At 44.8% G+C, this 455,000-nt stretch overlaps 2 protein-coding genes across 4 annotated transcripts in view; both read left to right on the top strand.

Moving 5' to 3' along the window:
- Positions 1 to 91,177: 91,177 nt before the first annotated feature.
- On the top strand, positions 91,178 to 422,984 carry garnl3 (GTPase activating Rap/RanGAP domain like 3). Of its 3 annotated transcripts, none has more exons than XM_065017300.1 (31): positions 91,178 to 91,536; positions 151,279 to 151,348; positions 182,442 to 182,516; positions 265,680 to 265,779; positions 271,289 to 271,407; positions 271,877 to 271,941; positions 272,380 to 272,443; positions 275,552 to 275,578; positions 275,787 to 275,862; positions 275,954 to 276,052; positions 276,301 to 276,404; positions 280,783 to 280,891; positions 284,810 to 284,855; positions 284,994 to 285,100; positions 293,380 to 293,495; positions 294,516 to 294,620; positions 316,557 to 316,631; positions 317,747 to 317,861; positions 319,612 to 319,638; positions 320,115 to 320,219; positions 323,214 to 323,330; positions 329,572 to 329,738; positions 348,311 to 348,469; positions 348,666 to 348,732; positions 349,239 to 349,346; positions 349,876 to 349,994; positions 351,320 to 351,455; positions 352,467 to 352,526; positions 403,038 to 403,250; positions 418,631 to 418,751; positions 422,431 to 422,984. In XM_065017300.1, exons 1-31 carry the CDS (start codon positions 91,433 to 91,435, stop codon positions 422,594 to 422,596), a joined length of 3,141 nt encoding a protein of 1,046 aa, XP_064873372.1. In that variant the 5' UTR covers positions 91,178 to 91,432; the 3' UTR covers positions 422,597 to 422,984. The 3 variants fall into 3 exon arrangements, with proteins under 3 accessions (XP_064873372.1, XP_064873374.1, XP_064873373.1); XM_065017301.1 differs by lacking the exon at positions 91,178 to 91,536 and adding an exon at positions 142,622 to 142,947; XM_065017302.1 differs by lacking the exon at positions 352,467 to 352,526.
- Positions 422,985 to 435,388: 12,404 nt separating this feature from the next.
- The window catches only part of LOC115125109 (uncharacterized), a 26,170-nt gene continuing 6,558 nt past the window's right edge, over positions 435,389 to 455,000 (top strand). Inside the window, 8 exon segments of the mRNA XM_065017295.1 lie at positions 435,389 to 436,029; positions 436,610 to 436,693; positions 442,433 to 442,666; positions 442,771 to 442,930; positions 449,500 to 450,005; positions 450,243 to 450,356; positions 450,580 to 450,672; positions 452,068 to 452,139. Of these exon segments, the coding sequence (XP_064873367.1) occupies positions 435,439 to 436,029; positions 436,610 to 436,693; positions 442,433 to 442,666; positions 442,771 to 442,930; positions 449,500 to 450,005; positions 450,243 to 450,356; positions 450,580 to 450,672; positions 452,068 to 452,139 (1,854 nt within the window). The 5' untranslated portion in view covers positions 435,389 to 435,438.

Genomic DNA, 455,000 nt, shown 5'->3' with positions numbered 1-455,000 from the left:
GGTTTTGCACTTTAATTTTGAGTGTGACTCCAAATCCAGAACTCCATGGGTTGATACATTTGATTTCCATTGATAATTTTTGTGTGATTTTGTTGTCAGCACATTCAACTATGTAAAGAAAAAAGTATTTAATAAAAATATTTAATTCATTCAGATCTAGGATGTGTTATTTTAGTGTTCCCTTTATTTTTTTGAGCAGTGTATTTAACCCTATATTTTTTGGGGCACAAAACTAGCTCCATACCTCCATGTGTTTGTATGGGTTATCTCCAGATGAGACCTGTGACATGTGTTTGTATGGGTTACCTCCAGATGAGACCTGTGACATGTGTTTGTATGGGTTACCTCCAGATGAGACCTGTGACATGTGTTTGTATGATGAGAACTGTGACATGTGTTTGTATGATGAGACCTGTGACATGTGTTTGTATGGGTTACCTCCAGATGAGACCTGTGACATGTGTTTGTATGGGTTACCTTCAGATGAGACCTGTGACATGTGTTTGTATGATGAGACCTGTGACATGTGTTTGTATGGGTTACCTCCAGATGAGACCTGTGACATGTGTTTGTATGGGTTACCTCCAGATGAGACCTGTGACATGTGTTTGTATGGGTTACCTTCAGATGAGACCTGTGACATGTGTTTGTATGGGTTACCTCCAGATGAGACCTGTGACATGTGTTTGTATGGGTTACCTTCAGATGAGACCTGTGACATGTGTTTGTATGGGTTACCTTCAGGTGAGACCTGTGACATGTGTTTGTATGGGTTACCTCCAGATGAGACCTGTGACATGTGTTTGTATGGGTTACCTTCAGATGTGACATGTGTTTGTATGGGTTACCTTCAGATGAGACCTGTGACATGTGTTTGTATGGGTTACCTCCAGATGAGACCTGTGACATGTGTTTGTATGGGTTACCTTCAGATGTGACATGTGTTTGTATGGGTTACCTCCAGATGAGACCTGTGACATGTGTTTGTATGGGTTACCTTCAGATGAGACCTGTGACATGTGTTTGTATGGGTTACCTCCAGATGAGAACTGTGACATGTGTTTGTATGATGAGAACTGTGACATGTGTTTGTATGATGAGACCTGTGACATGTGTTTGTATGATGAGAACTGTGACATGTGTTTGTATGATGAGACCTGTGACATGTGTTTGTATGATGAGAACTGTGACATGTGTTTGTATGATGAGACCTGTGACATGTGTTTGTATGATGAGAACTGTGACATGTGTTTGTATGATGAGACCTGTGACATGTGTTTGTATGGGTTACCTCCAGATGAGACCTGTGACATGTGTTTGTATGGGTTACCTCCAGATGAGACCTGTGACATGTGTTTGTATGGGTTACCTCCAGATGAGACCTGTGACATGTGTTTGTATGATGAGACCTGTGACATGTGTTTGTATGATGAGAACTGTGACATGTGTTTGTATGATGAGACCTGTGACATGTGTTTGTATGATGAGACCTGTGACATGTGTTTGTATGATGAGAACTGTGACATGTGTTTGTATGATGAGAACTGTGACATGTGTTTGTATGATGAGAACTGTGACATGTGTTTGTATGATGAGACCTGTGACATGTGTTTGTATGGGTTACCTTCAGATGAGACCTGTGACATGTGTTTGTATGATGAGAACTGTGACATGTGTTTGTATGATGAGACCTGTGACATGTGTTTGTATGGGTTACCTCCAGATGAGACCTGTGACATGTGTTTGTATGGGTTACCTTCAGATGAGACCTGTGACATGTGTTTGTATGGGTTACCTTCAGATGAGACCTGTGACATGTGTTTGTATGATGAGACCTGTGACATGTGTTTGTATGGGTTACCTTCAGATGAGACCTGTGACATGTGTTTGTATGATGAGACCTGTGACATGTGTTTGTATGGGTTACCTTCAGATGAGACCTGTGACATGTGTTTGTATGGGTTACCTCCAGATGAGACCTGTGACATGTGTTTGTATGGGTTACCTTCAGATGAGACCTGTGACATGTGTTTGTATGATGAGAACTGTGACATGTGTTTGTATGATGAGACCTGTGACATGTGTTTGTATGGGTTACCTCCAGATGAGACCTGTGACATGTGTTTGTATGGGTTACCTTCAGATGAGACCTGTGACATGTGTTTGTATGGGTTACCTTCAGATGAGACCTGTGACATGTGTTTGTATGGGTTACCTTCAGATGAGACCTGTGACATGTGTTTGTATGATGAGAACTGTGACATGTGTTTGTATGATGAGACCTGTGACATGTGTTTGTATGGGTTACCTTCAGATGAGACCCGTGACACTTATGAGGATCGTAGAGCAAAACGGAGAACACCGTCGTGTTTGGGAGAGTCTCCCCTTTCCATAGAGGCCATTGTAGGCCAAACCGTTCAGACACTACAGAAGTTTTTGTGAGAAGACCCATTTTGGGGATGTCTCATGGTCTGACTAACACCTCTGTAGCTCGGCCACCTTCCTCCGCAGGTGCGGAAGGCTGACATAGGCGGATGTGGTGGATTGAGATGCAGTTTACACACAAATAATGGGATCTCTATCTTCAGATGGATTTTGATGGGGATTTCTTTTTATGTCACTTAGATTAAGGGGTTAGGGTTAGTATAAACTACACTAGAGCATAAGAGTGGAGAGAAGTTACTCCAAGAAAGTGTTCAGGGCCTACTGGATGAGAAGTGATCCCTGAGTTCTAATAATCTGTCCTTTCTTCTGAAGTGTGCACTTGTGCACTCCTTCTCATTAGATTGGTGTAAGGAAGAACTGGACAAAGTTTCCACAATATTTCTTATACCAGTCAGTCATTTCTATTTAAATGAAGGGAAGTGAACAAGAGCACACTTCAACAGAAAGTACAGATTATTGAGAATCAGGGAATGTGATATTGTAAAACAAGACAAGGTGAAGCAAATCAATAATACAATATGTCACTCTAGTATTGGGGGATAAAGCCTCATTTTCCCCAATCAGGAAAGTATTCAGAACCCTTCACTTTTTACACATTTTCTTACGTTACAGCCTATACAGGATTAGATATATTGTCTCTCTGATTCTGAGGGATAAATCCTATATAGGATTAGATATATTGTCTCTCTGATTCTGAGGGATAAAGCCTATATAGGATTAGATATATTGTCTCTCTGATTCTGAGGGATAAAGCCTATATAGGATTAGATATATTGTCTCTCTGATTCTGAGGGATAAAGCCTATATAGGATTAGATATATTGTCTCTCTGGTTCTGAGGGATAAAGCCTATATAGGATTAGATATATTGTCTCTCTGATTCTGAGGGATAAAGCCTATATAGGATTAGATATATTGTCTCTCTGATTCTGAGGGATAAAGCCTATATAGGATTATATATATTGTCTCTCTGATTCTGAGGGATAAAGCCTATATAGGATTAGATATATTGTCTCTCTGATTCTGAGGGATAAAGCCTATACAGGATTAGATATATTGTCTCTCTGGTTCTGAGGGATAAAGCCTATATAGGATTAGATATATTGTCTCTCTGATTCTGAGGGATAAATCCTATACAGGATTAGATATATTGTCTCTCTGATTCTGAGGGATAAAGCCTATATAGGATTATATATATTGTCTCTCTGATTCTGAGGGATAAAGCCTATATAGGATTAGATATATTGTCTCTCTGATTCTGAGGGATAAAGCCTATACAGGATTAGATATATTGTCTCTCTGGTTCTGAGGGATAAAGCCTATATAGGATTAGATATATTGTCTCTCTGATTCTGAGGGATAAATCCTATACAGGATTAGATATATTGTCTCTCTGGTTCTGAGGGATAAAGCCTATATAGGATTAGATATATTGTCTCTCTGGTTCTGAGGGATAAAGCCTATATAGGATTAGATATATTGTCTCTCTGATTCTGAGGGATAAAGCCTATATAGGATTAGATATATTGTCTCTCTGGTTCTGAGGGATAAAGCCTATATAGGATTAGATATATTGTCTCTCTGGTTCTGAGGGATAAAGCCTATACAGGATTAGATATATTGTCTCTCTGGTTCTAAAGGAATAAAGCCTATACAGGATTAGATATATTGTCTAATGTTATGTTGTTCTGATGCAACCTAATGTTATGTTGTTCTGATGCAACCTAATGTTATGCTGTCTGATGCAACCTAATGTTATGTTGTATGATGCAACCTAATGTTATGTTGTTCTGATGCAACCTAATGTTATGTTGTCTGATGCAACCTAATGTTATGTTGTTCTGATGCAACCTAATGTTATGTTGTTCTGATGCAACCTAATGTTATGTTGTTCTGATGCAACCTAATGTTATGTTGTTCTGATGCAACCTAACGTTAGGTTGTATGATGCAACCTAATGTTATGCTGTATGATGCAACCTAATGTTATGTTGTATGATGCAACCTAATGTTATGTTGATCTGATGCAACCTAATGTTATGCTGATCTGATGCAACCTAATGTTATGTTGATCTGATGCAACCTAATGTTATGCTGTATGATGCAACCTAACATTATGTTCATCTGATGCAACCTAATGTTATGTTGATCTGATGCATCCTAATGTTATGTTGTATGATGCAACCTAATGTTATGTTGTATGATGCAACCTAATGTTATGTTGATCTGATGCATCCTAATGTTATGTTGTATGATGCAACCTAACGTTATGTTGATCTGATGCAACCTAATGTTATGTTGATCTGATGCATCCTAATGTTATGTTGATCTGATGCATCCTAATGTTATGTTGTATGATGCATCCTAATGTTATGTTGTATGATGCAACCTAATGTTATGCTGATCTGATGCAACCTAATGTTATGTTGATCTGATGCAACCTAATGTTATGCTGTATGATGCAACCTAACATTATGTTGATCTGATGCAACCTAATGTTATGTTGTATGATGCAACCTAATGTTATGTTGATCTGATGCAACCTAATGTTATGCTGTTCTGATGCAACCTAATGTTATGTTGATCTGATGCAACCTAATGTTATGTTGTTCTGATGCAACCTAATGTTATGTTGATCTGATGCAACCTAATGTTATGTTGATCTGATGCAACCTAATGTTATGCTGTATGATGCAACCTAATGTTATGCTGTATGATGCAACCTAATGTTATGTTGTATGATGCAACCTAATGTTATGCTGTATGATGCAACCTAATGTTATGTTGTCTGATGCAACCTAATGTTATGTTGTTCTGATGCAACCTAATGTTATGCTGTATGATGCAACCTAATGTTATGCTGTATGATGCAACCTAATGTTATGCTGTATGATGCAACCTAATGTTATGTTGTCTGATGCAACCTAATGTTATGCTGTCTGATGCAACCTAATGTTATGTTGTATGATGCAACCTAATGTTATGTTGTTCTGATGCAACCTAATGTTATGATCTGCTACAACCTAATGTTATGTTGATCTGATGCAACCTAATGTTATGTTGATCTGATGCAACCTAATGTTATGCTGTATGATGCAACTTAATGTTATGTTGTCTGATGCAACCTAATGTTATGTTGTTCTGATGCAACCTAATGTTATGCTGTATGATGCAACCTAACGTTATGTTGTTCTGATGCAACCTAATGTTATGCTGTATGATGCAACCTAACGTTATGTTGTTCTGATGCAACCTAATGTTATGTTGTTCTGATGCAACCTAATGTTATGTTGATCTGATGCAACCTAATGTTATGCTGTATGATGCAACCTAATGTTATGTTGTTCTGATGCAACCTAATGTTATGTTGTTCTGATGCAACCTAATGTTATGTTGTTCTGATGCAACCTAATGTTATGCTGATCTGATGCAACCTAATGTTGTTGTATGATGCAACCTAATGTTATGCTGATCTGATGCAACCTAATGTTATGTTGATCTGATGCAACCTAATGTTATGTTGATCTGATGCAACCTAATGTTATGTTGTTCTGATGCAACCTAATGTTATGTTGATCTGATGCAACCTAATGTTATGTTGATCTGATGCAACCTAATGTTATGTTGTATGATGCAACGTAATGTTATGTTGATCTGATGCATCCTAATGTTATGCTGTATGATGCAACCTAATGTTATGTTGTTCTGATGCAATATAATGTCATGCTGTATGATGCAACCTAATGTTATGCTGATCTGATGCAACCTAATGTTATGCTGTATGATGTAACCTAATGTTATGTTGTCTGATGCAACCTAACGTTATGTTGTTCTGATGCAACCTAATGTTATGCTGTATGATGCAACCTAATGTTATGTTGTCTGATGCAACCTAACGTTATGTTGATCTGATGCAACCTAATGTTATGTTGATCTGATGCAACCTAATGTTATGCTGATCTGATGCAACCTAATGTTATGCTGTATGATGCAACCTAATGTTATGCTGTATGATGCAACCTAATGTTATGTTGATCTGATGCAACCTAATGTTATGTTGATCTGATGCAACCTAATGTTATGTTGATCTGATGCAACCTAATGTTATGTTGTTCTGATGCAACCTAATGTTATGTTGATCTGATGCAACCTAATGTTATGCTGATCTGATGCAACCTAATGTTATGTTGATCTGATGCAACCTAATGTTATGTTGATCTGATGCAACCTAATGTTATGCTGATCTGATGCAACCTAATGTTATGCTGATCTGATGCAACCTAATGTTATGCTGATCTGATGCAACCTAATGTTATGCTGATCTGATGCAACCTAATGTTATGTTGTTCTGATGCAACCTAATGTTATGTTGTTCTGATGCAACCTAATGTTATGCTGTTCTGATGCAACCTAATGTTATGTTGTTCTGATGCAACCTAATGTTATGTTGATCTGATGCAACCTAATGTTATGTTGATCTGATGCAACCTAATGTTATGCTGATCTGATGCAACCTAATGTTATGATCTGCTCTTGCTTCTAAATGTTTGTAGGCCTGTATAGTTTACTAAGTATTATCTCTGCAATATACAGGCCTCTTGTCTTTTTGGATCATCAGATGTCTAATATCAGGGCCTTTTTTCATTTGGCCAAAAGTCGGTCCTTCATCCTCTCTCCTCCTTGACACAGAAACCGATAAGTGGTGGAGGAGAATGTACATTTGTTAGTAGGAAGAGTGTCCTCCCCTCCTCGATAGCCACCTTTCATCGAGGATAGTCATGTGTATCCTATCTGAGTCTTTCTCTGAAGAATTGTGTTCTTGAAGGAGAAAATCATGCAAACGATATGCTACTTATTCTTTTATCTATAAAACGTCTTGCACAACTAGCTACATTTGTTTTATTACATTTATTTTGTTATTTCACCACGTACGTGTCATTTGTGCGAGTGGAGAGGAGTTTCATTTCATACAAGCATAATTTTTTTCCACTTTCCTTCTACTGGCCGCCTCTCCTGGTTTACCTTAGACCTTTTTCGAATCAAGGGCGAGAGAGGACGGAGGAGAGAGGATGCAGAAGTTGAGCAAATACAACTGAGAAAGGAGAGGAGACGGAAAGGAAAGGACAGATGGGTGCAAGAGGATAACAGGATGGATATTGGACAAAATAAAAGGAGAAAATGAGAGAGAGTGAGGAGTGAAGCAAGATAAAGTGAAAGGAGGGACTGTGTCCAGAAATAAGCATTACTGCACCAGATTGCAGAAAGACCATCAGTCTGTCAATCATGAGTCATGTCTGCAGTAAAATTCCATGTGACCATGTAATCCTCTGTTATGCACTCTGGACATGCTTTGGTAGTATGTAATTTGCTAACGACCAATCAGGTCCTATAGCCTAGTACTCAGGGCTCTATTGGCCCTCTAACCACTCGGACATCAATGCAAATACAATCTAAAATCACATCAAACACATCATCAAAACAGTATCATGCTTTTAATACTCCCCTCACTGTGATGATTAGAAGGTTGAAACTGAGAGTAAAACATGGTGATTGTTAATATTTCCAAACCTAGCACAATGAAATGGACAGCTGTCTAAGGTGATGATTCATTCAAAACACCCATATGCATATTAAGGTTTCTATATGCATAAGCTTATGAGCCCAAGAAAATGTAAGAAAAATGCTGAATGTATCCTTTACAATACATAGCCTACTGCCAGTGCTTAATTCGAGCAGGATCTTGTCAGAACAGAATCCGGCACCTCTCCGTTTTAGACTGTTTTGTTCCAGAACCCATTCGGCCAGATCCAGTACCTCTCTGTGGCATGAAAAATAATTTTCACTTTTTGTGATGTAAAATTTGAATAAAAACAGTCAAAGTTCATTTGAGTTCCCTCTTCATTATTTCTCCTGCCCCCACAAAACAAGTGTATGTAAAAAAGTAGATTTTCAGCCTAGGCCTAATATTCTAAGAGTTGATTTGGGTTGGGCTGGCCCGTGTTTATGGTTGCGCAACATTGTAACCTGTTTGAGACCAACACGTGGCTGTGTGAGAAGCCCACCAGTATCTCTCTCCCTCTCTGCTCTGATAGACATTAGCCTGCAACTCTAATTTTTCCAGTGTTGCACTTCATAATTTATCTGAAGGAACTGCAGCACACCTGATGAATTGAAATACATTTGCCAAAGTTATGGAAGTACTGCTGTTTGTTCAGAAATAAAAGAAATCATTCAAAATATCCTACGACACCATTAGAAAGTTTGTAATTTAGCCAAAGCTAATCAATAGCTTTTCGTTTTTTAAATAACCTAGCTGTGGATTGTAGTCCAATAATAAGGAATTGTAACGAGTCAGTAAGCAAGTACAGGGAGTGAGCGTTTTAATAAATAAACCAAAAATAAACACGAAAATGAACACGAAACACAAACAACACACCGACATGAGAACAGAGTCATTAACACCTGAGGAAAGAACCAAGGGGAGTGACAGATATAGGGAAGCTAATCAAGGAGGTGATGGAGTCCAGGTGAGTATCATGAGGCGCTGGTGCGCTTGATGGTGGTGACAGGTTTGCGGGATAATCAGCAGCCTGATGACCTAGAGGCCGGAGAAGGAGTATACTAAAAGGAATAGCTACTGTCGGGAACAAGTGACAAAAAACAGACCTTCAGCAATATTTTAAATACAATCGAGGGAAAACACAGGTTGGAAAGCAAATGGCTCCTGCTGAAAAGAGAACACTATGCTGTAGGCTACCAACATATTTGATCAACTTCCAAACGTTGTTTTACAAAAGAGAGCGAGATTGGCTATCACCAGCCAGTGAGCTGCACATCATTGGGTGAGTCAGTGAAACTGAAAAGCATTTGTAGGACTGTAATATACTGTATTTGCCCACAATAGTGTCTCCACACACCTAGGATATTGATGGATTCAAGACAAGGTCGTTTTTATTGATCTCAGCTTGTCTGTGTCAAATCACCATGTTTTTTTCTCATTCGTCCTGGTACCTCAGAACGCCCAAGGTTGATAGTTGAGTAATATGGATGTATTTATGTTTTCATAATGAATTACCTTAAGCTATACATAATATCTCACACAATAAGTTTCCATTTCCTCCTCCTGGTCCGTTATTCCTTACACAGGGCGTGCAGAGGGAGCTGTCGACAATGTCATTTAAATATGCTTCACTGTCAAAATATGTACATATAGATGTTCCCCAACAGATTTGAATTAGTTTCCCAAATGAAGCACTTGGTAGCTGCAGGAACAAGGTTGGAGGGACCATGGCATACAAAGTTTAGGCAGAATATCCCCTGCGTGCAGCAAGAGCATTGTCCTCAAACTTTGGTTAATGTTTGGAGTGAAATAAGTGTTCTTATATGTATTTCTTAGCTGCTCATATTAAGCACATGCTCCACTATAAAACCCAAGGAGCTTACCTGTCATCATTGAAAAACGGACTGGTGGGAAAGCGTGTGGCCTCTATTCCCTATTCGAGTGCATACAGATGACATGTCTTTTATCTCTTGCCCCTGTTACTGCCCCTGTTACTACCCCTGTTACTGCCCCTGTTACTGCCCCTGTTCCTGCCCCTGTTCCTGCCCCTGTTCCTGCCCCTGTTACTGCCCCTGTTCCTACCCATTCCTATTCTTAACGCTACAGCATACAATGACATTCTAGACGATTCTGTGCGTCTAACTTTGTGGCAACAGTTTGGGGAATGCCCTGTACTGTTTCAGCATGATAATGCCCCGTGCACAAAGCGAGGTCCATACAGAAATGGATCTTGTGGTGAATGGAAGCAAGCCCCTGCAGCAATGTTCCAACATCTAGTGGAAAGCATTCCCAGAAGAGTGGAGGCTGTTATCGCAGCAAAGGGGGGACCAACTCCATATTAATGCCCATGATTTTGTAATGAGATGTTTGACGAGCAGGTGTCCACATACTTTTGGTCATGTACTGTATCTCTACCATGTGCATATGTGTTACAGGTGTGTACTGGAGGCGAAGTCCGGTGCAGGAGAGCAGAGTGTAGTTAACAGGTGAAGACATGGAGGGGAACAGAGGACTAAATACATTCAGTGTGATTAGGGAATGAAAACCAGGTGTGTATGGAATAAGACAAAACAAATGGAAATATGAAAAATGGAGCAGCGATGGCTTGAAAGCCTGTGATGTCGAACGCCGCCCGAACAAGGAGAGGGACTGACTTCAATGGAAGTCGTGACAATATGGGCACTGTGCGTCATGGCTGGATAGGCTTCCACTGTCAAGCTCTATGACATAACCAACTGTGTTACCGCGGACCACTCTTACCACCTCAGTGCAAGCGAGCTCATATAAGACCGGTACATGTACATTACCAATCCTGGCGCTAGGGTTTGAAAATAGTATATATACACTGTATGTGCTTCTGTGCCCGTGAACCTCGTATTTAGAAACATCAAATCTAATGTTTTTTCCATGTTTTCATTTGGATTAAAAACCAAGCATAGCCTCGCTTCCTTTCAATGAATTCCGTTTTTTTTGTCTTACCCAACACAGTCGCCAAGTAGTCAAAACTATCGATGGCTCATGAGACCGCTTTGAAGTAAATCTTAATCACCAAAGCTTTGTTAAAAGATTATGTTTGGCAGCAGCAAAACAGTGAGCAGAGTGGACACACCCTTAGAAAATCTGTTGCTAGGCCACTGCATTATTTTAGACAGCTCCTGTTATTATTTTGGATGTTAGTAAAAAATCCATGTACAGTAGGCAACAGTGCCTTCAGAAAGTTTCCGACAGACATACGATGGATGGATGAGCAAGAGGTATCCATGGCGACAGGCTCCAATGGTCTGTCTGCAGTCTGTCACAGTAACTCTAGAGTGCCTCTACAGAAAGTATTCATACTCCTTGACTTTTTCTACATTTTGTTGGATTACAGCCTGAATTTAAAATGGATAAATGTAGATGTTGTGTCACTGGCCTATACACAATATTCCATAATGTCAAAGTGGAATTCTGTTTTAAGGAATTTTTACAAAATAATAAATGTAAAGCTGAAATGTCTTGAGTCAATACGTATTCAATCCCTTTGATACGGCAAGCCTAAATATGTTCAGTAGTAAATAATTGCTCTGTGTGCAATAACTGTTTAACATGATAGTTTTTATGACAAACTTATGTACCCCACACATAGAATAGGTCGAGCAGTGAATTTCAAACACAGATTCAACCACAAAGACCAGTGAGGTTTTACAATGCCTAGCAAAGAAGGGAACCTATTGGTAGATGATGATGATGATAATAATAAAAAAACAGACAATGAATATCCCTTTGAGCATGGTTAATTTGATTTGCCCATGATGTCAAGCAGAGGCACTGAGTTTGAAGGTACGCCTTGAAATACATCCACAGGTACACCTCCAATTGACTCAAATGATGTCAATTAGCCTATCAGAAGCTTCAAAAGCCATAAAATAATTTATTGAATTTTCCAAGCTGTTTAACGGCACAGTCGACTTAGTGTATGTAAACTTCTGACCCACTGGAATTTTGATACAGTGAATAATGTGTGAAATAATCTCTGTAAACAATTGCACAAAGTAGATTTGCCAAAACTATAGTTTGTCAACAGGAAATGTGTGGAGTGGTTGAAAAACAAGTTTTAATGACTCCAACCTAAGTGTATGTAAACTTCCGACTTCAACTGTATGTGAGAATGCTGTTCATTGACTACAGCTCAGCGTTCAATACCATAGTGCCCACGAAGCTCATCACTAAGCTAAGGACCATGGGACTAAACACCTCACTCTGCAACTGGATCCTGGACTTCCCAAGGGCCGAACCCAGGTGGTATGGGTAGGCAACAACACGTCTGCCACGCTGATCCTCAACACAGGTACTTAGTTCCCTCCTGTACTCCCTGTTCACCCGCGACTGCGTGGCCAACCACGACTCCAACACCATCATTAAGTTTGCTGACGACACAACAGTGGTAGGCCTGATCACTGACAACGATGAGACTGCCTATAGGGTGGAGGTCAGAGAACTGGCAGTGGGGTGCCAGGACAACAACCTCTCCCTGAATTTGAGAAAAACAAAGGAGCTGATCGTGGACTACAGGAAAAGCAGGGCCGAACAGGCTCCCATTAATATCGACGGGGCCGTAGTGGAGCGGGTCGAGAGTTTCAAGTTCCTTCACCAATGAACTATCATGGTCCAAACACACCAAGACAGTCGTGAAGAGGGCACGACAAAACCTTTTCCCCCTAAGGAGACTGAAATGATTTGGCATGGTTCCCCAGATCCTCAAATTTCTACAGCTGCACTATCGAGAGCATCCTGATCGGTTGCATCACCGCCTGGTATGGCAACTGCTCGTCATCTGACTGTAAGGCATTACAGAGGGTAGTGCGTACAACCCAGTAAATCACTGGGGCCAAGCTTCCTGCCATCCAGGACCTATATCATAGGTGGAGGAAAGCCCATAAAATTGTCATAGACTGTTTTCTCTGCTTCCGCATGGCAAGCGGTACTGGAGCGCCAAGTCAAGAATCCTTAACAGATTCTACCCCCAAGCCATTAGACTGCTGAACAATTAATCAAATGGCCACCAGACTATTTACATCGACACCCCCCTCCATTTGTTTTAACACTGCTGCTACTCACGGTTTATTATCTATGCATAGTCACTTTATCCCTACCTACATATACAAATTAGCTCAACTAACCTGTACCCCCACACACTAACTCGGTACCGGTACCCCCTGTATATAGCCTCGTTATTGTGTTACTTATTATTTTTTACTTTAGTTTATTTGGTAAATATTTTCTTAACTCTTCTTGAACTGCATTGTTGGTTAAGGGCTTGTAAGTAACCATTTCACGGTAAGTTCTACACTTGTTGTATTCGGCGCATGTGACAAATAAAGTTTGATTTGATATCGTAATAGTATAATAATATGATAGTATAATAATATAATGCCATAATACTATAATAGTATAATAGTATAATAATATAATAGTAATTTCTCATGTAATGTCCTAACAGCTTGTTTACATTTGGCACGAGGTGGAAGAGAGGGAGGAGAAAAGAGAGGGAGGAAGGAGAGTGGCCAAGAGGAGAGAAAAAAATAAAGGATTTAGAGAGGATGAGTGGGGGAGATAAAAAGGAGGGTGAAATGACAAAGGTTTATTGTGTTTGTGCACACAAGTGTTTGTTTAGCTTCTGATCCCAATGAAGGTGAAGTAGATTTGTTTGCCATATAAACATTACCTTAATATTCCTGTTATTGGGTGGATTAGATGATTCCAGGTGCTAGGCTTAGATTGAGTTTAAAGGGCTTAGTTTTTGAATCGTTGATCAATATACTTAGATTTATTGTGGTCTTATGAGGTATTGACAGTCTAATGCATTCAAAATGGTGGAGAACTGTTTTGAGATACATGATACAAGGGCCATGTTCATGAACTGAAACAGTGAGGGACTATATCTTGACTCGTCCAATGAGAAATTAATTTGTTTTCATTTGCAAAACATTTTGTCAGAGTGTGCTCTAATGAAATCTCCTGGTAGATGCCGCCCTTCCCAGGAGTCACGTGTATCCCCCGTCACAGGAGGAGACGGTGGCTATGGAGACCTACGTCTCTGAATAGTGAAGACCTCAAAACTATGAAATATCACTTATGAAATCATGTAGTTAGGAAAAAAAGTGTTAAACAAATCAAAATATATTTTATATTTAAGATTCTTCATATATCGACCCTTTGCCTTGATGACAGCTTTGCACACTCTTGGCATTCTCTCAACCAGATTAATGAGGTATTCACCTGGAATGGCGAACACCAAACGTGTTTGCATATTTTGTTCTTGAAGCAATGGCTATTTTCTGGCCACTCTTCGGTACTGCCCAGCTCTGTGGAGTGTACGGCTTAAAGGGGTCCTATGGACAGATCCTCCAATCTCCGCTGTGGAGCTTTGCAGCTCCTTCATGGTTATCTTTGGTGTCTTTGTTGCCTCTCTGATTAATGCCCTCCTTGCCTGGTTCGTGAGATTTGATGGGCGTCCCTCTCTTGGCAGGTTTGTTGTGGTGCCCTATTCTTTCAATTTTTTAAATCATTTACTTTAATGGTGCCCTGTGGGATGTTCAAAGTTTCATATATATTTCTATAACCCAACCCTGATCTGTACTTCTCCACAACTTTGTCCCTGACCTGTTTGGAGAGCTCCTTGGTCTTCATGGTGCCTCTTGCATGGTGGTGCCCCTTGCTTAGTGGTGTTGCAGACTCTGGGGCCTTTCAGGACAGGTGTGTGTGTATATATATATATATATATATATATATATATACTGCTCAAAAAAATAAAGGGAACATTAAAATAACACATCCTAGATCTGAATGAATGAAATATTCTTATTAAATACTTTTTTCTTTACATAGTTGAATGTGCTGACAACAAAATCACACAAAAATTATCAATGGAACTCAAATTTATCAACCCATGGAGGTCTGGATTTGGAGTCTCACTCAAAATTAAAGTGAAAAACCACACTACAGGCTGATCCAACTTTGATGTAATGTCCTTAAAACAAGTCTAAATGAGGCTCAGTAGTGTGTGTGGCCTCCACGTGCCTGTATGACCTCCCTACAACGCCTGGGCATGCTCCTGATGAGGTGGCGGATAGTCTCTTGAGGGATCTCCTCCCAGACCTGGACTAAAGCATCCGCCAACTCCTGGACAGTCTGTGATGCAATGTGGCGTTGGTGGATGGAGCGAGACATGATGTCCCAGATGTGCTCAATTGGATTCAGGTCTGGGGAATGGGCGGGACAGTCCATAGCATCAATGCCTTCCTCTTACAGGAACTGCTGACACACTCCAGCCACATGAGGTCTAGCATTGTCTTGCATTAGGAGGAACCTAGGGCCAACCGCACCAGCAATGGTCTCACAAGGGGTCTGAGGATCTCATCTCGGTACCTGTCCTCTGGCGAGCACATGGAGGGCTGTGCCGTCCCCCCAAAGAAATGCCACCCCACACCATGACTGACCCACCGCCAAACCGGTCATGCTGGAGGATGTTGCAGGCAGCAGAACGTTCTCCACGGCGTCTCCAGACTCTGTCACATGTGCTCAGTGTGAACCTGCTTTCATCTGTGAAGAGCACAGGGCGCCAGTGGCGAATTTGCCAATCTTGGTGTTCTCTGGCAAATGCCAAACGTCCTGCACGGTGTTGGGCTGTAAAGCACAACCCCCACCTGTGGACGTCGGGCCCTCATACCACCCTCATGGAGTCTGTTTCTGACCGTTTGAGCAGGCGCATGCACATTTGTGGCCTGCTGGAGGTCATTTTGCAGGGCTCTGGCAGTGCTCCTCCTGCTCCTCCTTGCACAAAGGCGAAGGTAGCGGTCCTGCTGCTGGGTTGGTGCCCTCCTACGGCCTCCTCCGCGTCTCCTGATGTACTGGCCTGTCTCCTGGGAGCGCCTCCATGCTCTGGACACTACGCTGACAGACACAGCAAACCTTCTTGCCACAGCTAGCATTGATGTGCTATCCTGGATGAGCTGCACTACCTGAGCCGCTTGTGTGGGTTGTAGACTCCGTCTCATGCTACCACTAGAGTGAAAGCACCGCCAGCATTCAAAAGTGACCAAAACATCAGCCAGGAAGCATAGGAACTGAGAAGTGGTCTGTGGTCACCACCTGCAGAACCACTCCTTTATTGGGGGTGTCTTGCTAATTGCCTATAATTTCCACCTGTTGTCTATTCCATTTGCACAACAGCATGTGATATTTATTGTCAGTGTTTCTTCTTAAGTGGACAGTTTGATTTCATAGAAGTGTGATTGACTTGGAGTTACATTGTGTTGTTAAAGTGTTACCTTTATTTTTTTGAGCAGGGTGTATATATACTGAGATCATGTGACACTTAGATTGCACACAGGTGGACTTTAATTATGTGACTTTTGAAGGTAATTGGTTGCACCAGATCTTATTTAGGGGCGTCATAGCAAAGGGGGGTGAGTACATATGCACGCACCACTTTTCCGTTTTCTATCTTTTCAAATGTTTTGAAACAAGTTTTTTTTTTCTTCACTAAATTACAGGTTGGAATGCAACATAATAGGAAAAACGCCAAGAAGGATGAATACTTTTGCAAGGCACTGTATGTGCGAACCCCTTCAAGACTGATGGAAAAGCATTCCTCATGAAGCTGGTTGATAGAATGCCAACAGTGTGCGAAGCTGTCATCAAGGCAAAGGGTGGCTGCTTTGAAGAATCTCAAATATAAAATGTTTTAATTTCTTTAACACTTTTTTGGTTACTACATGATTCCATATGTGTTATTTCATAGTTTTGATGTCTTCACTTATTCTACAATGTAGAAAATAGTCCAAATAAAGAACAACCATTGACTGTGTAGGTGTGTCCAAATTTTTGACTGGTACTTTATAACAACAAAAAACATAACATCCCGCCACGACAAGAACCCATAGCCAGCCCAACTCCTTCACAGCTCAAGCTGTACAAACATAAGCTCCTTCATTAAGTTGACCATATTGAAACTGTGGACACATCTGTGGCAGCAGCATGGCCTGTAGTTGTGGTGTTTTTCTACTAACTGAAGCCTGAGAGAAGATTGAGTGGACTGAAGCTATAACAGATCATTATATTCAGTAGCAGAAGGAGTAGTAAGGGCAGTAGTAGCAGTAACAGTAGCGGTAGTAGCAGCAGCAGTAGTAGCAGCAGCAGTAGCAGAGGTAGAAACAATTGCAGAAGGAGTAGCACTAGCAGAATTAGCAACAACAGCAGCAGCAGTAGCAATACGAGTAGCAGTAGCAGAGGTAGCAACAATAGCAGTAGTAGCAACAATGGCAGTAGGAGAAGCAGCAGTATCAAAAATAGCAGTAGCAGTCATAGCAACAATAGCAGTATGATAACAGTAGCAGCAGTAGCAATAGCGGCAGCAATAGCAGTAGCAATAGTGGCAGTAGCAACTAGCAGTAGAAATAGTAGCAGAAGTAACAACAATATCAATAGGAATAGCAGTAGCAGCAACAATAGCATTAGGAGTAGCAGCAGCAGCAGCAGTCGCCCAAATAGCAGCAGTAGAAGCAGTAGCAGCAATATCAGTAGCAGTAGCAACAATAGTAGTAGCAGCAATAGCAGAAGTAGCAACAGTAGCAGCAGTAGAAGTACCAGCAGTAGTAGTAGCAGCAGTTGCAACAATAGGACTAGCATGAGTAATAACAGTAGCATTAGCAATAGCAGTACCAACAATAGCAGTAGTAGTAGCAGCAGTAGTAGAAGCAGATCCAGCAGTAGCACCAGTAGTAGTAACAGAATTAGCAACAATAAGAGTAGCAGCAGTAGCAACAGCCTTAGTAGTAAGATGTAGCAGCAGTAATAGTAGCAGTAGCACTAGCAGTAGTAGTAGCAGTATTAGCAACAATGGGAGTAGTAGTAGTAGCCTTTCACCCAGGACAACAGAATGGATCCCAGCCGGCGACCCAAAACAACGACTTCGTAAAAGAGGGAAACGTAGCGGTCTTCTGGTCAGACTCCGGAGACTGGCACATCGTGCACCACTCCCCAGTATACTTCTCGCCAATGTCCAGTCTCTTGACAACAAGGTTGATGAAATCCGAGCAAGGGTAGCATTCCAGAGGGACATCAGAGACTGTAACGTTCTTTGCTTCACGGAAACATGGCTCACTGGAGAGGCGCTATCGGAGTCAGCCAGCTGGTTTATCCACGCATTGCGCCGACAGACACAAACATCTTTCTGGTAAGAAGAGGGGCGGGGGCGTATGCCTTATGGCTAACGAGACGTGGTGTGGTCACAAAACCATACAGGAACTCAAGTCCTTCTGTTCACCTGATTTAGAATTCCTCACAATCAAATGTCGACCGCATTATCTACCAAGGGAATTCTCTTCGATTATAATCACAGTCGTATATATTCCCCCCAAAGCAGACACATCGATGGCTCTGATCGAACTTTATTTGACTCTTTGCAAACTGGAATCCATACATCCTGAGGCTGCATTCATTGTAGCTGGGGATTTTAACAAGGCTAATCTGAAAACAAGACTCCCTAAATTGTATCAGCATATCGATTGCGCAACCAGGGCTGGCAAAACCTTAGATCACTGCTATTCTAACTTCCGCGACGCATATAAGGCCCTACCCCGCCCTCCTTTCGGAAAAGCTAACCACGACTCCATTTTGTTGATCCCTGCCTACAGACAGAAACTAAAACAAGAAGCTCCCACGCTGAGGTCTTTTCAACGCTGGTCCGACCAATCTGATTCCACACTCCAAGACTGCTTCCATCACGTGGACTGGGATATGTTTCGTATTGCGTCAGACGACAACATTGACGAATACGCTGATTCGGTGTGCGAGTTCATTAGAACGTGCGTTGAAGATGTCGTTCCCATAGCAACGATTAAAACATTCCCAAACCAGAAACCGTGGATTGATGGCAGCATTCGGTGAAACTGAAAGCGCGAACCACTGCTTTTTATCAGGGCAAGGTGACCGGAAACATGACCGAATACAAACAGTGCAGCTATTCCCTCCGCAAGGCAATCAAACAAGCTAAGCGTCAGTATAGAGACAAAGTAGAATCTCAATTCAACGGCTCAGAAACAAGAGGTATGTGGCAGGGTCTACAGTCAATCATGGATTACAAAAAGCAAACCAGCCCTGTCATGGACCAGGATGTCTTGCTCCCAGGCAGACTAAATCACTTTTTTTGCCCGCTTTGAGGACAATACAGTGCCACTGACACAGCCTGCAACCAAAACATGCGGCCTCTCCTTCACTGCAGCCGAGGTGAGTAAAACATTTAAACGTGTTAACCCTCGCAAGGCTGCAGGCCCAGACGGCATCCCCAGCCGCGCCCTCAGAGCATGCGCAGACCAGCTGGCTGGTGTGTTTACGGACATATTCAATCAATCCCTATCCCAGTCTGCTGTTCCCACATGCTTCAAGAGGGCCACCATTGTTCCTGTTTCCAAGAAAGCTAAGGTAACTGAGCTAAATGACTACCGCCCCGTAGCACTCACTTCCGTCATCATCAAATCAAATGTATTTATATAGCCCTTCGTACATCAGCTGATATCTCAAAGTGCTGTACAGAAAACCAGCCTAAAACCCCAAACAGCAAGCAATGCAGGTGTAGAAGCACGGTGGCTAGGAAAAACTCCCTAGAAAGGCCAAAACCTAGGAAGAAACCTAGAGAGGAACCAGGCTATGTGGGGTGGCCAGTCCTCTTCTGACTGTGCCGGGTGGAGATTATAACAGAACATGGCCAAGATGTTCAAATGTTCATAAATGACCAGCATGGTCGAATAATAATAAGGCAGAACAGTTGAAAATGGAGCAGCAGCATGGCCAGGTGGACTGGGGACAGCAAGGAGTCATCATGTCAGGTAGTCCTGGGGCATGGTCCTAGGGCTCAGGTCCTCCGAGAGAGAGAGAGAAAGAAAGAAAGAGAGAAGGAGAGAATTAGAGAACGCACACTTAGATTCACACAGGACACCGAATAGGACAGGAGAAGTACTCCAGATATAACAAACTGACCCCAGCCCCCCGACACATAAACTACTGCAGCATAAATACTGGAGGCTGAGACAGGAGGGGTCAGGAGACACTGTGGCCCCATCCGAGGACACCCCCGGACAGGGCCAAACAGGAAGGATATAACCCCACCCACTTTGCCAAAGCACAGCCCCCACACCACTAGAGGGATATCTTCAACCACCAACTTACCAGGCTGAGTATAGCCCACAAAGATCTCCGCCACGGCACAACCCAAGGGGGGGCGCCAACCCAGACAGGATGACCACAACAGTGAATCAACCCACTCAGGTGACGCACCCCCTCCAGGGACGGCATGAGAGAGCCCCAGTAAGCCAGTGACTCAGCCCCTGTAATAGGGTTAGAGGCAGAGAATCCCAGTGGAAAGAGGGGAACCGGCCAGGCAGAGACAGCAAGGGCGGTTCGTTGCTCCAGAGCCTTTCCGTTCACCTTCCCACTCCTGGGCCAGACTATACTCAATCATATGACCCACTGAAGAGATGAGTCTTCAGTAAAGACTTAAAGGTTGAGACCGAGTTTGCGTCTCTGACATGGGTAGGCAGACCGTTCCATAAAAATGGAGCTCTATAGGAGAAAGCCCTGCCTCCAGCTGTTTGCTTAGAAATTCTAGGGACAATTAGGAGGCCTGCGTCTTGTGACCATAGCGTACGTGTAGGTATGTACGGCAGGACCAAATCAGAGAGATAGGTAGGAGCAAGCCCATGTAATGCTTTGTATTTTAGCAGTAAAACCTTGAAATCAGCCCTTGCTTTGACAGGAAGCCAGTGTAGAGAGGCTAGCACTGGAGTAATATGATCAAATTTTTTGGTTCTAGTCAGGATTCTAGCAGCCGTATTTAGCACTAACTGAAGTTTATTTAGTGCTTTATCCGTGTAGCCGGAAAATAGAGCATTGCAGTAGTCTAACCTAGAAGTGACAAAAGCATGGATTAATTTTTCTGCATCATTTTTGGACAGAAAGTTTCTGATTTTTGCAATGTTACGTAGATGGAAAAAAGCTGTCCTCAAAATGGTCTTGATATGTTCTTCAAAAGAGAGCTCAGGGTCCAGAGTAACGCCGAGGTCCTTCACAGTTTTATTTGAGACGACTGTACAACCATTAAGATTAATTGTCAGATTCAACAGAAGATCTCTTTGTTTCTTGGGACCTAGAACAAGCATCTCTGTTTTGTCCGAGTTTAATAGTAGAAAGTTTGCAGCCATCCACTTCCTTATGTCTGAAACACATGCTTCTAGCGAGGGCAATTTTGGGGCTTCACCATGTTTCATTGAAATGTACAGCTGTGTGTCATCCGCATAGCAGTGAAAGTTAACATTATGTTTTCGAATAACATCCCCAAGAGGTAAAATATATAGTGAAAACAATAGTGGTCCTAAAACGGAACCTTGAGGAACACCGAAATCAGGAAGTGTTTTGAGAGACTAGTCAAGGACCATATCACCTCCACCCTACCTGACACCCTAGACCCACTCCAATTTGCTTACCGCCCAAATAGGTCCACAGACGATGCAATTTCAACCACACTGCACACTGCCCTAACCCATCTGGACAAGAGGAATACCTATGTGAGAATGCTGTTCATTGACTACAGCTCGGCATTTAACACCATAGTACCCTTCAAGCTCGTCATCAAGCTCGAGACCCTGGGTCTCGACCCCGCCCTGTGCAACTGGGTACTGGACTTCCTGACGGGCCGCCCCCAGGTGGTGAGGGTAGGCAACAACATCTCCACCCCGCTGATCCTCAACACTGGGGCCCCACAAGGGTGCGTTCTGAGCCCTCTCCTGTACTCCCTGTTCACCCACGACTGCGTGGCCACGCACGCCTCCAACTCAATCATCATGTTTGACGACACAACAGTGGTAGGCTTGATTACCAACAACGACGAGACGGCTACAGGGAGGAGGTGAGGGCCCTCGGAGTGTGGTGTCAGGAAAATAACCTCACACTCAACGTCAACAAAACTAAGGAGATGATTGTGGACTTCAGGAAACAGCAGAGGGAACACCCCCCTATCCACATCGATGGAACAGTAGTGGAGAGGGTAGCAAGTTTTAAGTTCCTCGGCATACACATCACAGACAAACTGAATTGGTCCACCCACACAGACAGCATCGTGAAGAAGGCGCAGCAGCGCCTCTTCAACCTCAGGAGGCTGAAGAAATTTGGCTTGTCACCAAAAGCACTCACAAACTTCTACAGATGCACAATCGAGAGCATCCTGGCGGGCTGTATCGCCGCCTGGTACGGCAACTGCTCCGCCCACAACCGTAAGGCTCTCCAGAGGGTAGTGAGGTCTGCACAACGCATCACCGGGGGCAAACTACCTGCCCTCCAGGACACCTACACCACCCGATGTTACAGGAAGGCCATAAAGATCATCAAGGACAACAACCACCCGAGCCACTGCCTGTTCACCCCGCTATCATCCAGAAGGCGAGGTCAGTACAGGTGCATCAAAGCTGGGACCGAGAGACTGAAAAACAGCTTCTATCTCAAGGCCATCAGACTGTTAAACAGCCACCACTAACATTGAGTGGCTGCTGCCAACACACTGACTCAACTCCAGCCACTTTAATAATGGGAATTGATGGGAAATTATGTAAAATATATCACTAGCCACTTTAAATAATTCTACCTAATATAATGTTTACATACCCTACATTATTCATCTCATATGTATACGTATATAATGTACTCTATATCATCTACTGCATCTTTATGTAACACATGTATCACTAGTCACTTTAACTATGCCACTTTGTTTACATACTCATCTCATATGTATATACTGTACTCGATACCATCTACTGTATCTTGCCTATGCCGCTCTGTACCATCACTCATTCATATATCTTTATGAAGTAATCCCGTCTGGATTACTGCAACTCGCTGTTGGCTGGGCTCCCTGCCTGTGCCATTAAACCCCTACAACTCATCCAGAACGCCGCAGCCCGTCTGGTGTTCAACCTTCCCAAGTTCTCTCACGTCACCCCGCTCCTCCGCTCTCTCCACTGGCTTCCAGTTGAAGCTCGCATCCGCTACAAGACCATGGTGCTTGCCTACGGAGCTGTGAGGGGAACGGCACCTCAGTACCTCCAGGCTCTGATCAGGCCCTACACCCAAACAAGGGCACTGCGTTCATCCACCTCTGGCCTGCTCGCCTCCCTACCACTGAGGAAGTACAGTTCCCGCTCAGCCCAGTCAAAACTGTTCGCTGCTCTGGCCCCTCAATGGTGGAACAAACTCCCTCACGACGCCAGGACAGCGGAGTCAATCACCACCTTCCGGAGACACCTGAAACCCCACCTCTTTAAGGAATACCTAGGATAGGATAAAGTAATCCCTCTCACCCCCCTTAAAAGATTTAGATGCACTACTGTTCCACTGGATGTCATAAGGTGAATGCACCAATTTGTAAGTCGCTCTGGATAAGAGCGTCTGCTAAATGACTTAAATGTAAATGTTAAATGTACATATTCTTTATCCCCTTACACTTGTGTGTATAAGACAGTAGTTTTGGAATTGTTAGTTAGATTACTTGTTGGTTATTACTGCATTGTCGGAACTAGAAGCACAAGCATTTCGCTACACTCGCATTAACATCTGCTAACCATGTGTATGTGACAAATAAAATTTGATTTGATTTAGTAACAGCAGCTGTTGTAGTAATTGCAGCAGCTGTAGTAGTAAGTAGTAGCAGCAGTATAAGTAGTAGTAGTAGTAGTAGTAGTAGTAGTAGTAGCAGTACCCGTAGTAGTAGTATTAGCAACAATAGGAGTAGTAGTAGTTTCTGTACAGCACTTTAAGATATCAGCTGATGTACGAAGGGCTATATAAATAAATTTGATTTGATTTAGTAGTAGTAGTAGTAGCAGCAGCTGTAGTAGTAGCAGCAGTAATAGTAGTAACTAGTAGCAGCAGTAGCAGGATTAGTAGTACTAGTAGTATTAGTAGCAACATTAGTAGTAGTAGTAGCAGCATTAGCAGTAATAGTAGCAGCAGCAGTACCAGTAGAAGCAGTAGTGGTAGTAGTAGTAGCAGTACTAGTAGCAGCAGTAGCAGTAGTAGTAGTAGTAGTAGTAGTAGTTGTAGTAGTAGTAGTAGTAGCAGTACTAGTAGCAGCAGTAGCAGTAGTAGTAGTAGTAGTAGTAGTAGTTGTAGTAGTAGTAGTAGTAGTATCAGCAGTAGGAATCATAGTTGTAGTAGCAACTAGTAGTAACTTGTAGCAGCAGTAGTAGCAGCAGCAATAGCAGTAGTAGTAGTAACTAGGAGCAGCAATAGCAATAGTAGCAATAATAGTAGCAGCAATAGTAGTAGTAGCAGTATTAGCAACAATAGTAGTAGCAGCAGCTGTAGTAGTAATCAGTATCAGTAGTAGTTACAGTAGTAGTACTAGTAACTATTAGTAGCAATAGCAGGATTAGTAGCACCAGTAGTAGTAACAGCCGTTGCAGTATTAGTACCATCAGTAGCAGTAGTAGTAACTAGTAGCAGTAGTAGCAGCAGCAGTAGTAGTTGCAATAGTAGTAGTTGTAGTAGCAGCAGCTGTAGTAGTAGCAGCAGTAATAGTAGTAACTAGTAGCAGCAATAGCAGGATTAGTAGTACTAGTAGTATTAGTAGCAACATTAGTAGTAGTAGTAGCAGCATTAGCAGTAATAGCAATAGCAGTAATAGTAGCAGTACCAGTAGAAGCAGTAGTGGTAGTAGTAGTAGCAGTACTAGTAGCAGCAGCAGTACCAGTAGTAGTAGTAGTAGTATCAGCAGTAGGAATCATAGTTGTAGTAGCAACTAGTAGTAACTTGTAGCAGCAGTAGTAGCAGCAGCAATAGCAGTAGTAGTAGTAACTAGTAGCAGCAATAGCAATAGTAGCAATAATAGTAGCAGCAATAGTAGTAGTAGCAGTATTAGCAACAATAGGAGTAGCAGTAATAGTAGTAGCAGCAGCTGTAGTAGTAAACAGTATCAGTAGTAGTTGCAAATAGTAGTACTAGTAACTATTAGTAGCAATAGCAGGATTAGTAGCACCAGTAGGATTAACAGCCGTTGCAGTATTAGTACCATCAGTAGCAGTAGTAGTAACTAGTAGCAGTAGTAGTAGCAGCAGTAGTAGTTGCAATAGTAGTAGTTGTAGTAGCAGCAGCAATAATAGTAGCAGCAGTACTAGTAGCAGTATTAGGAACAATAGTATAAGTAGTAAGTAGTAACAGTATTAGCAACAATAGGAGTAGTAGTAGTAAGTAGTAGCAGTATTAGCAACAATAGGAATAGTAGTAAGTAGTAGCAGTATTAGCAACAGCATTAGTAGTAGTTGCAATAGCAGTAGCAGTAGTAGTAGCAGTATTAGAAACAATAGGAGTAGTAGCAGCAGCTGTAGTAGTAAGTAGTAGCAGCAGTAGTAACTAGTAGCAGCAATAGCAGGATTATTAGCAGTACCAGCAGTGCCAGTATTAGTACCAGCAGTAACAGCAGTAGTAATAGTAACTAGTAGCAGCAATAGTAGTAGTAACTAGTTGTTGTAGTAGCAATAACAGTAGCAGCAGTAGTAAGTAGTGGCAGCATTAGCAACAGTAGTAGGAGTAGTAGTAGTAGCAGCAGCTGTAGTAGAAAGTAGTAGCAGCAGAATCAGTAGTTGTTTGTAGTAGTAGTAGCAATATAACCAGGATAAGTAGCACCAGTATTAGTAGCAGCAGTTGCAGTATTAGTACCATCAGTAGCAGTAGTAGTAGTAGCAGCATTAGCAGTAGTAGTAGACGGTAGTAACTAGTAGTAGTAGTAACTAGTAGCAACAATAGCAGTAATAGTAGCAGCAGCAGTACCAGTACTAGTAGTAGTAGTAACTAGTAGTAGTAGCAACAATAGCAGTAATAGTAGCAGCAGCAGTACCAGTAGTAGTAGCAGCAGTAGTAGGAGTAGCAGCAGCAGCATTAGTAGTAGCAGTAGCAGTTGTAGTATTAGTAGCAGTAGTAGCAGTGGCAGTAGCAGCAGTAGCAATAATAGTAGCAGCAGTAGCACCGGTAAGTAGTAGCAGTATTAGCAACAATAGGAGTAGCAGTAGTAGTAGCTGTATTAGCATCAATGGTAGTAGCAGTAGTAACTAGTAGCAGTAATAGTAACTACTACTACTACTACTACTAGCAGCAGTAACTAGCAGCAGCAGCAGCACTAGTAGTGACAGTAGCATCAGTAGCAATAATAGCAGCAGCAGTAGTACCAGTAAAAAGTAGCAGTATTAATAACATTAGGAGTAGCAGTAGTAGTAGCTGTATTAGCAATGGTAGCAGTAGTTGTAGCAGTAGTAATAACTAGTAGCAGCAATAGACGGATTAGTAACAGCAGCAGTAATAGTAGTTGTAGTAGTAGGAACTAGCAGCAGCAGTATTAGCAGCAGCAGTCGTAGCAGCAGCTGTAGTAGTAGCAGTAGAAGTAGCAGCAGTAGTAGCAGCAGCAGTTGTAGATGTAGCAGTAATAGCAGCAGTAGTAGTAGCGGTAGTTGTCGTCCTTAACGTAGGAGACACTGCTAGCTAGCCAACAGCTAGCCAACGTCTACCGAATAGAACTTCCTCACTCAACAACCCGGTCGCATTCCGCTTCGCTCCACAGGTAGTATCACATTTTCATTTCATTTCATTACAGTACAACGGTTTGATTTGTTTGATCGTAGCTAGCTACATAGCTAGCTACATAGCCGTCTTTGTATCAAAGATAATTGTGTAGTCTTGAGCGATTTTCTAGGTTAGCTAGCCAGCTATTGTCGTTCAACCTGTTAGAGCTACTAGTTCCCCTTTGGGAACTCACCCCACCCCCCCTGAGCTGTAATGTGGCGCAGGGAACGCAAGAAATAATCCTAAAAATATTTAACCTCCACAGAATCGCTTGAAAAATGGCTCAAATGAAAGATAAAGAAGTTATTTATCTACCCAGCAAGGATTTCTAAAATGTTTTACGGCGAAAACATAGCACATATTTATGTCCAACCACCACTGCATACATACCTCATTAGCTTAGCCAAGTAGGAAAAAATATGCAATCAACAAACGCAGGATTAAAAGAAAAATAATTTCACTAACCTTTTGAAATCTTCATCAGATGACAGTAATATAACATGTTACACAGTACATTCATTTTTTTTTCAATAATATGCAATATATATCCATAAATCTCTGTTTACAATTATGCATCGTTCAAAAAATGCTACTGCAATGTCAGGAGAAATAAATAGCTCCGGCAGATAACGTCAGCTAACAAGGAATACACATCATAAACTTTGACTAAATATGCATGTTTTACATATGTATGGCAAGATAAACTTCTTCTAAATGCAATTGCTATGTTACAATTATTTTTAACGTTACATTTGGCGTTTACTAGGCTATAATAGAGAGTCGGCGCTCTCATTTAGCATGCTGACTCCTCTATCATGGAGTCGGCAGAAACCCAAAATGAAGACGTAAATATTCCCTTACCATGGCTGTTCTTGCTTCAGAAGACGTGGAAGGGTTAATACTCACCAAGTTAGCGTTCAGTTTGCAAGTCTGTGTCTTTCCGTTCTCAAACTAGACACTTTTCGGTCGAAATGTATGCAAATTTCAAGTGGCTGCGCACCAAAACGTCGAAAGTATACATTATATTTCGAATAAACTTGTCAAACTATGTTTATAATTAAGCCTTAGCATGTTATAAAGGTCTACAGCAATCGTGAGGGCGAACAGATTAGCACACGTTGTTCAGTCTGTCCTGGGAGAAAAGAGAGAAATCTCCAATCTCCCATTGGTGAAACTTTTTTTTTGCGTCACCGGGACGTTTGGTCACGCTGAACGTCTCGTGAGCACGTGATTCTCACAGTTACAGGCCTCATCGAAAGCAGGCTTCACGCTGAAGACATAGAACGTGTTTCCATGGTTATAGCTCTTTGGGAAGTGTGTATACAGTGACGTCAAAGTGATGGCAACTTTTCCCATTACAAGAGAGACTTTGGGAGAATGCATGCCCTGAGACTTCTGCTTTAGCTAGAGACAAAATTTAAACGGTTTTATAAGCTTTAGAGTGTTTCCTATTCGATAACAATTTTTAATTGCATATATTAGCAACTTTTGACAAAAATTTATCATGGTTTATATGGGTGCCGAATTCCTCCAGAAGGGGCAGTATTCTGGGGTAGCCTTAAGAGGTTTTAACGTAACGTAATCAACACTGCTAGCTAGCCAGCTAGCCCCGAATAGCAGCACTGTAGAAACTATCACACTCAACGGAACGACTTGATTAGTGTAGTGTCAACAACGCAGCCACTGCCAGCTAGCCTACAAAGTCAACAACGCAGCCACTGCCAGCTAGCCTACTTCAGCAGTACTGTATCATTTTAATCATTTTAGTCAATAAGATTCTTGCTACGTAAGCTTAACTTTCTGAACATTCGAGACGTGTAGACCACTTGTCATTCCAATCTCCTTTGCATTAGCGTAGCCTCTTCTGTAGCCTGTCAACTATGTGTCTGTCTATCCCTGTTCTCTCCTCTCTGCACAGACCATACAAACGCTCCACACCGCGTGGCCGCGGCCACCCTAATCTGGTGGTCCCAGCGCGCACGACCCACGTGGAGTTCCAAGTCTCCGGTAGCCTCTGGAACTGCCGATCTGCGGCCAACAAGGCAGAGTTCATCTCAGCCTATGCCTCCCTCCAGTCCCCCGACTTCTTGGCACTGACGGAAACATGGATCACCACAGATAACACTGCTACTCCTACTGCTCTCTCTTCGTCCGCCCACGTGTTCTCGCACACCCCGAGAGCTTCTGGTCAGCGGGGTGGTGGCACCGGGATCCTCATCTCTCCCAAGTGGTCATTCTCTCTTTCTCCCCTTACCCATCTGTCTATCGCCTCCTTTGAATTCCATGCTGTCACAGTTACCAGCCCTTTCAAGCTTAACATCCTTATCATTTATCGCCCTCCAGGTTCCCTCGGAGAGTTCATCAATGAGCTTGATGCCTTGATAAGCTCCTTTCCTGAGGACGGCTCACCTCTCACAGTTCTGGGCGACTTTAACCTCCCCACGTCTACCTTTGACTCTCCTCTCTGCCTCCTTCTTTCCACTCCTCTCCTCTTTTGACCTCACCCTCTCACCTTCCCCCCCTACTCACAAGGCAGGCAATACGCTCGACCTCATCTTTACTAGATGCTGTTCTTCCACTAACCTCATTGCAACTCCCCTCCAAGTCTCCGACCACTACCTTGTATCCTTTTCCCTCTCGCTCTCATCCAACACTTCCCACACTGCCCCTACTCGGATGGTATCGCGCCGTCCCAACCTTCGCTCTCTCTCCCCGCTACTCTCTCCTCTTCCATCCTATCATCTCTTCCCTCTGCTCAAACCTTCTCCAACCTATCTCCTGATTCTGCCTCCTCAACCCTCCTCTCCTCCCTTTCTGCATCCTTTGACTCTCTATGTCCCCTATCCTCCAGGCCGGCTCGGTCCTCCCTCCCGCTCCGTGGCTCGACGACTCATTGCGAGCTCACAGAACAGGGCTCCGGGCAGCCGAGCGGAAATGGAGGAAAACTCGCCTCCCTGCGGACCTGGCATCCTTTCACTCCCTCCTCTCTACATTTTCCTCTTCTGTCTCTGCTGCTAAAGCCACTTTCTACCACTCTAAATTCCAAGCATCTGCCTCTAACCCTAGGAAGCTCTTTGCCACCTTCTCCTCCCTCCTGAATCCTCCTCCCACCCCCCCCCTCCTCCCTCTCTGCAGATGACTTCGTCAACCATTTTGAAAAGAAGGTCGACGACATCCGATCCTCGTTTGCTAAGTCAAACGACACCGCTGGTTCTGCTCACACTGCCCTACCCTGTGCTCTGACCTCTTTCTCCCCCTCTCTCCAGATGAAATCTCGCGTCTTGTGACGGCCGGCCGCCCAACAACCTGCCCGCTTGACCCTATCCCCTCCTCTCTTCTCCAGACCATTTCCGGAGACCTTCTCCCTTACCTCACCTCGCTCATCAACTCATCCCTGACCGCTGGCTACGTCCCTTCCGTCTTCAAGAGAGCGAGAGTTGCACCCTTCTGAAAAAACCTACACTCGATCCCTCCGATGTCAACAACTACAGACCAGTATCCCTTCTTTCTTTTCTCTCCAAAACTCTTGAACGTGCCGTCCTTGGCCAGCTCTCCCGCTATCTCTCTCAGAATGACCTTCTTGATCCAAATCAGTCAGGTTTCAAGACTAGTCATTCAACTGAGACTGCTCTTCTCTGTATCACGGAGGCGCTCCGCACTGCTAAAGCTAACTCTCTCTCCTCTGCTCTCATCCTTCTAGACCTATCGGCTGCCTTCGATACTGTGAACCATCAGATCCTCCTCTCCACCCTCTCCGAGTTGGGCATCTCCGGCGCGGCCCACGCTTGGATTGCGTCCTACCTGACAGGTCGCTCCTACCAGGTGGCGTGGCGAGAATCTGTCTCCTCACCACGCGCTCTCACCACTGGCGTCCCCCAGGGCTCTGTTCTAGGCCCTCTCCTATACACCAAGTCACTTGGCTCTGTCATAACCTCACATGGTCTCTCCTATCATTGCTATGCAGACGACACACAATTAATCTTCTCCTTTCCCCCTTCTGATGACCAGGTGGCGAATCGCATCTCTGCATGTCTGGCAGACATATCAGTGTGGATGACGGATCACCACCTCAAGCTGAACCTCGGCAAGACGGAGCTGCTCTTCCTCCCGGGGAAGGACTGCCCGTTCCATGATCTCGCCATCACGGTTGACAACTCCATTGTGTCCTCCTCCCAGAGCGCTAAGAACCTTGGCGTGATCCTGGACAACACCCTGTCGTTCTCAACTAACATCAAGGCGGTGGCCCGTTCCTGTAGGTTCATGCTCTACAACATCCGCAGAGTACGACCCTGCCTCACACAGGAAGCGGCGCAGGTCCTAATCCAGGCACTTGTCATCTCCCGTCTGGATTACTGCAACTCGCTGTTGGCTGGGCTCCCTGCCTGTGCCATTAAACCCCTACAACTCATCCAGAACGCCGCAGCCCGTCTGGTGTTCAACCTTCCCAAGTTCTCTCACGTCACCCCGCTCCTCCGCTCTCTCCACTGGCTTCCAGTTGAAGCTCGCATCCGCTACAAGACCATGGTGCTTGCCTACGGAGCTGTGAGGGGAACGGCACCTCAGTACCTCCAGGCTCTGATCAGGCCCTACACCCAAACAAGGGCACTGCGTTCATCCACCTCTGGCCTGCTCGCCTCCCTACCACTGAGGAAGTACAGTTCCCGCTCAGCCCAGTCAAAACTGTTCGCTGCTCTGGCCCCCCAATGGTGGAACAAACTCCCTCACGACGCCAGGACAGCGGAGTCAATCACCACCTTCCGGAGACACCTGAAACCCCACCTCTTTAAGGAATACCTAGGATAGGATAAAGTAATCCTTCTCACCCCCCTTAAAAGATTTAGATGCACTATTGTAAAGTGGCTGTTCCACTGGATGTCATAAGGTGAACGCACCAATTTGTAAGTCGCTCTGGATAAGAGCGTCTGCTAAATGACTTAAATGTAAATGTAATGTAAATGTAGTTGCATTAGTAGCTAGTAGTAGTAGTAGTAGTAACTAGTAGCAGCATTAGCAGTAGTAACTAGTAGCAGCATTAGCAGTAGGAACTAGTAGCAGCATTAGCAGTAGAAACTAGTAGTAGTTGTAATAGCAGTAGTAGAAACTAGTAGCAGCAGTAGTAGTGGTAGTAGTAGTAGTAGTAGTAGTAGTAGTAGTAGTAGTAGTAGTAGTAGCAACAATAGTAGTAGTAACTAAGTAGCAGCAATAGCAGTAATAGTAGCAGCAGCAGTACCAGTAGTTGTGGTCGCAGCATTAGTAATAGTAGCAGTAGTAGTACTAACTAGTAGCAGCAAAATAAGTAATAGTAGCAGCAGCAGTGCCAGTAGTAGTAGCAGTAGAGGTAGAAGCAGTAGTAGTAAGTAGTATAGTAGCAGTATTAGCAACAATAGGAGTAGTAGCAACAGCTGTAGAATCAGTAGTAGCAACAGCTGTAGCAGTAGTAGTAGTAGTAGTAGTAGCAGTAGCAGTAGCAGCAGTAGTAGTAGTAAGTACTAGTTGTAAGCAGCATTAGCAGTAGTAGTAGCAGTAGAATTAGCAGTAGTGGTAGTAGAAACTAGTAGCAGCAATAGCAGTGGTTGTAGTAATAATAGTAGTAGCAGTAGTGGTACAAGTAGTAGTAGTAGTAGTAGTAGTAGCAGCAACAGTGTAAAAAATTTGTAGCATTTCACCAAAAATCCCTCAAATGTATTTTAATGGATTATTTTAAGGTTATTTAAAGATGTATTACATTACTTTCAAGAGTGAATTATTTTATTGTATTTTCTAAATCGTGTTAATACTGTGATGTCATCAACGGGAGCCATGCTTTTACTCCCCAGTTTGCTCTGAGCGTGATGAGGAGAGGCAAATATACTTGTATGGAGTCCAGACGGCAGCATTAACGTTTGCCTTGTATTTGTATCCATTCCATGCAGTCATTAAAATAAAGACAACCGGCAGAATTGTGTCCAGAGCCATATCTTCCACCTACCAGAACACAACGCAGAAAGGTACCGGTACAGAACTGGTTACAGTAGCAGTAGCAGCAGCTGTAGTAGCAGAGGTATCACATAGTAGTAACAGTAGTAGTAGTAGTAACAGTAGTAGTAGTAGTAGTAGTAACAGCAGTAACAGCAGTAGTAGTAGTAACAGCAGTAACAGTAGTAGTAGTAGTAGTAGTAGTAGGAGTGTAGTGGAGTAACAGCAGTAGTAGTAGTAGTAGTAGTAACAGTATTAGTAGTAGTAGCAGTAACATCAGTAGTAATAGTAGCAGTAGCAATAATAGTAGTGGTAGCAGTATTAATAACAGCAGTAGTAGTAGTAACAGCAGTATTAGTAGCAGTAACAGCAGCAGTAGTAGTAGCAGTAGTAGCAATAATAGTAGTGGTGGTGGTAGTAGTAGCAGTAGTAGCAATAATAGTAGTGGTGGTGGTAGTAGTAGTAGTAGTAGCAATAATAGTAGTGGTGGTGGTAGTAGTAGCAGTAGTAGCAATAATAGTAGTGGTGGTGGTAGTAGTAGCAGCGGTAGTAACAGTAGTAGAGGTAAGTGTAAAAGTAGGAGTAAGAGTAGGACAGTAAAAGGCATAGGGAAGCCCTGTGCTGTTCAACACAACACGGCCATTGAAGATTCATGAATGGGTAACATGATTAGCCTTTGGGCATTAAACATGCATATGCAGAAACAGACATCCACGAATGCGCACATGCACACACAGCAATCTGGTTGCACCTTTTATTTATTTTTTATTTCACCTTTATTTAACCAGGTAGGCTAGTTGAGAACAAGTTCTCATTTACAACTGCAACCTGGCCAAGATAAAGCATAGCAGTGTGAACAGACAGCAACATAGAGTTACACATGGAGTAAACAATAAACAAGTCAAAAACACAGTAGAAAAAAAGAAAAAAGGTGTCTATATACATTGTGTGCAAAAGGCATGAGGGGGTAGGCGAATAATTACAATTTTAGCAGATTAACACTGGAGTGATAAATGATCAGTTGGTCATGTGCAGGTAGAGATACTGGTGTGAAAAAGAGCAGAAAAGTACATAAATAAAAACAGTATGGGATGAGGTAGGTAAATTGGGTGGGCTATTTACCGATGGACTATGTACAGCTGCAGCGATCGGTTAGCTGCTCAGATAGCAGATGTTTAAAGTTGGTGAGGGAGATAAAAGTGTCCAACTTCAACGATTTTTGCAATTCGTTCCAGTCACAGGCAGCAGAGAACTGGAAGGAAAGGTGGCCAAATGAGGTGTTGGCTTTTGGGATGATCAGTGAGACACCTGCTGGAGCGCGTGCTATGGGTGGGTGTTGTCATCGTGACCAGTGAACTGAGATAAGGCGGAGCTTTGCCTAGCATGTACTTTTAGATGACCTGGAGCCAGTGGGTCTGGCGATGAATATGTAGCGAGGGCCAGCCGACTAGAGCATACAGGTCGCAGTGGTGGGTGGTATAAGGTGCTTTAGTAACAAAGCAGATGGCACTGTGATAAACTGCATCCAGTTTGCTGAGTAGAGTATTGCAAGCAGCTTTCCAGTCCTTGGGGATCTCAGACGATATGAAAGAGAGGTTGAACAGGCTGGTAATAGGGGTTGCGACAATGGCGGCGGATAGTTTCAGAAATAAAGGGTCCAGATTGTCAAGCACAGCTGATTTGTACGGGTCCAGGTTTTGCAGCTCTTTCAGAACATCTGCTATCTGGATTTGGGTAAAGGAGAAGCTGGGGAGGCTTGGGCGAGTAGCTGCGGGGGGTGGTGGAGCTGTTGGCCGAGGTTGGAGTAGCCAGGCGGAAGGCATGGCAAGCCGTTGAGAAATGCTTGTTGAAGTTTTCGATTATCATGGATTTATTGGTGGTGACCGTGTTACCTAGCCTCAGTGCAGTGGGTAGCTGGGAGGAGGTGCTCTTGTTCTCCATGGACTTTAGTGTCCCAGAACTTTTTTGAGTTCTGCTTGAAAAAGCTGGCCTTTGCTTTCCTGACTGACTGCGTGTATTGGTTCCTGACTTCCCTGAACAGTTGCATATCGTGGGGACTATTCAATGCTATTGCAGTCCGCCACAGAATGTTTTTGTGCTGGTCGAGGGCAGTCAGGTCTGGAGTGAACCAGGGGCTATATCTATTCTTAGTTCTGCATTTTTTGAACAGAGCATGCTTATCTAAAATGGTGAGGAAGTTACTTTTAAAGAATGACCAGGCATCCTCAACTGATGGGATGACGTGAATATCCTTCCAGGATACCCGGGCCAGGTCGATTAGAAAGGCCTGCTCGCAGAAGTGTTTTAGGGAGCGTTTGACAGTGATTAGGGGTGGTCGTTTGACTGTGGACCCGTAGCAGATACAGGCAATGAGGCAGTGATCGCTGAGATCCTGATTGAAGACAGCAGAGGTGTATTTGGAGGGCCAATTGGTCAGGATAACGTCTGAGGGTGCCCTTGTTTACAGATTTAGGGTTGTACCTGGTGGGTTCCTTGATGATTTGTGTGAGATTGAGGGCATCTAGCTTAGATTGTAGGACTGCCGGGGTGTTAAGCATATCCCAGTTTAGGTCACCTAACAGAACAAACTCTGAAGCTAGATGGGGGGTGATCAATTCACAAATGGTGTCCAGGGCACAGCTGGGAGCTGAGGGGGGTCGGTAGCAGGCGGCAACAGTGAGAGACTTATTTCTGGAGAGATTCATTTTTAAAATGAGATGTTCGAACTGTTTGGGTATGGACCTGGAAAGTATGACATTACTTTGCAGGCTATCTCTGCAGTAGACTGCAACTCCTCCCCCTTTGGCAGTTCTATCTTGACAGAAAATGTTATAGTTGGGTATGGAAATCTCAGAATTTTTGGTGGCCGTCCTAAGCCAGGATTCAGACACAGCAAGGACATCAGGGTTGGCAGAGTGTGCTAAAGCTGTGAGTAAAACAAACTTAGGGAGGAGGCTTCTGATGTTGACATGCATGAAACCAAGGCTTTTATGATCACAGAAGTCAACAAATGAGGGTGCCTGGGGACATGCAAGGCCTGGGTTTACCTCCACATCACCCGCGGAACAGAGGAGGAGTAGGATGAGGGTGCGGCTAAAGGCTATCAAAACTGGTCGCCTAGAGTGTTTGGGACAAAGAATAAAAGGAGCAGATTTCTGGGCGTGGTAGAATATATTCAGGGCATAATGAGCAGACTGGTATGGTGGGGTGCGGGTACAGTGGAGGTAAGCCCAGGCACTGCGTAATGATAAGAGAGGTTGTGTCTCTGGACATGCTGGTTGTAATGGGTGAGGTCACCGCATGTGTGGGAGGTGGGACAAAGGAGGTATGAAGAGTGGAACTAGGGGGTCCATTATAAACTAAAACAATGATAACTAACCTGAACAACAGTATACAAGGCATATTGACATTTGAGAGAGACATACAGCGAGGCATAGTAATCGTAGGTGTTGATTGGGAGAGCTAGCTAAAACAACAGGTGAGACAACAACAGCTAATCAGCTAACACAACAACAGCAGGTAAAATGGCGATGACTAGGCAGAGAGGGTACGATTAACTACACACAGAGCCTGAGTTCGCGGCTGGGGCCGACAGATAAAAATAAATAAACAGAATGGAGTACCGTGATTAATGGACAGTCCAGCATGCATCAGCTATGTAGCCAAGTGATCATAGTGTCCAGGGGGCAGCAGTAGATGGAACAAGGGAGCCGCCACTACGCTAGTGACACGGCGTTTAAAGTTAGTAGCCCTGGGCTAGTAGGAGCGTCTGCTCTGATGGAGGCTGAATGAAGGCACAGCGGATGGAGTATTCGTCGGCAGACCAGTCGTGGTGGTGCGGTGGGGCACCGTGTCGACAGAGAATCCAAGCCAGATGGCGAAAGAGGTATTGTGGAATTTAGTTTGCTAGCCGGGAGATGTGCCTATCTCACGGCTAACTGGTGCTAGCTTCGTGGCAGTGGCGTTAGCCACTATTTCCAATCGGTTGCAGAGGTGATCCGGTGCCAAGGTCCAGAGTTTACAGCAAGGTTCTGTTGGAGTTTTGGGCTCTAGCCGTGTATGAGTGGGGTTCGGGTGAACAGCTGTGTAGGCCGGGAGGTGGGCCTCAGGGATAGCTTCGGTACTGGGTGCCACGGTGAGTGAAAGCTAGCTGTGAGCGAGCTAGCTGTGAGGATCAGAAGTAGTGGTCCAGGGATTACGGCAGGAATCCGGCGTTGTTGTGGAGAGACAGTCCGATACTGGTAGACTGGCGAGTATTATCCAGGCTAAAAACAGGGCTGGTATCTGTGCAGAAGGTAAAAGCTGCTAGCAGTGTCTAACAATGACTAAATAGGTTGTAACTAATTAGCTGTTTAGCTTCTGGAGATTCTTGAATGTGTTCTAAAATTGAAAATAATAGCGATTCCGTATCACATTGGGTGAGGCAGGTTACCGGAAGGTGTAATCGAATATATATATACAAAAAATAAGAAAAATACAAAAGTACACGAGAGGACAAAACAAACACGTCTTCACTGCTACGCCAGATGTGGGAGCATTGTGTGATCCAGCCAGAGGGGAGAGTAAAATGAAAGGGTAAAAAATAACATTCTGAATGATTCAGGATCAGTGGAACACTGGACGGTATGGGAAAGGAGGAGGGAAGGATATGGCAGGATGTGGGAGGGGAGGAGAGGATGGGGCAGGGGCAGGAGAGGAGAGGATGGGGCAGGGGAGGAGGGAAGGAGGTAGTGCTGAGCGATTAGGGCTTTTTGAGGCCGATTTGGTTTCGGTTCGATTATTTAAAAAATATTCAATGTTTTTTATTATTTGTATTTATTTGATTAAATGCACTTTGCTTTATGTGGGTTGAATGCTGTCACAAAACAATTAATAAAAGTCCCGTGATGAAAGTCCCTGCTTATCACTTATTAACCATAATTTATTCACATGACTTTAATAAAATATTTAAGTTGTGTATATTACATTTGTTTTATTTGATGACTTTATTATTTCATTACAAGTCTAGAGAGCTGCTGCCTATGCTTTCTGACAAAATCACTATTTTAGTAGTTCTTCAAAGTAAATAAGGTATACTTTCATAACTGCTGAATACCAACCATCAATCACTTAGATCATGAATTTTCAGTTAAAGATGGCTCGCGAAGCAACTGCTCTCTAGCCCTCTCTATCCCACATTATTCTGGCTCTTCTCTCCTTCTCAGATGGACAAGTAGACGCACAATGGATTATGGTCAGGGAAATTCACAGGGATTTCTTCTTCTTATTGTTTGAGGGTTTCTGTGTGAAAGAAGCTGTGTGGGGCTGTTTTGACTGTTGCCGGGGAAAACTGAGATAGAATAATCCCATAAAGAACTGTGACAGAGGTTTGGCCATGATTACATGTTTCTCAATGAGAACTGTGACAGAGGTTTGGCCATGATTACATGTTTCTCAATGAGAACTGTGACAGAGGTTTGGCCATGATTACATGTTTCTCAATGAGAACTGTGACAGAGGTTTGGCCATGATTACATGTTTCTCAATGAGAACTGTGACAGAGGTTTGGCCATGATTACATGTTTCTCAATGAGAACTGTGACAGAGGTTTGGCCATGATTACATGTTTCTCAATGAGAACTGTGACAGAGGTTTGGCCATGATTACATGTTTCTCAATGAGAACTGTGCTGGAGGCCTTTTCCCTGGGGATCCTAGAGATAATTAATAAACAGAGAAATGATGATGCGCAGGCAGGTCCACATACAGAGACAGAGATGTACACACACACACACACACACACACACACACACACACACACACACACACACACACACACACACACACACACACACACACACACACACACACACACACACACACACACACACACACACACACACACACACACACACACACACACACACACACACACAGCTGAGTATATAATCCCAGTGAGGTACTTGTTCACCATGTCCCTAAGGCCGCTGCCTGATCTGAATCCATCACACTGTATTATTAAAACGCCTTAAATTAAGAGAGTGGGACGGGAGACACTTCAGAGCTCAGCCCAAATAGGGACATTCCAAAATCCCAAATGTGTGAATGGGATGTTAGCTCACAGATGTACACTCCAGGCAGAGTACTAAGTGAACTCTCTTCAGCAGCTTCTGCAAAGTCTACTCATGAAATCAGTAGTTCGAAAATGTTAATGTTCAGACCACCATTCTTCCACTTTAGTTAAGTCAATAGGCTTCCAGTAGTCAGTCTTAAATGGTGTTGAAACAGATTAACGCTGTGACTGATGATAATCTGTAATTGCCATTGGAGAGCAAATTCAGACATTAGTAGTATACTCCATCCATCAGTGTTGCATCACTTATTGTTATCATATTGGTTTTAGGATAATCTATCAACGTAACTGTGGCAGCCAACCAAAACAGGAAGCAGGGATGTTTTTGCGGTTTATCCATTACCTGTCTGTATGGGGAGCGAGTGACATCAGGTTCACTTTGTGACACTTCAGCAGCTGGGCTACAGAGGTTTATAATGGATGGTATGAGCGATCAGGACTGACCCTAGCCTGGCTGCTAGTCTGTTTCTGTGCTTTTGCCAACTCCTTATGGAAATGTCATGCCACACAAAGAATTGACAAGAGATGGCTCTGAGTGGCTAGAGTGGCTCTGCTTTGTGATTATACTCTACATCTATGAGTCAGAATTGCCTTAGTTAATTACAGATCTATGATATTGGACAGTATTGAACACGGCCAACTCACTCTAGTGCTTACAGTTGGCTCAGATGTGAAATTAGGTTGATGAACACAACCACCTACCTCCATTCTTATTCCCTTTTTCTTAGAAAGAACCACAGCTCACCCACATACATGCCTCTTCTCAGGCCCAAATCTCAGGCCGTCATCTCAGACCCAAATCTTTCTCCCATGATTACTCTATGCATTTTGAGTGGGCACTAATGACACTAATGGCTAACATTGATGTTCAGATATTATTTTTAGTAGAAGACTAATTATAACTAACTGGTACATATTTTAGGTGTAATATGGTAGCTCTGTCTGGTACATATTTTTGGTGTATTATGGTAGCTGTCGTGACCCATTGTACTGTACTCTCCCTGCTGTGCCCAGGTGTTCCTCGTAAATAATTTTGTCTACCAACAGACACATCCATGCTCTGTCATTTTGCTGTGTGTACATTGTGTGTGTGTGTGCTTTCACATTTCAGATAGGCTATTTGCCTCCTGATTTTGCATGCTCTTTGATCCTTTGTGTGTGTGTGTGTCAAAGGAGATTGGTGGCGCCTTAATTGGGGAGGACGGGCTTGTGGTAATGGCTGGAGCGCTATGAGTGGAATGATATCAAATACATGATGCCATTACATTCGCTTCGTTCCAGCCATTATTATGAGCTGTCCTCCCCTCTGCAGCCTCCACTGATGTGTGTCCAAGTGCCAGACATAAGCTAAAAGAGGCTAAAGTAAACAAAGGCTCCTCTTCACCACAGCAACGATGCCCTTAAGAGTCAACCTAACCTCAGTGTGACTCAACAGTCAACCTCAAAACGTTCAAGCTGCACCTGTTCATTACAGACGTGTCACAGCAGTTTAAGATGTTTTATTTATTTTACCTTTATTTAACTAGGCAAGTCAGTTAAGAACAAATTCTTATTTTCAATGACGGCCTAGGAACAGTGGGTTAATTGCCTTGTTCGGGGCAGAACGACAGATTTCTACCTTGTCAGCTCGGGATTTTATCTTGCAACCTTTCGGTTACAAGTCCAACGCTCTAACTGCTAGGCTACCTGCCTCCCCCAACAACATTAGCTGCCGCCCTCAACAACATTAGCTTGAGCCAATGCTAATAATAGTTGTTGTATAAGAGGCCCATAGTTTTGGTCTGGATGGTGTTTTTACCTTAATTGGGGTGGACTTTTGCATCGTTTAGCTTATGTCTTGCACTTGGACACACACACACATTAGTGGAGGCTGCTGAGGGGAGGACAGCTCATAATAATGGCTGGAACGGAGCGAACGGAATGGTATCAAACACATGGAAATGATTGAAAGCATGTGTTTGACACCATTTCACTCACACCGCTCCAGCCATTTTTATTTTTTAATTTTTTTAATTTATTTTTTATTTCACCTTTATTTAACCAGGTAGGCTAGTTGAGAACAGGTTCTCATTTGCAACTGCGACCTGGCCAAGATAAAGCATAGCAGAGTGAACAGACAACACAGAGTTACACATGGAGTAAACAATTAACAAGTCAATAACACAGTAGAGAAAAAAAAGGGGAGTCTATATACAATGTGTGCAAAAGGCATGAGGAGGTAGGCGAATAATTACAATATTGCAGATTAACACTGGAGTGATAAATGATCAGATGATCATGTACAGGTAGAGATATTTGTGTGCAAAAGAGCAGAAAAGTAAATAAATAAAAACTGTGGGGATGAGGTAGGTGAAAATGGGTGGGCTATTTACCAATAGGTTATGTACAGCTGCAGCGATCGGTTAGCTGCTCAGATAGCTGATGTTTGAAGTTGGTGAGGGAGATAAAAGTCTCCAACTTCAGCGATTTTTGCAATTCGTTCCAGTCACAGGCAGCAGAGTACTGGAACGAAAGGCGGCCGAATGAGGTGTTGGCTTTGGGGATGCTCAATGAGATACACCTGCTGGAGCGCGTGCTACGGATGGGTGTTGCCATCGTGACCAGTGAGCTGAGATAAGGCGGAGCTTTGCCTAGCATGACCTTGTAGATGACCTGGAGCCAGTGGGTCTGGCGACGAATATGTAGCGAGGGCCAGCCGACTAGAGCATACAAGTCGCAGTGGTGGGTAGTATAAGGTGCTTTAGTGACAAAACGGATGGCACTGTGATAAACTGCATCCAGTTTGCTGAGAAGAGTGTTGGAAGCCATTTTGTAGATGACATCGCCGAAGTCGAGGATCGGTAGGATAGTCAGTTTTACTAGGGTAAGCTTGGCAGCGTGAGTGAAGGAGGCTTTGTTGCGGAATAGAAAGCCGACTCTTGATTTGATTTTCGATTGGAGATGTTTGATATGGGTCTGGAAGGAGAGTTTGCAGTCTAGCCAGACACCTAGGTACTTATAGGTGTCCACATATTCAAGGTCGGAACCATCCAGTGTGGTGATGCTAGTCGGGCAAGCGGGTGCAGGCAGCGATCGGTTGAAAAGCATGCATTTGGTTTTACTAGCGTTTAAGAGCAGTTGGAGGCCACGGAAGGAGTGTTGTATGGCATTGAAGCTTGATTGGAGGTTAGATAGCACAGTGTCCAATGACGGGCCGAAAGTGTATAGAATGGTGTCGTCTGCGTAGAGGTGGATCAGGGAATCGCCCGCAGCAAGAGCAACATCATTGATATACACAGAGAAAAGAGTCGGCCCGAGAATTGAACCCTGTGGCACCCCCATAGAGACTGCCAGAGGACCGGACAACATGCCCTCCGATTTGACACACTGAACTCTGTCTGCAAAGTAATTGGTGAACCAGGCAAGGCAGTCATCCGAAAAGCCGAGGCTACTGAGTCTGCCGATAAGAATATGGTGATTGACAGAGTCGAAAGCCTTGGCAAGGTCGATGAAGACGGCCTCACAGTACTGTCTTTTATCGATGGCGGTTATGATGTCGTTTAGTACCTTGAGTGTGGCTGAGGTGCACCCGTGACCGGCTCGGAAACCAGATTGCATAGCGGAGAAGGTACGGTGGGATTCGAGATGGTCAGTGACCTGTTTGTTGACTTGGCTTTCGAAGACCTTAGATAGGCAGGGCAGAATGGATATAGGTCTGTAACAGTTTGGGTCCAGGGTGTCTCCCCCTTTGAAGAGGGGGATGACTGCGGCAGCTTTCCAATCCTTGGGGATCTCAGACGATATGAAAGAGAGGTTGAACAGGCTGGTAATAGGGGTTGCGACAATGGCGGCGGATAGTTTCAGAAATAGAGGGTCCAGATTGTCAAGCCCAGCTGATTTATACGGGTCCAGGTTTTGCAGCTCTTTCAGAACATCTGCTATCTGGATTTGGGTAAAGGAGAACCTGGAGAGGCTTGGGCGAGGAGCTGCGGGGGGCCGGAGCTGTTGGCCGAGGTAGGAGTAGCCAGGCGGAAGGCATGGCCAGCCGTTGAGAAATGCTTGTTGAAGTTTTCGATAATCATGGATTTGTCGGTGGTGACCGTGTTCCCTAGCCTCAGTGCAGTGGGCAGCTGGGAGGAGGTGCTCTTGTTCTCCATGGACTTCACAGTGTCCCAGAACTTTTTGGAGTTGGAGCTACAGGATGCAAACTTCTGCCTGAAGAAGCTGGCCTTAGCTTTCCTGACTGACTGCGTGTATTGGTTCCTGACTTCCCTGAACAGTTGCATATCGCGGGGACTGTTCGATGCTATTGCAGTCCGCCACAGGATGTTTTTGTGCTGGTCGAGGGCAGTCAGGTCTGGAGTGAACCAAGGGCTGTATCTGTTCTTAGTTCTGCATTTTTTGAACGGAGCATGCTTATCTAATATGGTGAAGAAGTTACTCTTATGACCAGGCATCCTCAACTGACGGGATGAGGTCAATGTCCTTCCAGGATACCCGGGCCAGGTCGATTAGAAAGGCCTGCTCACAGAAGTGTTTTAGGGAGCGCTTGACAGTGATGAGGGGTGGTCGTTTGACTGCGGCACCGTAGCGGATACAGGCAATGAGGCAGTGGTCGCTGAGATCCTGGTTGAAGACAGCGGAGGTGTATTTGGAGGGCCAGTTGGTCAGGATGACGTCTATGAGGGTGCCCTTGCTTACAGAGTTAGGGTTGTACCTGGTGGGTTCCTTGATGATTTGTGTGAGATTGAGGGCATCTAGCTTAGATTGTAGGACTGCCGGGGTGTTAACCTGTTGCTTCTACTCGGGACGCTTGCGTCCCAACTAGAGCTCTGGAAATGCAAATGCGCTACGCTAAATGCTAATAGTATTAGTTAAAACTCAAAAGTTCATTAAAATACACATGCAGGGTATCGAATTTTTTATTTATTTTATTTTTATTTCACCTTTATTTAACCAGGTAAGCAAGTTGAGAACAAGTTCTCATTTACAATTGCGACCTGGCCAAGATAAAGCAAAGCAGTTCGACACATACAACGACACAGAGTTACACATGGAGTAAAACAAACATACAGTCAATAATACAGTAAAAAAAAACAAGTCTATATACAATGTGAGCAAATTAGGTGAGAAGGGAGGTAAAGGCAAAAAAGGCCATGGTGGCAAAGTAAATACAATATAGCAAGTAAAACACTGGAATGGTAGTATTGCAATGGAAGAATGTGCAAAGTAGAAATAAAAATAATGGGGTGCAAAGGAGCAAAATAAATAAATAAATTAAATACAGTTAGGAAAGAGGTAGTTGTTTGGGCTAAATTATAGGTGGGCTATGTACAGGTGCAGTAATCTGTAAGATGCTCTGACAGTTGGTGTTTAAAGCTAGTGAGGGAGATAAGTGTTTCCAATTTAAGAGATTTTTGTAGTTCGTTAAATTAAAGCTACACTCGTTGTGAATCCAGGCAACAAGTCAGATTTTTAAAATGCTTTTCGGCGAAAGCATGAGAAGCTATTATCTGATAGCATGCAACACCCCAAAAGACCCACAGGGGACGTAAACAAAATAATTAGCATTTCGGCGTTACACAAACCGCACAATAAAATAGAAAACATTCATTACCTTTCACCATCTTCTTTGTTGGCACTCCTAGATGTCCCATAAACACTATTTGGGTCTTTATTTCGATTAAATCGGTCCATATAAAGCCTAGATATCGTTATATGTAGACTGTGTGATAAACGAAAAAAACATTGTTTCAAAACGTAACGTCATTTTTTTAAATTCAAAAAGTCGACGATAAACTTTCACAAAACACTTCGAAATACGTTTGTAATGCAACTTTAGGTATTAGTAAACGTTAATAAGCGATAAAATTCATCAGGAGGCGATGTAAAGATCATTAGCTGTCCATCTGGAAAAATGTCCGGCTAGAAACTCAACGAAAATATCCGGTCCTAGACCGGAGGAGATACGGTGTCCTGTATGTGTTTGACCAAGAAAAAACTCGAAGGGAAATGACAAGACTCTAGACACCGTGTGGAAGCTGTAGGTACTGCAACCTCAGTCAATTAATTGTGGTTCACGTTTATCAATGGGTTCAAGTAGCGCATGGATATATTTTCCCATTTTCAGTGATCAGTTTTTCCTGTGCTTTTCGATGTAAATGCCATTCTGGTAAAGCCACAGCAGTGATTTAACCAGTTTTTTAAACGTCTGAGTGTTTTCTATCCACACAGACTAAGCAAATGCATATACTATATTCCTGGCATGAGTAGCAGGGCGCTGAAATGTTGCGCGATTTTTAACAGAATGTTCAAAAAAGTAGAGGGTCGACTTAAGAGGTTAAGCATATCCCAGTTTAGGTCACCTAACAGAACAAACTCAGAAGCTAGATGGGGGGCAATCAATTCACAAATGGTGTCCAGGGCACAGCTGGGAGCTGAGGGGGGTCGGTAGCAGGCGGCAACAGTGAGAGACTTATTTCTGGAGAGAGTAATTTTCAGAATTAGTAGCTCGAACTGTTTGGGTATGGACCTGGAAAGTATGACATTACTTTGCAGGCTATCTCTGCAGTAGACTGCGACTCCTCCCCCTTTGGCAGTTCTATCTTGACGGAAGATGTTATAGTTGGGTATGGAAATCTCTGAATTTTTGGTGGCCTTCCTGAGCCAGGATTCAGACACGGCAAGGACATCAGGGTTAGCAGAGTGTGCTAAAGCAGTGAGTAAAACAAACTTAGGCAGGAGGCTTCTAATGTTGACATGCATGAAACCAAGGCTTTTTCGATCACAGAAGTCAACAAATGAGGGTGCCAGGGGACATGCAGGGCCCGGGTTTACCTCCACATCACCCGCGGAACAGAGAAGGAGTAGTATGAGGGTGCGGCTAAGGGCTATCAAAACTGGTCGCCTAGAGCGTTGGGGACAGAGAATAAGAGGAGCAGGTTTCTGGGCATGGTAGAATATATTCAGGGCATAATGCACAGACAGGGGTATGGTGGGGTGCGGGTATGGCGGAGGTAAGCCCAGGCACTGGGTGATGATGAGAGAGGTTTTATCTCTGGACATGCTGGTTGTAATGGGTGAGGTCACCGCATATGTGGGAGGTGGGACAAAGGAGGGTATCAGGGGTGTGAGGAATAGGACTAGGGGCTCCATTGTGAACTAAAACAATGATAACTAACCTGAGCAATAGTATACAAGGCATATTGACATTTGAGAGAGACATACAGCGATGCATACAGTGAACACAGGTGTTAAATTGGGAAAGCTAGCTAAAACAGTGGGTGAGACAACAGCTAATCAGCTAGCATAACAACAGCAGGTGAGATGGCATTGACTAGGCAACTCGGCCGACAGATAAAACAAACAAGCAGAAAGGAGTACCGTGATTAATGGACAGTCCAGCGTGCATCAGCTATGTAGCCAAGTGATCAGAGTCCAGGGGGCAGCGGCGGATGGGGCAGGGGGGCTGGGCTGGCGAGTGTTATCCAGGTTAAGAAAACTAACAATGACTAAATAGCTTGTAGCTAGCTAGCTGGTTAGCTTCTGGAGGTTCTTGAGTGTGTTCTAAAAATAAAGATAATAGCGATTCCGTATCACATTGGGTGAGGCAAGTTTCCGGAAGGTATAAACAAATTTCTTTTTTTTAATCGGGAAGAGATAGAGTACATATTGGCCACTGCGTTTTTGGGACGCGGCGGGACGGTTAGCAGGCCTGTGCTAACAAGCTAACAGATTAGCAGGCCGGGGTAAACAAGGTAGTAGTTAGCGGACCTGGGCTAAACAAGCTAGCAGTTAGCGTGCCGAACTAGCAAGCAAGGAGATAGCGAGGGCTAGAGAGTTAGCCTTTGGAGGACGTCGCGATGGGGTGAGTCTGTTTATTCCTCTTCATGCGGTGATATCGATAGACCGGTCGTAGTCAAGGTATTGTAGCCCAGGAGTATGCTAGGAGCTCTGGCCGGGCTAGCTTCAAGCTACGTGGGTGGAAACGCTAGCCAGGAGTAATCAACCAGGGTTGCTGTTTAGCTCGATAGCTAGTTGCGAGGATCCAGCTGAAGAATGTTCCGTTTGTGGTGGGAATCCGGGGGTAAAAAAAAAAAATAATAATTAGGTCCGTTATGCTCTGGTTAGCGTCGCGTTGTTCGAACTGGCGAGAGCTTTCCGAGCTAAAGGTTAGCAGGTATAGCTGGTAGTTCGCTGGCTAGCTTCAGTTGAGAGGGTCCGGTTCCGAAGTAAATATAACTACTTTAGGAAAGTAGCTACATTGGCGGGTTGCAGAAGAGTATTTGGAAGCATAGGTTTAGCAAAATGTTTTTAAGGATATGCGAAGAAAAAAAAATATATATATATATATCTAAAACGAAAAAGAGACAATATTTACAGAGAGACGATACGACAGGACAACTACTGCTACGCCATCTTGGATTATGGTTACCACAAGCCTGTCCTCCTCAAAAATGGCGGGAAACACCACCCAGACCAAAAAACTATGTTGCTATGGTGAAAACACCATCCAGGCCAAAACAATGGTGAGAACATACAGAAAAAAACAATGCTATTCAAACCATCCAGTCCAAAACTATGGCGAAAACACCATCCAAACCAAAAACTGGTAAAAACACCAAGACCAAAACAATGTTAAAAACACCATCCATACCAAAACTATGATAAACACCATCCATACCAAAACTATGATAAACACCATCCATACCAAAACTATGATAAACACCATCCAGACCAAAACTATGATAAACACCATCCATACCAAAACTATGATGAACACCATCCATACCAAAACTATGATAAACACCATCCATACCAAAACTATGATGAACACCATCCATACCAAAACTATGATGAACACCATCCATACCAAAACTATGATGAACACCATCCATACCAAAACTATGATGAACACCATCCATACCAAAACTATGATGAACACCATCCATACCAAAACTATGATAAACACCATCCATACCAAAACTATGATAAACACCATCCAGACCAAAACAATAATAAACAACATCCAGACCAAAACTATGATAAACACCATCCATACCAAAACTATGATAAACACCATCCATACCAAAACTATGATAAACACCATCCATACCAAAACTATGATAAACACCATCCATACCAAAACTATGATGAACACCATCCATACCAAAACTATGATAAACACCATCCATACCAAAACTATGATAAAACACCAGACCAAAACAGACCAAAACTATGATGAACACCATCCATACCAAAACTATGATGAACACCATCCATACCAAAACTATGATAAACACCATCCATACCAAAACTATGATGAACACCATCCATACCAAAACTATGATGAACACCATCCATACCAAAACTATGATGAACACCATCCATACCAAAACTATGATGAACACCATCCATACCAAAACTATGATGAACACCATCCATACAAAACTATGATGAACACCATCCATACCAAAACTATGATGAACACCATCCATACCAAAACTATGATAAACACCATCCAGACCAAAACTATAATAAACAACATCCAGACCAAAACTATGATAAACACCATCCAGACCAAAACTATGATAAACACCATCCAGACCAAAACTATGATAAACAACATCCAGACCAAAACTATGGTAAAAAGACCACCCAGACAACAACTATGCTAATAACATCATCCAGACAACAACTATGGTAAAAACACCATCAAGACCAAAACTATGTTAAAAACACCATCCACTCCAATTATACAAAACTATGGCACTATGGTAAAAACACCATAACACCATCCAGACCAAAACTATGGTAAAAACACAGTCAATTATACAAAACTATAGTATTATGGTAAAAACACCATCCAGTCCAAAACTATAGTACTATGGTGAAAACACAGTCAATTATCCAGACCAAAACTATAAAAACACAGTACAAAACTATGATAAAAACACCATCCAGTCCAAAACTATAGTACTGTGGTAAAAACACCATCCAGACCAAAACTATGGTACTATGGTGAAAACACAGTCAATTATACAAAACTATAGTACTATGGTAATTAACACCATCCAGACAACAACTATGGTAAAAACACCATCCATACCAAAACTATGATAAACACCATCCATGAAAACACACCAAAACTATGATGAACACCATCCATACATCCATACCAAAACTATAATAAACAACATCCATACCAAAACTATGATGAACACCATCCATACCAAAACTATGATAAACAACATCCAGACCAAAACTATGGTAAACACCATCCATACCAAAACTATGATGAACACCATCCATACCAAAACTATGATAAACAACATCCAGACCAAAACTATGATAAACACCATCCATACCAAAACTATGATGAACACCATCCATACCAAAACTATGATAAACACCATCCATACCAAAACTATGATAAACAACATCCAGACCAAAACTATGATGAACACCATCCATACCAAAACTATGATAAACACCATCCATACCAAAACTATGATGAACACCATCCATATCCCAAAACTATGATAAACACCATCCATACCAAAACTATGATAAACACCATCCATACCAAAACTATGATAAAAATCCAACAAAACCATGACCAGACCAAAACTATGGTAAAAAGACCACCCAGACAACAACTATGCTAATAACATCATCCAGACAACAACTATGGTAAAAACACCATCAAGACCAAAACTATGTTAAAAACACCATCCACTCCAAAACTATGGTACTATGGTAATAACACCATCCAGACCAAAACTATGGTAAAAACACAGTCAATTATACAAAACTATAGTATTATGGTAAAAACACCATCCAGTCCAAAACTATGGTAAAAACACAGACAATTATACAAAACTATAGTATTATGGTAAAAACACCATCCACTCCAAAACTATGGTACTATGGTAATAACACCATCCAGACCAAAACTATGGTAAAAACACAGTCAATTATACAAAACTATAGTACTATGGTAAAAACACCATCCAGTCCAAAACTATAGTACTGTGGTAAAAACACCATCCAGACCAAAACTATGGTACTATGGTGAAAACACAGTCAATTATACAAAACTATAGTACTATGGTAATAACACCATCCAGACAACAACTATGGTAAAAACACCATCCATACCAAAACTATGGTAAAAACACCATCCAGTCCAAAACTATAGTACTATGGTGAAAACACAGTCAATTATACAAAACTATGGTACTATGGTAAAAACACCATCCAGACCAAAACTATGGTAAAAACACAGTCAATTATACAAAACTATAGTACTATGATAAAAACACCATCCAGTCCAAAACTATAGTACTGTGGTAAAAACACCATCCAGACCAAAACTATGGTACTATGGTAAAAACACCATCCAGACCAAAACTATGGTAAAAACACAGTCAATTATACAAAACTATAGTACTATGATAAAAACACCATCCAGTCCAAAACTATAGTCCTGTGGTAAAAACACCATCCAGACCAAAACTATGGTACTATGGTGAAAACACAGTCAATTATACAAAACTATAGTACTATGGTAATAACACCATCCAGACAACAACTATGGTAAAAACACCATCCAGTCCAAAACTATGGTACTATGGTAATAACACCATCCAGACCAAAACTATGGTAAAAACACAGTCAATTATACAAAACTATAGTACTATGATAAAAACACCATCCAGTCCAAAACTATAGTACTGCGGTAAAAACACCATCCAGACCAAAACTATGGTACTATGGTGAAAACACAGTCAATTATACAAAACTATAGTACTATGGTAATAACACCATCCAGACAACCACTATGGTAAAAACACAATCCAGTCCAAAACTATGGTACTATGGTAATAACACCATCCAGACCAAAACTATGGTAAAAACACAGTCAATTATACAAAACTATAGTTCTATGATAAAAACACCATCCAGTCCAAAACTATAGTACTGTGGTAAAAACACCATCCAGACCAAAACTATGGTACTATGGTGAAAACACAGTCAATTATACAAAACTATAGTACTATTGTAAAAACAACATCCAGACAACAACTATGGTAAAAACACCATCCAGACAACAACTATGGTACTATGGTGAAAATACCATCCAGACCAAAACTATGGTACTATGGTGAAAACACCATCCAGACCAAAACTAGGATAAAAGAAACACCATCCAGACCAAAACTATGGTACTATGGTGAAACACCATCCAGACCAAAACTATGGTACTATGGTGAAAACACTATCCAGACCAAAACTAGGATAAAAAAACACCATCCAGACCAAAACTATGGTACTATGGTGAAAACACCATCCAGACCAAAACTAGGATAAAAAAACACCATCCAGACCAAAACTAGGATAAAAAAACACCATCCAGACCAAAACTATGGTACTATGGTGAAAACACCATCAAGACCACTATGGTGAAAACACCATCCAGACCAAAACGATGGTACTATGGTGAAAACACCATCCAGACCAAAACTAGGATAAAAAAACACACCATCCAGACCAAAACTATGGTACTATGGTGAAACACCATCCAGACCAAAACTATGGTACTATGGTGAAAACACCATCCAGACCAAAACTAGGATAAAAAAACACCATCCAGACCAAAACTATGGTACTATGGTGAAAACACCATCCAGACCAAAACTATGGTACTATGGTGAAAACACCATCCAGACCAAAACTAGGATAAAAAACACCATCCAGACCAAAACTAGGATAAACACCATCCAGACCAAAACTATGATGAACACCATCCATACCAAAACTATGATAAACAACATCCAGACCAAAACTATGGTAAAAAGACCACCCAGACAACAACTATGCTAATAACATCATCCAGACAACAACTATGGTAAAAACACCATCAAGACCAAAACTATGTTAAAAACACCATCCACTCCAAAACTATGGTACTATGGTAATAACACCATCCAGACCAAAACTATGGTAAAAACACAGTCAATTATACAAAACTATAGTATTATGGTAAAAACACCATCCAGTCCAAAACTATAGTACTATGGTGAAAACACAGTCAATTATACAAAACTATGGTACTATGGTAAAAACACCATCCAGACAACAACTATGGTAAAAACACCATCCAGTCCAAAACTATAGTACTATGGTGAAAACACAGTCAATTATACAAAACTATGGTACTATGGTAAAAACACCATCCAGACAACAACTATGGTAAAAACACCATCCATACCAAAACTATGTTAAAAACACCATCCACTCCAAAACTATGGTACTATGGTAATAACACCATCCAGACCAAAACTATGTTAAAAACACAGTCAATTATACAAAACTATAGTACTATGATAAAAACACCATCCAGACCAAAACTATGGTACTATGGTAAAAACACCATCCAGACCAAAACTTTGGTAAAAACACAGTCAATTATACAAAACTATAGTACTATGATAAAAACACCATCCAGTCCAAAACTATAGTACTGTGGTAAAAACACCATCCAGACCAAAACTATGGTACTATGGTGAAAACACAGTCAATTATACAAAACTATAGTACTATGGTAATAACACCATCCAGACAACAACTATGGTAAAAACACCATCCATACCAAAACTATGATAAACACCATCCATACCAAACCTATGATAAACAACATCCAGACCAAAACTATGGTAAAAAGACCACCCAGACAACAACTATGCTAATAACATCATCCAGACAACAACTATGGTAAAAACACCATCAAGACCAAAACTATGTTAAAAACACCATCCACTCCAAAACTATGGTACTATGGTAATAACACCATCCAGACCAAAACTATGGTAAAAACACAGTCAATTATACAAAACTATAGTACTATGATAAAAACACCATCCAGTCCAAAACTATAGTACTGTGGTAAAAACACCATCCAGACCAAAACTATGGTACTATGGTGAAAACACAGTCAATTATACAAAACTATAGTACTATGGTAATTACACCATCCAGACAACAACTATGGTAAAAACACCATCCAGTCCAAAACTATGGTACTATGGTAATAACACCATCCAGACCAAAACTATGGTAAAAACACAGTCAATTATACAAAACTATAGTACTATGATAAAAACACCATCCAGTCCAAAACTATAGTACTGTGGTAAAAACACCATCCAGACCAAAACTATGGTACTATGGTGAAAACACAGTCAATTATACAAAACTATAGTACTATGGTAATAACACCATCCAGACAACAACTATGGTAAAAACACCATCCATACCAAAACTATGATAAACACCATCCATACCAAAACTATGATGAACACCATCCATACCAAAACTATAATAAACAACATCCATACCAAAACTATGATGAACACCATCCATACCAAAACTATGATGAACACCATCCATACCAAAACTATGATAAACAACATCCAGACCAAAACTATGGTAAACACCATCCATACCAAAACTATGATGAACACCATCCATACCAAAACTATGATAAACAACATCCAGACCAAAACTATGATAAACACCATCCATACCAAAACTATGATGAACACCATCCATACCAAAACTATGATAAACACCATCCATACCAAAACTATGATAAACACCATCCATACCAAAACTATGATGAACACCATCCATACCAAAACTATGATAAACACCATCCATACCAAAACTATGATAAACACCATCCAGACCAAAACTATGATAAACAACATCCAGACCAAAACTATGATAAACACCATCCATACCAAAACTATGATAAACAACATCCATACCAAAACTATGATAAACAACATCCAGACCAAAACTATGATAAACAACATCCAGACCAAAACTATGATAAAAAGACCACCCAGACAACAACTATGCTAATAACATCATCCAGACAACAACTATGGTAAAAACACCATCAAGACCAAAACTATGTTAAAAACACCATCCACTCCAAAACTATGGTACTATGGTAATAACACCATCCAGACCAAAACTATGGTAAAAACACAGTCAATTATACAAAACTATAGTATTATGGTAAAAACACCATCCAGTCCAAAACTATAGTACTATGGTGAAAACACAGTCAATTATACAAAACTATGGTACTATGGTAAAAACACCATCCAGACCAAAACTATGGTAAAAACACAGTCAATTATACAAAACTATAGTACTATGATAAAAACACCATCCAGACCAAAACTATGGTACTATGGTAAAAACACCATCCAGACCAAAACTATGGTAAAAACACAGTCAATTATACAAAACTATAGTACTATGATAAAAACACCATCCAGTCCAAAACTATAGTACTGTGGTAAAAACACCATCCAGACCAAAACTATGGTACTATGGTGAAAACACAGTCAATTATACAAAACTATAGTACTATGGTAATAACACCATCCAGACAACAACTATGGTAAAAACACCATCCATACCAAAACTATGGTACTATGGTAATAACACCATCCAGACCAAAACTATGGTAAAAACACAGTCAATTATACAAAACTATAGTACTATGGTGAAAACACCATCCAGACCAAAACTAGGATAAAAAAACACCATCCAGACCAAAACTATGGTACTATGGTGAAAACACCATCCAGACCAAAACTATGGTACTATGGTGAATAACACCATCCAGACCAAAACTATGGTATGATGGTGAAAACACCATCCAGACCAAAACTATGGTTAAAACAGCATCCAGACCAAAACTATGGAAAAAACCCAGTCCAGACCAAAATTATGCTGAAAACACAATCCAGACCAAACAATGGTAAAAACACCATCCAGACAACAACTATGGTAAAAACACCATCCAGACAACAACTATGGTAAAAACAACATCCAGACAACAACTATGGTAAAAACACCATCCAGACAACAACTATGGTAAAAACACCATCCAGACCAAAACTATGGTACTATGGTGAAAACACCATCCAGACCAAAACTATGGTACTATGGTGAAAACACCATCCAGACCAAAACTATGGTACTATGGTGAAAACACCATCCATACCAAAACTAGGATAAAAGAAACACCATACAGACCAAAACTATGGTACTATGGTGAAACACCATCCAGACCAAAACTATGGTACTATGGTGAAAACACTATCCAGACCAAAACTAGGATAAAAAAACACCATCCAGACCAAAACTATGGTACTATGGTGAAACACCATCCAGACCAAAACTATGGTACTATGGTGAAAACACCATCCAGACCAAAACTAGGATAAAAAAACACCATCCAGACCAAAACTATGGTACTATGGTGAAACACCATCCAGACCAAAACTATGGTACTATGGTGAAAACTCCATCCAGACCAAAACTAGGATAAAAAAACACCATCCAGACCAAAACTATGGTACTATGGTGAAAACACCATCCAGACCAAAACTATGGTACTATGGTGAAAACACCATTCAGACCAAAACTAGGATAAAAAACACCATCCAGACCAAAACTAGGATAAAAAACACCATCCAGACCACTATGGTGAAAACACCATCCAGACCAAAACGATGGTATGATGGTGAAAACACAGTCCAGACCAAACTATGGTAAAAACACCATCTCGACCAAAACTATGTTAAAAACACCATCCACTCCAAAACTATGGTACTATGGTAATAACACCATCCAGACCAAAACTATGGTAAAAACACAGTCAATTATACAAAACTATAGTATTATGGTAAAAACACCATCCAGTCCAAAACTATAGTACTATGGTGAAAACACAGTCAATTATACAAAACTATGGTACTATGGTAAAAACACCATCCAGACAACAACTATGGTAAAAACACCATCAAGACCAAAACTATGTTAAAAACACCATCCACTCCAAAACTATGGTACTATGGTAATAACACCATCCAGACCAAAACTATGGTAAAAACACAGTCAATTATACAAAACTATAGTATTATGGTAAAAACACCATCCAGTCCAAAACTATAGTACTATGGTGAAAACACAGTCAATTATACAAAACTATGGTACTATGGTAAAAACACCATCCAGACCAAAACTATGGTAAAAACACAGTCAATTATACAAAACTATAGTACTATGATAAAAACACCATCCAGTCCAAAACTATAGTACTGTGGTAAAAACACCATCCAGACCAAAACTATGGTACTATGGTGAAAACACAGTCAATTATACAAAACTATAGTACTATGGTAATTACACCATCCAGACAACAACTATGGTAAAAACACCATCCAGTCCAAAACTATGGTACTATGGTAATAACACCATCCAGACCAAAACTATGGTAAAAACACAGTCAATTATACAAAACTATAGTACTATGATAAAAACACCATCCAGTCCAAAACTATAGTACTGTGGTAAAAACACCATCCAGACCAAAACTATGGTACTATGGTGAAAACACAGTCAATTATACAAAACTATAGTACTATGGTAATAACACCATCCAGACAACAACTATGGTAAAAACACCATCCATACCAAAACTATGATAAACACCATCCATACCAAAACTATGATGAACACCATCCATACCAAAACTATAATAAACAACATCCATACCAAAACTATGATGAACACCATCCATACCAAAACTATGATGAACACCATCCATACCAAAACTATGATAAACAACATCCAGACCAAAACTATGGTAAACACCATCCATACCAAAACTATGATGAACACCATCCATACCAAAACTATGATAAACAACATCCAGACCAAAACTATGATAAACACCATCCATACCAAAACTATGATGAACACCATCCATACCAAAACTATGATAAACACCATCCATACCAAAACTATGATAAACAACATCCAGACCAAAACTATGATGAACACCATCCATACCAAAACTATGATAAACACCATCCATACCAAAACTATGATAAACACCATCCATACCAAAACTATGATGAACACCATCCATACCAAAACTATGATAAACACCATCCATACCAAAACTATGATAAACACCATCCAGACCAAAACTATGATAAACAACATCCAGACCAAAACTATGGTAAAAAGACCACCCAGACAACAACTATGCTAATAACATCATCCAGACAACAACTATGGTAAAAACACCATCAAGACCAAAACTATGTTAAAAACACCATCCACTCCAAAACTATGGTACTATGGTAATAACACCATCCAGACCAAAACTATGGTAAAAACACAGTCAATTATACAAAACTATAGTATTATGGTAAAAACACCATCCAGTCCAAAACTATAGTACTATGGTGAAAACACAGTCAATTATACAAAACTATGGTACTATGGTAAAAACACCATCCAGACCAAAACTATGGTAAAAACACAGTCAATTATACAAAACTATAGTACTATGATAAAAACACCATCCAGTCCAAAACTATAGTACTGTGGTAAAAACACCATCCAGACCAAAACTATGGTACTATGGTGAAAACACAGTCAATTATACAAAACTATAGTACTATGGTAATTACACCATCCAGACAACAACTATGGTAAAAACACCATCCAGTCCAAAACTATGGTACTATGGTAATAACACCATCCAGACCAAAACTATGGTAAAAACACAGTCAATTATACAAAACTATAGTACTATGATAAAAACACCATCCAGTCCAAAACTATAGTACTGTGGTAAAAACACCATCCAGACCAAAACTATGGTACTATGGTGAAAACACAGTCAATTATACAAAACTATAGTACTATGGTAATAACACCATCCAGACAAAACTATGGTAAAAACACCATCCATACCAAAACTATGATAAACACCATCCATACCAAAACTATGATGAACACCATCCATACCAAAACTATAATAAACAACATCCATACCAAAACTATGATGAACACCATCCATACCAAAACTATGATGAACACCATCCATACCAAAACTATGATAAACAACATCCAGACCAAAACTATGGTAAACACCATCCATACCAAAACTATGATGAACACCATCCATACCAAAACTATGATAAACAACATCCAGACCAAAACTATGATAAACACCATCCATACCAAAACTATGATGAACACCATCCATACCAAAACTATGATAAACACCATCCATACAAAACTATGATAAACAACATCCAGACCAAAACTATGATGAACACCATCCATACCAAAACTATGATAAACACCATCCATACCAAAACTATGATAAACACCATCCATACCAAAACTATGATGAACACCATCCATACCAAAACTATGATAAACACCATCCATACCAAAACTATGATAAACACCATCCAGACCAAAACTATGAAAACAACATCCAGACCAAAACTATGATGAACACCATCCATACCAAAACTATGATAAACAACATCCAGACCAAAACTATGGTAAAAAGACCACCCAGACAACAACTATGCTAATAACATCATCCAGACAACAACTATGGTAAAAACACCATCAAGACCAAAACTATGTTAAAAACACCATCCACTCCAAAACTATGGTACTATGGTAATAACACCATCCAGACCAAAACTATGGTAAAAACACAGTCAATTATACAAAACTATAGTATTATGGTAAAAACACCATCCAGTCCAAAACTATAGTACTATGGTGTCAAAACAAAACTATAGTATTATGGTAAAAACACCATCCAGACCAAAACTATGGTACTATGAAAACACCATCCAGACCAAAACTATGGTACTATGGTGAAAACACCATCCAGACCAAAAAACTATGGTGAAAACACCATCCATACCAAAACTAGGATAAAAAAACACCATCCAGACCAAAACTATGGTACTATGGTGAAAACACCATCCAGACCAAAACTATGGTACTATGGTGAATAACACCATCAGACCAAAACTATGGTATGATGGTGAAAAAAACAGACCAAAACTATGGTTAAAACAGCCAGACCAAAACTATGGAAAAAACTCCAGACCAAAATTATGCTGAAAACACAATCCAGACCAAACAATGGTAAAAACACCATCCAGACAACCAGACCAAAACTATGGTAAAACAACATACTATGGTAAAAACACCATCCAGAAAACAACTATGGTAAAAACACCATCCAGACCAAAACTATGGTAAAAACACCATCCAGACCAAAACTATGGTACTATGGTAAAAACACCATCCAGACCAAAACTATGGTACTATGGTGAAAACACCATCCATACCAAAACTAGGATAAAGAAACACCATCCAGACCAAAACTATGGTACTATGGTGAAACACCATCCAGACCAAAACTATGGTACTATGGTGAAAAAAACATCCAGACCAAAACTATGGTATATGGTGAAAAACACTATGGTACTATGGTGAAAACACCATCCAGACCAAAACTAGGATAAAAAACACCATCCAGACCAAAACTATGGTACTATGGTGAAAAACACCATCCAGACCAAAACTATGGTACTATGGTGAAAACACCATCAGACCAAAACTAGGATAAAAACACCATCCAGACCAAAACTAGGATAAAAACACCATCCAGACCAAAACTATGGTACTATGGTGAAAACACCATTCAGACCAAAACTAGGATAAAAAACACCATCCAGACAAAACAAAACCATCCAGACCAAAACTATGATGGTGAAAACACCATCCAGACCCATGGTGAAAACACCATCCAGAAAACTATGGTATGATGGTGAAAACACCATCCAGACCAAAACTATGGTGTGATGGTGAAAACACCATCCAGACCAAAAATTAAACACCATCCAGGTCAAAAATGCTGGAAACACAGTCCAGACCAAACTATGGTAAAAACACCATCTCGACCAAAACTATGTTAAAAACACCATCCACTCCAAAACTATGGTACTATGGTAATAACACCATCCAGACCAAAACTATGGTAAAAACACAGTCAATTATACAAAACTATAGTATTATGGTAAAAACACCATCCAGTCCAAAACTATAGTACTATGGTGAAAACACAGTCAATTATACAAAACTATGGTACTATGGTAAAAACACCATCCAGACAACAACTATGGTAAAAACACCATCAAGACCAAAACTATGTTAAAAACACCATCCACTCCAAAACTATGGTACTATGGTAATAACACCATCCAGACCAAAACTATGGTAAAAACACAGTCAATTATACAAAACTATAGTATTATGGTAAAAACACCATCCAGTCCAAAACTATAGTACTATGGTGAAAACACAGTCAATTATACAAAACTATGGTACTATGGTAAAAACACCATCCAGACCAAAACTATGGTAAAAACACAGTCAATTATACAAAACTATAGTACTATGATAAAAACACCATCCAGTCCAAAACTATAGTACTGTGGTAAAAACACCATCCAGACCAAAACTATGGTACTATGGTGAAAACACAGTCAATTATACAAAACTATAGTACTATGGTAATTACACCATCCAGACAACAACTATGGTAAAACACCATCCAGTCCAAAACTATGGTACTATGGTAATAACACCATCCAGACCAAAACTATGGTAAAAACACAGTCAATTATACAAAACTATAGTACTATGATAAAAACACCATCCAGTCCAAAACTATAGTACTGTGGTAAAAACACCATCCAGACCAAAACTATGGTACTATGGTGAAAACACAGTCAATTATACAAAACTATAGTACTATGGTAATAACACCATCCAGACAACAACTATGGTAAAAACACCATCCATACCAAAACTATGATAAACACCATCCATACCAAAACTATGATGAACACCATCCATACCAAAACTATAATAAACAACATCCATACCAAAACTATGATGAACACCATCCATACCAAAACTATGATGAACACCATCCATACCAAAACTATGATAAACAACATCCAGACCAAAACTATGGTAAACACCATCCATACCAAAACTATATGATGAACACCATCCATACCAAAACTATGATAAACAACATCCAGACCAAAACTATGATAAACACCATCCATACCAAAACTATGATGAACACCATCCATACCAAAACTATGATAAACACCATCCATACCAAAACTATGATAAACAACATCCAGACCAAAACTATGATGAACACCATCCATACCAAAACTATGATAAACACCATCCATACCAAAACTATGATAAACACCATCCATACCAAAACTATGATGAACACCATCCATACCAAAACTATGATAAACACCATCCATACCAAAACTATGATAAACACCATCCAGACCAAAACTATGATAAACAACATCCAGACCAAAACTATGGTAAAAGACCACCCAGACAACAACTATGCTAATAACATCATCCAGACAACAACTATGGTAAAAACACCATCAAGACCAAAACTATGTTAAAAACACCATCCACTCCAAAACTATGGTACTATGGTAATAACACCATCCAGACCAAAACTATGGTAAAAACACAGTCAATTATACAAAACTATAGTATTATGGTAAAAACACCATCCAGTCCAAAACTATAGTACTATGGTGAAAACACAGTCAATTATACAAAACTATGGTACTATGGTAAAAACACCATCCAGACCAAAACTATGGTAAAAACACAGTCAATTATACAAAACTATAGTACTATGATAAAAACACCATCCAGTCCAAAACTATAGTACTGTGGTAAAAACACCATCCAGACCAAAACTATGGTACTATGGTGAAAACACAGTCAATTATACAAAACTATAGTACTATGGTAATTACACCATCCAGACAACAACTATGGTAAAAACACCATCCAGTCCAAAACTATGGTACTATGGTAATAACACCATCCAGACCAAAACTATGGTAAAAACACAGTCAATTATACAAAACTATAGTACTATGATAAAAACACCATCCAGTCCAAAACTATAGTACTGTGGTAAAAACACCATCCAGACCAAAACTATGGTACTATGGTGAAAACACAGTCAATTATACAAAACTATAGTACTATGGTAATAACACCATCCAGACAACAACTATGGTAAAAACACCATCCATACCAAAACTATGATAAACACCATCCATACCAAAACTATGATGAACACCATCCATACCAAAACTATAATAAACAACATCCATACCAAAACTATGATGAACACCATCCATACCAAAACTATGATGAACACCATCCATACCAAAACTATGATAAACAACATCCAGACCAAAACTATGGTAAACACCATCCATACCAAAACTATGATGAACACCATCCATACCAAAACTATGATAAACAACATCCAGACCAAAACTATGATAAACACCATCCATACCAAAACTATGATGAACACCATCCATACCAAAACTATGATAAACACCATCCATACCAAAACTATGATAAACAACATCCAGACCAAAACTATGATGAACACCATCCATACCAAAACTATGATAAACACCATCCATACCAAAACTATGATAAACACCATCCATACCAAAACTATGATGAACACCATCCATACCAAAACTATGATAAACACCATCCATACCAAAACTATGATAAACACCATCCAGACCAAAACTATGATAAACAACATCCAGACCAAAACTATGATGAACACCATCCATACCAAAACTATGATAAACAACATCCAGACCAAAACTATGGTAAAAAGACCACCCAGACAACAACTATGCTAATAACATCATCCAGACAACAACTATGGTAAAAACACCATCAAGACCAAAACTATGTTAAAAACACCATCCACTCCAAAACTATGGTACTATGGTAATAACACCATCCAGACCAAAACTATGGTAAAAACACAGTCAATTATACAAAACTATAGTATTATGGTAAAAACACCATCCAGTCCAAAACTATAGTACTATGGTGAAAACACAGTCAATTATACAAAACTATAGTATTATGGTAAAAACACCATCCAGACCAAAACTATGGTACTATGGTGAAAACACCATCCAGACCAAAACTATGGTACTATGGTGAAAACACCATCCAGACCAAAACTATGGTACTATGGTGAAAACACCATCCATACCAAAACTAGGATAAAAAAACACCATCCAGACCAAAACTATGGTACTATGGTGAAAACACCATCCAGACCAAAACTATGGTACTATGGTGAATAACACCATCCAGACCAAAACTATGGTATGATGGTGAAAACACCATCCAGACCAAAACTATGGTTAAAACCATCCAGACCAAAACTATGGAAAAAACCCAGTCCAGACCAAAATTATGAAAACACAATCCAGACCAAACAATGGTAAAAACACCATCCAGACAACAACAGTAAAAAAACACCATCCAGACAAAACTATGGTAAAAACAACATCCAGACAACAACTATGGTAAAAACACCATCCAGACAACAACTATGGTAAAAAACACCATCCAGACCAAAACTATGGTACTATGGTGAAAACACCATCCAGACCAAAACTATGGTACTATGGTGAAAACACCATCCAGACCAAAACTATGGTACTATGGTGAAAACACCATCCAGACCAAAACTAGGATAAAAAAACACCATCCAGACCAAAACTATACTATGGTGAAACACCAAACCAAAACTATGGTACTATGGTGAAAACACTATCAGACCAAAACTAGGATAAAAAAACACCATCCAGACCAAAACTATGGTACTATGGTGAAACACCATCCAGACCAAAACTATGGTACTATGGTGAAAACACCATCCAGACCAAAACTAGGATAAAAAAACACCATCCAGACCAAAACTATGGTACTATGGTGAAACACCATCCAGACCAAAACTATGGTGAAAAACAGACAAAACTAGGATAAAAAACACCATCCAGACCAAAACTAGGGTGAAAACACCATCCAGACCAAAACTATGGTACTATGGTGAAAACACCATTCAGACCAAAACTAGGATAAAAAACACCATCCAGACCAAAACTAGGATAAAAAACACCATCCAGACCAAAACTATGGTACTATGGTGAAAACACCATCCAGACCACTATGGTGAAAACACCATCCAGACCAAAACGATGGTATGATGGTGAAAACACCATCCAGATCAAAACTATGGTGTGATGGTGAAAACACCATCCAGACCAAAACTAGGATTAAAAAAACACCATCCAGGTCAAAATTATGCTGGAAACACAGTCCAGACCAAACTATGGTAAAAACACCATCTCGACCAAAACTATGTTAAAAACACCATCCACTCCAAAACTATGGTACTATGGTAATAACACCATCCAGACCAAAACTATGGTAAAAACACAGTCAATTATACAAAACTATAGTATTATGGTAAAAACACCATCCAGTCCAAAACTATAGTACTATGGTGAAAACACAGTCAATTATACAAAACTATGGTACTATGGTAAAAACACCATCCAGACAACAACTATGGTAAAAACACCATCAAGACCAAAACTATGTTAAAAACACCATCCACTCCAAAACTATGGTACTATGGTAATAACACCATCCAGACCAAAACTATGGTAAAAACACAGTCAATTATACAAAACTATAGTATTATGGTAAAAACACCATCCAGTCCAAAACTATAGTACTATGGTGAAAACACAGTCAATTATACAAAACTATGGTACTATGGTAAAAACACCATCCAGACCAAAACTATGGTAAAAACACAGTCAATTATACAAAACTATAGTACTATGATAAAAACACCATCCAGTCCAAAACTATAGTACTGTGGTAAAAACACCATCCAGACCAAAACTATGGTACTATGGTGAAAACACAGTCAATTATACAAAACTATAGTACTATGGTAATTACACCATCCAGACAACAACTATGGTAAAAACACCATCCAGTCCAAAACTATGGTACTATGGTAATAACACCATCCAGACCAAAACTATGGTAAAAACACAGTCAATTATACAAAACTATAGTACTATGATAAAAACACCATCCAGTCCAAAACTATAGTACTGTGGTAAAAACACCATCCAGACCAAAACTATGGTACTATGGTGAAAACACAGTCAATTATACAAAACTATAGTACTATGGTAATAACACCATCCAGACAACAACTATGGTAAAAACACCATCCATACCAAAACTATGATAAACACCATCCATACCAAAACTATGATGAACACCATCCATACCAAAACTATAATAAACAACATCCATACCAAAACTATGATGAACACCATCCATACCAAAACTATGATGAACACCATCCATACCAAAACTATGATAAACAACATCCAGACCAAAACTATGGTAAACACCATCCATACCAAAACTATGATGAACACCATCCATACCAAAACTATGATAAACAACATCCAGACCAAAACTATGATAAACACCATCCATACCAAAACTATGATGAACACCATCCATACCAAAACTATGATAAACACCATCCATACCAAAACTATGATAAACAACATCCAGACCAAAACTATGATGAACACCATCCATACCAAAACTATGATAAACACCATCCATACCAAAACTATGATAAACACCATCCATACCAAAACTATGATGAACACCATCCATACCAAAACTATGATAAACACCATCCATACCAAAACTATGATAAACAACCATCCAGACCAAAACTATGATAAACAACATCCAGACCAAAACTATGGTAAAAAGACCACCCAGACAAAACTATGATAATAACATCATCCAGACAAAAACTATGATAAAAACACCATCAAGACCAAAACTATGTTAAAAACACCATCCACTCCAAAACTATGGTACTATGGTAATAACACCATCCAGACCAAAACTATGGTAAAAACACAGTCAATTATACAAAACTATAGTACTATGATAAAAACACCATCCAGTCCAAAACTATAGTACTGTCCAAAAACACCATCCAGACCAAAACTATGGTACTATGGTGAAAACACAGTCAATTATACAAAACTATAGTACTATGGTAATTACACCATCCAGACAACAACTATGGTAAAAACACCATCCAGTCCAAAACTATGGTACTATGGTAATAACACCATCCAGACCAAAACTATGGTAAAAACACAGTCAATTATACAAAACTATAGTACTATGATAAAAACACCATCCAGTCCAAAACTATAGTACTGTGGTAAAAACACCATCCAGACCAAAACTATGGTACTATGGTGAAAACACAGTCAATTATACAAAACTATAGTACTATGGTAATAACACCATCCAGACAACAACTATGGTAAAAACACCATCCATACCAAAACTATGATAAACACCATCCATACCAAAACTATGATGAACACCATCCAGTCCAAAAATTAAACAACATACAAAACTATGATGAACACCATCCATACCAAAACTATGATGAACACCATCCATACCAAAACTATGATAAACAACATCCAGACCAAAACTATGGTAAACACCATCCATACCAAAACTATGAAAACACCATCCACAAAACTATGATAAACAACATATATGATAAACACCATCCATACCAAAACTATGATGAACACCATCCATACCAAAACTATGATAAACACCATCCAGACCAAAACTATCCAGACCAAAACTATGATGAACACCATCCATACCAAAACTATGATAAAAAAACCAAAACTATGATAAACACCATCCAGACCAAAACTATGATGAACACCATCCATACCAAAACTATGATAAACACCATCCAGACCAAAAATGATAAACACCATCCAGACCAAAACTATGATAAACAACATCCAGACCAAAACTATGATGAACACCATCCATACAAAACTATGATAAACAACATCCAGACCAAAACTATGGTAAAAAGACCACCCAGACAACAACTATGCTAATAACATCATCCAGACAACAACTATGGTAAAAACACCATCAAGACCAAAACTATGTTAAAAACACCATCCACTCCAAAACTATGGTACTATGGTAATAACACCATCCAGACCAAAACTATGGTAAAAACACAGTCAATTATACAAAACTATAGTATTATGGTAAAAACACCATCCAGTCCAAAACTATAGTACTATGGTGAAAACACAGTCAATTATACAAAACTATAGTATTATGGTAAAAACACCATCCAGACCAAAACTATGGTACTATGGTGAAAACACCATCCAGACCAAAACTATGGTACTATGGTGAAAACACCATCCAGACCAAAACTATGGTACTATGGTGAAAACACCATCCATACCAAAACTAGGATAAAAGAAACACCATCCAGACCAAAACTATGGTACTATGGTGAAACACCATCCAGACCAAAACTATGGTACTATGGTGAAAACACTATCCAGACCAAAACTAGGATAAAAAAACACCATCCAGACCAAAACTATGGTACTATGGTGAAACACCATCCAGACCAAAACTATGGTACTATGGTGAAAACACCATCCAGACCAAAACTAGGATAAAAAAACACCATCCAGACCAAAACTATGGTACTATGGTGAAACACCATCCAGACCAAAACTATGGTACTATGGTGAAAACACCATCCAGACCAAAACTAGGATAAAAAAACACCATCCAGACCAAAACTATGGTACTATGGTGAAAACACCATCCAGACCAAAACTATGGTACTATGGTGAAAACACCATTCAGACCAAAACTAGGATAAAAAACACCATCCAGACCAAAACTAGGATAAAAAAACACCATCCAGACCAAAACTATGGTACTATGGTGAAAACACCATCCAGACCACTATGGTGAAAACACCATCCAGACCAAAACGATGGTATGATGGTGAAAACACCATCCAGATCAAAACTATGGTGTGATGGTGAAAACACCATCCAGACCAAAACTAGGATTAAAAAAACACCATCCAGGTCAAAATTATGCTGGAAACACAGTCCAGACCAAACTATGGTAAAAACACCATCTCGACCAAAACTATGTTAAAAACACCATCCACTCCAAAACTATGGTACTATGGTAATAACACCATCCAGACCAAAACTATGGTAAAAACACAGTCAATTATACAAAACTATAGTATTATGGTAAAAACACCATCCAGTCCAAAACTATAGTACTATGGTGAAAACACAGTCAATTATACAAAACTATGGTACTATGGTAAAAACACCATCCAGACAACAACTATGGTAAAAACACCATCAAGACCAAAACTATGTTAAAAACACCATCCACTCCAAAACTATGGTACTATGGTAATAACACCATCCAGACCAAAACTATGGTAAAAACACAGTCAATTATACAAAACTATAGTATTATGGTAAAAACACCATCCAGTCCAAAACTATAGTACTATGGTGAAAACACAGTCAATTATACAAAACTATGGTACTATGGTAAAAACACCATCCAGACCAAAACTATGGTAAAACACAGTCAATTATACAAAACTATAGTACTATGATAAAAACACCATCCAGTCCAAAACTATAGTACTGTGGTAAAAACACCATCCAGACCAAAACTATGGTACTATGGTGAAAACACAGTCAATTATACAAAACTATAGTACTATGGTAATTACACCATCCAGACAACAACTATGGTAAAAACACCATCCAGTCCAAAACTATGGTACTATGGTAATAACACCATCCAGACCAAAACTATGGTAAAAACACAGTCAATTATACAAAACTATAGTACTATGATAAAAACACCATCCAGTCCAAAACTATAGTACTGTGGTAAAAACACCATCCAGACCAAAACTATGGTACTATGGTGAAAACACAGTCAATTATACAAAACTATAGTACTATGGTAATAACACCATCCAGACAACAACTATGGTAAAAACACCATCCATACCAAAACTATGATAAACACCATCCATACCAAAACTATGATGAACACCATCCATACCAAAACTATAATAAACAACATCCATACCAAAACTATGATGAACACCATCCATACCAAAACTATGATGAACACCATCCATACCAAAACTATGATAAACAACATCCAGACCAAAACTATGGTAAACACCATCCATACCAAAACTATGATGAACACCATCCATACCAAAACTATGATAAACAACATCCAGACCAAAACTATGATAAACACCATCCATACCAAAACTATGATGAACACCATCCATACCAAAACTATGATAAACACCATCCATACCAAAACTATGATAAACAACATCCAGACCAAAACTATGATGAACACCATCCATACCAAAACTATGATAAACACCATCCATACCAAAACTATGATAAACACCATCCATACCAAAACTATGATGAACACCATCCATACCAAAACTATGATAAACACCATCCATACCAAAACTATGATAAACACCATCCAGACCAAAACTATGATAAACAACATCCAGACCAAAACTATGATGAACACCATCCAGACCAAAACTATGGTAAAAAGACCACCCAACAACAACTATGCTAATAACATCATCCAGACAACAACTATGGTAAAAACACCATCAAGACCAAAACTATGTTAAAAACACCATCCACTCCAAAAAACTATGGTAATAACACCATCCAGACCAAAACTATGGTAAAAACACAGTCAATTATACAAAACTATAGTATTATGGTAAAAACACCATCCAGTCCAAAACAGTACTATGGTGAAAACACAGTCAATTATACAAAACTATGGTACTATGGTAAAAACACCATCCAGACCAAAACTATGGTAAAAACACAGTCAATTATACAAAACTATAGTACTATGATAAAAACACCATCCAGACCAAAACTATGGTACTATGGTAAAAACACCATCCAGACCAAAACTATGGTAAAAACACAGTCAATTATACAAAACTATAGTACTATGATAAAAACACCATCCAGTCCAAAACTATAGTACTGTGGTAAAAACACCATCCAGACCAAAACTATGGTACTATGGTGAAAACACAGTCAATTATACAAAACTATAGTACTATGGTAATAACACCATCCAGACAACAACTATGGTAAAAACACCATCCATACCAAAACTATGGTACTATGGTAATAACACCATCCAGACCAAAACTATGGTAAAAACACAGTCAATTATACAAAACTATAGTACTATGGTGAAAACACCATCCAGACCAAAACTAGGATAAAAAAACACAATCCAGACCAAAACTATGGTACTATGGTGAAAACACCATCCAGACCAAAACTATGGTACTATGGTGAATAACACCATCCAGACCAAAACTATGGTATGATGGTGAAAACACCATCCAGACCAAAACTATGGTTAAAACAGCATCCAGACCAAAACTATGGAAAAAACCCAGTCCAGACCAAAATTATGCTGAAAACACAATCCAGACCAAACAATGGTAAAAACACCATCCAGACAACAACTATGGTAAAAACAACATCCAGACAACAACTATGGTAAAAACACCATCAAGACCAAAACTATGTTAAAAACACCATCCACTCCAAAACTATGGTACTATGGTAATAACACCATCCAGACCAAAACTATGGTAAAAACACAGTCAATTATACAAAACTATAGTATTATGGTAAAAACACCATCCAGTCCAAAACTATAGTACTATGGTGAAAACACAGTCAATTATACAAAACTATGGTACTATGGTAAAAACACCATCCAGACCAAAACTATGGTAAAAACACAGTCAATTATACAAAACTATAGTACTATGATAAAAACACCATCCAGTCCAAAACTATAGTACTGTGGTAAAAACACCATCCAGACCAAAACTATGGTACTATGGTGAAAACACAGTCAATTATACAAAACTATAGTACTATGGTAATTACACCATCCAGACAACAACTATGGTAAAAACACCATCCAGTCCAAAACTATGGTACTATGGTAATAACACCATCCAGACCAAAACTATGGTAAAAACACAGTCAATTATACAAAACTATAGTACTATGATAAAAACACCATCCAGTCCAAAACTATAGTACTGTGGTAAAAACACCATCCAGACCAAAACTATGGTACTATGGTGAAAACACAGTCAATTATACAAAACTATAGTACTATGGTAATAACACCATCCAGACAACAACTATGGTAAAAACACCATCCATACCAAAACTATGATAAACACCATCCATACCAAAACATGATGAACACCATCCATACCAAAACTATAATAAACAACATCCATACCAAAACTATGATGAACACCATCCATACCAAAACATGATGAACACCATCCATACCAAAACTATGATAAACAACATCCAGACCAAAACTATGGTAAACACCATCCATACCAAAACTATGATGAACACCATCCATACCAAAACTATGATAAACAACATCCAGACCAAAACTATGATAAACACCATCCATACCAAAACTATGATGAACACCATCCATACCAAAACTATGATAAACACCATCCATACCAAAACTATGATAAACAACATCCAGACCAAAACTATGATGAACACCATCCATACCAAAACTATGATAAACACCATCCATACCAAAACTATGATAAACACCATCCATACCAAAACTATGATGAAACACCATCCATACCAAAACTATGATAAACACCATCCATACCAAAACTATGATAAACACCATCCAGACCAAAACTATGATAAACAACATCCAGACCAAAACTATGATAAACACCATCCAGATAAACAACATCCATACCAAAACTATGATAAACAACATCCAGACCAAAACTATGGTAAACACCATCCATACCAAAACTATGATAAACAACATCCAGACCAAAACTATGATAAACAACATCCAGACCAAAACTATGGTAAAAAGACCACCCAGACAACAACTATGCTAATAACATCATCCAGACAACAACTATGGTAAAAACACCATCAAGACCAAAACTATGTTAAAAACACCATCCACTCCAAAACTATGGTACTATGGTAATAACACCATCCAGACCAAAACTATGGTAAAAACACAGTCAATTATACAAAACTATAGTATTATGGTAAAAACACCATCCAGTCCAAAACTATAGTACTATGGTGAAAACACAGTCAATTATACAAAACTATGGTATTATGGTAAAAACACCATCCAGACCAAAACTATGGTAGTCAATTATGGTAGAAAACACCATCCAGACCAAAACTATGGTACTATGGTAAAAACACCATCCAGACCAAAACTATGGTCAATTATACAAAACTATAGGTGAAAACACCATCCATACCAAAACTAGGATAAAAGAAACACCATCCAGACCAAAACTATGGTACTATGGTGAAAACACCATCCAGACCAAAACTATGGTACTATGGTGAAAACACTATCCAGACCAAAACTAGGTAAAAACACCATCCATAAAAACACCATCCAGACCAAAACTATGGTACTATGGTGAAACACCATCCAGACCAAAACTATGGTACTATGGTGAAAACACCATCCAGACCAAAACTAGGATAAAAAAACACCATCCAGACCAAAACTATGGTACTATGGTGAAACACCATCCAGACCAAAACTATGGTACTATGGTGAAAACACCATCCAGACCAAAACTAGGATAAAAAACACCATCCAGACCAAAACTATGGTACTATGGTGAAAACACCATCCAGACCAAAACTATGGTACTATGGTGAAAACACCATTCAGACCAAAACTAGGATAAAAAACACCATCCAGACCAAAACTAGGATAAAAAACACCATCCAGACCAAAACTATGGTACTATGGTGAAAACACCATCCAGACCACTATGGTGAAAACACCATCCAGACCAAAAACGATGGTATGATGGTGAAAACACCATCCAGATCAAAACTATGGTGTGATGGTGAAAACACCATCCAGACCAAAACTAGGATTAAAAAAACACCATCCAGGTCAAAATTATGCTGGAAACACAGTCCAGACCAAACTATGGTAAAAACACCATCTCGACCAAAACTATGTTAAAAACACCATCCACTCCAAAACTATGGTACTATGGTAATAACACCATCCAGACCAAAACTATGGTAAAAACACAGTCAATTATACAAAACTATAGTATTATGGTAAAAACACCATCCAGTCCAAAACTATAGTACTATGGTGAAAACACAGTCAATTATACAAAACTATGGTACTATGGTAAAAACACCATCCAGACAACAACTATGGTAAAAACACCATCAAGACCAAAACTATGTTAAAAACACCATCCACTCCAAAACTATGGTACTATGGTAATAACACCATCCAGACCAAAACTATGGTAAAAACACAGTCAATTATACAAAACTATAGTATTATGGTAAAAACACCATCCAGTCCAAAACTATAGTACTATGGTGAAAACACAGTCAATTATACAAAACTATGGTACTATGGTAAAAACACCATCCAGACCAAAACTATGGTAAAAACACAGTCAATTATACAAAACTATAGTACTATGATAAAAACACCATCCAGTCCAAAACTATAGTACTGTGGTAAAAACACCATCCAGACCAAAACTATGGTACTATGGTGAAAACACAGTCAATTATACAAAACTATAGTACTATGGTAATTACACCATCCAGACAACAACTATGGTAAAAACACCATCCAGTCCAAAACTATGGTACTATGGTAATAACACCATCCAGACCAAAACTATGGTAAAAACACAGTCAATTATACAAAACTATAGTACTATGATAAAAACACCATCCAGTCCAAAACTATAGTACTGTGGTAAAAACACCATCCAGACCAAAACTATGGTACTATGGTGAAAACACAGTCAATTATACAAAACTATAGTACTATGGTAATAACACCATCCAGACAACAACTATGGTAAAAACACCATCCATACCAAAACTATGATAAACACCATCCATACCAAAACTATGATGAACACCATCCATACCAAAACTATAATAAACAACATCCATACCAAAACTATGATGAACACCATCCATACCAAAACTATGATGAACACCATCCATACCAAAACTATGATAAACAACATCCAGACCAAAACTATGGTAAACACCATCCATACCAAAACTATGATGAACACCATCCATACCAAAACTATGATAAACAACATCCAGACCAAAACTATGATAAACACCATCCATACCAAAACTATGATGAACACCATCCATACCAAAACTATGATAAACACCATCCATACCAAAACTATGATAAACAACATCCAGACCAAAACTATGATGAACACCATCCATACCAAAACTATGATAAACACCATCCATACCAAAACTATGATAAACACCATCCATACCAAAACTATGATGAACACCATCCATACCAAAACTATGATAAACACCATCCATACCAAAACTATGATAAACACCATCCAGACCAAAACTATGATAAACAACATCCAGACCAAAACTATGATGAACACCATCCAGACCAAAACTATGGTAAAAAGACCACCCAGACAACAACTATGCTAATAACATCATCCAGACAACAACTATGGTAAAAACACCATCAAGACCAAAACTATGTTAAAAACACCATCCACTCCAAAACTATGGTACTATGGTAATAACACCATCCAGACCAAAACTATGGTAAAAACACAGTCAATTATACAAAACTATAGTATTATGGTAAAAACACCATCCAGTCCAAAACTATAGTACTATGGTGAAAACACAGTCAATTATACAAAACTATGGTACTATGGTAAAAACACCATCCAGACCAAAACTATGGTAAAAACACAGTCAATTATACAAAACTATAGTACTATGATAAAAACACCATCCAGACCAAAACTATGGTACTATGGTAAAAACACCATCCAGACCAAAACTATGGTAAAAACACAGTCAATTATACAAAACTATAGTACTATGATAAAAACACCATCCAGTCCAAAACTATAGTACTGTGGTAAAAACACCATCCAGACCAAAACTATGGTACTATGGTGAAAACACAGTCAATTATACAAAACTATAGTACTATGGTAATAACACCATCCAGACAACAACTATGGTAAAAACACCATCCATACCAAAACTATGGTACTATGGTAATAACACCATCCAGACCAAAACTATGGTAAAAACACAGTCAATTATACAAAACTATAGTACTATGGTGAAAACACCATCCAGACCAAAACTAGGATAAAAAAACACAATCCAGACCAAAACTATGGTACTATGGTGAATAACACCATCCAGACCAAAACTATGGTATGATGGTGAAAACACCATCCAGACCAAAACTATGGTTAAAACAGCATCCAGACCAAAACTATGGAAAAAACCCAGTCCAGACCAAAATTATGCTGAAAACACAATCCAGACCAAACAATGGTAAAAACACCATCCAGACAACAACTATGGTAAAAACAACATCCAGACAACAACTATGGTAAAAACACCATCAAGACCAAAACTATGTTAAAAACACCATCCACTCCAAAACTATGGTACTATGGTAATAACACCATCCAGACCAAAACTATGGTAAAAACACAGTCAATTATACAAAACTATAGTATTATGGTAAAAACACCATCCAGTCCAAAACTATAGTACTATGGTGAAAACACAGTCAATTATACAAAACTATGGTACTATGGTAAAAACACCATCCAGACCAAAACTATGGTAAAAACACAGTCAATTATACAAAACTATAGTACTATGATAAAAACACCATCCAGTCCAAAACTATAGTACTGTGGTAAAAACACCATCCAGACCAAAACTATGGTACTATGGTGAAAACACAGTCAATTATACAAAACTATAGTACTATGGTAATTACACCATCCAGACAACAACTATGGTAAAAACACCATCCAGTCCAAAACTATGGTACTATGGTAATAACACCATCCAGACCAAAACTATGGTAAAAACACAGTCAATTATACAAAACTATAGTACTATGATAAAAACACCATCCAGTCCAAAACTATAGTACTGTGGTAAAAACACCATCCAGACCAAAACTATGGTACTATGGTGAAAACACAGTCAATTATACAAAACTATAGTACTATGGTAATAACACCATCCAGACAACAACTATGGTAAAAACACCATCCATACCAAAACTATGATAAACACCATCCATACCAAAACTATGATGAACACCATCCATACCAAAACTATAATAAACAACATCCATACCAAAACTATGATGAACACCATCCATACCAAAACTATGATGAACACCATCCATACCAAAACTATGATAAACAACATCCAGACCAAAACTATGGTAAACACCATCCATACCAAAACTATGATGAACACCATCCATACCAAAACTATGATAAACAACATCCAGACCAAAACTATGATAAACACCATCCATACCAAAACTATGATGAACACCATCCATACCAAAACTATGATAAACACCATCCATACCAAAACTATGATAAACAACATCCAGACCAAAACTATGATGAACACCATCCATACCAAAACTATGATAAACACCATCCATACCAAAACTATGATAAACACCATCCATACCAAAACTATGATGAACACCATCCATACCAAAACTATGATAAACACCATCCATACCAAAACTATGATAAACACCATCCAGACCAAAACTATGATAAACAACATCCAGACCAAAACTATGATGAACACCATCCATACCAAAACTATGATAAACAACATCCATACCAAAACTATGATAAACAACATCCAGACCAAAACTATGGTAAACACCATCCATACCAAAACTATGATAAACAACATCCAGACCAAAACTATGATAAACAACATCCAGACCAAAACTATGGTAAAAAGACCACCCAGACAACAACTATGCTAATAACATCATCCAGACAACAACTATGGTAAAAACACCATCAAGACCAAAACTATGTTAAAAACACCATCCACTCCAAAACTATGGTACTATGGTAATAACACCATCCAGACCAAAACTATGGTAAAAACACAGTCAATTATACAAAACTATAGTATTATGGTAAAAACACCATCCAGTCCAAAACTATAGTACTATGGTGAAAACACAGTCAATTATACAAAACTATGGTACTATGGTAAAAACACCATCCAGACCAAAACTATGGTAAAAACACAGTCAATTATACAAAACTATAGTACTATGATAAAAACACCATCCAGACCAAAACTATGGTACTATGGTAAAAACACCATCCAGACCAAAACTATGGTAAAAACACAGTCAATTATACAAAACTATAGTACTATGATAAAAACACCATCCAGTCCAAAACTATAGTACTGTGGTAAAAACACCATCCAGACCAAAACTATGGTACTATGGTGAAAACACAGTCAATTATACAAAACTATAGTACTATGGTAATAACACCATCCAGACAACAACTATGGTAAAAACACCATCCAGTCCAAAACTATGGTACTATGGTAATAACACCATCCAGACCAAAACTATGGTAAAAACACAGTCAATTATACAAAACTATAGTACTATGATAAAAACACCATCCAGTCCAAAACTATAGTACTGTGGTAAAAACACCATCCAGACCAAAACTATGGTACTATGGTGAAAACACAGTCAATTATACAAAACTATAGTACTATGGTAATAACACCATCCAGACAACAACTATGGTAAAAACACCATCCATACCAAAACTATGGTACTATGGTAATAACACCATCCAGACCAAAACTATGGTAAAAACACAGTCAATTATACAAAACTATAGTACTATGGTGAAAACACCATCCAGACCAAAACTAGGATAAAAAAAACACCATCCAGACCAAAACTATGGTACTATGGTGAAAACACCATCCAGACCAAAACTATGGTACTATGGTGAATAACACCATCCAGACCAAAACTATGGTATGATGGTGAAAACACCATCCAGACCAAAACTATGGTTAAAACAGCATCCAGACCAAAACTATGGAAAAAACCCAGTCCAGACCAAAATTATGCTGAAAACACAATCCAGACCAAACAATGGTAAAAACACCATCCAGACAACAACTATGGTAAAAACAACATCCAGACAACAACTATGGTAAAAACACCATCCAGACAACAACTATGGTAAAAACACCATCCAGACAAGAACTATGGTAAAAACACCATCCAGACAACAACTATGGTGAAAACAACATCCAGACAACAACTATGGTGAAAACAACATCCAGACAACAACTATGGTAAAAACACCATCCAGACAACAACTATGGTAAAAACACCATCCAGACAACAACTATGGTAAAAACACCATCCAGACAACAACTATGGTAAAAACACCATCCAGACCAAAACTATGGTACTATGGTGAAAACACCATCCAGACCAAAACTATGGTACTATGGTGAAAACACCATCCAGACCAAAACTATGGTACTATGGTGAAAACACCATCCAGACCAAAACTAGGATAAAAGAAACACCATCCAGACCAAAACTATGGTACTATGGTGAAACACCATCCAGACCAAAACTATGGTACTATGGTGAAAACACTATCCAGACCAAAACTAGGATAAAAAAACACCATCCAGACCAAAACTATGGTACTATGGTGAAACACCATCCAGACCAAAACTATGGTACTATGGTGAAAACACCATCCAGACCAAAACTAGGATAAAAAAACACCATCCAGACCAAAACTATGGTACTATGGTGAAACACCATCCAGACCAAAACTATGGTACTATGGTGAAAACACCATCCAGACCAAAACTAGGATAAAAAAACACCATCCAGACCAAAACTATGGTACTATGGTGAAAACACCATCCAGACCAAAACTATGGTACTATGGTGAAAACACCATCCAGACCAAAACTAGGATAAAAAACACCATCCAGACCAAAACTAGGATAAAAAACACCATCCAGACCAAAACTATGGTACTATGGTGAAAACACCATCCAGACCACTATGGTGAAAACACCATCCAGACCAAAACGATGGTATGATGGTGAAAACACCATCCAGATCAAAACTATGGTGTGATGGTGAAAACACCATCCAGACCAAAACTAGGATTAAAAAAACACCATCCAGGTCAAAATTATGCTGGAAACACAGTCCAGACCAAACTATGGTAAAAACACCATCTCGACCAAAAATGCAATGATCAAAATCCTTATTATCACATCATGCAATACTTTTCTAATGTCTCCATGTGAGAGCATTTAAATTTGACTCAGGGCTGAATAACAGTCTCATCTCTCTCTCTTTTTCTATCCCTGTTTTGATTCTGCTCTCTGCAGTAATGGTTGGCAGTGGCAGTGCCAGCCAAGACACTCCCCAGTGCCCATAGGATCCTGAGATGCTGACACCTGTGCCCACTCTGCCAGCTATCTCTGCCACCCTCACCATCCAAACCATGAGACACGTGCCAGCACTGGCATCAAACTGAATGTCACTACCACGGCCGCACCCTCAAACTTGGCACCAGAGATGACACCAAGACATTCAGCCAAGACCTGGGTTGGCATCAAACCTGTATTTTCATCACCCCTCGCTCTCCTGTATCTTTTCCGTGTCAGCTAGAAAGAGATGAATCATTCACTATATCGCCCAGAAGGCAGAGATGTGAATATATAAAGAGATGGCAGACAAAGTAACTGCAAGTTGTCAGAGCCAACCACTACTTTTCTCTTTGTTTATCACTCTTTTATTCACTGCCGTTAAAAACGCAACTCCATTTTCTAAGAAGCATTATGATGAATTATTCATGGTTTTTCCGTGATTGTTTGTGGACATTGTCTACCACCCCAGCAAACAACTCAATCAATACGCCAATACACGTTTTGCAGAGCCAAACTAAGGGCTCCATTAAGTCCGTATTGCTGAAAATCAGCTGTATAGAGTGAATAATGGCAACGTTTACGTGATCGCGGAGACTGCATTCATGTTAAACGCTGCATATGTCGGCTCAATCATAAATTACCTTTACATTTTTATGCGGATCTTCCGTGATGCTTCAGCGATAAGGATTGAAACCAGCCCTAATTCAGTTCCAATTTGATAATATTTACAACATTCAACTATATGCCTCAAAATAGTTTTATTGTTTAGCGAGGTGGCCACCTTGGAAGCAGGGTACCGAAGCTCAACTAAACAGTGAGATTTGTCTCTGTTCTCCCGACCAGGGAAGCAAACCCAGGAGTCTGGAACCTTCTGAACAATAACACAACATCACTCAAAGTCAACCAACAACCACACTAGCTGACAAAGCTATTGTTTTACGGCATCTATATTAGGAAATCCTCATGTGTCAGACAAAACAGTCAGACAGATTGCTTGCCACTCTGTAGCCGACAGTCGACTTTAGATCTCACAGATTGTGGTCACTGCACGATGGCTGCTACTAGCGAACACTGCTAACTAGCTTGTGATTTCACATCTGCTGCGCTACAGCAATCCTAATGCTAACGTTAGCATTAGTAGCCTCCTGATGCCACTTCAGATGCTATCAAGCCAAATTCAGTTTCATTGGCACCATACTTTGTTTTCTTACAATAACATTAACTTTGACCAGGCTCAAGCCAACAACCCTAGCCTATAGAATGACTGTGACAGAGGAAAATCTTCAACTTGAGTGAAGAGAATCCTGCAAGAACCCTTCTTTCTCCAGTCTAGCTATTCATCAGTGATGAACTATCCCATTTCTGTTTGAACTGGAATTCACTAAAACTCCATCAGGTCACAGCTGTGGATAAGTCACATTAGCATCTAAGAGTTTTTTCCTCTCTGTGAGAAACAAAATCAACGTTAAATCTGCCCTAGTTTTCCACTCAACCGCTGTGTGTCGACAGCTCTTCCAGGGATACGACCAGTAAGAGGCTTTCTCTGATGCACAAGGGGATCTTATAATGATATGGTCTATAACTCCATCCCCACAGGGCAAAGATGCTGCATCTCAGTATGCATAGGGAGTGATTAAAACCACAACACTGAGACATGACATTCTTTCTATGGTGACATGCATCTTTGGATGAGATTTGTCCTTTAGATAAGTGTTTCTAGTTCTCCCCCACGACCCCTCTACTCTCCTAATGTCGTGCCAACATACAACCCCCCACCACCAGGCTGAGAGAGAGAGAGAGAGAGAGAGAGAGAGAGAGAGAGAGAGAGAGAGAGAGAGGCCCCCCTCTAGCTGCTGTCTCTATGCAGTCTGTTCCGTGTTGTCTCCTCTCCTACCACAGCCTACTACACACATCACACATGCTGTTTCACTGACTAATAGCTGCCTACACATTTTTGTTTTTATTGGCCTGGCTGGGATGACCTTGCAGGGCACATTTTGAGGTCACAGGGCTGTTTTAGTGTACACACTAATAAGGGGTACATCGTCTATGACAGTGTCTATCACTATCCTATTACATAAGGGAACTATTGTTACATAGAAGATGTAGTAGAATTGCTCTGTTAGGTTGATCAATTACTTTTATTATGGTGTTATTTGACAGCATAGATGGACTGTAGAGTAATTCTATATGCTGGCCTACACTAGCATGTAAACCATCCACTCATTGGAGATGGCAGATCATCAGATAGAATAACATTTTATTGGTCACGTACACACATTTAGAAGATGTTATTGTGGGTATTGTGAAATGCTTGGAGATGGTAGATAATCTGAACTATAACAGCCACTGAACAGCCACTCTACTTCCGTCAGAAGCACAACTTCACAGCGCTCATCCATGTTAATTAAGTCATAACGGAAACGGAAGGAGATTTACTTAAAATGACCTTGTTCTTTGATGTCTCCTCCCTCCGGTTAGCGTAGTCGAACTGAGCCGGACCCTAAGGACCCCACTTGTTTTACTATCCTTGTTGGGACTAAACAATTAATTCCTATTCAAAATCCTATTTTTCATAAACCCTAAACCTAACCCTAATTGTAACCCGAAGCCTAACCCCTAAGCCTAAAATAGCCTTTTCCTTGTGGGGAACGGCGAAATGTCCCCACTTGTCCAAATGTTCCACGTTTTATTATACTTATGTGGAATTCTGGTCCCCACAGGATAGTAAAACCAAAAACACACCACACACAAACACACACCACATCTAAAGCCTCTACAGGTCTGCATTAATAAATGTCCCCTGATAGTCAATTAGTCACCATTAAGGGTAACTACAGGCAACAGCCATTTCTCTCTCTCTGTATGTGTGTGTGTGTGTGTGTGTGTACATCTGTCTGTATGCGGGCCTGCCAGCGCCTCATAATATCTGTTTCCCTCAATTATCTCTGGGATCCCCAGGGAAAAGGCCTCCAGCACAGTTCTCATTGACAAACTTCTGACACCATGCCCAATCGCCAGCCTAAAATCTATTTAACTCTTCTTTATGGGAAAAGGGAATTCCTCTGTCTCCATTTACCCCAGCAACAGTCAAAACTACAGAGACCCACACGGCTTCTTTCACACAGAAACGAGGGAACAAGAAGAAGAAATCCCTGTGAACTTCCCTTTTGGTGGAGGGGGGACGAGTGCATTTTGATGTGTTTTTTACACAGGGTGCTGCTGTGTTCTGAAATGTCTTTGCTCAATCCCGTCTCTCATACCCCATGGTCCTTCCCTCATCTTCCTCTCCCCCCCTCCTTACATCCTCCCCTCCTCTGCTCCCCCGATCCCCCCTTCCGATGTGTGTGTGTGTGTGTGTGTGTGTGTGTGTGTGTGTGTGTGTGTGTGTGTGTGTGTGTGTGTGTGTGTGTGTGTGTGTGTGTGTCTGTTTGTGCACGGTTGTCTGCTTGTGCATATGCTGATATCCATGTTTATTGCCTAAAGACTAATCATGTCACCCATTCATGAATCTCCAATGTCCATGTTGTAAGAGAGAGGCAGAGAGGCAGATGTAGAGTTGTGGTTTCTCTCAGCTAGCTAGTCATCTCAGGGGAGTCAGACCCACTGAGACCACATCCAGTAATTAACAGCCTTGTCTATTTGAGGAGTCAGGATTCACAGGGATTCCTTCTGTGTGTTTTTTGATTTGGAAAAGTTTTGAAAGACACATCTAATAAAAAAATAATATATCTAGTAACTGAGTCGGCATATTCATTGATGTTATCCCGAGAGGTTGACTGGGATATATATATTCCAGTCCACATGATTAAAACAGTCTTGGAACATGGATTCTGATTGGTCGGACCAGCTTTGTACAGACCTGACTACCGGAACTTCCATTTTGAGTCTGTGTTTGTAGGCGGGGAGAAGCAAAATGGAGTCATGGTCAGATTTACTGAAAGGAGGACGGTAGAGGGAATTATACCCATGCCTATAAGGCATATAACAGTGGTCAAGCATTGAATTTCTGCGAGTTGGAGCACAGTCCTCAAATTACTTTTGTTAAAGTCCCCCGCGACAATGAGCGCTGCCTCCAGACATGCGGTCTCCAGTTTGTTCAGGGTCGAATTAAGATTTTTGGGTGCTGCTTGGGGCGGGATGTACACAGCCATGGCGATAATCCCTGAGAACTCTCTTGGAAGTTAAAAAGTGCGACATTTTATGACCAGGTATTCTGAGTGGAGAGCAAAGAAGCTCGCAACTTCCTGTACATTTTATGACCAGGTATTCCGAGTGGAGCGCAAAGAAGCTCGCAATTTCCTGTACATTTTATGACCAGGTATTCCGAGTGGAGCGCAAAGAAGCTCGCAACTTCCTGTACATTTTATGACCAGGTATTCCGAGTGGAGAGCAAAGAAGCTCGCAACTTCCTGTACATTTTATGACCAGGTATTCCGAGTGGAGAGCAAAGAAGCTCGCAACTTCCTGTACATTTTCCCTGTCGCACCACACGTTGTTCATAAAGCAGAGTCCGCTTCCTATCAGCTAAAAAACTGTCAAACCCATTGGTTGTAAATAATCCATGTCAGATTAAAACCAAGTCTCACAAAACAGTGCATGTTGCAGGATCTGATGTCCCCCAGGAAGGATATCCTCACTCAGTTTGTCAAATTTATTCATTAATGATTGAACATTGGCGAGTAGTTTGCTCTGTAAATGGAGGACGGGTCGCCCAGTGTTTTAATTTCACTAAGACCGCACCACGTCTGTTTTAGCGTCTGCGTCTCCTTTTAATTTTCTCTGGAAGGACTTCCAGGCAGCCCGAGGTCTTACCGGAGAAGCTAGCCCATTGCACCACGGTCTCCGGGGATGTGGGAAGGTCAGGTGGACGGTGAGATCCCATCAATTCATATTCCAACAGTTCTGCCCAGGTGTATGGAGTAATGCACAAAACAAACAGAGTAAGAACATGTTTGAAAAACAGTAGAAAAAGTAGAAACCTGCCATACTTTGAAGGAGTTCGATGAGAGACACCCTCCGTTGGCTCCCTGAATGCTATTGAAAATGAAATGCTAGTCTAAAAGAAGGGAGATATATAATGTATAGATGCTTTTTTACAATGGAGATCAAGTTTATAAATTGCCTGGTTGGGCTGATGAGACAGTGGATTGTGCAGTGAGAGAGTCTCTCCAGAGATGTTAGATAGGTTTCAAGTCCGGACTCTGGCTGGGCTATTCAAGGACATTCAGAGACTTGTCCCGAAGCCACTCCTGCTTTGTCTTGGCTGTGTGCTTAGGGTCATTGTCCTGTTGGAAGGCAAACCTTCGCCCCATTCTGAGGTCCTGAGTGCTCTGGAGCAGGTTATCATCAAGGATCTCTCTGTACTTTGCTCTGTTGATCTTTACCTCGCTCCTGACTGGTCTCCCAGTCCCTGCTGCTGAAAAACAGCATGATGCATCATGTGCCTTTTACTGAGGAGTGGCTTCCATTTGGCCACTCTACCATAAAGGCCTGATTGGTGGAGTGCTGAAGAGATGGTTGTCCTTCTGGAAGGTTCTCCCATCTCCACAGAGGAACTCTGGAGCTCTGTCAGAGTGACCATTGGGTTCTTGGTCACCTCCCTGACCAAGGCCCTTCTCCCCCGATTGCTCAGTTTGCCTGAGCGGCCAGCTCTAGGAAGAGTCTTGGTGGTTCCAAACTTCTTCCATTTAAGAATGATGGTGGCCACTGTGTTCTTGGGGACCTTCAATGCTGAATAAATATTTTGGTACCCTTCCCCAGATCTGTGCCTCAACAATATCCTGTCTCGGAGCTCTAAGGACAATTCCTTCGACCTCATGGCTTGGTTTTTGCTCTGACATCCACTGTCAACTGTGGGACCTTATATAGACAGGCGTGTGCCTTTCAAAATCATGTCCAATCAATTGAATTTACCACAGGTGGAGTCCAATTAAGTTTAGAAACATCTCAAGGATGATCATTGGAAAACGGATGAAATTTTGAGTCTCATAGCAAAGGGTCTGAATACTTATGTAAATACACTGTTTGTTCGAAAAGCATTTCTCATTAGTATTGAGCACTTGTTGGTTACTTTTCTTTCACTCTGTGGTCCAACTCATCCCAAACCATTGTGGTGATTGTGGAGGCCAGGTAATTTGATGCAGCACTCCATCGCTCTCCTTTTTGGTCAAATAGCCCTTAGACAGTCTGCAGGTGTGTTGGGTCATTTTCCGGGTGAAAAACAAATGCTAGTCCCACTAAGCGCAAACTGGATGGGATGGCGTATCTCTGCAGAATGCTGTGGTAGCCATGCCGGTTACAGTAATTGTGCCTTGAATTCTAAAATAATCAGTGTCACCAGCAAAGCACCCCCACACCCTCACACCTCTTCCTCCATGCTTCCCGGTGGGAACCACACATGCGGAGATCATCCATTCACCTACTCTGCATCTCACAAAGACACGGCGGTTGGAACCAAAAATCTCAGATTTGGACTCATCAGACTAAACGATGGATTTCCACCGTTCTAATGTCCATTGCTCGTGTTTCTTGGCCCAAGCAAGTTTCTTCGTATTATTGGTGTCCTTTAGTAGTGGTTTCTATGCAGCAATTCAATCATGAAGGCCTGATTTACACAGTCTCCTCTGTACAGTTGATGTTGAGATGTGTCTGTTACTTGAATTCTGTGAAGCATTTATTTGGGCTGCAATCTGAGGTACAGTTAACTCAAATGAATTTATCCTCTGCAGCAGATGTAACTCTGGGTCTTACTTTCCAATGGAGGAAATTTTCCAGATTGACTGACCTTCATGTCTTAAAGTAATGATGGACTGTAATTTCTCTTTGCTTATTTGAGCTGTTCTTGCCATAATATGGACTTGGTCTTATCTTCTGTATACCACCCCTACCTTGTCACAACACAACTGATTGGCTCAAACGCATTAAGAAGGAAAGAAATTCCATAAATGACCTATTAACAAGGCACACCTGTTAATTGAAATGAATTCCAGGTGACTACCGCATGAAGCTGGTTGAGAGAATGCAAAGAGTGTGCAAAGCTGTCATCAAGGCAAAGGGTGGCTACTTTGAAGAGTCTCAAATATAAAATATATTTTGATTTGTTTAACACTTTTTTGGTTACTACAGGATTCCATATGTATTTTTTCATAGTTTTGATGTCTTCACTATTATTCTACAATGTAGAAAATAGTACAAATAAAGAAAAACCCTGGAATGAGTTAATGTGTCCAAACTTTTGAATGTTACTGTATGTTTCCCATACCAATAAAGCTCTTTAAATGTAAAATGAAATAGAGACAGAGATAGAATGCTATTTGGCCCTACACAGAGAGTACACAGCGGCAGAATACCTGACCACTGTGACTGACCCAAAATTAAGGAAAGCTTTGACTATGTACAGACTCAGTGAGCATAGCCTGGCTATTGAGAAAGGCCGCCGTAGGCAGACATGGCTCTCAAGAGAAGACAGGCTATGTGCTCACTGCCCACAAAATGAGGTGGAAACTGAGCTGCACTTCCTAACCTCCTGCCCAATGTATGACCATATTAGAGATACATATTTCCCCCAGATCACACAGATCCACAAAGAATTCGAAAACAAATCCAATTTTGAAAAACTCCCATATCTACTGGGTGAAATTCCACAGTGTGCCATCACAGCAGCAAGATTTGTGACCTGTTGCCACGAGAAAAGGGCAACCAGTGAAGAACAAACACCATTGTAAATACAACCCATATTTATGCTTATTTATTTTATCTTGTGTCCTTTAACTATTTGTACATTGTATATATATATATATATATATATATATATATATATATATAATATGACATTTGTAATGTCTTTACTGTTTTGAAACTTCTGTATGTGTAATGTTTACTGTTCATTTTTGTTGTTTTTCACCTTATATATTCACTTTGTATGTTGTCTACCTCACTTGCTTTGGCAATGTTAACACATGTTTCCCATGCCAATAAAGCCCTTGAATTGAATTGATAGAGGGGGGAAAGAAAGCCATTGAGGAAGGCATAGTGTGTGTGTGTGTCTTTGTGTGTGAGAGAGAGATTAGTCAGGAGGCATTGTGGATATAAGAAAAGCCGTTAAAACACACTATTCCTCCATTCCTTAACTATTTCTCCTCCATGTCTCTCATACAATGCTCAGAGCTCCATCTCTAATCTACACAGAATTCCACCTGTCATAAACCTTGTACATATTTACAGCTCATACATTATTTATGAACACCAATTTTACTCATCTCGTTACAGTGCCAGTCTAATGCAGTAGTGAATGATGACATCATGTGGCCAGACCCGAGCTAATCTCATTAGCATATTGAGCAGGCAGGTGGCTGGAGAGACTCTATGGCTCCTGTACTGGAGGCTTCTGTATATGTGCAATTCTCTCACAACAGGCATCCTGCTGTACGATTCCAGGAATTCCAATCAAAGGTGAAAATTATTGAAACAACACGCTGTTTCATTTTTATCCAGGGAGACTTGCCAGGTATATCATTTGCCAGATTGATTTGTTTGACTTTGAAGCGAACACGTCATTTCCACTAAAAAAACCAGAGACCTTTTGATGATGTCATATCTGAAATGCGGCCAATTCAGTAGTCTTCAACGATAAACATGTTGGAGAGTGTGATATCTGTTTGTTTGATTGTACGGTCAACTCAGCGATCAATGGCCATGAGGGGTGAGTCACAGTGGAGTCAGTGAGTTGGCGCCCCACCAGAGCTGCAGCCTGCAGTCTTCCACCCAATCAGACAAACAAACGATAGTCTTCAACCAATCAGAGCTGCAGGATGTAGTCTTCCATCCAATCACAAACTGTTGTGTTCCAACCAGAGCAGATCCAGATGACTCCAGACTCCCTGTGCAGCTGGTCTGCCAGTGTGAGTCACGTTTGGGCAAACCCTCACCAAAACATTCCTACTCACTGATCATAGGACTGTACAGAAGGGGACATGTGTGTATTTTGATGGAGGTGGGCAGTTGAGGGGGACTGATATGTAATGTAATAATAATCTGATATTACAGTTGAAGTCAGAAGTTGACATACACCTCAGCCAAATATATTTAAACTCAGTTTTTCACAATTCCTGACATTTAATCCCACTACAAATTCCCTGTTTTAGGTCAGTTAGGATCACCACTTTATTTTAAGAATGTGAATGTCAGATAATACAGAGAATGATTTATTTCAGCATTTCTTTCTTTCATCACATTCCCAGTGGGTCAGTAGTTTACTCAATTAGTATTTGGTAGCATTGCCTTTAAATTGTTTAACTTGTGTCAAACATTTCATGTAGCCTTCCACAAGCTTCCCACAATAAGTTGGGTGAATTTTGGCCCATACCTCTTGACAGAGCTGGTGTAACTGAGTCAGGTTTGTAGGCCTCATTGCTTGCCCACACATTTTCTATAGGATTGAGGTGAGGGCTTTGTGATGGCCACTCCAATACCTTGACTTAGCTGTCCTTAAGCCATTTTGCCACACGTTTGGAAGTATGCTTGGTGTCATTGTCCATTTGGAAAATGTATCCACATAATTTTCCCTCCTCATGATGCCATGTATTTTGTGAAGTACACCAGTCCCTCCTGCAGCAAAGCACCCCCACAACATGATGCTGCCACATACGTGCTTCACGGTTGGGATGGTGTTCTTCAGCTTGCAAGCATCACCCCTTTTTCCTCCAAACATAACGATGGTCATTATGGCCAAACAGTTCTATTTTTTGTTTCATTAGACCAGAGGAATTTCTCCAAAAAGTACGATCTTTGTCCCCGTGTGCAGTTGCAAACCATAGTCTGGCTTTTTTATGGTGGTTTTGGAGCAGTGGCTTCTTCCTTGCTGAGCGGCCTTTCAGGTTATGTCGAAATAGGACTCGTTTTACTGTGGATATGGATACTTTGTACCTGTTTCCTCCAGCATCTTCACACGGTCCTTTGCTGTTGTTCTGGGATTGATTTGCACTTTTCGCACCAAAGTACGTTCATCTCTAGGAGACAGAACACATTTCCTTCCTGAGCGGTATGACGGCTGCATGGTCCCATGGTGTTTATACTTGCGTACTATTGTTTGTACAGATGAACAGGCACTTGGAAATTTATCCCAAGGATGAACCAGACTTGTGGAGGTCTACTATTTTTTCTGAGGTCTTGGCTGATTTCTTTTGATTTTCCCATGATGTCAAGCAAAGAGGCACTGAGTTTGAAGGTAGGCCTTGAAATACATCCACAGGTACACCTCCAATTGACTCAAATGATGTCAGAAGCTTCTAAAGCCATGACATAATTTTCTGGAATTTTCCAAGCTGGTTAATGGCAGTCAATTTAGTGTATGTACACTTTTGACCCACTGGAATTGTGATACAGTGAATTATATGTCAAATAATCTGCCTCTAAACAATTGTTGGAAAAATGACTTGTGTCATGCACAAAGTAGATGTCCTAACCGACTTTCCCAAACTATAGTTTGTTAACAAGACATTTGTGGAGTGGTTGAAAACGAGTTTTAATGACTCCAACCTAAGTGTATGTAAACTTCTGACTTCAACTGTATATGATAAGTATACACTAGAGTACATGATATCTATGGCGGGGTACTAAATGGTCAGCATGTAGTATGGAGAAGAAATGCATGGAGGTTTGAGGAGTATGAAGGCAAAAGAACACTACCTTCCACAGCAAAAAGAAGTGACCACATCAAAGGATTTATGAAAATGGAAAAGCAATTCCATGAGTGTGACAGTGAGTGAGTTGTTCATTCTACCCCTTACAGCTCTCTGGATAACAGATGTTTCTGAATAATGAATCTATGATTCAACCAATGTTTTCCCACACTCTTAGGACACGTTCAGTTTGTGTCGAATCACTGGTTGAATCATGAGCCGATGTTGAGGATTCAGATTTATATATGCTCTCGGCATTGCTCAAATCCTGTGTGTTCCTTCAAGGAGTGCAGGTTCCTTATCCTCAAACAGAAAGAGAGTACTATAGGTTGTTAATATAAAGCCCAATGTATGGTAGAAAAGACAAGTGCTTGTGTGGGTCGCAGGCTGCAGCGTTTCAGAAGTGGAGTGGTGCATAACGTCTACCAATGACACTTGTCTTTTCTAAAATACATTGGGCTAAATGTAGTTTATTTGTGCTTACAGAATCAGTTATATTCAGAGAGATGTAGCCTACGTTGGCCAAATGTTTGCGATTGTCTGCCGATTAGCCCGTTTAGGTGATGTGTATGAGAACACGTTTCCCAAGGGTCTGTCTGTTTGTCAAGTGTGTCATCTGCTGCTGCCTGTCCTCAAAAGCAACCTTAACCTCGTGACCTCGTGACCTCACCACTTCAAACACCTCACAATCTGGGTTGAGTAGGCAGAGGGAAGTACAGACCAAACACACAGGACCCGTTTCAGCATTTAATACATCATAGGGCATGGTTTACAAAGTTAACCTTTCAGCAGTGGCCTTCTCACTGGCCCAGGAACATTGACAAACCATGCCATTTAAACTGAAACTAACAACCGAATTAACAAAAAAAAGGCACAGGCGGAGAGGTGGTGCAGGCCTGGAGTCCATCTTGTGTTCCCCCATACTCCCAGAACCCACCATACCTCTGGACTGCATCCCTCCGCTGGGGGGCCACACTTCAGAGAGAAACACAACTTAAATACAATTCAGGTGTTCAATCAATTAGTCAGTGAACTAATAACATGACTAACTTGATTACAGAGCAGTTAGTCACACCTGTGACACAAACTTATGATCCCTCAGGCCAAACTAATTCAGTGGTTGGTACACACACCTGCTCCCAGACATTCCTCTCAGCAGTGCTTGCTGCAGTTCTGTTTGAATGGGATTTGGTATGTTTAAACAGCAGATCTGTTCTACCACAGCTTCAAACGGCCCTGGAGACAGTCTAATGGATGCTCACCTTAATGAAGACCTTGGGGAGCAATTCATGATTTTTGCCTATTCAGAACCATTGGTATATGAATCAACAGCCCATTTTATAGGCTCAAGAGTCTAGAAACAGATGGAAGGACTCAATTTAAAACCGTTACTGTTTTCTTAGTCTGCCCGGGACTCGAATCCTGTCAGGGTTACCAATTACGTAACGGTAACTCGCTCTGGAACCGAGAGACCAACGGTATCTAATTTCTATCTTATGGAGTTCAGGAGAGGAGGAGCAAACCACTAGCCATGCTGCACTCCAGCTTTTGGTCCCGTCTTTGTTAGCTAAGGGAAGTCTCTGCCTCACTTTCCCTTTACCAGCGGAGGCGAGTTTGGTAGTCTATTATCTCTTTTTTGGGGGTGAGCCTTTCTTCCGCCTCTTTCCGTCCTCGCTCCTGTCGCCGTCCGACTAAGTGGAAGGAAGAAGCATATCTGTTTTTACGGAGTAAATACCTGCCTGCTCGTCCGGCACCCATGAATTCGGATATAAATGTGTACCTCGGCCGGGACAAAACGGGCATCATGCGGAAGAGAGCGCTGCTCCTTCGGAAAGGGTGCAGTTTTGAGATTAGTTCGAGGTAGGTGACGCATGGGGTGATGGGGGCTCATTCTGGGTATAAACTCGCGGCTCACCACTCCGCGCCATTCGAAACGGGTTATGATCTGGCTTCCCGTAACATTTGAAACGGCACATGTTTGCTTGGGAAAAGTGACCCTTGATATATACCGACCCTATCTCTCGGTGAACTGCGGTTGTGGTGTTTTTTTTGGCATAAGTGAACGTGCTCCTCCAGAGCTCGAGGAATGCCCAAAATAAACATGCGGGTTCACTCTGCGACCTGCGAACCCGGTCTATTACGTTAGCCTACAGTCAATTCGAACTGATCAATGTTTCATTGTAGGCTACAGTTAACTGCAGACTGTGGGATTTTGTGAAATGTCTGTGGCATTGCTGAATTTGATTTAGATGAGCATGAAACGTTATAACCGAACATGCGTTTCAATGCGTACTGTCTTTTTGGATGTTGTGTTATTTAAAATCGAGCTAATGAAATTGTCTCCACAACTGTGCGCCCATATTTTGGACCGTTACGCATGGGTGTCTGTCACTTCTGGTGGTGCAAAAATCACTATCTGGTGCACTGTTATCAATGTTATATATTAGCCTACAGCAGTAATCCATGCGCTCTGTGTGTGGTTCATCGATCGGAGAGGCGCACATATCAGCCTATTATCAGTTCATTCGAGGTGCTCCCACGTGGAGAGGGCACCGACAAGCACAGCATGACCGGGTGAGTTGTATGCTGTGCACACCCGGAGGGACTCTCTCCACTCGGGAGTCCACCACTCGTCCACGCAGGGGGTTCTTAGAGCTGCAACTAGCCCCGGTCATAGACTGCCTGTCTGCTGTCTTGCGCATCAAAGGTAGCGGGGGGCGAAGAAAATGTCAAGTGTTCTCTTCGCCTGCCAGTTTGTAGTACCAGACTGTAGGCTACATACCGTTACCCACAGTATGTAGCGCACAATATGCATATGGTACATGTATCTACACTGGACAGAAATGCACACCGTTGATCTTCAACTGAGGAATAGAGAGGAATTCTGGTCTTATTTATAGCCTAACACTCACTCACGTTCACTTATTGTCAAGTTCACTCCCCGGTCTCGTCGCTAGATGGCACCCATAACTCCCTTCCTCACTGTCAGCCATGGCACTGATTAGAAGTCTTTCAAATACTTTTGATTACATGGTCATTTTATCCGTCCCCCACACAGTACATAGCCTAATATAATCAGGTTTTGATGGTGTACATAACTCATATGCGACTAACAGACATATTGTCAATGGTCTTTTGTGGTTTAGACTAATATTTATGCTGTCCTGGGCTCAGCAGCATGTATTGGATAGACAGACAACACGTGTTAAAAAGCGATGTTCAGTGTCCATATCTGTGACATAAGGTCATGTTTACGTTTGATATCCTCTGCACTGTTGCCAAAACTTTAATTCAGATAAATATTTTAATTGCATACCTTATTTTATATGTAAATGTGTGACCTTCTGTTTTTACCATGCTATCTATCTATCTATATATATATATATATATCTATCAAAAGTTTGGACACACCTACTCATTCCAGGGTTTTTCTTTATTTTTACTGTTTTCTACATTGTAGAATAATAGTGAAGCCATCACAACTATGAAATAACACATATGGAATCATGTAGTAAACAAAAAGTGTTAAATAAATCAAAATATATTTCAGATTCTTCAAAGTGGCCACCCTTTGCCTTGATGACAGCTTTGCACACTCTTGGCATTCTCTCAACCAGCTTCCTGAGGTAGTCACCTGGAATGCATTTCAATTAACAGGTGTGGCTTGTTAAACGTTAATTTGTGGTATTTCTTTCCTTAATGCGTTTGAGCATACAGAACAGGTAAACAGAACAAATCCCTATTTGTAAAAAACCAAGTCCATATTATGGAAATAACAGCTCAAATAAGCAAAGATAAACAACAGTCCATCACTACTTTAAGACATGAAGGTCAGTCAATCTGGAAAATTTCAAGAACTTTGAAAGTTTCTTCACTGGCTCTCGTGAGAACCGCCACAGAAAAGGAAGACCCAGAGTTACCTCTGCTGTAGAGGATACGTTCATTAAAGTTACCAGCCTCAGAAATTGCAGCCCAAATAAATGCTTCACAGAGTTCAAGTAACAGACACATCTCAACATCAACTGTTCAGAGGAGACTGCGTGAATCAGGCATTCATAGTCGAATTGCTGCAAAGAAACCACTACTAAAGGACACCAATAATAAGAGACTTGCTTGGGCTGAGAAATGCAAGCAATGGACATCAGACCGGTGTGTCTTTGTGAGAAGCAGAGTAGATGAACAGATGATCTCCATGTGCGGTTCCCACCGTGAAGCATGGAGGAGGGGGTGTGGGGGTGCTTTGCTGGTGACACTGTTGATTTAATTAGAATGCAAGGCACACTTGTAACCAGCATGGCTACCACAGCATTCTACAGCGATACGCCATCCACTCTGGTTTGCGCTTAGTGGGACTATCATTTGTTTTTCAACAGGTGCCAACAAGTGCTCAACATATGTGAGAAGTCCTTCAAGACTGTTGGAAAAGCATTCCTCATGAAGCTGGTTGAGAGAGTGCCAAGAGTGTGCAAGGCTGTCATCAAGACAAAGGGTGGCTACTTTGAAAACTATAAAATCAAAATATATATGGATTCATTTAACACTTTAAAAAATGTTTTTATTACTACATGATTCAATATGTGTTATTTCATAGTTTTTATGTCTTAACTATTATTCTAGATTGTAAAAAATAGTTAAAATAAAATAACCCTTGAATGAGTAGGTGTGTCCAAGTGTTTGACTGGTCCTGTATATTTGTATAAACGACTTTAGTGCATTCTTGTTTTTCTCTGAGTCGTGTGTGTGTGTGTGTCTGTAGACATGTTCGAGGTGTCGGAGGTCTTCTGTGGGTGGGTCGCACTTTCAGAATAGAAGCATGCATAAGCAATGGTGTGTGGGCGCAATGGGCACAGCTCTCTGTGAAGCACTTACTTTCAAATTACAGCCTTCTTCGTATAAGTTGATATATTCTCTGTACTCAGAGAGAGTGTGTGTGTACTCAGAGAGAGTGTTCATACTCTGCTCAGAACTCAGTGCTAGATTGTAGAGACCTGTGAAATAGTCCCTCTCAGACCGGAGGTAATTAAAGACGATCAGAAGAGACCCTGGGCCCCAGACTGGGGCTCTTATGTGCTGAAATATATATATATATATTTTTCGATGTCTCACAAGGACCCTCAAGATACCTGGAGATCAACAGATTTTGTCCATGTGGAGTTTGTCACACACACACACACTTGCACACACAGCCTGCGTACACACACACACACACAGACTCCAAGCCAGACAAATAGCCAGGCTAACAAGGACAGAAAGAGAGCGAGCAAGACACACTTGTGCTGAACGGCCAGCAAATACTGCATCCAAACGGGCAGATGGACCAACACTCACAAACACACACACGTGACATTCAGACAACACACAGTATAGGCTGCATGGTTGATATGTAGCTTGGCTTGCTTTATTGACAGATTATGTAGCTTGGCTTGCTTTATTGACAGATTATGTAGCTTGGTTTGCTTTATTGACAGATTATGTAGCTTGGTTTGCTTTATTGACAGATTATGTAGTTTGGCTTGCTTTATTGACAGATTATGTAGCTTGGCTTGCTTTATTGACAGATTATGTAGTTTGGCTTGCTTTATTGACAGATTATGTAGTTTGGCTTGCTTTATTGACAGATTATGTAGTTTGGCTTGCTTTATTGACAGATTATGTAGCTTGGCTTGCTTTATTGACAGATTATGTAGCTTGGCTTGCTTTATTGACAGATTATGTAATTTGGCTTGCTTTATTGACAGATTATGTAACTTGGCTTGCTTTATTGACAGATTATGTAACTTGGCTTGCTTTATTGACAGATTATGTAGTTTGGCTTGCTTTATTGACAGATGATGTAGCTTGGCTTGCTTTATTGACAGATTATGTAATTTGGCTTGCTTTATTGACAGATTATGTAGCTCGGCTTGCTTTATTGACAGATTATGTAGTTTGGCTTGCTTTATTGACAGATTATGTCATTTGGCTTGCTTTATTGACAGATTATGTAACTTGGCTTGCTGTATTGACAGATTATGTAGCTTGGCTTGCTTTATTGACAGATTATGTAATTTGGCTTGCTTTATTGACAGATTATGTAGCTCGGCTTGCTTTATTGACAGATTATGTCATTTGGCTTGCTTTATTGACAGATTATGTAACTTGGCTTGCTTTATTGACAGATTATGTAGCTTGGCTTGCTTTATTGACAGATTATGTAGCTTGGCTTGCTTTATTGACAGATTATGTAACTTGGCTTGCTTTATTGACAGATTATGTAGCTCGGCTTGCTTTATTGACAGATTATGTAGCTTGGCTTGCTTTATTGACAGATTATGTATCTTGGCTTGCTTTATTGACAGATTATGTAGCTTGGCTTGCTTTATTGACAGATTATCTAACTTGGCTTGCTTTATTGACAGATTATGTAGCTTGGCTTGCTTTATTGACAGATTATGTAGCTCGGCTTGCTTTATTGACAGATTATGTAGCTTGGCTTGCTTTATTGACAGATTATGTAGCTCGGCTTGCTTTATTGACAGATTATGTAGCTTGGCTTGCTTTATTGACAGATTGTCTGGTTAATTTATAGCTGGTTGAAGCAAATCATATCTTGCTTCCCTCGCTGTGTTAACAGCATCCACTAACAGCTTGGCTTTACTCTTTTAAATAATTCAGATGTTGAAGCATTAAAATCCCATTTGGAGACATCCCCAAAGCCTTTGAGAGGAATCTACTCCAGAACTACTTCTCTTGCAGACCAGGGTTCAAACTATATTAAATATTTCAAATACTTTCAGGGTTTACAGTACTTTAGTCTGCCTCAAGTGCCAAATGGGTGGGGTTGAAACTTTTCAGACTATTTTATTGGTTCAATTTTGCAAGGCAAGCTCAATCAAACACAGCTAACGTATTTGAAATGATTTTCAGTAGTATTTGAACCCAGGTCTGTTCCCAAGATGTCTCCCCCAGATGTTCGAGCCAGTCTAGTCTCGTCTGTCTGCTGAGAAGAGGCAGTCAGGGGCCTATTCCCCCCAGTCTGATAAAAATAACCCATGACACAACCCTCCTGCTTCAATTCAACTACCACAGACCTACACATGGACACACTCCAGAAGCTGTGTGTGTGTGTGGGGAGGGGCTCTCTGTGTGTGTGGGGAGGGGCTCTCTGTGTGTGTGTGTGTGGTGGGGGGGGGCTCTCTCTGTCAGTGTGTGTGTGTGGGGAGGAGCTCTCTCTGTGTGTGGGGAGGGGCTCTCTGTGTGTTTGTGTGGGGAGGGGCTCTCTGTGTGTGTGGGGGAGGGGCTCTGTGTGGGGGGGGCTCTGTGTGTGTGTGGGGGGGGCTCTGTGACCCCTGTATGATATGACACTAATAGAGGGACAGCTAGACTGGACTGCTCCCCTCAGGGTGATCAGATGCCCTTGACCTCAGATTACTGACCCATCATCACAGCCCTGACACACACACACACTACGGTTAGATTAGTGTGCCAATCTGTCCCTGTAATAGCCTACTGTGTTGATGTTGACATTAATACATAATCAGACTATCAGAAGCCTGAGAGAGGAAGAGATGAGCTACATATTGATAGCCTGGGGGATGACAGACTGTTCCTGCATTAGCCACCTGCACTAAAACCAACCAGTAAAGGTCTATACATCATGGAGTTACACATTTTTCTGAAAAGGGATAATGAAAGGATATTACTAGCTAGAGCCAACCACCATTTCACAATTGCTTGTTGAATACTTCCATACAGCCAATAGAAAATATGTTACCACACCTCCATCAAAACTGCAATTTCCTGTGTTAGTCTATGCAGTCAGCTCAGTACCATTTTCCCATGTTATCAGCCAGTCAGTAGCACTCAGTAATAGGGCTGGGCGATATGGCAAATAAATGATCACGATATCTATATATTTTTTCATTCAATAACGATAATTATCACGATATTAATCAAATCATGTTTAAAAGGTGCATATCTGGCTCAGACTCAAGAATGCCTGAACAAACCGTTGGGCCAGTAACCGAAAGGTTGCTAGACTGAATCTCCGAGCTGACAAGGTAGAAATCTGTTGTTCTACCCCTGTACAAGACAGTTAACCCACTGTTACTCAATAGGCCATCATTGTAAGTAAGAAGTTGTTCTTAACTGACTTGTGTCGTGACGTTGTATTGGTTAATGTGGCGACTGCTGCTCATTGAATGATTAGTGGTTTATAATTGTGTGATTAAATGAATCAGGCAGTTATTCACTCATTAACCTGGGACACCATGGGAAATGTGGTTTTATTGAGTTTCTATTTCCCAAATTAACTCAAAGAATATCAAAATATCGATTTTACAACAGTCGCTAATTAATCCATTTCCTCTACAGTCTCATTCTGAACGTCGCATAATCTGGGAATCTGCACAAACCCGAGTCCCACCAATGAGTTCATACCACACCAATTTTAGTTGATTATTTATTTACTAACAAGCTAAAATGATAATATAAGATACACATACACAAAAACACAGTTTAGGCTATTGATTAGAACTTAGTACAACGGGCCAACACATTATGACGTGTGTTACCCAAAATGGGGATTTAAAAGAGAGAGAAAAAGAGAAAGTACACGAGAGAAATATACATTTGGGTGCATTTGTCAGCTATGCTTATTTTAACCCTATCCTTGTCCCGAACTGCCGCTCTTATGTGTCAGAATATAATGATGTAATTACGTGTTGGGTCTCCGATGGGGTTTTCGGCTTCTCGGATGGCGCACTCTGATTGTCCTCACGATGTCAGTGTCCTTTGTATTAGTGTCTGTTTCCTCGCCATTGTTCTGAAAGGGGTCTTCTGAGGACAGCCAGCATGTAGCTCAGGGCTCACAGCATAGGAATGAAAGCAGTGTAGATACACAATTCAATGAAGAGTGGTGACCGGGTGGCCGGTTCTAAATTCACCCTCTTAGACGCAGCGACTCACCCGTAGCATGGATAGAAGAAGGTTCCTTTGTCTTCAACCTCGTGTTACGTTTTGGGATTGTTGACTACTCACCCGTAGCATGGATAGAAGAAGGTTCCTTTGTCTTCAACCTCGTGTTACGTTTTGGGTTTGTTGACTACTCATCCGTAGCATGGATAGAAGAAGGTTCCTTTGTCTTCAACCTCGTGTTACGTTTTGGGATTGTTGACTACTCACCCGTAGCATGGATAGAAGAAGGTTCCTTTGTCTTCAACCTCGTGTTACGTTTTGGGTTTGTTGACTACTCATCCGTAGCATGGATAGAAGAAGGTTCCTTTGTTTTCAACCTCGTGTTACGTTTGGGGTTTGTTGACTACTCATCCGTAGCATGGATAGAAGAAGGTTCCTTTGTCTTCAACTTCGTGTTACGTTTAGGGTTTGTTGACTACTCATCCGTAGCATGGATAGAAGAAGGTTCCTTTGTTTTCAACCTCGTGTTACGTTTGGGGTTTGTTGACTACTCATCCGTAGCATGGATAGAAGAAGGTTCCTTTGTCTTCAACTTCGTGTTACGTTTTGGGTTTGTTGACTACTCATCCGTAGCATGGATAGAAGAAGGTTCCTTTGTCTTCAACCTCGTGTTACGTTTTGGGTTTGTTGACTACTCATCCGTAGCATGGATAGAAGAAGGTTCCTTTGTCTTCAACCTCGTGTTACGTTTTGGGTTTGTTGACTACTCATCCGTAGCATGGATAGAATAAGGTTCCTTTGTCTTCAACCTCGTGTTACGTTTTGGGTTTGTTGACTACTCATCCGTAGCATGGATAGAAGAAGGTTCCTTTGTCTTCAACCTCGTGTTACGTTTGGGGTTTGTTGACTACTCAGACCTTGGCTGCAGCTCGGGTCACTTAGTCTCACGTACATTTTTAACTCACATGTCTTATACCCTCAGGTCAGAAGTGGGCGTAACCACCTTTAGGGCAATTCTCTGGACGCACCAAGTTACAAGGCAAGGTCTGGATTTCACTCAGATCCAATTTAGACAACTAACTTCACATTTCATCTTTACCAAAACATTCTCTTTGATTTGGACATTTTCCACCCAAGGTACAATGTATAAACATCAAGCATATACTAGGACTCTTAAATGTACACTGTTTTCGTTATAACGTCGTCCTTTAACTTTTAATAACAAAACAAAAATGACATTAATTTTCATATTCCAACTTTCGTCATTACCACCATTGTGGCTGACGAAACCCATTGTCCCAAAGTCCATTTATTGTCATTACCACCATTGTGGCTGACAAAAACCCATTGCCCAAAGTCCATTTATTGTCGTTACCACCATTGTGGCTGACGAAACCCATTGTCCCAAAGTCCATTTATTGTCATTACCACCATTGTGGCTGACGAAAACCCATTGCCCAAAGTCCATTTATTGTCATTACCACCATTGTGGCTGACGAAACCCATTGTCCCAAAGTCCATTTATTGCATGTTAATGTTCTGAAGCCGGTTCTCTATAGTGAGAGGACAAAGGAATTTTGTCTGCTTCCTTAGATTTACAATGGGTGTGAGGTGTCATAAAAAAAACTATCTTCATACCCCTTGATCTCTTCTCCTCTGGTGGGTGTGAGAGATCTCTCTGTAGGATTGTGGTCCCCGGTAACCTGAGCCGAGCAGGACAGTCATGACACTTGCCTAGTTAAATAAAGGTTATATTTTTTTAATGATGTGAGTTACACACAGAACAATTTTCCTTCAAATATAATTTTATGTTTGCAGCCAGGGAGCATGTACCTGGGGTCAATGAAATTGATAACCCTCTTGAAACCTTCCTTTTTGACTGTGCTAATTGGTAGCATGTCCTTAGCAATGCATATTAGCATTTGTGACGTATTTTTGATGTTTGATTGTATGGCATAAGCGATGTCAGTGTTGACTGCTTTGGGCAAACATCCCTAGATTGGCTGGAGCTTGAGGGGCGTTTATCAATACCGTGGCGCAATCTCAAACTTCCTGCATGTTCCAAAGAGTGATTTTGCTTCAGATGTTGAAAAAGGTCTGTCGTATTACCAGACTTCTTAGCCACCTGTCTACGGCACAATTTGCACCAAACATTGCTCTGCTCTTTGTCGGACTTCAAGAAGCCAAACCTCTTCCAAATTACTGAAACAGTTTAACCCTTTTTATCAATAATTTATTCGTTGAAAGCGGCTCCTTTCCATGGCTATCACTGCCACTTTTCGCCTACATCACTCATTTTTCGTGGTTAACAGTAGTGGCTACTCCATCACTCGAGGTTTGAAATGGTTTTTAGTGCATATTGTCACTTCTCCGCACGTTCCTGCTGTGTCAGAAGGGAAATGGACTGCTGTACCTAATTATTCTATATTGACATTATTGAAAATGAATCTATATGTTTTTATATCGTTATTGAGGGAAGTAATTACCTAATTATTGATATTGATTTATTGCCCAGCCCTACTCAGTAATAAGGCTTTTTTCTGTGTGTTAGGTCTGTGAGGTCAGCTTGACACACTGAGTCACACCTGGGTGAGATGATCCAATCCCCTAACACCTTGCTCTATTGATTCACATATCTGCATATTTCCTGGCACTCAGCAGACGAGAAATGGGTTAATCTTCTTATAGTGCTCTGGTAACACCAGCTGCCTAACATACCTTTCCTTAAATTATCTCCAAAATGCTTTCCTTATTGATCCCCTATGTCTCAGACTTTCACCACATCAATTTAGTGTATCCTGGGGGCACACATTAGGGCACACAATGGAAAACGTTTTAAAATGCTTTGCTACGCGAAGCGGTTGTCCAGGTATCCCTCCCTGTTTTAGTATGTTTTTTTCCAACTGTTGTCTAATGAACATGACACGGGTATTTCATCTTAAGAGAATCACAGTATATTCCTTGTCCGTGTATGGACGGAGTCATGCAGGAATACCATGTAATCTCTTTTCGCAATATGTGGACAAATAGAAATGATTAAGCAGTGAAAACATATTCTGTCATTTCTCTCTCTCTCTCTCTCTCTCTCTCTCTATCTCTCTCTCCTCCCACAATATCCTCAGAGAGAGGTTTCATTAAAGTTGATTTACTTTGAAACATTATCTATGTCTATATAAATCTGTCCAGCTGACAAACAGTGTTGTGTAACCAACCACAGTACAGTACAGGGGAATCCACTCTCACTTGTGACAGCATGTTGGGTTGAGAACAAAACAGCCAGAAAAACAGTCAGAAGACTGGATCCAGATGGGGTTGAATCATCTGATCACCGGAATTATTGGAACATTTACTTTCCGATGTTTAAATCCCGTTCACGCGTGCTCCTGAGTAAAACATGTTAGTGAGAAAGTCATGTTATGAACTTTCCCAGTCAGAAAGATGACAGGTAGTTTCAGAGGGAGTGCACAAACGCAGTTTCCCAGACATGCTGTGACCCTGTCGGTAAGAGTGTCTCTGATTGGCTGCGCCTGTGGGGTCTTGCCTGTGTGAGCATGTCGTGACCTCCGATGGGAGGAGGTATGATGGGGTGTTGTGACAGCTCTCTGACTCGCAATCTGTCATTGTGTTTATATTGCTGCTCTAGTGGGAACTGCATCATATAGTAGACAGACAGAGAAAGGGGAAGTGTGTGTGTGTGTGTGTGTGTGTGTGTAATGGATGGAAAGTGTTCCATATCACAGAGCAGAGCATCACTATATTTGACAGCTCTGTGTTTGTGTAAGTGGTTTGAGTTTCATGTTTGCATGATATTTGATACTGTACTGTACCTGAATTCACCCATGTGAGGGGTGTGTGTGTCTGTGGCTGCCAGTGTGTGCGAGCGTGGGTGCACAGCAGAGGAGGCTGGTGGGAGGAGCTATTGGAGGACAGGCTCATTGTAATGGCTGGAATGAAATAAATGGAATGGTATAAAACACATCAAATATATGGAAACCACATGTTTGACTCCGTTCCATTAATTCCATTCCAGCCATTACAATGAGCCCATCCTCCTATAGCTCCTCCTACCAGCATCCTCTGGTGCACGTGCATGCTTTTGTATTTGTGTGTGTTTGAGTGTGTATCTTTAGCCTTTGACTCTGACATGTTCTCTTGGCTAAATTCCCAATCTGTCCCTCATACCATCATGGCCACCTAATCATCCCCAGCTTCCAGTTGGCTCATTCATCCCCCTTCCTCTCGTTGCTGTACTTACCTGGTCAAATTAGGGCTCTAGTCAAAAGTAGTGCACTATATAGGGAATAGGTTGTAATTTGGGACAAGTCAGCCCCAAAGAGGGCTCACTGAGCTCAGATAAACACGGGACCATAATCACTGTGTGTCTTCAGCAGAAACAGCCCACCAGTCAATACAGCCCGCCAGTCAATACAGCCCGCCAGTCAATACAGCCCGCCAGTCAATACAGCCCAGCAGTCAATACAGCCCAGCAGTCAATACAGACCACCAGTCGATACAGCCCAGCAGTCAATACAGCCCACCAGGCAATACAGCCCAGCAGTCAAATACAATGTACCAGTCAATACAGCCCAGCAGTCAATACAGCCCACCAGGCAATACAGCCCAGCAGTCAAATACAATGTACCAGTCAATACAGCCCAGCAGTCGATACAGCCCAGCAGTCAATACAGCCCACCAGTCAATACAGCCCACCAGTCAATACAGCCCAGCAGTCAATACAGCCCACCAGTCAATACAGCCCAGCAGTCAATACAGACCACCAGTCAATACAGACCAGCAGTCAATACAGCCCAGCAGTCAATACAGCCCACCAGTCAATACAGCCCAGCAGTCAATACAGCCCAGCAGTCAATACAGCCCACCAGGTAATACAGCCCAGCAGTCAAATACAATGTAGCAGTCAATACAGCCCACCAGTCAATACAACATACCAGTCAATACAGCCCACCAGTCAATACAACGTACCAGTCAATACAACATACCAGTCAATACAGCCCAGCAGTCAATACAGCCCACCAGTCAATACAACGTACCAGTCAATACAACGTACCAGTCAATACAGCCCAGCAGTCAAATACAGCCCAGCAGTCAAATACAATGTACCAGTCAATACAGCCCAGCAGTCGATACAGCCCAGCAGTCAATACAGCCCACCAGGCAATACAGCCCAGCAGTCAAATACAATGTACCAGTCAATACAGCCCAGCAGTCAATACAGCCCAGCAGTCAATACAGCCCACCAGGCAATACAGCCCACCAGTCAATACAACCCACCAGTCAATACAGCCCAGCAGTCAATACAGCCCACCAGTCAATACAGCCCAGCAGTCAATACAGCCCAGCAGTCAATACAGCCCAGCAGTCAATACAGCCCAGCAGTCAATACAGCCCACCAGTCAATACAACCCACCAGTCAATACAGCCCAGCAGTCAATACAGCCCACCAGTCAATACAGCCCAGCAGTCAATACAGACCACCAGTCAATACAGACCAGCAGTCAATACAGCCCAGCAGTCAATACAGCCCACCAGTCAATACAGCCCAGCAGTCGATACAGCCCAGCAGTCAATACAGCCCACCAGGCAATACAGCCCAGCAGTCAAATACAATGTACCAGTCAATACAGCCCAGCAGTCGATACAGCCCAGCAGTCAATACAGCCCACCAGTCAATACAGCCCACCAGTCAATACAGCCCAGCAGTCAATACAGCCCACCAGTCAATACAGCCCAGCAGTCAATACAGACCACCAGTCAATACAGACCAGCAGTCAATACAGCCCAGCAGTCAATACAGCCCACCAGTCAATACAGCCCAGCAGTCGATACAGCCCAGCAGTCAATACAGCCCACCAGGTAATACAGCCCAGCAGTCAAATACAATGTAGCAGTCAATACAGCCCACCAGTCAATACAACATACCAGTCAATACAGCCCACCAGTCAATACAACGTACCAGTCAATACAACATACCAGTCAATACAGCCCAGCAGTCAATACAGCCCACCAGTCAATACAACGTACCAGTCAATACAACCTACCAGTCAATACAGCCCAGCAGTCAAATACAGCCCAGCAGTCAAATACAATGCCCACCAGTCAATACAGCCCAGCAGTCGATACAGCCCAGCAGTCAATACAGCCCACCAGGCAATACAGCCCAGCAGTCAAATACAATGTACCAGTCAATACAGCCCAGCAGTCAATACAGCCCAGCAGTCAATACAGCCCACCAGGCAATACAGCCCACCAGTCAATACAACCCACCAGTCAATACAGCCCAGCAGTCAATACAGCCCACCAGTCAATACAGCCCAGCAGTCAATACAGCCCAGCAGTCAATACAGCCCAGCAGTCAATACAGCCCAGCAGTCAATACAGCCCACCAGTCAATACAACCCACCAGTCAATACAGCCCAGCAGTCAATACAGCCCACCAGTCAATACAGCCCAGCAGTCAATACAGACCACCAGTCAATACAGACCAGCAGTCAATACAGCCCAGCAGTCAATACAGCCCACCAGTCAATACAGCCCAGCAGTCGATACAGCCCAGCAGTCAATACAGCCCACCAGGCAATACAGCCCAGCAGTCAAATACAATGTACCAGTCAATACAGCCCAGCAGTCGATACAGCCCAGCAGTCAATACAGCCCACCAGTCAATACAGCCCACCAGGCAATACAGCCCAGCAGTCAAATACAATGTACCAGTCAATACAGCCCAGCAGTCAATACAGCCCAGCAGTCAATACAGCCCACCAGTCAATATAACCCACCAGTCAATACAGCTCAGCAGTCAATACAGCCCACCAGTCAATACAGCCCAGCAGTCAATACAGACCACCAGTCAATACAGCCCAGCAGTCAATACAGCCCAGCAGTCAATACAGCCCACCAGTCAATACAGCCCACCAGTCAATACAGCCCAGCAGTCAATACAGCCCACCAGTCAATACAGCCCAGCAGTCAATACAGCCCAGCAGTCAATACAGCCCACCAGTCAATACAACGTACCAGTCAATACAACGTGCCAGTCAATACAGCCCAGCAGTCAAATACAGCCCAGCAGTCAAATAAAATGTACCAGTCAATACAGCCCAGCAGTCAATACAGCCCCAGCAGTCAATACAGCCCACCAGGCAATACAGCCCAGCAGTCAAATACAATGTACCAGTCAATACAGCCCAGCAGTCAATACAGCCCAGCAGTCAATACAGCCCACCAGGCAATACAGCCCAGCAGTCAAATACAATGTACCAGTCAATACAGCCCAGCAGTCGATACAGCCCAGCAGTCAATACAGCCCACCAGTCAATACAGCCCAGCAGTCAATACAGACCACCAGTCAATACAGCCCAGTAGTCAATACAGCCCAGCAGTCGATACAGCCCAGCAGTCAATACAGCCCACCAGGCAATACAGCCCAGCAGTCAAATACAATGTACCAGTCAATACAGCCCAGCAGTCGATACAGCCCAGCAGTCAATACAGCCCACCAGTCAATACAGCCCACCAGGCAATACAGCCCAGCAGTCAAATACAATGTACCAGTCAATACAGCCCAGCAGTCAATACAGCCCACCAGTCAATACAGCCCAGCAGTCAATACAGCCCACCAGTCAATACAGCCCAGCAGTCAATACAGCCCAGCAGTCAATACAGCCCACCAGTCAATACAGCTCAGCAGTCAATACAGCCCACCAGTCAATACAGCCCAGCAGTCAATACAGACCACCAGTCAATACAGCCCAGCAGTCAATACAGCCCAGCAGTCAATACAGCCCAGCAGTCAATACAGCCCACCAGTCAATACAACGTACCAGTCAATACAACGTACCAGTCAATACAGCCCAGCAGTCAAATACAGCCCAGCAGTCAAATAAAATGTACCAGTCAATACAGCCCAGCAGTCAATACAGCCCAGCAGTCAATACAGCCCACCAGGCAATACAGCCCAGCAGTCAAATACAATGTACCAGTCAATACAGCCCAGCAGTCGATACAGCCCAGCAGTCAATACAGCCCACCAGTCAATACAGCCCAGCAGTCAATACAGACCACCAGTCAATACAGCCCAGTAGTCAATACAGCCCACCAGTCAATACAGCCCAGCAGTCGATACAGCCCAGCAGTCAATACAGCCCACCAGGCAATACAGCCCAGCAGTCAAATACAATGTACCAGTCAATACAGCCCAGCAGTCAATACAATGTACCAGTCAATACAACGTACCAGTCAATACAGCCCAGCAGTCAATACAGCCCACCAGTCAATACAGACCACCAGTCAATACAGCCCAGTAGTCAATACAGCCCACCAGTCAATACAGCCCAGCAGTCGATACAGCCCAGCAGTCAATACAACGTACCAGTCAATACAACGTACCAGTCAATACAACGTACCAGTCAATACAGCCCAGCAGTCAATAGGGCCCACCAGTCACCACGTCTCTCTTGATTACAGCCCTCTTGATTACAGCCCTTTTGATTACAGACGTCTCTCTTGATTACAGACATCTCTCTTGATTACAGCCCTCTTGATTACTGACGTCTCTCTTGATTACAGCCCTCCTGATTACAGACGTCTCTCTTGATTACAGCCCTCTTGATTACAGACGTCTCTCTTGATTACAGCCCTCTTGATTACTGACGTCTCTCTTGATTACAGCCCTCCTGATTACAGACGTCTCTCTTGATTACAGCCCTCTTGATTACAGACGTCTCTCTTGATTACAGCCCTCTTGATTACTGACGTCTCTCTTGATTACAGCCCTCCTGATTACAGACGTCTCTCTTGATTACAGCCCTCTTGATTACAGACCTCTTTTGATTACAGCCCTCTCTTAATTACAGCCCTCTAATGATTAAAGCAGTCTATGTAAACATCTTGCTTATTCAAGCCCCATCTGGATCCATTTATGGCTTAAAGCCACATACCTACATATTACAGCAAATGTATGTGTGTTTGTGTGTGTGTGTATGCATCCGTGTGTCCGTGCCTGTGTGTGTGCATATGTGTTAATGTGTGTGCTACACACACACAGCTCTGGGAAGATTCGCTCTGGAAAGCGTTTTCCGTTATAGTGTACTGCTGGAAAGGGCCCAGCGTGCGTGTATGGAAGGAGTTGTACTTTCACAGGGCATTGGTTGAGACTCAGGGGGTTTGAGTACAGCCACAAGCCACATGCAAGGAGAGGAGGAACGAAGGCTGGGTGTGTTTTTGTCTTTCAACAGTTATATAAACATCCCATTTTGACCTCTCTTGTTCTGTGAGGTGACTTAAGAAGTGTGTGTGTGTTTGTGTATAAATGTTTGTTTGAGTGTGTATATAGTGTGTTTATCATATTTGTGAGTGTGAGAGAGAACAGATTGACTGAATGGCTGAATGAATGAAAGAAAGATCAAACGCCAGTGGCAAGATTATGATGTTGACTTGCCTCAATCTTCATGACTTGTTACAGTAGAGTAGAGACAGCAGAGAACTCCAAACCCTAAACCAGAGATGACTGTTTTTCAATATGAATATGAAAGTGATACCACGGTTGTATACATTAGGCAGCAAACGGAAGAAAACTGACTGAAACAGGGAGGGACTACTTGGACTTGCTAAATGTTTTAAAACGTTTCACATTGCATGCCGTAATGAATAAAACCAATCTCTCTCAACTAAAAGGTATTGGTGCACAGGGAGGGAGGGGTACTGCTCTCCAATAGAGGTTATTTGCCTTGTGGTTTCTAGGTAAGCCTGACAAACAATATTCTACTTGGTTAGACAGAGAGAGCAAGAGACGGAAAGAGAGAGGAGAGAGAGACTGCGAGACAGAGATGCCGAGAGAGGGAGAGAAAGGCAGAAAGAGAGAGAGAGAGACTCATAGAGGGAGAGTGGGGGGAAGAGTGAGAGAGAGAGAAAATAGAACAAGCAGATAAGGATATATTTTCAGAACATTTGGGAGGAGGTTGTAAAGTTCTAGGTCTAGTTAAAGTGGAGAGTTGTAGTCTATCTTACAATAACTGAGCAAAGGAAAGTGCCCCAGGCCTCCCACCCCATCATACTGCACACCAGGAGCAGCGTTCAGTAGGAAAGGAATTGCTAACGTAATGAGAAAGAAAGAAAATAGCTACGGCACAGTCAGTGGTCATAGGGATTTTTAGGCCCTAGAAAACCCAAAGCAATATCTTACCAATCTACAGGTAGCTACTAATATTGGACGGCTTAGCTGAAGTATCCATAACAATTGTTCATTTTGTGATGAAATAAATTGACACAGAGTTTGAAGGAAATCCTTATCTATTAGACCTTAGAGGAAGAGTGTGATAGATGTGAGGAGTAACTTTGTTCACCATAGTACCCTGATAGGATGATGATGTAATGACAGGATTCACACACACACACACACACACACACACACACACTCACACCATCCGTCAGCCCCTCTGACAGCCCGGCCTCCCTGCTGTTCTTCCCTACAGGTATGTAATGATGACAGATGGCCCCTAGGTCAACTACTACTGTTAGACATGTTCCTGTCTCTCTCTCTCACACACGCACACACACACACACACACACACTAGGTGATCTCCTGCTGTCAGACATGTTCCTGTCTCTCTCTCACACACACACACACACACACGCACACGCACTAGGTGATCTCCTGCTGTCAGACATGTTCCTGTCTCTCTCTCTCACCCACGCACACACACACGCACTAGGTGATCTCCTGCTGTCAGACATGTTCCTGTCTCTCTCTCTCTCTCACCCACGCACACACACACACACTCACAAGGTGATCTCCTGCTGTCAGACATGTTCCTGTCTCTCTCTCTCACACACACACACACACATGCACTAGGTGATCTCCTGCTGTCAGACATGTTCCTTTCTCTCTCTCACACACACACACACACACACACACACACACACACACACACACACACACACACTCACACCATCCGTCAGCCCCTCTGACAGCCCGGCCTCCCTGCTGTTCTTCCCTACAGGTGTGTAATGATGACAGATGGCCCCTAGGTCAACTACTACTGTTAGACATGTTCCTGTCTCTCTCACACACGCACACACACACACACACACACACACACACACACACACACACACACACACACACGCACTAGGTGATCTCCTGCTGTCAGACATGTTCCTGTCTCTCTCTCTCACACACACACACACACACACACGCACACGCACTAGGTGATCTCCTGCTGTCAGACACGTTCCTGTCTCTCTCTCTCACCCACACACACACACACGCACTAGGTGATCTCCTGCTGTCAGACATGTTCCTGTCTCTCTCTCTCACCCACGCACACACACACACACTCACAAGGTGATCTCCTGCTGTCAGACATGTTCCTGTCTCTCTCTCTCACACACACACACATGCACTAGGTGATCTCCTGCTGTCAGACATGTTCCTTTCTCTCTCTCACACACACACACACACACACACACACACACACACACAAGCACTAGGTGATCTCCTGCTGTCAGACATGTTCCTGTCTCTCTCTCTCTCTCTCTCTCTCTCTCTCACACACAAACACACACACACACACACACACACTAGGTGAGTACTCCCTGTCCTACATCTGAGGTTCATCGCAGTCTTCTCATGTTACAGATAAATGAGTGATACAGGATGTGGCCACAAGAGGGCAGCGGAAGGATGGGAATGAATGGCGGTGATTTGCAATATCCTGGCTGCTGTTTTCACCAGAACCACATACTATGGGTTGTAGTGTTAATGTATGCCCAGTAGGGGGTAGTAGTATAACATGCAGTAGGACATGGAGGGGCCCAGTAGGGGGTAGTAGTATAACATGCAGTAGGACATGGAGGGGCCCAGTAGGGGTAGTAGTATAACATGCAGTAGGACATGGAGGGGCCCAGTAGGGGGTAGTATAACATGCAGTAGGACATGGAGGGGCCCAGTAGGGGGTAGTAGTATAACATGCAGTAGGACATGGAGGGGCCCAGTAGGGGTAGTAGTATAACATGCAGTAGGACATGGAGGGGCCCAGTAGGGGTAGTAGTATAACATGCAGTAGGACATGGAGGGGCCCAGTAGGGGGTAGTAGTATAACATGCAGTAGGACATGGAGGGGCACAGTAGGGCAGGGTAGTATAACATGCAGTAGAACATGGAGGGGCCCAGTAGGGGGTAGTAGTAGGACATGGAGGGGCCCAGTAGGGGGTAGTAGTATAACATGCAGTAGAACATGGAGGGGCCCAGTAGGGGGTAGTAGTATAACATGCAGTAGGACATGGAGGGGCCCAGTAGGGGTAGTAGTATAACATGCAGTAGGACATGGGGGGGCCCAGTAGGGGGTAGTAGTATAACATGCAGGAGGACATGGAGGGGCCCAGTAGGGGAGGGTAGTATAACATGCAGTAGGACATGGAGGGGCCCAGTAGGGGGTTGTAGTAGGACATGGAGGGGCCCAGTAGGGGGTAGAGGTATAACATGCAGTAGGACATGGAGGGCCCCAGTAGGGGAGGGTAGTATAACATGCAGTAGGACATGGAGGGGCCCAGTAGGGGGTAGTAGTATAACATGCAGTAGGACATGGAGGGCCCCAGTAGGGGAGGGTAGTATAACATGCACTAGGACATGGAGGGGCCCAGTAGGGGGTAGTAGTAGGACATGGAGGGGCCCAGTAGGGGGTAGTAGTATAACATGCAGTAGGACATGGAGGGGCCAAGTAGGGGGTAGTAGTATAACATGCAGTAGGACATGGAGGGGCCCAGTAGGGGGTAGTAGTATAACATGCAGTAGGACATGGAGGGGCCCAGTAGGGGGTAGTAGTATAACATGCAGTAGGACATGGAGGGGCCCAGTAGGGGAGGGTAGTAGTATAACATGCAGTAGGACATGGAGGGGCCCAGTAGGGGGTAGTAGTATAACATGCAGTAGGACATGGAGGGGCCCAGTAGGGGAGGGTAGTATAACATGCAGTAGGACATGGAGGGGCCCAGTAGGGGAGGGTAGTAGTATAACATGCAGTAGGACATGGAGGGGCCCAGTAGGGGGTAGTAGTATAACATGCAGTAGGACATGGAGGGGCCCAGTAGGGGAGGGTAGTATAACATGCAGTAGGACATGGAGGGGCCCAGTAGGGGGTAGTAGTATAACATGCAGTAGGACATGGAGGGGCCCAGTAGGGGAGGGTAGTATAACATGCAGTAGGACATGGAGGGGCCCAGTAGGGGGTAGTAGTATAACATGCAGTAGGACATGGAGGGGCCCAGTAGGGGGTAGTAGTATAACATGCAGTAGGACATGGAGGGGCCCAGTAGGGGAGGGTAGTATAACATGCAGTAGGACATGGAGGGGCCCAGTAGGGGAGGGTAGTAGTATAACATGCAGTAGGACATGGAGGGGCCCAGTAGGGGGTAGTAGTATAACATGCAGTAGGACATGGAGGGGCCCAGTAGGGGAGGGTAGTATAACATGCAGTAGGACATGGAGGGGCCCAGTAGGGGGTAGTAGTATAACATGCAGTAGGACATGGAGGGGCCCAGTAGGGGAGGGTAGTATAACATGCAGTAGGACATGGAGGGGCCCAGTAGGGGGTAGTAGTATAACATGCAGTAGGACATGGAGGGGAATCTTTGGCTGTGTCTGAATACATTAGTAGCTGGCAAATTCTTCCTCCCTCCTTGTTTCCTTGTTAATTCCTCTTAAACCTAATTGAAGGAGGAGATCCAAGGAAGGGGCCTTGAATCCTCTCCTTCAACATGCTTTGAGAGGGGAAAGGAGGAAAGGAGGCAACAACATTTACATTTAACATTTAAGTCATTTAGCAGACGCTCTTATCCAGAGCGACTTACAAATTGGTGCATTCACCTTATGACATCCAGTGGAACAGCCACTTTACAATAGTGCATCTAAATCTTTTAAGGGGGGTGAGAAGGATTACTTTATCCTATCCTAGGTATTCCTTAAAGAGGTGGGGTTTCAGGTGTCTCCGGAAGGTGGTGATTGACTCCGCTGTCCTGGCGTCGTGAGGGAGTTTGTTCCACCATTGGGGGGCCAGAGCAGCGAACAGTTTTGACTGGGCTGAGCGGGAACTGTACTTCCTCAGTGGTAGGGAGGCGAGCAGGCCAGAGGTGGATGAACGCAGTGCCCTTGTTTGGGTGTAGGGCCTGATCAGAGCCTGGAGGTACTGAGGTGCCGTTCCCCTCACAGCTCCGTAGGCAAGCACCATGGTCTTGTAGCGGATGCGAGCTTCAACTGGAAGCCAGTGGAGAGAGCGGAGGAGCGGGGTGACGTGAGAGAACTTGGGAAGGTTGAACACCAGACGGGCTGCGGCGTTCTGGATGAGTTGTAAGGGGCTTAATGGCACAGGCATGGAGCCCAGCCAACAGCGAGTTGCAGTAATCCAGACGGGAGATGACAAGTGCCTGGATTAGGACCTGCGCCGCTTCCTGTGTGAGGCAGGGTCGTACTCTGCGGATGTTGTAGAGCATGAACCTACAGGAACGGGCCACCGCCTTGATGTTAGTTGAGAACGACAGGGTGTTGTCCAGGATCACGCCAAGGTTCTTAGCGCTCTGGGAGGAGGACACAATGGAGTTGTCAACCGTGATGGCGAGATCATGGAACGGGCAGTCCTTCCCCGGGAGGAAGAGCAGCTCCGTCTTGCCGAGGTTCAGCTTGAGGTGGTGATCCGTCATCCACACTGATATGTCTGCCAGACATGCAGAGATGCGATTCGCCACCTGGTCATCAGAAGGGGGAAAGGAGAAGATTAATTGTGTGTCGTCTGCATAGCAATGATAGGAGAGACCATGTGAGGTTATGACAGAGCCAAGTGACTTGGTGTATAGCGAGAATAGGAGAGGGCCTAGAACAGAGCCCTGGGGGACACCAGTGGTGAGAGCACGTGGTGAGGAGACCGATTCTCGCCACGCCACCTGGTAGGAGCGACCTGTCAGGTAGGACGCAATCCAAGCGTGGGCCGCGCCGGAGATGCCCAACTCGGAGAGGGTGGAGAGGAGGATCTGATGGTTCACAGTATCGAAGGCAGCCGATAGGTCTAGAAGGATGAGAGCAGAGGAGAGAGAGTTAGCTTTAGCAGTGCGGAGCACCTCCGTGATACAGAGAAGAGCAGTCTCAGTTGAATGACTAGTCTTGAAACCTGACTGATTTGGATCAAGAAGGTCATTCTGAGAGAGATAGCGGGAGAGCTGGCCAAGGACGGCACGTTCAAGAGTTTTGGAGAGAAAAGAAAGAAGGGATACTGGTCTGTAGTTGTTGACATCGGAGGGATCGAGTGTAGGTTTTTTCAGAAGGGGTGCAACTCTCGCTCTCTTGAAGACGGAAGGGACGTAGCCAGCGGTCAGGGATGAGTTGATGAGCGAGGTGAGGTAAGGAGAAGGTCTCCGGAAATGGTCTGGAGAAGAGAGGAGGGGATAGGGTCAAGCGGGCAGGTTGTTGGGCGGCCGGCCGTCACAAGACGCGAGATTTCATCTGGAGAGAGAGGGGAGAAAGAGGTCAGAGCACAGGGTAGGGCAGTGTGAGCAGAACCAGCGGTGTCGTTTGACTTAGCAAACGAGGATCGGATGTCGTCGACCTTCTTTTCAAAATGGTTGACGAAGTCATCTGCAGAGAGGGAGGAGGGGGGGGGGGAGGAGGATTCAGGAGGGAGGAGAAGGTGGCAAAGAGCTTCCTAGGGTTAGAGGCAGATGCTTGGAATTTAGAGTGGTAGAAAGTGGCTTTAGCAGCAGAGACAGAAGAGGAAAATGTAGAGAGGAGGGAGTGAAAGGATGCCAGGTCCGCAGGGAGGCGAGTTTTCCTCCATTTCCGCTCGGCTGCCCAACAAGGACGGAGGAAGCAAGGATTTGACGGCTTGTAATGTTTTCAGACACAGCATTTCAGGACAGACACAGTAGTGATGACGAGAGATGCAGCAGAATAAGACGCTCATTCAACAACTTTGAAAAACAGTCTGACATATTCAAGTGAATCACTCTTCCTTATGTGAGGAGATAAATGGAGGACATCGCCCCAAGACACTCAGTTTGACACTTCCCACCCACTAATGATTAAGGTTAGGATTAGGGGAGGGTAAACTGATCCTAATACCTGTGCCAACAGGCGGCTTCTACCCGGAGCAGAGATTGAGGCAGCAGCAGAGATTAAGGCAGTAGCAGAGATTGAGGCAGTAGCAGAGATTAAGGCAGTAGCAGAGATTAAGGCAGCAGCAGAGATTAAGGCAGTAGCAGAGATTGAGGCAGCAGCAGAGATTGAGGCAGTAGCAGAGATTGAGGCAGTAGCAGAGATTGAGGCAGTAGCAGAGATTGAGGCAGCAGCAGAGATTGAGGCAGTAGCAGAGATTGAGGCAGTAGCAGAGATTGAGGCAGTAGCAGAGATTGAGGCAGTAGCAGAGATTGAGGCAGCAGCAGAGATTAAGGCAGTAGCAGAGATTGAGGCAGCAGCAGAGATTGAGGCAGTAGCAGAGATTGAGGCAGTAGCAGAGATTGAGGCAGTAGCAGAGATTGAGGCAGTAGCAGAGATTGAGGCAGCAGCAGAGATTAAGGCAGTAGCAGAGATTGAGGCAGTAGCAGAGATTAAGGCAGTAGCAGAGATTAAGGCAGCAGCAGAGATTAAGGCAGTAGCAGAGATTGAGGCAGCAGCAGAGATTGAGGCAGTAGCAGAGATTGAGGCAGTAGCAGAGATTGAGGCAGTAGCAGAGATTGAGGCAGTAGCAGAGATTGAGGCAGCAGCAGAGATTAAGGCAGTAGCAGAGATTGAGGCAGCAGCAGAGATTAAGGCAGTAGCAGAGATTGAGGCAGTAGCAGAGATTGAGGCAGCAGCAGAGATTGAGGCAGTAGCAGAGATTAATTCAATAGAAACAGGGTCACATGCTGTAACTATTCAAGTGAATCATATTTAGCCTCTTTCATGCAGGTTAACATTTTTTTGTCATGAATCTTGTTCTGGAGGCAGCTCTGCGAAGTGGACACCAGCTGGCACAGCCAAACATCACAAGATCATGAACATAACACTAACCCTAACCTAACCACACTGCCAACCCTAAAGCCTAACCTTAAATTAAGACCAAAAAGCTCTTTTTTTTCAGTTGGCATATCTAAATGGAAATGGCTCAGTTCTGCCTCCAGGACAACACTCATGACAATAAACGCCAACCTTCTTCTGGCATTTCCCCTAATGGTTAAAGCTACAGTCTGGGATCTGTGAATCTGTTCCATGGTCATTTCAATTCACCCATTGATTCTCGAAGAATATAACTTTTAAATCCCAGATTGTACAGTAGCTTTAAGGTTAGGATAAATTGGAGGTAAGCTGATCCTAGATCTGGCCAATTTGTGTAGAGACAGCAACGCAACATTACTCATTCAACTGAAACAGGTTGTAAATCACACTCTTCTTCCTGGAGTAAGGTGCGTATTATCATAGCCAGGGGCCAGCAGTAATATTATGATGTTCCATCGCTATTATCCATCCATTCCTATTAGAGCTCGACCAATTAATCGGAATGGCCGATTTCAGGGCCGATTTCAAGTTTTCATAACAATTGGAAATCGGTATTTTTGGACACCGATATGGCCGATTTTTAAAATGTATTTCTTTATTTTTTACACCTTTATTTTATCTTTATTTAACTAGGCAAGTCAGTTAAGAAAACATTCTTATTTTCAATGATGGCCTAGGAACAGTGGGTTAACTGCCTTGTTCAGGGGCAGAATGACAGATTTTTACCTTGTCAGCTCGGGGACTCAATCTTACAGTTAACTAGTCCAACGCTCTAACCACCTGCCTCTCATTGCACTCCACGAGGAGACTGCCTGTTACGCGAATGCAGTAAGAAGCCAAGGTAAGCTGCTAGCTAGCATTAAACTTATCTTATAAAAAAACAATCAATCAATCATAATCACTAGTTAACTACACATGGTTGATGATATTACTAGTTTATCTAGCTTGTCCTGCATTGCATATAATCGATGCAGTGCGTATTCGCGAAAAAGGACTGTCGTTGCTCCAACGTGTACCTAACTATAAACATCAATGCCTTTCTTAAAATCAATACACAGAAGTATATATTTTTAAACCTGCATATTTAGCTAAAAGAAATCCAGGTTAGCAGGCAATATTAACCAGGTGAAATTGTGTCACTTCTCTTGCATTCATTGCACGCAGAGTCAGGGTATATGCAACAGTTTGGGCCAACTAATTTGCCAGAACTTTACATAATTATGGCATAACATTGAAGGTTGTGCAATGTAACAGGAATATTTAGACTTATGGATGCCACCCGTTAGATAAAATACGGAACGGTTCCGTATTTCACTGAAAGAATAAACGTCTTGTTTTCGAGATGATAGTTTCCGGATTCGACCATATTAATGACCTAAGGCTCATATTTCTGTGTGTTATTATGTTATAATTAAGTCTATGATTTGATAGAGCAGTCTGACTGAGCGATGGTAGGCACCAGCAGGCTCGTAAGCATTCATTCAAACAGCATTTTGCCAGCAGCTCTTCGCTGTGCTTCAAGCATTGCGCTGTTTATGACTTCAAGCCTATCAGTTCCCGAGATTAGGCTGGTGTAACCGATGTGAAATGGCTAGCTAGTTAGCAGTGTGCGCGCTAATAGCGTTTCAAACGTCACTCGCTCTGAGACTTGGAGTAGTTATTCCCCTTGCTCTGCATGGGTAACGCTGCTTCGAGGGTGGCTGTTGTCGATGTGTTCCTGGTTCGAGCCCATGTAGGGGCGAGGAGAGGGACGGAAGCTATACTGTTACACTGGCAATACTAAAGTGCCTATAAGAACATCCAATAGTCAAAGGTATATGAGATCCAAATGGTATAAAGCAAAATAGTCTTATAATTCCTATAATAACTACAACCTAAAACTTCTTACCTGGGAATATTGAAGACTCATGTTAAAAGGAACCACCAGCTTTCATATGTTCTCATGTTCTGAGCAAGGAACTGAAACGCTTTCTTACATGGCACATATTGCACTTTTACTTTCTTCTCCAACACTTTGTTTTTGCATTATTTAAACCAAATTGAACATGTTTCATTATTTGTTTGAGGCTAAATTGATTTTATTGATGTATTATATTAAGTTAAAATAAGTGTTCATTCAGTATTGTTGTAATTGTCATTATTACAAATACATTTTAAAAAACGTCCGATTTAATCGGTATAGATTTTTTTGTCCTCCAATAATCGGTATCGGTGTTGAAAAATCATAATCGGTCGACCTCCAATTCCTATCATCCATCCATCCCTGTTATCAATCCATCCCTATCATCCACCTATCCCTGTCATCTATCCATCCCTGTTATCAATCCATCCCTGTTATCAATCCATCCCTATCATCCACCTATCCCTGTCATCTATCCATCCCTGTTATCAATCCATCCCTGTTATCTATCCATCCCTGTCATCTATCCATCCCTGTTATCAATCCATCCCTGTTATCGATCCATCACTATCATCCATCTATCCCTGTTATCTATCCATCCCTGTTATCAATCCATCCCTATCATCCTTCCATCCCTGTTATCTATCCATCCCTGTTATCAATCCATCCCTATCATCCATCCATCTGTGTTATCATCCCTATCATCCATCCATCCATCCATCAATCTCTATTATCCATCCATCCCTGTTATTCATCCATCTCTATTATCCATCCATACCTGTTATCCTCCAGTCAGTGAGGCTGGGGCTTTGTCCCTCCACCACAATGTCAGCCAGAGTCCTTCTATCGATCTTCTTTTTTCCATTCTCCCCCCTCCGTCTGAGAGGCCTACAGGGATAATTTGTGATTCAGACCCTGACCCCGATCTTCCTCCTACCGCTGCGTACCAAATGCCAGCGAGTCACCGCGCTGGCCCTGGTGAAATGTCACTACGTCAGGCACACGCGATTGATGATGGCCCCCTCGTTAAACATGATCAGGTACATTAACCTTTTGTCTGTTGCAATCGGATGAAACCTGGAAAAAGCCTCTATCTCTTTAGATCTTTCCTGGCTGTAAGGGTGTAGTCAGTGCTATCTACTCAGTCCACATACCAATGAGATACTGTATGTATGTGGGCTAACTAGCTAGCACTGGACGTTTAGCATGGCTCCAGACCTGTTGGTGCTTTAGGCTAGCTAGCTCCTCAGTGCTGTTTGTTCGTTGCTATGCCAAACATATTCAATTTGAATACATGCACATAGCCTTTTCCTTGATGTAACTACACAGTTTTCACCAAAGGACTTTCTGCTATTGAATTACCCTAGTGTAATTGGCAATGTCCACTGAACGAAAGTATAAACACAAAGTGTTGGTCCCATGTTTTATGAGCTGAAATAAAATAATTGCACAAATTTGTTAACATCCCTGTTAGTGAGCATTTCCTCTTTGTCCATCCACCTGAAAGATGTGGCATATAAAGAAACCTGATTAAACAGCATGATCATTACACAGGTGCACCTTGTGCTGGGGACAATAAAAGGCCACTCTAAAATATGCTGTTTTGTCACACAACACAATGCCACAGATGTCTCAAGTTTTGAGGGAGTGTGCAAGTGGCATGCTGACTGCAGGAATGTCCACCAGAGCTGTTGTCAGATAATTGAATGTTCATTTCTCTACCATAAGCTGCATCCAACGTCATTTTAGAGAATTTGGCAGTACGTCCAACCGGCCTCACATCAAGAGACCACATGTATGGCGTTGTGTGGGCAAGCTGTTTGCTGATGTCAAAGTTGTGAACAGAGTGCCCCATGGTGGCGGTGGGGTTATGGTATGTGTAGGCAAAATCTACAGACAATGAACACAATTGCATTTTATTGATGGCAATTTGAATGCACAGAAATACCGTGACGAGGCCCATTGTGAGGCCCACTGTGAGGCCCATTTGTGACCAACAGATGCATATCTGTATTCCCAGTCATGTGAAATCCATAGATTATGGCCTAATGCATTTATTTCAATTGACTGATTTCCTTATACGATCTGTAACTCAGTAACATCTTAGAAATTGTTGCATGTTGCGTTTATTTTTGTATATAGAAGTATGCTTATGCTAGCTAAATGGTATGGCTAAACTCTCATTGAAGCCTATTTTAAAATGTAATATACAGGCTACTATGCCATGACATTGTGCACAAAACATTTACATGATATGGGGAACCAGTGCCACATATCAATAAAACTCCATTTGATATCCTTTTCTGTGTCCTCCTGTTGGTTACACATTAACCAATCAAATGGGCTTATCAGTGGCAAGTGATGTCATAATGCATTGCCTCATTTGCCTACCTGGAATCATAGACCTTATTACCCTGACAAGAGTCATAATAAGCTAAACAAAGATATCCTTCAACACTGACATCATTTCTATTACCCAGAGTTTTTCCATAACAATTTAACCTGACCCGGAAAACTCCAAGCCCCAGTCACAACCTTTAAGGGCAGAGTTTTTCCTGCACACTGGTCATCTGTTCAAGAAAAACAAATATCCCTAAATGTCTACCATGATATAGTGAATATTTTAACCCAACATGTTTACCCGCATACTTGACCCTAAGGGGTCAAAAGAGTCATATTTTTAAAACCCTTTTTTTTATCCTTCTGAAATGTTGGGACTTTGTCTAGCAACTAATTACTGACAAAAAACCACCATTAACCATGATTTATGTGTTAATATAGAGCAATGAAAAATAATCTCTCTCTTGTATACTAGTGGTACGCGATGAAAATGTTGACTCAATAGTGTACTTTGTGGACACACACACACACACACACACACACACACACACACACACACACGCACAGACACGCACACACACACACACGCGCACACACACACACGCGCACACACACACACGGACACACAAACAGGTATGCACGAACACATGCACACGCAAACACAGGTATGCATACAGGCACGCAAGCCCGCGCACACACACACAGACAAGCCCACACTGTCTTGAAACAGATACGTAGATTGTACACCTACACATTACAATGCTTCCCCCTACACATGTTCATCCAGGGCTTTCATATTGTGTATGTCTAGGGATAAGAAAGCCTGGGGTAAACTACTAGCGCAGTTTGGTCACACACACACACACACCATTCCCCCCAGGCTAGTTCAGCAGAAACCTGCCCCATGGTGCAGTGGGACTATGCCCAATGTTAAATACTATCCATTTACAGAAGTTGAATTTGTTAATGATATTAATTTATATTTTCCCATTAGGAATACAGAGAAGTCACACAAATACGCACAAACACACAAAATAACATGTGTGTGATAGAAACTGTATGTGTGTGTGACAGTGGAGGCTGGTGATTTTAAAAACGTAGGAGGATGGGAGATCCACCGTATAGGTGCAGACTGCACGGAGATGACAACGCTTGTTTAAAAAAACGTCTTTTAAACCTAAAACATTTCATAAAGAGATACATAGTAAAATATTATGGGGAATGAGAAGGCTACATAAACATTGTTGGGAAGGCATCACAGCAGTGATTGACTGAGGGTATGAGGCATGAGTTGAGTTGTTCAGACACTTGACTTCAGTGCTGCACAGGGGCTGTGTTCAGAGGCTTCAGTGCTGCACAGGGGCTGTGTTCAGAGGCTTCAGTGCTGCACAGGGGCTGTGTTCAGAGGCTTCAGTGCTGCACAGGGGCTCAGTGCTGCACAGGGGTGTCAGAGGCTTCAGTGCTGCACAGGGGCTGTGTTCAGAGGCTTCAGTGCTGCACAGGGGCTGTGTTCAGAGGCTTCAGTGCTGCACAGGGGCTGTGTTCAGAGGCTTCAGTGCTGCACAGGGGCTGTGCTCAGAGGCTTCAGTGCTGCACAGGGGCTGTGTTCAGAGGCTTCAGTGCTGCACAGGGGCTGTGTTCAGAGGCTTCAGTGCTGCACAGGGGCTGTGTTCAGAGGCTTCAGTGCTGCACAGGGGCTGTGCTCAGAGGCTTCAGTGCAGGCTCATCATGGTGGTGTTGTAGAAGAGATCAACTTTTCCATTGAGGGCAAGACAGGATTTGACTGGGAAGACAAAAAACAATAACACAACACAGATAATAGTGCTAAGAATGAGTTAGTCCAAGCATGGATTAAAATCTCATTGATGTGTAATAATGTGATTTTGTTTGTGTACTGTAATGAGTCCTCAACTGGCAGCTTCATTAAATAATACCCACAAAACACCAGTCTCAGCGTCAACAGTGAAGAGGCGACTCCAGGATGCTGGCCTTCTAAGCAGAGTTGCAAAGAAAAAGCCAGATCTCAGACTGGCCAATAAAAATAAAAGATTAAGATTGGCAAAAGAACACAAGCACTGCACAGAGGAACTCTGCCTAGAAGGACAGCATCCCGGAGTCACCTCTCCACTGTTGATGTTGAGACTGGTGTTTTGCGGGTACTATTTCTTTCTTTACATTTTTTTTTACCCCCTTTTCTCCCCAATTTCGTAGTATCCAATTGTTAGTAGTTACTGTCTTGTCTCATCGCTACAACTCCCGTACAGACTCGGGAGAGACGAAGGCCAAAAGCCATGCGTCCTCCGAAATACAACCCAACCAAGCAGCACTGCTTCTTAACACAGCGCGCATCCAACCCAGAAGCAAGCCGCACCAATGTGTCGGAGGAAACACCGTGCACCTGGCGACCTGGTTAGCGCGCACTGCGCCCATCATGCCACAGGAGTTGCTAGTGCGCGATGAGGCCAAACCCTCCCTAACCCAGGCGACGCTAGGCCAATTGTGCGTCGCCCCATGGACCTCCCGGTCACGGCCACCTGCAATAGAGCCTGGGCTCAAACCCAGGGTCTCTGGTGGCACAGCTAGCACTGCGATGCAGTGCCCTAGACCACTGCGCCACCTTGCGGGTACTATTTAATGAAGCTGCTAGTTGAGGACTTGTGAGGTGTCTGTTTCTCAAACTAGACACTCTATAATGTACTTGTCCTCTTGTTCAGTTGTGCACCGGGGCCTCCCACTCCTCTTTCTATTCTGGTTAGAGACAGTTTGCGCTGTTCTGTGAAGGGAGTAGTACACAGCGTTGTACGAGATCTTCAGTTTCTTGGCAACTTCTCACATGGAATAGCCTTCATTTCTCAGAACAAGAATAGACTGACAAGTTTCAGAAGAAAGGTCTTTGTTTCGGGCCATTTTGAGCCTGTAATCGAACCCACAAATGCTGATGCTCCAGATACTCAACAAGTCTAAAGAAGGCCAGTTTTATTGCTTATTTAATTAGAACAACAGTTTTCAGCTGTGCTAACATAATTGTTAGCCTTGTCTGAGGGCAGTAAAGTACTTTAACACACTGTCTTTCTCTTAGCACAGAGTGACAGATCAATGGACTTAAATCTAAAGGAAGACATCAGGACACACACACACGCACTAGAGCGAACACATATGCACACACACTAGAACACCACACACACTAGAATACACACGCGCACACACACACACACACACACACACACACACACACACACACACACACACACTAGAACACACACACACTAGAACACACATACACACACTTCACAATAGAACACACAAACAAACACACTCGAACACACGCATGCTAGAACACACACACACTAGAACACACATACACACTAGAACACACACACACACTAGAACACGCACACACTACTAGAACACACACTAGATCACACATATACACTATGAGAGGGGGTTACTCACTCAAAGTGAAACAGAGGAGGGTTGTACCTCGAAGACTGTGCGGCAGCAAGTGTGTAATATAGGTACCACCAGGTACTTGTGTGTCTGTGTGTGTGTGTACTGTGGTTGGCATCACTGGATTACATTCATTACCTGGAGCAAATTAATGTCACATAAACACTGTTAACACACACACAATCACACAGACACATACACACTGTCAACATAACTGTGTGTGTTTGTGTGTTATGACCACCCACAACATGGCCTCAACTAGGCTGAATAGTATATTATAAACTGGGTGGTTTGAGCACTAAATGCTGATTGGCTAAGGGCTGTATCCAGGCACTCCGTGATGTGTCATGCATAAGAACAGGCCTTGGCCGTGGTATATTGGCCACATACCACACCCCCTTGTGCCTTATTGCTTAAATATAGTGTAGTATTGTATATTATTGTATTGTATAGCATTGTATAGTATAGTGTTGTTATGGCCTCCAGAGGTGTCACATGACCTCCCCTCTCTTAACTCCTATTGACATTATATGGAGCTTTAAGTGGCTGAGGTACACACTATTGGATACCTCTACGATAAACACACGCTATCTAACAGGTTCATCGCTATGGGGGAAGTCTTCGTTTCCCTTCCCTTCCTTGTAGAGGCAGGGTTGATGGACTGTTAAAAACAGCATTAGGCTCAATAAAAAAGGATGGGAGGGAATATGACCCTGTGTATCTTAGTGACAGAGAGAGAGAGAGAGAGACTGTGTGTGTATTTGGACGACTTTGTTTGTGTTTTGTGTATGTGTGTGTATGTGTGTGTCTATGTCTGTGCATGCGTCTGTGTGTCTGTGTGTCTGTATGTGTCTATGTCCGTGCATGCATGTTTGTGTGTGTGTGTCTGTATGTGTCTATGTCCGTGCATGCATGTTTGTGTGTGTGTGTCTGTATGTGTCTATGTCTGTGCATGCGTATGTGTGTGTGTGTGTGTGTCTGTGTGTCTGTATGTGTCTATGTCCGTGTATGCATGTTTGTGTGTGTGTGTCTGTATGTGTCTGTGTGTTTGTGTCTGTGTCTGTATGTGTCTATGTCTGTGCATGCGTGTGTGTGTGTGTCTGTATGTGTCTATGTCTGTGCATGTGTGTGTGTGTGTGTGTGTGTCTGTATGTGTCTATGTCTGTGCATGCGTGTGTGTGTGTGTGTGTGTGTGTCTGTATGTATCTATGTCTGTGCGTGTGTGTGTGTGTGTGTGTGTGTGTCTGTATGTGTCTATGTCTGTGCATGTGTCTGTGCATGTGTCTGTGTCTGTGTCTGTATGTGTCTATGTCTGTGCATGCGTGTGTGTCTGTGTGTCTGTGCGTCTGTATGTATCTATGTCTGTGCGTGTGTGCATGTTTCCTACTGTAACCGTACCCCTTAGGGCAGTAAATAGAGTGGGGGTGTTCATATGTCTCCGGTTGCTTGTGTGTAACTCCATCCTGACGTGATCGTCAAGGTGTCATTTCTTCAGGGTCCCTTTGTCATGCTTGTCTTTAAAGGGGTAATTTGCAATTCAAACAACAACAAAGCGACCACCCCACCTTTGTTTAGGTGAACAGCTGAGGGATTGGCCTGGAGAAATTTAACCACTCTCAAATTCATAGACAAAGCTATGAATACAAGGACAGATCAAAATTATATATATATTTTTATTATTATAAAAAAGTTTGTTAGCCCTATTTTCTTCCCAATTTCGATCTTGCCTCATTGCTGGAACTCCCCAATGGGCTCGGGAGGTGAAGGTCGAGTCATGCGTCCAGCGAAACATGACCCGCCAAACCGCGCTTCTTAACACCCGCCTGCTAAACCCGGAAGCCAGCCACACCAATGTGTCGGAGGAAACACTGTTCAACACTGTCGGCCTGCAGGCGCCCGGCCCGCCACAAGGTGTCGCTAGAGCGTGATGAGCCAAGTAAAGCCCCCCCCGGGCTACACCCTCCCCTAACCCGCATGACACTGGGCCAATTATGAGCTGCCCTATGGTACTCCTGATCACAGCCGGTTGTGATACAGCCCGGGATAAAACCTGGGTCTGTAGTGATGCCTCTAGCACTGCGATGCAGTGCCTTAGACCTCTGCGCCACTCGGGAGGCTCCAAAATGATAGTTTTAACCATGTTATTAAACTACACAGTGTTTTTTTGTGTCTTTTTATGGGGTACGACAGTTGAACTAAGCTTAAGATTAATTAATAACCCACTGGGCACAGACATCGGTTAAATGTCTAGTTTTGATTTACATTTGGATGAGTTGTCAACTAACATGAATGTATTTGTTTTTGTATTTATTAAGGATCCTCATTAGCTGCTGTTAAGGCAGCAGCTACTCTTCCTGGGGTCCAGCAACATTAAGGCAGTTATATACAATTTAAAATAATACATGAGATTACATTTCATAAGACTTTCACAACACATTAAGTGTTTGCCCTCAGGCCACTACTCTACTACCACATATTTACAATAGAACATCCATGTGTACATGTGTGTAGAGTACATGTCTTATCATGTGTGTGTGTGTCTGTGCCTGTGTGTGTGTGTCTCTTCACAATCCCCGCTGCTTGCATCAGTTGCCTGAGGTGGAATAGAGTTCCATGTAGTCATGGCTCTATGTACTACTGTGCGCCTCCCATAGTCTGTTCTGGAGTTGGGGACTGTGAAGAGACCTTTGGTGTCATGTCTTGTGGGGTATGAATGGGTGTCTGAGCTGTGTGCTAGTAGTTTAAACAGACATCTCGGTGCATTCAGCATGTCAACACTTCTTACAAAAACAAGTAGTGAACAAGTCAATCTCTCCTCCACTTTGAGCCATGAGACATTTATATGCATATTATTAATATTAGCTCTGTGTGTACATTTAAGGGCCAGCCGTGCTGCCCTGTTCTGAGACATATGCCATTTTCCTAAATCCTTCTTTGTGGCACCTGACCAAACGACTGAACAGTAGTCCAGGTGCTACAAAACTAGGGCCTGTTGATAGTGTTGTTAGGGCAGAGCAGCGCTTTATTATGGACATACTTCTCCCCAGCTTAGCTACTGTTGTATCAACATGTTTTGACCATGATAGTTTACAATCCAGTGTTATTCCAGGTAGTTTAGTCACCTCAACTTGCTCAATTTCCACATTATTTATTGTGGAAGATTTGGTTTAGGTTTAGGGTTTAGTGAATGATTTGTCCCAAATACAATGCTTTTTGTTTGTGAAATATTAAGAACTAACTTATTCCTTGCCACCCATTCTGAAACTAACTGCAGCTCTATGTTAAGTGTTGCAGTGATTTCACTCACTGTAGTAGCAGGACATGTAAAGTGTTGAGTCATCCGCATACATATACACACTGGCTTTACTCAAAGCCAGTGGCATGTCATTAATTAAGATTATAAAAAGTAAAGGGCCTAGACAACTGCCCTGGGGAGTTCCTGATTCTACATGGATTGTGTTGGAGAGGCTTCCATTGAAGAACACCCTCTTTGTTCTGTTAGACAGGTAACTCTTTATCAGGGGGTGTAAAGCCATAACACATATGTTTTTCCAGCAGCAGACTATAATCAATAATGTCAAAATCCACACTGAAGTCTACCAGAACAGTCCCACACACTTTTTATCATCAATTTCTCTCAGTAATTTGTGTAAGTGCTGTGCTTGTTGAATGTCCTTCCCTATAAGCGTGCTGAAAGTCTGTTGTCAATTTGTTTATTTTAAATATTATTGTATCTGGTCAAACACCATTTTTTCCAAAAGTTTACTAAGGGTTGGTAACATGCTGATTGGTTGGCTACTTGAGCCAGTAAAGGGGGCTTTACTATTCTTGGGTAGCGGAATTAATTATGCGTTGCTCCAGGACTGAGTGCACACGCTCTCTACTAGGCTTAGATTGATTATGGCAAATAAGACTGGCAATACCATCCACTATTATCCTCAGTAATTTCCATCCGAGTTGTGGCTTGTCATTGTTGATAGACAACAATAATTGTTTCATCACTTCCACACTCACTTTAAGGAATTAAAAAATTACAATGCTTGTCTTTCATAATTTCATCAGACATACTTGGATGTGTAGTCAGCGTTTTGTTTCTGGCATGTCATGCCTAAATTTGCCAATTTTGTCAATGAAAAAATCATTAAATTAATTGGCAATCAGTGGGTTTTGTGATGAATGGGCCATCAAATCAAATCAAATCAAATTTTATTTGTCACATACACATGGTTAGCAGATGTTAATGCGAGTGTAGCGAAATGCTTGTGCTTCTAGTTCCGACAATGCAGTGATAACCAACAAGTAATCTAACTAACAATTCTAAAACTACTGTCTTATACACAGTGTAAGGGGATAAAGAATATGTACATAAGGATATATGAGTGAGTGATGGTACAGAGCAGCATACAGTAGATGGTATCGAGTACAGTATATACATATGAGATGAGTATGTAGACAAAGTAAACAAAGTGGCATAGTTAAAGTGGCTAGTGATACATGTATTACATAAGGATGCAGTCGATGATGTAGAGTACAGTATATACGTATGCATATGAGATGAATAATGTAGGGTAAGTAACATTATATAAGGTAGCATTGTTTAAAGTGGCTAGTGATATATTTACATCATTTCCCATCAATTCCCATTATTAAAGTGGCTGGAGTTGGGTCAGTGTCAATGACAGTGTGTTGGCAGCAGCCACTCAATGGTGGCTGTTTAACAGTCTGATAGCCTTGAGATAGAAGCTGTTTTTCAGTCTCTCAGTCCCAGCTTTGATGCACCTGTACTGACCTCGCCTTCTGGATAATAGCGGGGTGAACAGGCAGTGGTTCGGGTGGTTGATGTCCTTGATGATCTTTATGGCCTTCCTGTAACATCGGGTGGTGTAGGTGTCCTGGAGGGCAGGTAGTTTGCCCCGGTGATGCGTTGTGCAGACCTCACTACCCTCTGGAGAGCCTTACGGTTGAGGGCGGAGCAGTTGCCGTACCAGGCGGTGATACAGCCCGCCAGGATGCTCTCGATTGTGCATCTGTAGAAGTTTGTGAGTGCTTTTGGTGACAAGCCGAATTTCTTCAGCCTCCTGAGGTTGAAGAGGCGCTGCTGCGCCTTCTTCACGACGCTGTCAGTGTGAGTGGACCAATTCAGTTTGTCTGTGATGTGTATGCCGAGGAACTTAAAACTTGCTACCCTCTCCACTACTGTTCCATCGATGTGGATAGGGGGGTGTTCCCTCTGCTGTTTTCTGAAGTCCACAATCATCTCCTTAGTTTTGTTGACGTTGAGTGTGAGGTTATTTTCCTGACACCACACTCCGAGGGCCCTCACCTCCTCCCTGTAGGCCGTCTCGTCGTTGTTGGTAATCAAGCCTACCACTGTTGTGTCGTCCGCAAACTTGATGATTGAGTTGGAGGCGTGCGTGGCCACGCAGTCGTGGGTGAACAGGGAGTACAGGAGAGGGCTCAGAACGCACCCTTGTGGGGCCCCGTGTTGAGGATCAGCGGGGAGGAGATGTTGTTGCCTACCCTCACCACCTGGGGCGGCCCGTCAGGAAGTCCAGTACCCAGTTGCACAGGGCGGGGTCGAGACCCAGGGTCTCGAGCTTGATGACGAGCTTGGAGGGTACTATGGTGTTGAATGCCGAGCTGTAGTCGATGAACAGCATTCTCACATAGGTATTCCTCTTGTCCAGGTGGGTTAGGGCAGTGTGCAGTGTGGTTGAGATTGCATCGTCTGTGGACCTATTTGGGCGGTAAGCAAATTGGAGTGGGTCTAGGGTGTCAGGTAGGGTGGAGGTGATATGGTCCTTGACTAGTCTCTCAAAGCACTTCATGATGATGGAAGTGAGTGCTACGGGGCGGTAGTCGTTTAGCTCAGTTACCTTAGCTTTCTTGGGAACAGGAACAATGGTGGCCCTCTTGAAGCATGTGGGAACAGCAGACTGGTATAGGGATTGATTGAATATGTCCGTAAACACACCGGCCAGCTGGTCTGCGCATGCTCTGAGGGCGCGGCTGGGGATGCCGTCTGGGCCTGCAGCCTTGCGAGGGTTAACACGTTTAAATGTCTTACTCACCTCGGCTGCAGTGAAGGAGAGACCGCATGTTTTCGTTGCAGGCCGTGTCAGTGGCACTGTATTGTCCTCAAAGCGGGCAAAAAAGTTAGTTAGTCTGCCTGGGAGCAAGACATCCTGGTCCGTGACTGGGCTGGGTTTCTTCTTGTAGTCCGTGATTGACTGTAGACCCTGCCACATGCCTCTTGTGTCTGAGCCGTTGAATTGAGATTCCACTTTGTCTCTGGCCATCTGACTCAATAAATGATAGAACGTGAAATCAACCAAACATTTCACCATGTCATTGGATTAAGGTTAAAACACGATGATTACTTTTAAAAATCCAATCACTTTCCCGCGTTGATTCAATGTCATCACGTCATTTTTATTGTTGAAATGATTTGGAAACCACGTTGATTCAACCCGTTTTGCACAGATTCTTCAAGAATCAATGGCTACAGTTCATTCGGAAAGTATTCAGACTCCTTGACTTTTTCCACATTTTGTTACGTTAGAGACATATTTTGTATATACTGTATATACTGTACTCGATACCATCTACTGCATCTTGCCTATGCTGTTCTGTACCATCACTCATTCATATATTTGTATGTACATATTCTTCATTCCTTTACACTTGTGTGTAAGGTAGTTGATGTGAAATTGTTAGGTTAGATTACTCGTTGGTTATTACTGCATTGTCGGAACTAGAAGCACAAGCATTTCGCTACACTCGCATTAACATCTGCTAACCATGTGTATGTGACAAATACATTTGATTTGATTTTAAATTGTATAAAATAGTTTTTTTCCCCTCATCAATCTACACACAATACCCCATAATGACAAAGCAAAAACAGGTTTTAGATGATTTTTGCAAATGTATAAATAAAAAACCCGTAAAATCACATAAGAATTCACACCCTTTACTCAGTACTTTATTGAAGCACCATTGGCAGCTCAAAATAGCCAGAAACAAATAACTTTCTTCTGAAACTCGTCAGTCTATTCTTGTTCTGAGAAATGAAGGGTATTCCATGCGAGAAATTGCCAAGAAATTGAAGATCTCGTACAACGCTGTGTACTACTCCCTTCACAGAACAGCGCAAACTGGCTCTAACCAGAATAGAAAGAGGATTGGGAGGCCCCGGTGCACAACTGAGCAAGAGGACAAGTACATTAGAGTGTCTAGTTTGAGAAACAGACACCTCACAAGTCCTCAGCTGGCAGCTTCATTAACTGACGAGTTTTAGAAGACAGTTCTTTGTTTCTGGCCATTTTGAGCCTGTCATCGAGCCCACAAATGCTGGTGCTCCAGATACTCAACTAGTCTAGAGAAGGCCATTTTAATTGCTTATTTAATCAGCACAACAGTTTTCAGCTGTGCTAACATAATTGCAAAAGAGTTTTCTCTAATGATCAATTAGCCTTTTAAAATGATACACTTGGATTAGCTAACACAACATACTCATCTCATATGTATATACTGTACTCGATACCATCTACTGTATCTTGCCTATGCTGCTCTGTACCATCACTCATTCATATATCCTTATGTACATATTCTTTATCCCCTTACACTGTGTATAAGACAGTAGTTTTGGAATTGTTAGTTAGATTACTTGTTGGTTATTACTGCATTGTCGGAACTAGAAGCACAAGCATTTCGCTACACTCGCATTAACATCTGCTAACCATGTGTATGTGACAAATAACATTTGATTTGATTTGAACACAGGAGCGATAGTTGCTGATAATGGGCCTCTGTACACCTATGTAGATATTCCACAAAGAATATGCCGTTTCCAGCTGCAATAGTCATTTACAACATTAACATTGTCTACACTGTATTTCTGATCAATTTTATGTTATTTTAATGGACAATTTCTTTTGCTTTTCTTTCAAAAACAAGGACATTTCTAAGTGACCCCAAACTTTTGAACGGAAGGGAAGATCATTGAATTAAAAGTCAAAAAATGGATGTATAAATCACAGAATACCCCTTTCAGCTCGGGGAAGATCCATGACCTGACATTTTAGTGTGTGTGTGTGTGTGTGTGTGTGTGTGTGTGTGTGTGTGTGTGTGTGTGTGTGTGTGTGTGTGTGTGTGTGTGTGTGTGTGTGTGTGTGGTTATGAGCTGGTGAACAATTAAACAGTAAAAACTATGTCTTTGGATCAACCCCCAAAATAAATACTTTAACTGGTTTCGGTTATGTAAATGAGTTTCCATCCCAATTGAAATATACAACATTAGTTGAAACCAAATGATTTAATTCCAACTTTTTTTGTATTACCCAACCAATATTTCAAGGTGAAACCTATTTCTTTCAACACTCAACTTACTTTTCCCTTTGGTTAAACCTAATAAATAACAAATACAAACTAATATTTAATGTAAATACAATCTTTTTTTAAATAATAATTTGAGATATTTGTGTTTTTTTTTACCCCGTTTCTCCCCAATTTGTAGTTACAGTATTGTATCATCGCTGCAACTCCCGTACGGACTCGGGAGAGGCGAAGGTCGAGAGCCGTGTGGCCTCTGAAACACAACCCAACCAAGCCGCACTGCTTCTTGACACAATGCCCTCTTAATCCAGAAGCCAGCTGCACCAATGTGTCAGAGGAAGCACTGTGCACCTGGCGACCGTGTCAGTGTGCACTGCTCCTGGCCCGCCACAGGAATCACTAGTGAGCGATAGGACAAGGACATCCCTGCCGGCCAAGCCCTCCCATAACCCGTACGATGCTGGGCCGATTGTGCACTGCACTCCTGGTCGCGGCCGGCTGCAACAGAGCCTGGACTCAGAATCTCTAGTGGCAAGCGAGCACGGCGATGCAGTGTCTTAGACCGCTGCGCCACTCGGGAGGCCCTAACCAATGTTTTCTACAATTAGCTTACAAGAAATTAAATACATTCCCTGTAAATCAAGAAATGAAGTTGGTTCAAAAACTTGAAATAATGTTTCCAAACATATTCTTTACACAAGACTTTCACATTTAGTAGCCACGCATTGGCTGATGCGCCAAATATGCTGCTATCAGTCCCATGACTTGAATGAGATTTGTGTCACAAATGCTAAAATATGAGCATGTGGAAACAGTGCCAGGGAAGCTACACCAAAAGCATGGATTGCTGCCATACCTTGTCCATATACTGTTTACAGGGCAGGTTAAACCAATGTGTCATTTTGTCATTTGTCTGAACTATCCCTTTAACATAGAAACCTTATCAGGCTCTTTATGTTTGAATAATGTATAGAATAGATCACATTAATTGGAATGATATGCACTCTCACAAAAAGAACAAGCTTCATCTCTCTCTCATTCCCTTCATCTCTCTCTCATTCCCTTCATCTCTCTCTCATTCCCTTCATCTTTCTCTCATTCCCTTCATCTCTCTCTCATTCCCTTCATCTCTCTCTCATTCCCTTAATTTCTCTCTCATTCCCTTCATCTCTATCTCATTCCCTTCATCTCTCTCTCATTCCCTTCATCTTTCTCTCATTCCCTTCATCTCTCTCTCATTCCCTTCATCTCGCTCTCATTCCCTTCATCTCTCTCTCATTCCCTTCATCTTTCTCTCATTCCCTTCATCTCTCTCTCATTCCCTTCATCTCTCTCTCATTCCCTTCATCTCTCTCTCATTCCCTTCATCTCTCTCTCATTCCCTTCATCTCTCTCTCATTCCCTTCATCTTTCTCTCATTCCCTTCATCTCTCTCTCATTCCCTTCATCTCTCTCTCATTCCCTTCATCTCTCTCTCATTCCCTTCATCTCTCTCTCATTCCCTTCATCTCTCTCTCATTCCCTTCATCTCTCTCTCATTCCCTTCATCTCTCTCTCATTCCCTCACTCCATTAATGTTTTGTTCCTTCCTCCCACGTCTGTTTTGCGCTCTAACTTTCTGTTTATATATCTCTTTCTACATTTGTCTTCCACTCACCCCGTCTATGTTTCTACTCTCTGTCCCGCCTTCCCTTCCTTTCTTCCGCCGCTGTCTCTTCCTTCCTAACCTAACATAGCAGGCATCTTTCTGGTCCTGACGAGAGAAAAAAGGTTTGGGGAGGTTCCTTCTGCACAGTTGATCCAATCCAGTAAATGTGGTGGAGGAGTTAAGATGGAGTGTCGGCTTGTTAACGTCAAAAAGCAGATGTCGCAGCACAGGCTCTCTTTCCATTTATCCTGAAAACCGGATGCTTCCGGTTGTCGTGACCCCACAGAGGGTGCTTCCTCCCTACTTACCCCACACTCCTCCCACATCTCTCTCTCTCTCTCTGACCTGCTGTATAATTTACTGGTGTGTGTGCGTGCATTAGTGTGTGTGTGCGTGTGTAACTTCCCTGTGAGTGAGTGTGTGTGTGTGTGAGAGAGGACTCAAGGAGTGGCTGTGATCGGGCTGTTGCAGCCTGCCATACAGCTTCTGAGGTGTGTAAGGAAGTGGGGAACTGCAGTCCGTCTCTCTTTCCGTCCCTCATCCTTCCAGCCCCCGCCCCAGCAGAAAAGGTTAAACAGACAGAGTTAATCAAGCCACAGACATGGAGATTAAAGAGAGAGAGAAAAAGATGTAGAAGGAGGGAGAGAGAGATAACGAGAGGTGGAGTAAGAGAGAGGGGAGGTGTTAGAGAGAGAGGAGGAGGTGTTAGAGAGGGAGGAGGTGTTAGAGAGGGAGGAGGTGTTAGAGAGAGAGGAGGTGCTAGAGAGAGAGGAGGTGTTAGAGAGGGAGGAGGTGCTAGAGAGAGGGGAGGTGTTAGAGAGGGGAGGTGTTAGAGAGAGGAGGTGTTGGAGAGAGAGGAGGAGGTGTACAGAGAGAGGAGAAGTTAGAGAGAGAGGAGGTGTTAGAGAGAGAGGAGGTGTTAGAGAGAGAGGAGGTGTTAGAGAAAGGGGGTGTTAGAGAGAGAGGAAGTGTTAGAGAGAGAGGAGGACGTGTAGAGAGAGAGGAGAAGTTAGAGAGAGAGGAGGTGTAGAGAGAGAAGAGGTGTTAGAGAGAGAGGAAGTGTTCGAGAGAGAGAGGAGGAGGTGTAGAGAGAGAAGAGGAGGTGTTAGAGAGAGAGGAGGAGGTGTAGAGAGAGAGGAGGTGTTAGAGAGCGAGATGGAGTTGGAGATGGAGAGAGAGAGGTGGTAGTCTGAGAGAGAGGTGCTCTTATGAGTCTATGACCTCATCCTCGCACTGACCTCGCTCCTGAGTGGGAGTATGGGTAGGCCCAGGGGAGTGGGAGGGATGACTGATGGGATATCAGAAAGGCCAAAGGCACTACCATACCTAGTAGCCTCCACACACACACACACACGCACACACACTTGTGCACAGACACACGTTTAAGAGTACAAATGCGCACTCGGGCACGCACACACATACACACACACACACACACTTCTTACTCACTGTATTTGAGGACAAGAAAGTCATTAGCAGCTTTTCTGTACGAGTGACCAGGGGTGTGTTCTGAATATGGAATACAGAGTGAGGAACAACCTTGAGAGACATCACTCAATGCCAGGCTAGTTAGACACAGACACAAATCAGACAGAACACTGGGGATGCTCTGCTCTCCATCAGTAAGACTGGAAAAGAACAGAGATAATCAAGAATTTCAATAAGCATTTCTCTACGGTTGGCCATGCTTTCCTCCTGGCTACCTCAACCCCGGCCAACAGCTCCGCACCCCCCGCAGCTACTTGCCCAAGCCTCCCCAGCTTTAGCTTCACCCAAATCCAGATAGCCAGATGTTCTGAAAGAGCTGCACAACCTGGACCCGTACAAATCAGCCGGGCTAGACAGCCGGGCTGGACCCTCTCTTTCAAAAATGATCCACCGCCATTACCAGTCTGTTCAAACTCTTTCGTGTTGTTCGAGATCCCCAAAAACATGCAACAGATTTCTTGTTCAAAACGATTTCAGAAATGCAATTTATGGTGTGTACACCGGGTCATAGTTCTATTCTATAAGAGTCGCCTTATCTCTCCATTCATCTCATTTGGATAAATAGATTTCATAATATATACAACGGAAGGTTGTACCTGTATTGACAATGTTTTTGGTGTTTGATATCAGGTGTTTGGAGGCTGGGCTGGAACAACAACCTGCACACCCTGCTAGAGATATATAGAGAGATATAAGACCAGGATGGATGACCACTATTGTTAATCTGTTGTAAACTATCCCCTCCCCTCTCTAACCCCCTCCCTCCCCTCTCTAACCCCCTCCCCTCTCTAACCCCCCTACCCTTTCTACCCCCCTCCCCTCTCGAAACCCCCCTCTCCCCCTCTAACCCCTCCCTCCCCTTCTCTATCCCCCTCCCCTCTAAACCCTCCCCTCCCCTCTCAAAACCCTCCCTCTCCTCTTTAACCCCTGCCCTCCCTCTTTAACCCCTCCCCCTTCTAACCCCTCCCTCCCCTCTCTCTAACCCCTCCCTCCCCTCTCTCTAACCCCTCCCTCCCCCTCTCTCTAACCCCTCCCTCCCTTCTCTCTAACCCCTCCCTCCCCTCTCTCTAACCCCTCCCTCCCCTCTTTAACCTCTCCCTCCCCCTCTCTAACCCCTCCCTCCCCTCTCTTTAAACCCTCCCTCCCCTCTCTCTAACCCCTCCCTCCCTCTCTCTAACCCCTCCCTCCCCTCTTTAACCTCTCCCTCCCCCTCTCTAACCCCTCCCTCCCTCCTCTCTAACCCCTCCCTCCCCTCTCTTTAAACCCTCCCCTCTCTTTAAACCCTCCCTCTCTTTAACCCCTCCCTCCCCTCTCTCTAACCCCTCCCTCGACTCTCTCTAACCCCTCCCTCCCCCTCTCTAACCCCTCCCTCCCCTCTCTTTAAACCCTCCCTCCCTTCTCTCTAACTCCTCCCTCCCCTCTTTAACCTCTCCCTCCCCCTCTCTAACCCCTCCCTCCCTCTCTTTAAACCCTCCCTCCCCTCTCTCTAACCCCTCCCTCCCCTCTCTCTAACCCCTCCCTCCCCCTCTCTCTAACCCTTCCCTCCCTCCTCTCTAACCCCTCCCTCCCCTCTCTTTAAACCCTCCCCTCTCTTTAAACCCTCCCCTCTCCTCTTTAAACCCTCCCCTCCCCTCTTTAAACCCTCCCCTCCCCTCTCCTCTTTAAACCCTCCCCTCTCCTCTTTAAACCCTCCCCTCTCCTCTTTAAAAGACACCTGTCCACACACTCAATCAAACAGACTCCAACCTCTCCACAATGGCCAATACCAGCTATGTAAGGACACCAAGGATAACATTGTAGACCTGCACAAGGCTGGGATGGGCTACAGGACAATAGGCAAGCAGCTTGGTGAGAAGGCAACAACTGTTGGCGCAATTATTAGAAAATGGAAGAAGTTCAAGATGACGGTCAATCACCCTCGGCCTGGGGCTCCGTGCAAGATCTCACCTTGTGGGGCATCAATGATCATGAGGAAGGTGAGGGATCAGCCCAGAACTACATGGCAGGACCTGGTCAATGACCTGAAGAGAGCTGGGACCACAGTCTCAAAGAAAACCATTAGTAACACACTACGCCGTCATGGATTAAAATCCTGCAGCGCACGCAAGGTCCCCCTGCTCAAGCCAGCGCATGTCCAGGCCCGTCTGAAGTTTGCCAATGACCATCTGGATGATCCAGAGGAGGAATTGGAGAAGGTCATGTGGTCTGATGAGACAAAAATAGAGCTTTTTGGTCTAAACTCCACTCGCCGTGTTTGGAGGAAGAAGAAGGATGAGTACAACTCCAAGAACACCATCCCAACCGTGAAGCATGGAGGTGGAAACATTCTTTGGGGATGCTTTTATGCAAAGGGGACAGGACGACTGCACCGTATTGAGGGGAGGATGGATGGGGCCATGTATCGCGAGATCTTGGCCAACAACCTCCTTCCCTCAGTAAGAGCATTGAAGATGGGTCTTCCAGCATGACAACGACCCGAAACACACAGCCAGGGCAACTAAGGAGTGGCTCCATAAGAAGCATCTCAAGGTCCAATGGAGTGGCCTAGCCAGTCTCCAGACCTGAACCCAATAGAAAATCTTTGGAGGGAGCTGAAAGTCCGTATTGCCCAGCGACAGCCCCGAAACCTGAAGGATCTGGAGAAGGTCTGTATGGAGGAGTGGGCCAAAATCCCTGCTGCAGTGTGTGCAAACCTGGTCAAGAACTACAGGAAACATATGATCTCTGTAATTGCAAACAAAGGTTTCTGTACCAAATATTAAGTTCTGCTTTTCTGATGTATCAAATACTTATGTCATGCAATAAAATGCAAATTAATTACTTAAAAATCATACAATGTGATTTTCTGGATTTTTGTTTTAGATTCCATCTCTCACAGTTGAAGTGTACCTATGATAAAAAATTACAGACCTCTACATGCTTTGTAAGTAGGAAAACCTGCAAAATCGGCAGTGTATCAAATACTTGTTCTCCCCACTGTATATTAATTCTCACCCATCTACACAAAATACACCATAATGACAAAGTGAAAACAAATGAAATACAGAAATATCTCATCCACACACCAAAGTCAATACTTTGTAGAAGCACCGTTTGCAGCGATTACAGCTGTGAGTTTTTCTAGGTATTTCTCTAAGAGCTTTCCACACCTGGATTGTGCAACATTTGCCCATTATTCTTTTCACAATTCTTCAAGCTCTGTCAAATTGGTTGTTGATCGTTGCTACATAACCATTTTCAGGTCCTGCCATAGGTTTTTTAAGTAGATTTAAGTCAAAACTGTAACTTGGCAACTCAGGAACATTCACTGTCTTCTTGGTAAGCTACTTCAGTGTAGATTTGGCCTTGGTTTTTAGGTTATTGTCCTGCTGAACAGTGTACTAATCTCCCAGTGTCTGGTGGAAAGCAGATTGAACCAGGGTTCCCTCTATGATTTTACCTGTGTTATCTCCATTCTGTTTCTTTTTTATCCTGAAAAACTCCCCAGTCCTTAACGACTAGCATGCATACCCAAAACATGATGCAGCCACCACTATGCTTGAAAAATGGAGAGTGGTACTCAGTAATGTGTTGTAATGGATTTGCCACAAACATAACACTTGTATTCAGGACAAAAAGTTAATTGATTTGCCACATGTTTTGCAGTATTACTTTAGTGCCTTGTTGCAAACAGGATGCATGTTTTGGAATATTTTTATTCTGTACAGGCTTCATTCTTTTCACTTTTCATTAGGTTAATATTGTTGAGTAACTACGATGTTGTTGATCTATCCTCAGTTTTCTCCTGTCACAGCCATTAAACTCTGTAACTGTTTTGAAGTCACCATTGGCCTCAATCCTCACTGTCAACTGAGTTAGGAAGGAGGCCTGTATCTTTTGTAGTGACTGGGTGTATTGATACACCATCCAAAGTGTATTAACTTCACCATAGTATTCAATATCTGCTTCCCCCGCCCCCCATCTACCAATAGGTCCCCTACTTTGCAAGACGTTGGAAAACCTCCCTTGTCTTTGTTTTTTATTTAAGAACAAATTCTTATTTACAATGACGGCCTAAAACGGCCAAACCCGGACGACGCTGGGCAAATTTGTGCCCCGCCATATTGGACTCCCAATCACGGCTGGTTGTGTTACAGCCTGGATGCAGTGCCTTAGACCACGGGTGCCACACGGGTGCCAAATCTGTGGTTGAAATTCCCTGCTCGACCTTACAAATAATTGTATATGTGGCGTACAGAGATGAAATATTCAAAAATCATGTTAAAACTATTAGTCCATGCAACTTATGACTTAAGCAAATGTTTGCATCAGCCGTGGATCTGTTGGGATGATTTAACAGGTGTGTTTACCTGGTAAAGAAATGACCCGAGCTTATATTCATCAAGGTCTAGTAGATGTGATTTCCATATGTACATGGCCCTTAGGTGACCAATAATATCTTTGCATCCCAAATAACTCCCTGTTCCCTACATAGAGTGCACTGCCTCCCTATGGTCCTAGGTCAAAAGTAGTGCACTACATAGGCATTAGGGAAACATACTTTGTGTTGTAAACCAAAAAGCAAGACCTCAGATTTTAAACAAATACAACTATCACATGGTTTCATTTCAGAAGGACAACTATTAATGTTGTGAAATGCTATATATTGGCCATTCTCAGAAAATGGTGGGAAAAGTACCCAATTCTCATACTTGAGTAAAAGTACAGATACTTTAATAGAAAATGACTCAAGTAAAAGTGAGTAGTATTTTTTTTTATTTTTTTATTCTTATATTAAGCAAACCAGACAGCACAATTGTATTTTTTACAGATAGCCAGGGTCACACTCCAACACGTAATTTACAAATAAAGCGTGTGTGTAGTGAGTCCACCAGATCAGAGGCTTAGCAGGACATGAACATTTGACAATGGAGTCGCACTGGAGCCAGCGCCTAGCTCCAGTTGGCAGATCCTCACCTCCTTGTCGGTTTCTATTTTCCTAATTTCAAGTTCAAACTGCATCTGTCTCTATCTTTTTGCTCCATTTCTAACCGGGCCAGCCTCACCTTCAGCCTAGTGGTCCAGTCTGAACGACCCAAAGCAGAAGATAAAGGGTCAAATTGGGGCAATGTAAAGGGGGTAGGAGCAACCCCTTCCTCCGCCCTGTCCTCCGACTTGGCATCGGAAGGTCTACCCGTCTCCTCTCCTTGCAATGACAGAATCCGTTCTCACTAAACCCTCCCTGACTAGCACCAAAAGTTCAGCCTTTAGGGCTTTCTCAGGGAAAACAACTCCATAATGGTCAGCTACAAGGTCTACTTTATGAAACCTACCCAACCAATCAAGAGAGGGCGCTTCAAAAAACTTGGAGATGGATGATGCAGCCATCTTATACACAGCAGTCTCCTGAACACACTAACTAAACAAGTCATCCAAACTCACAACCTACCATCACACCTCAATCACTAACCACAGAGAGCTCAGAGCAGCAGGGTACGGTGGGTTTAATGGAATCCCGGATGAGCCCCCATTATGTTACGCACGCCTCTATGAAGAGGGAACGCAACACCCTGCTACAACTCAACTCCCCGTGAAGTGAAAGACGTATGGGACTGTAGGTGCGAGTAAGGATGACAAAGGCAGAGAGAGTAGTACCATTTACAAGGAATTTATTCCTTCACACAGTAATATGGGGAAAAGAGGCTGGACGGAACCAAAGCAAAGAAAGTAAATATCAAAGCCCCCCCTCTCCTATCTTACCTGCCTACCCACTACTTACCTAACCTACCCTCTCCTATCTTACCTGCCTACCCACTACTTACCTAACCTACCCTATCTTACCTGCCTAACCACTGCTTACCTAATTTAGCACCACCTGGTGCACTACCCAAAATACAGGGGGTGGTCCACCCAGGTCTTACCTAGTGTGCCTAGATAATGAATATACTATGGGTATATGTATGCCCGCAGGCCTCTTGCCTAAGCACTCCCTAGGTGCCTTCCTCCTAGGAACAAATCAAACAGAATATTAGTAACAATTTCAAACACACTGAGAAACACAGCACATCAAATAGGCTCTGACTGAGCAACAAACTCACAGAATGTACCAAAGCTGCTCCCATCTACAACTAACATATGCTATAATCATCAGCCTCCTCGCTCTGCAATGATCGCTCTTCTGAACAGAACACTGGCTTTTATATAGCTTCAGAAGGAGTGGGTAATTGGAGACAGCTGCTTCTTGACGAAGGGGCGGGGTCAGCTCCAGTTAGCCGTGGAGTCGACCAATCAGCTGCTTGAGGGATTTCAGGAAGCCATTTCCTGAAATGCACACATGCAAATACACAAACTACAACACAGAAACTGGGGAACGTAACACCGCTAAGCATTCTAAATGTAATGACTACTTTTGGGTGTCAGGGAAAAGGTATGGGATTAAAAGTACATATTTTCTTTAGGAATGTAGTGGAGTAAAAGTATAAGTTCTCAAAAAAAAAACAAAAAAAAAAGTACAGATAACCCCCAAAAACTACTTAAGTAGTACTTCAAAGTATTTTTACTTAATTACTGCTCTCAGAGAACTAAGTAGTAATGCTAGGTTTTACACAGTTAAATGTAACAAATAACAATTTTTCACAAATAAATGATATTTGTGACATACATATTTCAAAAATACAATATTTCAATACAGTAATATGAGATCTTTAAACTGTAAAACATTTACATTTGAGTTAATTAGCAGATGATTTTATCCAGAGCGACTTACAGTATGTGTATTCATTTTAAGATAGCTAGGTGAGACAACCACCTATCACAGTCAATCAAATATGCAGGATTTTTGAACATTCCGTTCCAGCTAAACAATGGATATACACTGAGTGTACAAAACGTTAAGAACACATGCTATTTCCATGATATAGACTGACCAGGTGAAAACTATGATCCCTTATTGATGTCACCTGTTAAATCTACTTCAATCAGTGTAGTTGAAGGGGAGGAGTCAGGTTGAAGAAGGATTTAAGCCTTGAGACATTGAGCCATAGATTATGTGTGTGTGCCATTCAGAGGGTGGATGGGCAAGACAATGCTTTAAGAACCTTTGAACAGGGTATTGTAGTAGCACCAGTTTGAGTGTGCCATTCAGAGGGTGGATGGGCAAGACAATGCTTTAAGTACCTTTGAACAGGGTATTGTAGTAGCACCAGTTTGAGTGTGCCATGAACTGCAATGCTGATGGGTTTTTCAAGCTCAAGTTTCCAGTGTGTATCAATAATGGTACAACACTCAAAGGGCATCCAGCCAACTGGAAGCAGTGGAGTCCACATGGGCCAGCATCCCAGTGGAGTCCACATGGGCCAGCATCCCTGTGGAATGCTTTTGATACCTTGTAGAGTCCATGCCCTGACGAATTGGGGTTGTTCTGAGGGCAAAAGGGGGTGCAACTCAATATTTGGAAGGTGTTCCTAATGGATTGTGTATAGCGTTTTGGGGAAAAATATATATATTCCTACACTTCTAAAATCCATGAATAAAAAAATCTGAGAACAGTAGTATTTACACACACGTGAAGGTACCCATAAGCAATCATGTCTGATGAAAAAACACAAATGTGGGGTATAAAAGGTGGATATAGCGTTTTGGAAGTGAACTCTAAATTTATTCCAGGCTTATTTATATCACTTGACACTCATACAATGTTATAAAACTAACCCCCTGTGATTTTCTCTGACTTTCAGATAATCCAAGACTGACAGTTAGGTTTCCTGAGAGAGTGTGCGTGCGTGCGTGCGATGCTCTCTTCCAAGGCAACTACTATCATATGAGGAGGTTGCGCTCTGTGCTCGTGGAGCTCGCTGCAAATGTGAACGAGAGAGCGAATAAGAGGAGAAAAGCAGAGAGAGAGGGGGGCAGAAAAGGAGAGACGGAGAGGTGTTTTGGTAGAAAAGCTCCATTCTGACACATGCTGCAACGACAAGCCTGTCTCATCAGCATCCACTGCGCGCTCAAGGGATGAGAATAGCCGAATTGAATGCAGTGGGGGAAATAGGTTTCATATGTGAATAAGGAGTTTGAAAGCAGTATGCGTCCGTAGTGAAGAGGAATAAATAGAAAAACAAGCTCTCTGAGTGCTGGACTGATATCGCATGGGGACATGAACAGTGTGGACCCCGCTTCTACCAAACTGTTGACTTTCAACCAACGGTAAATGAACACATTTCGGTCCGTCAGCTAAGTGTTTGCGACTACTATGACCATATTAGTAGACTTGTGTGTTTGTTGTGTGTCTGGTGAATGCAGGTCTCTGGTGTTGTCATATGGCGATCGTAGTTTAGGCTACTGTCACTGCAGCATTTTTGTATGGAATGAAAATGTCCTTCTCGCCCAAATGTTCAACAAGCAGCAGCAATAAAGAAACTCATTAGGCTTTGGACCAATTCATTCATAGTAAAAGTAAACCATGTAATAATAGTGTTATAAATAGTAACGTACGTTACATAAACATTTGAACGTTAAATGTTTTATGTATGTGTAGGCTCTCCAAATGTTCGCTATTTATGTTGCTTTTCTGAGCGACCGCTTGTGAACCATTCTCTCCGTTGCAATGATGTTTGTTTCCCTCTGCAAAACGAGATATTCAAAGCTATTTGAACCTTTGCATCTACAAGTCACCACCAGCCTGAAGTGTCTGAAGCGTTCGACTAGAGAGAAGCGACCTCTTATTGGAAGCTTCGGTGCGCAGCCCTGCCCGCTTCCACCGTGGCCGCTAATCGATAACACTGTTTCGGGGCATATAGTTGAACGTTGTCAATATTATGAAAGCAACACTGAATTAGTTCGGCTCTGCGAAACGTGTATTGGTGTATTGAATTGGTTGTTTGCTGGGGTGGTACTGGTAGGCACTGTCCACGAACAAACACGGAAAAAACATAAATTATTCATCATAGTGCTTTTTAGTTCACGGTTGAATGGAGTTGTATGCGCCAGGCAACGAAGCCCCGAGAGCATGACAGCATAATAATATTAGTGTGCTCGCGCTCAGGAAAACATCAATACCGATATGGAAATATGTTATCCAAATGAATTGTTATCTGGCTTGCAGACTACCCCAGTTATGATGCGTGTGAGTGCATCATGTTTTAATTACCAACCACAAGATTGATCAAGTCTAAAACATGCATTACTGCAGCAAAATAAGAGTATATCTCTCTCTCGTCTGCTCTCTCCATCTCTCTCTCTCTCTGCTCCTGTAGGAAACCAGTGTAAGAATGCAGCTTCATCTGCAGTGACCCAATCCTTCCAGAAAAAAAACAACAAGATCAGGGTTCCCCCTACCTTGACAGCATATAGAGTCCCACAGTGGAGGTGTCATAATACCCATAAAACCTAGCAGTCAAACAGGGGGATGGTTCCAATAGTTTTTCCACCATACATTTTCCCCATAGGGAATTGTAGAAACACTTCCAATAAGGGCTGTGTTTCGTGTAGATTTACCCCGGCACAACAGTTTAAAAGTCATTTCAATCTCTCTAGGATAAGGTAACTTTTATCAATATATTCGGCTCCATTTACTCTCAGATTTGAAAATGCTAATTAGCATAACTGTAGACATCATGAAAGACTACAAATCCCTGCAAGCTGCTGCAGGTCATTTCTAGCTGTCACCTTTGCTAACAGGTATTGTGTCACTTTAAAACGCTGATTCCTTTCATACCTGGACCACCTACCGAGATGTGTCTTTTGTTAAACACATTTTTGCCCATTTTAATGGAAATATAATACATATATTAATCTATTAAGTTAGCAATTGTTAACCAGCAATTATTTGATATTGATCTAAAAATGTCTCCATTGGGCCTTTAGACATGAATAACTCACTAGTAACGTAGCTGACGGTGTTCCACATCGAGGGGATGAAGGGAACGAGGGATGAGCTTATACCAGAAAGACCCCAGTTGTATTTTTTTCATTAACTTAGAGAGGATAGGTGAAGGGCAATAGGACACACTCATCCCTCTATCATCCTCCAGGACACTCCTGTGAGAGGTGAAAGGAAGAGGGATGAGAAGAAAGAAAAACAAGGCAGTAAATTCCAGTAGATGAGTTTATTACAGATGGAAGGAGAGAGAGAGAGAGACTGAGAGAAAGAGAGGAGGAAGGAGAATACATTTATCCATAAGCTTGGCCAGGCATAAAGACTACTCTAAATTCATCTCCAACGTTGTTCCACTACAGAGAAAGAGGGGGGAAAGAGAGTGAGACTGAGAGAGAGATAGGGGAGAAAGAGGGGGGAGAGCGAGAGGAAGGAAAGAGAGAGGGGGGAGAAAGAGAGAGACGTTGGCATATCAACTTAGACATAGTTCACATTATGTTCATATTCACAAATCAACTCTCTCCCATATTGTATTACTATTGTACCACCAACCGGTCATACACACACACACACACACACACACACACACAATTTCAGACAGATTATCTCTAAGTATACCTAGCAGCACTTTGATTTGTTCCAACAACAGCAGGATGACCACCCAGCAACATAGACACCATCTAGACTGTGACAGGCTCTCTTTCTCATCCTCCACAGTGTTATACAGGAAGCCTTGATGTGTCTTTCTAAGCCTCGATATCCACTCTTTCTCTGGAAAATATAGTTGTAGGTATACCGGTATGCAATATTTCGGAATCGTCTAACTTTTGAGACCACTTCACTTTAGCTCTGCTCTCAAGGGTTTGATGCTTTGCCTTTGCATATACAGTGCCTCGTGAAAGTATACACACCACTTGCACAGTTTTCATATTTTGCTCCCTTAAATTACTTCCATAAAGGAATTACATTGGAAAATACTCAAGTATTGTGTTTTCAAGTATTGTGGTAGCAGCATCTTGTTATGGGTATGCTTTTCACCATCAGGGACTGGGGAGTTTTTCAGGATGTTCTGGACCTAAACAGGTGTTCTACTCCGGTAGCCAGCATCTCGCCTAAACAGGTGTTCTACTCCGCTAGCCAGCATCTCGCCTAAACAGGTGTTCTACTCCGCTAGCCAGCATCTCTCCTAAACAGGTGTTCTACTCCGCTAGCCAGCATCTCGCCTAAACAGGTGTTCTACTCCGCTAGCCAGCATCTCGCCTAAACAGGTGTTCTACTCCGCTAGCCAGCATCTCACCTAAACAGGTGTTCTACTCCGCTAGCCAGCATCTCACCTAAACAGGTGTTGCACTCCGCTAGCCTGCATCTCGCCTAAACAGGTGTTCTACTCCGCTAGCCAGCATCTCGCCTAAACAGTTGTTCTACTCCGCTAGCCAGCATCTCGCCTAAACAGGTGTTCTACTCCGCTAGCCAGCATCTCGCCTAAACAGGTGTTCTACTCCGCTAGCCTGCATCTCGCCTAAACAGGTGTTCTACTCCGGTAGCCAGCATCTCGCCTAAACAGGTGTTCTACTCCGCTAGCCAGCATCTCGCCTAAACAGGTGTTCTACTCCGCTAGCCAGCATCTCTCCTAAACAGGTGTTCTACTCCGCTAGCCAGCATCTCGCCTAAACAGGTGTTCTACTCCGCTAGCCAGCATCTCGCCTAAACAGGTGTTCTACTCCGCTAGCCAGCATCTCACCTAAACAGGTGTTCTACTCCGCTAGCCAGCATCTCACCTAAACAGGTGTTGCACTCCGCTAGCCTGCATCTCGCCTAAACAGGTGTTCTACTCCGCTAGCCAGCATCTCGCCTAAACAGGTGTTCTACTCCACTAGCCAGCATCTCGCCTAAACAGGTGTTCTACTCCGCTAGCCAGCATCTCGCCTAAACAGGTGTTCTACTCCGCTAGCCAGCATCTCACCTAAACAGGTGTTCTACTCTGCTAGCCAGCATCTTGCCTAAACAGGTGTTCTACTCCGCTAGCCAGCATCTCACCTAAACAGGTGTTCTACTCCGCTAGCCAGCATCTCGCCTAAACAGGTGTTCTACTCCGCTAGCCAGCATCTCTCCTAAACAGGTGTTCTACTCCGCTAGCCAGCATCTCGCCTAAACAGTTGTTCTACTCCGCTAGCCAGCATCTCGCCTAAACAGGTGTTCTACTCCGCTAGCCAGCATCTCGCCTAAACAGGTGTTCTACTCTGCTAGCCAGCATCTCGCCTAAACAGGTGTTCTACTCCGCTAGCCTGTATCTCGCCTAAACAGGTGTTCTACTCCGCTAGCCAGCATCTCGCCTAAACAGGTGTTCTACTCCGCTAGCCAGCATCTCGCCTAAACAGGTGTTCTACTCCGCTAGCCTGCATCTCGCCTAAACAGGTGTTCTACTCCGCTAGCCAGCATCTCGCCTAAACAGGTGTTCTACTCCGCTAGCCAGCATCTCGCCTAAACAGGTGTTCTACTCCGCTAGCCAGCATCTCACCTAAACAGGTGTTCTACTCCGCTAGCCAGCATCTCGCCTAAACAGGTGTTCTACTCCGCTAGCCAGCATCTCGCCTAAACAGGTGTTCAACTCCGCTAGCCAGCATCTCTCCTAAACAGGTGTTCTACTCCGCTAGCCAGCATCTCGCCTAAACAGGTGTTCTACTCCCTAGCCTGCATCTCGCCTAAACAGGTGTTCTACTCTGCTAGCCAGCATCTCGCCTAAACAGGTGTTCTACTCCGCTAGCCAGCATCTCGCCTAAACAGGTGTTCTACTCCGCTAGCCAGCATCTCGCCTAAACAGGTGTTCAACTCCGCTAGCCAGCATCTCACCTAAACAGGTGTTCTACTCCGCTAGCCAGCATCTCGCCTAAACAGGTGTTCTACTCCGCTAGCCAGCATCTCGCCTAAACAGGTGTTCAACTCCGCTAGCCAGCATCTCTCCTAAACAGGTGTTCTACTCCGCTAGCCAGCATCTCGCCTAAACAGGTGTTCTACTCCCCTAGCCTGCATCTCGCCTAAACAGGTGTTCTACTCTGCTAGCCAGCATCTCGCCTAAACAGGTGTTCTACTCCGCTAGCCAGCATCTCGCCTAAACAGGTGTTCTACTCCGCTAGCCAGCATCTCGCCTAAACAGGTGTTCAACTCCGCTAGCCAGCATCTCTCCTAAACAGGTGTTCTACTCCGCTAGCCTGCATCTCGCCTAAACAGGTGTTCTACTCCGCTAGCCAGCATCTCGCCTAAACAGGTGTTCTACTCCGCTAGCCAGCATCTCGCCTAAACAGGTGTTCTACTCCGCTAGCCAGCATCTCACCTAAACAGGTGTTCTACTCCGCTAGCCAGCATCTCGCCTAAACAGGTGTTCTACTCCGCTAGCCAGCATCTCGCCTAAACAGGTGTTCAACTCCGCTAGCCAGCATCTCTCCTAAACAGGTGTTCTACTCCGCTAGCCAGCATCTCGCCTAAACAGGTGTTCTACTCCCCTAGCCTGCATCTCGCCTAAACAGGTGTTCTACTCTGCTAGCCAGCATCTCGCCTAAACAGGTGTTCTACTCCGCTAGCCAGCATCTCGCCTAAACAGGTGTTCTACTCCGCTAGCCAGCATCTCGCCTAAACAGGTGTTCAACTCCGCTAGCCAGCATCTCTCCTAAACAGGTGTTCTACTCCGCTAGCCAGCATCTCGCCTAAACAGGTGTTCTACTCCCCTAGCCTGCATCTCGCCTAAACAGGTGTTCTACTCTGCTAGCCAGCATCTCGCCTAAACAGGTGTTCTACTCCGCTAGCCAGCATCTCGCCTAAACAGGTGCTCTACTCCGCTAGCCAGCATCTCGCCTAAACAGGTGTTCTACTCCGCTAGCCTGCATCTCGCCTAAACAGGTGTTCTACTCCGCTAGCCAGCATCTCGCCTAAACAGGTGTTCTACTCCGCTAGCCAGCATCTCGCCTAAACAGGTGTGTGTTTCTTCCGCCTCCACATCAATGATTCCCAGCCAAATTTACTGAGCTTGAGCAATTTGGACAAAACAATGGATATATGTTGCCCTAAGAGTTGTGCAGAGGTATACTCTTATTCAAAATGATTTACAGCTGTAATTGCTGTTATAAATATGCTTCCACCAAGAATTAACTCTTGGGTGTGAAGACATACGCAATCAAGACATCTTCGTTTCAAATAAAATACAAAATAAAAAATACTTTTAAAATGTGAATTAAATTGAATTGAATGACAAATGAAATGTTAAGGCACCATTCAGTAGACACTGTAGCTGCTTGACCTTGTGCTTCCGAGTGGAGCAGGATCTCTTTACTTTTGGAAACTATGCTATTGGGAGATCTGTATGTGAAAACAAATAGGATTAAAAGTTGATGGTTTATGGTAGCATCGTTTGAGCGGTCAGATTGGAAAATATTTTTGGTATAGAGGCGGGGGTGGAGGTGCATTGATGTGGTTCCCTATAGTTTCTTTGTGTGTTGGGGGGCAAGCTTTTAGGGGGGGGGGGTCGATCAGCTTTAATATTGAAGATAGTAGATCTATCAAATTAATTGTTCGCATCATTTCTAATCTCTCTTATTTTTTAAATTGTTATATACTTTCCCCCCTTACCATCCCTACCCTGATTGGAGTGAACTAACAGACAGCAATACTTCTACTGCTACTTACAGCTATTTTCCTCACATGTACGGTACATGTTGTTCAAGAATTAAACATATATTCCTAATTTCCTCTTTCTGCAAGTGCTGGATTTTCAGCCACAGCGGCCATTCATTCTGATCTTAAATCCAACCCTCCGATGTCCACAGATTAACCCATCTTTCCCAGTACAATTCCATTTAGCTATTTCATTTTGCATAACATCCCTCCATTTTATTGTGATGTCTTACGAGGCTCCTGAACCCCCCTATTTGTATTGATATTTCTTTTGATACTGCCCTAAAAATAAATACTTTACCTCAGAGTATAATGATATTTATTTTGATATTGCCCTAAATACCTCAGAGTATAATGATATTTATTTTGATATTGCCCTAAATACCTCAGAGTATAATGATATTTATTTTGATATTGCCCTAAATACCTCAGAGTATAATGATATTTCCCATTGACTGGTCGTGGTTTTTCAGATCCCCTAACAATGCAGTTTACAGGTCCATCTGAACCCTGATATTATGACATAACCATTCTTGGACCTGACTCCCAAAGCGAGCCACCGATGGACAGCACCAGAAACTATGTTCTATTGATTCTGTTTCCTCATGGCAGTCTGCACAAGACTGTATGTTCAACACCCCATATATTGAGCATTTATTTTGTAGCAAGTATTTTATATATTAGCTTAAATTGAAACAAAAAGATTGATGTGTCAGTTGTTGTTTTATATATCAGTTCCTACACTCGATTCAAAGGTATTGGGGAATCTAAGACCTGTTCCAAACTGTTCCCTTTTGACTTTAAGTGAAACAGATACCTTTTTTGATTTAAGCCATTTATGATTTTTAATGGGAGGCAGACAGACTAATTCTTTAATTTCTTCTTTAAGTAATTGTCTTTTCCAATTTTGTGGCAGAGCCACGATGAGTTGGTTCTAAATGTGTATTAAGCATACAGTACACACTGTTGTTAGTTGCTTGTGTGACATACTTTTACCGTACTTGTTTACAATGTCCTTCATAAATATCATACCCTTGTAAATTCCATCCAAGAAAATATTAGTTTATCTATCAGTACATTAGAGTATTATTTGCTGTAATATTGGATATGCCTGTTCTTGAGGATGCCATTGGTTGAACAGGTTTAATTGGGCCTGAGATGTGAAGAAGATTCCCCCTGCTCCCTCCCGTAGATCTCAAACAAATTCCTGTAACACTCCTGTGTGTGGGTGAGCAGTCTGCTCTCCCAGGCAGACTCCATCTATCATTGTGGACATAATACAATCAGAGTCCTCGTCTCAATCAGGACTGATGCTGGATGCTGCTGGCTAGCTAGCCCTACCACAGAGAGAGAACAAAAGAGAGAGGGATGGAGAGGGAGAGAGAGAGAGAGAGGGTAAGAGGGAGAGAGCGAGAGAGGGTAAGAGAGAGAGAGAGAGAGAGACTTTCATAGATACCTAGAAGGGGGAAAGAGAGAGAGACTATCATAGATACCTAGAACGGGGAGAGGGAGAGACTTTCATAGATACCTAGAAGGGGGAGAGAGAGAGAGACTATCATAGATACCTAGAAGGGGAAGAGGGAGAGACTTTCATAGATACCTAGAAGGGGAAGAGGGAGAGACTTTCATAGATACCTAGAAGGGGGAGAGGGAGAGACTTTCATAGATACCTAGAAGGGGGAGAGGGAGAGACTTTCATAGATACCTAGAAGGGGGAGAGGGAGAGACTTTCATAGATACCTAGAAGGGGGAGAGGGAGAGACTTTCATAGATACCTAGAAGGAGAAGAGGGAGAGACTTTCATAGATACCTAGAAGAGGAAGAGGGAGAGACTTCCATAGATACCTAGAAGTGGGAGAGAGAGATAGAGAAATAAAGAAACAGAGAAAGAGAGAGAGAGACGGAGAGCCGAGTAGCCACCTGTAGGAGTGAGTGTGTCAGTCTCCTGATGGAGGAGAGAGAAAGGAGAGACTGACCACCATGCGTCTGTGTTGCAGCTCTGCCTCGGAGGACTTGGGCTGCAGGCGTGGAGACTTCAGCCGAAAACACTATGGCTCCGTTGAGCTGGTGAGTAACCTCCTATTGACACTCTATTCCCTCTCCCCTTCTATCTCTCCCTCTTCTCCTCCTTTCTCTGTCCTCCTCCTTCTCTCTCTTCCCTTCTATCTCTCCCTCTTCTCCTCCTTTCTCTGTCCTCCTCCTTCTCTCTCTCCCCTTCTATCTCTCCCTCTTCTCCTCCTTTCTCTGTCCTCCTTCTCTCTCTCCCCTTCTATCTCCCTCTTCTCCTCCTTTCTCTGTCCTCCTCCTTCTCTCTCTCCCCTTCTATCTCTCCCTCTTCTCCTTTCTCTGTCCTCCTCCTTCTCTCTCTCCCCTTCTATCTCCCTCTTCTCCTCCTTTCTCTGTCCTCCTCTGTCTCTCTCTCCCCTTCTATCTCTCCCTCTTCTCCTCCTTTCTCTGTCCTCCTTCCCTATTTCCCCTCCTATCTTTCCCTCCTCTCCTCCTTTCCGTGCCCCCTCCCCCTCTCTATCTTCCTCTCCCTTTCAATGGATTGATGGAGGGAGGTTTAGAGCGAGAGAGAGGTGAGTCATGACTGTCTGGGTGTGGTCCATTGGTCCAGTTTAATAGTGCCTAGCACCCTGTAGCTTGGCTCACAATTACAGATATAGCTAAACTCAGGACCACAGATTATGACATCACCTGTTGCATCTGAAATGGCACCACATTCCCTATAATATAAGGCCTGTGTAGTGCAGGGCTCTTCTGAAAAGTAGTACACTATTCAGGGCATAGGTTGCCTTTACTCAGACTGTTGTTTTCTATACAAACTAACTGTCAAGTTTGTCAAGTTATTATGGTGTTATAATTGCTTATTCTATTAGCCAGCCTTGTGGTTCTGCTCTTATTGAAGTTGTTGAGTCACTGTCATGTTGATAGTGTGTGTAGCCTACTGTATATGTTGTCACAGCGCAGCGGAGGTTAAAATTAGCCCTTGGCTCTGTGTGTGTGTTTATATGTGTGCATGCATGTGTGTGTGTGTGTGTGTTTGTGTGTGTGTGTGTGTTTGTGAGGCCTGTCTGTGTGTCCTGATAACACCCAGGGGGAGAGGAAGTGGCTAGGGTCCTCTCTTGACTAACTTCCTCCCAGAGACACAGTGGTGGTTTGTCTTGTTAGCGCTAAGCGCTAACGCCCACGCTGACGCTGCACCGTGTCAGATTAACCCTGAGGAGAAACCACACACTGCCTATCAGCAGCAGCAGACTGACACAGGACACAATGGGCAGTGTGTGTGTGTGTAGTATCCAAACACTGCGGTGAGAGAGGAATATGCTGATTGAATTGATCACGGACAGCCAGCGGCACGTACCTACGACCCTCCGGACACTGTGGAGGCGCAGGTTCCCCCCTATGCGCCCGCTCGATGTCTGCGTCCACATCCCATACTACTGGTGCCACCAGCTTAGCTGCCGGAATGATGGGAGTAGGATCGATGGACCTGTCCTCAGTGTCATAGAGTCTTGACAGCACGTCAGCCTTAGTGTTGAGGGAACCTGGTCTATACGAGATAGTGAAACGAAATCTGGTGAAAAACATGGCCCACCTTGCCTGACGAGGATTCATTCTCCTAGCTGATCGGATATACTCCAGGTTACGATGGTCAGTCCAGATAAGGAAAGGGTGCTTAGCCCCCTCAAGCCAGTGTCTCCACACCTTCAGGGCCTCAACCATAGCCAACAACTCCCTATCCCCCACATCATAATTCCGCTCCGCTGGCCCGAGTTTCTTTGAAAAAAAGGCACAGGGGCGGAGTTTCGGAGGCACACCCGAACGCTGTGAGAGCACCGCTCCAACCCCAGCCTCGGATGCGTCCACCTCTACTATAAACGCCAAAGAAGGGTCCGGATGTGCCAACACCGGCGCCTCAGTAAACATCGCCTTCAACTTATGAAAAGCTCCGTTCGCCTCTGCTGACCACTGCAAACGCGCCGGCCCCCCCCTTCAGCAGTGAGGTAATAGGGGCAGCTACCTGACCAAAACCCCGGATAAACCTCCGGTAGTAATTGGCAAATCCCAAAAACCGCTGCACCTCCTTTACCGTGGTCGGAGTCGGCCAATTACGCACGGCCTTTATGCGGTCACCCTCCATTACCAAACCAGAGCTGGAAATGCGATAACCCAGGAAGGAAACTGATTGTTTGGAAAACTCACATTTCTCCGCCTTCACATACAGGTCATTCTCCAGCAGTCGTCTAAGAACCTTGCGCACAAGAGATACATGCTCAGTGCGTGTAGCGGAGTAGATCAAAATATCGTCAATATACACCACTACACCCTGTCCGTGCAGGTCTCTGAGTATTTCATCCACAAAGGATTGAAATATAGCTGGAGCATTCTTTAAACCATATGGCATGACGAGGTACTCATAATGGCCCGACGTAGTGCTAAATGCAGTTTTCCACTCATCTCCCTCCCGAATACGCACCAAATTATAAGCACTCCTGAGATCCAGTTTAGTGAAGAACTGCGCTCCGTGAAATGATTCCACTGCTGTAGCAATGAGAGGTAGTGGGTAACTAAAACCCACTGTGATGGAATTTAGACCTCTATAATCAATACACGGACGTAACCCACCATCTTTTTCTTCACAAAAAAGAAACTCGAAGAGACAGGTGACATGGAGGGCTGAATGTACCCCTGTCCCAGAGCCTCGGTGATATAAGTTTCCATAGCCACCTTCTCCTCCTGGGACAAAGGATACACATGACTCCTGGGGAGTGCAGCGTTACCCTGGAGATTTATCACGCAATCCCCCTGCCTATGGGGTGGTAATTGGGTCGCTTTCTTTTTACTGAAAACGATAGCCAAATCGTCATACTCAGCTGGAATGCGCACGGTGGAAACCTGGTCTGGACTCTCCACCGTTGTCGCACCGATGGAAACCCTACACACCTGCCTGAACACTCATCAGACCACCCCTGTAGAGTTCCCTGTTTCCACGAAATCGTAGGATTATGAATAGCTAGCCAGGGAATCCCCAGAACAACTGGAAATGCAGGTGAATCGATAAGGAACAAACTAATTCGCTCCTTGTGATTCCCCTGCGTAATCATCTCCAACGAAATTGTGGCTTTCTTTACCAGCCCTGACCCTAATGGTCGACTATCTAAAGAGTGCACGGGAAAAGGGGGGTCTACTTTTACTAACGGAATCCTCAACCTCTGAGCGAGTCCGCGATCTATAAAGTTTCCAGCTGCGCCTGAATCTACCAGTGCCTTATGCTGGAGAGAAGGAGAATAATTAAGGAAACAAATTAATAGGAACATGTGACCAACAGGAAACTCTGGGAGAGTGTGGTGCTTACTCACCTGGGGTGACCGATGAGTGTTCTGCCTGCCCTCACGATTCCCAGATGAATTCCTCCAGCACCGACCAGACGTGTGCCCTCTCCGGCCACAACTGGTACAGGAGGAGCTTCCTCCTCCGATCTCCCTTGACGCAGTCCCTCCTAGCTCCATCGGGATAGGGGCAGGATGATCAGGAGGTAGAACTGACAGGACCCTTTCGGAACGTCCACGAGCAGCTAGCAGATGGTCCAACCGGATCGACAGGTCTATCAGTCCATCCAGGCTAAGCGTAGTATCCCGACAGGCCAGCTCCCTACGGACGTCCTCTCTCAGGCTACACCTGTAATGGTCTATCAGGGCCCTGTCGTTCCAGCCTGCTCCCGCAGCCAAGGTCCGGAACTCCAGCGCGAAGTCCTGCGCGCTCTTCGTCCCCTGTCTAAGATGGAACAATCTCTCACCCTCCGCTCGACCTTCTGGAGGGTGATCGAACACGGCCCTGAAACGGCGGATGAACTCCGGGTAGTTGTCCTTCGCTGAGTCGGGCCCGTTCCAGACCGCATTAGCCCACTCCAGGGCTCTACCGGTCAGGCAGGTGATGAGGACCCCTACTCTCTCCTCCTCCGAGGGGGCCGGCCGAACGGTGGCCAGGTAGAGGTCTAATTGCAGCAGGAATCCCTGGCACCCCGTCGCTGCTCCATCGTAATTCCTCGGAGGCGTCATGTGCAGAGCGCTGGAACCGGATCCAGATGGGGAGATGGTAGAGTTGCTGGTAGGAGGGTCGGTGGGGTAGTAGTAGGGAAACCATTCCTCTCCCAACGATCCATCCTCTCCATCATCTGATCCATCGCTGATCCTAGGCGATGGAGGATGGACGTGTGATGTTGAACTCGCTCTTCCATAGTGGGAAGAGGAGTGGTCGCTGCTCCTGCTGACTCCATAGAAGGTGCGGGCTTCTGTTACGTGTAAATGAGTGAAGAGGTGTGGAGTCAGGCGCAGAGAGCAAAGGATGTGGGAAAAACAACACGCTTTAATGTCCTGGAAACATAACATGTACAAAAGTGGAAACACAAATGAACAGAAATATAAACGGACAGCGTGAAACCCAAATGCCAACAAAATACACTCAAACAAAGAAACAGGAGAACAAGCCCGCACGAAACAGAAGCGGGCTGAACAGACTATATATAACCCTATCCTAACAACCAAACAAGAAACAGGTGATACCAATAGACAGAACTAAACGAACACAGAACAACGGATCAGCGATAGCTAGTAGACCGGCGACGACGACCGCCGAGCGCCACCCGAACAAGAAGGGGAGTCACCTTCGGTAATATTCGTGACAAGTAGGAAATGTGTCCTTGTCACTGTCACTTCTGTTTGCTCCGAGGAGGTTTAGGCCTAGGGTTGCTGATGCTGTAAATCACTATATGACCAATATATTTGTAAAAAGCACTAATCGGTACAAATCAGTACAAATGCCATTGTATTGATTGACAGAAGTTAATAAGTGGGTCGGTCCGTCTGCTATGCGCCAGTCCCCTATGCACAAATTCAAACCTGAATAAACCCAGCCCCATGTGGCCTAACATTTTAATGTCAGGAAGGACACTATGTCTGGATCCCACTATGGTTCCACCAATATGTCAAATGTATGCACGCATGACTGTAAGTTGCTTTGGATAAAAGTGTCTGCTAAATGGCATATATGATTTATTATATTATCCATTATTACATACCTCCACCTCCATCTTTCAGCTCAGGGACTTCTTCGATAGCACATGTGGCCTCCTCCATCCACCCAGCAAGCAGACAACTGGGACCAGTCCAGAGATGCTGTTGCATAAGTGTCTCCTGCGTGTTTTGGAACTGCATGTTATAGTTTACCTAGGGCACAACTTTTGACATTCTACCCAGTGTGGAACAGTCTTCCTGGCCTGTACAGTAAAGTTCACTGCATATGATCTGGATCTATCTGGATCTAGGGCTGAACTTCTAGGATGTAGAAGCAGAACAGTTTAGAATGTAGCCACATTCTTGACCTGTACTGCAAAGTCTATTGGGCAGAGATGTCCATTCTGTGTGGAAGAGAATATTACCTCTGTGTCTGTATTGTAGTGCCAGCTATTAGACAGTTTGATCATAATGACCTCTCTGCAAAGCCTCCTAGGACCATACACTACTCAGCACTGCTTAGAGAGAGAGACAAAGTTACATGTGTGTGTGCATGTGTGCTTGCGTGTGCGCACTTGTGTTTGTGAGTGTGTGTGCGTGCCCGTGTGTGTCTGTGTTTCTCAGCAGACTGTGCCTGGCACTGTGCCTGAGGGCCTCCTCATTACAGGGAGAAGAGAGAGAGACAAAGAATGTTTAATCAATACCCACCAGTAAGCAGGACCTGATGAATCAATACCCACCAGCAGACAGGACCTGATGAATCAATATCCACCAGCAGACAGGACCTGATGAATCAATACCCACCAGCAGACAGGACCTGATGAATCAATACCCACCAGCAGACAGGACCTGATGAATCAATACCCACCAGCAGACAGGACCTGATGAATCAATACCCACCAGCAGACAGGACCTGAGGCAGGGCGGGGTAGGGGAGGCAGGGCGGTAGGGGAGGCAGGGCGGTAGGGGAGGCAGGGCGGTAGGGGAGGCAGGGCGGTAGGGGAGGCAGGGCGGTAGGGGTAGCAGGGCGGTAGAGGAGGCAGGGCGGTAGAGGAGGCAGGGCGGTAGGGGCAGCAGGGCGGTAGGGGAGGCAGGGCGGTAGGGGTAGCAGGGCGGTAGAGGAGGCAGGGCGGTAGGGGTAGCAGAGGCGGGCGGTAGGGGAGGCAGGGCGGTAGAGGGTAGCAGGGCGGTAGAGGAGGCAGGGCGGTAGAGGAGGCAGGGCGGTAGGGGCAGCAGGGCGGTAGAGGAGGCAGGGCGGTAGAGGAGGCAGGGCGGTAGGGAGCAGGGCGGTAGGGGTAGCAGGCAGAGGGAGGCAGGGCGGTAGAGGAGGCAGGGCGGTAGGGGCAGCAGCGGTAGGGGAGGCAGGGCGGTAGGGGCAGCAGGGCGGTAGGGGTATCAGGGCGGTAGGGGAGGCAGGGCGGTAGAGGAGGCAGGGCGGTAGGGTAGCAGGGCGGTAGGGGTAGCAGGGCGGTAGGGGAGGCAGGGCGGTAGAGGGAGGCAGGGCGGTAGGGGTGGCAGGGCGGTAGGGGAGGCAGGGCGGTAGGGGCGGCAAGGCGGTAGGGGCAGCAGGGCGGTAGGGGAGGCAGGGCGGTAGGGGAGGCAGGGCGGTAGGGGTAGCAGGGCGGTAGGGGAGGCAGGGCGGTAGGGGGCGGCAGGGCGGTAGGGGAGGCAGGGCGGTGGGGGAGGCAGGGCGGTAGGGCGGCAGGGCGGTAGGGGTGGCAGGGCGGTAGAGGAGGCAGGGCGGTAGGGGGAGGCAGGGCGGTAGGGGGAGGCAGAGCGGTAGGGCGGTAGGGGAGGCAGGGCGGTAGGGGAGGCAGAGCAGTAGGGGCAGCAGGGCGGTAGGGGAGGCAGGGCGGTAAGGAGGCAGGGCGGTAGGGGAGGCAGGGGGCGGTAGGGAGGCAGGGCGGTAGGGAGGCAGAGCGGTAGGGGAGGCAGAGCGGTAGGGAGGCAGGGCGGTAGGGGAGGCAGGGCGGTAGGGGGAGGCAGGGCGGTAGAGGAGGCAGGGCGTAGTGGTGGCAGGGCGGTAGGGGAGGCAGGGCGGTAGGGCGGCAAGGCGGTAGGGGCAGCAGGGCGGTAGGGAGGCAGGGCGGTAGGGGAGGCAGGGCGGTAGGGTAGCAGGCGGTAGGGGAGGCAGGGCGGTAGGGGCGGCAGGCGGTAGGGGGAGGCAGGGCGGTAGGGGAGGCAGGGCGGTAGGGCGGCAGGGCGGTAGGGGTGGCAGGCGGTAGAGGAGGCAGGGCGGTAGGGGAGGCAGGGCGGTAGGGGAGGCAGAGCGGTAGGGGCGGTAGGGGGAGGCAGGGCGGTAGGGGGAGGCAGAGCAGTAGGGGCAGCAGGGCGGTAGGGAGGCAGGGCGGTAAGGGAGGCAGGGCGGTAGGGGAGGCAGGGGGCGGTAGGGAGGCAGGGCGGTAGGGGAGGCAGAGCGGTAGGGAGGCAGAGCGGTAGGGAGGCAGGGCGGTTGGGAGGCAGGGCGGTAGGGGCAGCAGGGGGCGGTAGGGGAGGCAGAGCGGTAGGGCGGCAGGGGAGGCAGGGCAGTAGGGAGGCAGGGCGGTAGGGAGGCAGAGCGGTAGGAGGCAGGGCGGTAGGGGAGGCAGGGCGGTAGGGAGGCAGGGCGGTAGGGGCGTGGGGAGGCATGGCGGTTGGGAGGCAGGGCGGTAGGGCAGCAGGGCGTAGGGAGGCAGGGCGGTAAAGGGGCAGCAGGGCGGTGAGGGCAGCAGGGCGGTAGGGGCGGTAGGGGAGGCAGGGCGGTAGGGGCAGCAGGGCGGTAGGGAGGCAGAGCGGTAGGGGCAGCAGGGCGGTAGGGGGAGGCAGGGCGGTAGGGGCAGCAGGGCGGTAGGGAGGCAGAGCGGTAGGGGCAGCAGGGCGAGAGGAGGCAGAGCGGTAGAGGAGGCAGGGCGGTAGGGAGGCAGGGCGGTAGGGAGGCAGGGCGGTAGGGAGGCAGAGCGGTAGAGGAGGCAGGCGGTAGGGGAGGCAGGGCGGTAGGGGCTGCAGGGCGGTAGAGGAGGCAGAGCGAGTAGAGGAGGCAGGGCGCGTGGGGAGGCAGGGCGGAGGGATGCAGGGCGGTAGGGGCAGCAGGGCGTAGGAGGCAGGGCGGTAGGGAGGCAGGGCGGTAGGGAGGCAGGGCGGTAGGGGCAGCAGGGCGGTAGGGAGGCAGAGCGGTAGGGGAGGCAGGGCGGTAGGGGAGGCAGAGCGGTAGGGGCAGCAGGGCGGTAGGGAGGCAGGGCGGTAGGGAGGCAGGGCGGTAGGGCGGCAGGGCGGTAGGGGCAGCAGGGCGGTAGGGGAGGCAGGGCGGTAGAGGAGGCAGAGCGGTAGGGGCAGCAGGGCGGTAGGGGAGGCAGGGCGGTAGGGAGGCAGGGCGGTAGGGGAGGCAGAGCGGTAGGGGCAGCAGGGCGGTAGGGGGAGGCAGGGCGGTAGGGGAGGCAGGGCGGTAGGGGCAGCAGGGCGGTAGGGGCAGCAGGGCGGTAGGGGAGGCAGGGCGTAGAGGAGGCAGAGCGGTAGGGGCGGTAGGGGAGGCAGGGCGGTAGGGAGGCAGGGCGGTAGGCGGCAGGGCGGTAGGGGGCAGGGCGGTAGGGGCAGGGCAGGGGCGGCAGGGGGGAGGCAGGGCGGTAGGGGAGGCAGGGGGCAGGGAGGCAGGGCGGTAGGGGCAGCAGGGCGGCAGGGAGGCAGGGCGGTAGGGAGGCAGGGCGGTAGGGGCAGCAGGGCGGTAGGGGGAGGCAGGGCGGTAGGGGCAGCAGGGCGGTAGGGGAGGCAGGACGGTAGGGGAGGCAGAGCGGTAGGGGCAGCAGGGCGGTAGGGGAGGCAGGGCGGTATGGGCAGCAAGGCGGTATGGGAGGCAGGGCGGTAGGGGAGGCAGGGCGGTAGGGGAGGCAGGGCGGTAAGAGGCAGCAGGGCGGTAGGGAGGCAGGGCGGTAGGGGCAGCAGGGCGGTAGGGGAGGCAGGGCGGTAGGGAAGGCAGGGCGGTAGGGGCAGCAGGGCGGTAGGGAGGCAGGGTGGTAGGGAGGCAGAGCGGTAGGGGAGGCAGGACGGTAGGGGAGGCAGGGCGGTAGGGGAGGCAGAGCGGTAGGGGCAGCAGGGTGGTAGGGGAGGCAGGGCGGTAGGGGAGGCAGGGCGGTAGGGGCGGCAGGGCGGTAGGGAGGCAGGGCGGTAGAGGAGGCAGAGCGGTAGGGGCGGCAGGGCGGTAGGGAGGCAGGGGCGGTAGGGAGGCAGGGCGGTAGGGAGGCAGGGCGGTAGGGGCAGCAGGGCGGTAGGGAGGCAGGGCGGTAGTAGGGGAGGCAGGGCGGTAGGGGCGGCAGGGCGGTAGGGGAACAGGGCGGTAGAGGAGGCAGGGCGGTAGGGGCAGCAGGGCGGTAGGGGAGGCAGGGCGATAAAGGGGCGGCAGGGCGGTAGGGGAGGCAGGGCGGTAGGGGAGGCAGAGCGGTAGGGCAGCAGGGCGGTAGGGGAGGCAGGGCGGTATGGGCGGCAAGGCGGTATGGGAGGCAGGGCGGTAGGGGAGGCAGGGCGGTAGGGAGGCAGGGCGGTAGGGGAGGCAGGGCGGTAAGGGGCAGCAGGGCGGTAATGGGCAGCAGGGCGGTAGGGGAGGCAGGGCGGTAGGGGCAGCAGGGCGGTAGGGGAGGCAGAGCGGTAGGGGCAGCAGGGCGGTAGGGGAGGCAGGGCGGTAGGGGAGGCAGGGCGGTAGGGAGGCAGGGCGGTAGGGGCAGCAGGGCGGTAGGGGAGGCAGGGCGGTAGGGAGGCAGGGCGGTAGGGGCAGCAGGGCGGTAGGGGAGGCAGGGCGGTAGGGGCAGCAGGGCGGTAGGGAGGCAGGGCGGGGGGGAGGCAGAGCGGTAGGGGCAGCAGGGCGGTAGGGAGGCAGGGCGGTATGGGCAGCAAGGCGGTATGGGAGGCAGGGCGGTATGGGAGGCAGGGCGGTAGGGAGGCAGGGCGCAAGAGGCAGCAGGGCGGTAGGGAGGCAGGGCGGTAGGGGCAGCAGGGCGGTAGGGAGGCAGGGCGGTAGGGAAGGCAGGGCGGTAGGGGCAGCAGGGCGGTAGGGGGAGGCAGGGTGGTAGGGAGGCAGAGCGGTAGGGGAGGCAGGACGGTAGGGGAGGCAGGGCGGTAGGGAGGCAGAGCGGTAGGGGCAGCAGGGTGGTAGGGGAGGCAGGGCGGTAGGGGAGGCAGGGCGGTAGGGGCAGCAGGGCGGTAGGGGAGGCAGGGCGGCAGAGGAGGCAGAGCGGTAGGGGCAGCAGGGCGGTAGGGGAGGCAGGGCGGTAGGGAGGCAGGGCGGTAGGGGCGGCAGGGCGGCAGGGGAGGCAGGGCGGTAGGGGCAGCAGGGCGGTAGGGAGGCAGGGCGGTAGGGGAGGCAGGGCGGTAGGGGCAGCAGGGCGGTAGGGGAGGCAGGGCGGTAGGGAGGCAGGGCGGTAGGGGCGGCAGGGCGGCAGGGGAGGCAGGGCGATAGGGGCGGCAGGGCGGTAGGTGAGGCAGGGCGGTAGGGAGGCAGAGCGGTAGGGGCAGCAGGGCGGTAGGGGAGGCAGGGCGGTAGGGGCGGCAGGGCGGTAGGGGAGGCAGGGCGATAGGGCGGCAGGGCGGTAGGGGAGGCAGCGCGGTAGTGGAGGCAGAGCGGTAGGGCAGCAGGGCGGTAGGGGAGGCAGGGCGGTATGGGCGGCAAGGCGGTATGGGAGGCAGGGCGGTAGGGGAGGCAGGGTGGTAGGGGAGGCAGAGCGGTAGGGGAGGCAGGACGGTAGGGAGGCAGAGCGGTAGGGGCAGCAGGGTGGTAGGGGAGGCAGGGCGGTAGGGGAGGCAGGGCGGCAGGGGCAGCAGGGCGGTAGGGGAGGCAGGGCGGTAGAGGAGGCAGAGCGGTAGGGCAGCAGGGCGGTAGGGGAGGCAGGGGCGGTAGGGAGGCAGGGCGGTAGGGGCGGCAGGGCGGTAGGGAGGCAGGGCGGTAGGGGCAGCAGGGCGGTAGGGAGGCAGGGCGGTAGGGGAGGCAGGGCGGTAGGGGCAGCAGGGCGGTAGGGGAGGCAGGGCGGTAGGGAGGCAGGGCGGTAGGGAGGCAGGGCGGTAGGGGCGGCAGGGCGGTAGGGGGAGGCAGGGCGATAGGGGCGGCAGGGCGGTAGGGGAGGCAGGGCGGTAGGGAGGCAGAGCGGTAGGGGCAGCAGGGCGGTAGGGGAGGCAGGGCGGTATGGGCGGCAAGGCGGCATGGGAGGCAGGGCGGTAGGGGAGGCAGGGCGGTAGGGGAGGCAGGGCGGTAGGGGCAGCAGGGGGCAGGGAGGGGCAGCAGGGCGGTAGGGGGAGGCAGGGCGGTAGGGGCAGCAGGGCGGTAGGGAGGCAGAGCGGTAGGGGCAGCAGGGTGGTAGGGGAGGCAGGGCGGTAGGGGAGGCAGGGCGGTAGGGGCAGCAGGGCGGTAGGGGAGGCAGGGGCGGTAGAGGAGGCAGAGCGGTAGGGGCAGCAGGGCGGTAGGGGAGGCAGGGCGGTAGGGGAGGCAGGGCGGTAGGGGAGGCAGGGCGGTAGGGGCAGCAGGGCGGTAGGGGGAGGCAGGGCGGTAGGGGCAGCAGGGCGGTAGGGGAGGCAGGGCGGTAGGGGAGGCAGGGCGGTAGGGGCAGCAGGGCGGTAGGGGAGGCAGGGCGATAGGGCGGCAGGGCGGTAGGGGAGGCAGGGCGGTAGGGGAGGCAGAGCGGTAGGGGCAGCAGGGCGGTAGGGGAGGCAGGGCGGTATGGGCGGCAAGGCGGTATGGGAGGCAGGGCGGTAGGGAGGCAGGGCGGTAGGGAGGCAGGGCGGTAGGGGAGGCAGGGCGGCAAGGGGCAGCAGGGCGGTAATGGGCAGCAGGGCGGTAGGGGAGGCAGGGCGGTAGGGGCAGCAGGGCGGTAGGGGAGGCAGAGCGGTAGGGGCAGCAGGGCGGTAGGGGAGGCAGGGCGGTAGGGGAGGCAGGGCGGTAGGGGAGGCAGGGCGGTAGGGGCAGCAGGGCGGTAGGGGAGGCAGGGCGGTAGGGGAGGCAGGGCGGTAGGGAGGCAGGGCGGTAGGGGCGGCAGGGCGGTAGGGGAGGCAGGGCGGTAGGGGCAGCAGGGCGGTAGGGGAGGCAGGGCGGTAGGGAGGCAGAGCGGTAGGGGCAGTAGGGCGGTAGGGGAGGCAGGGCGGTATGGGCAGCAAGGCGGTATGGGAGGCAGGGCGGTAGGGGAGGCAGGGCGGTAGGGGAGGCAGGGCGGTAGGGGAGGCAGGGCGGTAAGAGGCAGCAGGGCGGTAGGGGAGGCAGGGCGGTAGGGCAGCAGGGCGGTAGGGGAGGCAGGGCGGTAGGGAAGGCAGGCGGTAGGGGCAGCAGGGCGGTAGGGGAGGCAGGGTGGTAGGGGAGGCAGAGCGGTAGGGAGGCAGGACGGTAGGGGAGGCAGGGCGGTAGGGGAGGCAGAGCGGTAGGGGCAGCAGGGTGGTAGGGGAGGCAGGGCGGTAGGGGGAGGCAGGGCGGTAGGGGCAGCAGGGCGGTAGGGGAGGCAGGGCGGTAGAGGAGGCAGAGCGGTAGGGGCAGCAGGGCGGTAGGGGAGGCAGGGCGGTAGGGGAGGCAGGGCGGTAGGGGCGGCAGGGCGGTAGGGAGGCAGGGCGGTAGGGGCAGCAGGGCGGTAGGGGAGGCAGGGCGGTAGGGGAGGCAGGGCGGTAGGGCGGCAGGGCTGGTAGGGGAGGCAGGGGGCGGTAGGGGAGGCAGAGCGGTAGGGAGGCAGGACGGGGAGGCAGGGCGGTAGGGGTGGCAGGGCGGTAGGGGAGGCAGGGCGGTAGGGGATGCAGGGCGGTAGGGGCAGCAGGGCGGTAGAGGAGGCAGGGCGGTAGGGGAGGCAGGGCGGTAGGGGGAGGCAGGGCGGTAGGGGCAGCAGGGCGGCAGAGGAGGCAGAGCGGTAGGGGGAGGCAGGGCGGTAGGGGAGGCAGGGCGGTAGGGGAGGCAGGGCGGTAGGGGCAGCAGGGCGGTAGGGGCAGCAGGGCTGGTAGGGGAGGCAGGGCGGGGAGGAGGCAGGCGGTAGGGCAGCAGGGCGGTAGGGGAGGCAGGGCGGTAGGGGAGGCAGGGCGGTAGGGGAGGCAGAGCGGTAGGGGGCAGCAGGGTGGTAGGGGAGGCAGGGCGGTAGGGGAGGCAGGGCGGTAGGGGCAGCAGGGCGGTAGGGGCAGCAGGGCGGTAGGGGAGGCAGGGCGGCAGAGGAGGCAGAGCGGTAGGGGCGGCAGAGGAGGCAGGGCGGTAGGGGAGGCAGGGCGGTAGGGCGGCAGGGCGGTAGGGGAGGCAGGGCGGTAGGGGAGGCAGGCGGTAGGGGAGGCAGGGCGGTAGGGGCAGCAGGGCGGCAGGGGAGGCAGGGCGGTAGGGGAGGCAGAGCGGTAGGGGCAGCAGGGCGGTAGGGGAGGCAGGGCGGTATGGGCAGCAAGGCGGTATGGGAGGCAGGGCGGTAGGGGAGGCAGGGCGGTAGGGGAGGCAGGGCGGTAAGGGGCAGCAGGGCGGTAGGGGAGGCAGGGCGGTAGGGGCAGCAGGGCGGTAGCGGAGGCAGGGTGGTAGGGGAGGCAGAGCGGTAGGGAGGCAGGACGGTAGGGGAGGCAGGGCGGTAGGGGAGGCAGTGCGGTAGGGGCAGCAGGGTGGTAGGGGAGGCAGGGCGGTAGGGGAGGCAGGGCGGTAGGGGCAGCAGGGCGGTAGGGGAGCAGGGCGGTAGGGGAGGCAGGGCGGTAGGGCGGTAGGGCAGGGCGGTAGGGGAGGCAGGGCGGTAGGGGCAGCAGGGCGTAGGGGAGGCAGGGCGGTAGGGGAGGCAGGGCGGTAGGGGAGGCAGGGCGGTAGGGGCAGCAGGGCGGTAGGGGAGGCAGGGCGGTAGGGGAGGCAGGGCGGTAGGGGCAGCAGGGCGGTAGGGGAGCAGGGCGATAGGGGTGGCAGGGCGGTAGGGGAGGCAGGGCGGTAGGGGAGGCAGAGCGGTAGGGGCAGCAGGGCGGTAGGGAGTTAGGGCGGTATGGGCGGCAAGGCAGTATGGGAGGCAGGCGGTAGGGGAGGCAGGGCGGTAGGGGAGGCAGGGCGGTAAGGGGCAGCAGGGCGGTAGGGGAGGCAGGGCGGTAGGGGCAGCAGGGCGGTAGGGGAGGCAGGGCGGTAGGGCAGAGGCAGGTATGGGAGGCAGGGCGGTAGGCAGGAGGAGGCAGAGCGGTAGAGGAGGCAGAGCGGTAGGAGGCAGGGGCAGGGCGGCAGGGGAGGCAGGGCGGTAGGGGAGGCAGGGCGGTAGGGGCGGCAGGGCGGTAGGGGAGGCAGGGCGGGAGGGGCAGCAGGGCGGTAGGGGAGGCAGGGCGGTAGGGGAGGCAGGGCGGTAGGGGAGGCAGGCGGTAGGGGCAGCAGGCCGGCAGGCGGTAGGGGAGGCAGGGCGGTAGGGGCAGCAGGGCGGTAGGGGAGGCAGGGCGGTAGAGGAGGCAGAGCGGTAGGGGCAGCAGGGCGGTAGGGGAGGCAGGGCGCAGGAGGAGGCAGGGCGGTAGGGGCAGCAGGGCGGTAGGGGAGGCAGGGCGGTAGGGGCAGCAGGGCGGTAGGGGAGGCAGGGCGGTAGGGGAGGCAGGCGGTAGGGGAGGCAGGGCGGTAGGGGCAGCAGGGCGGTAGGGGAGGCAGGGCGGTAGGGCGGCAGGGCGGTAGGGAGGCAGGGCGGTAGGGGAGGCAGAGCGGCAGAGGCAGCAGGGCGGTAGGGAGGCAGGGCGGTATGGGCAGCAAGGCGGTATGGGAGGCAGGGTGGTAGGGAGGCAGAGCAGGGGTAGGGAGGCAGGACGGTAGGGGAGGCAGGGCGGTAGGGGAGGCAGAGCGCTAGGGGCAGCAGGGTGGTAGGGGGAGGCAGGGCGGTAGGGGAGGCAGGGCGGTAGGGGAGGCAGGGCGGTAGAGGAGGCAGAGCGGTAGGGGCAGCAGGGCGGTAGGGGAGGCAGGGCGGTAGGGGGAGGCAGGGCGGTAGGGGGCGGCAGGGCGGTAGGGGGAGGCAGGGCGGTAGGGGCAGCAGGGCGGTAGGGGAGGCAGGGCGGTAGGGGAGGCAGGGCGGTAGGGGAGGCAGGGCGGTAGGGGCAGCAGGCCGGTAGGGGAGGCAGGGCGGTAGGGGAGGCAGGGCGGTAGGGGCAGCAGGGCGGTAGGGGAGGCAGGGCGGCAGAGGAGGCAGAGCGGTAGGGCAGCAGGGCGGTAGGGGAGGCAGGGCGGTAGGGGAGGCAGGGCGGTAGGGGCGGCAGGGCGGTAGGGGAGGCAGGGCGGTAGGGGCAGCAGGGCGGTAGGGGAGGCAGGGCGGTAGGGGAGGCAGGGCGGTAGGGGCAGCAGGCCGGTAGGGGAGGCAGGGCGGTAGGGGAGGCAGGGCGGTAGGGGCAGCAGGGCGGTAGGGGAGGCAGGGCGATAGGGGTGGCAGGGCGGTAGGGGAGGCAGGGCGGTAGGGGAGGCAGAGCGGTAGGGGCAGCAGGGCGGTAGGGGAGGCAGGGCGGTATGGGCGGCAAGGCAGTATGGGAGGCAGGGCGGTAGGGGAGGCAGGGCGGTAGGGGGAGGCAGGGCTGTAAGGGGCAGCAGGGCGGTAGGGGAGGCAGGGCGGTAGGGGCAGCAGGGCGGTAGGGGGAGGCAGGGGCGGTAGGGGAGGCAGAGCGGTAGGGGCAGCAGGGCGGTAGGGCGGTAGGGGAGGCAGGGCGGTAGGGGAGGCAGAGCGGTAGGGGAAGCAGGACGGTAGGGGAGGCAGGGCGGTAGGGGAGGCAGGGCGGTAGGGGCAGCAGGGCGGTAGGGGAGGCAGGGCGGTAGGGGCGGCAGGGCGGTAGGGGAGGCAGGGCGGTAGGGGAGGCAGAGCGGTAGGGGCAGCAGGGCGGTAGGGGAGGCAGGGCGGTATGGGCAGCAAGGCGGTATGGGAGGCAGGGCGGTAGGGGGAGGCAGGGCGGTAGGGGAGGCAGGGCGGTAAGGGGCAGCAGGGCGGTAGGGGAGGCAGAGCGCTAGGGGCAGCAGGGTGGTAGGGGAGGCAGGGCGGTAGGGGAGGCAGGGCGGTAGGGGCAGCAGGGCGGTAGGGGAGGCAGGGCGGCAGAGGAGGCAGAGCGGTAGGGGCAGCAGGGCGGTAGGGGAGGCAGGGCGGTAGGGGAGGCAGGGCGGTAGGGGCGGCAGGGCGGTAGGGGAGGCAGGGCGGTAGGGGCAGCAGGCCGGTAGGGGAGGCAGGGCGGTAGGGGAGGCAGGGCGGTAGGGGAGGCAGGGCGGTAGGGGCAGCAGGGCGGTAGGGGAGGCAGGGCGATAGGGGTGGCAGGGCGGTAGGGGAGGCAGGGCGGTAGGGGAGGCAGAGCGGTAGGGGCAGCAGGGCGGTAGGGGAGGCAGGGCGGTATGGGCGGCAAGGCAGTATGGGAGGCAGGGCGGTAGGGGAGGCAGGGCGGTAGGGGAGGCAGAGCTGTAAGGGGCAGCAGGGCGGTAGGGGAGGCAGGGCGGTAGGGGCAGCAGGGCGGTAGGGGAGGCAGGGCGGTAGGGGAGGCAGAGCGGTAGGGGCAGCAGGGCGGTAGGGGAGGCAGGGCGGTAGGGGAGGCAGGGCGGTAGGGGAGGCAGAGCGGTAGGGGAAGCAGGACGGTAGGGGAGGCAGGGCGGTAGGGAGGCAGGGCGGTAGGGGCAGCAGGGCGGTAGGGAAGGCAGGGCGGTAGGGGAGGCAGGGCGGTAGGGGAGGCAGGGCGGTAGGGGCAGCAGGGCGGTAGGGGAGGCAGGGCGGTAGGGGCGGCAGGGCGGTAGGGAGGCAGGGCGGTAGGGGGAGGCAGAGCGGTAGGGGCAGCAGGGCGGTAGGGGAGGCAGGGCGGTATGGGCAGCAAGGCGGTATGGGAGGCAGGCGGTAGGGGAGGCAGGGCGGTAGGGGAGGCAGGGCGGTAAGGGGCGGCAGGGCGGTAGGGGAGGCAGGGCGGTAGGGGCAGCAGGGCGGTAGGGGAGGCAGGGCGGTAGGGGAGGCAGAGCGGTAGGGGCAGCAGGGCGGTAGGGGAAGCAGGGCGGTAGGGGAGGCAGAGCGGTAGGGGGAGGCAGGACGGTAGGGGAGGCAGGGCGGTAGGGGAGGCAGGGCGGTAGGGGCAGCAGGCCGGTAGGGGAGGCAGGGCAGTAGGGGAGGCAGGGCGGTAGGGGAGGCAGGGCGGTAGGGGCAGCAGGGGGTAGGGGGAGGCAGGGCGGTAGGGAGGCAGGGCGGTAGTGGCGGCAGGGCGGTAGGGGAGGCAGGGCGGCATGGGAGGCAGAGCGGTAGGGGCAGCAGGGCGGTAGGGGAGGCAGGGCGGTAGGGGCGGCAGGGCGGTAGGGGAGGCAGGGCGGTAGAGGAGGCAGAGCGGTAGGGGCGGCAGGGCGGTAGGGGAGGCAGGGCGGTAGGGGAGGCAGGGCGGTAGGGGAGGCAGGGGGTAGGTGATGCAGGTCAGCAGGGCGGTAGGGGAGGCAGGGCGGCAGGGGAGGCATGGTGGTAGGGGAGGCAGGGGGGTTGCCCTCCTCACCCTGTCAAGGTGTGTATTTCTGTATAAAATGCTATTAGCTTAATTTGATGTCAATTCAATCTGTGATGGTTTAATCAAAGGCTGTCAGGTTTGGGTGACATCACTTTAATGGTCGCTTGTTTGTCTTTATTGTACATCACACAATCAGGCTTTGCATTACTTTGAATGGAATTGCTGCTGACAGACAGAAGAATAAAGAGAAAGAGTGAGAGGAAGGAGAGGGTAGGAGTCTATGTAAGTCTGTGTGTATATGTGTGCGTGCATGTCTCTGTATATGTAAAATAACTTATTGGTTTAAGTGTGTGTGTTAGGCTCTCACCATCCTTAATGAAGGGGTTCAGTTTGATCCAGAACCAGTCATTCATGTAAAGAAAACATTTAGAAACATCCCTTCACACTCATTACTGACTGTTTTCTGCTTTTGATTCAAATCTATATATTTAGATTGTTTATTTGACCAGCTTTCTGTAATGCAAAGTAAATAAATTAAAATACACACACACACACACACACACGCAAACACACACACACACGCACGCAAACACACACACATACATGCAAACACACACACACCTCAGCTGGAAGGGAATGAGATGTGACAAGGCAGGCTGTGACATAAACAGAGGGCGACAGCTTTAGAGTGAAGCCGTCCTCTCTTCAGCATCCACCATGTGATTCTGGCTAACTGTGCCCCTCAGTGAGGCCACTCTCAGCCCCTGTCACCCCTCAATCCCTCCCTAACCTTCTCATCCCCCTCTCCCTATAATGTTTTCAAGACTAGAACTCCACCTCCATTACACTCTCTGTCCTGTCTGCCAGCCCACATAGGGCTCCCATTATCCCCCCATGCCATCCTTACACAATCATATCATAAACAAACAGACAGACAAAAACACACACACACACACACACACACACACAGACTGACACACACATTAACACTGTATGTGTATGTGGCCTTTCTTGCCAATGTGGAATGGTTATCTAGTTAGCTGTGTTTACGCTAGTAGCATGCACTGGCAGAACAGAGAAGCTACGTCTGGTAAGACAATGGGTGGGGGTGTGTGACTATTTGTCATTAACAGCTGGTGCGCGATGTCTAATATTAAAGAAGTCTCAAGTTATTGCTCGCCTGAGGTAGAGTACCTTATGATAAGCTGACCACACTATCTACTGAGAGAGATCTGATCTATATTATTCGCAGCTGTCTATTTACCACCCCAGAACGAAGCTGGCACTAAGACCGCTCTCAACCAACTCTAAAAGGCCATAAGCAAAGAAGAAAATGCTCACCCAGAAGCGGCACTTCTAGTGGCCGGGGACATTAAATTAGGCAAACTTAAATCAGTTTAACCAAATTTTATCAGCATGTCACATGTGCAACCAGAGGATGCATACACAATTTTACCAGCATGTCACACACAGAGATGCATACAAGGCTCTCCCCTGCACTCCATTTGGCAAATCTGACCATAATTATATCCTCCTGATTCCTGCTTACAAGCAAAAACTAAAGCAGGAAGTACCAGTGACTCGCTCAATATGGAAGTGGTCAGATGACGCGGATGCTACAGTACAGGACTGTTTTGCTAGCACAGACTGGAATATGTTCTGGGATTCATCCAATGGCATTGAGGAGAACACCACCTCAGTCATCGGCTTCATCAATAAGTGCATTGACAGTGTCGTCCCCACAGTGGCCGTACGTACATATTCCAACCAGAAGCCATGGATTACAGGCAAAATCCGCATCAAGCTAAAGGCTAGAGATTCCGCTTTCAAGCAATGGGAGACTAACCTGGATGCTCATAAAGAAATCTCGCTATGGCCTCAGACGAACCATCAAACAAGCAAAGTGTCAATACAGGATTAAGATTGAATCCTACTAGACCGGCTCTGATGCTTTTCGGATGTGGGAGGGTTTGAAAACTATTACGGACTACAAAGGGAAACCCAGACGTGAGCTGCCTAGTGACGCGAGCCTACCAGATGAGCTAAATGCCTTTTATGCTCGCTTTGAGGCAAGCAACACTGTAGCATGCACAAGAGCACCAGCTGTCTGAATGATTGTGTGATAATGCTCTCGGTAGCCGATGTGAACAAAACCTTTAAACAGGTCAACATTCACAAAGCCGCTGGGGCAGACAGATTACCAGTACATGTACTCAAAGCATACGCGGACCAACTGTCAAGAGTCTTCACTGACATTTTCAACCTCTCCCTGACCAAGCCTGTAATACCTACATGTTTCAAGCAGACCACCATAGTCCCTGTGCCCAAGGAAGCGAAGGTAACCTGCCTAAATGATTACCGCCCCGTAGTACTCACGTCGGTAGCCATGAAGTGCTTTGAAAGGCTGGTCATGGCTCACATCAACACCATCCTCCCGGACACCATAGACCCACCAAAATTCGCATACCACCCCAACAGATCCACAGATGACGCAATCTCAATTGCACTCCACACTGCCCTTTCCCACCTGGACAAAAGAAACACCTACATGAGAATGCGTTTCAGTGACTACAGCTCAGTGTTCAACACCATAGTGCCCACGAAGCTCATCAATAAGCTAAGGACACTGGGACTAAACACCTCCCTCAGCAACTGGATCCTGGACTTCCTGATGGGCCGCCCCCATGTGGTAAGAGTAGGCAACAACACGTCTGCCACGCTGATCCTTAACACTAGGGCTCCTCGGGGGTGTGTACTTAGTCCCCTCCTTTACTCCCTGTTCACCCACAACTGCGTGGCCAAATACGACTCCAACACCATCATTAAGTTTGCTGATGACACAACAGTGGTAGGCCTGATCACCGACAATGATGAGATGGCCTGTAGAGAGGTGGTCAGAGACCTGGCAGTGTGGTGCCAGGACAAGAACCTCTCCCTCAATGTGAGCAAGACAAAGGAGCTGATGTGGACTACAGGTGTCCACATCACCAACGAACTATCATGGTCCAAACACACCAAGACAGTCGTGAAGAGGGCACGACGAAACCTAATCCTCCTCAGGAGACTGAAAAGATTTGTTATGGGTCCCCAGCTGCACCAGAGCATCCTGACCGGTTGCATCAATGCCTGTTAGGACAACTGCTCGGCAGAGAGTAGTACATACGGCCCAGGACATCACTGGAGCCAAACGTCCTGCCATCCAGGACGTATATCTGTTTCTGTACAGCACTTTGAGATATCAGCTGATGTACGAAGGGCTATATAAATACATTTGATTTGATTTGATTTATATCATAGGCGTGTCAGAGGAAAGCCCAAGTTATAGACTGTTTTCTCTACTACCGCATTGCAAGCGGTACCGGAGCGCCAAATCTAGGACCAAAAGGCTCCTCAACAGCTTCTACCCCCAAGCCATAAGACTGCTGAACAATTAATAAAATTGCCACCGGACAATTTACATTGACCCCCCTTTTGTACAATGCTGCTACTCGTTGTTTATTATCTATGCATAGTCACTTCATCCCTACCTACATGTACAAATGACCTCAACTAACCTGTACCCCTGCATACTGACTTTACCCCCTGTATAGAGCCTTGTTATTGTTATTCTTATTGCGTTACTTTAAAAAAACATTTTTTTACTTTAGTTTATTTGGTAAATATTTTCTTAACTCTTCTTGAACTGCATTGTTGGTTAAGGGCTTGTAAGTAAGCATTTAACGGTAAGGTCTACACTTACCGTGTAGTCGGCGCATGTGACAAATAAAAAAAGTTTGATTTGATTTGTATTGGTGACGTCACCTGCTCTCCTACCTAGAAGTAGTTGTTTCCCATGCCAAGGGCCATGGCTTTTGTGGTGACATGTAACGTTGCTTCCATTGTGAAGTTATTGTTGGGGACACAACATTGCTGTTTTGCTAGGGCTAATATGCTATTATAGCACTTACCAAACTGGGTATGAACACACGACAGGTCGTCCAATGCTAACGGTCGCTAGGCTAAAAGCTACCATTCATTCCCTCTAACCTTACATTCACCATGCATTTAGCTTATCTTGGCCACTTTTATTGGCTGTTAGTTGGGACTATACAATAATAACAGACAAACTGAGTCAGAAAACAGTTGGTAAAGACATCTTTCTATTGCTTTGGTTTGTCGCGGGTGAATGTTGTCACTGATGCCAATATTAAGGTTTGGTTTGTTGTCGGTCAACTGATTCCATCAAAATGTAATTTGGGTTGTTTACTGTAGCTAATGCTAACCATAGTCAGTGGTGTAAAGTACTTAAGTAAAAATACTTTAAAGTGCTACTTAAGTAGTTTTCTGCAGTATATGTACTTTAATATTTATATTTCTGACAACATTTACTTTTACTCCCACTACATTCCTAAAGAAAATATGTACTTTTTCCTCCCATACATTTTCCCTGACACCAAAAATGTACATTTCGAATGCTCAGGCAGGACAGAATTATGGTCCAATTCATGCATTGTCATCCCTACTGCCTCTGATCTGGCGGACTCACTAAACACAAATACTACGTTTGTAAATGATGTCTGAGTGTTGGGGTGTGCCCCTGTCTGTCTACAAAAAAAAAATAACATGGTGCTGTCTGGTTGGCTTCATATAATGTATAGCATTTACTAGAATGTTTTACTTCTACTCAAATATGAATATGTGGTACTTTTCCCACCACTGACCATGTTGTTTTTCAAGGTGACTCTGCGTATTTAGAGACCTGCCTCTTGTGTTTACCTAAAGGCTGTTTCATCCATGTGGACATAAATAAAGTTGTATTGAATTGAATGTTTGCTGTGCTGGAAACATTACTCTGTCATCCGGTTGGAAATCACTGGGGCTATAGACCATTTCTGTGACTGGGGGATAAACAATGGCCCTTGGTGGTCTAAGAACTACTGTACCACACACACACACACACACTTTGTATTTATTTAATTGTATTTAACCTTTATTTAACTAGGTAAGTCAGTTAAGAATAAATTATTATTTACAATGACGGCCTACCACAAGTTCTGACATCACACCATCTCTCTCAATCTCTTTCTTTGTGATCTTCAGGCTCGCCTGAAGAGCGTGCCCAACACAAGGCACCTCAAGCAGCCACAGCCTCCCAGAACGGCCCACATGCGTTCTAAGGTCTACTGCTCCATAACATCACTATTGGAGCCATTCGAGCTTAGACCAGGGTTCCCCAATAAGGTCTAAATAAATCAATACAAATATACAGAACCAGTCAAAGGTTTAGACACACCTACTAAGTCCGGGGGTTTTCTGAATGATTTTGACTATGTTCTACATTGTGGAATAATAGTGAAGACATCACAACTATGAAATAACACCTATGGATCAAAATATATTTTATATTTTTCAAAGTAGCCACCCTTTACCTTGATGACAGCTTTGCACACTTTTGGCATTCCCTCAACCAGGTTCATGAGGTAGTCACCTGGAAAGCATTTCAATTAACAGGTGTGCCTTGATAATTTGTGGGGTATTTTGTGCAGTATTTTGCCCAAAATATCATTTAAGGTGCTACAAATCTTTTTAACTTTTTAACTGAAGTGCAAGTGCTATCATTATTTTAATCCAATTGTTTCATAGTATAGTTTAATTGGATTTGTATTTAGTTTAGTCACATGATTTGGAGTGTCAGGTAGCCTAGTGGTTAGAGCATTGTACTAGTAACTGAAAGGTTGCAAGATCGAATCCCCGAGCTGTCAAGGTAAAAATCTGTCATTCTGCCCCTGAACAAGGCAGTTAACCCACTGTTCCTAGGCCATCATTGAAAATAAGAATTTGTTCTTAACTGATTTGCCTAGTTAAATAAAGGTTAAAAAAAAAAAATATTAAAAAATTCTCAATTTGCAGTACATTTGCCAATTGGTTGTGCTGCCAGACTTATTGCCATACCTTTCCATACCATTTTTTAATTCCTCATCAATGAACAGTTTTTACAGTAATTTTCTTAATGGGTGCGTGCTTGTTAGTAACTGGAATAAGTCATTTCATAAATGCGTCAAGTGCAGCGTCTGGTTGCTCCTTATTACACACCACAAACCAGCAAATATTCTTTACATCATCAACATATGAATCACTACAAAACTTATTGTATGACCTCTTATTCACTATATTAAGCCCAGCCTTTGGAACTTTGGTTTTCCTAGATATGGCTATTATATTGTGATCACTACATCCAATGGATTTGGACACTGCTTTAAAGCAAATATCTGCAGTGTCAGTAAAAATGTGATCAATACATGTTGATGATTTCATTCATGTGCTGTTTGTAACAACCTTAGTAGGTTGACTGATAACCTGAACCAGGTTGCAGGCACTGGTTACAGTTTGAAGCTTTTTCTTGAGTGGGCAGCTTGATGAAAGCCAGTCAATATTTAAGTCACCAGGAAATATACCTCTCTGTTGATATCACATTATCAAGCATTTCACACATATTATCCAGATACTGAATGTTAGCACTTGGTGGTCTATAGCAGCTTCCCACAATAATGGGCTTCAGGTGAGGCAGATGAACCTGTAGCCATATTAACATGAGATCCTTTCTAAGCTTTACAGGAATGTGGTTCTGAATATAGACCGCAACACCGCCCCCATTGGCATTTCTGTCTTTTCGGTAGATGTTATAACCATGTATTGCTACCACTGTATCATCAAAAGTATTATCTAAGTGAGTTTCAGAGATAGTCAGAATATGAATGTAATTTGTTACAAGCAAGTTATTGACTTCATGAACCTTGTTCAATGCAACATGCAACAATTTCAACGATTTTACTGAGTTACAGTTCCTAAAACGAAGTCAGTCAATGCATTAGGCCCTAATCTATGGATTTCACATGACTGGTCATGGGTGCAGACATGCGTGGTCCTGGGAGGGCATAGGCCCACCCATTAGGGAGCCACATCCAGCCAATCAGAATTAGTTTTTTACCCACAAAAAGGCTGGCGTGGTTACATGTGGTCTGCTGTTGTGAGGTCGGTTGGATGTACTGACAAATTCTCAAAAATTATGTTGGAGGCGGCTTATGGTAGAGAAATGAAAAATAAATTCTCTGGCAACAACTCTGGTGGGCATTCCTGCAGTCAGCATGCCAATTACATCTTCCTTCAAAACGTGAGACATCTGTGGCATTGTGTTGTGTGACAAAACTGCACATTTTAGAGTGGCCTTTTATTGTCCCCAGCACAAGGTGCACCTGTGTAATGAACATGCTGTTTAATCAGCTTCTTGATGTGCCACACCTTTCAGGTGGATGGATTATCTTGGCAAAGGAGAAATGCTCACTAGCAGGGATGTAAACAAATTTGTGCACATTTGAGAGAAATAAGCTTTGTGTGTATGGAACATTTCTGGGATCTCTCACACTCTCTCCAACATTTTCTCTCATTCTCTCTCTCTCTCTCTCTCTCTCTCTCTCTATATATATATATATATATATATATATATATATATATATATATCCCTCTCTCCTATGACCCATGAGTGTGCATAAACAGTCACTCTGATGAGATCAAGTATCTATCAGCTATCTCCCTTTCTCCCCCCCTCCCATCCTCTCTCCCTCTTATCTCCCCCTCTCCTTCTTATCTCCCCCTTCCCTCACTCTCTCACCCTTTCCCCTCCCTCCCTCACCCTCCATCTCTATCTAAACAGCAGTCCTCTCCTCTCTCCTGCAGGCCTCGGGGGAAATCACAGCCCCTTTTAGTACACTGAGGGCTCAATTGTGTTTGTGAAATGTTTGAGCTGCAACGCAAAATGGGAGCTATTTAAGATGTGTACTGTGTATAATTGTGTGTGTGTCTTATCCAGGCAGGCTATCAATAAACTTTAGGGTTACCACGCTCACCCATGGGGTTACCACTCTCACCCATGGGGTTACCACTCTCACCCATGGGGTTACCACGCTCACCCATGGGGTTACCACTCTCACCCATGGGGTTACCACTCTCACCCATGGGGTTACCACTCTCACCCATGGGGTTACCACTCTCACCCATGGGGTTACCACGCTCACCCATGGGGTTACCACTGTATAGACGGCTATTATTATTTTATCATTCTTCTTTCGGTTGTTTACCATGTACCACTTTCTCTCTCTGTCCCCCTCTGGTTTTGTATCTGCCACTCTCTCATTTCCTGCACCCTACTTACTCTGTCGCTCTCTCTCAATTCAATTCAATTCAATGGGCTTTACTGGTATGGGAAACATATGTTTACATTGCCAAAGCAAATGGAATAGACAATAAACAAAAGGGAAATAAACAAGGGAAACATTAGTAAACATTACCCTCACAAAATTTTAAAAGAATATAGACATTTCAAATGTTACATTATTGGCTATGTACAGTGTTGTAACAATGTGCAAATAGTTGAAGTATGAAAGGTAAAATAAACAGATAAATATAAGTTGTATTTACAAAGTTATTTGTGTTCCACTGGTTGCCCCCCCCCCTCTCTCTCTCTTTCTCTCTCTCTCTCTCTCTCTCTCTCTCTCTTTCTTTCTCTCTCTCTCTCTCTCTCTTCCTCTTCCTCTCTCTCTCTCTCTCTCTCTCTCTCTCTCTCTCTCTCTCTCTCTCTCTCTCTCTCTCTCTCTCTCTCCTCTCACTCTTTCTACCTGTATCTTGCGTAGCAGGGAGGGCTCCCCATCTTCTTATCCTCCCTCCCTCCTCTCCTCCTCCCCTCCCTCTCTTATCCTCCCTCTCTCTGGCTCTGAGTGGAACACACAGCAGATCCACAGGGAATAATGAGAGTGAAGGCTTTTCCTCCACTACTATTCTGCTGTTGCATGATTTAGAAGCAGGGGCGTATGCACACATGCATCACACACAGATAAGCATGCACACGCACACACACACACGTGCACACACACACACACACACGTGCACACACACACACACACACACACACACACACACACACACACATACATACATACATACACCTACTCTTTCTGTTTTTCTTTCTTTCACTCTTTTTCACACATACAATCAAATGATCTTTTCTGCCCTCACACACCCTTATTCTCTGACATTCACACACACACCCTCTCACACACACTCAGAGGAGGGGATGTGGTGCTCTCATTGCACACTGCATTGGTTTTCCCTCCATTATCCTGTGATTGGACGGTTAATGTTGCAGGAGTAGAGAGGTGACGAGAGAGCACCGCTCAGACCTTCACTCCACGTTCATCACTCACACACTCAACCAGACAGGACCCAACACTGTCCTACTGACTCACACACTCAACCAGACAGGACCCAACACTGTCCTACTGACTCACACACTCAACCAGACAGGACCCAACACTGTCCTACTGACTCACACACTCAACCAGACAGGACCCAACACTGTCCTACTGACTCACACACTCAACCAGACAGGACCCAACACTGTCCTACTGACTCACACACTCAACCAGACAGGACCCAACACTGTCCTACTGACTCACACACTCAACCAGACAGGACCCAACACTGTCCTACTGACTCACACACTCAACCAGACAGGACCCAACACTGTCCTACTGACTCACACACTCAACCAGACAGGACCCAACACTGTCCTACTGACTCACACACTCAACCAGACAGGACCCAACACTGTCCTACTGACTCACACACAACCAGACAGGACCCAACACTGTCCTACTGACTCACACACTCAACCAGACAGGACCCAACACTGTCCTACTGACTCACACATTCAACCAGACAGGACCCAACACTGTCCTACTGACTCACACACTCAACCAGACAGGTCCCAACACTATCCTACTGACGCACACACTCAACCAGACAGGACCCAACACTGTCCTACTGACTCACACACTCAACCAGACAGGACCCAACACTGTCCTACTGACTCACACACTCAACCAGACAGGACCCAACACTGTCCTACTGACTCACACACTCAACCAGACAGGACCCAACACTGTCCTACTGACTCACACACTCAACCAGACAGGACCCAACACTGTCCTACTGACTCACACACTCAACAAGACAGGACCCAACACTGTCCTACTGACGCACACACTCAACCAGACAGGACCCAACACTGTCCTACTGACTCACACACTCAACCAGACAGGACCCAACACTGTCCTACTGACTCACACACTCAACCAGACAGGACCCAACACTGTCCTACTGACACACACACACACACACACACAAGTTGTGGACAGGGGAGGTAAAGATTTCCATATAGAGAGTATGTGTCTCTGTATGTGTGTGTGTGTGTGTGTGTGTGTGTGTGTGTGTGTGTGTGTGTGTGTGTGTGTGTGTGTGTGCGCGAGTGTGTGCGTTTGTGTGTGTGCGAGTGTGTGCTGTGTGTGTGTGCGAGTGTGTGTGTTTGTGTGTGTGTGTGTGTTTACAGTACGTGTGAAAAGGATAGTAAAGGTCTGCAGTCTACTAGTGGAGTCCTGCTGTTTCTCATAAGGCCTTGCTGCCTGTATCTCATAAGGCCTTGCTGCCTGTATCTCATAAGGCCTTGCTGCCTGTATCTCATAAGGCCTTGCTGCCTGTATCTCATAAGGCCTTGCTGCCTGTATCTCATAAGGTCTTGCTGCCTGTTTCTCATAAGGCCTTGCTGCCTGTTTCTCATAAGGCCTTGCTGCCTGTATCTCATAAGGCCTTGCTGCCTGTTTCTCTAATGTCATCACATATTGTATAGTCCTCAATATACTCTTCTACTGCTGATAAGTCAGTGGCACCTTATACCTGGGACATCACTCCCCTGAGAGTAGCACACACACACAAACACAGTCCTGTGAACGCATACAACTGCACACAGAAACACATACACATACACACACACGCAAACACACACACACACAGTCCTGTGAATGCGTACAACCGCACACAAAAACACATAAACAATGACACACACACACATATACAGGCACATGAATGCACACAAGCAACACACACACACACACACACACACACACACACACACACACACACACACACCACAACAGCATGTGTAGAGGGATTATATTTGTTTACAGCCACATTGGATATGCATATTGGAGTAGAGAAGCTAGGATTTCTCCAGCTCATCCCTATAGGCCCAGTCTCAATCACATGAATCTCACACACTGCTGTTAAAACAAGAGGTCAACCGATTCATGGCCAATTAATTAGGTCCGATTTCAAGTTTTCGTAACAATCAGTAATCAGCCTTTTTGGACGCTGATTATGGCCGATTACATTGCAATCCACGAGGAGACCGCGTGACAGGCTGACCACCTGTTACTCCACGAGGAGACCGCGTGACAGGTTGACCACCTGTTACTCCACGAGGAGACCGCGTGACAGGCTGACCACCTGTTACTCCACGAGGAGACCGCGTGACAGGCTGACCACCTGTTACTCCACGAGGAGACCGCGTGACAGGCTGACCACCTGTTACTCCACGAGGAGACCGCGTGACAGGCTGACCACCTGTTACTCCACGATGAGACCGCGTGACAGGCTGACCACCTGTTACTCCACGAGGAGACCGCGTGACAGGCTGACCACCTGTTACTCCACGAGGAGACCGCGTGACAGGCTGACCACCTGTTACTCCACGAGGAGACCGCGTGACAGGCTGACCACCTGTTACTCCACGAGGAGACCGCGTGACAGGCTGACCACCTGTTGTTACGCGAGTGCAGCGTCAAAAGGACCTTGTGGCTACAAGGAGCCAAGGTAAGTTGCTAGCTAGCATTAAACTTATCTTATAAAAAACAATCGATCTTCACATAATCACTACACATGGTTGATGATATTACTAGTGTCCTCTCATGCCCAGAGAGAGGCCTGTTCCTACCAGCTTGTCCTGCGTTGCAGGGTATCGGCGTTGAAAAATCATAATCGGTTGACGTCTAGTTTAAACCATGACCTAATACACAGTGTTGTACTTATTCCATTACTATGATATATAAGAGTGGATAGAATGTCCTAGTCTCTAGGAGCTGCAGTGCAGCATAGAATTATAGACATGGAAAACTGCCTACATTGCATAACCCCCAACCCCCCATAAACACACATGTCAGCATCCTGGACTTCCTGTTCTCCTCTTGGCTTCTTCTGACCAATATAGACCATCTGCGGCAGAACACACACACATGCATGCAGAGAGAGTCCGGTGTGCCAGCACTGTGCCACGTTTTGGTGATCACTTTGGCAGAGCACAACTTTATATCATTCAGAGAATGACAGAAGAGTTAGAGAGGGAAGAGGGAGAGAGACACCCTATATCATTCAGAGAATGACAGAAGAGTTAGAGAGGGAAGAGGGAGAGAGACACCCTATATCATTCAGAGAATGACAGAAGAGTTAGAGAGGGAAGAGGGAGAGAAACACCCTATATCATTCAGAGAATGACAGAAGAGTTAGAGAAGGAAGAGGGAGAGAGACACCCTATATCATTCAGAGAATGACAGAAGACAGAGTTAGAGAGGGAAGAGGGAGAGAGACACCCTATATCATTCAGAGAATGACAGAAGACAGAGTTAGAGAGGGAAGAGGGAGAGAGACACCCTATATCATTCAGAGAATGACAGAAGACAGAGTTAGAGAGGGAAGAGGGAGAGAGACACCCTATATCATTCAGATAATGACAGAAGAGTTAGAGAGGGAAGAGGGAGAGAGACACCCTATATCATTCAGAGAATGACAGAAGAGTTAGAGAGGGAAGAGGGAGAGAGACACCCTATCAAATCAAATCAAATCAAATCAAATTTTATTTGTCACATACACATGGTTAGCAGATGTTAATGCGAGTGTAGCGAAATGCTTGTGCTTCTAGTTCCGACAATGCAGTGATAACCAACAAGTAATCTAACTAACAATTCTAAAACTACTGTCTTATACACAGTGTAAGGGGATAAAGAATATGTACATAAGGATATATGAGTGAGTGATGGTACAGAGCAGCATACAGTAGATGGTATCGAGTACAGTATATACATATGAGATGAGTATGTAGACAAAGTAAACAAAGTGGCATAGTTAAAGTGGCTAGTGATACATGTATTACATAAGGATGCAGTCGATGATGTAGAGTACAGTATATACGTATGCATATGAGATGAATAATGTAGGGTAAGTAACATTATATAAGGTAGCATTGTTTAAAGTGGCTAGTGATATATTTACATCATTTCCCATCAATTCCCATTATTAAAGTGGCTGGAGTTGGGTCAGTGTCAATGACAGTGTGTTGGCAGCAGCCACTCAATGGTGGCTGTTTAACAGTCTGATAGCCTTGAGATAGAATACCCTATATCATTCAGAGAATGACAGAAGACAGAGTTAGAGAGGGAAGAGGGAGAGAGCAACTGAGTAGAGGGAGAAGATGGAGAGAGCAGAGAGGAGAGGTTCTGTGTTGGGTTGCCAGGCAACCAGGCTTTGTGCGGTATGCGGGGCAAGGGGGTGAGAGGAGAGGAGGAGGGGAAGGAAAGGAGAGAGGATGTCATGTCTCCACAGTGAGAAGAAATGTCAGGTTGATGGAGAGACAGGTGAAGATGGCTACTTCCTCCTCTTTTGCTATGGAGAGCAGTAAACACAATCACACAATCACAATATTTTGTGTTATTGACTGTACGTTTATTTATGTGTCTCAACGTGTTCTTGTTTTCTCTCTCTCTTTATCTTCTCTCATTTGTAAAATCTTGTTCTCTCTCTCTCTCTCTCTCTCTCTCTCTCTCTCTCTCTCTCTCTCTCTCTCTCTCTCTCTCTCTCTCTCTCTCTCTCTCTCTCTCTCTCTCTCCCTCTAGCTGATCTCTAGTGATGCAGACGGAGCCATACAGAGAGCGGGTCGTTTCCGAGTGGAGAATGGCTCATCAGATGAGGTGAGGACCCCTACACGCACCCACATACACACACTCACTGATCTATAGTTATTTATTTGGATCTACAATGACCCATACATGACGCATGCAATTACACACACATACAAACACACACAGACATGGGACGTATGGGGATGTGGTGATCGGTGTGTGTGTGTGTGTGTGTGTGTGTGTGTGTGTGTGTGGTCATGAACTGGTGAACAATTAAACAGTAAAAACTATGTCTTTGGATCAACCCCCCAAATAAATACTTTACGCTTCCAAATGTTACTACCTCCCAACGCTGAAAACTGTTACTACCTCCCAACGCTTCCAAATGTTACTACCTCCCAACGCTGAAAACTGTTACTACCTCCCAACGCTTCCAAATGTTACTACCTCCCAACACTTCCAAATGTTACTACCTCCCAACGCTTCCAAATGTTACTACCTCCCAACACTTCCAAATGTTACTACCTCCCAACGCTGAAAACTGTTACTACCTCCCAACGCTTCCAAATGTTACTACCTCCCAACACTTCCAAATGTTACTACCTCCCAACGCTTCCAAATGTTACTACCTCCCAACGCTGAAAACTGTTACTACCTCCCAACGCTTCCAAATGTTACTACCTCCCAACGCTGAAAACTGTTACTACCTCCCAACGCTTCCAAATGTTACTACCTCCCAACACTTCCAAATGTTACTACCTCCCAACGCTGAAAAATGTTACTATCTCCCAACGCTGAAAAAAGTTACTACCTCCCAACACTGAAAAATGTTACTACCTCCCAATGCTGAAAAATGTTACTACATCCCAACACTTCCAAATGTTACTATCTCCCAACGCTGAAAAATGTTAATATCTCCCAACGCTGAAAAATGTTACTACCTCCCAACGCTTCCAAATGTTACTACCTCCCAACGCTGAAAAATGTTACTACCTCCCAACGCTGAGAAATGTTACTACCTCCCAACGCTGAAAAATGTTACTACCTCCCAACGCTGAGAAATGTTACTACCTCCCAACGCTGAAAAATGTTACTAACTCCCAACGCTGAAAATTGTTACTACCTCCCAACGCTGAAAACTGTTACTATCTCCCAACGCTTCCAAATGTTACTACCTCCCAACGCTGAAAACTGTTACTACCTCCCAACGCTGAAAAATGTTACTACCTCCCAACGCTGAAAACTGTTACTACCTCCCAACACTGAAAAATGTTACTACCTCCCAATGCTGAAAAATGTTACTACCTCCCAACGCTTCCAAATGTTACTACCTCCCAACGCTGAAAAATGTTACTACCTCCCAACACTGAAAAATGTTACTACCTCCCAATGCTGAAAAATTTTACTACCTCCCAACACTTCCAAATGTTACTACCTCCCAACGCTGAAAAATTTTACTACCTCCCAACGCTGAAAAATGTTACTACCTCCCAACGCTGAAAAATGTTACTACCTCCCAATGCTTCCAAATGTTACTACCTCCCAATGCTTCCAAATGTTACTACCTCCCAACGCTGAAAACTGTTACTACCTCCCAACGCTGAAAAATGTTACTACCTCCCAACGCTTCCAAATGTTACTACCTCCCAACGCTGAGAAATGTTACTACCTCCTAACGCTGAGAAATGTGACTACATCCCAACGCTGAAAATTGTTACTACCTCCCAACGCTGAAAAATGTTACTACCTCCCAACGCTGAGAAATGTTACTACCTCCCAACGCTGAGAAATGTTACTACCTCCCAACGCTGAAAAATGTTACTACCTCCCAACGCTGAAAAATTTTACTACCTCCCAATGCTGAAAAATGTTACTACCTCCCAATGCTGAAAAATGTTACTACCTCCCAACGCTGAAAACTGTTACTAACTCCCAACGCTTCCAAATGTTACTACCTCCCAACGCTTCCAAATGTTACTACCTCCCAACGCTTCCAAATGTTACTACCTCCCAATGCTTCCAAATGTTACTACCTCCCAACGCTGAGAAATGTTACTACCTCCTAACGCTGAGAAATGTTACTACCTCCCAACGCTGAAAAATGTTACTACCTCCCAACGCTGAAAAATGTTACTACCTACCAACGCTTTCAAATGCTACTACCTCCCAACGCTGGGGCGGCAGGGTAGCCTAGTGGTTAGAGCGTTGGACTAGTAACCGAAAGGTTGCAAGTTCGAATCCCCGAGCTGACAAGGTACAAATCTGTCGTTCTGCCCCTGAACAGGCAGTTAACCCACTGTTCCTAGGCCGTCATTGAAAATAAGAATTTGTTCTTAACTGACTTGCCTAGTAAAATAAAGGTAAAAAAAAAAAAAGATGTTACTACCTCCCAACGCTTCCAAATGTTACTACCTCCCAACGCTGAAAAATGTTACTACCTCCCAACGCTGAAAACTGTTACTACCTCCCAACGCTGAAAACTGTTACTACCTCCCAACGCTGAAAAATGTTACTACCTCCCAACGCTGAAAACTGTTACTACCTCCCAACGCTTCCAAATGTTACTACGTCCCAACGCTGAGAAATGTTACTACCTCCCAACGCTGAAAAATTTTACTACCTCCCAACGCCGAGAAATGTTACTACCTCCCAACGCTGAAAATTGTTACTACCTCCCAACGCTTCCAAATGTTACTACCTCCCAACGCTTCCAAATGTTACTACCTCCCAACGCTGAGAAATGTTACTACCTCCTAACGCTGAGAAATGTTACTACTTCCCAACGCTGAAAAATGTTACTACCTCCCAATGCTGAAAAATGTTACTACCTCCCAACGCTTCCAAATGTTACTACCTCCCAACGCTTCCAAATGTTACTACCTCCCAACACTGAAAAATGTTACTACCTCCCAATGCTGAAAAATGTTACTACCTCCCAACGCTGAAAATGTTACTACCTCCCAACGCTGAAAAATGTTACTACCTCCCAACACTGAAAAATGTTACTACCTCCCAATGCTGAAAAATGTTACTACCTCCCAACGCTGAAAAATGTTACTACCTCCCAACACTGAAAAATGTTACTACCTCCCAACACTGAAAAATGTTACTACCTCCCAACGCTGAAAATGTTACTACCTCCCAACGCTGAAAAATGTTACTACCTCCCAACGCTGAAAAATGTTACTACCTCCCAACGCTGAAAAATGTTACTACCTCCCAACACTGAAAAATGTTACTACCTCCCAACGCTGAAAACTGTTACTACCTCCCAACGCTGAAAATTGTTACTACCTCCCAACACTACAAAATTTTACTACCTCCCAATGCTGAAAAATGTTACTACCTCCCAACGCTGAAAAATGTTACTACCTCCCAACGCTGAAAATGTTACTACCTCCCAACGCTGAAAAATGTTACTACCTCCCCCAATGCTACCTCCCAACGCTGAAAATGTTACTACCTCCCAACGCTGAAAAATGTTACTACCTCCCAATGCTGAAAAATGCTTCCAAATGTTACTACCTCCCAACGCTGAAAATGTTACTACCTCCCAACGCTGAAAAATGTTACTACCTCCCAACGCTGAAAAATGTTACTACCTCCCAACGCTGAGAAATGTTACTACCTCCCAACGCTGAAAAATGTTACTACCTCCCAACGCTGAAAACTGTTACTACCTCCCAACGCTGAAAACTGTTACTACCTCCCAACGCTGAAAAATGTTACTACCTCCCAACGCTGAAAAATGTTACTACCTCCCAACGCTGAAAATGTTACTACCTCCCAACGCTGAAAACTGTTACTACCTCCCAACGCTGAAAACTGTTACTACCTCCCAACGCTGAAAATGTTACTACCTCCCAACGCTGAAAATGTTACTACCTCCCACGCTGAAACTCCAAAAATGTTACTACCTCCCAAAAAATGTTACTACCTCCCAACGCTGAAAAATGTTACTACCTCCCAATGCTGAAAAATGTTACTACCTCCCAACGCTGAAAATGTTACTACCTCCCAACGCTGAAAAATGTTACTACCTCCCAACTGAAAATGCTGTTACTACCTCCTGAAAAACCTCCCAAAAATGTTACTACCTCCCAATGCTGAAAAATGTTACTACCTCCCAACACTTCCAAATGTTACTACCTCCCAACGCTGAAAATGTTACTACCTCCCAACGCTGAAAATGTTACTACCTCCCAACGCTGAAAAATGTTACTACCTCCCAACGCTGAAAATGTTACTACCTCCCAACGCTGAAAAATGTTACTACCTCCCAACGCTTCTGAAAAATGTTACTACCTCCCAACGCTGAAAAATGTTACTACCTCCCAACGCTGAAAATGTTACTACCTCCCAACGCTGAAAATGTTACTACCTCCCCTGAAAATGTTATTACCTCCCAACGCTGAAAATGTTACTACCTCCCAACGCTGAGAAATGTTACTACCTCCCAACGCTGAAAATGTTACTACCTCCCAACGCTTCCAAATGTTACTACCTCCCAACGCTGAAAAAAAACGCTGAAAATGTTACTACCTCCCAACGCTGAAAATGTTACTACCTCCCAACGCTGAAAAATGTTACTACCTCCCAACGCTGAAAAATGTTACTACCTCCCAACACTGAAAAATGTTACTACCTCCCAACGCTGAAAATGTTACTACCTCCCAACGCTGAAAAATGTTAACCTCCCAACTGAAAATGTTACTACCTCCCAACGCTGAAAAATGTTACTACCTCCCAACGCTGAAAATGTTACTACCTCCCAACGCTGAAAAATGTTACTACCTCCCAACGCTGAAAAATGTTACTACCTCCCAACGCTGAAAATGTTACTACCTCCCAACGCTGAAAAATGTTACTACCTCCCAACGCTGAAAATGTTACTACCTCCCAACGCTGAAAATGTTACTACCTACCTCCAAATGTCACTACCTGAAAAATGTTACTACCTCCCAACCCAACGCTGAAAATGTTACTACCTCCCAACGCTGAAAATGTTACTACCTCCCAACGCTGAAAATGTTACTACCTCCCAACGCTGAGAAATGTTACTACCTCCCAACGCTGAAAAATGTTACTACCTCCCAACTTCCAAAAAATGTTACTACCTCCCAACGCTGAAAATGTTACTACCTCCCAACGCTGAAAATGTTACTACCTCCCAACGCTGAAAATGTTACTACCTCCCAACGCTGAAAAATGTTACTACCTCCCAATGCTGAAAAATGTTACTACCTCCCAACACTGAAAATGTTACTACCTCCCAACGCTGAAAATGTTACTACCTCCCAACGCTGAAAATGTTACTACCTCCCAACGCTGAAATGTTACTACCTCCCAACGCTGAAAAATTTTACTACCTCCCAACGCTGAAAAATGTTACTACCTCCCAACGCTGAAAATGTTACTACCTCCCAACGCTCCAAATGTTACTACCTCCCAACGCTGAAAAATGTTACTACCTCCCAACGCTGAAAATGTTACTACCTCCCAACGCTGAAAAATGTTACTACCTCCCAACGCTGAAAATGTTACTACCTCCCAATGCTGAAAATGTTACTACCTCCCAACCTCCAAATGTTACTACCTCCCAACGCTGAAAAATGTTACTACCTCCCAACACTGAAAAATGTTACTACCTCCCAACGCTGAAAATGTTACTACCTCCCAACGCTGAAAAATTTTACTACCTCCCAACGCTGAAAATGTTACTACCTCCCAACGCTGAAAAATGTTAAAACGCTGAAAAATTACTACCTCCCAACGCTGAAAATGTTACTACCTCCCAACGCTGAAAAATGTTACTACCTCCCAACGCTGAAAAATGTTACTACCTCCCAACGCTGAGAAATGTTACTAGAAATGTTACTACCTCCCAACGCTTCCAAATGTTACTACCTCCCAACGCTGAAAATGTTACTACCTCCCAACGCTGAAAATGTTACTACCTCCCAACGCTGAAAAATGTTACTACCTCCCAACGCTGAAAATGTTACTACCTCCCAACGCTGAAAATGTTACTACCTCCCAACGCTGAGAAATGTTACTACCTCCCAACGCTGAAAATGTTACTACCTCCCAACGCTCCAAATGTTACTACCTCCCAACGCTGAAAATGTTACTACCTCCCAACGCTGAAAATGTTACTACCTCCCAACGCTGAAAATGTTACTACCTCCCAACGCTGAAAAATGTTACTACCTCCCAACGCTGAAAAATGTTACTACCTCCCAACGCTGAAAACTGTTACTATCTCCCAATGCTGAAAAATGTTACTATCTCCCATCGCTTCCAAATGTTACTACCTCCCAACGCTGAAAACTGTTACTACCTCCCAACGCTGAGAAATGTTACTACCTCCCAACGCTTCCAAATGTTACTACCTCCCAACGCTGAAAACTGTTACTACCTCCCAACGCTGAAAACTGTTACTACCTCCCAACGCTGAAAACTGTTACTACCTCCCAACACTGAAAAATGTTACTACCTCCCAATGCTGAAAAATGTTACTACCTCCCAACACTGAAAAATGTTACTACCTCCCAACACTTCCAAATGTTACTACCTCCCAACGCTGAAAATGTTACTACCTCCCAACGCTGAAAAATGTTACTACCTCCCAACGCTGAAAAATGTTACTACCTCCCAACGCTGAAAATGTTACTACCTCCCAACGCTGAAAAATGTTACTACCTCCCAACGCTGAAAAATGTTACTACCTCCCAATGCTGAAAAATGTTACTACCTCCCAACGCTTCCAAATGTTACTACCTCCCAACGCTGAAAACTGTTACTACCTCCCAACGCTGAAAAATGTTACTACCTCCCAACGCTGAGAAATGTTACTACCTCCCAACGCTGAGAAATGTTACTACCTCCCAACGCTGAAAAATGTTACTACCTCCCAACGCTGAAAAATGTTACTACCTCCCAACTCTGGAAAATGTTACTACCTCCCAACGCTGAAAAATGTTACTACCTCCCAACGCTGAAAAATGTTACTACCTCCCAACGCTGAGAAATGTTACTACCTCCCAACGCTGAAAAATTTTACTACCTCCCAACGCCGAGAAATGTTACTACCTCCCAACGCTGAAAATTGTTACTACCTCCCTCCCAAATGTTACTACCTCCCAACGCTTCCAAATGTTACTACCTCCCAACGCTGAGAAATGTTACTACCTCCTAACGCTGAGAAATGTTACTACCTCCCAACGCTGAAAAATGTTACTACCTCCCAATGCTGAAAAATGTTACTACCTCCCAACACTTCCAAATGTTACTACCTCCCAACGCTGAAAAATGTTACTACCTCCCAACGCTGAAAAATGTTACTACCTCCCAACACTTCCAAATGTTACTACCTCCCAACGCTTCCAAATGTCACTACCTCCCAACGCTTCCAAATGTTACTACCTCCCAACTCTGGAAAATGTTACTACCTCCCAACGCTGAAAAATGTTACTACCTCCCAACGCTGAAAAATGTTACTACCTCCCAACGCTGAGAAATGTTACTACCTCCCAACGCTGCTGAGAAATGTTACTACCTCCCAACGCTGAAAATGTTACTACCTCCCAACGCTTCCAAATGTTACTACCTCCCAACGCTTCCAAATGTTACTACCTCCCAACGCTGAGAAATGTTACTACCTCCTAACGCTGAGAAATGTTACTACCTCCCAACGCTGAAAAATGTTACTACCTCCCAATGCTGAAAAATGTTACTACCTCCCAACACTTCCAAATGTTACTACCTCCCAACGCTGAAAAATGTTACTACCTCCCAACGCTGAGAAATGTTACTACCTCCCAACGCTGAAAATGTTACTACCTCCCAACTCTGAAAATGTTACTACCTCCCAACGCTGAGAAATGTTACTACCTCCCAACGCTCCAAAACTACCTCCCAACGCTCCAAATGTTACTACCTCCCAACTCTGGAAAATGTTACTACCTCCCAACGCTGAAAATGTTACTACCTCCCAACGCTGAAAATGTTACTACCTCCCAACGCTGAAAATGTTACTACCTCCCAACGCTGAAAAATTTTACTACCTCCCAACGCTGAGAAATGTTACTACCTCCCAACGCTGAAAATTGTTACTACCTCCCAACGCTTCCAAATTTACTACCTCCCAACGCTTCCAAATGTTACTACCTCCCAACGCTGAGAAATGTTACTACCTCCTAACGCTGAGAAATGTTACTACCTCCCAACGCTGAAAAATGTTACTACCTCCCAATGCTGAAAAATGTTACTACCTCCCAACACTTCCAAATGTTACTACGTCCCAACGCTGAAAAATGTTACTACCTCCCAACTCTGAAAAATGTTACTGCCTCCCAACGGTGAAAACTGTTACTACCTCCCAACGCTGAAAAATTTTACTACCTCCCAACGCCGAGAAATGTTACTACCTCCCAACGCTGAAAAATGTTACTACCTCCCAACGCTGAAAAATGTCACTACCTCCCAACGCTGAGAAATGTTACTACCTCCCAACGCTGAAAAATGTTACTACCTCCCAACTCTGAAAAATGTTACTACCTCCCAACGCTGAGAAATGTTACTACCTCCCAACGCTTCCAAATGTCACTATCTCCCAACGCTTCCAAATGTTACTACCTCCCAACTCTGGAAAATGTTACTACCTCCCAACGCTGAAAAATGTTACTACCTCCCAACGCTGAAAAATGTTACTACCTCCCAACGCTGAGAAATGTTACTACCTCCCAACGCTGAAAAATTTTACTACCTCCCAACGCCGAGAAATGTTACTACCTCCCAACGCTGAAAATTGTTACTACCTCCCAACGCTTCCAAATGTTACTACCTCCCAACGCTGAGAAATGTTACTACCTCCTAACGCTGAGAAATGTTACTACCTCCCAACGCTGAAAAATGTTACTACCTCCCAATGCTGAAAAATGTTACTACCTCCCAACACTTCCAAATGTTACTACCTCCCAACGCTGAAAAATGTTACTACCTCCCAACGCTGAGAAATGTTACTACCTCCCAACGCTGAAAATGTTACTACCTCCCAACGCTGAAAATTTACTACCTCCCAACGCCGAGAAATGTTACTCCCAACGCTGAAAAATGTTACTACCTCCCAACGCTTCCAAATGTTACTACCTCCCAACGCTCCAAATGTTACTACCTCCCAACGCTGAAAACTACCTCCTAACGCTGAGAAATGTTACTACCTCCCAACGCTGAAAAATGTTACTACCTCCCAATGCTGAAAATGTTACTACCTCCCAACACTTCCAAATGTTACTACCTCCCAACGCTGAAAATGTTACTACCTCCCAACTCTGAAAATGTTACTGCCTCCCAACGCTGAAAACTGTTACTACCTCCCAACGCTGAAAAATGTTACTACCTCCCAACGCTGAAAAATGTTACTACCTCCCAACGCTGAAAATGTTACTACCTCCCAACGCTGAAAATGTCACTACCTCCCAACGCTGAAAATGTTACTACCTCCCAACGCTGAAAAATGTTACTACCTCCCAACTCTGAAAATGTTACTACCTCCCAACGCTGAGAAATGTTACTACCTCCCAACGCTTCCAAATGTTACTACCTCCCAACGCTCCAAATGTTACTACCTCCCAACTCTGAAAATGTTACTACCTCCCAACGCTGAAAAATGTTACTACCTCCCAACGCTGAAAAATGTTACTACCTCCCAACGCTGAGAAATGTTACTACCTCCCAACGCTGAAAAATTTTACTACCTCCCAACGCCGAGAAATGTTACTACCTCCCAACGCTGAAAATTGTTACTACCTCCCAACGCTTCCAAATGTTACTACCTCCCAACGCTTCCAAATGTTACTACCTCCCAACGCTGAGAAATGTTACTACCTCCCAACGCTGAGAAATGTTACTACCTCCCAACGCTGAAAAATGTTACTACCTCCCAATGCTGAAAAATGTTTACCTCCCAACACAAATGTTACCTCCCAACGCTGAAAAATGTCACTACCTCCCAACGCTGAGAAATGTTACTACCTCCCAACGCTGAAAAATGTTACTACCTCCCAACTCTGAAAAATGTTACTACCTCCCAATGCTGAGAAATGTTACTACCTCCCAACGCTTCCAAATGTCACTACCTCCCAACGCTTCCAAATGTTACTACCTCCCAACTCTGAAAATGTTACTACCTCCCAACTTCTGAAAAATGTTACTACCTCCCAACGCTCCAAATGTTACTACCTCCCAACGCTGAGAAATGTTACTACCTCCCAACGCTGAGAAATGTTACTACCTCCCAACGCTGAAAAATGTTACTACCTCCCAATGCTGAAAAATGTTACTACCTCCCAACACTTCCAAATGTTACTATCTCCCAACGCTGAAAAATGTTAATATCTCCCAACGCTGAAAAATGTTACTACCTCCCAATGCTGAGAAATGTTACTACCTCCCAACGCTGAAAATGTTACTACCTCCCAACACTTCCAAATGTTACTACCTCCCAACGCTGAAAAATGTTACTACCTCCCAACGCTGAAAAATGTTACTACCTCCCAACGCTGAAAAATGTTACTACCTCCCAACGCTGAAAATTGTTACTACCTCCCAACGCTGAAAAATGTTACTACCTCCCAACGCTTTCAAATGTTACTACCTCCCAACGCTGAAAATGTTACTACCTCCCAACGCTGAAAACTGTTACTACCTCCCAACTGAAAAATGTTACTACCTCCCAACGCTGAAAACTGTTACTACCTCCCAACGCTTCCAAATGTTACTACCTCCCAACGCTTCCAAATGTTACTACCTCCCAACGCTGAAAACTGTTACTACCTCCCAACGCTGAAAACTGTTACTACCTCCCAACGCTGAAAACTGTTACTACCTCCCAACACTGAAAAATGTTACTACCTCCCAACGCTGAAAACTGTTACTACCTCCCAACGCTGAAAATGTTACTACCTCCCAACGCTGAAAAATGTTACTACCTCCCAATGCTGAAAAATGTTACTACCTCCCAACACTTCCAAATGTTACTACCTCCCAACGCTGAAAAATGTTACTACCTCCCAACGCTGAAAAATGTTACTACCTCCCAATGCTGAAAAATGTTACTACCTCCCAACGCTTCCAAATGTTACTACCTCCCAACGCTGAAAAATGTTACTACCTCCCAACACTGAAAAATGTTACTACCTCCCAACGCTTCCAAATGTTACTACCTCCCAACGCTGAGAAATGTTACTACCTCCTAACGCTGAGAAATGTTACTACCTCCCAACGCTGAAAAATGTTACTACCTCCCAATGCTGAAAAATGTTACTACCTCCCAACACTTCCAAATGTTACTACCTCCCAACGCTGAAAAATGTTACTACCTCCCAACGCTGAGAAATGTTACTACCTCCCAACGCTGAAAAATGTTACTACCTCCCAACTCTGAAAAATGTTACTACCTCCCAACGCTGAGAAATGTTACTACCTCCCAACGCTTCCAAATGTTACTACCTCCCAACGCTTCCAAATGTTACTACCTCCCAACTCTGGAAAATGTTACTACCTCCCAACGCTGAAAAATGTTACTACCTCCCAACGCTGAAAAATGTTACTACCTCCCAACGCTGAGAAATGTTACTACCTCCCAACGCTGAAAAATTTTACTACCTCCCAACGCCGAGAAATGTTACTACCTCCCAACGCTGAAAATTGTTACTACCTCCCAACGCTTCCAAATGTTACTACCTCCCAACGCTTCCAAATGTTACTACCTCCCAACGCTGAGAAATGTTACTACCTCCTAACGCTGAGAAATGTTACTACCTCCCAACGCTGAAAAATGTTACTACCTCCCAATGCTGAAAAATGTTACTACCTCCCAACACTTCCAAATGTTACTACCTCCCAACGCTGAAAAATGTTACTACCTCCCAACTCTGAAAAATGTTACTGCCTCCCAACGGTGAAAACTGTTACTACCTCCCAACGCTGAAAAATTTTACTACCTCCCAACGCCGAGAAATGTTACTACCTCCCAACGCTGAAAAATGTTACTACCTCCCAACGCTGAAAAATGTCACTACCTCCCAACGCTGAGAAATGTTACTACCTCCCAACGCTGAAAAATGTTACTACCTCCCAACTCTGAAAAATGTTACTACCTCCCAACGCTGAGAAATGTTACTACCTCCCAACGCTTCCAAATGTCACTATCTCCCAACGCTTCCAAATGTTACTACTCCCAACTCTGGAAAATGTTACTACCTCCCAACGCTGAAAAATGTTACTACCTCCCAACGCTGAAAATGTTACTACCTCCCAACGCTGAAAATGTTACTACCTCCCAAACGCTGAAAAATTTTACTACCTCCCAACGCCGAGAAATGTTACTACCTCCCAACGCTGAAAATTGTTACTACCTCCCAACGCTTCCAAATGTTACTACCTCCCAACGCTTCCAAATGTTACTACCTCCCAACGCTGAGAAATGTTACTACCTCCTAACGCTGAGAAATGTTACTACCTCCCAACGCTGAAAAATGTTACTACCTCCCAATGCTGAAAAATGTTACTACCTCCCAACACTTCCAAATGTTACTACCTCCCAACGCTGAAAACTGTTACTACCTCCCAACGCTGAAAACTGTTACTACCTCCCAACGCTGAAAACTGTTACTACCTCCCAACGCTGAAAATGTTACTACCTCCCAACGCTGAGAAAAACCTCCCAAACGTTCCAAATGTACTACCTCCCAACGCTCCAAATGTTACTACCTCCCAACCTGGAAAAACTACCTCCCAACGCTTCCAAATGTTACTACCTCCCAACGCTCCAAATGTTACTACCTCCCAACGCTGAGAAATGTTACTACCTCCCAACGCTGAGAAATGTTACTACCTCCCAACGCTGAAAATGTTACTACCTCCCAATGCTGAAAAATGTTACTACCTCCCAACGCTGAAAATGTTACTACCTCCCAACGCTGAAAAATGTTACTACCTCCCAACACTGAAAAATGTTACTACCTCCCAACGCTGAAAAATGTTACTACCTCCCAACACTGAAAAATGTTACTACCTCCCAACGCTGAAAAATGTTACTACCTCCCAACGCTGAAAATTGTTACTACCTCCCAACACTGAAAATGTTATTACCTCCCAACGCTGAAAATGTTACTACCTCCCAACGCTGAAAATGTTACTACCTCCCAACGCTGAAAAATGTTACTACCTCCCAACGCTGAAAATGTTACTGCCTCCCAACGCTGAAAAATGTTACTACCTCCCAACGCTGAAAAATGTTACTACCTCCCAACAAATGTTACTACCTCCCAACGCTGAAATGTTACTACCTCCCAACGCTCCTAACTCCCAACGCTGAAAAATGTTACTACCTCCCAACACTGAAAAATGTTACTACCTCCCAACGCTGAAAACTGTTACTACCTCCCAACGCTGAAAATTGTTACTACCTCCCAACACTACAAAATGTTACTACCTCCCAATGCTGAAAAATGTTACTACCTCCCAACACTTCCAAATGTTACTACCTCCCAACGCTGAAAAATGTTACTACCTCCCAACGCTGAAAATGTTACTACCTCCCAACGCTGAAAAATGTTACTACCTCCCAACGCTGAAAAATGTTACTACCTCCCAACGCTGAAAATGTTACTACCTCCCAACGCTGAAAATGTTACTACCTCCCAACGCTGAAAAATGTTACTACCTCCCAACGCTCCAAATGTTACTACCTCCCAACTCTGAAAATGTTACTACCTCCCAATGCTGAAAATGTTACTACCTCCCAACGCTGAAAAATGTTACTACCTCCCAACGCTGAAAACTGTTACTACCTCCCAACGCTGAAAATGTTACTACCTCCCAACGCTTCCAAATGTTACTACCTCCCAACGCTGAAAACTGTTACTACCTCCCAACGCTGAAAATGTTACCTCCCAACGCTGAAAACTGTTACTACCTCCCAACGCTGAAAATGTTACTACCTCCCAACGCTGAAAATGTTACTACCTCCCAAACGCTGAAAATGTTACTACCTCCCAACACTGAAAATGTTACTACCTCCCAATGCTGAAAATGTTACTACCTCCCAACACTTCCAAATGTTACTACCTCCCAACGCTGAAAAATGTTACTACCTCCCAACGCTGAAAAATGTTACTACCTCCCAACGCTGAAAATGTTACTATCTCCCAACGCTGAAAATGTTACTACCTCCCAACGCTGAAAATGTTACTACCTCCCAACGCTGAAAAATGTTACTACCTCCCAACGCTGAAAATGTTACTACCTCCCAACGCTGAAAATGTTACTACCTCCCAACGCTGAAAAATGTTACTACCTCCCAACTCTGAAAAATGTTACTACCTCCCAACGCTGAGAAATGTTACTACCTCCCAACGCTTCCAAATGTTACTACCTCCCAACGCTTCCAAATCTAAATGTTACTACCTCCCAACTCTGAAAATGTTACTACCTCCCAACGCTGAAAAATGTTACTACCTCCCAACGCTGAAAATGTTACTACCTCCCAACGCTGAAAATGTTACTACCTCCCAACGCTGAAAATTGTTACTACCTCCCAACGCTTCCAAATGTTACTACCTCCCAACGCTCCAAATGTTACTACCTCCCAAAAATGTTACTACCTCCCAACGCTTGAAAATGTTACTACCTCCAACGCTGAAAATGTTACTACCTCCCAACACTGAAAAATGTTACTACCTCCCAACGCTGAAAATGTTACTACCTCCCAACGCTGAAAAATGTTACTACCTCCCAACGCTGAAAAATGTTACTACCTCCCAACGCTGAAAAATGTTACTACCTCCCAACGCTGAGAAATGTTACTACCTCCCAACGCTGAAAAATTTTACTACCTCCCAACTCTGAAAAATGTTACTACCTCCCAACGCTGAGAAATGTTACTACCTCCCAACGCTGAGAAATGTTACTACCTCCCAACGCTTCCAAATGTTACTACCTCCCAACTCTGGAAAATGTTACTACCTCCCAACGCTGAAAAATGTTACTACCTCCCAACGCCGAGAAATGTTACTACCTCCCAACGCTGAAAAATGTTACTACCTCCCAACGCTGAAAATTGTTACTACCTCCCAACGCTTCCAAATGTTACCACCTCCCAACGCTTCCAAATGTTACTACCTCCCAACGCTGAGAAATGTTACTACCTCCTAACGCTGAGAAATGTTACTACCTCCCAACGCTGAGAAATGTTACTACCTCCCAACGCTGAAAAATGTTACTACCTCCCAATGCTGAAAAATGTTACTACCTCCCAACACTTCCAAATGTTACTACCTCCCAACACTTCCAAATGTTACTACCTCCCAACGCTGAGAAATGTTACTACCTCCTAACGCTGAGAAATGTTACTACCTCCCAACGCTGAAAAATGTTACTACCTCCCAATGCTGAAAAATGTTATTACCTCCCAACGCTTTCAAATGTTACTACATCCCAACGCTGAAAACTGTTACTACCTCCCAACGCTGAAAACTGTTACTACCTCCCAACTCTGAAAAATGTTACTGCCTCCCAACGCTGAAAACTGTTACTACCTCCCAACGCTGAAAAATGTTACTACCTCCCAACTCTTCCAAATGTTACTACCTCCCAACGCTGAAAACTGTTACTACCTCCCAACGCTGAAAACTGTTACTAACTCCCAACGCTGAAAACTGTTACTACCTCCCAACACTGAAAAATGTTACTACCTCCCAAAGCTGAAAACTGTTACTACCTCCCAACGCTGAAAACTGTTACTGCCTCCCAACACTGAAAAATGTTACTACCTCCCAATGCTGAAAAATGTTACTACCTCCCAACACTGAAAATGTTACTACCTCCCAACGCTGAAAATGTTACTACCTCCCAACGCTGAAAAATGTTACTACCTCCCAATGCTGAAAATGTTACTACCTCCCAACGCTGAAAATGTTACTACCTCCTGAAAATGTTACTACCTCCCAACGCTGAAAATGTTACTACCTCCCAACACTGAAAAATGTTACTACCTCCCAACGCTTCCAAATGTTACTACCTCCCAACGCTGCTTCCAAATGTTACTACCTCCCAACGCTCCAAATGTTACTACCTCCCAACGCTGAAAAAATGTTACTACCTCCCAACGCTGAAAATGTTACTACCTCCCAAAAAATGTTACTACCTCCCAACGCTGAAAATGTTACTACCTCCCAACGCTTCTGAAAATGTTACTACCTCCCAACGCTGAAAATGTTACTACCTCCCAACGCTGAAAAATGTTACTACCTCCCAACGCTGAAAATGTTACTACCTCCCAACGCTGAAAAATGTTACTACCTCCCAACGCTGAAAATGCTCCAAATGTTACTACCTCCCAACGCTGAGAAATGTTACTAAAACGCTGAGAAATGTTACTACCTCCCAACGCTGAGAAATGTTACTACCTCCCAACGCTGAAAATGTTACTACCTCCCAATGCTGAAAAATGTTACTGTTCCAAATGTTACTACCTCCCAACGCTTCCAAATGTTACTACCTCCCAACGCTGAAAATGTTACTACCTCCCAATGCTGAAAATGTTACTACCTCCCAACGCTGAAAAATGTTACTACCTCCCAATGCTGAAAATGTTACTACCTCCCCTTCCAAATGTTACTACCTCCCAACGCTGAAAAATGTTACTACCTCCCAACACTGAAAATGTTACTACCTCCCAACGCTGAAAAATGTTACTACCTCCCAACGCTGAAAATGTTACTACCTCCCAACACTGAAAATGTTACTACCTCCCAACGCTGAAAAAAATGTTACTACCTCCCAATGCTGAAAAATGTTACTACCTCCCAACGCTGAAAAATGTTACTACCTCCCAACGCAAATGTTACTACCTCCCAATGCTTCCAAATGTTACTACCTCCCAACGCGCTACCTCCTGAAAAATGTTACTACCTCCCAACGCTGAAAAATGTTACTACCTCCCAATGCTGAAAAATGTTACTACCTCCCCAAACTACCTCCCAATGCTGAAAAATGTTACTACCTCCCAACGCTGAAAATGTTACTACCTCCCAACGCTGAAAATACCTACCTCCCAACGCTGAAAAATGTTACTACCTCCCCCTGAAAAATGCTGCTGAAAATGTTACTACCTCCCAACATCCAAATGTTACTACCTCCCAACTCTGAAAATGTTACTATCTCCCAATGCTGAAAAATGTTACTATCTCCCAATCCCAAAACTACCTCCCAACGCTGAAAACTGTTACTACCTCCCAACGCTGAAAAATGTTACTACCTCCCAACAAATGTTACTACCTCCCAACGCTGAAAATGTTACTACCTCCCAACGCTGAAAATGTTACTACCTCCCAACGCTGAAAATGTTACTACCTCCCAACGCTGAAAAATGTTACTACCTCCCAACGCTGAAAAATGTTACTACCTCCCAACGCTGAAAAATGTTACTACCTCCCAACGCTGAGAAATGTTACTACCTCCCAACGCTTCCAAATGTTACTACCTCCCAACGCTGAGAAATGTTACTACCTCCCAACGCTGAGAAATGTTACTACCTCCCAACGCTGAGAAATGTTACTACCTCCCAACGCTGAAAAATGTTACTACCTCCCAATGCTGAAAAAATGTTACTACCTCCCAACACTTCCAAATGTTACTACCTCCCAACACTTCCAAATGTTACTACCTCCCAACGCTGAAAAATGTTACTACCTCCCAATGCTGAAAAATGTTACTACCTCCCAACGCTGAAAATGTTACTACCTCCCAATGCTGAAAAAAAATGTTACTACCTCCCAACGCTTCCAAATGTTACTACCTCCCAACGCTGAAAAATGTTACTACCTCCCAACACTCCAAATGTTACTACCTCCCAACGCTGAAAATGTTACTACCTCCCAACGCTTCCAAATGTTGCTACCTCCCAACACTTCCAAATGTTACTACCTCCCAACGCTGAAAAATGTTACTACCTCCCAATGCTGAAAAATGTTACTACCTCCCAACGCTGAAAAATGTTACTACCTCCCAATGCTGAAAATGTTACTACCTCCCAACGCTTCCAAATGTTACTACCTCCCAACGCTGTTACTACCTCCCAAAATGTTACTACCTCCCAATGCTGAAAAATGTTACTACCTCCCAATGCTGAAAAAATGTTACTAAAATGTTACTACCTCCCAACGCTGAAAAATGTTACTACCTCCCAACGCTGAAAAATGTTACTACCTCCCAACGCTGAAAAATGTTACTACCTCCCAACGCTGAAAAATGTTACTACCTCCCAATGCTGAAAAATGTTACTACCTCCCAACATCCAAATGTTACTACCTCCCAACGCTGAAAAATGTTACTACCTCCCAATGCTGAAAAATGTTACTACCTCCCAACGCTGAAAAATGTTACTACCTCCCAAACGCTGAAAAATGTTACTACCTCCCAACTCTTCCAAAACGCTGAAAATGTTACTACCTCCCAACGCTGAAAATGTTACTACCTCCCAACGCTGAAAAATGTTACTACCTCCCAACGCTGAAAAATGTTACTACCTCCCAATGCTGAAAAATGTTACTACCTCCCAATGCTCCAAAAACTACCTCCCAACTCTGAAAAATGTTACTATCTCCCAATGCTGAAAATGTTACTATCTCCCAACGCTGAAAATGTTACTACCTCCCAACGCTGAAAACTGTTACTACCTCCCAACGCTGAAAAATGTTACTACCTCCCAACGCTGAAAAATGTTACTACCTCCCAACGCTGAAAACTGTTACTACCTCCCAACGCTGAAAACTGTTACTAACTCCCAACGCTGAAAACTGTTACTACCTCCCAACACTGAAAAATGTTACTACCTCCCAACGCTGAAAAATGTTACTACCTCCCAACGCTGAAAATTGTTACTACCTCCCAACGCTGAGAAATGTTACCACCTCCCAACGCTTCCAAATGTTACTACCTCCCACGCTGAGAAATGTTACTACCTCCCAACGCTGAAAATGTTACTACCTCCCAACGCTGAGAAATGTTACTACCTCCCAACGCTGAAAAATGTTACTACCTCCCAATGCTGAAAAATGTTACTACCTCCCAACACTTCCAAATGTTACTACCTCCCAACACTTCCAAATGTTACTACCTCCCAACGCTGAAAAATGTTACTACCTCCCAATGCTGAAAATGTTACTACCTCCCAACGCTGAAAAATGTTACTACCTCCCAATGCTGAAAAATGTTACTACCTCCCAATGCTCCAAATGTTACTTCCTCCCAACGCTGAAAATGTTACTACCTCCCAACACTTCCAAATGTTACTACCTCCCAACGCTGAAAATGTTACTACCTCCCAACACTCCAAATGTTGCTACCTCCCAACACTTCCAAATGTTACTACCTCCCAACGCTGAAAAATGTTACTACCTCCCAATGCTGAAAAATGTTACTACCTCCCAACGCGAAAAATGTTACTACCTCCCAATGCTGAAAAATGTTACTACCTCCCAATGCTGAAAATGTTACTACCTCCCAACGCTACCTCCCAACACTGAAAATGTTACTACCTCCCAATGCTGAAAATGTTACTACCTCCCAACACCAAATGTTACTACCTCCCAACGCTGAAAAATGTTACTACCTCCCAACGCTGAAAAATGTTACTACCTCCCAACGCTGAAAAATGTTACTACCTCCCAACGCTGAAAAATGTTACTACCTCCCAATGCTGAAAAATGTTACTATCTCCCAATGCTGAAAAATGTTACTATCTCCCATCGCTTCCAAATGTTACTACCTCCCAACGCTGAAAACTGTTACTACCTCCCAACGCTGAAAAATGTTACTACCTCCCAACTCTTCCAAATGTTACTACCTCCCAACGCTGAAAACTGTTACTACCTCCCAACGCTGAAAACTGTTACTAACTCCCAACGCTGAAAACTGTTACTACCTCCCAACACTGAAAAATGTTACTACCTCCCAACGCTGAAAACTGTTACTACCTCCCAAAGCTGAAAACTGTTACTGCCTCCCAACACTGAAAAATTTTACTACCTCCCAATGCTGAAAAATGTTACTACCTCCCAACACTTCCAAATGTTACTACCTCCCAACGCTGAAAAATGTTACTACCTCCCAACGCTGAAAAATGGTACTACCTCCCAATGCTGAAAAATGTTACTACCTCCCAACGCTTCCAAATGTTACTACCTCACAACGCTGAAAAATGTTAATACCTCCCAACACTGAAACATGTTACTATCTCCCAACGCTTCCAAATGTTACTACCTCCCAACGCTGAAAAATGTTACTACCTCCCAACGCTGAAAAATGTTACTACCTCCCAACGCTGAAAAATGTTACTACCTCCCAACGCTGAGAAATGTTACTACCTCCCAACGCTGAAAAATTTTACTACCTCCCAACTCTGAAAAATGTTACTACCTCCCAACGCTGAGAAATGTTACTACCTCCCAACGCTTCCAAATGTTACTACCTCCCAACGCTTCCAAATGTTACTACCTCCCAACTCTGGAAAATGTTACTACCTCCCAACGCTGAAAAATGTTACTACCTCCCAACGCTGAAAAATGTTACTACCTCCCAACGCTGAAAAATGTTACTACCTCCCAACGCTGAAAATTGTTACTACCTCCCAACGCTTCCAAATGTTACCACCTCCCAACGCTTCCAAATGTTACTACCTCCCAACGCTGAGAAAATAACGCTGAGAAATGTTACTACCTCCCAACGCTGAGAAATGTTACTACCTCCCAACGCTGAAAAATGTTACTACCTCCCAATGCTGAAAAATGTTACTACCTCCCAACACTTCCAAATGTTACTACCTCCCAACACTTCCAAATGTTACTACCTCCCAACGCTGAGAAATGTTACTACCTCCTAACGCTGAGAAATGTTACTACCTCCCAACGCTGAAAAATGTTACTACCTCCCAATGCTGAAAAATGTTACTACCTCCCAACACTTCCAAATGTTACTACGTCCCAACGCTGAAAAATGTCACTACCTCCCAACGCTGAGAAATGTTACTACCTCCCAACGCTGAAAAATGTTACTACCTCCCAACTCTGAAAAATGTTACTACCTCCCAACTCTGAAAAATGTTACTACCTCCCAACGCTGAGAAATGTTACTACCTCCCAACGCTTCCAAATGTCACTACCTCCCAACGCTTCCAAATGTTACTACCTCCCAACTCTGGAAAATGTTACTACCTCCCAACGCTTCCAAATGTTACTACCTCCCAACGCTTCCAAATGTTACTACCTCCCAACGCTGAGAAATGTTACTACCTCCTAACGCTGAGAAATGTTACTACCTCCCAACGCTGAAAAATGTTACTACCTCCCAATGCTGAAAAATGTTACTACCTCCCAACACTTCCAAATGTTACTACGTCCCAACGCTGAAAAATGTTACTACCTCCCAACACTGAAAAATGTTACTACCTCCCAATGCTGAAAAATGTTACTACCTCCCAACACTGAAAAATGTTACTACCTCCCAACACTTCCAAATGTTACTACCTCCCAACGCTGAAAAATGTTACTACCTCCCAACGCTGAAAAATGTTACTACCTCCCAACGCTGAAAAATGTTACTACCTCCCAACGCTGAAAACTGTTACTACCTCCCAACACTGAAAAATGTTATTACCTCCCAACGCTTTCAAATGTTACTACATCCCAACGCTGAAAACTGTTACTACCTCCCAACGCTGAAAACTGTTACTACCTCCCAACTCTGAAAAATGTTACTGCCTCCCAACGCTGAAAACTGTTACTACCTCCCAACGCTGAAAAATGTTACTACCTCCCAACTCTTCCAAATGTTACTACCTCCCAACGCTGAAAACTGTTACTACCTCCCAACGCTGAAAACTGTTACTAACTCCCAACGCTGAAAACTGTTACTACCTCCCAACACTGAAAAATGTTACTACCTCCCAAAGCTGAAAACTGTTACTACCTCCCAACGCTGAAAACTGTTACTGCCTCCCAACACTGAAAAATGTTACTACCTCCCAATGCTGAAAAATGTTACTACCTCCCAACACTTCCAAATGTTACTACCTCCCAACGCTGAAAAATGTTACTACCTCCCAACGCTGAAAAATGGTACTACCTCCCAACGCTGAAAAATTTTACTACCTCCCAACTCTGAAAAATGTTACTACCTCCCAACGCTGAGAAATGTTACTACCTCCCAACGCTTCCAAATGTTACTACCTCCCAACTCTGGAAAATGTTACTACCTCCCAACGCTGAAAAATGTTACTACCTCCCAACGCTGAAAAATGTTACTACCTCCCAACGCTGAAAAATGTTACTACCTCCCAACGCTGAAAATTGTTACTACCTCCCAACGCTGAGAAATGTTACCACCTCCCAACGCTTCCAAATGTTACTACCTCCCAACGCTGAGAAATGTTACTACCTCCTAACGCTGAGAAATGTTACTACCTCCCAACGCTGAGAAATGTTACTACCTCCCAACGCTGAAAAATGTTACTACCTCCCAATGCTGAAAAATGTTACTACCTCCCAACACTTCCAAATGTTACTACCTCCCAACACTTCCAAATGTTACTACCTCCCAACGCTGAAAAATGTTACTACCTCCCAATGCTGAAAAATGTTACTACCTCCCAACGCTGAAAAATGTTACTACCTCCCAATGCTTCCAAATGTTACTACCTCCCAATGCTTCCAAATGTTACTTCCTCCCAACGCTGAAAAATGTTACTACCTCCCAACACTTCCAAATGTTACTACCTCCCAACGCTGAAAAATGTTACTACCTCCCAACACTTCCAAATGTTGCTACCTCCCAACACTTCCAAATGTTACTACCTCCCAACGCTGAAAAATGTTACTACCTCCCAATGCTGAAAAATGTTACTACCTCCCAACGCTGAAAAATGTTACTACCTCCCAATGCTTCCAAATGTTACTACCTCCCAATGCTTCCAAATGTTACTACCTCCCAACGCTGAAAAATGTTACTACCTCCCAACACTGAAACATGTTACTACCTCCCAATGCTGAAAAATGTTACTACCTCCCAACACTTCCAAATGTTACTACCTCCCAACGCTGAAAAATGTTACTACCTCCCAACGCTGAAAAATGTTACTACCTCCCAACGCTGAAAAATGTTACTACCTCCCAACGCTGAAAAATGTTACTTCCTCCCAATGCTGAAAAATGTTACTACCTCCCAATGCATCCAAATGTTACTACCTCCCAACTCTGAAAACTGTTACTACCTCCCAACGCTGAAAAATGTTACTACCTCCCAACTCTTCCAAATGTTACTACCTCCCAACGCTGAAAACTGTTACTACCTCCCAACGCTGAAAACTGTTACTACTCCCAACCCTGTTACTACCTCCCAACACTGAAAAATGTTACTACCTCCCAACGCTGAAAACTGTTACTACCTCCCAAAGCTGAAAACTGTTACTGCCTCCCAACACTGAAAAATTTTACTACCTCCCAATGCTGAAAAATGTTACTACCTCCCAACGCTTCCAAATGTTACTACCTCACAACGCTGAAAAATGTTAATACCTCCCAACACTGAAAATGTTACTACCTCCCAACGCTGAAAATGTTACTACCTCCCAACGCTGAAAAATGTTACTACCTCCCAACGCTGAAAATGTTACTACCTCCCAACGCTGAAAAATGTTACTACCTCCCAACGCTGAGAAATGTTACTACCTCCCAACGCTGAAAAATTTTACTACCTCCCAACTCTGAAAAATGTTACTACCTCCCAACGCTGAGAAATGTTACTACCTCCCAACGCTTCCAAATGTTACTACCTCCCAACGCTTCCAAATGTTACTACCTCCCAACTCTGGAAAATGTTACTACCTCCCAACGCTGAAAAATGTTACTACCTCCCAACGCTGAAAAATGTTACTACCTCCCAACGCTGAAAAATGTTACTACCTCCCAACGCTGAAAATTGTTACTACCTCCCAACGCTTCCAAATGTTACCACCTCCCAACGCTTCCAAATGTTACTACCTCCCAACGCTGAGAAATGTTACTACCTCCTAACGCTGAGAAATGTTACTACCTCCCAACGCTGAGAAATGTTACTACCTCCCAACGCTGAAAAATGTTACTACCTCCCAATGCTGAAAAATGTTACTACCTCCCAACACTTCCAAATGTTACTACCTCCCAACACTTCCAAATGTTACTACCTCCCAACGCTGAAAAATGTTACTACCTCCCAATGCTGAAAAATGTTACTACCTCCCAACGCTGAAAAATGTTACTACCTCCCAATGCTTCCAAATGTTACTACCTCCCAATGCTTCCAAATGTTACTTCCTCCCAACGCTGAAAAATGTTACTACCTCCCAACACTTCCAAATGTTGCTACCTCCCAACACTTCCAAATGTTACTACCTCCCAACGCTGAAAAATGTTACTACCTCCCAATGCTGAAAAATGTTACTACCTCCCAACGCTGAAAAATGTTACTACCTCCCAATGCTTCCAAATGTTACTACCTCCCAATGCTTCCAAATGTTACTACCTCCCAACGCTGAAAAATGTTACTACCTCCCAACACTGAAAAATGTTACTACCTCCCAATGCTGAAAAATGTTACTACCTCCCAATGCTGAAAAATGTTACTACCTCCCAACACTTCCAAATGTTACTACCTCCCAACGCTGAAAAATGTTACTAGCTCCCAACGCTGAAAAATGTTACTACCTCCCAACGCTGAAAAATGTTACTACCTCCCAACGCTGAAAAATGTTACTACCTCCCAATGCTGAAAAATGTTACTACCTCCCAATGCTTCCAAATGTTACTACCTCCCAACTCTGAAAAATGTTACTATCTCCCAACGCTGAAAAATGTTACTATCTCCCAACGCTTCCAAATGTTACTACCTCCCAACGCTGAAAAATGTTACTACCTCCCAACGCTGAAAAATGTTACTACCTCCCAACGCTGAAAACTGTTACTGCCTCCCAACACTGAAAAATGTTACTACCTCCCAATGCTGAAAAATGTTACTACCTCCCAACACTTCCAAATGTTACTACCTCCCAACGCTGAAAAATGTTACTACCTCCCAACGCTGAAAAATGGTACTACCTCCCAATGCTTCCAAATGTTACTACCTCCCAACGCTTCCAAATGTTACTACCTCACAACGCTGAAAAATGTTAATACCTCCCAACACTGAAACATGTTACTATCTCCCAACGCTTCCAAATGTTACTACCTCCCAACGCTGAAAAATGTTACTACCTCCCAACGCTGAAAAATGTTACTACCTCCCAACGCTGAAAAATGTTACTACCTCCCAACGCTGAGAAATGTTACTACCTCCCAACGCTGAAAAATGTTACTACCTCCCAACTCTGAAAAATGTTACTACCTCCCAACGCTGAGAAATGTTACTACCTCCCAACGCTTCCAAATGTTACTACCTCCCAACGCTTCCAAATGTTACTACCTCCCAACTCTGGAAAATGTTACTACCTCCCAACGCTGAAAAATGTTACTACCTCCCAACGCTGAAAAATGTTACTACCTCCCAACGCTGAAAAATGTTACTACCTCCCAACGCTGAAAATTGTTACTACCTCCCAACGCTTCCAAATGTTACCACCTCCCAACGCTTCCAAATGTTACTACCTCCCAACGCTGAGAAATGTTACTACCTCCTAACGCTGAAAAATGTTACTACCTCCCAATGCTGAAAAATGTTACTACCTCCCAACACTTCCAAATGTTACTACCTCCCAACACTTCCAAATGTTACTACCTCCCAACGCTGAAAAATGTTACTACCTCCCAATGCTGAAAAATGTTACTACCTCCCAACGCTGAAAAATGTTACTACCTCCCAATGCTTCCAAATGTTACTACCTCCCAATGCTTCCAAATGTTACTACCTCCCAACGCTGAAAAATGTTACTACCTCCCAACACTGAAACATGTTACTACCTCCCAATGCTGAAAAATGTTACTACCTCCCAACACTTCCAAATGTTACTACCTCCCAACGCTGAAAAATGTTACTACCTCCCAACGCTGAAAAATGTTACTACCTCCCAACGCTGAAAAATGTTACTACCTCCCAACGCTGAAAAATGTTACTTCCTCCCAATGCTGAAAAATGTTACTACCTCCCAATGCTTCCAAATGTTACTTCCTCCCAACTCTGAAAAATGTTACTATCTCCCAACGCTTCCAAATGTTACTACCTCACAACGCTGAAAAATGTTAATACCTCCCAACACTGAAACATGTTACTATCTCCCAACGCTTCCAAATGTTACTACCTCCCAACGCTGAAAAATGTTACTACCTCCCAACGCTGAAAAATGTTACTACCTCCCAACGCTGAAAAATGTTACTACCTCCCAACGCTGAGAAATGTTACTACCTCCCAACGCTGAAAAATGTTACTACCTCCCAACTCTGAAAAATGTTACTACCTCCCAACGCTGAGAAATGTTACTACCTCCCAACGCTTCCAAATGTTACTACCTCCCAACGCTTCCAAATGTTACTACCTCCCAACTCTGGAAAATGTTACTACCTCCCAACGCTGAAAAATGTTACTACCTCCCAACGCTGAAAAATGTTACTACCTCCCAACGCTGAAAAATGTTACTACCTCCCAACGCTGAAAATTGTTACTACCTCCCAACGCTTCCAAATGTTACCACCTCCCAACGCTTCCAAATGTTACTACCTCCCAACGCTGAGAAATGTTACTACCTCCCAACGCTGAAAAATGTTACTACCTCCCAATGCTGAAAAATGTTACTACCTCCCAACACTTCCAAATGTTACTACCTCCCAACACTTCCAAATGTTACTACCTCCCAACGCTGAAAAATGTTACTACCTCCCAATGCTGAAAAATGTTACTACCTCCCAACGCTGAAAAATGTTACTACCTCCCAATGCTTCCAAATGTTACTACCTCCCAATGCTTCCAAATGTTACTACCTCCCAACGCTGAAAAATGTTACTACCTCCCAACACTGAAACATGTTACTACCTCCCAATGCTGAAAAATGTTACTACCTCCCAACACTTCCAAATGTTACTACCTCCCAACGCTGAAAAATGTTACTACCTCCCAATGCTGAAAAATGTTACTACCTCCCAACAAATGTTACCTCCCAACGCTGAAAAATGTTACTACCTCCCAACGCTGAAAAATGTTACTATCTCCCAACGCTGAAAAATGTTACTACCTCCCAACGCTGAGAAATGTTACTACCTCCCAACGCTGAAAAATGTTACTACCTCCCAACGCTGAAAAATGTTACTACCTCCCAACGCTGAGAAATGTTACTACCTCCCAACGCTTCCAAATGTTACTACCTCCCAACGCTGAAAACTGTTACTACCTCCCAACTCTGAAAATGTTACTACCTCCCAACGCTGAAAAATGTTACTACCTCCCAACGCTGAAAAATGTTACTACCTCCCAACACTGAAACATGTTACTACCTCCCAATGCTGAAAAATGTTACTACCTCCCAACACTTCCAAATGTTACTACCTCCCAATGCTGAAAAATGTTACTACCTCCCAACGCTGAAAAATGTAACTACCTCCCAACTCTGAAAAATGTTACTATCTCCCAACGCTGAAAAATGTTACTACCTCCTAACACTGAGAAATGTTACTACCTCCCAACGCTGAGAAATGTTACTACCTCCCAACGCTGAAAAATGTTACTACCTCCCAATGCTGAAAAATGTTACTACCTCCCAACGCTGAAAAATGTTACTACCTCCCAACACTGAAAAATGTTACTACCTCCCAATGCTGAAAAATGTTACTACCTCCCAACGCTGAAAAATGTTACTACCTCCCAATGCTGAAAAATGTTACTACCTCCCAACGCTCCCAACGCTTAAAAATGTTACTACCTCCCAACGCTGAAAAATGTTACTACCTCCCAACGCTGAAAAATGTTACTACCTCCCAACGCTGAAAAATGTTACTACCTCCCAACACTGAAAAATGTTACTACCTCCCAATGCTGAAAAATGTTACTACCTCCCAACGCTGAAACATGTTACTACCTCCCAATGCTGAAAAATGTTACTACCTCCCAACGCTGAAAAATGTTACTACCTCCCAATGCTGAAAAAACTACCTCCCAACGCTTCCAAATGTTACTACCTCCCTCCTGAAAAATGTTACTACCTCCCAACGCTGAAAATGTTACTATCTCCCAACGCTGAAAAATGTTACTACCTCCCAATGCTGAAAAATGTTACTACCTCCCAACGCTGAAAAATGTTACTACCTCCCAACACTGAAAAATGTTACTACCTCCCAACACTTCCAAATGTTACTACCTCCCAACGCTGAAAAATGTTACTACCTCCCAACGCTGAAAATGTTACTACCTCCCAACGCTGAAAAATGTTACTACCTCCCAATGCTGAAAAATGTTACTACCTCCCAACGCTTCCAAATGTTACTACCTCCCAACGCTGAAAAATGTTACTACCTCCCAACACTGAAAAATGTTACTACCTCCCAATGCTGAAAAATGTTACTACCTCCCAACGCTGAAAAATGTTACTACCTCCCAACACTGAAAAATGTTACTACCTCCCAACACTGAAAAATGTTACTACCTCCCAACGCTGAAAAATGTTACTACCTCCCAACGCTGAAAAATGTTACTACCTCCCAACGCTGAAAAATGTTACTACCTCCCAACACTGAAAAATGTTACTACCTCCCAACACTTCCAAATGTTACTACCTCCCAATGCTGAAAAATGTTACTACCTCCCAACGCTGAAAAATGTTACTACCTCCCAATGCTGAAAAATGTTACTACCTCCCAATGCTTCCAAATGTTACTACCTCCCAACGCTGAAAAATGTTACTACCTCCCAACACTGAAACATGTTACTACCTCCCAATGCTGAAAAATGTTACTACCTCCCAACACTTCCAAATGTTACTACCTCCCAACGCTGAAAAATGTTACTACCTCCCAACTCTGAAAAATGTTACTATCTCCCAACGCTGAAAAATGTTACTACCTCCCAATGCTGAAAAATGTTACTACCTCCCAACGCTTCCAAATGTTACTACCTCCCAACGCTGAAAAATGTTACTACCTCCCAACACTGAAAAATGTTACTACCTCCCAATGCTGAAAAATGTTACTACCTCCCAACACTTCCAAATGTTACTACCTCCCAACGCTGAAAAATTTTACTACCTCCCAATGCTGAAAAATGTTACTACCTCCCAACGCTTCCAAATGTTACTACCTCCCAACGCTTCCAAATGTTACTACCTCCCAACGCTGAAAAATGTTACTATCTCCCAACGCTGAAAAATGTTACTACCTCCCAACGCTGAAAAATGTTACTATCTCCCAACGCTGAAAAATGTTACTATCTCCCAACGCTGAAAAATGTTACTACCTCCCAACGCTGAGAAATGTTACTACCTCCCAACGCTGAAAAATGTTACTACCTCCCAATGCTGAAAAATTTTACTACCTCCCAACGCTTCCAAATGTTACTACCTCCCAACACTGAAAAATGTTACTACCTCCCAACACTTCCAAATGTTACTACCTCCCAACGCTGAAAAATGTTACTACCTCCCAATGCTGAAAAATGTTACTACCTCCCAACGCTGAAAAATGTTACTACCTCCCAATGCTGAAAAATGTTACTACCTCCCAATGCTTCCAAATGTTACTACCTCCCAACGCTGAAAAATGTTACTACCTCCCAACACTGAAACATGTTACTACCTCCCAATGCTGAAAAATGTTACTACCTCCCAACGCTTCCAAATGTTACTACCTCCCAACGCTGAAAAATGTTACTACCTCCCAACGCTGAAAAATGTTACTACCTCCCAACGCTGAAAAATGTTACTACCTCCCAACACTGAAAAATGTTACTACCTCCCAACGCTGAAAAATGTTACTACCTCCCAATGCTGAAAAATGTTACTACCTCCCAACGCTGAAAATGTTACTACCTCCCAACGCTGAAAAATGTTACTACCTCCCAACACTGAAAAATGTTACTACCTCCCAATGCTGAAAAATGTTACTACCTCCCAACACTTCCAAATGTTACTACCTCCCAACGCTGAAAAATGTTACTACCTCCCAATGCTGAAAAATGTTACTACCTCCCAAATGTTACTACCTCCCAACGCTTCCAAATGTTACTACCTCCCAACGCTGAAAAATGTTACTATCTCCCAACGCTGAAAAATGTTACTACCTCCCAACGCTGAAAAATGTTACTATCTCCCAACGCTGAAAAATGTTACTATCTCCCAACGCTGAAAAATGTTACTACCTCCCAACGCTGAGAAATGTTACTACCTCCCAACGCCTCCAAATGTTACTACCTCCCAACGCTTCCAAATGTTACTACCTCCCAACGCCTCCAAATGTTACTACCTCCCAACGCTTCCAAATGTTACTACCTCCCAACGCTGAAAAATGTTACTACCTCCCAACGCTTCCAAATGTTACTACCTCCCAACGCTGAAAAATGTTACTACCTCCCAACGCTGAGAACTGTTACTACCTCCCAACGCTTCCAAATGTTACTACCTCCCAACGCTTCCAAATGTTACTACCTCCCAACTCTGGAAAATGTTACTACCTCCCAACGCTGAAAAATTTTACTACCTCCCAACGCTGAAAAATGTTACTACCTCCCAACGCTGAAAAATGTTACTACCTCCCAACGCTGAAAAACGCTGAAAATGTTACTACCTCCCAACGCTTCCAAATGTTACTACCTCCCAACGCTGAAAAATGTTACTACCTCCCAACTCTGAAAAATGTTACTACCTCCCAACGCTGAAAATGTTACTACCTCCCAACGCTTCCAAATGTTACTACCTCCCAACGCTTCCAAATGTTACTACCTCCCAACGCTGGAAAATGTTACTACCTCCCAACGCTGAAAATGTTACTACCTCCCAACGCTGAGAAAATGTTACTACCTCCCAACGCTGAAAATGTTACTACCTCCCCCAAATGTTACTACCTCCCAACGCTGAAAATGTTACTACCTCCTAACACTGAGAAATGTTACTACCTCCCAACGCTGAAAAATGTTACTACCTCCCAACGCTGAAAAATGTTACTACCTCCCAATGCTGAAAAATGTTACTACCTCCCAACGCTGAAAAATGTTACTACCTCCCAACGCTGAAAATGTTACTACCTCCCAACACTGAAAAATGTTACTACCTCCCAATGCTGAAAAATGTTACTACCTCCCAACGCTGAAAATGTTACTACCTCCCAACACTGAAAAATGTTACTACCTCCCAACACTTCCAAATGTTACTACCTCCCAATGCTGAAAAATGTTACTACCTCCCAACGCTTCCAAATGTTACTACCTCCCAACGCTCCAAATGTTACTACCTCCCAACGCTGAAAATGTTACTACCTCCCAACTCTGGAAAATGTTACTACCTCCCAACGCTGAAAAATGTTACTACCTCCCAACGCTGAAAAATGTTACTACCTCCCAACGCTGAAAAATGTTACTACCTCCCAACGCTGAAAAATGTTACTACCTCCCAACGCTGAGAAATGTTACTACCTCCCAACGCTTCCAAATGTTACTACCTCCCAACGCTTCCAAATGTTACTACCTCCCAACTCTGGAAAATGTTACTACCTCCCAACGCTGAAAAATGTTACTACCTCCCAACGCTGAAAAATGTTACTACCTCCCAACGCTGAAAAATGTTACTACGTCCCAACGCTGAGAAATGTTACTACCTCCCAACGCTGAAAAATTTTACTACCTCCCAACGCTGAGAAATGTTACTACCTCCCAACGCTGAAAATTGTTACTACCTCCCAACGCTTCCAAATGTTACTACCTCCCAACGCTGAGAAATGTTACTACCTCCTAAACTGAGAAATGTTACTACCTCCCAACGCTGAGAAATGTTACTACCTCCCAACGCTGAAAAATGTTACTACCTCCCAATGCTGAAAAATGTTACTACCTCCCAACGCTCCAAATGTTACTACCTCCCAACGCTGAAAAATGTTACTACCTCCCAACGCTGAAAAATGTTACTACCTCCCAACGCTGAAAAATGTTACTACCTCCCAATGCTGAAAATGTTACTACCTCCCAACGCTCCAAATGTTACTACCTCCCAACGCTGAAAATGTTACTACCTCCCAACGCTCCAAATGTTACTACCTCCCAACACTTCCAAATGTTACTACCTCCCAACGCTGAAAAATGTTACTACCTCCCAATGCTGAAAAATGTTACTACCTCCCAACGCTGAAAAATGTTACTACCTCCCAACGCTGAAAAATGTTACTACCTCCCAACACTTCCAAATGTTACTACCTCCCAATGCTGAAAAATGTTACTACCTCCCAACGCTGAAAAATGTTACTACCTCCCAATGCTGAAAAATGTTACTACCTCCCAATGCTTCCAAATGTTACTACCTCCCAACGCTGAAAATGTTACTACCTCCCAACACTGAAAATGTTACTACCTCCCAACGCTGAAAATGTTACTACCTCCCAACACTCCCACCTCCCAACGCTGAAAAATGTTACTACCTCCCAACGCTGAAAAATGTTACTACCTCCCAACGCTGAAAAATGTTACTACCTCCCAACGCTTCCAAATGTTACTACCTCCCAACGCTGAAAAATGTTACTACCTCCCAATGCTGAAAAATGTTACTACCTCCCAACGCTTCCAAATGTTACTACCTCCCAACGCTGAAAAATGTTACTACCTCCCAACACTGAAAAATGTTACTACCTCCCAATGCTGAAAAATGTTACTACCTCCCAACGCTTCCAAATGTTACTACCTCCCAACGCTGAAAAATGTTACTACCTCCCAATGCTGAAAAATGTTACTACCTCCCAACGCTTCCAAATGTTACTACCTCCCAACGCTGAAAAATGTTACTACCTCCCAACACTGAAAATGTTACTACCTCCCAATGCTGAAAAATGTTACTACCTCCCAACAAATGTTACTACCTCCCAACGCTGAAAATGTTACTACCTCCCAACGCTGAAAAATGTTACTACCTCCCAACGCTGAAAAATGTTACTACCTCCCAACACTGAAAAATGTTACTACCTCCCAACGCTGAAAAATGTTACTACCTCCCAATGCTGAAAAATGTTACTACCTCCCAACGCTTCCAAATGTTACTACCTCCCAACGCTGAAAAATGTTACTACCTCCCAACACTGAAAAATGTTACTACCTCCCAATGCTGAAAAATGTTACTACCTCCCAACACTTCCAAATGTTACTACCTCCCAACGCTGAAAAATTTACTACCTCCCAATGCTGAAAAATGTTACTACCTCCCAACGCTTCCAAATGTTACTACCTCCCAACGCTTCCAAATGTTACTACCTCCCAACGCTTCCAAATGTTACTATCTCCCAACGCTGAAAAATGTTACTACCTACCAACGCTGAAAATTTTTACTATCTCCCAACGCTGAAAAATGTTACTACCTCCCAACGCTTCCAAATGTTACTACCTCCCAACGCTGAAAAATGTTACTACCTCCCAACTCTGAAAAATGTTACTACCTCCCAACTCTGAGAAATGTTACTACCTCCCAACGCTCCAAATGTTACTACCTCCCAACGCTCCAAATGTTACTACCTCCCAACTCTGAAAATGTTACTACCTCCCAACGCTGAAAAATGTTACTACCTCCCAACGCTGAAAATGTTACTACCTCCCAACGCTGAAAATGTTACTACCTCCCAACGCTGAGAAATGTTACTACCTCCCAACGCTGAAAAATTTTACTACCTCCCAACGCTGAGAAATGTTACTACCTCCCAACGCTGAAAATGTTACTACCTCCCAACGCTTCCAAATGTTACTACCTCCCAACGCTGAGAAATGTTACTACCTCCCAACACTGAGAAATGTTACTACCTCCCAACGCTGAGAAATGTTACTACCTCCCAACGCTGAAAAAACCTCCCAATGCTGAAAAATGTTACTACCTCCCAACGCTTCCAAATGTTACTACCTCCCAACGCTGAAAAATGTTACTACCTCCCAACGCTGAAAAATGTTACTACCTCCCAACGCTGAAAAATGTTACTACCTCCCAACGCTGAAAAATGTTACTACCTCCCAACGCTGAAAAATGTTACTACCTCCCAACACTGAAAAATGTTACTACCTCCCAACACTTCCAAATGTTACTACCTCCCAACGCTGAAAAATGTTACTACCTCCCAATGCTGAAAAATGTTACTACCTCCCAACGCTTCCAAATGTTACTACCTCCCAACGCTGAAAAATTTTACTACCTCCCAACACTGAAAAATGTTACTACCTCCCAACGCTGAAAAATGTTACTACCTCCCAATGCTGAAAAATGTTACTACCTCCCAACGCTTCCAAATGTTACTACCTCCCAACGCTGAAAAATGTTACTACCTCCCAACACTTCCAAATGTTACTACCTCCCAACACTTCCAAATGTTACTACCTCCCAACGCTGAAAAATGTTACTACCTCCCAATGCTGAAAAATGTTACTACCTCCCAACGCTGAAAAATGTTACTACCTCCCAACACTGAAAAATGTTACTACCTCCCAACACTTCCAAATGTTACTACCTCCCAATGCTGAAAAATGTTACTACCTCCCAACGCTGAAAAATGTTACTACCTCCCAATGCTGAAAAATGTTACTACCTCCCAATGCTTCCAAATGTTACTACCTCCCAACGCTGAAAAATGTTACTACCTCCCAACACTGAAACATGTTACTACCTCCCAATGCTGAAAAATGTTACTACCTCCCAACACTTCCAAATGTTACTACCTCCCAACGCTGAAAAATGTTACTACCTCCCAACTCTGAAAAATGTTACTATCTCCCAACGCTGAAAAATGTTACTACCTCCCAACGCTTCCAAATGTTACTACCTCCCAACGCTGAAAAATGTTACTACCTCCCAATGCTGAAAAATTTTACTACCTCCCAACGCTTCCAAATGTTACTACCTCCCAACACTGAAAAATGTTACTACCTCCCAACACTTCCAAATGTTACTACCTCCCAATGCTGAAAAATGTTACTACCTCCCAACGCTTCCAAATGTTACTACCTCCCAACGCTGAAAAATGTTACTACCTCCCAATGCTGAAAAATGTTACTACCTCCCAATGCTTCCAAATGTTACTACCTCCCAACGCTGAAAATGTTACTACCTCCCAACACTGAAACATGTTACTACCTCCCAATGCTGAAAATGTTACTACCTCCCAACGCTTCCAAATGTTACTACCTCCCAACTCTGAAAATGTTACTACCTCCCAACGCTGAAAAATGTTACTACCTCCCAACGCTGAAAATGTTACTACCTCCCAACACTGAAAAATGTTACTACCTCCCAACGCTGAAAAATGTTACTACCTCCCAATGCTGAAAAATGTTACTACCTCCCAACGCTTCCAAATGTTACTACCTCCCAACGCTGAAAAATGTTACTACCTCCCAACACTGAAAAATGTTACTACCTCCCAATGCTGAAAAATGTTACTACCTCCCAACACTTCCAAATGTTACTACCTCCCAACGCTGAAAAATTTTACTACCTCCCAATGCTGAAAAATGTTACTACCTCCCAACGCTTCCAAATGTTACTACCTCCCAACGCTTCCAAATGTTACTACCTCCCAACGCTTCCAAATGTTACTATCTCCCAACGCTGAAAAATGTTACTACCTACCAACGCTGAAAATTTTTACTATCTCCCAACGCTGAAAAATGTTACTATCTCCCAACGCTGAAAAATTTTACTACCTCCCAACGCTGAGAAATGTTACTACCTCCCAACTCCAAATGTTACTACCTCCCAACGCCCAAATGTTACTACCTCCCAACGCCTCCAAATGTTACTACCTCCCAACGCCCAACTCCCAACTCTGAAAATGTTACTACCTCCCAACGCTGAAAATGTTACTACCTCCCAACGCTGAAAAATGTTACTACCTCCCAACGCTTCCAAATGTTACTACCTCCCAACGCTGAAAAATGTTACTACCTCCCAACGCTGAGAACTGTTACTACCTCCCAACGCTTCCAAATGTTACTACCTCCCAACGCTGAAAAATGTTACTACCTCCCAACTCTGGAAAATGTTACTACCTCCCAACGCTGAAAAATTTTACTACCTCCCAACGCTGAAAAATGTTACTACCTCCCAACGCTTCCAAATGTTACTACCTCCCAACGCTTCCAAATGTTACTACCTCCCAACTCTGGAAAATGTTACTACCTCCCAACGCTGAAAAATGTTACTACCTCCCAACGCTGAAAAATGTTACTACCTCCCAACGCTGAAAAATGTTACTACCTCCCAACGCTGAGAAATGTTACTACCTCCCAACGCTGAAAAATTTTACTACCTCCCAACGCTGAGAAATGTTACTACCTCCCAACGCTGAAAATTGTTACTACCTCCCAACGCTTCCAAATGTTACTACCTCCCAACGCTGAGAAATGTTACTACCTCCTAACACTGAGAAATGTTACTACCTCCCAACGCTGAGAAATGTTACTACCTCCCAACGCTGAAAAATGTTACTACCTCCCAATGCTGAAAAATGTTACTACCTCCCAACGCTTCCAAATGTTACTACCTCCCAACGCTGAAAAATGTTACTACCTCCCAACACTGAAAAATGTTACTACCTCCCAACGCTGAAAAATGTTACTACCTCCCAATGCTGAAAAATGTTACTACCTCCCAACGCTTCCAAATGTTACTACCTCCCAACGCTGAAAAATGTTACTACCTCCCAACACTGAAAAATGTTACTACCTCCCAACACTTCCAAATGTTACTACCTCCCAACGCTGAAAAATGTTACTACCTCCCAATGCTGAAAAATGTTACTACCTCCCAACGCTGAAAAATGTTACTACCTCCCAACACTGAAAAATGTTACTACCTCCCAACTCTTCCAAATGTTACTACCTCCCAATGCTGAAAAATGTTACTACCTCCCAACGCTGAAAAATGTTACTACCTCCCAATGCTGAAAATGTTACTACCTCCCAATGCTTCCAAATGTTACTACCTCCCAACGCTGAAAATGTTACTACCTCCCAACACTGAAACATGTTACTACCTCCCAATGCTGAAAAATGTTACTACCTCCCAACACTTCCAAATGTTACTACCTCCCAACGCTGAAAAATGTTACTACCTCCCAACTCTGAAAAATGTTACTATCTCCCAACGCTGAAAATGTTACTACCTCCCAACGCTCCAAATGTTACTACCTCCCAACGCTGAAAAATGTTACTACCTCCCAATGCTGAAAATTTACTACCTCCCAACGCTCCAAATGTTACTACCTCCCAACACTGAAAAATGTTACTACCTCCCAACACTTCCAAATGTTACTACCTCCCAACGCTGAAAAATGTTACTACCTCCCAACGCTTCCAAATGTTACTACCTCCCAACGCTGAAAAATGTTACTACCTCCCAATGCTGAAAAATGTTACTACCTCCCAATGCTTCCAAATGTTACTACCTCCCAACGCTGAAAAATGTTACTACCTCCCAACACTGAAACATGTTACTACCTCCCAATGCTGAAAAATGTTACTACCTCCCAACGCTTCCAAATGTTACTACCTCCCAACTCTGGAAAATGTTACTACCTCCCAACGCTGAAAAATGTTACTACCTCCCAACGCTGAAAAATGTTACTACCTCCCAACACTGAAAAATGTTACTACCTCCCAACGCTGAAAATGTTACTACCTCCCAATGCGCTGAAAAATGTTACTATCTCCCAACGCTGAAAAATGTTACTACCTCCCAACGCTGAAAATGTTACTACCTCCCAACGCTCCAAATGTTACTACCTCCCAACGCTCCAAATGTTACTACCTCCCAACTCTGGAAAATGTTACTACCTCCCAACGCTCCAAATGTTACTACCTCCCAACGCTGAAAAATGTTACTACCTCCCAACGCCCAAATGTTACTACCTCCCAACGCTGAAAAATGTTACTACCTCCCAACGCTGAAACTGTTACTACCTCCCAACGCTTCCAAATGTTACTACCTCCCAACGCTGAAAAATGTTACTACCTCCCAACTCTGAAAATGTTACTACCTCCCAATGCTGAAAAATGTTACTATCTCCCAACGCTGAAAAATGTTACTACCTCCCAACGCTGAAAATGTTACTACCTCCCAACGCCTCCAAATGTTACTACCTCCCAACGCTCCAAATGTTACTACCTCCCAACGCCTCCAAATGTTACTACCTCCCAAAAATGTTACTACCTCCCAACTCTGAAAATGTTACTACCTCCCAACGCTCCAAATGTTACTACCTCCCAACGCTGAAAAATGTTACTACCTCCCAACGCTCCAAATGTTACTACCTCCCAACGCTGAAAAATGTTACTACCTCCCAACGCTGAGAACTGTTACTACCTCCCAACGCTTCCAAATGTTACTACCTCCCAACGCTGAAAAATGTTACTACCTCCCAACTCTGGAAAATGTTACTACCTCCCAACGCTGAAAAATGTTACTACCTCCCAACGCTGAAAAATGTTACTACCTCCCAACGCTGAAAAATGTTACTACCTCCCAACGCTGAAAATGTTACTACCTCCCAACGCTGAAAATGTTACTACCTCCCAACGCTTCCAAATGTTACTACCTCCCAACGCTGAAAAATGTTACTACCTCCCAACTCTGAAAATGTTACTACCTCCCAACGCTGAGAAAACTACCTCCCAACGCTTCCAAATGTTACTACCTCCCAACGCTTCCAAATGTTACTACCTCCCAACTCTGAAAATGTTACTACCTCCCAACGCTGAAAAATGTTACTACCTCCCAACGCTGAAAAATGTTACTACCTCCCAACACTGAAAAATGTTACTACCTCCCAACGCTGAAAAATGTTACTACCTCCCAATGCTGAAAAATGTTACTACCTCCCAACGCTTCCAAATGTTACTACCTCCCAACGCTGAAAAATGTTACTACCTCCCAACACTGAAAATGTTACTACCTCCCAATGCTGAAAAATGTTACTACCTCCCAAACTTCCAAATGTTACTACCTCCCAACGCTGAAAAATGTTACTACCTCCCAATGCTGAAAAATGTTACTACCTCCCAACGCTCCAAATGTTACTACCTCCCAACGCTTCCAAATGTTACTACCTCCCAACGCTGAAAAATGTTACTATCTCCCAACGCTGAAAAATGTTACTACCTCCCAACGCTGAAAAATGTTACTACCTCCCAACGCTGAAAAATGTTACTACCTCCCAACGCTGAAAACTGTTACTACCTCCCAACGCTTCCAAATGTTACTACCTCCCAACGCTGCAAAATGTTACTACCTCCCAACGCTGAAAATGTTACTACCTCCCAACGCTGAAAAATTTTACTACCTCCCAACGCTGAAAAATGTTACTACCTCCCAACGCTGAAAAATGTTACTACCTCCCAACGCTGAGAAATGTTACTCCTCCCAACGCTGAAAATTGTTACTACCTCCCAACGCTCCAAATGTTACTACCTCCCAACGCTGAAAAATGTTACTACCTCCCAACTCTGAAAAATGTTACTACCTCCCAACGCTGAGAAATGTTACTACCTCCCAACGCTTCCAAATGTTACTACCTCCCAACGCTTCCAAATGTTACTACCTCCCAACTCTGGAAAATGTTACTACCTCCCAACGCTGAAAAATGTTACTACCTCCCAACGCTGAAAAATGTTACTACCTCCCAACACTGAAAAATGTTACTACCTCCCAACGCTGAAAAATGTTACTACCTCCCAACGCTGAAAATTGTTACTACCTCCCAACGCTGAAAAATTTTACTACCTCCCAACGCTGAAAATGTTACTACCTCCCAACGCTGAAAAATGTTACTACCTCCCAACGCTCCAAATGTTACTACCTCCCAACGCTGAAAATGTTACTACCTCCTAACACTGAGAAATGTTACTACCTCCCAACGCTGAGAAATGTTACTACCTCCCAACGCTGAAAAATGTTACTACCTCCCAATGCTGAAAAATGTTACTACCTCCCAACGCTTCCAAATGTTACTACCTCCCAACGCTGAAAAATTTTACTACCTCCCAACACTGAAAAATGTTACTACCTCCCAACGCTGAAAAATGTTACTACCTCCCAATGCTGAAAAATGTTACTACCTCCCAACACTGAAAAATGTTACTACCTCCCAACGCTGAAAAATGTTACTACCTCCCAACACTGAAAAATGTTACTACCTCCCAACACTTCCAAATGTTACTACCTCCCAACGCTGAAAAATGTTACTACCTCCCAATGCTGAAAAATGTTACTACCTCCCAACGCTGAAAAATGTTACTACCTCCCAACACTGAAAAATGTTACTACCTCCCAACTCTTCCAAATGTTACTACCTCCCAATGCTGAAAAATGTTACTACCTCCCAACGCTGAAAAATGTTACTACCTCCCAATGCTGAAAAATGTTACTACCTCCCAATGCTTCCAAATGTTACTACCTCCCAACGCTGAAAAATGTTACTACCTCCCAACACTGAAAATGTTACTACCTCCCAATGCTGAAAAATGTTACTACCTCCCAACACTTCCAAATGTTACTACCTCCCAACGCTGAAAAATGTTACTACCTCCCAACTCTGAAAAATGTTACTATCTCCCAACGCTGAAAAATGTTACTACCTCCCAACGCTTCCAAATGTTACTACCTCCCAACGCTGAAAAATGTTACTACCTCCCAATGCTGAAAAATTTTACTACCTCCCAACGCTTCCAAATGTTACTACCTCCCAACACTGAAAAATGTTACTACCTCCCAACACTTCCAAATGTTACTACCTCCCAACGCTGAAAAATGTTACTACCTCCCAACGCTTCCAAATGTTACTACCTCCCAACGCTGAAAAATGTTACTACCTCCCAATGCTGAAAAATGTTACTACCTCCCAATGCTTCCAAATGTTACTACCTCCCAACGCTGAAAAATGTTACTACCTCCCAACACTGAAACATGTTACTACCTCCCAATGCTGAAAAATGTTACTACCTCCCAACGCTTCCAAATGTTACTACCTCCCAACTCTGGAAAATGTTACTACCTCCCAACGCTGAAAAATGTTACTACCTCCCAACGCTGAAAAATGTTACTACCTCCCAACACTGAAAAATGTTACTACCTCCCAACGCTGAAAAATGTTACTACCTCCCAATGCTGAAAAATGTTACTATCTCCCAACGCTGAAAAATGTTACTACCTCCCAACGCTGAGAAATGTTACTACCTCCCAACGCCTCCAAATGTTACTACCTCCCAACGCTTCCAAATGTTACTACCTCCCAACTCTGGAAAATGTTACTACCTCCCAACGCTTCCAAATGTTACTACCTCCCAACGCTGAAAAATGTTACTACCTCCCAACGCTTCCAAATGTTACTACCTCCCAACGCTGAAAAATGTTACTACCTCCCAACGCTGAGAACTGTTACTACCTCCCAACGCTTCCAAATGTTACTACCTCCCAACGCTGAAAAATGTTACTACCTCCCAACTCTGGAAAATGTTACTACCTCCCAATGCTGAAAAATGTTACTATCTCCCAACGCTGAAAAATGTTACTACCTCCCAACGCTGAGAAATGTTACTACCTCCCAACGCCTCCAAATGTTACTACCTCCCAACGCTTCCAAATGTTACTACCTCCCAACGCCTCCAAATGTTACTACCTCCCAACGCTTCCAAATGTTACTACCTCCCAACTCTGAAAAATGTTACTACCTCCCAACGCTCCAAATGTTACTACCTCCCAACGCTGAAAATGTTACTACCTCCCAACGCTTCCAAATGTTACTACCTCCCAACGCTGAAAAATGTTACTACCTCCCAACGCTGAGAACTGTTACTACCTCCCAACGCTTCCAAATGTTACTACCTCCCAACGCTGAAAAATGTTACTACCTCCCAACTCTGGAAAATGTTACTACCTCCCAACGCTGAAAAATTTTACTACCTCCCAACGCTGAAAAATGTTACTACCTCCCAACGCTGAAAAATGTTACTACCTCCCAACGCTGAGAAATGTTACTACCTCCCAACGCTGAAAATTGTTACTACCTCCCAACGCTTCCAAATGTTACTACCTCCCAACGCTGAAAAATGTTACTACCTCCCAACTCTGAAAATGTTACTACCTCCCAACGCTGAGAAATGTTACTACCTCCCAACGCTCCAAATGTTACTACCTCCCAACGCTGAAAATGTTACTACCTCCCAACTCTGAAAATGTTACTACCTCCCAACGCTGAAAAATGTTACTACCTCCCAACGCTGAAAAATGTTACTACCTCCCAACACTGAAAAATGTTACTACCTCCCAACGCTGAAAAATGTTACTACCTCCCAATGCTGAAAAATGTTACTACCTCCCAACGCTTCCAAATGTTACTACCTCCCAACGCTGAAAAATTTTACTACCTCCCAACACTGAAAAATGTTACTACCTCCCAATGCTGAAAAATGTTACTACCTCCCAACACTTCCAAATGTTACTACCTCCCAACGCTGAAAAATTTTACTACCTCCCAATGCTGAAAAATGTTACTACCTCCCAACGCCTCCAAATGTTACTACCTCCCAACGCTTCCAAATGTTACTACCTCCCAACGCTGAAAAATGTTACTATCTCCCAACGCTGAAAAATGTTACTACCTACCAACGCTGAAAAATTTTACTACCTCCCAACGCTGAAAAATGTTACTACCTCCCAACGCTGAGAACTGTTACTACCTCCCAACGCTTCCAAATGTTACTACCTCCCAACGCTGAAAAATGTTACTACCTCCCAACTCTGGAAAATGTTACTACCTCCCAACGCTGAAAAATTTTACTACCTCCCAACGCTGAAAAATGTTACTACCTCCCAACGCTGAAAAATGTTACTACCTCCCAACGCTGAGAAATGTTACTACCTCCCAACGCTGAAAATTGTTACTACCTCCCAACGCTTCCAAATGTTACTACCTCCCAACGCTGAAAAATGTTACTACCTCCCAACTCTGAAAAATGTTACTACCTCCCAACGCTGAGAAATGTTACTACCTCCCAACGCTTCCAAATGTTACTACCTCCCAACGCTTCCAAATGTTACTACCTCCCAACTCTGGAAAATGTTACTACCTCCCAACGCTGAAAAATGTTACTACCTCCCAACGCTGAAAAATGTTACTACCTCCCAACACTGAAAAATGTTACTACCTCCCAACGCTGAAAAATGTTACTACCTCCCAATGCTGAAAAATGTTACTACCTCCCAACGCTTCCAAATGTTACTACCTCCCAACGCTGAAAAATTTTACTACCTCCCAACACTGAAAAATGTTACTACCTCCCAATGCTGAAAAATGTTACTACCTCCCAACACTTCCAAATGTTACTACCTCCCAACGCTGAAAAATTTTACTACCTCCCAATGCTGAAAAATGTTACTACCTCCCAACGCTTCCAAATGTTACTACCTCCCAACGCTTCCAAATGTTACTACCTCCCAACGCTGAAAAATGTTACTATCTCCCAACGCTGAAAAATGTTACTACCTACCAACGCTGAAAAATTTTACTATCTCCCAACGCTGAAAAATGTTACTATCTCCCAACACTGAAAAATGTTACTACCTCCCAACGCTGAGAAATGTTACTACCTCCCAACGCCTCCAAATGTTACTACCTCCCAACGCTTCCAAATGTTACTACCTCCCAACACCTCCAAATGTTACTACCTCCCAACGCTTCCAAATGTTACTACCTCCCAACGCTGAAAAATGTTACTACCTCCCAACGCTTCCAAATGTTACTACCTCCCAACGCTGAAAAATGTTACTACCTCCCAACGCTGAGAACTGTTACTACCTCCCAACGCTTCCAAATGTTACTACCTCCCAACGCTGAAAAATGTTACTACCTCCCAACTCTGGAAAATGTTACTATCTCCCAACGCTGAAAAATGTTACTACCTCCCAACGCTTCCAAATGTTACTACCTCCCAACGCTGAAAAATGTTACTACCTCCCAATGCTGAAAAATTTTACTACCTCCCAACGCTTCCAAATGTTACTACCTCCCAACACTGAAAAATGTTACTACCTCCCAACACTTCCAAATGTTACTACCTCCCAACGCTGAAAAATGTTACTACCTCCCAACGCTTCCAAATGTTACTACCTCCCAACGCTGAAAAATGTTACTACCTCCCAATGCTGAAAAATGTTACTACCTCCCAATGCTTCCAAATGTTACTACCTCCCAACGCTGAAAAATGTTACTACCTCCCAACACTGAAACATGTTACTACCTCCCAATGCTGAAAAATGTTACTACCTCCCAACGCTTCCAAATGTTACTACCTCCCAACTCTGGAAAATGTTACTACCTCCCAACGCTGAAAAATGTTACTACCTCCCAACGCTGAAAAATGTTACTACCTCCCAACACTGAAAAATGTTACTACCTCCCAACGCTGAAAAATGTTACTACCTCCCAATGCTGAAAAATGTTACTACCTCCCAACGCTTCCAAATGTTACTACCTCCCAACGCTGAAAAATGTTACTACCTCCCAACACTGAAAAATGTTACTACCTCCCAATGCTGAAAAATGTTACTACCTCCCAACACTTCCAAATGTTACTACCTCCCAACGCTGAAAAATTTTACTACCTCCCAATGCTGAAAAATGTTACTACCTCCCAACGCTTCCAAATGTTACTACCTCCCAACGCTGAAAAATGTTACTACCTCCCAACGCTGAAAAATGTTACTATCTCCCAACGCTGAAAAATGTTACTACCTACCAACGCTGAAAAATTTTACTATCTCCCAACGCTGAAAAATGTTACTATCTCCCAACGCTGAAAAATGTTACTACCTCCCAACGCTGAGAAATGTTACTACCTCCCAACGCTCCAAATGTTACTACCTCCCAACGCTTCCAAATGTTACTACCTCCCAACGCTTCCAAATGTTACTACCTCCCAACGCTTCCAAATGTTACTACCTCCCAACTCTGGAAAATGTTACTACCTCCCCAACGCTTCCAAATGTTACTACCTCCCAACGCTGAAAATGTTACTACCTCCCAACGCTTCCAAATGTTACTACCTCCCAACGCTGAAAAATGTTACTACCTCCCAACGCTGAAAAATGTTACTACCTCCCAACGCTGAAAAATGTTACTACCTCCCAACTCTGAAAAATGTTACTACCTCCCAACGCTGAGAAATGTTACTACCTCCCAACGCTTCCAAATGTTACTACCTCCCAACGCTTCCAAATGTTACTACCTCCCAACTCTGGAAAATGTTACTACCTCCCAACGCTGAAAAATGTTACTACCTCCCAACGCTGAGAAATGTTACTACCTCCCAACGCTGAAAATTGTTACTACCTCCCAACGCTTCCAAATGTTACTACCTCCCAACGCTGAAAAATGTTACTACCTCCCAACGCTGAGAAATGTTACTACCTCCTAACACTGAGAAATGTTACTACCTCCCAACGCTGAAAAATGTTACTATCTCCCAACGCTGAAAAATGTTACTACCTACCAACGCTGAAAAATTTTACTATCTCCCAACGCTGAAAAATGTTACTATCTCCCAACGCTGAAAAATGTTACTATCTCCCAACGCTGAAAAATGTTACTACCTCCCAACGCTGAGAAATGTTACTACCTCCCAACGCCTCCAAATGTTACTACCTCCCAACGCTTCCAAATGTTACTACCTCCCAACGCCTCCAAATGTTACTACCTCCCAACGCTTCCAAATGTTACTACCTCCCAACTCTGGAAAATGTTACTACCTCCCAACGCTTCCAAATGTTACTACCTCCCAACGCTGAAAAATGTTACTACCTCCCAACGCTTCCAAATGTTACTACCTCCCAACGCTGAAAAATGTTACTACCTCCCAACGCTGAGAACTGTTACTACCTCCCAACGCTTCCAAATGTTACTACCTCCCAACGCTGAAAAATGTTACTACCTCCCAACTCTGGAAAATGTTACTACCTCCCAACGCTGAAAAATTTTACTACCTCCCAACGCTGAAAAATGTTACTACCTCCCAACGCTGAAAAATGTTACTACCTCCCAACGCTGAGAAATGTTACTACCTCCCAACGCTGAAAATTGTTACTACCTCCCAACGCTTCCAAATGTTACTACCTCCCAACGCTGAGAAATGTTACTACCTCCCAACGCTGAAAATTGTTACTACCTCCCAACGCTTCCAAATGTTACTACCTCCCAACGCTGAAAAATGTTACTACCTCCCAACGCTGAGAAATGTTACTACCTCCTAACACTGAGAAATGTTACTACCTCCCAACGCTGAAAAATGTTACTATCTCCCAACGCTGAAAAATGTTACTACCTACCAACGCTGAAAAATGTTACTATCTCCCAACGCTGAAAAATGTTACTATCTCCCAACGCTGAAAAATGTTACTACCTCCCAACGCTGAGAAATGTTACTACCTCCCAACGCTGAGAAATGTTACTACCTCCCAACGCTTCCAAATGTTACTACCTCCCAACGCCTCCAAATGTTACTACCTCCCAACGCTTCCAAATGTTACTACCTCCCAACTCTGGAAAATGTTACTACCTCCCAACGCTTCCAAATGTTACTACCTCCCAACGCTGAGAAATGTTACTACCTCCTAACACTGAGAAATGTTACTACCTCCCAACGCTGAAAAATGTTACTACCTCCCAACGCTGAGAACTGTTACTACCTCCCAACGCTTCCAAATGTTACTACCTCCCAACGCTTCCAAATGTTACTACCTCCCAACTCTGGAAAATGTTACTACCTCCCAACGCTGAAAAATTTTACTACCTCCCAACGCTGAAAAATGTTACTACCTCCCAACGCTGAAAAATGTTACTACCTCCCAACGCTGAGAAATGTTACTACCTCCCAACGCTGAAAATTGTTACTACCTCCCAACACTTCCAAATGTTACTACCTCCCAACGCTGAAAAATGTTACTACCTCCCAACTCTGAAAAATGTTACTACCTCCCAACGCTGAGAAATGTTACTACCTCCCAACGCTTCCAAATGTTACTACCTCCCAACGCTTCCAAATGTTACTACCTCCCAACTCTGGAAAATGTTACTACCTCCCAACGCTGAAAAATGTTACTACCTCCCAACGCTGAGAAATGTTACTACCTCCCAACGCTGAAAATTGTTACTACCTCCCAACGCTTCCAAATGTTACTACCTCCCAACGCTGAAAAATGTTACTACCTCCCAACGCTGAGAAATGTTACTACCTCCTAACACTGAGAAATGTTACTACCTCCCAACTCTGAAAAATGTTACTACCTCCCAACGCTGAGAAATGTTACTACCTCCCAACGCCCAAATGTTACTACCTGAAAATGTTACTACCTCCCAACTCTGAAAATGTTACTACCTCCCAACGCTGAAAATGTTACTACCTCCCAACGCTGAAATGTTACTAAACGCTGAAAAATGTTACTACCTCCCAACGCTCCAAATGTTACTACCTCCCAACGCTGAAAATGTTACTACCTCCCAACGCTGAGAAATGTTACTACCTCCTAACGCTGAAAAATGTTACTACCTCCCAACGCTGAAAAATGTTACTATCTCCCAACGCTGAAAAATGTTACTACCTACCAACGCTGAAAAATGTTACTATCTCCCAACGCTGAAAAATGTTACTATCTCCCAACGCTGAAAAATGTTACTACCTCCCAACGCTGAGAAATGTTACTACCTCCCAACGCCTCCAAATGTTACTACCTCCCAACGCTTCCAAATGTTACTACCTCCCAACGCCTCCAAATGTTACTACCTCCCAACGCTTCCAAATGTTACTACCTCCCAACTCTGGAAAATGTTACTACCTCCCAACGCTGAAAAATGTTACTACCTCCCAACGCTGAAAAATGTTACTACCTCCCAACGCTGAGAACTGTTACTACCTCCCAACGCTTCCAAATGTTACTACCTCCCAACGCTTCCAAATGTTACTACCTCCCAACTCTGGAAAATGTTACTACCTCCCAACGCTGAAAAATTTTACTACCTCCCAACGCTGAAAAATGTTACTACCTCCCAACGCTGAAAAATGTTACTACCTCCCAACGCTGAGAAATGTTACTACCTCCCAACGCTGAAAATTGTTACTACCTCCCAACGCTTCCAAATGTTACTACCTCCCAACGCTGAAAAATGTTACTACCTCCCAACTCTGAAAAATGTTACTACCTCCCAACGCTGAGAAATGTTACTACCTCCCAACGCTTCCAAATGTTACTACCTCCCAACGCTTCCAAATGTTACTACCTCCCAACTCTGGAAAATGTTACTACCTCCCAACGCTGAAAAATGTTACTACCTCCCAACGCTGAGAAATGTTACTACCTCCCAACGCTGAAAATTGTTACTACCTCCCAACGCTTCCAAATGTTACTACCTCCCAACGCTGAAAAATGTTACTACCTCCCAACGCTGAGAAATGTTACTACCTCCTAACACTGAGAAATGTTACTACCTCCCAACGCTGAGAAATGTTACTACCTCCCAACGCTGAAAAATGTTACTACCTCCCAATGCTGAACAATGTTACTACCTCCCAACGCTGAAAAATGTTACTACCTCCCAACGCTGAAAAATGTTACTACCTCCCAACACTGAAAAATGTTACTACCTCCCAATGCTGAAAAATGTTACTACCTCCCAACGCTGAAAAATGTTACTACCTCCCAACTCTGAAAAATGTTACTACCTCCCAACGCTGAGAAATGTTACTACCTCCCAACGCTTCCAAATGTTACTACCTCCCAACGCTTCCAAATGTTACTACCTCCCAACTCTGGAAAATGTTACTACCTCCCAACGCTGAAAAATGTTACTACCTCCCAACGCTGAGAAATGTTACTACCTCCCAACGCTGAAAATTGTTACTACCTCCCAACGCTTCCAAATGTTACTACCTCCCAACGCTGAAAAATGTTACTACCTCCCAACGCTGAGAAATGTTACTACCTCCTAACACTGAGAAATGTTACTACCTCCCAACTCTGAAAAATGTTACTACCTCCCAACGCTGAGAAATGTTACTACCTCCCAACGCTTCCAAATGTTACTACCTCCCAACGCTTCCAAATGTTACTACCTCCCAACTCTGGAAAATGTTACTACCTCCCAACGCTGAAAATGTTACTACCTCCCAACGCTGAAAATGTTACTACCTCCCAACGCTGAAAATTGTTACTACCTCCCAACGCTCCAAATGTTACTACCTCCCAACGCTGAAAAATGTTACTACCTCCCAACGCTGAGAAATGTTACTACCTCCTAACACTGAGAAATGTTACTACCTCCCAACGCTGAAAAATGTTACTATCTCCCAACGCTGAAAAATGTTACTACCTACCAACGCTGAAAAATGTTACTATCTCCCAACACTGAAAAATGTTACTATCTCCCAACGCTGAAAAATGTTACTACCTCCCAACGCTGAGAAATGTTACTACCTCCCAACGCCTCCAAATGTTACTACCTCCCAACGCTTCCAAATGTTACTACCTCCCAACGCCTCCAAATGTTACTACCTCCCAACGCTTCCAAATGTTACTACCTCCCAACTCTGGAAAATGTTACTACCTCCCAACGCTTCCAAATGTTACTACCTCCCAACGCTGAAAAATGTTACTACCTCCCAACGCTTCCAAATGTTACTACCTCCCAACGCTGAAAAATGTTACTACCTCCCAACGCTGAAAACTGTTACTACCTCCCAACGCTTCCAAATGTTACTACCTCCCAACCCAACCTCCCAACTCTGGAAAATGTTACTACCTCCCAACGCTGAAAAATGTTACTACCTCCCAACGCTGAAAAATGTTACTACCTCCCAACACTGAAAAATGTTACTACCTCCCAACGCTGAAAACTGTTACTACCTCCCAACGCTGAAAATTGTTACTACCTCCCAACGCTTCCAAATGTTACTACCTCCCAACGCTGAAAATGTTACTACCTCCCAACTCTGAAAAATGTTACTACCTCCCAACGCTGAGAAATGTTACTACCTCCCAACGCTGAGAAATGTTACTACCTCCCAACGCTTCCAAATGTTACTACCTCCCAACTCTGGAAAATGTTACTACCTCCCAACGCTGAAAAATGTTACTACCTCCCAACGCTGAGAAATGTTACTACCTCCCAACGCTGAAAAATGTTACTACCTCCCAACGCTTCCAAATGTTACTACCTCCCAACGCTGAAAATGTTACTACCTCCCAACGCTGAAAATGTTACTACCTCCTAACACTGAAAATGTTACTACCTCCCAACGCTGAGAAATGTTACTACCTCCCAACTCTGAAAATGTTACTACCTCCCAACGCTGAAAATGTTACTACCTCCCAACTACCTCCCAACGCTTCCAAATGTTACTACCTCCCAACTCTGGAAAATGTTACTACCTCCCAACGCTGAAAAATGTTACTACCTCCCAACGCTGAGAAATGTTACTACCTCCCAACGCTGAAAATTGTTACTACCTCCCAACGCTTCCAAATGTTACTACCTCCCAACGCTGAAAAATGTTACTACCTCCCAACGCTGAGAAATGTTACTACCTCCTAACACTGAGAAATGTTACTACCTCCCAACTCTGAAAAATGTTACTACCTCCCAACGCTGAGAAATGTTACTACCTCCCAACGCTTCCAAATGTTACTACCTCCCAACGCTTCCAAATGTTACTACCTCCCAACTCTGGAAAATGTTACTACCTCCCAACGCTGAAAAATGTTACTACCTCCCAACGCTGAGAAATGTTACTACCTCCCAACGCTGAAAATTGTTACTACCTCCCAACGCTTCCAAATGTTACTACCTCCCAACGCTGAAAAATGTTACTACCTCCCAACGCTGAGAAATGTTACTACCTCCTAACACTGAGAAATGTTACTACCTCCCAACGCTGAAAAATGTTACTATCTCCCAACGCTGAAAATGTTACTACCTACCAACGCTGAAAATGTTACTATCTCCCAACACTGAAAAATGTTACTATCTCCCAACGCTGAAAAATGTTACTACCTCCCAACGCTGAGAAATGTTACTACCTCCCAACGCCTCCAAATGTTACTACCTCCCAACGCTTCCAAATGTTACTACCTCCCAACGCCTCCAAATGTTACTACCTCCCAACGCTTCCAAATGTTACTACCTCCCAACTCTGGAAAATGTTACTACCTCCCAACGCTTCCAAATGTTACTACCTCCCAACGCTGAAAAATGTTACTACCTCCCAACGCTTCCAAATGTTACTACCTCCCAACGCTGAAAAATGTTACTACCTCCCAACGCTGAGAACTGTTACTACCTCCCAACGCTTCCAAATGTTACTACCTCCCAACGCTTCCAAATGTTACTACCTCCCAACTCTGGAAAATGTTACTACCTCCCAACGCTGAAAAATTTTACTACCTCCCAACGCTGAAAAATGTTACTACCTCCCAACGCTGAAAAATGTTACTACCTCCCAACGCTGAGAAATGTTACTACCTCCCAACGCTGAAAATTGTTACTACCTCCCAACGCTTCCAAATGTTACTACCTCCCAACGCTGAAAAATGTTACTACCTCCCAACTCTGAAAAATGTTACTACCTCCCAACGCTGAGAAATGTTACTACCTCCCAACGCTTCCAAATGTTACTACCTCCCAACGCTTCCAAATGTTACTACCTCCCAACTCTGGAAAATGTTACTACCTCCCAACGCTGAAAAATGTTACTACCTCCCAACGCTGAGAAATGTTACTACCTCCCAACGCTGAAAATTGTTACTACCTCCCAACGCTGAAAAATGTTACTACCTCCCAACGCTGAAAAATGTTACTACCTCCCAACGCTGAGAAATGTTACTACCTCCTAACACTGAGAAATGTTACTACCTCCCAACGCTGAGAAATGTTACTACCTCCCAACGCTGAAAAATGTTACTACCTCCCAATGCTGAAAAATGTTACTACCTCCCAACGCTGAAAAATGTTACTACCTCCCAACGCTGAAAAATGTTACTACCTCCCAACACTGAAAAATGTTACTACCTCCCAATGCTGAAAAATGTTACTACCTCCCAACGCTGAAAAATGTTACTACCTCCCAACACTGAAAAATGTTACTACCTCCCAACACTTCCAAATGTTACTACCTCCCAATGCTGAAAAATGTTACTACCTCCCAACGCTTCCAAATGTTACTACCTCCCAATGCTGAAAAATGTTACTACCTCCCAACGCTTCCAAATGTTACTACCTCCCAACGCCTCCAAATGTTACTACCTCCCAACGCTTCCAAATGTTACTACCTCCCAACTCTGGAAAATGTTACTACCTCCCAACGCTGAAAAATGTTACTACCTCCCAACGCTTCCAAATGTTACTACCTCCCAACGCTGAAAAATGTTACTACCTCCCAACTCTGAAAAATGTTACTACCTCCCAACGCTGAGAAATGTTACTACCTCCCAACGCTTCCAAATGTTACTACCTCCCAACGCTTCCAAATGTTACTACCTCCCAACTCTGGAAAATGTTACTACCTCCCAACGCTGAAAAATGTTACTACCTCCCAACGCTGAAAAATGTTACTACCTCCCAACGCTGAGAAATGTTACTACCTCCCAACGCTGAAAAATTTTACTACCTCCCAACGCTGAGAAATGTTACTACCTCCCAACGCTGAAAATTGTTACTACCTCCCAACGCTTCCAAATGTTACTACCTCCCAACGCTGAGAAATGTTACTACCTCCTAACACTGAGAAATGTTACTACCTCCCAACGCTGAGAAATGTTACTACCTCCCAACGCTGAAAAATGTTACTACCTCCCAATGCTGAAAAATGTTACTACCTCCCAACGCTCCAAATGTTACTACCTCCCAACGCTGAAAATGTTACTACCTCCCAACACTGAAAAATGTTACTACCTCCCAACGCTGAAAAATGTTACTACCTCCCAATGCTGAAAAATGTTACTACCTCCCAACGCTTCCAAATGTTACTACCTCCCAACGCTGAAAAATGTTACTACCTCCCAACACTGAAAAATGTTACTACCTCCCAATGCTGAAAAATGTTACTACCTCCCAACGCTGAAAAATGTTACTACCTCCCAACACTTCCAAATGTTACTACCTCCCAACACTTCCAAATGTTACTACCTCCCAACGCTGAAAAATGTTACTACTTCCCAATGCTGAAAAATGTTACTACCTCCCAACGCTTCCAAATGTTACTACCTCCCAACGCTTCCAAATGTTACTACCTCCCAACGCTGAAAAATGTTACTACTTCCCAATGCTGAAAATGTTACTACCTCCCAACGCTTGAAAATGTTACTACCTCCCAACGCTTCCAAATGTTACTACCTCCCAACGCTGAAAAATGTTACTATCTCCCAACGCTTCCAAATGTTACTACCTCCCAACGCTGAAAAATGTTACTATCTCCCAACGCTGAAAAATGTTACTATCTCCCAACGCTGAAAAATGTTACTATCTCCCAACGCTGAAAAATGTTACTACCTCCCAACGCTGAAAAATGTTACTACCTCCCAACGCTTCCAAATGTTACTACCTCCCAACGCTTCCAAATGTTACTACCTCCCAACTCTGGAAAATGTTACTACCTCCCAACGCTGAAAAATGTTACTACCTCCCAACGCTGAAAATGTTACTACCTCCCAACGCTGAAAATGTTACTACCTCCCAACGCTGAAAAATGTTACTACCTCCCAACACTGAAAAATGTTACTACCTCCCAATGCTGAAAAATGTTACTACCTCCCAACGCTGAAAAATGTTACTACCTCCCAACACTGAAAAATGTTACTACCTCCCAACACTTCCAAATGTTACTACCTCCCAATGCTGAAAAATGTTACTACCTCCCAACGCTTCCAAATGTTACTACCTCCCAACGCCTCCAAATGTTACTACCTCCCAACGCTTCCAAATGTTACTACCTCCCAACTCTGGAAAATGTTACTACCTCCCAACGCTTCCAAATGTTACTACCTCCCAACGCTTCCAAATGTTACTACCTCCCAACGCTGAAAAATGTTACTACCTCCCAACTCTGAAAAATGTTACTACCTCCCAACGCTGAGAAATGTTACTACCTCCCAACGCTTCCAAATGTTACTACCTCCCAACGCTTCCAAATGTTACTACCTCCCAACGCTTCCAAATGTTACTACCTCCCAACGCTGAAAAATGTTACTACCTCCCAACTCTGAAAAATGTTACTACCTCCCAACGCTGAGAAATGTTACTACCTCCCAACGCTCCAAATGTTACTACCTCCCCCAACCTCCCAACTCTGGAAAATGTTACTACCTCCCAACGCTGAAAAATGTTACTACCTCCCAACGCTGAAAAATGTTACTACCTCCCAACGCTGAAAAATGTTACTACCTCCCAACGCTGAGAAATGTTACTACCTCCCAACGCTGAAAAATTTTACTACCTCCCAACGCTGAGAAATGTTACTACCTCCCAACGCTGAAAATTGTTACTACCTCCCAACGCTTCCAAATGTTACTACCTCCCAACGCTGAGAAATGTTACTACCTCCTAACACTGAGAAATGTTACTACCTCCCAACGCTGAGAAATGTTACTACCTCCCAACGCTGAAAAATGTTACTACCTCCCAATGCTGAAAAATGTTACTACCTCCCAACGCTTCCAAATGTTACTACCTCCCAACGCTGAAAATTTTACTACCTCCCAACACTGAAAATGTTACTACCTCCCAACGCTGAAAAATGTTTACCTCCCAATGCTGAAAAATGTTACTACCTCCCAACGCTTCCAAATGTTACTACCTCCCAACGCTGAAAATGTTACTACCTCCCAACACTGAAAATGTTACTACCTCCCAATGCTGAAAAATGTTACTACCTCCCAACGCTGAAAATGTTACTACCTCCCAACACTTCCAAATGTTACTACCTCCCAACACTTCCAAATGTTACTACCTCCCAACGCTGAAAAATGTTACTACCTCCCAATGCTGAAAAATGTTACTACCTCCCAACGCTTCCAAATGTTACTACCTCCCAACACTTCCAAATGTTACTACCTCCCAACACTTCCAAATGTTACTACCTCCCAACGCTGAAAAATGTTACTACTTCCCAATGCTGAAAAATGTTACTACCTCCCAACGCTTCCAAATGTTACTACCTCCCAACGCTTCCAAATGTTACTACCTCCCAACGCTGAAAAATGTTACTATCTCCCAACGCTTCCAAATGTTACTACCTCCCAACGCTGAAAAATGTTACTATCTCCCAACGCTGAAAAATGTTACTATCTCCCAACGCTGAAAAATGTTACTACCTCCCAACGCTGAAAAATGTTACTACCTCCCAACGCTTCCAAATGTTACTACCTCCCAACGCTTCCAAATGTTACTACCTCCCAACTCTGGAAAATGTTACTACCTCCCAACGCTGAAAAATGTTACTACCTCCCAACGCTGAAAAATGTTACTACCTCCCAACGCTGAAAAATGTTACTACCTCCCAACGCTGAAAAATGTTACTACCTCCCAACACTGAAAAATGTTACTACCTCCCAATGCTGAAAAATGTTACTACCTCCCAACGCTGAAAAATGTTACTACCTCCCAACACTGAAAAATGTTACTACCTCCCAACACTTCCAAATGTTACTACCTCCCAATGCTGAAAAATGTTACTACCTCCCAACGCTGAAAAATGTTACTACCTCCCAACGCTCCAAATGTTACTACCTCCCAACGCTTCCAAATGTTACTACCTCCCAACTCTGGAAAATGTTACTACCTCCCAACGCTTCCAAATGTTACTACCTCCCAACGCTTCCAAATGTTACTACCTCCCAACGCTGAAAAATGTTACTACCTCCCAACTCTGAAAAATGTTACTACCTCCCAACGCTGAGAAATGTTACTACCTCCCAACTCTGGAAAATGTTACTACCTCCCAACGCTTCCAAATGTTACTACCTCCCAACGCTTCCAAATGTTACTACCTCCCAACGCTGAAAAATGTTACTACCTCCCAACTCTGAAAAATGTTACTACCTCCCAACGCTGAGAAATGTTACTACCTCCCAACGCTTCCAAATGTTACTACCTCCCAACGCTTCCAAATGTTACTACCTCCCAACTCTGGAAAATGTTACTACCTCCCAACGCGGAAAAATGTTACTACCTCCCAACGCTGAAAAATGTTACTACCTCCCAACGCTGAAAAATGTTACTACCTCCCAACGCTGAGAAATGTTACTACCTCCCAACGCTGAAAAATTTTACTACCTCCCAACGCTGAGAAATGTTACTACCTCCCAACGCTGAAAATTGTTACTACCTCCCAACGCTTCCAAATGTTACTACATCCCAACGCTGAGAAATGTTACTACCTCCTAACACTGAGAAATGTTACTACCTCCCAACGCTGAGAAATGTTACTACCTCCCAACGCTGAAAAATGTTACTACCTCCCAATGCTGAAAAATGTTACTACCTCCCAACGCTTCCAAATGTTACTACCTCCCAACGCTGAAAAATTTTACTACCTCCCAACACTGAAAAATGTTACTACCTCCCAACGCTGAAAAATGTTACTACCTCCCAATGCTGAAAAATGTTACTACCTCCCAACGCTTCCAAATGTTACTACCTCCCAACGCTGAAAAATGTTACTACCTCCCAACACTGAAAAATGTTACTACCTCCCAATGCTGAAAAATGTTACTACCTCCCAACGCTGAAAAATGTTACTACCTCCCAACACTTCCAAATGTTACTACCTCCCAACACTTCCAAATGTTACTACCTCCCAACGCTGAAAAATGTTACTACCTCCCAATGCTGAAAAATGTTACTACCTCCCAACGCTTCCAAATGTTACTACCTCCCAACGCTTCCAAATGTTACTACCTCCCAACGCTGAAAAATTTTACTATCTCCCAACGCTTCCAAATGTTACTACCTCCCAACGCTGAAAAATGTTACTATCTCCCAACGCTGAAAAATGTTACTACCTCCCAACGCTTCCAAATGTTACTACCTCCCAACGCTTCCAAATGTTACTACCTCCCAACTCTGAAAATGTTACTACCTCCCAACGCTGAAAATGTTACTACCTCCCAACGCTGAAAATGTTACTACCTCCCAACGCTGAAAAATGTTACTACCTCCCAACGCTGAGAACTGTTACTACCTCCCAACGCTTCCAAATGTTACTACCTCCCAACGCTTCCAAATGTTACTACCTCCCAACTCTGGAAAATGTTACTACCTCCCAACGCTGAAAATGTTACTACCTCCCAACGCTGAAAATGTTACTACCTCCCAACGCTGAAAAATGTTACTACCTCCCAACGCTGAGAAATGTTACTACCTCCCAATGCTGAAAAATGTTACTACCTCCCAACGCTGAAAATGTTACTACCTCCCAACACTGAAAAATGTTACTACCTCCCAACACTTCCAAATGTTACTACCTCCCAATGCTGAAAATGTTACTACCTCCCAACGCTTCCAAATGTTACTACCTCCCAACGCCTCCAAATGTTACTACCTCCCAACGCTTCCAAATGTTACTACCTCCCAACGCTGAAAAATGTTACTACCTCCCAATGCTGAAAAATGTTACTACCTCCCAACGCTTCCAAATGTTACTACCTCCCAACGCTGAAAAATTTTACTACCTCCCAACACTGAAAAATGTTACTACCTCCCAACGCTGAAAAATGTTACTACCTCCCAATGCTGAAAAATGTTACTACCTCCCAACGCTGAAAATGTTACTACCTCCCAACGCTGAAAAATGTTACTACCTCCCAACACTGAAAATGTTACTACCTCCCAATGCTGAAAAATGTTACTACCTCCCAACGCTGAAAAATGTTACTACCTCCCAACACTTCCAAATGTTACTACCTCCCAACACTTCCAAATGTTACTACCTCCCAACGCTGAAAAATGTTACTACCTCCCAATGCTGAAAAATGTTACTACCTCCCAACGCTTCCAAATGTTACTACCTCCCAACGCTTCCAAATGTTACTACCTCCCAACGCTGAAAAATTTTACTATCTCCCAACGCTTCCAAATGTTACTACCTCCCAACGCTGAAAAATGTTACTATCTCCCAACGCTGAAAAATGTTACTACCTCCCAACGCTTCCAAATGTTACTACCTCCCAACGCTTCCAAATGTTACTACCTCCCAACTCTGGAAAATGTTACTACCTCCCAACGCTGAAAAATGTTACTACCTCCCAACGCTGAAAAATGTTACTACCTCCCAACGCTGAAAAATGTTACTACCTCCCAACGCTGAGAACTGTTACTACCTCCCAACGCTTCCAAATGTTACTACCTCCCAACGCTTCCAAATGTTACTACCTCCCAACTCTGGAAAATGTTACTACCTCCCAACGCTGAAAAATGTTACTACCTCCCAACGCTGAAAAATGTTACTACCTCCCAACGCTGAAAAATGTTACTACCTCCCAACGCTGAGAAATGTTACTACCTCCCAATGCTGAAAAATGTTACTACCTCCCAACGCTGAAAAATGTTACTACCTCCCAACACTGAAAAATGTTACTACCTCCCAACACTTCCAAATGTTACTACCTCCCAATGCTGAAAAATGTTACTACCTCCCAACGCTTCCAAATGTTACTACCTCCCAACGCCTCCAAATGTTACTACCTCCCAACGCTTCCAAATGTTACTACCTCCCAACTCTGGAAAATGTTACTACCTCCCAACGCTTCCAAATGTTACTACCTCCCAACGCTTCCAAATGTTACTACCTCCCAACGCTGAAAAATGTTACTACCTCCCAACTCTGAAAAATGTTACTACCTCCCAACGCTTCCAAATGTTACTACCTCCCAACGCTTCCAAATGTTACTACCTCCCAACGCTTCCAAATGTTACTACCTCCCAACTCTGGAAAATGTTACTACCTCCCAACGCTGAAAAATGTTACTACCTCCCAACGCTGAAAAATGTTACTACCTCCCAACGCTGAAAAATTTTACTACCTCCCAACGCTGAGAAATGTTACTACCTCCCAACGCTGAAAAATTTTACTACCTCCCAACGCTGAGAAATGTTACTACCTCCCAACGCTGAAAATTGTTACTACCTCCCAACGCTTCCAAATGTTACTACCTCCCAACGCTGAGAAATGTTACTACCTCCTAACACTGAGAAATGTTACTACCTCCCAACGCTGAGAAATGTTACTACCTCCCAACGCTGAAAAATGTTACTACCTCCCAATGCTGAAAAATGTTACTACCTCCCAACGCTTCCAAATGTTACTACCTCCCAACGCTGAAAAATTTTACTACCTCCCAACACTGAAAAATGTTACTACCTCCCAACGCTGAAAAATGTTACTACCTCCCAATGCTGGAAAAATGTTACTACCTCCCAACGCTTCCAAATGTTACTACCTCCCAACGCTGAAAAATGTTACTACCTCCCAACACTGAAAAATGTTACTACCTCCCAATGCTGAAAAATGTTACTACCTCCCAACGCTGAAAAATGTTACTACCTCCCAACACTTCCAAATGTTACTACCTCCCAACACTTCCAAATGTTACTACCTCCCAACGCTGAAAAATGTTACTACCTCCCAATGCTGAAAAATGTTACTACCTCCCAACGCTTCCAAATGTTACTACCTCCCAACGCTTCCAAATGTTACTACCTCCCAACGCTGAAAAATGTTACTATCTCCCAACGCTTCCAAATGTTACTACCTCCCAACGCTGAAAAATGTTACTATCTCCCAACGCTGAAAAATGTTACTACCTCCCAACGCTGAAAAATGTTACTACCTCCCAACGCTTCCAAATGTTACTACCTCCCAACGCTTCCAAATGTTACTACCTCCCAACTCTGGAAAATGTTACTACCTCCCAACGCTGAAAAATGTTACTACCTCCCAACGCTGAAAAATGTTACTACCTCCCAACGCTGAAAAATGTTACTACCTCCCAACGCTGAAAAATGTTACTACCTCCCAACGCTGAGAACTGTTACTACCTCCCAACGCTGAAAAATGTTACTACCTCCCAACGCTGAAAAATGTTACTACCTCCCAACTCTGGAAAATGTTACTACCTCCCAACGCTGAAAAATGTTACTACCTCCCAACGCTGAAAAATGTTACTACCTCCCAACGCTGAAAAATGTTACTACCTCCCAACGCTGAGAAATGTTACTACCTCCCAACGCTGAAAAATGTTACTACCTCCCAACGCTGAAAAATGTTACTACCTCCCAACGCTGAAAAATGTTACTACCTCCCAACGCTGAAAAATGTTACTACCTCCCAACGCTGAGAAATGTTACTACCTCCCAACGCTGAAAAATTGTTACTACCTCCCAACGCTGAGAAATGTTACTACCTCCCAACGCTGAAAATTGTTACTACCTCCCAACGCTTCCAAATGTTACTACCTCCCAACGCTTCCAAATGTTACTACCTCCCAACGCTGAGAAATGTTACTACCTCCTAACACTGAGAAATGTTACTACCTCCCAACGCTTCCAAATGTTACTACCTCCCAACGCTGAAAAATGTTACTACCTCCCAACACTGAAAAATGTTACTACCTCCCAATGCTGAAAAATGTTACTACCTCCCAACGCTGAAAAATGTTACTACCTCCCAACACTGAAAAATGTTACTACCTCCCAACACTTCCAAATGTTACTACCTCCCAATGCTGAAAAATGTTACTACCTCCCAATGCTTCCAAATGTTACTACCTCCCAACTCTGAAAAATGTTACTATCTCCCAACGCTGAAAAATGTTACTACCTCCCAACGCTTCCAAATGTTACTACCTCCCAACTCTGAAAAATGTTACTACCTCCCAACGCTTCCAAATGTTACTACCTCCCAACGCCTCCAAATGTTACTACCTCCCAACGCTTCCAAATGTTACTACCTCCCAACTCTGGAAAATGTTACTACCTCCCAACGCTTCCAAATGTTACTACCTCCCAACGCTGAAAAATGTTACTACCTCCCAACGCTTCCAAATGTTACTACCTCCCAACGCTGAAAAATGTTACTACCTCCCAACGCTGAGAAATGTTACTACCTCCCAACGCTGAAAAATGTTACTACCTCCCAACGCTGAAAAATGTTACTACCTCCCAACGCTGAAAAATGTTACTACCTCCCAACGCTGAAAAATGTTACTACCTCCCAACGCTGAGAAATGTTACTACCTCCCAACGCTGAAAATTGTTACTACCTCCCAACGCTGAGAAATGTTACTACCTCCCAACGCTGAAAATTGTTACTACCTCCCAACGCTTCCAAATGTTACTACCTCCCAACGCTTCCAAATGTTACTACCTCCCAACGCTGAGAAATGTTACTACCTCCTAACACTGAGAAATGTTACTACCTCCCAACGCTTCCAAATGTTACTACCTCCCAACGCTGAAAAATGTTACTACCTCCCAACACTGAAAAATGTTACTACCTCCCAATGCTGAAAAATGTTACTACCTCCCAACGCTGAAAAATGTTACTACCTCCCAACACTGAAAAATGTTACTACCTCCCAACACTTCCAAATGTTACTACCTCCCAATGCTGAAAAATGTTACTACCTCCCAATGCTTCCAAATGTTACTACCTCCCAACTCTGAAAAATGTTACTATCTCCCAACGCTGAAAAATGTTACTACCTCCCAACGCTGAAAAATGTTACTACCTCCCAACGCTGAAAAATGTTACTACCTCCCAACGCTGAGAACTGTTACTACCTCCCAACGCTGAAAAATGTTACTACCTCCCAACGCTGAAAAATGTTACTACCTCCCAACTCTGGAAAATGTTACTACCTCCCAACGCTGAAAAATGTTACTACCTCCCAACGCTGAAAAATGTTACTACCTCCCAACGCTGAAAAATGTTACTACCTCCCAACGCTGAGAAATGTTACTACCTCCCAACGCTGAAAAATGTTACAATGTTACTACCTCCCAACGCTGAGAAATGTTACTACCTCCCAACGCTGAAAAATTGTTACTACCTCCCAACGCTGAGAAATGTTACTACCTCCCAACGCTGAAAATTGTTACTACCTCCCAACGCTTCCAAATGTTACTACCTCCCAACGCTTCCAAATGTTACTACCTCCCAACGCTGAGAAATGTTACTACCTCCTAACACTGAGAAATGTTACTACCTCCCAACGCTTCCAAATGTTACTACCTCCCAACGCTGAAAAATGTTACTACCTCCCAACACTGAAAAATGTTACTACCTCCCAATGCTGAAAAATGTTACTACCTCCCAACGCTGAAAAATGTTACTACCTCCCAACACTGAAAAATGTTACTACCTCCCAACACTTCCAAATGTTACTACCTCCCAATGCTGAAAAATGTTACTACCTCCCAATGCTTCCAAATGTTACTACCTCCCAACTCTGAAAAATGTTACTATCTCCCAACGCTGAAAAATGTTACTACCTCCCAACGCTTCCAAATGTTACTACCTCCCAACTCTGAAAAATGTTACTACCTCCCAACGCTGAAAAATGTTACTACCTCCCAACGCTCCAAATGTTACTACCTCCCAACGCTGAAAATGTTACTACCTCCCAACTCTGGAAAATGTTACTACCTCCCAACGCTTCCAAATGTTACTACCTCCCAACGCTGAAAAATGTTACTACCTCCCAACGCTTCCAAATGTTACTACCTCCCAACGCTGAAAAATGTTACTACCTCCCAACGCTGAGAAATGTTACTACCTCCCAACGCTGAAAAATGTTACTACCTCCCAACGCTGAAAAATGTTACTACCTCCCAACGCTGAAAAATGTTACTACCTCCCAACGCTGAAAAATGTTACTACCTCCCAACGCTGAGAAATGTTACTACCTCCCAACGCTGAAAAATTGTTACTACCTCCCAACGCTGAGAAATGTTACTACCTCCCAACGCTGAAAATTGTTACTACCTCCCAACGCTTCCAAATGTTACTACCTCCCAACGCTTCCAAATGTTACTACCTCCCAACGCTGAGAAATGTTACTACCTCCTAACACTGAGAAATGTTACTACCTCCCAACGCTTCCAAATGTTACTACCTCCCAACGCTGAAAAATGTTACTACCTCCCAACACTGAAAAATGTTACTACCTCCCAATGCTGAAAAATGTTACTACCTCCCAACGCTGAAAATGTTACTACCTCCCAACACTGAAAAATGTTACTACCTCCCAACACTTCCAAATGTTACTACCTCCCAATGCTGAAAAATGTTACTACCTCCCAATGCTTCCAAATGTTACTACCTCCCAACTCTGAAAATGTTACTATCTCCCAACGCTGAAAAATGTTACTACCTCCCAACGCTTCCAAATGTTACTACCTCCCAACTCTGAAAAATGTTACTACCTCCCAACGCTTCCAAATGTTACTACCTCCCAACGCCTCCAAATGTTACTACCTCCCAACGCTTCCAAATGTTACTACCTCCCAACTCTGGAAAATGTTACTACCTCCCAACGCTTCCAAATGTTACTACCTCCCAACGCTGAAAAATGTTACTACCTCCCAACGCTTCCAAATGTTACTACCTCCCAACGCTGAAAAATGTTACTACCTCCCAACGCTGAGAAATGTTACTACCTCCCAACGCTGAAAATTGTTACTATCTCCCAACGCTGAGAAATGTTACTACCTCCCAACGCTGAGAAATGTTACTACCTCCCAACGCTTCCAAATGTTACTACCTCCCAATGCTGAAAAATGTTACTACCTCCCAACGCTGAAAAATGTTACTACCTCCCAACGATGAGAAATGTTACTACCTCCCAACGCTGAAAAATGTTACTACCTCCCAACGCTGAGAAATGTTACTACCTCCCAACGCTGAAAATTGTTACTACCTCCCAATGCTTCCAAATGTTACTACCTCCCAACGCTTCCAAATGTTACTACCTCCCAACGCTGAGAAATGTTACTACCTCCAACGCTGAGAAATGTTCCTACCTCCCAACGCTGAAAATGTTACTACCTCCCAACACTGAAAAATGTTACTACCTCCCAACGCTGAAAATTGTTACTACCTGCCAACGCTGAAAAATGTTACTACCTCCCAACGCTTCCAAATGTTACTACCTCCCAACGCTGAAAATGTTACTATCTCCCAACGCTTCCAAATGTTACTACCTCCCAACTCTGAAAATGTTACTACCTCCCAACGCTTCCAAATGTTACTACCTCCCAACGCTGAAAAATGTTACTACCTCCCAACGCTTCCAAATGTTACTACCTCCCAACGCTGAAAAATGTTACTATCTCCCAACGCTGAAAAATGTTACTACCTCCCAACGCTGAAAAATGTTACTACCTCCCAACGCTTCCAAATGTTACTACCTCCCAACGCTTCCAAATGTTACAACCTCCCAACGCTGAAAAATGTTACTACCTCCCAACGCTGAAAAATGTTACTACCTCCCAACGCTGAGAAATGTTACTACCTCCCAATGCTGAAAAATGTTACTACCTCCCAACGCTGAAAAATGTTACTACCTCCCAACACTGAAAAATGTTACTACCTCCCAACACTTCCAAATGTTACTACCTCCCAATGCTGAAAAATGTTACTACCTCCCAACGCTTCCAAATGTTACTACCTCCCAACGCCTCCAAATGTTACTACCTCCCAACGCTTCCAAATGTTACTACCTCCCAACGCTGAAAAATGTTACTACCTCCCAATGCTGAAAAATGTTACTACCTCCCAACGCTTCCAAATGTTACTACCTCCCAACGCTGAAAAATTTTACTACCTCCCAACACTGAAAAATGTTACTACCTCCCAACGCTGAAAAATGTTACTACCTCCCAATGCTGAAAAATGTTACTACCTCCCAACGCTTCCAAATGTTACTACCTCCCAACGCTGAAAAATGTTACTACCTCCCAACACTGAAAAATGTTACTACCTCCCAATGCTGAAAAATGTTACTACCTCCCAACGCTGAAAAATGTTACTACCTCCCAACACTTCCAAATGTTACTACCTCCCAACACTTCCAAATGTTACTACCTCCCAACGCTGAAAAATGTTACTACCTCCCAATGCTGAAAAATGTTACTACCTCCCAACGCTTCCAAATGTTACTACCTCCCAACGCTTCCAAATGTTACTACCTCCCAACGCTGAAAAATTTTACTATCTCCCAACGCTTCCAAATGTTACTACCTCCCAACGCTGAAAAATGTTACTATCTCCCAACGCTGAAAAATGTTACTACCTCCCAACGCTTCCAAATGTTACTACCTCCCAACGCTTCCAAATGTTACTACCTCCCAACTCTGGAAAATGTTACTACCTCCCAACGCTGAAAAATGTTACTACCTCCCAACGCTGAAAAATGTTACTACCTCCCAACGCTGAAAAATGTTACTACCTCCCAACGCTGAGAACTGTTACTACCTCCCAACGCTTCCAAATGTTACTACCTCCCAACGCTTCCAAATGTTACTACCTCCCAACTCTGGAAAATGTTACTACCTCCCAACGCTGAAAATGTTACTACCTCCCAACGCTGAAAAATGTTACTACCTCCCAACGCTGAAAAATGTTACTACCTCCCAACGCTGAGAAATGTTACTACCTCCCAATGCTGAAAAATGTTACTACCTCCCAACGCTGAAAAATGTTACTACCTCCCAACACTGAAAAATGTTACTACCTCCCAACACTTCCAAATGTTACTACCTCCCAATGCTGAAAAATGTTACTACCTCCCAACGCTTCCAAATGTTACTACCTCCCAACGCCTCCAAATGTTACTACCTCCCAACGCTTCCAAATGTTACTACCTCCCAACTCTGGAAAATGTTACTACCTCCCAACGCTTCCAAATGTTACTACCTCCCAACGCTTCCAAATGTTACTACCTCCCAACGCTGAAAAATGTTACTACCTCCCAACTCTGAAAAATGTTACTACCTCCCAACGCTTCCAAATGTTACTACCTCCCAACGCTTCCAAATGTTACTACCTCCCAACGCTTCCAAATGTTACTACCTCCCAACTCTGGAAAATGTTACTACCTCCCAACGCTGAAAAATGTTACTACCTCCCAACGCTGAAAATGTTACTACCTCCCAACGCTGAAAAATTTTACTACCTCCCAACGCTGAGAAATGTTACTACCTCCCAACGCTGAAAAATTTTACTACCTCCCAACGCTGAGAAATGTTACTACCTCCCAACGCTGAAAATTGTTACTACCTCCCAACGCTTCCAAATGTTACTACCTCCCAACGCTGAGAAATGTTACTACCTCCTAACACTGAGAAATGTTACTACCTCCCAACGCTGAGAAATGTTACTACCTCCCAACGCTGAAAAATGTTACTACCTCCCAATGCTGAAAATGTTACTACCTCCCAACGCTTCCAAATGTTACTACCTCCCAACGCTGAAAAATTTTACTACCTCCCAACACTGAAAAATGTTACTACCTCCCAACGCTGAAAAATGTTACTACCTCCCAATGCTGAAAAATGTTACTACCTCCCAACGCTTCCAAATGTTACTACCTCCCAACGCTGAAAAATGTTACTACCTCCCAACACTGAAAAATGTTACTACCTCCCAATGCTGAAAAATGTTACTACCTCCCAACGCTGAAAAATGTTACTACCTCCCAACACTTCCAAATGTTACTACCTCCCAACACTTCCAAATGTTACTACCTCCCAACGCTGAAAAATGTTACTACCTCCCAATGCTGAAAAATGTTACTACCTCCCAACGCTCCAAATGTTACTACCTCCCAACGCTTCCAAATGTTACTACCTCCCAACGCTGAAAAATGTTACTATCTCCCAACGCTTCCAAATGTTACTACCTCCCAACGCTGAAAAATGTTACTATCTCCCAACGCTGAAAAATGTTACTACCTCCCAACGCTGAAAAATGTTACTACCTCCCAACGCTTCCAAATGTTACTACCTCCCAACGCTTCCAAATGTTACTACCTCCCAACTCTGGAAAATGTTACTACCTCCCAACGCTGAAAATGTTACTACCTCCCAACGCTGAAAAATGTTACTACCTCCCAACGCTGAAAAATGTTACTACCTCCCAACGCTGAAAAATGTTACTACCTCCCAACGCTGAAAACTGTTACTACCTCCCAACACTGAAAAATGTTACTACCTCCCAACGCTGAAAACTGTTACTACCTCCCAACTCTGAAAATGTTACTACCTCCCAACGCTGAAAAATGTTACTACCTCCCAACGCTGAAAAATGTTACTACCTCCCAACGCTGAAAAATGTTACTACCTCCCAACGCTGAGAAATGTTACTACCTCCCAACGCTGAAAAATGTTACTACCTCCCAACGCTGAAAAATGTTACTACCTCCCAACGCTGAAAATGTTACTACCTCCCAACGCTGAAAATGTTACTACCTCCCAACGCTGAGAACTGTTACTACCTCCCAACGCTGAAAATTGTTACTACCTCCCAACGCTGAAAAATTTTACTACCTCCCAATGCTGAAAAATGTTACTACCTCCCAACGCTTCCAAATGTTACTACCTCCCAACGCTTCCAAATGTTACTACCTCCCAACGCTGAGAAATGTTACTACCTCCCAACGCTGAGAAATGTTACTACCTCCCAACGCTTCCAAATGTTACTACCTCCCAACGCTGAAAAATGTTACTACCTCCCAACACTGAAAAATGTTACTACCTCCCAATGCTGAAAAATGTTACTACCTCCCAACGCTGAAAAATGTTACTACCTCCCAACACTGAAAAATGTTACTACCTCCCAACACTTCCAAATGTTACTACCTCCCAATGCTGAAAAATGTTACTACCTCCCAATGCTTCCAAATGTTACTACCTCCCAACTCTGAAAAATGTTACTATCTCCCAACGCTGAAAAATGTTACTACCTCCCAACGCTTCCAAATGTTACTACCTCCCAACTCTGAAAATGTTACTACCTCCCAACGCTTCCAAATGTTACTACCTCCCAACGCTCCAAATGTTACTACCTCCCAACGCTTCCAAATGTTACTACCTCCCAACTCTGGAAAATGTTACTACCTCCCAACGCTTCCAAATGTTACTACCTCCCAACGCTGAAAAATGTTACTACCTCCCAACGCTTCCAAATGTTACTACCTCCCAACGCTGAAAATGTTACTACCTCCCAACGCTGAGAAATGTTACTACCTCCCAACGCTGAAAATTGTTACTATCTCCCAACGCTGAGAAATGTTACTACCTCCCAACGCTGAGAAATGTTACTACCTCCCAACGCTTCCAAATGTTACTACCTCCCAATGCTGAAAAATGTTACTACCTCCCAACGCTGAAAAATGTTACTACCTCCCAACGATGAGAAATGTTACTACCTCCCAACGCTGAAAAATGTTACTACCTCCCAACGCTGAGAAATGTTACTACCTCCCAACGCTGAAAATTGTTACTACCTCCCAATGCTTCCAAATGTTACTACCTCCCAACGCTTCCAAATGTTACTACCTCCCAACGCTGAGAAATGTTACTACCTCCTAACGCTGAGAAATGTTCCTACCTCCCAACGCTGAAAAATGTTACTACCTCCCAACACTGAAAAATGTTACTACCTCCCAACGCTGAAAATTGTTACTACCTGCCAACGCTGAAAAATGTTACTACCTCCCAACGCTTCCAAATGTTACTACCTCCCAACGCTGAAAAATGTTACTATCTCCCAACGCTTCCAAATGTTACTACCTCCCAACTCTGGAAAATGTTACTACCTCCCAACGCTTCCAAATGTTACTACCTCCCAACGCTGAAAAATGTTACTACCTCCCAACGCTTCCAAATGTTACTACCTCCCAACGCTGAAAAATGTTACTATCTCCCAACGCTGAAAAATGTTACTACCTCCCAACGCTGAAAAATGTTACTACCTCCCAACGCTTCCAAATGTTACTACCTCCCAACGCTTCCAAATGTTACAACCTCCCAACTCTGGAAAATGTTACTACCTCCCAACGCTGAAAAATGTTACTACCTCCCAACGCTGAAAAATGTTACTACCTCCCAACGCTGAAAAATGTTACTACCTCCCAACGCTGAAAAATGTTACTACCTCCCAACGCTGAGAACTGTTACTACCTCCCAACGCTGAAAAATGTTACTACCTCCCAACGCTGAAAAATGTTACTACCTCCCAACTCTGGAAAATGTTACTACCTCCCAACGCTGAAAAATGTTACTACCTCCCAACGCTGAAAAATGTTACTACCTCCCAACGCTGAAAAATGTTACTACCTCCCAACGCTGAGAAATGTTACTACCTCCCAACGCTGAAAAATTGTTACTACCTCCCAACGCTGAGAAATGTTACTACCTCCCAACGCTGAAAATTGTTACTACCTCCCAACGCTTCCAAATGTTACTACCTCCCAACGCTTCCAAATGTTACTACCTCCCAACGCTGAAAAATGTTACTATCTCCCAACGCTGAAAAATGTTACTACCTCCCAACGCTGAAAAATGTTACTACCTCCCAACGCTTCCAAATGTTACTACCTCCCAACGCTTCCAAATGTTACAACCTCCCAACTCTGGAAAATGTTACTACCTCCCAACGCTGAAAAATGTTACTACCTCCCAACGCTGAAAAATGTTACTACCTCCCAACGCTGAAAAATGTTACTACCTCCCAACGCTGAAAAATGTTACTACCTCCCAACGCTGAGAACTGTTACTACCTCCCAACGCTGAAAAATGTTACTACCTCCCAACGCTGAAAAATGTTACTACCTCCCAACTCTGGAAAATGTTACTACCTCCCAACGCTGAAAAATGTTACTACCTCCCAACGCTGAAAAATGTTACTACCTCCCAACGCTGAAAAATGTTACTACCTCCCAACGCTGAGAAATGTTACTACCTCCCAACGCTGAAAAATTGTTACTACCTCCCAACGCTGAGAAATGTTACTACCTCCCAACGCTGAAAATTGTTACTACCTCCCAACGCTTCCAAATGTTACTACCTCCCAACGCTTCCAAATGTTACTACCTCCCAACGCTGAGAAATGTTACTACCTCCTAACACTGAGAAATGTTACTACCTCCCAACGCTTCCAAATGTTACGACCTCCCAACGCTGAAAAATGTTACTACCTCCCAACACTGAAAAATGTTACTACCTCCCAATGCTGAAAAATGTTACTACCTCCCAACGCTGAAAAATGTTACTACCTCCCAACACTGAAAAATGTTACTACCTCCCAACACTTCCAAATGTTACTACCTCCCAATGCTGAAAAATGTTACTACCTCCCAATGCTTCCAAATGTTACTACCTCCCAACTCTGAAAAATGTTACTATCTCCCAACGCTGAAAAATGTTACTACCTCCCAACGCTTCCAAATGTTACTACCTCCCAACTCTGAAAAATGTTACTACCTCCCAACGCTTCCAAATGTTACTACCTCCCAACGCCTCCAAATGTTACTACCTCCCAACGCTTCCAAATGTTATTACCTCCCAACTCTGGAAAATGTTACTACCTCCCAACGCTTCCAAATGTTACTACCTCCCAACGCTGAAAAATGTTACTACCTCCCAACGCTTCCAAATGTTACTACCTCCCAACGCTGAAAAATGTTACTACCTCCCAACGCTGAGAAATGTTACTACCTCCCAACGCTGAAAATTGTTACTATCTCCCAACGCTGAGAAATGTTACTACCTCCCAACGCTGAGAAATGTTACTACCTCCTAACGCTGAGAAATGTTCCTACCTCCCAACGCTGAAAAATGTTACTACCTCCCAACACTGAAAAATGTTACTACCTCCCAACGCTGAAAATTGTTACTACCTGCCAACGCTGAAAAATGTTACTACCTCCCAACGCTTCCAAATGTTACTACCTCCCAACGCTGAAAAATGTTACTATCTCCCAACGCTTCCAAATGTTACTACCTCCCAACGCTGAAAAATGTTACTATCTCCCAACGCTGAAAAATGTTACTACCTCCCAACGCTGAAAAATGTTACTACCTCCCAACGCTTCCAAATGTTACTACCTCCCAACGCTTCCAAATGTTACAACCTCCCAACTCTGGAAAATGTTACTACCTCCCAACGCTGAAAAATGTTACTACCTCCCAACGCTGAAAAATGTTACTACCTCCCAACGCTGAAAAATGTTACTACCTCCCAACGCTGAAAAATGTTACTACCTCCCAACGCTGAGAACTGTTACTACCTCCCAACGCTGAAAAATGTTACTACCTCCCAACGCTGAAAAATGTTACTACCTCCCAACTCTGGAAAATGTTACTACCTCCCAACGCTGAAAAATGTTACTACCTCCCAACGCTGAAAAATGTTACTACCTCCCAACGCTGAAAAATGTTACTACCTCCCAACGCTGAGAAATGTTACTACCTCCCAACGCTGAAAAATTGTTACTACCTCCCAACGCTGAGAAATGTTACTACCTCCCAACGCTGAAAATTGTTACTACCTCCCAACGCTTCCAAATGTTACTACCTCCCAACGCTTCCAAATGTTACTACCTCCCAACGCTGAGAAATGTTACTACCTCCTAACACTGAGAAATGTTACTACCTCCCAACGCTTCCAAATGTTACTACCTCCCAACGCTGAAAAATGTTACTACCTCCCAACACTGAAAAATGTTACTACCTCCCAATGCTGAAAAATGTTACTACCTCCCAACGCTGAAAAATGTTACTACCTCCCAACACTGAAAAATGTTACTACCTCCCAACACTTCCAAATGTTACTACCTCCCAATGCTGAAAAATGTTACTACCTCCCAATGCTTCCAAATGTTACTACCTCCCAACTCTGAAAAATGTTACTATCTCCCAACGCTGAAAAATGTTACTACCTCCCAACGCTTCCAAATGTTACTACCTCCCAACTCTGAAAAATGTTACTACCTCCCAACGCTTCCAAATGTTACTACCTCCCAACGCCTCCAAATGTTACTACCTCCCAACGCTTCCAAATGTTACTACCTCCCAACTCTGGAAAATGTTACTACCTCCCAACGCTTCCAAATGTTACTACCTCCCAACGCTGAAAAATGTTACTACCTCCCAACGCTTCCAAATGTTACTACCTCCCAACGCTGAAAAATGTTACTACCTCCCAACGCTGAGAAATGTTACTACCTCCCAACGCTGAAAATTGTTACTATCTCCCAACGCTGAGAAATGTTACTACCTCCCAACGCTGAGAAATGTTACTACCTCCCAACGCTTCCAAATGTTACTACCTCCCAATGCTGAAAAATGTTACTACCTCCCAACGCTGAAAAATGTTACTACCTCCCAACGATGAGAAATGTTACTACCTCCCAACGCTGAGAACTGTTACTACCTCCCAACGCTTCCAAATGTTACTACCTCCCAACGCTTCCAAATGTTACAACCTCCCAACTCTGGAAAATGTTACTACCTCCCAACGCTGAAAAATGTTACTACCTCCCAACGCTGAAAAATGTTACTACCTCCCAACGCTGAAAAATGTTACTACCTCCCAACGCTGAAAAATGTTACTACCTCCCAACGCTGAGAACTGTTACTACCTCCCAACGCTGAAAAATGTTACTACCTCCCAACGCTGAAAAATGTTACTACCTCCCAACGCTGAAAAATGTTACTACCTCCCAACTCTGGAAAATGTTACTACCTCCCAACGCTGAAAAATGTTACTACCTCCCAACGCTGAAAAATGTTACTACCTCCCAACGCTGAAAAATGTTACTACCTCCCAACGCTGAGAAATGTTACTACCTCCCAACGCTGAAAAATGTTACTACCTCCCAACGCTGAGAAATGTTACTACCTCCCAACGCTGAAAATTGTTACTACCTCCCAACGCTTCCAAATGTTACTACCTCCCAACGCTTCCAAATGTTACTACCTCCCAACGCTGAGAAATGTTACTACCTCCTAACACTGAGAAATGTTACTACCTCCCAACGCTTCCAAATGTTACTACCTCCCAACGCTGAAAACTGTTACTACCTCCCAACACTGAAAAATGTTACTACCTCCCAACGCTGAAAAATGTTACTACCTCCCAACGCTGAAAACTGTTACTACCTCCCAACACTGAAAAATGTTACTACCTCCCAACACTACAAAATGTTACTACCTCCCAATGCTGAAAAATGTTACTACCTCCCAATGCTTCCAAATGTTACTACCTCCCAACTCTGAAAAATGTTACTATCTCCCAACGCTGAAAAATGTTACTACCTCCCAACGCTTCCAAATGTTACTACCTCCCAACGCTGAAAAATGTTACTACCTCCCAACGCTTCCAAATGTTACTACCTCCCAACGCTCCAAATGTTACTACCTCCCAACGCTTCCAAATGTTACTACCTCCCAACTCTGAAAATGTTACTACCTCCCAACGCTTCCAAATGTTACTACCTCCCAACGCTGAAAAATGTTACTACCTCCCAACGCTTCCAAATGTTACTACCTCCCAACGCTGAAAAATGTTACTACCTCCCAACGCTGAGAAATGTTACTACCTCCCAACGCTGAAAATTGTTACTATCTCCCAACGCTGAGAAATGTTACTACCTCCCAACGCTGAGAAATGTTACTACCTCCCAACGCTTCCAAATGTTACTACCTCCCAATGCTGAAAAATGTTACTACCTCCCAACGCTGAAAAATGTTACTACCTCCCAACGATGAGAAATGTTACTACCTCCCAACGCTGAAAAATGTTACTACCTCCCAACGCTGAGAAATGTTACTACCTCCCAACGCTGAAAATTGTTACTACCTCCCAATGCTTCCAAATGTTACTACCTCCCAACGCTTCCAAATGTTACTACCTCCCAACGCTGAGAAATGTTACTACCTCCTAACGCTGAGAAATGTTCCTACCTCCCAACGCTGAAAAATGTTACTACCTCCCAACACTGAAAAATGTTACTACCTCCCAACGCTGAAAATTGTTACTACCTGCCAACGCTGAAAAATGTTACTACCTCCCAACGCTTCCAAATGTTACTACCTCCCAACGCTGAAAAATGTTACTACATCCCAACACTGAAAAATGTTACTACCTCCCAATGCTGAAAAATGTTACTACCTCCCAACGCTGAAAAATTTTACTACCTCCCAACACTTCCAAATGTTACTACCTCCCAACACTTCCAAATGTTACTACCTCCCAACGCTGAAAAATGTTACTACCTCCCAATGCTGAAAAATGTTACTACCTCCCAACGCTTCCAAATGTTACTACCTCCCAACGCTTCCAAATGTTACTACCTCCCAACGCTGAAAAATGTTACTATCTCCCAACGCTTCCAAATGTTACTACCTCCCAACCCTGAAAAATGTTACTATCTCCCAACGCTGAAAAATGTTACTATCTCCCAACGCTGAAAAATGTTACTACCTCCCAACGCTGAAAAATGTTACTACCTCCCAACGCTTCCAAATGTTACTACCTCCCAACGCTTCCAAATGTTACTACCTCCCAACTCTGGAAAATGTTACTACCTCCCAACGCTGAAAAATGTTACTACCTCCCAACGCTGAAAAATGTTACTACCTCCCAACGCTGAGAACTGTTACTACCTCCCAACGCTTCCAAATGTTACTTCCTCCCAACGCTTCCAAATGTTACTATCTCCCAACTCTGGAAAATGTTACTACCTCCCAACGCTGAAAAATGTTACTACCTCCCAACGCTGAAAAATTTTACTACCTCCCAACGCTGAAAAATGTTACTACCTCCCAACGCTGAGAAATGTTACTACCTCCCAACGCTGAAAAATTGTACTACCTCCCAACGCTTCCAAATGTTACTACCTCCCAACGCTGAAAATTGTTACTACCTCCCAACGCTTCCAAATGTTACTACCTCCCAACGCTTCCAAATGTTACTACCTCCCAACGCTGAGAAATGTTACTACCTCCTAACACTGAGAAATGTTACTACCTCCCAACGCTGAGAAATGTTACTACCTCCCAACGCTGAAAAATGTTACTACCTCCCAATGCTGAAAAATGTTACTACCTCCCAACGCTTCCAAATGTTACTACCTCCCAACGCTGAAAAATGTTACTACCTCCCAACACTGAAAAATGTTACTACCTCCCAATGCTGAAAAATGTTACTACCTCCCAACGCTGAAAAATGTTACTACCTCCCAACACTGAAAAATGTTACTACCTCCCAATGCTGAAAAATGTTACTACCTCCCAATGCTTCCAAATGTTACTACCTCCCAACTCTGAAAAATGTTACTATCTCCCAACGCTGAAAAATGTTACTACCTCCCAACGCTTCCAAATGTTACTACCTCCCAACTCTGAAAAATGTTACTACCTCCCAACGCTTCCAAATGTTACTACCTCCCAACGCCTCCAAATGTTACTACCTCCCAACGCTTCCAAATGTTACTACCTCCCAACGCTTCCAAATGTTACTACCTCCCAACTCTGGAAAATGTTACTACCTCCCAACGCTTCCAAATGTTACTACCTCCCAACGCTGAAAAATGTTACTACCTCCCAACGCTTCCAAATGTTACTACCTCCCAACGCTGAAAAATGTTACTACCTCCCAACGCTGAGAAATGTTACTACCTCCCAACTCTGAAAAATGTTACTACCTCCCAACGCTTCCAAATGTTACTACCTCCCAACGCCTCCAAATGTTACTACCTCCCAACGCTTCCAAATGTTACTACCTCCCAACTCTGGAAAATGTTACTACCTCCCAACGCTTCCAAATGTTACTACCTCCCAACGCTGAAAAATGTTACTACCTCCCAACGCTTCCAAATGTTACTACCTCCCAACGCTGAAAAATGTTACTACCTCCCAACGCTGAGAAATGTTACTACCTCCCAACGCTGAAAATTGTTACTATCTCCCAACGCTGAGAAATGTTACTACCTCCCAACGCTGAGAAATGTTACTACCTCCCAACGCTTCCAAATGTTACTACCTCCCAATGCTGAAAAATGTTACTACCTCCCAACGCTGAAAAATGTTACTACCTCCCAACGATGAGAAATGTTACTACCTCCCAACGCTGAAAAATGTTACTACCTCCCAACGCTGAGAAATGTTACTACCTCCCAACGCTGAAAATTGTTACTACCTCCCAATGCTTCCAAATGTTACTACCTCCCAACGCTTCCAAATGTTACTACCTCCCAACGCTGAGAAATGTTACTACCTCCTAACGCTGAGAAATGTTCCTACCTCCCAACGCTGAAAAATGTTACTACCTCCCAACACTGAAAAATGTTACTACCTCCCAACGCTGAAAATTGTTACTACCTGCCAACGCTGAAAAATGTTACTACCTCCCAACGCTTCCAAATGTTACTACCTCCCAACGCTGAAAAATGTTACTACATCCCAACACTGAAAAATGTTACTACCTCCCAATGCTGAAAAATGTTACTACCTCCCAACGCTGAAAAATGTTACTACCTCCCAACACTTCCAAATGTTACTACCTCCCAACACTTCCAAATGTTACTACCTCCCAACGCTGAAAAATGTTACTACCTCCCAATGCTGAAAAATGTTACTACCTCCCAACGCTGAAAAATGTTACTACCTCCCAACGCTTCCAAATGTTACTACCTCCCAACGCTGAAAAATGTTACTATCTCCCAACCCTGAAAAATGTTACTATCTCCCAACGCTGAAAAATGTTACTATCTCCCAACGCTGAAAAATGTTACTACCTCCCAACGCTGAAAAATGTTACTACCTCCCAACGCTTCCAAATGTTACTACCTCCCAAACTCCTGGAAAATGTTACTACCTCCCAACTCTGAAAATGTTACTACCTCCCAACGCTGAAAAATGTTCCCAACGCTGAAAAATGTTACTACCTCCCAACGCTGAAAAATGTTACTACCTCCCAACGCTGAGAACTGTTACTACCTCCCAACGCTTCCAAATGTTACTTCCTCCCAACGCTTCCAAATGTTACTATCTCCCAACTCTGGAAAATGTTACTACCTCCCAACGCTGAAAAATGTTACTACCTCCCAACGCTGAAAAATTTTACTACCTCCCAACGCTGAAAAATGTTACTACCTCCCAACGCTGAGAAATGTTACTACCTCCCAACGCTGAAAAATTGTACTACCTCCCAACGCTGAGAAATGTTACTACCTCCCAACGCTGAAAATTGTTACTACCTCCCAACGCTTCCAAATGTTACTACCTCCCAACGCTTCCAAATGTTACTACCTCCCAACGCTGAGAAATGTTACTACCTCCTAACACTGAGAAATGTTACTACCTCCCAACGCTGAGAAATGTTACTACCTCCCAACGCTGAAAAATGTTACTACCTCCCAATGCTGAAAAATGTTACTACCTCCCAACGCTTCCAAATGTTACTACCTCCCAACGCTGAAAAATGTTACTACCTCCCAACACTGAAAAATGTTACTACCTCCCAATGCTGAAAAATGTTACTACCTCCCAACGCTGAAAAATGTTACTACCTCCCAACACTGAAAAATGTTACTACCTCCCAACACTTCCAAATGTTACTACCTCCCAATGCTGAAAAATGTTACTACCTCCCAATGCTTCCAAATGTTACTACCTCCCAACTCTGAAAAATGTTACTATCTCCCAACGCTGAAAAATGTTACTACCTCCCAACGCTTCCAAATGTTACTACCTCCCAACTCTGAAAAATGTTACTACCTCCCAACGCTTCCAAATGTTACTACCTCCCAACGCCTCCAAATGTTACTACCTCCCAACGCTTCCAAATGTTACTACCTCCCAACGCTTCCAAATGTTACTACCTCCCAACTCTGGAAAATGTTACTACCTCCCAACGCTTCCAAATGTTACTACCTCCCAACGCTGAAAAATGTTACTACCTCCCAACGCTGAAAAATGTTACTACCTCCCAACGCTGAAAAATGTTACTACCTCCCAACGCTGAGAAATGTTACTACCTCCCAACGCTGAAAATTGTTACTATCTCCCAACGCTGAGAAATGTTACTACCTCCCAACGCTGAGAAATGTTACTACCTCCCAACGCTTCCAAATGTTACTACCTCCCAATGCTGAAAAATGTTACTACCTCCCAACGCTGAAAAATGTTACTACCTCCCAACGATGAGAAATGTTACTACCTCCCAACGCTGAAAAATGTTACTACCTCCCAACGCTGAGAAATGTTACTACCTCCCAACGCTGAAAATTGTTACTACCTCCCAATGCTTCCAAATGTTACTACCTCCCAACGCTTCCAAATGTTACTACCTCCCAACGCTGAGAAATGTTACTACCTCCTAACGCTGAGAAATGTTCCTACCTCCCAACGCTGAAAAATGTTACTACCTCCCAACACTGAAAAATGTTACTACCTCCCAACGCTGAAAATTGTTACTACCTGCCAACGCTGAAAAATGTTACTACCTCCCAACGCTGAAAAATGTTACTACCTCCCAACTCTGAGAAATGTTACTACCTCCCAACGCTGAAAAATGTTACTACCTCCCAACGCTGAAAATTGTTACTACCTGCCAACGCTGAAAAATGTTACTACCTCCCAACGCTGAAAAATGTTACTACCTCCCAACTCTGAGAAATGTTACTACCTCCCAACGCTGAAAAATGTTACTACCTCCCAACTCTGAGAAATGTTACTACCTCCCAACGCTGAAAAATGTTACTACCTCCCAACGCTGAAAAATGTTACTACCTCCCAACGCTGAAAAATGTTACTACCTCCCAACGCTGAAAATTGTTACTACCTGCCAACACTGAAAAATGTTACTACCTCCCAACGCTGAAAAATGTTACTACCTCCCAACTCTGAGAAATGTTACTACCTCCCAACGCTGAAAAATGTTACTACCTCCCAACGCTGAAAATTGTTACTACCTGCCAACGCTGAAAAATGTTACTACCTCCCAACGCTGAAAAATGTTACTACCTCCCAACTCTGAGAAATGTTACTACCTCCCAACGCTGAAAAATGTTACTACCTCCCAACGCTGAAAACAGCAGAGGGAGCACCCCCCTGTCCACATCGACGGGACCGCAGTGGAGAAGATCAAAAGCTTCATGTTCTTCAGCGTACACATCACTGACAATCTGAAATGGTCCACCCACACAGACATTGTGGTGATGAAGGAGCAACAACGCCTCTTCAACCTCAGGAAGCTGAAGAAATTTGGCTTGGTCCCTAAGACCCTCACAAACTTTTACAGATGCACAATTGAGAGCATCCTGTCGGGGGTGGAGCAGTCTGTCAAACACATCACCGGGGGCACACTGCCTGCCCTCCAGGACACCTACAGCACCCGATGTCACAGGAAGGCCAAAAAGATCATCGAGGACATCAACCACCCGAGCTACTGCCTGTTCACGCTGCTATCATCCAGAAGGCGAGGTCAGTACAAGTACATCAAAGCTGGGACCGGGAGACTGAAAAACAGCTTCTATCTCAAGGCCATCAGAATGTTAAATAGCCATCACTAGCCGGCTACCACTCGGTTGCGCAACCCTGCATCTTAGAGGCTGCTGCCCTGTGTACATAGACATGGAATCCTTGATGATCTTCTTGGCCTTCCTGTGACATCCTAATCTATTGATTTATTTTGACTGGGAATATATGTTGGTCACAGATTTAAAAAAGTTCTAGGCATGGATCAGAAAGCCAGTCAGTATCTGGTGTGACCACCGCTTGCCTCATGTAGTATGACACATATCCTTCGCATAGAGTTGGCTTGTAAGAATATTTTAAGACACAACGCAGAGGACTAAAGGTGAAGAGGGAATTAACAATCAATGGAAATAGTTGTTTTTCTGTAATAGGGAATTGTTGATTAATGGGTCAGAGACATGGGAGGAATTTCAGTCCAGGACTCATAGCTACATGTGGCAAGTTCTCATTGGTTCAAATTGAGCCTGAAATGGGATACTTGTTATCTGGCCATTGGCCCAATTTTATTGCCAGGAATTCTAATTGTTCATCCACAGGCTAGGGTTGGGTATTATAAATGACATCCTGTCACTTAGTTATGTGGAGAATCACTAAGGAGAAGGAAGAAGGAACATCTGTCATCTACTTCCCAGCATAACAACTATGATTTGTTCTCTTTGAATAAGCCTATTTTCCTCCCCCTGATTTGCTTTGGGGAGTGTGTTATTGAAGGATAAGATCAACAGGCTGTTGATTGTTGTCTGTTGTGGCCTGTGGAATGTTGTCCTACTACTTTCCAATGGCTGTGCGAAGTTGCTGGATATTGGCGGGAACTGGAACACACTGCCAAAGATTTTTGTATCTAAACCAAGATAGACCACAGCCTGCCATCTCCAACGTGAACAAATGAGTCATAGTGGGCAGAACAAGCAAGGAGGTGGGCAGAGCCAAGCACGATCTAGCAAGATCCCATTGGCCCATTCTAGCATACGTCTGCATATTTCAGGTAGGGAATGCCTACTCTGGCAAAGTCGACAAAACTTAGTCCACTCTGTTCATAACAGATGGTAGTTTTTAGAACAGAAAACTGTATTAAGATCAAATGTTTCAGCGATGACAAAATGTGCAGAATGTCGGCCAAAATCCACCTCCTTCCATCTTCTCCCACTGATGGACACTGGGCTTCCTCTCATTACCATATATGGTAGTAAGTGGAAACATCAAGCGGATGCTTCACATTTGGTGAAATATCTGTCTCATTGTTCTATCTGTGACACTGTCGTACACGTCGATCCACAGCATCCAAAACATGCTCAATGGGTGACATATCTGGTGACTATGCAGGCCATAGAAGAACTGGGACATTTTCAGCTTCTAGGAATTGTGTACAGATCATTGCGACATGGGGCCGTGCATTATAATGCTGAAACATGAGGTGATGGCGGCGGATGAATGGTACGACAATGGGCCTTTGGATCTCTTCACGGTATCTCTGTGCATTCAAATTGCCATCAATATAATGCAATTGTGTTGGTTGTCCTTAGCTTGAGCCGGCCCATTCCATAACCCCACCAGCACCATGTTCACAACGTTGACATCAGCATCTTGTTTCTATCTGTCTTCCACCCACTTGCACACACAACGCCATACATGCTGTCTGCCATCTGACCGTGACAGTTGAAACGGGGATTCATCCGTGAAGTGCACACTTCTCCGGGGAGCCAGTGGCCATTGAAGGTGAGCATTTGCCCACTGAAGTCGGTTACAACACCAAACTGTAGTCAGGTCAAGACCCTGGTGAGGACAACGAACATGCAGATGAGCTTCCCCGAGACGGTTTCTGACAGTTTGTGCAGAAATTCTTTGGTTGTGCAAACCCACAGTTTCGTCAGCAATGCAGGTGGCTGGTCTCAGACGATCCCGCTGGTGAAGAAGCCAGATGTGAAGGTCCTGGGCAGGCGTGGTTACATGTGGCCTGTAGACATCTGTGGTGCACCTGTATAATGATCATGCTGTTTAATCAGTTTCTTGATATGCCACACCTGTCTGGTAGATGGATTATCTTGGCAAAGTAGAAATGCTCACTAACAGGGATGTAAACACATTTCTGGGATCTTTAATTTCAGACCAACACTTTGCATTTATATTTTTGTTCAGTGTAGCTTCTCCTCTTCTCTCTCTCTTTTTGTCGTTCCTCTCCATCGGGAGAATGGGCGAAGAGAACAACAAAACAGCAACACTTTTGTCTTAATTTATATTTTATCACTATCCCCTCCATCGCCTTCATGTTCATGCCCTAACATGCACCAGACATGACAGTGTGCATCACTGTCAATTTGACTATTCTATTGTATTTACACACACATTTTGTTACATTTCAGTCATTTAGCAGACTGTCTTATCCAGAGCGACTTACGGTAGTGAGTGCATACATTTGAATACTTTTTTCATACACACACACACACACACACACACACACACATACACACATATGCCCACACATACATGTACAAACACATATGCACACACACACACACAAACACATATACACACATGCACAAACACATATGCACACACACATGCACGCACACTCACTCACTCACTCACTCGCTCAAACACGCACACACACACACACACACACACACACACACACACACACACACACACACACACATACATACACACACACCTCCACCTTTCTCAGCTGAAGCACCGTTGCTTCAGTAACCATGACAACCTGGGATGTTTTCCCTGCAAAGAAAAACAAACTAATGTGTCTCCTATCTCCTCTCCCCTCTGTTTAAGAACCCATCCCACCTGTCACAGTGTGTGCGTGTGTGTGTGCGTGTGTGCGTGTGTGTGTGTGTGTGTGTGGCCTGTGGGTAGGTGTGAGGCTTGCCCTCAATAGCATGAATCAACAATGGGACATCCTGTCAAGGATGAGGAGGAGGTGCATTAGTAGAGGGACTTATAGAGGACTTAACATTATTATTGATGACGGGACATCTACTGGTTACAAAGGAGCTTTTCTTCTGTCAGCACCTCAACATTGTCTAGGAAACCCTGACTGAACAACCATGTGTTTCTGTTTTCAAGGTCCGGCTGTAGGTTAATGTATGTTTATATTGTGATAAATCAGTGTGTGTCGGGGGTGGAGTGGAGGGGGGAGTGTGTGTGTGTGTGTGTACTATACTGTATGTAATAGTGACAACAGTGTTATGAATCGCCCTTGTGTACAGAAACCATTATCAGGTTTGTTGTGATGTGAGTGTTGTGATATGTATTGTGTGTGTTTGTCACTAACCTGTGTGTGTGTGTGTGTGTGTGTGTGTGTGTGTGTGTGTGTGTGTGTGTGTGTGTGTGTGTGTGTGTGTGTGTGTAGACGACGGACTACACCCCGGGAACCTGGAGAAGAACCGATGTCCATCTGGAGAACCCGGAGTACCACACCAGATGGTTCTTCAAATACTTCCTGGGCAAAGGTCTGTTCTACTCCTCTCCTCTCTGTTACACACACACACACACACACACAAACACACACACACCAGACCTGTGTTCAAAAACATGTGTATTTGATTAGTTGTTATTTAAATACTTATTTCTGTGAATTTGAGTATTTTCCAATAAAATGGCTCGAATCAACTACTCCAATAAATTGCCCAATAATGTTTGTATCATGTTTTGTGCTGCTACCATGTTGTGTTGCTACCATGTTGTGGTTATGTGGTGTTGCTACCATGCTGTGTTGTCATGTGTTGCTGCCTTGCTATGTTGTTGTCTTAGGTCTCTCTTTATGTAGTGTTGTATTGTCTCTCTTGTTGTGATGTGTGTTTTGTCCTATATTGATATTGTATTTATGATTATTGTTTAAGGCCTTTTGCCTTTTGGTAGGCTGTCATTGTAAATAAGAATTTGTTCTTAACTGACTTGCCTAGGTAAATACATAAATATAAATTATATTGGAAGTATTTTAAAGTATTTTGAAAATAATTTCCCATAAATTGCCTAATATTTGAAATTATTTTCAAATACGTATTTCAAATGCCTGGGCTAAATGTATGGGAGTGTATTTGAATCCAACCTTGTCACTAGAAATACCAGTCGACTTCCGACTTCCTCGGCGCTCACAAAAAAGAATCAATTGGCGCAGCACTGGGATTGAACTCATAACACTCAGACCACTGCGTCATGGCAATTCACAATGTTCTAGCAAGTACTTGATGGTACTTGATGGAAACATGGCATTGTCTTTACTTATTTTGTTTTAAGTCTTCTTAACTTTAACCACGCTGAATTAATACTTAAAAGTAACCCTTTGAGTTGTTTCTGTTTTAAACCTGAAACCACGCTGAATTAACCCTGTAACCAAGCTGAATTAACCCTGTAACCAAGCTGAATTAACCCTGTAACCAAGCTGAATTAACCCTGTAACCACGCTGAATTAACCCTATAACCACGCTGAATTAACCCTGTAACCAAGCTGAATTAACCCTGTAACCACGCTGAATTAACCCTGTAACCACGCTGAATTAACACTGTACCACGCTGAATTAACCCTGTAACCACTTCGGAATTAACCCTGTAACCACACTGAATTAACCCTGTAACCACTATGGAATTAATGCTGTAACCATGCTGAATTAACCCTGTAACCACTACGGAATTAATGCTGTAACCACGCTGAATTAACCCTGTAACCACTACGGAATTAACCCTGTAACCACACTGAATTAACCATGTAACCACTACGGAATTAATGCTGTAACCACTACGGAATTAATGCTTTAACCACGCTGAATTAACCCTGTAACCACTACGGGATTAACGCTGTAACCACTACGGAATTAACCCTGTAACCACTACGGAATTAATGCTGTAACCACGCTGAATTAACCCTGTAACCACTACGGAATTAACGCTGTAACCACGCTGAATTAACCCTGTAACCACTACGGAATTAACCCTGTAACCACTACGGAATTAACCCTGTAACCACTACGGTATTAACCCTGTAACCACGCTGAATTAACCCTGTAACCACTACGGAATTAACGCTGTAACCACTACGGAATTAATGCTGTAACTACTACGGAATTAACCCTGTAACCACTATGGAATTAATGCTGTAACCACGCTGAATTAACCCTGTAACCACTACGGAATTAACGCTGTAACCACACTGAATTAACCCTGTAACCACTACGGTATTAACCCTGTAACCACATGGAATTAACCCTGTAACCACTACGGTATTAACGCTGTAACCACGCTGAATTAACCCTGTAACCACTACGGTATTAACGCTGTAACCACGTGGAATTAACCCTGTAACCACTACGGTATTAACCCTGTAACCACGCTGAATTAACCCTGTAACCACGCTGAAATAACCCTGTAACCACTATGGAATTAACCCTGAAACCACGCTGAATTAACCCTGTAACCACTACGGAATTAACCCAGTAACCACACTGAATTAACCCTGTAACCACACTGAATTAACCCTGAAACCATGTGGAATTAACTCAGTAACCACATGGAATTAACCCTGTAACCACACTGAATTAACCCTGTAACCACACTGAATTAACCCTGAAACCACGTGGAATTAACCCAGTAACCACATGGAATTAACCCTGAAACCACGCTGAATTCATTCGTAAAAGATTCATCCATATTACAATGAATTTCATAGTGAAACTATGAACAACTATGAGATCAGGTTGTTTGAATAAATGTATTTTGAGTATTTTCAAAAACTGTACATTGCAATATTCAGCTACTTGTTTTTCAAATAAAATATTTCAACACTCTAAACACCTTCAAATATCTGTAAAATGAATTGAAATACGCTAAATATTATATAAACCCAGGTCTGACATACACACACACGCACACAGGACCTGACCAGTATACAGACTGCAGGGTCAGGACTTTTTCCAGACCATGTGACCTGACCAGTATACAGACTGTAGGGCCAGGACTTTTTCCAGACCATGTGACCTGACCAGTATACAGACTGTAGGGTCAGGACTTTTTCCAGACCATGTGACCTGACCAGTATACAGACTGTAGGGTCAGAACTTTTTCCAGACCATGTGACCTGACCAGTATACAGACTGTAGGGCCAGGACTCTTTCCTGGTCCGGTCACATGGTCAGGTAAAGTCCTTACCCTCGCTCCTAGTTTAATGGTAGTTTATCAGCTGGCAGGGTGAATCCCATAGATCCTTCCATAGCTACAGTGGACCTGCAGACACAGCCCGGCACAACCCAGAAAGAAGCAGACAGTCAGAGGAAGATGGTGGGCAGAGGCTCACTTCTCACGCACACACACACACACACGCACATGCATATGCACACACACACACACACACACACGCTGGGAGATAACAACATTAGCATCTGACTGGCTCCCTAGTCAACATGAGCAGCCAGCAGCCTCCTGAGAGCCTAGTCATGGTGGTCGTTAAAAATGCATTACCCCCCTCCTTCCTTCCCTCCTTCTTCCTTCTATCTTTCAGCTAGGTGGGTGGGGGGTCTTATACTTTTTAAACACAGAACAAAACAAGGCCCCAAGTCTAAGTCCAAGTGAACTGATTCAAATCAGAATAAATACCTTTCATAGAGGGAGTCAGGGGAACAATGAGTAGAGAAAGAGATGGAGAGAGAGAAATAAATCAATGGAGAGAGAGAGAGGTGGAGAGAGAGATGGAGAGAGAGAAAGAAAGGGATGGAGGGAGAAAAAGAAAGGGATGTAGAGAGAGGTGGAGAGAGAGAGAAAGGGATGTAGAGAGGGAGAGAAAGGGATGGAGAGAGAGAGAGAGAGAGAAAGGGATGTAGAGAGAAAAAGAAAGGGATGTAGAGAGATGGAGAGAGAGAAAGAAAGAAATGGATGAAGAGAGAGGGGGCGAGAGAAGGCAGAGTTCCTGTTTTTAATTGGGTTTCGGGGTTCTGGTCAGTGTTAGGTCTGAATACGTTGCCGTGTCAACCAGGTAGAGAGGGCGCTGAATGTGAAGCGGTTCTGTTGTGTATGACCCACATGCACGCACACATCCACACCCACACACACGCACATGCACATGCACACTCACGCACATACACTCACACATATAGTGGGGCAAAAAAGTATTTAGTCAGCCACCAATTGTGCAAGTTCTCCCACTTAAAAAGATGAGAGAGGCCTGTAATTTTCATCATAGGTACACTTCAAATATGACACAAAATGAGGGGGAAAAATCCAGAAAATCACATTGTAGGATTTTTTATTAATTTAATGGCAAAATATGGTGGGAAAAAAAGTATTTGGTCACCTACAAGCAATATTTCTGGCTCTCACAGACCTGTAACTTCTTCTTTAAGAGGCTCCTCTGTCCTCCACTCGTTACCTGTATTAATGGCACCTGTTTGAACTTGTTATCAGTATAAAAGACACATGTCCACAACCTCAAACAGTCACACTCCAAACTTCACTATGGCCAAGACCAAAGAGCTGTCAAAGGACACCAGAAACAAAATTGTAGACCTGCACCAGGCTGGGAAGACTGAATCTGCAATAGGTAAGCAGCTTGGTTTGAAGAAATCAACTGTGGAAGCAATTATTAGGAAATGGAAGACATACAAGACCACTGATAATCTCCCTCGATCTGGGGCTCCACGCAAGATCTCACCCCGTGGGGTCAAAATTATCACAAGAACGGTGAGCAAAAATCCCAGAACCACACGGGGGGACCTAGTGAATGACCTGCAGAGAGCTGGGACCAAAGTAACAAAGCCTACCATCAGTAACACACTACACCGCCAGGGACTCAAATCCTGCAGTGCCAGACGTGTCCCCCTGCTTAAGCCAGTACATGTCCAGGCCCATCTAAAGTTTGCTAGAGAGCATTTGGATGATCCAGAAGAAGATTGGGAGAATGTCATATGGTCAGAAGAAACCAAAATATAACTTTTTGGTAAAAACTCAACTCGTTGTGTTTGGAGGACAAAGAATGCTGAGTTGCATCCAAAGAACACCATACCTACTGTGAAGCACGGGGGTGGAAACATCATGCTTTGGGGCTGTTTTTCTGCAAAGGGACCAGGACGAAGGAAAGAATGAATGGGGCCACGTATCGTGAGATTTTTAGTGAAAACCTCCTTCCACCAGCAAGGGCATTGAAGATGAAACGTGGCTGGGTCTTTCAGCATGACAATGATCCCAAACACACCGCCCGGGCAACGAAGGAGTGGCTTCGTAAGAAGCATTTCAAGGTCCTGGAGTGGCCTAGCCAGTCTCCAGATCACAACCCCATAGAAAATCTTTGGAGGGAGTTGAAAGTCCGTGTTGCCCAGCAACAGCCCCAAAACATCACTGCTCTAGAGGAGATCTGCATGGAGGAATGAGCCAAAATACCAGCAACAGTGTGTGAGAACCTTGTGAAGACTTACAGAAATGTTTGACCTCTGTCATTGCCAAAAAAAGGGTATATAACAGTATTTAAAAAGTATTGAGATAACTTTTGTTATTGACCAAATACTTATTTTCCACCATAATTTGCAAATAAATTCATAAAAAATCCTACAATGTGATTTTCTGGATTTTTTTTTCTCTTTTTGTCTGTCATAGTTGAAGTGTACCTATGATGAAAATTACAGGCCTCTCTCATCTTTTTAAGTGGGAGAACTTGCACAATTGGTGGCTGACTAAATACTTTTTTGCCCCACTGTATATTAAAGCAGATACATATGCATGCATGCACACACTACTCAACATTCCATACAGGAAAAACTAGACCTCACCGTGACTTCCTGACAGAAATTAACAGAAACTCTCATGACCACACAACAAACAAATAAACAAACGACAGAAAAACAATTATAAATCAATTCAAAACGAAAACTAGCATTCAGATAGTGCCTCCCCGTTTCACTCAGTTTGGGAATGTTTTCTCCTGTTTCGTCCCTAGTAAGTGTGTGACAGTGTGTGTAACACTGTGTGTTTCCCCTCCAGTCCACCAGAACTATATTGGTACGGATGCAGAGAAGAATCCCTTCTACCTGTCTGTGGTTCTGTCCGACCAGAACAACCAGCGGGTCCCTCAGTACAGAGCCATCCTCTGGAGGAAGACAGTAAGGATCTAGAATTAGATCACCCTTCCCAAAGCCTATTGGTATTGGTACAAATGGACTTTTTGCACAGATCTAGGATCAGCTTACTCTCACAAAATCCTTCACCTTAAGCATTGGTCTTGTTGGAAGTTGGCTTTAGATACAGATTTAGGATCAGCTCACTCTCCCCATAGCAAAACCTTGATCATTAAGGTGAAACATGCATATCTGATCTTACTGTAGATCTGTGTCTGGATGGAGGTCCGTCTTCTGTTCAGATAGATGATTAGACTAATCATGATGACTACTTTCCACATCCACACCTGAGATAATCTCCTCTCCTCTCCTCTCCTCTCCTCTCCTCTCCTCTCCTCTCTTCTCTTCTCCTCTCCCTCCTCCCCTCCTCTCCTCTCCTCTCCTCTCCTCTCTTCTCTTCTCTTATCTCCTCTCTTCTCTTCTCTTCTCCTCTTCTCTCCTCTCTCTCCCCCAGGGAACTCTGAAGATCAGTCTGCCATACAGCCCCACCAAAACACTATCAGTCAAATCCATCTTAAGGTGAGAACTGCTCAGGATGCCATTCAATATACTGGTTGTTTCATACAGTTGATTGTACTGACTAGCCTGGTCCCAGATCTGTTGGTGCTGTCTTGCCAACCCCTATGGTCATTGTCACATATTGGCAAGACAGAGAGAGAGAGAGAGAGAGAAAGAAAGGGATGGAGAGAGACAGACATGGGACCAGGCTAAGATATGACCAAGGAATCAGGGTAAAAACACATGGAGAAATTTGTTGTGGATATGTAGTCTGTTGTATTTAAATGAACAACAACATGAAAATATGCTTTAAGATTATTATGGAATAGATTGGACGTACAAGATGTAAACCTGTCTTTAAACACTTATCTTTTCTCCTCTCCTGAACTTTTCTTCTTCTCCTCCTCTTCCTCTCCTCCTCCTCCTCTCCTCCTATCCTCTGCTCTCCTCCCCCTGCAGTGCGATGAACCTGGACAGGTTTGAGAAAGGCCCGAGGGAGATTCTCAACCCAGAGATACAGAAGGTGAGATCACACTGTGTCAGCCACAGAGATACAGAAGGTGAGATCACACTGTGTCAGCCACAGAGATACAGAAGGTGAGATCACACTGTGTCAGCCACAGAGATACAGAAGGTGAGATCATACTGTGTCAGCTACAGAGATACAGAAGGTGAGATCACACTGTGTCAGCCACAGAGATACAGAAGGTGAGATCACACTGTGTCAGCTACAGAGATACAGAAGGTGAGATCACACTGTGTCAGCCACAGAGATACAGAAGGTGAGATCACACTGTGTCAGCCACAGAGATACAGAAGGTGAGATCACACTGTGTCAGCCACAGAGATACAGAAGGTGAGATCACACAGTGTCAGCCAAAGAGATACAGAAGGTGAGATCACACTGTGTCAGCCACAGAGATACAGAAGGTGAGATCACACTGTGTCAGCCACAGAGATACAGAAGGTGAGATCACACTGTGTCAGCTACAGAGATACAGAAGGTGAGATCACACTGTGTCAGCCACAGAGATACAGAAGGTGAGATCACACTGTCAGCCACAGAGATACAGAAGGTGAGATCACACTGTGTCAGCCACAGAGATACAGAAGGTGAGATCACACTGTGTCAGCCACAGAGATACAGAAGGTGAGATCACACTGTGTCAGCCACAGAGATACAGAAGGTGAGATCACACTGTGTCAGCCACAGAGATACAGAAGGTGAGATCACACTGTATCAGCCAGAAAGAAACAGATGTAGGATCTTCATTTGATCACTTTTTTTGCTGGGTTTGTTCCTGCACCACAGCAAATGCAGTAGCCTGGACTGCCGCTATTAGGCAGGTGGCAGATGGTGCACACCTCATGAGTCTGTTGTTTATCCCTGGCTGAAAACTTACGGATGGTGCCCACCTCATGAGTCTGTTGTTTATCCCTGGCTGAAAACTTATGGATGGTGCCCACCTCATGAGTCTGTTGTTTATCCCTGGCTGAAAACTTACGGATGGTGCCCACCTCATGAGTCTGTTGTTTACCCTGGCTGAAAACCTCATGAGTCTGTTGTTTACCCCTGGCTGAAAACTTACGGATGGTGCCCACCTCATGAGTCTGTTGTTTATCCCTGGTTGAAAAACTTACGGATGGTGCCCACCTCATGAGTCTGTTGTTTACCCCTGGCTGAAAACTTACGGATGGTGCCCACCTCATGAGTCTGTTGTTTATCCCTGGCTGAAAACTTACGGATGGTGCCCACCTCATGAGTCTGTTGTTTATCCCTGGTTGAAAACTTACGGATGGTGCCCACCTCATGAGTCTGTTGTTTACCCCTGGCTGAAAACTTACGGATGGTGCCCACCTCATGAGTCTGTTGTTTATCCCTGGCTGAAAACTTACGGATGGTGCCCACCTCATGAGTCTGTTGTTTACCCCTGGCTGAAAACTTACGGATGGTGCCCACCTCATGAGTCTGTTGTTTATCCCTGGCTGAAAACTTACGGATGGTGCCCACCTCATGAGTCTGTTGTTTACCCCTGGCTGAAAACTTACGGATGGTGCCCACCTCATGAGTCTGTTGTTTATCCCTGGTTGAAAACTTACGGATGGTGCCCACCTCATGAGTCTGTTGTTTACCCCTGGTTGAAAACTTACGGATGGTGCCCACCTCATGAGTCTGTTGTTTATCCCTGGTTGAAAACTTACGGATGGTGCCCACCTCATGAGTCTGTTGTTTACCCCTGGCTGAAAACTTACGGATGGTGCCCACCTCATGAGTCTGTTGTTTACCCCTGGCTGAAAACTTACGGATGGTGCCCACCTCATGAGTCTGTTGTTTACCCCTGGCTGAAAACTTACGGATGGTGCCCACCTCATGAGTCTGTTGTTTACCCCTGGCCGAACGCGGTGGACAACATCACGAAGTAGCATTAGCCACTCTAGCATGGTGGTGGAAAATAATGTTTTATTAAGACAGTAGGTGTATTTAGCCTGTTTCTTTCCACCAACAGGCCATTCAATCAAGTTAAAGAGGAATCCACCGTCTTTGCAGCCTGAATGGAGGATGTTTTATGTATGAACCGGTCACCGGGGAACACAAGTCTATTACCGGCTGTGCAGGACGCCAGTGACAGATGACAGTTACAGTGACAGATGACAGTGACAGTGACAGATGACAGTGACAGATGACAGTGACATATGACAGTGACGGATGACAGTGACAGATGACAGTGACATATGACAGTGACAGATGACAGTGACGGATGAAAGATAGCAGTGTCAGATGACAGATGCCAGTGACGGATGACAGTGACAGATGACAGATGACAGATGGCAGTGACAGATGGCAGTGACAGATGACAGTGACAGATGGCAGTGACAGATGGCAGTGACAGATGACAGTGACAGATGACAGATGGCAGTGACAGATGGCAGTGACAGATGAAGGATGACAGTGACAGATGGCAGTGACAGATGACAGATGGCAGTGACAGATGGCAGTGACAGATGACAGATGGCAGTGACAGATGACAGTGACAGATGACAGATGACAGACGGTGTAAGGAATAATACCGCCATCTGGTGGAAGCAGGTCTAGAAATGCAGATGAGCTTTGTGAGCAATAACAATAACAATTTCTTCAACTGTTATAGTGTTCATTACACAATCATCTCAAAGTGCAATGGAGCAACATGCAATTTAAAAGAAGAACATCATGAGATGGACAGCCATTAGAAAGTTCATGGCTTGAGTGGTCATCTAAAGGAGGTGGTCAAGCAGGGAGAGAGGCAGCCAGGCAGGCAGCACGGTCTCATTGAGGTGTCTCGCTGTCTCTGGCTTTTCCGTCGTAAAAACGGATCAAGCAAAATGATGGGCTAAAATTTCAAGTCCTGTTTCTGCAGGATTATTTTGTTGTGATAATACAGGTCAAATTAAGAGCCTACATCTGTATATAACAGTTGTGTTCTAACTCTATTTCTATGGTATCAGGCCAATACTGTAACAGATCTGGGAGTCATTACAGAATGGGAGTCATTGGAGATTGGGAGTCATTTGGGAGTCATTGGACATTGGGAGTTATCGGAGTCATTGGAGGGTCAACTGATGATAACTGTGGTGTGTTTTCTCTTCATAGGACCTACTGGTGTTGGAGGAGCAAGAGGTATTCATTTATTTATTCTGTTCTAAATATAATTGAAGTGGATATTGTAGATATTGGTGTTGAGCAACGTCTTACTAGAGATTTCCTTCTCCTTTTCTACCAGGGTTGTTTTTCTGCTTTTGGCAAATTATAGAAGTTAAGTTATAATTTAACACTAGGGGATAGTGGCCCTTTAGATGTACAATATATCTGTCTTATCATTTGTCAGGGTTCTGTCAACTTCAAATTCGGTGTCCTGTATGCCAAAGATGGACAGCTCACAGACGACGAGATGTTTAGCAACGGTAAGTCACTATTATTGTGAGTAATAGGTATTGAAGTATGAATGTCGTATGAGCTGTAGTTTGACCCCTGCTCTCTCATCTGTTCCTTCAGAGACTGGGAGCCAGAGCTTCGATAAGTTCCTTAACCTCCTGGGTGACACCATCTCCCTGCAGGGCTGGGCAGGCTACCGTGGTGGGCTGGATACCAAGAGTAAGACACCACACACACACACCATGGGTTCTGCTATTAATGATTGTTTTTCCATTTCAACAGACCATGGAGATGTCTTTCATTCACATTCCCTCTTTTAAGATGACTCTTTCTCTTTCTAACACTCTTCTAACACTCTCCTCCTTCATCTTCTGCTCCCACTGCTCTATCCTTCTCAACCCTCCTCTCCCTACCCCCTCTCGCTCCACCCCCTCCCCCTCTCTATCTCTCTCACTCTCTCTCTCCAGATGACACTACAGGAATGAACTCCATCTACACAGTGTACCAGGGCCATGAGCTGATGTTCCATGTCTCCACCATGCTACCCTACTCCAAGGAGAACAAGCAGCAGGTGTGGGTGCATTCATGAGTGTGTGTGTATGTGTATGTGTATGTGTGTAAGTCGCTCTGGATAAGAGCGTCTGCTAAATGACTTAAATGTGTGTGTGTGTGTGCCTGTTTTTGTCTTTACATGACGTCAGTCCTCCAGAGTTACAGAGCTATATATAACCATCCTCCCTCTGGGTCAGTCCTCCAGAGCTACAGAGCTATATATAACCATCCCTCCCTCTGAGTCAGTCCTCCAGAGCTACAGAGCTATATATAACCATCCCTCCCTCTGGGTCAGTCCTCCAGAGCTCCGGAGCTATATATAACCATCCTCTCTCTGAGTCAATCCTCCAGAGCTACAGAGCTATATATAACCATCCCTCCCTCTGGGTCAGTCCTCCAGAGCTCCGGAGCTATATATAACCATCCTCTCTCTGGGTCAGTCCTCCAGAGTTACAGAGCTATATATATAACCATCCTCTCTCTGGGTCAGTCCTCCAGAGTTACATATCTGTATGTAACCATCCCTCCCTCTGGATCAGTCCTCCAGAGCTCCGGAGCTATATATAACCATCCTCCCTCAGGGTCAGTCCTCCAGAGCTACAGAGCTATATATAACCATCCCTCCCTCTGGGTCAGTCCTCCAGAGTTACAGAGCTATATATAACCATCCTCCCTCTGGGTCAGTCCTCCAGAGCTCCAGAGCTATATATAACCATCCTCCCTCTGGGTCAGTCCTCCAGAGCTCCAGAGCTATATATAACCATCCTCCCTCTGGGTCAGTCCTCCAGAGCTACAGAGCTATATATAACCATCCTCCCTCTGGGTCAGTCCTCCAGAGTTACATATCTGTATGTAACCATCCCTCCCTCTGGGTCAGTCTTCCTGAGCTATATATAACCATCCCTCCCTCTGGGTCAGTCCTCCAGAGCTACAGAGCTATATATAACCATCCTCTCTCTGGGTCAGTCCTCCAGAGTTACAGAGCTATATATATAACCATCCTCTCTCTGGGTCAGTCCTCCAGAGTTACATATCTGTATGTAACCATCCCTCCCTCTGGATCAGTCCTCCAGAGTTACAGAGCTATATATAACCATCCTCCCTCGGCGTCAGTCCTCTAGAGTTACATATCTGTATGTAACCATCCCTCCCTCTGGGTCAGTCCTCCAGAGTTACAGAGCTATATATAACCATCCTCCCTCTGGGTCAGTCCTCCAGAGCTCCAGAGCTATATATAACCATCCTCCCTCTGGGTCAGTCCTCCAGAGCTACAGAGCTATATATAACCATCCTCCCTCTGGGTCAGTCCTCCAGAGCTACAGAGCTATATATAACCATCCTCCCTCTGGGTCAGTCCTCCAGAGTTACATATCTGTATGTAACCATCCCTCCCTCTGGGTCAGTCCTCCTGAGCTATATATAACCATCCTCCCTCTGGGTCAGTCCTCCAGAGTTACAGAGCTATATATAACCATCCTCCCTCTGGGTCAGTCCAAATCAAATGTATTCAAATCAAATCAAATGTATTTGTCACATACACATGGTTAGCAGATGTTAATGCGAGTGTAGCGAAATGCTTGTGCTTCTAGTTCCGACAATGCAGTAATATCCAACGAGTAATCTAACTAACAATTCCAAAACTACTACCTTATACACATAAGTGTAAAGGGATAAAGAATATGTACATAAAGATATATGAATGAGTGATGGTACAGAGCGGCATAGGCAAGATACAGTAGATGGTATTGAGTACTGTATATACATATGAGATGAGTATGTACACAAAGTGGCATAGTTTAAAGTGGCTAGTGATACATGTATTACATAAAGATGCAGTAGATGATATAGAGTACAGTATATACGTATACATATGAGATGAATAATGTAGGGTATGTAAACATTATATTAAGTAGACTGACTCCTCCAGAGTTAAAGAGCTATATATATATAACCATCCTCTCTCTGGGTCAGTCCTCCAGAGTTACAGAGCTATATATAACCATCCTCCCTCTGGGTCAGTCCTCCAGAGCTCCAGAGCTATATATAACCATCCCTCCCTCTGGGTTAGTCCTCCAGAGCTACAGAGCTATATATAACCATCCCTCCCTCTGGGTCAGTCCTCCAGAGCTACAGAGCTATATATAACCATCCTCCCTCTGGGTCAGTCCTCCAGAGCTACAGAGCTATATATAACCATCCCTCCCTCTGGGTCAGTCCTCCAGAGTTACAGAGCTATATATAACCATCCTCCCTCTGGGTCAGTCCTCCAGAGCTCCAGAGCTATATATAACCATCCCTCCCTCTGGGTTAGTCCTCCAGAGCTACAGAGCTATATATAACCATCCCTCCCTCTGGGTCAGTCCTCCAGAGCTACAGAGCTATATATAACCATCCTCCCTCTGGGTCAGTCCTCCAGAGCTACAGAGCTATATATAACCATCCTCCCTCTGGGTCAGTCCTCCAGAGCTACAGAGCTATATATAACCATCCTCTCTCTGGGTCAGTCCTCCAGAGCTACAGAGCTATATATAACCATCCTCTCTCTGGGTCAGTCCTCCAGAGTTGCATATCTGTATGTAACCATCCCTCCCTCAGCGTCAGTCCTCCGACCTTTGACACTCTCTCCCCCGTGTAACCCTTTCACCCCCCTTCTTTCTCTCTTTTTATTCTCTCCCCTCTGCTTATCTCACCCTCCCTCCTTCTTTATCCCTCCCTCCCTCCCTCTCCTCTCTCTCTCTCTCTCTCTCTCTCTCTCCTGTATCAGATTGCTAATCTCCAGTTACTCTTACTATCTAGCATACAGAATGATGTTCAGTCATATCCTTTCAGTTAGTCTTTTATCTGTTCAAGGTGTAAAGTCAGTCCTCCAGAGCTACAGAGCTATATATAACCATCCTCCCTCTGGGTCAGTCCTCCAGAGCTACAGAGCTATATATAACCATCCTCCCTCTGGGTCAGTCCTCCAGAGCTACAGAGCTATATATAACCATCCTCTCTCTGGGTCAGTCCTCCAGAGCTACAGAGCTATATATAACCATCCTCTCTCTGGGTCAGTCCTCCAGAGCTCCAGAGCTATATATAACCATCCCTCCCTCTGGGTTAGTCCTCCAGAGCTACAGAGCTATATATAACCATCCTCTCTCTGGGTCAGTCCTCCAGAGTTACAGAGCTATATATATAACCATCCTCTCTCTGGGTCAGTCCTCCAGAGTTACATATCTGTATGTAACCATCCCTCCCTCTGGGTCAGTGCTCCGGAGCTATATATAACCATCCTCCCTCTGGGTCAGTCCTCCAGAGTTACAGAGCTATATATAACCATCCTCCCTCTGGGTCAGTCCTCCAGAGCTATATATAACCATCCTCCCTCTGGGTCAGTCCTCCAGAGTTACAGAGCTATATATAACCATCCTCCCTCTGGGTCAGTCCTCCAGAGTTACAGAGATATATATAACCATCCTCCCTCTGGGTCAGTCCTCCAGAGTTACAGAGCTATATATAACCATCCTCCCTCTGGGTCAGTCCTCCAGAGCTCCAGAGCTATATATAACCATCCTCCCTCTGGGTCAGTCCTCCAGAGTTGCATATCTGTATGTAACCATCCCTCCCTCGGCGTCTGTCCTCCGACCTCTGACACTCTCTCCCCCGTGTAACCCTTTCACCCCCCTTCTTTCTCTCTTTTTATTCTCTCCCCTCTGCTTATCTCACTCTCTCTCTCTCTCTCTCTCTCTCTCTCTCTCTCTCTCTCTCTCTCTCCCTCCCTCCCATCCTCCCTCCCTCCCTCTCTCTCTCTCTCTCTCTCCTCTCCCTCTCTCTCTCTCCTCTCTCTCTCTCTCTCTCCCCCTCCCTCTCTCTCTCTCTCTCTCTCCCTCTCTCTCTCTTCTGTATCAGATTGCTAATCTCCAGTTACTCTTACTATCTAGCATACAAAATGATGTTCAGTTATATCCTTTCAGTTAGTCTTTTATCTGTTCAAGGTCAGAGTTGTTGAGATGCAGAGGAAATAGGAAGTACTCTCTTGTCCTTGGTCTTTCAATCTCCATTCACTTACTCTAGAGGAAAGAACACATACACACAGCTGCACGCAAACAAACACACACACACCTAAACGAGTCAGACAAGATACCTCTATTGAAAAATAAGAAACAAAGTATTGACATTCTACACTAAAACATTTGTACCTTACGACCTAAAAGCCTCTTCGTGTCTTCGTGTCAGACAATGCTACCACTTGCTACTGTTTGGAGTGTGTGTGACTGGAGAGTGTGTGTGTGTGTGGTTGTGTGTGTGTGTGTGTGTGGTCTGACTCAATAAGATGTCATTCAGCACTTATTTAACTTGTTTATTGTATGACGTGTCTCATTTTCTTCTCTCTCTCTCTCTCTCTCTCTCTTCAGGTAGAGAGGAAAAGACACATTGGGAATGACATCGTCACCATAGTGTTCCAAGAGGGAGAGGACACATCTCCGTCATTTAAACCTTCCATGATCCGATCCCATTTCACACGTATCCTTCCTTTATGGCCAATCAAGCACAACCAGGAAATGGTCATCCCTGACGTTCACAATACCATGGACATTATCGCCTGTACCCCCTGCCAGTGTCAATAAGCTATGCAAGGCGAAAGTCAACAACATAGCGATTTCTTTTACCATCTGCATGAAAAGTTGTGACCAGATCTACTTTTTGCAGGCGCAACCTGTTAAATAATCAAATCTAATGAAATGTATTTAAATAGCCCTTCGTACATCAGCTGATATCTCAAAGTGCTGTACAGAAACCCAGCCTAAAACCCCAAACAGCAAGCAATGCAGGTGTAGAAGCACGCTGGCTAGGAAAACTCCCTAGAATGGCCAAAACCTAGGAAGAAACCTAGAGAGGAACCAGGCTATGTGGGGTGGCCAGTCCTCTTCTGGCTGTGCCTGACCCTAGCTCCCCAAGACATAAACTACTGCAGCATAAATACTGGAGGCTGAGACAGGAGGGGTCAGGAGACACTGTGGCTCCATCCGAGGACACCCTGGGACAGGGCCAAACAGGAAGGATATAACCCCACCCACTTTGCCAAAGCACAGCCCCCACACCACTAGAGGGATATCTTCAACCACCAACTTACCATCCTGAGACAAGGCCGAGTATAGCCCACAAAGTTCTCCGCCACGGCACAACCCAAGGGGGGCGCCAACCCAGACAGGAAGATCACATCAGTGACTCAACCCACTCAAGTGACGCACCCCTCCTAGGGACGGTATGAAAGAGCCCTAGTAAGCCTGTGACTCAGCCCCTGTAATAGGGTTAGAGGCAGAGAATCCCAGTGGAAAGAGGGGAACCGGCCAGGCAGAGACAGAAAGGGCGGTTCGTTGCTCCAGAGCCTTTCCGTTCACCTTCACACTCCTGGGCCAGACTACACTCAATCATATGACCCACTGAAGAGATGAGTCTTCAGTAAAGACTTAAAGGTTGAGACCGAGTTTGCGTCTCTTACATGGGTAGGCAGACCATTCCACAAAAATGGAGCTCTATAGGAGAAAGCCCTGCCTCCAGCTGTTTGCTTAGAAATTCTAGGGACAATTAGGGGGCCTGCGTCTTGTGACCGTAGCATACGTGTAGGTATGTAAGGCACGACCAAATCAGAGAGATAGGTAGGAGCAAGCCCATGTAATGCTTTGTAGGTTAGCAGTAAAACCTTGTAATCAGCCCTTGCCTTCACAGGAAGCCAGTGTAGGGAGGCTAGCACTGGAGTAATATGATCAAAAATGTTGGTTCTAGTCAGGATTCTAGCAGCCGTATTTAGCACTAACTGAAGTTTATTTAGTGCTTTATCCGGGTAGCCGGAAAGTAGAGCATTGCAGTAGTCTAATCTAGAAGTGACAAAAGCATGGATTAATTTTTCTGCATCATTTTTGGACAGAAAGTTTCTGATTTTTGCGATGTTACGTAGATGGAAAAAAGTTGTCCTTGAAACAGTCTTGATATGTTCGTCAAAAGAGAGATCAGCGTCCAGAGTAATGCCGAGGTCCTTCACAGTTTTATTTGAGACGACTGTACAACCATTAAGATTAATTGTCAGATTCAACAGAAGATCTCTTTGAATCCTCAATTGTGCTTTTAGCATGTAAATCTTGGTGAGCCAAACTCCCACATTTTTTTTTAGATGCAAGCCAGCAAATCGACAACACACAACACAGCAGAGCTTTATTTTCAGCACCATGGAGTGAATCCTTACCACGGCTACACCTGAGCCTTGTCTGGCAGCAAAACAATTATTTCAGTCTCGTTTACTGCCTTTTTAAAAACATTGCTGATATGGCAGACTTGCTTAAACAACTGTGGTTTCTACTGCCAATTGAGATGTACAAACTGTGGCATAAGGGAACGATGAGCGGATAACAGGCAATCTGTCATTTTGATTAAGACATTAATGAGCGAGTTAAGAGGGACGTAGCCAATATATCTATTTGTTCAGCACTTTTGAAATGTACAGCGACAGAATTCAGAACATTGTTCGTTCTTGCAGTATTCTCCCTGTACACCAAGTCAGAACTGTAGGATAAATATAGGGGGCATATAAGCAGACAATGAAAGCTCTTACAATATTATATGATGACATTTCTCTAAAACAGGCTATAGGCACCACCAAGTCAGAACAGTAAGCTAAGTTATGAGGGGAAAGGGACCAAAATATCAGGGTGAATCACATGGGCTACTAACATATTACTACACAACATACACTTAGTATTACTTATCTACAGTATACATATCTCCCTGACATATTACTACACAACATACACTTAGTATTACTCTCTTATCTACAGTATACATATCTCCCTGACATATTACTACACAACATACACTTAATATTACTCTCTTAGCTACAGTATACATATCTCCCTGACATATTACTACACAACATACACTTAGTATTACTCTCTTAGCTACAGTATACATATCTCCCTGACATATTACTACACAACATACACTTAGTATTACTCTCTTAGCTACAGTATACATATCTCCCTGGCATATTACTACACAACATACACTTAGTATTACTCTCTTAGCTACAGTATACATATCTCCCTGGCATATTACTACACAACATACACTTAGTATTACTTTCTTATCTACAGTATACATATCTCCCTGGCATATTACATCATTTATGCAGCAGCATACACTACATTTTTGAACTCACCTTGTTATGCTGTGCCCACTTGAACAGGAAGGTGACAGGACGGTCCTTGTGTCTCTCATCAAACTTTGTCATCAAAGTCTGGCATTCTCTGAATTTATGGTGCTTTCAAGACAACTGGGAAGGTTGAGTAATGACGTCAGCAATCTTCAGGTCGAAGCTTCAACCTTTTCTGGCCCTTGGTGTTGCATGTGAATGTTTATCATTTTAAGCATGGAAAAGAAACCCTTAAACCCAGTGTCACCAGAAAAGCACCCCCATAACATCTCACCTCCTCCATGCTTCATGGAGAACCACACATGCGGAGATCATCCGTTCACCTACTCTGCGTCTCACAAAGAGACAGAGGTTGGAACCAAAAATCTCAAATTTGGACTCATCAGACCAAAGGACAGACTTCCACCAGTCTAATGTCCACTGCTCGTGTTTCTTGGCCCAAGCAAGTCTCTTCTTCTTATGGGTGTCCTTTAGTAGTGGTTTCTTTGCAGCAATTCAACCATGAAGGCCTGATTCACACAGTCTCTTCTGAACAGTTGAGATGTGTCTGTTACTTGAACTATGTGAAGCATTTGTTTGTGCTGCAATTTCTGAGGCTGGTAACTCTAATGAACTTATCCTCTACAGCAGAGGTAACTCTGTAACCTTTCGGTTACTAGTCCAACTCTCTAACCACTAGGCTACCCTGCCGCCCCATAGAGGGCTTAAAGTAATGATGGACTGTTGTTTCTCTTTGATTATTTGAGATGTTCTTGCCATAATATGGACTTGGTCTTTTACCAAATAGGGCCATCTTCTGTATATCACCCCTACCATGTCACAACATAACGGGTTGGCTCAAATGTATCAAGAAGGAACAAAATTCCACAAATGAACTTTTAGCAAGGCACACCTGTTAATTTAAATGCATTAAGCTGGTTGAGAGAATGCCAAGAGTGTGCAACGCTTTCATCGAGGCAAAGGGAGGCTACTTTGAATAATCTCAAATGTAAAATATATTTGGATTTTTAACACTTTTTTGGTTACTATATGATTCCGTATGTGTTATTTCATCATTTTGATGTCTTCACTATTATTCTACAATGCAGAAAATAGTAAAAAATAAAGAAAAACCCTTGAATGAGTAGGTGTGTCCAAACTTACTGTATATACACCTGCCCTTGATGACGGGTCGCCACTTGGAATCATGTATTGAGTGTTGGGAGTTCATGTTACTTCCTTCATTTTACTGCCAGATATTTTTGCATTAGTTAGATACAACAGTCAGAACGACAGTTACAGGTATGAAGGGGTTTAGTTTCAGTTATGTATTTTATTCAGTGTTCATGTATTCCATGGTATTGTATTGATTCATGGCCTCTGTGTGTTCCTGTGAGTGTGTATGTGTGAAAAACAATAACAGGGTTTTGTGTGTTCTAGGTTGAAGATTTTCTCTGAGGAAAGTGTGCCACTGTTCGGACCTCCCCTCCCTCCACCACCTGTGTTTACAGACCACCAAGAATTCAGGGACTTTTTGTTAGTCAAACGTAAGACCATGGACTTACTCTCCAAACTGTTTACCCCTCTAAGGTTTAGACCTCTTCTGTTTACAGTTCTCCTGTTACACCTCTACTGTTTACAGTTCTCCTGTTACACCTATACTGTTTACAGTTCTCCTGTTACACCTCTACTGTTTACAGTTCTCCTGTTACACCTCTACTGTTTACAGTTCTACTGTTACACCTCTACTGTTTACAGTTCTACTGTTACACCTCTACTGTTTACAGTTCTCCTGTTACACCTCTACTGTTTACAGTTCTCCTGTTACACCTCTACTGTTTACAGTTCTCCTGTTACACCTCTACTGTTTACAGTCCTACTGTTACACCTCTACTGTTTAAAATTCTCCTGTTACACCTCTACTGTTTACAGTCCTACTGTTACACCTCTACTGTTTACAGTTATCCTGTTACACCTCTACTGTTTACAGTTCTACTGTTACACCTCTACTGTTTACAGTTCTCCTGTTACACCTCTACTGTTTACAGTTCTCCTGTTACACCTCTACTGTTTACAGTTCTACTGTTACACCTCTACTGTTTACAGTCCTACTGTTACACCTCTACTGTTTAAAGTTCTCCTGTTACACGTCTACTGTTTACAGTTCTCCTGTTACACCTCTACTGTTTACAGTTCTCCTGTTACACCTCTACTGTTTACAGTCCTACTGTTACACCTCTACTGTTTACAGTTCTCCTGTTACACCTCTACTGTTTACAGTTCTACTGTTTACAGCTCTACTGTTTACAGTTCTACTGTTTACAGCTCTACTGTTTACCGTTCTCCTGTTACACCTCTACTGTTTACAGTTCTCCTGTTACACCTCTACTGTTTACAGTTCTCCTGTTACACCTCTACTGTTTACAGTTCTCCTGTTACACCTCTACTGTTTACAGTTCTCCTGTTACACCTCTACTGTTTACAATTCTCCTGTTACACCTCTACTGTTTACAGTTCTCCTGTTACAACTCTTTTGTTTACAGTTCTACTGTTACACCTCTCCTGTTTACAGTTCTCCTGTTACACCTCTACTGTTTACAGTTCTCCTGTTACACCTCTACTGTTTACAGTTCTCCTGTTACACCTCTACTGTTTACAGTTCTCCTGTTACACCTCTACTGTTTACAGTTCTACTGTTTACACCTCTACTGTTTACAGTCCTACTGTTACACCTCTACCATTTACAGTTCTCCTGTTACACCTCTCCTGTTTACAGTTCTCCTGTTACACCTCTACCGTTTACAGTCCTACTGTTACACCTCTACCGTTTACAGTTCTCCTGTTACACCTCTACTGTTTACAGTTCTCCTGTTACACCTCTACTGTTTACAGTTCTCCTGTTACACCTCTACTGTTTACAGTTCTCCTGTTACACCTCTACTGTTTACAATTCTCCTGTTACACCTCTACTGTTTACAGTTCTCCTGTTACAACTCTTTTGTTTACAGTTCTACTGTTACACCTCTCCTGTTTACAGTTCTCCTGTTACACCTCTACTGTTTACAGTTCTCCTGTTACACCTCTACTGTTTACAGTTCTCCTGTTACACCTCTACTGTTTACAGTTCTCCTGTTACACCTCTACTGTTTACAGTTCTCCTGTTACACCTCTACTGTTTACAGTTCTACTGTTTACACCTCTACTGTTTACAGTCCTACTGTTACACCTCTACCATTTACAGTTCTCCTGTTACACCTCTCCTGTTTACAGTCCTACTGTTACACCTCTACTGTTTACAGTCCTACTGTTACACCTCTACCATTTACAGTTCTCCTGTTACACCTCTACTGTTTACAGTTCTCCTGTTACACCTCTACTGTTTACAGTTCTCCTGTTACACCTCTACTGTTTACAGTTCTCCTGTTACACCTCTACTGTTTACAGTCCTACTGTTTACCCACACTACAGGCTGATCCAACTTTGATGTAATGTCCTTAAAACAAGTCTAAAAGAGGCTCAGTAGTGTGTGTGGCCTCCACGTGCCTGTATGACCTCCCTACAATGCCTGGGCTTGCTCCTGATGAGGTGACGGATGGTCTCCTGAGGGATCTCCTCCCAGACCTGGACTAAAGCATCCGCCAACTCCTGGACAGTCTGTGGTGCAACGTGGCTTTGGTGGATGGAGCGAGACATGATGTCCCAGATGTGCTCAATTGGATTCAGGTCTGGGCAACAGGCGGGCCAGTCCATAGCATCAATGCCTTCCTCTTGCAGGAAATGCTGACACACTCCAGTCACATGAGGTCTAGCATCGTCTTGCATTAGGAGGAACCTAGGGCCAACCTCACCAGCATATGGTCTCACAAGGGGTCTGAGGATCTCATCTCGGTACCTAATGGCAGGCTACCTCTGGCGAGCACATGGAGGGCTGTGCGGCTCCCCGAAGAAATGCCACCCCACACCATGACTGACCCACCGACAAACTGGTCATGCTGGAGGATGTTGCAGGCAGCAGAACGTTATCCACGGCGTCTCCAGACTCTGTCACGTCTGTCACATGTGCTCAGTGTGAACCTGCTTTCATCTGTGAAGAGCACAGGGCGCCAGTGGCGAATTTGCCAATCTTGGTGTTCTCTGGCAAATGCCAAACGTCCTGCACGGTGTTGGGCTGTAAGCACAACCCCCACCTGTGGACGTGGGGCCCTCATACCACCCTCATGGAGTCTGTTTCTGACCGTTTGAGCAGACACATGCACATTTGTGGCCTGCTGGAGGTCATTTTGCAGTGCTCCTCCTGCTCCTCCTTGCACAAATGCGGAGGTAGCGGTCCTGCTGCTGGGTTGTTGCCCTCCTACGGCCCCCTCCATGTCTCCTGATGTATTGGCCTGTCTCCTGGTAGCGCCTCCATGCTCTGGACACTACGCTGACAGACACAGCAAACCTTCTTGCCACTGCTCGCATTGATGTGCCATCCTGGATGAGCTGCACTACCTGAGCCACTTGTGTGGGTTGTAGACTCTGTCTCATGCTACCACTCGAGTGAAAGCACCGCCAGCATTCAAAAGTGACCAAAACATCAGCCAGGAAGCATAGGAACTGAGAAGTGGTCTGTGGTCCCCACCTGCAGAACCACTCCTTTATTTTACATTTACATTTAAGTCATTTAGCAGACGCTCTTATCCAGAGCGACTTACAAATTGGTGCTTTCACCTTATGACATCCAGTGGAACAGCCACTTTACAATAGTGCATCTAGGTCTTTTAAGGGGGGGGGGGGGTGAGAAGGATTACTATATCCTATCCTAGGTATTCCTTAAAGAGGTGGGGTTTCAGGTGTCTCCGGAAGGTGGTGATTGACTCCGCTGTCCTGGCGTCGTGAGGGAGTTTGTTCCACCATTGGGGGGCCAGAGCAGCGAACAGTTTTGACTGGGCTGAGCGGGAACTGTACTTCCTCAGTGGTAGGGAGGCGAGCAGGCCAGAGGTGGATGAACGCAGTGCCCTTGTTTGGGTGTAGGGCCTGATCAGAGCCTGGAGGTACTGAGGTGCCGTTCCCCTCACAGCTCCGTAGGCAAGCACCATGGTCTTGTAGCGGATGCGAGCTTCAACTGGAAGCCAGTGGAGAGAGCGGAGGAGCGGGGTGACGTGAGAGAACTTGGGAAGGTTGAACACCAGACGGGCTGCGGCGTTCTGGATGAGTTGTAGGGGTTTAATGGCACAGGCAGGGAACCCAGCCAACAGCGAGTTGCAGTAATCCAGACGGAGATGACAAGTGCCTGGATTAGGACCTGCGCCGCTTCCTGTGTGAGGCAGGGTCGTACTCTGCGGATGTTGTAGAGCATGAACCTACAGGAACGGGCCACCGCCTTGATGTTAGTTGAGAACGACAGGGTGTTGTCCAGGATCACGCCAAGGTTCTTAGCGCTCTGGGAGGAGGACACGATGGAGTTGTCAACCGTGATGGCGAGATCATGGAACGGGCAGTCCTTCCCCGGGAGGAAGAGCAGCTCCGTCTTGCCGAGGTTCAGCTTGAGGTGGTGATCCGTCATCCACACTGATATGTCTGCCAGACATGCAGAGATGCGATTCGCCACCTGGTCATCAGAGGGGGGAAAGGAGAAGATTAATTGTGTGTCGTCTGCATAGCAATGATAGGAGAGACCATGTGAGGTTATGACAGAGCCAAGTGACTTGGTGTATAGCGAGAATAGGAGAGGGCCTAGAACAGAGCCCTGGGGGACACCAGTGGTGAGAGCGCGTGGTGAGGAGACAGATTCTCGCCACGCCACCTGGTAGGAGCGACCTGTCAGGTAGGACGCAATCCAACCGTGGGCCGCGCCGGAGATGCCCAACTCGGAGAGGGTGGAGAGGAGGATCTGATGGTTCACAGTATCGAAGGCAGCCGATAGGTCTAGAAGGATGAGAGCAGAGGAGAGAGAGTTAGCTTTAGCAGTGCGGAGTGCCTCCGTGATACAGAGAAGAGCAGTCTCAGTTGAATGACTAGTCTTGAAACCTGACTGATTTGGATCAAGAAGGTCATTCTGAGAGAGATAGCGGGAGAGCTGGCCAAGGACGGCACGTTCAAGAGTTTTGGAGAGAAAAGAAAGAAGGGATACTGGTCTGTAGTTGTTGACATCGGAGGGATCGAGTGTAGGTTTTTTCAGAAGGGGTGCAACTCTCGCTCTCTTGAAGACGGGAGGGACGTAGCCAGCGGTCAGGGATGAGTTGATGAGCGAGGTGAGGTAAGGGAGAAGGTCACCGGAGATGGTCTGGAGAAGAGAGGAGGGGATAGGATCAAGCGGGCAGGTTGTTGGGCGGCCGGCCGTCACAAGACGCGAGATGTCATCTGGAGAGAGAGGGGAGAAAGAGGTCAGAGCACAGGGTAGGGCAGTGTGAGCAGAACCAGCGGTGTCGTTTGACTTAGCAAACGAGGATCGGATGTCGTCGACCTTCTTTTCAAAATGGTTGACGAAGTCATCTGCAGAGAGGAGGAGGGGGGAGGATTCAAGAGGGAGGAGAAGGTGGCAGAGAGCTTCCTAGGGTTAGAGGCAGATGCTTGGAATTTAGAGTGGTAGAAAGTGGCTTTAGCAGCAGAGACAGAGGAGGAAAATGTAGAGAGGAGGGAGTGAAAGGATGCCAGGTCCGCAGGGAGGCGAGTTTTCCTCCATTTCCGCTCGGCTGCCCGGAGCCCTGTTCTGTGAGCTCGCAATGAGTCGTCGAGCCACGGAGCGGGAGGGGAGGACCGAGCCGGCCTGGAGGATAGGGGACATAGAGAGTCAAAGGATGCAGAAAGGGAGGAGAGGAGGGTTGAGGAGGCAGAATCAGGAGATAGGTTGGAGAAGGTTTGAGCAGAGGGAAGAGATGATAGGATGGAAGAGGAGAGAGTAGCGGGGGGAGAGAGAGCGAAGGTTGGGACGGCGCGATACCATCCGAGTAGGGGCAGTGTGGGAAGTGTTGGATGAGAGCGAGAGGGAAAAGGATACAAGGTAGTGGTCGGAGACTTGGAGGGGAGTTGCAATGAGGTTAGTGGAAGAACAGCATCTAGTAAAGATGAGGTCGAGCGTATTGCCTGCCTTGTGAGTAGGGGGGAAGGTGAGAGGGTGAGGTCAAAAGAGGAGAGGAGTGGAAAGAAGGAGGCAGAGAGGAATGAGTCAAAGGTAGACGTGGGGAGGTTAAAGTCGCCCAGAACTGTGAGAGGTGAGCCGTCCTCAGGAAAGGAGCTTATCAAGGCATCAAGCTCATTGATGAACTCTCCGAGGGAACCTGGAGGGCGATAAATGATAAGGATGTTAAGCTTGAAAGGGCTGGTAACTGTGACAGCATGGAATTCAAAGGAGGCGATAGACAGATGGGTAAGGGGAGAAAGAGAGAATGACCACTTGGGAGAGATGAGGATCCCGGTGCCACCACCCCGCTGACCAGAAGCTCTCGGGGTGTGCGAGAGCACGTGGGCGGACGAAGAGAGAGCAGTAGGAGTAGCGGTGTTGTCTGTGGTGATCCATGTTTCCGTCAGTGCCAAGAAGTCGAGGGACTGGAGGGAGGCATAGGCTGAGATGAACTCTGCCTTGTTGGCCGCAGATCGGCAGTTCCAGAGGCTACCGGAGACCTGGAACTCCACGTGGGTGGTGCGCGCTGGGACCACCAGATTAGGGTGGCCGCGGCCATGCGGTGTGGAGCGTTTGTATGGTCTGTGCAGAGAGGAGAGAACAGGGATAGACAGACACATAGTTGACAGGCTAGAGAAGAGGCTACGCTAATGCAGAGGAGATTGGAATGACAAGTGGACTACACGTCTCGAATGTTCAGAAAGTTAAGCTTATGTAGCAAGAATCTAATTGACTAAAATGATTAAAATGATACAGTACTGCTGAGGTAGGCTAGCTGCGTTGTTGACACTACCCTAATCAAGTCGTTCCGTTGAGTGTGAAGTTTCTACAATGCTGCTATTCGGGGGCTAGCTGGCTAGCTAGCAGTGTTGGTTACGTTACGTTGCGTTAGGAGAACGACAATAGCTGGCTAGCTAACCTAGAAAATCGCTCTAGACTACACAATTATCTTTGAAACAAAGACGGCTATGTAGCTAGCTATGTAGCTAGCTACGATCAAACAAATCACACCGTTGGGACTGTAATGAAATGAAATGAAAATGTGATACTACCTGTGGAGCGAAGCGGAATGCGACCGGAATGCGAAAGTTCTATTCAGTAGACGTTGGCTGGCTGTTGGCTAGCTAGGAGACCCCTTTATTGGGGGTGTCTTGCTTAATTGCCTATCATTTCCACCTGTTGTCTATTCCATTTGCACAACAGCATGTGAAATGTATTGTCAATCAGTGTTGCTTCCTAAGTGGACAGTTTGATTTCACAGAAGTGTGATTGACTTGGAGTTACATTGTGTTGTTTAAGTGTTCCCTTTATTTTTTTGAGCAGTGTATTATACTGAGCAAAAATATAACTGCAAAATGTTTCATGAGCTGAAATAAAAGATCCCAGACATTTTGGATACTCACACAAAGCTTATTTCTCTCAAATGTTCTGCACAAATTTGTTTGCATTCCTTTTAGTGAGCGTTGCCAAGATAATCCATCCACCTGAAAGCTGTGGCTTATCAAGAAGCTGATTAAACAGCATGATCAATTCACAGGTGCATCTTGTGCTGGGGACAATTAAAGGCAAATCTAAAATTTGCAGTTTTGTCACACAACACAATGCCACAGATGTCTCAAGTTTTGAGGGAGCGTACAATTGGCATGCTGCCTGCAGGAATGTCCACCAGAGCTGTTGCCAGATAATTAAATCTTAATTTCTCTACTATAAACTGCCTCCAACATAATTTTAGAGAATTTGGAACTACGTCCAACCAGCCTCACAACCACAGACCATGGGATGGCAGCATAGCCTAGTGGTTAGAGCGTTGGACTAGTAACCAAAAGGTTGCAAGATCAAATCCCAGAGCTGATAAGGAACAAACCTGTCATTCTGCCCCTGAACAGGTAGTTCCCACTGTTCCTAGGCTGTCATTGAAAATAAGAGTTTGTTCTTAACTGACTTGCCCCTAGTTAAGTACAATATGTATATATGTTTTTTAATGTAACCACGCCAGCACAGGACCTCCACATCCAGCTTCTTCACCTGCGGGATCGTCTGAGACCAGCCACTCAGACAGCTGATGAGACTGTGGAGGGGTTGCTGAGGAGTATTTCTGTCCTGTAATTAAGCCCTTTTGTGGGGAACAACTCGTTCTGATTGGCTGGGCCTGGCTACCAAGGGGTGGGCCTATGCCCTCCCAGGCCCACCCATGACTGCATCCCTGCCCAGTCATGTGAAATCCAGAGTTTAGGGCCTAATGAATTATTACAATTGACTGATTTCCTTCTATAAATATCATATTGATATTAGTAAGATGTTGCGTTTATATTTTTGTTCAATATATATTGCTCAGCTCAGTCACGACTCGTAAACTTTGAAGGTGTTACTAATTAACAATGCCTTTCTGGTGGGTGACCATTCAAATAAAACCCAGGCCTGAAACGAAAAGTAGGCTAAAAATAATATACACGTCATTTCATAGGAAAGACACGTCATTGGCTCAAATTTGGAGAAGGCGGAAATGAGGTTTTGTCACAAGCCCAAATATATCCTACTTTGACTAAAATGATGACATATTGACTTACATCATTGAGCGACATCATGGGTAATCTCTGACCATCATCTTTCAGCTCGAAAAAGTGGATTTCTACTGGCGTGGGCGTTTCAGCTTTTTATGGTGATCAGTTTGGATGAGTGTGTGATTGTGTATGTTCTCACCCTAACCCCCCCTCTGTCCTTTAGTAATCAATGGAGAGAAGGCCACCCTGGAGACGCCCACATTTGCCCAGAAGCGCCAGCGGACCCTGGACATGCTGATCCGTTCCCTGTACCAAGACCTCATCCCCGACCTCCACAAGGTACAGCCCCGTCACACCCTACCTAACCCAGCCTGGTACAGCCCTGTCACACCCTACCTAACCCAGCCTGGTACAGCCCTGTCACACCCTACCTAACCCAGCCTGGTACAGCGCTGTCACACCCTACCTAACCCAACCTGGTACAGCTCTGTCACACCCTACCTAACCCAGCCTGGCCTATCCCTATTACCCTAAGCCTACCTCTCCTCTCTTCTCTTCAGGTCTTTCTATAATCCTCTGGGGACAGTTTCCCAGACACATATTAAGCCTTGGACTAAAAAGAATGCACAATGAAGATTCTCCATTAAAAGTACCCTGTTACCTTACCTATCTGACAACACATATCTAATGGGGCTAAAGAGGCTTAATCTGTGTTACCGAAACCGGCTAGGGAGTGATAGTATAGCTTTCCCGTTGCACCAGTTTCTAGTCACTGATCTGATCCAGCTTCTCTGGTCACTGTTTGTGCCACAGCCAGTTGAGCTGCCTACTTTTCTGAACCACTGCAACTGTCCCCCTGACTACTGCAGACGGCATAACACTGGGACTAGGCACTGCAATGCTGACTTTCTGAGGGGGACTGTCTTTCTTCTCTCTCTGAACCTAATCTCTCTTTTGTTAACCTTCTCTATTTGTTTCTTTCTTTCCCTCTCTGATTCTCTCTTCCTCTCCTCTCTCTTTCTCTTTGTCTTTTTCTGTCCCCTATCTCTCTCTCTAATCCTCCCATTCTTCTTTAAATATTCTGATATGACTCAGTCCTATACTGCTGCTATGCTTCTGTCTTCACCCTGTCTCTGAGGGCCGCTTCTGTCTCTTTCTCTTCTTGTCTGTGTGTGCTCGTATATGTGTGTGTGTGTGTGTGTGTGTGTGTGTGTGTGTGTGTGTGTGTGTGTGTGTGTGTTTGTGTGCGTGTGCTCGTATATGTGTGTGTGTGTGTGTGTTTGTGTGCGTGCGCGCGCACGTGTGTGTGCGTGTGTGTGTGTGCTGGTGTCCAATGTGCAGGTTCCCTTCTCTCCCCAGAATATGCTCAACAGACGCTCGTTTAGTGATGTGCTGCCGGAGTCGCCCAAGTCTGCCCGCAAGAAGGAAGAGGCACGACAGGCCGAGTTTGTCAGGATAGGACAGGTAATACACACACAGCTAGGACATACAGTACACCCACACTAACACACACACAGCTAGGACATACAGTACACCCACACTAACATACACACAGCTAGGACATACAGTACACCCACACTAACATACACACAGCTAGGACATACAGTACACCCACACTAACACACACACAGCTAGGACATACAGTACACCCACACTAACATACACACAGCTAGGACATACAGTACACCCACACTAACACACACACAGCTAGGACATACAGTACACCCACACTAACATACACACAGCTAGGACATACAGTACACCCACACTAACACACACACAGCTAGGACATACAGTACACCCACACTAACATACACACAGCTAGGACATACAGTACACCCACACTAACACACACATAGCTAGGACATACAGTACACCCACACTAACATACACACAGCTAGGACATACAGTACACCCACACTAACACACACACAGCTAGGACATACAGTACACCCACACTAACACACAGCTAGGACATACAGTACACCCACACTAACACACAGCTAGGACATACAGTACACCCACACTAACACACAGCTAGGACATACAGTACACCCACACTAACACACAGCTAGGACATACAGTACACCCACACTAACATACACACAGCTAGGACATACAGTACACCCACACTAACACACACACACCTAGGACATACAGTACACCCACACTAACACACACACAGCTAGGACATACAGTACACCCACACTAACACACACACAGCTAGGACATACAGTACACCCACACTAACACACAGCTAGGACATACAGTACACCCACACTAACATACACACAGCTAGGACATACAGTACACCCACACTAACATACACACAGCTAGGACATACAGTACACCCACACTAACACACACACAGCTAGGACATACAGTACACCCACACTAACACACAGCTAGGACATACAGTACACCCACACTAACACACACACAGCTAGGACATACAGTACACCCACACTAACACACACACAGCTAGGACATACAGTACACCCACACTAACACACAGCTAGGACATACAGTACACCCACACTAACACACACACAGCTAGGACATACAGTACACCCACACTAACACACACACACAGCTAGGACATACAGTACACCCACACTAACACACAGCTAGGACATACAGTACACCCACACTAACACACAGCGAGGACATACAGTACACCCACACTAACACACACACACCTAGGACATACAGTACACCCACACTAACACACACACAGCTAGGACATACAGTACACCCACACTAACACACACACAGCTAGGACATACAGTACACCCACACTAACACACAGCTAGGACATACAGTACACCCACACTAACATACACACAGCTAGGACATACAGTACACCCACACTAACATACACACAGCTAGGACATACAGTACACCCACACTAACATACACACAGCTAGGACATACAGTACACCCACACTAACACACACACAGCTAGGACATACAGTACACCCACACTAACACACACACACAGCTAGGACATACAGTACACCCACACTAACACACAGCTAGGACATACAGTACACCCACACTAACACACAGCGAGGACATACAGTACACCCACACTAACACACACACACCTAGGACATACAGTACACCCACACTAACACACACACAGCTAGGACATACAGTACACCCACACTAACACACACACAGCTAGGACATACAGTACACCCACACTAACACACAGCTAGGACATACAGTACACCCACACTAACATACACACAGCTAGGACATACAGTACACCCACACTAACATACACACAGCTAGGACATACAGTACACCCACACTAACATACACACAGCTAGGACATACAGTACACCCACACTAACACACACACAGCTAGGACATACAGTACACCCACACTAACACACAGCTAGGACATACAGTACACCCACACTAACACACAGCTAGGACATACAGTACACCCACACTAACATACACACAGCTAGGACATACAGTACACCCACACTAACACACACACAGCTAGGACATACGGTACACCCACACTAACACATAGCTAGGACATACAGTACACCCACACTAACACACAGCTAGGACATACAGTACACCCACACTAACATACACACAGCTAGGACATACAGTACACCCACACTAACACACAGCTAGGACATACAGTACACCCACACTAACACACAGCTAGGACATACAGTACACCCACACTAACACACAGCTAGGACATACAGTACACCCACACTAACACACAGCTAGGACATACAGTACACCCACACTAACACACACACAGCGAGGACATACAGTACACCCACACTAACACACACACAGCTAGGACATACAGTACACCCACACTAACACACACACAGCTAGGACATACAGTACACCCACACTAACACACACACAGCTAGGACATACAGTACACCCACACTAACACACAGCTAGGACATACAGTACACCCACACTAACACACACACAGCTAGGACATACAGTACACCCACACTAACACACACACAGCTAGGACATACAGTACACCCACACTAACACACACACAGCTAGGACATGCAGTACACCCACACTAACACACAGCTAGGACATACAGTACACCCACACTAACATACACACAGCTAGGACATACATTACACCCACACTAACACACACACAGCTAGGACATACAGTACACCCACACTAACACACAGCTAGGACATACAGTACACCCACACTAACATACACACAGCTAGGACATACAGTACACCCACACTAACACACAGCTAGGACATACAGTACACCCACACTAACACACAGCTAGGACATACAGTACACCCACGCTAACACACACACAGCTAGGACATACAGTACACCCACACTAACACACACACAGCTAGGACATACAGTACACCCACACTAACACACAGCTAGGACATACAGTACACCCACACTAACACACACACAGCTAGGACATACAGTACACCCACACTAACACACACACAGCTAGGACATACAGTACACCCACACTAACACACAGCTAGGACATACAGTACACCCACACTAACACACAGCTAGGACATAGAGTACACCCACACTAACACACAGCTAGGACATACAGTACACCCACACTAACACACAGCTAGGACATACAGTACACCCACACTAACACACAGCTAGGACATACAGTACACCCACACTAACAACACACAGCTAGGACATACAGTACACCCACACTAACACACACACACAGCTAGGACATACAGTACACCCACACTAACACACACACAGCTAGGACATACAGTACACCCACACTAACACACAGCTAGGACATACAGTACACCCACACTAACACACACACAGCTAGGCCATACAGTACACCCACACTAACACACAGCTAGGACATACAGTACACCCACACTAACACACACACAGCTAGGACATACAGTACACCCACACTAACACACAGCTAGGACATACAGTACACCCACACTAACACACACACAGCTAGGACATACAGTACACCCACACTAACACACACACAGCTAGGACATACAGTACACCCACACTAACACACAGCTAGGACATACAGTACACCCACACTAACACACAGCTAGGACATACAGTACACCCACACTAACACACAGCTAGGACATACAGTACACCCACACTAACACACAGCTAGGACATACAGTACACCCACACTAACACACACACAGCTAGGACATACAGTACACCCACACTAACACACACACAGCTAGGACATACAGTACACCCACACTAACACACACACAGCTAGGACATACAGTACACCCACACTAACACACACACAGCTAGGCCATACAGTACACCCACACTAACACACAGCTAGGACATACAGTACACCCACACTAACACACAGCTAGGACATACAGTACACCCACACTAACACACACACAGCTATTACATACAGTACACCCACACTAACACACAGCTAGGACATACAGTACACCCACACTAACACACACACAGCTAGGACATACAGTACACCCACACTAACATACACACAGCTAGGACATACAGTACACCCACACTAACACACACACAGCTAGGACATACAGTACACCCACACTAACACACAGCTAGGACATACAGTACACCCACACTAACATACACACAGCTAGGACATACAGTACACCCACACTACACACACACAGCTAGGACATACAGTACACCCACACTAACACACAGCTAGGACATACAGTACACCCACACTAACACACACACAGCTAGGACATACAGTACACCCACACTAACACACACACAGCTAGGACATACAGTACACCCACACTAACACACACACAGCTAGGACATACAGTACACCCACACTAACACACAGCTAGGACATACAGTACACCCACACTAACATACACACAGCTAGGACATACATTACACCCACACTAACACACACACAGCTAGGACATACAGTACACCCACACTAACACACAGCTAGGACATACAGTACACCCACACTAACATACACACAGCTAGGACATACAGTACACCCACACTAACACACACACAGCTAGGACATACAGTACACCCACACTAACACACAGCTAGGACATACAGTACACCCACACTAACACACACACAGCTAGGACATACAGTACACCCACACTAACACACAGCTAGGACATACAGTACACCCACACTAACACACACACAGCTAGGACATACAGTACACCCACACTAACACACACACAGCTAGGACATACAGTACACCCACACTAACACACAGCTAGGACATACAGTACACCCACACTAACACACAGCTAGGACATACAGTACACCCACACTAACACACAGCTAGGACATACAGTACACCCACACTAACACACACACACAGCTAGGACATACAGTACACCCACACTAACACACAGCTAGGACATACAGTACACCCACACTAACACACACACAGCTAGGCCATACAGTACACCCACACTAACACACAGCTAGGACATACAGTACACCCACACTAACACACACACAGCTAGGACATACAGTACACCCACACTAACACACAGCTAGGACATACAGTACACCCACACTAACACACAGCTAGGACATACAGTACACCCACACTAACACACAGCTAGGACATACAGTACACCCACACTAACACACAGCTAGGACATACAGTACACCCACACTAACACACACACAGCTAGGACATACAGTACACCCACACTACACACACACAGCTAGGACATACAGTACACCCACACTAACACACACACAGCTAGGACATACAGTACACCCACACTAACACACACACAGCTAGGACATACAGTACACCCACACTAACACACACACAGCTAGGCCATACAGTACACCCACACTAACACACAGCTAGGACATACAGTACACCCACACTAACACACAGCTAGGACATACAGTACACCCACACTAACACACACACAGCTATTACATACAGTACACCCACACTAACACACAGCTAGGACATACAGTACACCCACACTAACACACACACAGCTAGGACATACAGTACACCCACACTAACATACACACAGCTAGGACATACAGTACACCCACACTAACACACACACAGCTAGGACATACAGTACACCCACACTAACACACAGCTAGGACATACAGTACACCCACACTAACATACACACAGCTAGGACATACAGTACACCCACACTAACACACACAGCTAGGACATACAGTACACCCACACTAACACACAGCTAGGACATACAGTACACCCACACTAACACACACACAGCTAGGACATACAGTACACCCACACTAACACACACACAGCTAGGACATACAGTACACCCACACTAACACACACACAGCTAGGACATACAGTACACCCACACTAACACACAGCTAGGACATACAGTACACCCACACTAACATACACACAGCTAGGACATACAGTACACCCACACTAACACACACACAGCTAGGACATACAGTACACCCACACTAACACACAGCTAGGACATACAGTACACCCACACTAACACACACACAGCTAGGACATACAGTACACCCACACTAACACACAGCTAGGACATACAGTACACCCACACTAACACACACACAGCTAGGACATACAGTACACCCACACTAACACACACACAGCTAGGACATACAGTACACCCACACTAACACACAGCTAGGACATACAGTACACCCACACTAACACACAGCTAGGACATACAGTACACCCACACTAACACACAGCTAGGACATACAGTACACCCACACTAACACACAGCTAGGACATACAGTACACCCACACTAACACACACACAGCTAGGACATACAGTACACCCACACTTACACACACACAGCTAGGATATACAGTACACCCACACTAACACACACACAGCTAGGACATACAGTACACCCACACTAACACACAGCTAGGACATACAGTACACCCACACTAACACACACACAGCTAGGCCATACAGTACACCCACACTAACACACAGCTAGGACATACAGTACACCCACACTAACACACACACAGCTAGGACATACAGTACACCCACACTAACACACAGCTAGGACATACAGTACACCCACACTAACACACACACAGCTAGGACATACAGTACACCCACACTAACACACAGCTAGGACATACAGTACACCCACACTAACATACACACAGCTAGGACATACAGTACACCCACACTAACACACACACAGCTAGGACATACAGTACACCCACACTAACACACAGCTAGGACATACAGTACACCCACACTAACACACACACAGCTAGGACATACAGTACACCCACACTAACACACACACAGCTAGGACATACAGTACACCCACACTAACACACACACAGCTAGGACATACAGTACACCCACACTAACACACAGCTAGGACATACAGTACACCCACACTAACATACACACAGCTAGGACATACATTACACCCACACTAACACACACACAGCTAGGACATACAGTACACCCACACTAACACACAGCTAGGACATACAGTACACCCACACTAACACACACACAGCTAGGACATACAGTACACCCACACTAACACACAGCTAGGGCATACAGTACACCCACACTAACACACACACAGCTAGGACATACAGTACACCCACACTAACACACACACAGCTAGGACATACAGTACACCCACACTAACACACACACAGCTAGGACATACAGTACACCCACACTAACACACACACAGCTAGGACATACAGTACACCCACACTAACACACAGCTAGGACATACAGTACACCCACACTAACACACAGCTAGGACATACAGTACACCCACACTAACACACAGCTAGGACATACAGTACACCCACACTAACACACAGCTAGGACATACAGTACACCCACACTAACACACACACAGCTAGGACATACAGTACACCCACACTTACACACACACAGCTAGGACATACAGTACACCCACACTAACACACACACAGCTAGGACATACAGTACACCCACACTAACACACAGCTAGGACATACAGTACACCCACACTAACACACACACAGCTAGGCCATACAGTACACCCACACTAACACACAGCTAGGACATACAGTACACCCACACTAACACACACACAGCTAGGACATACAGTACACCCACACTAACACACACACAGCTAGGACATACAGTACACCCACACTAACACACAGCTAGGACATACAGTACACCCACACTAACACACAGCTAGGACATACAGTACACCCACACTAACATACACACAGCTAGGACATACAGTACACCCACACGAACACACACACAGCTAGGACGTACAGTACACCCACACTAACACACACACAGCTAGGACATACAGTACACCCACACTAACACACACACAGCTATTACATACAGTACACCCACACTAACACACAGCTAGGACATACAGTACACCCACACTAACACACAGCTAGGGCATACAGTACACCCATACTAACACACAGCTAGGACATACAGTACACCCACACTAACACACAGCTAGGACATACAGTACACCCACACTAACACACACACAGCTAGGACATACAGTACACCCACACTAACACACAGCTAGGACATACAGTACACCCACACTAACACACACACAGCTAGGACATACAGTACACCCACACTAACACACACACAGCTAGGACATACAGTACACCCACACTAACACACACACAGCTAGGACATACAGTACACCCACACTAACACACACAGCTAGGACATACAGTACACCCACACTAACACACACACAGCTAGGACATACAGTACACCCACACTAACACACAGCTAGGACATACAGTACACCCACACTAACACACACACAGCTAGGACATACAGTACACCCACACTAACACACACACAGCTAGGACATACAGTACACCCACACTAACACACACACAGCTAGGACATACAGTACACCCACACTAACACACACACAGCTAGGACATACAGTACACCCACACTAACACACACACAGCTAGGCCATACAGTACACCCACACTAACACACAGCTAGGACATACAGTACACCCATACTAACACACAGCTAGGACATACAGTACACCCACACTAACATACACACAGCTAGGACATACAGTACACCCACACTAACATACACACAGCTAGGACATACAGTACACCCACACTAACATACACACAGCTAGGACATACAGTATACCCACACTAACACACACACAGCTAGGACATACAGTACACCCACACTAACACACAGCTAGGACATACAGTACACCCACACTAACACACAGCTAGGACATACAGTACACCCATACTAACACACAGCTAGGACATACAGTACACCCACACTAACACACACACAGCTAGGACATACAGTACACCCACACTAACATACACACAGCTAGGACATACAGTACACCCACACTAACACACACACAGCTAGGACATACAGTACACCCACACTAACACACACACAGCTAGGACATACATTACACCCACACGAACACACAGCTAGGACATACAGTACACCCACACTAACATACACACAGCTAGGACATACAGTACACCCACACTAACACACAGCTAGGACATACAGTACACCCATACTAATACACAGCTAGGACATACAGTACACCCACACTAACACACACACAGCTAGGACATACAGTACACACACACTAACATACACACAGCTAGGACATACAGTACACCCACACTAACACACACACAGCTAGGACATACAGTACACCCACACTAACACACAGCTAGGACATACAGTACACGCACACGAACACACAGCTAGGACATACAGTACACCCACACTAACACACAGCTAGGACATACAGTACACCCACACGAACACACAGCTAGGACATACAGTACACCCACACTAACACACAGCTAGGACATACAGTACACCCACACTAACACACAGCTAGGACATACAGTACACCCACACTAACACACAGCTAGGACATACAGTACACCCACACTAACACACAGCTAGGACATACAGTACACCCACACTAACACACAGCTAGGACATACAGTACACCCACACTAACATACACACAGCTAGGACATACAGTACACCCACACGAACACACACACAGCTAGGACGTACAGTACACCCACACTAACACACACACAGCTAGGACATACAGTACACCCACACTAACACACACACAGCTATTACATACAGTACACCCACACTAACACACAGCTAGGACATACAGTACACCCACACTAACACACAGCTAGGGCATACAGTACACCCATACTAACACACAGCTAGGACATACAGTACACCCACACTAACACACAGCTAGGACATACAGTACACCCACACTAACACACACACAGCTAGGACATACAGTACACCCACACTAACACACAGCTAGGACATACAGTACACCCACACTAACACACACACAGCTAGGACATACAGTACACCCACACTAACACACACACAGCTAGGACATACAGTACACCCACACTAACACACACACAGCTAGGACATACAGTACACCCACACTAAACACACACAGCTAGGACATACAGTACACCCACACTAACACACAGCTAGGACATACAGTACACCCACACTAACACACAGCTAGGACATACAGTACACCCACACTAACACACAGCTAGGACATACAGTACACCCACACTAACACACACACAGCTAGGACATACAGTACACCCACACTAACACACACACAGCTAGGACATACAGTACACCCACACTAACACACACACAGCTAGGACATACAGTACACCCACACTAACACACAGCTAGGACATACAGTACACCCACACTAACACACACACAGCTAGGCCATACAGTACACCCACACTAACACACAGCTAGGACATACAGTACACCCACACTAACACACACACAGCTAGGACATACAGTACACCCACACTAACACACAGCTAGGACATACAGTACACCCACACTAACACACACACAGCTAGGACATACAGTACACCCACACTAACACACAGCTAGGACATACAGTACACCCACACTAACACACAGCTAGGACATACAGTACACCCACACTAACATACACACAGCTAGGACATACAGTACACCCACACGAACACACACACAGCTAGGACGTACAGTACACCCACACTAACACACACACCGCTAGGACATACAGTACACCCACACTAACACACACACAGCTATTACATACAGTACACCCACACTAACACACAGCTAGGACATACAGTACACCCACACTAACACACAGCTAGGGCATACAGTACACCCATACTAACACACAGCTAGGACATACAGTACACCCACACTAACACACAGCTAGGACATACAGTACACCCACACTAACACACACACAGCTAGGACATACAGTACACCCACACTAACACACAGCTAGGACATACAGTACACCCACACTAACACACACACAGCTAGGACATACAGTACACCCACACTAACACACACACAGCTAGGACATACAGTACACCCACACTAACACACACACAGCTAGGACATACAGTACACCCACACTAACATACACACAGCTAGGACATACAGTACACCCACACTAACACACACACAGCTAGGACATACAGTACACCCACACTAACACACAGCTAGGACATACAGTACACCCACACTAACACACACACAGCTAGGACATACAGTACACCCACACTAACACACACACAGCTAGGACATACAGTACACCCACACTAACACACACACAGCTAGGACATACAGTACACCCACACTAACACACACACAGCTAGGACATACAGTACACCCACACTAACACACACACAGCTAGGCCATACAGTACACCCACACTAACACACAGCTAGGACATACAGTACACCCATACTAACACACAGCTAGGACATACAGTACACCCACACTAACACACACACAGCTAGGACATACAGTACACCCACACTAACATACACACAGCTAGGACATACAGTACACCACACTAACATACACACAGCTAGGACATACAGTATACCCACACTAACACACACACAGCTAGGACATACAGTACACCCACACTAACACACAGCTAGGACATACAGTACACCCACACTAACACACAGCTAGGACATACAGTACACCCATACTAACACACAGCTAGGACATACAGTACACCCACACTAACACACACACAGCTAGGACATACAGTACACCCACACTAACATACACACAGCTAGGACATACAGTACACCCACACTAACACACACACAGCTAGGACATACAGTACACCCACACTAACACACACACAGCTAGGACATACATTACACCCACACGAACACACAGCTAGGACATACAGTACACCCACACTAACATACACACAGCTAGGACATACAGTACACCCACACTAACACACAGCTAGGACATACAGTACACCCATACTAATACACAGCTAGGACATACAGTACACCCACACTAACACACACACAGCTAGGACATACAGTACACACACACTAACATACACACAGCTAGGACATACAGTACACCCACACTAACACACACACAGCTAGGACATACAGTACACCCACACTAACACACAGCTAGGACATACAGTACACCCACACGAACACACAGCTAGGACATACAGTACACCCACACTAACACACAGCTAGGACATACAGTACACCCACACGAACACACAGCTAGGACATACAGTACACCCACACTAACACACAGCTAGGACATACAGTACACCCACACTAACACACAGCTAGGACATACAGTACACCCACACTAACACACAGCTAGGACATACAGTACACCCACACTAACACACAGCTAGGACATACAGTACACCCACACTAACACACAGCTAGGACATACAGTACACCCACACTAACACACAGCTAGGACATACAGTACACCCACACTAACACACAGCTAGGACATACAGTACACCCACACTAACACACAGCTAGGACATACAGTACACCCACACTAACACACAGCTAGGACATACAGTACACCCACACTAACACACACACAGCTAGGACATACAGTACACCCACACTAACACACACACAGCTAGGACATACAGTACACCCACACTAACATACACACAGCTAGGACATACAGTACACCCACACTAACACACACACAGCTAGGACATACAGTACACCCACACTAACACACACACAGCTAGGACATACATTACACCCACACGAACACACAGCTAGGACATACAGTACACCCACACTAACATACACACAGCTAGGACATACAGTACACCCACACTAACACACAGCTAGGACATACAGTACACCCATACTAATACACAGCTAGGACATACAGTACACCCACACTAACACACACACAGCTAGGACATACAGTACACACACACTAACATACACACAGCTAGGACATACAGTACACCCACACTAACACACACACAGCTAGGACATACAGTACACCCACACTAACACACAGCTAGGACATACAGTACACCCACACGAACACACAGCTAGGACATACAGTACACCCACACTAACACACAGCTAGGACATACAGTACACCCACACGAACACACAGCTAGGACATACAGTACACCCACACTAACACACAGCTAGGACATACAGTACACCCACACTAACACACAGCTAGGACATACAGTACACCCACACTAACACACAGCTAGGACATACAGTACACCCACACTAACACACAGCTAGGACATACAGTACACCCACACTAACACACAGCTAGGACATACAGTACACCCACACTAACACACAGCTAGGACATACAGTACACCCACACTAACACACAGCTAGGACATACAGTACACCCACACTAACACACAGCTAGGACATACAGTACACCCACACTAACACACAGCTAGGACATACAGTACACCCACACTAACACACACACAGCTAGGACATACAGTACACCCACACTAACACACACACAGCTAGGACATACAGTACACCCACACTAACATACACACAGCTAGGACATACAGTACACCCACACTAACACACACACAGCTAGGACATACAGTACACCCACACTAACACACACACAGCTAGGACATACATTACACCCACACGAACACACAGCTAGGACATACAGTACACCCACACTAACATACACACAGCTAGGACATACAGTACACCCACACTAACACACAGCTAGGACATACAGTACACCCATACTAATACACAGCTAGGACATACAGTACACCCACACTAACACACACACAGCTAGGACATACAGTACACACACACTAACATACACACAGCTAGGACATACAGTACACCCACACTAACACACACACAGCTAGGACATACAGTACACCCACACTAACACACAGCTAGGACATACAGTACACCCACACGAACACACAGCTAGGACATACAGTACACCCACACTAACACACAGCTAGGACATACAGTACACCCACACGAACACACAGCTAGGACATACAGTACACCCACACTAACACACAGCTAGGACATACAGTACACCCACACTAACACACAGCTAGGACATACAGTACACCCACACTAACACACAGCTAGGACATACAGTACACCCACACTAACACACAGCTAGGACATACAGTACACCCACACTAACACACAGCTAGGACATACAGTACACCCACACTAACACACAGCTAGGACATACAGTACACCCACACTAACACACAGCTAGGACATACAGTACACCCACACTAACACACAGCTAGGACATACAGTACACCCACACTAACACACAGCTAGGACATACAGTACACCCACACTAACACACACACAGCTAGGACATACAGTACACCCACACTAACACACAGCTAGGACATACAGTACACCCACACGAACACACAGCTAGGACATACAGTACACCCACACTAACACACAGCTAGGACATACAGTACACCCACACGAACACACAGCTAGGACATACAGTACACCCACACTAACACACAGCTAGGACATACAGTACACCCACACTAACACACAGCTAGGACATACAGTACACCCACACTAACACACAGCTAGGACATACAGTACACCCACACTAACACACAGCTAGGACATACAGTACACCCACACTAACACACAGCTAGGACATACAGTACACCCACACTAACACACAGCTAGGACATACAGTACACCCACACTAACACACAGCTAGGACATACAGTACACCCACACTAACACACAGCTAGGACATACAGTACACCCACACTAACACACAGCTAGGACATACAGTACACCCACACTAACACACACAGCTAGGACATACAGTACACCCACACTAACACACACACAGCTAGGACATACAGTACACCCACACTAACATACACACAGCTAGGACATACAGTACACCCACACTAACACACACACAGCTAGGACATACAGTACACCCACACTAACACACACACAGCTAGGACATACATTACACCCACACGAACACACAGCTAGGACATACAGTACACCCACACTAACATACACACAGCTAGGACATACAGTACACCCACACTAACACACAGCTAGGACATACAGTACACCCATACTAATACACAGCTAGGACATACAGTACACCCACACTAACACACACACAGCTAGGACATACAGTACACACACACTAACATACACACAGCTAGGACATACAGTACACCCACACTAACACACACACAGCTAGGACATACAGTACACCCACACTAACACACAGCTAGGACATACAGTACACCCACACGAACACACAGCTAGGACATACAGTACACCCACACTAACACACAGCTAGGACATACAGTACACCCACACGAACACACAGCTAGGACATACAGTACACCCACACTAACACACAGCTAGGACATACAGTACACCCACACTAACACACAGCTAGGACATACAGTACACCCACACTAACACACAGCTAGGACATACAGTACACCCACACTAACACACAGCTAGGACATACAGTACACCCACACTAACACACAGCTAGGACATACAGTACACCCACACTAACACACAGCTAGGACATACAGTACACCCACACTAACACACAGCTAGGACATACAGTACACCCACACTAACACACAGCTAGGACATACAGTACACCCACACTAACACACAGCTAGGACATACAGTACACCCACACTAACACACACACAGCTAGGACATACAGTACACCCACACTAACACACACACAGCTAGGACATACAGTACACCCACACTAACATACACACAGCTAGGACATACAGTACACCCACACTAACACACACACAGCTAGGACATACAGTACACCCACACTAACACACACACAGCTAGGACATACATTACACCCACACGAACACACAGCTAGGACATACAGTACACCCACACTAACATACACACAGCTAGGACATACAGTACACCCACACTAACACACAGCTAGGACATACAGTACACCCATACTAATACACAGCTAGGACATACAGTACACCCACACTAACACACACACAGCTAGGACATACAGTACACACACACTAACATACACACAGCTAGGACATACAGTACACCCACACTAACACACACACAGCTAGGACATACAGTACACCCACACTAACACACAGCTAGGACATACAGTACACCCACACGAACACACAGCTAGGACATACAGTACACCCACACTAACACACAGCTAGGACATACAGTACACCCACACTAACACACAGCTAGGACATACAGTACACCCACACTAACACACAGCTAGGACATACAGTACACCCACACTAACACACAGCTAGGACATACAGTACACCCACACTAACACACAGCTAGGACATACAGTACACCCACACTAACAACACACAGCTAGGACATACAGTACACCCACACTAACACACAGCTAGGACATACAGTACACCCACACTAACACACAGCTAGGACATACAGTACACCCACACTAACACACAGCTAGGACATACAGTACACCCACACTAACACACAGCTAGGACATACAGTACACCCACACTAACACACAGCTAGGACATACAGTACACCCACACTAACACACACACAGCTAGGACATACAGTACACCCACACTAACACACAGCTAGGACATACAGTACACCCACTAACAACACACAGCTAGGACATACAGTACACCCACACTAACACACAGCTAGGACATACAGTACACCCACACGAACACACAGCTAGGACATACAGTACACCCACACTAACACACAGCTAGGACATACAGTACACCCACACTAACACACAGCTAGGACATACAGTACACCCACACTAACACACAGCTAGGACATACAGTACACCCACACTACACACAGCTAGGACATACAGTACACCCACACTAACACACAGCTAGGACATACAGTACACCCACACTAACACACAGCTAGGACATACAGTACACCCACACTAACACACAGCTAGGACATACAGTACACCCACACTAACACACAGCTAGGACATACAGTACACCCACACTAACACACAGCTAGGACATACAGTACACCCACACTAACACACACACAGCTAGGACATACAGTACACCCACACTAACACACACACAGCTAGGACATACAGTACACCCACACTAACATACACACAGCTAGGACATACAGTACACCCACACTAACACACACACAGCTAGGACATACAGTACACCCACACTAACACACACACAGCTAGGACATACATTACACCCACACTAACAACACACAGCTAGGACATACAGTACACCCACACTAACATACACACAGCTAGGACATACAGTACACCCACACTAACACACAGCTAGGACATACAGTACACCCATACTAATACACAGCTAGGACATACAGTACACCCACACTAACACACACACAGCTAGGACATACAGTACACACACACTAACATACACACAGCTAGGACATACAGTACACCCACACTAACACACACACAGCTAGGACATACAGTACACCCACACTAACACACAGCTAGGACATACAGTACACCCACACGAACACACAGCTAGGACATACAGTACACCCACACTAACACACAGCTAGGACATACAGTACACCCACACTAACACACAGCTAGGACATACAGTACACCCACACTAACACACAGCTAGGACATACAGTACACCCACACTAACACACAGCTAGGACATACAGTACACCCACACTAACACACAGCTAGGACATACAGTACACCCACACTAACACACAGCTAGGACATACAGTACACCCACACTAACACACAGCTAGGACATACAGTACACCCACACTAACACACAGCTAGGACATACAGTACACCCACACTAACACACAGCTAGGACATACAGTACACCCACACTAACACACAGCTAGGACATACAGTACACCCACACTAACACACAGCTAGGACATACAGTACACCCACACTAACACACAGCTAGGACAATCCAAAAAGTCACAACGACAGAATGCACCGGAGCAAGTTCAATGTTTACATTGCCAAAGAAAGTGAAATAGATAATAAACAAAAGTGAAATAAACAGTAAACATTACACTTACAAAAGTTCCAAAAGAATAAAGACATTTCAATTGTCCTATTATGTATATCTACAGTGTTGTAATGATGTGCAAATAGTTAAAGTACCAAAGGGAGAATAAATCAATATTAATATGGGTTGTATTTATGTTCTTCACTGGCTGCCCTTTTCTTGTGGCAACAGGTCACAAATCTTGCTGCTGTGATGGCAAACTAAATTATTTCACCCAATAGATATGGGAGTTTATCAAAATTGGATTTGTTTTTCGAATTCTTTGTGGGTCTGTGTAATCTGAGGGAAATATGTGTCTCTAATATGGCCATACATTTGGCAGGAGGTTAGGAAGTGCAGCTCAGTTTCCACCTGTCTTCTCTCTTTATGTTCACTGAGTTTGTACATAGTCAAAGCTTTCCTTAAGTTTGGGTCAGTCACAGTGGTCAGGTATTCTGCCACTGTGTACTCTCTGTTTAGGGCCAGTCACAGTGGTCAGGTATTCTGCCACGGTGTATTCTCTGTTTAGGACCAGTCACAGTGGTCAGGTATTCTGCCTCTGTGTACTCTCTGTTTAAGGCCAGTCACAGTGGTCAGGTATTCTGCCACGGTGTATTCTCTGTTTAGGGCCAGTCACAGTGGTCAGGTATTCTGCCACGGTGTATTCTCTGTTTAGGGCCAGTCACAGTGGTCAGGTATTCTGCCACGGTGTATTCTCTGTTTTAGGGCCAGTCACAGTGGTCAGGTATTCTGCCACGGTGTATTCTCTGTTTAGGGCCAGTCACAGTGGTCAGGTATTCTGCCACGGTGTATTCTCTGTTTAGGGCCAGTCACAGTGGTCAGGTATTCTGCCACTATGTACTCTCTGTTTAGGGTCAGTCACAGTGGTCAGGTATTCTGCCACGGTGTATTCTCTGTTTAGGGCCAGTCACAGTGGTCAGGTATTCTGCCACGGTGTATTCTCTGTTTAGGGCCAGTCACAGTGGTCAGGTATTCTGCCACGGTGTATTCTCTGTTTAGGGCCAGTCACAGTGGTCAGGTATTCTGCCACGGTGTATTCTCTGTTTAAGGCCAGTCACAGTGGTCAGGTATTCTGCCACGGTGTATTCTCTGTTTAGGGTCAGTCACAGTGGTCAGGTATTCTGCCACGGTGTATTCTCTGTTTAAGGCCAGTCACAGTGGTCAGGTATTCTGCCACGGTGTATTCTCTGTTTAGGGCCAGTCACAGTGGTCAGGTATTCTGCCACGGTGTATTCTCTGTTTAGGGTCAGTCACAGTGGACAGGTATTCTGCCACGGTGTACTCTCTGTTTAGGGCCAGTCACAGTGGACAGGTATTCTGCCACTGTGTACTCTCTGTTTAAGGCCAGTCACAGTGGTCAGGTATTCTGCCACTGTGTACTCTCTGTTTAAGGCCAGTCACAGTGGTCAGGTATTCTGCCACGGTGTACTCTCTGTTTAGGGCCAGTCACAGTGGACAGGTATTCTGCCAAGGTGTACTCTCTGTTTAAGGCCAGTCACAGTGGTCAGGTATTCTGCCACGGTGTATTCTCTGTTTAGGGCCAGTCACAGTGGTCAGGTATTCTGCCACGGTGTACTCTCTGTTTAGGGCCAGTCACAGTGGTCAGGTATTCTGCCACGGTGTACTCTCTGTTTAAGGCCAGTCACAGTGGTCAGGTATTCTGCCACGGTGTATTCTCTGTTTAGGGTCAGTCACAGTGGTCAGGTATTCTGCCACGGTGTACTCTCTGTTTAGGGCCAGTCACAGTGGTCAGGTATTCTGCCACGGTGTACTCTCTGTTTAGGGCCAGTCACAGTGGTCAGGTATTCTGCCACTATGTACTCTCTGTTTAGGGCCAGTCACAGTGGTCAGGTATTCTGCCACTGTGTACTCTCTGTTTAGGGCCAGTCACAGTGGTCAGGTATTCTGCCACTATGTACTCTCTGTTTAGGGCCAGTCACAGTGGTCAGGTATTCTGCCACGGTGTACTCTCTGTTTAGGGCCAGTCACAGTATTCTGCCACGGTGTACTCTCTGTTTAGGGCCAAATAACATTCTAATTTGCTCTGTTTTTTGGTCAATTCTTTCCATGTGTCAAGTAATTATCTTTTTGTTTTCTCATTATTTGGTTGGATCTAATTGTGTTGCTGTTTCTCTCCTGGGGCTCTGTGGGGTGTGTTTGCGTTTGTGAACAGAGCCACAGGACCAGCTTGCTTAGTGGGCTCTTCTCCAGGTTTATTTGTCTGTACTGTAGGTGATGGCGAGTTGGCCTCCCGTGTGGTGCAGTGATCTGAGGCATTGTATAGCAGTTGCTAGCTGTGCCTCTAGAGATCCTGGTTCGAGGCCAGGCTCTGTCGCAAGCGGGCGCAAATGGGAGACCCATGGGGCGGTGCACAATTGGCCCAGTGTCGTCCGGGTTAGGGGAGGGTTTTGCCGGCAGGGTTGTCCTTGTCCCATCGCGGTCTAGCGACTCCTGTGGCGGGCCAGGCGCATGCACGTTGACACGGTCGCCAGGTGTACGGTGTTTCCTCCGACACATTGGTGCGGCTGGCTTCCGGGTTAAGTGGGCATTGTGTCAAGAAGCAGTGCGGCTCGGTTGGGTCGTGTTTCGGAGGACGCACGGCTCTCGACCTTCGCCTCTCCTGAGTCTGTACGGGAAGTTGCAGCGATGAGACAAGACTGTAACTACCAATAGGAAAACACGAAATTGGGGAGAAATGTTTTTTTATATAATCAAATCAAATCAAAGTTTATTTGTCATGTGCACCGAATACAACAGTGAAATGTTTACTTACAGGCTCTAACCAACAGTGCAAAAAATGTATTAGGTGAACAATAGGTAAGTAAAGAAATAAAACAACAGTAAAAAGACAGGCTATATACAGTAATGAGGCTATAAAAGTAGAGAGGCTACATACAGACACCGGTTAGTCAGGCTGATTGAGGTAGTATGTACATGTAGATATGGTTAAAGTGACTATGCATATATGATGAACAGAGAGTAGCAGTAGCGTAAAAGAGGGGGTGGGTGGTGCGACACAATGCTGATAGCCCGGTTAGCCAATGTGCAGGAGCACTGGTTGGTCGGGCCAATTGAGGTAGTATGTACATGAATGTATAGTTAAAGTGACTATGCATATATGATAAACAGAGAGCAGCAGCAGCATAAAAGAGGGGTTGGGGGGGCACACAATGCAAATTATACTGTAGGTGATGACTTTGTTATAGAAGGTTTGGGAATCACTTCCTTTTAGGTGGTTGTAGAATTGACCGTCTCTTTTCTGGATTTTGATCATTAGCAAGTATCGGCCTAATTCTCCTCTGCATTATTTGATGTTTTACACTGTACATGGAGGATATTTTTGCAGAAAAATAATTCTGCATGGGGAGTCTCAATTTGGAGTTTGTCCCATTTTGTGAATTCTTGATTGGGGAGCAGACCCCAGACCTCGCAACCATAAAGGGCATTGGGTTCTATAACTGATTCAAGTATTTTTAGCCAGATCCTAATTGGTATGTCAAATTTTATGTTCCTTTTGATGGCATAAAAGGCCATCTCTCTCTCTCTTTATCTCTCTCTCTATTTCTCTCTCTGTCTGTCTGTCTCTCTTTCTCTCTCTCTTTATTTCTCTTTCTCTCTCTCTCTCTCTCTCTCTCTCTCTCTCTCTCACCTCTCTCTTTATTTCTCTTTCTCTACCTCTCTCTCTTTCTCTCTCTCTTTCTCTCTCTCTTTATCTCTCTCTCTATTTCTCTCTCTGTCTGTCTGTCTCTCTTTCTCTCTCACCCTATTTCTCTTTCTCTACCTCTCTCTCTTTCTCTCTCTCTTTTTCTCTATATTTTACACACACACTCACACAGTCACTTAGACTCTCTCCCTGTTGTCCAGGCACTAAAGCTGAAGACCATCGTCAGAGGAGACGCCCCAACCAGTCTGGTCACTACAGGCCTGTGTAGAAAAGAGGTGATTTGACTGAACCCTCCATACTGTAGCGTGCCATACCATACAGGCCTGTGTAGAAAAGAGGTGATTTGACTGAACCCTCCATACTGTAGCGTGCCATACCATACAGGCCTGTGTAGAAAAGAGGTGATTTGACTGAACCCTCCATACTGTAGCGTGCCATACCATACAGGCCTGTGTAGAAAAGAGGTGATTTGACTGAACCCTCCATACTGTAGCGTGCCATACCATACAGGCCTGTGTAGAAAAGAGGTGATTTGACTGAACCCTCCATACTGTAGCGTGCCATACCATACAGGCCTGTGTAGAAAAGAGGTGATTTGACTGAACCCTCCATACTGTAGCGCCATACCATACAGGCCTGTGTAGAAAAGAGGTGATTTGACTGAACCCTCCATACTGTAGCGTGCCATACCATACAGGCCTGTGTAGAAAAGAGGTGATTTGACTGAACCCTCCATACTGTAGCGTGCCATACCATACAGGCCTGTGTAGAAAAGAGGTGATTTGACTGAACCCTCCATACTGTAGCGCCATACCATACAGGCCTGTGTAGAAAAGAGGTGATTTGACTGAACCCTCCATACTGTAGCGTGCCATACCATACAGGCCTGTGAAAAGAGGTGATTTGACTGAACCCTCCATACTGTAGCGCCATACCATACAGGCCTGTGTAGAAAAGAGGTGATTTGACTGAACCCTCCATACTGTAGCGTGCCATACCATACAGGCCTGTGTAGAAAGAGGTGATTTGACTGAACCCTCCATACTGTAGCGCCATACCATACAGGCCTGTGTAGAAAAGAGGTGATTTGACTGAACCCTCCATACTGTAGCGTGCCATACCATACAGGCCTGTGTAGAAAAGAGGTGATTTGACTGAACCCTCCATACTGTAGCGCCATACCATACAGGCCTGTGTAGAAAAGAGGTGATTTGACTGAACCCTCCATACTGTAGCGTGCCATACCATACAGGCCTGTGTAGAAAAGAGGTGATTTGACTGAACCCTCCATACTGTAGCGTGCCATACCATAGCGTGCCAGGCCTGTTGTTATACCTGTTGTGTTTTCCTTGCATCCTCATAATTGTGTGCGTGTGTGTGTGTGTTACAGCCGTGGGAGTCCCAGTCATTCTGCAGTACGTTTCCCTATGAGACAGTGTGTGCTGACTCCTGGGGTCAGTCTCTGCTGGTCGCCACGGAAGCAGCAGGGGTCATGATGATAGATGGTGAGGTCATCACACACACACACACACTTTGAGGATTTAAAATGGAAGTGCTTCATGAATAAAGTGGATTGTGTTTTATTATCACTGTCCTATGCATTATTCAATTATCACTTAGCCATGAATATCAATCAATCAATCAATCAAATGTATTTATAAAGCCCTTTTTACATCAGCCGATGTCATGAAGTGCTGTACAGAAACCCAACCTAAAGCCCCAAACAGCAAGCAATGCAGATGTAGACGCATGGTGGCTAGGAAAAACTCCCTAGAAAGGCAGGAACCTAAGAAGAACCCTAGAGGGTGGCCAGTCCTCTTCTGTCTGTGCCGGGTGGAGATGATAACAGAACATGGCCAAGATGTTCAAACGTTCATAGATGACCAGCAGGGTCAGATAATAATAATCACAGTGGTTGTAGAGGGTGCAACAGGTCAGAACCTAAGGAGTAAATGACAGTTGGCTTTTCATAGCTGATCATTCAGAGTTAGAGACAGCAGGTGCGGTAGAGAGAGTCGAAAACAGCAGGTCTGGGACAGGTTGCATGTCCGGTGAACAGGTCAGGGACAAGGTAGCACGTCCGGTGAACAGGTCTGGGACAAGGTAGCACGTCCGGTGAACAGGTCAGGGACAGGTTGCATGTCCGGTGAACAGGTCTGGGACAAGGTACCACGTCCGGTGAACAGGTCAGGGACAAGGTAGCACGTCCGGTGAACAGGTCAGGGACAAGGTAGCACGTCCGGTGAACAGGTCAGGGACAGGTTGCACGTCCGGTGAACAGGTCAGGGACAAGGTAGCACGTCCGGTGAACAGGTCAGGGACAAGGTAGCACGTCCGGTGAACAGGTCTGGGACAGGTTGCATGTCCGGTGAACAGGTCAGGGACAAGGTAGCACGTCCGGTGAACAGGTCTGGGACAGGTTGCATGTCCGGTGAACAGGTCTGGGACAGGTAGCACGTCCGGTGAACAGGTCTGGGACAGGTTGCACGTCCGGTGAACAGGTCAGGGACAGGTTGCACGTCCGGTGAACAGGTCAGGGACAAGGTAGCACGTCCGGTGAACAGGTCTGGGACAGGTTGCACGTCCGGTAAACAGGTCAGGGACAAGGTAGCACGTCCGGTGAACAGGTCTGGGACAGGTAGCACGTCCGGTGAACAGGTCTAGGACAGGTAGCACGTCCGGTGAACAGGTCAGGGACAGGTAGCACGTCCGGTGAACAGGTCTGGGACAGGTAGCACGTCCGGTGAACAGGTCTGGGACAGGTAGCACGTCCGGTGAACAGGTCTGGGACAGGTAGCACGTCCGGTGAACAGGTCAGGGACAAGGTAGCATGTCCGGTGAACAGGTCTGGGACAGGTAGCACGTCCGGTGAACAGGTCTAGGACAGGTAGCACGTCCGGTGAACAGGTCAGGGACAGGTAGCACGTCCGGTGAACAGGTCTGGGACAGGTAGCACGTCCGGTGAACAGGTCTGGGACAGGTAGCACGTCCGGTGAACAGGTCAGGGACAAGGTAGCATGTCCGGTGAACAGGTCTGGGACAGGTTGCATGTCCGGTGAACAGGTCAGGGACAGGTAGCACGTCCGGTGAACAGGTCTGGGACAGGTAGCAAGTCCGGTGAACAGGTCAGGGTTCCATAGCCGCAGGGAGAACAGTTGTAACTGGAGCAGCAGCAATGTCAATGATTCAATCAGCATTGATGTAATTGTAATCTGAAAGTCAAATTCTTACTGTTATAATATCCCTATATTTCAGCTGTTGATCCACTTCTTTCAAACCCAGGTGAGTGTAACACACTCAACTCTCCCCATTCAGTGCTACATCACCTTTCAGCCAACTATATCAGCCAATGGTTTCATTATTGCAGCAACAATATCAGTGTTAATAATACTGGCTGGTGCTGATTAACCAACAGAGAAATTACTATGGTGTTCTGTTGTGTTGTGTTTGTAGATAACAGGTCCTGTCCACAGTGCAGGTGTGTGATAAGACTATTATGGTGTTGTGTTTGTAGATAACAGGTCCTGTCCACAGTGCAGGTGTGTGATAAGACTATTATAGTGTTGTGTTTGTAGATAACAGGTCCTGTCCACAGTGCAGGTGTGTGATAAGACTATTATAGTGTTGTGTTTGTAGATAACAGGTCCTGTCCACAGTGCAGGTGTGTGATAAGACTATTATAGTGTTGTGTTTGTAGATAACAGGTCCTGTCCACAGTACAGGTGTGTGATAAGACTATTATGGTGTTGTGTTTGTAGATGCCCAGGTCCTGCCCCCAGTGCAGGTGTTTGATAAGACTATGGTGGTGAAACAGATACACGTTGTAGAGCCTCAGGACCTCCTCATCACCAGGGCTGACAAAGGTGGGTACTATCCTTAGTTAGACTGAACAGCTTTCCTCCATACTGTCTTTCATTTCATTTCTACAGTTTCTCCATTCCTCCATACTGTCTTTCATTTCATTTCTACTGTTTCTCCATTCCTCCATACTGTCTTTCATTTCATTTCTACTGTTTCTCCATTCCTCCATACTGTCTTTCATTTCATTTCTACTGTTTCTCCATTCCTCCATACTGTCTTTCATTTCATTTCTACTGTATCTCCATTCCTCCATAATGTCTTTCATTTCATTTCTACTGTTTCTCCATTCCTACATACTGTCTTTCATTTCATTTCTACTGTATCTCCATTCCTCCATAATGTCTTTCATTTCATTTCTACTGTTTCTCCATTCCTACATACTGTCTTTCATTTCATTTCTACTGTATCTCCATTCCTACATACTGTCTTTCATTTCATTTCTACTGTTTCTCCATTCCTACATACTGTCTTTCATTTCATTTCTACTGTTTCTCCATTCCTCCATACTGTCTTTCATTTCATTTCTACTGTTTCTCCATTCCTACATACTGTCTTTCATTTCATTTCTACTGTTTCTCCATTCCTACATACTGTCTTTCATTTAATTTCTACAGTTTCTCCATTCCTACATATCTGTCTCCTTCTCTATTTTCATCTGCTTCCTCCTATTTCTCTCCCTCACCTTCTCTGTCTCCTGTTCTATAGCCCTTCTTTAATTTAGCTCCCGCCCACTCCTACCCACTTTTCTTAACCCCCCCCTCTCTCTTTCTCCCTACCTCCATCCCTCCCTCTCTCCCCCTCTCTTTCACCCTAGCTCTATCCCTCCCTCTCTCTCCCTCTTTCTCCCTACCTCCATCCCTCCCTCTGTCTCCCTCTCTTTCTCCCTAGCTCTATCCCTCCCTCTCTCTCCCTCTCTTTCTCCCTACCTCCATCCCTCCCTCTCTCTCCCTCTCTTTCTCCATACCTCCCTCCCTCCCTCCCTCCATCGATCCATCCCCTCCCTCCCTCCCTCCCTCCCTCCATCTCACTCTCTCTCTCTTTCTCACTACCTCCATCCCCCTCACTCTCTCTCTCTTTCTCACTACCTCCATCCCCCTCACTCTCTCTCTATTTCTTCCTCCCTCCATCCCCCTCACTCTCTCTCTTTCTCACTACCTCCATCCCCATCACTCTCTCTCTCTTTCTTCCTCCCTCCATCCCCCTCACTCTCTCTCTCTTTCTTCCTCCCTCCATTCCCCTCACTCTCTCTCTCTTTCTTCCTCCATCCCCCTCACTCTCTCTCTCTCTTTCTCACTACCTCCATCCCCCTCACTCTCTCTCTCTTTCGTCCTCCATCCCCCTCACTCTCTCTCTCTTTCTCACTACCTCCATCCCTCTCCTTGTGTATTTTAGGGTGTTTACTTGTCTCTCAGTCACCTTAGCGAACACATTGATCTCCTTTTGTGGTCTGAGGGGGCTGACCTATACACATCCTCCCCCTGTAGACTGGTGTGTGTGTGTGTGTGTGTGTGTGTGTGTGTGTGTGTGTGTGTGTGTGTGTGTGTCCTGCAGGTCCAGGTTCTGGGTTGACCTATTGAGAGAGAGAGGGAGAAAGAACACACAGAGAGAGGGAGAAAGAACACAGAGAGAGAGGGAGAAAGAACACACAGAGAGAGGGAGAAAGAACAGAGAGAGAGAGGGAGAAAGAACAGAGAGAGAGGGGGAGAAAGAACACAGAGAGAGAGGGAGAAAGAACACAGAGAGAGAGGGAGAAAGAACACAGAGAAAGAGGGAGAAAGAACACACAGAGAGAGGGAGAACAAACACAGAGAGAGAGGGAGAAAGAACACAGAGAGAGAGGGAGAAAGAACACAGAGAGAGGGGGAGAAAGAACAGAGAGAGAGAGAGGGAGAAAGAACACAGAGAGAGAGGGAGAAAGAACACAGAGAGAGAGGGAGAAAGAACACAGAGAGAGGGAGAAAGAACACAGAGAAAGAGGGAGAAAGAACACAGAAAGAGAGACAAATATGAAGGAAGCAAGTGAAAGAGAGAAACAGACGGACACACACATAGACAGTCACATAGACAGACAGAACAGAAGAAATGGTCATGCCAATGCAGCTTGTTTGAATTTGAATGAACCTTTTGCAAGAAATTCCATTTCAGATGACATATAGCACCAATCACACATGCTAGTCTTGTATTTTCATACATTCTAATTCATGCACCATAATAGTGACAGACAGAACTCACTAAATTGTGACAGAGCATCTCTTTAAATGAGCTGCTACCAGTGTTCGGATTCCATAGAGATTTAGTTAAAGGACCAATGCAGTAAAAAATAAATACAGATTTTCATGTGTTTTATATTATATTGAAACTATCACTGGAAAAGTATGATTTTTTTATCAGTGCTATTTCCTGATAGTTGCTGGTTGGTTTGCATATGTGGGAGAGTCGGCATTCCATTGTGACATCACCATGCAGTAAATTGGTTAATAGACCAATGACAAAGTGAGTTCCAAACCTCTCGGCCAATAACAGCTAGATCTCAGTTTCCCCCTCCCTACTCAGACTTTTCCAGACAGTCTTAGCAAAGATCTTGCTGGATAAATAGTTTTTTGCTAAAAAGTCTATTATATTAAGGTACCCAGAAATAATATGATATTGAAATAAAAGCAGCTAAATTTGGCCTTTAACATGCTACATGTGTCAGAACACAGGTGGGTTTGTGGGTGGATACAGACTACAGGTTACCAACAGCGGAAGACTTTTACAGAAACATGGAAAACAGAACAACATTTAGAAAAAATGTATTAAATGTCCAATCTGGAATATTTGCATATTTCTACCATTTTGATTTCATAGTCTGTCAGGCCACAGCTGTGTTTATTCATTTGAAGCTGGTTACATTTCTCAATCGCTATCCTTCGTTTTATATCTCAGGGCTACTTTTGGGCTGAAACACAAACCCCAGATTAGCTTCCATGAGGATGTTTTGTTGTGTTGTTTCCCAGGGAAGGATGCGCGTCTCTATGTGTTCAGACTGAGCATGCTCAAGAGAGGCTTGGAGGAGAGGCAGCTGGTTCGCACCAAGTGTGACAGTGGAGAGAACAAACTGGAAAAGACCAAAGGTTCACACACACACACACACACACACACACACACACAGGGGTGTCATGCACCCATTCTTTTGGAGGGGTGTGAGGATCGGGTGGGGGTCGTCCATCTGAGAATTGTTCAAACATCTGAAACAACTTGTTCCTGCAATCTAGAGGTATAATCATTATGCCTAATTCTACGTGAAAAGAAGAAAAAACTATATCGAAGCATAATCTCTTTATCTGTTAAATTGTCATTTTAATTCATGATGCACATTGATTCTTTAAGAACATTTATGCCTTAGTACAACTGCCACACTGGTATCATAACCCAAGAATTCAAGCAATGTCTGTATTTTGTAAAGTCTAGCAACCTTGCCAGCACACATGTCAGCTAAGCTAGTTGGACAAACTGCTCTATATAGGAACATACAGGACCTTCAGACAGTATTCACATGTCAGCTAAGCTAGTTGGACAAACTGCTCTATATAGGAACATACAGGACCTTCAGACAGTATTCACATGTCAGCTAAGCTAGTTGGACAAACTGCTCTATATAGGAACATACAGGACCTTCAGACAGTATTCACATGTCAGCTAAGCTAGTTGGACAAACTGCTCTATATAGGAACATACAGGACCTTCAGACAGTATTCACATGTCAGCTAAGCTAGTTAGACAAACTGCTCTATATAGGAACATACAGGACCTTCAGACAGTATTCACATGTCAGCTAAGCTAGTTGGACAAACTGCTCTATATAGGAACATACAGGACCTTCAGACAGTATTCACATGTCAGCTAAGCTAGTTGGACAAACTGCTCTATATAGGAACATACAGGACCTTCAGACAGTATTCACATGTCAGCTAAGCTAGTTGGACAAACTGCTCTATATAGGAACATACAGGACTTTCAGACAGTATTCACATGTCAGCTAAGCTAGTTGGACAAACTGCTCTATATAGGAACATACAGGACCTTCAGACAGTATTCACATGTCAGCTAAGCTAGTTGGACAAACTGCTCTATATAGGAACATACAGGACCTTCAGACAGTATTCACATGTCAGCTAAGCTAGTTAGACAAACTGCTCTATATAGGAACATACAGGACCTTCAGACAGTATTCACATGTCAGCTAAGCTAGTTGGACAAACTGCTCTATATAGGAACATACAGGACCTTCAGACAGTATTCACATGTCAGCTAAGCTAGTTGGACAAACTGCTCTATATAGGAACATACAGGACCTTCAGACAGTATTCACATGTCAGCTAAGCTAGTTGGACAAACTGCTCTATATAGGAACATACAGGACCTTCAGACAGTATTCACATGTCAGCTAAGCTAGTTGGACAAACTGCTCTATATAGGAACATACAGGACCTTCAGACAGTATTCACATGTCAGCTAAGCTAGTTGGACAAACTGCTCTATATAGGAACATACAGGACCTTCAGACAGTATTCACATGTCAGCTAAGCTAGTTGAACAAACTGCTCTATATAGGAACATACAGGACCTTCAGACAGTATTCACATGTCAGCTAAGCTAGTTGGACAAACTGCTCTATATAGGAACATACAGGACCTTCAGACAGTATTCACATGTCAGCTAAGCTAGTTGAACAAACTGCTCTATATAGGAACATACAGGACCTTCAGACAGTATTCACATGTCAGCTAAGCTAGTTGGACAAACTGCTCTATATAGGAACATACAGGACCTTCAGACAGTATTCACATGTCAGCTAAGCTAGTTGGACAAACTGCTCTATATAGGAACATACAGGACCTTCAGACAGTATTCACATGTCAGCTAAGCTAGTTGGACAAACTGCTCTATATAGGAACATACAGGACCTTCAGACAGTATTCACATGTCAGCTAAGCTAGTTGGACAAACTGCTCTATATAGGAACATACAGGACCTTCAGACAGTATTCACATGTCAGCTAAGCTAGTTGGACAAACTGCTCTATATAGGAACATACAGGACCTTCAGACAGTATTCACTCTCCTTGACCTTTTCCACATTTTGTTTTTACAACCTTCATTTAAAATGGATTCAATTGTGATTTTGTGTCACTGCCCTACACACAATACCCCATAATGTAAAAGTGGAATTATGTTTTTAGACATTTTTACAAATGAATTAAAACTGAAAATCTGCAATGCCTTGAGTCAATAAGTATTTTATCCTTTGTTATGACAAGCCTAAATAAGTTCAGGGGTAAAGATTTGTTTAACAAGTCATAATAAGTTGCATAGAATAACTCTGTGTGCACGTATAGTGTCACTTGAAACCCTCTCTGTAGCAGAGGGGAGTAGCAGAGGGAGGGATAGTAGAGGGAGGGATAGCAGAGGGAGGGATAGCAGAGGGAGGGATAGCAGAGGGAGGGGTAGCAGAGGGAGGGATGGCAGAGGGAGGGATGGCAGAGGGAAGGATGGCAGAGGGAGGGATAGCAGAGGGGAGTAGCAGAGGGAGGGATAGCAGAGGGAAGGATGGCAGAGGGAGGGGTAGCAGAGGGAGGGATGGCAGAGGGAGGGATGGCAGAGGGAAGGATGGCAGAGGGAGGGATAGCAGAGGGGAGTAGCAGAGGGAGGGATGGCAGAGGGAGGGATGGCAGAGGGAGGGATGGCAGAGGGAGGGATAGCAGAGGGAAGGATGGCAGAGGGAGTAGCAGAGGGAGGGATAGCAGAGGGGAGTAGCAGAGGGAGGGATAGCAGAGGGGAGTAGCAGAGGGAGGGATAGCAGAGGGAAGGATGGCAGAGGGAGGGATGGCAGAGGGAGGGATGGCAGAGGGAGGGATAGCAGAGGGAGGGATATCAGAGGGAAGGATAGCAGGGGGAAGGATGGCAGAGGGAGGGATAGCAGAGGGAAGGATGGCAGAGGGAGGGATAGCAGAGGGAGGGATGGCAGAGGGAGGGATAGCAGAGGGAAGGATGGCAGAGGGAGGGGTAGCAGAGGGAGAGATAGCAGAGGGAGGGGTAGCAGAGGGAGGGATGGCAGAGGGAAGGATGGCAGAGGGAGGGGTAGCAGAGGGAAGGATGGCAGAGGGAGGGATAGCAGAGGGAGGGATAGCAGAGGGAAGGGTGGCAGAGGGAGGGATAGCAGAGGGAGGGGTAGCAGAGGGAGGGATAGCAGAGGGAAGGGTGGCAGAGGGAGGGATAGCAGAGGGAAGGATGGCAGAGGGAGGGATAGCAGAGGGAGGGATGGCAGAGGGAAGGGTGGCAGAGGGAGGGATAGCAGAGGGAAGGATGGCAGAGGGAGGGATAGCAGAGGGAGGGGTAGCAGAGGGAGGGATAGCAGAGGGAAGGGTGGCAGAGGGAAGGTGGCAGAGGGAGGGATGGCAGAGGGAAGGGTGGCAGAGGGAGGGATAGCAGAGGGAAGGATGGCAGAGGGAGGGGTAGCAGAGGGAGGGATAGCAGAGGGAAGGATGGCAGGGGAGGGGTAGCAGAGGGAGGGATAGCAGAGGAAGGGTGGCAGAGGGAGGGGTAGCAGAGGGAGGGATAGCAGAGGGAGGGGTGGCAGAGGGAGGGATAGCAGAGGGAAGGATGGCAGAGGGAGGGATAGCAGAGGGAAGGATGGCAGAGGGAAGGATGGCAGAGGGAAGGATAGCAGAGGGAGGGATAGCAGAGGGAAGGATGGCAGAGGGAGGGGTAGCAGAGGGAAGGATAGCAGAGGGAAGGGTGGCAGAGGGAGGGATGGCAGAGGGAGGGATAGCAGAGGGAAGGATGGCAGAGGGAGGGGTAGCAGAGGGAAGGATGGCAGAGGGAGGGGTAGCAGAGGGAAGGATGGCAGAGGGAGGGATAGCAGAGGGAAGGGTGGCAGAGGGAGGGATAGCAAAGGGAGGGATGGCAGAGGGAGGGATAGCAGAGGGAAGGATAGCAGAGGGAGGGATAGCAGAGGGAGGGATAGCAGAGGGAAGGATGGCAGAGGGAGGGATAGCAGAGGGAGGGGTAGCAGAGGGAGGGATGGCAGAGGGAAGGATGGCAGAGGGAGGGGTAGCAGAGGGAGGGATAGCAGAGGGAAGGATGGCAGAGGGAGGGATAGCAGAGGGAAGGATGGCAGAGGGAGGGGTAGCAGAGGAAGGATGGCAGAGGGAGGGATAGCAGAGGAAGGATGGCAGAGGGAGGGATAGCAGAGGAAGGGTGGCAGAGGGAGGGATAGCAGAGGGAAGGGTGGCAGAGGGAGGGATAGCAGAGGGAAGGATGGCAGAGGGAGGGATAGCAGAGGGAGGGGTAGCAGAGGGAGGGATAGCAGAGGGAGGGATAGCAGAGGGAAGGATGGCAGAGGGAGGGATGGCAGAGGGAGGGGTAGCAGAGGGAGGGATGGCAGAGGGAAGGAAGGATGGCAGAGGGAGGGGTAGCAGAGGGAGGGATGTCAGAGGGAGGGGGTAGCAGAGGGAGGGATAGCAGAGGGAGGGATAGCAGAGGGAGGGATAGCAGAGGGAGGGATGGCAGAGGGAAGGATGACAGAGGGAGGGATAGCAGAGGAGGAGTAGCAGAGGAGGGATAGCAGAGGAGGGATGGCAGAGGGGGAGTAGCAGAGGGAGGGATAGCAGAGGGGGAGTAGGAGGGAGGGATAGCAGAGGGGAGTAGCAGAGGGAGGGATAGCAGAGGGGAGTAGCAGAGGGAGGGATAGCAGAGGGAGGGATGGCAGAGGGAGGGATGGCAGAGGGAGGGATGGCAGAGGGAGGGATAGCAGAGGGGAGTAGCAGAGGGAGGGATAGCAGAGGGAAGGATGGCAGAGGGAGGGATGGCAGAGGGAGAGATAGCAGAGGGAAGGATAGCAGAGGGAAGGATAGCAGAGGGAAGGATGGCAGAGGGAGGGATAGCAGAGGGAGGGATGGCAGAGGGAAGGATAGCAGAGGGAAGGATGGCAGAGGGAGGGATATCAGAGGGAAGGATGGCAGAGGGAGGGATAGCAGAGGGAGGGATGGCAGAGGGAGGGAGGGATGGCAGAGGGAGGGATAGCAGAGGGAGGGATAGCAGAGGGAGGGATGGCAGAGGGAGGGATAGCAGAGGGAGGGATGGCAGAGGGAGGGATAGCAGAGGGAGGGATGGCAGAGGGAAGGATAGCAGAGGGAGGGATAGCAGAGGGAAGGATGGCAGAGGGAGGGATGGCAGAGGGAGGGATGGCAGAGGGAGGGTAGCAGAGGGAGGGATAGCAGAGGGAGGGATAGCAGAGGAAGGATGGCAGAGGGAGGGATAGCAGAGGGAAGGATGGCAGAGGGAGGGATAGCAGAGGGAGGATAGCAGAGGGAGGGATAGCAGAGGGAGGGATAGCAGAGGGAGGGGTAGCAGAGGGAAGGATGTCAGAGGAGGGGTAGCAGAGGGAGTGATTGCAGAGGGAGGGATAGCAGAGGGAGGGATAGCAGAGGGAGTAGCAGAGGGAGGGATGGCAGAGGGAAGGATGACAGAGGGAGGGATAGCAGAGGGAGGGATGGCAGAGGGAAGGTAGGAGAGGGAGGGATGGCAGAGGGAGGGATAGCAGAGGGAGGGATGGCAGAGGGAGGGATGGCAGAGGGAGGGATAGCAGAGGGAGGGATGGCAGAGGGAGGGATAGCAGAGGGAAGGTAGGAGAGGGAGGGATGGCAGAGGGAGGGATGGCAGAGGAGGGATGGCAGAGGGAGGGATGGCAGAGGGAGGGATAGCAGAGGGAAGGATAGCAGAGGGAGGGATGGCAGAGGGAGGGATGGCAGAGGGAGGGATAGCAGAGGGAGGGGTAGCAGAGGGAGGGGTAGCAGAGGGAGGGATGGCAGAGGGAGGGTAGCAGAGGCAGATAGCAGAGGGAAGGGTAGCAGAGGGAGGGATAGCAGAGGGAGGGTAATAGAGGGAGGGGTAGCAGAGGGAAGGTAGCAGAGGCAGATAGCAGAGGGAGGGTAGCAGAGGGAGGGATAGCAGCAGCACTCGAGGAGGAATGTGCTCAGAGTAATGTGCTCTGAGTAATAGTAATAATAGTAATAATTTGCTCAGAGTAATATAAATGATAGTAATAACAGTAATAATAATAGTAATAGTAATAACAGTAATGGTAATAATAATAATAGTAATAATAGTAATAGTAGTAATAATTCCATTGCTCTATTGCATACTGTAGCTAACCACTCAAACATATTCTTCCCCTCTCTTTTTCTCTCTCACACACCTTTATCCTCTCTCTCCTCTCTCTCCACCTCCCCCTTCCTCTCTCTCCACCTCCCCCTTCCACTCTCTCCACCTCCCCCTTCCACTCTCTCCACTTCCCCCTTCCTCTCTGTCCCAGGGTGTCACCTATACTCCATCAACACCCACCATGGGTCAGAGTTGAGGATCGTGGTGGCCATCAGGAATAAGCTCCTCCTCATCACCAGGAAACAGCCCCGCCTCGACGGCCTAGGCCCCTTCGCTGCTGCAACCCACTCGCCCGTGGACCAGTTCCAGTACATACGGGTGAGAGAAACTGGACACACAAGTGGACACATACACATCGCGCAGTTTAATCGCACACAGAAACACACACAACACTTACACATTCTTTGGGGGAATTATTGAATGAGTTCAACAAGTCAATAATCAGTATACGTTCCAACTAAAATACAATCTAATTTTATTTGTCACATGCGTCAAACACAACTGGTGTAATCTTTACCGGGAAATATTACTTACGAACCTTTCCCAACGAAAATAAATTTGTAACACAAGAAGGATTTAAATAAAATACACAAGAATGGAGCTATATACAGGGAGTACCAGGTCAATGTGGAGCTATATACAGGGAGTACCAGGTCAATGTGGAGCTATATACAGGGAGTACCAGGTCAATGTGGAGCTATATACAGGGAGTACCAGGTCAATGTGGAGCTATATACAGGGAGTACCAGGTCAATGTGGAGCTATATACAGGGAGTACCAGGTCAATGTGGAGCTATATACAGGGAGTACCAGGTCAATGTGGAGCTATATACAGGGAGTACCCAGTACCAGGTCAATGTGGAGCTATACACAGGGAGTACCAGGTCAATGTGGAGCTATATACAGGGAGTACCCAGTACCAGGTCAATGTGGAGCTATACACAGGGAGTAACCAGTACCAGGTCAATGTGGAGCTATATACAGGGAGTACCAGGTCAATGTGGAGCTATATACAGGGAGTAACCAGTACCAGATCAATGTGGAGCTATATACAGGGAGTACCAGGTCAATGTGGAGCTATATACAGGGAGTACCCAGTACCAGGTCAATGTGGAGCTATATACAGGGAGTACCAGGTCAATGTGGAGCTATATACAGGAGTACCCAGTACCAGGTCAATGTGGAGCTATACACAGGGGTAACCAGTACCAGGTCAATGTGGAGCTATATACAGGGAGTACCAGGTCAATGTGGAGCTAGGGAGGGATAACCAGTACCAGATCAATGTGGAGCTATATACAGGGAGTACCAGGTCAATGTGGAGCTAGGGGGAGTACCCAGTACCAGGTCAATGTGGAGGAGGGAGTAACCAGTACCAGGTCAATGTGGAGCTATACACAGGGAGTAACCAGTACCAGGTCAATGTGGAGCTATATACAGGAGTACCCAGTACCAGGTCAATGTGGAGCTATACACAGGGAGTAACCAGTACCAGGTCAATGTGGAGCTATATACAGGGAGTACCCAGTACCAGGTCAATGTGGAGCTATACACAGGGAGTAACCAGTACCAGGTCAATGTGGAGCTATATACAGGGAGTACCCAGTACCAGGTCAATGTGGAGCTATACACAGGGAGTAACCAGTACCAGGTCAATGTGGAGCTATACACAGGGAGTACCCAGTACCAGGTCAATGTGGAGCTATATACAGGGAGTACCCAGTACCAGGTCAATGTGGAGCTATACACAGGGAGTAACCAGTACCAGGTCAATGTGGAGCTATATACAGGGAGTACCAGGTCAATGTGGAGCTATATACAGGGAGTAACCAGTACCTGGTCAATGTGGAGCTATATACAGGGAGTACCAGGTCAATGTGGAGCTATATACAGGGAGTACCAGTACCAGGTCAATGTGGAGCTATATACAGGGAGTACCAGATCAATGTGGAGCTATATACAGGAAGTAGCAGATCAATGTGGAGCTATATACAGGGAGTACCAGTACCATAATCAATGTGGAGCTATATACAGGGAGTACCAGTACCAGGTCAATGTGGAGCTATATACAGGGTGTACCAGATCAATGTGGAGCTATATACAGGAGTACCAGTACCAGATCAATGTGGAGCTATATACATAGTACCAGATCAATGTGGAGCTATATACAGGAAGTACCAGTACCAGATCAATGTGGAGCTATATACAGGAAGTACCAGATCAATGTGGAGCTATATACAGTAGTACCAGATCAATGTGGAGCTATATACAGGAGTACCAGTACCAGGTCAATGTGGAGCATATTCTACCAGTACCAGGTCAATGTGGAGCTATATACAGGGAGGACCAGTACCAGGCCAATGTGGAGCTATATACAGGGAGTATCAGTACCATATCAATGTGGAGCTATATACAGGAGTACCAGTACCAGATCAATGTGGAGCTATATACAGGGAGTACCAGGTCAATGTGGAGCTATATACAGGAGTACCCAGCACCAGGTCAATGTGGAGCTATATACAGGAGTACCAGGTCATGTGGAGCTATATACAGGGAGTACCAGGTCAATGTGGAGCTATATACAGGGAGTACCAGATCAATGTGGAGCTATATACAGGGAGTACCAGTACCAGATCAATGTGGAGCTCTATAGAGGAAGTACCAGTACCAGATCAATGTGGAGCTACATACAGGGAGTACCAGATCAATGTGGAGCTATATACAGGGAGTACCAGTACCAGATCAATGTGGAGCTATATACAGGGAGTACCAGATCAATGTGGAGCTATATACAGGAAGTACCAGTACCAGATCAATGTGGAGCTATATACAGGGAGTACCAGTACCAGATCAATGTGGAGCTATATACAGGGAGTACCAGTACCAGATCAATGTGGAGCTATATACAGGGAGTACCAGATCAATGTGGAGCTATATACAGGAAGTACCAGTACCAGATCAATGTAGAGCTATATACAGGGAGTAACCAGTACCAGATCAATGTGGAGCTATATACGGGAGTACCAGTACCATATCAATGTGGAGCTATATACAGGGAGTACCAGTACCAGATCAATGTGAAGCTATATACAGGGAGTACCAGGTCAATGTGGAGCTATATACAGGGAGTAACCAGTACCAGGTCAATGTGGAGCTATATACAGGGAGTAACCAGTACCAGGTCAATGTGGAGCTATATACAGGGAGTACCAGTACCAGATCAATGTGGAGCTATATACAGGGAGTACCAGTACCAGGTCAATGTGGAGCTATATACAGGGAGTACCAGATCAATGTGGAGCTATATACAGGGAGTACCAGTACCAGATCAATGTGGAGCTACATACAGGGAGTACCAGGTCAATGTGGAGCTATATACAGGGAGTACCAGGTCAATGTGGAGCTATATACAGGGAGTACCAGGTCAATGTGGAGCTATATACAGGGAGTACCAGGTCAATGTGGAGCTATATACAGGGAGTACCAGGTCAATGTGGAGCTATATACAGGAGTACCAGGTCAATGTGGAGCTATATACAGGGAGTACCCAGTACCAGGTCAATGTGGAGCTATACACAGGGAGTACCAGGTCAATGTGGAGCTATATACAGGGAGTACCCAGTACCAGGTCAATGTGGAGCTATACACAGGGAGTAACCAGTACCAGGTCAATGTGGAGCTATATACAGGGAGTACCAGGTCAATGTGGAGCTATATACAGGGAGTAACCAGTACCAGATCAATGTGGAGCTATATACAGGGAGTACCAGGTCAATGTGGAGCTATATACAGGGAGTACCCAGTACCAGGTCAATGTGGAGCTATATACAGGGAGTACCAGGTCAATGTGGAGCTATATACAGGGAGTACCCAGTACCAGGTCAATGTGGAGCTATACACAGGGAGTAACCAGTACCAGGTCAATGTGGAGCTATATACAGGGAGTACCAGGTCAATGTGGAGCTATATACAGGGAGTAACCAGTACCAGATCAATGTGGAGCTATATACAGGGAGTACCAGGTCAATGTGGAGCTATATACAGGGAGTACCCAGTACCAGGTCAATGTGGAGCTATATACAGGGAGTAACCAGTACCAGGTCAATGTGGAGCTATACACAGGGAGTAACCAGTACCAGGTCAATGTGGAGCTATATACAGGGAGTACCCAGTACCAGGTCAATGTGGAGCTATACACAGGGAGTAACCAGTACCAGGTCAATGTGGAGCTATATACAGGGAGTACCCAGTACCAGGTCAATGTGGAGCTATACACAGGGAGTAACCAGTACCAGGTCAATGTGGAGCTATATACAGGGAGTACCCAGTACCAGGTCAATGTGGAGCTATACACAGGGAGTAACCAGTACCAGGTCAATGTGGAGCTATACACAGGGAGTACCCAGTACCAGGTCAATGTGGAGCTATATACAGGGAGTACCCAGTACCAGGTCAATGTGGAGCTATACACAGGGAGTAACCAGTACCAGGTCAATGTGGAGCTATATACAGGGAGTACCAGGTCAATGTGGAGCTATATACAGGGAGTAACCAGTACCTGGTCAATGTGGAGCTATATACAGGGAGTACCAGGTCAATGTGGAGCTATATACAGGGAGTACCAGTACCAGGTCAATGTGGAGCTATATACAGGGAGTACCAGATCAATGTGGAGCTATATACAGGAAGTAGCAGATCAATGTGGAGCTATATACAGGGAGTACCAGTACCATAATCAATGTGGAGCTATATACAGGGAGTACCAGTACCAGGTCAATGTGGAGCTATATACAGGGTGTACCAGATCAATGTGGAGCTATATACAGGGAGTACCAGTACCAGATCAATGTGGAGCTATATACAGGGAGTACCAGATCAATGTGGAGCTATATACAGGAAGTACCAGTACCAGATCAATGTGGAGCTATATACAGGAAGTACCAGATCAATGTGGAGCTATATACAGGGAGTACCAGATCAATGTGGAGCTATATACAGGGAGTACCAGTACCAGGTCAATGTGGAGCTATATACAGGGAGTACCAGTACCAGGTCAATGTGGAGCTATATACAGGGAGGACCAGTACCAGGCCAATGTGGAGCTATATACAGGGAGTATCAGTACCATATCAATGTGGAGCTATATACAGGGAGTACCAGTACCAGATCAATGTGGAGCTATATACAGGGAGTACCAGGTCAATGTGGAGCTATATACAGGGAGTACCCAGCACCAGGTCAATGTGGAGCTATATACAGGGAGTACCAGGTCAATGTGGAGCTATATACAGGAAGTACCAGTACCAGGTCAATGTGGAGCTATATACAGGGAGTACCAGATCAATGTGGAGCTATATACAGGGAGTACCAGTACCAGATCAATGTGGAGCTATATACAGGGAGTACCAGTACCAGGTCAATGTGGAGCTATATACAGGGAGTACCAGATCAATGTGGAGCTATATACAGGGAGTACCAGTACCAGATCAATGTGGAGCTACATACAGGGAGTACCAGATCAATGTGGAGCTATATACAGGAAGTACCAGTACCAGATCAATGTGGAGCTATATACAGGGAGTACCAGTACCAGATCAATGTGGAGCTATATACAGGGAGTACCAGTACCAGATCAATGTGGAGCTATATACAGGGAGTACCAGATCAATGTGGAGCTATATACAGGAAGTACCAGTACCAGATCAATGTAGAGCTATATACAGGGAGTAACCAGTACCAGATCAATGTGGAGCTATATACCGGGAGTACCAGTACCATATCAATGTGGAGCTATATACAGGGAGTACCAGTACCAGATCAATGTGAAGCTATATACAGGGAGTACCAGGTCAATGTGGAGCTATATACAGGGAGTAACCAGTACCAGGTCAATGTGGAGCTATATACAGGGAGTAACCAGTACCAGGTCAATGTGGAGCTATATACAGGGAGTACCAGTACCAGATCAATGTGGAGCTATATACAGGGAGTACCAGTACCAGGTCAATGTGGAGCTATATACAGGGAGTACCAGATCAATGTGGAGCTATATACAGGGAGTACCAGTACCAGATCAATGTGGAGCTACATACAGGGAGTACCAGATCAATGTGGAGCTATATACAGGAAGTACCAGTACCAGATCAATGTGGAGCTATATACAGGGAGTACCAGTACCAGATCAATATAGAGCTATATACAGGGAGTACCAGATCAATGTGGAGCTATATACAGGGAGTACCAGTACCAGATCAATGTGGAGCTATATACAGGGAGTACCAGATCAATGTGGAGCTATATACAGGAAGTACCAGTACCAGATCAATGTGGAGCTATATACAGGGAGTAACCAGTACCAGATCAATGTGGAGCTATATACCGGGAGTACCAGTACCATATCAATGTGGAGCTATATACAGGGAGTACCAGTACCAGATCAATGTGGAACTATATACCGGGAGTACCAGTACCATATCAATGTGGAGCTATATACAGGGAGTACCAGTACCAGATCAATGTGAAGCTATATACAGGGAGTACCAGGTCAATGTGGAGCTATATACAGGGAGTAACCAGTACCAGGTCAATGTGGAGCTATATACAGGGAGTACCAGTACCAGATCAATGTGGAGCTATATACAGGGAGTAACCAGTACCAGGTCAATGTGGAGCTATATACAGGGAGTATCAGGTCAATGTGGAGCTATATACAGGGAGTACCAGTACCAGGTCAATGTGGAGCTATATACAGGGAGTACCAGATCAATGTGGAGCTATATACAGGGAGTAACCAGTACCAGATCAATGTGGAGCTATATACAGGGAGTAACCAGTACCAGGTCAATGTGGAGCTATATACAGGGAGTACCAGATCAATGTGGAGCTATATACAGGGAGTAACCAGTACCAGATCAATGTGGAGCTATATACAGGGAGTAACCAGTACCAGGTCAATGTGGAGCTATATACAGGGAGTACCAGATCAATGTGGAGCTATATACAGGGAGTAACCAGTACCAGATCAATGTGGAGCTATATACAGGGAGTAACCAGTACCCGATCAATGTGGAGCTATATACAGGGAGTACCAGATCAATGTGGAGCTATATACAGGGAGTACCAGGTCAATGTGGAGCTATATACAGGGAGTACCAGTACCAGATCAATGTGGAGCTATATACAAGGAGTACCAGATCAATGTGGAGCTATATACAAGGAGTACCAGTACCAGATCAATGTGGAGCTATATACAGAGAGTACCAGTCCCAGATCAATGTGGAGCTATGTACAGGGAGTACCAGTTCAATGTGGAGCTATATACAGGGAGTACCAGATCAATGTGGAGCTATATACAGGGAGTAACCAGTACCAGATCAATGTGGAGCTATATACAGGGAGTCCCAGGTCAATGTGGAGCTATATACAGGGAGTACCAGTACCAGATCAATGTGGAGCTATATACAGGGAGTAACCAGTACCAGGTCAATGTGGAGCTATATACAGGGAGTACCAGGTCAATGTGGAGCTATATACAGGGAGTACCAGTACCAGGTCAATGTGGAGCTATATACAGGGAGTACCAGATCAATGTGGAGCTATATACAGGGAGTACCAGGTCAATGTGGAGCTATATACAGGGAGTACCAGATCAATGTGGAGCTATATACAGGGAGTAACCAGTACCAGATCAATGTGGAGCTATATACAGGGAGTAACCAGTACCAGGTCAATGTGGAGCTATATACAGGGAGTACCAGATCAATGTGGAGCTATATACAGGGAGTACCAGTACCAGGTCAATGTGGAGCTATATACAGGGAGTAACCAGTACCAGATCAATGTGGAGCTATATACAGGGAGTAACCAGTACCAGGTCAATGTGGAGCTATATACAGGGAGTCCCAGATCAATGTGGAGCTATATACAGGGAGTAACCAGTACCAGATCAATGTGGAGCTATATACAGGGAGAACCAGGTCAATGTGGAGCTATATACAGGGAGTACCAGATCAATGTGGAGCTATATACAGGGAGTAACCAGTACCAGATCAATGTGGAGCTATATACAGGGAGTAACCAGTACCAGGTCAATGTGGAGCTATATACAGGGAGTACCAGATCAATGTGGAGCTATATACAGGGAGTACCAGATCAATGTGGAGCTATATACAGGGAGTAACCAGTACCAGATCAATGTGGAGCTATATACAGGGAGTAACCAGTACCCGGTCAATGTGGAGCTATATACAGGGGGTACCAGTACCAGATCAATGTGGAGCTATATACAAGGAGTACCAGTACCATATCAATGTGGAGCTATATACAGGGAGTACCAGATCAATGTGGAGCTATATACAGGGAGTAACCAGTACCAGGTCAATGTGGAGCTATATACAGGGAGTACCAGATCAATGTGGAGCTATATACAGGGAGTAACCAGTACCAGATCAATGTGGAGCTATATACAGGGAGTAACCAGTACCCGATCAATGTGGAGCTATATACAGGGAGTACCAGATCAATGTGGAGCTATATACAGGGAGTACCAGGTCAATGTGGAGCTATATACAGGGAGTACCAGTACCAGATCAATGTGGAGCTATATACAAGGAGTACCAGTACCAGATCAATGTGGAGCTATATACAGAGAGTACCAGTCCCAGATCAATGTGGAGCTATGTACAGGGAGTACCAGTTCAATGTGGAGCTATATACAGGGAGTACCAGGTCAATGTGGAGCTATATACAGGGAGTACCAGATCAATGTGGAGCTATATACAGGGAGTAACCAGTACCAGGTCAATGTGGAGCTATATACAGGGAGTACCAGGTCAATGTGGAGCTATATACAGGGAGTACCAGTACCAGGTCAATGTGGAGCTATATACAGGGAGTACCAGATCAATGTGGAGCTATATACAGGGAGTACCAGGTCAATGTGGAGCTATATACAGGGAGTACCAGATCAATGTGGAGCTATATACAGGGAGTAACCAGTACCAGATCAATGTGGAGCTATATACAGGGAGTAACCAGTACCAGGTCAATGTGGAGCTATATACAGGGAGTATCAGATCAATGTGGAGCTATATACAGGGAGTAACCAGTACCAGATCAATGTGGAGCTATATACAGGGAGTAACCAGTACCAGGTCAATGTGGAGCTATATACAGGGAGTACCAGATCAATGTGGAGCTATATACAGGGAGTAACCAGTACCAGATCAATGTGGAGCTATATACAGGGAGTACCAGATCAATGTGGAGCTATATACAGGGAGTACCAGGTCAATGTGGAGCTATATACAGGGAGTACCAGTACCAGATCAATGTGGAGCTATATACAGGGAGTACCAGTACCAGATCAATGTGGAGCTATATACAGGGAGTACCAGGTCAATGTGGAGCTATATACATGGAGTACCAGGTCAATGTGGAGCTATATACAGGGAGTACCCGATCAATGTGGAGCTATATACAGGGAGTACCAGATCAATGTGGAGCTATATACTGGGAGTACCAGTACCAGGTCAATGTGGAGCTATATACAGGGAGTACCAGGTCAATGTGGAGCTATATACAGGGAGTACCAGTACCAGATCAATGTGGAGCTATATACAAGGAGTACCAGTACCAGATCAATGTGGAGCTATATACAGGGAGTACCAGTACCAGATCATTGTGGAGCTATATACAGGGAGCACCAGTACCAGATCAATGTGGAGCTATATACAGGGAGTACCAGTACCATATCAATGTGGAGCTATATACAGGGAGTACCAGTACCATATCAATGTGGAGCTATATACAGGGAGTACCAGTACCATATCAATGTGGAGCTATATACAGGGAGTTCCAGTACCAGATCAATGTGGAGCTATATACAGGGAGTACCAGTACCAGATCAATGTGGAGTTACTGTATAAACAGGGAGTACCAGATCAATGTGCAGACATATGAGCTATTTGAGGTAGATATGTACATGAAGGCAGGGTAAAGTGACTCGGCACCAGGATAGATAATAATAAGGTATTAGAGGTAGATATGTACATGAAGGCAGGGTAAAGTGACCAGGCGTCAGGATAGATAATAATAAGGTATTAGAGGTAGATATGTACATGAAGGCAGGGTAAAGTGACCAGGTGTCAGGATAGATAATAATAAGGTATTTGAGGTAGATATGTACATGAAGGCAGGGTAAAGTGACCAGGCGTCAGGATAGAAAATAATAAGGTATTTGAGGTAGATATGTACATGTTGGCAGGGTAAAGTGACTAGGCATCATAATAGATCATATTAAAAGTAAAATAAAGAATAGAGTAGCAGCAGAAAATGATGTGTAAAAGTGTGTGTGTGTAATGTGTATGTATGTGTGTTTGTGTTGTGTTGTTATTTATGTGTGTGTTATGTGTGGGAGTTTTGTGTGGTAGTGTCAATGGAGTGTGTGTGAGTGAGTGTGTATATGGTGTGTATAGTCTAGTGAGTGTGTATAGTCTAGTGAGTGTGTATATGGTGTGTATAGTCTGTAGCGGTATTTATTAGAGAGGGGTAAAGAAAGATTTTGTTCGGGAGCCAGGCAGGTATTAACCATGCCGAAAGGAAAAGAGTAGAATAGAGAGAGTACCACTACCAGACCCACACACATCAGCAGAAAGAGATTGCCTAGAGTGTAGCCTGTTTACCAGATAGCCAGTGGAGAGAAAAGAGAATACACACCATATAAAACCCACATCACAGCACAGGGGTAACCCAAACAAAAATACCTCATACAATAATACTAATACTAATAATGGCAGAGCAATTCAACAGCAACTTCATACAAGAACGACCCCAGTCATCAACATAGGATTTGCAATAATCTGTATTATTTTCTAGTGGATGAGTGCAGAGGGTATGAATGTGGGGGTGTTCATCGACACAACAAAGGCCTTAAAAATGTCCACAGTCTTCTCGGCCACATGTCATTAGTACCCCTCACCTCAATACAGTTCACATAACAATACACAACTTGCAAGCAACCTCCCTTTTAACTAAAATGTCCATCAAAATACTTCTGGCAGGGCAATAATAGTCCAGCTCTAATGAACTTCAAGGGGAAGTGCATTTGAAAAATAGAGAGTCTGTTGCAGGGTAAAGCACTGGAACGAGAGGGAAGAGACAGAGAGAGAAAAAATGAAATCTTAGCTGTGGTCTTCAGGCCTGCCGTGTACCGTCTGACTGTCCGATGGTTTGTTGGTTTGTATGTTAAAGCTTCGCAACAATGTTGCTACGAATCCATGCGATCCATAACGGGCGCGGTCCCAAACAAAAACAACCACGATCTAAAGCGATCACACCGATGATTGAGTTAACTACATTATAAACTACAAACGCTGAAAACAAACAAAATTCTGCAGCACAGCACACACAATCAAACTGTCGCGCCACCCAAGAGCTCCTCCCCAAAGAGCTGAACGAGCTCTCTTTATTTCCTCCTTCCTTACTGCTCATGCACTCTTAAAGTGGCAGCGCACGGTGAAGGCTCCGTGCAGATTTCGCCACACTCCTCCCCCCATGAAAAAACAATGCCTGTAGAAACAAAGAGGATGCAGGCTTTGACAAGTTCATGTTCCTGCTACACAAAACCAGGGAAGTCCTCCTCATCAGAGTCCTCCACGAAAAGGTCCTGCAGGTGTTGCTTTTGCCTGCGATCCAGCTCTTCTGCCGTAGGGTAGCAGGGCTTTAGGTCAACAACATGCACTGTCCTGACATCTTCCCCAGTGTCCTCCAAACAGACCAAGTAGTTCACTGGTCCCAACTGCTGCACTACACGGTATGGACCTTTCCATCTCGAAGCTAGCTTGGCAGTGAACTTCTTAGATGCCTTTGACAGATGATGGGAACGTATCCAGACACGAGACTGGGGTGGAAAACACACGTCTCGTCTATGTTTGTCATAGTTTCTCAGCTGTCGTTGTTTGGCTTTGGTTTTGCTGGCCTCCACTCTGGCTAGCAAGGTGTGGTGGTGTTGTACGGCATCAAACGCTGGGCAGTTAGGTGAAACATTTGAACTTTGTAAGACCCTGTCCATCGGACCTTTTAGTGGTCTTCCCAGGTGGAGTTCGGCGGGAGTGACCCCAGAAGTCTCCTGCACGGCAGAGTTCAGTGCAAAGCGAAATTCAGGGAGATGCTGATCCCACCTTGTGTGCTGATCCCCCACGAATGAAGCAATCATCCCCTTCAGGGTTCGGTTTACCCTCTCGGTCAGGTTGGTCTGAGGATGATAGGCTGTGGTCAACTTGGCAATTACACCCCAGTAGGTACAGAGCTCTTTGTAGATTCCTGATATGAACTGCGGACCTCGGTCAGAGAGGATTTGGTCTGGAATTCCAAATCTGGTAAAAACCTCCCTTCGCAGAATTAGAGCAATGGCTGATGCAGTAGCTTTGCGGAGGGGAAACAACTCCACCCAGTGTGTGTAGTAGTCCACTACCACCAATAAAAATTCATTCCGTGTCCCCCGGCTGGGAGGAAAAGGTCCCATGAGGTCAATTCCCAACATTTCATTTGGATGGTTCACCACGGTCTGCTGGATTTTCCCGGCAGGTCTGCCAATGTCTGGTTTGTATTTCTGGCAGACTTCACACTGCTGTACAAACTTCCGGGTATCAACCCACATGCCTGGCCAGTAAACCACCTCTTGTAGTCTTCGATAAGTTTTAAAAACTCCAAGATGGCCACTCATGGGATTGGCATGATAAGCTTGGATTATCTGGTCACACAATGTAGAGGGAATGAAGACGCGATAATGGGTGCTGTGTATTCCATCTCCTCTTGGAGTTTTTCGATACACTTTATCCTGAATTATGCTATACTTATCATTGAAGCGACTCTTGGAGTCTTCTTCAGACAGACTCTTGTGGATCGCCATGATGGCAGCATCCTTCTGCTGTGCTCTCCATACACTCTCATCATCCAGAGGAAAGGAATCATCCAGACATTTAGCGGTAGTATAAGTACTGCACAAGGGAGGACAAACATTTGCAGTCTCTGTAATCCGAGAAAGGGCATCTGGTACAACGTTCTTTTCCTTTGCGATACTCAATGATGAAGTCAAACTTCTGCAGTCTGATAGACCAGCGAATAAGACGGCTGTTGGTCTTGCCTGATGCCAGAACCCACTGCAGAGCAGCATGGTCTGTGACAACGGTGAAGATCTTTGCCTCCAAGTAGTAGCTCCATTTCTCCAAAGCCCAGACCACAGCGAGGCACTCCCTTTCAGTCGTTGAATAATTCCTCTCGGCTGAATTAAGGGTGCGACTTGCATAGGCAAGAACTTCTTCTGTTCCAAGTCCTGTTTGTTGAGCCAAGACTGCTCCAAGTCCTGTTTGACTTGCATCCGTGTACACAATGAAATGAGCATTCAGGTTAGGATGTCCAAGCACTGGAGGAGTAATTAGACTGTTTTTGAGTGCTTCAAATGCACTTTGGCATGCAGGGGTCCATTGGAATTTCACACCTTTCTTCTTAAGGTGGTTGAGGGGTTCAGCTACCTTTGAAAAATCAGGCACAAACCTGTGGTACCATCCAGCCATACCCAGAAACCGCTGAACAGCCTTGAGGGATGTGGGAATTGGGAATTCCTGCACGGCTGCAACTTTGGCTGGATCTGCATGGATACCTTCAGCATTAACCACATGACCAAGGAACTTGAGTTCTGGCAGACAGAAACGACACTTCTTCAAGTTCAAGGTCAAACCTGCAGCCTTTAGTCTGTCGAAGACGGACTGAATGTCTTGCAGATGATCCGCAACAGAGGAGGAGTAGATTATGATGTCATCCAGATACACAAGACAATTTCTACCCCTCAGATCTCCCAGGACAGTCTCCATCAACCGTTGGAAGGTTGCTGGAGCATTCTTCAAACCAAAAGGCATGACTTTGAAGGAGTACAAACCAGCAGGGGTGGCAAAGGCAGTCTTGTCCTGACTAGCGGGATCCATTGACACCTGCCAATAGCCACTGTTCAGATCCAGATTACTAAAGATGGATGCTCCTGCCAGAGATTCCAGTATGTCATTTATGTTTGGTAGAGGGTAGGCATCACTTTCTGTTATGGCATTCGGCTTCCTGTAGTCCACACAGAATCGATATCCACCATCTTTCTTAGGAATCAGGACAACCGGAGAAGCCCATCCGGAAAAAGAAGGTTCCACAATTCCATTCTCCAACATGCTTTTGAGCTGTTCATTGAGAATTGCCAGTTTGGCGGGGGACAGCCTGTAGGGACGCTGCTTAATGGGGACCTCATGCCGGGTATAGATTTTGTGTTTGAAGACGGTTGTACGGCCGAGTGTAAGAGTACAGACCTCACTGTTCATGTCCAACATCTGGGAGAGCTGCCACCTTTCATCATCCGATAGACATGCCCGTTCCACCGCTTGCTTGATGTAGAAATCAGCATCCGGTTTGCTTTTGCTCTCGGATAGAAGGGGGGGGTACGGCGGTAATCAGGGTGATAGTTGGGTTCTCAGACTTCACTGGTGGAACATGTTTTTGTCTTTGTCTCTTTATATCTTCTCTGTCTCTGACTTGACCTTGTCCGGACTCTGCATAATGTAGCAGGCTACAACCTGAAATCAGTGCATTACCAGGTTGAAATGGATGAGGCTGGGAATAGTCAGAGTGTAGCCGATAGGAGGGTTCGGACATAGAGATGGTCAGTCCACTGAAGAACAGGAAGTCTAGGCCAAGGACTACAGCAAATCCAAGGCTTGAATCTGCAAGTATTGCCACAGGAAGGTTAATAGTCTCACCATGCAGTTTTATTATTATACTAATCCAGCCCAAGGGGGTGGTAGGTTCTCCATTGGCCAAGTACAATGGTCCCTCCTCCCATGTTCGTAGCTCCTCATGAGGTAATGCCATGTTCTGCCACAGGGCCTCTTGCATCAGGGTGTAAGATGCCCCTGTGTCGATTATGGCCTTCCCTCTCCAGTTCCTAACAGTCAGAGGAACCAATAGTTGTTGCGGAATAGGAATAAGACCGCTAGCTGTGCTGTCTAAAGGCTTCATGGTGGGCATTAAGGCTGACCCGATTGTATGCAAGCCACCACGCCTGTGTAGACTTTCAGTCTTCGGTCCTTTCTGACCTTTTCCTGAATCCTGATGCTGGACATAGAGCGGGCAAGAATCTGGAGGATGTTGGACTTTACACCTCCAACACATAACTGGACTTTTGTCCTGGATCTTGGGTACAAATATCTGAGACGGTTTAGCCCCAGGAGAGTTATGGGTATACTGGGATGAGGGAACAGTGTTTTTAGTTTGGAGGTGGTGCTTCCAGTCCTTCTCAAACTGAGTCCCAAGACGCACCAGATCATCCACATTTTGCACACGTTCTCGAAGTTGAATAGCAAGGCGGGGAACCATGTTCTTAAGAAGGAGTTTGACCATCTCCTGCTCAGTAATGTCAGCCTTCCATCTCCTACATAGAACTCGATAGGAGAAGGCAAAGTCCCGTATTGGCTCTGCTTCACCCTGGACTCTGTTACGAACACGTTCCGCCAGTTCATCCCCATAGTCCTCTGAAAGGAAGGCTAAGAGGAATATTTTTTGAAACTCCTCCCAGGTTGACACATGTTCACGGGCTATCTCCCACCAGTCTCTTGCTGTACCATGGAGAACACTGCGGAGGGTGGCAAGAACCTCCAAGTCAGTAAGGGGCCGGATAGAAAGAAAATCATTACACTTAGATAAGAAAAACAGTGGATCAACATCATCTTCTGGGCTGCCAAAAGTGGGGAAAAGTAGTTTGATAGGGAGGGAGCGCTCTAGAGGAGACATGACAGTGGCAGCGGGAGTTCTGTTGTTTAACAGTATCTTCAGAGGGGTTTTTGTAATGCTACCTGTTCCTATTCCATTACTGGCCAAGCCAGTGGCAGAGGTAAAACCTGAAGGAGGTGCAGAAGATTTGTCCAGAAGGGAAAAGCACTGCATTACCTCCTGGTGCAGCCCTTCCAGTTGAAGGTCTGTGGCCTTCTGTGCTTTTTCCATCTCATTAACGGTGTCCTTTTGAGTCTGTTCAATCAAAAATCGTAGTTCCCCTGTGAGAGAGTTCTTCATGTCCTCCATAACTTCCTTCAGATAAGAACACACTCCCTTCACAACAGAGGCTAACTCCTCTGCTCTCTTGTTTTGTTCCTCCTCAAGAAAGATTATGACTTGATGATGGTTAGTTTCCATTTGTGTTTTGAACCGGTGCAGTTTTCCTTGAATATCCTGCTTCAGAGAATCTTGTAAATATTTCTGTCTCTGAACAATTTGTTGTTGGTTTTCCTCCATTTGACAGGGAAGGTAATCCAACCTCCTCTGCACATCTGTCTGATGAGCCTCCACACATTCACTGAGTTTGCGAATGGCATTCTCCTGCATTGTCAAACTATGATTGGTGTGTGTCCATTGATGTTCCAGTTGTCCAGTGATCACAGAGACACCTCTCCCAGTCTCTCTGGACAGGGTAACCGGAAGGGTTTGAGGGGAGGGTAATGGTAGAGATGTTATAGGTGAGCCAGAAGCCTGGGGATTAGGGGCAGGGCTATCCAACTCCATTAGTTCATCGAGTCCTTCCACCATGAAAGAATCCCGAACATGATTACCATCAGGTGTGTCCACATTGACACAGTATGGGGTTCCAACAAAAGACATGATTCAACCTTGTGTGGAAGGTGTCATGGGTGTTTCTCTTCAAGTCCCTGTTTGGGCGCCAATTCTGTAGCAGTATTTATTAGAGAGGGGTAAATAAAGATTTTGTTCGGGCGCCAGGCAGGTATTAACCATGCCGAAAGGAAAAGAGTAGAATAGAGAGAGTACCACTACCAGGCCCACACACATCAGCAGAAGAGACTGCCTAGAGTGTAGCCTGTTTACCAGATAGCCAGTGGAGAGAAAATAGAATACACACCATATAAAACCCACATCACAGCACAGGGGTAACCCAAACAAAAATACCTCATACAATAATACTAATACTAATAATGGCAGAGCAATTCAACAGCAACTTCATACAAGAACGACCCCAGTCATCAACATAGGATTTGCAATAATCTGTATTATTTTCTAGTGGATGAGTGCAGAGGGTATGAATGTGGGGGGTGTTCATCGACACAACAAAGGCCTTAAAAATGTCCACAGTCTTCTCGGCCACATGTCATTAGTACCCCTCACCTCAATACAGTTCACATAACAATACACAACTTGCAAGCAACCTCCCTTTTAACTAAAATGTCCATCAAAATACTTCTGGCAGGGCAATAATAGTCCAGCTCTAATGAACTTCAAGGGGAAGTGCATTTGAAAAATAGAGAGTCTGTTGCAGGGTAAAGCACTGGAACGAGAGGGAAGAGAAAGAGAGAGAAAAAGAGAAATCTTAGCTGTGGTCTTCAGGCCTGCCGTGTACCGTCTGACTGTCCGATGGTTTGTTGGTTTGTATGTTAAAGCTTCGCAACAATGTTGCTACGAATCCATGCGATCCATAACGGGCGCGGTCCCAAACAAAAACAACCACGATCTAAAGCGATCACACCGATGATTGAGTTAACTACATTATAAACTACAAACGCTGAAAACAAACAAAACTTCTGCAGCACAGCACACACAATCAAACTGTCGCGCCACCCAAGAGCTCCTCCCCAGTGAGTGTGTATATGGTGTGTATAGTCTAGTGAGTGTGTAGATGGTGTGTATAGTCTAGTGAATGTGTATATGGTGTGTATAGTCTCGTGAGTGTGTATATGGTCTGTATAGTCTAGTGAGTGTATATGGTGTGTATAGTCTAGTGAGTGTGTATATGGTGTGTATAGTCTCGTGAGTGTGTATATGGTCTGTATAGTCTAGTGAGTGTATATGGTGTGTATAGTCTAGTGAGTTTGTATATGGTGTGTATAGTCTAGTGAGTGTGTATATGGTATGTATAGTCTAGTGAGTTTGTATATGGTGTGTATAGTCTAGTGAGTTTGTATATGGTATGTATAGTCTAGTGAGTGTGTATATGGTATGTATAGTCTCGTGAGTGTGTATATGGTGTGTATAGTCTAGTGAGTTTGTATATGGTGTGTATAGTCTAGTGAGTGTGTATATGGTATGTATAGTCTAGTGAGTGTGTATATGGTATGTATAGTCTAGTGAGTGTGTATATGGTGTGTATAGTCTAGTGAGTGTGTATATGGTGTGTATAGTCTAGTGAGTGTGTATATGGTGTGTAAAGTCTAGTGAGTGTGTATATGGTGTGTATAGTCTAGTGAATGTGCATAGGGTCAGTGCAGATAGTTCAGGTACCGTTAATTGAATATTTAGGCTGTTTAGCAGTCTGGTTATTTAACAGTCTTATGGCTTGTGGGGAGAAGCTGTCTTGGAGCCTGTTGGTCTGAGAGCCGATGTTCCGGAACCGTTTGCTGGAAGGTAACAGGGTGAACAGTCTATGGCTTGGGTGGCTGGAGTCTTTGGGTGGCTGGAGTCTTTGGTTGGCTGGAGTCTTTGGGTGGCTGGAGTCTTTGGGTGGCTGGAGTCTTTGGGTGGCTGGAGTCAAAGGTCCTGGATGGCAGGGAGTTCGGCCCCAGTGATGTACTGGGCTGTCCGCACCACCCTCTGTAGAGTTTTGCGGTCAAGGGCGGTGCCTTTGCCATACCAAGCGGTGATGCAGCCAGTTAAGATGCTCTCGGCGGTGCAGTTGTAGATCTTCTTGAGCTATTCCATTGAGCATTAGAAGGTCAGCATTTCACCACAGCTAAGGGAGCTAGTGAATGAGGAGAGGCTCATACAGGCTCACACAGGCATGCATTCACACACACACACACACACACCTGTGTGAGGCCCACCCACCTGACCTGACCCCCCCCCCCCCCCTCCCCTAGGAGATCTGTCTGTGTGACCCTCCAGTAGTCATGGCCCTAGTGGACGGTCCTACAGGGGAGAACGACAACATGATCTGTGTGGCCTACAAACACCAGTTTGACCTGATCAACGAGAGCACTGGGGACGCATACAGGCTACACCATGTAGACGCCAACCGGGTGAGACCTCCTAACAATATGATTTATGTTGTTATTTACATTAGCTTCCACTTACCTGGTTGGTTGACTGAGGAGAGAGCTCAACAATGAAGGGGAAGAGTTACAGTTTAGAGGAGAACAGTTAAAGATGGGCCAATGAATGACAATTGAGTAGAATAAATTCAATACAGTGCTCTTCTCTGCCATGTGCACACAGGTCAACTTTGTGGCAGCCATCGATGTGTACGAGGATGGGGAGGCTGGTCTTTTGTTGTGTTACAATTGTGAGTCCATTTATCTGGGGTATTTCTACACTCTACACTCTTAGAAAATAAAGTTACGGTATTGTTAGTTAGGTTATAAAAAAATATAAAAATACATATAATGTACCTTCAGAGGTACACATAATGACGTCACATGGTACTGTTCGGTAGCTTTTAGGGTACATGTGCGAATAAATAACCTTTATTTCTGAGGGTGTAGTAACGTTTTAATATATATTATACATTGTCCTCAACACCCATATATACAAGGTTCCTATATATACAAGGTTCCTATATATACAAGGTTCCTACATATACAAGGTTCCTATATATACAAGGTTCCTACATATACAAGGTTCCTATATATACAAGGTTAATGACTGTTTCTATATTTAGACTTATGTTTCTAAACTCGTCTTTCTGTGCAGATACTTGTTCCTGTAATGACTTAACAATGACATGGTATAAAGGCGTATCGAGTCACTAATATATCCGTTCTGATACTGTATATCTCATATGTTCCCCAGATATCTGTTCCTATAAGAAGGTGTGTCCGTTCAATGGGTCCACCCCTATGATCCAGTCTAACGCCTCTGACTTACACTTCAGCTGGAACCAGATGCCCAACGCCATCGGTGAGTAGCACTGGTAACCATAGCAACCAGCAGCCCCACACCCCGCTCCCTCCCTTGGTCAGCCCAGCCTCCGGCCCTGGCCTGAGCCCCGTCACCATGGTAACATGCAGCGGGTGGCCTCCCAGGCTAGGTCGTCCAGAGTGTTTGTCTGTTGGAGTCTGTGTTTGTTTCTGATGATGAAAGCAGAGAATGGCTGGCTAAAGATACATCACACAACCTACAGTTTCTCTTATGTTAGTATGTGTATGTTTGTACTGTCGTGATGCTTTGACAAACCAATTTTACCCTTAGGATTCATTTATTAGGACATTATCTATCCAAACCATCTATCCGAATCTATCAGCTCCATTCAGCCAGGTGTTCTTCAGAAGGTTGATGCTGTGCTTTGGAATCAGAATTACTTCATAGTCATGCACTCATTATTACTGTTGATTCTCCGTTCTGCCTGTAAATGCACTTTTTCTGATGCTCTGTCAGCACATGGGATGTTAATTCTTTATTCAATAACAGGAAGTTGTTGTTGTGTTAGTGTGTGCGTTTCCCTACATCTTGGCCTTTACCACTGACTCCATTGAGATCCGGCTGGTTGTCAACGGTAACCTGGTCTACACAGCTGTCGTGCCAGAGCTCCAGCTGACTGCCTCCAGGGTGAGTTTGATAGACAGGTGGAAGTGTCCAATCATGATGGTAATGAATCTGAGTTATAAAGCGCTTTTCCTACACAACACAAAAGAGAGAGAGAAAGTGTGTGTCTGCGCACGTGTGTGCATGCGTTCACGAGCGTTCATGAGCGTGTATGTGCGTGTCCGTTTGTGAGCATGTGTGTGTGTGTGTGTGTGTGTGTGTTCTCAGCAATCTTATTTCAATCAGTTTATTATCCCGGAGGGACCACACATACACACTATCAAACACACACCTCATACACAACAGAAGGGCACATGCAGACTGTACCATTCAACAATATGAAACACTACCTCATCATGTTGTAGCAGATGTTGGATTCTAGATTGAAATAGACTGATACATGTTACCATACTAGAACTTATTGATGACTTTACATGTATAAGGAATGTGTATGTTGGGGTCAATGAAGGGTGGATAGGAACTGAAGGGTGGATAGGAACTGAAGGGTGGATAGGAACTGAAGAGTGGATAGGAACTGAAGGGTGGATAGGAACTGAAGGGTGGATAGGAACTGAAGGGTGGATAGGAACTGAAGGGGGGATAGGAACTGAAGGGTGGATAGGAACTGAAGGGTGGATAGGAACTGAAGGGTGGATAGGAACTGAAGGGTGGATAGGAACTGAAGGGTGGATAGGAACTGAAGGGTGGATAGAAAGTTACTGAATGAGACAGAAAGTTCATATTCTGTTGACATGTTTCTAAGGAGGGAGGTGAAGGGTAATAGTTTGTCTCTGATAAGGCAGGCCAGCTGAGGAACTAGGGAGCAGCGAGGAATTCAGCTCGAGGTCAAGTCAACAGATGAAGTGACCTCTGGGAGGGGGGCCAGAAGGGCCCACCCCAACGACCCTCCTAATACCGTCCTATCTCACACACATACACTTCCACACCCACCAACGTTCTAGCATCAGGCAGGGCCATGATTACAATCCTGTCTAGCAACAGGGATGTCTAGATGTGTAAGGAGTTGACCCAGCCTAGTAGGAGGTTATAAATATATGTGATTGTGTAATCATGCTTTGTCTTTGCAGCTGTTGGACCCAGTGGGTGAATACATTTGGTTTGAGCTTTTCCTAGTTGTCTGTTTGAGTTTTTACTCTGTTTGTTCAGAACCTAAGACAGGTGATGGCATTATTTCACTAACCAACACCTCTCTCTCTCTCTCATTATTTCTCTATATCTCTTCATCTTTCCCCACTTTCTCTTTCACTATCTCTCTCTACCTCTATCAATCTTTCTCCTTCTCCACTTGTACTTTAAATCCCTTCATCTCCCCCCATCCCCTCCATCAGTCAGACATCTACTTTGTGTCGTCCGCTCCGGTCAACTCTGCCTCCAACTGCAGCTCCCGGGACACCAGTTCCCAGAGTTCCCCACAGACGCCCACCGGCTACGAGATGCCCGTGTTCCCATTGCCGCTCGGAGACGGTAAGCCTCACCAAGCAACCAATCACGTTATAGGATGACAACACAATTGGAAACGCACACTTCATCTGTGTCATTTTGGGGGACTGCAGTAGTTAGTGTGTGTGACACACATCATATGTATGCACACGTACTCCAGAGTGCTAGTGTGTTACTCTGGATAGAGAGTTGGGTGTGGGACCTGAACTGGGCTTTAGAGGGTGAAGGGTGTAGTATATAGCCTGGGACCTGAACTGGGCTTTAGAGGGGGTAGAGTGTAGTATATATCATGGGACCTGAACTGGGCTTTAGAGGGGGTAGAGTGTAGTATATATCATGGGACCTGAACTGGGCTTTAGAGGGGGTAGAGTGTAGTATATATCATGGGACCTGAACTGGGCTTTAGAGGGGGTAGAGTATAGTATATATCATGGGACCTGAACTGGGCTTTAGAGGGGGTAGAGTGTAGTATATATCATGGGACCTGAACTGGGCTTTAGAGGGGGTAGAGTGTAGTATATATCATGGGACCTGAACTGGGCTTTAGAGGGGGTAGAGTGTAGTATATATCATGGGATCTGAACTGGGCTTTAGAGGGGGTAGAGTGTAGTACAGTATAGAGGGCACTTTGAGGGGTTAAAGGGGAACTCCACTCAAAAACAATATATATATATTTTGTTTCATTAGTCCATTGTTGATACAGTTCCAAAATGTTGTGCATGTCAGCAATAAAGTTTTCAAGATCTTGGACATTCAAGAAGCAATGTGTCACCTGCCACATCATTATGATGATGCAATATACCACAAGATAGTTTTTGAGTTCCCCTTTAAGATTCTGCCATCTTTTACCTGGTTCTTCTTCTCTTTTCTATTGGTCAACTCTAGTCTTGGAACACTACTATAACCATTAACATCCCTGTAGCGTTGATCTTTCCAGCTCTGGGGGTGGTGGTGTTAATACGACTGAATGTGTGTGTTCTGTCGTACCGGAGTGTGTGTGTGTATTACATAACCTTGTTCTGGTCCCTGGTTCAGATTCTATACGGATCCCCTATGGTACCAAGCTATCCCTGTACATGTCTAAGGATGCCGAAGGTACTTCAACGAGTCTCCCACTGCTCCTCCGCTGTGTCCCAAATGGCATTGTTTTCCTTATATAGTGCACTACTTCTGACCCGAGCCTCGCCCCCTGTTCAGAAGCAGTGCACCATATAGGGAATCAGGTGCCATTTGGGACACAGCCCTCCCTCTTCATCTAGCTGTACATGCTGCCCTACTAACATGCACGGAAAATACCTCACCTTTGAGTTTTTTTCATATGAAGCGGCATGTTTGACTGAGTGTCTTCCCCATTCTCTCTGTCAGAGTGACTGGAAAATGGAGGGGGTGAAATGTGATGTAGAAATGGATGATAGAGAGGTAGAGAGATGTGGATTCAGAAAGGTATGCATGTGACAGAGATGGGAGAATGTTTGAGAGAGAGAGAGAAGAGGGGGAATGAAAGAGAGAGCGAGACAGAGGGGAGGAGAAGACACGTCTACCGCAGCATGATTTACAGATTGCACTGTCACCATGGAAACTTTTGTCAAAACCCCCTCTCCCATTCAGAGTGGTGGTCTAAATAGAGGTGCCACAATCTAGGGGGAAGGAGGGAGAGATTGGGGGGGCTGACAAAAAATCCCATCCTCTAACCGACTGCCTGTGCCTGCCGTTTCTGATCTATGGGGAGAGCTGCTTTTCCACTGGTAGACAATTGGCTCAGTTTCAGATCAGATTTGTTGACATCAGTAACATGTGAATACAAAATGCTGAGACTGATGTGTGGATTGGACAGTCAAACTACCTCTAGTAGTATTCCACCAATCCTGAACCATGTTTAGTCATGGAATCACATCTTATTCTGATTTGAGGATTGGACAGTTATAAAACATAACAAATAAAATATTCAAAAACTCTTATGGAACCTTTATTTTGTTAGATTGTAGGTCATTTTCCCTGGAGCAGAAACGCATGTGGAATATATAGATCCACGCGATTATATATCCCAGATGGCTGCATGCTTTTTGTTGTTGGTATATTTCATATCTATTTGGTTTATTATTAACATTTCTGTCTGTCTGGTATTGTTATGGGAGAGAGGGGTCGGTAACTGTGAGTCAGTGAACCTGTCATAACAAAAGGAGTAACCCCTTTTCTCCCAGAATGCTGTTTGCATCACCTTTGACCCAGTGACATTTCAGAACTGCGGTCTGTTTGGCGCAGTGCAGCCTTCCATCACATCAGACAGTCACATAGCTGCGTGTGCGTTACTATTGCCATCCTGTCTTGATCTAGTGAAACGCTGCATTAGAATATGAGCATTCACTGCCACCTAGTGGTTAGATTTAACCATTGCAAGCCAATACACCTACATCATGTTCATTAGGGCAAAACGTATCAAAACGTTTTTGGCATGTTGGGTGCCTAAAGTGCCCACCCCTGCTATAGCTACCACTGGAATACAACAGACTGTAGAGACTGGAATACAGCAGACTACAGAGACTTGAATACGGCAGACTACAGAGACTGGAATACAGCAGACTATAGAGACTGGAATACAGCAGACTATAGAGACTGGAATACAGCAGACTACAGAGACTGGAATACAGCAGACTACAGAGACTGGAATACAGCAGACTACAGAGACTGGAATACAGCAGACTACAGAGACTGGAATACAGCAGACTACAGAGACTGGAATACAGCAGACTATAGAGACTGGAATACAGCAGACTACAGAGACTGGAATACAGCAGACTATAGAGACGGGAATACAGTAGACTATAGAGACTGGAATACAGTAGACTATAGAGACGGGAATACAGCAGACTATAGAGGCTGGAATACAGCAGAATATAGAGGGTGGAATACAGCAGACTTTAGAGACTGGAATACAGTAGACTATAGAGACGGGAATACAGCAGACTATAGAGGCTGGAATACAGCAGACTTTAGAGACTGGAATACAGCAGACTATAGAGCCTGGAATACAGCAGACTATAGAGACTGGAATACAGACTGGAATACAGCAGACTATAGAGACTGGAATACAGACTGGAATACAGCAGACTATAGAGACTGGAATACAGCAGACTATAGAGACTGGAATACAGCAGACTATAGAGACTGGAATACAGCAGACTTTAGAGACTGGAATACAGTAGACTATAGAAACGGGAATACAGCAGACTATAGAGGCTGGAATACAGCAGACTTTAGAGACTGGAATACAGTAGACTATAGAGACGGGAATACAGCAGACTATAGAGGCTGGAATACAGCATACTTTAGAGACTGGAATACAGCAGACTATAGAGACTGGAATACAGCAGACTATAGAGACTGGAATACAGCAGACTATAGAGGCTGGAATACAGCAGACTATAGATACTGGAATACAGCAGACTATAGAGGCTGGAATACAGCAGACTATAGAGACTGGAATACAGTAGACTATAGAGACGGGAATACAGCAGACTATAGAGACTGGAATACAGTAGACTATAGAGACGGGAATACAGCAGACTATAGAGACTGGAATACAGCAGACTATAGAGGCTGGAATACAGCAGACTTTAGAGACTGGGATACAGTAGACTATAGAGACGGGAATACAGCAGACTATAGAGGCTGGAATACAGCGGACTTTAGAAACTGGAATACAGCAGACTATAGAGACTGGAATACAGCAGACTATAGAGACTGGAATACAGCAGACTATAGAGACTGGAATACGGCAGACTACATAGACTGGAATACAGCAGACTATAGAGACTGGAATACAGCAGACTATAGAGACTGGAATACAGCAGACTACAGAGACTGGAATACAGCAGACAACAGAGACTGGAATACAGCAGACTATACAGACTGGAATACAGCAGACTACAGAGACTGGAATACAGCAGACAACAGAGACTGGAATACAGCAGACTACAGAGACTGGAATACAGCAGACTACAGAGACTGGAATACAGCAAACTATAGAGACTGGAATACAGCAGTCTACAGAGACTGAAATACAGCAGACTATAGAGACTGGAATACAGCAGACTACAGAGACTGGAATACAGCAGACTACAGAGACTGGAATACAGCAGACTACAGAGACTGGAATACAGCAGACAACAGAGACTGGAATACAGCAGACTACAGAGACTGGAATATAGCAGACTATAGAGACTGGAATACAGCAGACTGTAGAGACTGGAATACAGCAGACAACAGAGACTGGAATACAGCAGACTATAGAGACTGGAATACAGCAGACTATAGACACTGGAATACAGCAGACTATATAGACTGGAATACAGCAGACTATAGAGACTGGAATACAGACTGGAATACAGCAGACTATAGAGACTGGAATACAGCAGACTACAGAGACTGGAATACAGCAGACTATAGAGACTGGAATACAGCAGACAACAGAGACTGGAATACAGCAGACTATAGAGACTGGAATACATCAGACTATAGAGACTTGAATACAGCAGACTACAGAGACTGGAATACAGCAGACTATAGAGACTGGAATACTGGAATACAGCAGACTATAGAGACTGGAATACAGCAGACTATAGAGACTGGAATACAGCAGACAACAGAGACTGCAATACAGCAGACTATAGAGACTGGAATACAGCAGACTATAGAGACTGGAATTACAGCAGACTATAGAGACTGGAATACAGCAGACTATAGAGACTGGAATACAGACTGGAATACAGCAGACTATAGAGACTGGAATACAGCAGACCATAGAGACTGGAATACAGCAGACTATAGATACTGGAATACAGCAGACTATAGAGACTGGAATACAGCAGACAACAGAGACTGGAATACAGCAGACTATAGAGACTGGAATACAGCAGACTATAGAGACTGGAATACAGCAGACTATAGAGACTGGAATACAGACTGGAATACAGCAGACTATAGAGACTTGAATACGGCAGACTATAGAGGCTGGAATACAGCAGACTTTAGAGACTGGAATACAGCAGACTATAGAGACTGGAATACAGCAGACTACAGAGACTGGAATACAGCAGACTATAGAGACGGGAATACAGTAGACTATAGAGACTGGAATACAGTAGACTATAGAGACGGGAATACAGCAGACTATAGAGGCTGGAATACAGCAGAATATAGAGGGTGGAATACAGCAGACTTTAGAGACTGGAATACAGTAGACTATAGAGACGGGAATACAGCAGACTATAGAGGCTGGAATACAGCAGACTTTAGAGACTGGAATACAGCAGACTATAGAGACTGGAATACAGACTGGAATACAGCAGACTATAGAGACTGGAATACAGACTGGAATACAGCAGACTATAGAGACTGGAATACAGCAGACTATAGAGACTGAAATACAGCAGACTATAGAGACTGGAATACAGCAGACTTTAGAGACTGGAATACAGTAGACTATAGAGACGGGAATACAGGAGACTATAGAGGCTGGAATACAGCAGACTTTAGAGACTGGAATACAGTAGACTATAGAGACGGGAATACAGCAGACTATAGAGGCTGGAATACAGCATACTTTAGAGACTGGAATACAGCAGACTATAGAGACTGGAATACAGCAGACTATAGAGACTGGAATACAGCAGACTATAGAGGCTGGAATACAGCAGACTATAGATACTGGAATACAGCAGACTATAGAGGCTGGAATACAGCAGACTATAGAGACTGGAATACAGTAGACTATAGAGATGGGAATACAGCAGACTATAGAGACTGGAATACAGTAGACTATAGAGACGGGAATACAGCAGACTATAGAGACTGGAATACAGCAGACTATAGAGGCTGGAATACAGCAGACTTTAGAGACTGGGATACAGTAGACTATAGAGACGGGAATACAGCAGACTATAGAGGCTGGAATACAGCGGACTTTAGAGACTGGAATACAGCATACTATAGAGACTGGAATACAGCAGACTATAGAGACTGGAATACGGCAGACTACATAGACTGGAATACAGCAGACTATAGAGACTGGAATATAGCAGACTACAGAGACTGGAATACAGTAGACTACAGAGACTGGAATACAGCAGACTACAGAGACTGGAATACAGCAGACAACAGAGACTGGAATACAGCAGACTACAGAGACTGGAATACAGCAGACTATAGAGACTGGAATACAGCAGACTGTAGAGACTGGAATACAGCAGTCTACAGAGACTGAAATACAGCAGACTATAGAGACTGGAATACAGCAGACTACAGAGACTGGAATACAGCAGACTACAGAGACTGGAATACAGCAGACTACAGAGACTGGAATACAGCAGACAACAGAGACTGGAATACAGCAGACTACAGAGACTGGAATATAGCAGACTATAGAGACTGGAATACAGCAGACTGTAGAGACTGGAATACAGCAGACAACAGAGACTGGAATACAGCAGACTATAGAGACTGGAATACAGCAGACTATAGACACTGGAATACAGCAGACTATATAGACTGGAATACAGCAGACTATAGAGACTGGAATACAGACTGGAATACAGCAGACTATAGAGACTGGAATACAGCAGACTACAGAGACTGGAATACAGCAGACTATAGAGACTGGAATACAGCAGACAACAGAGACTGGAATACAGCAGACTATAGAGACTGGAATACATCAGACTATAGAGACTTGAATACAGCAGACTACAGAGACTGGAATACAGCAGACTATAGAGACTGGAATACTGGAATACAGCAGACTATAGAGACTGGAATACAGCAGACTATAGAGACTGGAATACAGCAGACAACAGAGACTGCAATACAGCAGACTATAGAGACTGGAATACAGCAGACTATAGAGACTGGAATTACAGCAGACTATAGAGACTGGAATACAGCAGACTATAGAGACTGGAATACAGACTGGAATACAGCAGACTATAGAGACTGGAATACAGCAGACCATAGAGACTGGAATACAGCAGACTATAGATACTGGAATACAGCAGACTATAGAGACTGGAATACAGCAGACAACAGAGACTGGAATACAGCAGACTATAGAGACTGGAATACAGCAGACTATAGAGACTGGAATACAGCAGACTATAGAGACTGGAATACAGACTGGAATACAGCAGACTATAGAGACTTGAATACGGCAGACTATAGAGGCTGGAATACAGCAGACTTTAGAGACTGGAATACAGCAGACTATAGAGACTGGAATACAGCAGACTACAGAGACTGGAATACAGCAGACTATAGAGACGGGAATACAGTAGACTATAGAGACTGGAATACAGTAGACTATAGAGACGGGAATACAGCAGACTATAGAGGCTGGAATACAGCAGAATATAGAGGGTGGAATACAGCAGACTTTAGAGACTGGAATACAGTAGACTATAGAGACGGGAATACAGCAGACTATAGAGGCTGGAATACAGCAGACTTTAGAGACTGGAATACAGCAGACTATAGAGACTGGAATACAGACTGGAATACAGCAGACTATAGAGACTGGAATACAGACTGGAATACAGCAGACTATAGAGACTGGAATACAGCAGACTATAGAGACTGAAATACAGCAGACTATAGAGACTGGAATACAGCAGACTTTAGAGACTGGAATACAGTAGACTATAGAGACGGGAATACAGGAGACTATAGAGGCTGGAATACAGCAGACTTTAGAGACTGGAATACAGTAGACTATAGAGACGGGAATACAGCAGACTATAGAGGCTGGAATACAGCATACTTTAGAGACTGGAATACAGCAGACTATAGAGACTGGAATACAGCAGACTATAGAGACTGGAATACAGCAGACTATAGAGGCTGGAATACAGCAGACTATAGATACTGGAATACAGCAGACTATAGAGGCTGGAATACAGCAGACTATAGAGACTGGAATACAGTAGACTATAGAGATGGGAATACAGCAGACTATAGAGACTGGAATACAGTAGACTATAGAGACGGGAATACAGCAGACTATAGAGACTGGAATACAGCAGACTATAGAGGCTGGAATACAGCAGACTTTAGAGACTGGGATACAGTAGACTATAGAGACGGGAATACAGCAGACTATAGAGGCTGGAATACAGCGGACTTTAGAGACTGGAATACAGCATACTATAGAGACTGGAATACAGCAGACTATAGAGACTGGAATACGGCAGACTACATAGACTGGAATACAGCAGACTATAGAGACTGGAATATAGCAGACTACAGAGACTGGAATACAGTAGACTACAGAGACTGGAATACAGCAGACTACAGAGACTGGAATACAGCAGACAACAGAGACTGGAATACAGCAGACTACAGAGACTGGAATACAGCAGACTATAGAGACTGGAATACAGCAGACTGTAGAGACTGGAATACAGCAGACAACAGAGACTGGAATACAGCAGACTATAGAGACTGGAATACAGCAGACTATAGACACTGGAATACAGCAGACTATACAGACTGGAATACAGCAGACTATAGAGACTGGAATACAGACTGGAATACAGCAGACTATAGAGACTGGAATACAGCAGACTACAGAGACTGGAATACAGCAGACTATAGAGACTGGAATACAGCAGACTATAGAGACTTGAATACAGGAGACTATAGAGGCTGGAATACAGCAGACTTTAGAGACTGGAATACAGTAGACTATAGAGACGGGAATACAGCAGACTATAGAGGCTGGAATACAGCATACTTTAGAGACTGGAATACAGCAGACTATAGAGACTGGAATACAGCAGACTATAGAGACTGGAATACAGCAGACTATAGAGGCTGGAATACAGCAGACTATAGATACTGGAATACAGCAGACTATAGAGGCTGGAATACAGCAGACTATAGAGACTGGAATACAGTAGACTATAGAGATGGGAATACAGCAGACTATAGAGACTGGAATACAGTAGACTATAGAGACGGGAATACAGCAGACTATAGAGACTGGAATACAGCAGACTATAGAGGCTGGAATACAGCAGACTTTAGAGACTGGGATACAGTAGACTATAGAGACGGGAATACAGCAGACTATAGAGATGGGAATACAGCAGACTATAGAGACTGGAATACAGTAGACTATAGAGACGGGAATACAGCAGACTATAGAGGCTGGAATACAGCAGACTTTAGAGACTGGGATACAGTAGACTATAGAGACGGGAATACAGCAGACTATAGAGGCTGGAATACAGCGGACTTTAGAGACTGGAATACAGTAGACTATAGAGATGGGAATACAGCAGACTATAGAGACTGGAATACAGTAGACTATAGAGACGGGAATACAGCAGACTATAGAGACTGGAATACAGCAGACTATAGAGGCTGGAATACAGCAGACTTTAGAGACTGGGATACAGTAGACTATAGAGGCTGGAATACAGCAGACTATAGAGACTGGAATACAGCAGACTACAGAGACTGGAATACAGCAGACAACAGAGACTGGAATACAGCAGACTATACAGACTGGAATACAGCAGACTACAGAGACTGGAATACAGCAGACAACAGAGACTGGAATACAGCAGACTACAGAGACTGGAATACAGCAGACTACAGAGACTGGAATACAGCAAACTATAGAGACTGGAATACAGCAGTCTACAGAGACTGGAATACAGCAGACTATAGAGACTGGAATATAGCAGACTACAGAGACTGGAATACAGTAGACTACAGAGACTGGAATACAGCAGACTACAGAGACTGGAATACAGCAGACAACAGAGACTGGAATACAGCAGACTACAGAGACTGGAATACAGCAGACTATAGAGACTGGAATACAGCAGACTGTAGAGACTGGAATACAGCAGACAACAGAGACTGGAATACAGCAGACTATAGAGACTGGAATACAGCAGACTATAGACACTGGAATACAGCAGACTATACAGACTGGAATACAGCAGACTATAGAGACTGGAATACAGACTGGAATACAGCAGACTATAGAGACTGGAATACAGCAGACTACAGAGACTGGAATACAGCAGACTATAGAGACTGGAATACAGCAGACTATAGAGACTTGAATACAGGAGACTATAGAGGCTGGAATACAGCAGACTTTAGAGACTGGAATACAGTAGACTATAGAGACGGGAATACAGCAGACTATAGAGGCTGGAATACAGCATACTTTAGAGACTGGAATACAGCAGACTATAGAGACTGGAATACAGCAGACTATAGAGGCTGGAATACAGCAGACTATAGAGGCTGGAATACAGCAGACTATAGAGGCTGGAATACAGCAGACTATAGAGACTGGAATACAGTAGACTATAGAGATGGGAATACAGCAGACTATAGAGACTGGAATACAGTAGACTATAGAGACGGGAATACAGCAGACTATAGAGACTGGAATACAGCAGACTATAGAGGCTGGAATACAGCAGACTTTAGAGACTGGGATACAGTAGACTATAGAGACGGGAATACAGCAGACTATAGAGGCTGGAATACAGCGGACTTTAGAGACTGGAATACAGCATACTATAGAGACTGGAATACAGCAGACTATAGAGACTGGATTACGGCAGACTACATAGACTGGAATACAGCAGACTATAGAGACTGGAATACAGCAGACTATAGAGACTGGAATACAGCAGACTACAGAGACTGGAATACAGCAGACAACAGAGACTGGAATACAGCAGACTATACAGACTGGAATACAGCAGACTACAGAGACTGGAATACAGCAGACAACAGAGACTGGAATACAGCAGACTACAGAGACTGGAATACAGCAGACTACAGAGACTGGAATACAGCAAACTATAGAGACTGGAATACAGCAGTCTACAGAGACTGGAATACAGCAGACTATAGAGACTGGAATATAGCAGACTACAGAGACTGGAATACAGTAGACTACAGAGACTGGAATACAGCAGACTACAGAGACTGGAATACAGCAGACAACAGAGACTGGAATACAGCAGACTACAGAGACTGGAATACAGCAGACTATAGAGACTGGAATACAGCAGACTGTAGAGACTGGAATACAGCAGACAACAGAGACTGGAATACAGCAGACTATAGAGACTGGAATACAGCAGACTATAGACACTGGAATACAGCAGACTATACAGACTGGAATACAGCAGACTATAGAGACTGGAATACAGACTGGAATACAGCAGACTATAGAGACTGGAATACAGCAGACTATAGAGACTGGAATACAGCAGACTACAGAGACTGGAATACAGCAGACAACAGAGACTGGAATACAGCAGACTATACAGACTGGAATACAGCAGACTACAGAGACTGGAATACAGCAGACAACAGAGACTGGAATACAGCAGACTACAGAGACTGGAATACAGCAGACTACAGAGACTGGAATACAGCAAACTATAGAGACTGGAATACAGCAGTCTACAGAGACTGGAATACAGCAGACTATAGAGACTGGAATACAGTAGACTACAGAGACTGGAATACAGCAGACTACAGAGACTGGAATACAGCAGACAACAGAGACTGGAATACAGCAGACTACAGAGACTGGAATACAGCAGACTATAGAGACTGGAATACAGCAGACTGTAGAGACTGGAATACAGCAGACAACAGAGACTGGAATACAGCAGACTATAGAGACTGGAATACAGCAGACTATAGACACTGGAATACAGCAGACTATACAGACTGGAATACAGCAGACTATAGAGACTGGAATACAGACTGGAATACAGCAGACTATAGAGACTGGAATACAGCAGACTACAGAGACTGGAATACAGCAGACTATAGAGACTGGAATACAGCAGACTATAGAGACTTGAATACAGGAGACTATAGAGGCTGGAATACAGCAGACTTTAGAGACTGGAATACAGTAGACTATAGAGACGGGAATACAGCAGACTATAGAGGCTGGAATACAGCATACTTTAGAGACTGGAATACAGCAGACTATAGAGACTGGAATACAGCAGACTATAGAGACTGGAATACAGCAGACTATAGAGGCTGGAATACAGCAGACTATAGATACTGGAATACAGCAGACTATAGAGCTGGAATACAGCAGACTATAGAGACTGGAATACAGCAGACTATAGAGATGGAATACAGCAGACTATAGAGACTGGAATACAGTAGACTATAGAGACTGGAATACAGCAGACTATAGAGACTGGAATACAGCAGACTATAGAGGCTGGAATACAGCAGACTTTAGAGACTGGGATACAGTAGACTATAGAGACTGGAATACAGCAGACTATAGAGGCTGGAATACAGACTAGAGACTGGAATACAGCAGACTATAGAGACTGGAATACAGCAGACTATAGAGACTGGAATACGGCAGACTACATAGACTGGAATACAGCAGACTATAGAGACTGGAATACAGCAGACTATAGAGACTGGAATACAGCAGACTACAGAGACTGGAATACAGCAGACAACAGAGACTGGAATACAGCAGACTATAGAGACTGGAATACAGCAGACTACAGAGACTGGAATACAGCAGACAACAGAGACTGGAATACAGCAGACTACAGAGACTGGAATACAGCAGACTACAGAGACTGGAATACAGCAGACTATAGAGACTGGAATACAGCAGTCTACAGAGACTGGAATACAGCAGACTATAGAGACTGGAATACAGCAGACTACAGAGACTGGAATACAGTAGACTACAGAGACTGGAATACAGCAGACTACAGAGACTGGAATACAGCAGACAACAGAGACTGGAATACAGCAGACTACAGAGACTGGAATACAGCAGACTATAGAGACTGGAATACAGCAGACTGTAGAGACTGGAATACAGCAGACTACAGAGACTGGAATACAGCAGACTACAGAGACTGGAATACAGCAGACTATAGAGACTGGAATACAGCAGACTATAGAGACTGGAATACAGCAGACTATAGAGACTGGAATAGAGACTGGAATACAGCAGACTATAGAGACTGGAATACAGCAGACTATAGAGACTGGAATACAGCAGACTATAGAGACTGGAATACAGCAGACTATAGAGACTGGAATACAGCAGACTACAGAGACTGGAATACAGCAGACTACAGAGACTGGAATACAGCAGACTATAGAGACTGGAATACAGCAGACTACAGAGACTGGAATACAGCAGACTATAGAGACTGGAATACAGCAGACTGTAGAGACTGGAATACAGCAGCAGAGACTGGAATACAGCAGACTATAGAGACTGGAATACAGCAGACTATAGAGACTGGAATACAGCAGACTATAGAGACTGGAATACAGCAGACAACAGACTGGAATACAGCAGACTATAGAGACTGGAATACAGCAGACTATAGAGACTGGAATACAGCAGACTATAGAGACTGGAATACAGCAGACTATAGAGACTGGAATACAGCAGACTATAGAGACTGGAATACAGCAGACTAGAGACTGGAATACAGCAGACTATAGAGACTGGAATACAGGAGACTATAGAGGCTGGAATACAGCAGACTTTAGAGACTGGAATACAGTAGACTATAGAGACGGGAATACAGCAGACTATAGAGGCTGGAATACAGCATACTTTAGAGACTGGAATACAGCAGACTATAGAGACTGGAATACAGCAGACTATAGAGACTGGAATACAGCAGACTATAGAGGCTGGAATACAGCAGACTATAGATACTGGAATACAGCAGACTATAGAGGCTGGAATACAGCAGACTATAGAGACTGGAATACAGTAGACTATAGAGATGGGAATACAGCAGACTATAGAGACTGGAATACAGCAGACTATACAGACTGGAATACAGCAGACTATAGAGACTGGAATACAGACTGGAATACAGCAGACTATAGAGACTGGAATACAGTAGACTATAGAGACGGGAATACAGCAGACTATAGAGGCTGGAATACAGCAGACTATAGAGACTGGAATACAGCATACTATAGAGACTGGAATACAGCAGACTATAGAGACTGGAATACAGCAGACTACAGAGACTGGAATACAGCAGACTATAGAGACTGGAATACAGCAGACTATAGAGACTGGAATACAGCAGACTACAGAGACTGGAATACAGCAGACTACAGAGACTGGAATACAGCAGACTATAGAGACTGGAATACAGCAGACTACAGAGACTGGAATACAGCAGACAACAGAGACTGGAATACAGCAGACTATACAGCAGAGACTGGAATACAGCAAACTATAGAGACTAGCAGACTACAGAGACTGGAATACAGCAGACTATAGAGACTGGAATATAGCAGAGACTGGAATACAGACTGGAATACAGCAGACTATAGAGACTGGAATACAGCAGACTATAGAGACTGGAATACAGCAGACTATAGAGACTGGAATACAGCAGACTACAGAGACTGGAATACAGCAGACTATAGAGACTGGAATACAGCAGACTACAGAGACTGGAATACAGCAGACTATAGAGACTGGAATACAGCAGACTATAGAGACTGGAATACAGCAGACTACAGAGACTGGAATACAGCAGACTGGAATAGCAGACAACAGAGACTGGAATACAGCAGACTACAGAGACTGGAATACAGCAGACTACAGAGACTGGAATACAGCAGACTATAGAGACTGGAATACAGCAGACTACAGAGACTGGAATACAGCTGGAATACAGCAGACTACAGAGACTGGAATACAGCATACAGAGACTGGAATACAGCAGACTACAGAGACTGGAATACAGCAGACTATAGAGACTGGAATACAGCAGACTGTAGAGACTGGAATACAGCAGATACAGAGACTGGAATACAGCAGACTACAGAGACTGGAATACAGCAGACTATAGAGACTGGAATACAGCAGACTACTAGAGACTGGAATACAGCAGACTACAGAGACTGGAATACAGCAGACTATAGAGACTGGAATACAGCAGACTATAGAGACTGGAATACAGCAGACTATAGAGACTGGAATACAGCAGACTATAGAGACTGGAATACAGTAGACTATAGAGACTGGAATACAGCAGACTATAGAGACTGGAATACAGCAGACTTTAGAGACTGGAATACAGCAGACTATAGAGACTGAATACAGCAGACTATAGAGACTGGAATACAGCAGACTATAGAGACTGGAATACAGCAGACTACTGGAATAGAGACTGGAATACAGCAGACTATAGAGACTGGAATACAGCAGACTATAGAGACTGGAATACAGTAGACTATAGAGACTGGAATACAGCAGACTATAGAGACTGGAATACAGCAGACTATAGAGGCTGGAATACAGCAGACTTTAGAGACTGGGATACAGTAGACTATAGAGACGGGAATACAGCAGATAGAGGCTGGAATACAGAGACTGGAATACAGCATACTATAGAGACTGGAATACAGCAGACTATAGAGACTGGAATGGAATACAGCAGACTATAGAGACTGGAATACAGCAGACTATAGAGACTGGAATACAGCAGACTACAGAGACTGGAATACAGCAGACTACAGAGACTGGAATACAGCAGACTATACAGACTGGAATACAGCAGACTACAGAGACTGGAATACAGCAGACTACAGAGACTGGAATACAGCAGACTATAGAGACTGGAATACAGCAGACTACAGAGACTGGAATACAGCAAACTATAGAGACTGGAATACAGCAGTCTACAGAGACTGGAATACAGCAGACTGGAATATACAGAGACTGGAATACAGCAGACTACAGCAGACTAGAGACTGGAATACAGCAGACTTTAGAGACTGGAATACAGCAGACTACAGAGACTGGAATACAGCAGACTATAGAGACTGGAATACAGCAGACTATACTTAGAGAATACAGCAGACTATAGAGACTGGAATACAGCAGACTATAGAGACTGGAATACAGCAGACTATAGAGACTGGAATACAGCAGACTACAGAGACTGGAATACAGCAGACTATAGAGACTGGAAACAGCAGACTATAGAGACTGGAATACAGCAGACTATAGAGACTGGAATACAGCAGACTATAGAGACTGGAATACAGCAGACTATAGAGACTGGAATACAGCAGACTATAGAGACTGGAATACAGCAGACTATAGAGACAGAGACTGGAATACAGCAGACTGGAATATAGAGACTGGAATAGAGACTGGAATACAGCAGACTATAGAGACTGGAATAGACAGCAGACTATAGAGACTGGAATACAGCAGACTATAGAGACTGGAATACAGCAGACTATAGAGACTGGAATACAGCAGACTTTAGAGACTGGAATACAGCAGACTATAGAGACTGGAATACAGCAGACTATAGAGACTGGAATACAGCAGACTATAGAGACTGGAATACAGTAGACTATAGAGACTGGAATACAGCAGACTATAGAGACTGGAATACAGCAGACTACAGAGACTGGAATACAGCAGACTATAGAGACTGGAATACAGCAGACTATAGAGACTGGAATACAGCAGACTATAGAGACTGGAATACAGCAGACTACAGAGACTGGAATACAGCAGACTATAGAGACTGGAATACAGCAGACTATAGAGACTGGAATACAGACTATAGAGACTGGAATACAGACTATACAGAGACTGGAATACAGCAGACTATAGAGACTGGAATACAGCAGACTATAGAGAGAATACAGACTGGAATACAGCAGACTATAGAGACTGGAATACAGCAGACTACAGAGACTGGACAGAGACTGGAATACAGCAGACTACAGAGACTGGAATACAGCAGACTATAGAGACTGGAATACAGCAGACTACAGAGACTGGAATACAGCATACAGAGACTGGAATACAGCAGACTACAGAGACTGGAATACAGCAGACTACAGAGACTGGAATACAGCAGACTATAGAGACTGGAATACAGCAGACTACAGAGACTGGAATACAGCAGACTATAGAGACTGGAATACAGCAGACTACAGAGACTGGAATACAGCAGACTACAGAGACTGGAATACAGCAGACTACAGCAGAGAGACAGCAGACAACAGAGACTGGAATAGCAGACTACAGAGACTGGAATACAGCAGACTATAGAGACTGGAATACAGCAGACTATAGAGACTGGAATACAGCAGACTATAGAGACTGGAATACAGCAGACTATAGAGACTGGAATACAGCAGACTATAGAGACTGGAATACAGCAGACTATAGAGACTGGAATACAGCAGAGACTGGAATACAGCAGACTATAGAGACTGGAATACAGCAGACTATAGAGACTGGAATACAGCAGACTACAGAGACTGGAATACAGCAGACAACAGAGACTGGAATACAGCAGACTATACAGACTACAGCAGACTATACAGACTGGAATACAGCAGACTACAGAGACTGGAATACAGCAGACAACAGAGACTGGAATACAGCAGACTACAGAGACTGGAATACAGCAGACTACAGAGACTGGAATACAGCAAACTATAGAGACTGGAATACAGCAGTCTACAGAGACTGGAATACAGCAGACTATAGAGACTGGAATACAGCAGACTACAGAGACTGGAATACAGCAGACTACAGAGACTGGAATACAGCAGACAACAGAGACTGGAATACAGCAGACTACAGAGACTGGAATACAGCAGACTATAGAGACTGGAATACAGCAGACTGTAGAGACTGGAATACAGCAGACAACAGAGACTGGAATACAGCAGACTATAGAGACTGGAATACAGCAGACAGACACTGGAATACAGCAGACTATACAGACTGGAATACAGCAGACTATAGAGACTGGAATACAGACTGGAATACAGCAGACTATAGAGACTGGAATACAGCAGACTACAGAGACTGGAATACAGCAGACTATAGAGACTGGAATACAGCAGACTATAGAGACTTGAATACAGCAGACTATAGAGACTGGAATATAGCAGACTTTAGAGACTGGAATACAGCAGACTATAGAGACTGGAATACAGCAGACTATAGAGACTGGAATACAGCAGACTTTAGAGACTGGAATACAGCAGACTATAGAGACTGGAATACAGCAGACTATAGAGACTGGAATACAGCAGACTATAGAGGCTGGAATACAGCAGACTATAGACTGGAATACAGCAGACTATAGAGACTGGAATACAGCAGACTATAGAGACTGGAATACAGCAGACTATAGAGATGGGAATACAGCAGACTATAGAGACTGGAATACAGCAGACTATAGAGACTGGAATACAGCAGACTATAGAGACTGGAATACAGCAGACTATAGACTGGAATACAGCAGACTTTAGAGACTGGGATACAGTAGACTATGGAATACAGCAGACTATAGAGACTGGAATACAGCAGACTATAGAGACTGGAATACAGCAGACTATAGAGACTGGAATACAGCAGACTATAGAGACTGGAATACGGCAGACTACATAGACTGGAATACAGCAGACTAGAGACTGGAATACAGCAGACTATAGAGACTGGAATACAGCAGACTACAGAGACTGGAATACAGCAGACTACAGAGACTGGAATACAGCAGACTATACAGACTGGAATACAGCAGACTACAGAGACTGGAATACAGCAGACAACAGAGACTGGAATACAGCAGACTACAGAGACTGGAATACAGCAGACTACAGAGACTGGAATACAGCAAACTATAGAGACTGGAATACAGCAGTCTACAGAGACTGGAATACAGCAGACTATAGAGACTGGAATATAGCAGACTACAGAGACTGGAATACAGCAGACTATAGAGACTGGAATACAGCAGACTAGAGACTGGAATACAGCAGACTTTAGAGACTGGAATACAGCAGACTACAGAGACTGGAATACAGCAGACTACAGAGACTGGAATACAGCAGACTATAGAGACTGGAATACAGCAGACTATAGAGACTGGAATACAGCAGACTATAGAGACTGGAATACAGCAGACTATAGAGACTGGAATACAGCAGACTACAGAGACTGGAATACAGCAGACTATAGAGACTGGAATACAGCAGACTATAGAGACTGGAATACAGCAGACAACAGAGACTGGAATACAGCAGACTATAGAGACTGGAATACAGCAGACTATAGACACTGGAATACAGCAGACTATAGAGACTGGAATACAGCAGACTATAGAGACTGGAATACAGCAGACTATAGAGACTGGAATACAGCAGACTACAGAGACTGGAATACAGCAGACTATAGAGACTGGAATACAGACTGGAATACAGCAGACTATAGAGACTGGAATACAGCAGACAGACTGGAATACAGCAGACTATAGAGACTGGAATACAGCAGACTTTAGAGACTGGAATACAGCAGACTATAGAGAGAATACTAGAGACTGGAATACAGTAGACTATAGAGACTGGAATACAGCAGACAGACTATAGAGACTGGAATACAGCAGACTATAGAGACTGGAATACAGCAGACTATAGAGACTGGAATACAGCAGACTATAGAGACTGGAATACAGCAGACTATAGAGACTGGAATACAGCAGACTATAGAGACTGGAATACAGCAGACTATAGAGACTGGAATACAGCAGACTATAGAGACTGGAATACAGCAGACTATAGAGACTGGAATACAGCAGACTACAGAATACAGCAGACTATAGAGACTGGAATACAGCAGACTATAGAGACTGGAATACAGCAGACTATAGAGACTGGAATACAGCAGACTACAGAGACTGGAATACAGCAGACAACAGAGACTGGAATACACAGCAGACTGGAATACAGACTGGAATACAGCAGACTACAGAGACTGGAATACAGCAGACAACAGAGACTGGAATACAGCAGACTATAGAGACTGGAATACAGCAGACTATAGAGACTGGAATACAGCAGACTATAGAGACTGGAATACAGCAGACTATAGAGACTGGAATACAGCAGACTATAGAGACTGGGAATACAGCAGACTACAGACTACAGAGACTGGAATACAGCAGACTACAGAGACTGGAATACAGCAGACTACAGAGACTGGAATACAGCAGACTACAGAGACTGGAATACAGCAGACTATAGAGACTGGAATACACAGACTGTAGAGACTGGAATACAGCAGACTACAGAGACTGGAATACAGCAGACTAGAGACTGGAATACAGCAGAGACTGGAATACAGCAGACTATAGAGACTGGAATACAGCAGACTATAGAGACTGGAACTGGAATACAGCAGACTATAGAGACTGGAATACAGCAGACTATAGAGACTGGAATACAGCAGCAGAGACTGAATACAGAGACTGGAATACAGCAGACTACAGAGACTGGAATACAGCAGACTACAGCAGACTGGAATACAGCAGACAACAGAGACTGGAATACAGCAGACTACAGAGACTGGAATACAGCAGACTACAGAGACTGGAATACAGCAGACTACAGAGACTGGAATACAGCAGACTACAGAGACTGGAATACAGCAGACTATAGAGACTGGAATACAGTAGACTACAGAGACTGGAATACAGCAGACTACAGAGACTGGAATACAGCAGACAACAGAGACTGGAATACAGCAGACTACAGAGACTGGAATACAGCAGACTATAGAGACTGGAATACAGCAGACTGTAGAGACTGGAATACAGCAGACAACAGAGACTGGAATACAGCAGACTATAGAGACTGGAATACAGCAGACTATAGACACTGGAATACAGCAGACTATACAGACTGGAATACAGCAGACTATAGAGACTGGAATAGAGACTGGAATACAGCAGACTATAGAGACTGGAATACAGCAGACTACAGAGACTGGAATACAGCAGACTATAGAGACTGGAATACAGCAGACTATAGAGACTTGAATACAGCAGACTATAGAGGCTGGAATACAGCAGACTTTAGAGACTGGAATACAGTAGACTATAGAGACTGGAATACAGCAGACTATAGAGGCTGGAATACAGCATACTTTAGAGACTGGAATACAGCAGACTATAGAGACTGGAATACAGCAGACTATAGAGACTGGAATACAGCAGACTATAGAGGCTGGAATACAGCAGACTATAGAGACTGGAATACAGCAGACTATAGAGACTGGAATACAGCAGACTATAGAGACTGGAATACAGTAGACTATAGAGATGGGAATACAGCAGACTATAGAGACTGGAATACAGTAGACTATAGAGACTGGAATACAGCAGACTATAGAGACTGGAATACAGCAGACTATAGAGCTGGAATACAGCAGACTTTAGAGACTGGAATACAGCAGACTATAGAGACTGGAATACAGCAGACTATAGAGGCTGGAATACAGCGGACTTTAGAGACTGGAATACAGCATACTATAGAGACTGGAATACAGCAGACTATAGAGACTGGATTACGGCAGACTACATAGACTGGAATACAGCAGACTATAGAGACTGGAATACAGCAGACTATAGAGACTGGAATACAGCAGACTACAGAGACTGGAATACAGCAGACAACAGAGACTGGAATACAGCAGACTATACAGACTGGAATACAGCAGACTACAGAGACTGGAATACAGCAGACAACAGAGACTGGAATACAGCAGACTACAGAGACTGGAATACAGCAGACTACAGAGACTGGAATACAGCAAACTATAGAGACTGGAATACAGCAGTCTACAGAGACTGGAATACAGCAGACTATAGAGACTGGAATATAGCAGACTACAGAGACTGGAATACAGACTGGAATACAGCAGACGATAGAGACGGGAATACAGCAGACTTTAGAGACTGGAATACAGCAGACTACAGAGACTGGAATACAGCAGACTACAGAGACTGGAATACAGCAGACAACTTAGACTGGAATACAGCAGACTATAGAGACTGGAATACAGCAGACTATAGAGACTGGAATACAGCAGACTATAGAGACTGGAATACGGCAGACTACAGAGACTGGAATACAGCAGACTATAGAGACTGGAATACAGCAGACTGGACTGGAATACAGCAGACTATACAGAGACTGGAATACAGCAGACTATAGAGACTGGAATACAGCAGACTATAGAGACTGGAATACAGCAGACTATAGAGACTGGAATACAGCAGACTATAGAGAGACTGGAATACAGCAGACTATAGAGACTGGAATACAGCAGACTATAGAGACTGGAATACAGCAGACAGACTGGAATACAGCAGACTATAGAGACTGGAATACAGCAGACTATAGAGACTGGAATACAGCAGACTATAGAGACTGGAATACAGCAGACTATAGAGACTGGAATACAGCAGACTATAGAGACTGGAATACAGCAGACTATAGAGACTGGAATACAGCAGACTACAGAGACTGGAATACAGCAGACTATAGAGACTGGAATACAGCAGACTATAGAGACTGGAATACAGCAGACTTAGAGACTAGAGACTGGAATACAGCAGACTATAGAGACTGGAATACAGCAGACTACAGAGACTGGAATACAGCAGACTATAGAGACTGGAATACAGCAGACTATAGAGACTGGAATACAGCAGACTATAGAGACTGGAATACAGCAGACTACAGAGACTGGAATACAGCAGACTATAGAGACTGGAATACAGCAGACTATAGAGACTGGAATACAGCAGACTATAGAGACTGGAATACAGAGCAGCAGACTATAGAGACTGGAATACAGCAGACTACAGAGACTGGAATACAGCAGACTATAGAGACTGGAATACAGCAGACTATAGAGACTGGAATACAGCAGACTATACAGAGACTGGAATACAGCAGACTATAGAGACTGGAATACAGCAGACTATAGAGACTGGAATACAGCAGACTATAGAGACTGGAATACAGCAGACTATAGAGACTGGAATACAGCAGACTATAGAGACTGGAATACAGCAGACTATAGAGACTGGAATACAGCAGACTACAGAGACTGGAATACAGCAGACTACAGAGACTGGAATACAGCAGACTATAGAGACTGGAATACAGCAGACTATAGAGACTGGAATACAGCAGACTATAGAGACTGGAATACAGCAGACTATAGAGACTGGAATACAGCAGACTACAGAGACTGGAATACAGCAGACTATAGAGACTGGAATACAGCAGACTATAGAGACTGGAATACAGCAGAGACTGGAATACAGCAGACTATAGAGACAGAGACTGGAATACAGCAGACTACAGAGACTGGAATACAGCAGACTACAGAGACTGGAATACAGCAAACTATAGAGACTGGAATACAGCAGACTATCTACAGAGACTGGAATACAGCAGACTATAGAGACTGGAATACAGCAGACTACAGAGACTGGAATACAGCAGACTACAGAGACTGGAATACAGCAGACTACAGAGACTGGAATACAGCAGACAACAGAGACTGGAATACAGCAGACTACAGAGACTGGAATACAGCAGACTATAGAGACTGGAATACAGCAGACTGTAGAGACTGGAATACATCAGACAACAGAGACTGGAATACAGCAGACTATAGAGACTGGAATACAGCAGACTATAGACACTGGAATACAGCAGACTATACAGACTGGAATACAGCAGACTATAGCTTCTCTTTCATGGTCTGGCAGCTGGAAAGAGACTGGAATACAGACACACAGACTATAGAGACTGGAATACAGCAGACTACAGAGACTGGAATACAGCAGACTATAGAGACTGGAATACAGCAGACTATAGAGACTTGAATACAGCAGACAACAGAGACTGGAATACAGCAGACTATAGAGACTGGAATACAGCAGACTATAGAGACTGGAATACAGCAGACTATAGAGACTGGAATACAGACTGGAATACAGCAGACGATAGAGACTGGAATACAGCAGACTACAGAGACTGAAATACAGCAGACTTTAGAGACTGGAATACAGCAGACTACAGAGACTGGAATACAGCAGACTACAGAGACTGGAATACAGCAGCAGACTGGAATACAGCAGACTAGAGACTGGAATACAGCAGACTATAGAGACTGGAATACAGCAGACTATAGAGACTGGAATACAGCAGACTACAGAGACTGGAATACAGCAGACTTTAGAGACTGGAATACAGCAGACTATAGAGACTGGAATACAGCAGACTATAGAGACTGGAATACAGCAGACTTTAGAGACTGGAATACAGCAGACTATAGAGACTGGAATACAGCAGACTATAGAGACTGGAATACAGCAGACTATAGAGGCTGGAATACAGCAGACTATAGAGACTGGAATACAGCAGACTATAGAGACTGGAATACAGCAGACTATAGAGACTGGAATACAGCAGACTATAGAGACTGGAATACAGCAGACTATAGAGACTGGAATACAGACAGACTGGAATACAGCAGAGAGACTGGAATACAGCAGACTATAGAGACTGGAATACAGCAGACTAGAGACTGGAATACAGCAGACTATAGAGACTGGAATACAGCAGACTATAGAGGCTGGAATACAGCGGACTTTAGAGACTGGAATACAGCATACTATAGAGACTGGAATACAGCAGACTATAGAGACTGGAATACAGCAGACTACATAGACTGGAATACAGCAGACTATAGAGACTGGAATACAGCAGACTATAGAGACTGGAATACAGCAGACTACAGAGACTGGAATACAGCAGACAACAGAGACTGGAATACAGCAGACAGACTGGAATACAGCAGACTACAGAGACTGGAATACAGCAGACAACAGAGACTGGAATACAGCAGACTACAGAGACTGGAATACAGCAGACTACAGAGACTGGAATACAGCAGACTATAGAGACTGGAATACAGCAGTCTACAGAGACTGGAATACAGCAGACTATAGAGACTGGAATATAGCACAGAGATAGAGACTGGAATACAGCAGACTATAGAGACTGGAATACAGCAGACTACAGAGACTGGAATACAGCAGACTATAGAGACTGGAATACAGCAGACTACAGAGACTGGAATACAGCAGACTACAGAGACTGGAATACAGCAGACAGCAGACTACAGAGACTGACTGGAATACAGCAGACTATAGAGACTGGAATACAGCAGACTATAGAGACTGGAATACAGCAGACTACAGAGACTGGAATACAGCAGACTATAGAGACTGGAATACAGCAGACTATAGAGACTGGAATACAGCAGACAACAGAGACTGGAATACAGCAGACTATAGAGACTGGAATACAGCAGACTATAGAGACTGGAATACAGCAGACTATAGAGACTGGAATACAGCAGACTATAGAGACTGGAATACAGCAGACTATAGAGACTGGAATACAGCAGAGAGAGACTGGAATACAGACTGGAATACAGCAGACTATACAGACTGGAATACAGCAGACTATAGAGACTGGAATACAGCAGACTATAGAGACTGGAATACAGCAGACTATAGAGACTGGAATACAGCAGACTTTAGAGACTGGAATACAGCAGACTATAGAGACTGGAATACAGCAGACTATAGAGACTGGAATACAGCAGACTTTAGAGACTGGAATACAGCAGACTATAGAGACTGGAATACAGCAGACTATAGAGACTGGAATACAGCAGACATACTTTAGAGACTGGAATACAGCAGACTATAGAGACTGGAATACAGCAGACTATAGAGACTGGAATACAGCAGACTATAGAGACTGGAATACAGCAGACTATAGAGACTGGAATACAGCAGACTATAGAGACTGGAATACAGCAGACTATAGAGACTGGAATACAGCAGACTATAGAGACTGGAATACAGCAGACTATAGAGACTGGAATACAGCAGACTATACAGACTGGAATACAGCAGACTATAGAGACTGGAATACAGCAGACTATAGAGACTGGAATACAGCAGACTATAGAGACTGGAATACAGCAGACTATAGAGACTGGAATACAGCAGACTATAGAGACTGGAATACAGCAGACTACAGAGACTGGAATACAGCAGACTATAGAGACTGGAATACAGCAGACTATAGAGACTGGAATACAGCAGACTATAGAGACTGGAATACAGCAGACATATAGAGACTGGAATACAGCAGACTATAGAGACTGGGAATACAGCAGACTATAGAGACTGGAATACAGCAGACTACAGAGACTGGAATACAGCAGACTACAGAGACTGGAATACAGCAGACAACTTAGACTGGAATACAGCAGACTATAGAGACTGGAATACAGCAGACTATAGAGACTGGAATACAGCAGACTATAGAGACTGGAATACGGCAGACTACAGAGACTGGAATACAGCAGACTATAGAGACTGGAATACAGCAGACTAGAGATACAGCAGACTACAGAGACTGGAATACAGCAGACAACAGAGACTGGAATACAGCAGACTACAGAGACTGGAATACAGCAGACTACAGAGACTGGAATACAGCAAACTATAGAGACTGGAATACAGCAGTCTACAGAGACTGGAATACAGCAGACTATAGAGACTGGAATACAGCAGACTACAGAGACTGGAATACAGTAGACTACAGAGACTGGAATACAGCAGACTACAGAGACTGGAATACAGCAGACAACAGAGACTGGAATACAGCAGACTACAGAGACTGGAATACAGCAGACTATAGAGACTGGAATACAGCAGACTGTAGAGACTGGAATACAGCAGACAACAGAGACTGGAATACAGCAGACTATAGAGACTGGAATACAGCAGACTATAGACACTGGAATACAGCAGACTATACAGACTGGAATACAGCAGACTATAGAGACTGGAATACAGACTGGAATACAGCAGACTATAGAGACTGGAATACAGCAGACTACAGAGACTGGAATACAGCAGACTATAGAGACTGGAATACAGCAGACTATAGAGACTTGAATACAGCAGACAACAGAGACTGGAATACAGCAGACTATAGAGACTGGAATACAGCAGACTATAGAGTCTGGAATACAGCAGACTATAGAGACTGGAATACAGACTGGAATACAGCAGACGATAGAGACTGGAATACAGCAGACTATAGAGACTGGAATACAGCAGACTTTAGAGACTGGAATACAGCAGACTACAGAGACTGGAATACAGCAGACTACAGAGACTGGAATACAGCAGACAACTTAGACTGGAATACAGCAGACTATAGAGACTGGAATACAGCAGACTATAGAGACTGGAATACAGCAGACTATAGAGACTGGAATACGGCAGACTACAGAGACTGGAATACAGCAGACTATAGAGACTGGAATACAGCAGACTATAGAGACTGGAATACAGCAGACAACAGAGACTGGAATACAGCAGACTATAGAGACTGGAATACAGCAGACTATAGACACTGGAATACAGCAGACTATAGAGACTGGAATACAGCAGACTATAGAGACTGGAATACAGACTGGAATACAGCAGACTATAGAGACTGGAATACAGCAGACTACAGAGACTGGAATACAGCAGACTATAGAGACTGGAATACAGCAGACTACAGAGACTGGAATACAGCAGACAACAGAGACTGGAATACAGCAGACTACAGAGACTGGAATACAGCAGACTACAGAGACTGGAATACAGCAAACTATAGAGACTGGAATACAGCAGTCTACAGAGACTGGAATACAGCAGACTATAGAGACTGGAATACAGCAGACTACAGAGACTGGAATACAGCAGACTACAGAGACTGGAATACAGCAGACTACAGAGACTGGAATACAGCAGACAACAGAGACTGGAATACAGCAGACTACAGAGACTGGAATACAGCAGACTATAGAGACTGGAATACAGCAGACTGTAGAGACTGGAATACAGCAGACAACAGAGACTGGAATACAGCAGACTATAGAGACTGGAATACAGCAGACTATAGACACTGGAATACAGCAGACTATACAGACTGGAATACAGCAGACTATAGAGACTGGAATACAGCTGGAAGACAGCAGACTATAGAGACTGGAATACGGCAGACTACAGAGACTGGAATACAGCAGACTATAGAGACTGGAATACAGCAGACTATAGAGACTGGAATACAGCAGACAACAGAGACTGGAATACAGCAGACTATAGAGACTGGAATACAGCAGACTATAGAGACTGGAATACAGCAGACTATAGAGACTGGAATACAGACTATAGAGAATACAGCAGACTATAGAGACTGGAATACAGCAGACTACAGAGACTGGAATACAGCAGACTATAGAGACTGGAATACAGCAGACTACAGAGACTGGAATACAGCAGACTATAGACACTGGAATACAGCAGACTATAGAGACTGGAATACAGCAGACTATAGAGACCTGGAATACAGACTGGAATACAGCAGACTTTAGAGACTGGAATACAGCAGACTATAGAGACTGGAATACAGACTGGAATACAGCAGACTATAGAGACTGGAATACAGACTGGAATACAGCAGACTATAGAGACTGGAATACAGCAGACTATAGAGACTGGAATACAGCAGACTATAGAGACTTGAATACAGCAGACAACAGAGACTGGAATACAGCAGACTATAGAGACTGGAATACAGCAGACTATAGAGTCTGGAATACACAGACTATAGAGACTGAATACAGACTGGAATACAGCAGACGATAGAGACTGGAATACAGCAGACTATAGAGACGGGAATACAGCAGACTTTAGAGACTGGAATACAGCAGACTACAGAGACTGGAATACAGCAGACTACAGAGACTGGAATACAGCAGACAACTTAGACTGGAATACAGCAGACTATAGAGACTGGAATACAGCAGACTATAGAGACTGGAATACAGCAGACTATAGAGACTGGAATACGGCAGACTACAGAGACTGGAATACAGCAGACTATAGAGACTGGAATACAGCAGACTATAGAGACTGGAATACAGCAGACAACAGAGACTGGAATACAGCAGACTATAGAGACTGGAATACAGCAGACTATAGACACTGGAATACAGCAGACTATAGAGACTGGAATACAGCAGACTATAGAGACCTGGAATACAGACTGGAATACAGCAGACTATAGAGACTGGAATACAGCAGACTACAGAGACTGGAATACAGCAGACTATAGAGACTGGAATACAGCAGACTACAGAGACTGGAATACAGCAGACAACAGAGACTGGAATACAGCAGACTACAGAGACTGGAATACAGCAGACTACAGAGACTGGAATACAGCAAACTATAGAGACTGGAATACAGCAGTCTACAGAGACTGGAATACAGCAGACTATAGAGACTGGAATACAGCAGACTACAGAGACTGGAATACAGCAGACTACAGAGACTGGAATACAGCAGACTACAGAGACTGGAATACAGCAGACAACAGAGACTGGAATACAGCAGACTACAGAGACTGGAATACAGCAGACTATAGAGACTGGAATACAGCAGACTGTAGAGACTGGAATACAGCAGACAACAGAGACTGGAATACAGCAGACTATAGAGACTGGAATACAGCAGACTATAGACACTGGAATACAGCAGACTATACAGACTGGAATACAGCAGACTGGAATAGAGACTGGAATACAGCAGACTATAGAGACTGGAATACAGCAGACTACAGAGACTGGAATACAGCAGACTATAGAGACTGGAATACAGCAGACTATAGAGACTGGAATACAGCAGACTACAGAGACTGGAATACAGCAGACTATAGAGACTGGAATACAGCAGACTATAGAGACTGGAATACAGCAGACTACAGAGACTGGAATACAGCAGACTATAGAGACTGGAATACAGCAGACTACAGAGACTGGAATACAGCAGACTACAGAGACTGGAATACAGCAGACAACAGAGACTGGAATACAGCAGACTACAGAGACTGGAATACAGCAGACAACAGAGACTGGAATACAGCAGACTATAGAGACTGGAATACAGCAGACTATAGACACTGGAATACAGCAGACTATAGAGACTGGAATACAGCAGACTATAGAGACTGGAATACAGACTGGAATACAGCAGACTATAGAGACTGGAATACAGCAGACTACAGAGACTGGAATACAGCAGACTATAGAGACTGGAATACAGCAGACTATAGAGACTGGAATACAGCAGACTATAGAGACTTGAATACAGCAGACAACAGAGACTGGAATACAGCAGACTATAGAGACTGGAATACAGCAGACTATAGAGACTGGAATACAGCAGACTATAGAGACTGGAATACAGACTGGAATACAGCAGACGATAGAGACTGGAATACAGCAGACTATAGAGACGGGAATACAGCAGACTTTAGAGACTGGAATACAGCAGACTACAGAGACTGGAATACAGCAGACTACAGAGACTGGAATACAGCAGACAACAGAGACTGGAATACAGCAGACTATACAGACTGGAATACAGCAGACTACAGAGACTGGAATACAGCAGACTACAGAGACTGGAATACAGCAGACTACAGAGACTGGAATACAGCAGACTACAGAGACTGGAATACAGCAGACTATAGAGACTGGAATACAGCAGACTACAGAGACTGAAATACAGCAGACTATAGAGACTGGAATACAGCAGACTACAGAGACTGGAATACAGCAGACTATAGAGACTGGAATACAGCAGACTGTAGAGACTGGAATACAGCAGACAACAGAGACTGGAATACAGCAGACTATAGAGACTGGAATACAGCAGACTATAGAGACTGGAATACAGCAGACTATAGAGACTGGAATACAGCAGACTATAGAGACTGGAATACAGCAGACTATAGAGACTGGAATACAGCAGACTATAGAGACTGGAATACAGCAGACTACAGAGACTGGAATACAGCAGACAACAGAGACTGGAATACAGCAGACTATACAGACTGGAATACAGCAGACTACAGAGACTGGAATACAGCAGACAACAGAGACTGGAATACAGCAGACTACAGAGACTGGAATACAGCAGACTACAGAGACTGGAATACAGCAAACTATAGAGACTGGAATACAGCAGTCTACAGAGACTGAAATACAGCAGACTATAGAGACTGGAATACAGCAGACTACAGAGACTGGAATACAGCAGACTACAGAGACTGGAATACAGCAGACTACAGAGACTGGAATACAGCAGACTATAGAGACTGGAATACAGAGACTACAGAGGAATACAGCAGACTATAGAGACTGGAATACAGCAGACTACAGAGACTGGAATACAGCAGACTATAGAGACTGGAATACAGCAGACTGTAGAGACTGGAATACAGCAGACAACAGAGACTGGAATACAGCAGACTATAGAGACTGGAATACAGCAGACTATAGAGACTGGAATACAGCAGACTATAGAGACTGGAATACGGCAGACTACATAGACTGGAATACAGCAGACTATAGAGACTGGAATACAGCAGACTATAGAGACTGGAATACAGCAGACTACAGAGACTGGAATACAGCAGACTACAGAGACTGGAATACAGCAGACTATACAGACTGGAATACAGCAGACTACAGAGACTGGAATACAGCAGACAACAGAGACTGGAATACAGCAGACTATAGAGACTGGAATACAGCAGACTATAGAGACTGGAATACAGCAGACTATAGAGACTGGAATACAGCAGACAGACTACATAGACTGGAATACAGCAGACTATAGAGACTGGAATACAGCAGACTATAGAGACTGGAATACAGCAGACTACAGAGACTGGAATACAGCAGACAACAGAGACTGGAATACAGCAGACTATACAGACTGGAATACAGCAGACTACAGAGACTGGAATACAGCAGACAACAGAGACTGGAATACAGCAGACTACAGAGACTGGAATACAGCAGACTACAGAGACTGGAATACAGCAAACTATAGAGACTGGAATACAGCAGACTACAGAGACTACAGCAGACAACAGAAATACAGCAGACTATAGAGACTGGAATACAGCAGACTACAGAGACTGGAATACAGCAGACTACAGAGACTGGAATACAGCAGACTACAGAGACTGGAATACAGCAGACTACAGAGACTGGAATACAGCAGACTATAGAGACTGGAATACAGCAGACTACAGAGACTGGAATACAGCAGACTATAGAGACTGGAATACAGCAGACTACAGAGACTGGAATACAGCAGACTATAGAGACTGGAATACAGCAGACTATAGAGACTGGAATACAGCAGAGACTACAGCAGACTATAGAGACTGGAATACAGCAGACTATAGAGAGACAGCAGACTATAGAGACTGGAATACAGCAGCAGACTGGAATACAGCAGACTATAGAGACTGGAATACAGCAGACTATAGAGACTGGAATACAGCAGACTACAGAGACTGGAATACAGCAGACAACAGAGACTGGAATACAGCAGACTATACAGACTGGAATACAGCAGACTATAGAGACTGGAATACGGCAGACTACAGAGACTGGAATACAGCAGACTATAGAGACTGGAATACAGCAGACTATAGAGACTGGAATACAGCAGACTACAGAGACTGGAATACAGCAGACAACAGAGACTGGAATACAGCAGACTATAGAGACTGGAATACAGCAGACTACAGAGACTGGAATACAGCAGACAACAGAGACTGGAATACAGCAGACTACAGAGACTGGAATACAGCAGACTACAGAGACTGGAATACAGCAAACTATAGAGACTGGAATACAGCAGTCTACAGAGACTGGAATACAGCAGACTATAGAGACTGGAATATAGCAGACTACAGAGACTGGAATACAGTAGACTACAGAGACTGGAATACAGCAGACTACAGAGACTGGAATACAGCAGACAACAGAGACTGGAATACAGCAGACTACAGAGACTGGAATACAGCAGACTATAGAGACTGGAATACAGCAGACTGTAGAGACTGGAATACAGAGACAACAGAGACTGGAATACAGCAGACTATAGAGACTGGAATACAGCAGACTATAGACACTGGAATACAGCAGACTATACAGACTGGAATACAGCAGACTATAGAGACTGGAATACAGACTGGAATACAGCAGACTATAGAGACTGGAATACAGCAGACTACAGAGACTGGAATACAGCAGACTATAGAGACTGGAATACAGCAGACTATAGAGACTTGAATACAGAGACTATAGAGACTGGAATACAGCAGACTTTAGAGACTGGAATACAGCAGACTATAGAGACGGGAATACAGCAGACTATAGAGACTGGAATACAGCATACTTTAGAGACTGGAATACAGCAGACTATAGAGACTGGAATACAGCAGACTATAGAGACTGGAATACAGCAGACTATAGAGACTGGAATACAGCAGACTATAGAGACTGGAATACAGCAGACTATAGAGACTGGAATACAGCAGACTACAGAGACTGGAATACAGCAGACTATAGACTGGAATACAGAGAGACTGGAATACAGCAGACTATAGAGACTGGAATAGCAGACTACAGAGACTGGAATACAGCAGACTACAGAGACTGGAATACAGCAGACTATAGAGACTGGAATACACAGCAGACTGGAATACAGCAGACAACAGAGACTGGAATACAGCAGACTATAGAGACTGGAATACAGCAGACTATAGACACTGGAATACAGCAGACTATAGAGACTGGAATACAGCAGACTATAGAATACAGACTGGAATACAGCAGACTATAGAGACTGGAATACAGCAGACTACAGAGACTGGAATACAGCAGACTATAGAGACTGGAATACAGCAGACTATAGAGACTGGAATACAGAGACTGGAATACAGCAGACTATAGAGACTGGAATACAGCAGACTATAGAGTCTGGAATACAGCAGACTATAGAGACTGGAATACAGACTGGAATACAGCAGACGATAGAGACTGGAATACAGCAGACTACAGAGACTGAAATACAGCAGACTATAGAGACTGGAATACAGCAGACTACAGAGACTGGAATACAGCAGACTACAGAGACTGGAATACAGCAGACTACAGAGACTGGAATACAGCAGACAACAGAGACTGGAATACAGCAGACTACAGAGACTGGAATACAGCAGACAACAGAGACTGGAATACAGCAGACTATAGAGACTGGAATACAGCAGACTATAGACACTGGAATACAGCAGACTATAGAGACTGGAATACAGCAGACTATAGAGACTGGAATACAGCAGACTATAGAGACTTGAATACAGCAGACAACAGAGACTGGAATACAGCAGACTATAGAGACTGGAATACAGCAGACTATAGAGTCTGGAATACAGCAGACTATAGAGACTGGGATACAGTAGACTATAGAGACGGGAATACAGCAGACTATAGAGGCTGGAATAGCAGACAGACTGGAATACAGACTATAGAGACTGGAATACAGCAGACTATAGAGACTGGAATACGGCAGACTACATAGACTGGAATACAGCAGACTATAGAGACTGGAATACAGCAGACTATAGAGACTGGAATACAGCAGACTACAGAGACTGGAATACAGCAGACAACAGAGACTGGAATACAGCAGACTATACAGACTGGAATACAGCAGACTACAGAGACTGGAATACAGCAGACAACAGAGACTGGAATACAGCAGACTACAGAGACTGAATACAGCAGATACAGAGACTGGCAGCAAACTATAGAGACTGGAATACAGCAGACTACAGAGACTGGAATACAGCAGACTATAGAGACTGGAATACAGCAGACTACAGAGACTGGAATACAGCAGACTACAGAGACTGGAATACAGCAGACAACAGAGACTGGAATACAGCAGACTACAGAGACTGGAATACAGCAGACTATAGAGACTGGAATACAGCAGACTGTAGAGACTGGAATACAGCAGACAACAGAGACTGGAATACAGCAGACTATAGAGACTGGAATACAGCAGACTATAGAGACTGGAATACAGCAGACTATACAGACTGGAATACAGCAGACTATAGAGACTGGAATACAGACTGGAATACAGCAGACTATAGAGACTGGAATACAGCAGACTACAGAGACTGGAATACAGCAGACTATAGAGACTGGAATACAGCAGACTATAGAGACTTGAATACAGCAGACTATAGAGACTGGAATACAGCAGACTTTAGAGACTGGAATACAGTAGACTATAGAGACTGGAATACAGCAGACTACAGAGACTGGAATACAGCAGACTTTAGAGACTGGAATACAGCAGACTATAGAGACTGGAATACAGCAGACTATAGAGACTGGAATACAGCAGACTATAGAGACTGGAATACAGCAGACTATAGAGACTGGAATACAGCAGACTATAGAGACTGGAATACAGCAGACTATAGAGACTGGAATACAGCAGACTATAGAGATGGGAATACAGCAGACTATAGAGACTGGAATACAGTAGACTATAGAGACTGGAATACAGCAGACTATAGAGACTGGAATACAGCAGACTATAGAGGCTGGAATACAGCAGACTATAGAGACTGGGATACAGCAGACTATAGAGACTGGAATACAGCAGACTATAGAGGCTGGAATACAGCAGACTTTAGAGACTGGAATACAGCAGACTATAGAGACTGGAATACAGCAGACTATAGAGACTGGATTACGGCAGACTACAGAGACTGGAATACAGCAGACTATAGAGACTGGAATACAGCAGACTATAGAGACTGGAATACAGCAGACTACAGAGACTGGAATACAGCAGACAACAGAGACTGGAATACAGCAGACTATACAGACTGGAATACAGCAGACTACAGAGACTGGAATACAGCAGACAACAGAGACTGGAATACAGCAGACTACAGAGACTGGAATACAGCAGACTACAGAGACTGGAATACAGCAAACTATAGAGACTGGAATACAGCAGTCTACAGAGACTGGAATACAGCAGACTATAGAGACTGGAATATAGCAGACTACTACAGACTACAGAGACTGGAATACAGCAGACTACAGAGACTGGAATACAGCAGACTACAGAGACTGGCAGACTAAGACTGGAATACAGCAGACTATAGAGACTGGAATACAGCAGACTATAGAGACTGGAATACAGCAGACTACAGAGACTGGAATACAGCAGACTATAGAGACTGGAATACAGCAGACTATAGACACTGGAATATAGAGACTGGAATACAGCAGACTATAGAGACTGGAATACAGCAGACAACAGAGACTGGAATACAGCAGACTATAGAGACTGGAATACAGCAGACTACAGAGACTGGAATACAGCAGACTATAGAGACTGGAATACAGCAGACTATAGAGACTGGAATACAGACTGGAATACAGCAGACTATAGAGACTGGAATACAGCAGACTACAGAGACTGGAATACAGCAGACTATAGAGACTGGAATACAGCAGACTATAGAGACTTGAATACAGCAGACAACAGAGACTGGAATACAGCAGACTATAGAGACTGGAATACAGCAGACTATAGAGACTGGAATACAGCAGACTATAGAGACTGGAATACAGAATACGATAGAGACTGGAATACAGCAGACTACAGAGACTGGAATACAGCAGACTATAGAGACTGGAATACAGCAGACTACAGAGACTGGAATACAGCAGACTGGAATACAGAGACTGGAATACAGCAGACTACAGAGACTGGAATACAGCAGACAGACTACAGAGACTGGAATACAGCAGACTACAGAGACTGGAATACAGCAGACTACAGAGACTGGAATACAGCAGACTATAGAGACTGGAATACAGCAGACTATAGAGACTGGAATACAGCAGACTATAGAGACTGGAATACAGCAGACTATAGAGACTGGAATACAGACTACAGGAATACAGCAGACTATAGAGACTGGAATACAGCAGACTATAGAGACTGGAATACAGCAGACTATAGAGACTGGAATACAGCAGACTATAGAGACTGGAATACAGCAGACTAGAGACTGGAATACAGCAGACTGGAATACAGAGACTGGAATACAGCAGACTATAGAGACTGGAATACAGCAGACTATAGAGACTGGAATACAGCAGACTATAGAGACTGGAATACAGCAGACTATAGAGACTGGAATACAGCAGACTGTAGAGACTGGAATACACAGATCAGACTGGAATACAGAGACTGGAATACAGCAGACTATAGAGACTGGAATACAGCAGACTATAGACACTGGAATACAGCAGACTATACAGACTGGAATACAGCAGACTATAGAGACTGGAATACAGACTGGAATACAGCAGACTATAGAGACTGGAATACAGCAGACTACAGAGACTGGAATACAGCAGACTATAGAGACTGGAATACAGCAGACTATAGAGACTTGAATACAGCAGACAACAGAGACTGGAATACAGCAGACTATAGAGACTGGAATACAGCAGACTATAGAGTCTGGAATACAGCAGACTATAGAGACTGGAATACAGACTGGAATACAGCAGATAGAGACTGGAATACAGCAGACTATAGAGACTGGAATACAGCAGACTACAGAGACTGGAATACAGCAGACTACAGAGACTGGAATACAGCAGACTACAGAGACTGGAATACAGCAGACTACAGAGACTGGAATACAGCAGACTATAGAGACTGGAATACAGCAGACTACAGAGACTGGAATACAGCAGACTATAGAGACTGGAATACAGCAGACTATAGAGACTGGAATACAGCAGACTATAGAGACTGGAATACAGCAGACTATAGAGAGAGACTGGAATACAGCAGACTATAGAGACTGGAATACAGCAGACTACAGAGACTGGAATACAGCAGACTATAGAGACTGGAATACAGCAGACTATAGAGACTGGAATACAGCAGACTATAGAGACTGAATACAGCAGACAACAGAGACTGGAATACAGCAGACTATAGAGACTGGAATACAGCAGACTATAGAGACTGGAATACAGCAGACTATAGAGACTGGAATACAGAGACTGGAATACAGCAGACTATAGAGACTGGAATACAGCAGACTATAGAGACTGGAATACAGCAGACTATAGAGACTGGAATACAGAGACTGGAATACAGCAGACTACAGAGACTGGAATACAGCAGACTATAGAGACTGGAATACAGCAGACTATAGAGACTGGAATACAGCAGACTACAGAGACTGGAATACAGCAGACAACAGAGACTGGAATACAGCAGACTATACAGACTGGAATACAGCAGACTACAGAGACTGGAATACAGCAGACAACAGAGACTGGAATACAGCAGACTACAGAGACTGGAATACAGCAGACTACAGAGACTGGAATACAGCAAACTATAGAGACTACTACAGAGACTGGAATACAGCAGACTATAGAGACTGGAATACATAGACTACAGAGACTGGAATACAGCAGACTACAGAGACTGGAATACAGCAGACAACAGAGACTGGAATACAGCAGACTACAGAGACTGGAATACAGCAGACTATAGAGACTGGAATACAGCAGACTATAGAGACTGGAATACAGCAGACAACAGAGACTGGAATACAGCAGACTATAGAGACTGGAATACAGCAGACTATAGACACTGGAATACAGCAGACTATAGAGACTGGAATACAGCAGACTATAGAGACTGGAATACAGACTGGAATACAGCAGACTATAGAGACTGGAATACAGCAGACTACAGAGACTGGAATACAGCAGACTATAGAGACTGGAATACAGCAGACTATAGAGACTGAATACAGCAGACTATAGAGACTGGAATACAGCAGACTTTAGAGACTGGAATACAGCAGACTATAGAGACGGGAATACAGCAGACTACAGAGCTGGAATACAGCAGACTTAGAGACTGGAATACAGCAGACTATAGAGACTGGAATACAGCAGACTATAGAGACTGGAATACAGCAGACTATAGAGACTGGAATACAGCAGACTATAGAGACTGGAATACAGCAGACTATAGAGACTGGAATACAGCAGACTACAGAGACTGGAATACAGCAGACTATAGAGACTGGAATACAGCAGACTATAGAGACTGGAATACAGCAGACTGGAATACAGCAGACTATAGAGACTGGAATACAGCAGACTATAGAGACTGGAATACAGCAGACTTTAGAGACTGGAATACAGCAGACTATAGAGGAATACAGCAGACTATAGAGACTGGAATACAGCAGACTATAGAGACTGGAATACAGCAGACTATAGAGACTGGAATACAGCAGACTATAGAGACTGGAATACAGCAGACTACAGAGACTGGAATACAGCAGACTATAGAGACTGGAATACAGCAGACTATAGAGACTGGAATACAGCAGACTACAGAGACTGGAATACAGCAGACTACAGAGACTGGAATACAGCAGACTATAGAGACTGGAATACAGCAGACTACAGCAGACTGGAATACAGCAGACAACAGAGACTGGAATACAGCAGACTACAGAGACTGGAATACAGCAGACTACAGAGACTGGAATACAGCAGACTATAGAGACTGGAATACAGCAGACTACAGAGACTGGAATACAGCAGACTATAGAGACTGGAATACAGCAGACTACAGAGACTGACTGGAATACAGCAGACTACAGAGACTGGAATACAGCAGACTACAGAGACTGGAATACAGCAGACTACAGAGACTGGAATACAGCAGACTATAGAGACTGGAATACAGCAGACTATAGAGACTGGAATACAGCAGACTACAGAGACTGGAATACAGCAGACTATAGAGACTGGAATACAGCAGACTATAGACACTGGAATACAGCAGACTATACAGACTGGAATACAGCAGACTACAGAGACTGGAATACAGCAGACTATAGAGACTGGAATACAGCAGACTATAGAGACTGGAATACAGCAGACTATAGAGAGACTGGAATACAGCAGACTATAGAGACTGGAATACAGCAGACTATAGAGACTGGAATACAGCAGACTTAGAGACTGGAATACAGCAGACTAGAGACTGGAATACAGCAGACTATAGAGACTGGAATACAGCAGACTATAGAGACTGGAATACAGCAGACTACAGAGACTGGAATACAGCAGACAACAGAGACTGGAATACAGCAGACTACAGAGACTGGAATACAGCAGACTACAGAGACTGGAATACAGCAGACTATAGAGACTGGAATACAGCAGACTACAGAGACTGGAATACAGCAGACTATAGAGACTGGAATACAGCAGTAGACTACAGAGACTGGAATACAGCAGACTACAGAGACTGGAATACAGCAGACAACAGAGACTGGAATACAGCAGACTACAGAGACTGGAATACAGCAGACTATAGAGACTGGAATACAGCAGACTGTAGAGACTGGAATACAGCAGACTACAGAGACTGGAATACAGCAGACTATAGAGACTGGAATACAGCAGACTATAGAGACTGGAATACAGCAGACTATAGAGACTGGAATACAGCAGACTATAGAGACTGGAATACAGACTGGAATACAGCAGACTATAGAGACTGGAATACAGCAGACTACAGAGACTGGAATACAGCAGACTATAGAGACTGGAATACAGCAGACTATAGAGACTTGAATACAGCAGACTACAGCAGACTTTAGAGACTGGAATACAGCAGACTATAGAGACTGGAATACAGCAGACTATAGACTGGAATACAGCAGACTGGAATAGAGACTGGAATACAGCAGACTATAGAGACTGGAATACAGCAGACTATAGAGACTGGAATACAGCAGACTATAGAGACTGGAATACAGCAGACTATAGAGACTGGAATACAGCAGACTATAGAGACTGGAATACAGCAGACTATAGAGACTGGAATACAGCAGACTATAGAGACTGGAATACAGCAGACTATAGAGACTGGAATACAGCAGACTATAGAGACTGGAATACAGCAGACTATAGAGACTGGAAGCAGACAGACAGAGACTGGAATACAGCAGACTATAGAGACTGGGATACAGCAGACTATAGAGACTGGAATACAGCAGACTATAGAGACTGGAATACAGCAGCAGACTATAGAGACTGGAATACAGCAGACTATAGAGACTGGAATACAGCAGACTATAGAGACTGGAATACAGCAGACTACAGAGACTGGAATACAGCAGACTATAGAGACTGGAATACAGCAGACTATAGAGACTGGAATACAGCAGACTACAGAGACTGGAATACAGCAGACAACAGAGACTGGAATACAGCAGACTATACAGACTGGAATACAGCAGACTACAGAGACTGGAATACAGCAGACAACAGAGACTGGAATACAGCAGACTACAGAGACTGGAATACAGCAGACTACAGAGACTGGAATACAGCAAACTATAGAGACTGGAATACAGCAGACTACAGAGACTGGAATACAGCAGACTATAGAGACTGGAATACAGCAGACTACAGAGACTGAATACAGAACTACAGAGAGAATACAGCAGACTACAGAGACTGGAATACAGCAGACTATAGAGACTGGAATACAGCAGACTACAGAGACTGGAATACAGCAGACTACAGAGACTGGAATACAGCAGACTATAGAGACTGGAATACAGCAGACTATAGAGACTGGAATACAGCAGACTATAGAGACTGGAATACAGCAGACTATAGAGACTGGAATACAGCAGACTATACAGACTGGAATACAGCAGACTACAGAGACTTCAATACAGCAGACTATAGAGACTGGAATACAGCAGACTATAGAGTCTGGAATACAGCAGACTATAGAGACTGGAATACAGACTGGAATACAGCAGACGATAGAGACTGGAATACAGCAGACTATAGAGACGGGAATACAGCAGACTTTAGAGACTGGAATACAGCAGACTACAGAGACTGGAATACAGCAGACTACAGAGACTGGAATACAGCAGACAACAGAGACTGGAATACAGCAGACTATACAGACTGGAATACAGCAGACTACAGAGACTGGAATACAGCAGACTACAGAGACTGGAATACAGCAGACTACAGAGACTGGAATACAGCAGACTATAGAGACTGGAATACAGCAGACTACAGAGACTGAAATACAGCAGACTATAGAGAATGGAATACAGCAGACTACAGAGACTGGAATACAGCAGACTATAGAGACTGGAATACAGCAGACTGTAGAGACTGGAATACAGCAGACAACAGAGACTGGAATACAGCAGACTATAGAGACTGGAATACAGCAGACTATAGAGACTGGAATACAGCAGACTATAGAGACTGGAATACGGCAGACTACATAGACTGGAATACAGCAGACTATAGAGACTGGAATACAGCAGACTATAGAGACTGGAATACAGCAGACTACAGAGACTGGAATACAGCAGACAACAGAGACTGGAATACAGCAGACTATACAGACTGGAATACAGCAGACTACAGAGACTGGAATACAGCAGACAACAGAGACTGGAATACAGCAGACTACAGAGACTGGAATACAGCAAACTATAGAGACTGGAATACAGCAGTCTACAGAGACTGAAATACAGCAGACTATAGAGACTGGAATACAGCAGACTACAGAGATTGGAATACAGCAGACTACAGAGACTGGAATACAGCAGACTACAGAGACTGGAATACAGCAGACTATAGAGACTGGAATACAGCAGACTGTAGAGACTGGAATACAGCAGACAACAGAGACTGGAATACAGCAGACTATAGAGACTGGAATACAGCAGACTATAGACACTGGAATACAGCAGACTATATAGACTGGAATACAGCAGACTATAGAGACTGGAATACAGACTGCAATACAGCAGACTATAGAGACTGGAATACAGCAGACTACAGAGACTGGAATACAGCAGACTATAGAGACTGGAATACAGCAGACTATAGAGACTTGAATACAGCAGACAACAGAGACTGGAATACAGCAGACTATAGAGACTGGAATACAGCAGACTATAGAGTCTGGAATACAGACTGGAATACAGCAGACGATAGAGACTGGAATACAGCAGACTATAGAGACGGGAATACAGCAGACTTTAGAGACTGGAATACAGCAGACTACAGAGACTGGAATACAGCAGACTACAGAGACTGGAATACAGCAGACAACAGAGACTGGAATACAGCAGACTATAGAGACTGGAATACAGCAGACTATAGAGACTGGAATACAGCAGACTATAGAGACTGGAATACGGCAGACTACAGAGACTGGAATACAGCAGACTATAGAGACTGGAATACAGCAGACTATAGAGACTGGAATACAGCAGACTACAGAGACTGGAATACAGCAGACAACAGAGACTGGAATACAGCAGACTATACAGACTGGAATACAGCAGACTACAGAGACTGGAATACAGCAGACAACAGAGACTGGAATACAGCAGACTACAGAGACTGGAGTACAGCAGACTACAGAGACTGGAATACAGCAGACTACAGAGACTGGAATACAGCAGACTATAGAGACTGGAATACAGCAGACTACAGAGACTGGAATACAGCAGACTACAGAGACTGGAATACAGCAAACTATAGAGACTGGAATACAGCAGACTACAGAGACTGAAATACAGCAGACTATAGAGACTGGAATACAGCAGACTACAGAGACTGGAATACAGCAGACTACAGAGACTGGAATACAGCAGACTACAGAGACTGGAATACAGCAGACAACAGAGACTGGAATACAGCAGACTACAGAGACTGGAATACAGCAGACAACAGAGACTGGAATACAGCAGACTATAGAGACTGGAATACAGCAGACTATAGACACTGGAATACAGCAGACTATAGAGACTGGAATACAGCAGACTATAGAGACTGGAATACAGCAGACTATAGAGACTTGAATACAGCAGACAACAGAGACTGGAATACAGCAGACTATAGAGACTGGAATACAGCAGACTATAGAGTCTGGAATACAGCAGACTATAGAGACTGGAATACAGACTGGAATACAGCAGACGATAGAGACTGGAATACAGCAGACTATAGAGACGGGAATACAGCAGACTTTAGAGACTGGAATACAGCAGACTACAGAGACTGGAATACAGCAGACTACAGAGACTGGAATACAGCAGACAACAGAGACTGGAATACAGCAGACTATACAGACTGGAATACAGCAGACTACAGAGACTGGAATACAGCAGACTACAGAGACTGGAATACAGCAGACTACAGAGACTGGAATACAGCAGACTATAGAGACTGGAATACAACAGACTATAGAGACTGGAATACAGCAGACTATAGAGACTGGAATACAGCAGACTACAGAGACTGGAATACAGCAGACTACAGAGACTGGAATACAGCAGACAACAGAGACTGGAATACAGCAGACTATACAGACTGGAATACAGCAGACTATAGAGACTGGAATACAGTAGACTATAGAGACGGGAATACAGCAGACTATAGAGGCTGGAATACAGCAGACTATAGACACTGGAATACAGCAGACTATAGACACTGGAATACAGCAGACTATATAGACTGGAATACAGCAGACTATAGAGACTGGAATACAGACTGGAATACAGCAGACTATAGAGACTGGAATACAGCAGACTACAGAGACTGGAATACAGCAGACTATAGAGACTGGAATACAGCAGACTATAGAGACTGGAATACAGCAGACTATAGAGACTGGAATACAGACTGGAATACAGCAGACTATAGAGACTGGAATACAGCAGACTATAGAGTCTGGAATACAGCAGACTATAGAGACTGGAATGGAATACAGCAGACTGGAATAGAGACTGGAATACAGCAGACTAGAGACTGGAATACAGCAGACTACAGAGACTGGAATACAGCAGACTACAGAGACTGGAAACACAGCAGACTGGAATACAGCAGACAACAGAGACTGGAATACAGCAGACTATAGAGACTGGAATACAGCAGACTACAGAGACTGGAATACAGCAGACTATAGAGACTGGAATACAGCAGACTACAGAGACTGGAATACAGCAGACTAGAGAGAGACTGGAATACAGCAGACTATAGAGACTGGAATACAGCAGACTACAGAGACTGGAATACAGCAGACTATAGAGACTGGAATACAGCAGACTATAGAGACTGGAATACAGCAGACTATAGAGACTGGAATACAGCAGACTACAGAGACTGGAATACAGCAGACTATAGAGACTGGAATACAGCAGACTATAGAGACTGGAATACAGCAGACTATAGAGACTGGAATACAGCAGACTATAGAGACTGGAATACAGCAGACTGGAATACAGAGACTGGAATACAGCAGACTATAGAGACTGGAATACAGCAGACTATAGAGACTGGAATACAGCAGACTACAGAGACTGGAATACAGCAGACTACAGAGACTGGAATACACAGACTGGAAACAGAGAGACAGCAGACTAGAGACTGGAATACAGCAGACTACAGAGACTGGGAATACAGCAGACTACAGAGACTGGAATACAGCAGACTACAGAGACTGGAATACAGCAGACTACGGAGACTGGAATACAGCAGACTACAGAGACTGGAATACAGCAGACTATAGAGACTGGAATACAGCAGACTACAGAGACTGGAATACAGCAGACTATAGAGACTGGAATACAGCAGACTATAGAGACTGGAATACAGCAGACTATAGAGACTGGAATACAGACTGGAATACAGCAGACTATAGAGACTGGAATACAGCAGACTATAGAGTCTGGAATACAGCAGACTATAGAGACCGGAATACAGACTGGAATACAGCAGACGATAGAGACTGGAATACAGCAGACTATAGAGACGGGAATACAGCAGACTTTAGAGACTGGAATACAGCAGACTACAGAGACTGGAATACAGCAGACTACAGAGACTGGAATACAGCAGACAACAGAGACTGGAATACAGCAGACTATACAGACTGGAATACAGCAGACTACAGAGACTGGAATACAGCAGACTATAGAGACTGGAATACAGCAGACTATAGACACTGGAATACAGCAGACTATAGAGACTGGAATACAGACTGGAATACAGCAGACTATAGAGACTGGAATACAGCAGACTACAGAGACTGGAATACAGCAGACTATAGAGACTGGAATACAGCAGACTATAGAGACTGGAATACAGCAGACTATAGAGACTGGAATACAGCAGACAACAGAGACTGGAATACAGCAGACTATAGAGACTGGAATACAGCAGACTATAGAGTCTGGAATACAGCAGACTATAGAGACTGGAGACTGGAATACAGCAGACGATAGAGACTGGAATACAGCAGACTATAGAGACGGGAATACAGCAGACTTTAGAGACTGGAATACAGCAGACTACAGAGACTGGAATACAGCAGACAACAGAGACTGGAATACAGCAGACAACAGAGACTGGAATACAGCAGACTATACAGACTGGAATACAGCAGACTACAGAGACTGGAATACAGCAGACTACAGAGACTGGAATACAGCAGACTACAGAGACTGGAATACAGCAGACTACGGAGACTGGAATACAGCAGACTACAGAGACTGGAATACAGCAGACTATAGAGACTGGAATACAGCAGACTACAGAGACTGGAATACAGCAGACTATAGAGACTGGAATACAGCAGACTATAGAGACTGGAATACAGCAGACTATAGAGACTGGAATACAGCAGACTATAGAGACTGGAATACAGCAGAGCAGACTATAGAGACTATAGAGACTGGAATACAGAATACAGCAGACTACAGAGTCTGGAATACAGCAGACTATAGAGACTGGAATACAGCAGACTACAGAGACTGGAATACAGCAGACTACAGAGACTGGAATACAGCAGACTATAGAGACTGGAATACAGCAGACTACAGAGACTGGAATACAGCAGACTACAGAGATACAGCAGACTGGAATACAGCAGACTATAGAGACTGGAATACAGCAGACTACAGAGACTGGAATACAGCAGACTATAGAGACTGGAATACAGCAGACTACAGAGACTGGAATACAGCAGACTATAGAGACTGGAATACAGCAGACTATAGAGACTGGAATACAGCAGACTATAGAGACTGGAATACAGCAGACTATAGAGACTGGAATACAGCAGACTATAGAGACTGGAATACAGCAGACTACAGAGACTGGAATACAGCAGACTATAGAGACTGGAATACAGCAGACTATAGAGACTGGAATACAGCAGACTATACAGAGACTGGAATACAGCAGACTACAGAGACTGGAATACAGCAGACTACAGAGACTGGAATACAGCAGACTATAGAGACTGGAATACAGCAGACTATAGAGACTGGAATACAGCAGACTATAGAGATACAGACTGGAATACAGCAGACTAGAGACTGGAATACAGCAGACTATAGAGACTGGAATACAGCAGACTATAGAGACTGGAATACAGCAGACTATAGAGATACAGACTGGAATACAGCAGACTATAGAGACTGGAATACAGCAGACTATAGAGACTGGAATACAGCAGACTACAGAGACTGGAATACAGCAGACTACAGAGACTGGAATACAGCAGACTACAGAGACTGGAATACAGCAGACTACAGAGACTGGAATACAGCAGACTATACAGACTGGAATACAGCAGACTATAGAGACTGGAATACAGCAGACTATAGAGACTGGAATACAGCAGACTATAGAGACTGGAATACAGCAGACTATAGAGACTGGAATACAGACAGACTACAGAGACTGGAATACAGCAGACTACAGAGACTGGAATACAGCAGACTATAGAGACTGGAATACAGCAGACTATAGAGACTGGAATACAGCAGACTATAGAGACTGGAATACAGCAGACAACAGAGACTGGAATACAGCAGACTATAGAGACTGGAATACAGCAGACTATAGAGACTGGAATACAGCAGACTATAGAGAGTATACAGACTGGAATACAGCAGACTATAGAGACTGGAATACAGCAGACTATAGAGACTGGAATACAGCAGACAACAGAGACTGGAATACAGCAGACTATACAGACTGGAATACAGCAGACTACAGAGACTGGAATACAGCAGACTACAGAGACTGGAATACAGCAGACTACAGAGACTGGAATACAGCAGACTACAGAGACTGGAATACAGCAGACTACAGAGACTGGAATACAGCAGACTACAGAGACTGGAATACAGCAGACTACGGAGACTGGAATACAGCAGACTACAGAGACTGGAATACAGCAGACTATAGAGACTGGAATACAGCAGACTACAGAGACTGGAATACAGCAGACAGACTATAGAGACTGGAATGGAATACACAGACTATAGACTACAGCAGATAGAGACTGGAATACAGCAGACTATAGAGACTGGAATACAGACTGGAATACAGCAGACTATAGAGACTGGAATACAGCAGACTATAGAGTCTGGAATACAGCAGACTATAGAGACCGGAATACAGACTGGAATACAGCAGACGATAGAGACTGGAATACAGCAGACTATAGAGACGGGAATACAGCAGACTTTAGAGACTGGAATACAGCAGACTACAGAGACTGGAATACAGCAGACTACAGAGACTGGAATACAGCAGACAACAGAGACTGGAATACAGCAGACTATACAGACTGGAATACAGCAGACTACAGAGACTGGAATACAGCAGACTATAGAGACTGGAATACAGCAGACTATAGACACTGGAATACAGCAGACTATAGAGACTGGAATACAGACTGGAATACAGCAGACTATAGAGACTGGAATACAGCAGACTATAGAGACTGGAATACAGCAGACTACAGAGACTGGAATACAGCAGACTATAGAGACTGGAATACAGCAGACTATAGAGACTGGAATACAGCAGACTATAGAGACTGGAATACAGCAGACAACAGAGACTGGAATACAGCAGACTATAGAGACTGGAATACAGCAGACTATAGAGTCTGGAATACAGCAGACTATAGAGACTGGTATACAGACTGGAATACAGCAGACGATAGAGACTGGAATACAGCAGACTATAGAGACGGGAATACAGCAGACTTTAGAGACTGGAATACAGCAGACTACAGAGACTGGAATACAGCAGACAACAGAGACTGGAATACAGCAGACAACAGAGACTGGAATACAGCAGACTATACAGACTGGAATACAGCAGACTACAGAGACTGGAATACAGCAGACTACAGAGACTGGAATACAGCAGACTACAGAGACTGGAATACAGCAGACTACGGAGACTGGAATACAGCAGACTACAGAGACTGGAATACAGCAGACTATAGAGACTGGAATACAGCAGACTACAGAGACTGGAATACAGCAGACTACAGAGACTGGAATACAGCAAACTATAGAGACTGGAATACAGCAGACTATAGAGACGGGAATACAGCAGACTTTAGAGACTGGAATACAGCAGACTATAGAGACTGGAATACAACAGACTATAGAGACTGGAATACAGCAGACTATAGAGACTGGAATACAGCAGACTACAGAGACTGGAATACAGCAGACTACAGAGACTGGAATACAGCAGACAACAGAGACTGGAATACAGCAGACTATACAGACTGGAATCCAGCAGACTACAGAGACTGGAATACAGCAGACTACAGAGACTGGAATACAGCAGACTACAGAGACTGGAATACAGCAGACTACAGAGACTGGAATACAGCAGACTACAGAGACTGGAATACAGCAGACTATAGAGACTGGAATGCGGTGCTGCTACGAAGATGTTAAGTATCCAATTACTCTGACTCAAACAGTCGTTTAATTATTGATCCAAAACGTTGAATAATTGATGGATAGCTGTAAATGTCTGTAACTGAGTAGTCATATTATATTACACAGTGTTGAAATGGCGACGATGAGGAATTCATAAATTGATCGCACACTGTGTCACTGAGTCATGTTGTTAATCCGTTTAGATAGAGGAGGCTTGATTGGAACATGACATGATCATGTTCTTCATGTTCGTGTTCTTACACATATGTTCCTCTAGTGTGTGTGTGCGCGTGGGCGTGTGGTAAACCTACCAGTCTAAGGAGGTCTCCATAACGTCATTGCCTGAAGTTGCTTGGTGTTGAAATGATGTCTCTCTCACCGCAATACCTTTCTCTGTATCTCTCCTTCTCCATCCATCCCCACTCTCTGTATCTCTCCTTCTCCATCCATCCCCACTCTCTGTATCTCTCCTTCTCCATCCATCCCCACTCTCTGTATCTCTCCTTCTCCATCCATCCCCACTCTCTCTGTATTTCTCCTTCTCCATCCATCCCCACTCTCTGTATCTCTCCTCCTCCATCCATCCCCACTCTCTGTATCTCTCCTTCTCCATCCATCCCCACTCTCTGTATCTCTCCTCCTCCATCCATCCCCACTCTCTGTATCTCTCCTTCTCCATCCATCCCCACTCTCTGTATCTCTCCTCCTCCATCCATCCCCACTCTCTGTATCTCTCCATCTCCATCCATCCCCACTCTCTCTGTATCTCTCCTCCTCCATCAATCCCCACTCTCTGTATCTCTCCTCCTCCATCCATCCCCACTCTCTGTATCTCTCCTCCTCCATCCATCCCCACTCTCTCTGTATCTATCCTCCTCCATCCATCCCCACTCTCTGTATCTCTCCTCCTCCATCCATCCCCACTCTCTCTGTATCTCTCCTCCTCCATCCATCCCCACTCTCTCTGTATCTCTCCTTCTCCATCCATCCCCACTCTCTCTGTATCTCTCCTTCTCCATCCTTCCCCACTCTTTGTATCTCTCCTTCTCCATCCATCCCCACTCTTTGTATCTCTCCTTTTCCATCCATCCCCACTCTCTCTGTATCTCTCCTCCTCCATCCATCCCCACTCTCTGTATCTCTCCTTCTCCATCCATCCCCACTCTCTCTGTATCTCTCCTTCTCCATCCATCCCCACTCTCTCTGTATCTCTCCTCCTCCATCCATCCCCACTCTCTGTATCTCTCCTTCTCCATCCATCCCCACTCTCTGTATCTCTCCTTCTCCATCCATCCCCACGCTCTGTATCTCTCCTTCTCCATCCATCCCCACTCTCTCTGTATTTCTCCTCCTCCATCCATCCCCACTCTCTGTATCTCTTCTTCTCCATCCATCCCCACTCTCTGTATCTCTCCTCCTCCATCCATCCCCACTCTCTGTATCTCTCCTTCTCCATCCATCCCCACTCTCTCTGTATCTCTCCTCCTCCATCCATCCCCACTCTCTGTATCTCTCATTCTCCATCCATCCCCACTCTCTGTATCTCTCCTTCTCCATCCATCCCCACTCTCTCTGTATCTCTCCTCCTCCATCCATCCCCACTCTCTGTATCTCTCCTTCTCCATCCATCCCCACTCTCTCTGTATCTCTCCTTCTCCATCCATCCCCACTCTCTCTGTATCTCTCCTCCTCCATCCATCCCCACTCTCTGTATCTCTCCTTCTCCATCCATCCCCATTCTCTCTGTATCTCTCCTTCACCCTCCAGGTGAGACACAGTGTAAGCATATCTTCAAGATCCCACTGAGTAACCTAGTGGGCCGCAGCATCGAGAGGCCCCTCAAGTCCCCGCTGGTCAACAAGGTGGTGACGGGCCTGACAGCCCCCGCGGGGGCCCTCATGCAGGGGTCCTCACACACCCTGTCTCTGTCCCGCATGGAGATCAAAGAAATCGCCAGTCGCACCCGTAAGGAGCTTCTGGGTGAGTGAGGCACCAAGACTGGACTGTACACACACACCCCTGACTACACACACACACACACACACATAGATGCAGACACACACACACACACCTCTGACTACACACACACACACACACACACACACACACACACACACACAGCATTCAGAAAGTTATAATATAATTTGTTTTAATTAGTTCTTGTCACCCCCTCTTTCCCATCATAGCCACCATAGAGTAATTTAGCTTGTAGGTTTTAGCTGTGTTTGACTACCCATACTAACATACTGTATACTTAATACTATACTTCTACTAACATACAGTCGTGGCCAAAAGTTTTGAGAATGACACAAATATTAATTTTCACAAAGTTGGCTGCTTCAATGTCTAGATATTTTTGTCAGATGTTACTATGGAATACTGAAGTATAATTACAAGCATTTCATAAGTGTCAAATACTTTTATTGACAATTACATGAAGTTGATGCAAAGAGTCAATATTTGCAGTGTTGACCCTTCTTTTTCAAGACCTCTGCAATCCACCCTGGCATGCTGTCAATTAACGTCTGGGCCACATCCTGACTGATGGCAGCCCATTCTTGCATAATCAATGCTTGGAGTTTATCAGAATTTGTGGGTTTTTGTTTGTCCACCCGCCTCTTGAGGATTGACCACAATTTCTCAATGGGATTAAGGTCTGGGGAGTTTCCTGGCCATGGACCCAAAATATCGATGTTTTGTTCCCCGAGCCACTTAGTTATCCCTTTTGCCTTATGGCAAGGTGCTCCATCATGCTGGACAAGGCATTGTTCGTCACCAAACTGTTCCTGGATGGTTGGGAGAAATTGCTCTCGGAGGATGTGTTGGTACCATTCTTTATTCATGGCTGTGTTCTTAGGCAAAATTGTGAGTGAGCCCACTCCCTTAGCTGAGAAGCAACCCCACACATGAATGGTCTCAGGATGCTTTACTGTTGGCATGACACAGGACTGATGGTAGCACTCACCTTTTCTTCTCCGGACAAGCTTTTTCCGGATGCCCCTAACAATCAGAAAGGGGATTCATCAGAGAAAATTACTTTACCCCAGTCCTCAGCAGTGCAATCCCTGTACCTTTTGCACAATATTAGTCTGTCCCTGACGTTTTTCCTGGAGAGAAGTGGCTTCTTTGCTGCCCTTCTTGACACCAGGCCATCCTCCAAAAGTCTTTGCCTCACTGTGCGTGCAGATGCACTCACACCTGCCTGCTGCCATTCCTGAGCAATCTCTGTACTGGTGGTGTCCCGATCCCGCAGCTGAATCAACTTTAGGAGACGGTCCTGGCGCTTGCTGGACTTTCTTGGGCGCCCTGAAGCCTTCTTCACAACAATTGAACCGCTCTCCTTGAAGTTCTTGATGATCCGATAAATGGTTGATTTGGGTGTAATCTTACTGGCAGCAATATCCTTGCCTGTGAAGCCCTTTTTGTGCTAAGCGATGATGACGCGATGATGTGTTTCCTTGCAGGGAATCATGGTTGACAGAACAATGATTCCAAGCACCACCCTCCTTTTGAAGCTTCCAGTCTGTTATTCGAACTCAATCAGCATGACAGAGTGATCTCCAGCCTTGTCAACACTCACACCTGTGTTAACGAGAGAATCACTGACATGATGCCATCTGGTCCTTTTGTGGCAGGGTTGAAATGCAGTGGAAGTCTTGTTTTGGGATTCAGTTAATTTGCATGGCAAAGAGGGACTTTGCAATTAATTGCAATTCATCTGATCACTCTTCATAACATTCTGGAGTATATGCAAATTGCCATCATACAAACTGAGGCAGCAGATGTTGCAAAATTAATATTTTGTGCCCAGTCTAGGCACAGCGTTCAGTCCGGCGCCATGGTCGGATCCGGGGTCTGGGGAGGCTACGACCCGCACCGGAGCCACCACCAACCCTCACCCCCCCTAACCCCTCCTTTTGGTTTCAATCCGGTACGTCCTGGTTCCTCGCACTCTCCCTGAAGTGCATGTTACCAGTCCGGTGCTACCTGTGCCGGCTCCACGCACCAGGCCTCCAGTGCGCCTCCCCAGTCCAGTACGTCCTGTGCCAGCTCCCCGCACTCGCCCTTGAAGTGTGTGTCACCAGTCCGGTGGCACCTGTGCCTGTTCCACGCACCAGGCCTTCAGTACGCCTCCCCAGCCCGGTACGTCCGGTGCCAGCTCCCCGCACCCGCCCTGAAGTGTGTGTCACCAGTCCGGTGCTACCTGTGCCGGCTCCACGCACCAGGCCTCCCCAGTCCCACTCCAAGGCCGGAGCCTTGGGCAGGAGCCTTCTTCTGCGCCGATGCCCAGTCCAGGCACGCTCCAAGGCCGGAGCTTTCCTCTGCGCCGATGCCCAGTCCAGGCACGGTGTCCAGTCCCGCTCCAAGGCCGGAGCCTTCCTCTGCGCAAGTGCACAGTCCAGGCGCGGTGTCCAGTCCCGCTCCATGGCCCGGAGCTCTCCTCTGCGCCGGTGCCCAGTCCGGGCGCGGCGTCCAACCCAGCTCCTAGGCCGGAGCCTTCCTCTGCGCCAATGTCCAGTCCTAGCACGGCGTCCAGTCCCGCTCCAAGGCCGGAGCCTTCCTATGCGCCGGTGCCCAGTCCAGGCACAGCGTTCAGCCCAGCGCCATGGTCTGGGGGGGCCATGACCCGCACCGGAGCCACCACCAACACAAGTCACCCCCCTAACTCCCCCTTTTGGTTTCAGTCCGGTACGTCCTGTGCCGGTTCCTCGTACTCTCCCTGAAGTGCATGTCACCAGTCCGGTGCCACCTGTGCCGGCTCCACGCACCAGGCCTCCAGTGCGTCTCCCCAGTCCGGTAGTCCTGTACCAGCTCCAGGGAGGAGGCTTCTCATGTAAACATGCATGAAATCAAGGCATTTATGGTTACAGAAGTCAACAAATGAGAGCGCCTAGGTATACACAGGGCCTGGGTTGGGGACAGAGAATGGGCGTGGTAGAATAGATTCAGGGCATAATGTACTATGGAGGTAAACCTAGGCATTTGAGTAAGAGAGGTTGCATCTCTGGAGATACTAGTTATGCTAGGTGAGGTCACCCCATGTGTGGGAGGTGGGACAAAAGAGGTATCTGAGCATGTTGAGTAGGGCTAGTGGCTCCGCAGTAAAATAAAACAATCATAACTACCCTAAACAACAGTATACAAGGCATATTGACATTAGAGAGAGACATAAAGTGGGGCATAAAGCAACCGCAAGTGTTGATTGGAACAGCTAGCTAAGACAACGGGTAAGACAGCAACAGCTAATCAGCTAAGACAACAACAACAGGTAAAATGGCGATGAATAGGCAGAGAGGGTCAGTTAACTACACACAGGGCCTGAGTTTGAGGCTGGGACTGACATATAAACAAAACAAACTAAATGGAGTACCGTGATTGATGAACAGTCCAGCATGCATCAGCTATGTAGCCAGGTGATCATAGGGTCCAGTGAACAGCTATAGATGAAACAGGGAAGTCGTTACCACGCTAGCAAGTGGGAGACACGGCGTTCATAAGTTAGCAGGCCGGGGCTAGCAGAAGCATCTTCATTGACTGGTTGAGGGCACATCAGATGGAATTATGTCATCAGACCAATCGTGGATCTGCGGGGCTCCATGTCGACAAAGGGTCTAGGCCAATTGGCAAAAGAGGTAATGTAGCTGGAGTAATATCGTTTGCTAGCCAGGAGATGCGCCTGGCTCAAGGCTAACTGGTGCTAGCTTCGGATCAAGGGCGTTAGACACTATGGCTACTCAGTAGCAGCTAACTAGTTGCTGTGATCCGATGCAAAGGTCCAGAGCTTACGGCAGGAATCCGGCGATGAAGTGGCTTCTAGTCGTGTTAATGAAGAGTTCGGGAGGCATCAGTTGTGTAGCCGAGTGATCATAGCCACTGAGCAGGCCGGGAGATGGGTCTGGTTCAAAGGCTAGCTTTGGGGCTGGGCCTCTCGGTAGCAGCTAGATTTTTTTTTTTTGTACCTTTATTTTACTAGGCAAGTCAGTTAGGAACAAATTCTTATTTACAATGACGGCCTAGGAACAGTGGGTTGACTGCCTGTTCAGGGGCAGAACGACAGATTTGTAACTTGTCAGCTCGGGGGTTTGAACTTGTAACCTTCCAGTTACTAGTCCAACGCTCTAACCACTAGGCTACCCTGCCGCTAGCCAATAGCTGCGAGGATCTGGAATAATGGTCCAGTAATGGAGCAATCTGGAGTAATGGTGGAGAAAAGCAGTACTGATATGCTCAGGGTTGATATCGCGCTGTGCAGACTGGCGTTGTGCAGACTGGCGGGTATTATCCAGGGTAAAAGCGGCTGGTGTCTGAGCTAGAGGTAAATGCCGCTAGCAGTGGCTAGCAATGGCTAGCAATGACTAAATAGCTAGTAGCTAATTAGCTGGTTAGCATCTGATGGCTAGCTTCTGATGGAGGTTCTAGCTATGAGGTCTAAAAATAGCGGATCCGTATCACATTGGGTGAGACGGATTGTCGGATGAGTATTACAGTTTTTCCCAATTGCTAAAACACAATTTTGCAAACTAGGCTGGTTTTATCAAAATACTTAATTCACAAAACCACACACCCAAACTGCAAAATACCTCATATATCCTGCAAAATGAAGCACTGCAACCAAAACTACAATGCATTATCAAAATCAAACATTTGCACAAAATGGCACACACTTAATTCATATTACCAGATTTTTGTCTAACCAACTACACATTGTTGGGCATAATGAAAAGCACTCATCTTTAGTATGCATAGTTCAAATTGTAGAAAATTCTTCAGATGCACAGAAATATTTGCAGATACACACACATGCTGTTGAAACATTTTATTTTTCACCAAACAAGTCAGTGCAACATGTGCACAGCAGATATATTTACATTGGACTGAACCAAAATATGCTCACAAATAAACAGTAAACTGAAAAAGAAATTTGCAGAAAAAAATACTGTATATAGAAAAAAAGAGACAAGAAAAATAATTAGGCAGCATCTTGCCGCACACCTGGGTCTGGCCACAACGCCTCGTCCACGTCACAGGCAATATCTTCCCTTGCCAGACATCGAGGGAAGAAGCGCCTTGAGTGCCTTATCCATCCCTGAATCGCACCCACATCAATCTCATCACATGCCTCTTTCATAGCCTGCACAAGAGGCCTGCGCACAAAGGGCTGCCGGTCGTATACCTTCCACCACCATGCCAAAAATAACTCTTCTATGGGGTTCAGAAATGGTGAGTATGGTGGGAGGTATTGCACAAGAAATGGTGGGTGGTCAACAAACCAGTTTTGGACTGGGGCTGCACGATGAAAGCTCATGTTGTCCCACACTACAACGTACAGGGTTCTTTGATGGTCTGCATCATTCATACGCTCTGGTGGTATGAGCATGTTGTGAAGTCTGTCCAGAAATGTGAGAATATGGGCTGTGTTGTATGGTCCAAGGTTGGCATGACGGTGGAGGACACCATTCATATTGGAGATGGCAGCGCACATTGTGATGTTCCCACCACCTTGGCCAGGAACATCTATAATGGCTCTGTGGCCAATGACGTTTCTCCCCCTTCTTCTGGTCTCTGCTAGGTTGAACCCAGCCTCATCTATAAAGATGAACTCAAGTGGGATTGCATGAGCATCCATTTCCAGTACTCCCTGAAAACAAAGAACAAAAGCAGTCAATATGGTGTTATCCAGTACGCTGGGAAACAATGTTGCGTGTAGTGTACTGCAGTCAATATGGTGTTATCCAGTACACTGGGAAACAATGTTGCGTGTAGTGTACTGCAGTCAATATGGTGTTATCCAGTACGCTGGGAAACAATGTTGCGTGTAGTGTACTGCAGTCAATATGGTGTTATCCAGTACGCTGGGAAACAATGTTGCGTGTAGTGTACTGCAGTCAATATGGTGTTACCCAGTACGCTGGGAAACAATGTTGCGTGTACTGCAGTCAATATGGTGTTATCCAGTACGCTGGGAAACAATGTTGCGTGTAGTGTACTGCAGTCAATATGGTGTTATCCAGTACGCTGGGAAACAATGTTGCGTGTAGTGTACTGCAGTCAATATGGTGTTACCCAGTACACTGGGAAACAATGTTGCGTGTAGTGTACTGCAGTCAATATGGTGTTATCCAGTACACTGGGAAACAATGCGTGTAGTGTACTGCAGTCGATATGGTGTTATCCAGTACACTGGGAAACAATGCTGCGTGTAGTGTACTGCAGTCAATATGGTGTTATCCAGTACGCTGGGAAACAATGTTGCGTGTAGTGTACTGCAGTCAATATGGTGTTATCCATTACGCTGGGAAACAATGTTGCGTGTAGTGTACTGCAGTCAATATGGTGTTATCCAGTACACTGGGAAACAATGTTGCGTGTAGTGTACTGCAGTCAATATGGTGTTATCCAGTACACTGGGAAACAATGTTGCGTGTAGTGTACTGCAGTCAATACGGTGTTATCCAGTACACTGGGAAACAATGTTGCGTGTAGTGTACTGCAGTCAATACGGTGTTATCCAGTACACTGGGAAACAATGTTGCGTGTAGTGTACTGCAGTCAATACGGTGTTATCCAGTACACTGGGAAACAATGTTGCGTGTAGTGTACTGCAGTCAATACGGTGTTATCCAGTACACTGGGAAACAATGTTGCGTGTAGTGTACTGCAGTCAATACGGTGTTATCCAGTACACTGGGAAACAATGTTGCGTGTAGTGTACTGCAGTCAATATGGTGTTATCCAGTACACTGGGAAACAATGTTGCGTGTAGTGTACTGCAGTCAATATGGTGTTATCCAGTACACTGGGAAACAATGTTGCGCGTAGTGTACTGCAGTCAATATGGTGTTATCCAGTACACTGGGAAACAATGTTGCGTGTCGTGTACTGCAGTCAATATGGTGTTATCCAGTACACTGGGAAACAATGTTGCGTGTAGTGTACTGCAGTTAATATTGTACTTACATCCACATATGCTCGTCTGACCTCTGTTTCTTTGAGAGTTTCTCTCAAACGGCACCTTATAAAGTTGTTTCATTCTGATTCGGTTTCGCTTGAGAATGCGAGCCAATGTGGACAGACTGACTCGTTGAAGGTTGTTGAATATGGTGTTGTCTTGGATGATGTGGCTTTCTGATTTCATTATTTTCCAAAGCCAAGTTTACAATGTTAGCTTCCTGTACCCCGGTGAACATTTGGCCTCTTCCCCCACCATGGTTGCGTCTCTCAGTCCTTTAGAAAAACTAAAAAACTAAAATATAGGGCTTGGACAATGCAGCCTAAAGATTTTTCCCCCACAGTAGAGTAAAATCTACAGGAAATGTGTGCAGTTAGTGTATGACATCAACCATTCATGAAGTAAACAGGTGTCACCCAACTGATACACTATGACATGGGGTGTACTACATAGTGTGAAAGAAATGTTGGTTACATACCTGTACTCCAGTCTAAATGTCCGGATGACACAGGCGACAGTAAAAGGGCTCAAGTTGGGCTGCACTCTCTGTCCAGCCTCTCACATTGTCAGCCCATGGTTGATGACATGATCAACTAAGGTTGCTCTGATTTTACTCTCTGTCCAGCCTCTCACATTGTCAGCCCATGGTTGATGACATGATCAACTAAGGTTGCTCTGATTTCACTCTCTGTCCAGCCTCTCACATTGTCAGCCACATGGTTGATGACATGATCAACTAAGGTTGCTCTGATTTCACTCTCTGTCCAGCCTCTCACATTGTCAGCCCCATGGTTGATGACATGATCAACTAAGGTTGCTCTGATTTCACTCTCTGTCCAGCCTCTCACATTGTCAGCCCCATGGTTGATGACATGATCAACTAAGGTTGCTCTGATTTCACTCTCTGTCCAGCCTCTCACATTGTCAGCCCATGGTTGATGACATGATCAACTAAGGTTGCTCTGATTTCACTCTCTGTCCAGCCTCTCACATTGTCAGCCACATGGTTGATGACATGATCAACTAAGGTTGCTCTGATTTCACTCTCTGTCCAGCCTCTCACATTGTCAGCCCCATGGTTGATGACATGATCAACTAAGGTTGCTCTGATTTCACTCTCTGTCCAGCCTCTCACATTGTCAGCCCATGGTTGATGACATGATCAACTAAGGTTGCTCTGATTTCACTCTCTGTCCAGCCTCTCACATTGTCAGCCCATGGTTGATGACATGATCAACTAAGGTTGCTCTGATTTCACTCTCTGTCCAGCCTCTCACATTGTCAGCCCATGGTTGATGACATGATCAACTAAGGTTGCTCTGATTTCACTCTCTGTCCAGCCCCTCACATTGTCAGCCCCATGGTTGATGACATGATCAACTAAGGTTGCTCTTATTTCACTCTCTGTCCAGCCCCTCACATTGTCAGCCCATGGTTGATGACATGATCAACTAAGGTTGCTCTGATTTCACTCTCTGTCCAGCCCCTCACATTGTCAGCCCATGGTTGATGACATGATCAACTAAGGTTGCTCTGATTTCACTCTCTGTCCAGCCTCTCACATTGTCAGCCCCATGGCTGATGACATGGTCAACTAAGGTTGCTCTGATTTCACTCTCTGTCCAGCCCCTCACATTGTCAGCCCATGGTTGATGACATGATCAACTAAGGTTGCTCTGATTTCACTCTCTGTCCAGCCTCTCACATTGTCAGCCCATGGTTGATGACATGATCAACTAAGGTTGCTCTGATTTCACTCTCTGTCCAGCCCCTCACATTGTCAGCCCATGGTTGATGACATGATCAACTAAGGTTGCTCTGATTTCACTCTCTGTCCAGCCCCTCACATTGTCAGCCCATGGTTGATGACATGATCAACTAAGGTTGCTCTGATTTCACTCTCTGTCCAGCCTCTCACATTGTCAGCCCCATGGCTGATGACATGGTCAACTAAGGTTGCTCTGATTTCACTCTCTGTCCAGCCCCTCACATTGTCAGCCCATGGTTGATGACATGATCAACTAAGGTTGCTCTGATTTCACTCTCTGTCCAGCCTCTCACATTGTCAGCCCATGGTTGATGACATGATCAACTAAGGTTGCTCTGATTTCACTCTCTGTCCAGCCTCTCACATTGTCAGCCCCATGGTTGATGAGATGATCAACTAAGGTTGCTCTGATTTCACTCTCTGTCCAGCCTCTCACATTGTCAGCCCCATGGTTGATGACATGATCAACTAAGGTTGCTCTGATTTCACTCTCTGTCCAGCCTCTCACATTGTCAGCCCCATGGTTGATGACATGATCAACTAAGGTTGCTCTGATTTCACTCTCTGTCCAGCCTCTCACATTGTGAGCCCCATGGTTAATGACATGATCAACTAAGGTTGCTCTGATTTCACTCTCTGTCCAGCCTCTCACATTGTCAGCCCATGGTTGATGACATGATCAACTAAGGTTGCTCTGATTTCACTCTCTGTCCAGCCTCTCACATTGTCAGCCCATGGTTGATGACATGATCAACTAAGGTTGCTCTGATTTCACTCTCTGTCCAGCCCCTCACATTGTCAGCCCCATGGTTGATGACATGATCAACTAAGGTTGCTCTGATTTCACTCTCTGTCCAGCCCCTCACATTGTCAGCCCATGGTTGATGACATGATCAACTAAGGTTGCTCTGATTTCACTCTCTGTCCAGCCCCTCACATTGTCAGCCCATGGTTGATGACATGATCAACTAAGGTTGCTCTGATTTCACTCTCTGTCCAGCCTCTCACATTGTCAGCCCCATGGCTGATGACATGGTCAACTAAGGTTGCTCTGATTTCACTCTCTGTCCAGCCTCTCACATTGTCAGCCCATGGTTGATGACATGATCAACTAAGGTTGCTCTGATTTCACTCTCTGTCCAGCCCCTCACATTGTCAGCCCATGGTTGATGACATGATCAACTAAGGTTGCTCTGATTTCACTCTCTGTCCAGCCCCTCACATTGTCAGCCCATGGTTGATGACATGATCAACTAAGGTTGCTCTGATTTCACTCTCTGTCCAGCCTCTCACATTGTCAGCCCCATGGCTGATGACATGGTCAACTAAGGTTGCTCTGATTTCACTCTCTGTCCAGCCCCTCACATTGTCAGCCCATGGTTGATGACATGATCAACTAAGGTTGCTCTGATTTCACTCTCTGTCCAGCCTCTCACATTGTCAGCCCATGGTTGATGACATGATCAACTAAGGTTGCTCTGATTTCACTCTCTGTCCAGCCTCTCACATTGTCAGCCCCATGGTTGATGAGATGATCAACTAAGGTTGCTCTGATTTCACTCTCTGTCCAGCCTCTCACATTGTCAGCCCCATGGTTGATGACATGATCAACTAAGGTTGCTCTGATTTCACTCTCTGTCCAGCCTCTCACATTGTCAGCCCCATGGTTGATGACATGATCAACTAAGGTTGCTCTGATTTCACTCTCTGTCCAGCCTCTCACATTGTGAGCCCCATGGTTAATGACATGATCAACTAAGGTTGCTCTGATTTCACTCTCTGTCCAGCCTCTCACATTGTCAGCCCCTCTGATTTCACTCTCTGTCCAGCCTCTCACATTGTCAGCCCCATGGTTGATGACATGATCAACTAAGGTTGCTCTGATTTCACTCTCTGTCCAGCCTCTCACATTGTCAGCCCCATGGTTGATGACATGATCAACTAAGGTTGCTCTGATTTCACTCTCTGTCCAGCCTCTCACATTGTGAGCCCCATGGTTAATGACATGATCAACTAAGGTTGCTCTGATTTCACTCTCTGTCCAGCCTCTCACATTGTCAGCCCCTCTGATTTCACTCTCTGTCCAGCCTCTCACATTGTCAGCCCCATGGTTGATGACATGATCAACTAAGGTTGCTCTGATTTCACTCTCTGTCCAGCCTCTCACATTGTCAGCCCATGGTTGATGACATGATCAACTAAGGTTGCTCTGATTTCACTCTCTGTCCAGCCTCTCACATTGTCAGCCCCATGGTTGATGACATGATCAACTAAGGTTGCTCTGATTTCACTCTCTGTCCAGCCTCTCACATTGTCAGCCCATGGTTGATGACATGATCAACTAAGGTTGCTCTGATTTCACTCTCTGTCCAGCCTCTCACATTGTCAGCCCCATGGTTAATGACATGATCAACTAAGGTTGCTCTGATTTCACTCTCTGTCCAGCCCCTCACATTGTCAGCCCCATGGTTGATGACATGATCAACTAAGGTTGCTCTGATTTCACTCTCTGTCCAGCCTCTCACATTGTCAGCCCCATGGTTAATGACATGATCAACTAAGGTTGCTCTGATTTCACTCTCTGTCCAGCCCCTCACATTGTCAGCCCCATGGTTGATGACATGATCAACTAAGGTTGCTCTGATTTCACTCTCTGTCCAGCCCCTCACATTGTCAGCCCCATGGTTGATGACATGGTCAACTAAGGTTGCTCTGATTTCACTCTCTGTCCAGCCCCTCACATTGTCAGCCACATGGTTAATGACATGATCAACTAAGGTTGCTCTGATTTCACTCTCTGTCCAGCCTCTCACATTGTCAGCCCCATGGTTAATGACATGATCAACTAAGGTTGCTCTGATTTCACTCTCTGTCCAGCCCCTCACATTGTCAGCCCCATGGTTGATGACATGATCAACTAAGGTTGCTCTGATTTCACTCTCTGTCCAGCCTCTCACATTGTCAGCCCCATGGTTAATGACATGATCAACTAAGGTTGCTCTGATTTCACTCTCTGTCCAGCCCCTCACATTGTCAGCCCCATGGTTGATGACATGATCAACTAAGGTTGCTCTGATTTCACTCTCTGTCCAGCCCCTCACATTGTCAGCCCCATGGTTGATGACATGGTCAACTAAGGTTGCTCTGATTTCACTCTCTGTCCAGCCCCTCACATTGTCAGCCACATGGTTAATGACATGATCAACTAAGGTTGCTCTGATTTCACTCTCTGTCCAGCCTCTCACATTGTCAGCCCCATGGCTGATGACATGATCAACTAAGGTTGCTCTGATTTCACTCTCTGTCCAGCCTCTCACATTGTCAGCCCCATGGTTAATGACATGATCAACTAAGGTTGCTCTGATTTCACTCTCTGTCCAGCCTCTCACATTGTCAGCCCCATGGTTGATGACATGATCAACTAAGGTTGCTCTGATTTCACTCTCTGTCCAGCCCCTCACATTGTCAGCCACATGGTTGATGACATGATCAACTAAGGTTGCTCTGATTTCACTCTCTGTCCAGCCTCTCACATTGTCAGCCCATGGTTAATGACATGATCAACTAAGGTTGCTCTGATTTCACTCTCTGTCCAGCCTCTCACATTGTCAGCCACATGGTTGATGACATGATCAACTAAGGTTGCTCTGATTTCACTCTCTGTCCAGCCTCTCACATTGTCAGCCCCATGGTTGATGACATGATCAACTAAGGTTGCTCTGATTTCACTCTCTGTCCAGCCTCTCACATTGTCAGCCCCATGGTTGATGACATGATCAACTAAGGTTGCTCTGATTTCACTCTCTGTCCAGCCTCTCACATTGTCAGCCCATGGTTGATGATATGATCAACTAAGGTTGCTCTGATTTCACTCTCTGTCCAGCCTCTCACATTGTCAGCCACATGGTTGATGACATGATCAACTAAGGTTGCTCTGATTTCACTCTCTGTCCAGCCTCTCACATTGTCAGCCCATGGTTGATGACATGATCAACTAAGGTTGCTCTGATTTCACTCTCTGTCCAGCCTCTCACATTGTCAGCCCCATGGTTGATGACATGATCAACTAAGGTTGCTCTGATTTCACTCTCTGTCCAGCCTCTCACATTGTCAGCCCCATGGTTGATGACATGATCAACTAAGGTTGCTCTGATTTCACTCTCTGTCCAGCCTCTCACATTGTCAGCCCCATGGTTGATGACATGATCAACTAAGGTTGCTCTGATTTCACTCTCTGTCCAGCCTCTCACATTGTCAGCCCCATGGTTGATGACATGATCAACTAAGGTTGCTCTGATTTCACTCTCTGTCCAGCCTCTCACATTGTCAGCCACATGGTTGATGACATGATCAACTAAGGTTGCTCTGATTTCACTCTCTGTCCAGCCTCTCACATTGTCAGCCCCATGGTTAATGACATGATCAACTAAGGTTGCTCTGATTTCACTCTCTGTCCAGCCCCTCACATTGTCAGCCACATGGTTGATGACATGGTCAACTAAGGTTGCTCTGATTTCACTCTCTGTCCAGCCCCTCACATTGTCAGCCACATGGTTGATGACATGATCAACTAAGGTTGCTCTGATTTCACTCTCTGTCCAGCCTCTCACATTGTCAGCCCCATGGTTAATGACATGATCAACTAAGGTTGCTCTGATTTCACTCTCTGTCCAGCCCCTCACATTGTCAGCCACATGGTTGATGACATGATCAACTAAGGTTGCTCTGATTTCACTCTCTGTCCAGCCTCTCACATTGTCAGCCCCATGGTTAATGACATGATCAACTAAGGTTGCTCTGATTTCACTCTCTGTCCAGCCCCTCACATTGTCAGCCACATGGTTGATGACATGGTCAACTAAGGTTGCTCTGATTTCACTCTCTGTCCAGCCCCTCACATTGTCAGCCACATGGTTGATGACATGATCAACTAAGGTTGCTCTGATTTCACTCTCTGTCCAGCCCCTCACATTGTCAGCCACATGGTTGATGACATGATCAACTAAGGTTGCTCTGATTTCACTCTCTGTCCAGCCTCTCACATTGTCAGCCACATGGTTGATGACATGATCAACTAAGGTTGCTCTGATTTCACTCTCTGTCCAGCCTCTCACATTGTCAGCCACATGGTTGATGACATGATCAACTAAGGTTGCTCTGATTTCACTCTCTGTCCAGCCTCTCACATTGTCAGCCACATGGTTGATGACATGATCAACTAAGGTTGCTCTGATTTCACTCTCTGTCCAGCCTCTCACATTGTCAGCCCCATGGTTGATGACATGATCAACTAAGGTTGCTCTGATTTCACTCTCTGTCCAGCCTCTCACATTGTCAGCCCATGGTTGATGACATGATCAACTAAGGTTGCTCTGATTTCATTTGAAAGTTGTTGTCTTCTTTGGCCATGAACTCCTCTACCAGCTCTACCCCTACCTCTCACTCTTCCTCCCCCTCTCATTCTCACCCTCCCTCTTCCTCTCTCTGCAACAGCTTCCATTGTTGTTGTAAAACAAAGGTGCTCACCTGTGTTCTTTTCATAGTGCTTACTTCCTGATTGAAGTGGTAACAATTAACCATTGAGGTGTTTGGCCAGGTGGCACATGTATTGACCAATTAGCTCATGTAGTGTCATTTTGAATGGCAGTGTTTTGAAATGGCAAACATGTGACTTTATGTCAGATTGTTGTGTCTTACGCAGAGAACCTTGTGCAGTGCATTTAAAAAGTGCCATTTTGAATTGCAAAATGTGTGTAAAGCAGAAAATGTGTTCAGACTATTGGAGACTTGAGAAGAGGTTTTGCTCTCTGTGTGTCAGTTTAAATAATTGTGCTGTTGCAGGTCATTTTAGTGTGTTAGCAATTGGAAAAACTGTATAACACAGCTTATGTTTCCATCTACAAGCACCTACAGGTGACAGCGACACATACAGTATATCTACTATATGTTTCCCATGAGGGAATGAAACCGTCAACCCTTGTGTTGCAAGCACACTAATCTATCTAACCCACTAGAACCATCCCAGCATACTAATCTATCTAACCCACTAGAACCATCCCAGCATACTAATCTACTGTAACCCACTAGAACCATCCCAGCATACTAATCTACTGTAACCCACTAGAACCATCCCAGCATACTAATCTACTGTAACCCACTAGAACCATCCCAGCATACTAATCTACTGTAACCCACTAGAACCATCCCAGCACACTAACCTGCTGTAACCCACTAGAACCATCCCAGCATACTAATCTACTGTAACCCACTAGAACCATCCCAGCACACTAACCTGCTGTAACCCACTAGAACCATCCCAGCATACTAATCTACTGTAACCCACTAGAACCATCCCAGCATACTAATCTACTGTAACCCACTAGAACCATCCCAGCATACTAATCTACTGTAACCCACTAGAACCATCCCAGCACACTAACCTGCTGTAACCCACTAGAACCATCCCAGCATACTAATCTACTGTAACCCACTAGAACCATTCTAAGCACCACCAGCGATTGTAATGCTATTTGTGCTCCTCCTTTCTAAGTGGTTAATTGAGCGGTTGTGTTGAGGTGGGTTCTTACTGAGTGGGCATGACATTCCCCTACTGAATGATCTTATTCTGTGTGTTCTTCCCAGGCTTGACCGAGGAGCCGAGCAGTAAGACCGACAGCAGCACGGGCAAACAGAGGAAGATGAGCAAGAAGACCACTGAGGAAGAGATAAAGGCACGAACATTGACCTCCAACAGCAGCGACAGGTGAAGGACCCATATCATCTTCAACAACTCAAAACCTAGATAGCAGCAGTGATTAGAAGTCATACATTTGGAGGGACTGCAGGCTGACTTCGGTCGTCAGTTGAATGGTGTTTCCTCCGACACATTGATGCAGCCGGCTTCCGGGTTAAGGGGACGGGTGTTAAGAAGCGCGGCTTGGCTGATCATTTGCTAACGTGAGAAAAGCACACGTACCTAGAAGTTTCTCATTTTTGTGAATGGAATAATTGTCTTGAAGTCTCATGCGGGTACTTTAAATGTATTTTTATTTTATTTAACTTGGCAAGTCAGTTAAGAACACAGAGTTTGGAAAGTTTGGCGTTTCCCTATATATTGGGAACATTTGTGGGTCAAGGAGGGCAAAGAGCATGAGCCTTTCATGGTCATTGAGCCTGTTTCTTAGCTGAGTGACAATGTTGTTGATGATCGTACTGTGTAGCTGTTGGTACTGGCCGTGAACGTCTCCTTGCATATGTGTCCTGCGCCCCCTTGGTACTCCGGTCTCACTCAGTCTCCTCGTAGATGGAATCAGACTTTCCCTTTTCCCCTCTCTGTGTTGTTGCAGAGGTCCTGCGCCCCCTTGGTACTCCGGTCTCACACACAGTGTCCTCGTAGATGGTATCCCCTCTCTGTGTTGTTGCAGAGGTCCTGCGCCCCCTTGGTACTCCGGTCTCACTCACAGTGTCCTCGTAGATGGTATCAGACTTTCCCTTTTCCCCTCTCTGTGTTGTTGCAGAGGTCCTGCGCCCCCTTGGTACTCCGGTCTCACACACAGTGTCCTCGTAGATGGAATCTGACTTTCCCTTTTCCCCTCTCTGTGTTGTTGCAGAGGTCCTGCGCCCCCTTGGTACTCCGGTCTCACACACAGTGTCCTCGTAGATGGTATCCCCTCTCTGTGTTGTTGCAGAGGTCCTGCGCCCCCTTGGTACTCCGGTCTCACTCACAGTGTCCTCGTAGATGGAATCAGACTTTCCCTTTTCCCCTCTCTGTGTTGTTGCAGAGGTCCTGCGCCCCCTTGGTACTCCGGTCTCACACACAGTGTCCTCGTAGATGGAATCTGACTTTCCCTTTTCCCCTCTCTGTGTTGTTGCAGAGGTCCTGCGCCCCCTTGGTACTCCGGTCTCACTCACAGTGTCCTCGTAGATGGAATCTGACTTTCCCTTTTCCCCTCTCTGTGTTGTTGCAGAGGTCCTGCGCCCCCTTGGTACTCCGGTCTCACACACAGTGTCCTCGTAGATGGTATCCCCTCTCTGTGTTGTTGCAGAGGTCCTGCGCCCCCTTGGTACTCCGGTCTCACTCACAGTGTCCTCATAGATGGTATCAGACTTTCCCTTTTCCCCTCTCTGTGTTGTTGCAGAGGTCCTGCGCCCCCTTGGTACTCCGGTCTCACTCACACACAGTGTCCTCGTAGATGGTATCCCCTCTCTGTGTTGTTGCAGAGGTCCTGCGCCCCCTTGGTACTCCGGTCTCACTCACAGTGTCCTCGTAGATGGTATCAGACTTTCCCTTTTCCCCTCTCTGTGTTGTTGCAGAGGTCCTGCGCCCCCTTGGTACTCCGGTCTCACACACAGTGTCCTCGTAGATGGAATCTGACTTTCCCTTTTCCCCTCTCTGTGTTGTTGCAGAGGTCCTGCGCCCCCTTGGTACTCCGGTCTCACACACAGTGTCCTTGTAGATGGTATCCCCTCTCTGTGTTGTTGCAGAGGTCCTGCGCCCCCTTGGTACTCCGTTCTCACTCACAGTGTCCTCGTAGATGGAATCAGACTTTCCCTTTTCCCCTCTCTGTGTTGTTGCAGAGGTCCTGCGCCCCCTTGGTACTCCGGTCTCACTCACAGTGTCCTCGTAGATGGTATCGGACTTTCCCTTTTCCCCTCTCTGTGTTGTTGCAGAGGTCCTGCGCCCCCTTGGTACTCCGGTCTCACTCACAGTGTCCTCGTAGATGGAATCTGACTTTCCCTTTTCCCCTCTCTGTGTTGTTGCAGAGGTCCTGCGCCCCCTTGGTACTCCGGTCTCACACACAGTGTCCTCGTAGATGGAATCTGACTTTCCCTTTCCCCTCTCTGTGTTGTTGCAGAGGTCCTGCGCCCCCTTGGTACTCCGGTCTCACTCACAGTGTCCTCGTAGATGGTATCTGACTTTCCCTTTTCCCCTCTCTGTGTTGTTGCAGAGGTCCTGCGCCCCCTTGGTACTCCGGTCTCACTCACAGTGTCCTCGTAGATGGTATCCCCTCTCTGTGTTGTTGCAGAGGTCCTGCGCCCCCTTGGTACTCCGGTCTCACTCACAGTGTCCTCGTAGATGGAATCTGACTTTCCCTTTTCCCCTCTCTGTGTTGTCGCAGAGGTCCTGCGCCCCCTTGGTACTCCGGTCTCACACACAGTGTCCTCGTAGATGGTATCCCCTCTCTGTGTTGTTGCAGAGGTCCTGCGCCCCCTTGGTACTCCGGTCTCACTCACAGTGTCCTCGTAGATGGTATCAGACTTTCCCTTTTCCCCTCTCTGTGTTGTTGCAGAGGTCCTGCGCCCCCTTGGTACTCCGGTCTCACACACAGTGTCCTCGTAGATGGTATCCCCTCTCTGTGTTGTTGCAGAGGTCCTGCGCCCCCTTGGTACTCCGGTCTCACTCACAGTGTCCTCGTAGATGGAATCTGACTTTCCCTTTTCCCCTCTCTGTGTTGTTGCAGAGGTCCTGCGCCCCCTTGGTACACCGGTCTCACTCAGTCTCCTCGTAGATGGAATCAGACTTTCCCTTTTCCCCTCTCTGTGTTGTTGCAGAGGTCGTGTGTCAAAGTGCTGACTTTGTCAAATAGGCAAAATCTTTGAAACCAGTTATTATCGGTATTGAAGAGTAGGCAATTCCAACTGTAAAGCTTTTTTTGTCAGCTCACAGCTGGTAATCCATGGATAACACTCATAATTATTAACTTGAAAATGCCTTTTAAAACTCTTTCCTCGTTGCACCAAATCAGGCAGTGCAGAAGTTGGTCTATCGGTCTGTAGAAGATTTAACTTTCATTAAAAGTTAGTCTTGAAAAGGGCGATGCTAACAATTTAGCTACCACATAGTCCTCGATTACTCTCTCTGCAGTTGCCATTGTTACATACACTCACTGCAAAAAGTTAGCCAGCTAGCTAGGCTCAAGCGTGAGAAAACAAAATAAGGCTCTGAATTAGTGACGTATAATTAGGCTCTCTAAAGAGCCTTGAAGAATCATTAAATTGTCCCACCTATTACAAGACAATTTGTGATTGGTTGAATCTACTGTCATTCCAAAATGCTGCTTTAATTGAAGTCAATGTCAATGACGTTGGCTGGTGCCTTCTAGTCAAAGCCCGAGGGCCTAGCCAATGAGAGTTGAGCCCAGCTACATTATTTCTACCAAGAGACTACCAAAGAAGAATTCTGATTGGATATGTTTTTCTCTTGGATTATTAACCCTTCTTTTTCCAAAACAATAGGAATATCATTACAATTAAGACAAAAAAATATTAAATCAATGAAAACACAATTACAGATTATATTAATATAAAAGTATATACAGATTTGTATCTATCCTTAGGCTATCCTTATCTATCCTGGCTGTTCCCCAATGTTCAAATGATAGGAGTGTAAAACATTATGATGTAGTGATTCAAACTGATGGGCATGCTGTGTGTCCTATCAGAGTGGGCTCGGAGTCGGCCGACACGGACTCGGACATCCAACGGCACTGCTCGTCCAGCTCGGAGGCGGAGCCAGAGAAAGTGGTGCTTAGAGAGGAGAGCCCGCCATTGGCCAGCCCCTTCACCCTCCCCACCTCTTTCGAAGAAGACATCCTGGACCTAAAGTGAAGACAATCCCATCATGCACTTATTTTCTGCCCTCCTCCTCCTTTCCTCCTCATCCCCCTCTTCTCTGCTCCTCCTCATCCCTCTTCTCTCCTCCTCCTTTCCTCATCCCTCTTCTCTCCTCCTCCTTTCCTCCTCATCCCCCTCTTCTCTCCTCCTCCTTTCCTCCTCATCCCCCTCTTCTCTGCTCCTCCTTTCCTCCTCATCCCTCTTCTCTCCTCCTCCTTTCCTCCTCATCCCTCTTCTCTCCTCCTCCTTTCCTCCTCATCCCTCTTCTCTCCTCCTCCTTTCCTCCTCATCCCTCTTCTCTCCTCCTCCTTTTCTCCTCATCCCCCTCTTCTCTCCTCCTCCTTTCCTCCTCATCCCTCTTCTCTCCTCCTCCTTTCTCCTCATCCCCTCTTCTCTCCTCCTCCTTTCCTCCTCATCCCCCTCTTATCTGCTCCTCCTTTCCTCCTCATCCCTCTTCTCTCCTCCTCCTTTCCTCCTCATCCACCTCTTCTCTCCTCCTTTCCTCCTCACCCCCCTCTTCTCTGCTCCTCCTTTCCTCCTCATCCCTCTTCTCTCCTCCTCCTTTCCTCCTCATCCACCTCTTCTCTCCTCCTCCTTTCCTCCTCATCCCCCTCTTCTCTCCTCCTCCTTTCCTCCTCATCCCCCTCTTCTCTGCTCCTCCTTTCCTCCTCATCCACGTCTTCTCTCATCCTTTCGGTCATTTTATTTGTAGTTTGTTGATTTCTGTTTAGTTTTTATCTCTGTGGTCTGGGTCTTCATCCTCAAACGTGGTGTGTAGAAGAGGAATGCGTGTGTGTGTTGCACCGCAGCGAGTAACCCAAAGAAAACGAGGAGGTCATTTGAGGTGGTGTGGTTAGTTCAGAGTTCAGAGGTCATTATACGGCGAAACTGAATGTAAATCTACGCACAAGGCACGAGGCACGAAGAAAAATCTCTGTTGGAACCGACGACCTCGTGAAGTTCCTTTGGCTTACCATTTGTTGCATATTATATGATTATTTCCTATTCCACTTTCAACTGTAGTATAATATATGTATGTATACATCTATTTATACATTAAGATGCATACACACTGACAGACATGTATGCCTTTATAGATATATTATAATACACATTTTATTCACATATTTAGTAAATGTAAGATGTTTTATGCTCTCCATGTCTGTCAGTCTTGTTCTGTTTCCTTTCCAACTCACAGTATGCAGGTAGACAGGGCTGGACTGGAGGCAGAGTCTCCCACAAGTGCCAATTCGCCACACCCTACACCAAAACCACAACTCCCATCAGCCACCTCTCCTCTGATTGGCTGGTCTCTGACAGTAGCGGTCTTAGTCATGTATCCCTCTGTAGATACCATCTTACAGTGAGTCTGTGAGCTAGGTTCAATCATTATAGAGTCACACACACACACACCCCTCTAGGGTTTCTAAAAGCACCTGCATGCCATGCCTTTGCTACTACTGTCCTGTTTCTGACTATCCCTGAGAATCCCTCAGTCCAGGTACTCACAGAATGAAAACGCATATAGTATTTTATACACAGACTACAACCTTCCCTGACAGTAAGCTTACTGTGGCCTATAAGTGGCCCACCATTGTCATAGCCAGTGGCCAGTTAGCTCGTCGGCTTTCTAGTGGGTTCGGCTGCAGTGTCTGACACAATGGCACACACTGGCTGAATCAACATTGTTTCAACGTCATTTCAATGAAATAACATTGAACCAACATTGAATAGACGTTGAATTGACGTCTGTGCCCAGTGGACATGGTCTGTCTGGTGATTCTCTTGTTAGTCGGGTTGGAGAATTTATCAAGTAGCCAACTACGTCCTTTTAGGAGTGATGGCTTGAGGTAATGTAGTCGGTCATAGGTTGCGTCCAAACTTTTAACCAGGGCCCATAGAGCGCTGATCAAAAGTAGGTCATTATATAGGGAATAGGGTGGCTTTTAGGACATAGACATAGTGGATGAGAGTCCATTTAGATGGTAGATTGGTTAGGGTTAGATGGTAGATGGGTTAGGTGATAGGAGGGTTAGGGTTAGATGGTAGGAGGGTTAGATGGTACGAGGGTTAGATGATAGATGGGTTAGGTGGTAGGAGGGTTAGATGGTAGATGGGTTGGGGTTAGATGATATGAGGGTTAGATGATAGATGGGTTAGGTGGTAGGAGGGTTAGGGTTAGATGGGTTAGGGTTAGATGGTATGAGGGTTAGATGATAGATGGGTTAGGTGGTAGGAGGGTTAGGGTTAGATGGGTTAGGGTTAGATGGTATGAGGGTTAGATGATAGATGGGTTAGGTGGTAGGAGGGTTAGGGTTAGATGGTAGGAGGGTTAGATGGTAGATGGGTTAGGTGGTAGGAGGGTTAGGGTTAGATGGGTTAGGGTTAGATGGTATGAGGGTTAGGGTTAGATGAGAGATGGGTTTGGGTTAGATGGTAGGAGGGTTAGATGGTAGATGGGTTAGATGGTAGGAGGGTTAGGGTTAGATGGTAGATGGGTTATGGTTAGATGGTAGATGAGTTAGATGGTAGGAGGGTTAGATGGTAGATGGGTTATGGTTAGATGGTAGGAGGGTTAGATGGTAGATGGGTTATGGTTAGATGGTAGGAGGGTTAGATGGTAGATGGGTTAGATGGTAGGAGGGTTAGGGTTAGATGAGAGATGGGTTTTGGTTAGATGGTAGGAGGGTTAGATGGTAGATAGGTTAGATGGTAGGAGGGTTAGGGTTAGATGGTAGATGGGTTATGGTTAGATGGTAGATGGGTTAGATGGTTAGATGGTAGATGGGTTATGGTTAGATGGTAGGAGGGTTAGATGGTAGGAGGGTTAGATGGTAGATGGGTTATGGTTAGATGGTAGGAGGGTTAGATGGTAGATGGGTTAGATGGTAAATGGTAGGTACTGTAGCCTAACCCAGAGTCCCTATAGGAACTATTTGGAAGACGGAATTTCCTCTCCTCTCCAACTCTTCACTAGGAGCAAGGCATAACTCCCCAAGTGCAATGGGACATTACTGAACACAGGAGTTGTGATGCGTGTAAAAAGAGAGTGGACTGAAACAGCACAGAGGAAGCCATATCACACCTCTGATAAGATAGATAAGTAACCAATCCCAATGAGTAGAGTGATATCAGCACGCGGGTCGGGTCAAACATGACTCAATACCGGGGCATCATGGTAAATGTAGTGTTTCATCAGTATGTACTGGACATGAGTTGGGCTCACGCCTGCAACTTCAAAATCAGTGTCATCCTTAGCCCAAGTGGGAATTTCCTACTTGGCTAATGGTTAGGACTTTGGTATCTCCCGTGGGAGACCAGGGTTCAGACCTTGACGTACAGCATGATATTGTGTTCTCAGTGTCTTAAGCTGCATCATGCAGAGAGGAATATTAGGGAGAGGCTCTGTTGTTACTACTATACAGATCACGGTGATGTTGCTGCCAAACCTACATACAGTACATGTCCGGAGAGGAATACTAGGGAGAGTTCTTGGCTTAAGCATCTGTTTGGCTATGTGAGTGCCCATGTGTGGTCGGCTTGTGACATGGCACCCCTCTTCTGATCTAGCATGAGCCCCTTCTCTCTATCACACCCTTTTCTTCTGTTTCTCTCTGTACTTGCCTGTTTCAATATGGTCTCTTTCAATACTATTACGCAAAACCAGAGGGAAACCATAGGGAGACTCTTTTTACAATGGAATTTGACTTGTTATTTATTACCCTGGTTCTTAACATGAGTGTAGGTGAATGGGAGTGGGATGTCTGGTGGTTTGAAGGTTTGTAATACGGCTTCTATCACTTTGATCATTCTCCCTGTCACTCTCTCCTTTGTTTCCGTCGTCCCTGTTAAGTTCACACCGCCCCTACTCCTTGATGTTTTTGCAGTGGTTTTTGTATCTAAATCAATATTTAGTGTTTAGACTGTTGCTCAACCTCTCTGTGATATCAAAACGAAAGAAAAAAATAATAAAAATAACACCAAGTGTCTTAAAAATATTGTATCGCCATCGTTTTTAATGCCAAGTACTACTTGTAAATGTTTGTGTTTCAAATGTGGCCTCAAATGAAACTTTATTCTAAAATGATGATTATTATTATTTTTTGAACAATTATTTCAGTTATTTGAACAAGTGCTGTAGACCACTGCTGTGAAAGTAGTAAATTCTGTTCATTGATATGTAATAAATATTTATGAAATTTGAACACATTTTGTTTGTAATCTTCCTCATTATAGATTAGTTATTGGTGTTGTGATGTCAGAAATTGCTGGAAGCTTTATCTGTACCACCAACTGTAAGGATCTACCTGCTAAACTACATTTCCCATGATTCCCCAACTGTCACACATGGAAACACCGCTCTTCCCACCTGGAAGGTGGCGGCACAAACTGAGAGACAAATTAGGGCCATATTAGTAGGTCAAGTTAGCACAAGCCTCGTGTCAGCACATCTGGTGTCTGCTCCAGTCCCTGCTGGAGCCTGTTTGTCGTGTGTGTGTGTGTGTGTGTGTGTGCGCACACGCGCAGCTGATCAGAATTCATCTCTCACCTCTCTCTGAGCAGAGTCATCAATCTCCCTGTAACAGCAGCACCCCCCGTGGAACACACACATATGGTCACATACGCACACACACTCTCAACCTCACTTCATTCCTCCTGTGACACAAATGGGCAAAGTTTTTCTACTGCGCTCTCCATCTCTCCCAATACCTCTGACTCCTTCTCTCTTGAAAACCATGGGGAAAGCAGGCGATGGGGCCAATGTGGCACTCTGCAGAGCTCTTTCCCAATGCTTTTGAATGCACCACTAACTGATACAATTAGGGGTGTATTCATTACGCCGATTCTGTTGTAAAACATTTACTCTGTTGCAAAACGTTGCAATGAAAACAAGACCTTCTATTGGACACATTCAGGTAGGCCTACTTTCTTCAACTTAACATTACCAATGTCTTCTCCTAATCCTTTAAACGTATTGAACTATTTCCAAACTATGTTACCCAGTGTTAATGTAACAATATAGACAGCTGACTCTTCTTTCTTGGCCTGTGTCCAGTTGTGCCCCAACTGAAATGTAAAAGCTTCAGTGACAGATATAGGGAAGATAATCAAGGAGGTGATGGAGTCCAGGTGAGTGTCATGAGGCGCAGGTGCGCGAAACGATGGTGACAGGTGTGTGGAATAATCAGCAGCCTGATGACCTAGAGGCCGGAGAGGGAGTATACAGTGAGGGGGGAAAGTATTTGATCCCCTGCTGATTTTGTACTTTTTCCCACTGACAAAGAAATGATCAGTCTATAATTTTAATGGTAGGTTTATTTGAACAGTGAGAGACAGAATAACAACAAAAAATCCAGAAAAACGCATTTCAAAAATGTTATAAATTGATTTGCATTTTAATGAGGGAAATAAGTATTTGACCCCCTCTCAATCAGAAAGATTTCTGGCTCCCAGGTGTCTTTTATACAGGTAACGAGCTGAGATTAGGAGCACACTCTTAAAGGGAGTGCTCCTAATCTCAGTTTGTTACTTATATAAAAGACACCTGTCCACAGAAGCAATCAATCAATCAGATTCCAAACTCTCCACCATGGTCAAGACCAAAGAGCTCTCCAAGGATGTCAGAGACAAGATTGTAGACCTACACAAGGCTGGAATGGGCTACAAGACCATCGCCAAGCCACTTGGTGAGAAGGTGACAACAGTTGGTGCGATTATTCACAAATGGAAGAAACACAAAAGAACTGACAATCTCCCTCGGCCTGGGGCTCCATGCAAGATCTCACCTCGTGGAGTTGCAATGATCATGAGAACGGTGAGGAATCAGCCCAGAACTACACGGGAGGTTCTTGTGAATGATCTCAAGGCAGCTGGGACCATAGTCACCAAGAAAATAATTGGTAACACACTACGCCGTGAAGGACTGAAATCCTGCAGCGCCCGCAAGGTCCCCCTGCTCAAGAAAGCACATATACATGCCCGTCTGAAGTTTACCAATGAACATCTGAATGATTCAGAGGACAACTGGGTGAAGTGTTGTGGTCAGTTGAGACCAAAATGGAGCTATTTGGCATCAACTCAACTCGCCGTGTTTGGAGGAGGAGAATTGCTGCCTATGACCCCGAGAGGGAGGAGAATGATTTGTAAAGAGGAAGGAGAGAAAGAAGAAGAGGGAAATGAAAGAGAGGATGAGTGGGGAGAATAAAGGAAGGAGAGAGAGAGAGAGGGGGGGGGGGGTACTCTCCAATCAGGCTGTCTGAGTCCCACTGTGAGGAACAGAATGTCTGGGTTCCTTATTAAACATTTTGTGTCACTGGCCAACACACAATACCTCATGTCAGAGTAGAATTATGTTTTTATAAATGTTAACAAAAATGAAAAGCTGAAATGTATTGAGTCAATAAGTATTCAACCCCTTTTTTATGGCAAGACTAAAAAATGTTTTTGAACAAATCACATAAGTTGCATGGACTCACTCTGTGTGCAATAATAGTGTTTAACATATTTTTGAATGACTACCCCACACATAAAATTATCTGTAAGGTCTCTCAGTCTCTCAGTGAATTTCAAACACAGATTCAACCACAAAGACCAGGGAGTTTTTCCAATGCCTCTCAAAGAAGGGCACCTATTGGTAGATGGGTAATTAAAAGCAGACATGGAGTATATATTTTAGCATGGTGAAATTATTAATGATCAAATCAAATCAAATGTATTTATATAGCCCTTCGTACATCAGCTGATATCTCAAAGTGCTGTACAGAAACCCAGCCTAAAACCCCAAACAGCAAGCAATGCAGGTGTAGAAGCACGGTGGCTAGGAAAAACTCCCTAGAAAGGCCTAAACCTAGGAAGAAACCTAGAGAGGAACCAGGCTATGTGGGGTGGCCAGTCCTCTTCTGGCTGTGCCGGGTGGAGATTATAACAGAACATGGCCAAGATGTTCAAATGTTCATAAATGACCAGCATGGTCGTATAATAATAAGGCAGAACAGTTGAAACTGGAGTAGCAGCACGGTCAGGTGGACTGGGGACAGCAAGGAGTCATCATGTCAGGTAGTCCTGGGGCATGGTCCTAGGGCTCAGGTCCTCCTAGAGAGAGAAAGAAAGAGAGAATTAGAGAGAGCATATGTGGGGTGGCCAGTCCTCTTCTGGCTGTGCTGGGTGGAGATTATAACAGAACATGGCCAAGATGTTAAAATGTTCATAAATGACCAGCATGGTCGAATAATAATAAGGCAGAACAGTTGAAACTGGAGCAGCAGCACGTCCTGGGGCATGGTCCTAGGGCTCAGGTCAGTTGAAACTGGAGCAGCAGCACGGCCAGGTGGACTGGGGACAGCAAGGAGTCATCATGTCAGGTAGTCCTGGGGCATGGTCCTAGGGCTCAGGTCCTCCGAGAGAGAGAAAGAAAGAGAGAAATAGAGAATTAGAGAATGCACACTTAGATTCACACCGGACACCGAATAGGACAGGAGAAGTACTCCAGATATAACAAACTGACCCTAGCCCCCCGACACATAAACTACTGCAGCATAAATACTGGAGGCTGAGACAGGAGGGGTCAGGAGACACTGTGGCCCCATCCGAGGACACCCCCGGACAGGGCCAAACAGGAAGGATATAACCCCACCCACTTTGCCAAAGCACAGCCCCCACACCACTAGAGGGACATCTTCAACCACCAACTTACCATCCTGAGACAAGGCTGAGTATAGCCCACAAAGATCTCCGCCATGGCACAACCCAGGGGGGGGCGCCAACCCAGACAGGATGACCACATCAGTGAATCAACCCACTCAGGTGACGCACCCTTTCCAGGGACGGCATGAGAGAGCCCCAGTAAGCCAGTGACTCAGCCCCTGTAATAGGGTTAGAGGCAGAGAATCCCAGTGGAAAGAGGGGAACCGGCCAGGCAGAGACAGCAAGGGCAGTTCGTTGCTCCAGAGCCTTTCCGTTCACCTTCCCACTCCTGGGCCAGACTACACTCAATCATATGACCCACTGAAGAGATGAGTCTTCAGTAAAGACTTAAAGGTTGAGACCGAGTTTGCGTCTCTGACATGGGTAGGCAGACCGTTCCATAAAAATGGAGCTCTATAGGAGAAAGCCCTGCCTCCAGCTGTTTGCTTAGAAATTCTAGGGACAATTAGGAGGCCTGCGTCTTGTGACCGTAGCATACGTGTAGGTATGTACGGCAGGACCAAATCAGAGAGATAGGTAGGAGCAAGCCCATGTAATGTTTTGTAGGTTAGCAGTAAAACCTTGAAATCAGCCCTTGCTTTGACAGGAAGCCAGTGTAGAGAGGCTAGCACTGGAGTAATATGATCAATTTTTTTGGTTCTAGTCACACTTTAGATGGTGTTTAGATGGTGTATCAAAACACCCAGTCAATACAAAGATACATGTGCCCTTCCTAACTCAGTTGCCGGAAAGGAAGGAAACCATTCAGGGAGACCAAACTTAATAAAATGGGTTATAAAAGTTCATATTATCAAAAGGAAAAAATATTTGCGCTAGCATTCCTCCTGTGAAGTAGGCGCACATGACCCACACACAAACAAGTTAGAACGAAGTGTGGATGTAAAAAAGCCATGCCTGTGCATATGACTTTCCCCACAGTCCCATTAGTGTGATTTCTACCCTTCTTAGCTATCTACCACAGCCTCCTGGTTTCCACCAAGCAGCGTGTCTGAATGCACATCTGGACTCTACCCCCTCCCAGGTCCCAGTGGTTTGGTAGTCGGTAGAAGAAGACACGTTTTGGCTGGTGACTCAGTTGACTGTGTTTAGTAGGAAGATTGTGGTCTAAGAAAATTCATTGAGTTCAACTACTATTCCACAAGATGACTTATTCTATGTGTGTCTGTGTTAATGTGTGGTGGTGACCAAGAACCAATAGAACTGTGGAGATGGACACATCTGCCTTGTTCTTCTGGACAGTCTGTAGTGAATCAGAATCTTTTCAAGACATGTAACTCTCAAAATACAGAAATCATTCCCGTTTGATGCATTTTGCAACAGATAATGCAAAACGTAGCATCATATGATGCAAAATGCATCACACAAGGATGATTTATGTATTTTGAAAGTCACATATCTTGGAAACTTGATTGCTGACAAGCAAGACATTTTGGGACTATGTCAACAATTGACTGAAACAAATACCAAAACATAGTTTTTGGGTGGAGATTTCCTTTAATTTCTCAATTTACGGCTGGCTACCTGAGCTCACATTTATGGCTGGCTACCTGAGCTCACATTTATGGCTGGCTACCTGAGCTCACATTTACGGCTGGCTACCTGAGCTCACATTTATGGCTGGCTACCTGAGCTCACATTTACGGCTGGCTACCTGAGCTCACATTTACGGCTGGCTACCTGAGCTCACATTTACGGCTGGCTACCTGAGCTCACATTTACGGCTGGCTACCTGAGCTCACATTTACGGCTGGCTACCTGAGCTCACATTTACGGCTGGCTACCTGAGTTCACATTTACGTCTGGCTACCTGAGCTCACATTTACGGCTGGCTACCTGAGCTCACATTTACGGCTGGCTACCTGAGCTCACATTTATGGCTGGCTACCTGAGCTCACATTTACGGCTGGCTACCTGAGCTCACATTTACGGCTGGCTACCTGAGCTCACATTTACGGCTGGCTACCTGAGCTCACATTTATGGCTGGCTACCTGAGCTCACATTTACGGCTGGCTACCTGAGCTCACATTTATGGGATTGTAGGAGGTGATTAATAAGCTGTTATTTGACAGGCAATATTTTAATGTTATGTAAGAATGAAGGTCTACAGTAGCCTCAACAGCAGTCTCTGGGGTAACACCGTGGTGTAGCCGGAGGACAGCTATTTTCCATCCTCACTGTACATTGACTTCAATACAAAACCTTGGAGGCTCATGGTTCTCACACCCTTCCATAGACTTACACAGTAATTATGACTACTTCCGGAGGACGTCCTACAACCTCACAGCTCTTGCAGCATGAACTGACATGTTGTCCACCCAATTAAAGTAACAGAGAATGAACCTAGTACTGAAAGCATTATGCTACAGTTAGCTAGAAAATGTGGTGAGTAGTCGACTCAAAGAGAGAGAAAGACAATAGTTGAACAGTTTTGAACAAATTCATTTCTTCCCCATCAACCTACCACTATCCATAAACTCACCTATCAGTCTCACAACACTAACTTTGCTCTCCTCAACACTGGATCAATGAACAAAGCTCCCTTTTTGTATGAACTAATATCTGACGACAAGACTTCCTTCACCTAACTGAAACTTGGCAACAACCTGGTGATTTATTTTCTCTTAACCAAGCTACTCCCGCTGGCTATCCTTGTGTACCGTCCTCCTGAACTTAATGCATCATTCCTGTCTGAACTACTCACCTTTGCTGTCCCATTCTCCCACCGCTTAATGTTGCTTGGCGATATGAATATTCACACAGACTCATCAAACAAGCCTTTCCTCTGATTTCATTGCTGTTCTGGACAGTTTCAATATTGCCCAACATGTATATTTTCCCACTCACATCAAGGGACACATACTTCATTTTGTCTGCTCTGTTGCCCTCAATCTAACTCATATCTCCCCCTCCCTATTGCAACTGTCTGACCACAATAACTTTAGTATCTATCTTCCCTAATACACCACAACACTGACAAACACCTCCTTTCCTTCTGCAACATCAAAGCTGTTGACCCCCTCCAACTCTCTGATGCCATCTGTTCTGCCCTGCCTCTTGACCACACCCTCAACCCCCCTGATGAACTAGCTTCCCAATTCAATATCTGTTTCGCACCACTCTCTGGTCCCCCTCCATGTCACGCCCTGACCGTAGATTGCTTTGTATGTTTCTATTTTTTGTTTGGTCAGGGTGTGATGTGGGTGGGTATTCTATGTTGTATGTCAGTCAGGAGCTGCCAGAGCCGCACGTCAGTCAGGAGCTGCCAGAGCCGCACGTCAGTCAGGAGCTGCCAGAGCCGTCCGTCAGTCAGGAGCTGCCAGAGCCGCCCGTCAGTCAGGAGCTGCCAGAGCCGCCCGTCAGTCAGGAGCTGCCAGAGCCGCCCGTCAGTCAGGAGCTGCCAGAGCCGCCCGTCAGTCAGGAGCTGCCAGAGCCGGCCGTCAGTCAGGAGCTGCCATAGTCGCCCTTCACTCCGGCGCTGCCAGAGTCGCCCTTCACTCCGGCGCTGCCGGAGTCTCCCGCCTGTCCGGTGCTGCCGGACTCTCCCATCTATTCGGGGCCCGCTGCAAGGGTCCCCAGTCCGAGGTCGGCGGCGAGGGTCGCCGCTCCAAAGGCGCCACTTAAGTGGGCCAAGACTATGATGGAGTGGGGTCCATGTCCCGCGCCAGAGCCGCCACAGCGGACAGATGCCCACCCAGACCCTCCCTTATGGGTTTAGGTTTTGCGGCCGGAGTCCGCACCTTGGGGGGGGGGGGGGGGGGGTACTGTCACGCCCTGACCCTAGATTGCTTTGTATGTTTCTATTTTTTGTTTGGTCCGTGTGTGATGTGGGTGGGTATTCTATGTTGTATGTCTAGTGTTGTGTTTCTATGTTTAGGCCTGGTATGGTTCCCAATCAGAGGCAGCTGGTTATCGTTGTCTCTGATTGAGAACCATACAGTGTATACACTGCACTCATTGATAGAAGTAGTTAGCAAACCAGGACAAAGACCCCTCAGAGACACTAATACTTAGTTTGGAGTGTAACGGCTGTCGTGGGTTGAAGAAGGTGAAGAGGACCAAGGTGCAGCGTGGTACGTGTTCATGGTAAATTTAATAAAGAACCTGAACACAAGAACAAAAAAACAACAACGCGGAACAAACTAAACAGTTCTGTCTGGTGCAGACACACAAAGACAGAAAACAACTACCCACACCCATAGTGGGAAAACTGGCTGCCTAAGTATGGTTCTCAATCAGAGACAACGATTGGGAACCATACCAGGCCAAACACATAGAAATACAAACATAGAACAAAACATAGAATGCCCACCCCAACTCACGCCCTGACCAACCTAAAATGGAGACATAAAAAAGGGAACTAAGGTCAGGACGTGACAATAGTTTGTTAACAAGACATTTGTGGAGTGGTTGAAAAACAAGTTTTAGTGATTCCAACTTAAGTGTATGTAAACTTCTGACTTCAACTGTATCTACCTCAATTACCTTGTACCCCTACACATCGACTCGGTACTGATACCCCTTGAATATAGTCAAGTTATCATTACTTATTGTTTATCTATTATTACCTTTATTATTAAGTGTTTTACTTTCTATTATTTCTCTATTTTTATTATCTCTGCATTGTTGGGAAGGGCCCCTGAGTAAACATTTCACTGCTAGTCCACACCTGTTGTTTAGGAAGCATGTGATCAATGCAATTTGATTTATTACTATGACTTTTGTCTGTGACTGCGTCTGTCTGTGTGTGTGCGTGTGCGCGTGCGTGTGTGTGTGGCTGCGAGACTGCGTCTTCGGTTGGGCTGTTAGTGGGATGGTGGTCTTGTGGTCTGTTGTTGCATGAGATCTCACTACATACCAGCTCCCTGAGATCATCACTGTGAGGAGATGACAGGCATAAAGACTGTAGCAGAGAGGAGGTTATACCTTATCCACATGCCCCCCCCCCACACACACACAACTTTTCTCTTGTTTCTTTCTCTCTCTCTCTCCCCTCCTCCCTCTGTTTCTTTAACTACACCCTAGCATAACCAGGAAGTCCCTCCCCCTTCCACAAATTCTCTTCTGAGGAAACGAAACTGATCTGAGTTTCTCTGTCTGTCTGTCTGTGTGAGAGTGAACAACAACAGTCTAAATGGCTCAGCAGGGAATTCTACTGGACCAGGACAAGTTCTGTTGTTCTGTCTGTCTGGATCTACTGAAGGAGCCAGTGGCTATTCCCTGTGGACACAGTTACTGTAGAAGTTGTATTGAGGGCTACTGGGATCAGGACGATCAGGGCATCTACAGTTGTCCTCAGTGCAATCAGACCTTCACTCCAAGGCCTACTCTGAGGAAAAATAACATGTTGGATGAGGTGGTGGAGACACTGAAGAAGACAGGACTCCAGGCTACTCCCCCTGCTCTGTGCTATGTTGGACCTGGAGATGTGGCGTGTGATATCTGCACTGGGACCAGAAAGCAGAAAGCCCTCATGTCCTGTCTGGTGTGTCTGGTATCTTACTGTGAGACTCACCTCCAGCCTCACTGTGATGTTCCTGGACTAAAGAAACACAAACTGGTGAAAGCCACCGCAAATCTACAGGAGAAGATCTGCTCTCATCATGAACAACCGCTGGAGGTTTACTGTCGTACCGATCAACAGTGCATCTGTTATCATTGTGTGATGGATGAACATAAAGGCCATGATACAGTGTCAGCTGCAGCAGAGAGGACTGAGATACAGGTAAGACCAGAACAACTTGTTGGTAACTCTCTGATAAACACAGAAATAAAGACAAAGTAGGAAGGTTGGTTTAAGAGGAGAGAGAAATAAACATAGTTATTCAAATTACATCTATCCACAGCAGAAGAATTATGAATACGGGTGGCAGGTAGCCTATTGGTTAATAGCGTTGAAAGGTTGCTGGTTTGACTCCCCGAGCCGACTAGGTGAAAAATCTGTCAGTGCGCCTTTGAGCAAAGCACTTGACCCCAATTGCTCATCTCAGTCACTCTGGATATTTTTTCTAAAGTAAAAAAAACTCATTCTGAATGAGCTTTCATGTGCCCAATGTTCAGTCTCTCTGATTCGTGTTGTGTACTGTAAAAACTATAATCATTCAACTGTGTAGTAACTGTTTGCTAAGTGATTGACAGGTTATGAAGGTGAGAAAATGGGTTGAGATGGCTGGCCTTTTTTAACAAACAACATAGATCATAGTTTTCCAAAGGGACTTTCTCAAGGTTCATCTCTATTCTGTTAGTTACTGTGACTTATTGGACACATAAAACTTGGTAGCTCAATAAAGAGTGTTTCTCCACAGAGTCAGCTGGGGATGAGTCGGCAGAATGTCCAGGAGAGAGAGAAGGTGCTGAAGGAGATCCAACAGGCTGTGGAGTCTCTTAAGGTGACTATTATTATTGACCAGAAGAGATGCACCATTTCACTTCCCTCCTCCAGTCAAGTGAGAGCGAGAGAGAGAGAGTTTTGAGTTTAAAATAGTCTTTATTGGGTCTGGGAACCCACAACACAATAAAAACGAATACAAAACCATAGTTACACATCAATTAAAAACACAACACCAAATCCTCCTCCACAGTAACTAAACACAACCGACTCTTAATACCCCATATACTCAAACAGATCAATATTGTTAACCAGTTTGTAATAGGCAAACTCAACCCTCAGTCTCGCTGCCAACATTCCCACCACATCCACAGAACCCTGTCCCCCAATACTGTTCTTTCGGGTCTTCCATATTGCTAATTTAGCTGCCCCTAACACAAAATTAAGCAAAACAACTATACCCCTTCGACTAAACCTGTACTTTAATATAAAAAGTTGGGAAGAGAACACCTCTCCCAAAGCACCAAGAAGTGATCAGGTCAATCATCCCGACCAACCTGGGTCACTGTAAAAACAGATGTGCCAGAGTTTCAGAATGGACACCCTTCCCCAACTGTCGGATCCAGGTGTACCAGATGCATATTGGTGGCTATAGCTCCATGTATTATCCTCCATTGTAGGTCAGCTGTCCTCTTTTCAATAGGCAGTTTGTATAAAGACCGCCAACAGCCTTTTGGGGAGGCACCTGGGCCCAACACGGCAGGTAGCCTAGTGGTTAGAGCGTTGGACTTGTAAGCGAAAGGTTGCAAGAACAAATCCCCTAGCTGACAAGGTAAAAATCTGTCACTCTGCCCCTGAACAAGGCAGTTAACTCACTGTTCCTAGGCCGTCATTGAAAATAAGAATTTGTTCTTAACTGACTTGCCAAGTTAAATACAAATTAAACACATCCGCCCACCTTGTCAATTTTACCCCATCCAGGGAAGAGGCATGGGACACTTTTACACAAATTTTGTACATGGCCTTCTTTCCCACCACCTTGAACTCCCCCAGCTCCGGGGTATCGAATGAAAGCAGCATCGCCCACGTCCTCCTCGAATGCCCCTGCCGCAGCACTAACAATCAGTGCAGGGAACACATAATCCAGACCCGCCGTCCTCCTCTAATGCCCCCACCGCAGCACTAACAATCAGTGCAGGGAACACATAATCCAGACCCTCCGTCCTCCTCTAATGCCCCCACCGCAGCACTAACAATCAGTGCAGGGAACACATAATCCAGACCCTCCGTCCTCCTCTAATGCCCCCACCGCAGCACTAACAATCAGTGCAGGGAACACATAATCCAGACCCGCCGTCCTCCTCTAATGCCCCCACCGCAGCACTAACAATCAGTGCAGGGAACACATAATCCAGACCCTCCGTCCTCCTCTAATGCCCCCACCGCAGCACTAACAATCAGTGCAGGGAACACATAATCCAGACCCTCTGTCCTCCACTAATGCCCCCACCGCAGCACTAACAATCAGTGCAGGGAACACATAATCCAGACCCTCCTTCCACCGATCAGAATTGGAAGTGTCACATACTGCAGATGAAGTACTGGCAAGGAATCACAGACCTCATCAACGACCTTCCTCAGTAGGCGAGATGATCGGATCCCTGCTCTTTCTCCCAGCTCCTCCAACGATCTGCTCCTGCTCCGCATCAGATGACCCATCTTAGTACACCCCACACCTAATAAGCGTGAACGTAGGCTGGCTGAACCCAGAGCACGGGACTGGATGTCAGTGTTGTAAAAAAAGAGGCTCTTCAAAAAGCCACATCCCTGCTGGTGTGCCGGCCTTACGGGACTTGACAAGAAGTCTCCAAGCCTGCATAACAGACTCATAAGATGGAGTCAGACCAGACAAATCAACCCCTCCAGCTTTAAGAGAAAAAGGTGCTTATCTAAGCCTAAACAGCCCGCTCTCCTCATCAATGTATAGGCTGTTGTCAACCCAGCTAGAACCGTCACTGTACAACAGTCTCTGGGCTGCTTGAACTGGGAAAGCCATGATCCTGGAAGAAATGTCCACCAGGCCTTGCCCACCCTTGTGCAGTGGCAGGTACAGGGCTGCAGCTTTAATCCAGTGTTGTCCAGACCAGAAGAAATTGACAAGGGTCCTCTGAAGCTCTTGTATCAGACCCCCCGGTGGCTGTAAAATCATTAGTCTGTGCCACAAGGGTAGAGGCAACAAGATTATTAGCTACCAGGACCCTTTCCCTATAAGACAGCTGGGGTAGAACCCATTTCCACATTGACGATCTGGCACACACCTTCTCCACTACACCCTCCCAGTTCTTTTTCTGAAATACATCAGAGCCTAGAAAAAAAAAAGTCTTCATCCCATCTCTTCCCCACTGAAGCCCCCCTGGTAACCGTGGAGCGGACCCAGTCTGAAGCCCCCCTGGTAACCGTGGAGCGGACCCAGTCTGAAGCCCCCCTGGTAACCGTGGAGGAGACCCAGTCTGAAGCCCCCCTGGTAACCGTGGAGCGGACCCCGTCTGAAGCCCCCCTGGTAACCGTGGAGCGGACCCAGTCTGAAGCCCCCCTGGTAACCGTGGAGCGGACCCAGTCTGAAGCCCCCCTGGTAACCGTGGAGCGGACCCAGTCTGAAGCCCCCTGGTAACCGTGGAGCGGACCCAGTCTGAAGCCCCCTGGTAAACGTGGGAGCGGACCCAGTCTGAAGCCCCCTGGTAACCGTGGAGCGGACCCAGTGTGAAGCCCCTGGTAACCATGGATTGGACCCAGTCTGAAGCCCCCTGGTAAACGTGGAGCGGACCCAGTCTGAAGCCCCCTGGTAACTTTGGAGCGGACCTAGTCTGAAGCCCCCCTGGTAACCGTGGAGCGGACCCAGTCTGAAGCCCCCCTGGTAACCATGGAGTGGACCCAGTCTGAAGCCCCCCTGGTAACCGTGGAGCGGACCCAGTCTAAAGCCCCCCTGGTAACCGTGGAGCGGACCCAGTCTGAAGCCCCCCTGGTAACCGTGGAGCGGACCCAGTCTGAAGCCCCCCTGGTAACCGTGGAGCGGACCCCGTCTGAATCTGTCCTGCCCACAGCGATTCACTCTTTTCCCAATTGACTCTAGCTGAGGAGGCCCCCTCATACAACTTTAAAGCGTTTGAGAGAACCTTAACATCCGAGGCCCCTGTAATAAAAACTGTCACATCATCTGCATATGCAGACAGTGCTATCGTGGGACCCTTCATTACTCCTGGCACAGAGAAACCAGTAAGCCTCGCTCTTAAAAAACAAAGCATTGGTTAACTGCCCTGAAATTGGGCATCCCTGCCTAATGCCCCTTTGGACGGGGATGGGGGAACTCAAACCACCCCCCACCTTCACCATACACGAGGCCCCAGCATACAGTAAACTCATCCAAGACAAAAAACATCCCCAAACCCAAAGGTTTTCATTGTCTTGAACAAGTACTGGTGGTCCACACAGTCAAAAGCCTTCTCCTGATCCAAAGAAAGTAAACCCACATTCACATCAGACAGTTTACAAATGTCTAAACCATCTCTTATTAGAAACAAGTTATCAACAACAGAGAGGTCAGGTACACAGTAAGACTGGTCCTTGTGGACCAACAGCCCCAGATACTCTTTCAACCTGTTTGAGAGACATTTAGATACAGTTTTATATTCTGTGCACAGCAATGCAACAGGTCGCCAATTTTTTATATGAGCCAAATCCCCTTTTTTGGCAACAATGAAAGCACAGCACGTTGACAGGATACAGGAAGAGAACCCTCATGAAAAGATTCACAGACCACTTCATAAAAATCCTCCCCAATAGACCCCCAAAAGTGCTTATAGAACTCAGATGGTAAACCATCGATGCCAGAGGCTCGGCCTGTTGACAGCTGCATAACTGCTGTGGACAGCTCCTGCAGAGTAAAGTCAGAATCCAAAGCAACTCACTGCTCTGGTCCCAATTGAGGAAGACCGCGTAACAACTGTTCAGTACACAAAGAATCACAATCCTCCGCCTTATAGAGGGCAGAGTAAAAATTCACGGCATGTTGGCGCATTTCACTGTCATCCATGGTCATCTTCCCATCAGGGAGACGAAGGCAGACCATCTGTTTACGTTGCATTGTCGACTGTCCTAGGTTGTTTTTTTAAGCGCTAGGAGCATCCATATCCTTGAGGGTAGCAAAACGAGACCTAATCAAGGCACCCTTCACTCTTTCATGTAAAAACGACCTCAGTTCATGTCTCTTGTCCTGTAAGTTCATAACTAGTCCGGGGTCATTCAGAGTGAGCAACTTCAACTCAATAGATTTGATGTCCTGTTCAAGGGCCCTGATAGTCTCTTTAAATCCAATACGAGACAGGGCAGTATACTGTTGACAAAACAATCAATCGTATGTGGGCCTTCCCAACCTACCACCATGGTCTCAAGGACTCAAAATTCCCTTTTATAACCCTCCATTTTTATAACCCTCCGACTCCTGTGGCGGGCCAGGCGCAGTGCGCGCTAGCCCAGGTTGCCAGGTGCACGGTGTTTCCTCCGACACATTGGTGCTGCTGGCTTCCGGGTTGGATGTGGGCTGTGTTAAGAAGCAGTGCGGCTTGGTTGGGTTGTGTATTGGAGGACGCATGACTTTCAACCTTCGTCTCTCCCGAGCCCGTATGGGAGTTGCAGCGATGAGACAAGATAGTAGCTACTAAAACAATTGGATACCATGAAATTGCGGAGAAAAAAGGGGTAAATAATAATAATAATCAAATAAAAAAATAACGTAAAAAAAACAAGACACTCTTCTTTAAGAAGTACACCATGCTCAACCATACGATCAACAAGACACTCTTCTTTAAGAAGTACACCATGCTCAACCATACGATCAACAAGACACTCTTCTTTAAGAAGTACACCATGCTCAACCATACGATCAACAAGACACTCTTCTTTAAGAAGTACACCATGCTCAACCATACGATCAACAAGACGCTCTTCTTTAAGAAGTACACCATGCTCAACCATACGATCAACAAGACGCTCTTCTTTAAGAAGTACACCATGCTCAACCATACGATCAACAAGACGCTCTTCTTTAAGAAGTACACCATGCTCAACCATACGATCAACAAGACGCTCTTCTTTAAGAAGTACGCCATGCTCAACCATACAATCAACAAGACGCTCTTCTTTAAGAAGAAACACCACCGCTTTATTCATCCGTGACGCATAAGCAACATTCTCTCCTACGGCGACCAGAAACTCCTCCACAGTGACAGTAGCTTCAGTAACACACCTAAAGCCATGCCGAAGTGACAGGCACAGCGTCCCCATGTGGGTCCCCACCAAAGCCAGGGTACTTTCGACACGAAAAACAATATACTTAATTCTACCACAACAACTAAATAAAAAATAATTATAACCTTAATCATGCAGAGGAAGAACGAAAAAAGATACCACCAAGAAAAGGAAACGTGAAATGAAAACAAGGATATCTAACTCTACACAGCACTCACTCATACAATTCCCTCTCCCTCTCTCTCTCTCCCTCTCCCTCTCTCTCTCTCACTCTCTCTCTCTCTTTCTCTCTCTCTCTCTCTCCCCCTCTCCCTCTCTCTCTCCCTCTCTCTCTCCCTCTCTCTCTCTCTCTCTCTCTCTCTCTCCCTCTCTCTCCCTCTCTCTCTCTCTCTCTCTCCCTCTCTCTCTCTCTCTCCCTCTCCCTCTCTCTCTCTCACTCTCTCTCTCTTTCTCTCTCTCTCTCTCTCCCCCTCTCCCTCTCTCTCTCTCCTAACAGCGTTCTGCAAATGCAGCAGTGTATGACAGTGAGAGGATCTTTACTGAACTGATCCACTCCATGGAGGAAAGGCGCTCTGAGGTGAAGGAGCTGATCAGAGCTCAGGAGAAGGCTGAAGTGAGTCGTGCTGAAGGTCTACTGGAGCCACTGAAACAGGAGCTAGTTGAGCTGAGGAGGAGAGATGCTGAGCTGGAGAAACTCTCACACACAGAGGATCACATCCATTTCCTTCAGGTGACTATACCGCCTTGTTAGGCATATACATGATACGAATATGAAGTTACAGTAATGTAAATCTCTTTCTCTCTCTCTCTCTCTCTCTCTCTCTCTCTGTCCAGAGTTATCAATCTCTCTCCAGTCCCAGTGTATCTTCAGACTTGCCCAGCATCATTGTCTGTTCTCTTCAGTACTTTGGAGATGTGAATAAGTCTGTGTCTGAGCTGAGAGTGAAAGTAGAAGACCTCCTTAAAGGAGAATGGACCAAGATCTCCACTACAGGTGGGTTGGAAATACTAAATCTGCGAGTTATACAGGTGCCCGAAATCTGATCTTTTGCCCAATTATTTGTCTTTTGACCAATCAGATCATATCAGATCGTTTGCCAATAATTGTGCAAAAGATCGGAAATTGGGCTGTCTGTGTTAATGAAGCCCTTTACTTAAATAGAAAATCTATTACCTTTCTTAACTATTGAATGAACTATTTCTATCATATTACCGCTGCTCACAAACCAAATTTCCCTCTGGGGACAATTCAACTACTACTTCCGGCGCCGACAGAGATGGCCGCCTCGCTTCGCGTTCCTAGGAAAGTTTTTTGTTTTTTTAGGTGTTATTTCTTACATTAGTACCCCAGGTCATCTTAGGTTTCATTACATACAGTCGAGAAGAACTACTGAATATAAGATCAGCGTCAACTCACCATCAGTTCGACCAAGAATATGTTTTTCGCGACGCGGATCCTGTGTTCTGCCTTTCAAACAGGACAACGGAATGGATCCCATGCAGCGACCCAAAAAAACGACTCCGAAAAAGAGGGAAACGAGGCGATCTTATGGTCAGACTCCGGAGAAGGGCACATCGTGCACCACTCCCTAGCATTCTTCTCGCCAATGTCCAGTCTCTTGACAACAAGGTTGATGAAATCCGAGCAAGGGTAGCATTCCAGAGGGACATCAGAGACTGTAACGTTCTTTGCTTCATGGAAACATGGCTCACTGGAGAGACGCTATCGGAGGCGGTGCAGACAGCGGGTTTCTCCACGCATCGCGCCGACAGGAACAAACATCTTTCTGGTAAGAAGAGGGGCGGGGGCGTATGCCTTATGACTAACGAGACATGGTGTGATGAAAGAAACATACAGGAACTCAAATCCTTCTGTTCACCTGATTTAGAATTCCTTACAATCAAATGTAGACCGCATTATCTACCAAGAGAATTCTCTTCGATTATAATCACAGCCGTATATATCCCCCCCAAGCAGACATATCGATGGCTCTGAACTAACTTTATTTGACACTTTGCAAACTGGAATCCATTTATCCGGAGGCTGCATTCATTGTAGCTGGGGATTTTAACAAGGCTAATCTGAAAACAAGACTCCCTAAATTTTATCAGCATATCGATTGCGCAACCAGGGGTGGAAAAACCTTGGATCATTGTTACTCTAACTTCCGCGACGCATATAAGGCCCTGCCCCGCCCCCCCCTTTCGGAAAAGCTGATCACGACTCCATTTTGTTGATCCCTGCCTACAGACAGAAACTAAAACAAGAGGCTCCCACGCTGAGGTCTGTCCAACGCTGGTCCGACCAAGCTGACTCCACACTCCAAGACTGCTTCAATCACGTGGACTGGGATATGTTTCGTATTGCGTCAGATAACAATATTGACAAATACGCTGATTCGGTGTGCGAGTTCATTAGAACGTGCGTTGAAGATGTCGTTCCCATAGCAACGATTAAAACATTCCCTAACCAGAAACCGTGGATTGATGGCAGCATTCGCGTGAAACTGAAAGCGCGAACCACTGCTTTTAATCAGGGCAAGGTGACTGGTAACATGACCGAATACAAACAGTGCAGCTATTCCCTCCGCAAGGCTATCAAACAAGCTAAGCGTCAGTACAGAGACAAAGTAGAATCTCAATTCAACGGCTCAGACACAAGAGGCATGTGGCAGGGTCTACAGTCAATCACGGACTACAAGAAGAAATCCAGCCCAGTCACGGACCAGGATGTCTTGCTCCCAGGCAGACTAAATAACTTTTTTGCCCGCTTTGAGGACAATACAGTGCCACTGACACGGCCTGCAACGAAAACATGCGGACTCTCCTTCACTGCAGCCGAGGTGTGTAAGACTTTTAAACGTGTTAACCCTCGCAAGGCTGCAGGCCCAGACGGCATCCCCAGCCGCGCCCTCAGAGCATGCGCAGACTAGCTGGCCGGTGTGTTTACGGACATATTCAATCAATCCCTATACCAGTCTGCTGTTCCCACATGCTTCAAGAGGGCCACCATTGTTCCTGTTCCCAAGAAAGCTAAGGTAATTGAGCTAAACGACTACCGCCCCGTAGCACTCACTTCCGTCATCATGAAGTGCTTTGAGAGACTAGTCAAGGACCATATCACCTCCACCCTACCTGACACCCTAGACCCACTCCAATTTGCTTACCGCCCAAATAGGTCCACAGACGATGCAATCTCAACCACACTGCACACTGCCCTAACCCATCTGGACAAGAGGAATACCTATGTGAGAATGCTGTTCATCGACTACAGCTCGGCATTCAACACCATAGTACCCTCCAAGCTCGTCATCAAGCTCGAGACCCTGGGTCTCGACCCCGCCCTGTGCAACTGGGTACTGGACTTCCTGACGGGCCGCCCCCAGGTGGTGAGGGTAGGCAACAACATCTCCCCGCTGATCCTCAACACTGGGGCCCCTCAAGGGTGCGTTCTGAGCCCTCTCCTGTACTCCCTGTTCACCCACGACTGCGTGGCCACGCACGCCTCCAACTCAATCATCAAGTCTGCGGACGACACAACAGTGGTAGGCTTGATTACCAACAACGACGAGACGGCCTACGGGAAGGAGGTGAGGGCCCTCGGAGTGTGATGTCAGGAAAATAACCTCACACTCAACGTCAACAAAACTAAGGAGATGATTGTGGACTTCAGGAAACAGCAGAGGGAACACCCCCCTATCCACATCGATGGAACAGTAGTGGAGAGGGTAGCAAGTTTTAAGTTCCTCGGCATACACATCACAGACAAACTGAATTGGTCCACTCACACAGACAGCATCGTGAAGAAGGCGCAGCAGCGCCTCTTCAACCTCAGGAGGCTGAAGAAATTCGGCTTGTCACCAAAAGCACTCACAAACTTCTACAGATGCACAATCGAGAGCATCCTGGCGGGCTGTATCACCGCCTGGTACGGCAACTGCTCCGCCCTCAACCGTAAGGCTCTCCAGAGGGTAGTGAGGTCTGCACAACGCATCACCGGGGGCAAACTACCTGCCCTCCAGGACACCTACACCACCCGATGTTACAGGAAGGCCATAAAGATCATCAAGGACATCAACCACCCGAGCCACTGCCTGTTCACCCCGATATCATCCAGAAGGCGAGGTCAGTACAGCTGCATCAAAGCTGGGACCGAGAGACTGAAAAACAGCTTCTATCTCAAGGCCATCACACTGTTAAACAGCCACCTCTAACATTGAGTGGCTGCTGCCAACACACTGACACTGACACTGACTCAACTCCAGCCACTTTAATAATGGGAATTGATGGGAAATGATGTAAATATATCACTAGCCACTTTAAACAATGCTACCTTATATAATGTTACTTACCCTACATTATTCATCTCATATGCATACGTATATACTGTACTCTATATCATCGACTGCATCCTTATGTAATACATGTATCACTAGCCACTTTAACTATGCCTCTTTGCATTTAACATTTACATTTAAGTCATTTAGCAGACGCTCTTATCCAGAGCGACTTACAAATTGGTGCTTTCACCTTATGACATCCAGTGGAACAGCCACTTTACAATAGTGCATCTAGGTCTTTTAAGGGGGAGGGGGGAGAAGGATTACTTTATCCTATCCTAGGTATTCCTTAAAGAGGTGGGGTTTCAGGTGTCTCCGGAAGGTGGTGATTGACTCCGCTGTCCTGGCGTCGTGAGGGAGTTTGTTCCACCATTGGGGGCCAGAGCAGCGAACAGTTTTGACTGGGCTGAGCGGGAACTGTACTTCCTCAGTGGTAGGGAGGCGAGCAGGCCAGAGGTGGATGAACGCAGTGCCCTTGTTTGGGTGTAGGGCCTGATCAGAGCCTGGAGGTACTGAGGTGCCGTTCCCCTCACAGCTCCGTAGGCAAGCACCATGGTCTTGTAGCGGATGCGAGCTTCAACTGGAAGCCAGTGGAGAGAGCGGAGGAGCGGGGTGACGTGAGAGAACTTGGGAAGGTTGAACACCAGACGGGCTGCGGCGTTCTGGATGAGTTGTAGGGGTTTAATGGCACAGGCAGGGAGCCCAGCCAACAGCGAGTTGCAGTAATCCAGACGGGAGATGACAAGTGCCTGGATTAGGACCTGCGCCGCTTCCTGTGTGAGGCAGGGTCGTACTCTGCGGATGTTGTAGAGCATGAACCTACAGGAACGGGCCACCGCCTTGATGTTATTTGAGAACGACAGGGTGTTGTCCAGGATCACGCCAAGGTTCTTAGCGCTCTGGGACGAGGACACAATGGAGTTGTCAACCGTGATGGCGAGATCATGGAACGGGCAGTCCTTCCCGGGAGGAAGAGCAGCTCCGTCTTGCCGAGGTTCAGCTTGAGGTGATGATCCGTCATCCACACTGATATGTCTGCCAGACATGCAGAGATGCGATTCGCCACCTGGTCGTCAGAAGGGGGAAAGGAGAAGATTAATTGTGTGTCGTCTGCATAGCAATGATAGGAGAGACCATGTGAGGTTATGACAGAGCCAAGTGACTTGGTGTATAGCGAGAATAGGAGAGGGCCTAGAACAGAGCCCTGGGGGACACCAGTGGTGAGAGCACGTGGTGAGGAGACGGATTCTCGCCACGCCACCTGGTAGGAGCGACCTGTCAGGTAGGACGCAATCCAAGCGTGGGCCGCGCCGGAGATGCCCAACTCGGAGAGGGTGGAGAGGAGGATCTGATGGTTCACAGTATCGAAGGCAGCCGATAGGTCTAGAAGGATGAGAGCAGAGGAGAGAGAGTTAGCTTTAGCAGTGCGGAGCGCCTCCGTGATACAGAGAAGAGCAGTCTCAGTTGAATGACTAGTCTTGAAACCTGACTGATTTGGATCAAGAAGGTCATTCTGAGAGAGATAGCGGGAGAGCTGGCCAAGGACGGCACGTTCAAGAGTTTTGGAGAGAAAAGAAAGAAGGGATACTGGTCTGTAGTTGTTGACATCGGAGGGATCGAGTGTAGGTTTTTCAGAAGGGGTGCAACTCTCGCTCTCTTGAAGACAGGAGGGACGTAGCCAGCGGTCAGGGATGAGTTGATGAGCGAGGTGAGGTAAGGGAGAAGGTCACCGGAGATGGTCTGGAGAAGAGAGGAGGGGATAGGGTCAAGCGGGCAGGTTGTTGGGCGGCCGGCCGTCACAAGACGCGAGATGTCATCTGAGAGAGAGGGGAGAAAGAGGTCAGAGCACAGGGTAGGGCAGTGTGAGCAGAACCAGCGGTGTCGTTTGACTTAGCAAACGAGGATCGGATGTCGTCGACCTTCTTTTCAAAATGGTTGACGAAGTCATCTGCAGAGAGGGAGGAGGGGGAGGGGGAGGAGGATTCAAGAGGGAGGAGAAGGTGGCAAAGAGCTTCCTAGGGTTAGAGGCAGATGCTTGGAATTTAGAGTTGTAGAAAGTGGCTTTAGCAGCAGAGACAGAGGAGGAAAATGTAGAGAGGAGGGAGTGAAAGGATGCCAGGTCCGCAGGGAGGCGATTTTCCTCCATTTCCGCTCGGCTGCCCGCAGCCCTGTTCTGTGAGCTCGCAATGAGTCGTCGAGCCACGGAGCGGGAGGGGAGGACCGAGCCGGCCTGGAGGATAGGGGACATAGAGAGTCAAAGGATGCAGAAAGGGAGGAGAGGAGGGTTGAGGAGGCAGAATCAGGAGATAGGTTGGAGAAGGTTTGAGCAGAGGGAAGAGATGATAGGATGGAAGAGGAGAGAGTAGCGGGGGAGAGAGAGCGAAGGTTGGGACGGCGCGATACCATCCGAGTAGGGGCAGTGTGGGAAGTGTTGGATGAGAGCGAGAGGGAAAAGGATACAAGGTAGTGGTCGGAGACTTGGAGGGGAGTTGCAATGAGGTTAGTGGAGGAACAGCATCTAGTAAAGATGAGGTCGAGCGTATTGCCTGCCTTGTGAGTAGGGGGGGAAGGTGAGAGGGTGAGGTCAAAAGAGGAGAGGAGTGGAAAGAAGGAGGCAGAGAGGAATGAGTCAAAGGTAGACGTGGGGAGGTTAAAGTCGCCCAGAACTGTGAGAGGTGAGCCGTCCTCAGGAAAGGAGCTTATCAAGGCATCAAGCTCATTGATGAACTCTCCGAGGGAACCTGGAGGGCGATAAATGATAAGGATGTTAAGCTTGAAAGGGCTAGTAACTGTGACAGCATGGAATTCAAAGGAGGCGATAGACAGATGGGTAACATACTCATCTCATATGTATATACTGTACTCGATACCATCTACTGTATCTTGCCTATGCTGCTCTGTACCATCACTCATTCATATATCCTTATGTACATATTCTTTATCCCCTTACACTGTGTATAAGACAGTAGTTTTGGAATTGTTAGTTAGATTACTTGTTGGTTATTACTGCATTGTCGGAACTAGAAGCACAAGCATTTCGCTACACTCGCATTAACATCTGCTAACCATGTGTATGTGACAAATAACATTTGATTTGATTTGATTTGAAGTTTGATCGACTGATTATAATAACATCAACTTATTCTTATTGAAGGTCCTACAGCTATCAAATACAGCATCAAATTGTCATCCTGTGTCCTCCTGTCTCTCTGTCTCTCTCTAGGGATAGCATGTCATAACAACCACAGCTCCCAGACGAAAGCTGCTTTGCAGCAAGACGACCCCATGGAGGACAAGGACAGGGGTCAGCAGGTCAAACGCCGCGAGATCCCTGTTGGAAACTTGGTCGACGTTGACAACACTCCGGTCACCAAATCACTGCACGGAGACAGTGAGAGAGAAAGGGATGGAGAAAGGAAGAAAGAGGAAGAAAGACAGAAGCATAAGGAAATGGAAAGTGAGAAAAAGAGGGATGGCGGGAGGGAAGTTGAAATGGATGGAGCAAGGGTAGGAGAGAGGGATGGAACAACTGAAAGAGAGATGGAGGGGGTGAGGGAAGAAGCGATGGATATAGGGTGGGAAAACAAGAGGGATGGAACAAGAGAAGGAGTGAGGGGTGAGGAGGAGAAGAGGTCGTGCTGCTATCTCTCTCAGCTGAAGAAAGTCCCTGAGTGTCACAAGGAGCTGGAGCCGCTGTCCTTCAGCAGAACTCACAACGTCCTCATAGATGTAAGACTCTCTGGCATCGCTCTGTCTGGTCTGAATAACTGTGGTGTCTTTCTTTGTTTGTGATTATGGAGAGAATGAGGAGGAGGAGGTAGAGTGAGATAGTTAAGAGAGTCTAGCTCAATGAAAAAGATCGTTTTTAAAGCGTCTGAGAGTGAACTGGATCTTTACACCAGAAAATGTGTATTGAAATCATTGCTCTCTAACAGATCATTCATGTCTGTCTACCTCCCTATTCAGGTGAATGAGTTCCACAATGAAAGGACATTGAAACCTCATTTTGGACGTCATGTGTGGCACAGTGACTTTGTTAAGATGCCCTGCTCACCAGAAAGCCTCATGAAGACTGGATGGGTGGGTTCATTGATTCATTCATTTACTGTTTAATTTATACATTATTTGTCGATTGTTTGGTTGATTGGTTAATTGATTGATTGGTTTGGTGGCTGAATTATTGATTTGTTAGTTGGTTGAGTTGAGTGGTAAGGTAGTTGATTGGTTAGTTGGTTGATTGGTTAGTTGGTTGATTGATTGGTTAGTTGGTTGATTGGTTAGTTGGTTGATTGACTTTTCCCAGGTAACCAGCTCTGAGGGAAGTCGGTGGAAGGTGGTCTCTAAACAGCTGGAGAGTCTGGCCAATAAGACCACTGCATCAGTGGGTGACGTAGAGGTACGACACACACACACATGCCTCCATTATCCTAACATTTCCTAACACCTCCATTATCATAACATTTCCTAACACGTCTCCATTATCCTAACATTTCCTAACACACCTCCATTATCCGAACATTTCCTAACATGAATCAATTATCCTAACATTTCCTAACATGCCTCCATTATCCTAATATTTCCTAACACGCCTCCATTATCCTAACATTTCCTAACATGAATCCATCATCCTAACATTTCCTAACATGAATCCATCATCCTAACATTTCCTAACACGCCTCAATTATCCTAACATTTCCTAACACGCCTCCATTATCCTAACATTTCCTAACATGAATCCATCATCCTAACATTTCCTAACACGCCTCCATTATCCTAACATTTCCTAACATGAATCCATCATCCTAACATTTCCTAACATGCCTTCATCATCCTAACATTTCCTAACATGAATCCATCATCCTAACATTTCCTAACATGAATCCATCATCCTAACATTTCCTAACATGCCTCTAGTATCCTAACATTTCCTAATATGCCTCTATTATCCTAACATTTCCTAACATGAATCCATCACCCTAACATTCCTTAATATGAATCCATCATCCTAACATTTCCTAACATGAATCCATCATCCTAACATTTCCTAACATGAATCCATCATCCTAACATTTCCTAACATGCCTCCATTATCCTAACATTTCCTAACATGCCTCTAGTATCCTAACATTTCCGACCATGAATCCATCATCCTAACATTCCCTAACACGCCTCCATCATCCTAACATTTCCTAACATGAATCCATCATCCTAACATTTCCTAACACGCCTCCATTATCCTAACATTTCCTAACATGAATCCATCATCCTAACATTTCCTAACATGCCTTCATCATCCTAACATTTCCTAACATGAATCCATCTTCCTAACATTTCCTAACATGAATCCATCATCCTAACATTTCCTAACATGCCTCTAGTATCCTAACTTTTCCTAACATGCCTCTAGTATCCTAACATTTCCTAACATGAATCCATCATCCTAACATTTCCTAACATGAATCCATCACCCTAACATTTCCTAACGTGAATCCATCATCCTAACATTTCCTAACATGAATCCATCATCCTAACATTTCCTAACATGCCTCCATTATCCTAACATTTCCTAACATGAATCCATCATCCTAACATTTCCTAACATGCCTCCATTATCCTAACATTTCCTAACATGAATCCATCATCCTAACATTTCCTAACATGCCTCCATTATCCTAACATTTCCTAACATGCCCCCTCAGGTTAACCTGAGTTTGGGGTAACAGTTAAGGTAGGGGTTAGCATGTTTTACCAGTACTGTTTAACAATGATCTACATGTTTCTCTCCACTTAGAAAGCCATAAAGAAATACAACCCAAAGTATGAAGATCAATGGTCCTTTGATGCCCTGCATACCTTTGTTCAGGTCAGTTACCACTTCACTGTGAATGAACTCTAGTGGTGTTAAAACAGCCCTTAGGAGGGTGTAATTCCTAATCATTCCCGGGTTCGAGGGCCTTATTGCTTTTGTAAAACGGTTACCAACAAAGATGAATGACATGTTTTCATTGAAAAAGTTATTTTAAAAAGTAAATGTGTTTTATTTCATTTTTCCACCAAACATTATTTTGCGGGCAAAATCAGTTAGTTAGTTAGTTCTGAGATTCTGAAGTTGCTTACCAAACAAGCTGGTCGTCCAATCCAAATGTTCTAAGCAAAAAGGTTACCATGAAGGCTAGCTACTTCTCCTTTGCTAGCTAACCAACTAAGGCCTAGATTCAATCAGATGTTTTGGCGGTGTCGGAGGTGGAATTGGGTTGAAGCCATCAAATTGGTGAGCAACTGCTCTTGTGGTCATTGTCACACCCATCTTACTCGCATTCAGAACGAGAAAGTGTCTGTATGGTAACAATTACGCTCAAACTGAAAACTCATTCAACAAAATGTTTTGGATTTCTATTATCCTAATTGGGGTGTAGATTACATCTCACATATTCCAGTGTTCCAAGTTGTAAACAAGGCTGCTTGGGATTGCAACCTGATCTCAGTGTATTTCGTATTATTCTGTAGGTAAATCCAAGACACTCCATTTAGTATGATATGTTACGTTTCATATGGTATGTATTAATTTGTGGATGTCCTTCACCCATTTTGTATCAAATCAAATTTTATTTGTCACATGCGCCAAATACATCAGTTGTAAACTGTAAAATGCTTACTTTACAAGCCCTTAACATACAATGCAGTTTCAAGAAAAATAAGGGTAAGAAAATATTGACTAAATAAACTAAAGTAAAAAAATAAAAGTGCAACAATAAAATAACAATAATGAGGCTATATACAGGGGGTACCGGTCCCAAGTCGATGTGCCAAATACAGGTTAGTCGAGGTAATTGAGGTAATATGTACATGTAGGAAGGGGTAAAGTGATTATGCAAACAGCGATTAGCAGCAGCGTAAAAAGGGTGGCGATTTATGCAAATAGTCCGGGTAGACATTTGATTAGCTGTTAAGCAGTCTTATGGCTTGGGGTGGAAGCTGCTAAGAAGCCTTTTGGTCCGAGACTTGACGCCCAGTACCGCTTGCCATGCGGTAGCAAAGAGAACAGTCTATGACTTGGGTGGCTGGAGTCTTTGGCAATTTTTAGGGCCTTCCTCTGACACCGCCCGGTATGGAGGTCCTGGATAGCAGGAAGCTTTACCCAAGTGATGTACTGGGCTGTACGCACTATCCTCTGTAGCGCCTTGCGGTCGGAGGATGAGCAGTTGCCATACCAGGTGGTGATGCAACCAGTCAGGATGCTCTCAATGGTGCAGCTCTAGAACTTTTTGAGGATCTGAGGGCCCATGACAAATCTTTTCAGTCTCCTGAGGGGGAATAAGTGTTGTTGTACCCTCTTCACGACTGTCTTGGTGTGTATGGTCCATGATAGTTTGTTGGTGGTGTGGACACCAAGGAACTTGAAGCTCTCAACCTGCTCCACTACAGTCCCGTCGATGAGAATGGGGGCATGCTCGGCCCTCATTTTCCTGTAGTCCACAATCATCTCTTTTGTCTTGATCACGTTGTGGGAGAGGTTGTTGTCCTGGCACCACATGGCCAGGTCTCTGACCTACTCCTTATAGACTGTCTCATCATTGTCGTGATCAGGCCTACCACCGTTGTGTCTTCGTCAAACTTAATGATGGTGTTGGAGTTGTGCTTGGCCACGCAGTCATGGGTGAACAGGGAGTACAGGAGGGGACTGAGCATGCACCCCTGAGGGACCCCAGTGTTGAGGATCAGAGGGGCAGATGTGTTATTGCCTACTCTTGCCACCTGGGGGCGGCTCGTCAGGAAGTCCAGGATCAAGTTGCAGAGGGAGGTGTTTCATCCCAGGGTCCTTAACTTAGTGATGAGCTTTGAGGGTACTATGGTGTTGAACACTGAGCTGTAGTCAATGAATACTACAGTGTCATATATACTGTATGTTACAAATAACAATTCTTATTAAATTTGACGAATTTTCAAAACGTACAATATGTTATGAATTTTCAAGACATATGATATGTTACGAATTCTAGCTAGGTGGCTAGGTGTTGTTAGCTAGCTCGCTAACGTTAGCTAGGCTAGGGGTTAGGGTTAAGTTTAGGTGCAGGGTTAGCTAAAGTGCTAAAGTTGTCCGTGATGAGATTTGAACACGCAACCTTTGGGTTGCTAGATGTTCTCATTATACGCACACCCATGCACCCTGACCAACCACCCTACTTTCGTTTTTGTAACATAACTTATCATACTAAATGGTTGACTCTGATTTACATACAGAACAATACGAAATGCTCTTCACGAAATGCTCTTCATGCTCTTTTTATGTGACTCCATGCAGCCATTGTCAATGTCCTTTTTATGTATAATGCAAGGAAGCACTTGTGCATTAGACAGCTCTAACGCAGTTCCACCTCCGACACTGTCAAAATAACCATTATGCGGATGTCGGCTAAAGTGGATCTGATATACTAGAGTGCTAAAGCTAACACACAATCACATCAAGCAGCTGAAATGACAGCCAACTATGTCCATTTTCATTTTCGTTTTACGTTTGTTTCTATTGCCATTTATTTTGATATATCCATTATAATGATGCTGATAAATGAATTGGCCTGGATCAGAGAAGCTGATCATGTCATGTTCATTCTCTCTATGGCACAGTGGAGATCTCTAAAATATGATACTTTGTTGCACAAGTTGGAGAGGCAGGCAGCAAGGTTAAGACAAACCACAGCTGTTGAAAACTAAATGCTAGCTAGT

Source organism: Oncorhynchus nerka, linkage group LG4 (assembly GCF_034236695.1).
Source record: "Oncorhynchus nerka isolate Pitt River linkage group LG4, Oner_Uvic_2.0, whole genome shotgun sequence".
NCBI classification, from domain to species: domain Eukaryota; kingdom Metazoa; phylum Chordata; class Actinopteri; order Salmoniformes; family Salmonidae; genus Oncorhynchus; species Oncorhynchus nerka.
The sequence above is the reverse complement of the archived record's forward strand: the minus strand, read 5'-3'. Positions and strand labels throughout refer to the sequence as shown.

What these genes read in the sequence shown, in the direction of transcription:
- garnl3 (XM_065017300.1), top strand. Translation starts at nt 91,433, where the DNA reads ATGAATTCGGATATAAATGTGTACCTCGGCCGGGACAAAACGGGCATC. An exon ending in TGGTGGGCTGGATACCAAGA is followed by an intron (nt 276,053 to 276,300) that starts GTAAGACACCAC and finishes CTCTCTCTCCAG; the next exon opens with ATGACACTACAGGAATGAAC. An exon ending in TCCACTTCTTTCAAACCCAG is followed by an intron (nt 319,639 to 320,114) that starts GTGAGTGTAACA and finishes TTGTGTTTGTAG; the next exon opens with ATGCCCAGGTCCTGCCCCCA.